Here is a 576,716-nt window from a genome sequence, read left to right on the forward strand (position 1 = left end):
GTTTTTACCCATAAATTAGAAAAAAAACATGATATAAAATGTTTCCTGCCATTTCATACACAACCCATATATGACAGATAATGTTTTCTGTTTATTTATGAATTTGTTTGAAAAAAAAATTGAATTTACAAACAAATTTAGTAAACACAACTTAAAAAATACAGCAACAATAGTAATAATATTGACGCTAGTACTTCTTCTGTGCTTGGAGAGACTTCACAATTTCACTCTATTTCACACTTTTTTTTTTTGGCTTTGCGCAACTGACGCTGGTACTTTTTTCACCCGTGGAGATACTGACATGACGGACATGAGTGTGAGGGCCATATGCATGCCTATCCCTTCTCCATTTTCTCCTCACAGATTCCCCGGCGTGCTTCGCTTCAAGTCAAATGAACAAAAATTCTGGTTAATATTTGAAAAAAAAAATCTCTCAAGTAACAGTAGCTACAAAAAAAAAAAAAAGAAAGGAAAGAGCCAATGTGGTGGCTTGTGGGACCGAGTATTTTAATCTGCGATGTGGTGAAAGCTCTAGTTTTGATCGGGAGACGGGCTGTGCTCGTGATTGCAGGTGGCGCAAGCACAAGTGCAAGTTCCAGATGGCGGCGGCGCACAGCAGACGCAGGAAGTGCCTGTGCTTCACGCCATCCGGCATGGAGTACACCCGTCTGGAGCCGGACGAGCGGCGCTCGCAGCGACAGTTCTACAGGTGGGTATTCTCACCCGGGAAGCCTACAACTCACGTAGTTTCGGTTCCCTACCACGTTCGTGCAACTTCGGATTTCTCTCAAAAATTGAAATTAAAAAAAAATCGAAGGGTTAGGTTAGGTTAGGTCAGTCACAACATGCTTGTTTTCATTGGAAACTTCTGATTTAGCGGCTGAAGTGGCGTTAATACCAAAACGCAAAACTTCGGAAATCTTCCGATATTCTTGCAGGGAACCGAAACTACGCGAGTTGTAGGCTTCCCATTCACACCCGCCGACTGGTAAACGTAATTTTAAAATACATCTTTTTCTTGGCTAGAATAGTTTTGACAACCAACATGAATACTTTGGGTAGAAGAGAAAAAAAAAAAACCTATCTAGTACAATTCAGGATAATGCAACAAGAACAGCCACCTAACTGATAACAAAATTTACACTAACTATGCCTCACGATATTATGTGCTACTGTAATTATCTTTTGTACGAATTGCTGATTTTAAATGCGAGTTTTAATGTCGAAATCAAATCGAAATATAAAATGAACCAGTGTAATGAAAAATATTTTACCATGCATTAATTATTTTAAAGATTGTTCAGTATTTTCTTGAACTAATATTGAGCTGTTTGGAGCAACGTGTTTATTTATACCTGAAAATTACTGAAATGCTTAAGTTATTGAAGAGGAGACAAGGAGAAAGTGTTAAAAACAGAATAAGCATAAAAATCAGATGTTTCCACATATTGGAGAGAATTTTAGTGATTGGGTGGGTGTTAGAACCAAACTGATCAATTAGTAAGTCAGTTGAGATCTAGATGTCTAGGGTTGTACATGATAACTAATGTGTGAGTTCTATTATTAGTACTGAACATAGACATAGTAATAATTGAATAATAGTCAGAGACAAGATTTGAATAGTTTTATTTTCAAACAGATTTTATTGGCAACTTTTTATTTTTATGAAAAAAAAAAAATATATATATATATATATATATATATATGTCAGTACATACATACGTCAGTAGTATCATGCATAAATTTACTAAAATAGTCGTATGGATCAAAACAACATTATACGTATTATTGGAACTACTAAACTTACATAAGAGAGAAAAAAATTAAGTTGTTGCATGGTACAAATTTCTTTCTGGTGCTGACATAGTAATAAACTTAAATTTTTTTACCTTTTTTTCTCTATTTTACTTTTAAAATCCTATTAATATGGAAAAAAAAATCTATATTCACTGATGAAAGCCCTTGTGGGCCTTTAGCTACCTCTTTAAAGTATCAAGACTTATTTTACTTGGTTTATTTTCCCAAAAAAAAAAACTTAAAAAAATTAATACACTAGAAAGTTAACTAATTTTTTATGTAGTTATTAATTTTTTTATTAAGTGAGTTTATATGTGTTTTGTTTTTTGCCTTGGTTTTGGTGTTATGCTATCTATTGACTTTCATTTTGGTGTTATTTTGTTTTTATCTGTATTTACACCATATAAGCTAGCCTCTAATTTTAACCTGTGGGTTGTTTTCCAGAGGTCACGCAAACAAAGACATGAAGGATCATCACCCCAGATTCCTGCGCTTGGCCCAGAACAAGCGTTCTGTGGGGCCAAGGCACTTGGAGGACTTTCTGCAGAGCAGACGGGAAAACATGGACCCGGTCCTGTTGAACGACTTATTGTTGAGGATCAAGCGGCCGAGGAAGGGGCTTCGAGCGAAGCGGGACACCCTCGATCACGTCATGGAGGACTTGGAAGAACAACTTTATGGCTTGGAGGTGAGAAGAAAGACAGTTGGCAGACCTGCCCAGAGAGCAGGGCGATTGTTAGTACTCTGTCCTGGGCTTCATGAGTTGAACATAGATTTTTAAAAAAATTTTAAACTCTATTTGCACTATTTTCAAACTACTTGGTTTTTTTTATAGAGCATCAACTTTGAACAATGCTTAACGAATAGACTATCTGGGCCTGTAGAACCAAAAGTGTCTTTAGCAACTAACTAGGATTGTCCTTAAGGGTCTTGGCTATCTGGGCACACATTCAGTGTGCAGAGCTTCAGGAAAAACAAAGCAATTTTAAAACTACAAGCTATCCAAGTGGGGTCTGTTTACAAAAAGCATTTAAGAATTCACTGAGGGCCGATTAGTGATTTGGTTTCTGGATTAAAATTATAAACTAATTTTTGTAGAAGGCAAATTTTTGTAGTTAAAAGCTAAAAGGCATGTTTTCAGATTAAATTTTAAACATAAATCAACCGGTGCAGATTCTTGAAAGCACTTGAGGGACTTGCATTACATCATCTTCATTTCTCCGCCATATAAATGTTATGGTCACCGTTAAAATTTCATAGTTGTCCTCAGCACAACAAGAAGACTGCATGGTTAGAGACAATATCACGCTAGATATACCAGTGAGCATTGCGCTTATCCCGCCACACCCCTAACAAGTTGGGTCCCTTAAAAGTATTCTGTTTACATGACTTGAGCATTAGCAAGAAACAAAGAAAATATTTTTTTGTTTGCATTTTAAGGAATGTGGTTACAAATTTTGATCAAAAATTTTTTCCCTTAAAGGAATGTGGTTACAAATTTTGATTAATAACTTTTTTCTCTTTACCCAGAAAAACTTCTGGATGGCAGATTGAAAAAAAAAATTATTCTATCAATTTTTTAAAAAAGAAACAAGGCCTACTTATTCTTTTAAAATTAATTTTATGGTTTTCATGCAGTGACATGTTGTTCAGGAAACTCAAGTGAATGAGAAGGAGAGAGAGGCCAATGCGTCTCTGCGAGCCATCAATGAGATCAACGGAGGCTGCCGGGTGTACCCTGGAGGCGTGAACTGCAGCAACGTGGTTTACGAGAACCCGCAAGCCTGGCGATCGTCGAGGAACAACGTGGAGGAGCAGATACGCAAACTGCGTGTCAAGCTCGATGCTCTGAAGGTAATTACAGTCTGGATGAATATGGATTTTTTCCTCCCAATCTCAGGAATAATGCATACAAGGTAATCTGAATACAGTACTTATGAAGACCCCTTAGGGTTATGTTAAAAAATGAAACTACGTTTCGCAAAACTTAGTAAAACTCTGCAACAATGTATAATAATATAGTAGTAACCATTGATTGAGTGTGTAATTTTAAACATCTGTTAGTTTGCTTCATTACTAAAATACATGAATACAATCTCTCGCCATGCAAATAGATGAGATGGAAGGATGTAAACAAAATAATATGTAGTTGGAAAAAAAACAAAAAAAACTGGTATTTTGATGTTTGTCATTGTTATCTTGTAGTTTTTGAATCCAAGTATCGTATAAATCACAATGAGTTTATTCTTAGATATCAATTTCTTAAAAGTGAATAATGGCTTTTTTTTTTTTCATGAAATCTGCCAACGCAGCATTTACTCATTCTGGTGTACATATATGGCTGCACTTACTATAGCGAATTTGAAAAACATCATCAGAAAGTCTGAGTAGCTATTTATAAATATTTGTGGGCAACAAAACTGTCTGCAACACACTAGTTAGCGAATTAAATGTGAAATAAAAGAGAAGAAAAAATTTTCCTTATGTCACATGTTCTGTATGACATTTCTTAGAAAAATCACCTGCATCCAAAATTGAGAAGGCAATAAGTGTTAATGAAGTAACAATATAAGCAAGTTAAGAAATAATAATAAAAAAAAAATATTGTAGTTTTTTTTTTAAATATTTGAAACTTTTTCATAGTTACAATTCATTATTTTTTTGATATCATATCAGTTTTATTCCTTGTCCATTCAAATGTGTGTGAAATGTGATTTAGATGGTGTATTTTTTTTAAACTGTATTGCTGATAAATGACTGTCCCCATAAATTTGATTCAGGAAATTCGACGTCATTTAAGGGCTAAGCGGCCACATCATCATTCGTACGACGTAAGCGTGGAAGAGGAAGACGAGGACGACGAGAATGCTCGCGGCATCGAGGAATTCCCCTCGGACGACGACGACGCAAGTGCCGACGTCGATGAGCCAGCAGCGAGCACGGCCGAGGAGGGAACGACGTTGACTGCCGAGCCAGACAACGCGACCGTCGCAAACGTCGAGACCAGGAACATGGAGGGTGAGGATGTGGGGTCAGACAGGTCTGGTCGCAACCACCACCACTACCACCACCACCATCACAATGCCACGCGCAGGCTGAGGAAGAAGCCAAGGACTAGCACGGAGGGACCCACAACGACCACGGTGCTTGGCGGCACGGAGGGGACTACCACCACCACCACAACCACCACCACCACCCCCACCACCCCCACCACCCAGCCCCTGGGCCACAACAACCACCACCGGCACCACCACGGAGTCCACACGGTCACTCCTGTCGCAAGCGCTCCGGACAATAACGAGACTGCTGGGACGGAGGAACCCGTCAACTCCCTGCCCGACGATAACGTGACGACGATCGGGCCCGAGCAGAGGGTCAGCCCAACAGCCAGGAGTGGCCCTCGGGTGAGTCATCATCACCGCCATGCACAGCCATGTAGTGACATGGCACAGTGAGAGACTGACATTTCAGAGGACCTGGGTCCGAATCCCAATACGGCCATCCTGATTTCAGTTTCCTTGAGGTTTCCCAAGATCACGGAGGGATGGGTGGGAGCCTGAAATTAAGAAGCTCCTCACTGAGGGGGGGGGGGGGGGGCAGTATATAACATACAAGCCATCCAGAGATGACTTGTGTCGGTTGAAACCCACGTGCAAAACTCTCTGGCCGCGCAAGCCCCACTTGCAAATTCCCCCTTGCGAATGTGTCCAAGATCACTCCTGGAAAATCCCGGGATGGTTTCTTACCACAGGCCATCAAAAGCAATAACAGTTCAACTTACATACGTAACTTTATTAGCAGTGGGCAACTAGGTATGTTATTGATTTCTTGGTTTGAATCTCTTACAGTTCTGACATTGTATCAAATTAAAATTTTTATCTTTCGTCACTAATACTATTAATATGAATAAAAAAAATCTATACAATGCTGATATTGCCTTCTGGTTTTTAAACAATTTTTAATTCCTCAAAATCTAGGGGCTAAAAAAAATTGCATTTTTTTTAAATTTACAAATTTAACATCTATTATATTTTATATATTATAATATTTTACTGTGAAACTAGAGATATTAATACAATTTTTTTTAAACTTAATAATTCAAATACTGATTCAAGTTTATATACAATCAGAGCATTAATACACAAATGGTTTGGAACCTCTGATAGTTGTGGAGCATCCCATTGCCTAAGAACATTTTGCATGTAGTCCTTTAATGAAAAAGAAATTCATTACCGTAACGACAAGTGTACCAGTACTTTAAAGGGCACATATCAACTGGATAATCAATTATACGTACTTATGCTCTTATTTCATTCTGTATAAATTTATTTTAGTAATAGTTTCTAGCAAAATATTTTAATTGTATTCATTTTTGGATGTGTTGTGGATGATAGCTTGGCTATTCACTTCTGCTCTTCACATGTGTTTTTCTTGGACAGTTTCCTTGCACATTTTGGAATATGTCTTTTGGCTGGCTCTTAAAAAAAAAAAATACATTAACAAATACATAATGAAATGTGTCTGTAGCAGGTAGGCGGGGTCCCCAACCACATCAAGGTGACAGTGTTCCAGCCGAGCCGTCAGCCGCACGGGAGCCGGCAGCTGTCGTCCGTGGACCACCACACGTGTTTCTGCGAACCTGAAACGTGAGCTCACACACTGATGTAATGCTGCAATTGTCAATAATTAATTCGATAACTAGGTCAGACATAGCTGTTACATTTATCAGTTGGACATTTTGACATAACCAGCGTGAATAATTATTATCCATCTTGGTAAGAAATTTAATAAACATTTTTTTAATACAAACTATTTTTAAAATTCTCTGAAAAGAAAAAAATTAAATTTGAAGTAAATGAAACCCATCATTTCTTACATATTACAATTTTATTATGATATAAAATAAACTGCTATAATACATCAATTTTATTAATGACATATATTTAAAAGAAGATAAAACTCGCATTATCATTATACAAAATCCAACATCTTCATAGAGGTAAATCCTCATACAAATTTTTATGACGTGAATACCAATTTTAAATAAAGATATTGTATTGTTCTAAGATATAAAATAAAATCTTGTCAAGAGAATATGTATATTATATAAAATTGTTAAATGTAATCAAATGATGGGTTTTATTTACTTCAAAGTTAATGTACTTTTTTTTAGAGCATTTAAATAAAAGCATGTATTAAGAAATGTTTTTTATTATTTATTTTAAACTTTTTAGTTTTGTCTAAATCTGTGCTTTTCTAATAATGTATCAATATTGCAAGGTGTTTTATCTGTTAATTTCAAACCATCAAATGCTTCAATGAAGCCTTCTAAAGATTTAACTCGGCAAAGGGCAACATAAGCTTGTCCAGCAGTGAAACGTTTAGGGCCTAAATTTACCAAGGCATGTTCCACTGTGCTGCCTTGCATCTTATTTATGCACAGTGGAAGCCCAACAGAGAACCATAGGCAACATTATGTGCCGTGCCGTATTTGGTTTGGAATTGATGAACATATTTTGGTATCATAACGTTACTAAAGTTTGCCTGGACTAATGGTAGGTATGTATTGTAAAGCTGTGCTCGCCGAAAGTAAGGCCATATTATTTTGGTTAAGTATCCAATAGCACCGTTCAATAACTCTTCTTTCAATTTGTCTATAATAGAAAATATTTCGAGATGTTTAGGAAGTTGTCCCGTTTTATTAATACCTGTTGGTATAATGCTATCCCGGTTAGTGGTAGCCGATTTCCGTGTCTAATGTATTAAAATATTCTGTGCCGTAATCGTTTGATAGTGTGCTTGCACTTGAGCATTTTTTGCATAAATTCATAAATCCTTTTAAATTGAAAAATCACTGGTAAATTCTTAACTTACTTTTCTCATAAGTATTGAAACATGCTCACATCAGAGCTCACCAATTCACAGTGCATTTTATCACATCTATAAATTTTGTGTTTACCTGCTGGCACATATTCTCTTGTCAGTTTTATTAAAGAAAAAAGATGCCAAGATTTGTTGCTGGCAGTAGCCGCTCCGTCTGGTGAAACACCCGACTTACCCGCATGTATGGCAAGGGCTCAGAATAATTGCTTAATGAAGCAACCCCCAGCAGACTCTCGTCCGACTGACAGGGATTACATCATCGCCAGTGTGGGACTAGGGGCCCTTGTGCCTCGACTTGGCATCGCACCCCGCGGCCCGTTTAGAGTACCAGGTCGCTTACTGCGACCCATTACCTCCTGGTTTGACCTATAATAGTTTTGTTTTGGCTTTATTGATATTGTTTTCTAAAATATGCTGCGAAGCATTGGCCTTAAATATTTAAATTTATTTTGTGTGGTGACTTTACTTTAATCTCGTGGTTTCGTCCAGCCCTCCCTGGAGGGGGGGGGGGGGTGTATATTAGGTTAAGCGTGGGTGCTCAGTTTTACTTGATTATATTATTATTTGTTGTAGTGTTAGTTTAATTTTTGCTTGTGGGCAATGGCTGGACAAATTTAATGTATTTTCTTCGTGTTGTCTGTAAGGCGAGGTTCTTATGACCGTGGGCCGCTGACCTTCTCCCTTTAACGGGAGAAAGGGCTAGGCCGGCGGAGGGGACAAGTGGCTTCTTCAGATGTAGCAAAAGCCACTCGGTGAAGGCCGGTGGAGCGCCCTCTTGCCTGAATGCGGATGTGCCAGCACTTGGTCGGCTGTGTCCGGCCTTGCACAGTGCAGACTCCACTTCTTCAGTCGGCACCCCAGCCCCTCCGCAGCCCCTGAGGACGACAAAGTGCCAGGGCACTCTCTTCGGTTGCGGAGGGAGCTGGCGTCGTTCTGCAGCAGGCTGAAGTCGTGGTTTCCGCGCAGCTGTGGCCGCCTCCTTCTTCTTGGCAGGGCAGGCCTGCGTCACTGGGCAGGCACTGGGCGTCTGCAGCCGTTGTGATGCTGTGTTCTCCTTGAGAACGGTGTCGGTACCTTTCACAGCCGTTAGAACGGCAGTTTGGATGCCAGAGTGTTTCTGCTTGGCTGGGGCGGGCGTCTGACACGAGGTGTGTCGGAGCTTCGCTAATTGGTCCGTTTGCGTGCTGCAGTCCTGCAGCTCTGGAGTGGACTGGCTGGCCTGCGTAGTCTCGCTGGAGAGAGTCGACTGGGCAGTGCTGTGGATGCACTTCAGCCGGACTCGCTCTTCGCAAGCTACCACAGTGCTGTACATTTCGCAGGGGATGTACTCATCTTCTTGATCCGCCGGGATGTGGACAGCCGCGAGAATTCTCCCCATGCGGTACTTGGAGTCATCAACATCGTAGAGTTTCTTCAAGTAGCCAGACTCTGTTGTGTTTATCAGTGCTTCGGTGAAGCCTGGGGATGCGGGTATTGGGACTACCACAACATTGGTCTGATATTGTTCCTCCGGGTGAATGAGGTACACGTCGAGCAGCTGCCTTAGTTGTTTCAGCTCCAGGTCGCCGTCCCACGAGAGCCCGATGCAGAATACCGGCGAACTGAAGTACTCTGGCATGTCGCCCTTGTATCTCTTCGCAAGGAGGTCTATAGGTGAATTGCATCACATGTGGTTCGGCGAAAAATCTGCTCCGAAGCCTGCCTCTAGACTTGCGTCGCGCTGCTCGAGGTGATTGTGGTCGCGGTGATTTCCCATCTTCCTTCGATGCGGGTGCGGCATCTTGATACTATTCAGGAGAGAGCTAGACCAACCAGGCTGGCTGCTAGAGCGCGAATGCATGGGTAGCAACTGACACAAGTCACTAAAGACGCAGAGGTTTTATTCTACCGAATATTTGATCGCTATTTTGTAGTTGTTTAAGGTGCGTGAACCCAACAGATATTTTGTCTTTGAATAATAATTTGATCTCTTGCCATTGTTGGCGAATAACATTTATGTAAGAATGGGCATTTGTACTATTCTTCCATCGTTTCGGACAAGACGTTTGAGTGTCGAATGCAGAGTTGTTCCTTCTATTAAACGTGCTGCTACTCCTGTTAAGACACAAATAATCATGGCCGGCTCTCTATAGCACCGCTTTATTTGATTCTTTAACAAGATAAACAAAAATGTTTTTCTTGTGCCAGCATTCCCCATTATAAAAATTTTCAAATTCTCATCACTGCCGTTTATTTGTTCTAAAATATTTTGCGTTAAAAATGTGAAAACTTCATTCTGTCTGGCATTCATAGCACTTTTGGCATTATATAACTGTTCAGACACATGAGGTACTGGTTTAACTTGTCTAAGATAACAACTTTACAGTGTTTACATGACTTCAAAGTTGTGCTAGCAAGCTTAAAATTTAAGAATGTTGTTCAGGCTTTCACGGCCATTGTCTCAAGTAGCTTGGCTTCTGGGTTGTAGCCGTGTCCTTGGCAAAAAATTCACCAAGGTTTCAGTTGACATTGCAGTCACCATCATCAGGGAGCAGATACCTACTGAGGTTCTTACCAGTTGTCCTGCTCATTATATACTCTTGCCTGAGGGGAAGGTGCTTACTGATTGGCTGCTGCTGTGGGCCAATCAGAGCCTTCGTTTCTTCTGGATGGCTGGGCTGTTTTGCCAGTTGGGGGCGATTTGTCTGAAGTTGGCTGTGGAGCTATGTTTTGAGGATTTCTAAAGAGTGGATTCCATATTTTGCTTAATTTGTAACCATCTTCTCTATTAATGTTTGCTGGGTGTTTTAATATTTCTATTGATTCTCGAATGTATCTTTTCTTGTATTGTGGGATGTTGTATATGGTGTGGAATTGGTCGAAATCAATGCTATGTCTGGTTTCCATGGAGTGTTCTACTAATGCTGATCGCTGGTTTCATGTTTGTAGTCACTGATGTGTTCTTTAACTCTTGTGATTATTCATCTGCCTGTTTGTCCTATATATACCTTGCCACAGGAACATGGAATCTTGTACACACCGGCTGGGTTTTCGGCAGAGGTTTTATCTTTCACCGATGTCAGAGACCCCTCAATCTTGTTTATGGGTTTGAGAACTGTGTGGATTTCATGCTTCCTAAGAATTCTTGCCACTTGGTCAGAAATTCCTTTGACATAAGGAATGAAGGCTTTATTAGGAAGATGTTGTTTCTTATTCTGTTGAGGTGGTTTCTTGGCTTTCATGATTTCTGACTTTGAATAATTATTTGCTTGAAGAGCACTTGTAAGATGTTTCATTTCTTCCCCAATATTGTCTTCTTCACAAATGGCTCAAGCTCTGTTTACCAAAGTTGAGATGACTGTTCTCTTCTGAGATGGAGGGTGTTGTATGAACTTGCCTGTAGATACCTGTCTGTGTGGGTTGGCTTTCTGTAAACACGGTGGCTGATATGATTATACTTTCCTCTTGTGACCAAGAAAGACATCCAGAAAAGGTAATTTCCCTTCTACTTCCACCTCCATGGTGAATAGTATATTCGGATGAATGCTCTACAGGTGTTTTAGAAAGTCTAGTAGATTATCTTTTCCATGGCTCCAAATAAAAAAGGTGACATAAACATACCTGTACCAGCACTTGGGTTTAAGCTGGCTGGTTCTTATTGCTTTCTCCTCAAATTTGGCCATAAAAATATTAGCTAATAGCCTAATAGGGGAGAGAGAGGCGAGCCCATGGCAGTGCCTTCCTGTTGCTTGGAGATCTGCCCCTTGAAAGAGAAGAAGGTCGAACAAACACAGTGTTCTGTGAGCTTCACTATGTCTCTGCTCAGACAGTCTTCTCCCAGGTGTGTGAGGAGAATTTGAAGGGCTTCTAGGACAGGCACTTCAGTGAAGAGTGAAACCACATCAAAGCTGACCAGGATATCTGTTGGTTGAAGAGAAAGTTGTTTAAGAATAGAAATGAAATGTGCAGAATTTCTGACATGAGAAGCTGGAGTGGGTAATAAAGGTTGGATTAATCCATTCAAGTATCTGGCTAGTGCATGGGTAGGAGAGCCAATTGCACTCACTATTGGGCGAAGAGAAATGTCCTTCTTATGTATCTTCGGAAGCCCGTAGAATATCGGGGTTCTCTCATATTTGACAATCAGATTTTTCTTACAGTTTTCTTCTAAGCTTGATTCGGTAACCAGTTTCTTTGTGTATTCATGAATAATTCAGATTATGAAGCCAAGATCCATAAACTTCTTGCTGAACCTACATGTGCAGCAGTCAAGAAAAATCCTCTAAAACAAATAGAATCAACCACAAAGAAACTGGTTACCGAATCAAGCTTAGAAGAAAACTGTAAGAAAAATCTGATTGTCAAATATGAGAGAACCCGGGCTTCCGAAGATACATAAGAAGGACATTTCTCTTCGCCCAATAGTGAGTGCAATTGGCTCTCCTACCCATGCACTAGCCAGATACTTGAATGGATTAATCCAACCTTTATTACCCACTCCAGCTTCTCATGTCAGAAATTCTGCACATTTCATTTCTATTCTTAAACATCTTTCTCTTCAACCAACAGATATCCTGGTCAGCTTTGATGTGGTTTCACTCTTCACTGAAGTGCCTGTCCTAGAAGCCCTTCAAATTCTCCTCACACACCTGGGAGAAGACTGTCTGAGCAGAGACATAGTGAAGCTCACAGAACACTGTGTTTGTTCGACCTTCTTCTCTTTCAAGGGGCAGATCTCCAAGCAACAGGAAGGCACTGCCATGGGCTCGCCTCTCTCTCCCCTATTAGGCTATTAGCTAATATTTTTATGGCCAAATTTGAGGAGAAAGCAATACGAACCAGCCAGCTTAAACCCAAGTGCTGGTACAGGTATGTTTATGTCACCTTTTTTATTTGGAGCCATGGAAAAGATAATCTACTAGACTTTCTAAAACACCTGTAGAGCATTCATCCGAATATACTATTCACCATGGAGGTGGAAGTAGAAGGGAAATTACCTTTTCTGGATGTCTTTCTTGGTCACAAGAGGAAAGTATAATCATATCAGCCACCGTGTTTACAGAAAGCCAACCCACACAGACAGGTATCTACAGGCAAGTTCATACAACACCCTCCATCTCAGAAGAGAACAGTCATCTCAACTTTGGTAAACAGAGCTTGAGCCATTTGTGAAGAAGACAATATTGGGGAAGAAATGAAACATCTTACAAGTGCTCTTCAAGCAAATAATTATTCAAAGTCAGAAATCATGAAAGCCAAGAAACCACCTCAACAGAATAAGAAACAACATCTTCCTAATAAAGCCTTCATTCCTTATGTCAAAGGAATTTCTGACCAAGTGGCAAGAATTATTAGGAAGCATGAAATCCACACACTTCTCAAACCCATAAACAAGATTGAGGGGTCTCTGCCATCGGTGAAAGATAAAACCTCTGCTGAAAACACAGCCGGTGTGTACAAGATTCCATGTTCCTGTGGCAAGGTATATATAGGACAAACAGGCAGATGAATAATCACAAGAGTTAAAGAACACATCAGTGACTACAAACATGAAACCAGCGATCAGCTATAGTAGAACACTCCATGGAAACCAGACATAGCATTGAATTCGACCAATTCCACACCATATACAACATCCCACAATACAAGAAAAGATACATTCGAGAATCAATAGAAATATTAAAACACCCAGCAAACATTAATAGAGAAGATGGTTACAAATTAAGCAAAATATGGAATCCACTCTTTAGAAATCCTCAAAACATAGCTCCACAGCCAACTTCAGACAAATCACCCCCGATTGGCATAACAGCCCAGCCATCCAGAAGAAAGGAAGGCTCTGATTGGCCCACAGCAGCAGCCAATCAGGAAGCACCTTCCCCTCAGGCAAGAGTATATAATGAGCAGGACAACTGGTAAGAACCTCAGTAGGTATCTGCTCCCTGATGATGGTGACTGCAATGTCAACTGAAACCTTGGTGAATTTTTTGCCAAGGACATGGCTACAACCCAGAAGCCAAGCTACTTGAGACAATGGCCGTGAAAGCCTGCTAAAATTATTTGGTGCTATGTTTTTGTGCTTGGATAAGTCCTCTGAACAACATTCTTAAATTTTAAGCTTGCTAGCACAACTTTGAAGTCATGTAAACACTGTAAAGTTGTTATCTTACACAAGTTAAACCAGTACCTCATGTGTCTGAACAGTTATATAATGCCAAAAGTGCTATGAATGCCAGACAGAATGAAGTTTTCACATTTTTAACGCAAAATATTTTAAAACAAATAAACGCCAGTGATGTGAATCTGAAAATTTTTATAATGGGGAATGCTGGCACAAGAAAAACATTTTTGTTTATCTTGTTAAAGAATCAAATAAAGCGGTGCTATAGCGAGCCGGCCATGATTATTTGTGTCTTAACAGGAGTAGCAGCACGTTTAATAGAAGGAACAACTCTGCATTCGACACTCAAACGTCTTGTCCGAAACGATGGAAGAATAGTACAAATGCCCATTCTTACATAAATGTTATTCGCCAACAATGGCAAGAGATCAAATTATTATTCATAGACAAAATATCTGTTGGGTTCACGCACCTTAAACAACTACAAAATAGCGATCAAATATTCGGTGGAATAAAACCTCTGCATCTTTAGTGACTTATTTCAGTTGCTACACATGCATTCGCGTTCTAGCAGCCAGCCTGGTTGGTCTAGCTCTCTCCTGAATAGTATCAAGATGCCGCACCCGCATCGAAGGAAGATGGGAAATCACCGCGACCACAAGAACCTCGAGCAGCGCGACGCAAGTCTAAAGGCCGGCTTCGGAGCAGATTTGTCGCCGAACCACATGCGATGCAATTCACCTATAGACCTCCTTGCGAAGAGATACAAGGGTGACATGCCAGAGTACTTCGGTTCGCCGGTATTTTGCGTCGGGCTCTCGTGGTACGACGACCCGGAGCTTAAACAACTAAGGCAGCTGCTCAACACGTACCTCATTCACCCGGAGGAACAATATCAGACCGATGTTGTGGTAGTCCCTATACCCGCATCCCCAGGCTTCACCGAAGCACTGATAAACACAACAGAGTCTGGCTACTTGAAGAAACTCTACGATGTTGATGACTCCAAGTACCGCATGGGGAGAATCCTCACGGCTGTCCACATCCTGGCGAATCAAGAAGATGACTACATTCCCTGGGAAATGTACAGCACTGTGGTAGCTTGCGAAGAGAGAGTCCGGCTGAAGTGCAACCACAGCACTGCTCTGTCTACTCTCTCCAGCAAGCCTACGCAGGCCAGCCAGTCCACTCCAGAGCTGCAGGACTGCAGCACGCAAATGGACCAACCAGCGAGGCTCCGACACAACTCGTGTCAGACGCCCGCCCCAGCCAAGCAGAAACACTCTGGCATCCAAACCGCCGTTCTAACGGCTGTGAAAGGTACCAACACCGTTCTCAAGGAGAACACAGCATCACAATGGATGCAGACGCCCAGTGCCTGCCCAGTGACGCAGGCCGGCCCTGCCAAGAAGAGGGAGGCGGCCACAGCTGCACGGGAACCACGACATCAGCCTGCTGCAGATAGAAGCCAGCACCCTCCGCAACCGAAGAGAGTGCCCTGGCACTTTGCCGACTGAAGAAGTGGAGTCTGCACACAAGCCGCCGCATCTGCAGCCAGGCAACAGGACGCTCCACCGGCCTTCACCGAGTGGCTTTTGCTACACCTGAAGAAGCCACTTGTCCCCTCCGCCAACCTAGCCCTTTCTCCCATTAAAGGGAGGGGGTCAGCGGCCCACGGTCATAAGAACGTCGCCTTGCAGACAACACGTAGAAAATACAGTAAATTTGTCCAGCCATTGCCCATAAGCAAAAATTAAACCAACATATTAAAAAATAATAATAAAATCACGACAACCTGAGCAGCCACGTCCAACTGCTCAGCTTAACATAATATACACTTCCCGCCCCCTTTTTTTCCCTTTAAACTTAAAAGGGAGGGCTGGACAACACCACGAGATTAAAGTAAAGTCACCACACTAAATTAAATTTAAATATTTAAGGCCAATTGCATTCAACACTGCTTCGCAGCATATTTTAGAAAACAATATCAATAAAGCCAAAACAAAACAATTATAGGTCAAACCGTAGGTTATAGTTCAAAGTATTGACCTGGTACTCTAAACGGGCCTCATGGTTCGATGCCAAGTCGCGGCACTCGGGCCCCTAGGCCCACACTGGCGATGATGTAATCGCCGTCAGTCGGACGAGAGTCTGCTGGGGGTTGCTTCATTAAGCAATTATTCTGAGCCCTTGCCATACATGCGGGTAAGTCGGGTGTTTCACCAGACAGAGCGGCTACTGCCAGCAACAAATCTTGGCATCTTTTTTCTTTAATAGAACTGACAAGAGAATATGTGCCAGCAGGTAAACACAGAATTTATAGACATGCTATATGCACTGACAATTCGTGAGCTTTGATATGAGCATGTTTCAATACTTATGAGAAAAGTAAGGTAAGAATTTGCCGGTGATTTATTAATTGAAAATGCTTTATGAATATACCTCCATCATCCTCTTATTACTCTTTGCAAGATTTTAAATAGATATTGTAGTTAACTGCCTGTACACTTGGGCTCTCTGCTTGTGGGCAAAAGAAAGGAAATGGAGAGCAAAGTGGTTTTCTATCCCATACCTTTGTTTAAATGAAATTTTGCATGTGCTCCTGTTTGAGCACTTGAGTAATTGAGCCTAAGCATATTCAACTGAAATCAAACTGAATGTTTTCAAGCTTTCAAGCTTTTGAATTAGAACCAGTTCCTCCTAACAGATTTTACTGAAAATTTGCATACGATATAATCAGGCGTTAACAATATTGTAATATTTTCAAAATAACCATAACAACAAGCTATAGTGACTGCAATATTGACCGAAACGTTGGTGAATTATTTGGCAAGGACACGGCTACAACCCAGAAGCCAAGCTACTTCGTAGCATCAAACTTAAGTTAATGTAATGTTAAATAGTTACTCAAGTCACCAAACTACAAACAGACTCAGTCCACACAAAGCTCCAACCAGCTGGAACAGTAATTCTGACCAACAACCTTTTTCTGAGAAGCCTTTTATTGACTGAATGACTGGTTACCTAACAAACAAACTACCATTAAAAAAAAACTAGCTTCTGGTTATGGTTATTTTGAAAATATTACAATATTGTATGCAAATTTTGAGCAAAATCTGTTCGTAGGAATTGGTTCTAATTCAAAAGCTTGAAAGCCTGTAAACATCCAGTTTGATTTTAGTTGAATATGCTTAGGCTCAATTACTCAATTGCTCAAACAGGAGCACATGCATAATTTCATTAAGAAAAGGGAGGGGATAGAACCACTTTGCTCTCCGTTTCCTTTCTTTTGCCCACAAGCGTAGAGCCCAAGTGTAGATGCAGTTAACTACAATATCTACTTGAAATCTTGCAAAGAGTAATAAGAGGATTCTGGAGGTAAAGGAATGAGTATGTTTAAAATAATAAGACTGTTGCAATTATTATCAAGAACCTTCTCTAACATTCAACATTAATCATTTTGTGTACACTTCCATGTCTCATGTATGTATGTATGCATGTATGTATAAATATGTTGTAAATATGGGTACAAAAATGTGTATCATACATCAAACATACCTAAAACTGCTATTTTACTAATTTCTGAATTGGCTACATTTCCATATATCTAAGCATATTTATATTTAAGACATTTTATTAAATAGGACACATTGTCATGGGTGGAATAAACGATTGCAACACTACCATAGCAAATCTCCCGTTTCATTTTTTGTTTACTTTAATTTTAAAAAAAATTTCACTATGTTTAAGTAATATATCTGAGCATATAGTCATTATTTATATAGTCAAAATATTGAGATGCCGGTGTGGTGCAGTGTCACAAGAAGAGAAGAAAAGGAATTGGCGAAGGAGTCCCGCAGAAAGATCAAGGAGGAGAGACTGAGGAGAAAGGAGCGAAAGCAGAGGAAGAAAGCTAAAATGGAAAAGGAGTGCATGTTGGAGAAGATGAACTGTTTCAGTCATGACAATGACCACTGGAAGACTGCACCTCTGTGGACACGTAAGTGTAACAACTTTATGCAGAAACTGAAGTTGAGTGGAATATTTTTAATGTTTGCCCTGAACTGAAATATCCCAGTATTCAGTTTTAGATGACTGCAAATATTAGCTATGGTTGTAAAATCTACAATATACTTGACTACTTTCTACTAATACAAAAATTTGATAATCGTGCAAATTTTATTAAAATATATAATGCAACTAGTAGGTACATTCATACAGAAGTAGTACATATAATTCAGTTACATTTAATTGCTTATTATCTTTAGTTCATTTTGAAGCAAGCAATATAGTGATCTCTACGAACACTATCTTCTTTATATTCCAAAACCATAAATTTAAGTAATGCTACAGATTGTGATGGTTACGTATAAAAAACCTTATACTGTTTTTACTCCTATTTAAATTAAAAACTCTATTAGCCATGCCTGCCTACGTACCAAATTTTATGAAAATCTAATCAAATATTCAAAAGTTAGTCACACAAAATCACTTACAAACATCCATACAAACACTGATTGCTGTAATTACAGATTGATTCGCTCGGTCGATTATAGCTTAGTGGCTTTTATTTTTTTTAAATGTTAGTTAATGTTACTGATTTCATTTACAGTCATTGACAACCCTATTGTCATCCTAGTTTTTAGTCTTTTTTTCAACGTAGAAATGAAAATATAATTAGAATAAAAAGTATAAATGATTTGGATATGCCTATGTATCCAAACTAGTAACTTTTATTCCATAGTCTTATATGTTTCTGAAATATTCGGGAAAAAAATTGATTCTACTTAAAAATATTTTGCCAATATTTTCATTCTATCTCAATTTTCTTGCAATTATTTTAACACATTTTGCAGTTCTGAAGTTTTTTTTGTTATATATTTTTAGTTTAAAAATATCTTGAAATAGAAAATGTTTCTGATGAATTGGTTGTCTTTACAGAGGGACCATTTTGCTTCTGCATGAATGCAAACAATAATACATATTCATGTCTCAGAACCATCAACGCAACTCACAATTTCTTGTACTGTGAATTTGTGACGGGGATGATAACATTTTATAATCTACGAATTGGTGAGTATGCTGCAAATACTGTGGGAATACAGGTTGCTTGGTAATAATAATTGTAATCAATTTCTGTATGAAGTTTGGAAGGAAAAAAAAAGGCAATGAGTGGATGTCACTATCATTATCTAAGTTAAATGCAAAATTCTCTAATTTTCTTTGACATCCATGCTTTAAGAGTATTCATATTTGTTATCAATTTATTAGTTAAATAACTGCTCATTTATTCAGTAATTCAGTGTGTACCACAAACTTTAGTATTGAGCCCAACTGATTAAAAAATTGAAACCGTGCGTAATAATAGTACTATTCCCTGCCATTGTGGATTAAAAAATAAATATATTTAGCTATGACTTGCAATGCAGCTTCTTTTCTTTAATGCATTTTCATGTTATGAAACATTGGGCAATTAACATACAAACTTGGGTCATTTTCATTTGCCAGCATGAAATAATTTGTAATGTGGACAAAGACTGGGTCCCTTTTGTATATACCACACTGCAAAATATATGCCCTATCATGCAAAAATATAGGTTCCTATGTGAGTTTTTGTACATACATCATGGATATGTGACAATGCATCATCATTTTTAAGCAAATAATTAAGGCAGAGTCTTGATTAATCAAGTTAATGTGAACCCTGGCAACCCTGGCAACCTTGGAAACCTTGGATTAGTAAAAACTTGGCTAACATGGAGAGAATAAGAAAATCATCATGGTTTTCATTTGTCCCAGTAGCATAATTTTTTGGGGTAGTGTTTTTTCATCTTTTATTCTGTGTAGATTCTTTCACTCGATGATTTATCCAACCAATAAGTGGCATTTTGGGAGTTAGAATCTTAAGGCTTTCGACAACAGTTAGATTATTTTCTAGGTCTTCAACCAAATGATTTTAACAGTCTTGGCTGGTAATGGTGCATTAAGTTTGCTAGGGTAATACGAAAACATTTTCAATTGAAGTTAATTTAATAGAGATTCTTCTGTATAATGTAAAATACAATAATCAACACAAACACCAAATGCAGTACTGTGTACCTTGCTCAAATTAAAATTAAGTTTTGTTTGAACATAACATAAGTTATATTAACAACATGTTGGTGTCCCCTCAGTTCACACAGGCCGTTACGTTTATTGATCAGATGGCATAGAAGTTGATATTCCGCACTGCCATCGAGTAGCACATTTAAAGCAAATTGGGTATTGCGAAAATATTCTCAGTGTTTAAAATATCTATCATACCAATTTTCATTTTCAGTGACATATAGCATCAAGTTATAAAAAAGTATAGCAAAATAATCTTCATGAAAAAAAACTTTGATGTGCCAACTTACATGGCAATCAATCAATGTGCACGTGTGTGTGTGCACGTGTGTGTGTGTGCACACGTGTGTGTGTGCACACGTGTTTGTGTGCACACGTGTTTGTGTGCATGTGTGATTGTGTGCATGTGTGATTGTGTGCGTGTGTGTTTGTGTGCGTGTGTGTTTGTGTGCGTGTGTGTTTGTGTGCGTGTGTGTTTGTGTGCGTGTGTGTTTGTGTGCGTGTGTGTTTGTGTGCGTGTGTGTTTGTTTGCGCGCGCGTGCGTGCATGCTTCAAATATATTATAAAAAAATGAAAAAAAAAAGATTGAGGAATTGCATTACATGCCTGGCATTAGCTAGAGTATGTGTGTGTGTATAATAAAATAATATAATCGATAAAATGTTTCACCCCTTGGCAAATGTTAGTAGAAGGTGGAGCACTGTGTGTGTGTGTGTGTACGTCACGGCAGACCCGTTCGAGCAGTGGAACAGGGTGCACTCACTGTCGGACGGGGAGCTGTCGTACCTGAAGGGCCAGCTGGCCCGGCTGCGCGACTGCCGGGGGACAAGGCAGTGCACCGCGGGTGGCGCTGGTCAGGGCCCTACTTCCCCGTCGCGGCCCGCCCCGCCGCCCACCGCCGGCCGGTACAAGAAGCGGAAATACTTGGCCAGTGAGTGGCTTTATCACAACTCCACGGCATCGCGCGCCGTGGCTGCGAATTTTTTAGCGGGGGGGGGGGGGGGTGTTTCCTTAATTAAAATTGTAAACATCTTTTTAAAAAGAAGTGATTTGGGAACTAAACATGAGAACAGTATTACCGTTCCAATACCAGCGCTTTGTTTTTAAACAATATTTATAACCGCAACCCCCGCTTGGGAGCTGACTTCCATGAAAAAACATGTTTAGCAGATGCCTATGTAGCAAAAGAAATAAATAAAAAAATTACACGTTTGTAGGAATTATACTTCCGGAGAATTCGTGATGAGAGTGTCAGTGAGTGGTATTTCGCTATTTATCTATACTAGCCTAATCATCCAGAATTTCTTAGGCTTAACATATCATTAAGAGGCTTCTTTTAGTGCAATGTATGTAGTAATAGAAATATACATGTAGTGTTTCAATTTATTGTTGAAAATAGCAAAACTGATATTTTAAACACCCCTGCCAATCCATAACACCCCTGCCAATCCTGTTTGGAACTGATTTTCAGAAAACCTTGTTCTCGGTTGATGTCTGTGTAATAGAAGAAACATCTTTGTCGAGTTTCAAGTCTGTAGGACAAATACATGAAAAAAAGTGAAATTCTGATATTTAACTAAAAATTTGTTCTTAGCAGACATCTATGTAGCAAAAGGAATACATATGACAACTTTCAAGCCTGTAGTTTTTAAAGTTCTGAAGTATTCATGATGAGTGACTCAGTAATTGGTGTTTCGAATATAGGTGAAATATATACATATTTATTAACATATATTTATGTAATTAAAAATTTATAAAAAAAATTTTAATGGTGCATAAAATTCTGAAGAGCTGCACATTGTCTCATCAAAAAGTATCCCCCAACCAATGTGTTTATAAAGCATTTATTAAACCACAAGTTACTAGCTGAAAGCTTCAATATCAGATATGGTCAGTTCATCTCTATGCACCTAATTGTATACCTGTATTTTTGTTTAATGATGATTTTAAGTTCTATTAAATTATATACAAACAATGAAAGATCTTTTATCAGGCATGTTCGAGGCCATGGTTGTGCCGAGTTAGTGATTTTTCCAGATAATCAAACGTCAGTATAGTTTTAACGATAATTCCAAATGTGAAAATGTGAAATTATAAACAATATTGCAATGAAAACCTACTGTAATAATAAAAACTCTGAGAGAACTAAAAATGCTACTGGCAACAGAGTAATGCGAGCGGGTGAACAAGTTCCAACAATTGTAATCCACATTAAAAAGGCTGAACCAGGTTGCTGCCAGATTACAAAATGTGTCATATCAAGAAAATCCCCAGGATTTAGAATCCAATTCTCGAAATTCGAATCCCAGAGAGTACCTCAAATACACACGTTGAATCCAAATCTAGGTATCAATCATCAAAAATAAAATATAGACTAAATTAAATGGTTGACATGTTATAAATATGCTAATAAATCTCCAGCCACATCATAAGCCTCAAGTCAGTGGGCATCACCGTCTGGGGCAGAGACTACTCCCGAAGCGTGACGTCGCCCGTGTGGGACATGACTTTTTTCCCCCTTCACCTTTACAAGACTACTAGAACCTGGTTTGCTCTCAGCATCGGGCATGCTATGTTGAATGCTCTGGTGTCCCACACGCTGCTAGTCTGACACAAACTCCCACGTGGTTGGGTAAATATGAAAGCACACAAGATAAGCAAAGTTGGAATTTATTACACTGCATTAAACTTCATGTTCCTCGTGCAAAAACAGTAGTAAGATAGTTGAGCTGTAAAAGGGCTTGCAGTACGACTGGCTAACGGAGGTTTCAGGTCACCGCGTGGCTGGACAATAAGTTCGCGCTGACAGACTGCCAAGCAGATTTATATGTAATTAAATTGAACAATTGCACCCCCGAGGTAAGCTCCGGGGATAACTAGCAAACAATTTAGATTAAATAAAAGAACAGAATTACTACGGTAAGTGAATACAAAGGATGAAGTCCCCAGAGTGTGAAGCATGTCCTACCTCAGATAACGATACGAAGCAATTGGGAGAGACATGGCATTCAAAGTGGTTTGTTAGTGCAATGGTGCCTATCTGAAAAAACCGTTAGGCAATTCAGAGTCGTGACGCTGATGTGCATTAGTTAAAAACAGGTCACTTCCCTCAAAATTACAATATTTAATTCAGACCCAAAGCCCTTTAAAAACTAACGTAAAATAATTACAGCTCAGATTAATAAAACTGAGATAACCTTCAAAAGTCCAGGTGCATTGCTGTTAAGTGGTAACTTATGTCTGATTGCGTATAAAACCTTGAAAGGACACGAACATTCATAATGTAAAAGAAAAAAAAAATTTGTTGTCTGTAAAGTCGGTTTACGGACGATAGTTTAACGTGACATCATAACAAAACATTGATGAAATGATTGCATACTTTTATGAATAAAATTCAATAATTTTTATTTTAATAATAAAAGAATAAATACTTGAAATTATACTAGTAATCAGATTTTTAAAATGCAAAAATAATTAACCTTTATTGCCAAAATTGTTGTTGTAATAAGCAATGAAAACCACACTAACTTTTCACTTTAGCAGATAGATAGCGCAATTTGTTCGGTTCGCGTCCGTCACCTTAGGTGGCAGCACCATAAGAGAATGTTATTATTTGGTTTTTATAATACGATCCCAAATACACCAAACTTATTTATAATGTGTTACAATATTTTTTAAAACATTGTGCAAAGGACCCCGGGTGTAATTTGAATTATTATGTGTAACTGTAAAACACCATTGTGCATTAAAAACATATTTGAATATTCAACATTACTTTTAAATAACTGTACCGATTGTGCTGAAAATCGGTGGACGAACGTTAAATTACATAATATTAATAATTCAAACGACGAAAACATGATTGAAAAGTCATATCGATGGTTGTTCCAATCGAGTGGAAGAGAGATGCCACGCATGCGTACAATGAGCATAACAGGACACATCCGTAGTGGGACATAGTGCATTACGGGAAACTTTTTCGTGCGTGCAGACGGCGTTCAATTTATTAGACGTCACGTCAAAAGTTAACAATATTCATTACTATTCACCACTGTCTTGACTGCGCCCTCTTGCGGAAGTTTGTGGTGCACTCACACACACGTGCGCGCACACGCACGCATGTCCCCAGTGGGAAGAGCAAATGCCATGAGGATAAGGGTTAGGAGGGGCGGTGACATATTGGACGACATCAAGTTCAATATCTTGAGGAATGGTAACAGGATAGGTATGAAGAAAAAAAAAATTGATCCAGTAAACTTCTAACGTGATCAGTGTTGGATCATTTACTTGATTTGCCCTAATAATTTTCTTCAAATATTTTTCCTTGAATATTGAATTCTTCAAATACTAAGGATTTGACGATTTGATTGGTCCATCCCTATTAAAAACCTATCACTGTAGTATATTATACAGGGTGTCTACAAGTCACGAAAGTCCCGAAAGTAACGAATTTTGATGCGAGGTCACGAAGTCACTCAAAAGTCACGGAATTCGATACAAGCTCACGAAAATTTTTTCTATAGACGTATTTTCACGTGTATTTATTGGACACTAAGTGACTGTGTAATTGGCACAGCCGTATTTTTCTTTCTTTAGTATGGTTTGGCCTGCGATAGAAGAACAAGTGCTGAAATAAGATACCATGAAACGCAGTGGTGAAATTCAATGCTATGCCAAGCTGATTGTCGTGCTATGTTCGTTTTCGTTGTTTCGTTTTTTAGGACACAGGCCGTACGAGTCTAGCATTGGCATTGCCTGACGTATGAAAAGTCTCGTATTTGTACGAGGATTCAGAGGTTTTCAAACCATAGATGTTACAGTATACTAGTACGTACAACTTGTTACGATAACGATGCTTTCCGCCTCCGCGTCCATATAAGTATAGTAAATACACAATCTCTCATTACGATTATGATAACATGTTATGCCTAATGTGTAATTTTTTTTAAAAGGGTCAATTAGTTTAGTCAATAGTACAAAGTAAAAAAAAAATCCGAAAAAAAAAAATGTCATTTAGGTCAGTTAAAGTCACTGAAAAGGTCACTAAAAAGTCACTAAAATTGATTTTGTCACTTCTGTAGACACCCTGTTATAGTACAGCAGTGTCTCGCCTATCCAACAAAGGGGTCGGTACAACGTCGGATAAGCGGAAATGTCGGAAAATGGGGAAGAGTCGAGAAAAAGCTTCTTGAACGTTAAGCTACATTGTATCTTGGTACATAATACTTAATACCTTGTACATACATATCTATTTCACATTACGATCTTACATCGTAATCATGTTCTACGAGTACAACAAAATATAAAAAATTAACTTACAGTTACAGAACTATTTTCTGATGTTATGAGTGCCATATGTTACACAAAGTCAGTCAGTTCCATGAGGATTTAAAGAAAATTTTTATTATAGTCATGTCTAGCCCTTCGATTTCTTTTGTCGCTATAGACAGCTTCCTGCAGTAGTAGTATGCCCTGATCCTTAAGTTGTCACATGGCAGTTACATTGAGAAGCAAAAACATCACAGTAATGTCACCATCTCGAAGCTCCTCTGCATCAAGGTGTGTTGGAGCATTATCTAATAAAAATTCTTTTCTAGGTAATTTTCTTAAAAATGCTTTTCTGTTGAAGGAATAAATTCCTTAAAAAAAGTCATTGATAATTTCACTGCTCATCCACGTATTTTTCTGGCTATAGTATTTTATAGGACGAGTTTTTTTTATTTTTTATTTTTTTTAATGCTCTAGGATTTTTGAACTTTCCAGTAATTACAAGTTCCATTTTGAGGTTTCCTGTAGCATTGCTGCATGTTAAAATAGTCACCCTTTCCTTGCTACACTTGTAACCCGGGGCTGCCGCTTCAGTTCTGGCTTCAAGACTTACTAGGTAACATTTTGTAACTACGTCCTGTCTCATCACCTTTAAATATCTGATCACCCGTTAGGTTTCAGTTTCAATAAATTCTTCAAATCTTATCTTTAATGCTTTCATACCTTCAAAGTTTTTTGCCACAAACACTCAACTGAATATGCCTTATTCTGTAAAATACGCTCTGAAATAGCAACTCCTCTGTCCCTTAACTGTGTAAAACAAACATACAAAGCTTTGCTAACTTTTTCATAGTTTTTTTTTTTTTTCATATTTTTCCTTCTCTTTGGATGCGCCATCTGTAACTCTTGATGCACACCATTTTTCTATTTCTGATTTTTATTTTTTAGTCTAGAAGATTGCTTCAAGTTTTTGTTCAATCAGTTCAAATTTCTTCCCTTTTGTCGCCATGCTTGTGTAAATTTCAACTTCCAAAACACAACATTTGTCAAACTGAGACACACATGCATGTAACATACGATAAACTGATCCATACACAATGATAAACTGCACTTCACTCAGTGGCGTCTCGTCAGGGCAAGCAAGGCAAGCAGTGCTTGCCCAGGCAGTTTGCAGACAATGTATTTTTTAAATAAATATTTTATTCAGAATAGTATTTTACTTTGGCTCGTGCAGTTAGGTGTACGTATTTTTTACATTATCTTCTTGGGACCCAATACTGTGCGCTGTGTGCTATAAGAAAAGAACTCGTCGACACACAAAACATGCTGTTTTAGAAGCGTTGCTAGGTTTAGAAGCGCTGGTAGGACCGCTTTCAGCAGGAAGGCTGCCGCAGTAGTTTCCTTTCGGAAGGGGGGTGGCATGGTACAAAGGTTCGAGGAGGGGATTGGCTGTAAAAACACGTGGTAGAAGCTACGAAGGTAGTGCTTTCTTGCCGAACTCAAGCGAACATGGCCGAAGCAGACGGTGGAATTCTTCCGCCGACTGCTTCGGCTATGTCCGCTAAAGTTCGGCAGGGCAGGTGGCGAGGTCGCGTTTCAGTCGGCGGTCGTCTCTCAGGGCGCGCGCATCTCTCTCGCGGGCTGTTGGCTGGGAGTTCCCTGTGCCCTATTGGGTAACCAAAGGCTGGCAGTGCGTGGGGGATTTGTGGGCGTACAGGAGGCGGCCTAGAAGTGCCAACTGCTACCGACCGCGTCCCGCGGGTGGCGGATACGGGATCCTAGCTTGAGAGTTGCAATCTCGCTGGAGTGACTGTGAATAACCACATACCAGTTAACAGATTTTATGATCACGTATGAAGATAGTTTATTTTGTGTTGGTACAAAAAATACCAACATTTAATTTTTACTATTCTAGTACATTTTTATGAGCTTCTTCTCTTTATTTTAAGTACTTACTTTGCCATGTGTTGTCTGTTTATATATTTTGTACCAGATATCGATGATACTACACGCCCACTTAGTATATAAATAATGTAAAGTAGGTATTTTATTATCAGAATAATGTATGCCAAACATTATTTTTCAAAAATAGTTTATAATTTAAAAAAAATTTCAATTTTTCTACCTGTGGAATAGTCAATGTTCAGTTAAGAAAACTACTTAAATAGCACCCTTTTGTACCTTTAAATCCATATTTTCCCGGGGGAGGGCCCCTGGACCCCCCCACCCCCCAACAGCGTGTTTTGGGGTGAACGGAGTTGTTGCTTTCCCTCATGTAAACCTCACGCCTCGCCACTGACTTCACTGAATTGGTAGTGCATTGTGAAGGAAGTGAAGTAGGGTGAAGGGAGGAGGTAGGGTGTACGGCATTGTGGAAGGAAGGGATGTATGCCAGACACGAGTCACGAGTTAAAAATAAACTACCTCCTGTTGCTTCGCCTGACGTAGGATAATACGGAATGCCTGACATGCGTAGGATAATGTGGAATGTCATATTCAAAGGTCCGATAAGCAAGACACTACTGTATTATACTGGGCATGCTTCAGAGCTGCTACTAACAATTTTGCTTTTCTAGCCTCAGCTGGTATTTTAAAATATGCCACCGGATCCATGAAGTGTACTCCTTCTGTGTCATTGCGCTTTGTATGAGAGCTTTGTTTGTGCTTTGCGTGTGGGCATTTGAGACTAACACATTTCTTTGTTTTTCCCCCACCCTTCTCCTGCTCCCCCCCTCCTCCTATCCAATGTGACTTGTTTCTCTTTTCGGCCAATGTCAGGCCCACACCTATATGACCTCACTGCCATGCAACTCGTCAGTGAGTCTGAGCTTGCGCCTCATGCTAACAAAAAGCGGAAGAAACTGTCCAAGTAAGTACCGATTTTCGTCTTGTTACGCTACTCCCTGCTATCTCCTGCACTGCAGTGCAAAGGATGATGATTTGGTTCTGAATTTTGAAACTTTTTTGTGCTGTACCTGAATAATACTGTGAAAGGTCTTTATGTGTCAAATTTGGTACCACTGGAAAGATGGGATAGCGATTCTGCGGGATTATTGAATATCAGTACATATTGTTTTAATGGACATACCAAAGGAAAATATATATAAGAGTGCAATTGTACTTAAAGCAAGTTGTAATAAGCTGGTATTTTTCAAATCATCATTAAAGAAATGTACTTGTGAAGTGTGAAAGTTAACTCTCTAGTAAACAGGAAACACTGTATTAAAATGAAACCTGGCAGTCAGCTTGCACTCGTTAACTAAATATGCTGGCAGCGAAGTGTTGCGATCTTGCGGTAGGCCTGTGCGAATAATAGTTTTTTGATCGAGAAATATAAAATAAAATATTTAAAATAGTTACAAAGTCATATCAAATTGTGAATACTGTTTTAGGCGAAGCTGTATAAAACTTATTTTACAAAATACATGAGTAAATTAAAGAAGGGTGCATGTACTTATGTACTTTGCATGGCATTTTTGTCTGTCTCAGGAAGCTAAGTTAAATACAAATGAGAGCAAGAGTGAGAATTTTATAAAAATGAAGAGTTGTTAGTTTCTTTTCTTGTAGGAATAGCTCAAAAACTAATACTGGTAATTCCATTTTTTATGCTTCAGTTATACTTATTTAGTATACAATTAATTGATAGAAATAAAATAATAAAAGGACTGGAGTGATATTATAAATAATTGTATAACAAATTCATTCAAATTACCAAAATTTAAATACTCGTATTCAATATTAATGTCAACACGTATATAAAAGTCATTATTTAATAGAGTAAAATAATCCAGATAAAATTCAATTAATAATGAAAATCAATAAATATTCTGAATGTTTATTCTAATTGATTAAATAATATAAGAATTTAAATGCAAATAAATTATAAATACAGCAACATAACCTCACAAACACTCCCATGAAAATGACCAGGAGACTAAACATTCGACAGACACTACCTGCCAGCAACAATGAAAGCTTACAAGCAACCTGACATCGTTATTTATATGGGACCATAACCTCACTTATCTAACAGCACTTGAAAATACACTTGAAAAAGTTTGTAAACACAATTTATTTTACTAATATTTGCAATAAAAATTGTTTTTAATTATATGGACCAGTATTCAATATCACAAAAAGTGTAAGATTTAAAAGAACATAATTCTTATTTACATATAGGCTTTTTTCAGCCTGTGAAAATTTTGTTGCATGGTGCACGCACATCATAACAATTCACGCTCAATTTTTTTATAACATGCCTGAAGAAGTATAACTTGAAAAATAATCTTTTAGCATTTGCAATGTGTGAACTGATTAAGTGAATAGCAATTTGGGGCCTGTATTTATCATCATTCAATAAAAATGATAAAATAACCATGCATAATATTAATATTGAGCATTCATAAATGCAAATGGAAAATTTTTTTTTTTAAGGAACCAACCTTATTCAAGCAAAACATATTAAACAAAAGAAAAACATATTCATGAGCGAATCTTAGGCTTTCAATGTCACAACTGAAGCTTCAAACAAAACAAGTGGCAAATTTACTGGCGAAGTCAAATTGAATATTGAAAAGAGCTTTGATTGATTCGCTTAGTGGAACCTCCGCACAGGCCTACCTGGCGGCACGCTGAAATCCACCCGATAAAAATATGTGCGCGCAAGTCTTCATTGGTGTTGAATTACTGAATGTGCTGAACCATTGGATACCGTCTAAAGACCTTTTGCTGTGTTATGTATTTCTGCTATTACCCATTCCTTTCATCCTTAATTTATTAGTTCTTATTGAAACGGTGGTCAAGGGGCTTTGCATGGCATTTTTGTCTCAGAAAGCTAAGTTAAATACAAATGAGAGAGAGAGAGACTTAGAAAAACAAAAAGTTGTTAAGTTATTTTCATTTCTTGTAGGAATAGCAGCTCCATAATGAATTAAACTGGTAATTCCATTTTTTGTTGCTGAAGTTAAAGCTCTATTTCAAAAGAATTTTTGTCTGACTCAGTATGGCATTCACATTTATACAGTCAGCTGAAAGTTTGTTTATGACAGTTCAAACAATGCAAACATGTAGTTTAGTTCACTTTGGAGACAGGTTTGTCAGACTCGTTACCTAGTTGCACTTTTGCTATATTTACTCAGCACACAAACCTATCCGAAACCCAGGTTTTGGAAACCCTACTTTCAAAGATCACGATGTATATGTAAATATTTTCTTCAATTATTTTCAAACTCATCCACCATTATTAGGGAAAAGATATCCATGGTGTTATTTTTAGGCTAATTTAATAACTGAAACAGGAGATTTTGGTCTTATTATTTATATAATATTTATGAATTTGGTTTATTCATAAAGATAGCAAATTATTCAACAAATATGACAAAGTTTCATGATACATATTTAACCAGAACAGTATCATTTTGATTGATGCTTGATGCACTTCTACAATATAATATTTGCGTTTGAGTGTTTGAAAAAGGTACCAATGCAATAATGTAAAAAATGAGTTACTATTACAAACAACTGTTCCGAGATCAAAAGAGAGTAAAATTTGTTCCAATCTATTTAGTACGTATATTTTGGTACAAACTTCCCGCTAAATATGAAATTCAATTGAATTTGCATGTATTAAAATATTAATTTGTGATTTTAGTTAAATTTTGATTAAAATGCTTATTTTAATGATTTTAGTGGCATTTTCATGCTTTATGGTTTATTAACTTGCATTTCAGTGTTACATATGTGGTCTACTGACACGTTTTTCGTGTTATTTCAGTTTTTTTTTAGCAATTTACCATATAATCTAGACCATTATCATCAGTCACAACAATGTGAATTATTAAATAAAAGTTATTAAGGGATATTTGAAATTTTGTGGTCATGAAAAGTCAGGGAACAGTCAGTGAAATTAAGTTACTAGGGCCAAGACTGTATGGTAAATTGCGATAAAACCGAAGTAGCACTGATAAGCATGTCACCTAAATGCAAGTAAACACACCATAAAGCATCAAAATGCAACTAAAATCATTAATATTATGAGTATTTTAATTAAAAATTAACTGAAATCACAAAAAAAATTAATATTTTAGATATACAAATTCAATTAAATTTTTTATTTAGCAGGAACTTTGTACCAAAGTGTGTGTAACAAATTTTACTTTCTTTTGATCCAACAGTTACTAGTAACTCATTTCTACATTACGGAATTGGTACATTTTTCGAACACACAAATACTAGCAATTTTTTGTTTGTTTTTCCAAATAGTTAAGACTTGCTAATTACAAATCATTATATTGTAAAAGTACATCGGGAATCAGTCAAAATGACACTGTTTTGGTGAACTAGATATCATGAAACTTGTACGTGTCATATTTGTTGAATTTAAACCATATTCGTAAAACAATAAAAACATTAAAACCGAAAAACTCCTGCATCGTGAACAAAATTAGCCTAGAAATATAAAACCCGTGCCCTTTGTATCGCAGATTTTTGTGGACACCCTGTGGTTGCAGGCCGTGGCGAAGGCGTAAGGCATGGCAGCAAAACCAATGGGGAAGCAGAGCGTCGCGACGGAGGCGGCGTTTCCGCCGGCTACAATGACAGAAGTGCGCGCCGCCAAGCCTAATGGACGCTCTCTGGTCTCTTAACCTCCGCGGTGCTCGACTGCACGACAGAATACCACGGAAGCCCTCGCGCATGATTTTCTAGTGTGAAGAGGGGAATAACTGTGAAGACGTGTTGTGTTCTTGAATGGTGGACTGATTTTAGGTTTCAGAACACAAAGAGAGTAATTATTCAGTATTTATTGTGAATTTGCCGTGTTTCATTGTGTAATTCGTGACTGCTTTCGTTGGTAAGTAAAAAATGGTAACGTTTTAGTTAATATTTTGTCAGAGTGAAAAGTCTAAATGTGAATATGTAGTTCTTCGTTTGAACACTTCTATGAACTGATGCTTCTATGATCTTATCTGCCAATATAGCATATGGGAAATGTGTATAAAATTTTGTAAAATGTAATATGTATAATATAAATGTGAGTTTATATCATAAAAAAAAAAATCAATTTATGTTCCCTTTTGTGTGTTATTTGGAAGAACATGTTTATGGTTTGAATACTTCCTCGAAATCAGCTCTTGAATTAAAAAAATATATATAAGTAAAGACATGATAATATAGAGTTCAGAAAATAGGTGCTATTTATGTTAGAGCCCTATAATTAGAGAATAGTTTGTGAAGTTAAACAAAATATTTTTTTTTATCAGTTATTTAAATAGTGTTTTTTTAAAGCAAATACTGAATTACATATTATGGACAAGCTAATGCAGGATTTTTTTTTCTTTCATGTACTTTACTTAAACAAGTAAGTATCACAATTAAATCTTTAGCAAGTTAGTTGATAAGCATTTATATAAGGTATATAATCACCATTTAAGAATATGATATACCAGAACTTGCGGACAATGTAATGCAAACAATAATTTGATAAAAATATTTTTTTTTTTCATTTTTCAACTGATAAAAGATATCTATAAACCCCATTTGATAGGAACTTGGTTTTTTAAACAATCAAAATTCCAATTCCCCCTACCCCCCCCCCCCCCAAAAAAAAAAATAATATAAATGAACCAGTAGCAGCCAATATGGAAGTTAAGTGCACATGAACATCCAGTTTCTGTAAATAATGTGGGTATAAATTTTGTCGGGTAAGGCAAGGGGGTAATGGGAAGGGGAGAAGGGGTCTGGCTCAGTTCAAATGAGTGCAGACACCTGATGAGGTACACAAACCTGTCTGAATGCTTGCGCCCAGGGCGTGACGTCACCCAAGTTCGGTATTAGACGCGATTCTCCTCACGAAACGTTCCCGCAAAGACTCGGCCCACTCTCAGTATCTGGCACCTTTAGGGATAATTTAAATACATGTGGGCTCATCCATACGCTCTGTACAGCACCCGCCACGTGGTCAAATAGTAACATGTGGATTAGGGAACCCATTGCCCGTGTTAGCTTCCTGTGGGTTCACACTTACATAATTTCTTGGTTGAAAAAGCCCTACAGCCAGAGACAGTTAAAGAATTTGCAGGGCCCTGTGGCATTTACTTTTGCGGGCTAAAAATTTTTGGAGAGGAGGCTTACAGAGAGGTCTAGGGGGTACGGAATATCTTCCGGAGAAAAAGGGGGCTCAGGGTGGCATTCGCCTGTAAAATCTACCTAATGACTGACTGACAATGCTCAGCCTAAACCGGTGTTATCTAGAATTTGAAATTTGAAGGAAATATTCTTTGAGTGTCCTAGGGATATTTTTAAATACCATCCCTAAAGGGATGGAAAAAGGGTGGTATAGTTTTTATGCTACAATGATGAAATTTTGTAAATACACTCTTCAAAAGAAATAAAATAACATGTTTCATGATTTTTCAAAATTAATTTCCTAAGGGGAGGTTTGGGGGTGCATTGGAGATCAAGATTCCAGTTTTTGGTTGAAAATCCCCATGGAAACAAATGTTTTTTTTGATGCATTCTTTCGTCTCCAACAACGGCTGCTTTTTTTAACTCAACTGTTGCGCATACTCCTAAGAGAGATTATTTATGTTGTTAGTATTTCACAAAAAAAACGACACGCCATGATGCTGATAACCATATCCTTTTATTCACATAATAACAGTCATTTCTTCCACACTCCTTTTCCTCCATTTACTAACTCTCCAAACTAAAGCAGTGCTACCAACTCGGTAGCTACAACTATACCTACGACACAAAATATCTTTATTGCCGATAACACCTCCCCTCAATAAAATATTTTTATGAAACAAACAATCTTTTCCTAAATTTGTCAAACAGTACACCACCAAGAGGCTTAGTAAAAATATCACCTAGTTGGTCACTGGTATTAACATAGTCCAACCTAATGATGTTTTCAAACAGTTTCTCTTTTACAAAACACTTCTTAATCTTTAGATGTTTGACTCTAGAGTTGTCAGTGGCCATATGTGCCAGCTTTATAGTAGACTGATTATCCTCTAACAGAGTGATGGGACCAACTTCTATTTTAAAATCATGCAACAAGTCTTTTAACCAACAAGCCTCACTGGCAGCTTGACTAAGAGCAACAAATTCTGCTTCAGTGGATGACAGAGCCACTGATTGTTGTTTTTTTGAAAACCAGATAACAGTACAGCCAAAAACCTTAAAGCAACAACCAGTTGTAGACTTACAGTCATCACTGCCTCCCCAGTCACTGTCCACATAGCCTACTACATCATCATTCCTGTTTCCATAGTAATTTAAACACATATTTAAAGTACCCTTGATATATCTAAGAACATTTTGCAGAAGTTTGTAAAGTAAAGTGCTTGCACAGTTCTGATATCTACTTAAGATTGTAACAACAGCACACAAATCAGGTCTTGATCCCATTGCAGCATACATTAAGGATCCAACTAATTTTCTACACTTTGACTCTATTTCCTCATTTTCTGAGCATTCCTTTTTCAATAACTCAAACTTGAAGTTTCTGTCGATGGGCAAGGACAAAGGTTTGCATTCTGACATACCATACAACTCAAGTAAGTTCTGCAGATACTGTTTCTGACTTATGGTTGTACGATTACTAGCTAAATCCTGCTCAACATCAATACCTAGAAACCTTTTTACACAACCCAGCTCTTTCATTTTGAAGGTGTTACATAGTGCATCTCTAAGATGACTGAGCTCATTTTTACAATTTCCAAAATATAGAATATCATCAACATACACCAACAAAAACGTTTTGGTGTTGCCTTTACATTTAGAATAAACACATGCATCTTTGTCAGAACGTACAAAACCCAGTGATGACATTACTTTATCAAATTTTGAGTTCCACAATTTGGGAGCATTTTTAAGGCCATAAATAGACTTATTTAGTTTACCAACAGGATACTCTGAATTTACACCCTCTGGTAATTTCAAATAGAGTTCCTCATCAATTTCACTGTTCAGGAATGCACATTTGCTGTACTGGTAAGTTCAGTTTGGTGGCCACACTCATAAACACTCTGAAAGTTTTAAGTTTTGCCACAGGAGCGTACAAGTTATACACATCACATTCTTGCTCGAAACCTCTTGCCACTAGTCTTGCCTTGTATTTAGTTTCCCCAGTTTCAGTCCCCTTTTTTGTGAACACCCATTTTGAACTAACTACTTCTTTTCCTTCTGGCACCTGTGGTAAGGTCGTCCAAGTGTTGTTTTCATGTAACTGCTGAAGCTCGGCCTTAATTGCCTCCTTCCAACATTGTGAGTCTTCCCTATTCATTGCCTCTTTGTAACTCTTCGGTACCGCATCAGTTGCTACGAGTCCTAGATCGTACTCTGAGCACCACGCTGGCTTTCTTACACTCCGTCCACTTGCTGTTTTAGGTGGCTTATCTTTGGAGGTTTCTCTGCTTGACACTTCAACTGGTCTCCCCTTTCTTTGGTCTCCTTCAGTCACTGCATCCTCAAAACCTTTAAAGGGAGAAGACATTCCTTCACTTTGTACGTCTTCCTCATCAGTACTGGAATTTGATTTTATTTGTTCATCTTCTTGAGTCAGGTCTAAGCCAATCATTTCAATGTCTTCTACTTCAGTTTCAGTCCTTGTTTCACGTCCCTTTAGTCTCACAAACACCACATCCCTTTTTATTTCAACTTTCTTCTTGTCTTTGAAGTAAATTCGATACCCTTTGGAATCTTCGTAACCAACAAAAACACCTTTCTCTCCTTTTGGGTCCCACTTCAGTCTCTTTTCTTTCGGTATATGGACAAATACCTCTGTTCCAAACACATGAATTAGTTTTGTCAAATCAACATTTTTCCTTTCCCAGACTTGATATGGTGTCTTATTATTTTCTCGAGCCTTTGAGGTCCTATTTAACACATACACAGCTGTATTTACTGCCTCTGCCCATAGCTGTTTGTTAAGCCCTTTCCCACTGAGCATTGACCTAGCAGCTTCCACTAAGGTGCGAATGTCCCGTTCTGCTCTTCCGTTTTGCTCTGGTGTATAAGGTATTGTTGTCTGGTGTTGTATCCCATGGTCCTCAAGCAGCGCTTTCACTTCCTGATTCACAAATTCTCCCCCATTATCACTTCTAAGCACTTTCACAGGCAGACCTGTAGCTTTTTCCGAAAACTGTATGTAGTATTTCAGCTTCTGGGACACCTCAGATTTACTCTTGAGAAAGTACACTTGCCGGTAATTTGAGTAGTCATCTTTCAGTAGCAGAAAGTATCGAGACCCTCCCACAGACTCTACCTCCATTGGTCCACACACATCAGCATGTACCAATTGCAATGGAGCATCAGTGTGTTGTTTGCTTTCACCAAATGGTAATTTCTTCATTTTTCCCTCCAGACATGCTTCACATGACTCACTGTTGTCTGAGTACTTAATATTGTTTTGATTCAAGACACTTTTCACATAGTCCAGGTTTTGATGACATAAACTTTCATGCCACTCTCTCAACGAGCGTACCACCACTAAGCAGTCTTGTTCCATGATTACGTCCAGAATATACAAATTTCCCTCCTTATTTGCCACCGCACGAATCTGGCTGTCTTTATATACATAGCAATGATCGCCAGCCATTTTAACAGTATGACCCTTTTCAATTGCACTTGATACTGAGAATAGGTTCATTTTCAGCTCAGGGACCCACAATACATGGTTCAAGGTACTTTGCACATAATTCTGTCCATTGTAGACTTTCACATTAACTTGTCCGATACCTTGCACCTGAAGACTACGTCCATCACCAACGAGAACACATTTATTCGATACTGGTGTAAAGTTCATGAGGAGGCCACGTTCGAATGTCATATGTTCACTTGCTCCACTGTCCATGATCCAAGAGGTGGATCTTTTATGGTCCTCCAAATCACTTACACTACGCAATACACTTTCTGACATTACAAAGGCATTTTCATGTTTAGGCCTATACCTTTGCTTGCACTGAAACTTCAGATGTCCTTTCTTGCCACATTCAAAACACTTTCGTAAGTCTTTATCCTCTCTGCATTGGTTTGCCACATGTCCCAAGAATCCACACTTGAAACACTTTAATCCCCCTGTCTTCTTGACAGTGTTCCCTTTATATGATCCTGCCACCATAGCCACATCCTCATCCTTGATTTTAGACTTTAACCTCTCTTCTTCCACTAGTAGTCGTGCCACCAGGTCATCAAGTTTTTGTTTACTAGTTTCTACAGATTCCCATGCTGTCACAAAGTGACCAAATCTCTCTGGCAATGACATTAATATTTTTGTAATCGTGAACTGTTCCGACACTTCTTCTTCTGCCTGTTTAAGCAAGTGACACAATTCTTGTATTTTTGACAAATATGTAGACATGTCAGAACCCTGCTCATACTTAAACTGAAAAAAACGTTGTTGCAGTAAGTGTACACTTATACTCGACTGCTGCTCATACACACTAAGAAGCTTCCTCCACATCTCGTTTGCAGTGGAGCAAGTAAGTATGTGCATCATTGCATCCTCACTCAAACGCATTACAATAATACTCTGAGCCTTTGCATCTTTTTTTTGCCACTCACCTTGATCTTTTTCCGGTTTAATGTCTGTTCCATCCACAACCGAAAAAAGATTCATTCCCCGCAACAACACCGACACCTGGAACTTCCACACGTTCCAATTCTTCTGCCCCTCCAACTTTATCGCTCCCACGGTATTCATCCCTAGCTGCTCCATTTTTCCGGAGTCAACAAGCACCGACGATAAATTGTTGACGACGAAAGCGACTGAATGTGTACCACACCCCGGTACCGCTACTCCACAGAAGCTTCCCACGCCGCCATTACCACTCTGCAGAGAAACACGTTGCCGGCCTACACAATTTAAACATCTCTGGTGCGAAGATCACTCATGACTGTTATAAGCATCCTGGGCCCATAACCTGTTGTTAGTATTTCACAAAAAAAACGACACGCCATGATGCTGATAACCATATCCTTTTATTCACATAATAACAGTCATTTCTTCCACACTCCTTTTCCTCCATTTACTAACTCTCCAAACTAAAGCAGTGCTACCAACTCGGTAGCTACAACTATACCTACGACACAAAATATCTTTATTGCCGATAACAATTTATACCATGATGACAGATCAATATCTATATCTTAGAAGTGAAGACAACATACACATTTATACTTGTTCGGTACAAAGGAACCTCTGTTGATTTTCTTCACCTCACTGCTTAGAGCAAACTGCTGATTTCTAGCGGGACGGAAACTTATGAAAAAATACGTCTTATCGCGAGAGGAGTCATTTCTACAGCCAAAAACAAACCCTTTAGGCATTAAAATAAATTTAAGATCATTAGCGTACATATAAATTATTTCCTCAAGGAATTCATGAACGGAAGGCATACAGGAAATGAAACAACATGTGATGCATGCTGCAAGCTATATGCGGGCTGCAAGCTAGATGTGTTTTTAAATAGGCATGTTTAACTAAATTGCTTGTCACTTCATGTAATTATAACTCTGTTTTTAACCAGGTTACATAGGAAGGTTGAAAGCCATATTTTAAAACTGGGTTAATAGATTTTGCTGTCTGCGGCCCTTATGTCTCTTTACCTTATGAATTCTACAGCAAATGTTCACATTAAACCTGATACTATCAGAAACTATTTTGATAAAAGAAAAGGATCTGTGTCGAAATATAACTATAACACGAAATGAGTGCTTAGGAACTATTGTAGAATGATAATATTTCATTGTCTAAGATCTCAGGTGTAGATCTAGAATAAATGTTTGTTGTATTATTTGGTATTTAGGCAACATTTAATACTGAGCTTTACTTATTTTCAGCAGTATAATTTATTATAATAAACTTTTAGCTCTTTGAAACTAAGGTACACACAAGTCAGAAAAACTTTGAAACTAGAAACCATAATATTTTTGGTATAGTTTTGAGTGTTCCATCAGGAAATAAACAAACTTGCTACTATAGTATAACTGGTACATAACCATAAATGTAGATAAGTTGTTCTAGTGTCAACTTTTGATGAATGGGGTTTCTGTCTTCATGGCTACACAAATGAGAGAATTGTGTGTGTACTGATGTGATTTTGTGAAAATGTAATTTTTTTTTGTCTTAAGTCACTATTCTTGCTCATTAATGTTTGGTGTAATCCACTCATAAGTGTTGTGTGATTAAATATTTTTGACTGGCTCTAAAGCTGCCTAAACAATTTAGTTTTAGAAAATTTTAGTGGGAAGAATCAAGTAAGCAATAAAACAAACCACGGAAAAATTTTTGTTTATATTATTTGTGCCATAGTGATACAAAAAGAGTTTTAAAGGTAATGTATTGGCAAGTTTTATCTGTTTATGAATCATTCTTAGCTTTTAACATACCGAACAGAAGTGGATATGTACCATGAGGCAAATTTATTTTCTAGTATATTTATGTTTTAATTTTTATGTTTTTTTTTTGTAATCATCTTTTATAGTATCAGGTGCAAAAACTGTGGCCAGATGCTAATCAGGTTTTTGAAGAAGGAAAAACACACAAAATATCAACTTGCACTAGAATTTAATTGAACGTTTCACTGTAATCTCTGTTTTCAGTGGAAAGAGTAGAGTTATAAATCATTTTATTTTATCATTTTTAGTTTTCTTTTGATTATTAAACAATTTTGGGTTAAAGTGGAAACAATTTCTTTTTCAATAATTGTTAGTGTTGTGATTGGTTTCATGCAATTATTTTAGTAAATTAACTTTTTTATGTAAGTTTGATTCAGCTGAAATTATGATGCAGCAGTTGGCTCTGTTGCAAATTCCTGACAGATTAAAAACAATACTGTATGTATAAGTTTAAAATGTCACTTCATTTGTAATGTGAAAACAATATTGCCTAAGTGTTGTATGTTAGCAATACATTTTTATAAAATAATTACAACTAGAAATATACAAGAAATCCTAAGTATTTTGACTGTCATTTGAATTCCTCAAAACATTGACAAACCTTCGATCTGACTACAATGCATGCATATCACATGCTCATGAACAGAGATTATGCGATAAATTAGTTATTAAGTTATTCCAACTGCAGTACAATTTTTTTAATGGAATGTTAGCAGACCTTAAAATAAACTTTCATTTCATATTGCTTTGAAAGTCTATTGACATTAAAACATTTTTATGGTTTAATATTTCTCTGTTAAAATAATTTTAGAAAAATATGCCATTTTTGTATTACACAGGGGTCATTGAAAATCATCAATTATGGACACAAAATATGAATACATAAACAGACTGAAAACAAGCCAGTATCAGCTGAGTCAAATGCTGTGGCATAGCTAAGGTAACTGGCGCCCCTGGCCAGAATTGAAAATAGCAACCCCTCTTGGATTAAAAGATAGTTGGGGGGGGGGGGGGGAGAGGGTTTCGTAACGTGAAACCGTCGCGGTGGCGTCGCGGTGGCGTCCCCCCCCCCCCACCTGCTCCGGCACTCCTGGAGGCCATTCTTACCACCCGCTTGCTACGCCACTGGTCAAATGTAACATACCTAGACAGTGCAGATAACAGGGGGGGGGGGGGGGGTGTTTTGGGTGTCCAAACACCCCCCGAAATATTAAAAAAATATATGTATATATGTACTTATGACAAAATTTACACTTGTCTAGCTGTTGCAAATGCACTTAGATGAATTAAGTAACATGGTGATTGTTTTACAGAAATTACTTTTAATTGGCTGATGGCTGATCTACAGCTCTGGATTGTTTCGACAGGAGTAATCATCCCCACAAATCAGTTGAACAGTACTATCTAAGATCAATTTTTCTGCCATGTCTCGATGGAATCATTGTCAATCTTCAGCATTGATTTACTCAAAACAAAGACATTCTTTCAGCTTTTGAGATTTTTCTCCCCAAACATGCACACGAAAATTGTGTGAAAGAGATCAACAAACTAAGCCTCTACTTTCAAGATAAAACTTGTTAGGCCGCGGTTGAGGCGGAATATCTCTTGTAGTGTAAGAAATGGAAAGACAGCAAATCTGACATACCAAATGGGATTATGTCTGTTTTGGAGGCTGCAACAAGCATTTTTACCCAACCATACGACAACTGTTGTCTGTTCTGGCAACTTTACCTGTATCAACAGCTGAGGTCGAGAGGTCATTTTCCTATCTAATTTTCATATCTAAGAAACACTATGTGCAACGAGCGACTAACTGGCCTAGCGCTCACGTCAATTCATTATCCCTTGTCTTTCACATCTGATGACATTTTAAATGTTATGGCCAGGAAACCCAACAGAAGAATGGTATTGTAAAAAGCTTTTATAAATATGCACAATAAGTGATACTGATGCATAAATTACCTCTATGTATTTTATAGTGTAGGTCAAATATGTATTGCTTTAAAATGTTTGATTCTTGTGAGTTTCTGAGAAGTTTCAGTTGTAGTTATAACATATGGTGGTTGATAAGTGACTTCTCTTTTTATGTATTTATAAGTACTGAGGGCTGATCGCGCATTGCCGGTGATTTCGAGATGTTAACTATGGGCGCCACCACGTGGAAGGGCACGTGGACCCGGCGGAGTCTCTCACTCAGGGCGTGACGTAGCCCAAGTGGGGACGAGTTACCAGCCCTTTCTATCCTAGCTACCCAGACCTGGCCCGCTCTAGGCGTCGGGCACGCCACACTCCTAGACTCACTCACCACGTGATTAAATAAGTACTCACTTTATATTTATTCTCCAGATTTAATTTCACTAACACGTCTCTCTACACGCCCGTTACACGTTACACATTACACGGTTAAAAAGCCTGAGGCACGAATCGGTTTAGGTGAGGGCATGGTCCACACACGTGGCCATACTGCAAAGTATACTTATTACACGGTGATGAAAAACTCGACTGAGACAATTAATTAATTAAACAGCCCGCTGACCGAGAGCTGCCCCGAGGATGACGAACGAAAGCGATTTAAAAAGAATTAACGATACAGAAATTACTTGGTCAGTGATGAACAAAGGTTGAGGTCCCCGGGGTGCTGGCGCGTCTGCTCTCGGTCAGTGATGAAGATGGACTGGCTGAGCTCATCGCTCGCAGGTGGCAACATGGCGCCCTTCGCGCCAACACAATTACCGTTACTGTATTCTACGACTCCGTGCCCCGGCGAAAGTTGAGTAAATTACAGATAAACATTAAAAATATATAAAAATTACTGACAATGGAAAGTTTGTTACTATTTACTTATTTAATGATAATTCATATAAAAGCATTCCTATCCTCGTCCAAGTCCGTGCCTGTTCGGGTCCGCCCGGGCAACGTCTGTGGTTATTTCAAGTAACATATTTAAATTAAAGAAACACAAATAGATTGCACAAACACTGGGGCAAAGATGAATAAAAACAAACAAAAGGTTTACAAATAATATTAAACGTAGCAATTTTAGGGGTCGCCGCACTGCTTCTAAGCGCCCTCTTGCCGGGCTAGACACACACGCACACACGCACGCACGAGCGGGAGGTTTGAATAGAGATGGTGGTTGGGCGGTGTCATATCGGGCTCAAAGGGGCCGCAGGCCCGGACGACGTCAATTGCCCCCTCCGAAAGTAGGCCGATATGACAGCGCCGTTTGACAGATGGTTGGGGGGCGTTGCCTGTGGTGTTTACGTCGCGCACTCCCACGTGGCAATGTTGATGTTTATGTTTGTGCGGGCAGGTGGCAATGTTGACATGACGGACGGACAAGCAATGTTTACACGATGGAAGGGCGAGCAATGTTTACATGATGGCGGCGAGCAATGTTTACAAAATGACAGTTGAGCAATATTTACACTATGGAGGACGATACACACGGACAGAATGGGCGCTGGCTGACTAACCTTGTGGGTGGTGACCCACCAGTTGTCCCGAGCCCCAAATCTGCGTCAGCTGCGGCTGCGGCGGCTGCTGCGTGTGATAGCGTGGCGGTGGCCAGGGCGCCGGCCGGCAGGGGCGGCGGCGGCCAAGGTCAGGCGGCTCGTGGCAGGCGGGCAGCAAGCGCGGGCGGCGCTCGGCACGGCCCGGCTCAGCCTCGCCGACAGGCGGGCGCTTCGCGGCCCGTCGTGACAGACGGGTGACAGGTGTCGAAGTCCGGGTGGTGGTCACGTTCGGTGGTGGGACGGTCGGGCGTCCCGGCGTCGTGGCGTCGACCTGCATCGCGACAGGCGGATGTAGGGAGCTCAGGCGACTCTTCACGGTGCGGCGTCCCAATGTTGCCAACTTGCGACATTTTTGTGGCGTCTCGGGCGGCAGGGCACTTGACCGGTGTTCCGGTACTGCGGCATTCGGCGTCGGAATCGGGCGTCGTGGCGTCTCGGTCGTTCCTGGCGTCGCGTCAGGTGGGCCTGTAGGCGGCGTCCGCGTCGGCGTCGCGCGCGTCCTTCTCTTTCGGTCCGGTTCATCCGTCTGTGCCTCGAAACCAGGCGGGCACAGAGGAGCAAATCCAGGCGGCGGGGCGGCGCTCAGGCGTCTCGGCGTCATGGCCCTGGACATCGTGTCGCAAAGCGTCCTGTTTGCGACTGCGCACTCTGGTAGCGGTGACGACGGCCGGATGACGTCGAAGCCAGGTGGTGGCGACAAGGTGACACGAAGCGTCGGCGTCGAATCTGGTGGCGTCCGTGGCGAGTCGTGTGGCGGAGACGATGCGGGTTTCGCCGGAAATGACCTTGGTGGCGTCGGGACGGCGGTTCGGTGCGGTGGCGAGGTCATTCCGGCGTCGGGAGGTGTCTCCGACACGAGGCGGGTGCTGGACGGCGTGGCAGACTGCGGTGGGACGGTCGTTGTCGGGCGTCGCTCGGTTGGCTTCGGCGAGTCAAGCGTCATCATAGTCGGGATGAGTGGCGTCAGGTCGGCGAAACGAGGTCTTGCTGGCGATGATGCGTTTGGACCAGCGTCGGGAGACGTCAGGTCGACGAGAGGTGCCGAGGTTGGCGGCTCCAGGACAGGAGGTGGCGGAAGCGGAATTGTCGGCGTCGGGACGGCGAGCGTCGGCGTCGGGATAAGTGGCGTCGGGTCGACGAAACGCAGTGTGGCAGGCGGCGGCGGGATCGGACTTGTGTCGGGAGACGTCAAGTCGATGAGCGTCGGCACGGCGGGCGTCGGGACGGCGGCCGTCGGCGTCGGGACGACGGGCGTGGGCGTCAGGACGACGGGCGTCTTTGTCAGAGCGGTAGGCGTCGGTAACGTAACACGTGGCGGTGCGGGTGACGTCAGGACGTACCTTCGTGGTGCTGGGGTCGGCGTCGTGCGTGAGGAGTCGGCTTGGTGCGGCGGTGACGTTCCGGCAACGGGCGGCGTCCTTGGCACGGGCTGCGTCGGCGAGTCGAGCAGCGTCTTTTCCGGCGTGGTTGGCGTCGGCGTGAGCGGAGTAGTTTTCGGCGTGGTTGGCGTCGGCGTGAGCGGCGTCTTTTTCGGCGTGAGTGGTGTCGGCGTGATCGGAGTCGGTGTCGGCGTGAGCGGCGTCGGCGTTTCGGGAAGCGTCGAGGCGTGTCGTGGAGGATTTTCCAGCGTCTCTGCCTCGTACTGCGCCTGGGTGGCTAGGTAGGCAGTGCACCGTGCGCACGTGAAGGTAAAAAACTTGCGCAGTACGGTCCATTCACGTTCGCCGATACAGCCACGATGCCACAGGCCGGCACATTCCTGGCAGCGGTATCCCTCGCTACTACCTCCGGGACACGACCTAGCTCCACATTTCGTCACGCCGTGTATGCGGTACTCCGTACAGTAGCCACACTCGTATCCGGCGGCGGTCCTGCCATACAAGTCCCAACTCGGGCAGGGAAAGTAACACCCGATACACTCGTCCGGATACGGATACATGTCTACGCACGTGGTACTCTACACGCGAACAGTCCTCACGAACACATCAGCACTGTGTTACTTACTGCGCTCGGAGTCCGTTGTTTGTGCGCGGATTCCTGGAAGCGTGCGCTTGGCTGATCACGTGGCCGGCGCGCCAGAGTCCCGCTATGCGCTCCGCGCGAACAATAGTTCCAGCGCGAACTTTAGTTCCGCGCGCTCCGCGTAACAACCGCCTATCTCACACGCTCGTACAGGTCTGGTTTTCGCGGAAGATGTAACTCGCCCCACGCTCTTGGGCGCCATTTGAGGGCTGATCGCGCATTGCCGGTGATTTCGAGATGTTAACTATGGGCGCCACCACGTGGAAGGGCACGTGGACCCGGCGGAGTCTCTCACTCAGGGCGTGACGTAGCCCAAGTGGGGACGAGTTACCAGCCCTTTCTATCCTAGCTACCCAGACCTGGCCCGCTCTAGGCGTCGGGCACGCCACACTCCTAGACTCACTCACCACGTGATTAAATAAGTACTCACTTTATATTTATTCTCCAGATTTAATTTCACTAACACGTCTCTCTACACGCCCGTTACACGTTACACATTACACGGTTAAAAAGCCTGAGGCACGAATCGGTTTAGGTGAGGGCATGGTCCACACACGTGGCCATACTGCAAAGTATACTTATTACACGGTGATGAAAAACTCGACTGAGACAATTAATTAATTAAACAGCCCGCTGACCGAGAGCTGCCCCGAGGATGACGAACGAAAGCGATTTAAAAAGAATTAACGATACAGAAATTACTTGGTCAGTGATGAACAAAGGTTGAGGTCCCCGGGGTGCTGGCGCGTCTGCTCTCGGTCAGTGATGAAGATGGACTGGCTGAGCTCATCGCTCGCAGGTGGCAACATGGCGCCCTTCGCGCCAACACAATTACCGTTACTGTATTCTACGACTCCGTGCCCCGGCGAAAGTTGAGTAAATTACAGATAAACATTAAAAATATATAAAAATTACTGACAATGGAAAGTTTGTTACTATTTACTTATTTAATGATAATTCATATAAAAGCATTCCTATCCTCGTCCAAGTCCGTGCCTGTTCGGGTCCGCCCGGGCAACGTCTGTGGTTATTTCAAGTAACATATTTAAATTAAAGAAACACAAATAGATTGCACAAACACTGGGGCAAAGATGAATAAAAACAAACAAAAGGTTTACAAATAATATTAAACGTAGCAATTTTAGGGGTCGCCGCACTGCTTCTAAGCGCCCTCTTGCCGGGCTAGACACACACGCACACACGCACGCACGAGCGGGAGGTTTGAATAGAGATGGTGGTTGGGCGGTGTCATATCGGGCTCAAAGGGGCCGCAGGCCCGGACGACGTCAGTACTATAAGCAGTTTGAGAACATATTATTTAAACAATATTGAATATTTTACTAGCAATATCATTTGCTCTTGCTGAGTGGGATGTATTTTATTCTTAGGTGTTAAAGAGTTATAGGTAATCTTACTTGATACAGAAAATTCATTTATCGAGTCAATGACATTCAACAAAGGCGAAACTAAGAAAGAACCCTTGAGCAGATAACCCTTAATATTCAGCAATGAGTTTTCAACAGTGTCTCATTAAAAATATCATAAAGTTGGAACACAAATATATGTTATTTAAATCCAATATTTTAATTACGAAAGTGCTTAAATAGTACCAATTTGCACATTAAAATCAAAATTTTTCCAAACCACTACCTTGGACAAACAGTGATGCACATACAATGATGACACAAAACATGATATGGACAAAACTGATGGCAGCACGGATGAAATCAGCAGGCTTTCTATGATGCAGGAATGAACACAGTGTGATTTCTACGACATACAAAATCTACATATTGAAAACCTATTGTGTCATCATTATTTTTCCCAGATTATCTGTTTTGTTTCATTTTAGATTTGTATGTGCATTACTATGTTACCCAAGGTTGCTTTTTTGTATTTACTGTTTATGCTGCAACTGTTCATGTTTTCATGTAACATTTGACATCAACTGATATCGTTTTGTTCTCAGTGTGATACTTCATCTTTGTTGTCAATGCTTGAGGATTTTCAATGACAACTGGTGAATTTCAGCAATGGGTGTATCAATGAAATTATTTTGAATCATTCACAATTCCAATAAGCACTCATAGATTACACCTAAGTTTTTATCACAGATTTCTTACATGTAAGTGCTTTAACAGTGGATTACTTATTTATCAGCTCGAAATGCATGCTGAGATAGGTAAAAGTTTTTTGTTGCACAAACAGTAGTTATACTGTTGTAGGATTAAGACTGGCTTGCAGAAACATGTTTATACACACACATCCCTATATATATAAGAGAGAGAGAGAGAGAGATCTGTGAAGCTGCTGGAGAAGAGGGAGGCCAGCGAGCCAATGCACCGGCCATTGGGGGTCCAGGGGAGGCCCAGGTAGGGATGGAAAATATATATTGACTAACTGCCCGACCCGGCTTCGCACGGCTATACTAATGGAAAAAAAATTAAGCCACATCTCCCATTTACAGTAATGATAAATAAAAAAAATTCTGTGAAAATTTATTACAATGCTGTATAATGTACCGGAGAGAAAATTAATAGCACCGATGGTTTCCCGACTCGTGCACGCAACGTACAACTGATGTACCCGTACTTCGTTACGGCAGTCTACAGGCAGATCACTCTTGCGCCGCTCATTATACATGCCCCTCCTTGTGGGTACGCCACTGCCACGCGATGCCCGTTGCCATGGAGACGCAGAAGGCATGAACAATGCAAAATCCTGTTCTCATGCAGACAAAGTACCCACTGTTGCCTGGTTTTAACCAACCATGGGATCTAATTTTCGGAAAATGTCATCCTGCGTAACATAAGGAACATTACTGTGAAGTTTCAAGTCTGTAAAATATATATACTTGAAAAAAAAAGAGCAATTTTTGATATTTAAAGTACCCGCAAAATTTTAACGGTGATGAGGACAGCACTAACATTGAAATAGTCGTTGCCATAGAGACGAATGAAGCATCAACAAAGCAACAGCCGTTGCCATGGTGATTTCCTACCAAAAACTGGAAATTATATATATTACGCCCCCGAAACCCCCCTTGGGATCGGATTTCTGCAGAATCCGTTCTTAGTGAGCGTCTACATCACAAAATGAGTAACTATGCTAAATTTCAAGTCAATCGGGTGTATAGTTTTAGAGATCTCTTGATGAGTGAGTCAGTGAGTGGTATTTTGCTTATATATATACACAAGTCCTGGTCAGAATTGTAACGGGAAAGGAAAATTATTGATGGTCCGATAAATGAAAATTAATTAAAAATAATTAAAATAATTCTAGTAAAAGAAAAAAAACAAATTAAACACAGAGAGGTAAAAAAAACAATAGTTTAGGTTTGCGATTTAAAGTGATAAAAAGTATTTAAATACTAATTGAACTCTTATGAGGGTACTGATTGCTTCGTTGTTAATATCACACGGGTGTTTTTTACTTGTATGGGAAAATTAAGAATGATAAGGCATCTAGTGCATGGCAACAATGTTAATAGGCAATAGGAAATAAACTTCTAGCACCTGCGGCATTGTCAACACACACTTCGTACGTGTACTGCATGTTGTATCTAACCCCCTCCAACGCATTTGATTATAAATTGGACTTTTAGTAAGGATCCCTAATGTTATTGATAATATAATATAGCCTATAGCCTTCCTCAATAAATGTACTATCCAACACTTAAAATCGGACCAGTGGTTCCTGAGATTAGCGCGTTCAAATAAACAAACAAACAAACAAACTCTTCAGCTTTATAATATTATAGTATAGATATAATCAGACCAATATTTTATCAGTATCAATATAATTCAAACAATATATTGAAGAACCGATATATCAGTGTGTTCAAAAGTTTTGCCATTCCTAGACACAGGTAATGCCCGTCCCTCCCCCCTATTCCTATCATTACATGGACTCCATCTGGCGTTTAAGATAAAAAAAATTCACAGAAAACAAGACAATCAGCTGATGTTGGACAAACGGAACCAACTATGAAACTAAACAAAGTCATATCTGTGGTGGCATGGCCCACCATGGCTTCTGCAGCAACCAGGTGCCTGAACCTGTACAGCAAGCGAGGATCAAGAGAAAAATACTCCAGAACAATGAATTGATGATCCCAGCAGTGGCAACAAAACCAACCATGAACTGTTTTCAAGCTACTCTGAGAGACTTTACCTCAATATGTAGGCTGAAAAAAGTAATTTCATATGTTCAAAGGTTCGAGTGCAAAGCAATACATACATTGAAAAAACAGACAGGCTCCTTGACAGCTGAAGATCTAAGCAATGCTTTGCAAACATGCATCAAGATTGCACAACATGAGGAGTTTCTTAAAGGAAATCCACGACTTAAAAAGAAAATAACGTTGTCAACTTAACAAGTATGTTAAGGGACTTAAATACCTTTATTGACACCTAAGGGTGCTTACATGTGGGTGGGCATTAACATCATTCGGAGCTGGCCTTTGATTAAAAAAAACACCAACATGTCCTACCACCTAAACACCACATTACAACTCTCATAATTACAATTTAACATACACATGTGCTACATGCTGGGCCTCAACTTGTAATAGCATCATTGCACTAGAAGCTCTGGATACAAAAAATTCATCAAAATGTGTGCTGTGTCATATTCAAGTGTATGACATGTTCCAAGTTGAAAGGAGCTGTTATCCAACAACTAATGGGCGAATTATCAGCAGTAAGGGTTCAGTCTGCTAATGCATTTATGAACACTGGTATTGACTATGCACTGTTAGTGAAATCCAGTAGTGTCAGGTGCAAATCTGTGGTAAAGTGTCTGCTGGGCAACAAAGGCGATCCACTTAGATTTCGTCAGTGCTCTTACTTCAAAGGCTTTTATAGCAGCACTCTAGTGGTTCATAGTTCGCCGAGGTAAGGTGCTTCCATAGGCGGGCCTAAAGGGGGGGGGGCAGGGGGGCCAGGTGGGCCATGGCCCCCCCTAATGTAATCACTCAGATCGGCATTTTCTCTAATGCGTTCGTTAATATTCGTACATTCCTGGCATTGTGACACTCAAACTGTTTTTCAGTGTTGCAGCGTGCTAATTAAAAATATTTTTAAAAATTTTATCGTTCTGGAAATACAGCCGCCTTAGTTTATTTAAAACACGAGGTCCCTTAAAATGGCCAAGCAAAAAAAAATTTTTTAAGAGGTTTGTTAAAGTTCTGTTGTCTGAATTGCTGTGTTTTCATTCACTAAAAATAAGTTCATTTCAAGGTAGATCTGTACCAAGCTATTGGAAAATTTTAGGCGGGAAAATGTGTAAGTAACCTTTAATCATTGTCTATGGAAAAAAAAAACATATTTTCAAGATTGTTAAAATTATACGGATATAAATATTAACTAGTAAACATATCTCGTTGATACTGCACAAAAATATAAACACGGCAATGAGTGAATGTATTTGGGCTATTTAACATTCTAAATTCAGCTTCTGATTTAAAAATTTAGCAGGGCCCCCCCTAATGGAAATGTCTGGGCACGCCTATGGGTGCTTCATCTATATAGTGACAATGCAAACAACTTTGTTGGTGCTAACGAGGAACTTCAACTACTATGGAAACTCTTCTTAAAAACGAATCTAGCCAAATCATATGTTGGTTTGCATCAGAGGTTATTCCACCAAATTCCCCTCATTTTGGTTGGCTATGGGAGGCTGGAATGCGATCAAAATATTATTTGAGAAGGGTGGTAGGAAAAACCCTTCTTACCTTCGAAGAGCTGACCATATTACTTACTCAAATAGAGACATTTCTCAGCTCCAGGCCACCAAGAGTGTTATGCGATGACCCTAATGACCCTAGTTACTTTATTCCTGAACATTTATTAATTGATTGTCCAATTATGTCTTTTCCTGAGCCTGATGTGTCTTACTTACTAATGAAGCAGTTATCCATGTGACAACACTTTCAGAGATTATCTGAACAGCTGTGGACCCATGGTCTGTGAACTCGCTACAACAAAGAAGTAAATGGCAGTCTAAGAATGGCAACATTCACTCAGGAATGGTGGTCCCCGTGAAAAAGACAACATGCCTCCTCTTTCATGCAGACTGGCAATTGTCCAAGAGACATTTCCTGGAACTGATGGTGTAGTCAAAATGGTTAATGTAAAAATTTCCAGTGGCATCTTGAAGTGACCTGTACAGAAATTTGTGGTTTTACATATATAGGTACTAGTTTGTGTGTTTGTTCTCAACTTAAAATGGTGTGTGCACCTATAATTTTTGATTTGAAATCAATAGTTTCACGGGGGTGGAGAATATTCGAAAATGTGTATCTATAATGTTATGGACACATTGTACCAGCAGGAGAGGGTCATGACAGAGGAGGGAAGTGAAACAGGTTGAGAAGGGCGAGAGGGGTGGCTAGCAGACAAGGATGGGAAAGCTCGCCAGGAAAGAGTGTGGTTGGATTTGTGTGACAATGCACGCAGAGATGTCTTAGTAAATTTTATCGTAAGCAATGTTCTTTCATTTATCTGTCCTGCATGACAGTAATCTAACATCTACCTCAGCGGCCAATACTCCTCTGCTTCTATTGGTTGCCAGGAGTAACGCAAACGGAAAGAAATGGACAATGCACAGTAAATCCATACACGTCCATGTCTGCATGCCTACCATTGTATATACCCATGGAATTGTCGTTGGTGACTTATGTTATCTGCTTAAGTCTTCTGTGTCATCGTAAAATGGACCTAAATAATGCACACCAGAAAAGAACCTTCATAACCATAGCTTCCAGGAAGATTTTCTTGGCAAATAAATTTCCCTACTTGCAGCCTTCCAAGGTGACATAAGTGTTGTAACTGTTTTGTTTGTTTATCTTTTATTTTCTGATACATCATTCGTATGTACACTGTGCTATAGTTAACAACTTAACATAAAGATATCCTGACCATATTGGCTTCACCTAACGTCGCCATCTTCACACTGCTTGCATGACTACGCTCTTTGTAGTACCAACCTAATCAGAGACCGGAAAAATTCGCGGATTCATTTCGCGATAGGCTAGAATCTAAATACGTTTGCCTTTTTACCGCATCAGTGATTGGGCCACAGTTTATCTGAATGACAAACTTTCAACAAAAGAAGTATCGAATCACTAGTGTCCCAATTAACAGGTGACACGAGTCAGTAGCCAATGAGCAGACGTAATTTTCCCGTGTGCATAGAGGATCATGGAGTATATCCTACATGTCATTGAAATCGCGAATTTTTCTGGTCTCTACCTATTCATAACAGTAACTATATAGCGAAGGCTTAGCTTGAAAACATAGATAGGTAGGCAGATGGTGTAATATAAAGCCTGAACTAAATATACCAAGATTATTACTAATCATAATATGAATATACAAATAATTTTTATTCGTTTAACCATTTTTATTTTTATTCTTATGTGATATTACCCTGAAGAGGCGTTTAAAAAAAACAAGCCATGTCCACAATGGCGCTGGAATCATAATAAAGCAAAGGGGGCGATGCGATAAACGCGAATATTTTTCTAACCAATCTCGTTCAACACTTCCTGACGTCGGCGCGACAATGGTGGATTCTGACATGAACGTCATTTTTGTTTTGTTTTCGAAAGATGGTTTAACTGATGCGTTGGTAATACTATCTATTATTATTCGTATATTTTTTAAAGTTTTGTTTGCTAAATCTTTTTGCGAAATCTGAGATGTGTTAACGCGTGGCGATTTTTCCAATCGAAAGCTTCATCTGAATTGAACATGTTTCAAACTAGTGAAAAAACTATGATGGCTGTCGCACGTTTGTTACGTATGTAATGGCAAGAAACATTTCATATTCAATCGTTTATTTTTGTTCGTCGCGCGGGTGAGAATCGCATGTTCACAATAATGCGGGAATCACAACAACGCGACGGCGCGATTCGAAGATGGCGATGCGACAGCAAAATATCGCGTTATTGTGAAAATACAGTTTTCATCGGCGTGACAGCCAAAAATAAACTATATTGTGCATTCTTTTTAATGTATGTATGTTTGAGAGAGTAATTTTTAAATAAAATTTAACATTCAGTTTGTAAAAAAATAATAAATGTGCGCAAACACGTTTAAGAGATATTACAGATACATTTGGAGAATAAAACCTTAAAAATGCAATTATAATAGTGGAATCATCACTGTACCAGTTTACGGATATTTTTTTTCTTTTTTGAAAAAGTAAAATTCTGACACGCATTTCAGTAACGAAAGGAAATATAACAATTTTATAATCGGGTAGTGTGTAGAGTCCGCCATTTTGCTCGCATTGACGTCAAATGTGCCGAACGTGATTGGCTAGAAATCTTCGCGTCGCAGCCGTCGCGCTATTGTGTTTCCAGCACCAGCTAACTGAGGAGTGTGGGTGGGAGGGAGAGAGGGGTGGGATTGGCTCTGCTCCGATACTCCGAAGGCGTTGCTGATCCCGGCTCGCTACGAGGATCTGTATCTTCTCCTCGTCTTCAGGGATTACAAGGTGGAGGCCACTGGGGCTCATCTGCTGCTACTACTACTATTACTTCTCCCGAGCCAGGAACTTCCAAACAAACACCATGATCGCCAGTGTTGCCATCCAACTTAGAAAACTCGTGAGACTTCCCACAACCCCTGTCTCCTTATTGAAGCTAAACTTCCGTTCTTTACTGACTTCTCTGCCTGTACTCTTTTTTTTTTCCTACCACGCACTGTAGTCCAGTCAGCAGGTGAAAACAAATAAAAAAAAAAGGGGGGGGGGACTTACTTCGCAAAAAATGGGGTAGAATAGGGTGACTAAACGTCCCGTGAAAACGGGATTGTCCCGTTTTTTAACGATCGTACACGGGGTCCCGAAAAAGTCTCCCGGGACGCCTAAATGTCCCGTATTTACGTTGGGTTGATGATACACTTTTGTCGCGCCTCTCCTCGGGCCGTCTTCCCCTCTCCTCGACAGTTGAACTCGTCCATTTCAGTTACCTTGTTTAATTATGTTTTTAAGTATGTCAGACATACTTAGAATAAATACGTATTCACTGCAAAATTGTTGTTTTATTTAATTTAAATTAAATTTAAATTTTATTAATTAACTTATTAATATTTAATTTAATTTAAATTAAATTACATATTCATAGGTAAATTGAAAAAAGATTTATAGGTCTCAAATTAGCAAAAAAAAAAGAGCATGTTTCAATGATTACGTCTTGATGGAGGCCCCTCGGACTAGCTGGAGGGTATCGCCCCCAAACCCTCCTCGGATGTGTCCCGTTTTTTCAAGTTTATGATTTGGTCAACCTAGGGTAGAAGCTTTTTTTATTTTTTTTTTGTACAGTGATGCCAACATTAAAATAATAATTTAACCAACATGGCCAACCATGGGAAAACTTTTGGCGGCCGTAAAAACACAACATTTTACTATTATTGCGCGTTTTTATAGAATTTTCTTTTTAAAAAATTTAATAACGATTTTTCATGTACCGTTAAAAAAAGAATTATATTCCCTACAATTCTCATTGCAACAACTTTTCTGTGGTACGAATTGGAAAATGTGCTACATACATCTACTTGAATGTTGACATTTTCTCTCAACTTGAAATAACTGAAATGGGATTTTTTTTTTAAATTTTACTGTAAAAATAAGAATATATTCTGAAGAATAATATATGATCCAGTTGTACAATCCTAACCAAAATGAACAAACTTAACTGATAGTTTGTACCCACAACTCAAGTTTTTCGTCCAGTTTCTCCAGTTCATTCGTTTTGTGTCGGTTCTCCTAAAGTTAAGCGATTTTTTTTTACATCTTCACGATTGGCATGTGGTTAGGTTACTTATATTTTATACAGGGACAGATATTTATGACGTAATATCTACAACCAGAGACACAGATCTGTAGGATTCGCAGGAGGGGTCAGAGGAAATTCGCACGGCCCGAGTGTTTGGAGCATGGGGGTCAACCGACAATTCATATCTGCCCTTATTTTGACCTGTACGCATGCAATACCTAAGCACAACTAATTTAATCCATTCGAAAAAGTTTTCCATAACATATTGTTTGGATATTATTATGTTTATCAGCCCTTTTTCACAGTCACAATATTGCAAGCGCAAGCGAGCCAGCGGGCCCCCTCAGTGAGGGACTTCTTAATTCCTGGGGGTTCCGGCCCCCCCCCTTCTGCCCACCCCCCCTCGGATCTACACCCGTGGCTACAAATATGGATAAGATGGTGTATCCGAATGTATTAAAGCAGAACACGAGGCCTAGCGTACAGAAGTTGGGACTTCATAGCGCCTATTACTTTCAGCAAAATAACGATCCGAAGCATACCGTTGGGGTCGTAATCAATGGCTCCTGTACAATATACCTCACGTCCTGCAAATACCACCCATTGACCAATTATAGACCATAACAAAATGGACATTGATAAAAAAAAATAAGATCAAAAGAAAAGAAAATCTTCCAGAGTGTTTTGCTAAAGAATGGAACAAATAGGCCCAAAACATCACACAAAAAGTTAAAGATTAATAGCCTTGACCACTTCAAAATAAAATGCCAGAAAGTATTGAATTGCTGAGTACAATGTTATTGTTATTGTGCTGAACGAACACTTTGGCATCTTCGTTTTTTTTTGGCAAGTTTTTTTTTAGCTTATTTAAGATGCGAAATTATTTTTTAATAGCAGCCTTATGCCCTTATCTACTGTGTTGATTAAACCAGATACACATCACAAATGGGGTGCGGAGATGAAAATCTTAAAATTATTTTATATCGCCATTCGATCGATATTGGATTATACATGTTCTGTCCTACATAATCTAGCACCTACGGGCCTATGCCAGAACACAGAATCATAGCATGCGCGTTATATTAGGGGCGTTCCCTTCGACGCAGATTCCATATATGCAAACAGAATTGGGGCTACCGCAGCTAACCCTACACAGGAAATATATTTTAGGAAAACATTGGGTACGATCACGGACTTCCTATGTTGCCAGCTAGGCGAGAGTCATTGATAAATTGGACATGCCACTACCAGAATCCTCATACCGTCAGGCGTTACGTATTAAATCATACCGACTGTTTACATCGCTGTCGTTGCACATATGAGGTAACTTATCAACCGTTGGAAATAACGGTCGTGGGGAATAAAGAGCAGCTTCAGAGTATCACCATACAAGTTCTCCATCAATAGGACGGTGAATTAAATACCCTCATACACAAATGCATCTAAAACTGACCGGGGCAGCCTTTAATGATAGTTAGAATAAAACCTCTGAGTTACCTATATAAGCTACAGCTTTTAACCAACATTTACTATGCTGAGGCGTATGCGATATATAACGCATTGTTGTATGTCCGGCGGGAAAACATATAACACCCCAATCATTATTACTGACTTGTAGTTTAATCCGCTCTCTAATTCCTACCTCCTACCTAAGGAACTCATAGTATGGCTCATCGAAACTTTATATGGAATTGTCCAAATTGTATATTGCAGTACAATTTATATGGATACCAGATCTTATTGGAATCGGGTGTAACGAGATGGCCAACAGTCCTGCCAATTTAGCTATATACGTACGGGAACGGTGGTGACCTCAACTGCATATAAAATCTTCATATCATAACCTATTTAAAGACACTACTCCTGGAGGAATGGGCTATGGTGTGGCGAGGACACGTATACAGAACTATAACGTGATAGCGCCGTGAGCAATAACATTATCTTTGGCCATCAGCCCCGCGCTATTTATCGTCCCGCCACCGGACTACACACAACGCATCCCACGATCATTTACGTAAACTTGGCATCCAGGTCCCGCCTGCCTGCGGCTGTGACACCATCCTGGCTGATATTAATCAGTTGTTGTTTGAATGTCTTACTGTCCCATCAAAACATAACCTATACACGCAATTAGGTGCTCTCAGTTTACGTCTTACACTTTGGCACCCCTCAATTCGCTTCCTGTCCCACACACGAGATCTGTTTTGTCCTCTCTCATTTCTTAGAAAATGACATTCCTTGGGATCCCCGTTCATGGCTGGCCGGTTCTATATACCAATAATCCCGCTCCATGGCCTACTCTACATTTGGTCGACGGGCCTCAACCAGTCAGTTCCTGTCGGGTATCCCTACACTCTTCCGGTAAAATAGCGTACACCGCACAGCATTGCTCGCTGTTCAGTCATGACCCTTTCAAGCCGACCTCCGTAGCGTAGTTGGATGCACACCGGCTTACGGTGCGAGGGGTCCTGGGTTCGAGTCCCGGGTAAGGCATGGGTGTTGGCATTTACATGCTGATATTTGATTACCTACGAATTGAAATTGATGATTGCACTGAAACAAATTGAACCATTGGCTGTTTCTCGTAGAGCTGTAGGTCACATAAATCAAAGAAAAAAAAAGACCCTTACAATAGGAGTGAAAGTGTGAAGACCCGGTTGTGTTAGCTCATCGTTACGCAGTTCACTACAGCGTCAACCTTGTGTGCATCTAATGCTGGTTGTGGGCGGAAGCCATTAAACATTCAACCAATTTTAAAAAAAAGTATTTTATTTTATATGTATCGTAACCCACGCTATAATCTCCCCCCCCCCCCTCCCCTTCCGAGGGCTCTACTAATATTGACGTCATCGTTTTCCCGTCCGTTATTTTCAACAAATTTGGATCCGGTATCGTAAAATGCACTTTAACCACAATGGTGGGAGTTTAACTAGCATAATAGCCAATACTTTACTTTAAAAATCTTAAAGAAAATCTTACATATGTTACAAATATAAATTTATATGATTGACATAAAAAGTGTTTGTCAACTGTACAGCACAAATGATTTATACACCTCACTAAATTCAAAAAAGGGGTCATGGCCAGTTATGTAAGTGTGCGTTATTGAAAAAAAAAATTATCTAAACTTCTCGCAAATGAACAGTAATTCCAAAAAGTTAAATCACACCAAAACAATTCAAAATTGTCAGCGCGAATCAACGAAAGATTTTTTTTTTTACTTTAATGATGGGACGCCATTTTCAGTCTAATAGGGAAATTATTAACAGCACGAACTACACAAAAAAACAAGTATCTTGAAATTAGTGCGTTGGCGAATTGAAAACTCCGCCAATATTTCGACGTCATCTTAAACAAGACTCGTTGAAAAGGGAGGGCTACGATGACCACTTACCTTGCATAGTCCCAGGTTCTCGACACTGCTGCCACCGCGAACGGCGTTGCCACACGTCTCGGTCAACAATGGAAGTTCTCGCCACCCACTTGCACACACACACACACACACGAAAACACCGCGCGGAAAATCACCTTTGATACCGCATCAGGTGACGTTCCAAGGCTCGCCCGAACACAAAAATCTCCCGAGAGTCGCGACGGCATTGTTGAAACTACAACATTCGTTACGCGCGTGATTCCCCGTGCAACACTGTGAAACGCACCCACGCGTCAGGCCGTCTTACCGGAAACTCCCCTCAACCCCCCCTCCACCATACATTCACCGCGAATACAGCTGTCCACTCGCTCAACCCTTTCCCCTCTCCCGCCCGACAAGGAGGGGCGACGCGCGTTTCACACGCAAATGCGTCAAAAGGAACGTTTAATAATGTTCCTACACGTGAACCCATATGTTAAACACAAAGAGCAAATACCGTATTGAAAATACTACCTATGATAACAATACACACTAACATATATGTATAAAATTAACAATAAAAAATTACGTGAAGCTTCTCTACAAAACAAGAAGCACTTGGCTCTACCAACCTTCGCCCATTGCCACCAGCATTACCAACTTAATTTTACGCCGCCCAAAAATAACTAAATAAAAATATAAAATCACAAAAAAAAAATTGACCAAACTTAAAATAAATATAAGAGTTATTAACATCATGAAATTAACGTTCTCATTTTAATTTTTTTTTATAGAATTCAAAGGCATCGGGGTAACGAGAACAAATTGTGTTTTAAGAAAATATGTATCAGTACATTTTATTTGTCTAATTGGTATAATATTATTAACTACATAGATCAGTCAATTGGTTTGATTATTTCATACTAGGTAGGCCTATATTCTTTGTTTTTTTTATCTGGAATTAAATTATATGTTCACAGGTCATTTAAAAAAAAATCTAAAATTAAAACACATAAGTTTCTCAGGAAATGAATGTCCATAAATTAATAATGAATAAACTAAAAATTCATATAGAATCTCCACACCTATTAGCCTAAATGAAAATGCGAGATGGTTTCTTTTAACTTCAGATTTAAGTTTAAATGGGGACTACTACTATCTTAAACTATGCGTGTTTCTTTGTCTCACTTGGTAAAAAAATTGTTATTTACAATTTCTCAAAGTAGTATAATAAATCAGTAATATATATGTGTGTGTGAATCGGTAGTATTTTGAAATATTAAAATGAAATTAGTACATTTAATATTGTTAATTAGCTGGATAAGCTGTCTGATTAATGCAATAATATAAATATACTACATAAAAGTAAACCCTAATTACTTGGGATCCTTTCAATTTTATAGTACTAGATTTTGAAATGAACTTTCTAAGGCAAATCACTCACGTTAATTTTTAAATTGATCTGTATTGGTTTCTAAATACCAAACCAACTTTGTTTTATTACTGCATGTAAAGCATACACGTTAACATATATAAAATCATCCACCAGCTCACATAATTGTTAAAAAAAACCAGCTATAATTTTCATATATTTTAAGTATTTGGTTAAATTGACAGCTAAAAGTTTCTTCCTACCCAGATATGCTTTACTTTGGTCAACTGCGTTTGCTTGTTTTCTGTTAGAATTCTAGGTATCGTGTGTATGCTATACAAACTTTCATGCCTACTTTTATACCCATGGGCATAACAAAATGTATAGCAGAGAAATTGGGCATATTGTGGGGTAGTCTTAAAGAATCATCCAATATACAATCGTGTGTCCGTGCTAAATACGGTTTGATCCTTTTAAAGTTGACTTCTTACTTGTTTAGCCGTTCCAAAATACCCTCTTTACTTAATATACTTTCTATGAAATAGGATCAACAGTGAATGTTATTCTATAGTTTAGATGATTAATAATTTAACAAACAGTTAAAAATACTGTTTGAAGGACGAAAATGGCTCATATAAATAAAACTCAACAAACTATAGAACATCGATTTAATTTATATTTACAGTACACAATTTACATAATTTGGCTTCATTCAGCTGTCTCAGACATTTGTTCAACTTGTTCATCAGGACTAGCTTAAGTATACGCTGGGAAATGTTTTTTTTATAAAACTATATGTTAAAGTCATAAGTTTTTAAAATATTCTCGCATACACATGCGTTTAGGTACCAAATTATGGCGCTTGAACTATTTTGTAGCGAGAATAGTTAAGTTTTTTTTTATAAGATCTAGGTTAGACCTAGTTCTCTTCCAGAATTCCAGCAAAAAAATAAAACTCGCACATGAACATGGAAAATCATTTACGTGAAAGTCTTTGTTGGAGTGCTGAGGATTCACAATGTCTACCACATCAAAGTGTTCTTTGACTTTAACTCCGATAAAAAAAAAATAGTGTCGCTGTTAACACGCGCGCAGATATACCACGCTCATAGATACAGTGCGGCATTTAACGTTTAGTTATTTTTTTTTTTACTATTGCAGCTTGAATAACACGAATGTTTTGTCAGCCGGCTATTGTTAGTAGGCCTATTCAATTGGCTTGCAAAACCCATGTGTTGACACGGAGTTGGTGACCCAGGGCTTGTAAAAAGTGTAATAATCGTATCATCGTTTGGCGTCTCAAGGTGCAGTTGATGGCTTCTCGTGAAGCAACGACAGCGCGCGCACGCACAAGTGGTCTCCATGAGATCAACATCACCAGCGTTTGGTATTTTGGCAGTTAACGTCATCTCGAATACGCACTTTCACTGGTCGAGAAACCCCCAAGATCCATGGACCCCGCAATCCAGGCACCCCGATAACCCGCGGTCTTACGTCATCAGATTTTTTTATGTGTAACATCTCAACTCTCGGTAAGCGGCATCTGGCGGGAGTAATTTCGTGAATGGAACGGAAGTCACACGGAACGGAAATGTGTAACCACGGTGCTGCCATCTGTGGCGGATGTCGCGAATCCAAAGTTCACAAAGACAAAAAGGAAACTTTAAAGTGTTAACGGTTTAATGAATATTTTTTTTAGCATGGGCGATATTTTGATAAAAATCCTTTGTCGAAAATCAGGGCCAAAGCCGGGGTTTAGTATTGTTTTTTTCAAGTCTTTTTCGCTTTTATCGGAGCCGTTTCATTATATCGTTTAAAATTTCGGTCTGCAAATGGAATGTTTCGGTAGTCGACGCGTAGCTGCTCCGGCAGCGAATTCTAGCGGCGTGTGAAGAAACTACGTTGCGATTCGCGTCCAGAAATTTATTCGCGTATATTAATTCGTGTCAACGCTCGGCTCTTCATTTTTCAAAGGAATTCAACGTCAAATTTTCGCGTCCGAGTTTGGTAGTTGGTGTAAAAGAGGGCTATTTTCAACAAGAGGAACCTCGTTTACCGAGGTCAGATGTTACACATCACTGGCGAGCAGGGGCGCAACAACTAAATTTCCAAAAGCGGGCGGGCAGGGGGGAGCAATATACTTTTTTTTTTTTTTTTAAAATCATCGATCCCCCCTATTGGAAGCTGGGGGGGTCCGGGGGGTCCTCCACCCGGGGAAAATTTGCATTTCAAGGTTGGAAAACCGTGCTATTTAAACAGTTTTATTATCAAAAAAAAATTGATTACACGGCACTTTCTTTGCCCCCGTTTGCCCCCACTTCAAAGGTTTCAGAGGAGGGTGGGGGGGGGGGGGGGTGCAGAATATGCTTGCGCCCCCCCTCCCCTCCCCTGTTGTTGCGCCGCCCCTGCTGGCGAGTATAGCTCAAAGAGAGACTCGATCACTTGTCTCCCCTTCTCACGTCCACGGGAACAACCGCTCGCGCCGCACAGTCCCGATTGGACCCGGGGGGTGGTCTCGGAAGATCCGACGCGGGGATATCCGAGCTGCTGCTGAAGAGCAGAAGAGAGGCGCGGGGGTGTCTCAGCCGCACTCGTCGATGCAGAAGGCCTCGGGCGCGAAGGCGCCGGAGGGGGTGCGGGCCGCCAGGCAGGAGGAAGACGCCGACGCAGCGGAGGAAGGGGTCAGCAAGGGCGTGCCCTGCAGCGAGAGGGACAGCGGAAGAGCGGCGGCCCTCGCCACAGCCGCCGTCGACGAGGCGCTGGAAGGCGTCGCGAGCAGGGACGCCGAGCCGGGCAGGTGGCGGTGCTCGCTCACCGAGCGGTACCTGCCGAGGGGGGAAAGCAATCCCGTCATTCTGTCCCGTCTTCCACGTTCAGTAGCTCGTCAGCATCAGGACAAACTACCATAGGCGTACCCAGAGGGGGGGGGGGGGTGTTTTGGGGGTTGAAACCCCCCCCTCCCCCACCCCGAAATAAAAGGTAAGAATATTATGAACACTCATATCATTCGAAACTCATTATTTTCTGAAGTTTCACACCGAGCGACGAGAGAGAACTGGTCAACCAAGCAGCCCAATTTGTTGTAAGTTAACGTAAACAAGTTTGAATTTGCAGTAGTTGGTTCATGAATGTCCACTACAACATCCGCCAAAAAAAAAAAAAAAGAATTCTTCTGTAAACAGTTTGTAAGCTTAAAAAAATGTATTATAAACAATTATTTTTTTGGTGTTTATGCAGTTTTTCTTAAAAATCAGAACCCCCCCCCCCCCCCGAAAAAAAATCCTGGGTACGCCTATGTACGCCTATGCAAACTACACTACATTGTACAATGTTAGCAGCTTTAGCACAAGTACACGACTCGGTGGCGTAGCAAGCGGGTGGCAGGGATGTGGCCCCCACCAGGGGCGCCGGGGTATTTGGGGGAAGGAGGGGGGGCGCCGCCGCCACCGCCGCCGCCGTGACGGTTTCGCGGTTACTGAACCCTCCCCATCCCCCCTCTTTTTTTAATCCACAAGGGGGCGCCATTTTCAAGTTTGGCCAGGGGCGCCAGTCACCTTAGCTACGCCACTGACACGACTGCAAGACAAAAACGAATTAACGTCTCGACAGACACACAGGTTCATTATTTCGCCGAAACCACAGCACATCTGTCAGGTCACATCTATATCATTTATAATATACAAATAAATGTAAAACTAACATAGAACAAATTATTTGATGTAAGCCCTATTTTTTTTTCTCCCTTGTGTGTCACACAGTCATTTCGTTCGCACACAGTGGCCCAAAAATTTAATCATAAAGTCATAAAAAGTCTTTTGACGACTCGTTCTAAAAAGAACTGTTGGTTGAAATGTGCAGACGTGATTTAGTTTGCTGTGAATTTATGACATACTGCGTATCCCCACCCTCATAATCTCACGAAATAAACTGCCAAACATACATGCGGTTTCTTTTTGTTCGTATAGCGGTACGGGTGCACACATCCGACATTTACGCCCTGGGTAATATTTCACGCCGGAATTGATGAATTCGGAAGGAATGTGTCCAAGCACACGGACACCTACTGTCTGATGCGGGAACACGCGCTGTTATGTTGGGCACACGCGCGATAATTAAAGCGGGCACGTTCGATCTGTATGACTGTATGTAACCTCGTCCTCTTGTAGCGGATATGGTTTTGAAACGGCTGGCGAGGCGACACGTATAGTAACTTGCCATTCCACAAAACAGAAGAAAGTTATTTTTTAATGGTTTTGCCATCAGGTGAAAGGAAGATGTTAAATATCTCTATTACATTTTGGGATTATAAGAGTTTTTAAGTTCGGCACACTTGATTTTCCCCAATAATTCACGTCAGATTTCTCGACGTCATAAAATTTACCTACAGCAAAACAAATGCCAATCGTTCGATCGGGAAAGTAAACTAATTTACGCGTGTTTGTCGCGGTCTCGGATGGCGCTTGTTCTCGTTCGAAATGTGTTTGTCGACAGTTTCCCGCAGCCATTACCCTCCCCTCCCCTCTCCCACTCCTCGAGTGGCTGGAGGCAGACGAGCGTTTTAGCGTCGCCATTGGCTGGGACACGCGGCCTGACGTGATCTCAGCTCCGCCTCGGACTCCGTCTTGGCCAAAGAATTCCTTTTTTTAAAAAATAAAACCTTGATTAATACTATTTTCAAATGCGTTGTGAAAAAAAAAAAGGTTTGGTGCTTCAAATAAATATTCGAGTTATCCACTTACACAAATAAAAGACTTCACATATTTTTTCTAACATATATATTGTTTTTCTCTGTCGCTATAAAATTCTGTTTCGCAAAAATTAAAATTTGTTCCATGAACAGCTCAAATTGACGCTAAAATAATCTGATACACCAAACTGTAAATTAAATTCAAGGAAAAAGGGCTTCACTACAGTTTCTCACGTATTTTGGGTTTTGGGTTTTACCCTAACAAAATTTCGATTTTGTGCACCTAGCGAAACATTTACGTTTCGTTCTACAGAATATTTGTTTTTAATCGGGTTTTTACCCATTTATTTTAGCGTATGCGAATAATATATTTGTTGAAGCAAACAAGTATACGTTGGGACAGACAAATCTTTCTCTCAGTACGTGACTGTGAATGTAGTCCTAAGACATTGCCCAATCTTGAAACCACAGAATGTATAGTGAGCGAAGACACAGCTTATTATCCTTGGGATGAGGGAGGGGGGGGGGGGGTTTATCACTAATTACCGGAGGATGTTTTGGTTGGTAAAGAATACCTCTTAGTTAAATGGGGAGTCCGAATTTTGAAGCGGGGGAAAAGCCTCTTAAAAGTTTTTTTTAACACAGTTTAAACATTTTAAATAATACATTATCAAAGCTATGGAATAGGTTATTTATCACACACACACACACACACACACACACATATATATAGTTTTTAGTTCTTGGGGTTATGGGCTGGGGAGGGAACAAAACAAGGGGGGGGGGGTGGCGATAGCTCCAATAACCCTTTCCATATGACCGCCACTACACCAAAATGCTATTAGAGTGTTGATTATGATTACTTGACCGATTTTTCACAAATAGAAAGTAAATTCGAGAACGCATACCGATTTATATAAATAGTGATACATCCTTTAGGAAAACAGAATGACATGGAAGCTCAATTATCAAACTAAGGATGATATTGGTATCGTACACAGAAATAGGTATTAGCGGAGATTTTGTCATTGCGGGGAAATACAAAGGTACAAAGGTAGTTGTCAATAATTTTTTTGTGTGCTCCGTTAATTTTTTCCAAGCCTCTTGTAATTAGCACAACATCGTAGCTACTTTATCTTGCTTACATCTCAATAAACCTACGAAATATTTGCGAATTAAAATTACAAACTTTTAAATTTCTTTTCCCACGTGGAATCAATCATTATTTCTTCTTCATATTCCTACGGGGAAAAAAAAAAAATAGTTTGCTACCGTGTGAATGTAAAAGACACGTCAAACTTCAAACCGATTGAATTTGTTTACTGGCATGGAAGGAAAGAACCACGTTTTGCAGCCTGGGGCTGTTGTAATGTAGAAATTCCTGCGTCGCTTTGCTGTAGGCTGGGTATTACTCGCATGGTTGGTTATTTCACATTATTGTCGTCACTTGTGATCAAGGGATTTTTCTTGTAAATTTATTTCGACAGCTCTCTCGCATTTGTTCTTGAGTCACAAATTTCCTCGCCAGATACTTACGTAACCTTATTTTCGAACTGTAAAATGTCAGCAAAGTAATTATAATTATGAACACTTACGTTTTATTGCTATTAGGTGATTTTTGGTAAAAAATAAATAAATAAATCTGAGAAAATTTAAGGCTAAACGTAATATGATAGAGCACTTTAGTGATAAATTTACACCAACAGCTTACTATAAAACGATATTACAAACGGGTCGCGTGAGACTTAAGCCTTGAGTTTGTAATCGTCACGCTGTTATTGTTTCCACGTTACTGGGCGAAAGGGGCGCCATTCTTTTATGCGCACGCATTATTTTTTTTTTGCAGCACTTCTGCCTTGCAGCGATTTGGAAGGGAATCCAATTAAGCCTTTGTGTGTGCGCTGTATTTTTTTTGCACGCCTCTTCTCTCTCTCTCTCTCTCTCTCTCTCTCTCTCTCTCTCTCAACAAGCTGCAGAAAAATCGCGATAAACAATGTCACTCACTAAGCCTCAATTAAAAAAAAAAAAAGAAACTCAAGCACCGGAAAGTTGTTTCGACGTCGAGGGCTCAAAGGGTCTAGAGGGAGGGGGAAGGTCGTGATTATTCACACACACAGAGTCCCTTCCCAGACTGCTGTCCGCTGGCGCTGTGACGCAATGGTGTAGGGGATGTCGGCCAGAAAAAAAAGGGGTCAAGAGGGGTAGGTTCAACTTGACAGAGACCCAAAGGGCAAACCTGTCGTTGCGACTCAGCCCGTGAGATAAGCCTTAAACACCGGTCCTTCGAGTTATATGCTCTTTCATTTTCTACGCACATCCTTCGTGGTCCCATGCTGAAGTATTAAGGCTCGATATCACAACCCCGTTCTGATTATTTTCCTTTATTTTCATAATTTTTTTTAAATTTTTTTTTTACTTTAAGTTGTACCTCGATAACTCCTTCGCATTGGTTTTTCTGCGCCTTTTTACACCCATGTTATTTAAACTAAGTGAATATCAGTCGATAATTTTTTTCGCAGAACAATAAATGCAAGGTACATTACAATGTTTGTTTTAATGGAAAACAAATACAGATATTTGTAAAACTGTACATTTACATGAAAACAACCGTATCACTACAAAAAAGGGTTTGGAGTAATCCTGGGTTAGGATTGTTATCCAGGCATTAAATGCATACCTACATAAGAAGCATGATGCAAATGCAACGGAATAAAGTCGAATGGTTGAATATTCAATTTTTTTCAGTGGTTTCAAATAGTTATGCCATCAACATTTACAAATAAAATTTTCAGGATTGGTGTTTAATGTTTGTGGTATCGTGTCTATTTGACTGTTTAAGATATATTTATTAAAAAAAAATGTGTTCAACCACAAAGACAAAATAAAGTAGCCATTTGTAATTTACTGTGTTTTAAAAAAAATTTCCCCTGCCTCACTTTTTTTGTTTTTGTTTTTAAATTTTCTGGGGCGGAACTTCGCAACAGAAGGCTCGAGGTGTTATCTTATCTGCAGAGTGTAATCTTTTTTTTAACGTTGGGAAATGACCTGGTCGATACAGAGCTTGATCTAGGCACACTCAATCAGGACACTTCGATAGCGTTGTTAAAAAAAAAAAAAAAAAAAACACATGATGAATTTTCGTGAAAACCACGCACGAGAAGATTAATGTCTACCCAGAACATCCGTCAGATAATAAGTGGGTTGGTGATTTTATTTAGACCATGTGATACACTAGTTTTTATATAAATTTGGAGTATATTTGGTGAAGTTCCCATAGGATAAACTGGTAGGTGAATCGTCGCTCCGGTTTAGTAATAAATAAGCGAGTGAAAAAAAATTAAAGTCCCAGAACAACTATATCGGAATTGTGCTCTAATATTTAATTTGACCAATTTAATACCACATCCATACAGTGGCGAATATAAAGGGGGGGGGGGGGCGTCGAGAGACGGTTGTAAAAAGGGGGAGGGGCAGGGGAGGCAGTTAAGATTCGTGATATTTTATATCGCATGAGTTTATATTGACATAATAGGAATTTATAACTCTTTAACTAATATAATTCATTGGAAACATTACAAACCATTATAACCACGATGACGTTTGAAGTCTTAATTTTTTTTTAAATTGTAATGGATTTTTAAAGTTATGCATTAAGTAATTGGGGGTGGGGACTAAATTATTTACCCACGAGTTCTTAAATTGTTTTGACAGTCTTGTTGCCATTGATCATAAAGAAAAATCTGTGACCATACAAAGATGGCAGACGGAAAAATTCTGGTGGACTTAACATTTTTTAAAATTCGATTTATCTTGAATATACAGAGCGAGTCTGAATTCGACCGACCAATTTCAGCTGCAGGTTCATCACGACAAAATAAGTTTAAATCATTTACACAACTTATGGTCCAAAGTGCTTCTCAAGACTGTTATACGTCTTTGGATTTGGAGCTGAAAAACACTTTTATTATGAATAATATATAAAGTAATTAAGAAGGAACACTGAACGTGAGGATTATGTTTTAGTAGATGCAGTTATACAAAAATCACGGGTGTTGTTGCTGTAGATATATTATTTTATCGAAATAATTGTGGGTAGTATAACGTTCAACAAAAATTTAAAATATAATGGCGTTAAATCACCGTTATTACTATGAAATATTTTTGCTACAGCGACAAAATTCGCAGTGGCTGTAGAACTTCATGTAATTAAACATAATCCAGTAGTCCCTCAGTATTTCATCTTAAATACTGTCTCTATTATTAATTTTAAAAAGTAACATCAATTACTATATAAAATCACGCACCAGTTTTCTTAAGAAATACTCAGGATTATCTCGGAAAACGTGTTTCATATATGCAAAAATATCAATAGCAAAAAAAATTTTTTTTTGAACAAGCTTTTATTTAAATGCCCATCACTGCTTGCCTCACAAGTAGGGGAAGCCTAAGATGCACATAAAGTTCTGCCATTCTCCGATTACACCCGAACAATTCACCTTCGGCCAACCTCGGGTTTATTTATTAATATTTATATTTCTCTGTTTATTTTAATGTAGCTATACTAATCCAACTAACCGTCCATAGTGTTTTAAAGTGTTTTAATGTAGCTAACCTAACCGACCACTTTTAATATTTCAATTCATTTTTCCTGCGCGAAAATAAAACAAATCCCGAAGTTGGCCGAAGGTGAAATGTTCGGGTATAATCGGGTATGGCAGAACTTTATGTGCATCTTAGGTTTACCCACGAGTAGTCTTGTGGCGACGGCCATTTTGAAAATATTTCAATATTGTGTTTTGCACATTGTATTGTCACCAGAACTAAAAAAATGTATTCCGATTTTCAGCGAAGTCGGGTTGGGAGGAACTGGTTCTAATTGAGCTTGCAAGATATGACCCGTGATGAGAAGGCAAGTTAGATAAAGGCTTGTCGCACGAAGAGTTGCAGCCGGGGTCGCTGACCTGGGCAGGCGCGCGGTCCTCTGGCAGCGGCAGCGCAGCAGGCGGATGAAGGCGGCGCGGAAGGTGCGGTTGAACACGGTGTAGATGGCCGGGTTGATGGTGGACGACACGTAGCCCAGCCACAGGCACGTGTCCACCACGTGGTCGGGCACGGGGCACAGCGGGCACGCGGCGAACAGGATGTTGAGCACGAAGAAGGGCGACCAGCACAGCACGAACGTGAAGAACACCACGCCCAGCACCTTGGACGCCTTCTGCTCCGTGGCGACGGCGTTCGCCGCCAGCGACCGGCGGCGGCTGCGCCCCGCGAGGAACCTGCCGACAGGTCGGGGCCCCCCTCTCCCGCGCTGATAACTACCACCGGCGTGTGAACACCTCACCACCCTCACCACCCTCCCCGCTGCACACTTCCGCCAGCGTGTGAACACCTCACCACCCTCACCACCCTCCCCGCTGCACACTTCCGCCAGCGTGTGAACACCTCACCACCCTCACCACCCTCCCCGGCTGCACACTTCCGCCGGCGTGTCAACACCTCACCACCCTCACCACCCTCCCCGGCTGCACACTTCCGCCGGCGTGTGAACACCTCACCACCCTCACCACCCTCCCCGCTGCACACTTCCGCCGGCGTGTCAACACCTCACCACCCTCACCACCCTCCCCGCTGCACACTTCCGCCGGCGTGTCAACACCTCACCACCCTCACCACCCTCCCCGCTGCACACTTCCGCCGGCGTGTCAACACCTCACCACCCTCACCACCCTCCCCGGCTGCACACTTCCGCCGGCGTGTGAACACCTCACCACCCTCACCACCCTCCCCCGCTGCACACTTCCGCCGGCGTGTCAACACCTCACCACCCTCACCACCCTCCCCGCTGCACACTTCCGCCGGCGTGTCAACACCTCACCACCCTCACCACCCTCCCCGCTGCACACTTCCGCCGGCGTGTGAACACCTCACCACCCTTACCACCCTCCCCCGCTGCACACTTCCGCCAGCGTGTGAACACCTCACCACCCTCACCACCCTCCCCGCTGCACACTTCCGCCGGCGTGTGAACACCTCACCACCCTCACCACCCTCCCCGCTGCACACTTCCGCCGGCGTGTCAACACCTCACCACCCTCACCACCCTCCCCGCTGCACACTTCCGCCGGCGTGTCAACACCTCACCACCCTCACCACCCTCCCCGCTGCACACTTCCGCCGGCGTGTCAACACCTCACCACCCTCACCACCCTCCCCGCTGCACACTTCCGCCGGCGTGTGAACACCTCACCACCCTCACCACCCTCCCCGCTGCACACTTCCGCCGGCGTGTGAACACCTCACCACCCTCACCACCCTCACCGCTGCACACTTCCGCCGGCGTGTGAACACCTCACCACCCTCACCACCCTCCCCGCTGCACACTTCCGCCGGCGTGTGAACACCTCACCACCCTCACCACCCTCCCCCGCTGCACACTTCCGCCAGCGTGTGAACACCTCACCACCCTCACCACCCTCCCCGCTGCACACTTCCGCCGGCGTGTGAACACCTCACCACCCTCACCACCCTCCCCGCTGCACACTTCCGCCGGCGTGTGAACACCTCACCACCCTCACCACCCTCCCCGCTGCACACTTCCGCCGGCGTGTGAACACCTCACCACCCTCACCACCCTCCCCGCTGCACACTTCCGCCGGCGTGTCAACACCTCACCACCCTCACCACCCTCCCCGCTGCACACTTCCGCCGGCGTGTCAACACCTCACCACCCTCACCACCCTCCCCGCTGCACACTTCCGCCGGCGTGTGAACACCTCACCACCCTCACCACCCTCCCCGCTGCACACTTCCGCCGGCGTGTGAACACCTCACCACCCTCACCACCCTCCCCGCTGCACACTTCCGCCGGCGTGTCAACACCTCACCACCCTCACCACCCTCCCCGCTGCACACTTCCGCCGGCGTGTCAACACCTCACCACCCTCACCACCCTTCCCGCTGCACACTTCCGCCGGCGTGTGAACACCTCACCACCCTCACCACCCTCCCCGCTGCACACTTCCGCCGGCGTGTCAACACCTCACCACCCTCACCACCCTCCCCGCTGCACACTTCCGCCGGCGTGTCAACACCTCACCACCCTCACCACCCTCCCCGCTGCACACTTCCGCCGGCGTGTCAACACCTCACCACCCTCACCACCCTCCCCGCTGCACACTTCCGCCAGCGTGTGAACACCTCACCACCCTCACCACCCTCCCCGCTGCACACTTCCGCCGGCGTGTGAACACCTCACCACCCTCACCACCCTCCCCGCTGCACACTTCCGCCGGCGTGTGAACACCTCACCACCCTCACCACCCTCCCCGCTGCACACTTCCGCCGGCGTGTGAACACCTCACCACCCTCACCACCCTCCCCGCTGCACACTTCCGCCGGCGTGTCAACACCTCACCACCCTCACCACCCTCCCCGCTGCACACTTCCGCCGGCGTGTGAACACCTCACCACCCTCACCACCCTCCCCGCTGCACACTTCCGCCGGCGTGTGAACACCTCACCACCCTCACCACCCTCCCCGCTGCACACTTCCGCCGGCGTGTTAACACCTCAGATAAGAAAAGAGTTCTTTAGAAGTTCTAGAAAACTGCATCTTACAGATATTACGCCATTCTCCGAATTCCTATTTCTGTGATCTTTTGTAAATACGGTGAAAAAAATATATTTTTTCTTAACACTAGAAGAAGATCGTTGTGAGAGCGTATCAAAAATGAAATTAACTCGATACGCTTAAATTTACTATGTTAATACCATAGGCGAAGGCATTTTACGCGAGGAAAAAAAAATCAATCTGAACGCCTATTTGACCGCCATATGGCATACCCGAACCAGCGGTTTCTCGCTTGCGATGAGCGGCCGTCTGCCCTGTTCGACCGGGCCATTCAGGGAGCGTTTGGCTCCACGCTGAATTGTTGCGATCGGTGTGCTAGTCTCGAAATTATTTTCGCGGAAAAATACGTGTCCCTGTCGATCCGTAAAGTGACGGGAGTATTCATGGGAGGTTTCTTTTATTATTATTATTTTAATTTTTGACAAGTGTGGCGAAGTAGATGGCGGTTCTCGGTCTGGACCGGGCTGGACCACGTAGTTTTCTTCCGCTCGCGGGAGCTCATCGTGTTCCGTTGCGCCTACGTCTAAGCCCCTGCGACCACTACGGGACTGGCAAGGGGGGGGGGGGGGGAGAAGTATCTGGTATCGCCGCGTGGCTTCCCGCAGTTCCGCTGGACACGAGCAGCCTACGACTCGCTGACAACAACTCTATTTTACGTTGCGCGCGCACTACGCAACGAAATTTTAACAGGAAGATGGCGGACCCACGTGTATGAACATATAGCCATACATAATTTGTCACTTTCATAAATATTAGGGGAAACACCAAACGTATTGGTGTAGCAAAATAAATTTTATGATAGTGAAACTACCCTGGAATATATTTGGCAAACTAAAAATAGTCATAGTACAGAGTAATTTCAAGTTAAAAAAAAAACAAAAAAAATCAATGATATTGCAACAATTACAATCGAATGATTCGATAGTCGAAGTAAATGCTCCGTTTGCGAGTTATAGAGGCGGGTGTGGAGGTATGTGTGAGTCACGTTCAGAAATTTAGTGACCGATATTGAATACTGGTTCATATAATTAAAAACATTTATTTATTATTAATATTAGTGATATAAATGGTTTTATATGCTTTTACGGGTGTATTTATATAAGTGAGGTAAGTTACCGTATACGTAATTTATTCGCATCATAAATTATATATATTATTACATTATTATTTAGTAATAATTAAAATTAGTAAATTAGAATAAACATTCTACATATTTATTGATATTCATTATTATTGAAAATTTATCTCGATTGTTTGATTACATTTAAATTTAATTTTATATAAGTGTTTATATTTACCTATATTGAATTCCTACTATTAATTTAATTTTTTTACTTAATTTATACTTTACCAACAGTATTTATAATATTACCCAGTCCTTTTATAATTTTATTTCTAGGCATAACTTCTTACGCGCGTACGTAAGTATACGCACCCATTCATTTTTTTTTTAACAATTTTTGAATACTTGGAATGTCACCGACCATACCTAACCAACCTTTCATTTTAGTTACGTTCATCCAGACGTGCGATAACCTACGGGTCAGTAATAATTTTATTTGCGTGAATTTCATTTGGGGGGATGGCTTAACCCAACTGACTTGTCACATTTACAGCAGGAGGAAAAAAAAAAAAACGAAGATGCACAAACGCGTATTATTTGTACGTCAGTTAAGTGTAGGTTCCCCTTTGGAAATGAGCCAAGAACTCTCGACCCCCCCCTCCCACGCGAGTAAGGGGATCGCTTACACTGGAATGTTCGTCCTGTGGACAGAGCGACGGAGACCGTCGGCACTACACTGACAACTGTCACATTTGCACGACACAGGAGATACCAGCGGGTCTCGGAAAACGAGCTGGAGGAAAGAAAGAGAGAGTGAGTTGTGTGTCTCGATTACGTGGATATCCCTCGTCCACAGAAGAAAAAAAGTACTTTTACAAAAGATTCGTTTGGAAACCAGTTTCCAAGAAATACTACAACACATGTCTATGGTTATTTTTTTGCATGTATGAAGTAAGTTTTTAGAGATAATACCGAGCATTTCTTACGAAAATTGCCACATAATTTTATATTTTAATCGATATTTCATTAAACCATGTTAAAACGATAATCGAGTATTCAACAGTTGGACCTTTATTTGGTTTTATTATGCTTATTAACTTACGCAATCAATACTGGAAAGCATAAATACCCGGGTACGAATCCGAACCCAGTACTACTGCGAACACTATTTTGATCTGATACAGTTGTTTTAATGTACAAACGTACAAACAATTTACTAATGCATATCTGTAATTTTACGTGAATATTTCTGTTCCATTTACAGAAGAAGAAAAAAAATTACAGTGTGCAGCCCTAGATGATTCACCTCCTCGCGTCTGCCGCCTGCTGGTACTCTGCACTCACCTGGGTCAGTTTCCAGAAATTGTGTGGCCTTCGGGAAGTTGGGGGTTGAGAGGAGAAGGCAGGGGGGATAGAAAATAACCGCCTTTCCTTACCAGTTGCTAAAACTCTGCCCGAACCTCAAGACTTCAAACCCCCGCTGTTTTTCGACAGCCTCCGGGGGTGAAAGCCTTCGTCAGATGACGCCTTCTGATCCGGGCGGGAGAATGTAAATGTTTCCCTTAGCGCGCGCAAATGTTTTCCTTACGCCAACCCTCCCCTCCTCTCATACATCCGCCAAGCCCCCAAGAGATTTTTTCCCCACAAGCAGATCTGCGCCGAGATTACGCATTTATTTTTTCAGCCGAAGTGGGGTCCGAACTGACAAAAAAAAAATCCATCGAAGATGGGTCTCCTACTAACTACGTATGTTCGTGATGTAAGTTGTTTGTAGTAGGAAATTGCAACTTTGTGTGAACTGTAAATCTGGACATTTTGAATTTGGCGCCACAACTAGAGCGCTCCCAGCGGTCGCTGAGCGCATGGCCAATTGCATGGAGTCAGGTCGTCATCATCATTATCGGATATCACGCTGCGTTCTCCAATCATTTTACCTTCTACCCGGGTAAAGTTTCTCGCCGAAACACAAGTAGAGCTGTGAAAGGAAAAATATTTTGTTATGAAATTTTTCCAAAAAATATGTAACTACATTTCTTTTTTTTCTTTTTTCAGAACGGTTTAGAAGTTGATGCGCTGCAGCGTCATCTAGCGGCGAGTTTGTAGCAAAAATGGATATCGCGAAAATATTCTCCGTTATCAGATATCTACGTACACCAATTTTTAATGGCGATCGGTTGAACTAGCGGCGAGTTACAAAAAAAAAATAACCCCTCTCAATGAAAAAAAAAAACTTCAATGTACCAACTTTCATTGCAATTCTCAAACGGTGTCGGAGTTTATCGACGTCATAAATACATACATACATACATACATACCAACCAACATCCTATTATATATATATAAGCACCCTAATTATTCAAAATAATTTTTTTTTTCAGAATGTGTAAATCTGTAATAGTACTACTAAACGACACTATTTAGCGGTCTTACAAAAGTCAAGAAAAAAAAAATACATAAAATTATTATAATTATCGATAGTACACTAAATAAGTATTTAAATGCAAACAAGCCGGGTGGTATTAATATAGCAACAGTGGGCGCCATTCGCTCTGCACTACCAACTAAGCGTGAGCGAGAAGAGAGGCTGTAGTTGGACTGTTGTATCGGAAAAATGGGACGTTCAAACGACGGACGCGCAGTGTTTCGACCGCGCGGATACGGACGCGCAGACCGTGGTCCGCTCCAAGTCCTCGAGTCCGGGCACGGACACACGCGCGCGGCGGGTGGACGCTCCAAAGTTCACCTTGGAACTATAGGGCACTATAGGATTTCAGAATAGCCAGAGGAAAAAAATTTCTTAAAATTTCTTAAAATTACTAAATTTGTATTTAATCTACTCACACTCCACATGACATCCAACAACCAGATTTTATGATTCTACTATAAATTCATTAATTATATTAAAATAATTTTTTGTTTGTTTCAGAAACAATAATTTTTGTCAGCAATATTAATGTAGCAGAAAACTGGTTTTTCGGGGGAGGGGGGGGGGGGGCACTTGCCCCTGGTGGCCCCCCCCCCCTTTTGGATCCACCACTGCTTGAAGCAGTGGCGACTCCAGAACAATCCTCGGAAGGGGCTGTCGTAGTTGAAAAAAAAAAAATCAAAACAATTTGGTAACACATCGAACGTTCATTGAGTTTAGAACTCCCATACAAAAATTTAATGCAAGATTTTTTTTTTTTTTTTTTTTAACAAATGTAGTTTAGTATTCAAGTGCGATTAGTCCCCGCCATCTGGAATGGTTCTATATTTTTTGCTGTAATTATAATTTTTTTAAAACTATTTATCTCGATTTTTTGGGCATATATCTACCAACAGGCTCTAAGTCTGCAAGCACCGCGAAGAAGAAAAAAAAGTAATCACTTCACGCGGGCGACCACAACAACTCTCATGAAGATCGCACCAGTTCTCGAGTGTTGACCTCAACAACAAATAGCCAGAAGCTACATTGCAAGCAGTATTGAAAATATTTTAAACTGCAAGATGGTGAGGCCTAATCCGGTCCTCGAGTGAACATAAATATATATATATATATATATACACACCTTCCGAAATAAAGTAAAACAAACTTCACCCTCGGGAGGGGCTGTCGCCACCACAAACCCCCCCCCCCCCCCGCCACCTTTTTCCTTTTGGAGTTGCGCTGAAGCTGAATGGAGAATGCATGTTTGTTTCCACCCGCCGCAGAATTCCCACATCCTTCGCCGTTCGCCGCGGTGGGATGGATATATTCGCATTTTCCTTTCCTATCTCGTGTGCGGGGAAGAAAAAAAAAACTTGGGACTGGGCGTATTTCACGCCCCGCGGATGGGAGTTCGGGAAACAAAACTCCATACCTTCGAGAGAGGAGCTCGCATCTCGGCGGTTATTGGGAAAAGTTGGTCAAGTCCAGTACGTAGTTCCTTGAAATCTGGTGTTTTGCAATATGTATGGTAAAAAAAAAAAAGAAGGATTTTTTTTTGTCCAGAAGAAATCAGGAAGAGCACATACACACACACACTGGAAATTTTAATTTTGTAAATGGAACAGAAATAATCGTTTATGATTCCAGATATTTTTATAATATTTTTACACTTGCAGGAAGACAACTGTATCACTACAAAATAGTGTTCACAGTAATACTGGGTTCATATTCTTACCCGGGCATTTATGTTGTCCCAGTACCTCAAATAGTTAAACCGTTCCCAGAGTAGCTTTCCAGTATTAACCTCGCACATAATAAGCCTGATGCAACAAAATAATAAGTCAAATTTTGCAATATTCGACTATCTTTATCATTATTTTAAAAAAGTGCGCTTGAATGAAACATCAATTAAATATAAAATCGTGAGCCAATTTTCTTAACAAATACACAGTATTATCTCAAAAAAAAAAGGTATATCATCCATGCGTAGCAATGTGTTGTACAAATTTTAATTTTTTTTTCTTGTAGTATTACAAACTATTTCTTGGCAATATTTTTTTTCCAATGGAATCTTTTGTAAACGTACAGAAAATTGTTTTTTTTTCTCCCGTTGCAGAACATACTACTTATGAGTGTTTTACACACTATTCTCTAATTACAGTTCTATTTTCTTTTGAGAGCAAAATACTTGCACTCATTATGTCTGTTACCAACTTCACATTTGGCTGGTATCGCGGATTCACTATGCGTTTCTGTCACTGCGCATTGTTTAGCAGCCGTTTATTAATTACACTAGGATGATTTTGGTCATTTTTTAAACCCTCCCCCCCAAATGTAAGGGCACATAAGATTTCTCGGACCCCCGTCCCCATTCTTACATACGATTTTACCTAGAGTTCCCATTAAAAACGTTGATGCCGTTAGAAAACGTTCAGTTACACAAAAAAAGTTTCATTTCACATAAATAAATTATAAATATTTTTAAAATTATTTAGTCTTTGGAGGATGCGTCTTATAATTAAAGGTAATATATGATGCAGTATTCGCAGAAGCCTAGCCCTTGGGTGCTTTCAAGAACCTGCACCCGGAGATTCATTCCTTAATATTATTCAGAAAAAAACCCGTTTCCGAATATTTTTACTCTACAAAATAATTTAAAAGCGGAATACGGAAACCGACCTGCACATATTCTTGAATTCCTTTAGTGGATCGACCCCAATCCACCCTTCCTGAGAAGAACCCAGGTTTTAACTCATCTGGAATCGATACCCGGGAGGTCTTTGTGGAAGTAGTTGAATTGGCGTAACACAATTCATTTCAAACTTTGATATTTTTATTTGTTCCTTCAAGGAATTGTGTTCTTTGTACCGAATTTCCCTTCATTAGAAGACTGTTAATTAAGAAATTAACAAGCAGTTGTCGACGGAGAACATTTTTCTTTGTTCTGCAAACAAATAGATACCTTAGACATCAAAAAGTTCAGTGCCAGTTCAGGTTAATTAAGTATTGTGTAGGCATGGTAGGAAAAAGAGAGAAACACAAACATTGTTGACATCGCACTGCTGTAAAAAGGAGTTGTTAGTGTTATATAATTATTATACTCTGTTACGTTTCTAGTAACTGGTCCGACTTGTTGAGTATTAATATTTCGTTTGCATAAGTTTTATCGTAGCTGTCAATAAAACTGACAAACTAGTTATTTATAAATAGTTTACACTCGAAATATGGTTAAAAAATATAAGCACATACGAGAACCATACAGTCCCGGTTTTATGATTTTTTTAAAAGTAAATTGTAAAATAACCTGTAATTGGCTTATGTTATTAAGGTCACTGCAGATTAAATATATCTGATGTTCACCTTCATAATATATTCTCTTCCGATGACAATCAAGAAAAAAGAAGCCTGTAATATATCACAATATAGTCATGCGCCAGGAGTCGGGGGCTAGAGCCATCTTGGATTGTGACATCACGGCAGCAATCATGGATGACCTAAACATTGGACTTTTACATTGACCTCTGATATTGACCTTGACCCCGTCCACCATACTGGATTCTTTAATAATGAATTCCGCCATTTTGTTAACTAGAACTTTCCGCCATCTTGTAATCGAACGCCCCATTACCAAACATTGCACTTTTTCGTTACTTCGACATCACCATCGAGTATTTCACTCCTTAATGTTGCAATTTTCGTTACGGTAGAATGTTTCGCCCTTTCTCATTATGACATCATGTCTCCAATTTTAAATCACGACACATCAGCCATTTAGATTTCTAGAACTTTCCGCAATCTTGTCGGCTATATTGGCTGCCATATTAAATTCCGTGATTACTATACAAAAAAATTGGGAAACATTTAAAAATAAAATAATCACTTTATAGAATTTTAAGTAAAAAAATCACGTCATGCATTTTGGAATCCTTGGTTCTGGTGGAAAATTCTAAAACACAAAATGGCTGAAGTGAAATCGTAATTAGAAATGGCACATGTAATGTTATAATTCAAAATGGCGGAAGGTTCTACAATAACGAAAAGTGTAACATAAAGGAGTGAGGAACTCGGTGGTTATATCACTGTAAAGAAAATGTGCAACGTTTGGTCATGGGGAATTTGATTCCAAGATTACAAAAATCTAGAAAAGAAAATGGCAGCATCTAATATTGCGTAATCCAAAAGACAACCGGGGTCAAGACCATTTTCAATGTCAAAGGTCAAGGTGAACGTAAAGGGTAAGGTCAAAGTTCAAAATTTTAAGGTCATCCAATATTGCCGTCGTGACGTCACCATCTAATATGGCGAACCCAGGCTCCGGATCCACACCCCATCTGGCGCAGGACCGGCTATAATATACTACTGAAGCCCGGGGAAGAAATACGTTTTCAAATGTTTTAAAATAATTTGAAGTAGTCGGGTTGGTGACATCTTGCGACCGTGAATTTGTTGCATGGACCGCGAGTTGCGTTTTTGCGTGGTTGCATCCCTGTGCGCAGTACATCAGCCCGGCCTAAGGGCGCGCCCGGCCTGGACCAGTTGGACAGCCCCGCTTAGTTTTAATTAGCCCTAGGAGATGGCACGCCGGTGTGGGGGGGGGGGGTGTAGGGGGGGTAAAGAGAATGAAGTAACTGCCTGGAGAGTAACGACCGGCCAGGACAGGACAGGAGAATACAGGCACCACAAAAAGTTTGAGACCATCAGTAGATTTTGGTTGTATAAACTGACGGTTGGAAATAAAAAAAATATTTAACTACAAAATTCTCAATCAAAACATTATTAACAAAGTAATTAATAATTTCCAATTATAGTAATTATTTGTTAAACAAAACCAAATTTCGACTTAAAGAAAATCTTTACAACAGTTTAATTTTTTTTTAAAGGTTTTAGAAAAAAAAATAGATTTTCCATAAATTATTGTTTATTTTTGACAAACCTGTACGTAGTTAAAAAAAAAATAATAACTCCCGTAACAAATCGGCATTTGTTTTGAAAATAGTAATTTAAACAGATAACAGTCCAGAGAAAAAAAAACATTCCTACTGCCTGTAAAATTTGGTCGATTCAAAGTATTTCTCGAGCATGGGAAGCAATTAAACCAGAACTTTAGTGTTAAATATCAGTACACTAAATTGTTTGATGGTGTCAAACTTTTGGCGGGAGCTATGACGTCAACGGCCCAGCACGGGGAAGTTGGAATAAGAGGCTTGCGCGGTGCTCCGTTGACGCTGTTCCCCCAGCGAGAGTAATTAAAAAAAAAAAAAAAAAACCGACTCCCCCTCCCCTCTCGGACGGACGGCGGCGGCGCGGGAAAAGTAAACGGAGTGCGAAATGAGAAATAAGAGCGCGTGACGCGGAAGCGAGAGAGATAGATAGAGGAGGAGGAGTGAGAGAGAGAGAGAGAGAGAGAGTACGTACGTGTCTGCCTCGGAGAAGCTAACGACGAAAAAAGTGAGCTTCAAGAGCGGGGAGGTCGATGACTCACAATGCCAACACGGCTTTCGCACGACCTTCACGCGCATATTTCGGGACAAGAGCTTTGTGCGTTCTTTGAATGGTTCTTGCAATGGGGGAAGATTAATACGCCATTGCTGACTACACCGCATGTCGTAAAGAAAACCCTTCAATAATAGACCGACAAGATGGATAAGTATACAAAACAGATGAATGTGCAAACACATAGAAAGCAAGCCAAAATCAGCCGACGTTAAAATAATAATAATAATAAAAAGCATAGACAGTACAGAAAATCCCTGAAATAAATAAAAAAATATATATAAATAAATAATAACAATGACAGCAATGACGAACACAGCTGTCAACGACGAGACAGGCTGATTTTGGCTTGCTTTCTTATGTGTTTGCACATTCTTCTGTTTTTGTACATTCATCTTAATCCGTTATTGAGGTAATTTAATGAGCAATGGCGCAAGTCTTAAAAAAAAATCTCAAAATTTACCTTTTTGTGTTTACCTTCCTGGTTTTCTAAACATCAAGTACCATTGCGCTAAACTAAAATAAATTTGAATATAGTTTATTATTTAAATTCGTGAATAAATAAACAATGTAATACGATAGTTATTAAAAAAGAGGCAAGTTTCTTAACTCACAACTTCGGGCGTTATTTTTCGTAGCCACTCATCGCCAACCCAAAAACATTAAAGAAAGCATAATCACATAATGTTTCGTTGTTCACAGTGTCTTTATCTATTGCACTTACGTCAAAACGCAGTTTCGTTGATAATACACGATTTTATTATAAACCTTCGGGTATTTCTGGTATTTTACCGCGCGTGGGATTAAAAAGAAGGTTTTCTTGATGTTCACGCGGGGAACTAGCGAGGGAATATGATTTAATGCCAATGCCATGTCAATGGGTAGAAATTGATTTTTAGTGAAATAATATTGTTTCTTTAAGACAAACTTTATTAACATTCACAATTGATCGCATCTTTTAATTATCATTTTCGAGTGGAGAAATATCCAAATCTATAACATTTAAAATGAGTATACTACGCGCATGCGTTCGAGTGCCACGCATTCACTCTCGCTCTGTCTCTTTCTATTCCCCTTCCCCAGGAGCGTTGAACGTTTAACGCAACAGTCCTTTCATACTCCCTCCATGGTAGCGTTAAACGTTTAACGCAAATTTGTTGGAAGTCGCATTATAAGTTTCACTTCAAAAATTCCACTTTGAATTTACGAAAGCGACCCGGATAAAAAAATCATGCAGGGATCTTCGTATACTTTACTGATTTCTTTGTCAATAAACGAGTACATTGTTTATTTAATTAAACATTTTATTTATATAAAGAATTACGTATTGGAATATTAACAAAACATAAAAAAATAACGGGAAAAATCATCAGCAGAAACACATGCACGTGCCTTTGTGACTTCTTCAAAACGGAACACAGAATTCAAAAAGTTTGAATCCGGCGTATTTTCTACGAAGGACCGAATTTGTCTTGAATGACGACTAACACTCAGTTGAAATCAGTAAAAATTTACTGTCTTTTCTAACAATGCTGGTACATTCCACCTACATATTTCTTCCTTCTCCCCTGTTCTTACATCACGTGATACAGCTTTACGACCGCAGCACTCTTATGTCCGTCATCAGACCGGGTCTGTCGAGATGGCGGAGCTAAACTCTACGATAATCGGTCTTTAGGCCCGGTTGGTAAAATACGCAAGGGAAAAACACGCAAAAAAAAAACGCAAGTGCAAAAAAAAAACGCAAAATGAAGTTACCTAACCTCATTTCGGATTACAAGTTACTAAATTGCGCAAGACGCAGAAACGCAAAATAAGCATTGCCCAAAATTTCAACGTCTTGCTTTTTGGCTTATGTTTCAACCTTCAATATCATTTAAAGTTAAGTGTTCTTAAAAATTTGGAAACTAAGAGACGTTGTGTGTATAATTTTTTCTTTTCGTAAATTTTACGGTGTGATTAAATGCACTTTTAAATCCAATTATTGAGAATCTGTGTTCACGATAACGTGATAATGTGCTGATGACAAACATGAAATAATATTTAAAAAAATAAGGCCCGAGGAAGAGTTTTGTTTATACATTTTTTTTAAAGGTTGCAGTAATGGCGACTTTCTCTTGAGTGACTTTCTGGTGTATACGACTGTTGGTTTCTTGCTTTAATTACGTTTAGGGGGTCTCTCTCTTTGCGTTCCTTGCGAAGTTTATGAACTCGGCTTCAATCATGTTAAGACATTTTTTTTTGTTTCTGAAATTCTGGATTTTCATTAAGAACTGTTTCGCAAATGAGAAAATATAATAAATTTGTGATTTCACCAGCCGAATAAACTCGGAAAATGGCTTCTAGAAGGTGACGACAAAGTATTTAGTAGGACAAAATTTATAATTATATCAGCCCAACTATTTACACACAGCAGAATAAATAATGGAATAATCTTATCAAATTAGTGCACTGTCATCGGTCCTCGATAAATCTACAAAGTTTGAATGAAATCTGGCCGTTTAAAGTGGGTCAAAATCGCACCCAAAGGAGTCGGTTACAAACATACAAACAAACATACAGGTGAAGCTAATATAAAGCGTGTAAAAATGCGTTGTATGTCTCGAGAAACAGAATAGCTACAGAACACAAAATGAAATACATACACAGGATGCTCGCAGAGAATTAAATGGGTTGCAGGGAATGCTGGAACCAGCAATTTTTGGTTGAGGAACGCGTGTGTCCGGTAACGAAATGCAGGTGTTAGACGTGACCACAAAAATCATTCAAACGTGTCTTAAGCGAGACACTCGAGGAACCAGTTTTTGAGGATTTCAATGCTGCAAAGTTCTCGAGGTAAGTTCGGCAGATTCGAGTTGACTATGAAAACAATTCCGTTGTGTCGTTTTGCAGTGTTCACGACAGTACCACGGATAGGACTATAGCGCTGACACAAGGTCGACGGGAGTCGGGGTCAAATGCGCGGCGAGCTACTTCACGTGCGAACCGCACTGATGTCCAGCGAGCGACGCCGACGGGCAATGAAAACAGTCGTATTGGACACGTCCGAATCACGTTCGACGTGACATCACGCAGATATCTCGGAGCTGTCCGGTGACATTCAACCGAACGCTCGCCCGGCCGACACGCGCAGAGACGGAGCCGAAAAAACCAACCGCGAGCCCCTGTTCCCCGGGGGTAAACACCGCCGGCGCGGGAGACACACGCGCGCCATCACTCCCGACCCACGCTGCTCTGCTGACGGTCGCCACCTTGCGCAGAGACGCGCGTCGACACACACACTCCAGAGTCCGCATTCCGGCTGCACGCCCAACAAGACCAAACAAGTGGTTTCAAGTGCTGAACCGGAGCTTATAGTAGGTACACATATACAAAGCAACCTCATCTCTCTATCTCTATACATGTCCCTCTATAAATCTCACTATATTTCTCTTTATCTCGCTGTATATCTCTAAATCTAAAAATTGGTATATCTACATCCATATCTAAATCATTCTCCCTATCTATATCTCTCAACATATCTATATCCGTGTATCTCTTTCTCCCTATCTCTCTATACCTCTCTCTATATCTGCCTGTGTTTATATCTTCCTATCTTTATCTTTACAAAACAGGAGATGAATACAAAACATTATTTTATTTTATATCTTTACCTCTCTCTATATTTTTATGTACCTTTTTACTTGTCACAGGTGTGACACACACATAAAAACACGCCCGTTTTCGAATGCACCGATTGTGTCAAAATTTCGAAGCAAATCTGCGAAGAACTTTATGAGACTTAAGATTTTGAACGAACGAACATTTACACTTTTATTTGTGTAGCTAGAAAGACAACTAAGCTACTGGATTTTATTTAATTCATGTTTCACAATCATCGCCGAATTTGTCACTAGAGAAATTATTATTTCTTTGAAATAATTTGAGTAGAAACACGTCACAAAAATATGTGAAAAATTAAAGTTACCCCCAATTGTTTACACGCCATGTTAACTAAGAACGCTGGTTTAAGTTATCCAGGGATCTTCGCAATCCAGGGGTGACCGCAAGGGGGGTGGGGTCATAGGGGAATATATCTCCCAATTTCCCCTTGAAGTTATAAAAAAAATAGGCGATATCTCGGTGAAGGCGGCATGTTATTTTGGATGGTGCAAGGTGAGCTGTTACAACACCTGGAACTACAAGCAACACGGGAAGTGAAGCATGTTGAGCATGATAATGTAACCGTCCATACCGCTTGTTAACGTTAATTTTTTTTCAATACAAAAATTTTAATATTTTTATTTTTAAATTCCACTCCCAAAAAAATATTCTTCTGTCCGCCACTGTCAGTAAACATAAGGTCATCTTCGTAAAATAAACGGATACTGATTTTACATTCTGTGAACAAGAACTCGCAAAGATTATTTTGGAGTATTTAATAAATATTTAAAAGAAAAAAAACTTTTTGAGGCCACAGCAAACAAATTTTTTTTACTTACACGCGCGTGTGTACGTTGTTTTTAACCGAACACGGTACGCTGAAGCCATAAATAGGCGTAGTTTATACGAAGATTCCGTCATATTTAACTGCAATGAATACTTAGTTTATTTAAGGTGCTTTCTTCATTGCAAAGTATGCAAAATTACTGAAATATCTTAAAGTGTACGAACAGCCCACGGATCCAAAACAGTCTATTTTTTTTTGTGAATGGAACAGAAATATTCACTTAAAATGACATATATTAGTGAATTTATACATTTACGTGAAAATAAAAGTATCACTACAAAATAATATGTTCGGATTCTTACCCTGACATTTATGCTGTGTGTGGTCCCAGTACCTACAATACTTAAAGTTATTTGTAAAAAGGTTCCCTGAATAGCTTTTGACGCCCCCGCAAGCCCCTAGGGAGCGTCGTGAACCGCGTAAAATTGCCGGGAATTACCTGGTATAGTGTATCGCCATCCGACATATCAGCAAAATAAGTTACGGCACACAATTCACCCAAACCTCTCGGCATTCAACGCGGGTATAGAAAATATCAGGGCTTAATTTAAACAACAAAAGAAAGGAATTTGCTTGAGAAAGCACAACTTTTGCGGCAAATACGACAAGACAATATTTATTAATCTGAAAGTCTGACATCAAACTATTACAAGCATAAAAAAAATATAAGCATTCGCCGGTACCTATTAATTAAATCGGGCCCGATGCTATAAACTATATAAATATATTCATACCCAACACATGATAAGGAAATATAAAAATACCCTAATCTTAACATCAGTTACCAAGACACTTTATATTTATTTAAAATCTCAAATAAACCAAGTTCCAGTTAGTAAAGGCCTTCCTGGTTACGCGACGTGCTCAAGTGTTCGGGGGACAGGTACCCTTAAAACGTTCAACGCGAGTCTCTACCATTTGAATTTTATCAATTTTTTACTTCACGTGTCCATATCCGAAAATTGTTACATGTAACTGGGGGAACCAGACCTCCGATGTAAAATGACACTCTCAGGCTTGATGTAATTATTTCTGCCACCAATCTCTTGCAGTATAACTCCGTGGCACAAGGGGAATCACAAGGGAAGTCACTCACGTATCGGCTCGGCGTCTCCGTTGGATTAGCGAATCCTCGCTAAACCCCACTGGTCCTCAGGCCAGTCGGTGCTGACGGCTATACCAGCCGGAAGGAGCCTCGTTCCGCCGCGATAGAACAGCGGCTATCATCTTCACCAGCTATACAGCTACTCTTCCACACACGTATCAACGAGTTATTTGCTGGCCAAGCCGGCCCCACACTCGCAAAAATCATTTTTAGCGAGGCCCCTGGCGCGAACCGAATCACACTCGCCGGCCCGTCGTACAGAACAGCTGATCGCCTGCCATTCCCCTCTCCTCCTTCAACCAAGGGAGGGGAAAAAAGTCTGTCCCTCGCGCGCATGCGCGCCGTGCTCGTGAATTGTTTCATTTTACCCCGATCACAATTTGTCCAACTTTGCTCTGTCGCATTAATAATTAAAATACTTTTATACAAATGCAAATATATAACTACATTATAACTATAGCTAATAAACACAATTATTTAATGGTATTCAAACTAACTGTTACCAGGTGCTCCCAGGCGACACTAGCGCTGAAAAACGTTACCAACATTTCAAAAATACCGCCGTACGGATAACACCAATACTCAATATAAACTATACTAAAGGAAAACTATAATATAAACTTCCTTTTAATTTTCTAGTAAAACAGTACCCCGAGAAAAGGGGTACAATATCCCCCCCCAAAAAAAAACTTTAAAAGTAAAACTAAGGTAAAAACAATTTCTTTGGGCAGGTACCAATAAAAACATAGAATAAAACATTTAGACACATATAGAAGGAAATAAATCACAGCCTTAGAATCACAAACAGATTGCGGAAAATTTCTCAAAAACATGAGTCAAGAGACATGATAGAACACACACTGAATAGAGTGGTCCCTCACTCCGAAAGTTAAACTAAACTTACCCCAAAACTAATGCACAAAAAAAAATTACAAAAAAGTTATGAATAACAGAAACGTATGGCGCGTACCATACTCTTTACAATCTCTAATATATAAATACTAACAAGACTAAACCCTAATAACTTAGCAAACTATAAATTACCATATTTAAGATTTCCTAGAATAAGGTTTAAGATGGCTAATATGTGCTTTTTTCACCAACTTCCCTTTTTTCACATCTTCTAGAAGCACCGTAACTGGACCTAAAAACTTCCTAATTATAAAAGGCCCGGCAAACGCAAATTGCAATTTAGCACTAAGGTATTTTCCCTTATCACTGGCTAAAAATTGGCGGCATAACACTTCTTGACCTTCCCTATAAGGGTTTGCAATTCTCCCCTTATTATATTTCTGGGCTAACTTAGAGCGAGCTTTATCCAGATTTTTTGACACCTCGGTCCAAACCTTCTCCAAAAGGCGGGGGCTAGACACCGTAAAGTTAGTTGGCTCAATTCCCCATATGTTCAACAAGGGATGACATAATTCTCGTCCCAAAAATACACTAGCCGGGGTGTAACCTGTGCTTCCATGTTGCGTCATATTTAATCCAAGATTTAAAAATTCCAGTGACTCATCCCACTTCCTATGCTGTTCATGGTGAAAAATCGTTAACACTGCTTTCACCCCCTTATTCAATCTTTCCACTAAATTCGGTTGCGGATAGTGTGGACTAGTGTTTACGTGTTTAATACCCCAGCTAAAACACATCTGCTGGAAACTGTGACTATTAAAATAACTCGCATTATCTGAAACCAATTGCTCGGGTCCCCCAAAAAGCTTCCAGACTCTCTCAACTAAGGCGGAAATCACCCTGGCGCTTTTCATGTCCCGCATAGGTAATAATACACAAAATTTACTGAAACCATCTAATAAAATTAAAACACAATTGTTCCCTTTCAATGATCGGGGGAGGGGCCCAAACACGTCAACATAGGCCCTTTCCCAGGGCCTGGAAAGGCTTTCCACTGAATAAAAACCTACCTTACTATTCACCGGCTGCTTCGCTAATTGACAGGCTTCGCACCCCTTTACATACTCTTCCACATCCTTTTTTAAACTTTCCCAATAAAAATGCTCAGAAATTTTATCGAGGGTTTTCTGTTTTCCCCCATGTCCCCCTATTACTGAGTCGTGAAAATAACGTAGAATCATGGGCCTCATCAAAACAGGGATTACCAGCCTTCTCTTTCCACCTTGCACTCTATAAATTTGGTCTTTAAATATCTGAAATTCATCATCTTTCGATCCTCGCATACGAGTCTTAATATTTTGTATTTCTTGATCCTTATCCTGATATTCTTTAATATTTTCAAAACTTTCCGGAAAACCCCACAGCACATTACAAACTTCATTTTCCCTTGGTTCGCCATTCTCGCCTTCTTCCTTACTATCACTGCGCTCATTTTCACTTCCTTCGCTTTTATCATCTCCCTGCCAACTCCCTACCTCTTCCTCGTCTGGCTCGCTACAAAAATTCTGTGAATCATACATTCGAGAGAGGGCATCGGCAATAACGTTTTTACGTCCCTTAAGATGGTGAATTTTAAACCTAAAACGGGTTAACCTCATAACCCATCTTCCAATTTTCCCCAATTGGCGGGGATGGGAGAATAACCAAGTTAATGCTTCATTATCAGTCCACAGATCGAATTCCGCGTGCTCTAGAAAATTTTCAAATCGCTCAATAGCATAAATACATGCCAACGCCTCCTTCTCATAAACGCCATATTTTTGTTCATGCCTATTCAATGTTCTACTTACATACATAATTGGGTGAAACCCGTCTTTACCTTCTTGAAGCAAAACTCCCCCTAACGCTTTGCTAGAGGCGTCTACTTGCACTACGAATCTTTTTTCAAAGTCCGGTAACATTAATATAGGGGGTTCAGAAATCGCTTTTTTCAGTTTCAAAAAGGCTTGTTCTTGCTCATCTCCCCATACAAAAATTTGTCCTTTCTTTTTTAGCTGATTTAGGGGAACACAAATATCGGCATACTCAGGGATAAATTTACTAAAAAAACCTATCATTCCCAAAAACCTCATAACTCCTTTAATGTTTTTTGGCGCAGGGAAATTAACAATTGGGGCAATTTTTTCGCGGTCCATTTGTAATACACCCTCCCCTACTTCAAAACCCAGGAACTTAATCTTACTTTGCGCCCAACACACTTTTTCCGGGTTTACTGTAAATCCGGCATCTCTTAATTTTTCCAGGACCTTTCTCAAATGCTGAAGATGTTGCTCAAAACTCTCGGAAAATACACAAATATCATCTAAAAAACTTAAAACAAACTTATATTGAAAATCCTGCAAAATATTTCCTAAGATACGAGATAAACATTGCGCTCCAAAATTGACCCCAAATGGTACCCTCTTCCATTCATACTGCCCCCAGGGTGTAACAAATCCTGTAAACTTTTGACTGGTTTTTTCCAGGACGCACTGGTGAAAAGCAGCATTTAAATCTAACACCGTAAAATATTTAGCTTTGCTTAAATATTGAAAAATAATTTCGATTTTTGGTAAGGGGAAAGGATCCAGCCTAATTTTCTGGTTGAGCAAACGATAATCCAAAACTAAACGATATTCTCCCGGCTTTTTCTTTTTTACTAAAAACGCCGGAGAAGCATAATTTGAGCTGGAAGGGGCAACGATGTCTTGTTTCTCAAGTTCCTTAATTATTTCCCGGAAAGCTTTCAATTTGGGAGGGGCACATTGGTATGGCACACACTTAACCGGGGTGTTATCTGTCAGCTCAATTTTATAGGGAGCCAACTCGCATTTACCCACCTTTTTACATATCACGTCATTAAAATCCTCTATGATCCTCTCTATTTGCTTCACCTCTTCCGAATTTAAACGCTCCTTCACACCCTCAATACCACCACAAATAACCCTACCTTTCATCCCTTTTCCAAACGGTACTTTCACACTTGGTTCAAACCCAAACCTCACTTCTTTTCTTTTACAATTAACAACTGCCTGGGTATCCGTGAGGAAATCCATCCCCAAAATCAGATCGCTGACTAAATTCGGCATGACAAAAAACTCCCTGTCCCAGGAAAACTTATCAATTTTTACATGCAACCTTACCCGTTCAGCGCACTCATACACTTTCCCGTCCGCTAATTGCACCTTAATCACTTCTTCTTGAACAATTTTCTTCCCTTTAAATTTTTTATTTTCTCGCTGGCATTCCACAAAATAATTTCTGTTTATAAAACTTTTATTTGCACCCGTATCCACAAGTGCTTTAACCACCTTTCCCTCTATTTCAACGCCAATATTGAAAGTGTTTGAACTCCTCATCACCGCTAAAAAATGTTTATTTCCGAACCTAAATCTACGTAGCTCGGCTTTCATGCCACACCTCCGTGCCCAATGCCCCCGTTTACCGCAAAAACCACATACCACATCTTTTGCTGTATTCTTTTTGCACTCCTTCAACACGTGACCCCTCACTCCGCAACCATAACAAGCCCTTAATCCCTTATCCTCAGCGACGTATTTGACTTTTTTTCTTTTAAAACAAAAACGGGCTAAATGCCCGGCCCGCCCACAATAACTACACTCACATTTTTCTTGACCTCTCCTACTCATTACTCTATCCCGCTCCACAATCTCACTCTCGACCTCCTTATCCTCCTCTCCTATCCTACTGCTACCCACACTTACTACATCAGTCTTATTATCCACTCGCCTTTTATCATACTCACGACGCATGAACATAACATTATCGACCTCAACAGCCCAAAAATTCAATTCCACTAAATTCTCCGGAAATTTAACAAAACTGCATTCCCTTCTGATATCAGGATTCATATTTTCGATAATTATATCGACTACCGCCCTTTCACTCAGCTCCAATCCAAAAACCTTCAAATACAACTTAATATCATTTACATATTCCACAGTTTTTTCATCAAATTTTTGAAACCTAAATATATATTGTTGCATTAATCCCAATTTTTTTCTACGCGGGCACAAACTACTCCATAAATTTTCTTTCACCTCGCTCCAATTTTTCTCGCGTTTTATGCCGTCGGTAATAATAGTGTGGGCTACACCCGAACATTTACTTGCCAGACTTTTCATCAAAATTTCCTGATTCACCTTATAATTTAATTCCAGGAATTTTTCTACTTCCCTACAAAATAAAATCCAATCTTCGATTTCCCCCCGTTGCAAGTTGGGAATCGCCTTAATATTCTCTAACCATGACATTTTTTCCAGTTTATTTTCCAATTCTCTGTCGACACGTCGCGGAAGTTGTTTATGCGATTCCTTGCCTTCTTTTAACATTTCAGCTAGTAATTGCAATTGCAACATAGGCCAATCATCCTTCTCATCTACCACTACCCCAAGACTTTCTAAATTACTAACCACATTTTCTTTCGTCAATTGGTGAACCCACTCCGAAATGGCGGTCTCGTGTAACCCCGGCACCCCTTTAATACCTTCCATGATAACTTTATTTTCAACTTGGCCTTCCGGATTACTTTTTTCCTCAGTCTTTAAATATTCAAAAAATAATTTGCGAAGCTCGTCGGGGTGCACATCGTCAGTTACAGTCAAACCCGCAGCCTGGACGTTACTTAGTAACTCGGGCTTAGTCAGCTTATAGATCCAGCTAACAGGCATCATTGAAATTACGCCAATACTAATCACAACCGCTATGCTTAGCCACAAGCAAATTCCAGTAGCAGAGTGGCGCATTTGACGCCCCCGCAAGCCCCTAGGGAGCGTCGTGAACCGCGTAAAATTGCCGGGAATTACCTGGTATAGTGTATCGCCATCCGACATATCAGCAAAATAAGTTACGGCACACAATTCACCCAAACCTCTCGGCATTCAACGCGGGTATAGAAAATATCAGGGCTTAATTTAAACAACAAAAGAAAGGAATTTGCTTGAGAAAGCACAACTTTTGCGGCAAATACGACAAGACAATATTTATTAATCTGAAAGTCTGACATCAAACTATTACAAGCATAAAAAAAATATAAGCATTCGCCGGTACCTATTAATTAAATCGGGCCCGATGCTATAAACTATATAAATATATTCATACCCAACACATGATAAGGAAATATAAAAATACCCTAATCTTAACATCAGTTACCAAGACACTTTATATTTATTTAAAATCTCAAATAAACCAAGTTCCAGTTAGTAAAGGCCTTCCTGGTTACGCGACGTGCTCAAGTGTTCGGGGGACAGGTACCCTTAAAACGTTCAACGCGAGTCTCTACCATTTGAATTTTATCAATTTTTTACTTCACGTGTCCATATCCGAAAATTGTTACATGTAACTGGGGGAACCAGACCTCCGATGTAAAATGACACTCTCAGGCTTGATGTAATTATTTCTGCCACCAATCTCTTGCAGTATAACTCCGTGGCACAAGGGGAATCACAAGGGAAGTCACTCACGTATCGGCTCGGCGTCTCCGTTGGATTAGCGAATCCTCGCTAAACCCCACTGGTCCTCAGGCCAGTCGGTGCTGACGGCTATACCAGCCGGAAGGAGCCTCGTTCCGCCGCGATAGAACAGCGGCTATCATCTTCACCAGCTATACAGCTACTCTTCCACACACGTATCAACGAGTTATTTGCTGGCCAAGCCGGCCCCACACTCGCAAAAATCATTTTTAGCGAGGCCCCTGGCGCGAACCGAATCACACTCGCCGGCCCGTCGTACAGAACAGCTGATCGCCTGCCATTCCCCTCTCCTCCTTCAACCAAGGGAGGGGAAAAAAGTCTGTCCCTCGCGCGCATGCGCGCCGTGCTCGTGAATTGTTTCATTTTACCCCGATCACAATTTGTCCAACTTTGCTCTGTCGCATTAATAATTAAAATACTTTTATACAAATGCAAATATATAACTACATTATAACTATAGCTAATAAACACAATTATTTAATGATATTCAAACTAACTGTTACCAGGTGCTCCCAGGCGACACTAGCGCTGAAAAACGTTACCAACATTTCAAAAATACCGCCGTACGGATAACACCAATACTCAATATAAACTATACTAAAGGAAAACTATAATATAAACTTCCTTTTAATTTTCTAGTAAAACAGTACCCCGAGAAAAGGGGTACACTTTCCAGTATTAACTGAGCTCGTTAATATAAATATAATACAACAAAATAAAGTCTAAGTATTGAGTATTCTGTTATATTTTACATGGTTTAAGAAAATTATGCTTGAATGAAACATCAATTAAAATATGAAAATTATCAGTATTATCTCGTATTTCATACACGCAAGAATAACCACAGCAATTTTTGCACAAATGTTTACAATATCTTTCTTGTGGTATTACCAACTATTTATTGGCAACTGGCATTTTAAGGAATCCTTTGTAAAAGTAAAAAAAAAAAAAAAAAATTCTTCTTGGTACTGCTAACTTTTGTTCCTTCTGCAAGTGGCTGTAAAACAACTTCTTTTGTTTGTCAGCGTTCGTAAACTAAAACTTTGCGATGGTTTGACATGTGCCAGTTGGGTAATTAGCAGCGACGACACTACTTTGCGAAATTTCAAATTTGAGACACGTTTATAATGACACTTTTGAGGAGAATGCAACTGACAACAAGGGCGCGTGAGTGAATCATCGAAACTCTACCCAAAACTTATTTCATATGGAAATAGCTACGGCTATTACGGCACTCGTGATGCTATAGTTCTGACTTTAGAGATCAAATAGAGAAAAAAAAAATAATCAGTCCAAGTTACACGAATTTTTCATAAAGTATATCCAAGCGAGTTATAATCTGCGAATGAATGATTTAGAATCCGTGCGCTAGTGCCGAAATTACCGGGAATTCCCGGTTCTGGAAATCGTTGGCGGTTCCGTATACCCTTAACCGAGCCGATGATTCCTAGGGATAGAACACGGCCCCCACAAGGGTGGGGCTGGGTTGAACCCTGGGTCCAGTGCCCGGACCTGTTTATTTTTAAATGTTTTAACTATTATAATTTTTACAAACTATAAAAACATACTGAATATTTTATAAATAAAGCTTAGTCTGGACTTGACTTGATGTAAGTTTTTGGACATAAGCCATTGCTAAGCACTTTTTCTGTAGAAGAAAAATAAAAAATAAAAAAATAATATAGATAAGTAAATAAATAAAAATACCCAAAAGACAAAAAGACACAAATTAAGCAAAAACAATTTTTTTTACTTATTTATTTTTATTTTTTAGTTTTCTTCTACAGAAAAAAAGTGCTCAGCAATGGCGTATGTCCAAAAACTTACATCAAGTCATGCACTCCCATTGCACAAATCTTTCAAAGATAATATTAGTTTGGACTTAATAAAATAGTAACCATAATAATTATACCCTGTATTTTCAGGTTAAATAACATTCTGAAAAAGAATGTAGGTACGAAATAATCCATGCAATTGTAATGTAGCACGTGACTGAAAAATTAGGGTTGTGATGGGGGAGGGGGGGGGGGGGAGGGTCGTCTCCGATCCCGGGTCCAGGGAACGTAATCGAATGCGGGGGCCATGGGACAGAATGTCTGGAACGCGAACCCGCCCTCACCTGAGGTTGAGCGTGGACGGGCCCATGTTGAGCTGCAGCCTGAGCGAGCGCAGCCTGAAGTTGCGCGTCTCTCGCGCAATGTTCTCCGGCGTCTGGGTGCCCTGGTCGCGGCGGCCACTGGCTCCGCCTCCGCCGCCTCCGCCGCCGCCGCCGCCGCCGTTCGCCACGAAGCTGAGCTGCGGGTGCGACGAGCTGACGCGCAGGCTGGACGCGCCGTCCCTGGGGATGGCGAGCAACGAATCGATTAGTCGTAAATATCGATGTCACATGGCAAAACATTCATGTTTCTGGTATCGGATATTAAAAAAAAAAATCGATATTTTCTTCCCATGATACCGAATTAAAATAAGATAATACATACATATTTAGGTTTTGTTTTCACAATTTCTAAAATGATATAAAACCCCGTTCATTGTAAACCCTTACAGTACAATTATTTTTTGATGATAGAAAGAGCCTAACTTATTTTAGGTAATTTCATTATGAAAGCTTAGATGTATCAAACATATAATAATATTATAATTTTTAAAAAAGAGGACCATGGTTCGATATTTGAATAAGATGATATACATTTTCTAGCCGATATTTTATCGGCATCGGTATCATTCAAACGATGTAATTCTAAAAAATGTGCCAACCCTAGCCTCCTTGGAGACAGATTACACACACTCCGACGAACTACTGCACCATCCCTACTGTCTTTTCCAAGAAACAAAATAGATTTGAAAAAAAAACTTTAAAAAAATATTGCTATGATTACTCGTTATTCATTAACATATTTCAGCTAGAAAGTATGTATATATATATTTATAATAAGTACATATTTACATGTTCATATTACCAACTCGACATAGTAGCTGCCACGGAAAATTACAGGGAACAAGGCAGTTCAAGAAGCCATTGAAAAATTTCAAACAACCCAAACAAAGTCAACAGATAATATGGCTACAAGCTGGACAAAACATGGGTGCCACTTGTGACAAAATTCAACAGCAGAAAGCAAAGGAACGTCTACTCAGGGTCTATAACCAAAATGACCAATACAGCCAATGGTATGAGAGCGAGCATGATTGGTCGATACAGAAGTCAACAGCGGAAAATGTCCTCCCCTGATTGGCTGACACCTCAGCCAATATGAAGAGGCCTGAAAGTATATATTTATATAGCATTACAAACTCCTAGCTCTCAGTTGATTTCTCATCTCTGAAGATGCTTGCTGCAATGCAGATCGAAACGTCGGTACAATCTAACACTTCGCCGTGGCTCGAAAACCGAGATAGTTCATTAGAAAATGGCCTTGAAAACCGGCAATCTACCTGTTCATTGTTCATGTAAATTACTAAATGATGCAGTATAATTAACTGGCTTTTGTGGTAAATTTACACATGCATGCCTGTGTGTATATACAACGGAGTAAAAAAATACAACAATGACATACTTACCATATAATTGCAATTAGGCTTTCACATTTTTAACAGTAATTTTACTTAAGCACTAGAGTAATAACACACCAACACATGTACATATGTGTAAAAATACACAAACATCAGTGGAGTCTCTGGAAAGGTTGCTGCCACATAAATTTTGTGTTAATGTACGAAAAAAAAAATTGTATAGTATGTAGTTTTTTTGGAAGAAATTGTTTATTTTATTTAATAAAATAATTTGAGTGGAATGATGGCTCAACGCCTCACATGATTTTCCTACCCCTCATTTATCGGATGATCCTCTACAATAAAGATGCCTGATGCAATGCGGTGCGAAACGCCGGCACAATCCACCACTTCAACGCAGCTCAGCCTCGACTGCTGACATGTTTACGATATAAAGGAGAGGGCGAGAGAAGTGGTAAAATCTTAAACTTAGAACTAACTGCAACGGAGCGGTTCGTGATCAAAAGCGGGCACGAATGTGTAGACAAACAAAACACGCGTGTTTATTTTTCTATTTTTCAAATCCAGGTGCTTTCGAAGAAGTGAGGAATCCCGTCGTTCGCTGCTTGGACACGTCCGAGACATGGTCTGCTCTTGTGTTCGCTGCGGCGAGCAGATACAACTGCGCGTGTGGTTTGCGAACGTTGGTTGCAATGGTGGTAGGCCACACCGAGAGGGAAGCCTAAGATGTACATCAAGTTCTGTCCCTGCCCGAACACGCCCGAATATTCACCTTCGGCCAACCTCGGGTTTATTTATATATATTTATATTTCTCTGTTTATTTTAATGTAGCTATACTAACCTAACTAACCGTCCATAGTGTTTTAAAGTGTTTTAATGTAGCTAACCTAACCGACCACTTTTAATATTTGAATTCATTTTTACTGCGCAAAAATAAAACAAATCCCGAAGTTGGCCGAAGGTGAATTGTTCGGGTGTAATCGGGAAGGGACAGAACGTGATGTATATCTTAGGCTTCTCACACCCGAGAGAAGAAACCCCAAGATTCATTGACCGAGTCAGACGCCTGAACAATCCGCCTTCGAGCATCTGCGGATTATTTTTTTTTTTGTAAGTTACACATTGAGGGTGAAAATTTAATATGCAACGGAAATGCAAAGACGTGCGCGCGCATTCACGAACGGAAGTTTGACATGACGAAGTCTTAATGCGTATCGAAAGACTGGTTGATCAGTTTCCATATTCTCCTTTATTCATTGATCAAAGTCACTGAAGTGACACGCGGGAGCATTCTAGTTAAAAATGTTAGATTTTTGTGCATATGGTGAAAAGTAAACAACTAACAAAATATAATTTTTTTGTAACTATTAATTTAAAAAATATCTTATATATTAAATAAAAAATAAGCCTAACTTCTAACGCACGTGCATAAGTACACGCAGATTTATTTTGCTTATGGGAAGGTTAATGTTGGTGAGGTTAGATCTGGTCTTTTATATAAATAAAATTCACTCAAATCCTCTTACTTTTTTTCTCTCTTGAGAGTAAGATTCCGCTCATCTGAGTAATTATAACCAAAAATTAAATAACTGGTAGCGATTACATAAAGTATTTTTCATGTGCCGCGTTATGATTTCAACGATTTTTTTTTTTTTACTCTTAGCAAGATGGCGGTGTGGCGGTGCGTTGCGTGTCTTGTGTGAACATCTGGCTGGTCTCCTGACGTTTCTGCAAGCTTGCAATACTTTCCTCGCGCTCGAGGGGTCAAAGTATTCCTGCCCACAGCGGCAAAACGAGTCTCGTTCGTCCAGCCTCTGTCTCTAGCCTTGAAAATTAAAAATAAATTGGTTTTCTGTGAAGTCGTTTACGGACGATAGTTTAACGTGACGTCATAACAAAACATTGATGAAATGATTGCATACTTTTATAAATAAAATTGAATCATTTTTATTTTAGTAATAAAAGAATAAATACTTGAAATTATACTAGTAATCGGATTTTTAAAATGCAAGAATAATTAACCTTTATTGCCGAAATTGTTGTTGTAATAAGCAATGAAAACCACATTAACTTTTCACTTCACTTTATAAACAGTCGAATGGAAGAGAGATAGATGCGGCGCAAGCGTACAATGAGCGTAACGGGACACAGCGTAACGGAACAATGTGTGTAACGGGTCATTTTTTCGTGCGTGCAGCCGGCGTTCATAGATTTATTAGACGTTGTCGCGTCAAAACATTAGTGGCTAACAAGCTTTAATTGAGGTATTTATGACAAAAGTACACAATAAAAAATAATCAAGTAGCTTCTATGCTTGTGGTGGGTATCGAGCACACAAGCCCCGCTCCACGAGTAACTGTCACTTTGCGTGTGATAGCTCGTTTCTCCTCTGTCCTGCTGTTTCATGTGATATTGATTTTTTTTTTTTTTTTTTTTTTTTTAGTTATTGTATCCCGGATGGCGAAAGATTCTACAATTCAAAATGGTGTAATCCAAGATGGCGGATCAAAATGGCCGCCGGAGTCACGACAATGGTCAAGGTAAAAGGTCAAGGCCATCCAAGATGGCCGCCGTGACATCATAATCCCAGATAAAGGTCGACACCACCGACTCCACACTCCGAAATCTTGCGTTCGGACCTTCTAATATATATATATATATATATATATATATATATATATATATATATATATATACTACTGTGGTCTTGTGCATCTTAGGAATCATTACGGACGAATATGTATATATGTGGTAGAAAATCGGGACTAAAAATTAAACATGAATCGAAACGATGGAAAAAAAAAAAAAAAAAAACCAGCTGTATCATTTTAGTACCGAAAATCAAACCAGTAGAAAATCTAGTAATTAATGGTCGGAAAACAGGGTTAGTTTGTCTATTGAAGTTATTTATTTTGTGATAAGTATTTTCTTTATGTTAACTGATATATTTTTTGACAGCATATAATTTACGCTTGTTTCTATTATTCTGAAAATTATGGTTACCACTGACGCAAGCTTTCTTTAATTTACACCAAGAAATGGTTTCCCCACTCTCATCTACCCCGCTAGTGATACGCGACTACAGCGAAATGGTCCATAAAACACAATAACATGGTTTTCAAGGGAGAAAAAAACGAACTAATATACAGTTATACCCTCAGTCGGCAGGGGATAAACTGCAGAACTGTGCACCGTTATTGGATATAATGTGTTACCGGATCTGGTGACGTTAGTCCCAGGGGCGTAACCGGGGGGGGGGGGGGGTGTTAGGGGTTCAACACCCCCCCCCCCCCACTTTACACCAAATCTTTAATTAATTTCTTATTCATCAGTCAAACAAATTTCATATTAAAATTAATAAAATTTTTACCATTACAATATTTAAATTTAAGAACCGAAAACTGCTAAAATAGCACTATTTTACACCTTAAAATCCAAATTTTCCCGGGGGAGGACCCCCCGAACCCCCCGCTTTAATACGGGGGGGGGGGGGGGGGGCGCATGCTTCTTAACACCCCCCATACACAAATCCTGGCTACGTCACTCTTAGTCCGTACCACTGTATCCACATGCAGTATTTCAGCTGTTAGTGCGGCGACTGTATGTGCTGAACTCTTAAAAGTTGTAACCCCTTTTGATTGACCTTTCTTAGTAATTGAGTTGTGAGCGTGTTTGTATCATTGCTGTTCGCCTTTATGACTGTTCAAGACGAGCCTTGACCTTGCATAGTCATGTGCGCATTCATGTTAGTTATGGGGGATGAAAAGTGCGACGTTCACTGGTGCTTCTAGCGCGGTATAGCCTCTAAGCGCAAGGCCGTGGACTGGCACGCAGTCTTCTCGTCGTGCAAAGGGAAATTATGATGTTTCAGTGGTAACTATAACACCATATGGCAAAAAAGAAGACAAAAGTGTAATTCAAAGCCCTCGGGTGCTTTCAAGTATTTGTACCAGGTACATAATGCCTAAACGTTATTCTGAAAACAAGCGTTTTAAGCCATTTTCACTCTTCTATGTATAATACTGGGAGTAATTTTTGCAAAATTACGGTAGTTAAGGTTTTCAAAGAGTTTCTTTACGTATTTAAATATAAATGAACTTTTTAGTTGACAATGGGTTTTGGAATCAAGTGACAGTAAAACGCGAATCTATGCAGAAACTTTCCGGAAGACCCACCATGGTAACGACAGCAATAGGCAAGTCTTTCTTTGAAATCTATTTTTCAGCAGTCATTGTGGACAACAGCAGGCATGGAATGCGGATGACAAGGCAGTATCTCGAGAGAAGACGCTGGATATCACCAAGAAAGTGATTTTTGTGCTGCGTTGTTATTTTCCACGTCTGCTGAGAGCTTTCGTTCTCGTGTTTTCTTTTCCCTGGCGAAGTTCCTTGTCAGGGTGGGCCTGGCTTGAGTGCAAGGCGTCGTGAATCTCTTCTCGCCTTCCTCCTAAAGCCCCTGTGGTCTCAGAAAACTTGGTGGTTTGGTGGGGGTGGGGGGGGGGGGGTAATTCCCCACTTGTTTGTGATCCCACAGCGTTTTTTTCTCCAGTGTACAAACCCCCCCCCCCCCCTCCCTTCAGGTTGGGTGTACGAATTTTTCTCCTCGCGTCAATACCTTGTCTCTTGGTATAGCAGCGTTGCATCCAAATTTACTGTTCCTCCTGTGCTCCCTGTTTCAGTCTTGCATCAACATTTCCCAGATATACTGTTAACGCCAAACTTTTTTTTTTTACTGTTAAACGTAAGACAGCTGAACTGTTTACTTTTACGTCATACCTATTAATTTTTTTTTCTCCACAAATCACCGTAGTTACATTTACATTAGATTGACTTTGGTTAATAAGTCTGAGAGTGCCATAAATAATCGATATTGTGTAATGCAATAGTATTCTTTTGTTTATTGTCTGCCTTTAGTATTGACATATTTTGTCGTTAATATTGTTGTGTCAAATCCAGTTTTACTTGAATATGAAACAATACTTCTGAAAAATAAAACATAGATTTTAAATTTAAAAAAATAATTATTTGTTTTCAAAATAAAATTTCTTAAATGTTTATGATAAAAGACTTCTCTCTTTCTCTTTTTTTGGTTGAAAAAGTTCCCTGGAATATTTAACAAACATTCCCCGAACATTGCAACCGACGGTAATTACAAACATTATTTGATAGCGTCTGTAGAGAAAAATTATGATATTATTGTCAAATGCACAGGCATTAGTATTAGAATGTTGGATATCCTTCCTGGTATTTTTTTATTCCGAATATTTTTCTTGAAGATAAAATATTTCGAATAGTTATAATTTCATGGTGTTTTAGGGAATTGAGGATTTGATTGGCCCATCCCTATTTATTAGTTAAACATAATGTAGCAACATATCCTAATAGACAAACGTCGCGTTTATATGTATACATTTTTTAAAAATTTATTATGTATTAGAGCACCTGAAATACCCACATTGACGTGATTAAGTTTCATAGTAAATAAAGGCGGAACTGACAGTGAGTTTATCGAATTAGATGACTGTGTTACTTGTGGACGTTTTAGGGGAGGGGAAATCTAACTTTCTGTACAGTGCTTCTGGTTAGTGTAGACCCGCGTTGTATCATGTATCGTGATAACATTGAACAGATAGTAGCCTAGTGCAAAAAAAAATAAGGCGAGAATAGTTTCAAAAAGCACCTCTTGCGCAGTGATAACTTCCTTAGTAAACACAGTATCACACATATTCAAAGTGTTTGTAAATCTACTAAATACAATCTAAAACGTTTGTCCGAGACAACTTTTGAAACCAACTCTTACTGCAAGGGGTATAATTTACCTGAAATGGGTTTTACCTTTATTTTTTTCAACATAAATAAATATGAACTTCGAAATCTAAATGCACATATTAACTTAGCCAAAATAAATTTTAAACTTACACCTTAAACTAATGAAATATTTTTCATATTAAAGAAGACAGAATTTTACAGATTTTCAAAAATCTTCCCCATTTTCACTAACTTGATTCAAATTCACCCATTAATGAGCTTGGTCGAAATTTCCATAGCTTTATTTTATATATAATTCTGAGATAAATTTTTGCATAATTAGGTAGTTATCTAGTTCAAAGAATTTCTTTATGAATTTAAGTATAAATAAACTTTTGAGTTACAATGGTTTTCGAATCAAGTGACAGTAAAAGTGAATCTGCGCTGAACACGAACAGAAAGAATTGTAAAAAAAAAAACTAAGACAAGATAGATTTCAATAAGCACCTCTAGTAGAGTCCGAACGCAAAATTTAACTTGAACCATTTATACCTAACCATGTTGATATTTATTTTTAATTTATAAAAATTAATATTAGAAATGTGTCTCCCCAAAATGCGTTAGCAAATAATGTTAAAAGGGCCTTAGAAGGCAGGCCATATTTTGTTTACAGAGTTCATTTACTTAAATGTTATTTTAAATAATATATGACTGTTAGGTTTAACATATGTTTAACTGCTGTTTCTATGTTGTGTTTCATTGCAAAAGCTTGAAGGCTTACAAGCAGTTATTGAGTTGGATAGTGAGGAATCTCGTTTAAAGTTATGTTTTGAATTTATATGATGAATAATATGTCTTGCTCCTGAAAGAAATTGTGCACTGTTTTGCTGCGACAACTCCCGTACAACGTATAGCAGTGTGAATATTGATTATTGGTTTCTTTTTGTTTAAAAAATGTCAAAAACATTAGAACTAGTTTTAATTAACACACACAGTTGCTCTCTTTTTAAAACTAACTCCAACACATCGTTTTTTAAATTTTTTTCCATATTATTAATTTAGAGGTCTACCTTTGAAAATTCCCTGTACGTATTCCCATCAAAGAGGTTTTTCTCTTCTTACAGATTGGATTATGTAAGACTATTGGAGGTAATCAATTCAATACAAGTTTGGCTTTGCTTCTTCCTCTTTGTGCTGAAGACTACAATGCGAGTTTATTAAATGAAGACGATATTTCCCAGCCAACTTTAGCACGCTAAGAAGCTAATACAAAGAGAAGAGGCAATAATACGGCTCCTTTTACTTTTGAGACCTCTTTCAGTTACCCAACTACAATAAATTTTTCATTAAAATCTTAATTTAATTTCTGAAAGAGCCTGCGGCATTCATTTACTAAAAACACCCTTTAAATTAAAACACCACGATCTTATATTACTCTAGTACACCAAGTTCACTCGGCCATTGTAATTGTTGATATTGATAGCGCAATGAAGTATGAGCGAGCAAGCAAAACGACTTGAATTATTCGTACAGTTTAAGATGTAATTTTACTAATTTCTTTAAAATTAATTTTTTAATAATATAACTAAACAATTTTTGTTTGAGGTATTCCAGAAAGAAACCGGAGAAAAAAAACTTATAGGGTGATTCTGTAATGCAAGGTAAACACGTAAAGTGGTGGGTGATTTTTCATACAAAACGAGAAAGGAGAATGCAGAAGAATAGCTTATCAGCAGGACCATGTAATTTTTGGCGGAACAATCTTACGACTCACTAGACTTCTTAAAAAATTACGCCCGAGATAGCGGTTTCTCTTCCTTGTAATAATTGGCGACCGTCTGCAAGAAATCTGAGCAGGACGCGTTTGCTTCAACGCCTAATGGCCGTGATTCGGCGTACCGACGGTTAAGTATGTAGCTGAAAGAAACTCAACCAAACAACGATGCTACAGTGTTTTTTTTTTTTTTTTAACTTTCGGCTAGTCTCAAAATAATTTTCCGCGGGCTTTCACGGCCATCATCCTAAGTAGCTTGGCTTCTGGGATTGCAGCCGTGTCCTTGGTGGATAAATTCAACCGACGTTTTCGATTGACGTTGCATTCGCCATCATCAGGGAGCAGTTACCTGTACAAGAGGTACAACAGGTACAGGTAACTGCTCCCTGATGATGGTGATTGCAATGTCGACCGAAAACGTCGGTTGAATATATCCGCCAAGGACACGGCTACAACCCAGAAGCCAAGCTACTTTGGTCTCGAAATACTTTCGCAAAAAAAAAAATAATAAAAACAAATAGAAAAAATAAAATTTAAATTCCAGATGTTTGAAGAATTTTTTTCATGTACTTTTAGTTGTTACGTGATATGCAGGGACTCCTGTATTTCGCGAATACATTTCGTGTCAAGGTAATTCACAAAAATACTGTAGCTTTTCATCTGTGGTTATTGGCTGAGGTCGGTAAGAGGTGTCGTCCCGCACTTGACGGTGCCGACGAGAATGTGGTCACCGTACTGCTGCACCCTCACAATTTGCCTCGGCTCTTGGAAAAAGCTACAGTGTTTTGTGAAATACGTTGACATGAAATGAAAATCGCGAAATAGAAACGTGTCCCTAGTGATATGAGATCAACTTCTTTCAGCGTGTGGGACCCGCCACCTTAATGAGGTGCGTCGCCGCTGGGATGGTAAAGTGCAGGGGCGTAGCCAGGGAAGGGGGGGGGGGGGGGTTGGGTTAAGGGGTTCAAAAAACCTCCCCCTTAGCACTTAATCTTTAATTAATTTCTTATTCATCACTCAAACAAATTTCATATTAAAATTAATAAAAATATTTTACCATTACAAATATTTACATTTAAGAACCGAAAACTGCTAAAATAGCACTATTTTACACCTTAAAATCGTAATTTTTCCCGGACCCCCCGCTTTAATACGAGGGGGGGGGGAGGGAGGGGATGCTTCTTAATACCCTCCCATACCACAAATCCTGGCTACCGCCACTGGTAAAGTGTGGTTCTGGGAACTAGACCGCGCCGTGGCTGTCGTTGAGGGAGGAAGGTTGCACCGACCTGTCGGAGGCGGCGCCGCCGCGGTACAGCTGGTGCGAGATGGTGGAGGAGCGCTGGTGCGAGCGGTTCCCGGACCCGGACCGCCGCCCCACGCCGCCGCCGCCGCCGCCACCGGAGCCCTTGGAGGCGGCGAACCGGCCGCCGAGGCGCCGGAACTTGTCCGACTCCGGGTGCTCGGCGCAGAAGCGCGCCTTCTTGCGCAGCAGCTGCACGGTGAGCGCGTACGTCACCACCATGATCACCATGGGCACGTAGAAGGCGACCAGCGAGCCGAACACGAAGAAGGCGCGGTTGTTGATCACGCACAGCCCCGGCTGCGGCATGATGTTGAGCGGGTTGTGCAGGCCTGCGGACACGTGCACACACACACACTCTGAACTTAAACACAGTAGTATGCATACGCATATGCATATGCATATGCACTTCGTTCCACTGGCAGAGGTAAGGCATCCGGGAAGATTTTTTCCAGCTGTAATGAAGTACCTATGCTTACGCATATGCATATGCATATGCACATGCACTTCGTTCCACTGGCAGAGGTAAGGCATCCGGGAAGATTTTTTTTTCCAGCTGTAATGAAGTATGCATACGCATATGCATATGCACTTCGTTCCACTCGCAGAGGTAAAGCACATGGGAAGATTTTTTTTCCAGCTGTAATGAAGTATGCATACGCATATGCATATGCATATGCATATGCACTTCATTCCACTGGCAGAGGTAAAGCATATGGGAAGATATTTTTTTTCCAACTGTAATGAATTTTGTCACCACCAAACACAAAATTTGTAAAGAAAAAAAAATATTACAACACAAAGCTTTTTGCAGCTGTTACTGAAGTTTGTGACGCATGAAAACAAAATGTGTCACTACCGGGTTAACGATTCTTTCACCCGGGTATTTATGCTTTGTGTTGTCCCAGTAGGTACCTCCAATAGTTAAAAAAAAAAAAAAAAAAATTACAAACCGTTCCCTGAATAGCTTTCCAGTATTAACTGCACACATTATTACATGTACGTTTGAACATTCCTGGTGCCAGGTTGCCATGACACCAAAACTTTCCTTGCTGGCAACTGACTTCCAACACACACTCACGAGACGTGTCCGCTAAGTAAGTACCATTTGGTCATTAAAAAAATTATAAACTCACGATATAAAGTTATTATTGAAAGTTTTAGTTTACTGATACGTTTTAGGGAAGATTAACAATGAATCGTAACATTTTTGCTGCTTAACCTTATAAGGGAGTTAATTTTTTTTTTGTCCTTTGAGACGATATGACGATATGAAGTCTTTACAATCGATCGTGACATGGTGAGCAAAATGGTTGATGCGGTTGTCGTAAGGTAGCAGCCCATGCAGTTCTCTGTTGATTTGAAAACGAAGTAGTCTAAAATATGAATAACTTTGGTTTTGAAACAAAAAGAAAGGCCTCTGTTAAACAAGAAAGTAATTACGGAAAAATATAAAGCTAAACTAAAATAACGAACGTTTAAAACTCTTAAAATGGGAGTGTTTCACTAGAAAAAGCTTTTTTTTATAAAAAAAAAAAAAACATGTTATATATATATATGAACTGTAATTTTTGTAATTCATCCTCTAACATTCACGTTTGATTACGATAGTAACCTCAATTAAATCCGGACGTATTCCGGACACGGTCTGCTCACGCTGTGTCGATCCGAGATGATCGTCATTAAACCGCCAGGACCCTCTCTGTTCATTTCGAAAGTTCCCCCGACCGACGATCTTCTTCCGCTCAGCGCTCAGAACACAAACGGCGCGACAGGAATGTTTTTGGTCTAACCACGATCTTAGAAAGGAGATCTACACTCGACCTCTAGCTGGTGCAACTGGCCATTAGAGATGCGAGGCAAGTGAGTTCGACCTTTGAATATATATATACTGTATAGAAGTCGCGAGTGGATAGGATTTACTCTACGTTTTTCAGAAGCGTATGATGAGCAGCTTGGGAACTTCACCGCTGCAGTGCGCTGCCGTAACGCCCTGTATCATCTTAGTTGTTATTTACACGTTAGAGCGCAGCACTGTCGCCCGCTGTCATTCCCCGCACCCCACCACCCATCATTCACGACAGATCAAGGTCGCTCAACGGTAGGGGGAAGGGGTGTTTGAAGAGTTCGACACTTGTCCGCTAGGGACCACCACAAGTCGATGCCCTAGAGACAGTGGTGATTGCAGCGGTGAATTAACCAACTACCTCAAAACAGTATTAGAAATTTTAACCTGGGCTGGCGACTTCTATACAGTATATATATTCAAAGGTTCGACGGATAGGGCTGTTGGAGAAATGGGAAGGGGGAATTGGGAAGGGGGAAGGGGGAAGAAAGAAGTAGGAAGGGAGAAGCGGGAAGGGGGAAGGGGAAGGGGGAATGGTGCGACTCGGGGCGGCCCCCGTGTTGGAAGCGGCGTCCCTCCGACAGAAATATGGCGTCGTGCAGCGTGAATTATTCATGGCAGACGACTTGTCGCCGCTCCGCTAATGCACGGCGGGCATTACGCGCGTAGCGAGACGCGACGTCAGGGAAAATACACCCTCGGTGGGGGTGAGGGGGGGGGGGGTGTAGGTGGCGCCCTATTGGCGTGACCTGGCGATTGATTACCTCTGACGTCGCGTCTGCCCATGTTCCAAGAGAGAGAAAAAAAACAACAAAAGTAACCTCGAATACGTTTAAAACAGTTCCAGTTAGAAAACTAAAGCTCGCTTGCTTTGTACAGCGACCACTCAAACCGCTGATGGTAACACGCCGACAAAGGTCACGAGTACATTGATGACTCAATTAAAGAAAAAAATCGCATGGCCAACGCGCGTGTTAGAAGTGAACTCCAATAATCTTTTTAATAACCATTATTTTGTACATGCGCCATTTTGCCAGTTTGCGATGTATCTCATAGATGATAAAAAAAATCCCCTCTAAAACGGACAAAGAAAGATGGATACACAAGAACACAGAAAACAGCCTTAATCCGACCAATGTCAAATGAAAACACATCACGAATTAATCACGCGAAATAAATTAGAACAACATTTAAAGAAAAAGACGAACACAGTGGAAAATGAAACCATAATTATCAGTGTACCGTATAAATGGTATACCGATTTTTGCGTATGTCCAAAATAATGATTAGAACCGCATACTAAAGTTATCATTTAACTCAGGCCTAATTTACTCTTTCAGGCACAATATTAATGCAGGTTGAATTAAAAAAAAAAAAGGACGGGCCCAATGTACTTGCAACAGCAGGTAGTGGTGTGTCTCGGTGAAATGGTGGATATTTCCAACATCAGCTGAGATTTCAACGTATGTAACACAACCCAGGGCAGTTATTGTGTAAAAATACGTTGCTCTCTTCACAGCCTATTTTGTCGGGTTGATGAGTAACAGGCGATTTGCCTAAAGGCGGTTGGCCTAAACATGAATTCGTTACGGCGATTTGCCTAAAGTCATTACGCCTAAAGGCGTTTTGCCTAACGTCGAATTTACTAATGGCTATTTGCCTAAAGGCGATTTTCCTAACGGCGTTTTGCCTAACTCCGATTTGCCAAACGGTGTTTTGCCTAACGGCGATTTGCCTAACGGCGTTTTGCCTAAAATGTTACTATGATGACAAATCCTCGTTTTGCCTAACGGCGAATTGCCTAACGGCGTTTTGCCTAAAGGCGTTTTGCCTAACCTAACCTAACCTAACGGTGTTTTGCCTAACGGCGTTTTGCCTAACTCCTATTTGGGCAACAGCGTTTTGCCTAACGGCGATTTTCCTAACGGCGATTTGCCTAACCGCGATATGCCTAACGGCGTTTTGCCTAACGACGTTTTGCCTAAACGGCGTTTCGTCTAAAATTAAACAAAACGCCTTTAGGCAAAACGACACATGCCCGGGTTGATTATCTGAGAACCCTCCTGAATATACAAAATGCGTTGATCAACTTGCAGAATTTATAGAAGAGCCAAATTTTCACGACACAAAAATCATAAATACGTGAGTTCTTAGCTATGTACCTTTTTTAACTTTTCATGGCAAAAAAACATTTTTAATGAACAAGACCGACTAAAAATTTGATATCTAAAATAACTTTTCTGGCCTTTTAATGACATGACTTTAATTTATAGATTACAAATAAAAGTTATCAACTGTTAAAATTAAGAAAAGGTACCTTCCTGATTACGAAAAAAAAAATTGCTTTTAAAATATCATCTTCAAATATTCTTGCCGCTAGCGATATAGTCGGCAGAAACATTGCATCGGAAGAAGGAAAACAATATTTGCATTATCGCGAAACAGTGGAAATGAAGCCGTGACCTGAAGCCAAAAGGTTCGTCAAATTTCCGAAACGTGGCGGATGACGAGAACTATTTTTTTTTTTTACGTGACAGAGAAAAAAAAAAACCCAACAAACAAATTAGCGATAATATCCGGGGACGCACGAGAATTGTTATTAGCGCTGTCGCGGGAATTCAGCGCGGAACAGGCAGGACAAAGCCAGCCGTGAGAATTTGGGGGGGGGGGGGAAGCAGGAGTAAAAAAAAAAACCACCCCTCACAACCCCTCACCACCCCGGGTGTTTATTTCGAAACGCAATTACTGCCTGCACATGGGCGCATTCCGTAGTATACGAAGTGCCTAAATAATAGAATGCCAGAATGGAAGGAGGAAGGTGGCGGGGGGAAGCGCGATTGAAATAAAAAATAAATAAAAATTGGGCACTAACAATGGCGTGCCCTGAGGGTGCACGCGACGTGAAATAGATTTCCACCGTTCGAACAACGCCAATAATAAATTATTAACTGCGCCGCACACATTCCGATTACGCGCGAAGCAACATTGTTTCTCCCGCGGCCTACAACGGCACGGAAACAAAAGACGGATCTCATGGAACATTTCACTACCGCGTCTGCTGCTTTGCTTCCACAGTGCTCGGAGGAAACGTAAACAAATGCCAACCAACGAGAGTCGATTTCAAAGTTACAAAATATTAATTTACTTAAAAAAATATATTATTCTTCTAGATCATAGCACGGTCAGAATTTACATATGCAATAAAAATAAACGCAATAATAAAAATAGAACACTATATATTGTTGTACCTTAAAAAATTTTTTAACGTATTTAGAACGTAAACAAAAATGGCTATTACCGCAGGCAAATGCTCGGCTTCTATTGGTCGCACGGAGCAACGTAAATGGAAGAGCTCAACATTACCGAGCTAGTCCGTACGTATCCGTCTCCGTCTGCGTGCTTCTGTAGAAACTCTTGTTCCGTGAGATCCGTCTACGTTTACGAGATCCGTCTCCGTTTTCCGTGTCACTGTGTAACGGGCGTTCTTCCACGGACGGAGGGAGTTCTGGCAACCCGGGACCGGCAGTGCTGCTGATCTATGCACTCACTTACACTCTAAGTCTACGATAGAGTAGGCCTACTTAAGAATAATTGACGCGAAAATATTTCCCAGACCAGCTGTGCGTTAAAACTTTGCGGCATTTCTCGTTACTGGCTGGGTTTATTTCGGGCGCATGTCCCACTGTCAGAAAACAAATCACAGCCGTCCAGCGCTGAAGCAAACACGTCCTGAATGACCCGGTCAAATAGGGCAATGGTTAATGATAGTCGCATAGCAAAAATCATCATCAACATTTGCCACCGTTTACACAGTCCTACTTTAGTAACAGGCGTAATTAGTTACGGTTAGTTCTTATGTACTGAATCATAAACTAGCCTTAATGGCCCCGCCTACCTGGGCACACATACGGTAATACATGGCTTCAGAACAAACCACGTGATTTGATAGCTGCTCAAGATATCCGAGTGGTGTGTGTTTACTAAAGAACATTTACGAATATACTGAGGGCGCATGAGTAATAATTGTTTCCGTGCTTTGTTTTTAAACTGTATTTTTTGGAGAGTGAATAGGGCTAAAATGCGTGTTTTCAGAATAAATATTTTTAGGCATAAAACGCCCCGTAATGTTTTTTGAAAGCACCCAAAATACCTTGCATTGCACCTTTATCTTCACATTTCCGCTATCTGATGTTATGGTTATCTTATGCACGACTAGAAGACTGCGCGCCAGTTCAGAGCCTTGTGCTTAGAGACGATACCACGCTGGAAATACCAGCGAGCGTCGCACTTATCATCCAGCGTCACTAACACAGATAACGCAATTACTAGGTGGACCCTTTAAAAGTGTATTGCTTAAAAATATTTTCACGTTATTTGATGTCATTATTTGGAATTTTTTTAATTTTTTTTTTTTTTTACAGATTTATATTATAAACGTGACTATTTGAGATTATGTATACATGCCGATAATACAACTCCGTCTCTTGGGAAAAAATATTGTTTAATTCCAGTATCTTTGGATTTGTATACACGACTATTTTTTTTATGTCTTTGCCACATTAGTCTAATTATTGTAGTGTCTAAAAAATAGAACCACCGGAAAATTAGCCATTTTCGTAAAATGATTTTGTTGAAGTAACTGTGGGGTTAACAGCATTATTTTCCATATTTATTTTTGAGATGTTGATGGTCATTATTTCAAAGTAACGTTTTGACGTCAGCGACAAGTTTTGTAATGATTGTAAAAAAAAATTACAATTAAAAATAAACTACACTCTCTGTGTTCCATCTGAAGTACGTTCTCTATGATTTGTAATAACACAATTGTTCGGCTACACATTCAAAGGCGTATACCAGCCTCGAACAGAACTTCAGACCAGTCTTACATACGTTTTTTCAACCATTTTTTTTATCAACGCGGAGCCTAAGTTTTTTGGTCAAATCTGACACAGTCTGTATATACTTGACCTCTTATTGCTTGTATAGCTTTACTTATATTTGGATTTGGTCACACAATTTTCTTACAATGATAGAATATTAGCATTATTATAAAATTCACGCGAGAAAAGCAGCGATTTTTAAGCCGTTATTTACAATTTATTGAGTCAAATCTTCGATCAAAAAAATATTTTTTCCACATTCAAGACACACACACACATATATATCCGATTTTTTCTACTTTTATTGCCGAGTTATATTGCTTGCAACCGTTTAACGTCCTCGTTTGGAGTTTCATTGTGTTGTACACCCTTGGAACGATATCTTTTCTCAATAAGCCAGAGGTTTTATGTGCTCTCTTTCGTTTCTACGGTTTACGCCGGCAGTAAATTCAACCCTTACGGAGTAGAAAACAATGACCAGGGAACGTTTTCCGAGGAGTTTCTTTTGGTTTGGTTTGAGACGTTTTCACTGTTCACGGGAAACTAAATAAAGTTTAGTCCTATCGTGATTTCGTTGTAAGCGAATTATTTGTTTGTTGACCACTAAACAACATTTAATATCGATACTGACATATTGAATTTTCTAGGTTATTACTTCATATGGGGCCTTTTGTGAAAAATGCCCCTCCTATCCCCCATCCCCAAAATTTGTGTGGAAAATGGTTACTAAAAAGGTTTTGAGGGAGATAAAGGTAAGCTTCCCTCAATAAAGATTATTTTAAGGAATTTTGAGTCGATTTAGGGTGAAAAAGGGAAATTTTGAAAGTAAAGATCATGGATTAATGGTATCAAAGTCGTGACGTTATGGTGGGCAACATCACAGACACCAACTAGGAACCCTTTCCTTGGACCGACATAATTATACTACTTGCAAGATTGCGAAATACCTTTGGAGTACTTTCCCTATCATTTTTAAATCAGTGTTTTAACAGTGTTTCGCAGGCTGTCTTAACAGCCGAGAAAACCGAGTATTTAGATCCATGAAGCGATGTGAGAAGCAATACTATAGAGCGCTTATGATTTTTACCGCCCCGTGTAACTGGTGGTATTGCCATGCGCAGGGACGAAGTTTAACACATGATGAAAATCAGTCATTTTTCACAATATCCACAATATCATGTTTACACAGAATCCTCATTTCATTAGAAAATTTATTATTATTAGTATTATTATGAGCTATGCTTTTTGAATGATCAAAAGTAAAAAAAAACCTTTGAGTCGTAAATTTACAACTTTTTCGTTTTTTTTCTTCTCATGAAAATATTTTTTTTTTTAAATCTTTGTTAAGATTTTGTTTGGAAACGATGTTGTGAGTATTTTCTGTGCGATTGTTTATACAAGAATACTGAACATAGACTTAAAATACACTATTAGAATTCACACACAGGCTTGCTTTGGTAAGTTTTTTTCATTTAACGTAAAAAATAGTGTAAGCTGTGAAAATGTTGTAAATTAGGGACATAAGACCAAATAAGAGATTGATATATAAATAGTAATACAAATTTAACATTTAAAAATTCCAGTAGCTTAAAACTGGATGTCCAAATGGGCAAGTGAATTACTGGAAATTTTCCAGATTAGCGGCTTCTGAGTGAGGGTTCGGTACCCATAAGAGGCCCGCCTAGTCATGGCTGTATCTGTGTTAGTGGGGCGGGATGATAAGTGCGATGCTCGCTGGTGCTTCTAGCGCAGTATCACCTCTACGCTCTGTACTGGCGCGCAGTCTTCTCGTCGTCAATAGGATAACTATGAAATTTGAGCGATAACCATAACATGATATATCCTGCGAAATGAAGATAAAATGTGTAATATACAAGGCCCGTGGGTGCTTTCGAGAATATTTACAGAGCGTTACATGTCTTGAAATTATTCTGAAAACACGCGTTTTTAGCCCTTTCCACTCCTCTGAAACTACAGTTTAAATATGGAAACAGAACTACTCATCCACCCTCAGTTTTTTTAATAAATCACTCAGATGTTTCGAGCAATTTTAAAATTGCGTTGTTCTGCACACCGAACTTGTGTCCAGGTAGGCGTGGCCCTTAACGAATGATTAAGCCTCTTTATCTTGCAATTCAAAATATTTTGATACTGCTTGCATTAAAGCTTCCGAGCTAAATATTTTGTTTTTACTTGGCATAGGACTTGGCTTTGGCTGCTTGTTGAAGCCAACACTTGGCACATTGTGTAATTATCAAGCCATTTTTAGTCGCTCGCGTGAAATAAGAAGTTATTTCCTCGCAGCGGATCGCTTTTAGACTAGAGCCTTTTAGTAAATGTATGGCTGCAACAAGGTATGTAAGTAGCTTGGCTTCTGGGTTGTAGCCGTGTCCTTGGCGAATAATTTTGGTGAATTATTCACCAAGGACACGGCTATAACCCAGAAGCCAAGCTACTTCAGACAATGGCCGTGAAAGCCTGCGAACATTATTACGGTATGTAAGGTCTGGGATATATATATATATATATATATATATATATAAGTAGTATGTTTTGGCCGGTACTGGCACAGGCTTCAGGCTGTGGTGCCTGTGGTGCCGACCGCCATATTGGATTAAGACGTCACGGCGGCCATCTTGGATGGTTTTGACCTTGACCTTTGACCTTGACCTTGAATTTGATCCTCAAATATCGCCAAAATCCGCCAAAATTGGGCAAAAATTGTCCAAAATTCCTCAAAAATCGTAAAAATTTCCATTTCTGTGAAAAAAAATTCCGCCAAAAAATCTCAAAAAATGCCTCAATCCAAAAATTTCTCTTTTCGAGGGAAAAATTCCCGTTTCGAGGGAAAATTTCCCGTTTTTAGTCCTTAAAAATCCCAGCGGCTAGAAATGTCCATATGTAGGCTTAAGCATCCATGTCGACAGCCTCCGATAAGCCTCTGACGTCATCATGTATTATGACGTCACCGTTGCAATTTTCGTTACGGTCGCCATCTTTAACTTTTTTATTTATTATCCGATTTTAATGAAATTTTTTTTAAAAATTATAAAAAAAATCAATTAATAAAATTTTAATAAATTTACTATAAAAAACAAACATTTACGACACGAAGTTCGGAGTCCTCGGTTCGAACCCGGCGAGTGCAAAAAAAATAATTAAAAATGGCGACAGGCTCCTTCCTCAATGATGGATGCAGGCAGACTGACTCCCACCACTTTTCTTAAAGCATATATATCGTCACCTAGTATGACGTCATGTCCGCCATCTTGTCTTCGATGCTGGAAGCCATCATCATTGTATCGTCGGCTAGAGTGCGCTGACGACATGTTAGTTTAATTCTTACCCGCTAGAGTGCAATAATCATTTTTTACTAAGGTGGCCGCCATCTTGAAAATCCGTAATTATTTAGCTAGAAATTCGGGGAAAAGTTCAAAATTCATTAAATAAATCACTCATTAATTTACATATTGATTCGATCCGCTCCAGTCCTTGGTTCGATCCCTGGGCGATACAAATAATCTTAATTTTTATGTAAAAATACCTAAAAAATGACAGGTTCGAAAATAAAAACACTGCAAGTTCTTTTACAAACATAATATTTATTACATAATTTCTATTTTACTACAGGATCACCTGCGAAGTATAGCAATCTTACAAACATTTAGGTCCGCATAGGCGTGAAATGACTAATTCTTAGCTCCAATCGGTTTATACTAGAAAGAGTCCAACCAGATCCTTTACAGACATAGTCCTCCTCTTCTTGACAGAGTTTCTGGATACCTTGTTTAACAATTTGCTTGACATCGTTAGAACTGTAAATTACTGCAGCCGATGTCTTGAATGCACACTTCTTCACTTTGTCATCGAACGGATAAGGCTTTCCATATATACAGTCCAACCACAAGTTATATTTCAAAGGTCCGTTTGTTGCTACGTCATCAGTAAGCTGATTGATTATGTCCTGTCTGATATCATCAAGAAAATTACAAATGTCCTTCGACTCAATTAACGTACTTGGATAATAGTAGTCTTTCAATGTTCCACGAAATGCAGACTGCGCCAAGTAGAAGCCATTATCGTTCACTTGTAATGCTCCGATCACAGTCTTAGGTTTATTTTCATGCCACAGCAATCGGTTGCTGCACATCGGTTTTTTTACTTGTACGCTCACGAGTCACAAATCTAAACTCAAGAGTCGTAATTGCTGCAGGTAGTTCAGCAGTAGGCGCACGGACTTCACCTTTACAGTTTATCGCATGTCGGCGCAAATTATCAATTCGAGTAAACCATTTATGACACTCGTCACAGCGAAACTTCATGCGAGAAGGATTCTTCGTACATTTACTCCTCTCATGTCTCCGTACATCATGTGCAAATGCAAACGTCATGTCGCAGTAGCCACAAGGATGCCTAGTTGAAGATAAACCCGAACCAGATGTCGCTGTTACTGCAACTGTACCATTTCCAGGCATACTCTTATGCACATCAATGCATCGTTGTTGTATAGAAACCTTTACTTTCTGCCGCACTGCAGGACCTTTACATGTCTCCAAGTGATGCTTCAAATTAGCATTTCTTGTAAATTGCTTGCGACACTTAATACAACCAAACATTTTACGATAAGGGTTCTTGGCACATTCTCTCTTCTCGTGTCGACGAGCATTGCTGATGTTTGAGAAAATCTTGTCACAGTAACGACATCGATGTTCGTTAGTTGTTGACGATTCTCCATCCATTGAAGTCTCCATCGAGGGCGAAACAGCGTTCGTCGAGGGTTTCTGTACAGCCAGCACTACCGGCATTAAAGTCTCTTCTTTTGGTGGTATCACGTCTGTTGAAATCTCCTCCAATGTTGACGTCGTCGTTGGAAATTGAATTTTTTTATAATTTTTAATTTTTTTTTCATTAAAATCGGATAATAAATAAAAAAAGTTAAAGATGGCGACCGTAACGAAAATTGCAACGGTGACGTCATAATCCATGATGACGTCAGAGGCTTATCGGAGGCTGTCGACATGGATGCTTAAGCCTACATATGGACATTTCTAGCCGCTGGGATTTTTAAGGACTAAAAACGGGAAATTTTCCCTCGAAACGGGAATTTTTCCCTCGAAAAGAGAAATTTTTGGATTGAGGCATTTTTTGAGATTTTTTGGCGGAATTTTTTTTCACAGAAATGGAAATTTTGACGATTTTTGAGGAATTTTGGGCAATATTTGCCAAATTTTGGCGGATTTTGGCGATTTTTGAGGATCAAATTCAAGTCAAGGTCAAAGGTCAAGGTCACAACCATCCAAGATGGCCGCCGTGACGTCACAATCCAATATGGCGGTCGGCACCACAGGCACCACAGCCTGAAGCCTGTGCCAGTACCGGCCAAAACATACTACTTATATATATAAGCATTGGCATGCCATAAATAAAAACGAATTGTTCAAAATTTGAATCAAAGAAAAAACAAATGGAAAAATTCAAGATGGCGGGGCCCGATACCCCTTGAGACTCCTGTTGTAAACTCCTTTGGCGCGTTGCCAGCAGGCCGAAACTGAACTCCTCGGCACTAGGTAGTTCATGAATGAGCACGCGAGCGTTTAAACCTCGCGCGCAAACTCACCGCAAAGATCCCGGAGGTTGGTTGGTCTCTGCCCAATTTCTCCTCCCGAACACCAATCCCTTCACACCAAACATACGGGTTCGACAGAGTTGAGGGGAGAAACACGAGATTCACTGAAATGGAGTCAGTCATCAGCGAAAGGTAGATTGGGCTGATTAGATGTAACATTAAAAAAATTTCCCAAGAAAATTCGTTCCGTTATTGTGAATGGACCGAAAGTCGAATGGGACGGAAATGTTTGACCACGGTGCTTCCATCTGTGGCAAATGACGTCAACGAAAGTGCACAGAGACAAAAGAAAATTTTATAGTATTAAAGGTTTCAATGAATTTTAAAAAGATGGGGAGTGTTTTAATAAAATTATTTCTCAAATATCAGGTCCAAAGATGGGGATTAGTTTATTATTTTTTCGAGTCACTTTCGCTTTTATCAGAGACGTATCATTTTATAGCTTGTAATTTCGGTCTGCTAATCAAATGATTCAATAGTAGACGCCGTTGCTCCGGCATATACGTGTGATTCGCGTCAGAAAAAATGTAGTTAAAAACACAATTCGCGTATATATTTATTTATTACGATCGGCATTATTTCAAACAATTACGTTTCGGAGTTTGGTATGGTTAAAGTGTATTTGCAACATGAGAGCATGTGGAATTTTGCTTGTTACCGAGTTCAGATGTTACACATCACTGGCAAATACTGGAAGACTAGCTCATATATATATATATATATATTTTTATTATTTCGACCGCGAAGCTGCACGAGCGAGCGGGGAACTTCGGACGTGTTCGGGGAATTCCCGGGCATCCGGACTCAAGTTCCAGTGAATCCTCGGGGAGCGCGTTTCCGCGGTCGGGGAAACGCAGTCAGCCGAAATCCAGATGGGAGGTTGAGTCGACGAACCAGCGAGCTGTCGCGTAAAGGGTCCGAAAGGGGCGCATCATTTGGGCGGGGTGGGTTGAGGGGAAAGGAAGGGCGGGGGTTTGGGAAGTGGCATGTGAAGAGGGGGGGGGGGGGGAGGTTTTCAAGGGAAATGGAAGGAGACCGCAACGGCCGCATCCGCAGAGATCCAGCCGAGCGCAGTGTTCGCCACACTCACTCGCTTCTGCTCGGGGTTTTGCGCGATCCTCTTCGCCGTAATCACCAGTACCTACCCGCGCGGGAGTTTCGCAGACGGCGGCGTTCGCAAACGAAACGACACCTTCACTTTCGAATACACACATTTTTTTTTTTTTTTTGGCTGAGAGCTTCTCACTGTTTTCGAAGGAAAAAAAAAGTTTAACAAGCGTGCAGTGAGCAAGCATAGCAACACAGAGATAATGCACATTTAAATTTAAAAAAAAATAAAAAATTGGTTGTCTGTAAAGTCGGTTTACGGACGATAGTTTAACGTGACTACGTCATAACAAAACATTGATGAAATGATTGCATACTTTTATGAATAAAATTAAATCATTTTTATTGAATTATCACTATTTTGTATGAATACAAAGAAGAAGTGGAATGAAATCTACAATTTAATTGATAAATTTACTTTTATTTGCACTCATTAATTCAAATATGTTTATTACTTTAACGAACAGATTATTTTAATTATAACTTTTATACATGTTTGCTATTTAACTTCTTCCAATCTGTGTTATTATGTTAAGGATCGGACGATGATAGGAAAAGTAGGAAACGAATGGGAGTGTTTCAAGTTTAATGTGCCTCGAAAAATTCAAATCGATGGTTGTTCCAATCGAGTGGAAGAGAGATAGATGCGGCGCAAGCGTACAATGAGCGTAACGGGACACAGCGTAACGGTCACAGCGTAACGGGACAGAGCGTAACGGGACACAGCGTAACGGGCACAGCGTAACGGGACACTTTATCGTGCGTGCAGCCGGCGTTCATCGATTTATTAGACGTCACGTCAAAAAAAACGTGGGCGATTCTTTCAGTACTCTCCGGAGATGTGTACCCATTTAACCACAGTAGCGAGCAAATTCATGTGTTCTCATGTTGCAAATATACGTATGATACAGAACTCAGACACAAAATTTAACGCAGAATTCTTTAAAATAATGCCGAGCGTGATAAATGTACGCAAATTGTGTTTTCAACTACATTTATTTATGTGAATCACACGTAGTTTTTTTAGCACCCGCCGCTAGAATTCACTGCCGGAGGCAGAATTGTCGACTATTGATTCGTTTGATTTCCAGTCTGAAATTTTAAACTATATAATGAAACAGCTACGATAAAAGCGAATATATATGTATACATATATATATGAACACACATACTCATTAAACCCCGGCTTGGGTCTGATTTTTGGCTACGATTTTTATTAAAATACTTACCTACCATCTTTTTAATATTCATTAACCAGTTAATACTATAAAGTTTCCGTTTGTCTTTGTAAACTTAGGTTCGCGCAATCCGCCACAGATGGCAGCACCGTGGTTGTTACACATTTCCGCTCTTTGTATTCCGTCGCCTTCACGAAATGATGCCGTGTAGACTACTGAGAGCTAAGACGTTACACATCAAAAATGGATGTCTGGACACTACCTGCGCTTTTTAACTGAAACTTCACATATACAGGGGCACGAAATTTATAGGATATGCCTACACAAGTATATTAAACGCGTGTACAATTGTGCAAGTAACCAAGTGTACAGTTGTGCGAGTGTACGAGAATGTGTGCGAGTATGTGAGTACGTAAGCGAATGAGCAAGTATGCTAGTGCCCTATAAAGCATAAAGCAAAAAAAAAAAGTCATGGACCGCTGCTGCCATTGAGTTCCCAGCAAGTAACTTGTAAGCTAAAAAAGTAGGACAGTCGAGATTTTCTGGAGGTTCAGAACTTTAACAAGCATGGGGAAGGAAAATCTTAAATTGCAGTGGTCTGACTTTCTACTTGTTACGCTTTGTTACATTTCGTTGTGCTCTGGTGACGTTGCAGCGACTACCCTACCGTCTGTAAATAACTTTCACTTCAATAAATAATTTGCTTGTTAAATGTTAAAAAAAACTTTATTTTTCTCTCCTGTAAAAGTGAACAATATGGTATTGTTGCCTTTCTGCAGCCAGCAGTTCATTTTTGAACTACAATGTGATGGAATGTTTTGGCTTGGTCGGGAATTAAAAGTTATTCTGCGTTGCTACTACCTGGCACTAAATTAATGGGCTCTTTCGTTTGGATGCCATCTTGCCGTCGTAGCACCATCTTCTCCGTGTTTTGACGTGATATGAAGTTAATTGTTTGACTTTAACCGTTCAACGAATTTGAAGACGTCACGGCGTCTTTCTCTTGTCTCTTTCCCTGGCAACCCTGTTTCACCTCCACCACTTCTACCCCACTCTTAATTCTTTGCGGATGTGCCAAAGCTTTATTGTAGTTTTGATGTATTTTTCTAAACCTAAAAAGAAATCCCAGTGTTATCTAGTATGTTTTGTAACATTTAATATTTTTTTTAGCGATGAAAATGATGCAATCCGTGTAATTTACGTAAATTGCGTCCTTGGCCTTGGAGCTAATGTCTAGTCACCTTTGTTCTTGTTCCTTATTCTTTATCGGTGGTTTTCGCCACAATGTTTATGAGTACTTTCCACGTAATAAAAGTCAGTGTGTTCTTTTCCCACACTGTTGAAAATGTCACTAAATTTACGGACTCTTCAAACGAAGAATTGAACTCAAATGAACGAAGAACTCTTCATAATTTCAAATAGCTGAATATTCGTAAAAACCTACGCCGTATTTTGAAATACCCGTTCCTATTTTGTTCCAAAGCAAGGTAAAGACACGCGTGGAAAAAAGAACAGTGTTTTTGCTGTAGACTTCACCATTTTTTTAATGTTCTGTTAAAACACAGATAATATTATTTTGGATCCACGTTCAAAATAAGTGAACTCAGTTTACGCAAATTTACGACGATAGCCTTACATTTACGAAGATGCCTGAATAATTTGTAACCAGCGTTTTCGTAAATTTTTTAACTGTGCAGGATAAGTGGTTATTCAGTAAATTAGTTTCATCAATTAAATTTCTTACTACCTCCCCGTACCAGAACTGGGTTAACCACCTGTTTACTGTTTCATTACTGAGGAAGTATGCAGAGTGTTGGAAAGAGCGAGTACCAGTACACTTCAGACTGGTACGTGATTTTCTTTAAGCAAAAGAGTTGGGAGTGAGCCGGGAGAATGCCTAAAAGGGCTACCTACACACTTCCACTTAGCTAATCTTCGCCTCTATAGCTTGCGAATGCAAAATTTTTCACCCTCACGCGGTAACTTTTGAAATCTACCCACGACATTTGAATTTTAAAAAAACGCGCCTTTTCATTGCACGAGAGCAAAAGAAGGGCTTTGTCGTTTGCACATTTAAAATTCAGTGCTAACTTTGTCCTGGCCGGAGTTTTGAAAATAAGTTCAAAAATAACAGTGGGTGAATGAATAATTGAAAATAAATCGAACGTCATCTTAGAAAAAAAATTCAGGCAGCCTTAGTGACCAAAATTTTCGTATGTCTAAAATAACGGGAACGTAATATTGTAATCTTTGTTTCAGTTGTAGTTTGTTTCAGTGCAGCAGATAGTAAATTAATGGGTGTACAAATGCTATTAAGGGAAAGAGAATTTATACGAAATACGCCATATTAGTTTCAACAGTTTTCATGCCACAAACTGTTTTTTTACTTTTGATATTCGTTAGGGCAAAACTCACACATTAAGAGTTTTTTTTAAAACCCACAAGAAGAGTTTCTATTGACAGTACCGTTCGAATTATATATATTTTGAGAAATGAATTCTATTATAATGTCACTGAATTAACAGAGGTAATTATTTTCAGCAGCCAGTCACTATGAACTTCAGGTTATTCCATAATGCTTTTAACGAAGATAGAGTTTGATGGAAGATAACAAATAGTTATGACTGTTGAGCTCAAGATGGCGTATTTATTTTTCATATCTCTTCATATTAGGTAAGTTTAGTTTGAACAGTTTCTGATGCATTTTTGATGTGCAAACATTTGAGATCTCGGTATACGGCATTTTGTAGGAGTAATTTCGTAAATGGGATGGAAGTCAAATGAACGGTAATGCGTCACCACGGTGATCCATCTGCGTGGAAGTTTCAGAAATGGAGAACCTACGTGATTCTTCCATCTGCGTGTGATTGTGTGTGTCTACACACACACACCCTTATACATACAAACACACATACACACACATATATCCTCAGCTATTGGGAAAGTGCCTGTTTATTTATTTTTTGTATCGCGATTGATTTAGTATTAGGCTAATAATATTTACGTGTTTTAGCTCGTATTTTATTACCAACGACGCTGTCTTGTGTGTATTACCAAAATATTCAAGGTAACCTGCATTTAAACATATTCTTCTTTTGTTCAATTCTAGTCGCGAGTCAATTTTCGTTTTTTCTTTTCGAATATGAAATTAATTTGCATGTATTTATTCCTTATTTATTACTTGCTTGTTTCTTGTTTGCACGAAAACTTCTGTACTTTCAATAATTTTCCATATTTTTAACGATTTTTTCCCCTTGAACCGTGGTGGTATGTTTGAGTAGATTTTCTCACGGAATTGAATACCAGCCTGAAGCCAGTATTCAATTGCTTTCACCGCGTAGACGTACTGCATCGCTGCTGTTCCGAAACTAGCTGAAGCGCATCAAATGCATCAACTTTCTTTTAGTTCTCTTGAACTCACAACGCCTACACCGTGCGCACGAACTGCACCGTTGCTGTTCCGAAACCACCCGATGCGCATCAAATGCACAGTTTTCGAGAAAAAATTTTTTTTTAGGATGTATATATAAATATTAGCCTAACAGAACATGGGTTGGGTTGGGTTCTTGTCAAACAGAATTAAAGTTTGATTTAAAAAAAAAATTCACATGTTTTCCTTAAAATAAACATTTTTGGTATATTTATTACGCTAGAGATTATTTTAAAAAGAATTCCACGTTAAAAAATATGGTGTCCGAGTTTCGTGTTATAAGTTTAATTTGCTACATGAGAACACACGAATTTTCTCGTTACCGACGTTGGATATTACTTATCACATATATTTTTTTTTAATTTATTGTTTTTTTTTTGTTTCTGCCGTCAAAGTCACGTATAATCGATGGTTATATGCGGCGCGACTCCCCCCCTCCCTCCCCGCCCTCCTTTTGAACTAGCTGCACCTCCTTCCCCCGCGGGCTCTGTACGGCCGAGTCCTTCTCACAGGAACCTCTCCTGCGCTTCGACGGCCACGCGTCCTTCCTGGAAGTCGCCTTCAGTGTCGGCGCCGCGCATGCATATTCATCACGTGCCGTTCCCGGATGATGGCTCCCTCCCACTCCCCCCTCCCCACCCCCCTCACGAGGTCTTAATGGAAATGCGTGTCAACCTATGAATTAATTAAACCATAGGCGCCCCTCCCGCGTGTTTACACGAGACGACGAGGCAAGCTGTGTCAGCTCAAATGTTAAATCCTCGAAAAAAAAAAAAATTCCTTCCGCCCCACCCCTTTGCACTTCCGGGGTAAAAACAATAAATAAAAAAAAATTCATTGCTCGGCGAAGTCTTGTAATAGACGTGGGAGAGGGGGAGAAGCTACAAGCTCCAAATCTCCAAGAAACATCACTTATGTTAATAAGATAAAAAAAAACTTATATATAAGCATTCTACATAAAAAATATATGGACATACTTAATTGGATGTCCTTCAAGTATAATATTATGTGTGTAAAAAGTCACCAAATAACACATGCGTGGGGTTTTACACAAAAATATCTTACACTAAAATAAATAGGTATATTTTTGAAAATATTTGCCTACTTTAAGGGGTACCTTTTTTGTAACTTACCGAGAAAGAAGCCATTAAAAATAGTAGTGACGAAAAATAAAATTAAAAGGTGTGTGCACTGAATGTACGTGCGTCAGAAGTTATAATACTTTTTGATTTTAAAAAAAATTGAAAATTATTGTAAACAAAAAATTATTAAATTATTACCCAGTATTCAATTTTGATATAAACCTTCGTGAATTATTAATTATTTAATTTAGTTAAATAATGGATATGAATTATAATTAATATTGAATATGTATAAGCCGTACGTTTGTTCAAATTGATTGATTTTAATTTTATATTAAATCATATTATAACAATACACTGAAATAAATTTTTGTATATTTTACAAGTAAAATCCTTGGAAACCCTGTTGCCAAGGATATTACTTGTAAAACTACAAGGTAGAGCTTTGTACCATGTGCGATTTTTCAAGGCTCTGCCTTGTAGTTTTTTCAAGAAGTATCCTTGGCAACAGGGTTTCCAAGAATTTCCCTTGTAAAAGTACAAATTTTTTTAGAGTGTATATATATAGGGGTGCCCACAAGGGGGGGGTAACGACGCAGACTGCGTCATTAAAATTTCAGGGGGGGGGGGGTGGTTAAAAGACGAGAAAAATGTATATATTATTTACATAATTATAGCTTCTAATGTGAAAAATACGTTTCTGTTGCTTTGATAATTGAAAGGGATCTTGTAAATCAAATTGGCAACCCCACACTTTCCTCAACAAAAGCAGTTTGGCATCTGTCGGTTCAGGATGGAAACATTACCTGATATGACCAAAATTATTATTAGAAAATCAGTTTAAATAAATGCAAAATGTGATAAAATATAATACTAAAAAAGTATAATATTATAAAATCATTGAGTAAATCATTGAGAAATTGGCATAAAAAATTTCGGGGGGGGGGGGGGGGGGGGGGGACGCATCATTAGGTTAGGAGGGTGAGTCATAGTGTTTGGGGGGGGGGGGCACCTCTGATATATATACAGTAATACTAGATAATGCCCGGCATGCGTTGCAATGCCTCAATCAATTTTTTTTTGTAATTTTTTAAACGTATACTAAGCATCTCCCTTATCTCTCTAATTCTCTATCTCTCTTTGTATATCTCTATAACTCTCTCTATCTTTCTATTTATATCTCTATCTCTCTATATCTTTCTACATATATATCTCTATATATCTTTCTAGCGGACCCGACAGACATTGTCCTGCCCAAATGTACATATGGCGGTAAGTATTTCTACGCTGGACATTTTGTATCTTCTCATTATACATACCCCTCCTCTTGGGCACGCCACTACCGTTACCAAAAACCTTTCCCATGTTTACGCAGAAGGCAACAACAATGCAAAAGCCCGTTGCCATGGAGGCTAATTATCAACAATGCTTAGTTTTTTTTGCTTTTGAAGCGTGTTTTTTTTTAGTTTTTTCTTAACTCAGAATCGAGATAAAATATCCAATTGTGAATCTAAACCATCCTCGAATCCCCGTGAACTCACACAAAAAATTTCATCAAAATCGGTCCAGCCGTCTAGGAGGAGTTCAGTGACATACACACGCACACAAGAAATATATATATATAAAGATGAAGACGCGTGACTGACCCAGCACCGTGATGGAGCTGGACACGAGCATGGACAGCAGCCAGACCAGCGTGATCTTGAAGCCGACCAGCCGCTTGGTGGAGTAGGAGTGCCGCGTCTTGAGCGGGTTGCGGATGCCCAGGTAGCGGCCCAGGCTGATGAAGCACATGTGCATGATGCTGGCCGAGCACGCGAGCACGTCGCACGTCACGTACACGTTGCACCACGCCGTGCCGAGCGGCCAGTACCCTGAAGCAGACGATGCATATGCACAAACAACTGTAGCCCAACGTACATGCCTGATACCTCGTGGTCTGCACGCCCGTGACAACACCTTCCGCTCAGTTCCCCTTGTAGCAGACAATGGCACATGCACAAACAACTTAAGCCCGGGGGTTCGGTACCCTGCTCACGTACACACAACACAAGCCCAAAGTACATGCCTGATACCTCGTGGTCTGTACACCCGTGACAACACCTTCCGCTCAGTTCCCTGAAGCAGACGATGCATATGCACAAACAACTGAAGCCTGGTGTTTAGGAAACCTTCCGGAAGCAACACGTGGGTACACGCCTGATAGCTGGTGGTCGGTACTCAGGTAATACACATACAGACCACTGAAGCTTGGCGTCCAGTATCCTTTCATGAAAATGGTACCCTGATCCAAGCAGCACACATGCACACACGACTGGAGCCTGATGTTCTGTAACTTGCTACAGGCACCACGAGGCACTAGAGGTCTGTACACTGTGGCAAATAACAAAAAAAAATAAGGCTACATTACACCTGGTTCCTTCTGGTCAGTATCCTGTATCAGGCAGCACCAATACACAAACAACTAAAACTTTATGTCCAGTACCCTGCTACGGTCAACACGCGGGTACATGTCTGATACATGGTTTATCAGTACGTTGTAATAGTTTACAAGAAGTTATACACCTGGTCAGTACCCTGCAGCAGTTAGCACACATAATTATACACAGGAACAACTGCAGTCTAGCATTTGGCACCTTACTACAGGCCACGCACACACACACAGACAACTGCAGCCTAGTGTTTGGGAACCTTATACAGGCAGCACACATACACACGAAATTGAAGCAGTCTTTTATATTCATTAAGCAAAATTTAATAAAATACGAAATTGAAATACTTATTTGAGAGACTTTTCACATAAATTAAGTTGACAGTCTCCAACGATTTACATTTAATAAATGCAATACTGTAAACTAAATAAAAGCGTAAAAAACAAAAACAGAGAGTGAGTTGGTAAAAGGCTGCTTAAAATTATAGTTCCTTGACTTTCAGCACCACTACTGTTTATTTCGGGACTTCTTCACGACTTCGCTGACCAGTCCTTCAGTTTCGTTACTTTTTTTCTTTTTCGTGTCTGTTGTACCTTTCGTAACTTTCGAGACGTGTAGACACCCTGATAATAAACTCTAAGGCTGGTATTCCAAGACACAGAAATAAGGGTTCAGGTGTTGAACATGCTACATCTGTACCCTAAAAGTATTCATAGTGCAAGATAGGACAAAGCCAGTCCCTTATTTTAAGGAAACTGTTTTTGGTGTTCTATCCGTTGCCGATCTGTTGCCCAAATCCCGCGCATGCGCAGAGCTCACTTTTTCGGCGATTTCGTCCAGATGGCGGACCTGCGTCTGGCGCCATTAATTCACATATAGTCACTTTTATGATCATCTGGGGACGCACCAAGCAAATGAAACTTTATGACAGCGAAACTATCCTGGAATACATTTTGTACACTTTAGTGGTCATAACAAGAAATAATCGCAACTTAAAATGTACTTGAGAAAAAAAGTAGAAAGGTGGTTCTATTTTTGTGCGATAGTGCTGCTATCTATAGTATGTTTGCCGTAACAACTGCATCGATGGTTGCCAAACGTCCGCTAGATGGCGTTGGAACCAAATTCTACCCTCGCGCAGGGCACCGTTCATCAAAACTGTTGCGCATCTGTTTCCTTATTGAGATTCGGTTTGGACACGTTCCGGAATACGGCCCGCGAATCGGTTACCGTTGTATCCCAACAAGATTGTGTTCATTTGCTACCTTACCCGAACGTCTTGGAGAACCGCCCTAATTTTAGTTTATAATAGCATTGAAATCCAAGATACAGTTAGTTAAGAAGTCTCATTAAAATTGCGTGGGTATTTAAATTTCTCTAAAAGTCCACGTCTGTGGCGAATATCGGCATGAGAGATTAACGGCTGGGATGCGTTAGGCTCATGATCTTTGTGGAAGTCACTTACCTTATGGTTTATATGTTCCTTTTTATATCATTATTTTATTTTTACGTTAAACACGGTTAAACTTGTAGACATTTGGGTGGCATAACTTCAACAATATACATATTTGTTTTGCATATATAATTGGAAAAATTGAAATTTTAATATTTTCGTGCTGTTTGGATAAGGAGAACCAAATTGAATAAATAACTGAACATTTCTGTATTTAAAGTCAATGCGTGGTATGGTTTAAAATTCTTTCAGAAAAAATTTATTCAAAATGATATAGCCTTTAATAATCATAAAATTTCTGATGATATTAAAAGGTCGTGTAATATTGAATAATTTTTTTTGTAAGTAATTAAACCATATCAAGAAGTAGCTAGTAAAATGAACTTTAAACTTGAAAAATTACATTTTTTATTAACGTTCATTCTCCTTATCCATACTGTATAAAAACGTTAAAAATGCACACTGACAGCTAATTATACAAAACGTATGCGACGTATATAATTTTCATTCTGTGAAAGTTCAGCCACTCAAAAAGTCGGCGTGTTCAACCGCGTGGAACGCAAATATAAAATAACGACCTGGAACTAGACGTAACACACTTATGGCTATGCTAATCCACTCTCACGACAGATTTCAAAGCACCAAAAAGACGAGAACAAACCAAACATTTTATTTCATCTCAATTAACGGAACTTAACAACGTTTTGCGAAAGCCAAACAGTATTATTCTTTACTCTAGTTTTATCTTTGCGGACGATCTCGCGTATAAATATTTACCTTCGTTTAATGCGGCGATGCTTTTACAACTTTACCATCACGTCTCAGTGCCTGGTACGCCAGAGACGATTTCATTCTTGACGTAAAGTCCAAGCTCAAGAGAGAACTAATATTCTTCAAAAAAATACTTGGTACAATATCAATCGGCTAGAGCTTATGTTTAAAAGCCAAGTGAAGAATTTAAAAAATATTCATTTTAATTATTAATTGGAAAAATCAAATTAACTGCACTTTTAAAAATATAATAGTTTTTTATTATTCAACTGCATGAACCTTCTTTGGAAACTTCCATTCAAAATGCACCATCTTGATTTAATTATTTAAGCTGCTCGAAATTTAAAAGTAACTCATAAAAAATTTAGTTGAAAAAATAAAAATTTTGACATCAAAGCATGCAGACGTTAGCTAATTGGGGGCTAGTTCATTATATAATTATTGCAATTTCTTTTAGTTGGTGTATCAAAATTAAATCACCTAATAGTCTTGACATTAAGATATTCACGGGGATATAAAAAACGTCAATTACATCGGTGAAGAAACTCTAGCACAAGTGAGCGTGACGTCACAAGCTCGGGGAATATCGATTACCCAGGGTGAGTGAAACAAGCTCAGTCTCCAACAAGAAGTTTAATTTGGGGTTCGCCATCCTTTTCGTTTTTGCGTTCCATTGCTTTTTAGCCATTGATGTGTAACATCTAACCTCGGTAACGAGAAAATTCACATGTTCTCTTGTTGCAAACACACTTATTAATACCAAACTCAAACACAACATCTGTAGTAGAATTCTTAAAAAAAAAAATGCCGATCGTGATCAATAGACGCTAAATGTGTTTTCTACATATCTTGAAGCGAAACACACGTTGTTCCCGAACCGCCGCTAGAATTCGCTCCCGGAGCAGCTACGTCGACCGAAATAAATTATATAATAAAACGACTCCTATAAAATAACAAAGAAAACCTGGGAAAAAAATGAATAAACCTGGCTTTGGAATTGATTTCCGACAAGAAATTTTATCTTAGTTAAATCCACTAAACAGTTAATACTATAATGTTTTCCTTTGGATTTGTGATTTTTGGTTAGCGTCATCCGCCACAGATAGCAGCACCGTGGTTACACATTTCCGTTCCGTGACCACTGTCGCATTCACGGAGTCACTCCTACCAAATGCCGTAAACCGAGCACTAAGGTTGTCACACATCAGAAATCAACAGGGTGTAGTGAGACCGATCGTTGAATCTAATACTTGCTATGGCTACCGGGCTAAATCTCCTCCTCGCCCATCTGGTGAGGATGGTAGCCTCATCTCTTGATCCCCTACTAAGTGCTGCACAAGAGACAATTCACCCTCCTCAACCCACCGTCCACACACCCAATCCCGTCCCCAACACCGAACACCGCTTCTTGAAAGTGAATTTCCAACACGAGTTTGCGAGGTACATTTAATACTCCAACAATCTCACCCCCTCCCCCCTCCCTCCCGGCCCGCTAACTACGGCCTGAAACCCGCCGAGGGCCAGTTGACCAGTGCACCTCTTATCCTCCAAGCCGTTAGCAGAATATTTGGTTAACACTCCGTGCTCACACACTCAGACAATTACGCAATTCGCTTGATAGAATAGCGTTAACGTAGATGAGATAAAATTAACTCGCACATAAATTTTTAAATTATAGGGTTTTAACGTATCTGCCTCTTTTTTCCCCCCTTCAAATCCCTTTTTTTATGCTGAAATACTGAAGATTTAAAGAAAACTAATATGTAATTCTTTTTCTTAAAATTTAAATTGTAAACTTAAAAAAATATTTTAAAATAAGCTTGTGATTATTTAATTATCACGTAACATACAATATGTTTATGAATGCACAAATACATTGGCGTATATTCCGAGGGGGGTGGTCAGGGGGGCCTGGGCCCCCCTTGAATTAAAAAAAAAAACCACTTGCTATTGCGTAATCGTAACTGTGAAATGGGAATGATAAATTGTATCCCGCAAACTACCCCCCCCCCCTTTTTCCCTCATAGGAATCCTACAGATGTTCTCCCATGCACATGCATATACAATATAGTTATATTACCTACATATAAAACTCGAAAAAATAACATAAGTTGTCGAACGAGAAGTTGGGTGGCTATGTCGCTAGTATCTCGCGAATACTAGAATGTTGTGGATAGGTCCAACGTATTTCTTGTTCAAGATGCATATAGCGGCGATAGAATTAATTTTCTTTTATTGTTGATCGTAAAGGGGGGACGTTGTGGGAGGGGAATGGGAAAAATGGGTCACAATACACTATACATAGGTAGTGGTGTCTTCATACCTACAGACGTTCTCCGCCTCGTTTATGACCTTGTAACAATAATCATTCGCAATGGATTGCAATGACGGTACACAGTATAAAAAAATCGTAAAATTACATACAGAAAGGTTTAGCAATTGTACATTTCTGCCGTGTAATTTAGAAAAACGAGTACAGTTGGTGTAATTTTATACTAATAATTCTAAAAAAAGTGCTATAGGCCCAGAAAAATTACACGAATGACACCTGTTATTACAGTAACTAACGTGTTAAATAACACGCGTGGATGTATAAATGAAATTGCACTTACTTAAAATGTCAAATTTATCAGTGTCCTGTTTTTTTGTGAGTACACTGAACTGATAGGCACAAACATTCGTCTTTGTAGAAGTCACATTAAAAACACAACTACCATGGTAATGCAAAAAAAAAAAAGTATTTTTCAATTTATACTGATACAACCCCATTTAATTTGCATTAGTTTACGAAAGCATTATTTAATTATATTATGCTTTATTATTATCAATATGCACTATCGAAGAGAGGTTAATATTGTAGACTAACGATCTTTAGTTTATTGGTTCGATACTGCGCCAAGTCATTTAGTTTAATAGAAGTGTTTACTTGAACAATTAATTAGATATAATTTAAAATAGCTCTAAAGTACACATAGCTCATTAACAGCTATAAGCTACAAAAATTATCGGAATTAGTACTAATTATAATTAACGTGTTATTTGTTATTGTAAATTTACTCAACGATACAATTACGTTAACTGACAGTAGTTGTGGTAAATTGCATGAATGTGCAAATTCATACTTAAGTAAACGAGTAAACATACATCAGCATGTGCAGGTGTTGAATCACACTAACGTCCGGTGAATACTCTGCAGTTGCACAGGTTTTGTGTAAATTTACACAGTTCTTTTGTGCTTCCCACCCGACAAACGCAAACCAAATCCGTATTCCCGCCGTCTGTATGTGAGGCGTCGCCCAGTGCTTCGTGAACCGACGCAAAGCCGCAAACAAGAGACCAGCGCGTGACAGGAATTGGCTAGTATCAGATCGGACGAGCCGTCTGTACGCAAGGGGAAAAAAAAAAAACAATCTGTGTAACAGAATTACAATCGCACTTCGCGACACAATCATTTGCAACTTTTCTTGTCTCGACCAGGGGCGTAGCCAAGGGAGGGGGGGTTAGGGGTTCAACTCCCCCCCTTAGCACCAAATCTTTAATTAATTTATAATTCATCACTCAAACAAATTTCATATTAAAATTAATAAAATTTTTACCATTACAACATTTAAATTTAGGTACCGAAAATTGCTAAAATAGCACTATTTTACGCCTTAAAATACAAATTTTCCCGGGGGAGGACCCCCGGACCACCCGCTTTAATACGGAGGGGGGGGGGCATGCTTCTTAACACCCCCCATACACAAATCCTGGCTACGCCACTGGTCTCGACTGTTGTTTTTCTGCACGATAAAAGACAGATAGTTACGGCGTATATGTAAACACTCGTATAAACACCTGTGCCAGGCGGGTTAACGGATTGGTTTACCATTTGCCTTTCCAGTGGTGAGACCAGTAAGATAAAAATTTCCCACTAGTGGAAGACTCGGCCCGATATAAAACCCGGAAACTTTTACTTACCAATCAGAGAATATTAATTTTTTTAATTATATGAATTTTCTATGTTGGTATTATATATATATATTCATTACCAGCAAACCATACATCCCATCTGAAGGCCCCCGCCTACCCGGGCACACACACGGTGCGCAGAGCTTCAGAAGAAACTAAGCTATTTGAAAACTACTCAAGATACCCGAGTGGGGTCTGTTTACGAAAAACATTTAAGATGCTCTTAGGGTGGGCGGGTGGTTCTGTTTCCGTATTTATTTAAATTTTTGACGTGACAACGTTTAATAAATCGATGAAAACCGGCTGCACGCACGAAAAAGTGTCCCGTAACGCACATTGTCCCGTTACGCTGTGTCCCGTTACGCTCATTTTACGCTTGCGCCGCATCTATCTCTCTTCCACTCGATTGGAACAACCATTGATTTGAATTTTTCGAGGCACATTAAACTTGAAACACTCCCATTCGTTTCCTACTTTTCCTATCATCGTCCTATCCTTAACAGAATAACACAGATTGGAAGAAGTTAAATAGCAAACATGTATTAAAGTTATAGTTAAATAATCTCTTCGTTAAATTAATAAACATAATTGAATTAATAAGTGCAAATAAAAGTAAATTTATCAATTAAATTGTAGATTTCATTTCACTCCTTCTTTGTATTCATACAAAATAGTGATAATTCAATAAAAATGATTCAGGTTTATTCATAAAAGTATGCAATCATTTCATCAACGTTTTATTATGACGTTGTCACGTTAAACTATCGTCCGTAAACCGACTTTACAGACAACCATTTTTTTTTAATTTTTTTTAGAAATGTCAAAAGGGCTGAAATGCGTGTTTTCAGAATATTTTTTAGACATGAAAACGCCTTGTCAAATTTCTTGAAAGTACACAAGGGCCTTGCATTACACCTTTGTCTTCATTTCTCAGTCGTATAATGCGATGGTCAACGCTAAAATCTTACAGTTGTCCCGTACACGACGAGAAGACTGCGCGCCAGCTCAGAGTCAATACTGCGTTATATGCACCAGCGAGCATCGCACTTATCATCCCGCCTCACAAACACATACACCCCCGCGAATATGCCGGACCCATATATTTTTTTACTTAGGAAACAATTTTTTTAGACACATTTATTGACTTTTGAGAGTATCTCGACTGTTACAGACGAGTGTAGTTAGTTCCTCACCAATGCCTAACCCGGGAATTAAACCCGTAACCCCTCGCGTTGAAAGCCGGCCTACGTCCGACTAGGCCTACACCACGGAGGTCGGAAACTGAGCCTACCGAATGATAATTAAAATTAGTTAAATTATTGTGCTTTCAGCAAACCAAATACAGCAATAATATCAGGGTTTTTTTATTACAAAGAAATTATTTCAAGTTTTCGTACAGTTATTTTTTATGTTATAGGAAATATAAATGTTTCTAGCTACAGTATCCGGCGTTACCAGGGCTGAAAACAGGGCCAAGGGAATTTTTTTGTTGAAATCGGATGTAGACAGTAACTTGTCTTCTTAATTTGAACGTCAATTTTTCCATCGCGATCGGTTGAACGGTGTAGAATTTGATGCGCTGCAGTGCCATTTAGCGGTGAGTTGTAGCTAAATACATGGCATAAAAACCTTCTCCATGGTAAAAAAAAACACTTCGATGTGCCAACTTTCATGCTGATCGGTCAAACGGTGTCGGAGTTTTCTCAAAGCCGTACATAACCAACATCAAATAAAATATTTTTCTAACGATTTTATTGAGTTTTTCACAGTTGTACCGCAAATATGAAATAATATGTCAAATATTAAAATGAATAAATGAAATGTGGACGTGAATATTTGTTTTTAGGTTCACTTGCAGTTTTTTTTTACTTGAACCTGTACTATCATGTATTTAAAGAATGCACTGTCTGTCCGTACAGAGATAATTTCTTCATACATACAAAAATTTTTCTTTTTGTGTTTTAACTGTTGTGCAAATTGATATTTTTATCTGGAGGTAGCTGTAGGAGTATCTGCAGTTCAGATTATTTCCGTTTGTTCTTGCTCGAACGTTTGTGAGTTGAGTATGGTTATAAATTTTTTTTTGGAAACATCGTTTTGGTATTAATTTATGTTACTGCAAACAATGCCGAAGTGTCCCATACCCTACGATCCCTGAAGGATTTAAAGGTGACGACGAAGGAACCGGAAACGCCATTTAGTTTTCAACGGTTTTTGTAGTGTTAAACTTTACAAATATGGCTTCGTTAAAGCATAAAGCATAGTTTAATGAAACGCCTGAAGTTATTGGGGCTAGTTTCCCCTGTGAAGTCATTTACGTTTGTAATGATTTTTTTTATGGGAACAGCTGGAAAAATACCATCCAAAGGAAAAAATTATTTTTTTTTTTTTGAAAATTTCTTAATGTTCGAACCATGTCTTAACGAAAGGAAAATACACACTATATTAAACGATTAAAGATGGTTGTGCAATGGAAACTGTTGAAACTAACCCGGCGTCTTTCTGTTCCTAGCTCGCGATTAGCGTTACGTATAGCGTAAGGTCACCGGGGGGGATCACCGTTAACGCTAATGGAGGTTATGGGTTTGGCTCGCCGGGATGTTGCAGTGTGTAGAGCGGAAAAACGGCGTCTCTAGAGTCGCGCAGGCGTACAACAATTGTCTGGGATCGGCATTTTCCAGCGGGATCACGGAACGCATCTGCCGCCCCCTCCACCCACCCCTCCTCGGTCTCGACCCCACGATGACGACGTCGTCTCAGGGGAGCGACGCAAACGGTTCGCCGTCCGAGCTGACGATTATCGTCGCCGTTTACCGTTCTCGGAGGGAGACCCCTCGTCCGGGAACAGTCGTCCGAGCTGACCGCGATATAGCACGTCGCAACCAGCTGCAGCTGGCATCGCGACACGGAGGACGCCATGCGGAGAGCGAAATATCATCGCGTTACTGTGGAACATGCGGTTTTCAAACGCGGGTCAGAAAGTACATACACGTACATATACCTACGACCGTAAAAAAAAAAAAATTGTTTGAAATTTTATTTTATTTGACCTTTTGAGAAAAAAAAAATTCATCCAGATTTTTAAAAAAAAAAAAAAGAACGCGTGTAAATCAGTACACTTTAGAAGTGAAACGTCTTTGCCAATTAAAACCTCGACGCGTAAGTATGTCGTAAGGGGTTGAACGGCAGAAAGAGAGAAAGCGAGAAAGAACACAATTTTCTTTAAAAAAAAGTTAAGGATTGTATTTAAAATATCAAAATGAAAAATAATATAGCAAAAATATCAAATCTGTGCGTGTTACTGTTTCTTCAAACAATTCTGTCATTGAAAACACGCCGAATTTCTGAACGACATATGAAATTCATAACAGGTAGCGCTATTTATGCGGGAAATGCAGGGACTGTCTCAACAGCGCTCTCTACGCTGCTGGTTGAACAAGGAGGAACTCGAGCGCACTCATAGCAAACATAAAATTCGAGGTACTCACAGCTGACTGTATAGGATAACAATATAAATTATCTGAAACAAGCGCATGCGCAAACTCTCTGGGTTATTCTTTCGTTCATCTATCCCTCTCGGGTCTATTATTTTGGCGGGGGATGAATCATCTCTTAAAGAGGAGAACTAAAACGAGCCCGGAAACGTATATAGCATAGTTCCCTCTTTATATCTCTTTGGCCAAGTACCTATTCTCTGTCCTTTTCGCGTCAGAATGGTTTCACGACAATGTTTCACGAAAACGTTGCATAAAAATTCGTCCTTGATACTACTTATAGCGTAAAGTGCTTACCAAGGCTAGAATACTTCTTTGAAGTTGCATCTGAACAACATTATTACAGTAAAAAAATAGAGAAAGTATGCTTTTTAAGATACGAGGGCTGTTTATTTAATCTTCGATAGGCTATAAAAAAGAAAAAAATTACAAAACATAATAATTTTATCACCAAAAGTACAGTAGTGTCTTACTTATATTCCCAAATAATCGCCCAAAAGATCGGGGCATTTATCTTATCGCAGCACAAGCTCCTCGATCCCTTCTTCGAAGAAGTTAGTCGCCAGTGTGGGGAGATAACAAGGCCAGCGCCTGGATCTCCACCTCCCTCATGACACTGCTGTGAGGTGGATGGACTAATCGCACGGCGCATTCTGCCCCACTATTCGCATATCTTGTGATAAGCCTTGACGCGGGAGCCAGTGCGCCGCGCAATTAGTCCACCCGCCTCACAGCGGCGTCGTGAGGGAGAGGGAGGTACAGGCGCTGGCAGAAAAGGGCTTCATTTTGGTTGATTTTAATGAATCGTGAGTCAACAATTGCAGGTAAATTAACGAAATTAAAACTGTCAACTGTTAAAATTTCCAGGCAGAGGGTTAAATAAACTGGTAGAGCGTTGCGAAAAGTACTTGTAACTGAATGACGACTGTGTGAAAATGTGTTGTAGATATGTAGTAAACTAAAATTTTCAAACTTTTTTCCATCAGTTTATTTTTTTTTAGTGACCAAACGGTAATTTCTTTCCGGACACGCGTTTTTTTTCCGTTGCGTTACAACAGAAACGAGCGGTGCGCGTCAGAGAAAACTTTCCGCTCGGCAGTAACGAACGCGCAGGAATTTTCCCCTCCCTCGCGATACTTGACTCCGCGAATGGGGTCCCCACCCGTCCGGTCCGCACGCCACTGACGTGATGGATGACGTCACACACCCTCCTGCTGACCCTAAACCCCCTCCCTCAACCCCCCTTCCCGCTACCTCATCGTTCCCACCCGCCGCGCGATTCATCAAGCGGCTTGTCAGCCGATTTGCTACGGCCGGTCCACCGGGTTTCCGCCGAGCCGCCACGCCAAGGGGTTGGGTAGGGGAGGGGTGGGGGTGGGGTAAATAAACATACCCACGGTATAGGAAGTTTACCTGAAAAACACCGCGGTGGGTACACTGCGTCACTGCTGCAGTCCCTGCCAAACTGTCAAATATTCGACTCCAATATATTCGACTCTAATACATTCGACAAAATGTAGATATGGATGGGTGGAATTGGATGGAAAATCATCAAATAAATTTTGGGCAGAACAGAAAACCTAAATATATATATATATATATATATATATATATATATATATATATATATATTTTTAAAATCATGTCACACTATCATCCTATTTTGGCCATGAGATTTCTCAAACTTTTCAATTTTAATCTTAATTTTGAAATTTAAAAAAAAATGCATCACAGTGCTGAATATTTTAACTTGTATGCTTTTTGTGGATTTTTAAAATTTTATTGCCATTTAAAACATCTCCTAACCTTTCACCTGTCTCTAATGACCACGATATTGACGAGACTTTAAGCTCTTTCAGTTCAATTCCCGACAGTGCGTCTATCTCAATCATCACGTTCCGACCGATTTTTATTTTTAATGCAACTTACCTGTCTAGCTCTCTCTTGGCGCACCCTAACAGATATAACTTGTTTTTTTTTTTTAAATTTCATTCTCTATTTGATAAATTTATCAGTGCCAGCCCACACACAAAACTCCTCTCCCAAAGTACGGAGATACCTCTCTTTCATGCTTGGAAACTAACAACAGACTATAAAGAGCTTAAACTTAAAAATAAAATTTAAAAAACCTGCGATGAACATTCAACGATGGAAACTTCATTAGTAAAATTGTTTGATCACTTCATTTTATAACATAATAACATGTTGTTATCAATACGCTTTTTAATCACAAAAGTCAATTGTTCTGTCAATTTCTTTTGTTTAACAATTTGTGGGTAAAATAACGTGCTTTAAAATTCTACAAATGTTTGGTATTACTTCGCAAGAAAGCTAGATTTATGAATGACGTTCATGAAACGGAGAAAATAAAAGTAAATGAAACCTCATTTACTGAGCTGTCCTCGTGAATCATAAAAAAAAGGCGCTCGCGGCTGCTGTGGTCGCAAAAAAAAAAATATATGTATGTATCGTGACGGTGCAATAGCTGCAGGCCCCGTTCGAGTTACAAAACGTAAATAGGTTTATGCGTTTGTGGTTTCGCCTGCCTACGGCGTACGCCCGTCCCCATTTATGCTCACCTCTAAAACCAGACGGCACGCCGCGAGCTGTAAACAAAACAATCGGACGAATCATATTCCGAACCTGCAATCCCGGATTTGTGGAAATTACCTTTATTCCTTTCACACGGTTATAAATGACACCGAACAAGTCGAGAGAAAAAAAAAGCCAATGTACATACACTGCAGATCCACGGAGATGGAAACCGTCAGGATTACGTCCTGTATCTTCCTCTACCCCACCAGCCTCCATGTTCCAACACCCATTACATTGCGGAAAAGGTGCTTGACCACAACTGATGGTTGATTAGTACGAATGAGAAATTCTGTCGTAAAGACTCAGTCTCACATGTCATGTCAAAATTTTTTTTAAATGTTACGTCATTTATTTTATCGAAGCTGTATTTAGAGACGTTCTAACTCGATACCTTCCTTGCATTTGTCTCTCTGTCACAGATATTTTCAACAGATGTTCACTTAGTGCAATCAATACCATGGGTGTAACATTTCGTGCAAGTGATAATAATTACTAAGATTTGCGCGCCTTTTTACACCCATGAAAATACACTAAGGTATTTCCAGGGGTGAGATGAACCACAGGAAGAGATGTCTCAGTTGTCGTAGTTCATAAAGTAGCCACTAGAGCGCTCCACCATTACGTCCATTGCATCAGTCCAACAAAAGATAAAGCACAGTAAATGCTCCGTCCTACATAATTCATTTTGATAATCATTACAACACAATTTTACGTAAGTGACATCATTATAGATACTTGTTATGAGACAAAGGTCTAAACTCACGGATAATATTGGTGTATTTAAGTTCATAGCCATATATGATCAATGCCAAAAACATTCCGGGAGATTTCCATGTGTTCTGCCCTGTGTGAACCATTTTTATTACGCTGCGCTAGGCGGTAACCGCCTACAGTACCAACCTCTATTTGGGAGAAATGTTTCAAAACACTGTAAAAAAATTTTCAAGAGATATATATTTTTAAATATCTATATAAATGGCCAAATTTTTTGTTCGAAGTTATCATTTTAAATAATATCATAAATATCATGATGTGGTCGAATATTTCCTTAAATAAACAAATTATCAAAACACAACATATTACTTCAAGTAGGAGGCCAATAAATGGATTCTCCATCATCCAGGAGATACGATTTTCTGGATACAAGCTGGCGGTTTGATCGGCGGTGCTTGGAGCAAGGAGGGCGGCGATTAACGGAATCCGACAAACAGGATTTTTTTTCCTCTCTCGACAAAGATGCTATTCCTGAACACTTTTTTTTTTTTTTTTTTTTTTTAGCGTAAGTGATGAAAAGAACAGATCTTCAAACACTTCCATCGATGCACGGGCGTAGATTTCCAGGGGTGGGGGGGGGGGGGTTGGGGCTGGAAATTAAAGAAGACCCTCACCGAGTGGGGCTCGTTTGCGCTTGCGAAAGCGTGACTGTTGAAACGGGTTTGATGTCAAAAAACTATGTTTTATAGAAAACATTCTGAGTATTTTAAAGTTTTCTGCTTATCGCGTGCACGCAGGCCACGATATGGACAGTATACCTACAGCATGCAAGCACCGTATCCAGTGATGACTTGTGTCGGTTAACACCAAGTGCAAAATCCTCGGGACCGCACTCTCTCTCTCCCCCCCCCCCCCTTCTGAATCCGACTGATTTGTGCCCCTGCGCCGACGTGGCCAGTGACCAGCATCCAACAGCTGGGACATCGAAATAAACTCCAACCAAACTATTGCATCAGGTTCCACCAGTTACCTTACCACAACTGAAAAAAAAATTAGTGCATGAAAAAAAACAAACACCCTTTTCACCTTACGCACTGCCCCGGGCTCAGCGTTCAGTCTGAAACACACCCTTTTTCACCTTACCTAAGGTTATCATTGTTTTGTAAAGAAGATACAGCACTGTGGAAGAGAGGAGATACAGAATTATGGGCTAGAGGAAGTACAGCACTGTGATCTGTGTGAGAGAGAGAGAGAGAGGAGGTACAGAAACCTAGGAGAGAATGTACATCAATGTGCGAGAGATGATGTATACTGTTAGACACTGCGTGAGTTCCGAGAAGGCCTGTGGCGTTTCACTGTATACTGCACACAATACACTCGTCAGTAGAGTTCCAATTTGCTCACTTGTAATAAAATACAGATTTACATATGTGCTGTATTTTTTTGTAACATGCGTGGATAATCCGCACCACGGATTATCCGCCCGAGGATAATAGGGAGTTTACTGTAATATGAAATCAGAGAGCCAAAATTCTCGCATCTGAGAAGCACATTCAAGAGCACAATTCAAAACAAAATACGGCTTTGCAACGGAACCAGATTGATAAGCTGCAAAAAAAAAAAGTAACCAAAGATCTCCTACATAAAAGTATGAGACGAATAAAACCTCTCACAAAGAAAGATGTATGTTGAAAATTTAACTGGTGCTGAAAACGATATGAGCAGCAGCAATGAGGGATAATGCAATGAAAATTATTACAGACCTAAGGGGAAAAAAAAGTAGAATGAATAACACGCTTATCATGTTTAATCTTTAGGATTTTGTGGTAGAAAAAAAAGCAAAGCAGAAGAAATGTCTTTTAAATGAAGTAGTTATTGGCATTCTGTAGTATCTTTTATTCAATAATTATTATAAGTTTAAAAAAAAAAATTAATTTCATTTTTACAATTTATATTTTTCAATTGGTTGTTATTACTTTCTCGTTATTAAAAGTCTCATTATTTTCACCATCTTTACTTTTTTTACACCTGTCTAATCATTATTGAACAAGTTTCCTTGCACTAGCAAAGTCCGGCATGACGAGTTGATGAGCTGGCCTATACAGCAGTATGATGTGTCAGCAGGGCAACTCTCCTGGAGGAGCGGGGCAACTCACCTGGGCAACCGGGACGAATGGCCAACCGCAACAAAGTTACGTTTTAAACTTTTAAAATAACACATAAGCAATTCATACTCCTGTGTTGTCATACCACAAAAAAAATTACTGCGTGGAAAAAAAATTATTTTGTATTAATTTTTGTCATCTTGGACAATTTAAACCTTATTTTTCTTGGGTGGAACATCTCACCGAGAATCACAAGTGAATTTTTTGTTGAAAATATTTGTGGTAGAATAACAAACGCAAAGGAGCAATTTAGAATTAGCCCTTAAATAAAAATAATGATAAAAGGATTAAAAAAAATTATCAACACGGTGTGTGACACAGAGCCTTAAACACTGTCACTTTTAAAAAAAAAATCCTTCAAAAATGTTTCCACAATGCAGAAATTTCACTTCACTTCCTCACAAGCAGTTTCACGCGGCAGACATGCAGTAATGCCTGAATTGTCGCCTACTCTGCCGCGAAACGCACGAATTTCGCACGAGGAGCGTCGGTTTTTGAAGCGAATGAAAACACATTGGCTCTCGTTAAATGGCGATTGGTCAGAGTGATTATATTTAAAGTGGAATGTATGTGGACGAACAGAAATATGTCACGAAGATGGCGGACCCACGCGTAGCAACATAAACCCGTACATAGTCACTTTCGTAAACATTAGGGTGCATACCAAACGTATTGGTGTGCCAAAATGAAACTCTATGATAGTGTGAATGGTGAACTAAAATAGTCACAGTAAAAGGTAATCACAAGTTTTAAAATACATACGACAACAGACACTACAATGATTATAATAAATGTTATCCTTGTAAATTAACACCAGACTGACTTACAGCTGTAGAGCGCGAGCTTGGAAAGCTGAAAGGGAGTTGTTCAAATTCGTCAAATTGATTTTTTTTTTACTTTTCCAACAACATTATAATATAACAACAATAACGTTGAATCGGCTGCATAAGGTTAAGGTTTGTTTGTAGGAAGTATTAACAGACTGATTTACACATCATTTGCGAGTACTGAAATACTCGCTCACGATTTTTTTTTTGTCTTTGATTGGCGAATGTCTAATTATAAGAAAGGGAGCTCGTACCTCGTTGCAGCTGTCTCCGCGCTACCTCGTCTAATTTTCTTCAGACATGAAATACGAATAAATATCTTTATCTTCTCGGAGGAGCATCCGATATTAATATCACAAAACTCACAAAAGAATCTTTTTTGACGTGACGTCTAATAAATCGACGAACGCCGGCTGCACGCACGAAAAAGTGTCCCGTTACGCACATTGTTCCGTTAAGCGGTGTCCCGTTACGCTCATCGTACGCTTGCGCCGCATCTATCTCTCTTCCACTCGACTGTTTATAAAGTGAAGTGAAAAGTTAATGTGGTTTTCATTGCTTATTACAACAATTTCTTCAAAAAAAAAAGGTTAATTATTCTTGCATTTTAAAAATCTGATTACTAGTATAATATCAAGTATGTATTCTTTTATTATTAAAATAAAAATGATTCAATTTTATTCATAAAGTATGCAATAATTTCATCAATGTTTTGTTATGACGTTGTCACGCTAAACTATCGTCCGTAAACCGACTTTACAGACAACCAGTTTTTTATTTAACGGAAGAAACCTAATTTAAAATGTAAACAAGTAAAACCGGTGTTTCAAGGAACCACAAACAACCTTTAATAGACTTTCGTAACGAGAGGAGGAAAGGCTTTGTTTCGCTACGTTGCTGTCACGTGGTCGCACGAACACAAGACAAAATAACCCCCCCCCCTTCCCTTCACCAAACCTTTCCGAAATTCGTTGCCTCGCCAGCATGTCAGCGGTATCAAACAGCCTTAATCCCTCCGAACGCCGTGTTAATTACGCGTTAAGCCGCGCAACTTCAACGGCCTGGCGCGGGGAGAATGTGCTCTTCGCTTACCCCCCCCCCCCTCAAATTCCTCTTCCTTTCCCGTTCAACCAACCACGGCCAAAATTCAGGCTGAAAGTCTCAGGGGCCGGCTCCCGGCACATGTCAGGATCGTGTTACGATGACACCCTGTATATAGTCTGCGGCAGCTCGGTGGCAACAACAGGAACATAATGCGTGTTGTGTCTGCGCATCAGAGCAGCGTGGCTGGAGATAACGTTATGATCGCGCACGGAGTTAGGGACGTTAGGAATTACCAGGAGACGACACGCTGTTACCTAGTTGAAGTCATCCCCCCCCCTTTTTTTTTTACCTCGCCATCGCCCAGAAGTCTATATACTTGATTACGGTTTGCACGCGTGTTGGTTGTAAGCATGTCTTTCATACAAACTTCACCATGTGTGATTCATCTATTATAGACGTATTTACGATTTTTTCTAAACAAAAAAAATCAAACAATTGTCTTAAGAAAAATGTATTAAAATAAATTGAATAAAAACCAAAATATAAAAAAATATTTAGTTTTTTTCCTTCAACCAGAATCGTTACTTAAATTTCTATGTGCAAACGTTGGACTTGTAAAAGTATACTGTTCACTGAGATTTCAGCTAGACAATTTTCTTTGAAAACTCAATTAAAACGAAAACCTACCCTATATATATATATATATATATATATATATATATATATATATATATATAATGGTTATGCTGGGCTACGGCCCTGCAGTGAACACGCCTGAAAGGGGGAAATCAAAATAGCATCCGGAATTTTCGGTCGCTGTTAAAGCCCTTACGGTGGGCGCAACTCGGTATCATCTCTCTGCTGTGCACGAACCATGAGGTCGGACGGAGGCAAAGCGTCTGTGAAGGCCGATTCGCCGTTTTCGCTACATTAAGCGAATCGCGCCGCCGAGCCGTCACCCCACTCCATCAAGAAACAGCGGAGAGACCCGAGGGACCAGTTACCCCCTTATCATCCCCTCTCCACCTACCCCCTTTCCCCTCCACCCCCCTCAAGCACACAGACACACACGTAGAGTTCGACCAACTCCGACTCGGGGGGCCGCAAAGGTGAGAAACTTCTGCCCCGCAACTAATAGCTCGGTTATGCGCAGGCGTTCCTTTGCTAGAGAATGTTTTGGAGGGGGGTCTCGCTTCCGAAATTTCGCGCAAACGTGCCATTAAGAACCGCGTCTAGCCATTACCTTCTCAGTTCCGGAAAAAAAAAATAGACCACGTTTTATCGAGCTCTGTACTTCATCCACCTCCTACTATAATTTAAAATGCACGTGTCTACACATTCATTCACGCCTAAACAAATATTAAATATTACGAGGCATCCCACAGTCATTCACAACACGTGACGCGTTTTTTTTTATGAATTTACAATAAATACATATGATTAATCATAAGAAAAAAAATTTAATATAATTTTTTTTAAATTATGAACAAATATTTGTAAACTCATGTACAAATTTTTGTTTATACCTGAAATAAACTTCTTAAATATGTTTACTTTCTTAGAGAGTACGCAAGTCTTTGGAATTAAAACGGTTTATAAAATTTTGGTTGGTTTAGTTCTAGAATTTCTCAAGAGATGTTCTTAAAAAACAACTTCAGAGCTCGCACATACTTCATTTTATTTTAAAAGAGATTAATGATTCTTAAACTAAGTGGTTATAACTACACGTTGATATTTTGATAAAAAAAAACAGAAACAATTTGAGTTTACTGAGTTTTTTTTGTTACGACGTATTATGTTACTACGGTCGGGTTAGTAGCCTAATTTAAAGCTAAATAATGCTCTATTTGATTACATATTGTTAGATTTTTGAGAGATTTTTTTTTCTTTCCTGAAGGAAATGATCTCACAGTTGAATTTTTTTCATCTAACCTATCATTAAACTATAGTTATGTGCCTTTTTACTGATGCGGTCATAACCAAATGGTCTTAAAGTATTAAATAATAAAAAAATGCTGCATTTATTGAGAAACTAGACGTGAAAAATTGTCGGAATTATTTAGATGCCATAGATATAAATTTTCTGTGGTTTTATGTTTGTGTTTACAGAATATTTGCAATTTACTGCCAAGTAACCTACAAGCGCAAAGTGTACGACCTGCAACCGTTAGCCAACAGTTCGGAAAACAGTAAAATAAATAGTGATTAACATTCCCAATATCAAATAATGTGATGAAATTAACTTAATGCTGCACTAAATTAATTTTCTTTATCTCTTCATAAATGCTGTACAAAAAAAAAACACAGTCTAATATCTCAAGAGAAAATCACAGAAAGAAGTATAAACATGTACGCAACTAAGCGAGTGTTCAAATATGCAAGTGTGAAAGAATGAAAGAGTGCAAGTGTGCAAGAATGCAAGTACGCGATTGAGCAAGTATGCGAGTATGTAAGATGTGTGAATGCAAGGTTTAAAGAATGCGTGTGCACGAGTATGGGGTGTGAATGTATGCGAGTGTGCAAGCATATGTGTGTGTGTTTAAGTTTTTAAGTGAGCAATCATGATAGTGGCAAAACATATGCAAGCGTGCTATTTTGAAAACATGTCATCGAGTACCCCACTCCTGAGTCCCCTCGTCCTCTTCACCACCAAGAATCACACTCCTGATATATATTTTTTCCTTTAGTATCTGAGCGTTACACTTTTGTTACGCTCTGATGACTCGACTCGTACCGATTTGAACGGAGTTTCACTTAAAAAAGTTTTTAATAGTTCTAGCGCTGCTTCAATGGTGACTTAGCCTACTGTTGTTATTTACAGGAAACTTTATTGCTTTGTTAGCCATTTCCTTCGGGTAACATTTTTCAACATTATTTGAATAGGAACACATCATACGCGTTTCTGGCATACTGTATTAATTAGCTATATAATTTCTATGAATGTTACTAAGATACTTATTGTATAAAATTGTTTAAAGTGTTATAATAATTATTAAGCTAGAATATTTTTATTCTCTTTGTCGGGGGATTGATCTAGACCGACCTGTTAAATAACGTGGTTTATTTTAGATAGATAAAATAAGGTAAAGGGCACGTTACAGGAAAATTACTACTGCAGAATAAGGCCACCAATTTATACGAAAAATTTTATCTGCAGACATTTCGAAATTATTGTAATAAATTTATGTTCCGAATTTATAAGAGAACTGAAAAGGAAAATCATCATAGCCACCTAAAATATACTGGTATGTATAGACGAAGGGGCAGAATATTTGCCTTGGTCGTAAATATGTCGCTCGTCCACAAATAGGAACTCTCACTGCTGGTTTATTTACGGCATTCCTTGTCCCAGAAGCGTGTGAAACGTCTTTAGCCAGTCTAGCCTCAGGATATTCTGAAATAGATAAAGTTCCCAACCCCCGTGACACGGAATATTAGTATAATCGTGATTTCTCGACTAAATTATACATATATAGAAATGTTTTTTTGTTGTTTGTATGTTTTGTTTGTCCTTTATACGTTCTTAAACCATCCGATTGCGATGGAAATTTGCACACTTGATGTTTGAAACACGAAAAAGATCACTGTCCAGGCGAGATTTCGATAAAGCCAACCATTTAAGTAGAATTATTATTGATGATATTTCGCCGTTTCATCGTTAACGCGTCGTTCATCCGACCTTTGAAACACGAGGAATGTCACTGTCTAGGTGAGATAACGTACAGTAGGTGGCGCGCGAGTCGTATCGGATAATTAACAGTTAATATTTTACGACAGTTCCTCTTTTCTATGGTCCGAATAATAATGGTGGAGCGCAAGTCGTGGAGGTCTTAGTCTACGGAGTGTTTGTCTGCTCTGAAGTTGAAGTCAGCTGGTTAGCAATTGGATAACAAAACATATCGTAGCTGTATAAAGACTAATGTATACATAGGCGTGCACAGGACTTCAGTAGTGGTGGTGCCAGATTATACAACAGCCCTGTCATTCACGGACCCGAGCCTAAAGCGGGGGGTCCGGGGGTCCTCCCCCGGAAAAATTTGGATTTGAAAGCGCAAAATAGTGCTATTTAACGTGTTTCCGAACAAAAACATTAAATACACAGATGTAAAAATTTTAACATTTTTTTATGACAAATTATAGCTTTGAACGTTATAATCGCCAGGAAAACTATTAAACTATTTACAGTTTTAAGCTTTGTTGAGCCATAAAGTAAATTGCACAAATTGTTTGCACGGAATTCATGCTGGTGGCTTTGAAAAACCGTACTTACATGTTTTCTGAAGACGCGAAATAAATGCTAGAAAAAACATTCTCAAATGTTAAGTTTTAAAATCAACAAATCAAGGGATTTTTGTAACATACCTCAAATATGTAAAATATTAAAATAAAAAAAACACACAAATAAGAGTGGGCAAAAATTTTAACTTTTGGAATACAACAAAAATGTTTTGTCGGCGACTGCATATAAGTCATCGAGTAATCCTTTTCGGGATCAGGCATTTTAATTTTAATCACCCATTTATACATCATACAGACATATATATACAGCAATTAACGAACCATAACAACTGTCAACTAGTGAAAATAAAATGATAATTAATTAATTAGTGATCCACGTAAAAAACACAGGCTGTACTCGTGTACTCATTAGAACAGTAAACTGATGAGTAAACAGTAAGAGTAAACACTACACAGTAGTGCTACCTGGCGGACGGCGGCTATTATTCCGTGCGCCTGCCGAGTGGAGTGAACAGTGGACACCGAGCGCGCATTCTATGTAATTCGAGGAGAACAATGAGAAGTATTTACATTTCAGAAGTTTCGTAGCCGCGGCCCGCGTGTACAACACAAGTAATTGCAACTGGCTTGTTTCCGTGTGTATAGTTGGTTCGATTGGTAATTGATATACTGATAGTGTTATGAGCACATATCTGTAACTCGACACGATTGGAAAACATATTTTTTTTGGAAATAATACGGTTTTTTGTAAGTATGTATTATTTATGCTTGTAAAAAATAAAATGACGTTAACCCTAATGGTGGTGCCAAGGCACCTGTGGCACCTACCGTGCGCACGCCTATGAATGTATATATATATATATAATGAATGTTTTTTTCTCCCGTATGCATTCCTATACCACTCATCCGATTGCGACGGAACTCTGGCGAGTTGTTATGCGCATGCCCGCGAATGTTTCTGAGTTAGTACAACAATTTTACAATATGTGGCGCGCGAATCGTACCAACATATGGGTGTATTTCATATTGTTTAGCAGCAGCTCGTGTGTTTTCGGTGTTTCGTGTTAATTTTCTACATTAAAAAACATTTAAGGACACGAGAGAAACATAACCTTACCTGTTTACAATGCTGAACGATCATCTTGTGACATCACAAGTCGTAGATGGGCTACTGCTGTGTTCTGTTTAAGATAGTACCCTTCAAGCAAAACTATGAGGGTTCTTTTCAAAACAGCTCCAAACTCAGGGGTACCAACCGATATCTTGGCAAGAAGAAGAATATAACCGGAAGACTCGCCTTTGGATCGATTATTTTGACTACACTGTAGAACCTTCGAGCACTTTCTGTACCCGTCCCAGACTTTCTATTCCATCCTAGAGTTTGAGAGGAAATAGAAGGGAAGGGGGAGGAATTTAGGGTATAAATACTCGGGGTTTTATGCAGTTAAGTATGGAGCAGCAAGGACCATCAAGACGATGACACCATGAATCAATGACATCAGAGAGAAAGAGAGTGAGAGAGAGAGTGAGTGAAAAAGGAGGGGGGGGGGTGGTTGGCACGAGAGTATGGAGCTTAATGTAGAACTAAGTATAAATTTTGTGTTTGTTATTTTCTTTAATGGCCAGTAATTTTTATAAGTTTGATATGTTTGCTGTTTTTGAGATGATTTCTGTGATTAGAAACAAAATATATGATAACTTAATTGTACCTGAAAAAAGTAATGCGATCAGATTGATTATTGTTGTATTGTTTATGGAAATTTTGCTTTTTCCTACATTTTTTTTTATATTTCCATTTCAGTAAATTTAATAAAATTTACTTGTTTTGTCTTGTTAATGTTCTGCCATCTTCTAAAGTTTTCAGCATTTAGGTTATTTCCTCTGATTTCCATTTAGTATGGGCCCCATCTGAGCAAGCAAGTGTTTACCTTGTGATTTGGTAAAAGAGTTAGTGCTTGCAGTGAGTGTTTGGGACCAGATGGGGCATCCTTCAACAGACAACCTCAGTTATTTTTAACAAGCTACAGAAGTCATACACTGACAAAACGCTGCATAAATAATTTTATCACTTGCCGAAAAAGTCTGAACCCGTTCATAAAAAGAGAAAACTTTCTGTGAAAAGACACATTAAATTATTGCTTTTGGTGAATGTATAGTATATAATATAATTTTACTTATAATTTAGGTATTTTTATTATTTTTTTGTTCTTGCCCTGTATTTGTCATAAGTTTTATATGCATGATATCCAGTGTTGTGTTTATATATATTTTTTACCTGCGTGTATTCACTGTATTAAATATTGAGTGCCTTCTTATTAAAGCATCTCACCTTTGGCAGGCTCTCAAATACAAAATAAATAAATTACTATTCTAAGTGCTTGGCTAGTAAACCTTTTACAGTAATATTCAAATGTGCTTGCCTGCTGAATAGCCCAGAGGAAATAAAAAATATATATTTTTTCATTGAGGAGGGGATTGAGAAACTCCTTATCCCGACTAAGGGCGTGCTCCAATTAACCGGGAGCGCACTTTCCTGTTCGTTCTCTCGCACACTTGACGTCACGGAGCATGTTGCCTCGCTGTTCCAACTACGGGAGAAGGCGAAAGAGAGAATAACTGTACACACACTTGCCCACGTTTCTGCAGTTGTTTTGGGTTTTCGAAGCCTTAAAAAAAAAACTTTCAGGTTATAAATAGTTCTAGATTGAAAGTACCCTATTTATATATAAATAAAAATGTAAATGTTCGTTCATTCAAAAATTTAAATCTCCGAAAGTTCTTCACCGATGGCTTTAAAATCTTGACATAACGTTGCATTCGAATACGCGCGTGTTTCTATATACCTATGTCATACATGTGACACGTAAAAACGATAGATAAAAATGTAGATAGTTAAAAACATAGTTGTTTGATATTTTCATTTGTTCAATTAGAATGTAATTAGTTTAAAATTGTATTCTGAATGATCGGTTTCGATGTATTTTCATTTTGATTAAATTATTTTGGAAAAACTGTTTTGATCTAAAAACGGATTGCTTCTCACATGGATAATTATTTGATGAGTGTTCTAGCGTCAGCAAACCAGACAATCTCTTTATGTGCACATACAATGGAGCAAAAACAATTTGTATATCCTCAAGCATTGTAAAATTAAACATATTAGAATGTGTACTATTTCTTTTCTTTCTTTTCCATTGACTGAACCACAGAAACGCGTGGCCGGGTACAGCTAGTAGGTAATAAATACATGTACATCTAGACTTTAAAAAAACTACACCAGGTGATAATTATTCAACTGGCTTTTGGTTATAAAATTATTTTTTCTAGTACTCTGCTGTTAAAGTTTATAATAACGATTGAATATTAAAATTCACAGTGTAAATGTAGTTTAGAGCCCTCAAAAACTTAAAAAGTGTCAGGTATTGTTCATTAAGAGCGAATAGATTATGTTTACACACGTAGTGTGCAGAGAGTTAAAGCCGAGTGCCTAGGTCTCAATATTTGTTCGAAACTAAACCATAAAGTACGAAAAGGAAGAAAGCATAGTGAGATTTAGCACACTCTTAAATTGGACGAAGGCCTTTAATTAAGTTTACTTTATTTAAAACATTAAAACCCACAAACCCACGCATGTAGTAGGCCGGTGTTTAAGGATGTCCTACAGTTCCATCTTGGTGAAAAAAAAACACTGTAGTTTTTTTTCCTTGTATCCTTAAAACCAATTATAAAATCATATTATTTTAGAGATCTCAAAGTTAACTTTCGAAAACTAACAAAAGCAAAATTTTAATAAAGGTCTGATGTGTCTCAAACTCCACGCGTCACTTTCGCAATATCGATGGTATAATTTACCTTAATGTCGTGTTGACAGCAAAATCATTAGATACGCAAACAGATAACAATAGTAAAGAATGAGCTATAATCTTTTTTTATTTTACTTTAATAAATAACTAACTGCGCATATGCCTGGAACAGTTTCAGGAAACCACGACAAGTGCGTCTCTCGCTATTTTTTTTTTAGCGCCGTATTTCTTTATGTATAAGCGCAAGGCTATTCTTTTCATCGTGCGTGGAACTACGATATTCGAGCGGTAAACGTAACATTACATGTCGGAGAAATAAAGATGAAGGTGTAATGCATGCCCCTTGAGTGCTTTCAAGAATCGGCGTTATCATGCTTAAAAAAAAAAAAAAAAAAAATCTGAAAACTCAGGTTTTTAACGATTTTTCACTTTTTCTGGAAATACGGTCTGGAACCGAAAATACGGTAACAGGGAGAACTTCTCATCCGCCCTCAGCATATTCTTAAGTGCTTCACGTAAACAGACACCTCTCTGATATCTCGAGAAGTTTACAAATCACGTGTTTTGTTCTAAAGCTCTGTAAGCCGCGCGCGCGCGTGTAGGTGTGTGTGTGTGTGTGTGCCGAGGTGGGCGGGGACCTCAAGATTTCTTTATAACAGCGTATACCCTGGGGGCAAAGGACTGCCGGTCATTGGGCGAAGGATGCTCCAACTTCTTCAGTCATCCGTTTAGTTCCTGGGGAACAAAAAAGACCTCCTCTACCTCTTTATTTTCTTTCTTCCGCTCCTTCCGAAAAGCCGAACGGTACCGCTAACAGGCACCCAAACACTTCCATCAACGTGAAAACCGTAAAAAAGAGAGAGAGAGAAAGAAAGAAAGAGAGAGAAATCTCTGTTCGGTCCGTGCCGCGGAAGGTGTGGGGGTTACAACTCCAAGACTGTTGAGGCCAGCTGACACATTCGGGCAGAAATTTTCATCAGCGCAGCATTGTCACACGTCGTGTCTGGTAACGACGGATCGTGTGCCTGCTTCGAGGAGAATAAGGACCTCCGCCATCTTGGTTCTTGAAACACAAAGCCACGGCGGCAGCAGTGCAGATTACACATCATTTTTCACGGCCCGTCTGGACATAATAGGACCTAGCGCGAGGTACTTAACTATTGTCGACGTCTCTGGGTTGGGTCGGTGTGATAATTCCAACAGTTTGTGGTTGCCAAGTGGAATAAGTAGTGGACGTGATCCTAATTTAATTGAGCTTTGTACAAGGGTGTGTATGTGTGTGTGTGAGCTCATTTAAGTTGTTTGTTTTATGTTAAACGTTTTATTAATAGGTTGAACGATGAATAGTTTTTAGTTTACAATGTAATTTGCATGAGTTTGATTTTCAATTTTCTGTTAAATATATTACTGCCCTGTGTTTCCTATTTAAAAAAAAAATAAATAAATAAATTGTGGTATCAGTAACATGAAATATGCGTGAATCATGTTTCATTACTTGCTGGTAATTGTTTTTGTTTATTTACTTTGTATGGTATTTTGTAAGTTGTTTATCGTGTTCTTGTTTATTGTCTTTTATATTTAGGTTAGATTAGTCATCTGTGATTGTTTTGCTATCACTTATAATAAATTTAATTTTACAACACGTCTGCTGTTTAGTGGTGGTCAAGGCCTTAAGTTCACCACGTTTAATAAGCCAATAAATAAATAATCAGTAGAGACCTGCAAAATTCGCGGTTTTGATGGCCTTCAGGATATACTGCACATACCCCTGTACACTCGGGCAAATAACGCAAGTTCATGGGCTGCCGACTTGTAAATCGTCTCAGCTGGTTTGTCTGCGATTCGATCCTTCTTTGGTTGAGGGTTTACAACTGGTTGAGATTCGTCCAGATGAACAGTAAGCCAATAGCAAAATTATCTAAGAGGTAGACGTGTTTGAATTCTAGCCTATCACCGAATGAATCCGCGAATTTTGCAGGTCTCTAATAATCAGTTATACTCTCCCGTCGCTTCCAGACTCTAACCAGATGAAATAGAAATCAAAGTTTTTGATGGTAAAGGCGTTCGCGATGGCTGATTAGTAGTCGACCTCCGCAGCGCAATCGCTTTCGGTGCCAGGAGCTCTGCGTTCGAGACACGGGTAAGACATGGGTGTAAGTTGGTTACCGTCTCAATAAATCACAACTTTAATCTACGGTCAGGAAATACATCCCTTTACTGGCCAATACATGAGCCAGTGAGCCAGTAGGCAGAGACCTCTGGCGATTGGCCGCTTAAAAAAGACCACTGGCAGTGAGATAGAGGAGATAGAGATAGATAGAGAGAGAGTGTGTGTGCAATGTACGAGATTAATCAAGCCCAGCTAAGAACAGTTGATAGACCAGTTAATCACGTCCTCAATCAAATACTCAAAATTTAAAAAAAAAATGTCGTATTTAGGGTCAAAGTTTTTTTTAAGTCCCCACTTTTTACCAAATTATTAGTCAGTTTGGAAAAGATAAACATTTTACACAATCGTAACTGACTATATTATTTATAAAAATTCAAAATATAGCACAAATCCTTGGTGGTTAGGGGAGGGGGGGGAGGAGGGAGAATTATTTGCACGACTTACACTGCAACAATTTTTTTATCGGGTAAAATTGCTTCGATAGTTTTGCTAAATAATATTTGTTCCTAAAAGTATAGCACGATTGATTTTATTTTGAATTGTTATCAGAGGTATGGATATTTATGATTGCATAGCAAAAAACTTTAGTGGCAGTATCTAATAATTTAATGAAGGGTGGGAATTTCAAAACTTTTGAAAAACTTCCTACCTCTCCAAAACCACGACTCAAATGAATTTAAGATTTTTTTTTATTCAGAACCGTAATTTATCGGCCCAACATCTGTTCTAGGCCTAATGTTGTTTTATGGGAAATTCTTTATATAGGCTTACCACCTTCTAGCTCTCAGTTGAATTCTCACGTCTGGAGATGCCTTCTGCAACGCAGAGTGAAAAATCGGCACAATCAACCACTTAAAACTTTAATGGCGACAGTATCAGCGAGATTCTGTCTTTAATGGCGACAGTATCAACGAAATTCTGTCTGTTAATGGCGTTCGACGTCGACGAGATAGGAACTAGGACAGGGCTCCGATGTTTCGCGACAACGCGCAACCACTCTGCTCGGGAATAATCCCTGCTTGCCACTTCCCGCACCCTCATCAAAACCTGCTCTAATCGACGGTGCGTGCCATACCTGGTGGGTTGGTTAGCCACAGCGCAACGCTCCAATGGGTATTCCCATCCGAGCCGGGCTCATTTACTGCGGTCAATTATTAATCGTTCGAATTTCCTCCCCCCTAAGTGGCTGCCGCTGTGCGTAGCTGCAACACGACCATCAGGGCTTTACCTACGGCAAGATAGTGCAAAATCTCTCTCCTAGGACACGCGCCCGGCCTCCTCAAAACGCACGTATGCAGTCTTTGCTGCAGTATGCGAACTTCATAGGAAGAGATAAGAATCGAGACACGCCATCTTGATTTCAACAAATTTTTAGTACGTAACAGTTTTTCGTCGTTTGAAATTTTTCTTCGTTAAACTATAGTTTACATTTTTAAGTTGAATTCATTAAATGCATCAATAGTGATTAGCTGCTAATTTTTTTTTCCTTGTCAAAAGTCAGCATTAAGTATTGAATTAATTACTCCAAAATACTCTGTATTATGGACTTTGAAAATATTTTTAAATCGGGATCTCTGTTTTAGCGAATGCAGATTTTCAATATCAGACATTAAAACATTCTTACGGCATAAAAACAAATTGGTTGTCTGTAAAGTTGGTTTACGGACGATAGTTTAACGTGACGTCATAACAAAACATTGATGAAATGATTGCATACTTTTATGAATAAAATGGAATCATTTTTATTGAATTATCACTATTTTGTATGGATACAAAGAAGGAGTAAAATGAAATCTACAATTTAATTGCAAAAGGGGCATCTATGAGATTTCAGCGGTCTCCATAACATCGTATGGCGGAGAAACTGAAGATAAAGGTGAAATGCAAGAGTCCCTTAGGTGCTTTCAATAATCAATACCGGAAGTTTCAAAACTAAAAGTTAATCTGAAAACACGCGTTTTAGCCAATTTCACTCTGCTAAAAAAATACAGTTCAAAAATGAAATACGGAAACAAAACGACTCACCCTCGGCGTACTCTTAATAAAGTGCTTTTCGTAAACACACACCCCTCGGATATCTCGAGAAGTTTTCAAATAGTTTTTTTTTTAAAGCTCCGCATGCAAGGGCGCCCATATGAAAGTTTGTCAAAAGGGGGGGGGGGGGGGCAGAATTTGTAGTTGAAGGGGGAGGGGGGCAAACCATCACAAATTACAAAAAAAATGGTCGTCTGTAAAGTCGGTTTACGGACGATAGTTTAACGTGACAACATCATAACAAAACATTGATGAAATGATTGCATACTTTTATGAATAAAATTGAATCATTTTTATTGAATTATCACTATTTTGTATGGATACAAAGAAGGAGTGAAATGAAATCTACAATTTAATTGATAAATTTACTTTTATTTGCACTCATTAATTCAAATATGTTTATTCCTTTAACGAACAGATTATTTTAACTATAAACTTTTATACGTGTTTGCTATTTAACTTCTTACAATGTGTGTTATTATGTTAAGGATAGGACGATGATAGGAAAAGTAGGAAAAGAATGGGAGTGTTTCAAGTTTAATGTGCCTCAAATCGATGGTTGTTCCAATCGAGTGGAAGAGAGATAGATGCGGCGCAAGCGTACAATGAGCGTAACGGGACAAAGCGTAACGGGACAATGAGTCATCCTTTTTCGTGCGTGCAGCCGACGTTCATCGATTTATTAGACGTTGTCACGTGAAAAAAAAAAGTTGAAACCCTGGCGACGACCTCGGTTGGGAAGGTCGCGTGTGACGCAGTGCTGCATTTCTGCCCCGCTCTGTGGTAGACGAGCTATTCCCCTCTCAGACATGGAGCAGAAAACTGGCTTGTCATCCTGCCTGCCACGCCACGCACGTCCGTGTACGTCTGGCCTGTGGCTGATGCATTTCATCCTTCTTTTGTGTTAACGCACGTGTGTTTTGTTACTTTCGCTGACTCATTAAAAAAAAAAAGACGACGACGACGACGACTTGAATTCAAGGATCATATAGCTTGCTGTTGTCTCAGCTCAGTGTACACTCTGCTCTACTTTCGCATTTGTGAACAGAAATTTAAAGCTTTAACTGCAATCAGTAGAGACTGGAAAAATTCGCTCTTTCGATGACCTCTAGGATAGACTCCACAACCCCTTACTTACTCAGGCAAATGCCACCTGCTCGTTGGCTATTAAATCGTTAGACCTGTCAACTGAGACGCCTGCGATTCGATACTTTTTTTTTTGTTGAAGGTTTTCCATTGGCTCAAAGTCCTTCAGATAAACTGTGAGCCATTCACAGAAGCAATATAAAGGTACAGTTGTTTGAATTATAACATATCGTGAAATGAATCCGCGAATTTTTCCGGTCTCTAGCAATCAGTGGCGGAAAGCTGTAGGATTCCTACCAGGGGAGAGGGCGTAGCATTACGTATGTCATTCCAGTTTCACAGTTACGGTCACAGCCATGCCCACAAAACCTTCCCACGACCTCGTTGCAATGTTATGTTTGTTTCCTAATCAAAATGTTAAAGTTAGGAAGAATATTATGCACGAAACTGTGTGAGAAAAAAAAACGTGTGTTTGATTGAACTCACTTGTCATTATCTTTACTTAAAAATAACAGCCGCATATTATCTCTCAGACTGTCCGTCTGTGCATCTACGTTGCTGAAACGTTACTGAAAGCTGACCTTTAATGCCAGTAAGTAAAAAAAAAACTATGTTGTTTCCCAGTTAAGAGTCGCATATTTGAGGTCAGGAAGACAAAAATACAAAGATTACAAAGGGAGTTGTAGTAATCATCTTTTTTAATGGTTAAAGATGCTGCCTGGTAGCTGAGTGGGTGGCCACTGAAACCACAGACGTTCGCGTTCCTGGCTTCAAAATCCAGCCCTGGATTAAAAACCAAAACGGACCAGGAGTCCAATTGCCCAAGCTCCCCGCATGGTAGACTCTTTCTTCTCTGTCCAACTCTTCATCGACACCATCCTCTGTCTCCTGTATTTTCCCACACTTAATGCACGCAAACTTGCTCCCCGCATGACCGTGTCCAGGATTTTCCTTGTGTCTATGCACGTTTCTACCTGGGCCCGAGTTATCTAGTAATTATAATCTAAAATTAAGAGTGAGGAGAGTTGGTCAAAACGCCAATAACTGCTGTAGCTGGCCAAACCCGTCCTAGCACACGATGCGGTTGACCATCTCCCTGCATGGCTAATCCCAGTATGACTATAGGCGTACAGGCTTCAGCCTGAGACTCACCTAGGTATCTCCCATAACCCGGAGCCCTCCCAAATACACTTAGTTTTAGTTAGGTTAGGAAAAAGAAAAACTACAAAAAGGGGAATGACTCCGTATCTTGTCAGCATGTCTTTTACTTTTTTTTTTTCCATTCCGCTGGCGGGGAACGCGTGTTGCCGCCGCAGATAGTCCAGGGAGGAGAGGGCCAATATTTCACGTCTTGAATTCAAGTCGTAATCCCCCCCCCCCTCCAATTCACCCCTCGCAATCTCGCGACCTGTCACGCTCGCCGGGGAAAGTGCTCCCATTCGCGGGCGAGACGAGTTGAGATATTCACCGCAGCGTCAGCCCCTACGACTGTGGATCCTCTGGAGTGGTGAGGGGGGGGGGATAGTGGGATAGTGGGAGTAGCTGGAAGGAGGTTTAAAGAGAGCCAGCATTTCGTTGATTGCAGGCAAGTGATTGCGCGAATCGAGTCTGAGGGAACAATTTGTCCTTATATATATATATATATATATATATATATATATGTATATATATATATATATATATACATACACACACACTCTCTCTCTCTTGTAGAATGGTATGTCCACGTAATTCTCAAAAAGTAAGTCCCCAGAGACTCGTCTGAAAAGCTGCGGTTCATAACTTATAACTTACCTTTCGTACGTTTGTACCTACGTGTTTAAGACCCAGTGAACGAGATTTTTTTGGAAGAATTTCAACAAGAGTCGTGGGGTTTGGTTCTCAGATAATGCAGATGGTTAAAAAAAAAAAATCCATCGCTTGCAAGTGCACTACCTATCCAGCATTTTCTTGGAGTAATTTAGGGAAGTAGTTTCTTTTTAAGAGTATGGTGAGTTAATCAATGCACACCAGAATTTTTAAACTGGAGTTATAGATGTTATTTTAAAAAAAAAACTTGGCTAAACAAACTTAAGAAGATAAGAAAGTGGCTTTTTCCAAATAACTCCTTAAAATAACCATTTATCCTAAAGCATTCTCAAAAAGCAAATCTGAAACGAGGTTTTTCATTTTCATTTTTGGATTTTCCGAATAGTTGCTACGGGCCTTACAGAATGGTTGATGTAGCCTTTCGTGAAAGGACGAATCGCTCACGTCCTTTTATGCATCTTAGTAGCCTTTGAGGGGCCTGTGACGATATCTTTGAGTAAAAAAAAAAATGTAACGATGATCTATTGCTTATCTGACCACTGCTGTGTGCACTTTTCCAAGTGATTACCTTGAACGAGTAAAAATTGAAGATTAAAAAATTTGTAAGCGCAGGCAGATGCCTGCCTATCCTCTCTCGGCCAGCGCGCGCTCATGATTCGTCACTTTTGTAGCCTGTCAGATGTCAGTTTTTGCCGTGATTTATCACACCTTAAATAATTAAATTATTGGCAATTCTACACGTTTTCCTGATAACATGAAATACGAAAGGAAGACTAGAATTTTTTTTTTACTGTTTTACAATGACTACCTGCATTAGCTACCTCGCGCCGCCCGGGCAGAACACATGGTGATACATTGCCCGTGAGTTAAAGAAAAATGGATAGCGCCACATGACAGTGTGGTGGACGTAGAGAAATGATACACAATTACTGTTTGTATGTCTACGACGTATGATTTTCTGTTTACCCATGGCGATCAGTTGAACGGTTTAGAAGTTGATGCGCTGCAGCGCCATCTAGTGTCGAGTTATAGTAAAATGGATATTGCGAATATATTCTCCGTGTCCAAATACCTATTTATACCAATTTTCATGGAGATCGGTTGCACAGTGTAGAAATTGATGCGCTGCAGCGTCATCTAGCGGTGAGTTACAAAATAATGTATTGCATAAAAACCTTCTCAATAAAAAAAACCAATTCAATGTGCCAATTTTTATCGCGATTGTAAACGGTGTCAGAGTTTATTGACGTCATACATACCAACATTATATATATATATATGCATGGTTAGTGACGTCTCGACATGGTCACGCCTAATAAATGACTGTGATTTTCTTGCGTCGGTTGCGTATATCGTCCTTACGTTATTGCGTTTTTTTTTACAAATCCGGCCTTAGCTAATTTCGCTGTACTAGCGGGGAAATAATTCGCGTATTCCTTCACGGTTGGTTTCTGACTGAATGTAGCCTTTGGCTATGGGCTGCATCGGAAAAAGGCTACTATTCAGAAACTGCAATTTATTTCTTGTATTTGGTATTATTACTTGTTTACACCCCAATAGTGTTTCCGTCTCGACGCGATACAACCTGACTCATATATATATATATATTTTTTTTTTTTTTGCGTGTACAGGTTGCGATGTTCCCTCGACGTTACAGGTGAATAATTGTTAGCACAGCTTCAACTATTTTAGTTTACCAAATATATATATTACAGGGTATTACCTTAATGTTTACGAAAGTGACTACGTACGGGGTTTGTGTTCTGCCACACGTGGGTCCGCCATCTTTTTGACACATTCCCGTGTCCATCGACTACCAAATGCCTCATACCGAGAGCTGAGATGGATACACATCAATAATGATACAATGGTTGTAAAGGCCTTCCTTCTTTCCCAAAATCCTGGCTGCACATCTGGGGCAAAACCCTCCTCCTGCAGAGTTCATCGACTCCGGGTCAGCCGGACTGGATGGGAGGGCCAAAGCCCTTCTAGGACTCCAGCGCCCTGGGATCAGCCCCTCGATCAACGTTAAGTGCCCTCGGTCCTGTGTCAGGGGGACAACCCCCCCCCCCCCACCTGTGGTATCCTGACAACACCTCCCCTCCCTTGGGTGTCTCCAGGAGGGCGGAAGGGAGGACCCTTCTGGAGCGAGGACCCGATGCGCCAACTTCTACCACGCCCCACTCTTCTTCCAGGACCATCCTTCTGTTCCTGTAATCCACCTGCTTGTAATAATGCACGACCTTTGCATCCCGCATGTATGTGCCCAGGGTTTTCCCTCTCTCTGTCTATGGAGGTTTTACCTGGGCCCAACTTATCTAGTTTTAGTCTGGAATTAAGAGTGAGGGGAGTTAGTCATGGCGAAAACGTCTGCCATGGCATGGCCAATCCCCCTCCTAGCACATGATGCACGTGACTCTTTTCTGCATGGTTAAAAACCCGCATGTTTAGAGCGTATAGGGCTTGCCCTGAGACGCACTTAAGAGTCTTCCCTACCTAGACCCCTCCCTTACACACTTAGTTTTAACTTAGGTTAGGAAAAAAAATTAAAAATTAAATAAGCATCTTCAGCGTGCGCTCAACACAGTCTTCCCCTCCACGGTTCCTGAGAACACGCGTGCTGACTGGCGGCCGCAGGGCTACCAATGACATCGCCACACGGAATGAGGCACGACACGGCACGAACGTGGCCATTTTTGTCAGATAGCCCTTGCGTCCCGTGTATTTATGTTAGGGATGGGCCAATCAAATCCTCAGGTCCTTAGTATTCGAAGGATTCCTATATTCGCGGGGAAAGATTCGGCGGAGAAAGATCCGAAGGATAAACATCAGAGGAAATAAAGTAAATTTAAAAAAAAATTAAACATAACCTATAAAGTTTACTAAGTTACCATACGCCCATACATTGAACTCTTAACATGTAACCACACAAATGAAATTACGATTGGTTTTGATTTTGGAAAATTAGTTCGTGAATAAACCATTAAATAGTTCTCGTGCATTATTTCATTTAGGATCCTTGTGACCTAGATTCGTATTCGAGAAAACGGGGATTTTGACCCATCACTAATTTACATTCAACCAACTTACACAGAAATAGACGCGGCACCACGCCACTAAACTGTCGCGATCAGACACGAGGTGACAACACCGAACGACTGCTCCAACTTCATCGTGAGCGGACTGTCTGACGGCTGCAGTGCTCTGCGCATGCGCGAGTATAGAAGAAAAAAATTCAACAAATCGTTGCCGTAGTGCGTTACAGCTGACTAATTAAAAACCGCCCTTTTTTTTCGTGGTTGTTTAATTTGAATAAATATTCCACGTGTAAAGTATTTAGTTAATTTCTTTCCTCTTTATGGAGCTGGTTGCAGATTGATGAGTGTGTGTGTTGTCAAGGAAAAAGCTTTTTTGTGTACCTAATCAATTTTTTGGAGGAGTATCAAAAATGTGGGAAGAAATAACGTTAACGGAAATGCAGTGTTGATCTGTCGCGAGGCATCGTGTGGTGTCGCGCTGTGTCGCGACCAGCGATGCAACACCTATTTAGGGCACCAAACCGAGGCCACGTGACCTTCGTGACGCGAGGAACCATGCAAGAGCAGCGAAGTTCACCGTCATTTGTGTATATGTTAGTTTATCCCCAGAAAGCCAACGCGCACTTGCGAGAAGAAAAAAATGTTTCCACCCACCAATTCCAAAAGAGACGTATAATATTTTCATTTAAAACATTAGAAGTAACACCCTTTTTTTCCAATTTTTTTTTTGCGTGAAGGAATAATGTGGTTTTTTGAAAGTATTCATGTCAAATATGACGAAGAAGGTTCCTTTGCGTTATTTCTCATAACCCTACCAATTTTATAAATCCTAGTTTAAAATTTATAACGAAAAACTGCAACGCCTGGCACCTTTGCAACACGTACAGCATTAACTATTCAGGACCTGCTTCTAATCAGAAGCACTGATTGTTAAGAGAGGTACGCGCCACTGAAGGTGCTTAAAGGAAAAAAAAAAAAAACTAATAATTAGGGCCACATACTTTTGGTGAAAAGATTTCCAGACCAGTTGTGTGTTAATTTTTTTCTAGCGTTATCTTTGTTTCGCGGTTTGGCTGGGTTTATTTCAGGTACATGTCTACTGCCAGCGCTCAGAGAAGGAAAGTGGGAGGGGTCAGAGGGAAAGATGACCTTGTATACGGGAGGAAAGGGTAAAAGTTAAAAGGCGGATAGCAGCATCTCTTTTTCTAACCATTATTTATTCGAGAGCAGTGTTTTTTTGCGAAGTGTGGAGACGAGAATAAAGAGGATGTGTTTGAGAAGGCCGTTGAAGAGGAGAGGAAGAAGGGAGAAGTACTATATTGGGACAACGCTTTAAGGCTGAAACAAAGAGTCTTTGCTACCGCGGGACGTAAATATTTGATTCGGAAACATTTCCCCAAGCGACAGGAAGCTGGGTGCCACACTTACCCTCCTCCCCCCCCCCCCCCACCTTTCCACCCCTGGAGACAGAACAACTGTCGGTGGACTCTTTTTTTTATATATATATGAATTCGGAGGTAGGTAAAGACCGCACTGAAATTAAACTCAGCGGGGGAAGATAAAATACGTGCACAAAAGAGATTCCTAATAAAATAATACGCACCTAGCGTCATTTGAGTTTTCCCCTCCAAGAGTTGTGAAAAGAAATGAAAAGACTCCAGGAAACATAATTGAGTTAATAATTGAAACAAGGTATTCGTCTTCAAAATTTGCAGTTTTTATTTAATGTTTTAATTAATACTGGAGCACCTATTTACCAGTAAATTATCAATGCATATAATGTACTTGTGCCTATGAGTCAGAATTCTACCAGACAAACTTGGACTTCATGTTTAGCAGGAACAAAAAGTTAATCATGTTTTAATAATAAACATATACTGCAGTGACAAGTTTGGTGATGTTTGTAGAAATTTATTTTCGATTTAATATTATTTAGATTCTTAGTGATCCATCTTAAATACTTTATTTACAATTTGAAATTAAAAAAAATACGGGTTCTTCGGCTCCAAGTTTAAAGGCGCAAAGCAACATTAGGAAGCGTTTTAGTACACTAGTTTTTTTTTTTTTTTTTTTTTCAATTTACGGTTTTGTGATGAACTGGAGGCGATGTAAAAAAATCTGTCTCAAACTGTATATTATGAACATTAGTTTGTAATTTGGCTGTCAAACGTTTAGCTAAGTCAGTCAATGAAAAAAAAAGTACGTACCTACCTATATGTATGCACGTTCTCTATCGATGGCTTAAAAAAAATTTCACGAGGAAATGGCCATAAAAATGATACTAAAAAAGTCTTAACTTTAATTTTTTTTCCCCTGCGAGACGAATGCTGGTTTCCAATTTCGGAAAATTTCACGGGGGAGCGAGTGGTCAGTTGTGCCCTATGGGATTTGAGTGGGTTGGAAGGATGTAAATTTTGCACCCATGGGAGAGAGGAAGAGAGAGCGAGAGAGAGAGAGAGAAAAAGAGAAAGAGATGAGGGAATTGAGGGCATTGCAATTTTTGTTTCTAAAAATAAAATTTGCCTAGCGCAATCACTGCGATCGTTGTATCGATAAACTCCGTGGCCAGTAATTTTTCCTCGTGGTTTATCTGCCGTGGGTCAGCAAGCGCGGTAGTATTTGTACGAGGCAGGAACGTAAGCTCAAACAAATGGTTTTCCTATCGGTGTCACGAGAATCTCAAACGCTGGTGTTGTTGTCTGCTACATAATATATAGATTTGGGATGTGTGTGTGCGTGTGTGTGTGACTAAACTAAACAAAAACTGTTTGGTAGCAACAACATTTTGAAAATTGCAAAAATTACTTTATTAATTTTTATGATGTATGCATCGTCATAGTACTTACTAACAATGATTTTAAATAGAAGGTGGTGCAGAAGCAACATAGTGGGTTTCAGTATTCTAGGTATTTCTATAATCACTCCAGGGAGGAACCGGAAAGGTTTCTTTACAATGGGCCGCTGCCAAACTACCTTTCACCCTGCGGCCGTTAACAGCTGCCCCCTCCAGTGGACTTTAACTATACTAGTTGTACTAAACGAACTTAAGTAGGGGAGACCGGGGTAAGTTGACGATGTTAAGCTTTGAAATGGCCTTTAACAGATAAATAAGCATTTATTATATCTAATTTGGTACCAATACGAAGTATATACTATTTTCTACCTAACAATGTAACAAGGTTGTATTAATGTGTGTAGTTCTGAAGTTATTGACAAGAAACCAATTAGTTAGCACATTCGTCATCTTGCCCCAGGAGTGGGGTAAGTTGACGAACCTATTGGGGTAAGATGACGAAACAAAAATATATATATTTATAGACAAAGTACACAATAGTTTTATAGATATCCTACACAAAAAAAACATGCAGGCTGTAAAGAAGATATATTGTAACATATTTGAACGACTTTGATAAAATTCCTTGCCACATAGTAACGAAAAACTGCAAGTTTTTGCTTTGAATAATGTTATTAACAATAGTCACACACATAATTGGGACAGTTTTCGTGCCACCACTCAGAACATGTGGAACATTGAATCCTGTCTTCATTTGGAGGTTCCACGTAAACTTCTTCACATGCAGGGCAAGAAACACTATTTTGGCTTGATGGTTTTGCTACAGAATGATCAGAGCTTCGTTTTTTCAGTTTTCTTAGTTTTTCTTTCATTTTTATTCTCTTCTTTCTGCTATTCTCTCTATCTATTTGTAACAACATGTTCTTGATTGGCGAGCTTGTTATTACTGAAGCTGATCCTGTACTTATTTTCCTTGTCGCGGTTGTCCTGTGGGCCACTGGCAATGGTTTTAAATCATAAAACGATGCCTTTTTACTACATGAACTTGCATTGGCCATCCCAAAAGAAGGCCCTGCTTCATCGATAAGATCACTATTTTTTCTGGCTGGGCTAATGGATCAGCTCCTGAAGCATTAGGCATATAATTTAGCCACACATAGTTTGATGCATGGCCAGATGAAATTGGTATTTAAGTGGACATTGGTTCTTCACTTCCGGGAAGTTTTCTTTCCAATGTAGCCGCAGCAGCAAAATCACATTCTTTGAATATCTGAGGGTTGCAATTCTCTATCCCAGTAGCCTCAAACCCTTTGATGGCATTGCCTACAGTTGCTGCTTTTGAATAAGGTGCAGCGAAGAGATTTCCCACATTACGATCAGTTATTTGTTGTCCGGGATGTGACACCAAATAATTGTCACAGGCTTGTGAGTAGAATGTCTTCAAAATCCCGAAAAACGAAACATCCAATGGCTGCAACCTATGCGAAGTATGTGGTGGCAATCCGACCATCACAATACCATTATCACGACAAAAATGCACAGCAGCAGTCATCTCTACGTCACTCCAATTCCTTTCCGTTCTCCTTTCCTTAATGCCTGGGCATCTACAAAAAAAAATCAAACAAAATCGTTACGACTATTAACACAGGAAATATTTATAATATTATAAAATTTCATTATTATTTTGCTTTTACATAAATGTTATTCATATCTGTATATCATTGGTTTAAATAACACATTTAATACAAAATAAAGCTCACATTGTCATTACCTATGGCAAGTTGACGATTGCAGGGGCAAGATGACGAATTCGTCATCTTGCCCCCGTCAACTTGCCCCAGCAGCCGTTTTTTTGCTTTACCAAAATCACTAACAACATTAAAAAAATTTCTTCAACGATCTATACATTAAAATACTCCCAAAAATCAGCGTTTCATTTTACATGTACAAACATTTTATATAAATGGACTCTTTTCTTGTAATAGCTTAACATACGTACCTTCAATATTACAACAATGGCTCACGAAACAGACTGCCTCTCAAAACTGCCACATTCAAACTGACTGAAAAATTCCGCTGCACCTGCCTAGTAGGTGCAGATGGTGACACACAAGTTCACAGGTGCGCCAACCTTCTATCTGTGTTTCTGGATTAGTTACATACGATTCGTCATCTTACCCCGTTCGCCAACTTACCCCGGTCTCCCCTACAAACATTTCGTTTTCAATTTTAACAGTTATCGCTTGATTGCCACGTCGCTGAATGTCAAATTGCCTCGTTGCAAATTTATATTGACTTCGGGAGTAACACAGTGGGTTGAATTTAAATTGCAACGAGTTCTTTCACAGCTACTCAAATTACATTTGTTTCTTTGGAATGTATACACCAAATTGTATAAATAAAACTTGTGAGCGGTATTTAAAATAATTTCATGGGCATAGTAAACGGGTCTTCTCGTTCAAAATATTTATTGCTTAGTGTAAATCGATTTGACTTTGAATAACTCGAATGTACTTAGACTCATTCTAATGGATTTATAGAATAAAAGCAAAAGAACGAACTATTTTATATTAATTTGTGGGCGCCAACAACTTCTAAGAAGTTGTAATTATGAGTAAACATTAAAAGTATTTAAATATGTCGACTTGATTATGAATGACACAATATTCGTAACGTTATCGGAAAACAACAGTTATCAATTTTCAGTGACATTCAATAATTACCAACAGATATTCATAATTTGTTTCATACCAGTAAAATAGTATCAACCTCTTTGAACCTGTTTTATTGCAAGTCTTCAATCAGTGAATGTTTACTATACAAAATGAATTAATTTTATTATCCGGACTATTCAGTAGGTAGAGCTGGGTATGTCGTGGTAAAATTCGTTAGTTCGTTCGATTAGATGACATACAACATTTAAACATTAACTCAAGTTGTCATAGACTTAAGCACTCTGGTATTGGTGAAAAGAGTATTTAAACTGATTTGACGTGATTTTAACTATTCCACTGTGTTAGTTTTGCAACGCTAGTAAGTTTTGTTAGATCCCTTTAAACATATATGACCGACCTGTAGGAATAGTTCAGTGTGATAGAACTATGCATTACGGTTTCTGTCTTCGTTATACGGGAACTCAGCAACGAATATTCCGCGTCTTCATCCTTGGAACGCCACTCCGCTGTTTCGTGACTTCGTCCTGGGAACACCTCTCCGCCTTTCTACGACTTCGTCCTGGGAACGCCTCGTAACAATTCTTCGTCTTCGTCCTGGGAACGCCTCTCGTTGATTCCAAGCCTTCGTCCTGGAAACGCCTCTCGTTGTTCGTCTTCGTCCTGGGAACGCCTCTCGTTGTTTCCGGATGGTCTCGTACTGTCGATTATGCAGTATATTTCTTTCTTCGTCCTGGGAATGCCTCAATATTCCTTCCAATCTTCGTATCATTGATTCGTATTCTTCATACTGGGAACGCCTCAATGCTTCTTATAATCTTCGTATAAATACTAATTCCTCTTCAATTCAATAAATATTTCCAAATTATCAATATTATCAATTTATTCTATTATTTCCTGCCATTCTTTAAAGTATTCAAACAGTCATAATTCCAATTTCTTCAGTAATGTAATTTCACGTCTTGCTTATTCGAAGGTTCCTATATCAATTCCCATATTCGTTTTTTCCCTCTTCAAAATTCCAAACAAACTGTTATTTTCCAGCAATAGTTTTTGTTCTTCCGTCTTCGACCAATACCAGATTGTTTTACAAACTTTTAGTCATATAATATTAAACATGAAATTTGAAAATACCATCCTTATTGGTTAAACAAAATATCTCATTCCTTGAGCAAAGAAGTTTTACATTAAAAATATATAACTACAAAATTATTGACTTATGGTTCATAGAGAAATAAAGACATGTACACTGAAGTGAAATTATAAAATACTAGCTGAAGTACCCGGCTTTGCCCGGGCTGAACACCGGGTTATATATTGTCCGCGGGTTACAGCACAATGGATAGCGATATGTCCAGTGTGGTGGACATTAAGAAATGACACATAATTACTGTTTGTGTATCTGTGACCTATTGTTTTCTATTTACCCATGGCGATTGGTTGAAAGGTTTAGAAGTTGATGCGCTACAGCGCCATCTAGCGGCAAATTAAAAAAAAAAATGGTTAGCATATAAACCTTCTCCATGATAAAAACACTTCGATGTGCCAACTTTCATGGCAATCGGTCAGACGGTGTAAGAGTTTATCGACGTCATACATGCCAATATCCAATTATATATATTCTTATATTTCGAAATTTTAGGGCTTTCACTTTTGCGGAAAGTGGATGTTCAGGACCTCGAATGGTTTGGAACACTCCATCTCGAAAGAATAGATATTTGAAATTCCTGAAATTGTCGAAATTTTGGGGCTTTGTTCCCAGAGGGGGGCGGGGGGTTCGAGGACCCTGAATGGCTCGAAAACACTTAAAATCGAAAGAGATTGATTTTTAAAAATTTTTAAACTTTCGAAATTTTCGGGCTTTAAGCACCTGGGGGGGGGGGGGGGGTGATGCTGAGGACCCCCCAATGGCTCGGAAACACTCCAAATCGAAAGAGATATAAAGGAATTTAAGAATGTAGGCATTTACTGTTTTCTCCTATCTACCATAATAACAATATTGACAAATAGAAAGCTTATTACCTACCTATGAATAATTATCTAAATAAATTAATAAATAACTCTATGTTTAAGAATTTACGTACATACATAATATTAAACTTCAAACTTTACACAAAAAAAAACTAAGGATGTTTGTGAAACTATTTTTTATTTGTCATTATGTTTAAAACATTTGTAGGATTTGTTTATATGTAAAACTGTGGTGGCCATATTCCGCTTATCCAAAGGAGTATAGAAATTAATAGAGATATCACTCCCTGTACACACCACAAATCTTTGAATTAAGTAAAAAAAACATAGTGCAAAATGAAACAAAAAGTATAAATAACAACTAATTAAACAAAAAATTTATACAACTGGAATGACAATGTTAACATCCCCCTGAAATTTAATAGCAGTAGTAGGTAGGTAAGAATATATATATATATATAAGTAGTATAGGAATGACGGAACTAGATCTGGCGCCGGCGCGTGGTGCCGGTGCCGGTGTCCGCCATATTGGATTGTGATGTCACGGCGGCCATCTTGGATGGATGTGACCTTGACCTTTGACCTTTGACCTTGAATTTGATCCTCAAAATCCGCCAAAATTGGGCAAAATTTGCCCAAAATTCCTCAAAAATCGCCAAAATTTCCATTTCTGTGGAAAAAAGTTCCGCCAAAAAATTTCAAAAAATTCCACAAATTAAAAATTTCTCTTTTCGAGGGAAAAATTTCCCGTTTCGAGGGAAAAATTCCCGTTTTTAGTCCTTAAAAATCCCAGCGGCTGAAAATTCCTAAAACTGGCTTAAGCATCCTTAACTCAAGCCTCAGTTAAGCCATTTCTAGGAATAAGGATGTCATGGCAGCCATTTTGAAATATGACGTCACCGTTGCAATTTCCGTTACGCCCGCCATCTTTAAAATCTTCATTTACTATCCGATTTTAATGATTTTTTTTTAAATTTATAAAAAAATTCAATTAATAAAATTTTAACAAAATAATTATAAAAAATATACTTTTACGACACGGAGTTCGGAGTCCGGTTCGAACCCGACGAGGTCAAAAAAAAATAAAAATGGCGACAGATCCTTCCACCACGGAAGTCACCTACAGACTAACCTACCACCACTTTTTATCATCATCTAGTATGACGTCATGGCCGCCATCTTGTCTTCGATGCTGGAGACCACCATCTTGTTTTCGGCTGCTAGAGTACGCTGACGCCATGTTAGTTTAACTCTTACCCGCTAGAGTGCAGTAATCATTTATTATTGCTGTGACACCCGCCATCTTGTCATCTGGCCGCCATCTTGAAAATCCGTAATTATTTAGCTAGAAATTCGGGAAAAATTCCAAAATTCATCAAAAAAATCACTCATTAATTTACAGATTGATTCGATCAGTTTCAGTCCTTGGTTCGATACCCGATCGATGCAATAATGTTTAATTTTATGAAAAAATAATAACTTCAATAAGCCACGTTCAACATTCTTAAAGAGACATTAAAACCTTTACTGTCATCATCATCCTATAAGCCACCAACACCAACATATTGGTAATTCATAATTTTAATGCTAGAGATTCGGGAAAAAGTTCAGATATCATTAAATAAATTTCCAATCAATGTACTGATTAATTAGATCGACTAAGGTCCTTGGCACGATCCTGGACGATGAAAAAAATATCAATTTAACATAATAGTAACAGGTTCGAGAAATAAAACACCACAAAGTCTTTTACAAACATAATATTTATTACACAATTTCTATTCTACTACACGAACACTTACGAAAGCCAGCAAATTTACAATCATTTAGTTCCGCAGCGGTGTGAAATGACTAATTCTTAGCTCCAATCGGTTTATACTAGAAAGAGTCCAGCCAGAACCTTTACAGACATAGTCCACCTCTTCTTGACAGAGTTTCTGGATACCGTTTTTAACAGTTTGCTTCACATCGTTAGAACTGTAAATTACTGCAGCCGATGTCTTGAATGCACACTTCTTCACTTTGTCATCGAACGGATATGGCTTTCCATATATACAGTCCAACCACAAGTTATATTTCAAAGGTTCGTTTGTTGCTACATCATCAGTAAGCTGATTGATTATCTTCTGTCTGATATCGTCAAGAAAATTACAAATGTCCTTCGACTCACCGAACGTATTTAGATAATAGCAGTCTTTCAACGTTCCACGAAATGCAGACTGCGCCAAGTAGAAGCCATTATCGTTCACTTGTAATGCTCCGAACACAGTCTTAGGTTTAGTTCCATGTTCAGACGTCATAACAATCGGTTGCTGGGCATCTGTTCTTTTGGTTGTACGCTTTCGTGTCTCCAATCTAAAGCGAGGAGTCGAAATGTCGGCAGGTAGTTCAACAGTAGGAGCACAGACTCCACCTTTACATTTTTTCGCATGATGTCGCAAACTGTCAATTCGAGTAAACCATTTAAGGCACTCATCACATCGAAACTTCATGCGAGAAGGATTCTTCGTACATTTGCTCCGCTCATGTCTTCGTGCATCATGGGAAAATGCGAACGACGTATCACAGTAGCTGCAAGGATACCGTGGTGATGAAGACGATCCTTTCAGACCCGATCCAGATACAGACGTTGCAACAGTAGTACCATTTCCAGGCATCCTCTTATGCACATCGATGCATCGTTGTTGCGACGAAACCTTTACTTTCTGCCGCACAGCAGGACCTTTGCATGCCTTCATGTGCGTTTTCATATTATCTTTTCTGGCAAACTGCTTATGACATTTCTCACAAACAAACATTTTACGATATAGGTTCTTGGCACATTCGCTCCTCTCGTGTCGTCGAGCATTGCTGCTGTTTGAGAAAATCTTGTCACAGTAACAACACCGATGTTCGTTAGTTGTTGTCGATTCGGCATCCATTGAAGCCTCCATCGAGGGCGAAACGAAGTTCGTCGAGTTTTCCTGCACAGCCAGCACTACCGGCATTAAAGTCTCTTCTGCTGGTGGTATCGCGTCTGATGAAGTCTCCTCCAGTGTTGTCGCCGTGGTTGTCAACGGAATCTGCTCCTTCTCCGTCGTAGATGTCGTCAAGGTTCCCGTAGTCGACGGTACAACCTCCATCGAGTTCGACGTTAAAGACGGTAAAGATGCCATCGAGGTCTCAAGAACAGATAATTGACACGACTTATGCACCAGAAGAAACAAACTAGACGAACCTTACACCGCCGACGTCAGTAACAAACTGAGCGATCTACTGTCTAGGACTCGCTTATATACATGCACCGTATGGAATAATACGCTAGTCAAATCAAGAACCATGTACAATAATACTAGAGTCAAATCTACAAAATTAAAAAAGAGGATCATTTGATCGAAAAAAAATTCGATCTCGCCAATATACGCCAGGCTCCAAGAGCTACAATTCACGTCATCAGATCCATCTACATTTTGCTCCTATGCTTCAATTGACCATTAGCTGCAAGTTCTCCAACAGCTCCATCAGCTCCAACACGTAATGTACGTAATGTACGCGCAATACATGCAATTTACGTACAATAAATGTAATGATCACACAGTACACACAGGAAACGGAACGTACACACAGTACACACAGAAAACGGAACGTACACACAGTACACACAGGAAACTGAACGTACACACAGTACACACAGGAAACGGAACGTACACACAGTACACACAGAAAACGGAACGTACACACAGTACACACAGGAAACTGAACGTACACACAGTACACACAGGAAACAGAACGTACACACAGTACACACAGGAAACGGAATGTACACACAGTACACGCAGAGTACACGCAATTTACGCAAAGTACACCCAATGTACGCAATGTACACAATATATATGCAATGTACACACAATGACTACGCTTCGTTCGCACAGGACAAGCATTTAATGAAAACGAAGCACGTTTGGACGGAAATTCTATAAAACGAAAGCTCATTTAACGAAAAGGAGGCACATTCTCTCGTTCATTCAACTTGGTAGGATACGATCGTCAATGATAAATTAGGATATAATCTCTCCAACAGTCTATGAATCCAACAGTTTATATTTCCATTAGCCATCGACTCCAACAGTCATTGGCTCCAACAGTCATTGACTCCAACAGTCATTGCCTCCAACAGTCATTGGCTCCAACGGCCTTTTGGTTCATCAGCTCCAATGATATTTGGTTAGAATGCTACGACTCTAAGAGACTATGAGACTACAATTCTACGAGTGTACAAGACTCCTCCAACTACCTTCAAGTGTACAAAGCTCCAACTACTTCAGCAGCATTATGTTATAAGATTACATGACTGCTTGTCTACATAGCTACAAGTCAACGAGGCTACTTGGCTACGTAGCTACAAGTATACGAGGCTCCAAGCCATCATGACTACGCGACTACGAGCCATGAGGTAACGAGACTACGTGACTACGGGTATTCAAGCTTACGAGACTGCGAGGTTACAGAGCTACGAAGCTTCTAGAACATAAGTTTACGAGACTGCGAGAATACAGGACTACAAGTGTACACGAGTACTTGACTACTTCTTAGCTTCATCAGCTCCAAATGGCTCCAACAGGTCCAACAGCCTCCAAATGCTTAACACAGCTCCAAATGGCTCCAAATGCTCAAACGGCCTCCAAATGCTTGACAGCTCCAAATGTCTCCAGCAGCTCCAAATGCTCCAACAGCTCCAAAAAAAGGCTCCAAATGCTCCAACAGCCTCCAAATGCTTAACACAGCTCCAAATGGCACCAAATGCTTGGCAGCTCCAAATGCTTCAAAAGGCTCCAAATGCTCCAAATGGCTACGAATGCTCCAAACGGCCTCCAAATGCTTTACAGCTCCAAAAGGCTCCAAATGCTTAACACAGCTCCAAATGCTTCAAAAGGCTCCAATTATCGCATCTGTCTTCGTCGGCATTTTCTCTTTTGCTCCCACTGCTCCAACAGCATTATGTTATATGATTCCATGGATACTTTGTTACGTAGATACAGGTCTACGAGGTTCCAATGCATCATGTTTACGAAGCTTCCAGAACACAAGGTTACGAGACTGCGAGGCTACAGGACTACGAAGCTTCCAGGACACGAGGCTACATGGCTACGATACTACATGACTCTAACTGATTACAATAGCACCACTCAGTGGTGAGAATTAATTTATCTCATTCAAAGGTACTTGTTGCAAGTAGTTCTGCTTTTCAACAACAGATGTCGCCACATGTTGCTTGCAGGTAAATAATATTTAGTTCTTTTATGCGGGATGCAGGATGCTCACTAACGATCGCAAAAGAAGGATGGCTTCGCTAGACTCAAAGGAAAAGGAAGTTCGTCTTGCATGTTGGTGCTCCACAGATGTCTCATGGCGTAATATTAATTTGACTGAGTAATGATATTTTTTAATTCCACCTGATAAAAATATTGCAAGTTTTGATTTAGTAGCAGAAATTATCGAATTAAATGTAACTCCAAATAAAATGACATGTCTCATTAGACAAAAAAAATCCATGCAGAGATAGATCTCTCACAAATAATCAGGAGCACTCGGTGAAAACCATCAGATGTATAGTCAGGAATAATCAGAAACACTTGGAGAAAGCCATCAATATAATAACAAGAATAATCAGGAGCACACGGAGAAAACTACCATAATATTGTCAAGAATAATCAGGAGCACACGGATAAATCCACCATAATACTGTCAAGAATAAACGGGAGCACACGGAGAAAACCACCATAATATTGACAAGAATAATCAGGAGCACACGGAGAAAACCGCCACAAGTTTTCTTTGATATCATAAAATTTCAGAAAAAAATAAATAATAAAAATAAATAAATAAAAAATTTAAAATAATGAAATAAAAAAATACATAAAATTCTGGCTTGTACTAGAACTATATCTTTGCTCAACAATGAGAAGTTCACAAGCTAGCAGAATCTATTTATGTATTTTTTTATTTCATTATTTTAAATTTTTTATTTATTTATTTTTATTATTTATTTTTTTCTGAAATTTTATGATATCAAAGAAAACTTGTGGCGGTTTTCTCCGTGTGCTCCTGATTATTCTTGTCAATATTATGGTGGTTTTCTCCGTGTGCTCCCGTTTATTCTTGACAGTATTATGGTGGATTTATCCGTGTGCTCCTGATTATTCTTGACAATATTATGGTAGTTTTCTCCGTGTGCTCCTGATTATTCTTGTTATTATATTGATGGCTTTCTCCAAGTGTTTCTGATTATTCCTGACTATACATCTGATGGTTTTCACCGAGTGCTCCTGATTATTTGTGAGAGATCTATCTCTGCATGGATTTTTTTTGTCTAATGAGACATGTCATTTTATTTGGAGTTACATTTAATTCGATAATTTCTGCTACTAAATCAAAACTTGCAATATTTTTATCAGGTGGAATTAAAAAATATCATTACTCAGTCAAATTAATATTACGCCATGAGACATCTGTGGAGCACCAACATGCAAGACGAACTTCCTTTTCCTTTGAGTCTAGCGAAGCCATCCTTCTTTTGCGATCGTTAGTGAGCATCCTGCATCCCGCATAAAAGAACTAAATATTATTTACCTGCAAGCAACATGTGGCGACATCTGTTGTTGAAAAGCAGAACTACTTGCAACAAGTACCTTTGAATGAGATAAATTAATTCTCACCACTGAGTGGTGCTATTGTAATCAGTTAGAGTCATGTAGTCTCGTAGCCATGTAGCCTCGTGTCCTGGAAGCTTCGTAGTCCTGTAGCCTCGCAGTCTCGTAACCTTGTGTTCTGGAAGCTTCGTAAACATGATGCATTGGAACCTCGTAGACCTGTATCTACGTAACAAAGTATCCATGGAATCATATAACATAATGCTGTTGGAGCAGTGGGAGCAAAAGAGAAAATGCCGACGAAGACAGATGCGATAATTGGAGCCTTTTGAAGCATTTGGAGCTGTGTTAAGCATTTGGAGCCTTTTGGAGCTGTAAAGCATTTGGAGGCCGTTTGGAGCATTCGTAGCCATTTGGAGCATTTGGAGCCTTTTGAAGCATTTGGAGCTGCCAAGCATTTGGTGCCATTTGGAGCTGTGTTAAGCATTTGGAGGCTGTTGGAGCATTTGGAGCCTTTTTTTGGAGCTGTTGGAGCATTTGGAGCTGCTGGAGACATTTGGAGCTGTCAAGCATTTGGAGGCCGTTTGAGCATTTGGAGCCATTTGGAGCTGTGTTAAGCATTTGGAGGCTGTTGGACCTGTTGGAGCCATTTGGAGCTGATGAAGCTAAGAAGTAGTCAAGTACTCGTGTACACTTGTAGTCCTGTATTCTCGCAGTCTCGTAAACTTATGTTCTAGAAGCTTCGTAGCTCTGTAGCCTCGCAGTCTCGTAAGCTTGAATACCCGTAGTCACGTAGTCTCGTTACCTCATGGCTCGTAGTCGCGTAGTCATGATGGCTTGGAGCCTCGTATACTTGTAGCTACGTAGCCAAGTAGCCTCGTTGACTTGTAGCTATGTAGACAAGCAGTCATGTAATCTTATAACATAATGCTGCTGAAGTAGTTGGAGCTTTGTACACTTGAAGGTAGTTGGAGGAGTCTTGTACACTCGTAGAATTGTAGTCTCATAGTCTCTTAGAGTCGTAGCATTCTAACCAAATATCATTGGAGCTGATGAACCAAAAGGCCGTTGGAGCCAATGACTGTTGGAGGCAATGACTATTGGAGTCAATGACTGTTGGAGCCAATGACTGTTGGAGTCGATGGCTAATGGAAATATAAACTGTTGGATTCATAGACTGTTGGAGAGATTATATCCTAATTTATCATTGACGATCGTATCCTACCAAGTTGAATGAACGAGAGAATGTGCCTCCTTTTCGTTAAATGAGCTTTCGTTTTATAGAATTTCCGTCCAAACGTGCTTCGTTTTCATTAAATGCTTGTCCTGTGCGAACGAAGCGTAGTCATTGTGTGTACATTGCATATATATTGTGTACATTGCGTACATTGGGTGTACTTTGCGTAAATTGCGTGTACTCTGCGTGTACTGTGTGTACATTCCGTTTCCTGTGTGTACTGTGTGTACGTTCTGTTTCCTGTGTGTACTGTGTGTACGTTCAGTTTCCTGTGTGTACTGTGTGTACGTTCCGTTTTCTGTGTGTACTGTGTGTACGTTCCGTTTCCTGTGAGTACTGTGTGTACGTTCAGTTTCCTGTGTGTACTGTGTGTACGTTCCGTTTTCTGTGTGTACTGTGTGTACGTTCCGTTTCCTGTGTGTACTGTGTGATCATTACATTTATTGTACGTAAATTGCATGTATTGCGCGTACATTACGTACATTACGTGTTGGAGCTGATGGAGCTGTTGGAGAACTTGCAGCTAATGGTCAATTGAAGCATAGGAGCAAAATGTAGATGGATCTGATGACGTGAATTGTAGCTCTTGGAGCCTGGCGTATATTGGAGAGATCGAATTTTTTTTCGATCAAATGATCCTCTTTTTTAATTTTGTAGATTTGACTCTAGTATTATTGTACATGGTTCTTGATTTGACTAGCGTATTATTCCATACGGTGCATGTATATAAGCGAGTCCTAGACAGTAGATCGCTCAGTTTGTTACTGACGTCGGCGGTGTAAGGATCGTCTAGTTTGTTTCTTCTGGTGCATAAGTCGTGTCAATTATCTGTTCTTGAGACCTCGATGGCATCTTTACCGTCTTTAACGTCGAACTCGATGGAGGTTGTACCGTCGACTACGGGAACCTTGACGACATCTACGACGGAGAAGGAGCAGATTCCGTTGACAACCACGGCGACAACACTGGAGGAGACTTCATCAGACGCGATACCACCAGCAGAAGAGACTTTAATGCCGGTAGTGCTGGCTGTGCAGGAAAACTCGACGAACTTCGTTTCGCCCTCGATGGAGGCTTCAATGGATGCCGAATCGACAACAACTAACGAACATCGGTGTTGTTACTGTGACAAGATTTTCTCAAACAGCAGCAATGCTCGACGACACGAGAGGAGCGAATGTGCCAAGAACCTATATCGTAAAATGTTTGTTTGTGAGAAATGTCATAAGCAGTTTGCCAGAAAAGATAATATGAAAACGCACATGAAGGCATGCAAAGGTCCTGCTGTGCGGCAGAAAGTAAAGGTTTCGTCGCAACAACGATGCATCGATGTGCATAAGAGGATGCCTGGAAATGGTACTACTGTTGCAACGTCTGTATCTGGATCGGGTCTGAAAGGATCGTCTTCATCACCACGGTATCCTTGCAGCTACTGTGATACGTCGTTCGCATTTTCCCATGATGCACGAAGACATGAGCGGAGCAAATGTACGAAGAATCCTTCTCGCATGAAGTTTCGATGTGATGAGTGCCTTAAATGGTTTACTCGAATTGACAGTTTGCGACATCATGCGAAAAAATGTAAAGGTGGAGTCTGTGCTCCTACTGTTGAACTACCTGCCGACATTTCGACTCCTCGCTTTAGATTGGAGACACGAAAGCGTACAACCAAAAGAACAGATGCCCAGCAACCGATTGTTATGACGTCTGAACATGGAACTAAACCTAAGACTGTGTTCGGAGCATTACAAGTGAACGATAATGGCTTCTACTTGGCGCAGTCTGCATTTCGTGGAACGTTGAAAGACTACTATTATCTAAATACGTTCGGTGAGTCGAAGGACATTTGTAATTTTCTTGACGATATCAGACAGAAGATAATCAATCAGCTTACTGATGATGTAGCAACAAACGGACCTTTGAAATATAACTTGTGGTTGGACTGTATATATGGAAAGCCATATCCGTTCGATGACAAAGTGAAGAAGTGTGCATTCAAGACATCGGCTGCAGTAATTTACAGTTCTAACGATGTGAAGCAAACTGTTAAAAACGGTATCCAGAAACTCTGTCAAGAAGAGGTGGACTATGTCTGTAAAGGTTCTGGCTGGACTCTTTCTAGTATAAACCGATTGGAGCTAAGAATTAGTCATTTCACACCGCTGCGGAACTAAATGATTGTAAATTTGCTGGCTTTCATAAGTGTTCGTGTAGTAGAATAGAAATTGTGTAATAAATATTATGTTTGTAAAAGACTTTGTGGTGTTTTATTTCTCGAACCTGTTACTATTATGTTAAATTGATATTTTTTTCATCGTCCAGGATCGTGCCAAGGACCTTAGTCGATCTAATTAATCAGTACATTGATTGGAAATTTATTTAATGATATCTGAACTTTTTCCCGAATCTCTAGCATTAAAATTATGAATTACCAATATGTTGGTGTTGGTGGCTTATAGGATGATGATGACAGTAAAGGTTTTAATGTCTCTTTAAGAATGTTGAACGTGGCTTATTGAAGTTATTATTTTTTCATAAAATTAAACATTATTGCATCGATCGGGTATCGAACCAAGGACTGAAACTGATCGAATCAATCTGTAAATTAATGAGTGATTTTTTTGATGAATTTTGGAATTTTTCCCGAATTTCTAGCTAAATAATTACGGATTTTCAAGATGGCGGCCAGATGACAAGATGGCGGGTGTCACAGCAATAATAAATGATTACTGCACTCTAGCGGGTAAGAGTTAAACTAACATGGCGTCAGCGTACTCTAGCAGCCGAAAACAAGATGGTGGTCTCCAGCATCGAAGACAAGATGGCGGCCATGACGTCATACTAGATGATGATAAAAAGTGGTGGTAGGTTAGTCTGTAGGTGACTTCCGTGGTGGAAGGATCTGTCGCCATTTTTATTTTTTTTGACCTCGTCGGGTTCGAACCGAGGACTCCGAACTCCGTGTCGTAAAAGTATATTTTTTATAATTATTTTGTTAAAATTTTATTAATTGAATTTTTTTATAAATTTAAAAAAAAATCATTAAAATCGGATAGTAAATGAAGATTTTAAAGATGGCGGGCGTAACGGAAATTGCAACGGTGACGTCATATTTCAAAATGGCTGCCATGACATCCTTATTCCTAGAAATGGCTTAACTGAGGCTTGAGTTAAGGATGCTTAAGCCAGTTTTAGGAATTTTCAGCCGCTGGGATTTTTAAGGACTAAAAACGGGAATTTTTCCCTCGAAACGGGAAATTTTTCCCTCGAAAAGAGAAATTTTTAATTTGTGGAATTTTTTGAAATTTTTTGGCGGAACTTTTTTCCACAGAAATGGAAATTTTGGCGATTTTTGAGGAATTTTGGGCAAATTTTGCCCAATTTTGGCGGATTTTGAGGATCAAATTCAAGGTCAAGGTCAAAGGTCAAGGTCACATCCATCCAAGATGGCCGCCGTGACATCACAATCCAATATGGCGGACACCGGCACCGGCACCACGCGCCGGCGCCAGATCTAGTTCCGTCATTCCTATACTACTTATATATATATATATATATAAGAAATTAAATGAAATTAAAACATACGTAAATAAAATTATCTCACACTCAAGCAAACATAATGTTTAATATGAAATAAAGGAAGATGGCAATTACACGTAACTATTCTAATTAATAAAAAAAATCAACTTTCCTGAAATAGTAAAATTCAAATTGTTCAACAATATATTACATAATTGATAAATATTTCTGGTCTTCGGTCTCAGCAGCCCTAAGACTCTTGACGCTCAGCAGATAAATTATAAACACTAAACCAAACTCCTTGCAAATAAGTAGGTACTGTAAAAAAAATAACAATATTGACAAATAGAAAATATTAGTAGTCCCTACCAACCTATGAATAAATTTCGAAGAAATTTATAAGTTTAAGAATTTATGTACCTACATAATATTAAACTTGAAACTATCAACACAATAAAAACCTAAGAATGTTAGTGAAACTAATTTTTTTATTTGTCATAATACCTAAAATACGTATGTTTCCAAAATGAAACAAAGTATAAATAATGACCAATTTGACAAAAAAATTGTACAACTCGAATGACATTGAAAACATACACGTGATATTTAAAAGAATTATGAGTGCCCTAGGTAGGGAGAAAAAAAATATATATAGAAGAAATTAAATAAAAAAATGGGTGCGTGTACTTAGGTACGCGCATGAGAAGGTATACTTCTTTGGCATCATTAAAAAATAGTTTTTAATTGCATGCAAAAATATTGCGTGGAGTCCCTCCGCGCGGAAGAAGTGAAACTTCGTAATGTGGAAATGAAAATAGGAAGGGGTAGAAATTGATTTTTAGTGAAATCATATTGTATCAAATCAAACTAAAAAAATAAAGGAAATAAATTTGTAACGATTCATAGATTGATCTTCAGAGAGAGAGCGACACCTATTGAATGTCTATAAAACTAACTTTCTTATGAGAGCAGATTTTCATTAAATAAATCATTAAATCATTCAACGATAAAAGCTGTTTATTTAACTAAGCGGACGGGTTCGCCCCAAGGAGAAAATTGACGCGGCGAGACCTCGTGGACATAGAGAAATGACACACACTCACTATTTATGTGTCTATGAAACATGATTTTTTTCTGCAATTTAAAAAACGGTATTGAAAATTGAAACAAATATGGCGACACTACAAACTGTCAAGATCTTTATTTTTTTCTTACTCTCTACTTAGTTCCTTACAATAGCAAAACGTAACGTAATGGCTTGAAAGCTATTGCTCGGCAGACATAGAGGAATGACACTAACAGTTTGTATATCTATGACACACATAACATAAAATTATGATATTTTTTTTTAACATGTTTAAAATTAATTTTTTTAGACAAAATATAGCCTATGTCCATCCCCAGGATATAATCTATCTCCTTGCCAAATTTCATTACGATCCGTTCAGCCGTTCAGCCGGGAAAAGGTAACAAACAGACAGACAGACAGAGTTACTTTCGCATTTATAATATTAGTAAGGATGACACATTAATTTTGTTCCTCCATCTTGTTATATAAAGTTTCCAAGACCAACCTTTATAATAGATACGCCATTGCGCAGTGAATTTGCGCCTGAAAGACGAAAGCAGATATAATTTCCTGAAACGTTTCAATTGTTTAGTCATTGAATCCTCACTGTGTTCTTTCTTCTGTGTTTTCTAGGAAAGTGACATTTGGCATATCTTACTTTGACTTGTTCTCCGAATGATTATGGATACGTATTTATTGTCCATTATAGATAATTTTTTTTCTATGAAAAAGTGTAAACCATTGACGTTCTCGTGAGCATGGTAAGCGCAACGTACACATTTTTAACGAGATCTTCAAGAAGGCCAGTCACGGATCGTACGCAGTCACTGAGATCGTACGCAGGTTGAGTAACGCCACATAGTTCCGATAGGGTTGATATCCCCCCTCGCCAATTCCAGTATCTTCGTTCCTTTGTCTTAGAATGTTAAATACGTTCTCGTTAAATTAAAAAGTAACAATGGTTACTAATCATCCAGGCATCTCCGTAAATTTTACGGATGTCTAGGAGTGTACCAAGTTTACTTGCTTCGTACGTTAACTCAAAATAATCTGGGAGTGTAAAAAAAAATCCCCTTCATAACTTGCGATTTTATTTTAAATAAAAACTTAATTACTATGTTTTTTTACTTCCATTAAAAAAAATACCTTTTTTATTGATGTGCATGTTTACATAGTTTAAAACAGAACACAGAGCTAGGAAGTCGAAAATCAGAAAAGTTTCAACGAAGATACAATTATCTGGAACTATGAAGAATAAATGTTCGTTTATTTAAGGAAAATTCTTCGTTGAAAAGTTATTTAATTAACTAGTTAGTTAACTAGTTAGTTAGCCTTGCGCATGAGCTGAAATTGTTGTTTCATAGGGGAGATCAGGCGTATGGAGTCGAGAAGGACGGAGCAGAAGAGGGGAAGACTAATTCAGATACCAATATTAGGACTAACTAGAATCTGGATTAGAACTGGATTAGAATCTGGATAGAAACTGGATTAACTAGAATCAGCCAACTATGTAAAGCCCTTCTCGTTCAAAATGAGTGTATTTGGCACCTGTGTCCATAGCCATGTCTCACTAAGTAAGCTGTCTCAAACAACCCTGTTGAAGGAAGGGAATGTGTATCGTATCCACTCGCCTCGTCAAAAGATCAACTCGTATAGTTTGTGTAACGTTACCTGTCTCAAATTTATATTGGTGATTTATTTATTTGGATTTATTTCACAGTTCTCAGAAGTAGTACCAATGTTATACATATCCTCCCGCCACTGTTATTCTGTCAAAACGGTTTGTAAACATCTCCAAGTCGTCGTCATTGTTCGTTAACAAATATCACGTGTAAGTGACAGTGTGTGGAAATGGTTACCACTGGTATTACTTTTGAGAACTCACACTTAAGACAAGTTACATAAGACAGGCTATAAAATGCCAGAAGAATAATTCACAGCAAGAAATAATGTTGATATTAATTCTTGATGGAGTTATTTATGACAACTAAATTTTAAGTGATTTTCTGAAATTAAATGTGGGTGGTTACGAAGTGAAGTTTCGTCTGAAAAGTATGATCGTCACTAGGAATTTTTCTTGTTGCGAAAAAATTGGTTGTCTGTAAAGTCGGTTTACGGTCGATAGTTTAACGTGACGTCATAACAAAACATTGATGAAATGATTGCATACTTTTAAGAATAAAATTGAATCATTTTTATTGAATTATCACTATTTTGTATGAATACAAAGAAGGAGTGAAATGAAATCTACAATTTAATTCATAAATTTACTTTTATTTGCACTCATTAATTCAAACATGTTTATTACTTTAACGAAGAGATTATTTTAACTATAACTTTTATACATGTTTGCTATTTAATTTCTTCCAATCTGTGTTATTCTGTTAAGGATAGGACGATGATAGGAAAAGTAAAAGTAGGAAACGAATGGGAATGTTTCAAGTTTCATGTGCCTCGCAAAAGTCAAATCGATGGTTGTTCCAATCGAGTGGAAGAGAGATAGATGCGGCGCAAGCGTACAATGAGCGTAACGGGACACAGCGTAACGGGACAATGTGCGTAACGGGACACTTTATCGTGCGTGCAGCCGGCGTTCATCGATTTACTAGACGTTGTCACGTCAAAAAAAAAAAAAGAAGTTCTGAAACGGTGTTTGTCACGCGATCTTTTTTCCTCTAAAAATCACTAATTTGGTGCTTTAAAAAGAAATTAACGTTTGAACTTTTGACTTGCTTACGCTGATCATATCTCTTGGTGAGCGGCTTCACATTCTCTGATTCACGTTTCTTTGACGGGTGTGCGAGCTCAAGCTGCGGAGAGATACGACCCGGAAGAGACTCCCTCTGCAATGCGTCCCATTGCACACCTACGTGTCAGCTTGCGGGTCACTATCTGAACCCCCCCCCCCCCCTTCCCCATTTCCACCCGCAACCCCTTCGAAGGGGAGTTGTGATGTCTCTCTCGCCATTCCTACACCTCTCACCGTCCCCCCGTCCCCCCCATAAAACCATCATGGAAGCTCTCGCTTTGAAGCCAGCTCTCACGTGATCGCGCACGCGTGCTCGCACGCACGGCCGCCCGCTCAGCGTGAAAGAGCGGACTCTCTCTCTCTCCCTCTCCCTGTCCCTCTCTCTTTCCCTCTCCCTTCCCCTGTCCCTCTCCCCCTGCCTTATTTCCCAAGCCGAGTGCGCAAACTGAGCCAGAACCGACCCTCACCTCCTACTTTCCTTTCCTGAAGCACTAGTCCTAAAGTTCTCAACTAGACGCCATGGATGGCGATTATTTCATGGATTCTTAGAATTCTCATACATTAAAAAAAAAAGTGTAACATCTAACCTCGGTAACGAGCAAATTCACGTGTTCTCATGTTGCAAATATACTTATGATACGAAACTCGCACATGAAATTTACGTAGAATTAAAAAAAAATTATAATAATAATTCTGAGCGTGAAAAATATACGAAAATTGTGTTTCCAACTACATTCCTTGACCTGAATCATTCGTAGTTTCCGCACCCGCCACTAGAATTCGTTGCTGGAGCAGCTACTTTGACTGTTGAATCGTTCGATTTGCAGAGCGAAAGGTTAAACTATATAATGAAACGGCTCCAATAAAAGCGGGGAAAAAAAAAAAAAAAAAAAAACACTAAACCCCTGCTTTGGACCTGATTTTGACGAGGAATTTTATTAAAATACTGCCCATTTTGTTAAAATTCTATAAACAGTTAATACTATAAAGTTTACCTTTGGCTTTGTGAAATTCGGTTCGTGTCATCCGTCACAGATGGCAACACTTTGGTTACACATTTCCGTTTCATGCAACTTCCCGTTCCATTCACGAAATTACTCCTACCAAATGCCGTATACCGAGAGTTAAGATGATCACACCCCAAAAAAATACTAAAAACAGGTTAACGCTGCAATAAGTAAATAAGGCATCGCTTCTAAAACCATTCAAGAGGTTATTAGTAAGGGTATGCATATGCATGCTATTATAAACAAAAAAAGGCCATGTTGTGGCAATTCACCTTAAGGCCTGCACTGCAAAATCCGCATAAAGTTTGTTTCTTGTGATTTATTGAGAAATACATATTATTATGCACAGCAGCAATAGTCAACTCCATCGAACCTTATGGATTGAGATACGTATAAAATTGAAAAAGTTATAGGCTTTTAGCTTACTTAAATAAACATTATCTAGACAAAACTTTCACAGCTGAGTGGAGGAAAGTGTAAATTGCTCGACAAAATATAATTAAAATTGGGTTAAAAAGGAGGAAGCATAAGGCACGTAAAAAGTGGAGTAATATTTAATTCGTAGCTTACATAGCCGTGGTACTCTGAAGTAATTTTCTCCTGGATTCAAGGATTTCACTTTGCGTTATCTTTCTGAAGTTTAGAAACTGGTGAAACTTCTTTCATTAGCTGGCGAGATAGAAACGGCTGTGGCAAATTGCTGAAATCATTGAGACGTGATCAACAATGACAAAAATTTGTCTAAATAATTGAAATGTCAGGAAGTTTATTTCAACGCAACTGCAACTAAGGTATTAATGTTATATATATATATATATATATATATATATACATATATATATATATAGAGAGAGAGAGAGTTGGTGTTAGAATAAATATTGTTTAAACTGAAGAAATATTTCTCTTTTTTAAAATACTGCTAAATAAAAGTGAGCTTACCTATTTGTAGATAAAGTAGTTGGAGTTGAAGATCTGGATCAACGAAACGAAACAACTGAGAGGTTATAACCGTTAACTTAATACATACATCTGCTTAGATGAATGCTCTAGATAGCCCTACGTAGGATTTTAGTGGAATACGTTTGCCTAAAACAAAACTAATTTATATTACAACACTAAGGGTGAGATATATTAACCAAAATATGACATCTGCGTTTCAACAATTTTAAGGACATAACTATTTTATATCTCAAATGTTAAAATAAGGCATCGTTAGAACATAATGCATAATGGAGGTGAATGCTTGAAGGTAACACGCTATATATTTATTAAATTTAATGAACAAAAATATTCATTTAAAATTACACATATTTGTAAATTTGTACATTAACATAAAAATAACGGTATCACTACAAAATAGTGTTGAAGTAATACTGGGTTCAGATTCTTACCAGGGAATTTATGCTTTGTGTTGTCCCAGTACCTCCAATAGATAAAGTTGTTTGTAAACCGTTTCGTGAATAGCTTCTCAGTATTTACTGCACACATTAAGGAGCAAAATGAAACAAAATAAAGTCTAATTATTGAATATTCTATTATCTTTGCCATGGTTTACAAAAATATGCTTGGATGAAACATCAATTAAAATATAAAATTATGAGCCGAAAAACGTATTTCATGCATGTAAAACAAACTATAGCCACGTGTTGTATATAAAGTTACAATATATTTCTTGCAGTATTACAAACAATTCCTTGGCAATTGGTTTCCAAAGTGATCTTGTAAAAGTACAGAAAATATTTTTCTGTGTAGTGCCTGGCTGCTACAATTATTATCCCCTTTGTAGTCCCTGACGTTAAATACATTTTTGGGAGTGACTATAGCTCTAATAATACTGCAGTACCGTTAATAGACATTACGTAATGACCAGTGAATATCTTGTAATGTGTGATCCCTGCTTTGACGATGGCGAACTCTCAATACTAGACAAAGCAAATTTTTTTATTACATTAAAACTATCGAATCCAGTATGCCATCTTTCAGGGCCTATATACCTCCTCCGTCTTAATGGATTTTACGCATTATGGTAAAGGGCTCCAAAATCACGCTCACAAAAAAAAAATTGTTAGATTTACATGAAACATTGATCAGATGATGGCCAAACTGATTCCAGGTTCGGGAAAAAAAATATGTCATTAAGATTAGTGGCTGCAAAGTTCATATGAACTAACATAAATTCTGAATTACTACTTGCTTCCGCCACATATATATAAAAAAAAACGCTGACGTCGTATATGCATATGCAGCATGAAACATTGAAAAAAACAAGAAGAAAAACCGAGTAAGGTGCAATTTGGGTCTGGGCCGTAGATTTTTCGTGAAAACGTCGGGATGGAGTCATATTTTTTCATTTACTTTCCGACGCTGCCGTAATTCTCACATTCGCTTGGCGTTTGACTTTTAAGGCTTTTGGGATTTATTTTTGACGCGAATTTCCCTCTGACTTGCGTTTTCTATAGTTCTGAGCATTATTAAGAGTCATATGAGACGACATATTTAATTATTTGGTAATTTACAATTTTTATAGTGTTTTTCATTTGAATTCTGGCTAATATTTCCATTGTCTCACTTGGGTACTACAAGTGATCCGCAAGCTCTTCGCAATAACACCCAAACCAATGTGCCCCAGCTAAACGCGTTTCCACGTTGCACCAATTTATAACTTCACACAAAGCTAATACGTAACAATCACACGCATGCGCCTACGTTGGCACGATGACGTCACAGGCAAATACAAACACGTACAGACATACATGACGTATCCATTGTGGGCTCAACCAATGTTGACGTATTATTATTATTCTCGTAGTAATTAGCGATTCAATTCTGACCGTACTTTTTTTTCACACCAGAAAGTTCGACCGACTATCACTTTAACGAACGAATAGACGTTTTCACGTCAAAATAAAACGATGTTAATGGACATCGACTTAAAAATGCAGTGACATAAAAAAACAAAACAAGGAACTGGTGCTGTTAAAGAGTCATAATCATTGCGCGAATAAACTTGCAGACTTTCTGAGTGGCCAAACTTAAAAAAATGGAAAGTATATATATATATATATATATATATATATATATATATGCACTATATATATAATGCATACTTTTTAAATAATTAGTTAGCAAAGTTGAATTTTTAACAGTTTTGTGCAGTATGGATAAGGATACCAAATTGAATAAATAAATGAATTTTTTTTAAAGGCAATGCTAGTGGCTACTATTATGTTATGGTTTAAAATATTTATATTATTTAGCCTTTTAAAATCATAAAAATTCTGATGATTTTAAAAGACCAGGTAAGATTAAATATTTTTTCCTGAAAGAAATTAAACAATATCGCACAGTAAAATAAACTTTCAAACTAGAAATTTCCAGTGTAATATTACATTTATTCCTCCTCATCCATACTGCACAAAAACGTCAAAATTGCAACTTTGCCAGATAATTATACAAAAAAATATGCGTTATAATTTGTATGATTTTATAATTATAATTTTTTTTCCATTTTGTGAAAGTCCGCAAGTTTAACCACGTGGAAAGTAAACATAAATAATGACCCTTTAATTCTGTTCACTGAAGTGAACAATTTAAATCGCAATGATACAATGAGTTTATCAAACCCTGAATTTGTGGGTAAAAGTGTACCTACATTCTAGTCCATATAATACTTTATGACTATGAAATAAATAAACTTTATTATAATTTTATGTTTAATAGCTGTAGTATACCCAGCGTTGCCCGGGCTGAACACAGGACACAGAGGACGTTTTTTTTCTAAATCAGATGTAGATAATAATTAACACTATCAGCTTAATGCTAAACACGTGCAAAGTCCATTGTTAGATAATGAGATAGCACAAATCTATCTGAAAATAAAATTTCAAGATCCTAGTAAACCACAAGGCAAGACGTGGCGGACGCCCCAAACGATAGCGCATTTAAAGGTCAAGGCAACGGTATCTATTGACGAAGTTCAAAAATCAACTTTTATTAACGCCGTTAGTTCGCTAGCCGCCGCGAGCTCCACTAAGCGGACGGGTCTCACCAAGGAGAAGAATAGGAAGTTGCCAGACCTTACTTACAATGTGTATGACCGTCTATACTATGACCTATGCTTTTCTGTCATAAAAATGAATTTACCCATTGAGATCTGTTGGACGGTGTAGACGTTGATGCGCTGCAGCGCCATCTAGCGGAGAGTTAAATAAATTGGTAATCATAAAAAAATTCTCCATTAAAAATACACTTCCATGTTCCATCTTTCATGATGATCGGTCAAACGGTGTCGGAGTTTATCAATCTCAGCAATAAACACCAACATCCATATATATGTACTTATATATAGCTATGTACACTAGATGCCCGACCCGGCTTCGCACGGCTATACTAATGGAAAAAAATTAAGCCACATCTCCCATTTACAGTAATGGTAAATAAATAAAAATTCAGTGAAAATTTATTACAATGCTGTATAATGTACCGGAGAGAAAATGAATAGCACCGGTGGTTTCCCGACTCGTGCACGCAACGTACAACTGATGTACCCGTACTTCGTTACGGCAGTCTACAGGTCTTGCGCCGCTCATTATAAATGCCCCTCCTTGTGGGTACGCCACTGCCGCGCGATGCCCGTTGCCATGGAGACGCAGAAGGCATGAACAATGCAAAATCCTGTTCTCATGCAGACAAAGTACCCACTGTTGCCTGGTTTTAACCACCCATGGGATCTAATTTTCGGAAAATCTCATCCTGCGTAACATAAGGAACATTACTGTGAAGTTTCAAGTCTGTAAAATATATATAGGTACTTGAAAAAAAGGGCAATAAAAACCAATTAAACACACAGAGAGAAAAAAGAACAATAGTTTACGTTTGCGATTTAAAGTGATAAAAAGTATTTAAATACTAATTGAACTCTTATGAGGGTACTGATTGCTTCGTTGTTAATGTCACACGGGTGTTTTTTACTTGTATGGGAAAATTAAGAATGATAAGGCATCTAGTGCGTGGCAACAATGTTAATAGGCAATAGGAAATAAACTTCTATGCGCCTGCGGCATTGTCAACACACACTTCGTACGTGTACTGCATGTTGTATCTAACCCCCTCCAACGCATTTGATTCTAAATTGGACTTTTAGTAAGGGTACCTAATGTTATTGATAATATAATATAGCCTATAGCCTTCCTCGATAAATGTACTATCCAACACTGAAATAATTTTTCAAATCGGACCAGTGGTTCCTGAGATTAGCGCGTTCAAACAAACAAACAAGCAAACAAACTCTTCAGCTTTATAATATTAGTATATATATATATATATAAAATTACACATACTAATATTATAAATATAGCTTAAGATTATTTCTACTTAAAATTTAAAAAAAAACTTTGATTAAAATAAAACACTTAAAATAAAATCTTGAAAATCGACAAAGTGTGATGGAAAAAGGTTTAAATGGGACTGCTGAACATTACCGCAGTGATTTATTAAGTGACGTAAGTGGCGCGACCGAAAGAAAAGGAAGAAATTAAGAGCTCATAACTCTGGAAGAAAGTGTCGTGAACTTAGGGAAGGAGAAAAAAATTATATATATATATATTTATATATATATATATATATATATATATATATATATATATAGTCACCTGACGTTGATACTGGCTGGTAGATTAAAAGAAGGGCTTCTCGAGATGAGGTGTGAGGAAGAGTCAAGGGATTGAAGAGCGCAGCACTTCTTGCCCGCGGTCAGATTCAGCGGTATTTTTTTTTCTCTCTCTCTCCTCCCTCCGTGCGTCCCCATGTTAGGGTCGTTTATCACTGTCCTCATTCATCTTGGCTGGCCGTGTGTTCTTATCGGCGCCGAGTGAAGATGTACTGGCGCGGGCTTCTGTATGGGTACACAAGTAGATTGGGAAGGGGGGGGGGGGGTGAAGTTTACGTTTCGTCGATGCGGCCAAGAACGCATTCCGATCCGATGAGCCGTTGTACACATTCATCTCTTGCGCGAGCGCGCGCCTCTCTCCCCCCCCCCCCCCCCACTCCTTTACCCCTTCTCTAGCAGGGATTTAAGACCTATCATGGCCATGGTTCTGGAATCATTGTTACAGTCCTGTTCGGCCGTTATTATGGTACAGGTCCCATTGACATGGTACCGGTGCCATTATAATGGTGCTTGTACCATTACCACTATTTGTCGTGTCACTGTTAACCATTATCGAGTCTTGCGTGCGATATACTGTGATGAAACACTTGTACGGTATGTGTTGAACAAATAGTTTTCTAATTTTTGTTGTTGTAATAAATGAAAAACCAGCCAATGATTCGAGAATCTGATGCCGTAGTGAAACAAGTTCAATTTTGTAATTTTTTATTTCTAACCGTATGGTAAAGCTACAAATCACAACGTACGAATTCATGGGCTGAAAAGAAATATCAAGTTATTCACTTTCGTATTCACAATACAACGCAGTTAATTACGGCACATGAAAAACTGATGATTTTAAAAACTTACCATTTGGTTACAAATAAAATAAAAAAATACAAAACTGGACTCGATTCGCTATGGCTTTAAACCCTACATTGCTATTACATTTTATACTTGTATTTGCATTCAATACCCCTAGTAAATCTCTTTAATGAATGTGATATTTGTGTATAAATGTTAATTTTTTTTTTCCGTCTGTGTATCGTGTGCCAATGCACTACTATTTTGCGCACCCTGCACCGCTATTTTGGGAGACGTGTATCGCGGAAAGAAACCGAAGATTTTAAAAATCTGTGCCTCCCACGGCGTGTGCCAGACAGCGAGAAGTAATCGAAAGAGGGGAAAATGGAGGGTGACCGACCACGAGGTTAAGTTACGATTCGTCCTCGCATCTCGAGGGACGTGAGTCGATAGTCGAGAGCGCGCGCTGGTTCGAGGCGAGAGTCGACCTCTTCTCTCGAGACTCCAGACCAGACCGGGTACGACACCCCTGGGAGCTGGAGCGAGCGAGGTTATTCCTAGCGGGTGATCTAGCGGGGTCGCGCTGGTGGAAGGCCTTATTCTAACACGACTTGGGGGAAATTCACTTCGGGATTAGACCAGGTGTATTAGTAGTATTAATAGCAGGGGCGCAAATCTGTAGGATTCTCAGGGGGTGTGTAGGATTTGCGCGTGGGGGTTAAGGGCTCCGCCTACCCGGGCACACACACGGTGTGCAGAGCTTCAGAAAAAAGAAATCAACGCGATTTCAAATACTACTCAGGATATCCGAGTGGGGTCTGTTTGAAAAAAAGCATTTAAGAGTTCACTGAGGGCCGAAAAGTACTGTTGATTTCGGATTACGTTTTTAAACTCGCATTTTTAAAAGAGTTAAAATGGCTAAAAATGCACTTTTTCAGAGTATTTTTTACGCGTAAAACAACCGGTTCAGATTCTTGAAAGCACTTAAGGGACTTGCATTGCACCTTTATATTCATTTTTCGGCCATATAATGCCACGGTCACCGCTCAAATTGCACAGTTATCCTGTGACGACGAGAATTCTGCGCGTCCGTCAGTTCAGAGCCTTGTACTTAGAGGTTATACCGCGCTAGAAGCACCAGCGAGCACCACGCTTATCATCCCGCCTCACTAACACACATACACCCCTGACGAGGCAGGCCCCCTTTAACGGACACGCAAGTCATTTCAGGTTAGGGTGCTTGTATCTTGTACACTTCCCATATTTTGCATACATGCATGCAATAAGCAGAATGATCTTTTAATGATAGAAATTTTTCCCATGAAAACAAAGTTGTGAAATTTTTCTTTTTATCAACCTTCGAAAATTTATGCACAATTTATATACTGGTTAAGTTTCAACCTATCCAACGTAGCAGTGGCCTAGGTGATAACCTAATTGATTACCGCCCAGACGCCCAGGTTATGATTCTCACTGATGTTGGTTTTTTATAATATATATTTTTTATAAATATACTGTTTGCTAATATTAATTGTTTATATATAAATAATTTTATTTATTAAGGATTTTCTGATATTTAATTTACAGTGATGATCTAATAATGACAAGAGACATTAGAATTCTAATTAAAAACTAGTTTATACCCATTTTAAATTTATGTTTGAAGGATTGAATTTTCACTGAAATATAAATATAAAGTAGTATTTAATTAATAAATTTTAATAAATAAAATAATATTATTTATATTTAAATCAAATATATGTTTTGTAAACACTAGATAACAAAGAACAGGTTAATTAACAGGCAAAAAGGTTTTCATGTCAAAGCAAAAGTTAGGCTTAGGTGAATGATTTTTTTAAAATTTAAATCTTACACAAACTGTAGAATGTTTTTACTTTATGGTTATCCCGGTCTTGCTGTTGGTACCCGGTAACTCACAACATGGCGTTTATAAAATTAACAACCTCTGCCTGTCAAGATTCAAAAATCTCCTGCGTTCAACACAGTGCTCCGGAACTTATAACGATCTTTCACAGCAGGGCAATAATTCAACCGTTTCATTTCGTCGGCGGAAACGTTAAGTTAACATGTTGAAAAACACAGTCGGGGCCCGAGATTTCAATTCGCGCGCGGCGGGAAATGTAGCTGAAAAGGGGAACATTTGCATACATATTGCAGAAACTAAAGCTTTGAGACGGCAAGTTCGGTGCTGGCTACCCTCCGTTTCCCCGCCCCTTCAGCGGGGGTTTCGCGAACTTTCATTAGCTCGCTCGCGCAATCTCGTTCTAGCAGAGAAACCAATCGCGGCCTACAGCGACGCTAACGTGTGCGGACGTGGAAACAGGCGAACAGACGAACAAGGTTCCGTGAAAAAAAATATTTAAAATCACAGGTGGCCTTGCGGTTAGGGTCGCGGCTTCGATTCCAGTACCCGAAACACTAATAAAATTTGCGACCATCGGGTCGGCCTCCCCAGCGGAGATACCCGCTAAAAATTTGTAGGTTCCGTCGCCTTAAAGGGGACGGGGAAAGTTCGCACGGCGAGAATATGAAAACAATAATAGAATCTGAACGACTTGATGGAATTCGCAGGGGTCGGTTTTTTTTTTTATCACGGAGACCCGAATGAACAGAAATAGTCAATACAGTGGATAGTTTAGGCCCTCGGTCTCCGTCAAGATCTGTCAAATGTCACTCAAAAAAAAAAAAAAAAATAACATCTTAAGATTTCAAAAACATTGGGGTGGTGGGGGGGTATCAGTAGAGCTGGTACAAGGATGTCTAACCTCCTTGGGACAGGGGGTGTAGGGTGTTGACTGAAAAAAAAAGTATTATTCATCCCACATCGTTTCAGGTTTATTTCCGGTAAACTATGACCAACACATAAATAAATAGATAAATAAATAAATAATGTAAATAATGTCAAACTACTCTGTTCACAATAAATAAAATGCTAACATTTTTAATAAGATAAGGTCTCAAAACAAAAACAAAAAAATAGGTTTAAAGACTATTAAAAACAAATAACAAGAGCTTTAATAATACCCAAATCATAGACACAAAATATATTTCAACTTTAAACTAATTTGTAACTTGTGTAAACATTATACATATTAGGGAATTATAAAAATATAATACTATTTCCCCGTAAAAGTAAATGTCCCATTGCCCCACAACCACATCACACCACCCCCACATCATAAGAAACATAACATAAGCCACAAAAGCACACAGCACACCCCTTCCCCATGTACAACCCCCCACTCTCAACATTGGACCCCCCTAGACACATTTTTTCTACACCCCGCCAAACACGAATAGTTGAAACCCACTAGTAGAGGTGATATGCGATTTTACGAGTGGGCCTTTGATCGAGACCAACAAAAGAGAACTCAATTCGTGAGTCCCGTCAAAGCGACGGTGATATCCCTGTCTGCTCGGTATACGTCACGACGCAATGCTGAGCCCCGCAAAGTCTAAGGCCGTCACACTGGACGTTTTGTTCAACAACACCTGACTACCGCACGAAGTTGCTTCACAAACGCTGTCGTGGCAACAGGACACGTGGAACACTGGAAATAGCTTTCAAGAACTGTCAAATTGCAGACGGGTTACATGACACAGGCCCTCGTCAGTGATTTATGTCGCCCTTTACCGGCGGACCGTCAAAAGGCCATGATAGCCGAGATTGGCAGTAAAATTTCTTCATGCATGAGGAGCCCCAACCTAAAATGGAGGCGTGTGTGAGTGTGATTCATGAATAAAGTTATTGATGTCTATTATTTTTCCCATTTGTTGCCCGCTGATTTAGGTCATAACCTTCGGTAAGTTGGCTTTTTTTTTTGCGCCCGGTAAGGTACGTTGCGTACTTATCAGGTGGTTTGTGCGACCTTGAAGTTTACGTGTTCACGCATGTCACAGTGTGCCTCCATTTCGCTCCATCCTGGGAAACCTGTCGTCAGTTGGCTTCACTCCGAAATCACTCGGATTGATACAGCAGTTTTCTAGCTGTCGGCGTTGTGGTACACAGCAGTTTTCTAGCTGTCGGCGTTGTGGTCAATTTTGACATTCGGCGTTATGTTATTCGGCGTTGTGGTAACGACCCCTCGCATGCCACTCCGCCAACGTGTCCTTGTACAGAAAAAAAAAATTCTGTACTGTCACAAAATATATCATTTGAATATTAATAAACAGATTTTATTTTTGACTTTTCATAGAATTCGTTTTGTTGCATCGTTGATATTTAATTATATTTTTTATCAAAACAGATGTAGACAGTAATGTTAATTTTACTTAATCCGTCAATTGGGCAAAATTTTTCCAGAAGTACCAAAATTATACATTATGGTGTGGGAAAGGGGCATCGGATGGTAGTTAGGCTTTATGGGGTGGTTAAGAGGGATGGGGTGGTTTTGTTAAATCTCATCTTATCCTTTTCTTTTTCCTAAATCAGATTTAGGCGGTAATGCGCCTCTTATTTGAATGTCAGTTGTACAAAATTGTATCAAGAAGTACCAAAATTCTTCTTTAATGGGTAGGAAAAGGGGATGGATTTTTTTTAAATATTATGTAGACAGTGACTTTCCTCTTGTATTGAAGACCAAGTTTACATAATTTCTTCAAGCTCGGAATAAAACTGTATATTTGTGATTAACTATAAGTAAACAGTAAATTTTATATACCTACCTGGTGTAATAAACTAAACAGACGAACTGAGCTATGCATTAACTTTATTATAACGATTGGATAAACAGATAACAGGTAAAAATATATTTTTCTTAAATTATAATGTGAAAATGCAATAAAAAGTTGAATAATAATTAAGGACTCATATTGTTAATGGTGGAATTCGATACTGAGGAACTTGAAGTTTAAACGACGTATTTATTCACTGAAATAAGCAGACCCGTTGATAACTTGCGGAGAATATTGGTTTTTAATCCCAGTGTTAAAATGTCTGTTTAAGTCTCAACTATTTTTTTAGGTTACTTTCAAAGTTTACAAAATGTATTCCAGTATAGGTACGTTTTCACAAAGATTTATTCGGCACACTGATATGGTTCTTATGTCCTTCGATGTCCATGAAATTTTACTCCCATCGCGCCAAAAGAAGTTTCACTTCAAAAAGGCTTCGTGTTGGAACTTAAGGTGTGACATTTTCGAGAATACTAACGGTTAAGTTAAAACGGGCGTTGCTATATTGTTCTAGAGCGTCACGCCCTTAATCAGTTACAGACCTTATTAATTTTTTCTCGTCATGCGAAGCAGCCAATCCTCCAAATCAACATTTTTTTGCCAAAACTAAGTGTTTTTAATTTTTTTTTTGTACAATGTGTCAGTTATTTCAAGATATCCTGCACAGAATGGGGAATCGCATCTTTGCTTCGTGAACAAAAGAAGGACGACATGTTGTGAAACACAGAGATTAAACATGCATAGTTTCGCGATTAATGATACCCGTTGAGAATGGGGTGGTAATAATTTATTTCCTCGTGCCTGGTTCATACAGACGTAGTATTATTTTCTCTCTTTTTTTTATCTCTCTCTCTCTCTCTCTCTCTCTCTCTCTCTCTCTTTCCTTCCACGAGTCGACTCCGGCGCGCGTCTATGAAACATTTAGCCACCATCCGTCCGCTCTCGTCTGTTAATCTCTACCCCCTCTCCTCCCACTCCTCTGCAGGACTTTTCAAACATCGCCACCGAGGAGGATGCTCTAGTTCCAGGACTGCATTATGCAAGCCTCGCTTCGCGGGGACCCTTAGCGGGGAAGACTGCGCGTGACCGCGGAGTGACCAAGGCGAACAGAAGCGGAACAAGCAATGTTTCCCTCGCGAACAGTCCACTTCTGCCGGTATTTATTATGTACCCGGTGCGCGACAGCAAAAAAAAAAAATATCCCTTTTAAAACGAACACCCGGTTTTTCAACAGCGCGACGAACACAAACGAACAACTTAGTTGTAAAATATTCATTATTTCCGTCGCATCCGCACTTCAATTATTTTTAACGGACATTTCAGAGAAGAAGAAAAAAAAATTGTCGGATCAAAATTTAATATTTGTTCGGAAAAGAATAATCATAAAATAGATGACTAATTGTTGTCTTGCCTTTGCACCAGTTTAACCATCATAGAAAACGAAATTCTAACGGTCATTTCAGTAACTTCGCGTTCGCCACGCGATGAAGATAAAGATTAAACAAAAAAAAAAAAAAAAAAGGCGTATGTACTTATGTACGCGCGCTATAAGATACTTACTTGGCGTAATAAAAAAAACTTGAATTTTACATGCAAATAACTAATAGAAATAAAATAATAAACGTGTTGGAGTGATACATATTGTAAACTCGTGTATAAAAATAATTTTTTTAATTGAGTAAAATAAGAGAGATACATATTAATAAGTAATGAAAATAATTAAATATGCTGTATGTTTATTCTTATTTATTAATTTTTATTATGTTGAATAAAAAGTTATAATTTATAATCTATGAAGCATATAAATTATACATACGGGAACATAAACTCAGTTATATAAATACACTTTGAAAAAGTTTATAAACACAAATTATATCGTTAATATTCACAATAAATAATTGTTTTTAATTATATGGACCAGTATTCAATATCACTCACTAAAGTATACGTTTACAAGTACACATATATTAATTTTATTTGTATGTAGCTTTTTTTAAATGTAGCCATTTTTTCATCCTGTGAAACTTTTGTTACATAATTTGTGGACGAAACCGATTAAACATTTTTGAATTTAAACTTCTTTAGGCACGTTTTGAAAAAAAAAAAAAATTGAGAGTGAATGTTTAGGTTGGCCGCGCACAATGCAAGCCGGAAAACGTAATAATTTTATATTAATATGTATATAAACACTAGAAAGCAGTCTAGTTATATAAATAAATGTTTACACCCTTAAAATACCTCTTCCAATGGTAAAATCTATTAACTGCCAAATGAGACAGAGTTATTGTATTATCGATGTGGACATGAAAATTCCAATATCAAGAAATAATTTAATAACTACTTCTTTTAATGTGCATTTTGACGATATTTTTTTTTTTAAAAATTATTCATAAATAAGCAATTTATGGCTCATGGTGAAGTTGCTAATCAGCGTGGAAGACAAATCAGGCGAGATGAAAATGCACTTAGCCGACAACGGAGCACAACTCAACTGATAATCATGTTATTGAATCGCACCGCGTCTGAGAAGTTTAGCAGCCAAAGGGTGCCCAGCCAAAGTTCAGTGCGTATCTGAGTCGTATAACTTAATAAAATGAAGTGTTTCCGCGTTACTCGCAACTCGAGTGATTAGCAACTCGTTAAACCTCATTGCATTCTAAGACCGGCTTGCTCAGTCCTAACTTGAGGCGAAGTAAAGTATTTCTCCGTTTGATTAACGTGCTAAGGTTTTTTTTCCCTTAGATTTTACTTATCTGACTCTGCAAACGGTTCTAAATCTCACTGGTTTCCCATACGTTCATTCAGGCAAATGCTACGATTAGCGCCGTGTATTTTTCGCGAGAGAAAAAAAAAATTGTTCGCGTGTATTCCCTTGTAATGGGAGGCCGTCTGCAAAGAGAAGCCGTTACCTTGTTTGGCCGGTACATTCAGGACGCGTATACCTCCGCACTGGATGGCTGTGATCTGTGTGCTGACAGTTGACACGCGCCTGAAAATAAACTCAGCCAACCATGAAAGACAGGCAATGCTACAGAGCTTTAATACACATCTGGTACAAAAAATATATACGCGAACAACTTATTTTACGCCACAACTACTATGGACGTTACTTTCTACAAGCCGTGAACGAACACTTTCTCCGATCTCCCTGCCCTGTGTGAAAGTCCTCTAATGACCTTGTTGCTGATAACTGTTTTGAAATACAAAGTAAATGAATATATTTAAATAATTATTTTTGATTTAACTTAATTTCGTGCACATGCATCATTGCCTACTTACACTGGTTGCCATAGAAGAAACCTTAGAAAGGATAACATGGCGTTCATCTGTGCTGTAATTTTTTTCTAAGTTGCTCCCACGGAATTCCATACGCCGTTTGGGTTGTTATTTGATTGTTCTCCTTGTGTTTACGTTCTTAAGGTTTATTCGAGCTTGCGAAGTAAGCACAGTAAAGTTCTAAACTATTAGAAAGCGCTTCAATAAATGTTAACACTTACTCGTCGCTCGTGTGGAAATGAAAACATGTATAACAAACATATAAATGTTAATCACAGCACACAGCGAGGCGGGTCAGATGTAAGAAATACGCAGCTTATGCCTACTGAGATACTTTTTTCTAAACTTTGGTTTACTAAAGTGTTAAGATAAGTGTGAATTTATTGCTTACTGTGAAACTCGGGCGCCGCAAGCGAGCAGTATTGTTTGTGTAAACGATACAAGTTAGCCATAAATAATAGCGAGCACCATGGTTGTAATCCGGAGTACATTTACTCGGTTGCCTAGCTAAGCTAGATATATATATTACAAGCCAGGAGGATTGGGCGAACGATAAATGTTGGCAACATTGGAACACAATTGTGATGTTTCCCACCGTGAGGGAGTTACTTTGAATGATCATTTAATTATTAAATCATTGTTTTCCATACGGAACAAAAAAATTTGTTGCTTCCCTTGTCTCTTATTCACATTTAGTTTATAAACGATTATACTTTGCTTTAACCAAAAACAGTAAGACGTGTTCAAAATTTTTAAGGTTTTTTTTATAGGGTCACCATACATGCAAAATATGTATTGAAAATTTTGTTCAGTTGGGCCTTTGTCTGTTGGTTACGGTGATTTAGGGATTATCAATTTCATTATTGTTCAGAATTGCATGAAGTTGCGGGAATTAAAAATTATTTTGTTTTATTTTTGAAATCGAGTAATTTTTTTTTGCATGTGAAAAAAAAATACTAACATTTCTTAAATATAAAAGATATTTCGAGCGTATCAACCTTTCTGCTTGAGAATAATTTTCTCACGTATTCAGTTCATTTTGAATATTATTTTTTTGCCCTGAAGAATAAAATGCCACTTTATAATTTTAAAAATTGAAAACCATTATATGCCTATAAGAGAATTTGTGAGCTCAGCGGAAAACCAGGCACTACTGCGAGGAACTAAAAGGAACAGAAAAATTCATGTAAAATTATTGATATTTGTAAACTTGTTCATTTACACAAAAAAAAAACTTTATCACTACAAAAATAGTGTATGCAGTAATACTGGGTTCGGATTCTTACCGGGAATTTATGCTTTGTGTTGTCCCAGTATCTCCGATAGTTCAAGTTATTTGTAAACCGTTCTCGCTTTCCAGAATTAACTGCGCACATCAATAAGCATAATAAAACTCAATAAAGTCAAATTATTTTAATTTCCAGTATTTTTTTCTGTGGTTTAAAAATATTATGCCTGAAGAATAAATTTATGCACCAGTTTTCGTAAGGAATACTCGGTATTATCTCGAAAAACGTATTTCATATATATGCCAAAAAAACATTTTTTCTGATTTTTTTGCAAAAGTATAAAGTTTTTTTGTGTGCATCAGTTGAAACGATTTGCACTACTTTTGTCCCCTATAAAAACAGCTTAAATTTTCCATCAGTGTGACTTCAATTCGCCGATTGGCTTTGTCGTAAAAAAAAGATAAGATTTCTTTGCAGTGGCGGTACACATTGAGTGATAAAAAAAAAATTCCTCTCCATTATATTTTCGTGTCTCCCGAGGTCCCAGCCTCCCAAAAGTGTGGCAGTCATGAAGCATCTTCTTTCGAATCCGGATCTCTGGACGGAGCGGAAAGTCACGGCGAAGGTCACCGGGGGAAGGACTGGCTTCTTGATTGGTTCCGCGCTATGGTCGCTCACGTGACGTGCCCCCATCTCTGACGACCGATCGTAAACCAGTGAGAGCTAACCCGACGTTTACCGAAAATACGAAATAGCTTTGTGTCAAATTCGCCCGGTATTCAATACACACACGGCAGTAAAAAGGATTGCTCTCGATATAATATTTAGGAGAAAAATAACTCCCTCCCTCCCTCCCTCCCACCCTCTCTCTCTCTCTCTCTCTCTCTCTCTCTCTCTCTCTCTCTCTATATATATATATATATATATATAAGATGATGTAAATTGCTGGTTAAGTAAATCGACGGTATAATTAAAAAAAAGCAATGTTTTCAACACTTTTATTTTTCTAAGATTAATTTTAAAAAAATATTCAAATCGTTGATAATCCATTTGTCAAGAATAAACAAAATTTATGTTTCAATATCTACTATAGAATCAATATAAACATGGTCTATCGTGTTTTTTTTAATCTACATAAATAAAATACTTTCACTATAACACCATATCCTGAATTGAATTTATTTTTCATAAAAAGTGTGTTTTGTATTTAAATTTTGGTGTGTTGTTTGAGCATCATTTCACCACCTTTTTAAAATTAATCAAAATAGAGTTTAGAGTCTTACCTCGAAATGACCCAACTTTAGGTAAATCGGAGGTAGTTACTATTTTTAATTTATTTATGTCTTATATATTTTGATTTTTACAACAATTTTTGCTTTATCGAATAATCGACTGTAATAGCTTAAATTTTTGTAAAAGAAAACATTTAATGATAAAAAAATATGTTTAAGTAAAATTACTAAATTGTTCACCTATTTATTGCTAGTTGCTTATTTTTGTTACACAATTTTTTTTATTTATGGTCACCGACAACACTGGATAGAGAAACATTGCGGCAAAATAATTTATTTCGGAACAATTATTCTGAAGAAAGAATATTTTTTAAATACTGATTTTTAAATTTATTTTTCTAGATAGCTGCTGAATTTGAGTTTCATAGGCAGTTGAAAAACCACTTTGCTGTGAAGTAGAGTCAGCTTTCCTGATAAAATCCCGATTACTTTGAGGAGATCCAGGATTCATTCACGAATCAAAACTACCGAAGCAGCAAAAATAGGTTTGAAATATATTTATTTATTATCTACACACTTTGATGTCTCATCCTGCTCATTATTTCTCGTCATGAGATTGTACTTTAAAGCATTAATATTTACTATACTAAAATCATACTTTTTTGCAAAAAATAATAATTTATTTTGGCATGATGAGTGGCCAAGTCTTGTGAAGTCCGATAAAGCTCACTAATATGTGCTCGATATTAACCTACTTAACTTGGTTCTTGTTATTGCAAAGGAAAAAGGGCAGAAGAAGATGAAAAAGCACTGTTCATATTATGGTGGTGAATATGGTGGTGAATATGATAATGCTATTGATATTGATGCTGATGAAGATGTTATTGATGATTTTGAAGATTTTATTGTTGTTGTTCTTGTTGAGTTTAATTTCGATGATGACTTTGATGATGAAGATGATGAGAAGATAATGAGGATTATGATGGTGAGGATGAAGATGAGGATGGTGAATTTGAGGATATGATGATGTTGAGGATGAGGATGATGATAATGAGGAAGAGGATTGGGTTTTAACACCTAGCCATCACCACAGAGAGTTGGCCGTGGCAACTGGGGCGAATAAGGCGTGATGATACGGCGGTAGTCTTCCATTGCCTTTCGCACTGAAGGGACATCACAATACCAGTCCTTGGATCCGGCAGGGAAAAATTTCCACCCGAGATAAATCCCCAATCCGGCTGGGAATCGAACCTGGGAACGTGTTAACAACTGATTGAATACTGAGAAGAGAACGGATTCTGTGACCAGAAGGTAACGATTTAAGAGAGGGAGGGAGGAGGAAAGGACAGTCTGCCCAGGGCGCCGGGTTAGCGGTGGTGCCAGTTGGGCAAACGAATTTTTGTGGACTGCAAAATGTAAATGGCGAATAGACACATATATTTTATTTTTTCCATTATCTACTATCATGTTTTCAATTGTGATCTCCATTATTCAGTTTCTAGTGAGTAGGTACATACAGACTGGTAGGTACTTTCATAGCTTTTTTTTTTTGTTATTGTTTGGGGTGGGGGGAGGGAGGAGGGGACGCTGATCAAAAATTCTTCCCCGGGGAAAAGGAGAGCTCAGATCTCTTTCCCCTTGTCCAGAAGCATATGTACTTTTAACGGATGGTTCAGATATAAAAATAAAATAAAATAGAATACTTGTATCTGTTTCAGTTTCACCCGTGCGATATGCCCGTGCTTTTGTATTTCTAGGATCGATAAATCGGTGCTCATCGATCCCGGGTCACGCCACCACCGGGGGGGGGGGGGGGGGGATTTCAGCCCGCGGAGCGGGACCGGCGCTGTCGCGCGGATAAGCCCTTCGTCCCCTCCTCCTCCTCCTCCACCTACGCGGTCTCGCCTGGAGCGCGCGGGCATTGCACAAACACAGATAAGCCCCCTGCGGCTTTGGACGTCTCCCGGCGGCGGTGCGCATCCGCGACGCGGCGCTCGCTCGGCGAGAGGGAACAACCGGGCAGAGTGCAGTCGGCGGCAGACGAACACGTCTGCGCGAGACACAGCGGCGACAATGACACTCGTTCGCTTTGCTGCCGCCCCAGCCATCGCTCGGCGCCGAATACTCTAATACCCTTCCCGATCAACAACAGGGAAGCCTTCATTTCACAGACGAGAGAGCCACACCCGAAGTTCCCCGAAGGTTGCTTAGCAAATAACTTTTTAATATGTATAGCTATCCAGGGCTAGGAAATCGTTCAGATAATATATAATAATAATTTATTTCCCATTTCTTTTACACTTTGTTAACAATATTCACTTAATTAACCAGGAAATTTAGCACTCACGAAAGCAAGTTTGTATGTGAGTGCATCTAGTCACTTCAAATTACATGCGGTATTTTGACGATTGTAAACATTTGTAAATGTATAATAGCTGATAAATAAATATATAAAATATAACCTAAGAAACTTTACATTAGTTATAAAGATGAAAGTTAAAAAGAGCAAATTATTAAAATTCAATATTATGTATAAACAAAAAAAGTATAAATTATATCATTGTTAGATGAATAAATAAAAATATAATTAAATAAAAATTAGTATTTAAGTAAAGTACAATACAGGTACAAATTTATAACAATATATAAAACTTACTTAAATACTAAAGCCATCTCTTCATGATTTCACAGCATTTTTAATGTAGCTATCCTAACCAAATCAACCGTCCACGATGTTTTAAAGTATTTATAATGTAGCTAACCTAACCTATTTGACCATTAGTTATCATGAGTTGTCCAAAATAAAATTAAAAAAACCGAAGATTCACGATCGTACGTTTGGCTCTCTCGTCCGTGAAAAGAAGGCTTCCCATAATCAACAACAGGGAGCGATCACTCACAGTTATGTTTATTTATATCTCTGGAATGTTTAATCAAGAGGACTGGAAGATACTCCCACCCTACCCCTAATAGGGAGCACATGTGGGAGGGGAACGCGAGTATGCCGGCCGTAAGGTCGGAATAATCTGCTGATGTTGAATATCTCAGCTCTCTGGTATAAGGCAGTTTTGAGCAGGAGCGATTTTCGCGAATGCGACGGAAGTCGCATGGAACGGAAACGTGTAACCACATCTGTGGCGGTTGGTGCAAATCAAAGTTCGCAAAGCCAAAGGGAATCTTTATAGTATTAACGTTTTTATTAAATATTAATAAGATGGACAGTATTTAAAAAAAAATCCTTGTCAAAAAAAGGTACAAAGCCACGGTTTAGAATGTTTTTTGCCCCTTCAAATCTTTTCTTTTTTAATCGCAGCCGTTTCATTGTGCAGTTCACAATTCCGCTCTGCAAAACGGAATCATTAGGATAGTCGATTACGTAGCTGATCCGGCTACGAATTCTAGCGGCGGGTGCGGAAACCACGGGCGATTCTACGTCCAGATATGTAGTCGAAAACATAATTTGCGTACATTTATCACGCGTGGCATTATTTTTTAAAAGAATTATACTTTTAAATTTCATGTTACGAGTTCTGTATTATAAGTAGAGACCTGTAAAATTCGCGGATTCATTTCGCGATAGGATAGAGTCCAAATACATTTGACATTATTTTGCTTCAGTGATTGGGCCACAGTTTATCTGAAGGACTTTGGGCCAATGAAAAATCTTTAACAGAAGAATTAGCGAATCACGATCATTCCAGTCAACAGGTGTTACGAGTCGATAACCAATCAGCAGATGTAATTTGCACGAGTGCGTAGAGGATCATGGAGTCTATCTATCCTTTAGGGATTTGAAATCGCGAATTTTACAGGTCTCTAATTATAAGTGAATTTGCAACCAACATGAGAACGCGTGAATTTGCTTGTTATGGAGGGTTTGGATGTTACACATCTCGGGCGAGTACTGAAAGACTCTCTTACTATTTTCTTGTTTACCTACATTAGAATGATAGCCACATCAACAATGCAACATTTTTGCTTTTTTCAACGCATGTTGCTAAGGAGTGTGGCGGAAAAGTTCCAAAGTGTATCTTAGGCCATTAAGGTAACTGCATTCATGTCTGTACTAAAGTTTGTCACTCTGATCAGCTAGCTACTGGTTAGCAAAACCAACCGTAGTTGTTTGAAGCCTAATGCTAGAGTTTTTTAAAAAAAATAGCTTGAAAGGAACTCGTTAGGAAGAATTGTACCAATGAAATCAGTAACGTGGTTGTTGTTAAAGAAAGAGTTTGAATAGTATTAAACTTCATATAATTCAAACATTCATTTGCTATGTCCAAATGGGAAAGGGGAGAGGATGGTCATTCTCTTTTTGACTTCAATTTTTTAGCCAGCTACAGGGAATTTTACATCAGCGATAATATAAACACCACACAGCCCCTCTCCCTGCTGTCTGCTGCCCTTTAGGCCGTATTTCACCAAGACAATGCCTGGCGGCTTGTAGCCGCGACAACGGGTGAAATATCGCACGCGATGACAACATTCCACTGGTGCCCCCCCCCCCCCCTGGCCAATTTTATCGTCGGGTTTGTCATACGCTCAAAGCCCACGGGACGTGCTTAAACGATGCGTGCGCAAGTGTGCTGAGTTAATACATAAAAAACCTACAATTCCGGGAGGCAATAAATTACACAGGTACTTTTGAATTCTTTCTTCCAAAAAATTGTAGTTATTTTTCCAGAAAAATTATAAACGAAAAAAAAAAAATTTCAAACAAACATATGTCAATCTTTGGCTGAAATATTTAACTGGTGAAGACGGTACTTTAATATTTAAGTAAGGTTTTGTACTCTGCTGTAAACTATGTACTTTTATTTTTCCATGAAATATATATATTTTTCTGAAACTATGTTATTTATCTTGTATTAAAAATTAAATGCCTTTTTAAATTTCAATGTTATAAAAATAATGTAAGATTTATTAAGTAATTATTTATTTATTTGTCGATAGTTACAAATTTAATTTTTTTTTTACATTAATCAAAATACTATGCCCATATTAAAATAACTGGACGAATTCACACACAAGCTTGATTTTGTCAGTGGTGAATTTCTTGTTTGATTTTGTGAATTATTTTCAAATTGTTAAAAAAAGAGTAAAAAATATAATAAGTATTTAAAACGTTGAGATAATGCTCCCTCGCTCCATTTGTTTGGTGAAAATGTTGGGTTTACTTTAATTTTTTAAGTGAAACTTACTTAGAACCAATATGCTGAGGCGATGAGATCATTGGAAGGTAACGAAAAGTATCGTAACAAAAAAAAATGACCTCGATCAGTGGTGTAACTGAATTGCCTTCTAGCACCAGGTTTGTCCCATTTGTTTCTACAGCGACACCAAGCAATTAAATGGATGCGGTGGCCAGGCCTTGTAGTTGCGTATACGTCAATAATTGCAAATTACACACGTTATTCTGAAGCCTCTTGACACTACTAGAAACTAAATTCCCAGGTTTGTTTAACTTAGAACACACATAACTTACACATTATTTGTAATTGTACTAGAAGTAGCCCTATATAAAAGTATGTCCGAGCACAGGCTTAGCCAGGAGGAGCCGAGAGGAGCCGACCGCCATATTGGATTGTGACGGCACGGCGGCCATCTTGGATGACATTGACATTGGACTTTGACCTTGACCTGTTTATTTTCACTTAGCCTTGCGTTTAGTTGCTGAGAGGTTTTTAGTGGATTTGTTGTGGATTTTCACTCATCTTTGCGTTAGTTTACTAAGTGATTTGCTGAATGTTTTCACTCATCTTTGCGCGTTCATTTGTTGAATATTTTCACTATTCTTTGCGTTCATTTGCTGAGTGATTTGCTGTGGATTTTCGTTAATTTTGGCAATAATTTGCTGTGTATTTTCACTTATCTTTGCGTTCATTTGCTGCGCATTTTCACTTAACTTTGGCGTTCAGTACGCTTTGAATTTTCACTCAACTTTGATTTCATTTGCTGAGTGATTTGTATCATCTGCCGCACGCGAGATAGGAGGTGCTGTATCGCGGTTCTCGGGGACCGACGGCGTATTGCGTCCAGTCGAACGCGACGCCATTTAGCGCCAATGTTTGCCTCCGCCTTATCGGCGCGGCGCGCGTGGGTGGGGATCATTTCGATACGAAGCCCCGGGTCTGGGTGTCGTAATCGAGGTACCAAGCAGCTGGCTCGACGTCAGCTCCGCCCTGGACATACGGCTCGGCCTCGTAGACGAACAGCGGCAATACCATGGGTCGAAACAATCAGGGGATCAGAAAACAGCTTTTGACGTGACAACGTCTAATAAATCGATGAACGCCGGCTGCACGCACGAAAAAGTTTCCCGTTACGCACATTTTCCCGTTACGCTGTGTCCCCTTACGCTAATTGTTCCGTTACGCTGTGTCCCGTTATGCTCATTGTTCCGTTACGCTATGTACCGTTACGCTCATTGTTGTACGCTTGCGCCGCATCTATCTCTCTTCCACTCGATTGGCCTAAGCGTCCGAGGAGAAGAAAGACAGCGGCAGCACACAACTTACATCTACACGTGAACTGTTTCGCGGACTGTTTATAAAGTGAAGTGTAAAGTTAATGTGGTTTTCATTGCTTGTTACAACAACAATTTCGGCAATGAAGGTTAATTATTCTTGCAAATTAAAAATGTGATTACTAGTATAATTTCAAGTATTTATTCTTTTATTTTTAAAATAAAAATGATTTAATTTTATTCATAAAAGTATGCAATCATTTCATCAATTTTTTGTTATGACGTTGTCGCGTTAAACTATCGTCCGTAAACCGACTTTACAGACAACCAATTTTTTCGGGGGCGGGGAGTGGAGGGGGTTTCTACACATATTATAAGTGATTCTAACAGAAAACTATTAGGGGATAGCACCTAAACCATTAAAAATTTTACTCTTGTTTTGTAAATGGAACATAAATATTAAGGTAAAATTACAGATAATTGTACATTTGTAAAGTTAAATTAAAACAAATCCATCACTACCAAATAGTGTTCACAGTAATAATGTGTTCGGATTCTTACCCAGGTATTTGTGATTTGTGTTGTCCCAGTACCTCCAATAGTTAAAAATTATTTGTGAACAGTTCCCTGAAAAACTTTCCAGTATTAACTGAACACACTAATAAGCATGATACAACGAAATAGTCAAATTGTCGAATTTTCGATTTTAAAAAATGCTTTATTGAATTAAAATATATAATTATGCGCCAATTTTCCTAAGAAATACTCATTAAGTCATATCGAATAACGTTATATATATTTGTGAATAATTTTTGATATTTTATCTTCTACACGTCTATTAAAAAGAAAGGTTGTTTAGTATTTAAAAAACCTGTTCAATTTTGGACTTAACGTGAGTGAATTTTCCTTGGTAGGTTAGATTGAAAATCTAGGTAGGCTACATCAAACTAAGAGGATACAATAGAATTTAGGTTTGTTTTAATTTAGTTTATTTATGATATAGTTATAATATAATATTAATAAGACAGATCATCGAATTAATTTACAGTAATAATTATGCTAATTTCATGGTAAGATTTCAAAATTGTACCAATTAAATCAATAAATATGTTAATTTCATAATTACTAACTTATTAGATGAGCTATGTAGGTATTAAAAGTTATTGCAGCAGTAAATACATAAATAAAATTATTACTTAAATATTTATTAATTAAATAAAAATATTATTAATAAATGAACAGTAATCTGATGTTAAAAAAATTCCACTAATGAGATTTTAACCACGTCGAAAAAAATATCTTCACCTCTGGAACCGCGCTTTAATAGCCATTGACGTAGTGTTTTTGACATAATTTTGACAGATGTTGGTTATTGACATTTAATTAAATACTGAAATCAGGGTAAAAAGCTCGTAGAAGCCATTCAGTATTTACTTCAAGCATTCCACGTAATTATATTCTTTGCTTAACCAAGTAAAATGTATAAAAGTATACGATAATTTTTTTTATGACCTGAAAATAGTTTAAATCAAGATGGCGTCTTTCGGTCTGTCTCTCCCTCATTCAAGTCCTTTCTGGCTTAATCACTGGCTTAATCAAGGTCGTATTCGACACCGTCAAAGAACACAATTTGTAATTTGGTCATATGAACGAAGAGCCCTTATCTTGGCCAATATTGCGTTCAATAATTGGAAGATGCCCGGGAATGCGGACTCAATTGTATCGGATGTCACACTACAAAGAAAAAAAAGTTCTATACTTTTACAAAAGATTTTTCTGGAACCCAGTTGCCACGAAACAGTTTGTAAAACTATATAAAAAAATATTGTAACTCTATACAACACATGGTTATGGTTATTTTTGCATATATGAAATATGTTTTTCGAGATAATACAGAGTATTAGGATGAAAATTGGTAGATAATTATATATTTTAATTGATGTTTCATTCAAGTGTAATTTTTTTAACCATGGAAAAGATAATCGAATATTCGCCATTAGATAGTTTTGTTGTATTATTTTCATTACGTACGCAGTTAACACTGGAAAGCTATTTAGGAAACGGTTTACAAATAACTTCAAATATTGGAGGAACTGGGACAACACAAAGCATAAATGCCCGGATAACAATCCTAACCCAGTATTACTACAGACACTGTTTTTAGTACAGTTGTTTTCACGTAAATGTACAAATATCTGTAATTTTACATGAATAGATTTTTTTTTTCCTTTTCCAAAAAAAATTAAAGTTTATCGAACGTTATCACATTTTAATCGATACCGCGAATGGTATCGTTGTCTCTGCTAAGACTTACGTACGGTTTATGTGTTTGAACATAAAATTCCTTGGAGAATTTACCGGAGGGGGTGGGGGGGTGTTTTTATCTTCACAATCGCTTACCTCGCGTCCTCCACTGTTTATAGTAAAACAATCGTGGAAGTTGTACTAGATTAAAAAAAAAAAACAAGCCACGAAAAGTTCATAATCCGATGTGTGTGAGTGTAGATAAAAAGGGGGAAGAAAAAAATTACATGATTTAAAAAAAGCCACGAAAACATAATAATTCTGTGTGTGTGAGTTGAAGATAAAGAAAGGGGAAGGAAAAAAAAACTCACATCCGAGACTGTGAACGATGGGGATAGTTTGTCCCATTGCTTATTCTGAATTCTTTCCCACGTTCGGACAGCTGCGAGTTTCACTAGTGGGTGGGAAATTACCAGGGCGGAATGAACCTACATTCAAATTGTACGATTTTGTTTCATTTCAAATTATGTCTTCAAAGTTCGTTTTCTATCAAACAATAACATTAATAAAACTGAAACATTTTTAAAATGTGTTTAGTGAGAGTTATAAAGAGCTTAAGTAAAAGGGCCAGATAAGTTACAAATTTTAAGTGCATGTGGATGTTGGTAAAAAGCGCCCCCCCCCCCCCCAACTCACAAATTTGAAAGAAATTAATCATTAGTTTCCCTTCATGCCGACCGCCGCTGTTTGGAGTTTGATGGAAAATTTGAGAATCTTTGAAAACAAAGCAGCTTCTTTTCATATTTCCCGTGAATCTGCCCAGTCGTGACTTAAAAGCTCGTTTGGTGCCGAGGGGAAGCACTTGGTTGGAGAATGCACATGTTGTTACAGCCGGGAACATTCCCCCCCCCCCCCCCGAAAGCTCCGTTCCGAAAGTTTCCCGGCTTGCATGGACGCACCAGCGGGATCCCTCACGCAGCCTGCAGTTACTACCGCAAGCAACGTGCGCCGAAGGATGTTTTGTCCCCCCCCCCCCTTCCTCCAACACAGCCAGCCCACAAAGAAGTTTCCCCCGCTCTTCGGCCGCGATGAGTTAACGTGTTTTTCACTTTTCGCCGGCAGTTCCGTGCGCGGTGTGGCTCGGCTCGGCTCGGCTCGGCTCGACTCGGCTCGACTCGGCTCGGCTCGCTCTCGCAAGAGAAGCGACAAGCACCACCAGGGGCGCTTGCGTCCCTGGTCAAATATTCCAGATACAAATAAAATTCAAAGCGGACCACGAGTCCAAGTGCCCAACCCCCGCATGGTAGAGACTCTTTTATACTCTGTCCAACACTTTATCCAGACCATCCTCTGTCACCTGCAAATTCCTACACGTAATGCATGCCAAATTGCAGCCCGCACGAATGTGCCCAGGGTTTTCCCTCTGTCTATGCAGGTTTTACCTGGGCCCAACCTATCTCTAGTTATAGTCTAGATTTAAGAGTGAGGGAAGTTAGTCATGGCGCCGATCGCTGCCATGGCTGGCCAATCCCCTCCTAGCACATGATGCATGCGACCCACCCTGCATGGCTAATCCCAGCATGACTAGGCGTATAGGCTTCGGCCTGAGACGCACCTAGGTCCCTCCCTAACCCGGACCCCTCCAAAATTCACTTAGCTTTAGTTTGGTTAGAAAAAAAAGCGACAAGCAGCTGCTGTTGACTGCGTTTCGATGCGGCGCGAGGAACTCCGGCAGGGGGAAGGCACCCAACTTATCTTTAGAGACCGGAAAAATTCGCGTACTCTTTTCACGATATGCTAGAATCCAAACAACTGTACCTTTATATTGCTTCTGCGATTGGCTTACAGTTCATCTGAAGGATTTTGAGCCAATGGAAAACCTTCAACCAAAAAAGTATCGAATCGCATGCGTCCCAGTTGACACGTGTCACGAGTCAGTAGCCAATGAGCAGGTAGCATTTGCCTGAGTGTGTTGGAGATTGTGGAGTCTATCCTAGAGGTCATCGAAAGCGCGAATTTTTCCGGTCTCTACTTATCTAGTTTTAGTCTAGGATAGTCAGCGAGGGGAGTTAGTCATGGCTAAAACGCTGCCATGACTGGCCAATCCCCTTCTAGCACATGATGCATGCTACCTATCCTGCATGGTTCACAACCTGCATGATTAGAGCGTATAGGCTTCGGCCTGAGTCTTCCCTACGCAGACCTCTCCCGCACACTCATAGCTTTAAGTTAGGCTAGGAAAAAAAACCGCCCGGAAACGGCTGTCCACTGCATTGGCGCAGGCAGCTCCAGGAGAGGGTTACATATAAATCTACGTAAATAAAAAAGTAAATGTTCTTTTGTTCAAAATTTTAAATCTCCGAAAGTTCGTCACTGATTGCTTAGAAATTTTTACATTACGTTGCATTCGAATACGCGTGCATGACAAGTAAAACGATAAATAAAAATATTAATACGTAAAAACATAGATTTTTAACATTTGCACGGCTATAGAGTAAAATACAGCGAGGCATAGGGGAGAGATAAAGCGAGGAAAAGAGGTTGATATATACATATATAGATAGATATAGTAAGATAGAGATATAAATATGTAGACAGAGATATAGAGAGGAAGAGGTTGATATATACATACGTAGATAGAGATATAAAGAATTCGAGAGGGATAGAGAGATGCTTTGTATATGTGTATCTATTTGAAACAAAATACAAATAAAAATAAACGCATTGCAACGCATGACGGGTATTAGCTTGTATGTATAAAGTAGTATCTGCGGGATTCACCATTACACAGATTATAAATATTATTATCTCCGCTAGAGTACCGACATTCTAACCTTCTGAATCACGGGGAATACATATTCTTCGCCGCCATGTCGCTTTCGGCGATGTTTCACCCTCGGGCTAGCAATTAAAACCACCCCCTTCCGGTGAAATACCAGCGGCGGTCGTAAAGTTTTTTTTTAAACACCCTATTTTACGTGGTGCAAATATTTGCGCCTGCAGCAAGAATTTAAAGGGATCTGCTTCCCATCAGGGTGATGTAGTGTCAAGCACTGAAAAGGTTGATTTTGGGATTTTTTTTGGGGGGGGGGGGGGGGGGGGCGGGGTTGTGAGGGGGAGGGAGGAGGGCAGTGTATGACATGGAATGTTGTTACGAGCTGCTATTAAAAAAAACAACGCATATGCAATATATGCGTGTATACATTTCCGCGGATCGCAAACAGCTTCTGTGGAACAGATTTGAAAGCCAATGAAAACAGTCGGGTGCATTTAAATGCAGAACGTCGTGATAAAGACCGTGGAAAACGCTCGTGAATGGTTGTTTGTTGTTTGCGATTGCATTAAGTCCCCGACAGCAGATGTATCAGAGCTGTGCATTATTTACTAGGATTTGAATGATCCCGTTTTACACGATGCTGTCAATCGCTCGTGTTTCATCGACGATTTTTATTTTTATTTTTTATTTTAGATTTGTGTTTTCATATCAGTCAACAGAGCCCCAACGTGATTTATCTAATCTACCCATTGACGATATTCAAAAGAAAAATTTTTATGATAAAAAAGTTTTTCTTTTTAATCTGTTAATGTTTCCGTGAATCATAAACTAGCTTACAGTGATACGCAGGGGCGTGTATTTTTTCGCGAAAAGATTTCTAAACTTTCTGAGAGTTAGCCTAAAACACGGTTGCATAGTCTGTGCTTCGTTAGAAGTCCTTTAAGGTAACTGTCTACTGTCAGCACACCAATCACAATAATTAAGAGTGGGTGTCTATGCGTTGTACCGAAACGTCAGCACAGATACACTTTCATGTATTTTATTTTACAAACAGTGTTTGCTGAAGTTAAAATTATGCTGTTATGATTTATGCTTCTACAGTATTGTACTGCAAAATAAAAACAGTCACTCTACGTGAATCATGCACTATGCCATCAAGTTGACGTATTAAAGTTCAATAGCCAAGACCCCTCTACGGGCAATTGCTTAAAAAACTAACCTTTTTTAAGTGTTATTATTTTATAAACATAAACTACACCAATATATGTTAGTCGAAAAACATTTACGTTTTTATTAACGTGTGTGTGTCTGCTGCGTCTGGCGACATTAGTCAGAGCAGCAGCACACCAATGGGAAACCATTATTTTAAACTTGAATGGTTTTTAACCATTTAATATGTGAAATCCTTCTTCTGTAATGAGCTATTGAAATAGCCTAATGCAGTTTGGAAGCGCTGCACAATGTCCAAGAGTTAGCTACTATAAGATGCCTAGGGAGTACTACAAGAAGTTTGAGCTAATTAGGTTAATAAAGAAACGCTAAAAAAAATTGTTGCTAGTCGGGGTTATATGGTGATATATAAACAAATTAAGTCCCTATCACTGTCTACAGATCTTCATAATTAATGACAGTCACGTAACGCCCAGTCGTTTATTTAAAAACTATTGAACCGAAACTATTGAATTAAAATTCTAAAGCAAGCTGAGTTTTGTTTAATTTAAACGATACGTGATTTAATTAGTGATTAATTCTTTCGGTCACAAATTTGAAATATAGTAAAGACTGACACTGTCTTGTTAACACTGTTTCTTATTCGACGATTATTTTGACTACCACTGAACTTTCTAGTCGGAATAATTACAGTAGATAAAAATTCTACATAGTTTTGAGAAATCTGAACTGAATCAAAATACTTTAAATTCAATAAAGACTTATGTTATAAGATGTGTCCATCCTAATATCCTGCACATTACTAATTTACCACTAACACAGGAGGATTATTTGTTGTGTTTAAAACTTTGTATTGTTATTGAGAAATTATCCTCTGATATTTAGTAATTTGAGCTAGAAATTTGTTTGACAACTGAATAACTATTAAGAGCATGTGTTGGGTGTAGGAATCCTAGTACAAAGTGTACTGATATCATTTTTGCCTACCATAGCCAGAGTAAATAAAATAATTGCAAACAGTTTATTATTTCAAAGTTTATTCATTCTCTTTGTGTCAAAACCTTGCATACCCTACATGCTATTATGTCTACTAAAACATAATTTTCAGTTTCACACACTATTCCATGTACGTTTATAGGTGCCTACGCCGACAGAGAAAAATAAATATTGGTTATTAGTTTCACCATTTTTGTCATGCTGTTTTATGTGTACGTGTTATGCAGCGCACATAAGTCTAGCAGAAGTAAAACATAGCAGTCTTGTAGCGCATGCATTATGAGGCACGGCGTCCTGATTGGCCCGTTCAAATAAGCCAATGGCCTCTCTTGCATACGGCCGCCAATCACACGGAAGAAACCGAAGGCGCTGGTGCGCCATATTGCAGTCTGATGGACGATCACGTTTTTAAACGAAAGTTTGCCTGCCCTTAGTAATAAGTCATAAGAAAGCTATGTTCGTAATAAAACTACCGGTCAATGAGTATTAGATTTATTTATGACATGTCTTGTTCGAAATGTGCTTCTATCAGATTTGAGCACATACGAAAACAAATCACGACCTGAGCAAGTTGGGCTGTAAACATTAAAAAGAAAAAAAAAATAATGGAAACGTTTATAATTTATATTTATTCAAGCGAAATTATGAAAGGGTCAAGTGCAGTCCCTCATCATTCAATGATTTTTTTTTTTTGGTTGGTGTCATTTTGCCACTTCCTTAATTACCTACATTTTAAAGAAAAAAATTAAAGGTTGTTTCCAAAATTTTAGGTGCAGAAGATTAACATAGAGGGAAAATATTTGTAAATAATTTCAAGAATGTAGACATACCTATTGCTAGTGATTTTATATTGAAAAAAAAATAGACTATTATATTTGGAAAAATTATGAAGTGTGTTGTAAAACGTTGTTCTTTTTCAAAATGTATTTTCTAAGGGAATAATAGTTAGTCAAACGGAAGAAACTAATACGGTTTCCAAATTGTGAGAATGCGTCCTTACTGATGCAGCACTAAAGCAAATGATCCTTTATTCCCAAGGAAGCATTAATTGAGAAACTTCACTGTTAGAAAATACAGTAAATTTACGAACTTTTTAACGAAGAAATGAGCTAAAACAAACTAGGAGTTCCTCGCAATTCCAGATAACTGAATCTTTTAAAAATAAAAAAAACTACGCCGTATTCAGTTTCCTTGTTCCGTAGTCCGCTGTAAACAGGATTAAACTGGCAATTGTAAGGAATAAGGACGTTCTTGATGTCGACCTTTTTACATTTACGTACCACACGGTTAAATTTTCTGACTTTTTGAGTGGCTGAACTTTCCCTAAATGAAAAAAAAAATGTACCTATCACATTCTTTTCGGATAATTAGCTGGAAAATTTACATTTTTAACGTTTACGTGCAGTATGCATAAGGAGATTAAAACTGAATATAAAATTGAAACTTTTTCAGGTTTAAAGTCAATTTTAATGGCCACTAAGTAACATGCTCTACTTACTTTCTGAAAAAAATATTTAATTTTACCAAGCTTTTTTAAAATATTGAGAATTTACGAACACTGAATTCACATACTTTTAACATGAATTAAAAAAAAAACATATCCTTGGTAAATTAACAAAACATTAAAAATTTGATCATGTCAACAGTAATAACACACTTGTTTTCCCCGTGCGTGCGTTCACACTTGTTTAGAACGAAACATACAACTCAGAAGTCGAAATACAGCGTTGTATCTACGAAGAATCAGTTATTTGAAATTATGACGAACGCTTAGTTGGAAAGTTCGAAAATTTACTGTAATTTCTAACAGTGTAATTGGTAGGTCAACGGTAAGTACTGACATCCTATTTGATGCATTTTTCAAGTATCCTTCAGGTTGAGGGTACTTTGAGGAAGTATTTTATTTATTTATTTTTTGATTGGTTTCATGAGCCATCCAACAGCTAAAGGCCATTCACAGAATGACCCATAAATTAAAAATAACATACAGTAACATACAAAACCACACGGTTACACAAAAAATACTGTTAAAACAAACAAACAATTAAAAATACTCATACAGTGACAATACGTGTGATAACACATCATATAAATGTGAAGGAAAATTTTATACAAAGAAATATAATTTTTATTTTTACAGCTTTCCTAAATTTATGTCAGGAATATTTTTTTTAATGTAACGACCAAAACAAAACTAAAATCTGTATGATAATAGTTTTAAAATATTCTTGTGTTTTGAATTTTCTTGCCGGTGAACAATATTTCGGAACAGCGTGTAAGGGCGGAGAGGTGGAGGCTGTCCTGTTTGCGCTTCCCCCACCTGTTGTTGAGAGTTGGCACGTCTTCAGTGGAAATTAAAGCGAATATCTTCAGGATGCCAGCCTCAGTTATTTTTCATCTCGAAAGTTGACACATTTTAATCGAGGCCGGCTTGGAATAAAAATAAAAAAAAGAGAGAGAGTTTATTACGAGCATTGTGTTGGTTATCTGACGTCTCCCTGCAGCACGGCTGAATAATGGCTTCGCGGGGGAAAGAACGGGCGCGTTTTTCCGGTTACCCGCTTGTAGAAGGGGGGGTGGTAGGGGGTTAGGGATGGGGAAGGGAGGGGTTGTGTGCTTGTCGCAGCTTTTCGCAGGCCTCCCCACATTTCCTGCTGCCGGGGAATAGCAAGATGGTTGGGGGACGGGGGGGGGGGGGGGGGGGGGGGTTTGAAAGCGGCATTAATCAACACCCGAAATTGCAGCTGAACTCATACCTCCTCCCATTTTACCTCCACTTCCCCTAATTCCCGCCTCACATCCACCACAGCCTCCTTCTTTTTTCCCCCTCCAACCTCCCCTTAAAACCCAAAGTCGAGACTCCCATCGCTGACCTTAGCCGTGATAAACAAAATGAAAAAAATAAAAAAAGTGTGGCAACGAGATGAGATTTTCACACGGAGAAATTTGCAGGAGTTACGGTAGGTACGGTAAATATATGTTTGAAAACACTTAAAAAAAAACATCTAAGAAAATAATTTTGGTTTTAACCGATGTTATTTTTAGGTTTTTTTTTTGTGTGAAAAATGAAATGTAGGTATAGGGTCTAATACGCACGTTTGTCATTTTTGAAAACTTGGTTGTTGCTATGTGCACAACCTGTGGCAGAAGCGTTAGGTAATCGAATTCAATTTTAATTAATATATACACATGTGTGTATGTAAAGTTGTCCCAGGACTAAACGTCAAGCCGATATCAGTTGAAATGTAAATTAATTATGGTTCAGAGTAAAAAAAAATTGCTAAAATGCTTTTGAAACTTTAAAAACGTCACTCTGCACCAAATTATTAAATACTGTAACTTGCGGTGTGTGCCACTCTCTGGTAAAAATTTTATTCTCTTTTTGTTTATAAAATTTCTACAGGTTATTTTTTTTAAGTTAACTTTTATTAGTGTTTATTTGACGCAGGCTGATTTTATTTAATTATATATTTTTTATGTATTAATAAATTGGACATTTAGTTTATTAATCTGGTAAATTTATACGTGTGATTTAGTCAGGTTGGCTACACGAACGCGTGAGAAACCAGAACATTCCAAATAAAAACTTTTAAAGTTTAATTTACAATTTTAGTTTTTAATTTCAGAAAATTTTCACTGTATTAGATTTTTGGTATTATAAGCGCATTGTATTTTTTTTTTGCAGTAAAAAAAATATTCTACCCCCAAAAGTATAGTATGTATTATTATATTTCGAATTTTTATCAACCGAAATACTACACATGATTGCATGACATAAAAAAAACCCACGTAGTTATAGTATCTAATAATTTGGTGCGTGGTGGGATTTGAAACCTGTTGGTAAGAAAAAAAATGAATATAACCCTAATGTTTTAGTTTTTTTAATGATTCAGAACCTTAATTGATTCACTGTCAATTGTTCTCGCCTTTTTACATGCTTTATATTAGCTTCACCTGTATGTTTGTCTGTCCGTCTGTAACTCTGTCTGTCCGTCTGTAACTCTTTCGACTAAGAGTGAGTGACTCATCACAGTAAAATGTCCCACCCATTTCATTACGTTCGTTAGCCGAGCGGTCTAAGGCGCGCGACTTCTATGACGTCAGCTTTCGGATTCAAAGATCGTGGGTTCTACTCCCGGCCACGCCGAAAAAAAATAAGTGTTTTTTTTTCCCCCGGTAAATTCTAATATTATATCCATACATCTAACTGCAAATGATTCGTAGAGACTTTACCATTTCTTTGTGACGTTGCAACTCCAAATAGTTATCTCAGATGGTAATAGGTAGTGTCGGTAACTCATTTCCCTATGATAATTATACATAAATATAGTTTAAAAAACTAAAAAAAACATGCTTTTAAAGAATATCAAACTAAAAAGTTAAAAATAAATATAGTTTAAAAAACTAAAAAACATGCTTTTAAAGAATATCAAACTAAAAAGTTAAAAATAAATATAGTTAAAAAAACTAAAGAAACATGCTTTTAAAGATTATCAAACTAAAAAGTAAAAAATAATTTTAAAATTAAATTTATGACAATAGTATATAAGCAATACTAGTATAAATGAGAAAAAAGCATGGGGCGCTTAATATTCAAAAAATATGGCACAAAGCGCCTCAAGCTTTTTTCTCATTTATACTAGTATTGCTTATATACTATTGTCATAAATTTAATTTTAAAATTATTTTTTACTTTTTAGTTTGATAATCTTTAAAAGCATGTTTCTTTAGTTTTTTTAACTATATTTATTTTTAAGTTGTGTTCCGGGGGACACACTCTGTGTGTGTGCATTTTTGTAACTTTACGCAGGAGTTAACTTGACGAGTCAAGTAGGTAACGTCTCTGTTTTTCATCGCGTCGGCGAAGGTGCTGCGTTGACGAGCGTTTCGAAGCTGTTCGACGTGTGATCCGTCAGGGGCGTAGCCAGGATTTATTTTCGGGGGGTGTTTACTTACACCCTGCCCCCGTACTAGGGAGGGGGTCCGGGGGCCCTCCCCCGGAAAAAAATTTGAGTTTAATGTGCAAATTGGTGCTATTTAAGCACTTTCGTAATTAAAATATTGGATTTAAATAATATAAATTTGTGTCCCGACTTTATGATAATTTTAACGAGACACTGTTGACAACTCATTGCTGAATATTAAGGGTTATCGGCTCAAGGGTTCTTTCTTAGTTTCATCTGCGTATATTTGCAACAGCTAGACAAGTGTAAATTTTGTCATAAGTACCTATATATATTTTTTAATATTTCGGGGGGTGTTTGGACACCCAAATCACCCCCCCCCCCCTGGCTACGCCCCTGGATCCGTCGACAGAGGTGCCTCGCTCTCCGCCGGGCCGGCGGTGCTCGTGAGTGCTGCAGGCGGACTGGTCGGTCACTCGGGACTCCTGAGCGATGGACGTCGCGAGGACCAACGGCAGGGACCCGTTACTTCATCGCGGCCGTGACCCATTTCCATGCAGCTCTCTGGCTGATCACGTAGTACCCTCGGTCGACCATTGTAGTGGATCAGGGAGGGGGGAGGGGCATTAAGTCCCCGGCGGCGAGGGTAGGAGAAAAAAAAAAAAAGGCACTTAAAGCTTCTCATTTATTTCATCGGTAAAAAAAAAAAAAGGATTAAGACAATTGCAGTTCCGTGTCGGCCATTTGGCGGTAATGCCGTTTGGAATTAATCCCTCACCGAAAATCGAGCTGATTAGTGGTCTCTGGAATGTTTTTTTTTTTTTTTTTTTTTTCCACTTGAGCCACGAAAAGGCTTTTCTTCTTCTTTTTTTTTTGGAGTGGGGGGGGGAAGGGGGATGGTCCCCCGTAAATAGATCATGTTGCATGTTGCTTTTAGCTTGAAACTGCATTTCATGGTATCTGTGAATAAATTAGCGAGCCGTTAAAAAAAAAAAAAAACAACTGCGCGAATTTTCAAGTTGATACAGCGGTCGTAGTAATGACCATATGTTTTCAAACAGTTTATTATTTAGAGACTTTAGGGCCAGGCCGAGGGGGGTTCCCGTCTAAGTCAGGAGTGTACGACGCACGTGTGTTTGGAGAGGCGTGATGATAAGCGCGACGCTCGCTGGCGCTTCTGACGCGGTATGGCCTCCAAGCTCAATGCTCTGAACTGGCGCGCAGATGTCTCCACGAGCATAGGGGAAACTGCGAGATTTGAGCCGTAACCATTAAGTTTTATCGCGGATAAATGTAGATATAGGTGTAACTTAAGTTCGTCGAGTGCTTTCAAGAATCTGTACAAGGCATTTAATACCTGAAAAAAATGACTCTGTTAACACGCTTTTCAGCCATCTTCACTCACGTGAAATACTCATACGCTTTCAGCTTGTTCTTAAATGCTATTAGTAAACACACCCTACTCGGATACCTTGAGCAGTTTTAAAATCGCGGTTTTTTTTTTTGTGTCCAGGTAGGCGGGGCCCGTATCGATACTTTTCGTTATATCGTACAGAAATCACTACGCAGAAGATTAATAACAGTTTTTTTAAAAAATTCGCATAACTATACTACTATACACGAATTTTTATCTGTTCTACATTCAGTTTTGGATGAAGTATAGCAACATTCCTCTGCCATTCCTGCTCAGTGGAGCTTAATTGGAGCACTGGAGCAATTTTAGCATCGGAGCACTTGGAGAAGTTGGAACTTTGGAGAATTTGGAGCTTTGGAGAATTTGGAGCTTTAGAGCACTTGGAGATGTTGGAACTTTGGAGCAGTTGGAGCAATTGGAGCCTTGAAGCAAATTGAACATTAGAGTAGTTGGAGCTGTTGAAGCATTGGGAAATGTTGGTGGATTTGGAGCTGTTGGAGCATTTGTAGCTGTCGGAGCAATTAAAGACATTGGAGCTTTAGAGCACTGGAAAAAATTAGAGCATTGGAGCCGTTGGAGCAGTTGGAGCACGTTCATACTTTTCGTTGATTGTGCATAATTAAGTCTGTAGTCAGGTCATGATTGGTCTCGTGGTTCGGAGACGTCTGGTCTATATGTTTGACATCGACTAGAACATAAACTGCACGTCAAGTAGTAGTGTCGAAGATGATTATAATACACTTCTGTAGATTTTTTTTCGTTTAAGTTAGAGCTCGGCAAGAAATATTTTAGAAGGGAATGACGTCAACAATCCAAGCGACGCGACATAGTTGCCCATCGGTAAGGAGAATCTACGGGAAGGGGAGGGGGGGGAATACATCTCGCTGCTTCATTTGAAGTGAATGGCCGCGAATTCATCAGCTGGAAAAATAAAATACTGTCTTTCAACTTAAAAAAAAAACACCCACGTCATTTTTAATAATTTTTTTGTGCAGTAAGATAATATCATTGTGTTACTGACTGCAACGTCGACCTATAAATGTCGTGTCATATCTTCGCCTCCGACGCGGCTTCAACCCAGAAGCCAAGCAACTCCAGACAATGGCCGCTTAAAGCCGGCGATCTTTACTAAGCTAACCTTCCTTTTACTTATACGACCGCAAATAATAATAATAATAATGATAATAGTGAAATTTGAAATGCACGAACGCGAATTTTTTTGCTCCTGACTTTACGACGCGTGAATCTCAGGTTCGTTATCCGTCTGCAAATTCCCACCCGCTCTCGCCGACTCAAGGCGTGAGACTGTTAAACCACACGCACGTTTGCACGCGTTGAGCACCTCCCGCCATAAACATTCATCAGTCGCAACAGACTTCAAGTGGTCGTGATTGCGCTACCCCACCCTCTTCACCCCGCATCATTTCCCCGCGTGACTAGATCACCGGGGTGACGGTCCGATTCAAGTAGTCCTGGGTCTGGCTTAAAGATCTCGCCTTCACCGTGCTGGTATCACAGCTATTTTAATCAAAACATTTTTGACGTGAATACGTCTTTAAAATTGCTTCCATAGTGGGAGGCAAATAAAAAAAAAACGAATGATAACGAAATCGGGGGATACAGTTTGATTTCACTACTGGATAGCTAAATGATAAAATAATTCGTTACGCTAAGTGAGGACTGTGACGCATCGTGCGCGGTGGAGGGGGAAGCGCCGCCATTTTGAGGTCATTTTGCTGCGTTTCGAGATTTCCATTTGGTATAACTTTTGACTCGGAGAAGCTACAACATTAGTGTAAAATAGTTACAGTAAATATATATATGGTGTTAAAATTAAAAAGAAAGTATTTTATATAGAAAATATTACCTGTTACGTACACGTATCCACGTACTACACACGGCCGTGTCCATGACACAGCCACACCCCATTTTTTTTTAACTAAAACGTGGTCTACCGTGTCATTGCTCTATACGGCTGGGACATTCAGAACGCATTTGCTCCCGCACTGGATGCCTCAGATTGGTGTGCCAACACGAAACACCAACAATGCTTCATTGTTTTAACATACAACTTCTCTGGAAATCTTTCCGCAAAAAAAACATGGCCTTGATTATACCTATGTGTCTAAATGAAATTCATGAATATCTTTATTCTGGTTTGTCCATACATTTATAAAACGATAATTTGGGTTTTTAAAAGTTTTCGGAACATTTCTCTTAAAAAATGGCAGTCGGTAACACAAGCCAAAACGCAATAAAGTTGGAATCTGAACAGTACTTACGTTACGGTTTTGTGTTCTTGCGTAGTTTATGAATAAGACCTACACCTTAGCTATATTTTTTAAACTTATTTTTCTTTAGACGCGTTATGAAAAAAAAATGATGAGAATGAATTTTTACTATGCGCGCGCAGCATGCAACAAAAAATGACGTACAAATAAAAATATATGTGTTCTTAAAAATAATATACTTTATTAACTGATATTGAATACTGGTCTTGAAAAGCCTATCTAGCTTAGGAGCATTGGGATGGGAGGCCAGAACCTGGCATGGACTGGGGTATAGGTACGTGTATGGAGCAGATCAGATATGCAAGGTAAATGGTATCAGGTACACAGCCATTTTATTCAAACATCAAATCATAACATTAGGTTACTGATAATGTGAAGTGAATACAATTTAGGCAAGGCTAAAAACAAAAATCAAGAACAATGATTTTGACAAAACGGGCTTGTTAACAACAAGCTTCGAAGGTAAGCCGGCTACACCGTAAGCGATCCCATCATACAACGGGCAGTTGACGCGAAGCAAAAGCAGTGCTAAGTATGCAGTTAAATTCAGACATTTTACGTTTTACAAACTACTGCAAGGTGCAGTTACAATTAAAGAAAGACGTTACATTATTTACGTTTTACCAAACTACTGCGAAGTGCAGTAACAATTAAACAATTAAAGAAAGAAGTTACATTATTTACGTTTTACAAAACTACTGCAAAGTGCAGTTACAATTACAGAACGAATTTTCATTAATAAGAAATAATCAAATACGTGCGACGACGTCTCAGGGGGGGGGGGGGGGGGGGAGGGGGCAGTTACCAAGAAAAACGAAGTTGACAGTGAAGTTACGTTAATGCATTAATCCAAACTAAACAATTTTCAAGGTGGCGGCCGAAAAGGAATTAGACAAACCAATTCAAGAATATATGACTCTACATTATGGTAAGGGCCACCGCCTCACACACAACTCAAACCAACTTACATTTTTCCCCTGAGGTCGCACACCCACGTAGTTCAAACGGAACCTCTCGGACTACATGCTAGTAGAATACAACAGATCAGCTACTGCTGACAACCGAGCCTGACTAAAACCAGAAGAAAGAAAGAGGCCCCCGACATGGTTGCAGCTCAATTTATAAGATCGCGCCGCAGCGCGCGCATGCGCCGATCCAGGGAGGGGGTGAACGAGTAGACATAGAACAACCACTGCCGATCAAGGGAGGGGGTGAACGAGTAAACATAGAACAACCACTAGGAGGAGGGGAAAGGAGGGAGAAGGAGGAGGGGAGCGGAGTGCCGGAGGCCGATGCGGCGCGCGACGTTCAAAACGCTACAGTCTATACAATAAAACATTTCTTTATAGTGAATATTAGTGCTAGAAAGTGTGTTTTAAAAACTTTTTAACTGTATTTATGTATATTATGCATATTTATTGTTTTTAATTATTAATTAAAATTTACCTCGATTATTTTCCTAAAATAAATTATTTAAATTTTTACACGTGATTTTATTAATATTGAATGCCGATAATTTATTAATTTTTTTTTCATTTGATTTAATTTAGACTTGACCAACCATATTTATAATATCACTCCAGTCCTTTTATTATTTTATTTATATTAATTATTTGCTTACAAAATTAAAGTTAGTATTTTTTTTACGCCAAGTAAATATAGTAGGGTTGCTGTTATAACTTAGGAACACATAACATAAAAACCATAAGACAGAAATTTCAGGGTTATGACAGTTCTAAGCTATGGCTTTATATGTTATACTGTTTCTAAGTTATACTCTTTCTAAGTTATAATGTTTCTGTGTTATGATGTTTCTAAGTTGTTTGTTTCGGCTTTGTGTGTTTCTAAGTAGTTGTGGCAGCTCTTATTTATGATATTATGAGTCATTATGTTTCTAAGTTACGTGTTTATAAGTTATGGAGGTTATAATTTGTGTTGTTTCTGAGTTAATATCTAAGTTATGTGGGTTTTATTTAAGAATTATAAATTATGACTGTTTTAAGTCGTGACTTCCTAAGAAATGTGAAGATCTCAGTGCAGTCACTTCTAACGCGCTTACATTCGTACACACACCCATATTTTTCACGGTGTAAGTTTTTTTTCGAAGAGATCGCCCGTCTGGCACCAGTCAGTGCCAGCAATTCGCGATGCTCTTCTGTCAGCGCTCCCGAAGAGTTCAGCCGATCACTCTCCGCGTCTGTTTCGAAGAGAGACAGAGAGACACAGAGAGACAGAGAAAGACGAGACTTTTGTCTGGATGTCAGGTCATGTGGGGAAGGGAGAGGGGGGGGCAACCGTTCAGCCTCGTCGAGAAGCTCTAAGTGGAGCGATGCCCCCCCTGCAAAACCTTGAGTGTCTCCTTTTGACGTCCGTGAGCTCTTCTGCCAAAGACTCAATTTGTGTGTGCGGGTTCGTTCACCGCGATGCTAATGTTCATTGAACCCTAGTCAGTCTGACGCCCGATGAAATTCCCGTCGGTGCTTCTTCAGGTTTTTATTTTTTATGTGTAACGTCTTGTTAGCTCTCAGCGTGCGGCACTTGGTGGGGGAAAGTTTCGTGAATGCGATTGAAGTCGAGGAACGGAAATGTGCATCCACGGTGCTGCCATCTGTGGCGGATAAAGCGAACTGAAGTTAACAAAGACAAAGGGAAGCTTTATAGTATTAACTGTTAAATGAATTTCAACAAGATAGGCCGTATTAAAAAAAATCTTGGTCGAAAATAAGGACTAATGCTGGGGTTAAGTGTTTTTTCAATTTTCTTTAATTTTTAAGCTTTTATCGGAGCTGTTTCATTATATTGTTGTATATATGTGTATATATATGCGACAAAACACGAAACAACACAACACACAGATATATATATATATATATATATATATAGTATATAAAATAGCTGATGGCCCCCCCCCCCCAAACATTAGCGTGACATCTCTGAAAAATTTATTATATTTCACTTGTCTCGTTTGGCAAATGGACGCCAGATATGTTCTTACACAATTACCTCGTTTAATAACTTAACTGCAGAAACTATGTTCGCTGGTTTCAGCATTAACAAAATACTGTGCTCTAGTAAGAAGATATTAGCTGGTAGTTCAATATTAAAATACGTATCAGCATATGTCTCAAAATTTACTAGTTAAATGTACCTTATGATATTCGTTTGAAAGACACTCATTTACCTTGCCATTTGCCATGTATTATCACAACCAAAACATTGAGGAATTGGTGCTTGAGCTCGTCTGATGATGGTTAGGAAGTACGAGTTAGAATCTCCGAACGTACAATCAGTCACTTCCATAAAGTGCAATCATTTGAAAATGTTTCCGCAATGAAAAAAAAAATGAAAAAAAAAATGTTTTGGGCGTCTAACAACATGATGCAGACCATGAGCTGAGAAAAAAACTGCGTCACCCAGTTACCATGTAATCATGCAGACGTGTTAACCCCCTGGCACATGTTAAAATTCTTTTTCTTCCTAATTACATGTACTTGAAAAAAAAACCCTATACTATTCACTGACCCCCCAGTAAAACGACCGAATAGTTCGAGTTCGTGCATCTTCGCAATTTTTTTTGGTCTAATTTAAAGGTTGGTAAGGTCACGTCTGTCTGGGCGATGGTACGAGAGACGTTCCGAAAGTAATATTCGTAGTTTTTGGGGCCACGGAAGACTACCATATCGGAAGACTACCATAATGGAAGTATTCCGCCTGTACTATTCGAAAAAGTCGGAATAGTACCATAACGGAAATCTGCCATACTTTCTTACACCCTCCATGGAATGAGTACAGCAGCATTGTCCTCGAAGTAGTGTATAGAATACTCGGTAGGTAGCGCTGTCAACCATCTAGCTGTTTCTCACGCTTCAGACGGTGATAGTTGCAATAACAAATCATATCCAGATCGCGGCGAGACGAAATAAATGTTCCCAAAAATCTTATATAGGTTATATAGGTATATATGCATGTGGTACCTAGTATTCCATCCTGCCAAATTTTCTTATACATTCTACGGAATGAGGAAAACGGCCTTACCCGTAAAATTGTAATGTAACTAGCTTCATAGAATTTATATTTTTTGCACACTGGAATAATTGAAGTAATTGTAGATCATTATTTAATGAGTGCAAATCCAACGCAAATATTCAAGGATTTTCTTATGTAATGTTTTCTGTGACTGAACACAAAAAACTCAGATGTTAAGGTTTTTAATGTCTATAATAAATTATTTAAAGTCTACAAAATGTGTTTTTAAGATGCTGAAATGCGAGGGAAATATTTTTGTGTAGTGTAGTTAGTTGGCACAGGGCAAGCAGCACAGGCACTCTAGGGGAGAGATAGACTCGTACATTTCGAATGCAGGCTTTCAAAAATAAACTCTGCTGAAATAAGTATTTTTATATTAGAAAATAAAAATATATTACTATGCGTAGCATATTATCCTGCTTCATTAAAACAGTCAGATCTAATTGAAATTCAGTTTTTGTGCCTTACAGCACCTATAAACGAATTATGACATAAAATAACAACAAAAACACATTAACACAAGATATACACATCAATGCGACAAAACACTAAACAACACAACATAAATATCGATAAAGATTGTTAAAGTTCAGTTAACCAATTGGTTACTTTGGTTTTCACAAAAGTCTTAAACCGAAAGTAAAATGGTGTATACAAAATAAATATGTAGATTACAAAAGTTTTACCAATGAATATTTGTATATTATTCAAAAGGAGTTATTTTTTACACATTTTATAGTTACTAATGGTTTTAAAAGTGTCACTAATTCTGTAATTGCAAATTGGAATTCTTAATCCAAACCTAGTCATTATGTCTGAACCAACAAAAATGGTAATAAAATTTTTATAATAAAAAGTGCATCACTGATCGAACGTCTAATAAATAGAAAATGCAAATAGGTTATATAAGAATGTAGCATATTCAAAATAATTTAAATGCCTGAAATTTTAAAATATTAATTTAAGAACTTTTCTGCATACTTTCAATTATTTTCTAATTAAAATATTTTGATGCTGAAAAAGTTTTAAATTTAATAAGAACTAAAGATCTTCATGTATTGCTAATAGTATTATCTACATGTTGGTGAAAAAAAGCTTGGCATCCAATATAACTCGAAGGTCTTAAAAGAGGACACCACGTTTAATGTCATTACTTACTATGTGATAATTCTGATTAATTAAATTAGTTTTTTTGACTAAAGGTTATACAATAAATGCTATCGTAATTCACAGACGTTTGTTAACTTGAAAATTCAGATCCGGACAGCTGAAATATCTTACTGAATAGTTTCACAAACATATTTCCCAATTATATATTTTTTCATCAGCATATTTTCTTGATCAATTCTGATTACAGTTGGAATATCATTTATTAAATAGTAGTTGAGATAAACTACTACTTTGCGGAACACCTAATACCATTAAATTGCATTTGTAAATTTGACTGCAAAGTGTCTATTTGTAAGATAATTAAAACGTATATACCACGAATTGCTTGACGAGGCCTAAAATTGACAATTTTTTAATCATAAGATTATGTTGGAAAGTATCAAAGGCTTTGCTCATGTTGAAATAAATATAATATTTTATTTACATCTGGATTAATACTGGTACACAAACACACACATATATAAAAAGGCGCGTGTTAAAGACGATATTCCTGATTGAAAACTATGCGGTGGCATTTTAAACATATGATATAAACTAGCTAAACCTGTCCACGCTTCGCTGTGGATCAGTATTAAATTTAATGGATAGAAAATTAAAGTGGGTAATTATTGAATAATATTTAATTGAAAAAATATAGTTTAAAAAATTAAATTATCATTATAACCATAAATAAAATTTCATTAAATGTATTGATTATCAATAACTTAACAAATCAAATATAAAAAATATGTTTAATAAACTTTAGAAAATAATGAAATGATGTTTTTAAATTTAATTAAGAATCTAGTAATTACTATTAAATGGAGATGTAATTAATATTTCAGTTATTACTTCATAAGTTGAATTATTTAAAATTATGGTGATAATTTACATGGGGAATATAGTAGAGTATATTAGAATTATATACATTATAAGGAAAAACCAATTACATAAAAACTCACCAAAACTTGAAGAATAACTTCTTATTGATTGAGTTCACTAAGTTTGATTTTACTCACTTTAAATATCAATAAAATCACTTCAGAATTGAGTAACAATTAACTAAATATCATCAAATACACATTAAAAAAAATTCTACTCAAATAAAAAAATCACCAAAACGAAGAAAATTATAAGAACAATTGTAGATTAATAATTAATCTCACTTAACTAAGCTCACTTAAATCAGGTCTACTTGATTGATTTAATTAAATCTGATCAGTTTTTTGAAAATATTTATTCTGACAGCTGTCTGGTTATATTTTTATTTTGACACAATAAAAAAGTATCAAAATTAAGGTCATTTGTTTTTAAGATAGCTTCAATTCTATTAACATAATCAAGTGATATAATACAAATTACAATAAAATCTGATTTAAATTATTTACAAATAAATCTAACTTAAATAACCTATTTCAATGTAATAACTAAAATAAAAATAAATATATTCACAAATTACAAAATAACTAATGTAAAAAAAAAATAAAATATATTAAATAAAATAACCAAAAATAAACCAACTAATTAAAATAAATTTGTCCAATATTTAATAACTAATTGAATTTAGAGCAATTAATAATAAATGGAGACAATACGTTATGACCTCTATAAATTAAATGAAATACAATTTATTAAATTAATTCTAATTACTTGGTAAAATTTATTTTTTCTTCTGATTTTAATCTTTTGAACTGGAAATTTGCAAATTCAGAGGTTAAATAATAGTCAAATAACGTAATAAATCGAAAATCTAGAATTGAAAAGGAGAGAAAATAAATGTCACCGTCATCTACGTGCGAAAACTGAACTCCAAGTTCAATTGTTGTATTCTCAGCAATGAAAAGCTATGAATAAGGAAAACATATTAGATAAGATATAACTCTTCATTTATAATGTAGTGACAATTATAAATTTGGTTAGCTAAAATCTTCTTCATTTTTTTTCAAATACTTAAGACGCTGATTGAAATCAAATGCTGATGAGTTTATTGACAAACAAATAATTGTGGTTATGTTTTTTACAACGCTTATTCAATTTCTATAACAAAATAATATTTCTGTCAACATCAGCAATCTAAATTGAACCCATATAGAATCCTACATATTAGTTTTATTATTCATTATAGCCCGAACTGTAATTAATATATATTTTTTTACTTGATTATAACGCCCCCACAATCCACTTCGTGGATGGAATGTCGTAAAATTCGTTTTCGTTTGAACTCAGGATGACAAAAATACTAATTTCGCCAAATTAAAAATCTGTAGGAGCTATAGATTAAAGTAATTTTTTTTGAACGCCCGTGAACGGCCCTTTGTGGGTGTAATTCATTAAATTCGTTCTAGGGAAATTTTAACATGCCAAAAAGAATATTTTCGCCATGTTTTATAGGCTACCTATAAGAGCTAAAGTTTGACAATGTGGATTTTCTTAAATTAACGCCCCCGCAACCCTTATTGCGGGTGGAATTTCGTAAAATCCGTTCTTATCTGACCTATACTTGGCGAAAGGAATATTCCTACCAAATTTAAGTCTCTAGGCCTTACGGTTCCAGAGATATCGTGATGAGTCAGTACATAGGTGGAAATCTCTTATATATAAATATATATAAAATGCAATATTTTACTAACTTAACCGTCGGTTGTCAGGGAATTGTGATTTTCGGTCACTAGATTGCATTTCATTTCAACTAGTGACCTGGAGTTAAAACATTAACTAGAATCACAAGACTTTGTATGCTGCTTATTTATTCAAATTCTTTTTAAGATAATAGACATAATTTACTCATGTCGTTTGAGTATTATGACTGTATGGTCACGTTTTAATTTATGGTAGTTTTCCGTCGCCCCCAGATGGAATCCCTCGATTATGGTAGTCTTCCAGTATGGCAGTCTTCCAGTATGGTAGTCTTCCAGTATGACAGTCTTCCGTCGCCCCATCTCCCCTGTTAAAACAGGAGGAAAAGTACCATATTTTTATTTTTACAGATCGCGGCTATAAGTATACAGTGCTGCTTCCTATAACCCATTTTTGGAAACATTTGTTTCTATTAATGCGCGATCTGTTGAGTTGATTTATGACTGGAACTACAGAAACTAACCATCAGAAGCGCTATCTGTAAGTTAACCTAGGAAACAGCTAGAAGGTTAACAGTGCGACCTAGCGACGTATTCTATACACTACTTCTAGAGCAAAGCTGCTGTACTCATTCCATGGAGTGTATAAGGAAATATGGTAGAATTCTGCCTCGTCCTTTGAACTTATGGCAGATTTCCGTTATGGTATTTTTCCGCCTTTATCGAAGAGGCCAGGCGGAATACTGTCATTATGGTAGTCTTCCGATATGGCAGTCTTCCGCGCCCCCTGATTTTTTGTTCACACGGAAACTTTATTGCCAAAAAAAAATACACCATGTCATCATGTACTATTTTTCGACATAGCCGCCACCGACATTGAGACATTTGACGTAGCGGGCAATCGGTTTGAAGAAACCACTCTGATAACACTCGGTGCCCTACGATGCAAGGAATTGTCGCACAGCCTGCTCCAACTTTATTGTTTTTGAAGTGACGTCCCGAGAGTGCTACTTTAAATGCAGGGATAGCTGCACGCACTTCCATTGGCGACCACGTTGTCAGCACTCGTCTGTCCACCATCGTGATTTGTACTCGAATGACCTCGGGCACGCCGGTCTGCTGCTACTATCTCTCTCTCTCTCTTCTTCGGCGCTCTGCGCTCTGCGCTCTGCGCATGCGTCATTCCTCCTCCACTGACGCTACTTCCGTCGTCGAAACAGCAACGTGTGTGGATTATCATGGTGATTATTTGTTGCACTTTGTGTACCATCTGCTCTAACAAATAAAAAAAATGACGAAACTTTCTTTTTGAACACACCTCGTATTTAAAAATTCAAAGTTTGTTGGATTAAATCAGTTTCATATTATTTAATACGTAAAATCGTATTTTTAAGTAGGCCTATTATAATTCTTGCAGTTATTTGTTCATTAATTTTTTTTAGAGTCAAGGTTTTTTCACGATTTGATGAAAGGTAGGTTGGTTTATGTCGGATACAACTTATGGATACTTGATAATATTATATATTTTTTTTTATTCCGACCACGAAGTTTACACAAGCGAGCGGCGAACTTCGGGAATGTTCGGGTTTTGATCGGGATAGGTTATTGTGGCTTCCCCCGTGTTAACTGCGTCCCCGAGCGGCGCGTGGCGGCGGCCAAGGAGCAAGAGAACACTTGCTGCCGACCTCCTTGGCGGCGAAGCAACTCGGCAAGAGTTCCGTGGATAGGAGGGCTTCGCCCTCGACGCAACTCTTGGGAGGCCGGGGGTGGTTCCCCCTCGAGGAAGCAACTAACCCTTTCCGAACTCGACACGGCCTCTGGGCGTTACGACCCCTCGACCACCGGCGCCACACACCTAAAACCGGGAAACATCCCCATCCACCCCTCCTTCCCAAGGGTTCGTACAAAAGGGCCATGAAAATTTCCTCCCCCTTTAGCCGAAGGCGGCAAACAAACGAATGAAAACAGGAACCGGGGTAATAAGCTCGCGGTCTTGATGTTTGTGTGCGTGTGTGTGTTTGTGTTTGATGAAGGGGGGGGGGGGGGGAAGGGAGGAAACGTTATGAGAGGTGGTTTTCGTGAGAAGGGTGAGTGGAACGACCATATTCAGCGAAGGAGTGAAGGTGGGGGGGGGGGGGGGTAACATGCAATTCCCGCTGACCGCACGTTGAATTGTGGACGCGGCCATTAAGGGCGGGCCCCGCCTGGCCTGGGATGTATGTTTGTGTTAGCGAGTCGGGATGATGAGCGCGACGGTCTCTGGAGCTTCCAGCGATGTCTTCCCGTCGTGCACAGGACAACCATAACATTATATGGCGGAGAAATTAAGATAAAGGTTGGTTCTTTCGGGTACCTTCCAGAATCTGCACCAGGTGGTTCACGCCCGTAAATTGTTCTGAAAACACGCATCTCAGCTTATTCTACTGTTCTAGACATGCACTTAGAAACGAAATACAAAACCGAACTACTTGTCCGGCATCAGCTTATTATTAAATACTTTTTTTTAGCAAGCGGATTCGACTCGGATATCTTAAGCAGTTTAGGAAATCACGTGAAGTGAAGTTCTGGGCTCTTATGTGTTGTGCTCCTAATTCGGTATACTTGCCATGTTTACTTTTAGACAAATGTTTTATATTTCTGGGGATTTTATCTCTTTTATCTCTCGGTATACGGCATTTGGTAGGAGTCATTTCGTGAAAAAGGAACGGAAGTCGATGAACGGAAATGTGTCACAAAGATGGCGGACCCACGTGTAGCAACATAACCCCGTATGAAGTCACTTTCGTAAACATCGGAGGACATACCAAAATGTATTGGTGTGCCAATTGAAATTTTATGATAGTGAAACTACACTGGAATAGATTTGGCAAACTAAAATATTCATAGAAATAAGTAATCACAAGTTTCAAAATACCTGAGACAGCTGGAATTATAATTATTATTCTCCTATAGAATTCCCAAGAAGCTTACTAGGACAGAGGTAGAGCGCGCGCTTGATATCCTTAAGAGGCGTGGTTCGAAGCTCGTCACTGGAATTTTTTTTGAACAACATAATAATGTTTTATACCATCTCAATAATGTTTTAATTGGACAAAATTCTACAATAACTGCCAAATGTGTCGCCGATGTAAAATTTTTTATTTTTAATATTAAGGTTTAACACTCCTATTTCCCAAATATATTTGCGATTTGAAGGAATAACGTGAATTATTTATGGTGGATTATTAAAATTCATGTCAAAAATAACGAAAAATATTCCTTTATGTCATTGATCTCAACCCTACCGTTTTCGACAAATCCTGATATAAAAATTAATAACTAAAAAAAAAACTTCGAACGTCTGACCTCTGAGCAATACGCAAAATACTTAGCATGCAGGAGTTGCAGTTTTTTTATTAGGGAGCACTGCTGTTTAAGTGATGTGTGCGATATTGAAGGAAACAATTACAAGGAAACAATTAATAAATGGTCGTGATGAACATGCAGCCAAAGTTTGTAGGTCGAATTCAGATATATGAAGATTATATATATAAATATAAAATCTTTTAATTTCAAAAGGTGCTACTTGTTTATATAAGTGTTAAATTCAAGTTACCTCAGCAGCTACGAATGTGCAGGGTTTTACGCAGGGACCAGTACATTTACGAGGCTTCCCTGGGTGATGTATTAACCAGTTATGCTCTAAAATTCAAGAATAAAATAAATTTCAACAGCGCACTTCTTGAGATTAAAAAAAAATATCTGCGAGTGTTGTCACGCTTAATGTTGGAGGGCCTCGAACCCTCCCCCCCCCCCCCCAACCCAACATAACAGAGGGTGTAGGGATCTAACTACCAGCCGTGGCTCATCCCGGGAAATCTCCTCCCATTCCGGTGGCGCATATGGGTTGCGTGCGGCGTTGCCGGATCTACGTCGCGACAGTAATTGCCCAGCAGAGAAGACGGATTCGCAGTGGCGTCGCCTGCAACACCAGGGCGGCTTTAAGGGCCCCCATCCGCCCATCCGGACACCCATCCGGTGCTCGGACCTTCAGAAGGTAACCTCGCGATCTGAAAACTGCTCAAGTCATCCGAAGTGGGGTCTGTTTACTGAAATCATTTAAGAATACGTTTGAGGGCGGATGTGTTGTTTTTGGTTCCCGTATTTAGTTTTTAAAACTGTATCTTTAAGAGAGAGAAAGGGGGGCTAAAAACGCGTATTTTCAAAATAGTTATTCGACATGAAACATCCCATAAAGACACTTGAAAGCACCCATGGCCTTACAGAACAACTGTATCATTATTTCTCCGCCCTTTATTGTTATGAGTAGTATACCTATCAATGTAGGTCCGGCTTCTGGTACCGGTGCATGGTGTCGGTATCGATGTCGGTGTCCGCCATCTTGTATTGTGACGTCACGGTGGCCATATTGGATTACCTTGACCTTTACCTTCAACATTTACCACAAATTGAAAAAAAAACCCTCCAAATTGGCCAAAAATTCGCTAAAATTTCCAGTTTTTAGAAGAAAAAAAAATTCCGCCAAAAAAATCTCAAAAAACCAGAAAAGTAAAAATATCAGTGTCAGTGTCAGTGTCTTAAAATATCCCCTCAAACGACTTAAATTCCCCGTAGACAAGTCGCCCTAAGCTGCCGAGGTCATGAACTCGACCATAAGGATTTCATGGCAACCATTTTGAATTATTTCATAATGGTTGAACTTTTGACACTGAAATAATCAGCTCAAACATCAATGATTGCAGCAGAGGTTTTATTAAACTGATTTTAAGTAGGGTCAGTTTTATTTATTTCATATTTTGAGAAGGGGCTACGGTGTTGTTTTTTTTCTGGCCAGAGATCTCACCTTACAACAAGGACACTTAGGAGGAGTCACGCAATATTTTTGGCCAGTGGGAAACATGGCGGACGTTGCGTGAGCCTACGGGTTTTCTCGGGGCACTCCCGTTTCTTTCCACCAGCTCATTCCACCAACCCAGAAGTCGACGAGAAGTTAAGCCTTTATGTAGTTCAATCATTAAAATGCTGAATGTGGGAACACGCTGCATAATTTCAATGAGATCATAACATTTGTTTGCCCGATTCGCCAAGCTCCAGAAATAACGTTGCCACTTGGTTTCTTTTACGTATGGACTAGAGGAGAGAAAAAAATCACACACAGAAGATTTTCTATCTTGACGCACGCAAAACTCAACCCTGCTGTGGGAAACGGGGCGTGTGAATAATAGCCTGGAGATAGCGGGACGTCTATTTCAGCTTCCTGGAGATACCGCAAAGGGCCATGACTCGGAAACTGTGTGTGTGTTGAAATGGGATGGGAGAGGGTGGGGGGAGGTAGAGAGATCTATCTGCAAGCCCAATAGAGACGTCCGGTGCCGGCTCTGTTGGGACGGGCACTTTTTTCGAGGAGGGAGGTATACGTTTTCACATTTTCACTTAAGGGCCGGCGGGCGTGCTGGAAAAAAAAAATATATAAAAAAACACAAAAAAGGTCAATTTTTTTTTCGTTTCAAGAGCCCCCTACGACTTGGAAAAGACACCCTATATAGTTGCAACTGCATTCATTTCACCCCCTCCGGGCATACCATAACCCCCCCGTCCCCCTCAATCCAAACACAAAATGGACGCGACCGACGACAAACAAGGCCCCGTCGCCAGGATTCTGTGAAGGATGGGGTCCAATATAACCATTATATATATATATAATGTATATATATATATAATGAAAACTTTCTCTTTATATTTTAATTTTAAAGGAAAAATTATTTATCACATCTAAAAATCTCAGAACACCGTATTTTACACATAGGAATTTATGTAATGATTTTTCTTACGAAAAGATAAACTGGAAATTTTATACTTTTTTTTAAGTTAAAATTTTAATTATTTGTACTTAGGTCAACTTTTTGGTGATTTCGTTGAAACAATGTTATCAAATACAAAACATATAATTTTCTCGTTTTTTGTTAAAGTAATACACAGTAACACGTGTAAACTGGCGGTTAAATATGGACTACTTCGAAATACAATCCTTGCTGCAAGCCAGGCTATATCACGAGGAGTATAAATACATTATTGTCGACCACTAATGATCACAATGATCCTTCCGAAACAATCTCTCTGCAAATCTACGATCGTCCGCGAGAGCAAAGTCCATCACGGAGAGCGACTTGTTCACGTGTCGTCAGGGTATGTTGAGGCGATGATTTCGCGCCGGTGCGCAATGGGAAGTACATACGTTAACGAAAATTCATCGTAGGTAACGAAATCTGTATACGATCACCTACTTGCCGAAAACGCAGATGGCAGCAGCTGTCAGACGAGGAAAATATTAAAAAAAATTGGTTGTCTGTATAGTCGGTTTACGGAATATAGTTTAATGTGACAACGTCATAACAAAACATTGATGACATGATTGCATACTTATATGAATAAAATTGAATCATTTTTATTTTAATAATAAAAGAATAAATACTTGAAATTATACCAGTAATCAGATTTTTAAAATGCAAGAATAATTAACCTTTATGGCCGAAATTGTTGTTGTAATAAGCAATGAAAACCACATTAACTTTTCACTTCACTTTATAAACAGTCGACGAAACAGTTCACGTGTAGATGACTTGTAATTAATTTTAAAAACTGGCGTTTAGCTATAAAGTTTAAATATAATTACGAACAAGTTTTCATATAAATAAACTGCAATCAAATATCTATCATCAATTATATGAATCACCATAATTTTTTAGTCAATTGTAACATAACCTATTATTACTGCACTCGCCGACAGATGCTACTTTTTTTTAATAATAAAAGAATAAATACTTGAAATTATACTAGTAATCAGATTCATTTTCTTACGTACATTTAACGTAGAACCACATTTATAAATTTAAGTTTTAAGTTTTCACTTCTGTCAGTGCGGCGCAAGTGTACAATGAGCATAACGGGACACAACGTAACGGAACAATGAGCGTAACGGGACACAGCGCAACAGAACAATGTGCGTAACGGGACACTTTTTTCGTGCGTACAGCCGGCGTTTATCGATTTATTAGGTTGTCACGTCAAAAATATGTTTCAGCTCTGTTCTCGGCGAGTACAGAGTGGCAGGACAGGAGACTTGGGCGGAACATTCCAACGTCGCGGTGTGTTTGAAGGCGCGCGTCTTCTTAGCAGCGCGCGAAATTAAAAAATTCGGGTGCTACTGTTCGCGCTAGTAACTTTGCAGGGTTGCGTTTCCAGACACGTGTTTCCTTTAAAAAAATTTGCTTGCTTTGGCATTTCGTATCACTCAATAAATTTATTACCAGTAATTTCCAAGCATTATGCAGGTATATTTTAGTTGACATGAAAACTTTACCTATTAAACAGTTCATCATACTGTCTTGTTATTAAGCGTAAGAAATACAGAGCTAAGAAAAAGCATCCAATATACATTTTTTTTTTTGTTTTGACTGAGTTCGTAAGACCAAATTACAGCGATTTAATGACGTTCTTCATTAAAAAACTTTATTGAAATGCAGTCGTAGGACTGTCGTGGGCTATTCTGTTTCATTTTCATGATACTCTTTCAGACATGGTCATTAAAATTTTGTTGAATGTCATAAGAAATTCTTTTCAAAATCAGTTTATTCCTAAGTAAATATAATTTAGCAGTGGTGCAAAAAATGTTTAATTGCTTTCTTATGGCACTAGTTATAAAGATGCTATTTGAACATAAAACATCGAGAAAGCACAGGGTTTCATTCGCAATAGAATGATAAAAAAATAGTTTCGTAAAAATTTAAACAGTTAAGACGTGTGCTGAAATAAGAGATAACTAGACCATTATTCATATTGTAACACTAACATTAGTAGTTTTTAATTGACGTTTATTTGTTTTATTACTTTCTTATACTAATTTTTTTTTAATATTTTAATGAAATTATTGTGGCAAAACTTTAGCAATGCTGATGGACGAAGAAAGCATGAACAGTATAATAGCGAAATTTTATCAAGGAGTACCTAAATTTTGCTTTAAGGGGTTGGTTTCCATGAAACCTCAAGTTTTCTCTTGTTTCAAATGTCAAGTGTGCAAAATTTAATCGCAATCGAAGTAAAGCTTTTGATTTGTATAAGAATCGAACACACAAACGGAAAGACTTCCTTATATAGCATATATATATATATATATATACCATATATATATATACACTAGCTGCCCGACCCGGCTTCGAACGGCTATACTAATGGAAAAAAATTAAGCCACATCTCCCATTTACAGTTTACAGTAATGGTAACTAAAAAAAAATTCAGTGAAATTGTATAAAAATGCTATATAATGTACCGGAGAGAAAATGAATACCACCGATGGTTTCCCGACTCGTGCACGCAACGTACAACTGATGTACCCGTACTTCGCTACGGCAGTCTACAGGCAGATCACTCTTGCGCCGCTCGTTATACATGCCCCTCCTTGTGGGTACGCCACTGCCGCGCGATGCCCGTTGCCATGGAGACGCAGAAGGCATGAAAAATGCAAAATCCTGTTCTCATGCAGACAAAGTACCTACTGTTGCCCGGTTTTAACCACCCATTGGATCTAATTTTCGGAAAATGTCATCCTGCGTAACATAAGGAACATTACTGTGAATTTTCAAGTCTGTAAAATATATATACTTGAAAAAAAGGGCCATGAAAAAACAAATTAAACACAGAGAGAGGAAAAAAACAATAGTTGAGGTTTGCGATTTAAAGTGATAAAAAGTATTTAAATACTAATAAAACTATTACGAGGGTACTGATTGCTTCGTTGTCAATATCACACGGGTGTTTTTTACTTGTATGGGAAAATTAAGAATGATAAGGCATCTAGTGTGTGGCAACAATGTTAATAGGCAATAGGAAATAAACTTCTAGCGCCTGCGGCATTGTCAACACACACTTCGTACGTGTACTGCATGTTGTATCTAACACCCTCCAACGCATTTGATTCTAAATTAGGTTTTTAGTAAGGATCACTAATGTTATTGATAATATAATATAGCCTATAGCCTTCCTCGATAAATGTACTATCCAACACTGAAATAATTTTTCAAATCGGACCAGTGGTTCCTGAGATTAGCGCGTTCAAACAAACACTTCAGCTTTATAATATTGGTGTATATATATATATATAATATATCTATATAGTTGTAAATATGTGTACTCATATGTCAGATTGGATTACCCAAACTTTTAAACCCTATTAATTTAACCCCTTAAGGGATGACTTTTAAAATATCATTTCTTAGTTCTCACCTACGTTATAGAAAAACTCCCTTGCAAAATTTCATGCCTTTTTAACCTGTGCGTTGTCTATCAGTGTTAGAGTTTTATTAAGTGTGTGTGTGTCTTTATATATATATATGTCTATATATATCTATATAATTAAAGCTGTTACTGGTAGCAGAATGTGTCTATACCTGCGTCAAAAATAATCTAGTAAACAGATGCAAATTATTCAGAGGAAACTGCATGATAATTATTGGTAAACGATACAAACACAATGGCCGATGGAGTTTCTACGGGCTTCGTTTTTCAGACCCATCCATTATGAAATTCTGTTTCCCACGGCTTCCTTAACACACTATAGACAAATGCTGGGATGATACTTTTCTGTAGGCCAAGGCCAATTCCCCCCCCCCCCTCCCTCTTCCTCTGCCTTCCAGGCAGTTCCATGTTTCATGACATGTGTGCATCGTCGAAGTGCAACTCTACGACGGCAGTACCTAGCTGCCCACATTCTCTTTTAATGAAGGGAAAAAAATAGTACTTCGAGTACACAATTAGAATCCGAATCTTAGTCTGAAGGTTCAAAAATAAAACGATGTGAATATATCAACAATTGGGTCACATTTGTGTTAGTGAAGCGGATTGATAAGGTCGACACTCGCTGGTGCTTCTAGTGCGGTATCGCCCCTGAGCGCAATACACTGAACTGGCGCGTAGTCCTTCTCGTCGTGCGTAGGGCAACTATGGCATCTGAGCTGTGACCATAACAATTTATGGCGTATAAATGTAGATAAAGGTGTAATGCAAGTCCTGTCAGTGCTTTTCAAGAATCTGTACCGGATGTTTCATGCCTATAATGTATTCTGAAAACACGCGTTTTAGCCATTTTCATACTCTCCCAAATATACAGTTTAAAAACGATTTACAGAAACGGAACTACTCATCCGCTCTCAAGAGTATTTTTTAACTACTTTTTGTAAACAGTAGCAAAACTGATTTCTTGAGCTAGTTTTCTCATTGCGTGGTTTATACTGAAGCTCTGCGCACCGCAGGCCTTCGCGTCTTTTGAATGTTATTTTAATAAACCTATATTTCCAGGATCAATACATATCTAATATTTTTTCTAATGATATATTAAAATAATGATATTTTTTCAAACAGTAGTAGGACTAACACAGAGGGTAAAAAACGCAAATAGATCTAGTAAACTTTTGAGTTGTCAGTGATAAAATTTACTTCAAAATATTTTCTTCGAATCTAAAACGTTAAATACTAAAGATTTGATGGTGTTCGAAAGGCAGAGAATTCGACCGGCCAATCCATAAAGGAAATTTAACGAAACGAGATGGAATATAAAATATAATTTACATAAACATGCGTTTAATTTCGGACCTTTGAAAATTAGTGGCAAAGATACACAGCTAAAATAGTTTGCTGAGAATTCTCCAAAAGCTTATTTCGTTGACGGATACGTATATAACATTTAACAACATTCATCCAATATTACTGGCATATATATTTAGTGATTTTTTCAGAACTTCTAGATTGAAAATAGATTCAATCAAGAAAATAGTTTATAAAATATATATCTACTGGTTGTTTTCTTCAATATCTCGTTACAGATAAAAATTTTTTAAGTAAGTGAGTGTTACATCTAACCTATCATATCAAAAAACTATTACCACAACACATATTTCAATACGAAACTTATAAAATTATTGATTTTATATTACACATTATTATTTCACAACGTATTTATAACACACTCTAAAAGCCAAATGGCAATGCGTAGCGCAGCGGAACGAACGGTAAACAGCTGTCTCTTCTTACTCTTTATCCCTTATTCTCTCTCTCTCTTTCTCTCTATGTTCTATGTTTGCACTCGCTGACACGCTGCAGCACTGGCGCCAACTGTTGGCCGCATCGCTTCTCCTTGCTTCCTGTTACACATTTCCGTCGCATTCACGAAATTGCTCCCACCAAATGCCGTATACCGAGAGCTAAGATGTGACACATCAAAAAACGTGTGCGAATTTCAAGATGTAAGTTCAAAGTTCCACGACCGTATTTTGGTGATTTTATGAGTTTTGAAAGTGTGCCCGGTAGAGCAAAGAGATTTCCATAGCCTCGGTGTGCAAGGAAAAAAAAAAAGAAAAAAAAAACATCTCGCGTTTAAACTCGCACAGTTGTAATTGTCTTCAAGAGGAAAGCGGAGAGCCTTTTTGGCTTCTCTTGTTTTTCTTTGCTTTGTCATCAGTCCCTCCCTCCTCGACTCTCTGACTTTTTTCTCCCCTCTGAGCGTCTTCTTTCTTGTCCCTGGCCCTCTCTTGAGACCGGAGGACGTCTGCGGAGACTCTTGAAATTTATATGCCATCGCGCGAGCCGGTGGAAAATTTGCTTGCCAGGAGGGGAAAAGGGCGTTGCCATAGAAACGCGAAGAAAGATGGGACATTTTCACTTAACACTCCTTAGTGTTCGAGTTAGTAGGAATGATTTGTTTCGCTCCTCGTTTCTGTTACTTAAGAGGTGAGGCTAATTATTTTTTTTTTGCAGTAATGGACTGAAAAATACGTAGAAGCATGATCATTTTTCTCACGTTAGAAGAGATAATGATGAAATAGAATTTAAACGTTATGAAAAAGATTACATTTCGTTCCCAATTTTTCATATCAAAAAGAAAGAAAGTATTACTTAAAAAAATTTTTTTTTGTACGAAAGGTCTTGCATATGATCAAAAAATGTTAACAATTTCGGGAAAACGTGATGAAAACTTTATGGAATAGTAGGAGACAGATTGAGAAACAATTGTGAAATAGTTTCTGACACTAAACCAATACTACCTTGGGTACGTTTTTTTTCTTCTGATTGTCGTGTTTTACTTTCATACTGGACGTTATACACTGTTAGAAATCTCAGTAAATTAACGGAATTTCACTTCAAATAAACCAAGTCTTCTTCGTAAGTTCTTATAAAAACAAGATAAACATGCTTGCGGAAGAAAAAAAAGGTTTTGATATATTATTTAGCAAGTTTTTAAAGGTTTTTCAATCATCGAAATTATTTTTGCGAGTTCATCTCGAAAGGAAGTCGGCTCTGTAGACCTACCAAAATTTTACAAATTCATCCGGATATTTAATGAAGATATCCGTAAATTAACAAAGACACTGGGATAACTTGTAATCATTCTTCGTTATTTTAAGGGGAAAATATTAAGCGGCTAAGCAGATAAAATATTATAATTACAATGAGCGTTGTAACTAATTTGATTTGGCACTGCTACCAGTCAAAATTCTAATTTTCTGTTGTATACTTGTATGCTGAGATAGATTGAAAATAAAATGAATGGTAGATAAATTTTGTAGTTCTTAAAATAAAATTTAAAAAATATTGTTTAAATATGACAGACGTTGGGTAGACTTTTGAGTTTTTTTTGTTACGATTTGCAATAAATTTATGAAATTTATCTTGGGCTACGAGTTAGTGTGAATAGCTGGGCAAAACGTTTGAGGACAAATAATGCAGACTTTTAAGTAAAATGGTTTACAATGTTTTCCCGGCGATCTAGTGGTACTCGGTCTCCGTCAAAAATTCCGACTTCATCTGTGCCACTTAACGTTTACTCCTAGTCGTAGTATCTTGTTTTATTAGCCTAGAAGACATGGATGACGTTTGAGAAATTAGCAAGCAGCTTAGAGAGAAGATCAAGGAAGCGATGCTGCGAAATATCCGTTGAGATACGCAGCTGGATATTTTCTCTCCATAAATGGTCCCGAAAATTTCCGCTCGAGCCATCAAAAGGGTTCCACTTGGAGTTGAGAAGTTGACATTCGGTAAGTCTGCTGTAACATAGCTTCTCTTATCACTGAGCGACTTCTGACGAAAATAAAAATTGGTGGGATGTTCTGATATCGCAGAAGAGAAACTTAGTGTTGTACCCGAGTATATATAAATATATATGTGTGTGCGTAAAGAAAATAAATAATTTTTCAATATGTAAAGACTAATTTTCAGTTGAAAACATTATTACGCTTTTCACACATCGAAATTTGGTATTTTTTACTGCACAATATTTTTTAAAAATATTAATACATATATGTGTATTTATATTTAATGTGTTCAAACTATTGAAAATATTTTAACTTGCTTATAAGCGTATCTAAGGGATTCCCTAGACATCAGAATGATAACGCAGTTGTAATATTTTGTAAGTGAGAAAGAATCACGGCCTAAACATTTAAATACTTTAACCGACACCATTTTTTCATAGCATAGTTTTTCGTTAATATTTAATAATATGGCTTAGATTTTTAATCGAACAGAAGCAGTGGTGGTCCTATGAGATTATTATTTCTTTCCCCCCCCCCCCCCCAAATTCACTCACAAATCTCCTAGAACTAAAAAAAAAAAAACTGTGGAGATAACCAAAATAATCTACTCCATGATTTTGATTATGTAATATTTTTCTCAAAATTTCTTATATATATATATATATATATATATATATGGGGAGAGAGAGTGAGAAGGGGGGGGGGGAATCATAATTACTGACATTTATAAACCACCATTATTTACCCAATTTCCACTTTTTGCTTGGGTTAAAAAGGCGGTAAGTTAAATAAATAAATAAATGATTACAAATATCAGTTTTTTATATTCACCTTATTAAATAGAAAAATATTAGAGAGAGAAAAATAATCCACTCTAGTTCACACCCACGACTTTGAATTCGGTTAAATTATTTTTCAGTAAAATATGTATCTTACAATTTCATCGTGTAGTTATTTAGAACTTCGGTTATTTAAAAAAAAATCACATGAAACTGTTAGTTTTCAAGATGTAAGAAATGCGTTAAAATAGCCTTTTGAATGTGGCTATTATTTTTCAAAATTTCGGTCTTCTCTTTTGAACTGAAAGGTATTGTTTTCCACACCATCCAAAACCCTCCTGTTCTTCCAACCACCCGAGAAGTCTGAATTAAGGTCAGACACTGGCTGCTTGGTATCGTATTTACCCAAGAAATTAGACGACTGTTTTTTTTTTGTATTCATTTTTTTTATTCTTGCGAGAGTCTTCGTGAGACCCGCTGGTGGACCGACCCGCCGATAAATTCAACCTCGTTTCTGGGCGCCCTGGAACACGCTACAATAACACCGTCGCTGGAAGGAAAAGAACCAATCAATCGCGGCGAGACAGAACCTTCTCGTCGCGAGCGGGATATGAAGAGAGAGAGAGAGAGAGAGAGAGAGAGAGAGAGAGAAAATAAAGCCGCGCTCTGGCCCCATGAGTTATAACTCACGTGTTACGTGAACGCATAGAAGGGCATTTATATATATATATATATATATATATATATATATATATATATATATATATATATATACACACACACACACACACACCCCGCGGGTGTGTTTCGTCGAAGGAATAAGCTTGCCCCCGCAATTATCGGACCAAAGAACAGGAAGCAGTGCCTGCTCGTTACTGCTGATCCGATATCGGTTGTTCGGCGTTTTTTTTATTTTTATGTTTAACACCTCAGCTCTCTCTGTATACGGCGTTGGGTGGGGGTAATTTCGTGAAGTCCAAGAAAAGGAAATGTGTAACATAATTATAGTTGGGTTTTAAAATAGAGCAAAAAGTGTCAAATTTTTTTCTCTAAAATTAATACTTAAAAAAAGTTAAAGCTTATTTTTTTAGATTCTAAAATAAATCTTTTTCTTAAGTGTACATTTTTCAAGGAAAAAGGTAAACTCAAGAATGTCAACGAACCAATGAATCACTCCCGTGCAAATGTAACGGTAAAGGAAAATTTTATACATGCATATTTTTTTCTGTATGCTTGTACACGCGGTTAAAAAACAGCATGTTCAAAATAACACTGACAATTTTTTTTTACTGCTTCATCACATGGGTCGTGCTGTTGTGTACATGTGCATATATAGCTATTATATATATATATGTGCACGTGTACCTATACATATACATGCACATACAGATTGAAAGGAAAGTTGAAACCCGTTGCGACGTAGTGGGGGAGCACACCAGTAGTTCTTGTACTTTACGCGCGCCCAGCGTCGGGTATCTCGACGTCTTCCACCCGACCACGCCCTTCCCTCCACACGCCACTGCCGGCCCGCCTCGTTACTCGACCGAGAGGACTCCGTCCGGGGAACCACAGATAAGGGAAGTGTACGGTCGGGAAGCCTAAGACGTACATCAAGTTCTGTCCCTGCCCGAACACGCCCGAACATTCACCTTCGGCCAACCTCGGGTTTATTTATATATATATATATTTATTTATTTATATTTCTCTGTTCATTTTAATGTAGCTATACTAACCTAACTAACCGTCCATAGTGTTTTAATGTAGCTAACCTAAAATACCACTTTTAATATTTGAATTCATTTTTCCTGCGCAAAAATAAAACAAATCCCGAGGTTGGCCGAAGGTGAATATTCGGGCGTGTTCGGGCAGGGACAGAACTTGATGTACATCTTGGGCTTCTCTGTACGGTCGGGAGGCGTCGTGTCTGCTTCTGCACGAGGGGGGGGGGGGGGGGGGTGGCGAGTCGCGAGAAGTGGGATACCCACGTGCCAGAGCGCAGGAGGCCACGTGTTGTTGTGTTGTTGGCGTCGGTGTCGGCTTTTCTAGATTGTTGCGGTGGATGCCGGCGTGGTCCGTACTGCACGAAGCACAGGATTTAAAAAAATATATATTCTGTACGTTTACAAAAAAGATGTCTTCGCGAAAACAGTTGCCAAGAAATAATTTGCAACTTTGTACAACACATGGCTACGGTTATTTTGTGCAAATATAAAATACTTTTGGGGGAAAAAAAATTGGTTGTCTGTAAAGTCGGTTTACGGACGATAGTTTAACGTGACAACGTCATAACAAAACATTGATGAAATGATTGCATACTTTTATGAATAAAATTGAATCATTTCTATTTTAATAATAAAAGAATAAATACTTGAAGTTATACCTACTAGTAATCAGATTTTTAAAATGCAAGAATAATTAACCTTTATTGCCGAAATTGTTGTTGTAATAAGCAATGAAAACCACATTAACTTTTCACTTCACTTTATGAACAGTCGACAAAACAGTTCACGTGTAGATGACTTGTAATTAGTTTTAAAAACTGGCGTTTAGCTATAAAGTTTAAATATAATTATGAACAAGTTTTCATATAAATAAAGTGTAATCAAATATCTATCAACAATTATATGAATCACCATAATTTTTTAGTCAATTGTAACATAACCTATTATTACTGCACTCGCTGACAGCGTAACGGAACAATGAGCGTAACGGGACACAGCGTAACGGAACAATGAGCGTAACGGGACACAGCGTAACGGAACAATGAGCGTAACGGGGCACAGCGTAACGGAACAATGTGCGTAACGGGACACCTTTTCGTGCGTGCAGCCGGCGTTATTCGATTTATTAGACGTTGTCACGTCATAAAATATTCTGTACGTTTACAAAAAGATGCCTTCGGAAAACAGTTGCCAAAAATAATTTGTAACTTTGTACAACACATGGTTACGGTTATTTTGTGCAAATATGAAATACGTTTGGGGGGGGGGGGGGGAACATAATCGTATATTTAAAAACTGACTTCATTTTGTTTTATAATGTTTATTAACGTGCGCAGTTAATGTTGGAAAAACTGTCCAGGGAAAGGTTTACAAATAACTTTAACTGCTGGAGGTACTGGGGTTAACACAAAGTATAAATTCCCGGGTAATAATCCGAGCCCAGTAAAACTGCGAACACTAATATGCAGTTGTACAGTTGTTTTTTGTGCATGTAGAAAATTACAAATATCTGTAATTTTACGTGAATATGTCGGTTCCATTTACAAAAAAAAAATTAACAGTGTGGGCATTTATTATCGAAGTTACAAAATTGTTGGTTACGTTAGCTCAACGAAATTTAAAAAAAAAAAAAAACTTTTGAAATGTTTGTTTGGAGGTAGGCTACACCTACCCTTTCGAGTAGTTGACAGAATGTTATAGTGGTGAATCGCTCTTTTAAAGTCGAAGTAAGAATATGTGCTTTATTTAATACATTTGTATGTTCTTCAACGCTTTAACGGGACTATCATTTCTTAAACCAAACCTAGTGTTTCTAAAATTATTTTTTACTGCGATTTCACTTTCTGAGTTTTTTGTCCAGATGAATTACCTAACATAAGTCATTAGTGAGAGTATTAATAATTTATAATATTTTTGAATGAATAATGTAATGTGGAAGATTTATTAAAAATATTTTTATAGCCATACGTCGTCATTGATAGTTTTCACTGTATGTCACTTGTCCATTCTTGTGGTTTCTCTATGACATACAGTTAAAACCATCAATGGCGTATCCACCTTGTCCATTATTGTGGTTTTCTGTGTCATACAGTGAAAACCAGCAATGGCGTATGTCCATAAATAATATTTTAATCTATATATATATATATATAATGATTGAATCCCAGGCTTTACAGAGCATGTAACCATAACAGGAATTAAACATACAGAAACTGCTGTTCTGGATGAAATAGGTGTTTTAATTTAGCATAGTAAGCGATATGGAAGATAAAAATAAAATATTTTATACCAAAGAAAAAAATATATATATATTTTTACAATAAATCTCAAGTGTACATATTGCCCTTTAAAACTACAGAGAGATTTACTATACACAGACGAGATTTTACATGCTTTGACAGTAACTATGTGATATTCTCTCCCAGCCTTTTTTAAAAAAATAACTTTCATGACTCGTCCGTCCTTAAAATATCCCGTGTGCACTTTGGAAATATGTAAGATCTGGCTGTGAAGCTGTACCTCACCGATAGTACACAGATTGCTAATGACAAGTACGAATTTAATCGAACTTCAACAACTTTGTTGCTAGAAGCAAAAACCTTTTTTTTTCAATACGTACTTTCGAATAAACAGTTATTATTGTAATGAATTAATAATATTTAAAAATACTCTTAAAAGCACACTTTCATAATTGGGTAATCATGACAAGTTCGGATACTGAATAATCAATCACCAGTACGCGCTGACAAGTAAAAATGTTTTCTAAAGCAATTTGTTAATTTGAAATTAATAAATAATTTAAAAAAAAGCAAGGAAAAATGCGAAAATATTAAAAAAAATCAATATTCTAGAAAAACTTTGAACTATGTTCCACAATCAATAAATACAACAGAAAGTCAGTAAAATACATGAAATACAGCTTGGTGCAACATTTTCTAACACACTATCCCTTATGAGGATATATACATTGGCGTGCGCAGGACTTCAGTATTAGTGGTGCCATATTACACAACAGCCCTGTCATTCACAGACCCCGAGCCTAAAGCGGGGGGTCCGGGGGTCCTCCCCCGGAAAAATTTGGATTTGAAAGCGCAAAATGGCGCTATTTAAGGTGTTTCCGAACAAAAACATTAAATACACAGATGTAAAAATTTTAACATTTTTATTTACGGTTTTAAGCTTTGTTGAGCCATAAAGTAAATTGCACAAATTGTTTGCACGGAATTCATGCTGTTGGCTTTGAAAAACCGTACTTACATGTTTTCTGAAGACGCCAAATAAATGCAATCAACAAATCAAGGGAGTTTTTGTAACATACCTCAAATATTTAAAATATTAAAATAATAAAAATACACAAATAATAGTGGGCAAAAGTTTTAACTTTTGGAATACAACAAAAATGTTTTGTCGGCGACTGCATATAAGTCATCGAGTAAGCCTATCCTTTTAACTAACTAAACTCTCTCTCTTTTTAAATAAACCCTGGCGGACGGCGGCTATTGTTCTGTGCGCCTGCCGAGTGGAGTGAACAGTGGACACCGAGCGCGCATTCTATGTAATTCGAGGAGAACTAGGAGAAGTATTTACATTTCAGAAGTTTCGTAGCCGCAGCCCGCGTGTACAATACAAGTAATTGCAACTGGCTTGTTTCCGTGTGTATAGTTGGTTCGATTGATAATTGATATACTGATAGTGTTATGAGCACATATCTGTAACTCGACACGTTTGGAAAACATATTTTTTTTGGAAATAATACGGATTTTTGTAAGAATGTATTATTTCTGCTTGTAAAAAACAAAATAACGTTAACCCTAATGGTGGTGCCAAGGCACCTGTGGCACCTACCGTGCGCACGCCTATGGATATATACATGATGTACCAAATCAAATGCTTTACCCTAATTCCTTTCATAAATATCTTTTTACGAATTTTTAAATAAATTAAAATTCCACGCAAATAACATGTCCTACATTGTATCTGACGGGCAGGAAAGCTTATTCTAAGCGGACGAATACAAAAATATTAATAATAAACGCAAGAATATACACCAAAGTTAACTCAAAAAATGTCTAGAACTAGTTCATAGGTTATATGCCCTATCGGGCTATTTGATGTTATCTTACAAATTAAATATAAATGTGAAATTTTTGATTTTTTTTAACTCAGCCACGTTTTTTTAATAATATCATGGATGAACACATTTTACTACAATGTTAAAGTTTGTATGTTTGGGCGTTTGATATTTAACTGGTTTTAAGGATTTTGGTAATACAGGTACTGTATTGAATCATAAGGTATTTTTCTTATCTTAGGAAACAGTCATTAAATTTCAATAATAAATACAACGCATGGTAACACGGGCCACAATACCATTACATAGCAGTAGAGATTAGTTCACTGCCTAAGTTTAAATATAATTATTTCGTTTACAGTTTCAGTTAAAATTGTATAATAAATTAAATATTTTTTATTTTTTTTTTGTTACTAAATATACTGATGACAACGCAAGTATATTTTCACAGCAACATAGATTAAGTAGCGGAGCCAAAAAAAAATGTACTTTAGAGTTGTGGCTGGATTGGTGGAAATTGGAAATTTCCAAAATTCTTAAAATAAAAAAAATAAAAAAATTCATGCGTACGTTCTCCGTCGAGAATAATGAAATGTCGTGCTTGCGTTCCCAGACGAGGATAATGAAAATGGAAGACTTGCAGGGATAATTTCTTCAGGAAATTGCGGCAGGAGAGTGTGATAGGTACGTAATTGGGTCGGATGGCCTTTTGTGAGGAAAGGAGGTGGGGGGATGTAATTTTAATCACGCAGGAGAAGACTAGTTTTGGGATAGATGGTGTGGGTGGAAAAAGGAGGGGGGGGGGGGTTGGTTGCACCAGGTTGACCCATTTGCGACTCTTCTCACATACCGTTACCTCCCTCCACATCCTCCCCTTTTCCCACTTCCTATTACCAAGGAGAAATGGATAGCGTTCTTGGATCTCAAAGGACCTGTGTTGGAGGAGGGGGGAAGGAGGGGAGGGGAGGGTGTACCAGGAAAGCCAAAGGGAGAGGCTGTCCTCTGTGAGGATAGTGATTGAATTTGTCTCCTGGTCGCCGGCTAGGAAAAGGAGGGCAAGGGGGGAAAAGTTTGGGGTGAAAGCGAACGTCCTGCAGGAATTCACCCGACTTGACGTGCCCTAAAAAAAAAAAAAAAAAAAAAAAAAAAAAAAAAAAAAAATATATATATATATATATATATATATATATATATATATATATTGTTTTCCCCACGACCGTGGTTTGGGTGGTAAAAAGATTATCCCCAGAAGGCCAAACGGGAAACAATCTCGCCACGTGTTTATTTCCGGAACCTGACAAACATTATTTTGTTTTGGTTTGCGTGTCTGTGTGGTTCAAACAATAAATTTTCACTTTAGTTAAATACTGTTATAATTGTAAGCTTTTTAAGTGTTTCGCAAAACGAAAAAAAGTTTATTTTTTTTATTTGGCCATAAAAACCATCACAAATTTGTGAATTTTGGATGTAAAGAATAAAATTAAATGATCATGAAAGAAATTCAACTTTTATGCTAAAATAGCCATTAGCCACTGCTTTAAAACACAGAAAGTAATCCATTAAATTATGATTCTTTGGATGCCCAAAATGTAACTTTGGAAGCTAATTATGCAAAAAAAAGACATAAGCCACTAAAACATTCTACAAGTTCAATAGTTTTTACTTAATAGTAAAACTATCACTTAGAAAGGAACGCATCTGCTTAATGGTTGCCAACAAATAGGCCAAAATATTGCTAAACATTTTAACAGCCTAATTTCTGAAATAAAATGTATTTATAACAATTACAATACATTCATGTGTTCTCTATAAAATATGAAAAATTGTGTTAAATGTTTGTTTACTTTCAAGTGTTTAGTTTTTGTTTAAAGATAGTTAAATAAATGATTTTCTGAATATATGATTGAACAGGATGTGGTGCAAATAATTGTACATATGGTCGCATCAGTTTCCGTACCGCGGAATGCAACGGTAAACCACCGCGTGATCATCTCGTCTAGTGCACGCCAAGCAGAGCGAATTTTTCTCTTTATTACCCAACTATACACTCATATACATAGTATACATAATGTTTAGAGACCGGAAAAATTCGCGGATTATTTCGCGATTGGCTGAAATTCAAATACATATACCTCTAAGCTGCTCTACCTATTGGCTGAGTGTTTATCTGGACGACTCCGGGGCCAGTGAGGAAACCTCGAGCAAAAAGAAGCATCGAATCACAGGCAAAACCAGCCGAGACGACCCACAAGTCAGCAGCCAGTGAACTGGCTTTATTTGCCCGAGTATACATAAAACTGTGAAGTCAATCCTGAAGGTCATCGACACCGCGAATTTTTTCCCGTCCCTAGTAATGTTACGAACACGAGAGACCGGACCGCGATGTCGGGTTCGACGCTGGCTTGCTGCCCCGCACGGCCACTGACGTCATGCGCTATACATTGAAGTAGGGCGTGCCATGGGTAGAGACCCGGAAAATTCGCGGGATCAGTGACCTCCAGGATAGACTCCAATATCCTCTACACACTCGGGCAAATGCCCAACTGTTCATTGGCTGCTGACTTGTGAGTCGTCTCGACTGGGTGGCCTGTGATTCGACACTGCTATATGAGTGAGGGTCTATAATTGGCCCTCAGTCCTCCAGATTAACAGTGAACCAATGACAGAAGCATGAACTAAGGTATAAGTATTTGAATTTTAGCATAACACGAAATAAACCCGCGAATTTTCCGGGTCTCTAGCCATGGGTCATCACTAGCCCCCGTCTCCCCCCCCCCCCCGCACCACGCGTGGCGCCGTGCCTCGACGCTGTTATATGTCGCTGAGAGGCCTGGGAAATTCCGCGGCCCGCCGCCAGCGAATTGATGCTTTTATTTTTTTCTTCTGGAATGTTCGGGCGTCAGGTCGGCGCGGGTTGACGTGACTCGCACCAGCTGAGCTCGTCAGTTCTAGAAGGGCGCCAGAGACTATTCGAGCAGGGACGCCTGCCTCCGCGGGAGTTCTTGGGGGCGATGTAGCTGCTCCAGCAGTGAATTCTAGCGGCGGGTGCGGAAACTACTTGCGATACGCGCTCAGAAATAATGTTGTTGAAAACACAATTTGCGTATATTCATTACGCTCGGCATTATTATTTTTTTTTTAAAAGGATTGTACGTTAAATTTCGTGTCCGAGTTTTGTATTATAAGTGTATTTTCAACATGAGAACACAGATATTTTTTTTTCTTATTACCGAGGTTAGATGTTGCGACGGAGTTTTGCGGTGAGTTCGGTGATAGGTATTTAGCGACAGAGTTCCGCGGGGTGTGCGGACTGTGTAACTTTACAGACACAAAGTGACTTGTGGATAAACATTTTTAAGTGCGAGTAATTGGTGATTAGGCAATTTTAAGTAAGATTATTTATTAGTGATGTAAATATTGGTAATTAATATAACTGTAAAAAACATATTTGGGCTATTCCTTACGAACCCAGCAGTTCTCCCCCCACAACATATTAAATCGAAACAGTAAGTTCATAATTTACGTATATGGTTTAAAATAAATTCCAGCACATTTCACCAATATTTTCTTTAAAATATAAATTTCCCTGATGGCGTTTAAACTTAAATAAATGTTCAGGTATATACAAAATATTCAACTGCTAGGTGCGAAACGTCCTTACACACAAAAATTAATTCTGCACTTTTACAAAAAATTCATTTGGAAACCAGTTGACAAGAAATAGTTTGTAATACTGCAAGAAATATATTGCAACTTTATAGCAAGTTTTGCATGAATGAAATACTTTTTTGTGATAATACTGAATATTTATTACGCAAATTGCCACATAATTTTATATTTTAACTCATGTTTCATTCAAAATTTTTTTTTTAAAACCACAGAAAGGATAATCAATATTTCAATAATTGAATTTTTGTTTTGTTTTATTGAGCTTCATTATATGCGTATTTAATACTGGATAGCTATACAGGGAACGGTTTACAAATAACTATTGGAGATACTGGTACAATACAAAGCAAAAATTCCCGGGTAAGAATCCGAACCCAGTATTACTGCGAACACCATTTTTCAGTTATACAGTTGTTTTTATGTACACGTACAAATTTACCAATATCGGTAATGCACATTTCTGTAACATTTAAAAAACAAGTTGCAGTGTAGAGCGATGGGACCTATCGAACTATAGTGTGCTCCGAACTACCATTATGTGCTCAGAACATAGTCATGTCAGGATATGAGGATCCACATGAGAGATACACGTTTGAGAAAAATTGCCAGTAGAAAAATTTGCATACATTCAGATCAAACTGTAATGAGAATTCGCCTCCTCGTGAAATGATTCTGGCGGAAGACGCGAAGGGACGAAAATGTAACTTTGTTTTTTCCTCTTTTGGTCAGTTGAGTTTCCTCCTTCCGTTTGGTTTCGTAAAGAATAACAAAGATCAAAGTACCAGTTGTTGGTTTTTATCTCAAGCGAAAAGCAGAGTGAGGCACGGCAAACGGACAGTGTTATTGTTTCCAAAATTATGTACTTCTATTTTACTTTTATTTCCTCCTCATTTCCATCCATTATGGATAAGTATTCCTTCCCCTTTGACGGCACTCATTCCATCTTGATACTCTGTCTCGCTTCTTTTCACTTTGAACACCACCGTAACTCCCCCCCCCCCCCCTCCTTCCTAGATCCTTTTTCCTTTTCATGTCTCCCATGCCCAGTTTTTCTAACTACCTCGGTCCTCTCTCTGCGACATTCTCCAACAGCCTTATATTTTTTCTCTCCTAAATCGATTTTTCTTCTCGTTTTCTCTGATGCGCCTGTTAAAAGAGTTTGTTCATCATATGCGTTAGTAGTGTAGTCTTCAGCGGGTAGCCACGCATGTATTACTTAATGGATACGGCGTTTATCAGCTTTGTGTCCAGACTATGGTCTCAGCTCTGGTGGTGGTACATTCGAGTCATTGGGTGGCGTGTAGTGTCTGCAGTTTCAATGGACTGAATTTTTAAAGGTGTGCCTGTGTTTCATTCGTATTGATTATCAAGCAACATTCCCGCAACGTTTTTGGTGTTGCAATGTTGCTGAGCTGGGGGAACACTGTTTAAAATTCCCACCTTATATTTACGATAAACGCTGGTTACTAATTATCCAGGTTATCCTCGTAAATTTACGGGCGTTCTCTCTTTAATCTTAATACCTCAGGGTATAATTGGTGTATTAATAAAACATTCAAATACTGGTCAGGTCTATTGCAAAATCCCTCCTCCTTATTCCAAGTCTGTGTTTGCCTTTTTTTTTACGGCGTAGCACGAAACTTTGAATATGTGTTGCGAAGATTAGGAAGAACTCTTGGGACACTTGAGATGATTTCTTCGTTGGCGAGTCCATAAATTTACTGTGATTTCCACCTTGGTGATTGCTAACTCCATGGCAGTTGTAGCGACGTTCAGACATTGCATTTGGGGCGTGACACAATCCATTTCGCTCAGGCTGCACTTACTAACTATATGATAGGCTACCACCTTTTTTCTGGTAGCTGAGGTTACCGAGGCACAATCAATGAAGTGTTTACCTAGTCACTGAGAGGCAACACAGTACCAAGAGGTTTGCGAAGTCTCTCGGGTACTGGGATACGTACGGATCCAACATCTCGAAAAATCGATGACTTCCTGTTTCAATGTAATTTTTGTTTTTTGTAAATGAAACAGAAATATTCTTGTAAAAGTACAAATATTAGTACATTTGTGCCTTTACATAAAAACAACTGTATCACTACAAAATTGTGTTCGCAGTACTACTGGGTTCTCGATTCTTACCCGGGTATTTATGTTTTGTGTTGTCCCAGTACCTACCTCCAATAGTTAAAGGTATTAGTAAACAGTTCTCTGAATAGCTTTCCAGTATTAACTGTGCACATAATTAAGCATAACAAAACAAAACAGTCAAATTATTGAATATTCTATTATCTTTTCCATTGTCTAAAAAATATTCTACTTCAATGAAACATCAATTAAAATATAAAGTTATGCGCCAATTTTTGTAAGAAATACTTGGAATTATTTAGGAAAAAAAAACGTATTTCACATATAAAAAAATAACCACATAATCCAGTCATTTGGGAGTTTTACCTGGAATGTTTTCCAAGAGTTTTAATGATTGGTATGCTGGTAGACTTCGACGTGCTCTTTTCGAATGTTCACTTTGTCACCTCATATATTTGCCGCTCACGCCGCTAATTGGGAAAAATGACGCCCAAAAACAATTTTTTTGGAGAATACCTCATTTCCGACTCATTTTACGTTGAAAATAGTTATTTAATAAATTAAACTTAAGGGAATTTTATATAATTCATGTATTAACTTTTTTTTTGTAAAAACCAATCGTGTCAGCGCACGATTGCCGCAAAGTCTATTCCAAGACGCTTATAACGGGGGGAAAAAAAAAACTCATTTACACACCACTATGAGGTAGAGTAAGTGCGTTATTTTTTTTAGAGAAACAATTGTTTGATGGCAGCGAAATGTCCGCTAGAATGCTTTGGAACCAGTTTATAGCCTCACGCAGGACACCGTTTATTAAAATGTTTGCCGATCTATCTTACTGAGATTCTGTTTGGACACGTTCAGGAATAATGCCCGCGAGTTGTGTTACGGTTGTATCCCAAACAAGGTAGACCTTATTCTCTACATTACCCGAACATCTTGGAATACTTCACCAAGGGCGCCGTTGTACTGTGCTGCCCGCATGGGAAGCCTTTGTGAAGAAGGAGAAAAGAGGGGAGGGGGATGGAGGCTGTTTCCCCACTTGGCAGATGGGTTCTATCAAGACCCCCTCGCCAATGCCTGGTCTCTCTCCATCTCTCTCTCTCTCTCTCTCTCTCTCTCTCTCTCTTGGTTCAAGGTCCTCGGCTCTGGGGCCTGTATTCCTCCGCGCAGTTAACAGATCACGACAGCTTCTTCCCTCGCGGGAAGTGGCGATTCTTCCGCGTCGCGCGAGAATTGCGTCCATCTGTACGAGAGTCGCCTGCTTTTTTTGGTGCGCTAACACCTTAGCTCTTCTCGTTACGCAGCGTTATTGCAGGAGTAATTTTTGCATGGGAAATGTGTGACCATGGTCAGTAGCGGATCCAGGGGGGAGGGGGGGGGGCTAAGGGACTCAAGCCCCCTCCAAAAGCATCTGGGTCCACTATTGTTTTAGTGTTTGCCTTGGTAAAGCCTAGCCTCAGCTGGGTCAAACCCCTCCCAAACCAAAATCCTGGATCCGCCACTGACCATGGTGCTGTCAAGGCGCGAACCAAAGTGCACAAATCCAAAGGGAAACTTTATAGTGTTAACTTTTTAGTGGATAGGCAGTATTTTAATAAAATCCCTTGTCGAATAACAGGTTCAAGGCCGAGGTTTAACCTTTTTTTTTCAGGTCTTTTTTTTTCGTTTTTGTCTGAGACGTTTCGTTATATAGTTTAAAATTTCTGTCTCCTAACAAAATAAATCAATAGTCGACGTAAATGCTCGGGCAGTGAATTCGAACAGACCAGTTGGAGGGGGGGGGGGGGAGAGGGAAATCTACGTGTGATACGCGTCCAGAAATATCGTCGAAAACACCATTTGCGTGCTTATTTATCATCAAGCTCGGCATTATGTTTTAAAGAATTCTACACGTTAATTTTCGTCCAAGTTTCGTATTATAAGTCTGGTTGCAGAATGAGAACACACTAATATACTCGTTACCGAGGTCAGATGTTATGTTACACATCTCTATGGCGAGTACTAAAGACTCGCTCACATATTTGTTTTTTTTACTTCAAAGCCATACTTTCTGTTCGACAAGAAACTTCAGCAAGTTATCCACCTAGTTCCCGTATATTTTACACAATTGTCTTTTATTTTATTTTACAAACCAGCGACACTTGACGAAGCACATTTTAAGAACCTATTTACCATCATTACTTTCACGAAGGCTCAACTGCTTGGATCAATTTTATTCAAAAGATGATATAAAACAAAATTGTTTTTTACAAAAATTTCTGATTTTTAACACATTTAGAAGAACACAGTTATAAGAAAAAAATTAGTAGCGTTAGTTAACAGGTAATGAAAGATATTAAGATATATTTATAAACTACGCTACAAACGCAAGAAAGTAATGTTGCTACAAGTGAAAAAAACGCTAGAAAAGTATGTTAGTATAAAAAACACGTTTAAAGACTTAGTCACTACTAAAAATTGAAATTGTAAAATCGTATGAAAATTTTTCTAAATGGAATTTATTTCCAGGATAAAAAAAAATGAACACTGAATAAAAAATATTACAGCAACTTAGTTGTATGGATTATTTTAAACCCTTAGAGGTTCACAATAACGCATTTCCTCGTTATTATATCCCGACATGCCTCACGTCCTGGAAAGACTGTATTTTATGGAAGCGGCTGAGTTTAACGACAGAGGATATAATTCATTCTTACGGACCATAATTCAGACGTAGTCGGGTCTCATTTCCGCAATGTTTTGGGCGTGACAATGCAGCCTACAATATTTCAACCACGTCACAGCACGCTGTCTCCTGATGCCATGGCTCCGCCTCTATATGCAAACTACGGCAGGAGAGCACGTAGGCAAGTGAGATGGCGGTCGTAGCGACGTGGAGTCGGGCTCGCATCTCGCCAGCGCGCGCCATTTGCGCAGCTCCGACGAGGAGATCTGCAGGGACGTCACGGCGCAAGGAGTGAAATGGGGAGGAAAGCGGCAGAACATTAACCTCGCAGCCTTGCGTGGACGTTGCCTCGCCTGGTCGCCTCTGAGGGAGTTGGAGGAGGTAATGTTTGGAGGGGATAACGTTTAGAGGGGGTAATGTTTGAAGGGGGTAAAGTTGGGAGGAGGTAAAGTTGGGAGGGGGTAAAGTTTGGAGGGGGTAAAGTTGGGAGGAGGTAAAGTTGGGAGGGGGTACAGTTGGGAGGGGGTAAAGTTGGGAGGGGGTAAAGTGGGGAGGGAGTAATGCTAGGAAGGAGTAATGTTTGGAGAGGGTAATCTTTGGAGGGGGTAATGTTTGGAGGGGTAATGTTTGGAGGGGGTAATGTTTGGAGGGGGTAATGTTTGAAAGGGATAATGTTTGGAAGGGGTAATGTTTGAAAGGGATAATGTTTGAAGGGGGTAATGTTTGAAAGGGATAATGTTTGGAGGGGTTATGTTTGGAGGGAGTCATTTTTGGAGGGGGTAATGTTTGGAGTGGGTAGTGTTTGGAGGGAGATACACGGCCCCCCTGTGAAACTGTGCTCCCTCGCAGTGCGATCGTAGGCGGGTATGTCGTTTCTCTCTATCTGCACAGAATGAAATTTTGTGTACTTACACAGAAGATTACTTTTGAAATCAAGTTTCCAAGAGAGAGTTTTGTAATACTACAAGAAACTATATTGTAACTTTCTACAAAACATGTAAAAGTATTTAACGGACGCGCGGGGTCATTGCGAATCGTTCGGTTTGTCAGTGGACGGTCGGATGGCGGACGGACGCAACGGAGCAATTTGAGCAGTGGCGTAGCCAGGATTTGTGTATGGGGGGTGTTAAGAAGCATGGCCACCCCGTAAAATATTGCTATTTTAGCAGTTTTCGGTTCTTAAATTTAAATATTGTAATGGTAAAAATTTTATTAATTTTAATATGAAATTTGTTTGAGTGATGAATAAGAAATTAATTAAAGATTTGGTGCTAGGGGGGGGGGGGGTTTTGAACCCCTAAAACGTCCCCCTGGCTACGCCCCTGAATTTGAGTATACCTCTGAATTTTCTGGATTTTTTTTTTCAACGCTTACTGGGCCCTTGTGAATTTTAGGCGGATGCGGCGTCTCGACCCGGCGACCACGAGCCGACGAGAGAAATACGAACTCCCCAGGGACGCCCCCGGTGCTGTGGCACTCACGTGGTTTGAATTACTTGCCGCCCGGTTCAGGTTTCGTTCTTGTCACCGACACCTCGTGGGAGCCGGTGACGTATCCACTTGTTGGGAGGAGTCACTCGGCCTTGCTCTCCCCCCCCCCCCCTCCAAGCTTCCATGTGTACACGTAACCCGTGTTTCATTAATTGTCATGGAGACCTGCAAAATTCGCGGATTCATTCACCTCTAGGATAGACTCCACAGTCCTTTAAATACTCGCGGAATTGACACCTGTTCATTGGCTAATGACGCGTGTGAGACGTCTAAACTATAATCGATTTTTCAGGATTTAATATTCTCTAAAATGAATTTATACCACGAACATTCTTGAACCCAATACGTTTCGTGACCACGAGCATGCCGGATTAGGGATGTTGCCGGATTATCGAACGTCAGTACAGTTTCAAAGGCAGTTCCAAATAAGAAAATGTGAATTGAGAAATTTCACCCAATGCACTGAAATGAAAACCGATAGTAACAATTAACTGTGGACGACCTAAAAATTTCGACAGCGCACACTGTAATATTTTTTTTTGTAAATGGAACACAAATATTGATGTAGTTACAGATATTGTAAATATTTAAACTTACATGAAAACAACTTTATCACTACAAAATAGTGTTTGCAATAATACTGGGATTCTTAAACCGGCCATTTATGCTTCTGGGTTGTCACAGTAACTCCAATAGTTATTTGTAAACCGTTCCCTGAATAGTTTTCCAGTATTAACTGCTCATATTAGGTAATAACCAAGGTAAAATAAAATAAAGTCAAATGGTTGAGTATTCAATTATATTTTCCATTAAAAAAATTATTCGTAAATGAAATATAAATTAAAATATAAAATTAGGCACCAATTTTCGTAAGAAATACTCATTGTCTAGAAAAACCAATTTTATAAATGCAAAAATAACTAAAAATATCTTTCTTGTAGTATTACAAACTATTCCTTGACAAATGGCTTACAACGGAATCTTTTGTAAAAGCACAGATTTTTTTTGCTGTGCTGTAACATGACCTAGCGGCCAAGGTCAACAAACGGAATCCACAAAAAAAAAAAAATAGTTCTGAACGCGAGGGTCCTAGTTTGGTGCCGGATCACAGAACGTGTATTATCATAGAATGTCGAATTAAATACGTTTCACTGTAAAAGGTTGGATGACTAGATCAAAGACGACGATGATGAAATATATTTGGTGGCAGACCAATGTCTATCAATAATTTGTTACTGACCTGGAATTTTGAAAATCCAGCCATTGCAGACTAGCGAGATTATCACTGCGGTGGGTTGACGTTACCTTCCGTGTTATGGTGGGTGAAGAGGCAAATAACATCTCGAAACCCGAGGAGGAAGTTGCCTACAAGTGAAAATGCCCCGACCCGGTTGGGCATATAATTCCCCGACCCGGTTGGCCATATAATTCTACTACCCGGCTGGCCATATAATTCCACGACCCGGTTGGCCATATAATTCCACGACCCGGTTGGCCATATAATTCCCCAACCCGTTTGGCCATATAATTAGAGAACTATGGTTCGCCAAACCGGAGCTCTAACCACTTAAGCTGAAATGCCGAACTACATGGAGATCCGTATAGGCTACAAATGCAGAGTTCCCGGAACTAAAAGTCAAGCTGAGAACAGGCATAGGCCAGTGAACTACACTTCTATATAAAAAAAAATTTAAAAAAATATGTCACAGGTTTTGAGTCAAAGGTATTTTTTTAAAAAAATGTTATAAATTCCTCAACCTTCCGAAATTTTTAGATTCCGTGACTTCAAGTTTTTATTACACAATGATGAATAACTACACCATTGATAATATTTTGAAATAGAATCAATAATGTAGTACTTTTGAAAATAAAAATTCTTTGTACGACTTATTTATAATCGGGTAAATTCGACTATTAATAATGTAAAAAAATACTATGCTAACTTACCAAGTTATTTGCTTAAATTATCCATCATTTAAAGTATGTTCTGAAAAAATTATTTTTATTTGTGTGATTAATTCCCGGAGTTTAGTCATTAAGAACCAAGACACTATGTAAACCTAAACACCTACACAACATTTAATCATGTATATTTTTATTTATAATGAATATTTAGTTTATGGAGATGATATGAAGCACCCCGAGAAAACTACCGGGCTGTCGGAGACGTCCGCCACATTTGTCGTTGACAAATATCCGAGAAGTGCAAGGCCAGGATTCTAACAAGAAACATTTTTTCTTCCTTTTAGGCACGTGGACTGGCAGTATATAACTGGATATCAAAATTAATTCTTTAAACAGCAGATAACACTTGCGTTGCTATTTTTTTTGGACTTCTAGTATCACTACGTGAATCCACCGTGAAAAAAAAAGTAGCATTAATTTCACACTACTATACGCCAGATAAATTGATCTTCGTTTTTTGCAAACAGCGCGGTCGAATAAACCAGAACGCCGATATTTATAACCCGCGTGTTTAAGCTAAAAGGCGGCCGAGAAAGAAAAAAAAAATCATCAGAAGGTTGTGGCCGCGTTTAGGCAGCACCTGGCTAAACACTGCTGTGCTTCGCCAAGTTAACGGTTTCGCCGCAACCGCATGAGCAAATTGAGGTACCTAAAATTCACACTTTTTCAAAACCCACCCACTCCACAATGCTTGGCATTATTTGTTGCTAGCAAATTAACGATTATTTCGATCCGGAATGAAGAAATAAATCAGGTATTTGTGTTTTTTTTCTTTTGGAAGCTTTGTAGTCAACATTATTTGAAGAAACAGAAGTAATGAAAATTAACAATAAAAAATTTATGCTTAGTACTTCACAGTTTAAGAAGCAGAATAGTCATGAACTCTTTTTCTTGTTTTGCATTCTCTTATATTTTCTAGGGTGGGGGAGTGGGGGAACTACATGAAACCTTGATATGCACACGGTTATCTAATTGTTCAATTGACATGCACATTTTTTGCTGATGTATTTTTAACTTATTCATCGAACCCTTCTCTAATTATTAATATAAAAAGTGTTACGGAAAATATTTTCACCACGGAGATAAAAAATATAATAATACCATAAATACAAAATGTTTTTACCGTGTAAGAATACTTTATCACAAAGTTGAAAATTAACTCACTATTATTACAACTAGTTCATTCTTTCATCATACTTCCGCAAAAGTCAATAGTTGTCGGGGATTAGAGCATTGTTTTTTTCAAAATTGACTTCATACAACGGATTGAAATGCTATTCTATCATGCTAAGCGCCGTTTAATGCGTTCCCCAAGATCCTCACTGTTAAAAAATTAACAATTTTCCTAAACGTATAGTTAAAGTTACAAAATAATACATTGGATAATTAAGTAAGAATATTTTCCATGAATTCGTGGTACATCTCCTACGTTTGTTTACGAAAAACTTGAATGCATAGGTATAGTTTAGTTCCCATACAACTTGGATTTGGAATCATACTATACGGGTTCTAGGATGATGGGTACGATGTGAATGAAAATATATATTTTTTTCTAACCAATCACGTTCGACTCGTATGTGACAGAGCGACGGAATGCGTGGACGCTACAGACTTCTTGATTGCGAAGTTTCCATAGCGTTGCAAGCGTGATGCGACTGAAAAGAGCGTCAGAATTTGTCTCGTGCCCGATGTCACTCCGTTACGAAGAGAAACCCAGGTTTCACCGATATCAGACGTTCATGCTTATTCGGATTTTTATTTTATTTTGCAAAAGTAAAAAAAAAAAGTTTATTTCGGGTCTGTCTAATACATATAAAATTCTCGCAAAAGATTATTTATTTATTCCCCTGCCCAACGGGAGGGTAGGATTTCCCACGCAAGGATGAATTGGAATGTTGAATGGGTTAGGGCAGCGACATTCAAGCTATTCTAAAACCGTTAACATCGGTGGTTGTTTTTTTTCTTCTTCTTCCTAAAGGGGATCTTCAGATGTGTTCGGTATGGGTCGGGAGGTCAGTAAATCTTAAGGGCTTCTCACCCCCTCCGCCGCGAAAGGAACACCAGACCAAGCCGTGGTCCTGCGCTGGAGTTCGGAAAGCGCCCGCGCGAAACGGAACGCTCATTTCCCGCGGAGCGGTTTGTCACTCGCGGTGCATCGACTTGGGAATCGGGGCACGTGTGTGCGGATGGCGAGAGAAAGAGAGGGAGAGAGAGAGAGGGAGAGAGAGAGAAAGAAAATAAACAATGTGTTGGTACAACTCGAATCTGGTTCGTTCGTGCGAGTCGAGCTGCAAAGCTCACCGGTGTCCTGGGTCTCTGACGAAGTACACATCTGAACCTCGAAAGCACAAGAAACTATGTCACCAAAAAAAATAATTAATTGTTCGCGAGAGCAGCTTATTCCATCTTCCCCATCGTCACCCTTAATTGCTAAGCTATTTGTTGTTGACTGTTAGCATCATTGACCAAAAAATTGGTTTAATTTTGAAGTTAATATTTTTATTTTAAATATATATTTTATAATTTTATACATTTTTTTTTTCAAAATATTTAAATTGTTTTACATGCCTCTGGTTCATAAATGTATTGGACATAGTTTTGTATACTTTCCTATAGATGCGTCGTGAGTTTTATTTTCTGCCAGCAGGTTGATTTCTCTAACATAATTCTGATTCTATGAATTTTCGTCATCGCAAAGCTTATTAAGTCACAAGAGTAACGACTTTATTCAACTTGAAGGTAGTGTGACTCGAAAGAGTTACATTCAGCAATATTATTAGAAGAATAATTGTTGTGCTATTCATAAATATTTATATACATCAAATGTGTTATTTTTTTGTTTGTTTTTGCAATATGTGAATAGTTACAGGACCCGTATGTTATAGACAGTCTGGTCACAACACTTCACCTGCTAATAGGTTTCGTAAAAGGATAATGACTGTATTTGTTTTTAAAATGTTTAAATTACAAAATATTTTTTTTGTTTATGTAAGCTACGTAATTATATTATAAATGTATGAATTATTCATATCTGCATGCATATGTCATTTTTTTTATAATTACGTGAAAGCACATTTATGCGTTCAAGTAACACAATAACATTTCCAAAATTAAATGCACTGAGAACAACAAACTAAAATATTTGCGTAGTGTCCCGCAAAAACCACCTAATAAATTCAATTTTAAAAAATAATAAATGTATTTGTGGGTTATTTTACTATCGCTAAACATAAATTTAAAACAAAACCGTTGTAATTTTACGAATTATTCTGTAAGAATAAAAACCATCCGCACTTCCATTTATAGTTAGAAATTTTTTTCATGTTCACGTTTTATGACATTCCGTTCATTTAGGTGCTGTCTCGTGGAAATAAAAAAAAACGACACGCTTTTATTTCCACGATGCACATTTCCGACGTTGGCTTTGATTCAGTTTTGAAAACACTCGTAAGACACTTATATGTTGAAAGTTTAAATTCTAATGTCTTTTGTCTCTTTTTTTTTTTTTGCCAGAAGGAAAAGATGTGCGGTTTATGTTCGTGTGAGTACACTTCATTTAAAGTTGGACGAACAATTTAGATATAAAACTTGCACAAAATACTTTAGATCATAACACGTATATAATATCTTTTGGAAAAAGAATTCTGCATATTTTGAAAATAATAACGTGACATAAAAATGTGTATTTTTTTATTTCGCTTTAACGTTTGACATAATTTACCTTATCATTTCCAGATATTATTCACCATTTTACATAACTTACTATTCCGATAGACAATTTTTCAGAGCATTAACAGTGAGTGACATTTTAAAAGTTTTTTTTGTACAAAATCAGATATTTTCGAAAAATTCATTACTAATTAGGATCCAGCCATCCTGACTCATGTTTAAATAGTTTCCAGAAGTTATTCGCTAGGCCAAACGCTAGGTTTTTTTTCAATATCCTTGATATGTGATTTGAATCATTTCTCATTTTTATGACACAGTTGTTAAAATTGAAGAAACATTTTCAAAATTAAATCACACCTTTATATTTAGACGAAATTAAAATAAGCCAAAGATTTGCTTATGCGTACCCTATTTTACCCTTTAAGTTCAATTGAATATAGTATAAGTAGGCAAAAATATAATTTACGTCGTCGCACATACCATTTCGCCCCTAAGTACTCCAAACAAATAAAATAAATAAACATCAAAACGGCAACGAACAACTGTAAATATTTCATATTGTGTTTCTATTTTTTAATTATGACTTCGTACCTTATCAAGTTCTGTGAAATGGAAACTGTCGGCGCTAGGAATGCCCACAGATCTGGATTGAAGAGTCTTATAGTGTGTACCGTTCTTAGATTGCAGTATGCATTATAACTGACATTTACTATCTAAATCCAATGCACGATATCTGCTATTAGCGCTGTCCTCATTTCAGTGCGATCTGTTCTGATATATACTCAAAGAGCACCAAAGATTTAGACACAAATACATAACGTAATGAAAGTTTTCTAAAATGTACAAAAAAATATTTTTAAAAGGAATATTCGGAATGAAAATTTAGAAAATACATTTTATTGCTGTATTTTAACAAGAACACCATCTGTTAATATTCATTTATTACTTTTAAGAAAACGTAACTAAAATACGCCATTTTAGTTTCAACTGTTTTTACCATCAAATATTTTAATAATTAATATAAAACATGTTGGCAAAGATTGACCATAGTACATAATTAATAGAAATGCGTTGTTATTTATAGTGACCAACTGCTATAGATTGTTTATCCGGTGAAATAATAATTGTTGTATAGAAATGATTTTTTTTCTTTTAGAATGTACACAACTGTTATAAAAGCTACTGTCCAAACACAATATATTTTTATTTATTTAAGGAAAATCAACAAACAATATAATTGAAGAAAAAATATATTTACTTATTATAATCTAGAATAATAATTTTAATGCTTATGTAATGCAATCCAAACGCTAGTCAGACTATACTCAGAATTTTTTTTATACTTTAACAAAAGATTTCTTTGGAAACCAATTGCCAAGATTGTAAATTTATACAACACGTGGCTACGGTTTTTTTTGCATAAATTAAATTCGTTTTTCGAGCTAATACTGAGTATTTCTTACGAAAAGCGTCGCATAAATTTGTATTTTAATTGACGTTTCATGCAAGCATAATTTTTTTAAAAAAAAACCACAGAAAAGATAAAAGAATATTCAACAATTTGATTTTATTCTGTTATATCATGCTCACCCGTGCGCGGTTATCACTGGAAAGCTATTCAGGTAACGGTGGTTTACAAATAAGTTTCAACCACTGGAGGTACTGGGACAACACAATCCAAACCCAGTGTTACTGCGAACACTATTTTGTGAAGAGATACCTACAGTGGTTTTCAAGTGAATTTACAAATAGTACAGTTAATCCTCGTTTATGTGGACTTACTGGGACTAAAGTTAATCCCGGACAGCAGACCACAATTTACTACGGTAAAAAAACTATTTTGTTTTGTAACAAGCCCTATATATTTTTTTGTTTACAAGCCATTAAAAAAAATTAAACAGGTAACTTTTCACATCATTCTTAACAACTTCACTTTCTTCTGTTTCGAACATTTATTGGCGTTTGGATGAAGCACAGCCAGGCACATTATCATGTGCTAACCGTCTTTGTTTTCACAAATGCAGAACGCAATCGTCATTTTTACGTGAGTATTAAATGAAATGTGTCTTCAAATCTGATTCGGACTACCCGCGTGCTCTTGGTCAAAAAAGGAAGGAAATTGAACGTTTACATTTATATTTCTGTATCATTTACAAAAAAAAAAAGGTGTAGCTGTGTCATGGACACGGCCGTATGTTGTACGTGAATACGTGTACGTAACAGGTAATTTTTTTCTACACAAAATATAAAATGCGCTATTTTTTTCTTTTAACACCCTATATATTCAATGTAACTATTTTGCAGTAATTTTTTATATATGCAATCGATAGATTTCGACGAGAGTTGACGATAGAAACTCAAAACAAACGCCGTAGCTTCTCCGAGTCAAAATGTTATAATAAATGGAAATCTCGAATTTTAGCAAAAAATGACCTCAAAATGGCGGCGCTTCTTCCCCCCTCCACGGGCGCGCGATGCGTCAACAGTCCTCACTTAGCGTAACGAATTCTTTGTATCCTTTAGCTATCCAGTGGTGTGATTAAAATTTTGGACATGGAGATGATAGATATGTAGCTGCAACACCAAACTGCATCCCCCGAATTTTGTTATCATTCGTTTTTTTTTTAAATTGCCTCCCACTACGGAAGCAATTCTAAAGACGTATTCACGTCAAAACAGGGTCGTTACCACAACGCCGAAATACCACAAAACCGAACGTACAATAACGCCGAATGCCAAATTGACCGCAACGCCAACAGCTAGAAAACTGCTGTGTACCACAACGCCGAAATACATTAACGCCGAAAAATGTTGCTGCGGGGAGGAGGAGCCACAGGAGCAAAATGAAAAACAACTGAATGAATTTGTGTGCTAACCTTCCTAACCTAACCTTTGTGGCAGTCCTGCAAATGAAATTTTTCGGGGTTAATCTATTTCGGCGTTGTGGTAATTCGGCGTTGTGGTACACAGCAGTTTTCTAGCTGTCGGCGTTGTGGTCAATTTGGCATTTCGGCGTTATGGTTTTCGGGGCGTTATTGTACGTTCGGCTTTGTGGTATTTTGGCGTTGTGTTGCGTCCCCGTCAAAACCTTGCAGTGCAACTGGAGCGAGGACCGGCGACAGTCTGGGCTGCCCGGGGAGGGGGGGGGGGGCATATAGCCCCCAGACTGCAGGATTCCCCGCGCGTCTAGCCTGTCCTCCGGGATATGACGTCCGCGGCGTTTATGAGTTCCTCGCGGTCGTGTGGGAGGTTCAATGGCTGCATTCCCCCCTTCCCCCTCCCTTGACACTCCTGGCCAGGGGGAGGGGGGAGGGCAATCGAAAATTACGAGACTAATACGTAGAACGTGTGGAAAAGGAACACAACTATTCATGTATAAATCTTCAGATGTTATGAAATTATTAATTATTTTTTTTACGTTTATGTGAAAACGACTACGAGAAAAAAAAATTAGTGTGTTCGCAGTAATAATGGGTTCGAATTCTCACTCGCGCAATTATGCTTTGTGTTGTCCCAGTACCTCAAGCTTAGTTAAAAGTTATTTTATTTGTAAACCTTTTTTTCCCCGATTAGCTTTCCAGTATCAACCGCACACATAATTAAACACAATAAAGTCAAATTGTTGAATATTGAATTCTATTTTACACGATTTAAAAAATATATATATGCTTGAATGTCACGTAAACTAAAATATAAAATTATCCTAGTACTTGGACAATACAAAGCATAAATTCCCGGGTAAGAACTGGTTTCCAAAGGAATCTTTTGTACAAGCACAGAATTTTTTTTTCTGTTCAGTTATGTTGTGAAATTTCCCGATGGAAAATATAAGAATATATTCTTCATATGCCTGTTTAAACCGGCTCTATGAATCTAAGCGATACGGAATAAGGCGAATGCTCCTCCGGAAAATTAAATCCCAAAACAACACTCGAAAATTCATTTTATGGTTCTCTGAGGACCCTATAACTTTTTTTCATATCTGGATATTCTTGTGAAAATTAGTTTCTTAACGCTACCACTGCTTACTATATTATGTCCTAATAAGTTTTTGAAAGTGAAGGGTACTCTGTAGTTTTCCATTCTACCCGTGGCCATAAACTGAGAAATTATTTAGTAATTTTAACGTGGTCAAAACGGTATATGACAACAAATATCGTAATAGGACAACGTGGGAAACTCTGGCCAATCAGCACTGGCGAAGCGCGAGACAATACATTGCACTACTTTGAAGCTGTTTCACACTCCACGCTGCTAGAAACCACTCTTGCAACTAGTTTCGTGCACTTAAAAAAAAATTGGTTGTCTGTAAAGTCGGTTTACGGACGATATTTTAACGTGACAACGTCATAACAAAACATTGATGAAATGATTGCATGCTTTTATGAATAAAATTAAATCATTTTTATTTTAATAATAAAAGAATAAATACTTGAAATTATACTAGTAATCTGATTTTTAAAATGCAAGAAATAATTTACCTTTATTGCCGAAATTGTTGTTGTAATAAGCAATGAAAACCACATTAACTTTTCACTTCACTTTATAAACAGTCGACGAAACAGTTCACGTGTAGATGACTTGTAATTAATTTTAAAAACTGGCGTTTAGCTATAAAGTTTAAATATAGCTAATTATGAACAAGTTTTCATATAAATAAACTGTAATCAAATATCTATCATCAATTATATGAATCACCGTAATTTTTTTTAGTCAATTGTAACATAACCTATTATTACTGCACTCGCCGACAGCCTAACGGAACAATGAGCGTAACGGGACACAGCGTAACGGGACACTTTTTCGTGCTTGCAGCCGGCGTTCATCGATTTATTAGACGTTGTCACGTCAAAAGTTTCGCTCCACACCGCCAGGTTGGCTGGCTGGAATCACTTGTCGCGTGCATTTCTTACCAGTTTGGCCATATTGTCCCTATTGCAAATTTCTGATTGTATTAAACTACATCTGGCCCTAGAAGAGGCTACCTGCCTCTCCCTGACTAAATCTTTAGAACGTGGCGCAGGTAATGCGTTCGAGTGCATTCAGAACTCGGGCCACACAGGATCACGCCTACGTAACAAACAGCAAATGCGATCCAAAACTGACAGTGGTGGGCTTCCCCGTATGTTACATATTCAACAAATACTGGGGGAAAAAAAAAAAGCGGGTTCTAAAAAAAATTTGATTTTTTGACGTTGAAAATCGATGAATAACTGTCTGCATGCGTGCGTGGTGTGTCTCGTCTTAAGGCCCCCGCCCACCTCGGCACACACATACACACACACACACACACACCTACACACACACGGTGCGCAGAGCTTCAGAAGAAACCACGCGATTTGAAAACTACTCAAGATACTCGAGTGGTGTCTGTTTACGAACAGCATTTAAGAATACGCTAAGGGCAGATGTGTAGTTCTGTTCCCGTATTTCGTTTTTAAGCTGTATTTCTTAAAGAGTGAAAATTGCTGAAACGCGCGTTTTTTTAGAATAATTTTTAGGTATGAAACACCTGGTACATATTTTTCAAAAAATCCACGGGACTTTAGCTTTCCAAGTTTATCTTCATTTCTATATATTAAAATATTAAGGTCAACACTAAAATATGATAGTTGCACTATGCACCACGGGAAGACTGCGCGCCAGCCCAGAGGCGACACCGCGCTAGAAGCACCAGCGGGCGTGCCTTACCCCGCCGTCCTCATTGTCGTCTGCCAGAGACCGAGCTGTGAGTTATGGTACAGTCTGGGTCATATCACTCGTGTCACATTTGACAGATCTCGAACGCAACACCAGTAGCTCCCGTTTCTCGTCGCATGATAGTTCACGAATCCCACTGTTGACAGCCGAAAGTGTGCAGTATACGTAGACCATTGGGGTAGCGGGCACTAGACCAAAATTTTGGAGAAACTGCTTTCGGTCTAGTGCATTTCTATCCAGTGCCTGTTCGGTCCAATTAATGTTCGGTCTAGTGTCTATTCGGCCCAGTGCCTATTCGGTCTAGTATCGTTCGGTCTATGCGCTTTTCGCCTAGTTCATGACCGGTTTAGTGACTGTTCGATCTAATGCCTAATCGATATAGAGCCTGTTCGGTGAGTGTCTGTTCGTTTTAGTGCCTGTTCGGTCTAGTGTCTGTTCATTTTAGTGCCTGTTCTGTCTAGTGCCTGTTCGGTCTAGAGCCTGTTCGGTCTAAAGCGTTTTCGGTCTATTGTCTGTTCGGTCTATTGCCTTCCGGTCTAGTGATTTTCGGCCTACTGTCGCGTCCCCGACCATTGTCACTACTTTTGTGGACTGTCAGAATTTTTAGGAAAGACAGGTGATACAGACTATACGTCACCCGAGCGACGCCTCGTCGGCCGGATGCCGTCTTTGTGCCGCGTCGAATCCTCTCTCTCTCTCTCTCTCTATTTATTTCTCTCTCTCCCCCCTCTTCTCTTTCACTCATCACAGTGCACTGGCGTCGTCTCCCACGCAACGCGCCGCGCCTGGGAAGTAGCAGCGGGCGTCGCGGCAAACGGACGAGTATTTTTATTCGTTTTAGTTTCTCATCTTTGTCGCGCGAAAAGGACGTTGACGTGGACGGGCAGCTGGAAGGCCGTCCGCAACCTTCCGTTCCGCGCATGCGCTCTGACGCCGCGGCGTTGCGATGAGTAGGCGTTCCTTTCCCGGGAAGCCTTCTTTTCACAGACGAGAGAGCCAAAACCCGAAGTTCCCCGAAGTTCATGTTTTTATTCTGTGTCTTTAATGTAGCTATCCTTACCAAATCAACCGTCCACAATGTTTTAAAGTATTTATAATGTAGCTAACCTAACCTAATTGACCATTAGTATCCTTTTATCAACACAGCCATATTTATTTAAAATGAACAAAAAAAAAAAAAAGAAAAGAAGATGCCCGATCGGGCGTTTGGCTCTCTCATCTGTGAAAAGGATTCCCTTCCTTTCCCCCTTCCGAAAGGTGGGAAACCTACTATTCACTGACCCCGAATCACGTGACCGAATAATCCGTGTCCGTGCATCTTCATTATTTTTTTCTGTTGCTGTAAACGTAAAAGGTGTGTTATGTTAGGTGCGTTTGCGTGGGTCAGATCCTCGCAAAAAAATTGTTCATCAGTTAATTCTCCCACCTCCCTTTCCCCTTGATGTGTTGGTTTTCGCACGTCTCGGTGGTCGTAACCAAAATCGAAGAAAGTAAAAATGTATATATTCTCGCAATTATTATTATTATTATTATTATTATTATTTTATTACGGACACAAACTTGCACGAGCGAGCGGTGAACTTCGGATATTTTCGGGATTGTTCGGTGAAATGTGGAAATACTAGGCCACAGGGATGGCCAACCTTTAAAACAGTAAAAAGCTGATTACAACAATTTAATCTTCTAGTCGGTTAGTTTGTATATTATGTTACAGTCTTTTTTTTCTTTCAATTTCAGCAAAAAAAAAAAAAACTTTATTTAATCTCACTGTTTCACCTCTCCTCTCTTAATCATTCAGCTTAGTACTGTTTTCGTGTGCGTTTTAAATGCGCGATTTTCAAACGATGTAAGCTACCTCAATCAACCACAAATTAAAAAAAAAATAATTTTATAGTTTCTTAGTTATTCATTCTATGGGTGTTATGAGTGAAAAACAATTCAAGAATCTATTGTTCGGTCGTGTGACTTAACATTGGTAAATGCTAATTATATGTGATGTGGCGGCATTTTTATTTTCCTGTACCAGTCCTCAAATTACCTATATATATGCTGAATTTAGGTAAAGTGGGAGATGAAATGCAATAAATAAATAAATTAATAAATATATATAAATATATATATACATATACAAACATACATACACGAACGTTGATTCGTAAACACATTTTCATACCTAAATAGTCGCATGTGCAAACACACAAATAAACGTTTTAAAATATGTTTAAATGTATATCGCAACAAAAGTGGATATGTATTTTTAAGCATGAAACATCCAGTACAGATCTTGAAAGCACTCAAGAGACTTTCTTTACACGTTTATCTTCATCCATCCGCTGTAAAAGATTATGGTTACCACTTAGATCTCACAGTTACCCTACGTACGACGAAAAGACTGCACTCCAGTCCATAGGCCCTGTCCTTAGAGGCGATACCACGCTGGAAGCACCAGCGAGGGTCGCACTTATCATCCCGACTCACCGGGCGCTCTTTTTAACATCCCTCAACCGGCACTTTTTTTTAGGAACCTTTACGCCAAAGGATGTGTTTTTTATTGGATCCTAATAGTAGTTCCTCGCCTGTAAAGTATAACGTTGAACGATGATACTTTCTTTTTTTTTTCTGTCTGCGGGAAGGTAACAGTTCTTTTTGTTTCCTTTTTTCTCTAGACGTCGTCTGGCGCAGAGAAGTACCGCAAAACGTGCTGACCTCGCTTCTTCAGCGCATTCGAAGCAATTAGCAGCCGCGAAGTCTAGTCGATCAGGTCGACGAGTCTCCAGCAGAGAAACCTAAATATCAGGTTGAATATCAACGACTCCGATTCAGAAGCCCGAACAGTACGCATTGTGCGGATTAAATTTAATTCTTTTTATTATGATGTAAATAATGTATTATTGTTATTTCATTGATAACAATTAATTTAAAATTGTCAAATTTAGTTATAATTTTTTAAGTGTCTTTTGTCATGTGTTTATGTTTGTGTTGTCCCATTTTTATTGTCGTGTTTATCATTGTGTTTTTTGTATGTTATTGTTATTTCTTTATGTAATATTTGTTAAGTGCCCACCTGTTTAAGGCTTTTACTGTTGGTAGGCACTCAAATAATAATAAATAAAAATAAATAAAAAAATTATTATTATTTTAAAACAACATTCTGAATACTTTTTTTACTATAAAAAGGGTAACCAACTCTTCTCCATCATCTGTGTTTTTTTTGACTACTTTTCCCCATGCTAACACGTATATTTTGTCGTGTATCGTTGGCATGACCTCCACATTCGATTACGGGCCGTGGACCCAGGATCGGAGACGGGCCCCCTCCTCCAAATTTTACAGTCACGTGCTTCATTATAATTGCATGGTTATTTCTTACCTAAACTCTTTTTAGAAAGTTATTCAACCTAAAAATAAAGGGTAAAATTATGGTTACTATTTTATAAGTCCAAACTAAGCTTTATTTATAAAATGATTTTACTTTAAAATAACAACAGCGAGTATGTATATTAAATTTAACACACTGAGATAAAAATAAACAGGGCTGGGCCCGGGGCCCTTGAACCAAGGGTCCACCCAGCCCCACCCTTGTGGGGGCCATGTTTGTTTGTCATGTACGCTATGGTATCACTTTGTATTTTATCAGTGTCGTGTACTGCAGGAAGAGACAATGACCGTCTGGCATTGCAGCTAGTGTGTGTAAATAGTTTATTGTATGTTCATGTTATTGTGTTGCTTCACCGCCTTGTGTAATCTCTTTCCGCAATATAAGAATTTTTGAAAACATAAACAAAACTCTTCTCCTCCTATTACCTCAGCATGGAGCTTACTGAAGTGTCTGCTCTGTGTATTTGGGCGGTTCCAATTTTTGTGCGTTGGTACTGCTATCTGTAGGATTTTTGTAGTAAAATTGATTTTATGTACGTGAAACGTCCGCTAGAATGCATTGGAACCAGTTTCTAACCTCGCGCAGGGCGCCGTTTATTTAAACGGCTACCGATCTGTTACCTTTACTGGGATTCGGCTTGGACACGTTCTGGAATACGGCCCGCGAGTCAGGTTAACAGTTGAATCCCAACAAGACAGTGCTTATCCGTTCAACCGAACGTCTTGAAATACCGCCCCAAGTGATCGTAGCTTAAGGGGCCCGTCTAGTAAGGGTCGTATTTGTGTTAGTGAGGCGGGATAATAAGGTCGCCGCTCGCTGGTGCTTCTAGCGTTGCATCGCCTCTAAGCGCTAGGCTCTGAACTGGCGCGCAGTCTTCTCGTCGTGCATTTGGCAACTGTGATATTTGAGCGGTGACCGTAACATTATATGGCGGAGAAATTGAGGTAAATCTGTGACTCAAGTCCTTTAAGCGCTTTCAAGAATCGGTACAAGTTGTTTTATGCCTAAAAAACACGCCTATTAGCCATTTATACTCTTCTAACTACTTATCGGCCCTCAGCGAATTCTTAAATACTTTCCTTAAACAGACCCCACTCGGATATCATAGGTAGTTTTTAAATCGCGTTGTTTTCCCTGAAGCTATGCGCACCGTGTGTGTGCCTGGGTTGTGGCGGAGGAGGGGGGGGGCCTAAAGTCAACATATGATTCGCACACGACCCGTCAAATTTCGTACACGACAGTTAAAAACCATTCCACTCGTATACATCGAGTCATATGTTAAGCACGCGACTGATTCTTAGTTCTTAATTTTTCAATCGCGAACCCGCCTTAATCGACGATATGTTGATGTTCGGGTGATGTCTCCCCGCACCAGAGGACGCAACAAAAACCACGTTCGATCGTTTTCTTCCTCCGTTGCGAGGCGCTGATTCGCCGGCGAGAGCCAATCAGCGGCGGGAACGTCTCTCCGATTGAGGCGAGAGTGTGAGAGAGGGAGAAAAAAAAAAATATAACGAAACTGTAAGGGAAGAAACACGTTCGTTAGTCGAGTGGTACTGCGAGTTAGTTATTTTTTTTTGTATAGCGTTTGCACTTTCTACAAGGCTTCACACGATACCACGTCCTTACAAATGTGCGACAGATAAAATAGAGCCACAGCGTTCTTAGTTCATAGAAGTGAGTTAAAAAATTGTTATTTATATAAAACCATTAAAAATTTCAGATTTTTACACAAAAAAGAATATATTTTGGATTTTGTATTTCATGGTCACATTGCAATATAAGATAATGTGATTGCTTATTTATATTAGTGCAAGTAGGTTTCATTACAGACATAAACTACAATCTTTAAAAATTAGAGTATTTTCATAATTAAATTTTTTTTCCTCAGAAATATTTCGAACCATACCACGTAGAAATCGACAGCATTCCATTTAAACGAAAATCTTTAATTATTTTGCTTCCATGAGTTCGAGTTGTATTTCGCTATTTAAAAAACAATTTAATAACATAACTGTTTTTAATTATTTGTAAAATATATTACAAATTTATTTAAGTTTTTTTTAACTTAAGGGCCATTTTTTATGTCAACCTTAGCATGAACGAAGAGCATGTAATCTTGTATAGAGTTTCAAATTGATCGTTTGTGTGTACCCTTTAACTTTTTTTTATTATTTTTCTATGATATTCAATAATTAAAAAAAATAGTATTCCTACAATCGTTCAAACTTGAGTTTTTTCGGATTTTGGAAAATCTTAATTTCTATTTATTTATGAATGATATGCAAAAATAAATAATTCATGTCAAAGGCTACACAAAAATGTAATGATTTAAAACTATTTACAGCACGATTACATGCTCTAAGTTCGTACTAAGTTTCACATAAAATTTATCTTTAAAATTCTAAATCTACAAATAAATATTTAATTTATTAAAAACTTTAAAAACCATGATTATATTATGAATATATTTGAAGAAAATGGGAGCGACTCTCAGTACTCGCCAGTGATGTGTAAAATCGAACCTCAATAACAAACAAAATAATGTATTCTAATGTTGCAAATACATTTAAAATACAAAACTCAGACACAAAATTAAATATAGAAATTTAAATAAATAATAATCCAGAGCCTGACAAATATACGCAAATTGTGTTTTCAACTACATTTCTGGACGCGAATCACACGTAGTTACCGCACCCGCCGCTAGAATTCGCTGTCGGAGCAGCTACGTCGACTATCGAATCATCCGATCAGTAGACAGAAATTTTAAACTAAATAATGTAACGGCTCCGATAATAGAAAAAAATATAATTAAAAAAAAAAAAAAACTAAACCCCTAGCTTTGGACATGATGTTCCAATAAAAAAAATTCACTTAAAAGTTAATCATATAAAGTTTCTCTTTTGTCTTTGCGAACTTTGGTTTGCGAGATCCGCCGCAGATGGCAGCAACGTAGTTGTTAACACATTTTTGTTCCGCACTGCTTCCATTCGCGAAATAACTCCCACTAAATGCCGTCCCCGGAGAGCTAAGAAGTTTGCACATTAATAATGAGAAGGAAAAAAAATAAAAACACGAAACTATGGAAGCGGAATAATTTAGAACTGTAATAAAGCTGTGTTCCTGTAGACTTAGTAGGTACATAAAAAAAGCGCTAGAAACGTACGGGCTATGGCATAGGTGTAAGGCACGTTAAGGCAGGGAGAGTTATCATGCCTGTTCCTGCCTGCAGGCGAGATAAAATTGACTCGGCTAGCCTACGCTGCGTGTAAGCGTCTGCATGTCTCTGCTGAGACGTTGAGACTCTCTAAGACCCACTGGTAAAGTTTTAATATGTGTAGCCCTGGGTGATATAGCTGAGAAAAATTAATTTTGATGAGGTCCTCTAGCTTATGGGAAAGCAAAAATATTTTAATAAATAAAAGTTGAAAAATTGAGCCAAGAAATTACTGATTTTCGGCTCAGAACGTGCCGCCCCCGTTAAATGGGGCGGGTGTTGTCACAGGCCGGGGGCGGGGACGGGGGCGGTGGGGGGCGGTGGGGGGCGGTATCAAAGCGCTGACTCGCTCGTCGGTCAGAGGCGGCTTGCAGTTTTAATAGTGTCCGCCCCAGCCGTCGCATCAATCTCAATGCATTAAACACGGCCTATCGCCGGAACCTGTTCATTAGCTTCCGACGCACGCACGAACACACAGACACACACACGCGCTTTGTGACGTAGGTCAGCTCGTTCCTCTGCAGGTCATCGGGATCGCAGCGTTTGTCACACCACACACCGACCAAAAAGTACATACACTGCAACATTTTTTGACGTGACAACGTCTAATAAATCGATGAACGCCGGCTGCGCGCACGAAAAAGGATGACTCAATGTCCCGTTACGCACATTGTCCCGTTATGATTTGTCCCGTTACGCTCATTGTACGCTTTCGCCGCATGATTGGAACAACCATCGATTTGACTTTTTCGAGGCACATTAAACTTGTAACACTCCCATTCATTTCCTACTTTTCCTATCATCGTCCTATCCTTAACAGAATAACACAGATTGGAAGAAGTTAAATAGCAAAAATGTAGTCCATACAATAGCTAAAAGTTATTTGTAAACCGTTCCCTGTATAGCTTTGCAGTATTAACTGTGCACATTAATAAGCACGATACAACAACATAAAGTCGAATTGTTTTAATTTTCGATTATCTTTTCCATGGTTATATGTTTGAATGAAACATCAATTAAAATATAAAATGATGCGCCAATTTTCGTAAGAAATATTCAGTACTATCTCGAATTTATGCAAAAATTAACAAAGCCATGTGTTGTACAAAGTTACAGTATCTTTCATGTATTAAAAACTATTTTCTTAGCAACTGGTTTCCAAGTCTGTATAACTCTTATTAGTTAGCATTACAGAATAAATGGCACTTACTGTTGCCACCTTGTTAGAAAGAACATAAATTTACCTATTCTTCTATTTCATGGAACAAATTCTCAGAGATCTTTAAAACTTAGGCACCAAAAAATTGTAGTTATCCTTCCTGAAAAATTAATCACAAAAAATATTTTCAATTAAAAAAATATTTCACTCTTTGACTGAATAATTTAACTGATGAAGAAATTTATTTAATATTTAAGTAAGGTTTAATATAATGTTGTAACTTACATACTTGTTCTTTTCCTTTAAATATTTATTTTTTGCTTTTTTATATATATATTTCTTGAATAAATTTATTCTTTATGTTGTATTTAAATTGATTGCTCAATTTAACTTTAAACTTCATAAAAGCTAATGTAAGATTTCTTAAGTTATTTTTATTTATTTTTCAATTATTAAAATTTTTTCTAGTGTTTAAATTAATCAAAAATCTGCACGCAGTTTTAACTGACTAAATGCACCCACACGCATGCTTGCTTTTGTGAGTGCTAAATGTTCCTGTTATCTTTAAAAGATTTGTGCAATGGGATTGTGTGTGTTCGTTTGTCTTTTCGTTTTGTCGTGTTTTTGTCTCGTTTCAACTGTTGTGCTGAATTATTTTGGGTTCAATATTTTTGTGTTGTCATCATTTGTGTTGTTTTTTTTTTCGTTCTCTTAGTACATTTTTCTTTGTTTTTCTTTGTTTGTTGACCATATTCCTGTTACGGAATATTTTGTGGTGTTCATATCCTTGTTGACAACAGCAATTGTTTGCTTAATTTTGTGTGTTTTTGTCTTTTTTGGGTATTTTTATTTATTACTTTATTTTATTTTTAGTTTTTCTTGAACAGAAAAAGTTCTTAGCAATGGCGTATGTCCAAAAACTTACATCAACTAAATGTTCCTGTTTAATTTAGTAAATCGTAGTGAAAGTGTAAAAAATGTGGAAATAAATTAATTTATTATTATTTACATCATTATTACAAGTAATAAGGAATAAATAAAATGGCGAGATCAAGCCTATAATCAAAATGCAGTTTCTTACGGCCCATTCAGTTGTTTCAATTGTTTCGTTTTTCTTTGAGAAATAGTGAGCTTTGGCTCAGGCACTGAAAATATTTTTCTGTACTTTTACGAAAGTTTTCTTTGGAAACCAGTTGCCAAGATATAGTTTTTAATACTGCAAGAAAGGTATTGTACATTTGTATGACACATGGCTATGGTTAATTTTTGCATAGGTATATGAAATATGTTTTTCGAGATAATACTGAGTATTTCTTACAAAAATTGAAGCATACTTTTATATTTTATTTTATATTTCATTTAAGCATAATTTTTTAAACCACAGAAAATATAATCAAATATTCAATTACTGGAATTTATTAGGTTATATTATGCTAATTAATGTGTGCATTTAGTACTGAAAAGATATTCAAGGAAAGGTTTACTAATAACTTTTAACTATTGGAGGTACTGGGTCAACATAAAGTATAAATACCCGATTAAGAATCCGAACCTAGTATTACTGCAAGCTATATTTTATAGCAATACAGTTGTTTTTATTTAAATATACAAATTTACAAATATCTTTAATTTTACATGAATATTTCTGCTCTATTTACAAAGGAAATTTACAGTGTGGAGATACACACGCTCATAAACTTTCCAGGTTTTTAACTGGGATCGTAAAAACTCAATATGAGTTTGCGGTTAGCCTGCTTGGAAGCAGATAAGGACGTTTTCATGACCTTCTCTTCGCCATCATTTCCAAAAAAAAAAAAAAGCGATACTGGCCTTCAAGGTCTGATACAGACTTTAGTGAGTAGTATGGCAACTTTTGAGCGATTGTATGTGTCTTGAAGACGTATGCCAGACTCATACCGTTCGAAGGAAATAAAATAACAATTTTGCTGGGATAATTTAAAAAATAATACTTATCAAACACAACTGCAAGCATACAACGCGATTCGGGCCATGGATGTATTATTAGTGTATGGAGGTGTGATATAAATGAAGGTAATCTGGTGAGTGAGTGTAACAAAAAAAATCCGTAGCTACATAAATGCTTGAAGTTTGGTTAATATCTTGAAAGTAACTCGCTAGGAAATACTTTCATGATGTAAGTGCAGTTAAACAGAGATGTTAACAACACATAAGCAAGGAATCAGCTTTAAACTGCATTATAACTACTAAACGTTTGCTATATAAGTGTTAAAAAGAGAGGAGGGGGGTCGTTTTCATGCTAACTACAATTATTTACATGTCAAGTATTGAACACATACACCTACACTCACACACCCCTTAACATTTTAGCTATAATGTTCGTTTAACTGTATCCATTGTGCTGTCGTAAATGAACTTTGTCTTGCTGAATTTATCACCTTTAACTTATGACTAGAGACCTGCAAAATTCGCGGTTTCGATGGCCTTCAGGATAGACTGCACATACCCCTGTACACTCGGGCAAATAACGCAAGTTCATTGGCTGCCGATTTGTAAGTCGTCTCAGCTGGTTTGTCTGTGATTCTATCCTTCTTTGGTTGAGGGTTTATAACTGGTTGAGATTCGTCCAGACGAACAGTAAGCCAATAGCAAAATTTTCTAAGAGGTATATGTGTTTGAATTCTAGCCTATCACCGAATGAATCCGCGAATTTTGCAGGTCTCTACTTATGACATTGTGTCACCTAAATTATAAAGTATGCCATGTTCCCATTCTGTGGATGATAAGCTGCCTTTACGATTAAAATTCTTAATATGCCCCAAATTATTCCACAAATTAAGTTTAGTGCTTATTGTTATGATGTATTATTTTGTGGAAGCTACTCAGAATCACACACATAATTATTACCTTGCTCTCTCACCAACAGGATGTCATTCTTGATAAAATTCATCAAACAGTTGAATTTATTACGTTTCCCCTTGTCTTTGTGAACTCGGTGTGCGGACGCGAATCACACGTAGTTTCCGCACATTTCCCACATTGGTTGCCGTTTATTTGCGTCTTACGTGCGCTTTGAGGAATCGGCAGACGGACTGTGAAACTAAACATTTTCTTTTCTGCTCTACGTATTCGCGTCATTGCGGAACGAGTTCAAAGAAGTGTTCATTTCGGAAAGTAAAATAAGCCAAAGAAATAAGTAAAAAAATATATATATATATCCAGTCATGGGGACTGTCAACAGAAGTGAAAACTTAAAACTTTGTTTTTAAATGTGTAATATGATATCATTTATACGTCAAATGTACGTAAGAAAATTATTTTGGTATTACTTATGTCAGTACGATGTCAGCATGATATCATTTATCCTTACATCATTTTTTAGTCATAACAGTTGTCAGTGGTATGTAAAAATTACGTAAAAATTCATTACCTAGCTATGACTTACCAGTGATGTCAGACCTAGGTCATGTATTCACGTGGTCAAATTAACTTCACTTACTGCTACTACAGCATGTCGGTGATGCGAACTCACAAGATTTTACCCATCCGAAAAAGAGTCCAACACGCACATGATACAGTCGATTATATACAATGCATTAGAGTTTATATATGCGTGTACATGTACACAGGCCGCTGCGCGTCGCCAGTCTGGCGCGACAAGTCACTAGCATGTCGGTGACGCGAACCAATAAATTTTGCCCCTACCAAAAATCGCTCAAAGCGGCTAAAGAAGTTTTCACTTAAAAAAAAATTGGTCGTCTGTAAATTCGGTTTACGGACGATAGTTTAACGTGACGTCATAACATAGATGAAATGATTGCATACTTTTATGAATAAAATTGAATCATTTTTATTTTAATAATGAAAGAATAAATACTTGAAATTATACTAGTAATCAGATTTTTTAAATGCAAGAATAATTAACCTTTATTGCCGAAATTGTTGTTTAATAAGCAATGAAAACCACATTAAATTTTCACTTCACTTTATAAACAGTCGACGAAACAGTTCACGTGTAGATGACTTGTAATTAATTTTGAAAACTGGCGTTTAGCTATAAAGTTTAAATATAATTATGAAAAAGTTTTCATATAAATAAATTTAATCAAATATCTATCGTCAATTATATGAATCACCATAATTTTTAGTCAATTGTAACATAACCTAATATTACTGCACTCGCCGACAGCGTAACGGAACACAGAGTAACGGAACAATGAGCGTAACGGGACACAGCGTAACGGAACAATTAGCGTAACGGGACACCGCGTAACGGAACAATGAGCGTAACGGGACACAGCGTAACGGAACAATGTGCGTAATGGGACACTTTTTCGTGCGTGCAGCCGGGGTACATCGATTTATTACGGCGGGATTCATAGTCGAAGGCTTGTTTGGCGAATAAGTAATACTTTATAAAGTAGTGCTTATTCTTCAAGTAATACTTATTCCAGCAATGAATTCATAAACCTATACTTGACGAAGTAATACTTAAACAAGCACTACTTATATTGGCCATGCTGTACTTGATGAAGTATCTCAAAAAGTAAAGGACGAATTTTGTGCCAACGTAACGCAAGCAAATATACTGCTGTAAATACATAGTTTACCTGTTTGAGAATAAAAATGCCCACGTTTCAAACCATATATGCGATTAAAATAATGAAATTAATACGTAAGATGATATTTATACTTTATTTGATAGTGAACTTGAATAACATAAATATGAACATGTATTAAAAACGAATTTACAACTACATAAATATGTTTTTAATGTTTGTGTTGTTAAATTATGTTGGCCATCTTGTGTCTGTGATCTATATAGAGGTGTAAAAGTAACGAAAAAAAGCGTACCCGTACGTATTCGTTACTATAACAATTTATACTCGTTATTATCGTATCGTTACGTTACTCGTTACTTCTGATACCGCATATGCTATGTTATGTTGCAGCAACGAATCGAGTCGTATTGCGTACGCGTACTAGCCTATACGCCGCGTACAGTATGACGTCGCGTAAATAATAATAAATAAAATATAAACAATTAACAATATTTGATAATTAACTGTTTTTGTTAACCAAGAAACAATAAAATCTCATTAGAGCGGCTTTTTTATATTATCTATTTTACGATAAGAACAAAAATAACGTGAATATACGCGATAATAAAAAACAGAAACATACATATTTCTAATTTGTACAAAATACTTTCTTACGTTGTTTCTGTTCCAATCTCAAACTTTGTCTACACACACAATACCTTTAATAAACAGTAAAAAAAACTTGGACGACGAATTTCCAAATTATACATTACTTAATAAACAAACATCGTTCTTTGTAACGTAAATTCATCGAATATGCGCGCGCATGCGTAAAACATACGAAAAATGCGAGTAACGAGATGCAGCCGTGTGTAACATTTCGTTACTCGTTACTAGATGACGCACCCGTTACTCAGTACCGAATACATACGGTTTGCTACAGCTCTAGATCTATAAGCGGGTGAAGTTAACCACGTGGTAGCGAAACAACACACTAGCTGCAGAAGAGGTTATGTACGTAGCCTGTATTGTTTACAAAACTAAGCGGCAACTATTTGTTTCGTTTATTTCCCCAAATTGAATTTGTTTACTCTCTCAATTTTAATTTAATATATGGAAAAATTAACGGGAATTAATACCTTACATAACCTTTTCCTTACAACAAAGAAATCCGTACCTATCAGTACTTGAGTCACCTAGATAGCCGACTTCATGAAGTATTACTTATATCAATGAATAAGCATGGCTTATTTGATTATGAATACTTGCGAAACAAGGCAAACTTATTTCATGACTGTGAATTCGTATTGAGCATTACTTATTTGACGCAGTGCTTCGTGAAGTATTACTTGAAGTAGTCCTAATAAGCAGTGCTCTTTTTGTTCGCTATGAATTTAATGCCATACTTAAGCATGCATAAAGCAGTACTTTTTTCAAGTATTGCTTATATCACCACTATGAATTACGCCCTTAGACGTTGTCACGTCAAAAAAGAATACCAAAGTTAACAGGGAACCCGCGCGCTTCGAACGGCAATTCTTCTGTGCGGCACCACGCAGTTTTCAAGCGGTCCGATCGCCCTAGCCGTAATGGCTTGCAAATTACGTCGTCGACGTCGTCGACGTTCCTCGACTCTTTTGATCTATGTATCTTGTTCCCTTCCTCCGCCCTCCTTTCTTTCCTCCACTGTCCCTTGCGCCTCTGTTCGCGCGGAAGAGGGCGACCTGGCCGGAGGTCGTCGGCAGAAGGAAGAGAGAGACTCTTCTTTCGCGAGGCGGCAATTACCAGCGGCGCCTTTGTCTCTCTTCCTGGGGTCTCCACTTCCTCCCACCCCCTTCCTCCTCCAAACACGCCACTTGTACCACCTTTCGCCTCCCAGGGACACCCCTCAAGACAACAAAGTTCGTCTTCCCCGGCCAGACGAGAAGCACACGGTGGGACTATACGACGCGACGTTCGGCGACGCGCGAGACCATCTTTCGAGAATAAACCCAGTACCACCTTCCCAATCCACCCCCCTCGAGTTGAGGGGCCCGCCTCGTCAATGGTGTATGTGTGTTAGTGAGGCGGGATGATAAGCGTGACACTCGTTGGTATTTCTAACGCGCTATAGCCTCTAAGCGCAAGGCTCTCAACTGGCGTGCAGTCTTCTCGTAGTCACAGGATAACTGTGAAATTTTATCGGTGACCGTAACATTATATGGATGAGAAATGAAGATAAATGTGTAATGCAAGTCCCTTAAGTGCTTTCAAAAATCTGTACTGGTTGTTTTACGCCTAAACATAACTCTGAAAACATGCGTTTTAACCATTTTAACTCTTCTAAAAATACAGTTTAAAAACTTAATCCGAAATCAAAAGTACTTTTCGGCCCTCAGCGAACTCTTTAGTGCTTTTCGTAAGCAGACCCCACTCGGTTATCTTGAGTAGTTTTGAAATCGCATTTTTTTTCTCCTGAAGCTCTGCACACCGTGTGTGTGCCCGGGTAGGCGGATCCCTTAAGTTAAAACAACATTTGGTAACCGATATCTCTTAATTTTCTTTCAGAACTGACCGAGAGAGATTTCTTTCATTATTGTCATCATTTATATATATAATTCAAATGTATATACACATATAATGGGTATATATAATTTAATGTTAAAATATAATGTATGTATAAAAATTAACAACATATAGTTAATGCTGTTTAGGAAAGAGTTTAAAGACAAAAAGTGTGATTTTTCAGGAGATACATATTTTAGTTTATCATTACACTGTAATCTGTTTTGTACGTTTTGTGTGCAGAGTATTATAAAAAACTACATTTCTTAATACATGTCACAGCTTGACTTTAAACATAAGTATTAATCTATATTAATAACAGAGAGAGAAATTGTTTGTGTTTGTCTGTCTGTAGTTCGCCTAGCGCACGCCTAGAGCTGTGAAATTTCGTACGTGGATCATCGAAGAATTTTTTTTTTCGAAATTCATCTTACTTTTTTAATTTAATTTTCACTTTGGACCAAGTTTTCCAGATGATCTCTTTGGGAACGGTCATTGCATTGATGATAATGCTTTCTTCGTCTGCTGGCAACATCTACTGCATTATTTATGCCTCATAGACTTTCGGCTCTTATTTCAGTATTTCAGTAATCATCAATTTTGATGTCATACTGACCCAGTATCATTGGGGGAATAAATGCGAATTTCAAGGCTTTTTACAACTATTGAATCCAATGAAGCTTCCTTGGCTATATATATATATATATATATATATATGTGTGTGTGTGTGTGTGTGTGTGTGTGTGTGTGTGGATTGGTGCTTCAAACAATCACAATTTTTAAACCATGGGAAACATAATCGATTATTTAATAATATAACTTTATTTTGTGTTATTATCTTTACTATGTGCGCAGATAATAATGGGAAGCTATTCAGGGAACGGTTTACAAATAACTTTAAATATGGGAGGTACTGGGACAACACAAAGCGTAAATGCCCGGATCAGAATCCGAACCCAGTATTACTGCAAACACTATTTTTTATGATAGGTATAGTTGTTTTTACATAAATGTAAAAATTCACAAATATATATAATTCGACACAAATATCTCTGTTCTATTTACAAACAAAAAAATATTGTACCAACGGTTGGAAACTAATATGACTTCTTTCTGTTCCAACCCATCTGATTTATGTTGAAATTATTTTAACAACGTGAACGCACTTTGGTAGAAAGTTTGGCTGAGCGTATAGACTCCTCAGAAATGTCTTGTCTATCTGTTGTCGAGTGTCGCGAGATTGAGATCTCGCACACATGAGAGGTAGCACTGCCAAGCTGTCCAATTTGCGATATGCCTGTGCAATTCAAAAAATCTTATGACAGATATTGCACATACTATTTTTTTTCTAATCAAACGGCATGTGAGATAAAGGCTTTATTAATTCCCCCAAGTGTTCGATATTGCGAAGAAAAAAAATCATCAATTGCTTGCTTAATAGTGCACTAAAAATAGCTGTTATGACAATTCAAAAAAAGTTAAATTATAAATATTAAATATAAATTATGTTACCTTAGAGCTGTAGCGTTACCAATGAGTACGTTTATCGATTTGTTTCATAATGTTGCCACGGAAATTTTGAGATATCATGCCAATACTAACACATTGGATGCGTTTCTACATCATTGTAGGTGCGTGTAGAGTTTCTGCAAGAGACTCTATTTATAACTCGGCAACGTAAGGGTTACGAAGCTAAGATAGATACATTTGGTCTGCCGTAGTTTAAGTTTTGGCTGGAAAAGTTTCTAAACTTGCACATTCATTTAAACTTGAATTTACAAATAATTATACAGGTATCTTCGTAAATTTATGGATACATTCGTCAAATTTATGGGTACTGTGTAAAATTACTTTAACAAAGAACTCACAACAATAATTTTGGAGAGTTGAATAAATTAAAATTTTTTTTTAACTCTACAGTAGAATAATTGTTCTTTCCTCGTGACTATTTACCCTGTTTACAAAAGAACAACATAATTCGTAATCCGGCTATGTTTCTACGAACATCAATTTATCTCCATCTACGTAGACCACTTATGCATTATTCAGAAGTCCGCAAAGATACCGTAATTTCTAACCAACCGTAAGCAAATCACGCTTGATTAAGGTCTGCTTTGACGCGCCCTCAGAAGCAGCGAAAATAATTTCAATACCATTGACACGACAGAAGGCTTTAACATGATCATATCATTGCCAGTAAGTTTTAAACGTTTACAAGGCAGTAACATTTTTTTTTCAGAAGAAATTAAATACGATAAATAAATCATTTTACCTTTCGTGGTAATGGAGTTAACACGCTAAAATATGAGGCATTAACATTTACAGCTGTTCAGGTATAATTTCTTTTTAAACCAATGTTGAGAATATTTTCCCTCACCACAAATAAGCCTGTATTTAAAATGACTGAAGTTCCAAAACATACCTACCTATCTATCTCTTGTAGCGTCAAGTGAACACCACCACGTGCAATATATATATATATATATATATATATATATATATATATATAGAGTAGAGAAATAATTGTGCAGTGGAGAAATATAGTTCCTACCCCTGCACACCGATTTGTACTGTAGGAAACCGAAGTTTAAACAGAAACACACTGCTTGTTCTGATGAAATATTTGGTTGATCCAATAATAATCATGCAGAATTTTTTCTACTGTAGACTTAACTTTTTTTTTTTCAAATTTATTCAACTCTCCAAAATTATTGTGTGAGTTCTTTGTTAAAGTAATTTTACACAGTACCCATAAATTTGGGAATGTATCCATAATTTATATATTAGAAAAAATAATTCAATTAATACTGCACCACCTGCTTGTCCTCAGGACTATCTTAAAAAATAAGGGTGGATAAATAATGTTTGTTACAAATGAACTATTTTTGTTGTTGTGAAATTAGAGTTCCTAAGTGATAAAAATTAAATCACGAGACGAATTTAAGTGGAACGCGAGACATTATTGAAAATGAACGGAGTATCAGCCAAGTGCATGGTGGCAAGGAATCCTTGCGGCCCGAGGCGGGCAAACACATTTCCCCCAAGTGGAACCCTGGAAAGCAATAACAGAGTGCAGGGATGCCAGAGAAATTGGCGGTGCTGGCAGGGAACAGAACTGATATTTTCAGGGCAAAAAGAAAAACTGATGGAAGGAAACATACTGTACAGCGCGAAGACGGTGTTGCTGCTTCGAGATTATATGTTTTAACTTCTAAGTAAATTGTCAGCGGTTATCCTGTTATGCCAATTTAACCACGCGATTCGTTCAATCGATTAAATTTAGCTACGTCTTTACATGCTGGTAAAATTGTCATATATTCTAACTGCACTGAAAAAAGATACTTCAGTTTTCCAATGGTTTAGTTTTTATAACCACGCGCAAGTCGCCGTTGTAAACCAAACTCAACAATTTGTATGTATCAAGCATATGCTTATTTTAACACCAGAGAAACCGCCTTCACTTAAACCATTTAAAAAAAACGTTATTGTAAGTGATGTCGACCGTATAGGTTATAGTGTTACTATGTCATGTCGTGGTAGGTAAATAGGTACACAGAGTGAAGATGAACTTGGTGTTTGCGAACTGCGTTAGTTTAATTAGCGGCCAGTATAAATGGTAATTTTTAACTGTATTTTTTTTTAGTCGGGTTCCTGATTTTCTACGATTTTCTAAATCGTGCAAGGAGATCCGGTCTACTAAGCCAGGCCACTGGAAGAGATAAAGCTGGTGTGTGCGGCAGATATCCAGGAGGCGAAGCCTAGTCACACAAGCCGGTGATAAAAGGCCGGTCGGCTGTGACGCAGATGAACCCGTCTGTAAATATCGGGAGATAACACTGCGATATTAAAATTGGTATTTCCAACAATTTATGGCCCTCCCCCCCCCCCCACTCTATTTTTTATTCTTTCTTCCCTACCGCCCTGGTCGATCAGCAGAACTCCCGGAACTCGGGGACAGGAATATATAATTTGATTGAAGCATATTTATTATTTATTTATTTAAAATTGTAACTTGTCCACCAACAGTCTTTAGACTTTTATTTTTTTTGGTGGGCACGACACACATAGACAAATACAATGTTGACAAATACAATGTAGTCACTGAAAATACATGGACTCCCACGCTCGTCGGTACCGTGGCTGGCCAAATATCCGAAAACAGACAACACACGAGGATGAGAGTACCACAATCAACAGTTAACAACACCAAATACAAACAAACACGGATGATTAAGGACAAACGCAATTAAAAAAAAAAACATGAAAATTATGTATCGGTTATTTAATGTTCTGTTTGCATTTAGCAGGTCGCAGCGCCGATTGCGGGCTTCTCGTAATTTTAATTTACGTCTGGCCTTTGAATATATATACAGTATATTATACTGTATAGAAGTCGCGAGTGGATAGGATTTACTCTACGTTTTTCAGAAGCGTATGATGAGCAGCTTGGGAACTTCACCGCTGCAGTGCGCTGCCGTAACGCCCTGTATCGTCTTAGTTGTTATTTACACGTTAGAGCGCAGCACTGTCGCCCGCTGTCATTCCCCGCACCTCCAATCTACCATTCACTGCAGCTCAAGGTCGTTCAACGGGAGGGGGAAGGGGTGTTTGAAGAGTTCGACACTTATCCGCTAGGGACCACCACAAGTCGATGCCCTAGAGATGGTGGCGATTGCGGCGGTGAATTAACCAACTACCTCAAAACCGTATTAGAAATTTTAACCTGGGCTGGCGACTTCTATACAGTATATATATATTCAAAGGTTTGGCTAACGGTGCCAGTATTACTGGAGCTGCGCTTCATACGGGATCGAAGCAAGGAAGTCTTTAAGGCGCTCCGACTCGCATTACGGCGGACACGCGTTCGAGTCTCGGTCCGGACCATCAACATTCCTGTTTTCCGTGGTGGCTCGAGAACATCTCCAGGAGATGTTGCTTACAACAATGCATTATTCCTTGACATACGTCATAACCTCTTACATTCCCAGTTCCTCTCTTCTATGTCGTTGCGTGTTTGCAGCATCTAACGCAGTCGCCTTAAACGAAAAGTTAGATCAAGCATTCATGTATAGCAACGTCTTATTTTTTTAAATCCTAAATCATCATACCTGGGCCCAATGCAAACAATTTATGGCAACTATTTCCAACCGTGTGACGTAACAGACTTCTGTACTCAAAACATTCACGTGACAAATTTTTAGTTTCAATTATGAGATGCAGTGAGCACAATTCCTGCACTCTTCCAAAATTGTTTGGTGGAAAAAAAAAAGAATGTAAATTTGAGAGACAATGCGTATTTTCGAAAAAAATGTGCCTAAAATATATTTTTCACTGAATGGATTAATACAAAAAAAACTGAATATAAATTAAAAATGGTTTTGCAGTTATTAGGTATTGATTTACATTATGTAGAGCATTTAAGGTATTTTAGTCATATATGAGGGTACTATAAAATGAGTAAATTTTTTATAACAACTCTTGTCGTTAATCCAAGTCCACGGATTAGAAATTTGAGTTTACTTTACCTGCAGCGAACAATTTGGCGCGAAACGGGTTAGCGCAGGAAAACCGTTACTTTGCAAATATCTGACTAGCATGCCCAAATCCTTGATTAAGTTTCAGGCCAGAGCTGTAAGTATAATCCTCTTATACAAAACCAGGTAGAAGAGGGGTCTCGCCAGATGTGAAATACAGCAGCTTAAGCGGGTCATAAAAGAACTCATACCAGATCACGCGCGGGTTCTGCTTGGTAAATTTATGAAATTATGTGGGAATGGAGCAAGGAACTTTGCAAAGATACCTGCTCAGGTACGCCGGCCAAGATAACATGAGTCATATGCACTTTCGTACATCCACCCGCTTTGCATTTGCTTATTTATTCGCGCGTAAAAAATTCTAACGGTGGATTTGTGAACTTTTTTTCTGCCTCTATTTTTAGACCCTATTATATTCAGTTTGTTTTAGTTACCATGTGTACTGAGGCTTTTCTGCTATAGAAGTTAAAATAAAATCTGTAGCGTATTACGCTATATTATTTCTCTTTTATTTATGTGGTTTGCTTCTATTGTGGTTTTACAACTAAAGAGAGTCACTTTAGGTGGAACTAGTGAGTATGGCTGCAATGAAGAAAAGTTAATTTACAATAACTCTAGAGAAATTTCAATGCAATATTAGATTTTATACGTGAATCAAAGTTGTGAAGCTGTTAAAGTTACTATTGCATATAAATTAGACCGGTTTTTATTCTTCTGCTCAAATAATCATTAAATATGTACCATATACTTAAAACTACTTAAATATAAAATCTACAGTTAAGTGGTGGATGCTACTTGAAACAAATATAAACAATACTGCCCAGACTCACGCATGTTAAAAACAGATACATATTGGAAAACAAATTACTAAATACTAGTGCTGTACCCATCGTTGACTAGTTCGAATTTAGCCAGGAAGCATTCTGATGAACTCAGCTCTGTATGTATCTATATCGCAATGAAATTGATATCCTCAGTTACATCAAATCACTAGGAAAGAATAAAATAGTTATGATTGTTCTATTTTAGTATAAAGTTTAAAATATATATTTAATGCAAACAAATGTTTATAAAAACTTTAAATATAGGCAGTATAGCTACTACCTAATGACATTATTATTGCGGTACGTGTCGTTATGTTTATAATCATAAAAAATTGTTTTCTACATACAGTTAAATATACAGAAGTTAAATTCAGTACAGTTAAAAATATATAGTATAGTAAATACTGTATTGTGTACTAAAATATACAATATATACAGTATATATAGTACAGTTAAGTATATACAGTTAAATCAACATACGCCAATAAAGTAATTAATTTGGTTGGTTTGTTATGGTTTTTTGTTACGTAAATTTCCAAATCTTAAATAAACATTTTTTAAAAATAAAACATAGCCTATGTATATCTGGAGTAACGTAGAGATTTATAAGATCAAATAATATTTGAAATAGGTGCAGCAGTTTTTTTTAATAAAAAACAATCAAAAGCTCACGCTCTCTCTTCATAATATTAACATGGTTAAAATATATACGAGTATTATTACATTTAAAATTTTAATTGCGACATGTTACAGTATTACACGTGGTTTACATTTATACATTACAAGTCCAATAGCTTATAATGTTCGTCAATGCACCAGTAGTACCCGAAGCTACCCAATAATTAACTTGGATGTCAATGTACCGTATCGGATTCTAGGATGAGCTCGGATCAACGAGCTGCTATACAACGAATCGATTTTCGCTGCCGAAGGCAAATCTTATTAAGCAAATGAACAGCGGATTGCATATCGACGCAACGTCCCTATGCGGTCAACGACTCCTTACATTATATTCAGCAAACATTTTTTTTTCCGTATTATGGTCCCAAAATAATCCTACAGGAATAGTATATGTACTCATGAAATGTAATTATGTTTTTTTCGGGTTGGTTAGTAATATTTATGGAATTTCATTTCATATCGGAAAACACTTCATATTAATTTTGTAATATTTTGCAAGGTACTAAAATTAATATACTAAGAGATTTAAAATTTAAAACCTTCCGAAATTCATCAGGCTATATCACAAGAAAATATTAAATGGTTTGAAATTAGCAATACTATTAGGTTTCATAAAATAAAAAATTCATAACTCAATTAAAATTTACTTAACATGTGTAACGGATTTGTTAATATCTGCTCTTTAGTATTTTTTTTTAATTTCAACCTTGTTTTGTTTGAGGGAAAAGTTAACTGTTTGATATTTTTTTTTTCAAATAATATGTAATGTAACATTAACTTCGTAAACATTTTTAATTTAGTCAGTTATGTCAAACAGATCAACGGTACAAACAACACGTAATATCCAAATGTTGGTTGGGCAGCCATTGCGCAGCGTTTACATGAACACGGAGGTTTCAAATACAGTAAGTAAAACTGCCCTGAAAATACATGTCAAGCCATGTAAAGGTCACGCTTTGCCTTCTAAGAAGACTGTAGAAAAACTAGAAAGGCTAGTTGTTGGTTTGTTTTTGTACTTGTAGAAATTTAATAATAAATTTTTTATATCTAATTTTTTTGTTTGTTTTTATAACATTTTCCCTTTTTTGGTAATTTTAATCACGTAAAATGTTTTACTTTAAAGTAACCTTTTGCATCAGCAAGGATGGAACAGAAGTGATTGAATCAGCCAGTGAATAAATTGCTGAATTTTTAAAATATTTTTGGAATTTTGTCCGAATTTCTAAAATTAAAAATTATGTTTTTTCAATAGGGCAGCTAAATTTCAAGATGGCGGACGCCCTGACTATAAATGAATACTCTACTATGGTAGGAAAAAATTAAATTAATATGGTGGCAGCACACTCTAGCAGACGAAACACACATTATCTAGGCAGCGACCTCCAGCAGACGAAAACAAGATGGCCGTCATGATGTTATACTGGCTGACATAATATCTGTGTGAGGTCAGTCTGCCGGTGGCTTCTGTGGAGAAGGATCTGTCGTTATTTTTAATTGATTGCCCTCGCCGTGTTCAAACCGAAAATTCCATGATATTTTTTATTATAATTTAATTAAGTAATTGTTATGAATTTTAGCATGTTTTCCGTTTAAATCTTATAATAATTACGGATATCTCAAGATGGCAGCCCAAACGAAAATTGCAACATTAGGGTATTGGAGTGCTCGGTTACAAGATATTTAAATTAAAAATGGCATCTAAGATCAAGGTAAAATATCAAAATTAAGATCAAAGGTCAATGTCAAATATCAAATTCAAGGTCAAAGGTCACGTTCAAATTCAAGTTTAAAGTCAAGTGCAAATATAAAATTTAATGTCAAATATAGTGTACAAGTTAAAATGTCAAGGTAAAAGTTCACCTGTCAAATTAATAAAATCGTATTTAAATAGTTTTTTAAATTAAAAAACATTTCCTTTTCAAATTATATTATAATTACGGATTTTCAAGATGGCTGAATGTTTTCAAAATGACGGAGGTTTTTATGTTAGAATTTAATTGGTTAGTTTTTTATAATTTTTAGCACATTTCAAATAAAATTGGATAACAATTACGGATTTTCATAATGGTAGCATTAACGATAAATGCAACATTATAGACTGGGGCGTTAGATGGCGGAACGTTCTAGAATTTTAAATGGCGGAATATTCTAGTGGCCAAGATTGCGGAAAAACAAAATGGTGGATCAGAGATGGCGGGAAAACCAAATGGCGGATCCAAGATGGTGGCCGAGGTTATCCAAGATGGCTGCCGTGACGTTACAAATCATTATTGCGGTCGGCTCAGGACCCACCCGGAGGAAATACTAATATATACTACTGGGTGCATTTTTCGCGAAAAAAAAATTCTGATTCCTCAACAGACTGCAATTAATAATGCTTGCGCCAGCGATCATTCCCGTGTAATTGGCGGACGTCTGCAAGAGAAGCCATTGCCTTATTTGGCTGGGCCATTCAGGACGCTTTTTCTTCCGCATTGGATGGCAGTGGACATGTACCTGAAATAAACCCAGCAAAAAAAAAAAATAAACAAAAAGTTTCAACAACACAACTGCTCTGGAAATCTTTTCGCGACTATAACATGGCCTCACGAATGAGTGATGTCAACTGGCAAGCAACCTCTGAATAGTTATTGCGTTTATTGAATAAACTTTTTTGACGGTTGTTTCACTTACTTTTAGTACTAAACTTTCTTTTCTCAAGCATTTCAAGTTTTGGCACATTTTAAAGGCAATTATCTAAATGAAGATTTTGTGTCGTCATTTATCTAAACGTGTACATTGCCAAGGTAAACATATATCCATAGAATTACAAAGTAAAACTACTATCGCAATAGTTTATAACCTCATCGTATTTTTTACGTCAAACTTACTTTTGATAAGTAAATCTTAATACGATATTTTATACTTATTTTATTTAAATAATAATTTTAACCGTTATTTGTTTTATACAACCGGAAAAATACTTGAAAAAATATTGAAGTAACGATGTGATGAATACAATAAATATAGTTAAAAAAGGCACGTAGCATGTGGAAACTTGTAGCAATCTTGCAAAAGCTTGCTTTTGCGAGTGTTGAATTTTCTGAAAAAACTTTGTGTGAGTGTGAAGACATGTAAAAAAAACAATTATAATAATACTAGCTGAATTACTCGGTGTATTCCGGGCTAAAGCACCCTAGCTGATTTTCGGAAAACTTCTTCCTCATCTGATATCTATGTAATATAAGTAACATCACTGCATAGTTACAAGTCTGTAATAAATATACTTGAAGAACGGGAAGTATTGATCTTTAACGACCAGCAAAATTTTGTAGAACGTATTGTTGAAATACATGAAGTTTAGAATTTTAACGCCTCTAGGTCTACTGGTTTAGACTGTGCGTTGTCTGTCAACCAGTCAGTCAGTGTAAATGTGAAATGTGTTTCATACTCTAAAGTTATACGGCATATAACGTCAGAACGACATCAAAACTAACCAACGTTATACACGGCAATTTAAAGTATTAATACCATTTCAAGATAAAACATAATTTTTTTAAAATAATTTTAACAAACATAATAAAATATCAATAATATTAGAAAAAAAAATATTTGTCAGAATGTGTTAGAGAACAGACACGAAACAATTAAGTTTTAATCATCAAATCTATAAAATTTAAATATTTAAAAAAAATCAATTTTATGTCACTATTGTGATCATTTGAGATAAACGTAGTGACAAAAAATAGATTCATCGTTAGTGTTTAATTTTTTAGTTAAGTTTTCAGTTAGGTGTGAGAAACTTGGTACTAAAGGACCAACACGATGGTACGTGGTACGGGTCCGCAAAACTAAAAGAAAGTCTAGCATGTCCGAGTGAAGGCCTGGCCGTAGGTTTCGGTCCAGAAGCGAGTAGGCCGCTTCTTTAATGAGAACTCCTCGCAGAACTATTTATAGATCAAGAGAGCGGTTTGTCGCGGCGGTGGAGGGAGGGGGGGGGGGGGGTTAGGGTTTCCGAAGTTCTGGCCGCGGTACGAAGAATCGCAGCCCTGCTGGACTGCGAACGGAGCATCCCTCTTACCCCCGCCCCCCCCCTCCCGGGCCAGGGGAGTTCCGACATTGACGGGACGACTGGGGATAGTTCATTAACGGTTAATTAGTCTTCTCGGGGCCCGTGCTGGAGGTCTGGGGACGCCGCGTTGCTCCAGAGTCAGAGTGGGGGGTCGACCAACCAGGGGGTGGATGGGAGAAGCTTGGGGGAGTCGGGTCGAAGGACAAGGAATGGAATGGAACCTCCTGGAGGAAGGGGGGTGGGGAGGTCCCTGGATGGTGCCATGACGGGATTCCAAGAATCCGGGTCGAGCCGAGATTGCGCGAGTTTTGGGGACTCGGCGCGACGTCAACCCATTTCAAAATGAGGCAGCAGAGAAGCCCAGCAACACATGCAAAAAAAAAAAAAAACTTCCATATTACTAAAAGTACAGTTTTAAATTTTAAAGCAAAACTGCTGAATCTCTAAGAACTTTGTTAATTCTTACGTCGCTAGATCTCAGAGTATGAGACAGACATTTGCTCGTAACCATTTGTCTCCAATATTTCATATCAATTAATTATCCACAACAGAACTTAACTCTATATATACAGCTGTAGTATATCTTGAGTTATCAGTGAATAACATAGCACAAATATACACAGATAATTTTTTTTTGTTTTTATCATATAACTATTTTTTTTTAAGGTATTCTGAAGGAAAAAATGCGACACAAACGTTTGTGGGCTTTTATAAACTAGAAGATTACAGGAGAAAAAAATCGAAATTACAATACGTGTACCAAAATTTCCTACGTTAGGGTTGCATCTATAAGTAGTCATGTTTATGTCATATTCACACCCTTGGATGTCAAATTATGAGGCATAACCCACATGTAGTTTTTTTTGGCTGGATAACCAGCATTGGTGGACAATATTTACTTGTTTAGCATCCAGCGCACATTTCACGACCGTAGGAGCATAATTAGGACATTTTAGCCAGTAGTGTTGTTTTGATGTTATTAATATTTTTTTTAGTCTCCTGAAACTGCGAGTAAAAACTTCAATGGTTTGAGCTGATATACATTTTAATATCATTGTGAGCGCGTTCTGAAGTTTTTTACCTATTACTAAATTTGAGTCCGAAATGTGAATTTTAATCACAGCTGTATCCTAAGTCGTAGGATTTCTTGGCCAGTCACTGATACTTGGCTTCTGGGTTGAAGCCTACTCCGTGTAAGTTAGCCACGACAAGGCATGTATAAACGCCGGGCACACTCGTAATTTTCTACGGAAGTGACTTCGACATTGTGAGCGGTGTAATTTTTGTATACGTGTACCGTGCCAGAAGCTCAAGTCTTTTCGATGAAACCAGTCGTGAGTACACTGTAATTATTTTTTTTTTGTAAATGGAACAGAAATATTCATGTAAAATGACAGATATTTGTAATTTTGTGCATTTACATGAAAACAAATGTATCACTACAACATAATGTTCGCAGTAATACTGGGTTCGGATTCTCACCCGGGCATTATATGCCCTGTGTTGTCCCAGTACTTCCAGTAGTTAAAAGTTATTTCCAAACCGTTCCGTGAATAGCTTTCCAGTATTAACTGCGCACAATAATCACCATACTTTAAAAAAATGCTAATTATTCAATATCAGATTATATTCTTGAACTAAACATCAAATTATATATAATTATGAGCACATTTTCGTAAGGAATACTCAAGTGTTATCTCGAAGGAAAAAAAAACGTAATTCAAAAATGCAAAAATAATTAACCACAGCCAATGTGTTGTACATCTTTGTTGTAGTATTTATAAACTGGTTCTTGGCAACTCTGGTTTCCAAACGTTTTTGTGAAAGTACAGGAATTTTTTTTTTTTTTTTTCCTGTGCACAAGATATTTGGTGTTGTAATGCCTCTTGTTGAGCTTTGTCGCGCGAGACAACACGAACTCCGCAGATTTAATTTTAACTTGTTCGGAACTGGCAGCAATCGCTCGGGCTGTTTCGGAGCGCACCCGATCCCCGGGGGGGGGGGGGGGTATAACAGCTGGTTCGCCCTTGGCAGTGGAGACGAGACGATCCTCTCCCGGTCGTCACGGACGAGACGGGACAAGAGGGCGGACGGACATGACGGACATGACGGACAGACGGACACTTTAAACAGACAGCGTGGACTCGAGCCAAGAACGACTTCGCGCTTCTCAGTTTTTTTTTTTTTTTTTGGTGAGACGCTGAATAATTTACGTGGGCATTATCTTTGAAAGATTTGTGCAATGCGAGTGCATGACTTGATGTAGGCAAGCTTTTGGACATACGCTATTGCTAAGCACATGTATGTCTGTGGAATAAAACTATAAAAAAAAACACAAATGACAAAAACACAAATTAAGCAAAAAAAAATTGCTGTTGTCAGGATATAAACACCACACAATACTCCACAACAGGGATATGTTCAACAAACAAAGAAAAACAAAGAAAAATGGACTAACAGAAGGGGAAAAAAAACACAAATTATGACAGCACAAAAATGCCGAACCCAAAAAATTCAGCACAACAGTTGAAACGAGACAAAAACACAGCAAAACGAAAGGACGAAACAAACATTCGCCGCGACTCTTGGTTCTCGTCAGGGGGTGGTCCACCCGTGCAATTAGCAGCGGTCACTATTATGTGATCTTCCTCAAATTACAACAGCATTTTCTGGTATCTCTTGAATGTAAATTTATTTTTAAAAAAACTAGCGACCCAACTCGGTCTCGTACACATACTATGTGAAGTAATTAAGATTGAATAAGTAAGCACTTATACGTACCAAGTTCTCTTTAAAAAACGTTTTCAAAAAATACATACGTACTAACACGCACTGCCCATATCTAAGGAATCCGAACTTCCAAAATTAAAAAAAAAAAAAGTTATTGTGATTCATCCTTAGAAGATAGACATATGCTATCAAAAACTATCCTGTATGCGTTGTTAAGAAATACAGATACAATAGCATCTTAATTTGATGTATTAGTCATGTATAAGACAGCCCTAAAAGCGTCTTTTTACGGCTTGATTACAAAAATCGAGATCTCTCTACTTTCTTTAAACTTAAAATGTATGTATAATGTACATAAAACGTTCGGAAGAAATTATCTAAATGACGGTGAAAACTACATCAAAATCCATTGTTTAGTTTAGAATAAGTAAAGATCCGACAGACAGACGCGGATGACAAATTTCTTTTGTTGTGTTTAATAAAGATTTCATCACTATAGAACTGATTCCGGGCTTTTTTTTTGTGGAATAATTCTTTGCCCAACGTTCATTGTTGGCCGTACATGGGGAATGCTTTCTGGGTACTGAGTCGATACCCAAAGGGTTTAGAGCTCTTTATAATCTCGGAGTTCTCGTTGCCTTATGCCCCTGTGCATAACCGCGTGAGGTTACACCTAATCAAAGAAATTATTCCTCTGAAACATGCAAATTAAAAACTACACTGCCGTTTCAATTATGGCTATGTCTCAAGTGTAGTTGATTTTACTGGAAAATTGATAATTTAGTAACATTTGAAATGAGTCGTTTGCGTTATTATGCAGATTTTAAAAATTAAATAATTCTCTATAATACATGCCTGTAGCCAAACTCTCATTCAATTCTTGCATAACACGTCTACAGCGTACATAACTTTATACAAACTTTAACTGGGTCAATGATCTAAACAAACAAACAAATTATTCTAGCTTTGGTGATTAAAAAAAACTATCAATTTTAAAATCAAACGTTCAAAGCAGTAATTTGAAAGTAAGGTTTTAGTGACTGTAGCAAACTGAAATTTCATTATTGAGTTTTGTAAATATATAAATACATATTACATCCTTAATTTCAAATTACTGCTTTAAACGTTTGATTTTAAAATTGATAGGTTTTTTTTATCACCAAAGCTAGAATAACTTGTTTGTTTGTTTGTTTAGAATTTTAGATCATTGACCCAGTTAAAGTTTATATAAAGTTATGTACGCTGTAGACGTGTTACATATATATATATGGATCCGCCACTGCACGCATTCACTAGGATCATTTCAGACCAGGTCAACATGTAGTGAAATGGGTTTTTGAAATGCTGTCATTTTGAAATATATATATATATATATATATTTCAAAATGACAGCATTTCAAAAACCCATTTCACTACATGTTGACCTGGTCTGAAATGATCCTAGTGAATGCGTGCAGTGGCGGATCCAGGATTTTGGTTTGGGAGGGGCTTGACCCAGCTGAGGCTAGACTTTATCAAGGCAAACACTAAAACAATAGTGGACCCAGATGCTTTTGGAGGGGGCTTGAGCCCCTTAGCCCCCCCTTCTGGATCCGCTAGTGAACGCGTGGCGGCAGGGGCAGCGGAATGATAAGAACTAAGAAGCCACTCACCCAGGAAGCCCTGCACGGCGCCCAGCGGCATCACGAACAGGCTGACCAGCAGGTCGGCGATGGCGAGCGACAGCAGGAAGTAGTTGGTGACGTTCTGCAGCTTGCGGTCCAGGCACACGGCGAGGCACACCAGGATGTTGCCCACGCCGCCGGCCAGGATGAACGCCGCGGCGAACAGGAAGCTCCAGTCCAGCTCGGGGGCGGGAGGGGCGGCGGAGGAGGAGGAGGCGGTGGAGGTGGAGTTGAGCAGGCAGTCTCCGCAGGTCGCGCGAGCCCACGAGACGTCCTCGCCGCCCCCCGCCCCGCCGCCACCGCCTCCGCCAACCTTGTCGTCGAGGTCCAGCCACAGCGAGGAGTTGCCCCGCATGGGGGCGGGCGCCGCGCGGCTCCGGATGCGTCCGGGGGCGGCGGCGGCGGGCATCCCCGCCCCCCCACACCCGCACGACCGGACGCGGGGTCCCTCTGTCGCTCTCGCACCTCGCAACCTGGCGCTGCTCACATCGCGACCTTCGCCACACGCCGTCCTACAGCTCCGCACTTACTGCCGCCGTCTCCGGGTCGCGCATCGAGCCCAGAGCCCGCTCGTCCATTGTTTCCACCCGCGACTGTCCTTTCTGTCTCGCACCGGATAGTGGACCAGATAGTTCAGATTGCGCAGACGTGGGGCACTCCGGTGAATACCTGGAAAACAAAACAAAAAATAAAATGTTTGTAAAAATGCTGTAAAGTCAATTTACGGACGATAGTTTAACGTGACGTCAGAGGCGCAACAACTAAATTTCCAAAAGGGGGAGGGGGCAATATACCTTTTTATAAAGAATCATCGATCCCTCCTATTGAAGTGGGTGGTCCGGGGGTCCTCCCCCGGGAAAATTTGTATTTCAAGGTGGAAAATGGTGCTATTTAAGCAGTTTTATTATCTAAAAATTGATTACACAGCACTTTCTTTGCCCCCGTTAGCCCCCACTTCAAGGTTTCAGATGGGGGGGGGGGCAAAATACCCTTGCCCCCCCTATTGTTGCGCCCCTGCGTGACGTCATAACAAAACATTGATGAAATGATAATTTAGTTAAAGTACTAAATTTAAAAGCTACTTTTGAAAAGCCCGCCTTAATATAATAGTAGATTCATAGGCCATTCGATTGGAAGAGAGATAGATGCGGCGCAAGCGTACAATGAGCGTAGCGGGACACAGCGTAACGGGAAAATGTGCGTAACGGGAAACTTTTTCGTGCGTGCAGCCGGCGTTCATCGATTCATTAGACGTTGTCACGTCAAAAAAAAACCAACATATTTTCTAGTTATATTCAATGTGTTCAATCAATTAAATCCACATAAAACTATAATTCTAACCTCTCTAATAAATCATGTTAAAATATTTTAGTTATTAGTTTTATAAAAAAGAATATCTCTTAAAAAAAGAAATCAGATTTTAGTGGTGAAATTTTAAGATGTATTTGTAAAAAAAAAAATTACTTTTCGATAATTGCTAGCGAAATAATTCACATTTTATTGAACTCTCCAATTTCGAAAGAAATATCTCGAAATTCAGGACACGCTTTCTTCATTATCAAAAAAGCTATTTTAACAAACTCACTCACTAATTCTATGCTCGTTGGCACTTTAATAAGTCTAAAAAGTGAAGAATGTACTTTGTGAAACTATTTACGGGAGGTTAACTATTATATAGTCTACGATTATTGCCCTGCTTCAACAAGAATTAGACTATTTTGAGATGAACTGCAGTAGCCGTATTTCGAATGTGAAGTTCAGAAGCAGACTGTTCGAGAGCAAAATTTTTGCCAACTTGGACTCTTGGAGTTTTATTTCATCACCCGCTTGCTCCATACTTTGGTCAGAATTTTTTTTTTTTTGAGAACAGTTGCAGTAACAACTCCTGCTCAATATCCACTTAAGACATGCATTTCATATAAATTATAAAATATGGTTTGTTTCCATTTTTTTGGAGAATTGATTTCGAGGATAGTGTAATTTTCCGAGTTCACTTTAGCCGTTTTCTACTATCTTTTTTTATTTGATCGGGGAGTCGACGACACCACCAGTATTAAACTGGACTTAAGGGGGATGTGGGTAGAGGGTGGATGGTCAAGGACACGTGATGAAAAAAGGAGGGCGGTGGTTTCGTGATTTTCGCACTTGTCGTCTGGCCTGAAAGGTTTATCGGTCGGGAGTTAAGTCGTGGATTCTTAAAGAAGAATGGTGTATCTCCGAGGACGTTCCGGATTTAATTCCCTCAAAAATTTCGCGCACGATCAGCCCTGCGGGAAGTCTGTTCGTCGCAGGATCCACTCCACGGGGGATTGGGGGAGAAAAGGGGGGGGGGTTGAATTGCAAACTCGGCGAGCGACCGCCGCACCGAGTGTGAGGTCTTACAGAGAGACCACACCCGGCCCAACATCGGCCCGATCCGACCGCCCCCTCGCTCATCTAGGCCGACCGCGCGCGCGCTCCTCTGAACGGGAAGCCTAAGATGTACATCAAGTTCTGTCCCTGCCCGAACACGCCCGAATATTCACCTCCGGCCAACCTCGGGTTTATTTATATATATTTATATTTCCTCTGTTTATTTTAATGTAGCTTTACTAACCTAACTAACCGTCCATAGTGTTTTAAAGTGTTTTAATGTAGCTAACCTAACCGACAACTTTTAATATCTGAATTCATTTTTCCTGCGCAGAAATAAAACAAATCCCGAGGTTGGTCGAAGGTGAATATTCGGGCGTGTTCGGGCAGGGACAGAACTTTATGGACATCTTAGGCTTCTCCCTCTGAACACCCGAGGACCAGACACCGTGTGCTGTGGACGACACGTCACGAGTGCCACAGTGGAAGATGCGCAAAGGGCACGAAAGGAAAGCAACGGGCAACTCTCCGGCGCTGTGGCAACCGAACTGCAGCTGCTGACGCAGACACACGGCCCCCACAAGGGTGGGGCTGGATGGACCCCTCGGTACAGGGCCCTGGCCTTATCTCAGTTTGTGACATAAATATACATACTCGCTGTGGTTATTTTAAAGTAAAATAATTTTATAAATAAAGTGTAGTTTGGACTTATAAAATAGTGACCATAATTTTACCCTCATTTTCAGGTTAAATAACGTTCTAAAAAGAGTGTAGGTAAGAAATAACCATGCAATTATAATGTAGCACGTGACTGTAAAATTGGGTCCGGGGGGGGGGGGGGTCCTCCGATCCTAGGTCCAGGGCCCGTAATCGAATGTGGAGACAATGCGCAGACAACTGCACAACGCTGGAAACTTTCACGAAAGGGTTTAGAAGGAAAAAAAAGCTAATAACTTCCTAAAATATTGTACTCTCTCACAAAAATACTATCAATAATATCAGCTAATATCTTCGATGTCTGACCTCCTGTTTTTTTAAGATGGTGAATAATAGGGCTCAAATAAAGGACCACACTGTTAAAAAAGTATTTTATCTTCAATGTATGAAGAACGTCGATAAAAAAAATTATCCGGAGATCTGAGTAAATTTACGGGACACTGAGTTCATTTACTTTGAACATAAATTCGAAAGAATATTCTTGGTGTATTTGCAAATCATTTAGAAACCGATCAAGTCTACAGCAAGAACATTCTTCTTTTGTTTTATGCAGCGTAGTTTCTACGATACTCTTCGTTTATTTGAGTTAAATTATTCGTTGAAAAGTCCGTAAATTTTCGGTCATTTCTAACAGCGTAGGTGTTTTGTATTCCCATCATCTCCGCTGTGCGAAACCACCGCAGAATCATCCTGCCATGACAGGTTGAGGAACGTGGCTTTGTCCTAGGCAACTATGCATGTGCATGACTTGTTACCTTAGTTACATCAGAACTGCTACATGGAGAAACATGTAAAATTATTGTAACCAGATTATAATTTTCGTCTTCCGGGAAGAATTACAACCAAAGTGATGCAGATTTTTGGGATGTAGCGCGTCGTTCGGACGATTCTCCCGTGTTTGGTTTACGGGCCGTAAACACTTTTATGGGGGAACAAGACGGTTTCGGACGGGTAATGAGGGAAAATAAGTGATCCAAGAATAAAGTGACGGGGGAGGGTAGAAATTTTTGAAAATTTTACATTCTTCAAAGAGAAAAAAAAAGGGGGGGGGGGAAGTATGAGTTGTTTCTCCACCGATTTCGTTTACGGTTAAGCGTGGCATTTCGAAAAGCGGCGAGCTTTTACGGGCTTCGTTCGGGCGGACCTTCGGACGAGCACATGTCGGAGCCATCACCTTTTTCTTTTTTTTTTTCTGCCTCCTCGAAACTTTCAAAAACGAGGGTGTTTCCAACCCCTAACCGCCACTCGCAAAAAAAAAACCCTTGTTTTATTCGCCCTCGTGCGAACTATCGCAGCGTGACGCTCCCAACCGCGATGAAATGTAACCACGTCCTTTATGGGAACCATCTAGAAGATATGCAAGGACCTTGATGGTCGCAGGTGACGAGTCAGAATCGTTTTACGTGACTGTTCGAAGACCGGAATGTTCTTCCGTCTGCAAACTTTGGGATATCGGGCCGCAGACTAACGGTCGTGAATGATAGGTACCATAAATTCTTTCAGAACACGCACTATTTTACAGCTTCCATTTTAAATGATTAATGCAATTGGGAATTTCAATTTAATATAATTTATTTTGAACATACGCTATTGCAGTTTTTCACCGTTTGTCACGGGGGGAAAAAAATGAAGATCGGGAAATAAGAAATGAAAATGAAAACATAAGCCTACAGTGAACCAGCTTAAATCAGCATGTCAAACAGATGGGGCCCAATGATTAAACTAAACAGGTATTATGGACGAAACAACGATGACAGCACAGAAGAACACAATCAAAGTTTAAATATCAGACAGCAGAAGAATTCCGTGGAAGGTATTTAATCACGAGAAAAAACTAACGGCACAAACGAAGATTGTGGGCTAACAACGACGAGACAGTTTCAACAAGAACAGTAAACGCAGACAAACAACAAACCTGGAAACGCAGCAAACATACGAACCCAAAAGATGAACATAAACTGTCCCGACGAACAGTAGGTTTTGGGAATTGGCATATGTTCCCGTCATTAGGCACAAACAGACTGATATCGGACACTGGATTTATGTTTTCATTGGATTTTTATTTCATTCATGTTTTTATCTCAGTGTTTTTTTTTTTATTTTTATTTCTTATTATTCATTCTTGAATTTTTCAATGACAAACAGCGGAGAACTGCAATGGCGTACTTCCAAAAAAATTGTATTAAATCAGTGAGACAGAGAGTTAATCTGCGTTAATTGCATTCATAAAATTTTTTATAATTACTAAGATCCTCGGTCACGCTCCAAGACTTTTGCCTCTCAGTGTTTCTCTTCTTCGAGGAAAAGGAAAAGAGCAAAGATGATCAAAGGGAAAACCTAGAAACGTAGTCCCTTTAAAGGAAAGTTCTCGGCCAACACTTCCCCTCCCCCCCTTTCCCTGATTACGAACACACCCATCATTCCTGATGGAATAAAGATTCAAGACATTTTAATGGAAGCATCACACACACACACACACACAGAGCGTAATAACACTAATTACTGCCGGAGGGTAGTGGAATTAGCATGCTTCCTAGTTTCCTCTAGTCTGGTAACTTTAAGAATTATTCTTGGCTAACTTTTATTAGTTGGGACAAGATTTTATATATTTTTTTTTATTCAGATTAATTTTTAAATTGAGATATTTTAAGTGCAACCCATTTTATCTTTACAAACGCTGATCATTTATAGATAATTAGTAATATTTATCATAAATTTGGTAAAAACTTTCAAATGTTTTAAGTGTTTTTGCCATATTTATTTTTTATTTTTGGATAAAGTAAGTTGTTTATGTAAGTATGGTGCAGTTTTCATCGGAACAAAATAACAATGGTTAAATATTTTTTGTTTTAAAGTGTATTTTTTTTTATCATTTATGTAAAGGTCAGTTGTTAAAAAGTAAATGATCAATCAAGATCTTTAATATATTTTCATAGTCTTCTTGGCGCATGCAATCTGAAGGAAGTGTTTACAATTCAGTTTTAGTAATAGAATTTTTGATGATGGAGAGTAAAAAATACAATAATTTGTGTTTGGTTTACTTTTAGTTTGGATTTTTAAACTATTTAACTTGCTTTTTGGTGCTGCTTAGTTTATTAATGGCATTGATTCATATTTCGGTGTTATTTGCACAGAAACATTTTTTCCCCCTGTTTATTAATTATAAAATCTGCTTTTTCTAGAAACAGTGCGTACTATGAAAACACTATCAATGCGATTTTTAAATAATTTTAAATAGACAAAAATACATATATTATCATAAATCGTGCTCGAGCTGAGTTGTAAATATGTAATAGTTAAGTGATAGTGGTATTCAAATCTATGTATAGCACCATATACACTCAATCCAATGCTAGAGTAGTTACGTGTACTAAATTGGATGGAATCCAAACAGTTGTGTGAATGTTAATAGCAAATATATCATACAATTTAATACGTCGGCAATATTTAATTATACACATTTCATAAGTTTGTTGACCTTTTAGAAGAAAACTTTTTTTTTTTGCCGCTGTAACGCTTAAACGAAACATTTTTATTTGGCTTCTTCATCTTATGAAATGCGCATAATTTCGTGATTTAACTAGAGATGGAAAATATCGGGAACAAAGGTTGTTACTTTCGAGTCTCACGTAGGATGACGGTGAACTTTAAAGTTTTGCAAGTGAAAGTAAACTTTTTATTTATTCAATTCCTTTCAGTGACTTATGATTGAAGCTATATAAAGTTTAATCAACGAAAAGTTCGTTAATTTTTTTATTAGATATTGTTTTCCTCCAGTTTTTTTGTTATATAAATGTATATTAATTTGCGCTGCGGTTGTAACAGCGTGTCGGAGTATAATCTTGATTTCAATCTCATTTTAGGGACGGTTTTGCAAAATAAAATAAAACTTGGGAGTAATTTTATTGCATAATTGTTTTTTTTAAAAGCCAAACCCATGAATGGGTACATTCTTTTGATGGATTCATGTGAGGCCTTAAAGAGTAATTCCTCAAAAACCTTTACATTAAATAAAAATCAATTAGTTTTCCAGATAACTAACAAAGGTGCTCATTTACCATAGAAATGATTTAAGAATTTGTAGCTATCAGAAAATCACTCTCGTTCATGGGATAAACCGTACTTCAATTTTTACTTGGGCGAAGCAGTGTATGTTCCACCTCCGCTAAAAAATTGCAAACTTCGAAAATATAAAAATCGTCATATGGTTTTAAATATTTACGTTTCTCAAGTAACATCTGTATTTGGTCACTCAATATAATTTTCCTTTTGAAAAATGTTTCAACAAAGCCCATGCCGTGTGGATATGTTTAATATTATCCGCATGAACCGACTTTAACACCAAACAAAATCGATCTTTAAATATTTAAACTTGATTAACTGAAGATGATCAACTCGTCTCTGGTGAAACTCAATATGCAGTAGCGAAAATTGTACAATTTTAATGGTAACCGATGCATCCCTTAAGCCGGGATTCCAAGACACAAAAATAAGTGTTTAGTTGTTGAATATACTACACCTGTACTCTAACCATATACCTAGTGCACAATAGGACAGGGCCAGTCCCTTATCTTTAGGGAACGGCTTTTGGTGTTACAAACGTTGCCGATCTGTTGCCCTAATTCTGCGCATGCGCAGAGCTCACTTTTTCGTTGATTTCGTTCATATGGCGGACCCGCGTCTGGCACCGTTGAAATGTATATCGTCATTTTTGTGATCATCGGTGTACGTATCAAGTGAGTTGTTCTGCTAAATGAAACTTTATGACATCGAAACTATCCTGGAATTAGAATACATTTAGTACACTTTAGTGGCTACAACCAGAAATAATAGCAACTTAAATAAAGTACTTAGGAAAATATGAAAGGCGGTTATATTTTTGTGCGATGGTGCTGCTATATCTAGTATGTTAACCGTTACAATTATTGTATCGACGGTTGCGAACGTATGCTACAATGCGTTAAATATAAGTAATTGATAGCTTCGCGCAGGGCACCGTTTATTGAAACCATCGCCGATTTGTTTTCCTCACTGGGATTCGGTTTGGACGCGTTCTGGAATAGACCTGCGAATTAGGTTACGGTCGTATCCCAGCAAGGCGTGATTCGCTACCTTACGCGCCGAGTGGCCACTTAATTCTGCGATGACTCCACACTGCCATCCAGGGTTTGAAGGCGAAGGTATAAAGAAAAATGGGTGCTTGTACTTAGGTACGCGCGTGAGAATTTATACTTCTTTGGCATCATTAAAAAATAGTTTTTAATTTTCATGCAAAAATAGTGCGTGGAGTCCCTCCGCGCGGAAGAAGTGAAACTTCGTAATGTGGAAATGAAAATAGGAAGGGGTTGAAATTGATTTTTAGTGAAATCATATAGTATCAAATCAAACTAAAAAAAAAAATAAAGGAAATAAATTTGTAACGATTCATAGATTGATTTTCAGAGAGAGAGAGAGAGAGAGAGAGAGAAAGATATATATATATATATATATATATATTTATATATATATAGACCTATTGAATGTCTATAAAACTAACTTTTTTATGAGAGCAGATTTTCATGAAATAAATCATGAAATCATATATATATATATATATATATATATATATATATATATATATATATATAGGTATATATATAACTCAAAGGTGACTGACTGACTGACATAGTGATCTATATACGCACAGCCCAAACCACTGGACGGATCAGGCTGAAATTTGGCATGCAGGTAGATGTTATGACGTAGGCATCCGCTAAGAAAGGATTTTGATTAATTCTACCCCCAAGGGGATATATATATATATATATATATATATATATATAAGTGAAATACCACTCAGTGACTCACAGATCACGAGATCTCTAAAAATATACACCCGATTGACTTGAAATTTAGCATAGTTACTCATTTTGTGATGAAGACACTCACTAAGAACGGATTCTGCGGAAATCCGATCCCAAGGGGAGTTTCGGGGGCGTAATGTATCAAAACTTCCAGTTTCTGGTAGGAAATCACCATGGCAACGTCTGTTGCTTTGTTGATGCTTCATTCGTCTCTATGGCAACGACTATTTCATTGTTAGTGCAGTCCTCATCACCGTTGAAATTTTGCGGGTACTTTAAATATCAAAAATTGCCCTTTTTTCAAGTATATATATTTTACAGATTTGAAACTTCACAGTAATGTTCCTTATGTTACGCAGGATGACATTTTCCGAAAATTAGATCCCATGGGCGGTTAAAACCAGGCAACAGTAGGTACTTTGTCTGTATAAGAACAGGATTTTGCATTATTCATGCCTTCTGCGTCTCCATGGCAACGGGCATCGCGCGGCAGTGGCGTACCCACAAGGAGGGGCATGCATAATGAGCGGCGCAAGAGTGATCTGCCTGTAGACTGCCGTAGCGAAGTACGGGTACATCAGTTGTACGTTACGTGCACGAGTCGGGAAACCATCGGTGCTATTCATTTTCTCTCCGGTACATTATACAGCATTGTAATAAATTTTCACTGAATTTTTTTTTAATTTACCATTACTGTAAATGGTAGATGTAGCTTAATTTTTTTCCATTAGTATAGCCGTGCGAAGCCGGGTCAAGCAGCTAGTTCAACGATAAAAGCTGTTTATTTACAAGAGTCTAGCGGCAGCACCGCTACTTCCTGCAACTAGCTGCAAATGCCGCACCGCTCACGCTCGTTCCGGGGCCGGCGGCGCGATCCCGCAACGGGAAGCCTTCTTTTCACTGACGAGAGAGCAAAACGTCCGATCGTGCATGTTCGGTTTTTTTTTGTTCATTGTAAATATATATGGAGGTGTTGTTAAAAGGAAAGGCCATAAACAAGGCAACGGTATTTATTTGTAATTGTTTTTAGAGGAAAATACCTAATTGAAGAAACGTACTTCGTGGATTTGTATATTTTTCATACCGTATAAAATCTAGGAAGTCTTTGTCTTCAACAAATATTCTCAGGACGCCCCATAATCCCTTGCAATTTTACGCAACTTGTAATTTTCAGGTAAGGACATGATAACTAATGGTCAATTAGGTTAGGTTAGCTACATTATAAATACTTTTCAACATTGTGGACGGTTGATTTGGTTAGGATAGCTACATTAAAGATACTGTGAAATCATGTAAATGGTTTTCTAGCGCTGGATAGCTACATATTAAAAAAAATATTTGCTAAGCAACCATAAAATGATTTTACAGTATTTTTAATGTAGCTATACTTACCTAATATAACCAACCATCCACTAAACAGTCTGTGTGGCTTTTTTTTTATATTGGAGAGAAAAAACGCGCGCGTAAAAATAAAAAAAAACATCCAGGGGGTAGGCGCTCCCAATCGGCCAACTTCGGAAAGGCTCGGCACTTGCAGCCAGTTGCAGGAAGTAGCTGTGCTGCCGCTAGATTCTTGAGTTTATTTAATTAAGCGGACGAGTTCACCCCAAGGAGAAAATTGACGCGGCGAGACCTCGTGGACATAGAGAAATGACACACACTCACTATTTATGTGTCTATGAAACATGATTTTTTTCTGCAATTTAAATCTATAATATAAAAATGAATCGCAAAATGTGTTGGTAAGCGCATAACTCAACAACGCCTGGACCAATTTGGCCAATTTTTTTTTTAAATGTTCGTAGAAGTTCAAAGATGGTTTTTACGGCGAGAAAAATTCGAATAATTGCCGGAAAAACCCTAAAACCAGCCCTTTTCTTTTTCCCATACAAACTTTTTCTAACTAAAACGATCACTCATTGTTGTTTAAACAATGTAGGTATGTTCCTAACGTCAAAGAGTCAATTTGCACTTTATTACCTCTGTACAAAGTTCAATCATATCTATCAAAACAGTGTGCGTTGGAGCACAGATAAACAAAAAAAAACCGAAATCGAATAGTTCAATTTGGTCGGCTTCGCGATATTATTTCATTTGTTTTACTTTAAAATGCATCAGTTTTCAAGTCATTACATCAGTCAAACAAAACCAGCGTTACCAAAATTATTTCATAAGTTTAAGTTTTTATTATTTCTTTTCCCTATTTTAAATAAGGCTTGAAGGATTTGACTCCAAGTCATATCAAATTTAAAAAAAAAAGTTGAAATAACAACAAACTGTCAATGTCAGTGTTTTTTTTCTTGAATTTTAGGTTACCTACCCTAATGATTTTGCTTTTGTCAACTTATACACGAAACAAATTCTTACCTATATAGTGTTTTGTGCAGTGTTTATTTACCTATGATTGCTAATTATTGCATGTGACAAAATAATCTATAATATAGATATGCCTCCTATTAGACGAATCAATTTAGGTAGAAGAACCCGAAATGCTACAAACCAAGCTAATTACCGATCTAATCATGCACTACAATGAAAATAAAAATTATTATGTTTCACATGATTAACAATAAAGAGATTACTTATGTTTTATTTATCTTTTTATTTATATGTTTTATTTAATTATATTTCTTATTCACAACACCCTATCACCAGAGTGACGGTTCTGTTCAGGAGAATTTTTTGCCCCGACTATAAAATATGTAGGAACTAAAAAAATGTCACATTACAAATCATTTTGACAGGACTTTATTGCAATTTAATTAGGCAGTACGAAGTCTGCCGGGTCTGCTAGTTATAATATACAAAAAGGGTATTGAAAATTGAAACAAATATGGTGAAACTACAAACTGTCAGGATCTCTATTTTTTTCTTACTCTCCACTTAGTTCCTTACAATAGCATTCACTCTCGCTCTCTCTCTTTCTATTCCCCCTCCCCAGGAGCGTTAAACGTTTAACGCAACCTTGTTGGAAGTCGCATTAGAAGTATAACTTCAAAAACACTGAACACTAGAACCCAGAGGGGAATTACTTTCCAGAAGCGAAAAATCACTAACCAGGCCGGAAATTGAACTCCAAACAGCCAGACCTATTATAACTCTTATTTTATTTTTAAAAAGCTTGACACTTTTGTAATTTTTTTTTATTACAAATAGCCACCGACATACTTTTACTGTCATGCTATTGAGACAGTTTATTTTTTTTATAATTTCACATAACTTCATCACATGTTCGAAAAATATAATTTTACACCCAAACCTTACCCGTGACACGGACACGAAATTGCTCTCACTGAAAGCCAGCTTTGCATGGAACTGCGCTACTTGGGAAGCCTTCTTTTCACAGACGAGAGAGCCAAACGCCCGATCGTGAATCTTCGGTTTTTTTTGTTCATTGTAAATAAATATGGCGGTGTTGATAAAAGAATACTAGTGGTCAATTATGTTAGGTTAGCTACATTATAAATACTTTAAAACATTGTGGACGGTTGATTTGGTTAGGATAGCTACATTAAAGATACTGTGAAATCATGTAAACTTCGGGGAACTTCGGGTGTGGCTCTCTCGTCTGTGAAAAGAAGGCTTCCCGCGCTACTTAAGTCGGCTGTTAAACAGGACGGGCACTTTTAATGGGAAGCTTATAAGGTTCACTCCAGTCCATTCCGTGGTACGAACAGTTCCGAAGATCCTCGAAGTTCGTCACTCGCTCGTTGAACTTCGGTAGAACCTAAAAACGCGCGGGAAAGATGTTCGGGTCGTCTTTCATAGACTTAAAGAACGGACAGTTTAGATAATTGTCAAACTACATCAACATCGTGAACGGTTGCTTAGATTTAAAATAGCTAAAATAAAAAAAAATACTGTGAAATCATGTGACTGGTTGGTTACGGTAAATACGACTTAGGTGAACTACCAAAATTTTGAAAAAAAATTTTTTTTCAAAATGCGTTCGTGTAGAATTAATGTTTGAACCAATCAACATAAAAACTTCTTATCAAATACAGCACCCATGCTACAAATGGAATTCAAAATTCAAATCCTCGACGTGTTAATTTTAGGAAAACAGAAAAAAGAAAAGAAGTAGAAGAACATGCACGAACGCGGCCTCGGAATGGACTGGCGTGAATCTTAGGTTATCCCCTCTTCAACACCATTGCAAAGTTAGCGACGGTGTCACAAGTTTCGCACCCGGGAGAAAAAAAAACTTCAGTTATTAATCGCCCTATAGCCATTGTGCAATACACTGTATTGCATTTCCTGGTTGGTTTGGTTTTTTTGTTCCCTCCAGCTGTCTTGCGTCGACAGGCGAAAGAAGCGCACCTGTGTTTGCGAATACGGCTGAGTCAAGGCGACAGAACCTTCACTCTCAGCTGTTGAAGGCCGACAGCGATACCGATTTGTAGGGCCATGAAAATTTCGCGAAAAGATACCGAGAGTAGCTGGAAGTTAAAACACTGTAGCGTCGTCTGTGTTTCGTGATTGGGTGAGTTACTTTGAGGTGCATGTCGATTGTTACAACAACCAATCACACTAATTCAGTGTGGAAGCAAACTCGTCCTTAGTGGCTCGTGCACACAAGACGACTTCTCTCGCAGACGGCCGCCAATCACAAGGAAGTAGCCGCTGGTGTTGGGTGTACCTTGTTGCAGTCTAGTAGGCGTTCAGATTTTTTCGCAAAAATTTCCTGCCCCTACCGATTTGCTGTCGTGCGGAATCTGAAATACCTTCCGAGTACTCCGTCCGCTGGCCGCAGAGTCGCGAAGTGGTCGAATACCACCACCACTAACCACTCATCCAACATTACTCTTGGTAATTGTACTGCTTCTAACTATAGACCCTAGGGTGGGTATTGTATAGGTAGTTCTTTTTTCTGTTTTACAATATATCGTGGGCTCAGTGGAAAAAGTCTGTAAGTCCAATTTCTGGAGAAAGTCTGTTATTCACTTACCAAGTTTTTCTTGCCTAGAATAGCGTTATAATGGACTTGCCGAAATAAAGCTAAAAGAAAACGTCCACAATCATTCATTATTTGTATCTACTTCCAAACGTTTTCTTGGCGAAGATATTGCCCTTACAACTTCATCTGTGAAGTTAACTAATTTTCACAAAAAAGTGGACTTACCAACTTTTCCCACTAAGCCGACTATATTTCCTCTGTCTTTATAAAATAAACCATAACATTTCTTAAAAAATAATATACGTTTTAACGTGGTCGTTGCAGTGGTCGTCATAAAGGTTGTTTGATTAAATTTCGGTCACAATATCACGTATGTATAGAGCGTCCACAGTACGCAATCGTCTATAAAATTAAAATTACCTAAGAGAGCGATCTGTTGCATGGTTCATTACGTGCTGAGGGAGAAGAACTCTCCAGGGTTGTGTATTTTTCTTATTATTCATTTAATTTACGGCGGGGTTTTCCTCATTAATTTTCTCTTCTCACCGTACCGCAATCCAAGCTTGGGACGGACTATACTAGACAGCCATGCGTTATCTAGGGACCACGGAGGAAGAAGGAAAAGGTTATGTTCCAGAAGGCTTCTACGGGTCTCCCAACCTGGATCGGCCAGTCACTCGCGGCGAGGTCTCTATGGGTGATGATTGACTGTCCATAGTAGGAGGGGGTAAGGGGTGTCGCCGAAGGAAGAGGGCGATTTCTTTCGACGCAGCTGTCACCGCCGATCCTACGGAGGATTGCCGCAGCTTCGAACATGAGCGTAGCCTTCTAAAGACACTCTTTCGGTGCGCCGATCATTACGGCACGCGTACCGTAATTAAGGCACACATAGTGAAATTATCGTGTGTCGTCGGGGGGGTTCGTGAATAAATTATCGTGAGCAGTAATGTGTGGCAGGCAGAAGTTATGGTACGCACACTTAGCCAAGCACACCTCCCCTTCCCCCCTTCAATCAGTTTCGCCTGCAGCGATCGTCATCTGTCAACAACAAAAAAAACACGTATGACATCACGGCCGCCATTTTGATGCCATTGCTTGCTTCCAGACGGTACTAGTGACGACTGCAGACGTCAGTCATAATCGACTGGCGTCACAGATTGTTCTGGGGTCACGCCGTTGGAAAGCGCTACTGGTTTTGCCCCTTCCCGGCTACATTCACGTCATCGGTCCTGGTCGTGAAACTTTAAATATCAGAGACGCCACAACTACTTCACTTCCGCGGCGGTTTTAGTCGACGAGCTCGTCTTCGATGTCCTTGGCATCAGCGCATATCGGCCTTGAAATAGGGCGATCTTGGTCTAGCCCAAGAGGATGCTTCTTTGGATTGACGCCAAATATACATCAGGAATTCATCGCTTGTCTCGGGGTGGTGGGCAGTGGGTGTTAAGGTTGGAGGGGGAGGGGGGGGGGTTGTTTAGGGGGAAGAGAAATTTCCTTTCCTACGGCCATGTTCATCCAGTTGCTAACAGCTGCACATCGCTATTTGCCGATGAAACTTGGATCGAAAGTGCTGGATTCACAAACGCGTGATTGTCCACCATGCTACCGTGTTATCGCGAACATACTGACCTGCCCGCAAGACAAACATGCAATTTTTCTTGCCGATAACATACGCATAAAACATGCGACAGCCATCAATTTACACGGCTATATTTATTTAATTGACACGTTTGAAAGGTATATTTTTAATTAAGAATCAAAGATTTATTTGGAAACTTCCCTGTGCGTGAACACATTAAAAATAATTTTACAAATAAACGTAGTAAACAATTACTTTAAAAAATTCACAACAATAATAATATTGTTAATGCGCCAGTCCAACCATTATTAGAAAACAAAATTCTGACGGTATTTGTTGTTTAATATTATATTTAATATGTTTTAGGTTATAATTAATTATGTTTTAATATTTTTATACAGTTTATACAGTTTATGTTAGTACTCATCAGTAACTGTTCTAATTTGTTAGTAGGTATGTAATTTCATGTCTGATTCCTGGATATAACTTATTATACCTACGTTGTTTATGTCTCATGGTTCAGTGTAAGTGTGCACGCCTTAACTTTATAAAACTAAAGTCAAATAAATAAATAAAAACAAATTTTAACGTCTCTCCCTCTAGGCGATGAAAATAGAAGAAAAAAAAAAGCTTTATAATTGGAATGTCTTTCACGCCCGGTAATTTTCTGCGCTGGCGACACAGTTGTGTGTAACGTGATTTATTGGAAAAAAAATTATGCGCATCGTGTCCGTTACGCGTTTGTGATTCCAGCATGAAGGATTACAGAAAATATCAAACATGTGCTAGGAAAACGTTCGAACACAGTGAACAAACTCTCTCTCTCTCTCTCTCTGTCGGTGCGAAGGGTCCTCACATAATGCTGCGCGAAACTTCACAACAGGCCATCGAACTGTGCATTCCCCAAAGGCAATGAATGATGGTCTTCTAAACGGTTGTGTTCGCGATTCGGTAATTTTGTGTTCGCAGTAGGTTCCAGTTCGAACATTCAGCATATCGCTTGTTTCGGACTCGAAACAACAGATGGACGCGTGGTAAATACCCCGTTACACATTAGTCCATGGATTAGGTATCTGTTCTAAATTTCTGAAGTCATTAGCCTAAACAAAACTGAACCTTTATCAACACTAATACGCTAGAAGTTTGTTTGAAACGAACATGCTAGGAAAAATCATTAATTGAATATTGATTAACAAATATTTTAACAAAACATCAGCAACGTAACAAAAAAATCGTTTTGCCATCCAGACGGTTAAGAGGGCGGGAAAACGTTTAAATTTTTTAAATTCATCTATTAAATATGTCAAAGATTGGATTATACAAATCTCTTTATTTTTATTTTATCTACATGTTTCAGCAAAGTAACAATTTCATATATATATATATATGGTCACGGGACGACAGTCGCGATAGTTTCGTTTCTTCCTTTATTTAAAATCTAAATAACTAACAAAAAAACGAAGTACATTATAAAAACTGTCATGTATGTTATATATATATATATATATATATATATATATATATATAATGTGCGTTTAGAATTAGTTAAAACATACACGACAGTTTTTATAATGAACTTCGGAATTTTGTAAGTTATTTAGATTCAAAAAAAAAAAAAAAAAGGAAGAAACGAAACTATCGCGACTGTCGTCCCGTGACCATGCCGTCAACAGAACTCTGCTAATTCGATCGCGGCGCTGAGTGCCAGTTTCGCCGCCAGGGGCGCCAGGGGCGACGCCCGTCCGTGACGTCACCGCGCACAGACGCGCGCGGAGGGGGGAGGCCGTAAACATCCAGCAGAGCTCGGAGCCCCTCGGGCGGCGTGGTAGTGGGGGGAGCGACGCCATTGTGCGGACAGCGATCCGAGACTCGCACCTTCTCCCTCGCCCTCGTCTGCCCAGGCGCACACACGGAGCTTCACCGCACCACAACGCCGAACGTACAATAACGCCGAATGCCAAATTGACTACAACGCCGAAAGCTAGAAAACTGCCTTGTACCACAACGCCGAAATACATTAACGCCGAAAAATGTCATTGCAGGACTGCCACAAAGATTAGGTTAGGTAAGGTTAGGTTTGGTTAGGCTAGGTTAGGCTAGCCTAGGTTAGGTTAGGTTGTGGTATTTCGGCGTTAAGATACATTTAAGAAACACACACAAATTTATTCAGTTGTTTTTCATTTTTCTCCTGTGGCTTCCCCCCCCCCCCCTCCACTAAGCAACATTTTTCGGCGTTACTGTATTTCGGCGTTGTGGTACACAGCAATTTTCTAGATGTCGGCGTTGCGGTCAATTTGGCATTCGGCGTTATGGTATTCGGCGTTATTGTACGTTCGGCGTTGTGGTAACGACCCTCTTAAGACTAATCCAGATGTCCGAGCGCGGTCTGCTCACGAAAAGCATTCAAGAATTCGCTCAAGGCTGGAAAGTACTTTTGATCCCGGATCAAGTTTTTTAACTGCATTTTCAGAAGAGTTTTGAAATGGCGTGTTTTCAGAGTATTTTTTTTTGCGTAAAAAAACCGGTACAGATTCTTGAAAGCACTTAAGGGTCTTGCATTACAACTACATATATATTCATTTCTCCGCCATATAATGTTACGGTCACCGCTTGAATTTACGCAGTTATTCTGTGCACGCCAGTTCAGAGCCTTGCGCTTAGAGGCTTTACCGCGCTATTAGCACCAGCGAGCGTCGCGCTTATCATCCCGCCTCGCTAACACACATACCTACACCCCGACCAGACGGCGCCCTAAACTTGGTGTCGATCGTTCGTGATATGTTCTCCCTTAGTATGCAGTTCTGACAGATCACGTACTGTTTCGTAAGCGTATAGTGCTATGGCCCAATTAGGCTTGTCAATTATTTGGAAGTGTAACACCTTAGCTCTTTGGTGCACGGTATTTTGTGGTAAGAAATTTTGTGAACGCGACGGAAGACAAGGAACGGAAACGTGTAACAAACAACCACGGTGCTGCCATCTGTGGTGAATGGCGCCAACGAAAGTCCACAAAGGGAAGCTTTACGGTATTAACTATTCAATGAATTTTAACAATATGGATCGTATTTTTAATAACATTCCTTTGTTGAAAATCAGGTCCAAAAAACGGGGTTAAAATCTCGGTCTGCAAATAAAAATGTTTTGAAAGTCAACGTAGCTGTTCCGGCAATGAATTCTGGCGAGTACTGAAAGACTAGCTCACATTTTTTAACGCACTGAAAACAACAAAGACATATTTGTGCTGTAATATCTCGGTTACCCTTTATTTATTTGAATTTGCTAATTTTTGTGAACATCTTATAATTGATTAAGTTTTTTTAAAAAATAAGTGCCTACAAATTCATTAAATATTTGTGACAGTGCTTTTTAGTCTGCTATGTTAATTTCTGTTTTCAATGATTTCCTATGGTTTGTCATAGGCAATGTCTGATTCCTTACCAAGATTACTTGATATTTTGACTGGAAGAGTATTAATTACTAACGTCCTCTTTTAATAAGTTATATTAAAAAGAAATATAATAATGCGAGAATTTGGTAATATCAAGTGATGTGTTCAGTGCATGTATACTTTTTTTTTTGTAACAATGAAAGTGAAACAGTATGGAATTTAAAGCAGAAAAAATAAATATTGCACTAACTAAAATTTTCCGACTGTTATTAAAGAGTCTTTGGGCTATATTCTATAAACATTTTACACAGTAAAATAAAGAAACATAATTACACCTGACTAAACAAGCCTGAAAAACAATTAACGATTAATGAAAATATAAAATTAAATAGATTTAAAAAAATTATGTATGCATGGTTTACTGTCTTAGATATGAAAGCTGCGTGGGCAAGCAAAAAGAGTCTAAAAAAAAAATCGAATAAATGAAATTAATGATTATTTCATGAAACATCCGCTTGCCAGTATCTTAATAATAATTGGTTCAGATGACGTACTTATCGGTGTGGATACCACTTCCATGATAACACCGTTCTGGTCGGCAATGGTACTCTGGACTTGAATATTTTTACTGCAAGTTTTAATTCAGAAAGACCTCGCAAGGATCCAATAAAACCAAGACGTCGTAAACTTGTCGCCTTGCGGAAGTAAGCGTCCAGAGTCTATCAGACTGAAAGGGTGGCTCTTGTCCAACTACCACATAAAAACAAAAAATAAACACCCTGGCTTTTAAAAGCCACTGTTGGGGTTTTATATGTCGTCACCAGATAGAACGCAATTTTAGTTCCGTTTGTATGAAGGGACACCAATTCACATTTACCGGGTGACCAGCCTTAGAAGGTCCTAGTTTATGCCGTTTTCCTACCACGGTGATTATAGGATTGATTGCAATGTACCTAATAATTTCTAGCCTCCTGAAACAAGCAGTCAACTATTTTTTTTTTTAGGGACGGGCCATTCGAATCTTAAGAAAATGCAGTATTTAAAAGAATTGATATTCTAAGAAACGTAATAAATTCAAAAGTTCAACACAGAAAACTCTTAAGTTCACTTAGTGAACTTGTGCTTATCGGTGTTTTTTAATACTTTAATAATGTAAATAAAACACTATTATATTACTGAGCCGGGAAAAGTATTTCGTAAAGCGAAAATTTGAAATGTTACATGTGTAACACCAAGGTGAAGTTTGATTTATTTATGGTAGGTACGTTATTTTTTTTATTCTTGGGACCTAGATTTATATTCAAAGAGTAAATATGAGGTACTCTTTATTTGAGAAATTGAATCAGAAAATTTGTATCATATCCAACAAAAAGTACTTTTAACATCATAAACCTTGAGATACTTTTAAAATATCTTAAAGATTGTACTTACATGTCAACTGGTCGAACATTATAATACATACTCGAATATAGAAATAAAAACGTAACATACACAACAATTTATAAATTATTAACAGAACCCATTCTCAACGACATTCACACAAAACAACACACCTACACACACACGACTAAACAATGTTATAAATAACCGGAAAATAACTAAAAAAATTTAAGGATGTGTAAAATACACAGAAAAAAATTCTGTACTTTAACAAAATATTACTTTGGAAACCAGTTGCTAAGAAATAGTAGGCAATACTACAAGAAAGATATTTTATCATACATGGCTATGGTTATTATTGCATACATGAAATTCGTTTTTCAAGATAATACCGAGTATTTCTTACAAAAATTAGCGCATAATTTTACATTTCAATTTATGTTTCATTCAAGCATACTTTAAAAAAAACATATAAAAACTATGGAATATTCAATATTTGGATTTTTGTTTTGTTATGCTTATTAATGTGCGTAGTTAATACTGAAAATCATTTCAGGAAAAAAAATTTACAAATAACTTTAACTATTGGAGGTACTGGGACAACATGCCCCGGTAAGACTCCGAACCCAGTATTACTGCGAACAGGATTTTGAAGTGATACCGTAGAGACATGCAAAATTCGCGGATTCATTCGGTGATAGGCTAGAATTCAAACACATATACCTCTTAGATAATTTTGCTATTGGCTTACTGTTCATCTGGACGAATCTCAACCAGTTATAAACCCTCAACCAAAGAAGGATCGAATCACAGACAAACCAGCTGAGACGACTTACAAGTCGGCAGCCAATGAACTTGCGTTATTTGCCCGAGTGTACAGGGGTATGTGCAGTCTATCATGAAGGCCATCGAAACCGCAAATTTTGCAGGTCTCTAGCTTATACGGTTGTGTTCATGTAAATGCAAATATTTATAAATACTGTCTATGAAATTTTACATTAATATATTTGTTACATTTACAATAGTACGTTTACAGTGTATATTTATGGAGACGTCATCAGTTTGCGTCCTATAACCGACGTAATTTCCGGATGTCGGAAATGCGGAGTGGTGGGTCCTATATTCCTCGCAGCTTCGAGGGGCAAGTATGAAGTTGGCCGGAGCTATGCCGAACTCTTTACGCCGCCGAAGGCCGATCTAACTGTTGGGGAGCTTCACTCCCCCGCCGAATTAGGTACACGTAACTTTTATAGCATTACACAACCTACCAGCGCACACACAGGCCCGTGTGCCAAACCTATCCCACAAGACACGCACCCCCGCCGTCGATTCAAATGATTCTTCACCAGTGTGGGGTGCACCTGAATTACTATGCACTTAGCGAGTTATAGAAACTTCTAAAAGCCTCGCCCACGCTTACTGCCCTGGATGGCAATATGATGAATAGGCGGCCGCCGAAGTTGCAGAATACTCGTGTTAGGGATTCGGAGATTTGCCCCATTCGATCCTATACCTTGAAGGACTAGTTCTCACACGCCATGTTGATTTTTATTTGTATTTTTGTTATTACTTTTTTCAAGCGCTATACCTCCCTTAAATGTGTTGTCCTCTCCTAAATACCTTCAAGAGATATTCCACTAAGCGATAATTTTTGTAGATATTTGTTGCAGAACATTTAATGCAAGGGAGTTATTGAGATAATTTGTAGAAATAGGTCTTAAAAAAATTATGACGAACAAAACGAAAAAAAATTATCAACAAGGTGGGTGACCCGTGGTACAAGTCCAGCTCTTTTGAAAAAAAAAATCTTATTGACAGAATACGGCCAATTTTTATGATGAACTGTTTTATTATTAAAATACTTTACTTAATAGTGTACGAGAATGCGGTTAGATAATAGTGAAAGTCATGAACTTTTATTTTATGTTTTGAAATAAATTCATTACATTTTTTTTTAAATTGTTATAATCTTCATATCACGTACCACGTATTAAACAAAAAAGTAAAGAAATTACACGCAAAGTTGTAGAAGGTAGCAGATACGTCTCTGTAGAATTACTGTTATTCCTGGAGTTTTTTTTATTTTATTGCCAGCACTTTCCTGAAACTACTCTTGAAGTCCCGCGTTCGAATCACGGGGCCAGCCATCTTGATATTCGATTTCCCGTGTTTCTCCCCCAAGGCACTCAAAAGGCATGAATGAGTTGGCTGAAGCTACGTCAATCGCTATTACGCCGCCCAAGATGGAAAATAATCGTTCCCGTGGAAATTGTGAGATTTTCTCCCTTCGATACTTTAACTTCAAGATCTGTGTCTGACACGCCATGATGAGTTTTTTTAGTTTTTTTTTATAAATTTTTTGAGCATTATTTCTATATGTTTACAACAAATATTCTTTGTGTAATGGGTATCTGTTTAACGCATTTAGGGCAGAATGACAAATTCAAGGGAGGTATCGAGTAAAAATTTTAGACATTGCTCTCTAAAATAATGATGAAAAACCCGACAAAAAATCAACATGGCGTCTTGTACAAGCCGTTGATAATCATTAGATAAGCTTTTTTAATAACCCTCTTATTGACATAATACGGCTAATACATATGTTTAACAGTTTGATCAGTAAAATACTTTACTCAATAGCGTACGCGAATGCGGCAAGATAATAATTAAAGTATGAACTTATTTAAAATAAATAAATTTTTCTAAATTTATTTGTATAAATCTTGGAAAGCTCGTATCAGGTACTACGTAATAAACCATAAAAAAATTGAAGAAATGTCGCAGAAACGTTTCTGTACAGTTACGGTTATTTATGGAGTTTTTTTTTTTGCCTCCACTTTTCCGAAACTACTCCTTAAGTCCTGGGTTCGTGTCCGGCTCTTGATTTTCTGTTTAACCGCAGGCACTCAAAGGCATAAATGCTGTAGTTAACGTCAAACTCATTCTCCCAATGTATTTTACGGTTGAGTGCTAACCGCCTGTGACTACCTCCTCGAAGACGATGCGAGAAGTCAAAAGTGAATTATTGAAATAAAACTCATGGGTGCGTGGGTGTCACGCGCGTTAGAAGCGAAACTTCACGGACTGGTTTTAGTTCTACGTCAGCTCACTGACGACGCTGCCGCCGCCATCTTTGCTTTCCTCAAGGAACTTGTTACCCAGAACGAGAAACATAAATTCGCAGATTCGAGAGGCCTCGGCGTTAATGGTAGTACAGTTACAATTGCAGGCTATGCATACGTTACGTGTTTTGAAATTCACATATAAACGAGAAAAGCCATCTATCAATAGTGCCAAGAGGCTTCAGAACGACGTGTGAAATGCGTAATTGACGTATCCGCAGCCACAAGAGCCTCGCCACACACCCAATCGCTCGATGTCGCCATGAAAGTGCAAGTGTAACGAACGTGGCACCAGAAGCAGTGTAGTTACGACGACTTTACCGTACCGACTTACCCTACCGGCTGTGAAGATGTTTCGCTTCAAAAAGAAGTCATAATTTTTGAGGAAAACACTATGCAATATACGTTGCTGGGGCTTGTTTTCGTTCTCCTCTTTGTGGGATTATTTGTCCTCCCCCGAAAATATAATAATAATAGAACCGAGAGAGATGGATAAACGAAATAATAAGACAGAGAGTGTGCGCATACCCTTGTTTCAGAAAATAGATATAGGAACCTATATAGTCATCTATGAGTGCCTTGAATTTTACCTGTATTCGCTACCAGCGCGCTCGCGTTCCTCCTTGATCAACCAGCAGCGTAGAGAGCGTTGTCGAGACAGTCTCTGCATTTCCCGCATAGATAACGCTACCTGTAATGAATTTCATATTTCGTTCAGAGATTCGGCGTGCTCCAAATGGCAGGAATTGTTGGAAGAAACAGTAACACGCACATTTTCTTTTTTCATGTAAGTATTTCAACAGTGGTGTTATATTTATCGTTAACAAATCATTATTGATTGATCAATTATCATATTGATATCCTGAGCAGTTTATTTTTAAGTGAGAAATAATTTTATTGATTCACGTTTATTTAGAAATTTGTCTTCTCTCTCTCTCTCTGCCGTTCTACCCCTTACGATATACTCAGGGGCGCAAAAACTAAACTTCCAAAGGGGGGGGGGGGGCGGCAATATACCTTTTTATAAAGAATCATCATTGAATCGGGGGGCCCAGGGGTCCTCCCCCGGGAAAATTTGTATTTCAAGGTGGAAAATGGTGCTATTTAAGCAGTTTTATCATCTAAAATTAGATTACACAGCACTTTCTTTGCCCCCGTTTGCCCCCACTTCAAGGTTTCAGAAAGGGGGGGGGGCAAATACCCTTGCCCCCCCCCCCTGTTGTTGCGCCCCTGGATATACTTACGAGTCGAGGTTCGAACAGCCTCAGAAGTTTCAACTTTATTTTTCTGACGGTGTAGTAATGGTTGTCATCTCGAGCACGCCGCAGGGACTCCCGAAGGGCGCGCGGAATACGAGAGCAGGCCCCGCCCTTCATCTCGGTCGCGGACGACAGCGCCTCTTCTGGCGGGTTCGTAAATCCGGCGCGGAGGTGTCGCCGAGTCCTCTTCTCGCCCCGCCAGAAGAAGGGAAGAAGAAGAACGAAGAAGAACCAGGAGGAGGAGGCTCATTGTCGCTGCAAGCACCCGAGGTGCTGGACGAACCCTTGGAGGGGGGTGGGGGGAAGTAGCTACGAGGGGCAGCGAAGCAAAGTCGGAAGCAAATGGGGCGATGGCAATGCAGAAAAAGAGAGAGAGTGACAAAAAAAAAGGGGGAGGGGGGTAGGATCTTCTCAAGTCATGAATGGCTGAACACGAAATAAATCCGCTAGCCTTTGAGACTTTTATTCGCAACCTTATTCTTTTCAACCCCCTTCGCCCTTATTTTTTTTTATTATTCTCCCGAGAAGCTGACACACTCGGCGAGGTCGTGCAGACAAATAAATGTTCTCCCGAGAGTTTTCATGCAGAAACCCCCCCCCCCTCCCGCCCTTCCCGGCGGCCCGTTGGTGACGCGTCGATTCTCCCTCGAGCATTCGATATCGATATATCGTTCAAGCAGGAGAAATAACACGCAATAAGCTAAACATGACAATACTAAGATTCACTGTAGGAATCCGCTCTCGTGCATATTCTGATTATTATTATTATTATTATTATTATCATTATTATTATTATTATTATTATTATTATGGCATAAGTTTGGTTGGTGGCATTTAAAATACTATAAATTCATTGAAATTTGTGAATTGTAGTCATTTTTATTTACATCCCAACCGTAATGTTGTACAAATGAGCTGCGAACTTCGGATGTGTTCGGCGACCAACTGGGGGGGTCACTGAATCTTTCTAGTTTTACGTTGCTCATAGTTATCGCCGGGTACAGGTTAAAACTGCGTTGAATCACTCGAAGTACTAACTGTAAGAAATATTTTTAAACGGTCCTTGAAAATATATTTTTAACCTTTACATTGAATTAGCGTATTTACTATGGTTTGAAGGTATATTTTACAACACTTTTTTAAAGTCAAACGCACAGAATTTTTTTTTAATTGTTGTGGTTCATTTCCCAAACACATGAAAAGTTACCAAATTTTGTTTAGCAACCGATGGAGTCAATCGGCTGAATATGTTTTTTTGCAAAAATAAATAAAAATTCTCAACTTCCCAAGTTATGATGTAACCATGGTTAACGATCATTCAGGTGGAATTTCGATGCTACTGTATTGTAATAACTTAGTAAGGGATTAATTTCGTTGGTTCACTTTCTATCGCTTTATTTATCTGGTAGCTTTGTATTATAAAATTATGCAAAATGTTATAAACCCAACAAAATAAAGAACCGAAATGAAAATTCAGCCAGAGACAATCGTCCGTTGTAATGGGTTAGAGGTCAGGGCTTTGAATATTTTTTTTTTCTTTCTGAATCTTTTCGGTAAATTCGTAAAATCAAAAAATGTTACCGAACACATTTAGTCCGTGTTATAATTTGCTTGAGCGTAGGGAGACAGTAGGTATGTTGAGAAAAGTGGTACTGAACGGGAAAGATCAGCAGAGAAGTTGGAAGCACTGCGTCTTCCAGAGAGACGTGGGGTGAGTAGGAAGTAAAAGTAGAAATGTCTGCCATGAACGGGGAACGATGGAGCGAAGTTCTCATGTAGGGCGTATCTCATCTAAATGGACTCGGACCTTTTATTAAAAGGAGACTTGATCGAGCTAGAATAAATTTTCGTCGAGGAAGTAATAGATCAAAGTGTTTTTTTTTTTTTCATTAAAAACCATTATTAAGGCTGCAATTCGAAGTGTCTGCCCATAAATCTATAAAAGTTCACGTAAAGTGAAGTGTGTCGTAAAAAAAATCACTGACCATGCTAACGAATTTATTTAGTTACAGAACGAAGAACCTAATCATGGTAGTACATTTGTTTGCTTTTGATATTAATTTTAATTTACATCGTCTGTTCGTATATTATCATTAATCAGGAATGTAAATAAATTATTTTTAAATAGTTCATATTTTACAGGTAATCATAAGGTTCTATGCTATTTCAAAATCAATTTACAATTTTCTATGATAACTGAATCATTTAGTAACACATATTGTAAAATTATGAATGCTAGCAGTCATCTTAACGAAACAGATGTAGAGTAAGAATCCTTTGGCTTCCTACCTATCTCTCTTTCATTTTTCACTCAACAAATTTCCTTCAGCACCGCTTAACTTCCTGTTCTGGAAAAAGAAATGGTGCCCAAAGGAATGATCACCCTGTTGCAGCTGACAGTACCACGGGGGTCTATGGAGTGGATGTTTGTTCTGAAGATCAAGTCAACTTGCTAGCAATTCAATAGAAGAACACATCGCAGCTGTAAAAAGGCTAATATGCTATAAATTTGTTCAATAGCTTGAAAATAACTTGCCAAGAAGATTAAAATTTTCACATTAAGGACGAATGACAGCTCAAAAAAAAATCTTCCTAAAACGCTGAGGTACACGCAGAAATAATTAAAATGTTTACATGCTTGTATTCATTTACATGCGTGCGTACATTAAAACTGTTCACAATTTCGGAGATTTATTTAGTTATAAACCGGTTCCCCGTACGTAATGTGTTTCAATCACAATAAAATCCACATACATCTAAATACTTTTTTTTTCAAGTGAAACTATTGATTTTGCCACTGTATGTTAGCAGTGCATTAAAAAAAAGAAACTTTTTACTGCATGTCGAAAGTTGTGCACAACTGGGTCAGACACTCCTGTGTCATATACCCCCTGCCCTTCTGTTACTTTACCAACTAGGTTGAAAATGCATTAGTCACGTGGAGAATATTATTTATTGTCCTCTTCGGAAAACAGCTTCCCCTTCTGGGAATTGCGAACCGAGTTCGCGTGAGATCTAGATTTAAAATGAAGCTAATCATTTTGACGCACGCGTTCGTCCAGGATTGTGGAATAACATCGGCTTTTTTTCCCCCGAGAACTGTACTTTTATTTTTTGGCGTGGTTGTCTCCAATGAAACGACGTCATTTCCGCTTGGAGGTGAGCCATTTGTTTTCCTTTATTTTTAATTTCGTCGCAAAACCGCACACCGCACACATTCACACAGTGTAGGCGTACCTTTATCTGGTTCAATGTTGGTACTTTCTCCGAAGTGAAAGTCTCTCTTCTCTATTTCTCTTTTTCCCCTGCACCTCGTTTAACACACCCGTGCATACACACAAAAAAACTATCGCTTATTTTTTTTCCACCGCATTTTCTGTTTCACAACACTGGCGTCTGGCCAATGCGTTCCGTTTACATATATGGTGAGAAACGATCGCTTTCAGTTATTAATCGGCCCTAGGATATCGTGATTTAATTCGTGCCTTATAAATATATATATAAACGTTCTTTGAGCTTTTAAGCCATTTGGCTTATCGCCAGGGTGGATTCCTTACTCCCTGTTAAAAAGCTTCACATTAAACACACAAAGAACGCTGGATTCCAGTGATCTTAGTAAATTTACAGATATCGTCAATGGTATACAGGAACTTGGTTTACATACTTTAAACATGAAATTACTGAATCGTCTTAAAGTATTAAAAAGACTTAAATATTGTTAAGTATATAAAAACTCATTGTTATCTCGAAAAAAATTTATTTTATATGGTAAAATAACCATAGCCATGTGTTGCACCAAAGATAGAATATATTTGTTGTGGTATTAAAAACTATTTGTTGACAACAGGTCCGGAAAGGAATCACTTGTAAAAGTACAAAAATTTGTTTTCTGTGTAGGGCTCTGCGCTCTTGTGAGTAAGGTTCGTAGGTTCAGTTCAAATACCCCGGAATGACTCATAATTTATGAGCACTAAGCCGCTACCCGAAACATTCAGAGCCCACTAAAATCTCTGAGGTAGGTCCTACCTTCTTTAAGACTCGGTTTCACACGACATATTGATTTTTTATTAATTTTACTGTCAATACTAGAGACCGTAAAAATTCGCGGGTTCAATGACCTACAGGATAGACTCCAATATCCTCTACACACTCGGGCAAATGCCATCTGTACATTGGCTGCTGACTTGTTAGTCGTCTCGACTGGGTGGCCTGTGATTCGACACTTCTATGAGTGAGGGTCTCTAATTGGCCCTCAGTCCTCCAGATTAACAGTGGACCAATGGCAGAAGCAGCACTAAGGTATAATTATTTAAATTTTAGCATAACACGAAATGAATCCGCGAATTTTTCAGGTCTCTAGTCATTACTGTTATTTAAAGTTTTTGTCTGAAATTTTAACACAATACATCGCATGAATTTCCACTTCCTCCAAACATATTCTCAACAGATACGCTCTAAGTGTTATATATGGGTTTTTAAAGTTGCGCAAATGTTCGTTGATATCATCACTAGCTCGACATATTTTTTTACAACCGTTGTGTTTCACTTAGCGAAAAATTTGTGAAAATATTATTGACGGTACAACAAATGCAACTGAGGTATTTAGTTGAAATTTTGGAATAGCCCTTAATAATAGGAATTACGAGAAAAAAACATTAAAGTGGCGTAGGGATCACCCTTAAGCCACTTTGCATAACATTGTGATGGAAACCCCATTTACCAGTCAAACACTATCATGTTAACTGTCTAAAATTTACCATCATGCGTTCTTTTTATTTCATCACTGTTTCTATAGGAAATTGGTTTGATATTAGTTCGTTGATTCCAAATAAAAGAGGGAGGATGAAATCATTATAAATGTAGGACAAAAAAATTACTTTAAATGGAAGCTAAACTGTAAGATAGTAATTTTATAAAATTTGTACATGTAGACCTATTGATTTCACTACGAACAGCCTTTACAAAAAAAATTGTGCGTGTGTGTGTGTGTGTTCTTTTTTTTTGCGTCTTCATGTTCTAACAATATAAGTGGATTCCATTTTCGTGTTTCTTGTAACTTAGAACCAAACAAACCTAAGTCACAGTTAGTCATTTTTATAGAAGAGTAAATAAAAAATACCGCTCTATCGCTGATGCTATGTTTTACATAAACCTCCAGACATGTGCGTTTGGCCAGCAAGAAGGAACGTATGAAAAATGATTAATTTCTTCCAGCGTGAGGGACTTTCTCCAACAGCTACATGGCTATACATATCATTCCAACTTCACTTAGATTTGTCGGGCTTTAATAAAACTTTGGAATTAGGGTGTCAAAAATCTCAACAAATGCGTTAGAAAAACCTTTTTTTTATGGGTTGCAATGTTGCTGTTTGATAGAAAACTAACTTTTAAGTCATAATCTGCAATGAAACCAAAATCACCAAATTTGGACTTAGGCTCGTTTGGCTCTGAAATGCAGATTTAAAAAAAAAAACAATATTCTTTGTTTGACTTTTCTTATTTTCTTTGGTAGGCTTTCTCTAGTATTGACTCTCCATTAAAAGGAATTTGTTGGTTTAACATTTTAACCAGAGTGGGTCTGTCCGTTGCCGCATAATGTTCGAGAAACTACAGATTGCCACTGGGTCTGACCTTGAAAAGCTTGCCCTCATCACGTGAACAAATCATTTAAGGCAGTGTCACTAACAATTTTTTTAATTTATATTAATTTTTTACTACGAGGCAAATAATTCATGATGATGGTACATTTAACGTGAATTGATCCGGTCTCTTTCGTAGTCACAGACATATTTTTTTTTAATGAAACTTCTTTACAGCAGGTAAAGCAAGTCTCATGTAAAGACTCATCAGAGAGTAACGAAAAGGGCAACGCTTGGGAGTGGGGTATTCAATGGCGAAGAGGGAGCGGAAGGTGAAATAACAAAAAAAAAGTATAAAATCAGACGAATTTATACGTTTTTGGTGTACATGTTTGTTTAAATTGTGAACCTCCATCGTGAAGTTTTATTGTTCATGTGAATTATTTAATATATTGTATTTTAGTTCAAACTGAACTTCTAGCGCGCGTGGTGGCTACGCACCCATTTTATGTATCACCAGATTAATTTTGAATTATTGCGCCAATTTTCACAAGTAGGCCTACTCAGTATTATCTCGAAAAACGTATTTCATATACACGTCTATATGAGATAAAATCCTGCACAGAATTATTATTTTTTGTACTTTTACGAACAAAAACATAGAAAATAAACTTGAAGTAAATTTAGATTTTAACAAGAGTCCAAATTAATTTTTGTTCTACATTATAATACACATTCAAACAATAATTATATCAATTTAAATAATGTTTATACAATTAGATATACTTGCGTATACGTAATATATAATTTATTTCTCAAAGCCCTTTTACCAAAATGTACTATTTACAATCCTAATTTTGACTAAGTCAATATTTGCAATGTCGATTTGTGTGGTATCAACATTTTAGATGCTGATTAAGTAAACAGCAAAGATAGATACCGATAGATACAGATAATAATTAGGATAAAAATATCGCCAACAATTTTCGTTGTGTCTTTTACGTATAACAACGGTATTCATACAGTCCTATTTTACGGTCAAGAAAACATCTCCGAAATAGTTTACTCGGTTTCGTGTAACTTGTCTGAAATTTTCTCAGTTCTCAAAAATAATGGCATTGGTCTAAGTTTCCTCCTGCCAGTGTTGTTGTTTGTAAACAACTTTATGTGGTTGTCAGCGTTCGTAAACAAACATCATGTGATGCTTTGCAAGTGACAATTGGGAAATTAGATAACAACCAGTAGGTACTACATTTGAGGATCGTCGAAGATGAGACAAGTCACGTGAGGCAGCCTGTACACGCTTTTCGCAAGCCATGGTGCGTGGGAGGTAAAGACATTGTACACTCGAGGTTGGGCCATACCCCATCCATCCTTAACCATCCCGTCACCCCTTTTAACCCCAAGAGTTGGCGAAATTGGCTTCGTGAAGCCGGCGTTATCTGCCTTCTCTACCCCCTTCCATCTCCCAACTCTTGTTGTCTGTTGACACGTGCGTTCCTTCCTCCACAACATCCAAACTCCTCCTTCCCCCCTCCTCTTCGGGGTTGTTATTGTCGAAAGGGTTTGCTTTCCGGGACGAAACCAACGCAACGAAACTTGACGTCTTTAAAACGAGCATTTCTCCGACGAGCATTACGAGCCATTGTTCGTATACATAGTTCTAAAGACCCTAGTTGAACTTTTTTTTCCCTCCCTTCTTTTGTTTGCCTGCCCGTTGAGAAAGCTCTGTTCGCTGGAATTGAGAATGGGCACTGCGCACGATAGTTGTGCGATACAGTTGTTTATAGGAATCTGACGATTGAAATTAAATTTTGACCACCAAAAATACATATGACGTTAATGAGGGGCAAAAGCTGCATTAAATACTGTGAAAATTGCTATCGAATATTTACTGTCTTTGAACGTGTGATTTTAATGAGAATACATCTTAGCTACAGGTATATGGCATTTGGTATGCTTATTTCGTGAAAATGGAACGGAAGTCGATGAATGGAAATGCGTAACGAGGATGGCAAACCCACGTGTAGCAACATAAACAAGTATACAGTCACTTTCGTAAACATTAGGGGACATGCCAAGCGTATTGGTGTGCCAAATGAAACTCTGTGATAGTGAAACAACACTGAAATATATGTCTGGTAAACTAAAGTAGTTATAATATAAAGTAATCACAAGTTTTAAAATAGTAAGAAAACTAGCATTACAATGCTTGTAATACACATTTTCCTCATATATTTCCAAGATGCTTAGTAGCTCAGCGGTAGAGAACGCACTTGGTAACTTAAGGAGTGAGGTTACATTTTCGAAACTGGAACTATTTTTACTTTTTTTTAATAACATGATATAAAACCTAATAATGTTGAATCAGCTTAATAAGTTTAAGGTATGTTTGTAGGAAGTATTTACAGACTGGTTTGAGTAATTTAAGCAAAAAATATATATATTAACATATACTTAATGTTATAATATGCATTTTAAAATCTTTCAGGTTAATATTTTAGTAATCCCATTGAAGTATAACTTCTACCGTGTGCATGATAACAAACACAGCTTCAATACGTGATAAATCCTCCCCACTGATCACCACACGCACAGGTCGCTGATAATTACTCTTAGTCAATGTTTCATAATTATGTCCTTAACCGACCTACCACTGACCAGCCTGCCTTATCGTCATTCGACTGCTGCCGTTTTTATTATTAAAAAAAGAAGCGCCCCTCTTACACCACGTATCTTGCTTTGCTCGCTACCTCATCACTCGCTCGGTGAGTAAAATATGTCACATCACCGACGAGTCTTTTCAGACACCTTGTGGTACTCTATGCACAATAGCACTGCCCAATTCCGATGGGAGGGTTTCTGCGAATTACTCGCTCAGCGAGTCACAACTGGCAGGGCGAGTCGTACCTTCGTTCGCCGCTGCATGGCCTCTTCGTTGACTACCTCCCCCTCCCCTCCCCTCGTCCGCGATCGCACAGAGTCCGAGCTCAAGCATAAGTTAAGAAGCGCCTCTTATTCAAAAGTGCGGCTAAGTCCAACATCGTAGATTCTGGCAACATGGCGGCGTGTAGACGGGCGGCGGTCAAGATGGCGGCGTGTAGACACTTTTCTTGCAGTCTCCTTCTTCGTCCGCGGTTGTGTGTCCACGGAGGGGTGTATATTCTCTCCCCCCCCCCCGGGGCATACACCGACCTGCTTCGACGCCCAGAACTAACCAGAAGGATCGCCAACAGCCTCGCGCCGGAAGCAGCTTCCGGTCACGTGACACGCTCTGTGCGACCGCACCAGGGGGAGGCAGACAACTGGCAAATCTTCGGAGTATGACTGGTGGTATGCCATCAGGGGTCGACACGAGACAATATCGGGAAGGAAGGAGAAAGCGTTGGGGACGGGTTAAATTACACCCGCAACATACGAAATGTTTAGTGAATTGAAACAATATGGGCAGTATTCCAATCGAATACCTTTTTTTTTTTCTAAAAACCAGGAACAAAGCCGGGGTTTCATCGGCGCCGTTTCTAACAGTTCAAAATTTCCTGTTGTTTCGTGCTGCCATCTGCGTTTGATGGTGGCAAGCAAAGTTTACGATTCAGGCAGCGAATTACAACGGTGGGCGCAGAAAAATGTGTGCGATTCGCACCCAGAAATTTTGGTATTTGAAAAGCTACTATTTTATTTATCAGTTTATTATTCACGCTCAGCATTATATCAAAGAATTGTATGTTAAATTTAGTGCCCGAGTTCCGTACTATAAGTTTATTTGCAACATGAACAACACAAGAAAACAAGAGTGGGCTCATTCCTTTGGTTAGATGTTTACACATCAATGGCGAATGCTGACATTTTTTCGCTCACATTTTTGAAGTGAAACTTCTAATGCGACTTCCAACAAGGTTGCGTTAAACGTTTAACGCTACCATGGAGAGGGGTATGAAAGCACTGTTGCGTTAAACGTTCAACGCTCCTGGGGAGGGGGCTATAGAAAGAGACAGAGCGAGAGTGAATGCTTGGCACTCGAACGCATGCGCGTAGTATATATACCTGTTACAGGCCAGCGCGAGCGTTAGCAACGAGTAGCGTCCAATATTCCAACGCAACAAATGAAAGAAAGATACACAAAGGTAGAAAGTAGGAGAGAGAAAGAGAAGTGAGTCGGTAGATCCTAAGCACATGCGCGTGGTATTCTTGCTATGCAGCGAAGTAAACAGTGAAGTTTCACTTCTTCCGCGCGGAGGGACTCCACGCACTATTTTTATTGTAAATTTCCTTTAATCTTAATTTTTCAACAGTGTACTTCCAAAATAACGAAAACAAACAATAACGATAATAATTGCTTTGTTTCCTAGTAGTCACAGCGGGAAGCTTAGTTATTACTTCAGCCAAAAAAAGTACTTTTTTTAAAAGTTCTTGTCGTATTGTATGTGCGCGAAGAATTATTGCTGTGTGCATGACTGTAAGTGGCTTTGGGGCTAGGTATCGGAACTGGAGGAGAGATAAGCAAGCCATTAGGCTCATCTCTTCCGTTTATCGTTTGCGGCAGTTGATTTGAGCGGACGTGACCTGATCAAGTTTAGAGCCGGATTCGAATAGGGAAATTAAATATATATATATATATATATAATTTCAAATGATACGTTGTTACAAAACGTCTTGAATAATCTCCCAAGTGGCTGATTTTTTTCCGAATCACTCACTGGGCCAGTCACGTTCCTACACAGTCACATACCAGCTGTCCTGCAAACATTCGGCTGCCAACTACAAAGTTAAACTAATTTTTTACATCTTCATTGCAAGTTTCTATTGCCGTTAAAATATTTCTGTTTACAGCTTTATTAGCTTTACTACAGTGCTTTGAAAGTTCGTCACTCTACGTTATAGATAATACATAATCGGCGGATGAAATGAAGATGAACGTGTTTATAACGGCGCAAAGTACGGAAGGGGTGGGTGAAATTTCGGTTTTCCTCCCCTACTTCTCCTCAAACTCCTCTGGAGATGGTCTCCCTCGATCAGCGGGACACTTAGCGACGAAATAAGCACACTTGAGGCCGGAATTACAATAGCCCGTCGCGTCAAACCGTTGATCCGCCGAGCGATTCACAACACTCCGTTCATCAGTCACAGTATTCCTTATACATGCTGCCAACTGTTGAGAGAAAAAAATTAAATTTCGGGGGAAAATATATCACGTGTAGTTAGAGATTCGTTTGACGATCATGTAAGCGATTCACTTATAACTCTTTAAACTCAATATTTTTATTTGGTAATATTTTTTTTTCTCAACATTTTCGGAGATACCATTCTTCTGTGAATCGGACGATTTTTGTATCAAAATATAAACTTTAAAATGTGTTCAGACATAATTGTAAAAAAAGCATCTAAATAAGAAAACTAAAAAAAAAAAAAAAAAACACACAAAAACCCTTGCGACCATTTTGAGGTTAAAATTTAATCCGTCCGTCCGTCAAAAAGTGTGAAGTTACCAAGGGCTTTTTGACGGACGGACGGGTGGAATTTTTCTAGCCAAATGATTGGCTGCAGGTCACGTGATCGACGGACGGATGACGAACGGAAGTGACGGACTATTTTAATTCTGGAATTGGGCAAAATAATAACTCTCTCTAGAATGAATCTTTTTTTTTTTGTGAGGACTCTGCCCATGGACGTACGCGGTATTCACAGGTGATGTCCGAGTGATGAGCCCGGAGGATGTCACGCACTGCAGTTAATCGCCGCGGAGGAAGTGACCACGGCGCGTGGTTGGGCGAGATGATTCCGCAATGGGTGGACACTGCCTTGCGCGGCACGGAAGCGAAGAGACATATCCGGCCATGAAACCAGCCGGCCAATAGACGGACAGACTACACCTCACGTGACTGCCTCACACTCGACCTCACACACCATTTAGTTTTTTTTTGTCTTTGTCATCACTTTCACTTCGAGGACTATTTATAAAATTTTAACGATTTACTTCTCGTATTTGTTGTTCTGCCCAAAAACAAAATTGCAACATACATTCTCTCAGTGTAATATCATGAGCGTATAGAAATTCGCTCAAGTGATGGAAATTACGAATACTTGCGCGCCTATTTTCGCCCATTTGTTTTTACTCTGAATAGGTTTGTGGCAGAACAAAAAAAAATTGCAAGGGAGGTATCAAGTTAAAATTTTATAAACATCCCTTAAATAAAAGTAATAAAGAAAAACGAAAGAAAAAAAAAATCACCATAACGTGTAAGAGCAAGCCTTAAGAATCTACTTATTACGTTTTGTAAGTTTTGTGAACAGTGGAAATAATCAGGTGTGGGCACTTTAAGAATGTTTTCTAATGTATAACTGTAAACGGAATTTTTTTTTTCATCTTTATTGATGGCAAAGTTAAGGCAACGCGCATTTTCATACAATAGACCACATTAAAATACTCGATATCATTACGGTAAGTTTTTTAAAAAAGAACCAATAAACAGGAGCTCAAATGGAATCGACGATGAATTATGTATGATAATAGAAAATTAACTTCAGTGTAAAACTTATTCATAGGTAACTCGTAAATAAACATAGGCATACACCTAGAAAGTAATTAATGGTTAAAAGTCATTCGTCGGCTATATTATTATTATATTATATGTTACATTTCATTAAGTGCCAGTCGTCACTCATTTCATATTTACACACATATTCACGCAGCGGAGTGATCATGTTGAGAAGATGTTTTCAAATATGCTTCTTCAGACTGTCGTATAAAGATAACTTTTTCGAATGTAAGAATTATTGTAAAATTCTACAGTTACATCATCTTCGATGCATTTTTTGTAGATGCCCTGTCCTAGGAGGTAGCTTATGACAATAATTAATTAAAAAAAAAAATTGGATTTTTGTTCTACAATAATATGTAACCACAATTTCTTCCTGTAAATAAGTTGATATGTTTTTAGTGGTCCTATTTATAAATGTTGTGGCTAAATTTATAAATAGGTTTAATATTTTTCAGCAATAATATTACTATCTAAGACAGTGCCTTTTAATTTTATGTTCCTTTCCCATATAAAAACAGAACGCTCATAGTCGTAATATTTTATCCACGAAAAATTATTACAGCCACCTATCCTTATAAAAAAATTCACTTTCTAGTTTCATTCAAATATCTAATTGTATAATTGAATTTTTCTCATTTTAAATTTGGAATAAAATAAGGAAATAAATAAATAAATATTTCATCATCGTTTCACCGTCGTTTACCGTACTAAAATTTAAAAATCATGCTATGCATGAAAGTTACAGATATATTTTAACGTATTTAGATTTTGGTTGGAATAATTTCAGAGTTTCATTTATTTGCTACATTCCACAATTTAAATGAAGTAGTATACATAGAATATTTTTACTGTAAATAAATATAAACAGACGTGAAATTCACCAAAACTTTGATAAAATAACCTTTTAGCGATGATCATGTGAAATGGCTTACCCGTTGTTAGTTTAAATGCGTTCATAGCAATATCGCTCATTTGAATTAATTCGTTTTCATTAGAAATGACAAATATTTACATACAAGCTGCTTTATGAGAAATAAAGTGTGTTGATTAAAATAATATGTCAGTCGTTTGTTTTACTGCATTTCCATTCATGTTTATTGTTAGTCCAATAATTTATACATTTCTCCAATGCATCTGAATAAGTCTCGCAAACACACGACAAGCTATGATTAAAAATATATATTAACAGTTTGAATGTATTTGTTTCGGGTACGTTTGGTTTCTATCACAACTATAGTTCAATAATTTTTGTAGTTGGCAATAAATAGCAATTTTTAATATATTGTGCCATTTATATCTAATTGTGTTTGTTTTTGTCTTGGTTTAGTTTTCGAAAAATTATACATTATTTTTAACGTCTAACTATTAAAGCAAATCCGTGTATTAATTTTATTTTATTTTTCAAGAAATTTGCATGTATTTAAACATTATTTTTCATAAATTATACACGTAAAGTGAAATAATTGACCAATGAATCAAGGTTTTATTTAAATTATTCAAATATATAATTTTAATTCTTTTTCTATTGAGTCAACCACACACTATCTCGCCCTCTCTCATACTATTATGTGCGAAAACGTGAATAGGCACCTAAGAAACAGTGTTTTAGTGTACCTATTTTTTTTAGAGGAAACGCTTCAACCGTAATACCTTATCACATAATAAGCTTGACTAGTTGCAAAACAGAGCCGAATAAAATTAATTATAAACTAAAATGTGTTCATTGGTACTCAAAAAATAAACAAAAATAATTTATGTATGAACTAAATATTTAAAACTGTTAATGAACAATATTTTAAAAATAAAATAAAACTGTTTCTTGAAATATTACTCATCATAATAAAAAAAAGTTATTGATGAGAAATTTAGATTCAACGCCGGTAAAAACCATATAATTTTATGATCTGAAATCGAGTTTGAGAAAAATATTAAATATTTATTTTAGGAAATAAGAATTTATGCTGTCTTAATCCAGCGTACCTATTGGATGATACATAGTTTATTTTATGCAGCATTTTATTGGTTCGACGAATCGTGGTCATTTAGTAACAACCTTGGCGAAACAAGTGGAGAATTTTTTCGTGTGCAAAAGCAAACCTATAGGTAAATGTTGAAGTAAGAAGTTAGTAACTATTATTCGTTAACAGTGGTGTTTTGTGAAGTGAAAAGTGGAATTGAAATATACAGCAAGTGGGACACACAGTAGGAAGAGTTTTATGCTGTGGTTAGGACTATGGACTCACATTGTAAGAAAACCCGTATTTTAACTGTCAACCCAGCCATCCTTTTCATAGTTTTATCAAGAACTCCCGAAGCCACTCCAGCCAAATGTACATTTTTCTGTTGCCGAACCTCTACGATATTCTCTTTACGTGCTGACGCACTTTTCTCTTTCGATGTCTGAGTTTGGGTTCAGCATAAATGTAATGGATATGGTAAAATAAATAAAACAAAATGCCTTAAGTGAAGGGATGGAAACAGAAAAACACCACAATTAATTCAAAAGTTTTTCGTTTGCAATATTTTGAAAATATGCCTTTGTTAAGGCAGAAAGTCTACATTATATATATATATTAAAGGTTTTTAACTAATAATGATTCATAATATTATTTAAATGTATGTAATTTGTTTTAAAAATTAATTCAATACATAACTCCAAACGAAGTTAAATGGATAATAATAATATGTGGGTTATGGCCAATTAAATGTTTGAATACAAGTTGGGATTTAACTGATTTTGGGTAACCCGTTCAAGAGAGAGAGAGAGAGAGAGAGAGAGAGAGAGAGAGAGAGAGAGAGAGAGAGAGAGAATGGGGGGAGGGAACCGAACTTATTTGCCAGTATGATGTTTTCGTATTTACTGGCAAGTGTATTAGGGATGCCAAAAAACGGAGATAAGGACAGCCTAGAATGCGAGTCCAATCTATCACAACTGAAAATCAAGCAGTACGGTGCTCAAGGTTGGAGCTGTTACAGTTCAAAGAAACCAAGGCTTTAAAGACACGTAATTAAATTTAATAAATGAAATATTGGGCTTATAAGCATAGTTGTGATGTGTAAACACGGCATTTGGTGGTAGTAATTTCCTGAATGGAACGGAAGACTCACGTAACGGAAATGTGTAACCACGGTGCTGCCATCTGTGGCGGATGGAGCGAACCAAATATCGCCGATACAAAAGGGAAACTTCATAGTATTAACGGTTTAGAGAATTTTAACAAGATTGGCAGTATTTTAATAAAATTCCTTGTTTTAAATCAAACCCAACGCCGGAGATCAGTGTTTTTTCAAGTCTTCTTCACTTTTATTGTAGCCGTCTCAATGGTAAGGCACTTTTTCGGGATAGATCTTACACAGCATCTGACCGTGTTCACGCCTGAACTTCTCCCCCCCCCCCCCTTTTCGTTTCAAAACATAGAAGTAGTAACAGCGCCGGTGATGTTCATCTTGTCAATTTTGGCAATTATTTTTTCACGCGGGCTGACGGCGCCAGAAACTTTTCCTTCTCTTACCTAAGCACGTTACACACCGGACAAATAAATATTTATTATTTAATGGAAGATAATTAATCCTTTTTCTGACTTCACTCAGCTTATCGTTCTACTTTAATAAACATTTTGCATGCACGTTAAAGCTCAGTGCCAGTGAAGTATAACTTCTAACGCATGCACAATAAGTACAAGCAACTTCTGACGTGACGTCTAATAAATCTATGAACGCCGGCTGTACGCACGATAAAGTGTCCCGTTACGCGCATTGTTACGTTACGCTGTGTCCCGTTACGCCCATTATTCCGTTACGCTGTGTCCCGTTACGCTCATTGTACGCTTGCGCCGCATCTATCTCTCTTCCACTCGATTGGCCTATGCGTCCGTGGAGAAGAAAGACAGCGGCAGCACACAACTTACATCTACACGTGAACTGTTTCGTCGACTGGTTATAAAGTGAAGTGAAAAGTTAATGTGGTTTTCATTGCTTATTACAACAACAATTTTGGCAATAAAGGTTAATTATTCTTGCATTTTAAAAATCTGATTACTATTATAATTTCAAGTATTTTTTCTTTTATTATTAAAATAAATATGATTCAATTTTATTCATAAAAGTATGCAATCATTTCATCAATGTTTTGTTATGACGTTGTCACGTTTAACTATCGTCCGTAAACCGACTTTACAGACAACCAACTTTACGGCTTATCACGTTAAAAAAAGAGGAAAGGGAATTACAATAATTTAAAATAAACCTGCTGACTCTTTTCACGGCACTACGCAGTTCCGTATGTTACCCGGGTTCCGGACCCCAGAACATCGAGCGCTGAAACTGACGCTTCTATCAACTGTGTCACGTGGCTGGTCTAAAGCGATGATCAGTTATTCACTGTCTTGGATATAGTCCTAATTCCAGCTTCGCCCGAAGTCTGAACTCCACTGAGGAGAGCTGTTTGCTGGGTGTGGGAGAACAAAAAAAAAAGGGGGGGGGGGGTGTTTGGCACAATGGCAGAGACTATTTTTACGTCCGGTATGACACGACTTCATAACCATTTTATAATTGCGTTGGCCAGAAGTGGTTTTCCATGTATTTTTTTTTCATTCGCGTAATCATGCCCACACGCTAATTCGCGGAACATGTCGAAGGCAGATGATACGTCATAAGCGAGACAGTGTCGTGATAAATTTGCAGTTGTTTAACACGTGTTACAAACGATTAGGTTTTTTTTTATTGCTGCTACGTATCCTTCCGTTGAAAAAAAAAACCCGTCTGTTAAAAGATCTGGTCGCCTTACGAAGCAGAAAAGTGTGTCAGTCTCCATTCGGCCGAGTTGGTACGGCGCGGAGAGAGCAAATACACGCAGGTGTTACTCTGTGGACATTCACTTCAGCGTGAGTGTCGCAGTCAAGCCAAGTTGTTGAGGCGATGTACTCTGATTTAAAGAGTAAAAAAATTTGGTTGTCTGTAAAGTCGGTTTACGGACGATAGTTTAACGTGACAACGTCATAACAAAACATTTATAAAATGATTGCATACTTTATAAATAAAATTGAATCATTTTTATTTTTATAATTAAAGAAAAATACTTGAAATTATACTAGTGATCAGATTTTTAAAATGCAAGAATAATTAACCTTTATTGCCGAAATTGTTGTTGTAACAAGCAATTAAATCCACATTAACTTTTCACTTAACTTTATGAACATTCGAGTGGAAGAGAGATAGATGCGGCGCAAGCGTACAATGAGCGTAACGGAACAATGTGCGTAACGGGACACTTTTTCGTGCGTGCAGTTGGCGTTCATCGATTTATTAGAAGTTGTCACGTCAAAAAATAAAATAAATGAGCGAAATTTTCAGCACTCGCCAGTGATGAGTAAGCATCTCACCACGGTAACGAGAAAATTCATGTGTTCCAATGTTGTTCATGCTGAATTGTACCCAAGAGAGCGTACTTTCAGGCGAAGTACTCCCCTTTAAGGTACAATTTTTTTTCATTTCATAGCGCCTCAAACTTGGCAATATCAGCTGAAATCCGATCAAGTTCAGAGGTTTGTAAAATGAATACAAACCGCTATAAAACCCTTAAACCTATTATGTGTTAGACTATACTCAAGAGAGCGTACTTTTAGGTGAGATGTAAAGTGTCTCTTTACGGTACAAATACGTTTTTAGGGGGTTGTTTGAGGCACACAGGCTGTTGTTGTACCTGGCTAACGTTTAACCATTTTCAGTAGGTACGACATTACTGGTACGTGTTTGGTTTCGAAGCTGGGATTCGAAGATAACTTATCTTCAGGGGCGGCAGTTGGCGGGTAAGTATAACCATTAGTACCACTTTCGAAAATTGTCAAATTTTAGACAAGTAATGTGGCGCAGACTAGAAAAGTACACCAACCACGTTGTAAAAGTAAAATATTTTATTTGGAAATTTACCGTACTAATTCATACCAAACAAAACACCAAAATTAAATGTTATTCTTAATCTGATAGTTAGGTGTAGTGCAAGTGTTTCAAAGTAATTTTTTTAATTATTCCATTCATTAGAGTACTAAATATGCATATTTAAAAAGCGTTAGAAAAACGCGATTCTAGATTTAAAATTTCCGTGCTTTCCCGTTCACCAGCGCGTAAAAAAAAAAAAAAAATTATCTAGGAGCATTGTTTTGCCAGAGGTAGCCTCCTAGAGACGGGCTTTTGGATTAGGGCTAGGAGCAAGCATAGTCAATGCATGGGAATTTCTCAATTTTTCTAGAAACAAAATATCGTGTGTACTTTATTGAATAATTTAATAAACTAATTTGCAGTATTTACATAGACAAAATTCGTCAAAACTGGAGAACAAGAAATTTCTAAAAATAAACTAATGGCTTATGAAGTTTTTAGAGTTTTGACGAACATTGTTATCTTTTTTTACTATACTAATTTTACACAGAAATATATAACAACTAGTTAAATATTCGTGGAACGATCATTATTATTTTTGTGTGAGTTACATAACAGTTTTTATTAAAGTTCTTCATGTTTTATGTAATAAATTGGAATACTAGATGAGTGAGAAAAACAATTGATTAAATGCAATATGAATTTATTAATGAGACTAACCGAATAATTTATTTAGTTCCTACATTTATAGCACAAATTAAAATACTGTAATCGTGAAGTGATATTGTACTACATATTTATTTAGAAATACATTTTAGAATGAGCTTGACGTTTAAAAGTAAAAATATAATTTACAATTCATATTGTTTTAAAACAAAATTATTAAAACTTCTGTAGTAAAAACTATTTTTAAAAAGTTAGCTTTTGTGATATGAAGTGATACAGGGGATTTTTTAAAAATTTTCTGTGGGTGTAGGTCTGGCTATCTGTTAATTAGTTAAGTCATCATCCAAAATCTCTTAAATGGGTTTACAAGTAGGCTGTATATATCAGCAATTTACCGTTCTTTAATGGGGTGAAAGAAGTTTAATTTATCACCCAATAAGATTATATAGCAGGAGGAAACATACTGCGTTGGAATAATCAACGTACAAGAAATACAAACTCCTTTTCACAATATTCCGAATTATAAACATAGGTTGTTCAAATAGAATATGGTATTTATAGCAAAAATAATATCTCTGAAGCTAATAAAGTGGAAGGTGAGATTTTTACGTATAAATAAGTCATTTAAAATATTTTTTGAAATTTTTACTACTAAGGGAGTAAAATAGTGTAGTTTTGAACCTGCACATAAAATTTAACATCAATGAATAAACTAAAGGGGAAGACAAGAAATTGAGCATAGTATATAAGGTTGAATTCAAATTGACATATGAAAGACTAATTTATTCAATGCATGGGAAAATAATGTATTGCTCTATTGGTCAGAGTATTTAGTGAAAACATAAATTATCCCTGAGAACAAAATGTGACACCTCTTACATTACTATTCATGATAATTTCCGGGAGTTACATACACTAACTCTAACTCAGTCGAAACGTAGATTCGCGATTTTAACTATAGCTCAACCTTGGTTTAAACTATTACGCGTAAGATTTTTTAAAATCATTTTTTTTAATTAAAAAAAAAACTAATTGAAACACGTGGGATTTTTAGGACAGCATTATTTTCATGCTGTTGGAGTTATATGTAAATAAAATTATATACCAAGTGGCATGCAAAAATCAAAGCCCTGTTTTTTTTATCTTTCCACTTTTAGAAAGCTAAAAGCGTATCTAACCTTTATTACGTCCTGGCGCAGCGCTGTTTATAATTGCTGGAGACTGAGCTAAAGATGGTAGGATTAATAAGTGAAAGTTCGAGCGTCCTCCATTACGCGGAAGTCGACGCGCATCACTCGCGTAAAAAGCAGACGCCGCGCCGGGTGGGAAAAAAAAATAATAATTGGAACGGAGGTCGAAGCTGGTGCGTCCGTGCGAGCGGTCGGCGGTGGACTGGCGTCGCGCGCGGCGGGAGCGACCACGTGCTACGCAGCGGCTGCGCGCATGCGCGGAAGCCCCGCGCAGCACCTGGTTCTGCGCATGCGCCGATCCCCACGAGCCGTGACGCGACCCCCGCGCATGCGCGACCGACCCGTCCCTGCACGAGTCCTGGGCGAACTTCGGATGTGTTCGCCGACTGGTCGGGGGTAGGTGAATTCTTTTTTTCTGTTTCAGTTTCTTAGTTTTTTAGGTGCTGACTGGCGGCGGAGTGAGTGGTCAGTGCAACCACTCACCACCAGGGGCGCTTGCGTCCCTGGTCACTAAATCCAGTACTGAACAACTGGAAAAGCGGACCACGAGTCCAAGTGCCCAACCCCCGCATGGTAGACTCTTTTCTACTCTGTCCAACACTTCATCCAGACCATCCTCTGTCTCCTGTAAATTCCTACACGTAATGCATGCCAATTTGCATCCCGCATGAATGTGCCCAGGGTTTTCCCTGTGTCTATGCAGGTTTTACCTGGGCCCAACCTATCTCTAGTTATAGTCTAGATTTAAGAGTGAGGGGAGTTAGTCATGGCGCCAATCGCTGCCATGGCTGGCCAATCCCCTCCTAGCACATGATGCATGCGACACTCTCCTTGCATGGCTAATCCCAGCATGACTAGGCGTATAGGCTTCGGCCTGAGACGCACCTAGGTCCCTCCCTAACCCGGACCCCTCCAAAATACACTTAGTTTTAGTTAGGTTAGGAAATTAAAATATCGTGAATTCTTATCCGACCCTCCGCGCCACTTTTGTACTGGTTGGCATGTGGATGAATAAATGAACGTATGGATTAAATGATGAATGATCATGAAATCTATCAATGCATGTGGAATGGATTTATGAATGAATAAATGTGTTGATGAAGAGATGAATTAATATAATTTTTAAAAGACTTGACACACCAATTTATGTTTAAACGAATTTATGTATGAATGAACTGAGGTATGAATAAATAAATGAATTGACGAATTAATGAATGAATACATGAATGAATATTTGAATATACAGAAGAATAACTAAACGTATAAATTAATGTAACAATGGATGAAAGTAAGAATGAATGAATTAGGGCTTAACATCTCGTCGAAATCAAGGTCAGATCAGATGATGAAGGTGATGCGAGTGGATCATTGACGAAATGGAAGGTGTGAGGGTAAACGGATGTACCGCGAGAAAACTCACTAGCCAACAGAAACGTACGCCACGTTTCCCCACTTCAGAAATTTCCGAGCATCGAACCAGGTACGCCTTGGCGGAAGGCGAGTGAGATGACCGCTCGGCCACTGTGGTTCCTTGGACTCTTCGGAATAATAGGTAATTAAATCGATTGGAAATAATCGATTATCGAAAGGATATTTCTTGAAATAGGTAAATAGTTATGAAATCGATGATCGGCAAAGAATTTGGAAGGAAAAAAATAAAAAGCTAGATGCTTGATGTGGTTTTAATGCAATCTTTGCAAAGACTAAGTTGCTGTTAAGAAGGTTATGGGCGAATCGTATTTAATTATTATTTTTTCACTAGACCAAGGCCATACTTGAAAGTGCAAGTCATTCTATTTAAACAATTTTCCTACGTGCATACCTTAGCGGCGGTAATCTTGACAAAGAACAGCCACTTAGGCTAAGAACAATTGCGTAGCGTGTCATAGTTCAATCCGTGGTTCCTACTTACAGCGATACGTCATAGAGATAGAGATAAAAATATCCTCGATGTTGATTCCATCATTGCTGTTCTAGCGAAGGAATACGATGTATTTTCGAAAAGGGGGGGGGAGAATTTACGCTAGCCTTTTCTTATACTATTTCTAATAGACAGCACAGTCATCCATGACCTATTCGGGCTTTACTAGGAGCCTGATTTTCTGTTCAACTTAATTCTGAAGGTATGCTGGTTATTACAAAATATACTGAGTTAACTAGAAATGTTACTTGGTGATAAATTACATACCACAGCCAAGCGGTGAATCCTTTGCTTTGATGCGCAAGTGACAGAAAGTAAATAGCGTTTATGTGGGTTAGAGCCAAAATGAGAAAGGACCATTGCATCACTGACCATTAAACGTGTCAAGTCAGACAGCAGTTAATTATTTTGACAGACTGCGGGCATAGTATAATAATAATAAAGAAAATAACTTTACAGGCTAATGAGCTGCCACTCTCCAGTTCAATGTTGAGTGCTGTTACAAGCGTAATTATCCCCCCCCCCCCCGCCCCCCGTTTTCTCGTATTCGTGATTATTTGGATCCACCTCAGTAAAGGTGGGTTTACAAATAAAAAAACTTAAGAGTTATAACTTAACCTGTACGCCGAAGAGCATGTGATTGAGTAATATCCAGTTTATTATTGAATTAGTTGTCAATTCCAACCAATGAAAACGAGCGAGAAAGCAGCCATACTATGTAGTATGTATGTTGAATTTTTGGATTCGTAGGTATCGTGTGCATTTTGAAATGGATTTCTGTTCGTAATCGTTCTCGATTCATAACTTGTTTAATGTAACATTTTTATCCATGGTGAATTTGGTTATGCACCTACGCACTTGAAAAACTATACACATGGCTACGATTAAACCTACAAATTGCAAGAGTTCAGCTCGTAACCTAGAATCCCGTACACAATTCACAATCAAGGATATTTAAATTTTATTTATAAAACACTAGTCATGTAATGTTAATATTATACATTCTAAGCCACCATTAAATGGTTTTACAGCAAGAATATATATTCACGATTTGTAAATATATATTAATATACTTGTATAGTAGCAAAAATTAACCAGAAACACATTCGAATAATCAATTTAATAAATTTTAAAACAAAATAAATATTACAATTAGAGTTTTTTAATTTTCGTGCAATGTTTTTAAGTACTGTATAATTTATTAACATGATCCTAGTGATTCCTTATTTCCTACTCCTTTCATACTACTGTACTTGATAACCTGCTTTCCAAACGAAACATTATTTTGTACCAACAACACATTCTACTGTGCTCTGATTGGTGCTTCCCTTAATTCTTAGGGAAAAAGTTAAAATATAACTAAGTATTTAGTCATCATATGGTTTGCACACGACCCATCAAAATTCCTACACGACAATCATAAACCATTCCACTAGTATACATAGTCATATGTTAGATAAACGACTTAATTTTAATTCATAATTCTTAATTTTCGATCGTAAACCCAGCTGAATCGTGTTCACGAATATATCTTTACCTCAGAGCCAAATGAATCTAAGTCCAAGCTTGGTGAAATTAAATTTTTTTAAAAGTTCGTTTTAGATATTATCATAAATTTATATTTGCCAGTATTTAGCCCCAGTTGAAGCAGACACATTAAAGTCCAGTCAAAAAGTCCTGGAAACGAGACTGTTGTAAAAAGTGCCACATTAGGAAGAAATATTATCACGAGTTCCTTCTCACCGGTCACAAAAATATAGAAGTTAATAGAAAACACAGTGTCACTGAAAAGAGCAGTAATTTTTCTATCCTGTAGAGTTTCTCAACTGTGGCTTACTCTCGTTGGTTTCTTAGATACAGTTGAATCAAAAGTGAACAAGAATGATCTTGAAGTTTGCCCACACAAGACAAAAATTGGTCACATTCCCGTAACAGTGACAGTCGCAGTGACAATGTTCCAGTAATGATTCCGAGATGTTTTTGGAATAAAGTGCTCCAAACGGGGTTTAAATAAGAAAGTTTTATATCAGTCATTCAACTCAACTAAGTACCTACTATCTTTAAATATAACTAACTTTATATTACAGATTATTAGAAGAAAAAAAAGCATGTTAAACCTCGTAATAAACTTCGTATTTGTCAGAAAAATATATATAAACGTTAAAAGACTGTTAATGATTATACATATTTTTTACTACTATGCCGCAGCCTAAGTAACTTTTTTATCAAGCTTTATATAAATATAATTCAAAATAGATTTAAAAAATTACTAGCCTATACTTCTGTTCAGCATAAAATGAAATTAACTTAATCTGTCCTTAAATGAACTTTTGTTTATTATACGAGTCTTATTTTTATGCAATTTTACGTTTAGAAATGTTCGCTTGATCCAGCTATAGTCGGTCGAACTTTCTTGTGTGACGAGATACAGTCAGATTTGAGTCGCTGGCGCTGTTAACTACGAGAGTAATAATGCGTCGACAATGGTTGAGCCGACCACGAATAGATCATGTCTGTTCGTGTTCGTCGCGGAGTATTTGTTTTTCCTGTGACGTCATGCGCGTACGCATGCGCATGATTGTCATGCATTAGCTTTGTGTGAAGTTATAAATTTGTGTAGCGTGGAAACGCGTTTAGCTGGGGCACATTGGTTTGGGTGTTATTGTGGAAAGATTGCAGAGCACTGCTAGGATCCGAAATGAGACAATAAAAATATTAGCCGGAATGTAAGTGAAAATCGGTACTAAATTGAAAATCACAAAGTTATTAAATGTGTCATCTCGTATGACTCGTTAATATGCTCGGAATTATCTAAAACGCATGTCAAAAGAATGTTCGCGTCGAAAGGAATCCAAAAAGCCCAAAAATCGAGAGTACGGCAGCGCCGAAAAGAAATAAAAAAATAAAAATCGGCGCAAAGGGCTTACGTAGTTGGACCATCGGGCATAGAGCGGCCAACGGCAGTCCAAATGTCAACGGATGATGTAGCCATTGTATTAAAGAGATTAATAATTCTATTACATACTAATACGAATATCTTGTCATGATTTTATTTCGACGTTTTCAAGAAAAATCGCGAAACCTGAACTACGTCTTTCTCTCTTTTCTTTTGACGTGAATATTTCCGACAGGAATATTAATATCTTTACTCTTGGGTTGGGTGTCACTTCGGCTGAGGATTCGACACCGCTTAAAACTCGTAAACTATTGTCACGAGTATAATTTGTGGAGTCTGGGATCGTAAGGGATAGCCCATATATTAATACTAATAAAAAATTGTACTTTTTAAATGTCCAAAAACCAATCGCTGGCACTTTAAAAAAAAATGTTTATTCGCAAGTCACTCAATGGCTGTCAAGTTCCACAGTTCGCACTCCTCTCTGGAGCTAGGCTCGACAGTGGTTCGCCCCTTACCACGCGCCTGTCCACACACAGTCTCGAGCCACTCGGTCTCACTCTATCGATCCCGTCGGGTCGTTACCACAACGCCGAACGTACAATAACGCCGAATACCATAAGTAGTATGTATTGGCCGGTCCGGGCACAGAGTTCAGGGTGAGGTGCCTGAGGTGCCGACCGCCATATTGGATTGTGACATCACGGCGGCCATCTTGGATGGTTGTGACCTTGACCTTTGACCTTGAGTAGTATACGAATGACGGTCCGAGATCAGGCTTCAGGCTGTGGTGCCGGTGCCGGTGTCCGCCATCTTGGATTGTAACGTCACAACGGCCATCTTGGATGGTTGTGACCTTGACCATTGACCTTGACCTTGAATTTGATCCTCAAAAATCGCCAAAACCCGCCAAAATTGGGCAAAATTTGCCCAAAATTCCTCAAAAATCGCCAAAATTTCCATTTCTGTGGAAAAAAGTTCCGCCAAAAAATCTCAAAAAATTCCACAAATTAAAAATTTCTCATTTCGAGGGAAAAATTTCCCGTTTCAAGGGAAAAATTCCCGTTTTTAGTCCTTAAAAATCCCAGCGGCTGAAAATTCCTAAAACTGGCTTAAGCATCCTTAACTCAAGCCTCAGTTAAGCCATTTCTAGGAATAAGGATACCATGACCGCCATCTTGAATTATGACGTCATCGTTGCAATTTCCGTTACGGCCGCCATCTTTAAATTTATTATCCGATTTTAATGAAAAAAAATTTAAAATTCATAAAACAAATTAAATAATAAAATTTTTAATAAAATATTTAAAAAACAAACATTTACGACACGGAGCTCGGAGTCCTCGGTTCGAACCCGACGAGTGCAAAAAAAATAAAAATGGCGACCGATCCTTCCCCCGAGGTGGCTGCAGGCATACTGACTCCCACCACTTTTTATCATCATCTAGTATGACGTCATGGCCGCCATATTGTCTTCGATGCTGGAAGCCATCATCATTGTATCGTCGGCTAGAGTGCGCCGATGACATGTTAGTTTAATTCGTATCCGCAAGAGTGCAGTAATCATTTATTACTGTGACATCCGCCATCTTGTCATTTGGCCGCCATCTTGAAAATCCGTAATTATTTAGCTAGAAATTCGGGAAAAGTTCCAAAATTCATTAAATAAATCACTCATTAATTTACATATTGATTCGATCGATTCCCGTCCTCGGTTCGATACCCGATCGTTGCAATAATGTTTAATCTTATGTAAAAAAAATAATTTAAATAAACCATGTTCAACATTCTTAAAGAGACTTTAAATCCTCTACTACCACCGTCCTATCAGACATCAAGACCACCATATTGGAAATGTGTAATTTTAATGCTAGAGATCCGGGGAAAAAGTTCAGAAATCATTAAATAAATTTCCGATCAATATACTGATTAATTAGATCGACTAAGATCCTTGGTACGATCTAGGATGATGCAAAAAAAATTAAATATATCATCAATTTAACATAATAGTAACAGGTTCGAGGAATTAAACACCGCAAGTTCTTTTACAAACATAATATTTATTACATAATTTCTATTCTACTACAGGATCACTTACGAAAGCCAACAATCTTATAATCATTTAGTTCCGCAGCGGTGTGAAATGAATAATTCTTAGCTCCAATCGGTTTATACTAGACAGAGTCCAGCCAGAACCTTTACAGACATAGTCCACCTCTTCTTGACAGAGTTTCTGGATACCGTTTTTAACAGTTTGCTTCACATCGTTAGAACTGTAAATTACTGCAGCAGATGTCTTGAATGCACACTTCTTCACTTCGTCATCGTACGGATATGGCTTTCCATATATACAGTCCAACCACAAGTTATATTTCAAAGGTCCGTTTGTTGCTACATCATCAGTAAGCTGATTGATTATCTTCTGTCTGATATCGTCAAGAAAATTACAAATGTCCTTCGACTCACCGAACGTATTTAGATAATAGTAGTCTTTCAACGTTCCACGAAATGCAGACTGCGCCAAGTAGAAGCCATTATCGTTCACTTGTAATGCTACGAACACAGTCTTAGGTTTAGTTCCATGTTCAGACGTCATAACAATCGGTTGCTGGGCATCTGTTTTTTTGGTTGTACGCTTTCGTGTCTCCAATCTAAAGCGAGGAATCGAAATGTCGGCAGGTAGTTCAGCAGTAGGAGCACAGACTCCACCTTTACATTTTTTCGCATGATGTCGCAAACTGTCAATTCGAGTAAACCATTTAAGGCACTCATCACATCGAAACTTCATGCGAGAAGGATTCTTCGCGCATTTGCTCCGCTCATGTCTTCGTGCATCATGGTAAAATGCGAACGACGTATCACAGTAGCTGCAAGGATACCGTGGTGATGAAGACGATCCTTTCAGACCCGATCCAGATACAGGCGTTGCAACAGTAGTACCATTTCCAGGCATTCTCTTATGCACATCGATGCATCGTTGTTGCGCCGAAACCTTTACTTTCTGCCGCACAGCAGGACCTTTGCATGCCTTCATGTGCGTTTTCATATTATCTTTTCTGGCAAACTGCTTATGACATTTCTCACAAACAAACATTTTACGATATAGGTTCTTGGCACATTCGCTCCTCTCGTGTCGCCGAGCATTGCTGTTGTTTGAGAAAATCTTGTCACAGTAACAGCACCGATGTTCGCTAGTTGTCAAATCAGCATCCATTGAAGTCTCCATCGAGGTCGTATCGTCGATCGTCGTGGTTTCCTGCACATCCAGCTCAGTAGTCATTAAGCTATCTTCTGCTGGTGGTATCACATCTGTTGAAATCTCCTCCAATGTTGACATCGTCGTCGTTGCCAACGGGATCTGCTCCACCATTGTCGTCGCTGTCGTCAAGGTTCCCGTAGACGATGATACAACGTCCATCGAGTTCGGCGTTAAAGTCGGTAAATATGCCATCGAGTTCTCAAGAACAGGTAATTACGCGACTTATTCACCAGATGAAATAATCTAGGTGATCCTTACACCGTCGACGACAGTAACAAACTGAGCGACCTGCTGTCTAGGACTCGCTTATATACATGCACCGGATGGAATAATACGCTAGTCAAATCAAGAACCACTTACTATAATACCAGAGTCAAAACAACATTAAAAATAGAAGGACCATCAACGAAAAGGCAGCACATTTGGAAGCACCGACAACGAAAAGGCAGCACCGACAACGAAAAGGCAGCACATTTGGAAGCACCGACAACGAAAAGGCAGCACATTTGGAAGCACCGACAACGAAAAGGCAGCACCGACAACGAAAAGGCAGCACATTTGGAAGCACCGACAACGAAAAGGCAGCAGCGACAACGAAAAGGCAGCACATTTGGAAGCACCGACAACGAAAAGGCAGCACCGACAACGAAAAGGCAGCACATTTGGAAGCACCGACAACGAAAAGGCAGCACCGACAACGAAAAGGCAGCACATTTGGAAGCACCGACAAAGAAAAGGCAGCACCGCCAACGAAAAGGAAGCACATTTGGAAGCACCGACAAAGAAAAGGCAGCACCGCCAACGAAAAGGAAGCACATTTGGAAGCACCGACAACGAAAAGGCAGCACCGCCAAAGAAAAGACAGCACATTTGGAAGCACCGACAACGAAAAGGAAGCACCATCAACGAAAAGGCCGCACCGCCAACGAAAAGGAAGCACATTTGGAAGCACCGGCAAAGAAAAGGCAGCACCGCCCACGAAAAGGAAGCACATTTGGAAGCACCGACAAAGAAAAGGCAGCACCTTCAACGAAAAGGAAGCACATTTGGAAGCACCGACAACGAAAAGGCAGCACCATCGACGAAAAGGAAGCACATTAATTTGTCATTGACTGCAATATTCATTGGTTCCAATATTCATTGGCTCCAATATTCATTGGCTCCAATATTCAATGGCTCCAATATTCATTGACTCCAATATTCATTGGCTCCATCAGTCATTGACACCTACAGTCTTTTGGTTCCAAAAGTCTTTTGGCCCCAAATATATATATATATAAAAAATTTAAAATAAAAACAAAAAATACATAAAATTCTGGCTTGTACTAGAACTCTATCTTTGCTCAACAATGATAAGTTTACAAGCTAGCAGAATCTGTTTATGTATTTTTTGTTTTTATTTTAAATTTTTTATTAATTTATTTTTATTTTTAAATATTTTTTTCTGTAATTTTATGATATCAAAGAAAACGTGTGTCGTTTTTCTCTGTGTGCTCCTGATTATTCTTGCCAATATTATGATGGTTTTCTCCGTGTACTCCTGATTATTCTTATCAATATTTTGATGATTAATCCGAGTGCTTGCGATCATTCCTGCGGTTTCGGTCAAAGGTCAAAGTCACACCCATCCAAGATGGCAGCCGTGACGTCGCAATCCAATATGGCGGACCGTGAGAAATCTGAGAAGCACTAGCAGGAAGGACGAACTTCCTTCTCCTTGAAGACTATCGATGCCATTCTTCTTATGCGATCGATAGTGAACAACCCGCATCCCGCATAAAATAAATAAATATTATTTTACCTGCAAGCAAAACGTGACGTCATCTGATGTTGAAAAGCGGAACTGCTTGCAGCAAGTACCTTTGCATGAAATAAATTAACTCTCACCACTGAATAGTGCTATTGTAGTCAGTTAGAGACATAAAGTTTCGTAGCCATGCGGTCAATTAGTCATGCATTCTCGTAACCATGCGTTCTGGAAGCTTCGTAGTCCTATAGCCTCGTGATGACGTAACCTTGAAGACTTGCAATCGCATAGTCTCGTAACCTCATGGCTCGTAGTCTCTTAGTCATGATGTATTGGAGCCTCGTAGACTTGAAGCTACGTAAGCAAGTAGCTTTGTAATCTTATAACATAATGCTGATGGCGTAGATGTAGCAAAAGAGAAAATTCCATCGAAGACAGATGTGTCAATTGGAGCCTTGTAGACGAGTAGCTTCGTAGTCAAGAACTCATGCAAACTTGTATTCCTGTATCCACGCAGTCACGTAAACTCGTTTTCTAGAGGCTTCGTAGCTCTGTAGCCTCACAGTCTCGTAAACATGAAGATTCGTAGTCACGTAATCTCGTAACCTCATGGCTCGAAGTCGCGTAGTCATGAAGTCTTAGGACCTCGTAGAATTGAAGCTACGTATCCAAGTATCCTCGTAGACTTGAAGCTACATAAGCAAGCGGCCTTGTAATCTTATAACATAATGCTGGTGGTGCAGTTGGAGCAAAAGAGAAAATTCTGACGAAAACAGATGCTGTAATTGTAGCTTTGTAGACGAGTAGCTTCGTAGTCAAGTACTCATGCAGACTGGTAGTCCTGTATCCTCACAGTCACGTAAACCTGTGTACTAGAGGCTTCGTAGCTCTGTAGCCTCGCAGTCTCGTAAACTTGAAGATTCGTAGTCACGTAGTCTCGTAACCTCATGGCTCGTAGTCGCGTAGCCAGGATGTCTTGGGACCTCGTAGAATTGTAGCCTCGCAGTCTCGTAACCATGCGTTCTGGAAGCTTCGTAGTCCTATAGCCTCGCGATCACGTAACCTAGAAGACTCGCAATCGCATAGACTCGTAACCTCATGGCTCGTAGTCTCGTAGTCATGATGCATTGGAGGCTCGTAGACTTGAAGCTACGTAAGCAAGAGGCCTTGTAATCTTATAACATAATGCTGATGGAGCAGTTGGAGCAAAAGAGAAAATTCTGTCGAAGACAGATGCGGTAACTGGAGTCATGTAGACGAGTACCTTCGTAGTCAAGTACTCTTGCAGACTTGTAGTCCTGTATCCTCGCAGTCATGTAAACCTGTGTACTAGAAACTTCGTAGCTCTGTAGCCTCGCAAGCCATGTATAACTCGTAACCAGCTAGATCATTTTAGACTCGTAGCCATGTGGTCTCATAGTCTCTTAGACTCGAAGAATTCTAGCCTAATATATTTGGGGCCAAAAGACTTTTGGAACCAAAAGACTGTAGGTGTCAATGACTGATGGAGCCAATGAATATTGGAGTCAATGAATATTGGAGCCATTGAATATTGGAGCCAATGAATATTGAAGCCAATGAATATTGGAACCAATGAATATTGCAGTCAATGACAAATTAATGTGCTTCCTTTTCGTCGATGGTGCTGCCTTTTCGTTGTCGGTGCTTCCAAATGTGCTTCCTTTTCGTTGACGGTGCTGCCTTTTCTTTGTCGGTGCTTCCAAATGTGCTTCCTTTTCGTGGGCGGTGCTGCCTTTTCTTTGCCGGTGCTTCCAAATGTGCTTCCTTTTCGTTGGCGGTGCGGCCTTTTCGTTGATGGTGCTTCCTTTTCGTTGGCGGTGCTGCCTTTTCTTTGTCGGTGCTTCCAAATGTGCTGCCTTTTCGTTGTCGGTGCTTCCAAATGTGCTGCCTTTTCGTTGTCGGTGCTGCCTTTTCGTTGTCGGTGCTTCCAAATGTGCTGCCTTTTCGTTGTCGCTGCTGCCTTTTCGTTGTCGGTGCTTCCAAATGTGCTGCCTTTTCGTTGTCGGTGCTTCCAAATGTGCTGCCTTTTCGTTGATGGTCCTTCTATTTTTAATGTTGTTTTGACTCTGGTATTATAGTAAGTGGTTCTTGATTTGACTAGCGTATTATTCCATCCGGTGCATGTATATAAGCGAGTCCTAGACAGCAGGTCGCTCAGTTTGTTACTGTCGTCGACGGTGTAAGGATCACCTAGATTATTTCATCTGGTGAATAAGTCGCGTAATTACCTGTTCTTGAGAACTCGATGGCATATTTACCGACTTTAACGCCGAACTCGATGGACGTTGTATCATCGTCTACGGGAACCTTGACGACAGCGACGACAATGGTGGAGCAGATCCCGTTGGCAACGACGACGATGTCAACATTGGAGGAGATTTCAACAGATGTGATACCACCAGCAGAAGATAGCTTAATGACTACTGAGCTGGATGTGCAGGAAACCACGACGATCGACGATACGACCTCGATGGAGACTTCAATGGATGCTGATTTGACAACTAGCGAACATCGGTGCTGTTACTGTGACAAGATTTTCTCAAACAACAGCAATGCTCGGCGACACGAGAGGAGCGAATGTGCCAAGAACCTATATCGTAAAATGTTTGTTTGTGAGAAATGTCATAAGCAGTTTGCCAGAAAAGATAATATGAAAACGCACATGAAGGCATGCAAAGGTCCTGCTGTGCGGCAGAAAGTAAAGGTTTCGGCGCAACAACGATGCATCGATGTGCATAAGAGAATGCCTGGAAATGGTACTACTGTTGCAACGCCTGTATCTGGATCGGGTCTGAAAGGATCGTCTTCATCACCACGGTATCCTTGCAGCTACTGTGATACGTCGTTCGCATTTTACCATGATGCACGAAGACATGAGCGGAGCAAATGCGCGAAGAATCCTTCTCGCATGAAGTTTCGATGTGATGAGTGCCTTAAATGGTTTACTCGAATTGACAGTTTGCGACATCATGCGAAAAAATGTAAAGGTGGAGTCTGTGCTCCTACTGCTGAACTACCTGCCGACATTTCGACTCCTCGCTTTAGATTGGAGACACGAAAGCGTACAACCAAAAAAACAGATGCCCAGCAACCGATTGTTATGACGTCTGAACATGGAACTAAACCTAAGACTGTGTTCGTAGCATTACAAGTGAACGATAATGGCTTCTACTTGGCGCAGTCTGCATTTCGTGGAACGTTGAAAGACTACTATTATCTAAATACGTTCGGTGAGTCGAAGGACATTTGTAATTTTCTTGACGATATCAGACAGAAGATAATCAATCAGCTTACTGATGATGTAGCAACAAACGGACCTTTGAAATATAACTTGTGGTTGGACTGTATATATGGAAAGCCATATCCGTTCGATGACGAAGTGAAGAAGTGTGCATTCAAGACATCTGCTGCAGTAATTTACAGTTCTAACGATGTGAAGCAAACTGTTAAAAACGGTATCCAGAAACTCTGTCAAGAAGAGGTGGACTATGTCTGTAAAGGTTCTGGCTGGACTCTGTCTAGTATAAACCGATTGGAGCTAAGAATTAGTCATTTCACACCGCTGCGGAACTAAATGATTATAAGATTGTTGGCTTTCGTAAGTGATCCTGTAGTAGAATAGAAATTATGTAATAAATATTATGTTTGTAAAAGAACTTGCGGTGTTTAATTCCTCGAACCTGTTACTATTATGTTAAATTGATGATATATATTTAATTTTGTTTTGCATCATCCTAGATCGTACCAAGGATCTTAGTCGATCTAATTAATCAGTATATTGATCGGAAATTTATTTAATGATTTCTGAACTTTTTCCCCGGATCTCTAGCATTAAAATTACACATTTCCAATATGGTGGTCTTGATGTCTGATAGGATGGTGGTAGTAGAGGATTTAAAGTCTCTTTAAGAATGTTGAACATGGTTTATTTAAATTATTTTTTTTACATAAGATTAAACATTATTGCAACGATCGGGTATCGAACCGAGGACGGGAATCGATCGAATCAATATGTAAATTAATGAGTGATTTATTTAATGAATTTTGGAACTTTTCCCGAATTTCTAGCTAAATAATTACGGATTTTCAAGATGGCGGCCAAATGACAAGATGGCGGATGTCACAGTAATAAATGATTACTGCACTCTTGCGGATACGAATTAAACTAACATGTCATCGGCGCACTCTAGCCGACGATACAATGATGATGGCTTCCAGCATCGAAGACAAGATGGCGGCCATGACGTCATACTAGATGATGATAAAAAGTGGTGGGAGTCAGTATGCCTGCAGCCACCTCGGGGGAAGGATCGGTCGCCATTTTTATTTTTTTTGCACTCGTCGGGTTCGAACCGAGGACTCCGAGCTCCGTGTCGTAAATGTTTGTTTTTTAAATATTTTATTAAAAATTTTATTATTTAATTTGTTTTATGAATTTTAAATTTTTTTTCATTAAAATCGGATAATAAATTTAAAGATGGCGGCCGTAACGGAAATTGCAACGATGACGTCATAATTCAAGATGGCGGTCATGGTATCCTTATTCCTAGAAATGGCTTAACTGAGGCTTGAGTTAAGGATGCTTAAGCCAGTTTTAGGAATTTTCAGCCGCTGGGATTTTTAAGGACTAAAAACGGGAATTTTTCCCTCGAAACGGGAAATTTTTCCCTCGAAATGAGAAATTTTTAATTTGTGGAATTTTTTGAGATTTTTTGGCGGAACGTTTTTCCACAGAAATGGAAATTTTGGCGATTTTTGAGGAATTTTGGGCAAATTTTGCCCAATTTTGGCGGGTTTTGGCGATTTTTGAGGATCAAATTCAAGGTCAAGGTCAAAGATCAAGGTCACAACCATCCAAGATGGCCGTTGTGACGTTACAATCCAAGATGGCGGACACCGGCACCGGCACCACAGCCTGAAGCCTGATCTCGGACCGTCATTCGTATACTACTACCTTGACCTTGACATTTGTCCTTCAAAACGTATTATCTTTGAAAGATTTGTGCAATGGGAGTGCATGACTTTATTTAGGCTTTTGGACATACGCCATTGCTGTTGGAGCCATTTGGAGCATTTGGAGCTGTTGGAGCATTTGGAGCTGTTGGAGCATTTGGAGCTGTTGGAGCATTTTGGAACCTTTTGGAGCCTTTTGGAACCTTTTGGAGCCTTTTGGAACATTTGGAGCCTTTTGGGGCCATTTGGAGCTAAAGACATTTTTATTTTTCTTGAGGATATCAGTTAGAACATAATCAATCAGCTTACTGATGAAGTAACAACGTACGGACCTTTAAATTATAACTTGTGGCTTGACTGTTTATATGGTAAATCTTTTCCGTTCGAGGACCTAGAGAAGAAGTCCTCTCAAGACATCGACCGTTATAATTTTACAGTTCTGACGATGTGAAGCAATCTGTTAAACATGGTATCCAGAAACTCTGCCAAGAAGAGGAGGACTATGTCAGTAAATGATCTGGTTGGTCTCTGTCTAGTATAAACCGATTGGAGCTAAGAATTAGTCATTTCACACCGATGCGGAACTAATGATTATATGATTGCTGGCTTTCGCAACTGATCCTGTAGTAGAATAGAAATTATGTAATAAATATTATGTTTGAGAAAGAACTTACAGTGTTTTATTTTCGAACCTGTAATTTTTGAGGAATTTTTACATATATTTTTTTTGTATCGCCCAGGGGTCGAACCAAATATCGATTCAATATGTAAAGTAATGTATGATTTTTTCGGTGAATTTTGGAATTTTTCCCGAATTTCTAGCTAAATAATTACACCATTCCAAGATGGCGAACATAACGAAACATGCAACATTATATGATTCAACATGGCATTCATAATGTAAAGTGTAACGATAACATCGTACTCAACCAAGATGGAGGCCGTAACGAAACATGCAACATTTATATTATCCAAGATTGCGACCGTAATGATATGTGCAACAGTGGTTTATAAGTAATATTTTATTAAATTTTTATTATTTAACTCAATTGATTGATTTTTTTAATGATTTTTAAAAATTTTCCCGATTTTCTAACATAAAAATTACGGATTTTCAAGATGGCGGACATGAAGTCATACTAGGTGACGATATATACTTTGACATAAGTGGTGGGGGTCAGTCTTCCTGCAGCCACCACGGGGGAAGGATCGTTCGCCATTTTTATTTTTTTGCCCTCGCAGGGTTCGAACAGAGGACTTCGAGCTCCGTGTCGTAAATATTTGTTTTTTAAATATTTTTTATTAAAATTTTATTGATGAATTTTTTATAATTGTAATTTTTTTCATTAAAATCGGATAATAAATAAAGATTTTAAAGATGGTTGGCGTATCGATAATTGCAATGGTGACGTCATAATCCAAGATGACATATTCCATAATGACGTCAGAGGCTTATCGGAGGCTGTAGACGGATGCTTAAGCCTCTATATGGACATTTCTAGCCGCTGGGATTTTTAAGGACTAAAAACGGGAAATTTTCTCTCGAAATGGAAATTTTTCCCTCGAAAAGAGAATTTTTTAATTTATCAAAATTTTTGAGATTTTTTGGGGGGATTTTTTTTTTCCAAAAAAATGGAAATTTTGGCGATTTTTGAGGAATTTTGAGGAATTTTGGGCAAATTTTGACACGTTTTGAAGGACAAATGTCAAGGTCACAACCATCCAAGATGGCCGCCGTGACGTCACAATCCAATATGGCGGTCGGCATTTCACCGTAATTCCTGTGCCCGGACCGGGCAATACATACTACTACCATAACGCCGAATGCCAAATTGACCGCAACGCCCGACAGCTATAAAACGGCTGTGTACCACAACGCCGAAATACAGTAGCCTAACGCCGAAAAATGTTGCTGCGGGTAAGGGGGGGGGGGGGGCACAGGAGCAAAATGAAAAACAACTGAATGAATTTGTGTGCTAACCTTACCTAACCTAACCTTTGTGGCAGTCCTGCAATGACATTTTTCGGCGTTGATGTATTTCGGCGTTGTGGTACACAGCAGTTTTCTATCTGTCGGCGTTGTAGTCAATTTGGCATTCGGCGTTATGGTCTTCGGCGTTATTGTAAGTTCGGCGTTGTGGTATTTCGGCGTTGTGCGGTGCGTCCCCGATCCCGTCGCTCCGCGTCGCGCCACTCTCGGAGGGGGGTCTCTCACCCTCTTCGCCGATGTCGCACTGGTCCTTCGCTCGCGGAACTCGCGGAACTCTCGGAACTCTCGGAACTCGCTCGGAACTGTCGCGGCACTCCCGCGGAGGCCGGCGTCATCCTTTTTATTGTTATTTTCATTTTTAACAATGGGTCGTCTTTCCAGAATGGGCGGGAGCGACTGCGAATTGTCGCGTCATCCCGGGCCGACCCGAAGACCGAAAAATCCAGAAAGGCGGTGTTTATTCGCACCACTTCGCGCGGTGGCCCCGTGGAATTCCCAACGCCGCTCAGCGACAAGGAAGGCTGACGCGGAGGGTGGAAGGGGGGGGGGGTTGTTGAGGTCGAGCCGCGCTAATGAGCAGATGACGTCAGTGGCGGTGTGAGAGACGCCCTCGGGCCAGACCACCGCTGGGGGGACCTGCTCAGGTATACAGCACGCGTCGTGGCTCTGCTTCCCATTTCGCAACACCATTCGAGCTACAGAGTTGAAGTAAATACATCTTAGTGGATCAGCCTTTGCTCGTGGTCGTCACCCGGTTAACATTTGCAGTGGTGACGTAATGAGCGTTGGTGGAGAGCGTTGAACTACAGTCAATAGCTGTGACTGCGAGAGTAATAGACACCGGTCGTGTGATTGGTCTGCTACGCACTCGCTTTTTTTTTTTTTTTTTAATTTTTAACCCATCTTAAGCTGCCTCTGTGCTGTCATCGCAGCCATTTCGAGACCCGCGGTCCGACTGCCAGAGATTAACATCGAACAACGTACCCGCCTAAGAGCTCAAAGCATTGGACTGCCCCCCCCCCCCCCCCCCGCCAATGTTTACGATATTAACAATAGTGTTTTGTTTATGATTGAAAAATAAAGGATGTTGAAACAGACTGAAGCGCAGGGCCGGATTTAGGGGAGGGCAACCGGGGCGAAAGCCCCAGGGCCTCCACAAACGGAGGGCCCCCACAATAGAGAATTCGAAAAAATAAATCTTTCAAATTCCAAGTAAACACTAGTAAAACATATTTTCCTTTGATATTATTTTTTCGCTGTTTTACCTTTACTTACAGTACTTTGTACATACATGATTATATTATTGTTAAATATTAACAGAAATATTCATTAACACTAAAATTTAATTTCATATAATTCTTGTTTCCGATTATCTTTATATATATATTTCTTGTGTGCGTGTGTATGTCACTGAACTCCTCCTAGACGGCTGGACCGATTTTGATGAAATGTTTTGTGTGAGTTCACGGGGATTAGAGGATGGTTTAGATTCACAATTGCATATTTTATCTCGATTCTGAGTTAAGAAAAAACTAAAAAAATGTAATGTGTGTAATAGATATACAAACTGTTAGTGTAATTCCTCTATGTCTGCCGAACAATAGCTTTCAAGCCATTACGTTACGTTTTGCTATTGTAAGGAACTAAGTAGAGAGTAAGAAAAAAAAAGCTCTTGACAGTTTGTAGTGTCGCCATATTTGTTTCAATTTTCAATACCGTTTTTGTATATTACAATTTAAATTGCAGAAAAAAATCATGTTTCATAGACACATAAATAGTGAGTGTGTGTCATTTCTCTATGTCCACGAGGTCTCGCCGCGTCAATTTTCTCTTTGGGGCGAACCCGTCCGCTTAATTAAATAAACAGCTTTTATCGTTGAATGATTTCATGATTTATTTCATGAAAATATGCTCTCATAAAAAGGTTAGTTTTATAGACATTCAATAGGTCTCTCTCTCTCTCTGAAGATGAATCTATGAATCGTTACAAATTTATTTCCTTTATTTTTTTAGTTTGATTCGATACATATGATTTCACTAAAAATCAATTTCTACCCCTTCCTATTTTCATTTCCACATTACGAAGTTTCACTTCTTCCACGCGGAGGGACTCCACGCAATATTTTTGCATGCAATTAAAAACTATTTTTTAATGATGCCAAAGAAGTATAACTTCACATGCGCGTACCTAAGTACACGCACCCATTTTTTAAATTTAATTTCTTGTATATATATTTTTCCTCCCTACCTAGGGCACTCATAATTCTTTTAAATTTCACGTGTATGTTTTCAATGTCATTCGAGTTGTACAATTTTTTTTTTTGTCAAATTGGTCATTATTTATACTTTGTTTCATTTTGGAAACATTCGTATTTATGGTATTATGACAAATAAAAAAAATTAGTTTCACTAACATTCTTAGGTTTTTATTGTGTGGATAGTTTCAAGTTTAATATTATGTAGGTACATAAATTCTTAAACTTATAAATTTCTTCGAAATTTATTCATAGGTAGGTAGGGCCTACTAATATTTTCTATTTGTCAATATTGTTATTTTTTTTACATTACCTACTTATTTGCAAGGAGTTTGGTTTAGTGTTTATAATTTATCTGCTGAGCGTCAAGAGTCTTAGGGCTGCTGAGACCGAAGACCAGAAATATTTATCAATTATGTAATATATTGTTGAAAAATTTGAATTGAACTATTTCAGGAAAGTTGATTTTTTTTTATTAATTAGAATAGTTACGTGTAATTGCCATCTTCCTTTATTTCATATTAAACATTATGTTTGGTTGAGTGTGAGATAATTTTATTTATGTATGTTTTAATTTCATTTAATTTCTTATATATATATATATATATATATATATATTCTTACCTACCTACTTCTATTAAAATTTCAGGCGGATGTTAACATTGCCATTCCAGTTGTATAATTTTTTTGTCAAATTAGTTGTTATTTATACTTTTTGTTTCATTTTGGACTATGTTTTTTTTTATACTTAATTCAAAGATTTGTGGTGTGTACAGGGAGTGATGTCTCTATTAATTTCTATACTCCTTTGGATAAGCGGAATATGGCCACCACAGTTTTACATATAAAAAAATCCTACAAATGTTTTAAACATTATGACAAATAAATATAGTTTCACAAACATCCTTAGTTTTTTTTTTTGGTGTGTATAGTTTGAAGTTTAATATTATGTATGTACGTAAATTCTTAAACATAGAGTTATTTATTAATTTATTTAGATAATTATTAATAGGTAGGTAATAAGCTTTCTATTTGTCAATATTGTTATTATGGTAGATAGGGGTACAGTAAATGCCTACATTCTTATATTCCTTTATATCTCTTTCGATTTGGAGTGTTTCCGAGCCATTCGGGGTCCTCAACGTCAACCCCCCCCCCCCCCAGGTGGTTAAAGCCCCAAAATTTCGAAAGTTTAAAAAATTTGAAAAATCTATCTCTTTCGATTTTAAGTGTTTTCGAGCCATTCAGGGTCCTCGAACCCCCCGCCCCCCTCTGGGAACAAAGCCCCAAAATTTCGACAATTTCAGGAATTTCAAATATCTATTCTTTCGAGATGGAGTGTTCCAAACCATTCGAGGTCCTGAACATCCACTTTCCGCAAAAGTGAAAGCCCCAAAATTTCGAAATATAAGAATATATATAAATTGGATGTTGGCATGTATGTCGTCGATAAACTCTTACACCGTTTGACCGATCGCCATGAAAGTTGGCACATCGAAGTGTTTTTATCATGGAGAAGGTTTTTATGCTAACAATTTTTTTTGTAACTCGCCGCTAGATGGCGCTGTAGCGCATCAACTTCTAAACCTGTCAACCGATCGCCATGGGTAAACAGAAAACCATAGGTCACAGATACACAAACAGTAATTATGTGTCATTTCTTAACGTCCACCACACTGGACATATCGCTATCCATTTTTCTGTAACTCGCGGACAATATATCACCCGGTGTTCAGCCCGGGCAAAGCCGGGTACTGCAGCTAGTCTTTATATATATATTTATTGTGTGCGTGTGTATGTCACTGAACTCCTCCTAGACGGCTGGACCGATTTTGATGAAATTTTTTGTGTGAGTTCACGGGGATTCGAGGATGGTTTAGATTCACAGTTTGGTCCACTGTAAAATGTTTATTTAATTATTTTTTATTTATAAATTGTTGTTGATCTTTGAATGGTTTAGGTTTACAGTATATATATATATATATATATATATATATATATATGTGTGTGTGTGTATTGTGTATTTATTTATGTGTTGTTGTTTATCTTTGGATGGATTTTCTGAATTGTTGTTATTACATTTAAATTAAAATAGAATTGGTTATTGAGATTATTATATTATTATTTATTGAAATAACATTTTAAAGTGGAATTAAAAATATAGGTGCAAATTTGTGAGGTGCAGTATTGAAGTGAGTATTTTACATGATTTTTCGTGATTTTAATTATGTATACACGTGAATTCAATACTATTCAACTGAACCTCCAAATTTAAATTGTCAGTTCTCATTTTATTCTACATATTAAAATGTAATAAAAAAATATACATTGTGCAAAATATGTAAGGTGCAGTATCAAAGTGAGTATTAAACACGATTTTTCATTACTTTTAATTATGTATAGACGTGCATTCAATAACAATCAACTTAACCTACAATTTTAAATTGTTAGTTCTCATTTTATTCTATGCAACTTATGACGTATTGATGTCTCTTTGAAAATAAAAATATAAGTTTGTAAAATAAATTATAACATTTATATAATTTAAATTACTTATAGTAATTATAGTTTAAAGTATATTTAAAATTGAAGTTTTGTATTTTTTAATTTATAATTTTTGGATTTACAACGTTTGAACAGAACACCGTCTGTCGGGTCCACTTTAAAGTGTGTGTTCAGGTGGATTTAAAAATTGTTTAGATTCACAATTCAAGCCGATAAATAATATTTGTAATTAATTAATTAATTTAATTAATGTTGTTGTTGAACGTTCGATGTTTTACATAGGATCCGGTCGGAAGCGTTATCAAATATTCAAAAATATTTTATTTTTATTTCAGTTCGATCCGGCAGATGGTGCTGCGATTATATTCAGGGAAATTTCCTGTAAATTTTCAAATTTAAAACGTTTGAACAAAACAACGTCTATGTATGTTTTTTTAAATACTAAGAGAATCTACTTGATTTCACAATAAATTATTTATTGTAAAACTCGACTGTAAAAAATTGTTCATTTTATTTGGAAAATAATTTGGGGCCAGGGGGCCTCCGCTCCTCTGTTGAACCCGAGGCCTCCAGACCTCTAAATCCGGCCCTGCTGGAGCGTGTCTAGAATTAAGTCCACGTCTTAGAGCCAGCGCTTCTGCCCGATGTTGTCAAGCGCAGCGCTGGTATCCGCTCGCTTGGCGTTCTGCCTGTACGAACAGCGGCTCGATTCGGAAGCCAAACGGACTTCACCTCAAGACATCCGATTCAAAAGCGATGGGACGAATCTCGCCGCTACTCGCGTGCTCAGAGGGTGGGATCTTTAAAGGCATGCATGTCTCGCGAAAAGATTTCCGAGTCCATCCGAAAGTTAAAAACTCCGCGGCATCGTCTGTGTTTCGTGATTGGATCGAGTTTCTTTTGAGGTAAATGTCTATTGTTAGAACGCCAATCACAGTAATCCAGTGCGGAAGCAAACGAGTCCTGAGTGGCCCGGTCAAATAAAACGACGACTTCTCTCGCAGACGGCCGCCAGTCACGAGGAAGAAACCGCTGGTGCGGGTATACATTGTTGGAGTCTAACAGGAGGCGTTCAGTTTTTTTTTTTATTTTTTTTTTTAGCGAAACGTGCCTGCCCCTAAGGGATCTCAAACGCCATGTTGACTTTTTATGTCCACGTCGATTTTATTAGCTACGGGAATTTTTCTGTTTACTTAACACTGTCTTGCAATTTTTTTGTGTGATAAATTAATCGTCCGTAGTTGGTGGTTTACAGTGCATTCAAACACTTCATACTTTATAAAGTCGAAGCTTATTAAGTGAATGTATAATTGCGAGCATTCCAGTGATGAATAAACCTCTTTGTTTTTAAAAAAATAACTAAGAATGTGTATTTCGATTGTTCCGTCAGAATTATTTTATTCTTTCTCAGTGGGTTTGTCGATAATCATTCTACTCTCAGCACGCAGATTGCATTCTTGGCCCATTGTCTTGTCCATTCGGTGTGTGGGAATGCAGACAGCCAGTTTTATTCAATTTAAATTTTACTCCCAGCCCTCTCACAAGTTATCGTGGTGTGGAACGGGGGAGGGGAGGAGGTTTTAAGGGGATGAAAAGAGGGGCTGCTAACTGAATGTAACTTAACCAGGTTACGTGGCTCTACTTAACTCATTAGGAAACTCGAATAAGGCCTCAAAACTTCGTCTCCGCTGTACGTGTTATCTCCTGTGTGTATGTGTGTAGGTGTGTGTGAGTGTGTGTGGGGAAAGGGGAGGTGGAGAAAATTTCGCACGCGCTCAAGACTTACAAGGCAGCATTACAGAATTTCGTTTATTTCAAGCCCTAAGCGAGATATTCTGTGAGAAAAAAAGATATGTGTATAAATATATATCGTATCTTCACACACATATATAAAATGGCAGAGATACGGGTTTTTTTAAAAAAATATTGTCTTTATTTTATTTACTAAATGTAAATAATGTGTCACTCTAAGACTGGCTTCCAAGGTCACTTAAGGAAAACATAACAAAAAATTTGCTTAATAATAAAGCAAACTAATAGTTCTTTTTCCCAAGTCAAGTCTGTGCCAGTCGGCCTTGAAGTGTGTTAGAAAAAGATAATAACAATTATGGTGGGTCTCATAATATTTCCCTCCTTGAATTACCCACTCACAGAAATAAATATTATAAGATTATTATTAACGTCTTTAAAATAAAATAAACTTAGTTTTTTTTAAACGTTGAGATATCACAAGACATTTTTTACTTATTAATAAGTGGGTCACTATATAACTGCGTGTGAGTTTCAAGTCATTAGTTTCAGCAGTTATTGAATTAAATAATTTCGTGCAGACTGGGAACTGACAGAAAAATAATTATATTAAATAATAAATAATTAATTTGACTATGCTAAGGTAACTAATTTTAGAACAGGCAAAAAATAAATTATAAGTTGTAATACGAAAACTACAAGTAGATAATACAATTTTATTAATTTTTTGTTGGCTTACGATTGTAATAAACTATTATTGAGCAATAGTTTTGCATTTACTAGCTATAATAATCTTGAGAAAAGAGAAGGAAAATGAAGGGACGTTTCGACGTCGTACATAACTATTATTTTTTTTTGACGGACGTATACGTGTTATGAATTGGGATGCCAATTGCAAAGTGGAGAGTAAAAAATAAAATCGATTTTGAAACTTTATAAAATTTAAACCGAGCTCAGCATGTTTGTGTGGCGTACATACGTAGGTAGGGTAAGTTTTTACGCATGCACCATTATGAACAGTTTTTTGTATATGTACAGGTCATTTTTAGTTATAGGCAAGTTTCTCGAACGTTAGATTTCAGGTGACCCATCTTCTTTGAGAGCAGATATTGGACACACGCATCAACAAATTTTAATCCAATAAATTTTATTTTGTACATACATTATTTACATATTTTAACCACGTTTGAAAATTATAATTTTTTTTATATAACAAATGTTAGTCGAAATTACGGAGGATTGTGGCGGAAAAAAAAATTTACAATGTCGAGGCGTATAGCGATTGCAAGAAACGACGGTTAGAAGTAGGGACTGGAAAAATTCGCGGTTTCAATGACCGCTAGGATGGACTCCACGATTCTCTATGTACTCGGGCAACTATCACCTGGTCATTGGCTGCCGACTCGGGACACCTGTTTACTGCGATTCTTATGATTCGAGACTTCTTTTGTTGAGTGTTTGCCATTGGCTCAGAGTCCTTCAGGTAAATTGCGGGTCCAATCACTGACGCAGCATTAAGCTAAACGAGTTTGGATTCCAGCCTGTCTCGAAAGGAATCCGCGAACTTTTCCGGTCTCTGGTTAGAAGAAAGAACAGCTTGTGAGGGTTTTAAAAAAAAGTGTCCCTCGCCGGTGTCGAAGGGAACAGACTCTGCAGGGAGGGGAAGAAAGCTAAGAATGCGGACGTCACCCGGCATAGCAAGAGTGCGGGCATAACAAGAGTGCGGGCATAACTGACAGTGATATGAGTTGCAGTGATAAGCCCTTATACAAGCAGTTAAATGGAACATCCATTTTTTTTTTAACTTCCCATCCGACACCGACCATAGTGCCAGTGCAACGAAAACGGACGCCTACCATAGTGCCGTTCATGTAATTAGTTAATTAAGTCTTTGAAAATTGTAAATAGCCCCTGGTTATAGCTTAGGCCAATTCCATATTAAAAATAGTTGTCTGTAATATAAATAGTTTGTGTACTATAATTTAAAGTTGAGTGCAAGTGTAACCATATTAAATGTACTTGTACCATATTAAATGTAATTGTGTACGTGTGATTGTTTTTTAACATTGTATAAACAGCGCTTAATAGACTGAGCTAAAAAGCTCACAGACAAATACAAAAGGTTTTTAAAATTTTTCCTTTTATTTTAGTTTAATGTTTTTTTTTGAAATTTAAATTAAATTATACATCCACTTTTATTTTTTTTTGGCAAATGAGCAATGACTGCTGGAATGCCCATGTAACCAAACAAAACTGTATAGTGCAAACATGTATAATAAAAAGCGTGGAAATCTGAAAAGAAAAAAAAATCCACATGAAGCGATGTATTCACGTTAAAAACTTGTGGCCATGTCTCCCGACACAACCTACCCCAAATTGTTTTGAAACACTTACGGTTGTAATAAAAATTATTTTAATATAAACATTACTTCTAAAAGTTTTTTTTTTCAGTATTTCGATAATGATATAGAATACCTCCATATTTATATTTCTTCAATTAGTTTAATGTCTCATAGCAAAACATTCTTTATACGACATACTTTGAACAACATAGTCATCTAAGGTGTTTAAATTGTCTCTGTAATATTGCGGCGATATTGAAATTCTATGTAGAAAAAATGTGTAAGTAATACATATACCTATTATATTATTTTCTAACTCTAGGCTATATAAATATGATTTTTTCAGAGTAGTGTAAATCCATAAAGCTTAGCCCAAGTATGTAATCAAATAGTTTTACTTTATTACATACTTGGGCTAAGCTTTATGGATTTACACATACTACTCAACGATTTTGTATTGTGGTTTTATTACTTCCTTATTCTGTTTCAAGTTTGGTAATTTTAACTTCATATTTTGTTGACTTAGCGGTCCCACGATGCTTTTAAGGATAAAAAAAATTAATTGAAAATTAATAAAAAAAACTTATATTTTTGCATTTTTATATATTTCGTTTTATCGTGCAGATATAAAAGTAGTTGTATACCAGACGAAACAATTTTATACGGAACACAAAATGAAATGTCTCCATGATGGAACGGTGAAATAAACGAATGTCGGTAAGTTAAAAATTTGCAATACGTTAACGCGGCGGGTGCAGAAGGGCCTTAACGAAGGACGGGAAGCTTCGCGCCTGGGTTTTAAGTCTGGTCGGAGTGCAGAACCGCCTGAGCGTCCCAGAATCCGATGTTTCGTTCGTCGGCTTCGTCGAGAAGATTGGCTGCGCTTCGCAAAGCCCTTTGAAGCGATTCATTCTCGCCGGCGCGGCGTAGGGCGGAAACTTGGTGTAAGAGGGAGGGGGGGGAGGGTGTGGTTACGGCCCTCAGGGACTCCGAAATCGCGTCACGTTTCGGATGCGAAACCGGCAACTAGCCAAGACCAAAGTATTTTATTACTTCTCCCTTCGAAATACGATTTTTTTTATCCTACCTACAACAATTATTTCTGTTCAGGAACGTCCGCAGAATTTCACTGTTTGCTTTCAAATTCTTTCTTTTTGTTTGTGGGCATGACGGATTTTGTTAGGATTTCTGCGGGAAAAAAAAGGGGGGGGGGGAACTAACCCCCTCTCCTTCCATGTGTATGTCCCTGGTTTCTATTATAAAAATATGTCTGGAGAATTTCAGGCCAGAAATTTCCTCGTGGTTTTATAATTATATAATTACATTTCAATTCTAATAATTTCAAGAAGTGGCCATTTATTGACAAGATGCCGTACTGTGAACGGTATTTTATATCCCTCTACTTGAAATGTGCACTTAACTCTCCGCACTTTGACTGTAAATCAACTGACTAAACAAAGAAATTACCACGGAAAACTACTGTATCTAAGAATTTTATGTGTTATTTCTATTATCGCTGTATGACATAAAACTTTTTAAAAAAATCGTATTGCTCTGCTTAAGTCAGAGTTGATATGTCGGTATGCTGAATATTATTTATTAAAAATTTTTTTTTAATGTACAATACGTATTTTATTTTACTATTTAAGACCTTGCTGATTAAAAAAAATGTTACTTTGGGCGATACATTAAATTTTTTAATGAAATTTGAACTCAATTAGTGGGGCACAGACATGATCTAGACACTATTATCATCCGGTATTGTACACAAAAAATATTTTCGGATATGTTAAGGGCCTGCAACATTGCTTATGTGAGGTACCCTCTTAAGGATGTAACAAGGTGCCATTGGTATTTTCTTACAATATGTGCGAACGGGATAAAAAGATCCTTTATATAGATTTGTTTGTATGTGTTGGCATAATGGTGTCTTTTCTCGGAAATAGTGGGTGTAACACAACCACGGATTACGAGGTTTTTTTATTCTCCTTCCGGATTAACTTCGCGTGCGGCCTACTTCGTTTGTCAAGTGTTAGATTTTTTTTTTCTGCTAGCCAGGGTTTTGTGAATTTTGGGGAAGGAGGAAGGGGGGGGGGTGTCACAAGATTTACTCTTGGAAGCAACTTTTCTTGGAAGGATATCTCCTCGAGGAATCGATACTTCTCTTCAATCTCCCACGCGGTAGCGGCCATTATAAGAAGTGCTCGTTTCGTCGGTGGCAAAACTACTCACTCCTTGTTAGCAAAGGCGGTTTCTTTCTGTTATTTAATCGTACAAAAACCAACTACAACTGAACTATCCCTTAAGGGCTCCGCCTAGTCATGGATATACTTGTGTTTAGTGAGGCGCGATGATAAGGTCTACGCTCGCTGGTGCTTCTATCGTGGTGTTGCCTCTGCGAGCAGTCTTCTCGTCATGCATAGGGAAACGTATGAAATTTGATCGGTAACCATGACATTATATGGCGGAGAAATCAAGATGAAGATGTACTGCAAGTCTCTTGAGTGCTTTCGGTAATCTTTGCTGGGTTAATCGTGCCTAAAATTGAGTATTAAAAACACATATTTTAGCCATTTTCACCTCACGTACAGGATACACTTAGTTTTAGGTAGGTTAGGAAAAAAATGCCAAATTTATTATTTTTCGGGAACTTCTGAGTATTTGAAATGTATTCAACATAACCCTACAAAACTTACAATTTTTTTTTACCATTAACTAGTAGAGGATAACCTGCCCTTCCAAAAAAAACGGAGTGAATAATATACATGTAACCAACCTAACGTATAACGTATAACGCCGATAATGCATGATCATTGAATAGTTTCACTCGGAGAAGTAAGACAATGGAAGGTCTCGTACTTATTTTTTTAGCGGGCATTGAAACGGGCATTTGCTCTCTTTTTCCAATGCAAGATTTCTGCCATTAGCGATGGCCTTGCTTCGATGTTCTCTGCTGCCAGATATATACCGTAGAGCACAAAATAAGTGTTAGGCACAATTTTTTAATGTTAACTTAGTAACGTAAAATTTGGAGTGAGGATTTTTGGAAACAGATTTTTTTATCGTATTTTATCTAGGGCATCATCTGACAATAATATTATAATTTTTATTTCTAAGAATTCGTAATTGAAAGTCGCTCTTTTGGTTTTGACAATTTTCTTTTGAAATTTTTTTATTTATATATAATTTAATGTGAAAAATGTTGGCTCTGTTCGAGAACAGCCCATCATTTTATGGAATGCCATTTAATTAATATAGCAGTTGTCACACTCCAGACCTGCGGCTTAAACACAATTGGTCTGAAGTGTGTATTCACGAACACTATCAGAAATAGCAGGGCGCTGAAATAATATTTTGGGTTCCAAAAGATTACGTTACGGTCGATGATTTGATTGCTTGGATAGGGTCACTCGGTCAAAAAAAAAAAATCAACAGTGACTATGGCGGCCATCTTCCGACCACGAAAACAAACACAGTTTGAATCTACAAAAAAAGTCGCACAGAACGTCTTCATAGAGATAAAAAAACAAATTGAATGTTTGTAGGGCACCGAAATTTGAATATCGAACACAGTTCTCGAGTAACAACCCCTGTTGTTCGCCACACACGGGTACAAGCAGTAGGACTCGTTCCTGGAAACAATGGCGAAATTACTCGCTCGTCGCTTTGGGCTTAAATGCCGACGTCTGAGGTCAACGAGTTCTAGTAATATGACCAAAAAAAAAAATCAGATTTTTAAAATGCAAGAATAATTAACCTTTATTGCCGAAATTGTTGTTGTAATAAGCAATGAAAACCGCATTAACTTTTCACTTCACTTTATAAACAGTCGACGAAACAGTTCACGTGTAGATTACTTGTAATTAATTTTTAAAACTGGCGTTTAGCTATAAAGTTCAAATACAGTTATGAACAGGTTTTCATATAAATAAATTGCACTCGCCGACAGATGCTACTTTTTTTTAATAATAAAAGAATAAATACTTGAAATTATACTAGTAATCAGATTCATTTTCTTACGTACATTTGACGTAGAAATTATTTCATATTACACATTTATAAACAAAGTTTTTAGTTATCACTTCTGTCGGTGCGGCACAAGCGTACAATGAGCGTAAGGGGACACAGTGTAACGGAACAATGTGCGTAACGGGACACAGCGTAACGGAACAATGTGTGTAATGGGACACTTTTTCGTGCGTGCAGCCGGCGTTCATCGATTTATTAGACGTCACGTCAAAAAGTTTTAAAGTTCGTCGTAGCCCGTGCCACAGCCGCGGAATTCTCTCTAAACGCCATTCTCGCAGTACGATATGCGACCTACCGTTATCTCGTACAGACGCTTGACTCACCTCCACGGTCGCCCTTCTTCCCGGAGGAAGGACACAGAGGGCGCACACGTGACATAGGCCTACTCTCCGACCAATAAAATATTAAAACCGAAAAACGCCAGCCAATACCGGCGCATGGCAACAGCACGTCGATTAACTCCAAGAGTATTTCCCACACATCTCCAGAACTCTCTCTTTCTTTCTCTCTCTCTCTCTCTCTCTCTCTCTCTAATTATTACGTAACCGGCAAACTAATGCTTCAACTCGTTTTTTCAGAGAAAGAACCACGGCAATAATTTTAAAAAAATACATAAGAAAATCACGTTAACACGCATTTACGAATAACATTACAAGAAATACTTAAAAAAAAAGTGATAACGCACAAAGTAGTTACATAAATACACAAACAGGTAGAAACAACTTTAAATTGCTTACTCGATCATAAAACATATTGTAAATCCACCAATACTTCTTTAAAATATATTAAAAGACTGGTATTTTAAATCATTCCAGGAAACCCAAACATTGTACTGAATATGATCTGAACAAAATCATAAGTTGGTGGTTAAACTGTATGAAAATTGGGAAGGGCAGAAGTATGAGTTGCTACATAGTGACCGACGACCGACTGCTACAAATATTTATTTTCCTGTGAAATAATAATTGGTGTTTAGCACCGACTCATAACTTTTGTCAGAATTACTATAACTACGTATTTAAATACTGTAAATAGATACTAACGTATGGTCTTAAACCTCAACTAACTAACTGCACTTACCGTACTTGATTATGGTGTTTCCAAGACGGGACGTGTCAATCTGGCGACTATGGTCGCAATTCACAGGGTTTACTCTGCACTGCAATCTAAGCGTCGACGGGGGAGTTGGGGAAGCGAACCGTGATGAAGGAGAGGTGACGAAAAGCGAGGCGCAAAGGAACGAAAGAGGATGGATTTCGGTGGCGGGCCGGGTCACGAGCGGGGACCCGAAAAGAGAGAGAGAGAGAGAGAGAGAGAGAGAGAGAGAGAGAGACGCACGAGAACGCATCGCGACCGACGAAAAGGAGAAGGCCGGAAAATTATCAGGAGCGAGCGCGCGCCTCCTTTCCGCGAGAAATGTTTGTTCTGCAGAAGTAATTAGGAAGTCTCCCCCCCCCCCTCATCAACCAACTCCACCGAGCACCGCGCCTCACCAAACATGGCGACGACGACGACCCTGGAAAAGGAAGGAGCCGTGACGTAGGGGGGTTCTGGAGATTCCAGTGAACGATGTGTGTTTCTGCGGAGGCTCTTCTCCATAGACGTTAACGAAGTTACGCGGAAGCCAGCCAAACGAAGCCTTTTGTTTTTTTTTTACTCGATGGATTGCACCAAGAGTGTATCCAGCTCAAAACAGAAAAAAAAAAAAAAAATTATAGGATGGGCATTTCTCGGTATCCGAGAGAAGATAGTACATTTCCCGAATTTCACCCTTTTTCATGGGGGAGGATCAATGGAGCGATACAATATTAAAAGTTACAAAAGGAAAAATAATAGTTAAAAAAAAATTATCGACATTAGTTTGTGATGATTAGTTAAAAATTTTCTTTGGATACAGGCCATCGTTTTTTTTTTATAAATTTATTTTATCAACTTTTAAAATAAGGAAATTGGCCCCATGGGTACGCCCATGTCTTGCGCTCTAAGTACAATTTTTTTTTGTAATCTTCTTCCTATGCGGTAAAATAAAAATAAATATTTTTGCAAAACTCCGTTCCCCCGGAGAAACCCCCGGAATGGCCACCGCATGGGGAGCCCAAGAAAAGAAACGGGCTCCCCATTTGGAAGCCACCTGGAAGGTTTTTTCCTGTTACACCCACCGTTTCTTTGGTAGCCTGACTTGTTACAATGGATTGTATTCCTACCAGAGAAATTGCCACCATTTTGTCTGGGCAATCCGCCTTGGAGGAGCCGGGGCGCGAACCCGGGTCCTACAAGTCACAAGGCAGGCGCTCTACCCTAGAACCAGAGTGGTAGAGCGAATACTTGCAGTCTTCTTAACACTGACATTATGTTATTCCACGAGTTTACTGTAGTTTCGTGTGTCACTAACACGTGCAAAAACTTGATGTAAGTTTTTGGACATACGCCATTGCTAAGAACTTTTTCTGTTGAAGAAAAACTAATAAATAAAATAAATAAATAAAAATAAAAATAAAAATACTCAAAAAAAGATACAAAAAACACACAAAATTAAGCAAACAATTGCTGTTGTCAACAAGGATATGAACACCACAAAATATTCCGAAACAGGAATATGGTCAGCAAACAAAGAAAAAACAAAGAAAAATGTACTAAGAGAACGAAAAAATCCCCACAAATGATGACAACACAAAAATATTGAAACCCAAAATAATTCAGCACAACAGTTGAAGCGAGACAAAAAACATGACAAAACGAAAAAACAAACAAATACAATAGTTTTACCTAAACAGAAACAAGCGACGTTTCGGGAACTGCTATCTGCTCCCGTCCTCAGGCCGTCCTGAGGACGGGAGCAGATAGCAGTTCCCGAAACGTCGCTTGTTTCTGTTTAGGTAAAACTATTGTATTTGTTTGTTTTTTCGTTTTGTCATGTTTTTTGTCTCGCTTCAACTGTTGTGCTGAATTATTTTGGGTTTCAATATTTTTGTGTTGTCATCATTTGTGGGGATTTTTTCGTTCTCTTAGTACATTTTTCTTTGTTTTTTCTTTGTTTGCTGACCATATTCCTGTTTCGGAATATTTTGTGGTGTTCATATCCTTGTTGACAACAGCAATTGTTTGCTTAATTTTGTGTGTTTTTTGTATCTTTTTTTGAGTATTTTTATTTTTATTTATTTATTTTATTTATTAGTTTTTCTTCAACAGAAAAAGTTCTTAGCAATGGCGTATGTCCAAAAACTTACATCAAGTCATGCACTCCCATTGCACAAATCTTTTAAAGATAACACGTGCAAAAACATCTAACCTCGGTAACGGACAAATTTATGTGTTCTTTATGTTATTGTTTCAGTATGAATTAGGTAATTTCATAACAGTGAAATATAATTTGTATAAAAAGTCTGGCAATTTTTTAGTTGTTTTCCTGCAAAAAAAAACTTACAGTCCCTCTGTACAATAATTATGTAGAAATATAGACTCGTAAAAAAAATTGGTTGTCTATAAAGTCGGTTTACGGACGATAGTTTAACGTGACAACGTCATAACAAAACATTCATGAAATGATTGCATTCTTTTATGAATAAAATTGAATAATTTTTATTTTAATAATAAAAGAATAAATACTTGAAATTATACTAGTAATCAGATTTTTAAAGTGTAAGAATAATTAACCTTTATTGCCGAAATTGTTGTTGTAATAAGCAATGAAAACCACATTAACTTTTCACTTCACTTTATAAACAGTCGACGAAACATTTCACGTGTAGATGACTTGTAATTAATTTGAAAAACTGGCGTTTAGCTATAAAGTTTAAATATAATTATGAACAAGTTTTCATTTAAATAAACTGTAATCAAATATCTATCATCAATTACATGAATCACCATAATTTTTTAGTCAATTGTAACACAACCTAACGGCGTAACGGAACACAGCGTAACAGAACAATGAGCGTAACGGGACACAGCGTAAAGGGACACAGCGTAACGGAACAATGTGCGTAACGGGACACTTTTTCGTGCGTGCAGCCGGCGTTTATCTATTTATTAGACGTTGTCACGACAAAAACAATAATTTTAGAACACAACATTTTATGTTGCACGGAAATATAAAGAGGGTGGCCGTACTTTATTACTACACGGATAGTGCCTAAAGCCGCTTTTTGTCCAGCTGACGGACTAGCTACGTTGGCGAGACATCCCGAAACACTGGCTGAAGTGTAGTGTTTGAATTGTGTAGACACATTTTTAAATCATGTACTGTTTTTCACGGAATCGACTGTTTTCAACGATGGCAATTATAATTCATAAGTTACTTGTTAAACACCATCAGGCATGGCTAATCACCGTTTTCGCAATCATTAGGGTTCGGCAGTATGGCGACGGCGAGGTAAAAATTAACTTCAAATACGTCACAGCAGTTCCTTACGCCATGTCGCCATGTGAATGAATCCCGAGGATTTTCGGCCATTGTAAACTGTGTTTGAAATTGAGCTTCCTAAGCAGTTGAAAAAATATATATGGCTACTTAAACCAAGTAATTTGCTAAGTTAGTAAAGTAATTAATTTTACTGTGTGTATGTATAGTCAAAAGTTATCCGATTAAAAATTGTTGCCGCATGTCACGCAAATAATTTTTTCCCCTCGTAAAGTATATATATATATTTTTGGTTTCATTTTGAATTTTTTCAATGGGAGGGTAATTTATGATTGCTTAACAAAAAAATTTAAGTCAGATTATTTTAGAATTTGGTACAAGGTGGGGATTTAAAAACTTAAAAAAAAAAAAAAAATGCTTATTTCTTGAAAACTACAAAATTATTGAAAAATATTAATTTTTTAAAATCTGAATCGTAATTAACTTTTCTGGGCTTTATTTTAAATTTGGCGGATAATACGACATCGGCGGCTGGTAGACGGGGAATGAAAGCCTCTTTGGGGACATTTCGTCATACATAATGAAATAAGAAATTTTTATACATTAAGTAATCGATGAATTGGTGAGTTCTGCATGTATGTGATCGAAAAAAAAAATTCGTTTTTAATGATAATCTCTATTCATAATTTGAGGTTATTCATGATAACGCGTTCATTCCAGGTGGTCGGACTCAGCGGTGTTTCGAACACACTGCACACTTGTTACCCCCTCCACCCACCCTCAACGACGACGAGACGGCTATAGGGACGCAGTTGCAGTAGCTACTGCTGGTTCAGCGGCGCAGAAGTGACAAACACCCAGCAACCCCTCCCTCCCCTCCCCTACAGGCATCATTCTCGTAACACACAGAGCGCCACTATCCCAGGTTCCCCCCCCCCCTCGTCATCGTTCGCTTTCTGTCTAATCACGGCTCCCCGGGGGGGGGGATGGGGGGATGGGGGGGGGGAAGTGGTGTGGGTCGGAGGACGTAATCACGCTCCACGCTTCACGCTCCACCCGTCATGCGGGCGCCGCACAGGGATGTCGGGAATATGCACGCTCTTCCGTTACGATGTGTCAGTGTCAAGCCCTGCTGTACAGAATGTCTCGTTCAGCTTGAAGGCTTCTATTATATATATACACACACACACATATACACACTCACAGAGACCACAGGTATCATTCTCCCTCGAGAAAAAAGTTTTTTCGGTGGAGAAATTATTTTAAGCTAGATATAATATTATATATATATATATATAATACTCCCATAGACCACAAGTATCTTTCTCCCTCGAGAAAAAAAAGTTTCGTTGGCGGAGAAATTATTTTAAGCTCTCTTCCGTGCACGTTCTATGCCATAACTCGAATTTAGCACCGTGCTAAAAAAAAAAAAAATTAATGCATTTTTTTTACCAACGGAACGAAGCTGAATTTTTTTTTTTTTTTTTAAGTATGTCAAAGCATCAAGCCAGTTGGAAAAAAGGAAAATTTTTGGTCGCGTCAAAGGAAGTATTTCGAGTTTTGTTTCACATTTTTCTCCTTGAATTATGTACTTTGAATTTGAAAATTAAAATAAACTAAGAATAAAAATTATTTATGGTACTCGTAAAACGTTTGTAATTACGGGATATTGAAATTTATACATAAAAAATGATAAATGAGATCTTAATTATTTATGTATTTTATTTTTTAAAACTATTTAATGGCACTTTTCTCTAAAAATATTAAGGTTTAATTTTGCATTTTCGACCTCTATCCATTGTAAAAAGTTTACGTGGAGTTAATAGACAATGTTTCCTATCTCGCAGACGTACAAAAGTGACTTTTCTTTTCGTCCAAAATACGGTTTTTCTATTCGGATTCAACGATCAAACCCAATCGTGCATTATCTTTGAAAAATACTGGAAATCACACTGAAATTTACATTTATTTAAATTCTGCTTGGACTACGACAACAATTCATTGCGTTTTCTTCCCAATATATTAAATATTTGTCGGTTTTTTTTATTGTCTCTATTGATCTTGCTGCCGATGTGACTTTAAAAACAAATACAAAAATAAAATGTCTCTCTCGATTTTAAAAAGTATGAACGATTATACTATATAGGTATATATATATATATAAATATATATATATACCTATATATATATATATATATATATATATATATATATATATATATATTAGGTATATGTGCAATTTCCACAGGTTATTTTTTAGCCTCTATTTATACTATTGGGAAGATAAATTTGAAATTTGACCTGTATAAATTTTAAAATTTTAAATAATGGGTTAGCACACGACTTAACAAATATGTATTATCCTATGTAAACTTAATAGCGTTTAATATGCTGGTGTTTAATTTTTTCATTCAAGTAATTTCGGATGGGTATCCCAGGAAGTTGGCAACACTGTAAAAACCGCGAACAGATTCGTCCCACAATTTTTTTGGCAGCGTGTTTCAAAAGCTAATGATGCGATCATTTCTTCTTCTATGCTCACAGGGCTCTCGTATATCTGAATAGCACGGACACCTTTTTTTGCGGCAGTTCTTATAAAAAGTAAGCACGCTTTCTTAACGTCCACTTTTCTCAATATTATAAGCGCTACTAAACGTGGACGGTGGCCAAGGAAAATGAATCGCGGATAAAAAGGAATAAACTGATCTCCAGCCTTCATCAATCATTTTCTTCCTCTGGGAATTGAATATGTGACCTGAATACCACGGGGAAGGAGGGGGGAAGTGAACAACTGTCGATGACACTGTATTATGATATCCGGAGTGATGGATAGTGCAATAAACCTAAAGAAATGAAGCTTGATTTTGTTAAAACATTTTTCGTAACTCTTCGAAACTCTAACTATATTTCAAAGTTGCTTTTTTAAATATTTATTTAAAACATTATCATCTGAAATCTGCGTTTACACTTTAATTTTTGATTTTTTTAATGTCTGTTTATTCCTACGCAACATAACAAAAGGTTCCCTTAATTTTATCGTAGGATTTTAAGTTGTTTTATTCTGTTTATTAAATTAAACTGTAGATGCAAAACAAACCATTATTACCTATTAGTTTAAACATAAATTGAATAATCTATTTTATTATATATGTATAGCCTCAAATAAAATGTAATATTATAAATAACATAACAGGCTCTCTGAAACACAAGTCCTTACATTTCAATTCTCCAAATGGATAGGGAAGAACCTAAATTATGCACAAATTTTGAAGCCAAACGTAAAATATATGTAAATATTTACGATTGTGACATCTAAAAATGTTGAATAGTGTTTAGATAAGGAAATATTTTATAGTGGAACACGAGCGCTCAAAAATTTTTAGTGTGTGAGATGAACTCAAAAAGACAAAATTAAACACATGTTATTAAAATAAATAACGCCAGTCAGTTACACTATAACAAAACTTGTATATTAATAAACATAAAGAAATAAAGTAAAATAAAATCACAAATTTGTTTTGTGTATTTAACTTTTAAAAATTTACAATTTGTATTTTTTTAAATCATAATGTATTCAATAAAATAGGTTGGTTTTAAAGTCTCGTGTGACAATCTGGGCTTAAGTGATGTGAACGGAGCAGCTACTGAATGCAGGGTGGATAAGGGGGACAGGAGTACCCCGATAAAACACCAACACACGGCAATGTCTATCAAGTTTCTCCACTTGCAGAAAAAAAAAATTTGATCTCATGTTAAGGTTTAAGAGTGAATGTCCCTTTCCATGTCATGATTTTACATTTACAGTACTCGCTGATTAATTTGTAGAGTTTTTAAATGGTTTAACTTTCATAACATTATATATCTATATAAAATTATATAATTTTATAAAATTAAAATTATATATCTATATATATAATATAATTTTGTGAAAGTTAAACCATTTCAAAACTCTACGTTATATTTGCCGATATATATATATATATATCGGCAAATATAACGTAACTTGTTTTCCCGCAAGAAATAGTGTAAAATTATCAGAATACTGGGTTAAATTAAGTAAAACAAGTTCCTCCACTAAAATATGGTTAAATCCTACACAGTAATATTTATCTGCGGTTACGCGAACAAAGTCACTCTTGAGACCACACACGAGTCCCCGTGGACTGAATTAGAATGAATATTCTTTACGAATTTTAGTAGTTCCTATTTAAGTATTTTATTGATAGATTTTCTCACTGTGATTCTAGGCTACGTTCTGTCTTAAATACTAAAACTAGTCTTAAATAAAAAAAAACAAAAAAAATATTATTTTTAAAATAAATCCAATGCAATCAAGCACAGATTAACGTATTTACACAAAAAATACGAATTTTGAAAAAATCTCACGTTTGATAAGGGGGAGGGGTATGAGCATAATCTCACATCTCACCAAGGGTGTCGTGGGGGGGGGGGGGGCGGTGGTCCAAAAAATTGCCAAAATCGCCTAACGTAATTAATGGACGCCCCCAAAGATACTTGTGTCTGATTATCCAGAGAGCTTTGCAAATTTACAGGAACTTACAGCTTCGTTAATAAGTTACGGCTGTTGTTGAGTTTATTTACTTTGGGCGCGCAACAGGAATTATCTTGGTGCGTTAACGAAAGCTCAAAGAATGGTTGCAGGGTTGTCTCCTCAGTGGGTACTTAATTTCACTGTAAGATTTGTGCAAGACAATCCTAGTGATGTAATTATATTTCCGTGAATGGAGAGAGTTCGATGGGATGAGTGATATCTTCGGGATTAAAGCGGATTTCCCGTCACACGTATGCATTACTTTCGTGTTGAACCTACCCTTTGTGCTTTAAAGATTTAATTTCCCCGCGGGTCTTGTTATGCTTCAACAAGTGTCTGCACGGTCTCTCCGGAGCGAATGTGCTTGTGTGTCGCGCGCCAGCCGGCGACGTGACGCTATACACGCGACGCCGTGCATAATAATGAATTCCTTTGCATACGCTGTCTGCTCATGGTGAAGGGCGTGTCCTCAAAGGCGGCAAGCAGATCAGCAGTTTCCTCTCTGTCGGCCACTTAACACGAGCACCTCTGTGCGAGAACATCATTTATCGTTAGTAATACAGGGCGTTTGTGCGTGGATTCAAAGGCTCGAGGTCTCGTCGACATCGTTAAAGACGTTGAGGGGCAGTGACTGATGAAATTATGTAGCGGAGGGTGGGAGGGAGGAGGAGTAATACCCCGAGAAAACCCAAGGACGTACGGTTATGCCAGTCACGTATAACAAGTCACGTTGTATTAATTTATTTTTCTTGTCATCGCCTTTACTGAAGGACTAAAACACGAAAAATTCCTTGGAATTTTTTTTTGTTATGCCGCAAATATTTTACAATAGATCTTCACTGTGCTTACTATAACGGTTGCAAAGAGTTTCGGAAGTTTTTATGATTGTAGTCAAATGTGGAACTCTTTACATACTTTACCTATATGTATTTATATGTGAATATATTATTGTACTACACTTTGAATGTAAAATGCTGGAAATATTTACATCAGGACAACAAATTCAACGGAGGTACCTGTCAAAATTTTATAAAAAAAATCCATATACACACGTAAAAACCATAAAGGAAAATGAAATAAACATGGAGTGTGAGACAATTTTTGTTTGACCCCGTCAGGAAACGAGACCTGACCACTTAACCACCGTGCTCCATTTAAGAAACTCTTCGTTATGTAAAACACTCCCGGGGGGAAATGTTTATATATATATATATATATATATATATATATATATATATATTCCTTGTCTGGATTTTTTAGTGGATTTTAGTTTGAGGGCTGTAAAAATTATCTAATCCAAAAAAAAAAAAGACATCATCGCAATTTTCATTATAATTTTCCATCCAAATTGAAAAAATACTGGGTTTTTTTTTATTTGTCTATGTGCTCTGGAAGTAAATATAAATTTCGAAACAATTTAATACGCATAAAATTATGAATCAAACAGATGCTTCATCATTTTATCCACGACTAACGGCGTGGCAGAAAATATTGAACATTTTTGACTATTTGCAGCTCTCCAAAAGTAATAAAACAAGATATTGACGATTTTATTTACGAAAACTTTTTTACGAAACATTTTAACCATGATAATTATTTTCCTTTGGGTTTGGGGGGAAGGGGGGTGGCAATTTTCTGAAATTTTATAGGCCTAGCTCAATAACACAAACTTTTCTTTCCCACAACATAGTAATAAACGTAATTTTTTACCCCATTCTATTATAATAAAAGGGTAAACTTTTTGTTTTACTATTTATAATAATAATTACTAGACTCATTGAACAATATTTGCGAACTTACACAAAACAATAAAAAAAAATTATATATTTCTTGACTACTAACACATCACATTAATGTTTGTATTCCTAGATTTAAAAAAATATGAAAGTGCATATTCTATATGGAATTAGTAGGAATTTAAATATTTGAGATACCAATAAAAGTTTCCGTTAATAATTTTATGGTTACCTCTACTTCTGTCGCATCGTAATTATATTTTTTGTTGAGATACCATGATAATCTTCATTCTCCGTCTTATTGGAGGTATTGGTGGTGGGTGTGGGTGTCTGTTATGAAGTATGATGTAAGCATTTGGATATCAAAATAAATTGTAGCTGCGTATAAAATCTTATATGATATAAGTTCGATTAATAGCTTGAAATGAACACGCTGGGAAGAAGAGTACAAATAATTACATAATGTAGAGAGTGTTGTTATACAAATATATAAAAAAAACACATCATCAAGGAATCAGCGATAAACTTCATGATAGTAAATGTTGATGGGGGGGGGGGGAAGGGGCGAAGAATTTGACTTCAAGTATAATATGGCAAATATTTTGCAAAACTTCCTCACTTCTTACCACCATTACCATAAAGATATATACCTCATGGACACAGTTCTCTTTCCCGCCAACTCTGCCGTTTAAGGTTGATATCAGACAGGTAAGAGTGGCTTACTGTCGTAATAAGTTTTTAATCTGTCGCAGGGGCCATTCTTTCAAATTATGGTTTAATTTTGCTTTGTGTGTAGCTGGAAATGTTCAACAGTAAAATTAAGAAAGTTTATTTAACTAAATAAGTCGATAATTTTAAATTTCCCTGAAATTTCAGCGTTGAAAAGCTGTACGAGGGAAGTTTTCCCTTAAATGGTTCTTAGTGGTCTAGCATATTACAGTAAAAGAAATTTCGTTAAAGAAATGAGATTTATCGTTTCACCAGGAAAATGTTTAAAATATTTTACTGTGGTTATTGACATATTACAATGGGTAAATGTGTTACAAACGAGTAAAGATATGTTGTGATATGCTGGGTCCATCATATTTATGCCGTTGCTATATATTTACATAACTAGTCAAGTAGTTGCTGAAACAGGTTACAGATTACTCTATGTTTTAAATTTGTTTTCATCAGTTGCTAAGGTTTTTGTAGGTACAGTAACAATTTATTTCCCGTATATATTTTTTTCCATTAAAAGGTTGATAGTAGACATTTTCTGAAAATTTAGCCTTTGGTTCATCCTTGAATTACTACGATGAAAGTGACTATGTGATATTATGAACAGAAGGCAATTGAAAACATTTTAAAAGGTAAACTTTGCAAAAAAAAAAATTATGGTTACTTGAATGGTTGGAAAAATAATTCTCGGCGCAGTTTAGCCTAAGATGCTAAAAAATTAATGTATGCAGTTAAAACACTGAAATGTGCGTTTAGGTTAGCTTTGATATTTTTACTATGCGCAACAAGCTACAAACCACTCTAGAGTTATGGTTTGGTCACTCACTGGTCTCTTTACGAAAAATTCTTTAAAATAAGTTCATACCTTTTAAATATAAAAAAAAAATATAAAAATTTCCGTCTTTTTATCGAAGCTTTGAACCACCAGTCTGTTTTGTTTTTCTCTTTCTATCGGTCAACATGACTTTTCTAGTTATAAAAAAAACTGTTCTATATCTCTGTTTTTATCTGGAAATAAATCCTACCTTTCCCTCCAATTAAATTCTCTTCTTTCCGGGTTTAATTAACTTCGGTTTTTTTTATCTTTTTTTCCCCCCGCGTCAAAAAAACATCGCAGTAAAAATGTCCTACCACTTTCGGTAATAGTGAAAATTGTCATGAGAGGTGTTTTGTTTGCCTTGTGGTTTCATCCATACTTTTGCACCGCTTCCCATCCAATATTCTCGGACCTTTCGGTGGCTGAAATTGATAAGGTGTCGGATACTTGCGGCGATAGTTTGGGCTGAATCGCCAGCAAGCCTCACATTAAACATGAGCACGACGTAAATTACCAAGTTGTACCTATCTTAGACAACCGTTAGCACTGAGAAATTGAGTGTGAACGAGCAACATAAAATATTAGCGAAACATTTTTATCGTCGTCGTAAGCTTTCACGGGAAACATTCACGTATCCCCCCCCCCCCTTCAAATTCTCCAAATGACCTCGTTGTCATGAGATGTAACACAAATATATCAAAGCTAGTGATGGTGTCAAATCCCGGTTTTTTTCGAATCAACATCGCGAGTTAGAATCCTATTACATCATCGAATATACCCCCCAAATCCAAATCTAGGTCTCAAGAGTCAAAAATAAAATAAAATACAATAAGTAAAATTATTTACTATGATATTGAAACATTAAAACCTTTAAATATTTGTTTCATAAACTATGTTTTAGAATCATTAAATATTGTAATTTTATTTAAGTACAATGTTATTGGGAATTTTATCAGGATAGCCACGATATCAGGAGATATCAGTGTTGAGTTTTTAGGTTTACTTTATTATCAATAATATTTTCTTCTAATTTTTTCCTTCGAATATCGAGTCCTTCGAATACTAAGGATTTGGTTGTATTTAGGATTCGATTGGCCCATTTACACGCATCGAAACACATGTATGTACATAATCTTCATAAAGTATGTGTCATGTGCCTAGTCTTCTGAGTTCTCTAAAGTGGTATCAGCGGTACCCATTTTCCAACTGTCACTTGCAAAGAAACACATGATGTTTGTTTATGAGCACTGAAAACCACAAGTTGTTTACAAAAAATACGAATAGAACAAGTGGCAGAAGAAAACGTAAAACATTGGTACTAATTTTGACAACTTTCACATTAAAGACAAGTTACATGGCCCAGCTTATAAATTGGTAAAATCTACATTTATAATTTTTAATAGTGAGTTATAAATATTATTTTTTCACAACTCAAAGAAACTAGGCACTAAAGCTCCAAAAATCTAATGAAATAGATTCTGGCCAAAAAATTTGAACTCGAAATTATGAGATCTCTGGTAACATGCCCACTTCATCGAGCGTGATTTTGTTTTGCGAGAAATATTTTTTTTGAATAAAGATATGAGACTTTCTGATTTATTATTAGACCCATAGCAAGGAAAGGCTTAAAAAAATACACTCATAGCCAAAGTGTTTAAGGGTGATTAGGCCTCGTCATCTAGGATTATTACATCTTTTTCCTGGAATTCTAATTTTGAACTTTATCTAAATTTTTGGTTGGTATTTCAAGGCATAGAGCATGACTCCCAGGCCTTCTTATCTATACCTTTTTGCGACTACATATTTACTAACAGGCTCTGTTAGCGGCGCGAGGAAAAAACTTATTACTGTACGCGGGCGACCACAACTATCATGACAATCTCACAAGTGTTGACTTCAACAAGTACCAAGAGCTAAGTCCTATGCCATATCAAACCCCCCCTTCCCAAAAAAATAGCAAGGAAGCTTTATTGCAAGCGGTATCAAAATATATATTTTTTAAATTGTAACATGGAGAGGCCTAATGTCCTTTAAAAACAAGGGAGGGGATGGGGCAACATTCCTAACCGAGGAAACAAGAATGATCAAAAACCGACTACCTTGGAGTTAGTAGGGGGCGCGGAAGACTACCATACTGGAAGACTACCATAATGACAATATTCCGCCTGGCTTTTCGAAAAAAAGGCGGAAAAGTACCATAACGGAAAACTGCCATAATTTAAAAATAAGGATGAGACGGAATTTTTCCATATTTTCTTATACACTCCATGTCTAAGAGGACATTGGGAATTGCTCTCGAAGTAGTGTATAGAATACCCAGTTAGGATACAGGCCCGTCAACTCCCAGGCCATCCGAGTTCGACACGGAGCCATAGTTTCAGGTTCGCAGGACTGACTGAAGGCGTCGCCGCCTCGTGAAGTTGCAGGGCACGAACACGCCAATGTTCGGAGCGGTCGCCGCGTCGAAGCACTTTGATGGCGGCTCCCCCCGCCCCCCGGGGGTTTCCCCCCCCCCCCCCGAAATTGCAGGCATTTATCTTCCTTTCTTCGCGGTCGACTCGATTGTCCCCGAGCAGGAGAAGAGGGCGGGGGGAGGACGAAGTTTAAAGTCTGATCTTCCCCGGGCGACGTTGAAGAGACGTTCCCGCATCGTTGATTTCTCCCGGCCATCATCCGCGAATCACCGCTCTCTCTCTCTCCCCCCCCCCCCCCCCCCCCCCCCCCCACCGAACGGAACGCGCGAATTGCGGCAGCCGAGACCACGAGCGAATCTGACCGTTTGTTAAGGGCGAAGGAGGCGTAGAAACAGCAATTACTTTGTCACATTTATAGCATATGTGTGTGTATACTCAACCAATTATGTCACCATTTATATTGTCGTGGTTGAATATCGTATTAACAGTGTAATTTATGTTGATACTGGCACGATAAATTTCTCTTGGGCCTACAATTATGTGGCTTGCTCGTTTGTGGCTTTCCTTTCGTTATCATTCGGCCCGTTAATGGCGTATTTGTATTAATAAATACATATACGAATGTATACGCAAAAAAAAAATATTTTCTTTGAACCCGAATATGAATATATTCGAATTTTCAGGTGTGAAAACGAATTTAGTTGTATGCGTGTTCTTTAACATGCAAATACGAATATTCACACGAAAATACTAATAAAAGAATCATATTCGCGTATTCGTATTAGCAAGTGAGTACAAACATTCAAATTCGTTTATTAGTATCCGCGCATTCGTATTTGCCTCTCAGTGAATACGCAAATTTAACACCTTCATTAATATTTGCACTGTTTTCTCGAGCTCTAGATCACAATTTTGGGTACTTTCCCACATCCTGGGGGAAAAGTTATGGTTCACACTCCTCCAGTCCACCTTCTCTCTAAAATATGCCCTTTAAGAATTAAATAAAAACTAATTAAACTTTTCAAAAACTAAAAAATAAAATACTGTTATCTCTTAAGATAAAGTGACTTACACGCCTATGTGATATAACAACGTGTAGCACAAACAAAAATATTTTATACCAATTTTGAATTGAACCAGTGTCTTAAAAATTATGTAAATACGTGATAAAAATTTATAAAATTTCCTGATTTTAAAAGCAAAAGACAAGATTACATTATAACATTATCATAGTCTGTATCTTAAGTTGCACGAATGAATACCAAAATTAAATTATATGTATTTATGTTATTCATCAAATAATAGATTGTGTAAGTTTTATTTACTTCTAATTGTAAGCGTTACCTATATTTGTAATTTTGTTATGAAAATTATTTGGCTTGTAAAATAGTAGGGATTATGCAAAAAGGTTTCTTAAACAGAATTTTTTGTGCGAATTCTAGACTCCACACAATTTACTACTGGATCCAACTTTTTGTCCAGGATAGACTTGTTACACAGGTTTTATTGCAGCTCAACTGTAGTTAGTAGTTTTGTAGTGAAAGAAATCGTAGTAGTATGAATGTTCAAGGTCCATAAGTTCGTTTAAATTGAAGACGGTTAAGATGTTTTTTTTTTTTAGAAGGTAAGGGATATTCTTGGTTATCTAGCTAGCTTCTACAAGTAAAGCAATGACAATTAAAAATATTAAAATTATTATTCCATCTTTACTACGTCTGCGTGAATTACGTAAAAAAAAGTCGCGTTCTTTTGGTGTGCTCAACGTGTTAGTTACGAGCATGCATCCTACCTAGATGTTCTGTTCAGGCGCGATCAACATTCAGGAAGCGAATTCACATGTACACGAATACACGCGCGAACTTACATAAACCTGTGAACGGCCGCCGAGGCGATGGCACACGGTGCAATATCCCGCTTGCCGAGAGCCGCTCCGAGCCCCATTTGACGGGCGTGAAAACGGCCACGTGTTCAACAATGTGCGTGCGTGTGCATACACACACACACCTGAGGTATCAGTGCCACGTGGTTTTCTCAAAGGAAAAAAATGTTTTCGTGGCCCTTTTAATTTTCTAAATTTAGGGGGTGAAAATATTCCCACGTGTTGAAGTTTTGGCTTAAGAGAAATGAGTACTTTACTGTAAGAGCCTTGCATATGAAACACTAGTTTACGTAGGGATCTAAGATAGTTACAACGTTCCGTTGGAGGCAGAACCTCCGGAATATGAATTTTTCGACTTTGGGGAGAGGACACTGAAAGTCATCGTGGTCCTTCTCCTCAAATCAATCTCAAAAATCAATCTGTGTCGGTTATGGACCAGTGTACTATTTCAACAACGCTCACACAGTCCGCGAAATGTTCCAAAGTTAACCCGATAAACTATAAATATTCAGGAGGTTCAACAAACGACTGCCATCATATGCTCAGGTAGAAAGGCTATGCAGCAATGATCAACATGCCAATGTCCATTCCACTTACAGATTGAGAAATTCTAAAAACCCTTTTTATTACAAGATAATTCATCATTTAACTGAAAATGAGTGATATGTACTATAGGGAAGTGGAAAAAAAGGCGGTTAATTATGTTTATGAAGTTGGTTTAGAATATATTTAGTAGTTGTAGTTTGGTACACTATTTAATTTTACAAAATCTAAGGATGGCTTTTACTCATTGTGGTGTATTATGCTATCAACCTATTAGTTTTAAGAGAACAAAAAAAAATGTTTTATAGTAAAATTTTATGCTAGTTTTTTTAAAAATATTACTTCAACTTTCAAGTATTCACACCTGTTTATACGAGTATATACATATTCGTATTCATTGAAAAAAAGAAAATTTTTTTAAGAAGACATTCGTATTTGTATTAACAAATACAAACATGCCCAGCACTGGTTCGGGCATATTCGAGCGTTTCCGCCGCACCATGCTGATGATTCCTTTGGCTACGACTCCAAACGTAATCCTCTCAATTATTTAAGTGGGTGTGTACCAGAGTTCACTTATGTGACTGCCAGGGTGGCTTAATGCTGCCGGCAGCCATATTTAATGTAATTTTAATAACTGTAGCGAAATGAAGTAATTGAACACTAATAATTCAATTTGTGAAGGAACCTTAACTCCACAAACTATCCATTAGAACTTGAAAAAAAAATTAAGGCAGAGACCAAGTGGGACTCACTCTCTCCCTAAAAATGCGCCACCAGTACAAAATTCCCAATACCTTGTGACACAGTAATTTTAATTAAAAAATATGACAAAAAAATCAAACGTTGAGCTAGCTCAGTCCAATGATAAGCTTTGATAATGTGAAAAGATTAAAAAAAAAAAAAAAAAAATGGCTGTGGTTGTCTGTTTCACGTTACGTATTGGATTGAGGAATTTTAATTCATATTTCATCCCGTAAGTCCTTCAAACTTTGTTTTAATTCATATTTGCTGAAACAAGATTTGACTGAGTGACCAGACCTTTAGAATATTAGAAACATTATCTAGAACTTGTGATAGCTTTTCAAGAAGGAATATCCCGTAATTTTACTAAAAATATATAGGAGTGTATTTTACGTGAAACTTAAACGTTGAAATATTTAATAAACCTCAGTTTACTAAAGGACCAATTGCTTAGCTTGAAGAGAAGAAAACAGGGCTATATACTTCTTAACATTTTTTATTTCTCGTCTGAAACTCTGGTTCGAAAGATTTGTCGCCTATAAAGAAACTTTTCAAAGGGCCTCTGGAATGTAATTAACGCCGCAAATGAGGTTATAAATTTCTAAACTCCTAAAATTCCACGATGCAGCCAAATTAAGTGGGGCGCGGGAAGACAGAAGACGACCGAAAATGAGCGTCCGACAAAATTAAATTTATGAAGTAGATAATGGACACGAACCATTACACCTAAAGAGAGAGAGAGAGATAGAGAGAGAGATAGAGAGAGAGAGAGAATATTGAGTTAAATCTATCAACAAGCCGAAAGTTTTTGCACTATAAGTAGCTTTAAATTCATTAATGGCTATTGCACGGAATACTTTATTAGGATTTGAGGTTTAATTTACATAAAAAAACTTTAATTACAACAAGAATCATAATTGCCTACCTCCCATAATACTAGAGCTTAATATACACGCTTTGGGATGGTTTCCATACACTTCAGACGCACACCTACGTACACACACACACTTATATATCTTCTAAAAGGCGACAGCCAGATTTAAATAAAACAATTTGATTTCTCTTGACTGGAAAACGAAATAAACTGTTTTAGCTAGAAAGTGATTTCTGATTGCAGGCTTTGGTATATTCGTGCTTAGATACTTAGTTTCCAGTTGGTCGCAGAATGGTAAAAACATATGTAATTCGTAGAGAACTGTGAAATTCGCAATTTCAAATTCCTAAAGGATAGACTCCACTCGTGCAAATTACATCTGCTGATTGGTTACCGACTCGTAACACCTGTTGACTGGAATGATCGTGATTCGCTAATTCTTCTGTTAAAGATTTTTCATTGGCCCAATCACTGAAGCAAAATAATGTCAAAAGTATTTCGACTCTATCCTATCGCGAAATGAATCCGCGAATTTTACAGGTCTCTAGAATTCGTTTACATTATTTGGTTTCAACCTTGGGTTTACGGTGGTTGAGTGATCAGATCACTAACTGTCCTGGAATTAAGAAGACCCTTCACTGAGGGTGTCTTCCTGCAGTTGCAAAAGCGTGAATGTGAAACGGGTGTGATGTAAAAAATTATGTGTTATGGAAAACTTTCTGTGTATTTTAAAGTTTTCTGCTTAATTGCATGCATGCAGGCCAAAATATGGGCAGTGTACAGCATACAAGCACCATGTACAGAGATGACGTGTCGGTTAACCCCAAGTGCGTTACCCCCCCAGGGAAATTTCCGCGGACCTACCTCCTTGCGAATCCTACAGTTTTGCGCCTCTTCCCCAAACCCTAGCGCATCATCACGTTTGGTGTCAAAATGTTGTTGGTTAAATCATTAGTTCCAATAATTTGAACGTGAACCAGCAGCGTCACTATCTTGCAGGCGAGTCACGCACGCGTTACCACGAGAGGAAGGTAAACGAATCAAGAAGTCATTTCCATCGAGTGCAGAGCGCGTCGGTCTCCGTAGCGTAGTCAGCAACCCACCGGGCTTCGGAAGAGGGGTCTCTGGGTTCGAATCCCAGCTAAGATACGGGTGCGATCTTTGTTGTCCTAATCGTCTCCTTGGCGCTTACACATATGTATACCAACAACCTTAACAACCATAATTGCACAATAAACATCATTAAGGGGATACGGAATTAGTAACTTACGAAATTGCCAGTGTGCCACTCATTAAAAAGAACATGTCGATACGCTAACACATCACGCTCAATTGTTCGAAGGTCATGCGTTCGGGCACAACAATGAATCGGTACCAGAGTGGATGCAAGATCGGTCTCACAAGCCATTCTGATTTTTTTTGTCATTATTTTTTTTAAAAAGTTTATCTCCAAAATTTTATCTCGATACCTTTCTTCAATTTGCTGTTCTGCCACAAATATCTTTATTACATATATTAAGTTAGTGTAAGTAGTACCATTGGTGTAAAAAGTCGCGCAAGAGATGATAATTACGAAGAATTGCGTGCCTTTTTTTTTACACCCATGACATTACACTAGGTAGTTATGAAAAAAAAAAAAAAATCAACACCGAGTGTGAGATCGAGTATTAAGCCTCCGTGCATAAACGTGCGGCTTTAATAACCGTGTACCAAAAATTATTTTTTTTCTAGCATCTCGTCTGACAAATTGAGCCAAAGTTAAGAGAAGTGACACGCAGAATTGTCTACCTATCGAGTGGCTACTGTAGGGTATTGGTTCTCTTCACACAACGCAGGAGTTGGAAACATAGGCTAAGGTAGATGAGAATCCTAAATGTCGTTTATTGAAAGTTTAAATGGCAATTAGTACTACTTCAGAGTAACTGAATTTCAGTCTTGGTTGAACACATTAATCAATGCAAGTAAATAAAATCGAAGTGTTTGTGATTCAGGATTCTCACACGTAAAATATATTTCCTGTCTGTACGAAATGATTGAACTCAAACCTGAAAATTCTAGCGACTTGTCATTAAACAAAAGTTTGGAAAGGAACCTCAGCATTGATTTAGTCTTAAATTTATTGTGATATTTCACAGTTCCGAAGAAATTATGGTAATATATACCAAAATAGAAAAGCAAGTATCATTTTTATATTTTGATCGTGAAGTTAAAAAAAAGAAAAGACAATTGATTTGTAAATTGATAAATAAATACTTTTTAAATATTTTTTTATCCTTCGATTTTTAATTTAATGAGTAAATCTAATTTAATAACTTGAGTTATTATTTTTTTTTTTCATTTAGTTGTTTTTGTAATTTTTTGTGTTTTCAATTCAATGACTTGTGCTGGATCCTGTACGTAACACAAAACACACACAAAAAAAATTTACTTTAACGTACATATTAAAAAAATTAGACTTCATAATATTTCTTTTTTTATTAATTTTCAATTATACTGGATAAATTATTCTTTCATCTTGGACGGAGACGCGGGAACAGCCAGCTTGCAATAAATCAGTGAAAATAGAATTACTGCTTATAAACTGAGATATATATAAATATATATATAAATGTGCAACATATCTACAAACGTAAATGATTAACATTCCAGTATAATTTAATTTAATGCACTTTCCTGCCACAAGGAAAAAATATTTCGTACCAACTTAGGCGAGAAAAAAGTACTCGATTAGAAAAAAAAGTACTAAATTATAATTTGTTATGGTTTTTAACAATTTAGGAAGTTATTATGACATTGCAATGCTCAAACTTAAATAACACACCACACACACATAAATTCCATAGTTTTTTAAAAATAATTACGCTTAATAATAAAACATATTGGAGTTACAATAATATTATTATATTAAAGAAAAATGTACTACATCTGTACTAAACCACTAATAAAGTTATAAAAGTACTATATCTAGTACGAAAGTACTAACTGCGGAGAACCTGCACTCATATAGAAGCCGGCTACTCTGACCGATGGAGAGAACTATGGTTCCGAATTTTATGAATTTCTTTCAGTTAAAGAAATTAGTATTATTTTTAATATAATCTTAAATATATGAATTTTGATTAGTTTCAACAAATTAGCTCAATTACTGATGTATGGGATTATGTGTCTGATCTCTAAATATATATATAATCTCTAATATATATATATATTTTTAAATCTTCGAATGCATTTCGTCTATAGGTAAATCGTATCCATAGCCGCGATATTCAGCAGAGCCTTCAGCGCATTCTATGGGCGGCTTTCTTCCGCAAGGAGCGTATTAGTTGCAAAGCATCCCGCTAGGTGGCAGTAGTGCTTCTAGTTGGTAAACGTAACTGAAACAAAAAAAAATATACTTATCGTTTAAACGCATGGACTCTATGTATATTTTTATTTTATTTCAATCAAGGAAAAGTTTTTTAAACTCACATTTAAATATTTATTTTTGATTCTCAGGGGGATCTGTATAGTTATTTTTTACTCCCGATTTTTTTCTCGCAAAATATACCTTCCATTAGTTACCTACTTAGGCTAAGACTAAATTAAAGTAGATGCAAAATTTTTACTGAGAATAAACCGGACGATAATATAAATAAAATTAGAACATAAATATAAAATTATGTATGTATTAAATGACTTTTGCCTGTTATTATTATTATTATTATTATTATTATTATTATTATTATTATTATTATTATTATTATTATTCATAAGAGAAGAAACTCATAGTTATTTAATAATTCAACACATTTGTGAACTAAGTGTTTAAATTAATATTAATCATAATATTCTAAATAGCTTATTTCATCCTTATCTAACATGTTCCATATAAACAAAAAAAAGTTTGGTTTCGCTTTTGTTTTGCGGATAGCGTGAGTTGGCATAAAACAAACAGTTTATCGAACAAAAGTATGCATTGTAGGCATTTGAAAAAAAAATCACGTATGAAACGTTTTACAATACAATTTAATGGTTTAAATTATGATTAGAAGTATACTAAGTTCTTGGATTCAATCTGGAATAATACGTAGCCGAACAATCGTAGCGGGACAGCGTAGCCTTGCACAGGCGAGGGAGATTGCAAGTCCGACATAACGACATGGCCGCTTTCGCCAAGCTCAGAATCGCTCCGCCTACCCGAAAACACTTCACGGCATGCAGACCTTCAGAAAAACAAAATACGGGCGAGTCCTTCAGTACTTGTCCAGTGAAGTGTAACATGTAACCTCGGTAACGAGCAAATTTATGTGTTTTTATGTTGCAAATACACGTACAATACGAAAAACAGACACGAAATTTGACAAAGAATTATTTAAAATAATGCCAAACGTAATAAATATATACGCGAATTTTGTTTTTAACAAGGTACATATCTTTATGCGAATCACACATAGTTTCCGCACGCGCCGCTAGAATTCGCTGCCGGAGCAGCTACGCTGACTGTTGAATAATTTGATTATCAGACCGAATTTAAAACTACCTATATAATAAAACGGTTCCGATGAAAGCGAAAAAGGATTTGGAACTGATTATGACAATGATTTTTATTAGAATACTTCTCATCTTTATAAAATTCATGAGACAGTTAGGCAACTGGTTTCCAAAGTAATCTTTGTAAGAAACAAAAAAAAAAAAAAAATATTTCAGAGCACAACCTCCAGTGGCGAAGCTAAAAAAGATTAGATTTTAAAGGGATTTTTAGAAAAATTCCTTCAATCTTTTTCGGTGTTTCGGGTTGGCTGGTTGTATTTCAGGTAGCCCTACGTGTCTTCTGTCAGCACACCAATCACAGCCATCCAGTGCGGAATAAAATGCATCCTGATTTCCTGAATGGCCGGGCCAAATAGGGCAGTGACTTCTCATGCAGACGGCCGCCAATCACAAGGAAACAGTTGCTAACGCGGGGACACCTTATGAGCGATCATATAACAACGCGAAAAATATACATGGCACTAAGGATGCGTATGCCTCCGCGCTGAATTTTTGTGATTGGTGTGCTGACAAAATGCATACACCTAAAAGAAACTCGACCAATCACCAAACACAGGCGATACTACAGTTTATTTGTTACCCTCAGTTAGTCTAGAAATCTTTTCGCGAAAAATACGCGCCCAAGGTTATCAGCTTCGGTGCTTTTACAGGTTTTCCTAACGTGCGTTTTATTGCAAGGTTCGCAAAAAAAAAAACTTTTCATATTCGAAACTCTTCAGAAAGCACATTCGGAAGTTATCAGACTGTATACTTTTTTTAGGGATTTTAACATTCGTTTAATTCGACAGGTTTTTTCAGATCAGACAACTTTCAGATTAGATTCCTCGGATTCTAGAGGTGTCAAAGATAAATATTTTTTCTGGGGTCTTTGAAGGACGTATCTACTGTAAAGAAAGAAAATAACATGTTTACATACACACATATATACAAACGATGTTCAAAAGCCCTGACGAAACACACGATGCATGCGAAACAGATATCTCTCCCCCTTTAACGCGTCACCGTTTTTTTTTTTTATTCGCCATAGATCCTCGCAACCGTTGGTTGGTACTGTGTTTGCCGCTCAAATTGTCCCGCATCCCAATTTTCCAGACGTTCCTTTTGATCCCAGATCGTATTCCTGGTGTGCGAAACAGCTTCTGCCAGGTCGTTCCCTGAGGGCGCTGCTCTCTGTTGAGGGGCAACGGAAGACTACCATACTGGAAAACTACCATAATGACTGTATTCCGCCTGGCCTCTTCGAAAAAGGCGGAAAAGTACCATAACTGAAAACTGCCATAATTTTAAAGGACGAGGCGGAATTCTGCTTTTTTCTCGAAGTAGTGTGAAGAATACATTGCTAGGTAGCACTGTAACCCCCCTAGTTGTTTCTTAGGTTAACTTAAAACGGTAGAGATAGCGCTTCTGACGGTGACTTTCTGTAGTTCCAGTAATAAATTAACTCAACAGATCGCGCACTAATAGAAACAAATGTTTCCAAAAATGATTTATAGGAAGCATCACCGTATACTTATAACTACGATCTGTAAAAATTAAAATATGGTATTTTTCCATTATGGCACATTGCCTCCTGTTTTGACGGGGGTCGACGGAATACCGCCATACTGAAAGACTACCATAATGGAAGATTGCCATACTGAAAGACTTTCATACTGGAAGACTACCATAATCGAAGAATTCCGCCGGGGAGCGACGGAAAAGTGCCATAATGTAATATTATCGTAAGTTAAAACGCGACCATACAGTCCTAATACTCGAACGACATGATTAAATTATGTCTATTATCTTAGAAATAATTTGTATAAATAAGTAGCATACAAAGTCTAATGATTCTAATTGGTGTTTTAACTCTAGGTCACTAGTTGAAATTAAATGCAATCTTGTAACCGAAAATCACAATTACCTGACAACCGACGGTTAAGTAAGTAAAATATCGCATGATTTATATCATATGATTGAAATTCCACGACAGATTATCACCATCAAGTATATAGTCATCTATAGTACTGAGGTGGCAATTCAATTGAGTTTATTTGACGTCATGTCTATCAAAAGAACGATAAATTAAAATTCAGCATGAATTATTTGACAAAAAAATGTTTACGTTACTACATCTTTAATAATACCCACATTATGTTTCTGATGGGCTGTTGGGGTTAACTTTTCGTGGGGTGACTTCACTACGACCTTACTTCTTAATGGCTGTGGTGTTTTTGTCATCTCGGGGCTGTTACAGGGTATTGTGATTCCAGAATTATGTTTTTAGCATGTGCTGTGAAAACCATTAGAAAAGTATTTTAACATATAGATGTATAGAAAAACAATTTCCATTAAGAATATATTAAAATAATCTCAAATGTGAATACGGAATAGTGAGAGTGATTCATGTTTGATGCAGTTGAGGCATTAGGCCTATATATCAAACAATAATTTTTGGGTTAACAAACATTAAGTTTCCCCATAATAATGATATCCACTTTTATAATACTCGAAAAAAGGCTGATATATATTTTAAATCTCATCGAACAACATTATATGAAAAGAATCCTTATTTTTCAGCAGCAAAATTAATAAATAAACTTCCTAAAGATATTCAATTATCTTTTAAAATAAATAAATTTCCAGTTTTCAAAGAAAGTTTAAAACAATTTCTTATTAAGAAAGCCTATTACAGTGTGGATGAATACCTAATATCTTCTCATAATTGTGATTAATGTATAGATAGGTTACTTATTAATTGTCTTGTCAATTTTATTATTTTATTGTGTATTTTTGTTTTATATTTATTAGCTTTTACATAATATGTCCTTTTTATACTTTGTGTGATGTTTATTATATTGTTTGTTATGATTTTTATCATTTATAATATTGTAATCAATTGACAACTCCTATTTCACCTTGTGAGTGTATAAAACAGGAAGTTAATAAATAAATAAATAAATAAATAAATTTTAACTGCGTCAATGACAACGAAATAATTTCAAAATATTAATTTATGAAAGCCTTGAAATCAATTTAATTTTATATTTGTTTACCAGGAGAATAGTCTATTTCCGATATTATTTTTCTTCTTATTCTGAAATTCTTGCTTTCCGTAAACATATTAATAGCGAGGTCAATGCAGACGACAAAACACAACGCCACAGTAGAGCGTCTATATGAAAGGAATTAGCCATGACCTACAGTAAGGAACCATCCTACCCATTTTCTAGAAAAAATCGGTGGGGCAGTATCGAGAGTCACGGCCGTTGGTTTCACGTGAAACTTCTATGTCAGCGAGTCGCTTTTAGTGTGATGGTTTAAAATTAAAATAATAAAAACGAGACATTATCTACGTACTAAATATTTTCGTTCAAGTCAGACACTAAATGGTAGCTTACTATTCATTTAAATTAACATTCGACGAAAATTTTTAACATTGGCCTGTAATATGATAAATGAGATACCGAAGGCATAATATCAAATTAATGTTTTGTGGTGAACGTACAATCTGTATAGCCCAGTGTTGTCGGTTCTCTATACACAAACACACGGATCACCGCGCTATCACGTCTGAGTCGTGAGCTACACTGAACAGAATTTTTTTCCTAACATAAATTAAAACTAAGTGTACCTATTTGAGAGGTTTAGGTAGAGAAGACTCTTAAATGCGTCTCAGGCCGAAGCCTATATAGTTAGGAAAATGTTAAAGAAAGATGGTACAGACCTTTTCGTCTGTTCTGTTACCCATATTTTTTTGCTGTGACTTTTTAAGACGCTTCACGTCAAAACGAAATGACAATGGCCAGCCGGGATTTGAACCAGTGTTCTCTGGGATACTAATCTAGTGTCGTAAGACTCGGTCCATAAACTTCGATAATGTATCTTTTCTCATCTTCGTATTTCCTTGTAGTGATGCCTCATGCTACAGGCGTGAGTGTACGATAATTGCATAACATTACAAATACATAGTTTCAGACTATAGTACTCCATGTAGGCTATTATTGACATCTAATATTATAAGTACAACTATCATAAATTACAGTCACGAAAATTTTAATTCACGTCTTTTGAGTATATTGTGTAGTAGTGTGTGTAACTACGTATGATTTTGTTTGCACATTTAACATGGGTGTAAACAGTATTTGTGGAAGGGGAGGACAGAAGTCAGTCACTCGTCCGGAAACTCTTTTACTAAGATAATGCTTGAAAATACATTTTTAGGCTATTTGACGATCCCTTAAGTGCTTTTTAAACTGCTGTCATTGTAAATTTTGTAAAATAATTTTTTTTTCCTCTAAACAAATCTGGCCACCCTAACCCCACCCCTTCTTTTTTTTTACTACGTTCTTGACACTTATTGTTACAGAAAAATGTTCATTTTTGAGTAAGCTTCTCTGCACTTATACCTTGTTAATAGAAGTGTAAACAAATATACACATTAAAAAAAATACAAATATGTTTAAAGGAAGTCAGTATCTAAGTGAATTTCAAAAACAGTGTAGTTCATTGAATTAATTTTAAACCGACAAACAACATTTTAAATAGTAGGTAAATTATTTCAGGATGTAGTTTCGGACGTACACTATTACTCATTAAACTGTATGTCATGAGAAACCTCAGTCTCTCTCCCGAAACGTCGCAACTGTGTCTTGGGAAAAACATATTGTGTTATTCTGTGCTACCATCGTTGTGGTTTTCAAAATACCTGTTTTGTTGCTCAACTGTTTATTACGGTGTTCGTCTGTGCTGTCGTCGCTGTTTTGTAACATCGCTGGGTTCACCTGTGCGTCTCTGTATATCCGTTTATTTTTTCCCTTCAAATTTTATCTGTTTAGTTTCATCGTTGGGTTGTTCTGTTTGCCGTTGTGCACCGTAAATTTTCTTTGTAAATGGAACAGAAATATTCATATAAACTTAGATATTTGTACATTTACAAATAGTGTTACCATTTATGTTTTGTGTTGCCCCAGTACCTCCAATATTTAAAAGCTATTTGTAAACCCTTGTTTGAATAGCTTTCCAGTATTAACTGCGCATATTAACCAAGGTAAAACAAAATAAAGCCAAATTGTTGAATATTTTTTGGACGAAAATAAACATACAGAACCATTAAATGAATTTTTGATACTGTAACAGTTAAAACATAATACATGTTTTGTACTGTTACACGTAGAAATATTACACATCCAAAATAAAAACACAGAATTCCAATTTTTGTTACAATTAAAATTACAAATAATTAAATAGCGATGTGCACAAACTTTAAATAAAAACTTTCTGTAGTTATGTACTCAAAGAAGTTCATGTTTACTCAGGAGTACTGTAAGTTCCAATAAAATATAGTTGTATTCAAATAATGTGAATATTTCTCAATAAGTTAGCAAATCTCACAAAACTAGTGTCATTTAAATTATTTGTCATCAGAAACTGATCGATTTAAGGTCAGTACTATCATTACCTAAAATTCCGGTGATGTCAGTATGAAATGTATTTTTTAATTTGACATCTCCAACACTATCATTGATTTAGTACTTAAGATTTATAAAATGCCTATTTGCAAACAGTTGTTTGAATAGCTTTCCAGTTTTAGCTGCGCATATTAAGAACGGTAAAACAAAACAAAAAAGCCAAAAGTGAAATAATGAGGTTAACTTTTCTGTGGCTTTAAAACCAAATAAATAAAATGTTATACAATAACTTCATGCTTGTAAGCACACACATATTTTAACTAAACACACTCTTTTAATATCTTACATTTATTTCAAAATAATTTTACCATCGACAGTGCAAGCTCTATACATATTTTTGTAATAGTCTATAGTTCTATATATTTATTTTACAACGGGACTGTAAGTTTGTTTGCAGAAAATCAACTAAAAAATTGCCAGACTAGTTACACAAATTATATTTCACTGTTATGAAAATACATAATTCATGCTGAACGAACAACATAAGAACACATAAATTTGTTCGTTACCGAGGTTAGATGTTACTGTACGTACTGCACGTGTTAAACACACACGAAACTACATTAAACTCGTAGAATAACATCATGTCAGTGTTAAGGAGACTGCAAGAATCCGCTCTACCACTCTGGTTCTGGGGTAGAGCGCCTGCCTTGTGACTTGTAGGACCCGGGTTCGCGCACCGGCTCCTCCAAGGCGGATTGCCCAGACAAAATGGTGGCATTTTCTCTGGTTGGAATACAATCCTTTGTAACAATTCAGGCTACCAAAGAAACGGTGGGTGGAACAGAAAAAAACCTTCCAGGTGGCTTCCAAATGGGGAGCCCGTTTATTTTCTTGGGCTCCCCATGCGGTGGCCATTCCGGGGGTTTCTCCGGGGGAACGGAGTTTTGCAAAAAAATAAATAAATATTTTTTTATTTTTTTTTATTTTAGCGTGTTATAAATAAAGCTCAAACAAAAAAAAAAAAGATTATGCTTTTATACATAAAGTATTTGAATTATGTGTGTTTCAGTCAGTGAGTTTTTGCATACCGATGTTGTGTGTTCAACCATTTATCGGTATATATTTTCTTGAAGTATTATTGACAGTTAAATTTTAGTCACTAACTATTGACCAATACCTCTGTTATGTAGTATTTTAGACATTTTTGACGAAAAAAAATATTGATTTTATTCCTAAAAATATTATTTCTGATAAACCAAGTAGTTTTCAATCAGGAAGATCGTCTTTAACACACACAGTATTATGTATATATATATGTATGTATATATATGTTTTAATTATCATACAAATAGACGCTTTGTAGTCAAATTTGCAAATTCAATTTCATGGTATTAGATATTCCGAAAAGTAGTAATTTATCTCAACTACTCTTTAATATTTAAGAAATAATATTCCAACTGTAATCGGAATTGATCAAGAAAAAATGCTGAAGGAAAAAAAAGGAAATATGTTTGTGAAACTTTTCAGCAAGATATTTCAGCTGTATGGATCTGGTTTTCAAGTTAACAAACGTCTCTGAATTACGATAGCATTTATTGTATAACATTTAGAAAAAAAAACAAATTCAATTAGATAATTAGAATTATCACATAGTAAGAACTGACGTTTAAAGTGGTATCACTATCAATAACAATGTATTCCATTAAATTACGTGCTATGCTTAATTAAAGCCAACATTTTTAATACTCAATTATAAAAATTCTGGAAGTCAATGTGGCATCTTTTAGTTAAGTCTCCTTAGAAGTAATACTTGATATTCAGTACGGAGACCTAAATGTACAAAACTAGTCAATTTTTGTAAATGTTTTTTTCATAAAATAAGAGCTTGAAACCAAAAAAAATGACATTTATGAAAAAATGGGCTGTAAAATTATTAAAATCACACAAGAAAAACCTGTTTAGTAAACAAATCTTAGAACGAAATGTATTTCCATGATATTCTTTTACAATTGCAAAACGGAATTTTGTAATAAGTTTGAATTAGTATATTTAGTTTTTAAGATTAAGTTATAGAGCTTTAGCTAAGTGATTTTAATATTTTTTAAATTTTAATTTGATTAAAAAACATTTTTCAATTTTTTTTAAAAACTATTTACTGTATTGACTAGTTCTGTACATTCATGTTCCCGTAATGAAAAAAATCTAGCCAACACAACCAACCCCAGATTCTATTATCGTTTTTACACTCTCATCATTCACGCACGATGCGACCTTTCCTATCATCTAAAGACTATGTCTCACTCGCCATGATGATTTTTTTTGCATTGCTTTTGTTTAAAGGCTATTCGTGAAATTTCAAGCCGATACAACTCTTGCATTTGTTGTTCTGTTACAAACTTTCTCAAAAGATATTCACTTAGTATATATAATACAGTACGTCCCTTTATAAATTTTAATAGTTTCAACTGTAAGCGTTGTAGAGTGTTGGTTCAGTCACAATTAAAGAGTAACTCAAACAGTTTCAGGTAAGCGCATGAGCGAGTACTGCTTTGTTGTTTTCTCGCTTGCAGCGCCACCTACGCAAAATGGCGACTCCTGAGCGTAAATCGTTTTGTGTTATTCTTTTTTCTTAAAGTGAATCTGTAATTTTAAGTTCAACGTGCGTTTCGTTTAAAGTTTGATTGTGTTCCCCCATGTGGCAAAAACTTCAAACCTATGGTAGACGCAATCCGAGCCGACAGAGCTCTTTTTTCGCTGGCTTCCACATTCACCTGACACAACGCAATGCGTTTCATTTTCCTTTAGGGCTTTATAAAAGATCATGTCTAAGTTCCGTTGCTACCTAATGATTTGCCAGAGTTGAAACACAGAATGAAAAGAGGCTATTGCTTCTATTACTCCGGGCTTGTTACCAAAGTTGGGGAAGATTTGAACTTTGGGTTGGATGTGTGCCGTACAACTAAATGTGCATACATAAGTTAGTTTACCTTAAATTTGACGCATGATTTGTTGTAAATAGTCTAAATTAAAATGTTATAATATAACGTTGAAACTGGTACATTCTTTTATGGACAAAATGTATAATGTGTATAAAAAGTCGTGATAATAATTACGACCCATTGCGTGACATTTAGCAGCCACTATATATTCCGCTAAGTGAATTTCTGTTGAACATTTCTCCGAAAGAAAAAACAAATGCAAGGGAGGTATCGTGTTATAGTTTCACAAAGAGCCTTTAACTAACAGTAATGACGAGGGCGGAAGTGGAATGTATATTTCTTTGTCCCGGTGTGACATTGGGGACGGCCGTTCGGACAAAGCCATCAATTCGCGGTTTGTTTCAGGAAAGAGGGAAAAATGTCAGCGGCGTGCGGGGGAGGGGTCGAGGGTGGATTGTCCGGTGACAGGAAATGAACATTGACCGCGCCATCCAACCGTCGAATGCGGGCCTCTGACAGGAAGCATAGGGATGCTGAAGCAGAGGGATGCTGACGCTCCGTAGCAGGGAAACCCACTACTGTTCACAGACCCCGAGTCAGACGCTCGAATAGTCCGCGTTCGTGCTTTTTCAACTTTTTGAAGTGAAACGTCTTTGGGCGTGATGGGAGGATAATTTGAAGGCCGAATTTTAATGCAAAATTTTCGTGAAACATTGTTGTGAAACTTTTCTTCCCTAAACTAACTTAAACTAAGTGTATTTAGGAGGGTCCGGGTTAGGGAGGGACCTAGGTGCGTCTCAGACTTTTTTTCCTAACCTAACTTAAAGCTATATCTAGTAAGGAAGTATTTGGGTAGAGGCCAACACAAGCAATTTGAGCTTACTTTGAACTAGTATTAATTTTGTTAATGAATGTTTATTTAAACAGTTGTCTTATTTCTCTTTCTCTCTGCCGTTACGATATACCTACTCACAAGTCGAGGTTTGAATTGCCGAAGAATTTTCACTCCTATCACGTGTACTGATTTACACGCGCTAATTTTTCCCAATAAATGCTGCTGTAAAAGTTTGTTTAGGTCAAGTCTGTTACATTCAGGAGGTGGTCACGCTTGCATAGTTACTAGGGACAAGATTATATCGTTACGATTTACCGCGGGTTCGTAAAGGATAGCCCAATTAAAGATTTTATCACACACAGTTTTATTTATTGCCAATATTTACATTACTAGCTAATAATCTAAAAATGCCAATTAATCAATTGTACTTAAAAAAATGTTGCTTCCTCCAGTCAATAGTTTCTCACAATCCACACACCTCGCTGGGCCGCACCTCGGGCGCAACTCTCGCCGCAGCACCCCTCGTGGGTCTCCGCCGCGGGATTCCATCGCCGCACTCCGCCGCCGCCGACGACACTTGCATTCGCCGAGGTTCCGCTTGACGCCTCGCTTGAAACTTCGCTCGGGACTCCGCCGCGCCCACGACACTATCGTCCCGGAACTGAATTCTTCGCCCTGGAACCTTCGTCCAGGGACTTCGCCACTCTATCGCCCGGAAACTCCGCCGCGGGAAAACTCCCGACTTCACTCTGACTCACTCCCTGCCCTGGAACCTTCGTCCAAGGACTTCGCCACTCTATTACCCCGTAAGCTCCGCCGCGGGAAGGCTCCCACCTGAACTTTCTCTCTCCACTCACTCCCTCCGGCCGGCGTCCTCCGGCATATATATAGGCCCCGGCGCAATTCCAGAACTCACGAGAGCAGCCGGGGCCAGTCGCGTCACTCCGCGCCGACACGACAGCAGAAATCTCTCGAAAACACGTGTCGGCAGCTCGCGTAACTCCGCAGCTGTCTGGTTTCGGTTACGTGTCAAGGGCAGGGCGCCGCGCGGGGAGTTGTGGGAATAAGGGGGGAAAGCGACAATCCTTGTTAACTTCCAGGCGCGCGCGGCGCATATCATATTGCGGCAGTCGCCAGCCAGCTCTGCAACTGCACGTGTCCCGATCTTGTTCACGTTCGTAACAATATGCTGAATTGCGGTGAAACAGAAATAACACCGAAAAATCATGTCATCTCACCGCGTAACATCGAAATAAAAGTTAATTCACCATAATAGCAAATAGCAACGAGATTCAAGTTATATCATGAAAGTAAGCAACTTTTAACCAAAATTTAATTCATATCACAAAAAAGTAATCTCTTAATGTTTGAGATGCTACCAAAGACAAAAAAATTAATTTATATTATTGTGCATCGCTTATTGAATCACATTTAAACCACTAAAGCTCGCACATTTATGTTTATTATTCTGAATGTATCTGTCTTTGACCGAATTATTACAAATTATTTTATCGTAAAATTGCAGCAAACGAGTAAATTATTTTGGTGGAGCAAGAATTACAAAAGAGTAATTATAAATGTAGAAACAATAACACAGAAATATTCTGGACTAAATAAATAAAACCATTAAAGTTTGTACATGCTAATCGGGTGCAAATTTTTTTTTCTTTCGAAACGATTTGCACCATCTTGGTTGGACATTGGCTGAAATGCGTTAAAATTTTAAAACACTTTAAATGATTGTTATCATGGAAGTGACTGTTTCTGACAACGGAGATTCTAATTTGTACTTACTAAACGTCGTCAGACGTGGTCAAACACCATTTCCGCAATGTTTTGGGCGGAACAATATGGCGATGGCGAGATGAAAAAGCGACTTCAACTACGTCACATACTGCCGTCTCATGACAATTCTCATTCCGTGGTTACATTAATACTCGTAAAAACTCGTTCTTTATTTTTGTTTGCCCCAGTTGTGTGGGTTTCCACCCGTATACGTGATCGTAACTTAAACGACATTTAAAACAATGCAATGTCGTAAAATTGTATGAAGTATCGGAAAAATTGCTTTGCTCACCCCCCCCCCCCTCCCTCAAGGAATTGCAAAAAGTTAGCGGCGAATTTCGGGAATGTTCGGGGATGTCGGTGAAATGAAGGCTTCCCCGCGGCTAGCAACCATATCTGTAGAGACCGGAAAAAGAAAACCGCGGATTTATTTCAGGATAGACCAAAATTCAAACACGTATAACTTTTAGCTGTTTTTACCATAGGCTCACTGTTAATCTGGACGACTGTGAGCCAGTGAGAAACCTTCAACCAAAGAGGTATCGAATCACAGACAATCCAGTTCTGACGACTCACAGGTCAGCAGCCAATGAACTGGAGTTATTTTCCCGAGTATACAGATAACTATTTAGTCTACCATGAAGGTAATTGAAACCGCGAATTTGTCCACGTATCTGGCAACCAAGTACCACCCTCAGTGTTTTTTTTTTTTTTTTTTTTTTTAGGGGACTCAGAGCAAATGACAGCGTATGAGACCACGCACATTTATTTTAGGTGTGATCATCAACATTAGTAATACAACAATTATAAACGCATGGATATTTTTTGTTTGTATATTTTTTTTCATTCCACGTCAATTGCTGCCCGAGTATCGGTCGCCGTTCGGAACTTGTTATGGTTGTTGCTTCAATAAAAATCAATAATTATTTTGTACGTATTTTTATTAACTTAAATTTTTATAGCCTTAAAAAATATAATTTAAACTCAAACTGGTACCCGTGACAGAATGCAACCACTTTCTCTTTCCCCACCCCCAATTATTTCTTTCTCTCGATTTTCTATCACTTTATCTCTTTCTCTCTCCCTCTCTCCTGCTCTCTAAAACTCAATGCTCCTCTCGGCTCCACCTTCCTAGCCAATGAGGACCCAGCACTTTTTTTTCCGACAACTTACCGAGATTTAACCAATTTTATTCAACATTTTCTGTCACTATTTATTATTAAAATCATCCCTTAAGGAAAATAGCTTTGTACCGAAAGATGCCATGTTGGTTTTAAAAGATTTTTTTAGCAAAAATATCTATTTTTATTATTAGTTACTTCTATATTATTCTATGGAACACCTGGATTTCATAGTGACAGTATGCTACGCATAGTTTTCCCTTCGAATTCACTGGTGTTTAGTTAAGTATATACATATTTTTTTGGGAGTGACTACATCTGTTTATAAATAGACACCATTTTATGGTATACGAAAATTTCCGTATGTGTGATCAATGTCTAAACGATAGAAAATTTTCGATTTAAAACCAATATGGCGTCATTATGTTCCTATTTTTTCTTTCTTAGTTACACGACGTCCTTACTCTGCTCATGTTACTCAAAGTTATACTTTTATTTTAGCCTAAATTGACGCTCGAAAATGCAGGACGGAAAAACGATGCAACCAGGTCTGCCCATATTTCTCCACCGTTTAACTTCCTCTCCGAGCGCTGAACTTTTCAACCCCTTCGCTACGCGTCAACGTCACATCAACAGGAAAGGTGGGTAGTGGGGGAGACGCCTGCCATGTGAGAGGTTTTTCTAGTAGCTCTACTACCCCCATTTTTTCCCCCACCAAAAAAAAAAAACTTTTATGAGAAATATTCCCCAGCGTGTTTAACTTTGTATGATATATAGAGACGAGCAGTATAGGTAGAGCCTCTGTCGAGTTCGAACAAACTGCAGACCAAATGAAAGAGTGATTAATTTGTGGACAGCCATTTTCAGTTTTGTACTCAAATTAGTTATTAAATAAAAATGTACTTAACTAAATGGGCTATCCTTTACGAACCTGTTTTTTTTTCCTTTTCACTCATAACAATTGTATTTCTCAATTTTTTTTTCATGCGCATCCTTGTGGGTAAAAAAAAAACGAGAGCGGTGAAAATTTTTAGAGTCGTGTTTCATAAACATTAAAAAAAAACTATTAATCTATTAACACGTAAGCTAATAAGTTTGATCCCTGCATGTTACATTTGAAATATAGGTGCGTTTTTTTTTTAAATTTGAATATTCTTATGGTGTCTGTGTCGAGGTGAAATAAGGGGAAGTTTTATTCTTACTATCCTGTGCATATAGCCAAATCAAATGAAAGTTGAAATATAAAAGATGCGGCATTGTCTAAATTTATATTCATTAGGCACATGTTACAATACACCGGCGAAAAAAAAAAACGTTTGCTAGGATCAGAAGTGGTACATGTCATCTTCATAAATTCGCAATAAAATGATAGCGACTTCTTAAAAATAGAAGATTTCCTTGTCGGTGTTGATCTCTGACGCGTCAAGATCGCGTGGCTAGTTTCCGTGGTTCGGAACCTACCAATCCGGGGTGTGACCCATGCAAACAGACATTGGATCCGTTAAAAAGTGGTTCCGAGTACACATATAAATTTGGAGGTTTCGTTTTCCAAATCCTCTGTGCGTGACTGAGTGACATTTAAACCTTATTAAAAAAAATTGGTTGTCTGTAAAGTCGGTTTACGGACGATAGTTTAACGTGACAACGTCATAACAAAACATTAATAAAATGATTGCATAGTTTTATGAATAAAATTGAATCATTTTTATTGAATTATCACTATTTTGTATGGATACAAAGAAGGAGTGAAATTAAATCTACTATTTAATTGATAAATTTACTTTTATTTCAACTCATTAATTCAAATATGTTTATTACTTTAACGAAAAGATTATTTTAACTATGTATAATTTTTATACATGTTTGCTATTCAACTTATTCCAATCTGTGTTATTCTGTTAAGGATAGGAAAAGTAGGAAACGAATGGGAGTGTTTCAAGTTTAATGTACCTCGAAAAAGTCAAATCGATGGTTGTTCCAATCGAGTGGAAGAGAGATTGATACGTCGCAAGCGTACAATGAGCGTAACGGGACACATCGTAACGGAACAATATGCGTAACGGGACATTTTTTCGTGCGTGCAGCCGGCGTTCATAGATTTATTAGACGTTGTCACGTCAAAAAATTTCCTCGGAACCTAATATTGACAGCCACGTACATAAGGCAAACGAAGGAGAACACTTTCGAAGGTGCTGCAAAATTATAGAAAAGTTTCAATTAGCAGAAAAAGAATGGTGTCAGTTAATTATCATCACATGTCAGAAGGGGAAAAATATATATTGCGTGATAGATGTTCATATACACGTGATACACGTGAAACTTCTTTGGCAATTCAAACATCGACTCGAAAGTATATTGTAAGGGGTAAAACGGCAAAGATAGAGAAAGAGAGAGTGAAAGAGGAAAATAAGACAATTTTCTAAAAAAAAAACTTAGTATTAATATGATATAAGAAAATTATTTAAAGAACCAAAATGATAACTCTATAGCCTAATTACAGTTAAGAAAACATAATACACAAAATCACAGTTATTATTTTTTTTAATTTATTTCCTCGATACTTAACTAATGTTGATATTATAGCTTTATGGTAACTAATATATGAAACGTACTTAAACAACCGTTCACACGTTGTTTTGAATAATTTTAACGTGTATAACTCAACCTAACCTAACCTAGCGTTCATACAAATCTACAGTATTTTTAATGTCACTAACCTAAACTAACCTAATCATTAAACGCTTAATTATTACTAAACTTCCTACACATTGAATTGCCATGTTACGCAATTATTAGAAACAAGTTGACTGTGTGGGTTTTTTCGGCTTTCATTTGGTTTTAAAGTAATTAAAGAATCCTAATCTTTTTTGTATTTAATAAAAAATTGTTTAAAATAAAAATTAGTGCTCTCTTTTTATCTCCTTGGCAAGTACCTATTCTCTGTCCTTTTCGCGTCAGAAACATTTCACAAACAATGTCTCACGAAAACGTTGCATTGGAATTGGGCCTTGAAATTTTACTCCCATCGCGCCCAAAGACATCTTATATATAGTTCGTAGTCCTTCAAGACATCTTATATATAGTTCGTAGTCCTTCGTGGCTTCTGGGATAAAGGACGCTTCCGTGAAAATTATGGTGTGCACACACGTTTCGGCATTACTTGCAGCAGTCATCATCAGGGGAGATTTACAAATGAAGGCCTAATCTTCTGTCACAGTGTCAACGTAGGGCCATTTACAGCCACGATGTGACTGGTCCCTGTAGTCGGTCATGTTTGGAGGAGGGTTTGGCCTATCAGGATGAGTATGCTTAAGTAAAACTTCTTAATATAATTTAGGGGAGAGCTGACCACGGGGAGACTACATGGTAGTTTAAGGCCCCCGCTAATTCTGGCATACATACTTTGGTAGAAACCAAGCGATTTGAAAACTGCTCAAGATAGCCGAGTAAAAGAGTGGAAAAAAAAAAAAAAAAAACACGAATTTTCAGAAGTGACTCCCATTTTAACTTTGTCTTCATTTCTCCGTCGTATACATAGAGTTATGGCTAAAGCTCAAATCCCATAGTTGACCTATGCACGACGAGAATACTGCGCGCTAGATCAGAGCCTTGCGCTTAGAAGCACCAGCGAAAGTCGCACTTATCATCTCGCTTTTCCAACACAAATATACACCTGGCTAGGTAGTCCCCTTAATTCCTTGAGCGTAGAGTTTCTTTCAGACAGTGAAAATGCTTGTTGTCTCTATCCAGATGGCCAGTTTTCAACCGTTTCGTGAATAAAATTACGACGTTAATCTTTGCCTTCACCTAGTGTCAAAGTAAATCTTTCTCAAATTATTTACTGTTACTTATCTTATAAAAATCTTCCAAAACCTTTTACTTGTAGTGAGATATTTATTTACCACACTCCTCATCTAATAAACTTTCGTAGTCCTTATCCTCTAAAAATCTAACTTCCTCTAATAGCGACTTCAATAATACTTGCTTCCTAGCAGAAGCACATTTTTTTATAGGTTCAGTTGTAAGATCACTCTCGGAAAGAATAGGTTTTCTTCAACGGAGAAACTTTTAAAAATTTTGCGCGAAAGTCCGCCGTTGCTAATCAGAACGTAAGCCAAAAAAGTATGTAAACTAATTATTTATTCTATTTCTTGTACCATTTGAAATGCAAGCAACCTCGCCCCAAAGATAACCTTCATAGTATTAATTATTTAGAATGCTCATCAGACTTTAATTTATAGCTTCTGGTTTTCTTCCTCTCCCATTATTTTCTAAAAGTACTTGACGGAAGCGAGTCCTTAAAAAAATGTAAACTTCCGCTCTTAAAAGTTTCCTTTTAGATTCTTTAATGCTTTTTTTTTTGACAAAACAAACGCAGCCTCGTAGTACACGCATTAGAAAGGGATTTTTGTATATTCAGTTAAAACACCAATGGTTACATGTGGTCACATATATATCTTGTCTGATAACAGATGTGTGAATGCACAGTTAGTTCAGTATTTGCATTAAGATAAAATTAAAGTACGACAACGTGTTTATTTAAGAAAGAACCCTTTTCAAAAAAAAAACACTTTTTTTAAATGAATTATTTATTAAGTCAGAGTGTCTGTTCATCTATTTTTAACATATTTTTTTCAACGCCAGGATAATTTATACATTATTAATGGCTGTGAGGAAAGTGTGCTACTAAACCTAACGTAAATATGTTTTTATTTTGGTCTGACCAAAAATTTTTATCATTGGTTTACATTATTCAATAAAATTTAATAAGATGTATCTAGATAAATAGTCCAAAATAATGTTATTTACAGTTTATATCGGTTATCGCGACTGATTGCACTGATTGCAGATGAGATGTGACTATGTCGATGAAAGACAACTAAAGATTAAAGCTTTTGGTTAAATTTTTTAAAGTTTGCAAAGCAACTGTTACATGTTTGAAAGAGAAAATCACCAACACAAACACAGACAAGCTCGCACATACGATATTACAGCGCTGTACCGAAATAGAAGATTTGATTTGTCAAATGTCCAGAGCGACTAAAAAAACATAGTTTGCTGTTTGGAAAAAAAGAGTGTAAAAGCCTAGAAAATAATTTATTATAAAGGTCCAATGTTAGTGTTTTCTTTCGTTTATTATTATATTAATGCTTGAATCTTTTATGTCTGCGTCTTTTATGTGTGCATTAATAGCTACAATCGTTACTGTACCAACGCATTGTGCAGTTTAGAAGAAGTTAGTGAACCAACAGACAGTCCCGGATAGCGACTTTGTTTTATACTATTTCGAGACAAAAAATTATTTATGTAATGTTTTTTTATATGTGTTTTGTATCGGTTAAATATGGAAGGAATTTTCAAAGCTAAGTATTTATTAGCACACACACACACAGTTAACAAACTATATAAGATGTGTAGAAGTAATAAACCCGCTTTATGGAAATTTATTTTTGGTGTAGGCCTAAAATATCATATCTTCAGAAACGACTGTCCGCATATCGCAATAAAAAAAACAATAATTGCGCCACTATATTAATTTTTTTGAATTTAATATCAATAACATTTGCATTTATTTTTGGTTGAAACATTTAGTGTGTACAGACAGAAATACAGAACATTATAATTAACGTAGGATTTAGTTTAGGTGACTAATTTTTCTAATAGGTAAAATACTTTTCTGTATTTATCTGAAAATAGAGTACAGACACTTTGATATTATTTAGTCGTCTTGATTTAGTTACTGCAGTTTTAATGTTATAATTTTTTTTTGAAAGGTAATAATTACTTAAGTTTGTGCAACCCAGTGGCCGCTCACATAGTACTGAAAATTTAAGAATCACTATTTTTTTACGATATTTTGTAACTCAGAGATTACTTCTTTTGTATAGGCTCAAACATTTTTTGTCTTTATTTATATGTTTGCTTTATGTGTGATCCAACAGCGGAGGGCCATTAACAAAATGACACAAATAAACCAAACACTTAAATCATAACATATATATATATATACATTTACAATGGCTACTGTTTAAATTGTGGCCATATACTTGTAACATGTTACAGTCGAATTTTGTATGAAAGTAAAAATTGGAAATAACTGTGATGTATAAGTTCTCACTATTTTCTTTCTTTGCGTAGTTTATGTTTATAAAAATAAAATATAAACAACAGAACTTAAAAACAAATACAGGTGAAATAGTAATTCGTTATTTTTTTCATTAAACTTTTAAATAAAATAGAGGGAAAAAAAAAGAATCACAGACGGCTATTAAATGTGATCAAAAAAAATGTATTGTCACGTGGAATTCATTGTTAGCGAGGCAAGCGAGCTTCACTCGCCCGGCGAGTAGCTGGCGAACTCGCCCGATGACGTCTCTGAGGCCTTAAGCGCCCACCGCACAGTCAGTCATTCAACCCCTCGGGACTAGGGGCCGCTCCACGCGCGCACCGGTCCCGGGGTGGTGGGGGTTGGGTGATGAGGAGAGGAGGGGATGTTCGGGCGTCTCCGCCGCGCGGGTGGAGGGGGAAGCTCGGGTGCCTTCGGTGAGCGAGGGGGAGAGTTGGTAGAGGGGGAGACGCGGAGCCGGGGGGAAGCGACACCCCCGCCAGTCGCGGAGAGGAGCGAGCGTCGTCCGGTGTCTGGGGGGTTCGTCATGAGACGGGCGGCCAGTCGCACCGTGCAGACGCCACATCCCGGACGCCGCTGCCCGCCGCCTGGTGCCCGCTGGGTGAACGCGAGTGCGCGCCTCCTCTTCTTCCGCCCGTCTTCTTCTTCTTCTTCTTCTTCCACCTCTACCACCACCACTACTTCTTCCTCTCTTCTTCTCGCGCGCGACCTTCCCCTCGCGAAGATGCCCCCTAGGCGCCGCGCGGCCCACTGAAGGGTCGGCCCGTCCGAGTCGTTCTTCCCGAAGATAAAAAAAAAAAAAAAAAACCTCCTCGGCGGTAACCGATAAATAATCAAAGTTCCGCGGTGTGGCTTGTATTATGACGTCATGAAACTGGGCAGCTCTTCTGTATCGCCGCTCTGGATATTTGTTTCGTCTGTTTTGGTGTCGTCTATGGTAGTTGTTCCATGTGAGTATTACAAAATTATTTCTTCTCTTTTTTTTTATTGAAGTAGACAAGCATTTTCCTAGTAGAAGCCGCCTGGTAGGGCGCACGAGCTCAAAAAAAAAGCGCGGGATCGCTAAGGGCGACAATGGCTTGCGCATCGCACGCCTCTTCGCCTCTACGCGCCTGGCACCGAGTTGGCGTGCAGTCTTCGCGTCATCTAACAACGCCAGTGAAGACAAGCAGTTTCGGCATTTTCCACAGTCCCAAAACATACACAGTGTAGATTAAACCATGGAACGAAACTTGTACAGACGTGTGCAATGGCTCTTGAATGCTGTTCGTAATCAGACAACCTTAATAAATCTCGAGCGGTTTGTAACTGGCGCGTTCACACCCGGAGCTCTGGTGACCTAACCAGGTAACTACATTAAGGGCTCACTTGGAGAATCCTACCTTGAGTCAAAGGAAAGTGTTGTTCCATTTGATTTTGGACTGTGCCAGCTGGCCCAAATCTTGCCTCAATTATTTCAATGAACATTTTCGAAATTCCCGTTTGGTTTCTAAACTTCTATACAAATATTATCGTTACTATTTTTTATAACTACCTGCCATGTTATTCCTATCTGCAGTGACATTTCCAACAAATGCGTTTCACCATCAATCCAGTACCTAAAATTACGCAAACGAAACTGAAACTAATCCATTGTTCGCCAAATCAGTGTGTAGGCAGTTGGAATTTTAATCATATCGTTAAAACATTGAAGACGTGTCGAAGTGTGTGCAAGGTATTGTTGTTCAACATAAATTATGTATCGGTACTAACGACACACATGATCTAAAGTGTTCTAAAATAATGCTGTTACTCTGTACAGCTTCAAATTCTAAGTTGGGCACCAGTCCCATATTCGAGTATTTCTTTTCGTGTGTTTTGTTGTTACAGTGCAACTCCAACAGCACTGTAACTGTATATGAGATTTGGTTGAGTTGATTAGTATATGCTAAAAATCAAAGTTTACTGTTAAAACATGTTTTATTAAAATAAAACTAGGTTAGTAAATCCAAAGTATGAGGACTACAAATGCAGATATATTTAAGTAATAATATTCCAAGTTTATATTCTGGGCATCAGTCTCAACATTGAGATGTTTCGTCTGCAAACATTTTGGTTTTATTTTGCGTGCTACAAAATTATTAAATTTTGTTTGTTTGTTTATAAATGGTTAAAAAATTGAACACCTGTAATTTGCATTTAATTTTTAATTTTAACGTTGAGTTTTTGCAAGAACTAATATTTGAAACAAATTCGCACTTTTTAAGTCACCAGGGGAAGAATGACCAATGACCAACAAATAAAGTTTTTGAACATTTCAGATTGAAAAAAAAAAAGGAATTTGCAAAATTTGTTCCACGTGTGTCTTGTAAAAAAAACCAGCTTCGTAAAGTGTGTATGATGTACCTTTTCTGAAATTTTATGTTTATCCAAAGAAATACCAGTGATAACTAATTTACTAACTGTTACTTGCAAAGCATCCTATGTTTGTTTACAAAAACTGACAAACACTCAAAGTTCTTTGCTAACGTTGTTGACAAGAACAACGAAATATGTGATTCTCAATACCGTTGGTATCGTCAAATTTGAGATGTTTTTTTGTAAATGGAACAGCAATATTCAAGTAAAATTACAGATATTTAGACATTTGTACATTTACAATAAAAAAAATCTCTCATCACTACAACATATTGTTCGCAGTAATACTGGGTTCGGATTCTTACCCGGGCGTTTATGCTGTGTGTTGTCCCAGTACCTCCAATAGTTAAAAATATTTTTAAACCATTCTCTGAATAGCTTTCCAGTATTAACAGGGCACTTTAATAAACACAATAAAACAAGATAAGGTCAAATCATTTAATATTCTATTATCTTTTCCATGGTTTGAAACAAAAAATGTATGGTCAAATGAAATATCAACTAAAATATAAAATTATGCACCGATGTTCTCTAAAAACGTATTCAGTATATACAAAAGTAACAATTAGCATGTGCTGTAAAACGGTTACAGTATCTTACTTGCAATGCCACAAACTATTTCTTGGCAACTGGTTTCCTAACGAATATATATATTTTTTTTTTTGTAAAAGTACAGAAGAAAAAAAACCTTCCACCGCGGAGTGGCGAAGCCTTTTTTTCACAGACGAGAGAGCCAAACGCCCAATCGTGCATCTTCGTTTTTTTTTGTTCATTGTAAAAAGTTAGGTTAGTTACATTATAAATACTTTAAAACATTGTGGACGGTTGATTTGGTTAGGATAGCGACATTAAAGATACTGTGAAATCATGTAAACGGTTTCCTAGAACTGGATAGCTACACATTAAAAAGTTATTTGCTAAGCAACCATAAAATGATTTTACAGTATTTTTAATGTAGCTATACTTACTTATCTAATATAACCAACTATCCACAATGTTTTAAAGTATTTATAATGTAGCTAACCTATCCTAATCGACCGAAAAATTTAATGCCACGCCGGTTTATACAATGAGATAGAACGGTAGAAAAAAAAGCGAGCATGAACTTCGGGGAACTTCGGGTGTGGCTCTCTCGTCTGTGAAATGAAGGCTTCCCCCGCGGAGGTGTGGGCCGCTGACGAATCAACATTCGGTCCCGATGCACGTGAATAGCTTGATCGCGTTATGTTCGAGCCCCGTTCCCCCCTGCGCCCCTGGCGAGCGCGGGTGCAAACACCGCAGCTGAGCCCCTCCCACTCCCCCCCCCCCCTGCTTCATGGTGCGTCACGGGCTCCACATCTGCGGGCAAACAGGCGGGTTATCCGTCCAGGCCTTTACTGCCAATTTGCCAAAGCCGCGAGGCCTCTGCTGTAGCTGGCGTGATCCCTCTTGTCGCGTGGCGGGAGTTAACCGAGATGTGTCAAGAGCTCGTCCGCCCCGCTGCGTTCTCTCCCCTTACCAAACGTCCTAACCCGTAAACATTGCTTCAAATCTGTGCCACACTACAATTTTTCCAACATCGTTATTTTTATATTTTTAATTTTAAATTCCTTCATTATAAATCTTTACCACATGAAACAAACTGCTTTTTATTTTTTCGTCCTTTGATTAGTAATAGTGATAAAAGTTCACTCTACAGCGTGTACATAATGTTCAAAATAAAAATTTTAAAACTGTACTCGTATTATATAAATGTTTTTACTAACCAAAATGCGGTGACACACATAAAGAGGCTTCGCGGCAAGTGGTACAAATATATATATATATATATATATATATATATATAGTTACGTCAGTTTTTTTGTTGTTGTTTATTACTTTACAAAATTGTGGATGGTTGGTTATGTTAGGTTATAGTATAGCTACATTAAAAATACTGTCAAATCATTTTAATGCCGACGTTGGCCGAAGGTAGATATTCGGGCTTGTTCGGGTCTGTGCAATACAGAATGTACGTCGTAGGCTTTCCCCTTCTTTTGTCCGCCTTTTGTTAAGAACGGAACATGACGACCCGAAGGTCGATCAACGGCGCCCGTTTCTACGAAGATTCAGCCGTTTGAAATCGTGGAGAAGTCGAGGAGGTTTGTAGAGAGTTGAGTACTTCGTTGAGGAGGAGTCCGTGAATTTAATTTCCAACGGCGTGGTTGAAGGGAAGAAAGAAACGGATTCACGCGGTCCACATTTAATCATGCAGACGTGGACTCCCTCCCCCTCCCCAGGACTGCCCCCCAACCCCCCCCCCCCCAACGACGCGCCGATGAAATTCTTGTCGCCGCCGCGGAGACCGTCAGACCAGTTCGGATAGTCTCGGGCCGCGAGACGCAATCAGTTTAATGGGGCCCGGAGCAGAGCGCCCTCCAGCAGGTGATTGATGGGCCGGCGAAGGGAGGAATTAGGGCGCGACCGGGAAGGGTGGACGGGTGAGGTCATCGCCAGGGGTTTGGGGGATCCGCGAACATGGGGGGATGGTAATGCGTGAAAGGGTCACCGTAAGAGGAATGGGGGGAGAGGCGTTCAAATACGAGTGTCTCATCGCGAAACGCCAGCTGTTGGGTTGCTCCGCGACATCTGTGGTGATCATGCAACAGAAAAAAAAAATATCTGTACTTTTTTTTTTTTACAAAAACTTACCTTTACTACGTTTGCTATGGTTATTTTTTAAAGCTAAATGAAATATGTTTTTTTTTTTTTTTTAGAGATCACACTTGAGTATTTTTTTTACGCGATTTGCGGCATAATTTTGTATTATAATTGATGTGCCACCATTCAAACATATATATTTTTAAATCCATGCCTCTTAATGTGCGCAGTTAGTACTGGAATGATATTTAAGGAAATGTTTACAAATAACTATTTTTTAACCATGGGAGGTACTGGGACAACACAAAGCGTAAATGCCCGTGTGAGAATCCGAATCCAGTATTAATGAGATCACTATTTTGTGGCGATTCAGTTTCGTTCATGTAAATGTACAAATTTACAAATATCTGTAATTTTTCATGAATATTTCTGTTCAAATTAAAAAAATTACAGTGTGAGATATAGTGAAGTTACAGGTATTTTAAAAACTGGAATGCACTACAGATCGTATTGTGGGCACCCGTGTCCAGAATCTCTCTCTCTACAGTTTGGCTTCTAGGATGAAACCACAACTTTGAAAATTATGTTGTTCCAGCAGTTGGTGCAGCAGGTGACTAAAAAATATAACATAATACATTTTTGTGTGTAAATTTGAAACAAAAAAAAAGTCACTTTACCAATTTCAGACATAAATTTCTGGTACATCGTGGTTGAACTAAGATATACCTATATAGACACACGAGTATATATAGGAATTTTTCATATAATATAAATTATAAAATAAAATTAGAATGATATTACTATACATAATACAATTTATGAACATAGCTTTAAATGATCATGTCCATTAGAAAGTACACTATGAAACAAAGTGTTAAATTTGTATAAAATCATTTTTATCATTTTAAAATTTCAATTGTCTGCTACATTGGCCCAATAATGAATGGTTAAAAACGTATTTTAACTTTGCAGTAGCTTTAAATGTCAATAGATTAAAAATTAGAAAGCAATTAAATATTAAAAAGTTATTAATTCAATTTATTGGGAAATTTTTTAAGGAAGACTGAAAACGTATTGTCGATTCCGTCTTAAAAATCTGTGTTTACATAATTGGTTATGATCTCTGTTCCAGTTTCATCTAGCCTTTAACTTTTTTTATTATTCTGATTTTTTTCGGCTTACCTATAAAAATATAGGCTCTATATGCTATTAAAAATAATACATCAAATTTGACAATTTAATCCAGAAAGTTCGGAAGTAAAGTTGAGCCATCTTCGCACAAGCTGAAACTTTTGTAATTCACTCTTGTTCGGGAAGATTAAAAAAAAAGTCAAGGAACATAAAATAGAAACATTAAGTGGGTTACTATAAAAATATAAATTTATGAACACATCAATTTTCAAAGTTCTCTTAAAACGAGATATGTATGTTCTTTATTGATACAATGCGAAGATAAAACGAGCACAAATATATTAAAATACGATAACAGTTATACACATACAGTAAAAGAATAACGGAACAATCGTAAACAAATTCTAATGTAACAGACAGACGATATAATTTCTCAAAGATATGGCCCCAGAGATAAATAACTGTTTCTATGGTACGTTTATACAGTCTGAGTGCTTCAAGGCTCCGTTTTCGTAACCTTACATGAATTTCTCGTGTTATAAAGTCCACGAAAACATTTTAAAATTTCATTCAGTTTTTTTCATTTCCATACAATTGTTATTGCTCGCGCTTTCAATAGAAAAACATTATTTGTTATGGACTGATTTAATTTAGGCCTACATGGAAAGCATATATATAAATAAAAATACCTATATATTAGCTGAATCTCTAAATAAAAGACCTTCACAAATTTTTAGAAAGTAGCATTGCAGAAGTTAAAACTTTTTTTTTAATTTTCACAAATGCTTGGCTAAACTTCATTTATACTACAGTCACATTTCCCTCCCCACACCCCAAAAAAAAAAAAAACAGGTGACAGAATGTGATATTCTTGTATACCTACCAGGTCTGATGACTTTCCTCGAATACTTTTAATACATTTGCAGCCAAGAAACGTCTCTATTAAAAATATACGAGAAAGTGTATAACTTTCGTTTGTGTATCTGAACAAAAAAATATTTTATTGAAAAAATTATTATTTTGAATCTAATACTTATTCTTGAACATGTATAAAAACAATACATCTAATTACTGTTTATATTCCATTGATTTGTCGTAATTACATGAGCAGTAAGCTTATCTCCTACACCTATCAAAATAAAATGCGCTGAACGTAAAATTACTTTCCTCCGTTTGCCGTCTCTGGTCGCCTGAATACTGACTCTACTAACATACTTAAATCATTTCACTGCGAAAATTTCAACAGAGTTAAAACCTTTGTACGGTAGCGCATTGAAATTTCGACAATATTATTCTGCTGAGACATAGATGCAGGCTTACACCGTTACAAAACACAGTATTATTTACAGAATTTTCGGCGATTAATGCTTAGCAAACACACTAATTGTTCGTAGCACCAGATAACCGATTCTTCCTACAAAATACGCCGTATTAAGTCTTTAGAAAATTTTGTGTTCCGTTGTAAACCTGATGGAAGAATAAATAATTTTTGACGTGAATACATTTTATAAATCAGGATGTAAGTTTGTGCAAAAAAATAGTGAAATATTTAAACCAAGTTGAAAAAAAAAAACGTACGATATAAAAACCTTGAGACGAAATTATGAAGAATAGTGCATATGGCGAATTTCTACAATCGTAAATGCGAGGATCGACGGTTAGAAACGAGAAAAGACAGTGACGATTCAAAAAAAGGCGCCCTTCGCTGGTGCCGTAGGGACCAGACTCTGCCGAATGGCGAACGTCACTCGGCCTAGTACGAATGCAGGTATGACCAGCAGTGGTATAAGTTCCAGTTTAAAGCCCTTTCATCAACACGTTCTTTAAATGATTCATGTAATGGGAAATTTTGATTCGACACAATTATTTGGACAATAGATGTTGCAATTTTTCCGTGACAAACAGTGACAAACTGCATAGACATATGTCCAAATAATTATATTTAATCTTATGTAAACAGATAATTGTAACCAGTCTTTTCTGAAATCCCCATTTAAACACCATCTTTACGTCAAAAACTTGCGGCTGTGTCCCGATACAGCCTACCCCAATTAAAATGACTTTGTTATCTTTCAAAAAAAATTCTAGTGAGTTCGAGTTTTAAGTAAACGAACTTTCTACCAGCAAACTTACGAAAATCCCTGGAATGAAGAAAGGTTGTTCTTCCCTTATGTTACTTTTGTGTCTTCGTTTCATATTTTATTTTTCACTCTTGCATCCCTATAACAACCCCCCGCCCACTGGTTCGTCTCGTTCCACTGGGTCTCCTTTCCGAATTCATCGCCCAGGATGTTCTCGTCGAAGCGCTCCAGCTGTGCTGACGGCGACTGAGGAAACCTAACCAGACATCCTCCTGCTTGCTCCCGAAGTTCTCCCGAGGAACATAAGAAACCCTCCGTTCAGACGCCTTGCCACTTCTCAGCCAGTCCGCTCTGAAGGGGAGGGTTTGTTTTATTTCATTTTTTTTTCCCTTCCCTCCGGCTGTCCCACGCCCCTTCAAAGGTTCCGGCCAGACCGCCGCTGTCTGCTCGTCCAGACACGTCACTTTTAATCACGCCAAACTCCCGTCTTGTTGCCAGCTTCTACCACCGCGGACCTCGTCGTATTCCCGTCGGCATGGCGTCACGTGACCCACAGTTTCCGCAGTTAGCTGTTCTTTTCCCGTCTATTACATATTTTCTGACGTGACAACGTATAATAAATCGATGAACGCCGGCTGCACGCACGAAAAAAGGATGACTCTTGTCCCGTTACGCACATTTTCCCGTTACGCTTCGTCCCGTTACGCTCATTGTATGCTTGCGCCGCATCTATCTCTCTTCCACTCGATCGGGACAATCATCGATTTTACTTTTTCGAGGCAGATTAAACTTGAAACACTCCCATTCGTTTCCTACTTTTCCTATCATCGTCCTATCCTTAACAGAATAACACAGATTGGATGAAGTTAAATAGCAAACATGTATAAAAGTTATAGTTAAAATAATCTGTTCGTTTAAGTAATAAACATTTTTGAATTAATGAGTGCAAATAAAAGTAAATTTATCAATTAAATTGTAGATTTCATTTCACTCCTTCTTTGTATACATACAAAATAATGATAATTCAATAAAAATGATTCAATTTTATTCATAAAATTATGCAATGATTTCATCAATGTTTTGTTATGACGTTGTCACGTTAAACTATCGTCGTAAACCGACTATACAGACAACCAATTTTTTTATCAACTCCTGAAGCTAACGAATTACGATACACAGGGCCTGGTAAAATTAGCGGGTTTCAAGGACCTCCCAGGATGGTTACCCCCGTCTTCCTCTGCACACTCGGGCAAACGTCGCCTGTTCATTGGCTGCTGGCTTGCGAGGCACCTCAACTGGGTTAACTACTCCTTCATTTGATTTAAGGTTTCTAATTGTCAAAGCGTCCTCCAGACTAACAGCGAACCATTAGAAGAAGCAGCTCAGGTATACGACTATTTGAATTTTAGCATACCACGAAATGATGCCACGAATATTTCCAGAATAAAAAAAAATACAAAATTCCCTTTTCCACTCGGCCTACTGGCGCACGTTTATAAATGTCTTTGATGCAGGAAAGTGTGCATGAATGCTTCTTTATGTACCTATGTAAAAGAATTTGTATGATTTTTCGTACCGGCAAAGCACCATTTATCTTATATATACATGCATATGCTTTCTGAGCAAGTTATTTTAAATGATGACTGATTTTAAGACATAACTCGCTAAGTTAGCATAGTAATTTTTTAACACTATTTTACACCGATTAATTTTCTTTGAAACATGGGGCTTACAATGACTTCCCCATCCCCCAAAATGTATAGTAAGTCTTATTTTTTGTTTGAAATTGTTAACAATAATAGGGTTAGCAATAATTACACAACGAAAATTTCAACTAATTTGGTGAGGCGTAAGGATTATAAAACTTTTGAGAAAAAAGCTTTAAGTTTTAAAACTACTAATTTAAAAAAAAATTGTCAGAACAGTTTTCGATTGGCGTATCAACAGCTCTCGGCTTGAAGTTGAGTTCCGGAACATCTGTATGTATAAACCTTTTGAGTTGGCAATGGGGTTTTGGTTTAGGGACCTCGAAATAAATTCTAGGTAGTAATTTTCCGGAAAGTCGCACCATGGCGATGGCTGTTAATAGGTTGTCTTCATTGAAACCCATCTGATAATTATAAAAATCATCGCTGTGTTAGTAGTTAATACAGACTTTAAACATTCGCGGATTGAATGACCTCTACGACAGCATCCTCAATCCTGAGCTTGCTCTGGAAAATGCCACCTGTTCATTGGCTGCTGACTTGTGAGTCGTCTCAACTGGTTTGTTTGTGATTTGATACTTCATTTGGTTGAAGGTTTATCACTGGTCCAAAGTCGTCCAGATTAACAGTGAGCCTACGGCAAAAGCAGCTAAAATTTGTACGTATTTGAATTTTAAGCCTATCGCGAAATGAATCCGCGAATTTGGCTCCGTTATCTGCCAATCAGGCGGAGTCAGCTTATACGAAGACTTAAGCAGTATAAAATGATAAAGAGCAAGTAAGTATTCCCGGTTTTAAAATTGCAAGAAAAATAAGTGATTAATATTGGACTAAATCTCAATCTTATCTACCAAAATGTATATCAGTCGATCGAGCATAGTTAACTAAGCTTTACTGAACAGCCACTTAACTAACATGTATAAAACAAATATTGAAAAAAAAGTCAAACCTTATCGTAGGTAGGCCTACTATTAAGGTCCATTTGCAGTGTCAAAGACAAAAATAAAATCCAAAATTGTAACTTTTGCACTAGACATGTTTATTGATTTATTTTATTTTACCTGTATTACATATTCACAGGGTTCAAACTCACGAGAAAACACAGGAAGAAGGCGCTTCTTATTTTTTTCTTTAGCAGAGCTTTCTTAATTGAATACTTCTGAAACAGTGAAATCTGAACCAAGACAGTTTTAAGTTGTTTTCATAATTTACTTTTGTTTAATTAAAGTTTAATTTAGTCATGTTTTGTTCACTACTGGGCGAATTTGTACTTTTATTTGAAATAAAAAAAATGAAATGACTAGATCTGTGGATAAACGTACTAAAACAAAAAAAAATGCATAAAAGATACTGGCGCAATAGTAGGAAGAAAATAGCAGTGCGAGATCCTGGTCGGAGTGTATCTCACATGCGCTGTGTGCAGCATTTGAGTATTTCTATGCCATTGTGTTGTATGGTTGTATGGTACTTTGTCACTCACGACGTTGAAATCCGCCGTGAGCATGCAGCGTTGCCAATACTGTCACTCCCTCGCAGCTCACTGTCACAGTTTCAGTTGCTTGTTGTTTTGGTGTGGATTTGTTCTGATGAGTGATTCGGTGCTAAATGAGTGACTTCGATGCTGAACGTTTCTCTGAAGGAAATAAAATTAAGGTATATTTAGGACTGACGACTGTACGATCAGGGAATTGACGAGACAACGATGTTTCGTTTATAACTGCATTGGGAATAGGCTACTTACCGCGCCACAGGCTGCTAAAGTGCACGACGCGAGAATAAAATGACACGAGCGTACGCAAAAGCGAAAACATGAACAGCAATCGTCTTATACTTGAAGTATTCGTTTGTTCTTCTGCTCTTTTGGCCGACAATTTTTTTTCGGCCATCTTTTCTCCCGCTTAAACCCGTAGAAGCCCCGAGGTCTATTCGTGGCAGACGACCTGTCCTCCTGACTCATCCATCCTCGTTCATTTCGTTTCATGCCCTCAAGCATAGATGGGGGCCCCAACCCTCCAATTTCATTAGCTCCCTCCTCCTCACGAGGGTAACGAAGGTCTCTATAGACATGTCGAGACCACTTCTTCGCTTGTTCTACCCTCCCTCTTGATCGTTTACTCGGGTGTCTTACTTCATAACTCAATCTGACTCCATCTATTTTTTTTTCTCTCGGCACTTCACCTTGCAAATAGTCCGTTGCCGCTTCCTCAAAATGGCTTTCAACTTCATCACAAGTTTTGACCCTTCGGAATGGTTACCTGTTTGTCAAGCAGTAAACTGTTAAATTCTGTGATAGCTACTAGTAGAGTTATTTCCTAATTTATAATGTCTTCGTAAATTATTTGAGTTTTAAGAGAGATTATTTGTAATTCGAATAGTTTCTAAAGTGACGAACACAATGAGGACATTTCTTCGTTTTTTTTTTAATATTTAATATGGTTGCTCTGTGTGCTAAACAACTCAAAATTCCTGCTAAAGTTTTTATTCAAGCCAGTTAAAAATACTTTTAATTTTTTTTTTTTAAGTCAGTAATGCCATCCGATTTACATAAAATTCCCCTTACGTTTAAAAACACATGAGTGATAAAGCTTCAATTTAAAATGAAACATACAAAGTTTCAAGACTCATTAAAAGCCTACAATTCCATCTCTCCTACACGTTCAGCGACCCATTAAAACAATTTAGTGCGTCGCTTCATGGTTTATAATTGGTTGTTATGGGGTCAGTGTTTTTTTTTAAATTTGGGTTTGGAGATAGAACTATACATTTTCCTTGAGTCCCAGTATTCTGTTTTAATGGCAATTATTATTCGAAAATTGTTAAATACGTGAAAAAAATATTATGTCACTATGTGGCTGGCTGGAAATTTTTCACAAGAGAACAACAAATAGAAATAAGATTTTTAAAAAAATCAATTGCCATAGGTACATGAACTTAGTTAATTCAATAAAAAACCGTTTATAATAGAAGAGTTCTTGGAAGGCAACTATTTTTTTTAAGTCTAAAAGTTATTAAGTCTAATCGCAGTTAAGAAATAAACCTTTCACTTAATTATATTAAGTAGAAAACATTTTAATTTTTTTGGTGGTAAACCTACTTGGCGTGAAGTTAAAACTGAGAAATATTTGTGAACATCTTCCATGACAAAAATTAAAAGAAAAATTGTTAACCATAGGTTTGCAAGTTAAAAAATATATATGTTTTAGACTGTACATATAAAGCCGATGGTTCTAAATTTGTCAGTAATGTATTTCAATGTCAAAAATAACTGTCAATAACTATATAATAAACAAAAATTTTGGTTGATTAAGTCAAAAATTTTTTTGAAAATGAACGATGGATTTTATTCCTTACATTTTCTCAAAAAGGTCAGTCAACATCACCATTTATTAAAAGATAACGATGACAAAAACTCTTTAACGTTTAACAAAGTCTGAAAACTGGATGTAAAATAAGTTTTCACGTAAACAATGCACCGGTCCATTATTATTTTTGCTGTATTGTACTCGGCCGATCCTTCTGCAAATAAACCTTTGCCCTCGCGTGAGCCAGCTGCGTTAAAGAGAGCAGTAATTAAAGTGAAATATACAAAAGCTCTTTTCGACTCTGAGCTTATCGCCGGGACGGGGAATGACGAGGAGGGGGTTGGGGGGGGGGGGGGGGCTGTACGCCCGCTTCCTCTCGCTAACGAACTTTCACGTCGAGCTGTTTGCCAGACAGCGGCGCGACAAAAACAGCCGCGGGGCTTGGCGGAAGTTGGGAGCGCGCGCTCATCGACAGAGCTGCGCGGAGGTGGCGCTGTCTGGTGAAGAAGGAGGGGGACGGGGACGGATTGGGGGGGTCGGGGTAGGGAAGGCGGAGGAAAGGGTTTTGAATCTGACTGCGCGCACAACTTCATCCCGGAGAGGATCTTCTTCTTCGAGAAAGACAGTGCGCTCATTTCCCCCCCCCCCCCCTCTCGCAGAGCGAGGTCAGTCCGTGCCGTCACCACCTGAACTTCCCCCCTTCCCCCCTCTCGCCACGGGGAGAAAAGCAGAAGGGGAAAATCTTGATCTGAGTAGGGGGAGCTCGTGCGTTCTGGGACACGCGCTCCGTCGTTCCACTCGAACGGCGACCATCTTGAATATGTACGCCTCCGCGCATGCGCAACCTGATGCCGTGCTATTTTCGACCCAAGAAAAGTTCACTGTCGTTGCGATGAACGACTTTTTTAAGCGATACGCAACTCACAGTAATGAAATATGAGTGTATTTTATTATTTCAATATTAATTTTTTTTTACTTGCCTGTTATAATTCAGCATTCCATATAGTAATATTAATTCAATATTAAAAAGGTGTATTAATATTTACAACATAATATACGTGAAAAGTAGTACTTAACATATTTGCTATGTTTATGAGAATTACAACTAAATAATTAAAAGTGTCTATATCCAACAAGCAACGTATAGGATAATATTTGAAACATGAGACTAATTGAAGATTGTTTTAGTCAATTATGTGCTTATACCTTGTGAGCATAGATAGAACTTACTGTTAAAGCAAAAACAACCATAGTCTGTACGATATAAGGCTCTGAAATATGGCGCATTCAGTAAAAAAAAATCACATTTTCACATATTTTCAACAAAATAACCATTTCTCGCAATATGTTAAGTACTTTAATCAGTATTTTAAAACAAATAACAATTTTCCAAAGGATTTTAAGCATAAATAGCCATTGTCCTTAATATTAGTAATTTTTTTATTAATATGTGTGCTATCCTTCACATGTTTCCCTTTTTTTCCATTTAAATTGTTTACTTGTTGGTTTTCAACTGCTTCCCTTGTATCAATAATCAATCAATAAAGATTTTTATTTTATTTGTGTGCACTCTGACGAACTTGCTTCGTCCAGAAAGTATCAACCCTAGATGTTTAACTGTATTTTCATGTTAATGTTGATTAAAACATCAATGGAAATCAAGGAAGTGTTATTTGTGTTAGAGCATGATTTTCACATCAAGTTAAATGCAACTTTGAATATATATACTGTATAGAAGTCACGAGTGGATAGGATTTACTCTACGTTTTTCAGGAGCGTATGGTGAGCAGCTTGGGAACTTCACCGCTGCAGGGCGCTGCCGTAACATCCTGTATCATCTTAGGTTGTTATTTACACGTTAGAGCGCAGTACTGTCGCCCGCTGTCATTCCCCCGCACCCCCACCCATCATTCACGACAGATCAAGGTCGTTCAACGGTAGGGGGAAGGGGTGTTTGAAGAGTTCGACACTTGTCCGCTAGGGACCACCACAAGTCGATGCCCTAGAGACAGTGGCGATTGCAGCGGTGAATTAACCAACTACCTCAAACCGTATTAGAAATTTTAACCTGGGCTGGCGACTTCTATACAGTATATATATTCAAAGATACCAAGGAGCAAAGTTGGAACATTTTTTTGCTTCATCTGATAAGTAAATTTCATTTTTGAACTTTGGTTGTTTTGCCAAGAGCTCTTCAATTTAAAAAAAAGGCCATGATATTTACACTTTGACAGAAAAAGTTAGTTTAATTTAACACACTTTTATTAACAATGAGGTCATTAGAGATGGTATCAATTTTTTTAGGATATTTGGACAAGGAATGGCCACATATAGTCCTGGAATTTTCCTTAACTAACCTTGAGAAACCATAAAACAAAACAAACGAAATCGGGATTGCAGGGCAGATACTTGGACCCAGATATCCTGATTTAGAACCGATTAGAGCATTTATACGAAATCATATATGTAAACTTACATGATTTATTTTTTAACTTTAAACAATAATCTTTATTCTGTTCAGGTTTGATACAAATTATTTTTGAATCAGTTTTAACTATTGAGGCCTACTTCATTTATAATTGGTATTTATTTCTGTTTTATTGTATATGTTGTTATATTCTTATCTGCTTGAATGTATATAATAGTATTGTATAAGAAGCCCAGCGATATTCATATCCCTATACACAACTTTGTGCACATAGATTTCTGATTGTTTTCATCTTTTTTCTTAATGAGGAAATGTCATCAGTTTAATTTTTATTAAAATTGTCTGGTACTCGGTTTCAGAGATAGTTTTTGCATAAAACACTTTCACTCATTGCTATTTTACATGTTCACAGTATTGGTTCAAATTAACAGCATTTTCAATCTCTAGAAAGAAATACCAGAGAATGAAGTAACATATTTTAGTTCGAAAACAATTGAACATTAATTAGTTGGTTGTGGATGAAAAAGACCATGAAGGGTTGATTAAACGAACGACGGCGGAAACCAAAATGGCCACCGCTCGAGTGGAATGAAGACGGTTTTTGGTGGGTTGGTGAGGAGGTGGGAGGAGGTGTCCCAGATAGCTCGCGATCCCCCTACTACTCTCGTCCGCAGGGACACTTGTGCGCCTATGGAGCGGAGGGTGGGCGGGAGAGAGGTGAAGAATTTATTCACCAACCCTGTGCACCATCTCCAGAACTCCGCCTCCTCTCTGGAGAGCTGCCTATCTCATCCCCCCCTCCTCCTCCTCCAAGCACACAGGCACCTGACTTCCCGCGTCGACATCGTCGTCGCTTTTGTTCCCCACGGCCGCCCGCGCACGCCTGTCGGGGAAAGTCGGTGTGACCGCGCACAAAAGAGGCCTCTTCTGGAAGGCGGCCGCCGCGAGGCGCGAGGAATGCCGCGGGAGATCGTGTCGGGCGTGGATACGACCAGGCGAGGGGCGCTGGAGGTGTTACCTCCCTCCAGCTTCTCTTCCCGGCATCGACAACGGATCCCCGGTAACTTCCTTCCCCCCCACTCTCCACCTTCCCCGTCAATTGTTGTTCCGGCGTTCCTGCATTCGGACTGCCAGTTAAAAAAAAAAAAAAATTGTGCCATTCGGGCGAATCACCGTCAGCCTGTGTGATGTCTGCAAGGCCCGCACTACAACGGAGTCGTATCTCCCGGAATATTTCACTAACGCGTCTGTTGCTCCACATGGCACGATGAACGTAAATGGTGGCAACCAATTAGATTGAATTTCAAGGTTAGGAAATATTAATTAATTGAAAAAAAAAAATATATATATATATATATCAAGCTTTGAGATCATAGCATGGGCAGATCGCCTGTGACAGATCGCCTCTGATTGGCTAAACAGCCCAGCCAATCATAAGAGAAGAGGCCGTTGATTGGCCAGCACTCTTTTGCCAATCACAGAAGCCTAGCGCCGATTGGCCAAAAACAACAGGCCAACCAGGAGAAAGGAAGACTCAGATTGACTCACAGCAGCAATAGCTAATCAGGAAACACTCCGCTCTCAGGCGAGATTATTAAAAAGGCAGGAGAACTTGTAATAACCTCGGCAGGTAAATACTCCCTGATGATGTGCGACTGCAACGTCGACCGAAACGCCGGTGATATCTTCGCCTTCGACGCGGCTACAACCCAGAAACCAAGCAACTCCAGTTTTAAATTATTATTTTTTTATTATGAAAATGACTTTTACGACAGAGATTTTAATTCACTCTTACTAACCATCAACATACGTTATCAAGCACCATTTCCAAAATGTTTTGGGCGGAACAATATGGCGATGGCGAAGTCATATATGACTTCAACTACATCAGAGCATGCAGTCTCCTGACAACTTACTCCATGGGTATTTGTCTGCAGGGTAAACATGCCATGGGCGGGTGGTGGAGAAGGTCTCTTTCTCTGAGTCTCTCACTGGGGTTCCAAGCTGTGCCCGACGGCGGGTTCGCAGATCTCTAGCGGGCGTAACTGTTGAGATGAAGGCTGTATTGGTGTCTAGAGAAGAGAATATAATAGGTCTGGGCATGCATCCGGTTGGACTGCAAAGGTTCAACTCTTGTGCAGTGCTGTGGGTGGTCGTGAGTGGTCTCCACGCTCAAAGCTGTTATTGTTAAGTTTGTGGAGTTGATTCAGTTTCGTCTAACATCCCACCTCCGGCACTGTTAAAGCAAGCTACCAAGGCATGCTATTATGTACGAAGACCTGTGTCGATGCGATCGGTCCATGAGTTCACTATGAACCACGTGGACCTTTTTAAAAATATTTTTTTTTTTCCAAATTTCCTTTTTGATGGTGATTGCTGACGTGTCCCGCTGGTGTGTCGAGAACTGTGGGTGTTAATCCCAACACCTTTGGCATGCTTCACGCAGCACACAATCTTTCAGATTATTTTCCAGTAAAGTTACGTTACATTTCTGAAGGCTTTGAAATGTTTCTGCAACATTGTCATTTAACATTTTTAAAATTTGTTTACGAGTATTCGACAAATTTAACGTGAATCTGCCATCATTACTAGTATAGCTATAGTAATTCTCTTTTGTATAAGAGATTTTTGTAGGCACCTATTTTACATCCAAATTTAAGTATACAAATGTATACAGGCTGAGGTGCCGACCGCCATCTTGGATTGTGATGTCACAGTGGCCATTTTGGTGTTGACAATTACTTTAAAGTCCTCAAAAAGACTCAAAAATCCTCAATATGACTAATAAATCTTCCTATTTTGAGATAAAAATTCCTTTTTCAAGGAAAAATTTCCCATTTTTTCTGTCAAATAAGAACGGGGACTTCATTTTCCTCAGATAAACTTAATTTTTCTTGCTGAGTGTTTATTTTCCTAGATGAGGCTTGAATTTCTTAAAATGGCAAAAACTCAAGCCTCTGGGATATGACATTGAACCCCGGTCACCATTTTGAAATTATTTATATTTTAACAAAAAATTCCCAAAAAAATAAAAAAAAAATGTAAAAAATATTTTTAACATTACAAAGATGTAGATATGTAAAATCTTGGTCCTTTGTGGCCACTATTTCCGTAACAATGCTAGACAGAAACAACGTGGGATGACAATGAAAGTAGATTTTAAGAGGGGTTTCCATAAGGTTACTTCTTAAATGTGTATCACATTACCGATTAGTCAAATTTGTTTTTATGCTTACACCTTCGCTGGTGGGACATTAAAAAGTCTCCCTGCCTGAGATAAAATGGGCCTCACCAACTCAGCATATATTAATTGAATCATTTTTCTGAAGTATAACAGTGAATGAATGAATTGTAGTTGCTCGGTTATTTCCTACAGTTTTTTTCTCCGTGGCGCGTGTTATAATGACATGCGATGATCGTCATGAATTTTGAATGAGGTGTTATTTTCGAGCGCCAGTAAAAAAAACATCGGAGGGGCGGCATTATGCGAAATGCAGTATCTGTAATTAATGCCGCATGCCAATTATACTCACCCCCGCCGGCAGCGCGTAGCATCTGCGTACGTGGGACCGTGCGTCGCTCGCCGACGCTATTAATGATGAAATTTGATCATTTGTTGCCAGTTTAGAACATGAGCGAGCGTTTGCGTGCCTTCAAATTGTGGTGTTTCCCTTCCCCTCACCAACCACCCACCACGTCAATTGAAAATAAAATACATTCAGTTAGTTTGGCGTGTGTTATTTTACCGGTGGCACTCCATGAACGAAAAAAGAAAAGAAAAATAAAACAATAAATCTGGCATTTTAGATTTAAACAAAAAAAATTGGATGAGTATTTAACCAAACAATTAACGTGAATCTTTCACAATTACTAGTACAGCTACATTCATATTCTTTCGTGTGTGAAAGAAACTCAAATTAAAATCACAGAATTTTCCCAGTTATAAATTAAAGTTTACTAAATTATCAAATTCCTAGATAGTGATTATTCTGCTATATTTTTTTTTAGTTAAAAATATTCAAATCAACTTTGTTAACCACTTTTTACCCAGGATATAAACAAGTGTAAATTTCTCAGCTTTATATTATGTTTGCCTTTTTGATTTGTTTTTGAAAATAACCAAAAGGAGGATTGTTTTGTTTTTAATGAAACAAGTATTTTCCTTCTCATGTTCTTACGTCAGCGATATCATCTTTGATTTTCATTTGCAAACGAATTACACACTTTTTTTCCTTTTCTTTCTACTTTTTTTTTTTATCTGGGTGTTTTTGTTTCGGAGGAACCCATTTCCCCGTGTCAACAAGGCGAGAGGAAGGGGAAAAAAACAAAAAATAAATGTGAGCCCGAAAGAAGAACGACGAGAGCGGAAAGAAAAAAAGAAGAGAAAGATCCCCCTTTAGTCATAAAACCAGGAGTCTCTGTCCGCAAGGGTCCGCCCGAATCTAAATTCAAATGAGAGTTTTACAGGAGCCTCGGTAAAATTTGCGGGGCGGCTTTGATTCCGCGTCTCTTTAAGTGCGCGCGCGCTTTGCGCCAGGGGTGGGAAGGGAGGAAGTTATGTGTGTGTGTGTGTCCCAGGGGGGATTGTAGAAGCGAGAGAGAGAGAGTGAGAGAGAAAGATAGAACGCGCGGGCACGAAGAGTCGAGAGGAAGCGCGAGATCGAGGAGTGACAGAGAAAATGGAAGGTTCAAAGGATGTCGGGCTGTATATCTCCGCAGGCGGCGGGACGAGATGAACCGGACGAGGGGAAGGGTCGGAAAGAGGGAGTAGGAAGGGGAAAGAGTGAGTAGGAGGGTGAAAGAAGGTTTTGGCGAGAGGAGGGGGAAGAAGGACTGTGAAGTGACGGGGTCGGGGAAGTGACGGTCCCGCTGCCGAGTACGCCTGCCGCCTGCCGCCGTAAAACCCCGCCATGAAAATAACTATGAGAAGACGACCCCTCCCCCCTTCCCAAGTCGTTTTTAGGGGTGGGTGGCTGGTCCGCAGAAAATCGCGCTCTCACCCGCTGCGCCGAGAAAATGGGGAGGACATCTGCAACAAAGCAGTTTTCATAAGCTCCCCCCCCCTCTCTTGCCTGTCTCAGGATGAGAAAACCAGGTTCGTGTTATTTTACATCCCATGCCATTCCGGAACCGGATATACAATGGACGGACAAGGCTGTGTTTTACGAGCTGGTTCGCCCTGGCGACCGAAGCCTAGATAACTCGGTGCATGTTTCGAAGACTTGAAAATTTAAATATATATATACATTCTTTTTTAGTAAATGCCACCGAAATTCATTCTTACCAGATAAATAAATCAGCGGGGCATGGATTATAATGTAACTAACGTTGATGTTTAACGTCGTTTGATGAAGTACACACGCGCTAAGTTGATGGATCTGGAAATGATACGATAAACACTTAGCTGCTTCGCGGTATCAAACTTGGTGCTCGTTGCTCCTCATGCAGCTTTATGAGGCTCTATGAGTCTCTATGAGGCTCAGTGAGGATTCGTTAGTGTTCCTTTCCCCGGGAACTTCTGCCGTGTGTGATTTACGAGAAACTACGTGGGCCAGCCGGGCCCGAAGTCTCTTGTTGCTTTTATTTACCAAGAACGAGGGCCCATGTCGCCACGTGGCTGAAGACGCTTCTTACGGGCGACTCCAGGGCACATCACAAACACCACGTAACTTCTAGCCGCAATATTCTGAACTTTTATGTGTATTTGTGGGTGTGTGTGTAGCTATTCGACTATAAGCATTGGTCCTTTAATTGTATTGCATCTGTCAGACGACAATAGGTTGTACATCAATCACAACTAATATTATAAAGAGGGAGTGAATGTGTTGGTTTGTTAAATTTAAACTCGAAAACTGCTGGACCAATTTCAAAAATTATTTCACTGTTATACAGCTATGTTGTTTTATATGGACAGAGACTTTCTTTTAATTAAAATAAATTGTATGTTGAAGAAATATTTATACAATATTTAAAATCAGAGAATAATGACCGAAATACTGTATTCTTGGGTTACTATGATTAAATCGTTACAGATACAACAAAATAACTATGTCGCGCTGGCATTGCTACACAAGCAAGTGAAGATAATTTTCACTTATCAATCCAAAGTTCATATTTGCCATAATTATATCAAAAACCATATTTGGTAAATAATTTTATTTTGAAATCCAGATGCGAAAAAATTAATTGTAAACTGACATGAATGTAGGCTTAACCTTGCAGAAGTAAACTTTGAAAAATATTTACTTACTAGGTAAATATTAAAGATAAAAAATGAAGTTTCGTTTTACATGTGTGTACATTTTATTATTTGTAGCTACGTAGCTTTCGTTCATCTGTTTATATAAACTGATGTCATCATGTTTATGGCCATATGTTATTATTGTGTATTGTTCAAGATTTAATTTAGGAATGGACGAGCTTAACGAAAAACTTTTAATTAATGTATTTCAGGCTCATGGTACTCTGTATGACATTGGGTTGAAGAACATGGGCTGAGATAGCATTTTCTTTTCCACTTATAAGCTGTTTTCTTTTCTTTTTTTTTTTTTTGTGCATTTTATTCTGAATTTTACAAAAGTACTTAGCTTGGAACGATTTACTAACAGCCAAATCAGAAATCATCGGGTTAATTAATGTTGTTGTACGTTATTAAATCCGTCGTGATGGATCACTGCACGACGGTTTTGTCGGGTTTGTCGTGTGTTTGTCGTGTCGTGCTCGTCGCGGCATTGTGACCCCAGCTTAAGCAAACCTGTTGTAAGAATATTGAGGCAAAAAAAAAACTCTGCTGAATTATTTTTTGCCACAGCGGCAAGAAACGCACGGTGTGACACCGGCCTAAAATCCTAATCAGCGGCATTCGCGAGCAGCCCGTGCCTTTTTGACGTGAATACGTCTATAAAATTGCTTCCATCGTGGAAGGCAATTCAACAAACGAATGATAACAAAATCGGGGGATACAGTTTGTTGTTGCAGCTACATATCTATCATCTCCATCCCAAAATTTAATCACACCACTTGATAGCTAAAGGATCAAAACATTCGTTACGCTAAGTGAGGACTGTGACGCATCGCGCGCGGTGGAGGGGGAAGCGCCGCCAGTTTGAGGTAATTTTGCTGCGTTTCGAGATTTCCATTTAGTATACTTAACTTTTGAATCGGAGAAGCTACGACGTTCGTTTTGAGTTTCAATCGTCAGCTATCTTCAAAATCTATCGATTGCATACATAAAATAGTTACAGTGAATATATGTGTGGTGTTAAAACAAAATAAATTGCGTACTTTATATTTTGTATAGAAAATATTACCTGTTACGTACACGTATTCGCGTACAACACACGGCCGTGTCCGTGACACAGCCAAAACCCCATTTATTTTTATACGATTCAACCAGCGGAATGGAATCTCGATTTCCCCTCACCGTCTATTCCCCTGACTCAACAGAAATCACTCTCCGCTGTAAATACGCGCGCGCGGCCGCAAGCCCCGCCAGGACGAGAGAGAGTGTTCCGCCGACTAATTACGCGGAGCATCACCGAGCCGCGCTGATTGTAATGCATCAATCGCGGCTCTATGATGCGCCCTTGGCGGTGCGGTCATCAGCCACCCTGGGGCGCAGGCTTTACTGCGTGCCCTCTGCCCTCCCTCCCCCCTTGTGATGCGGCCGTTATTTTTTTTTCAACCTTTTTTTTTAATTACAAGAGGGCGCGTGTCAACCGACCATTACGTCGGCCACCGAGGGCTTGATAAAACAGTCCTTCTCGTGATCGATCAACTGGAAGATTTTTAATAGATGAGGGGAGGGGGGGAGGAGGGTGCCCTCGAGAGCAGTGTAAACAAGCTGCCATTACGCATTCGTCAAGCGCTGCCGGTTATTGCTGGGAAACACCTCACCTCTCTCTCTTTCCCTCGTACTCTCTTTTACCCCTCATTCTCTCTTATTCCGCCATTCTCTCTTTTTCCCTCATTCTCTCTCTTTTCTTCATTCTCTCTTTTTCCCTCATTCTCTCTCTTTTCTTCATTCTCTCTTTTTCCCTCGTTCTCTCTTTTCCTCATCATCTCTTTTTCCGTCATTAGCACTCTTTCCCTCATTTTCTCATTTTCCCTCTTATTCTCTCTTCCCCTCATTCTCTCTCTTTTCTTCATTCTCTCTTTTTCCCTCGTTCTCTCTTTTCCTCGTGATCTCTTTTTCCCTCGTTCTCTCTTTTCCTCATCATCTCTTTTTCCGTCATTAGCACTCTTTCCCTCATTTTCTCATTTTCCCTCTTATTCTCTCTTCCCCTCATTCTCTCTCTTTTCTTCATTCTCTCTTTTTCCCTCGTTCTCTCTTTTCCTCGTGATCTCTTTTTCCGTCATTAGCACTCTTTCCCTCATTTTCTCATTTCCCCTCTTTATCTCTTTTTCCCTCATTCTCTCTTTCTGTCTGTTTATATTTCTCTATATTTTTCGCTCTCTTTTTTCATTCGGTCGCTTTGTTCTTCTTTTACTCGTTATACTTGTGTCTCTCTCTTTATCTCATTTTTCCTCTTTATCTCTCTTTCTGTATATCTTTATCTCTTTATCGCCTTCTCGTGCACGCCTGTCGGCTAAGCGGTTCGGCACAGCTTCTGGCCGGTGAGTCGGAAGTCCAGGAAACTATTCCCGGCCGGGTTTAGGACCGGGTCTTACTTCGACCACCGTGTTGCGGAAGGCAATGGACGACCTTCGTAGATTCTTCTCTGTGTGCCATAACCAATCTCCCCGCGGTGAAGGCTAGGCATACACACCGACCAAACCATCATAATCACGATAATCATTATTATTATTAATACCATCATCACCGTATTCACGCATAAGCAGGCTTCTCACGGTTAGAAATAACAGTATTTTTTTCATACCTTTCAACGAAGAATTCGCCAAAAAAAAAACCAAAGGTTGTTTCGTTATTTCAGGTAGCCCGATCATCACATAAACTACGGCATATTTAAACTTGTGAGTCCTGGTTTTCTTCATAGACAGGCCAGACGCACACGTGGAGGATACAAGAATGTTCGTACAAGTAGTTTTTTCATGTTTTTGAAGTTTTGCTGATATACCAAGATTATTCTTGTGGATTCATGTACCAGTAAATTTACGAAGATCACTAGATAATTTGTAACCACTGTCCTTCGTAAATTGAAGATGAAAATCATTAAGAGTGTTGTATGCTGACGGACGTTTGCTGGAATGTTGTTATGTAGAACTACGTTTATTTCGCGGATTCACTTATCTCCACGCTTGTCTCATCTTATCTATATATAATAATCGAGCCTTCTTAGGATATTCATTGGTTGACAGATAACAAGGTCATTTCCTTTGGTGGGCTACACGTAGTTGGGCAACCACAATTTCTCCTTGTTTGTAACTGTCTCAGGGTTGCAAGCAGATGCATATGTGCTTCAAGTATACTTTTCTATGTCGTTGAAATTATCGAGGCTCTTTAACCATGAATCATAGTGGACGTCATTTTCCATGGCCGCCACTAACTATACCGAGATGTAGGTACTTGAGTTACGTACAGGAGGTTCGAATTTATATTTATCGAGAAAAAAAGTTAAAATGCTGAGTAACTGCTCCCTGATGATTGCGACTAAAATGTCGACCGAAACGTCGGTGATATCATTGCCTTCGACGTGATTACAACCCAGAAGCCAAACAACTCCGATTGTTTCCTTGTTGCCTTTGAAATGTTTCCCTGACATTTCCGTGTTTTTTTTTTCCCTGACCACTTTTATACTCCCTGCCTGGGTTTTTTTTCTAAGTATTCCAAGTTTATCAGACCTGCGGAAACTCTGCCTTTATTGCCAAAAAAAGAGGGGAGGTGTGGGGGGAAATAGCGTACTCCACTTTACGGCCGGAGGCAGGAAGATGGAGACGAGCTAATTTCCTACCTCGGGAAGTCGGCCCTGATGGAAGGTCCCGGTGATTGTTTCGAAAGGGGAGCGGTCCTTCGGACGGGAAGGATGTGCCGTCATCTTAGACGAGGAGCCCTGAAACTGCCTCGGGGAAAAGGGCCGGCTTCCAGGGCGTCAGACTCGTTCCTCTTCGCCCCCCCCCCCCCCCCCGGGTCCAGCTCTTCCGGTTCCCAAGCGAAAGACGGTCATGAACACGCGTCCAGCGATGAGAGACACGGAAAAACAACGAAGCTAGTGGATGTTAAATCAGGAAGAAAACTACCTGAGTACGAGTTCAACATTTCTCGTTCGATTACTCTTATCATTGAATATATATAACTTATAGAAGTCGCGAGGGGATAGGATTTATTATTCCAATTTTCGGATCCAAAACTGAGGTAGTTGTTAGCTCCGCCGCTAGACAGCTCTTCTTTCCACAAGAGGGTACTCGTAGTTACCAGCTTCCACGCCAGAGCGCTGTAGCGTCGCTTTTTTCAAGGTCGTGCGCGTAATTCTCTGTTTCACTCTATCGAGAGGCGGTGCCTTTTGTTGAAATCCGAGCGCTTAGATACGGGCGGGCGCAACTGAATTGGAGGAGTACGGCCACCGAAAAAAAAAAAAAGTGCGGTTAAAAGATGCCAACATCAAAAATTAAGTTTTAATAATAAGAAAACTACAGAAATTTCTTAAAGCGTATCAGAATGGAATGTACAGTATAGTGTACATTCCCACTGACATTCGTAGTTCAGAATTTATAAAATGTTGTGTTAACGGAGTGGCGCATTGAGTAAAATGGCAAAACATAATTTGGAATAATTCTTGACAACGTTGAATGATTTTGGTAGCTATGAAACAACTATGGCTGCGATGACTGTTCAAACGCGTGCACGTGTTGTTATTAGTAACTGAAACTAATGTTATGATGTCATACTTTGTTGCTATGCAGTTTATAATTTTTTTAACATAAGATGAAGCATTTTTACATAATGTTTTGGTTGTTTCGTAATTCAAAATAAATAATCTTAAACGTTATATGGTGAATATTCCCAGTAGCGAATGACCACAAAAAAAATCAATTTTGCCAACATAGATCTGAAAAGTTAACGATTTACTATGTTAAGTTGCTTATAAATAACGCACATTTCCCGGATCTCCAAAGAAAATAAGAGTGTTTGTTATAGCATTGAGTTCCCACTCTTTATATTCCTTGCTTTGAGGTTAGATACACAAGTTAAGCCCGTGCTACATTCGCAATAGCAAGCAAACAGCACAGACGCACAGAAGTTCAACATACACTATTAGATATGAGCTGCCACATTGGCAAATAGCACGCGCACAGAAAAATAGCACAGGATCGGCGCACAGAAAGTTCATTAACTTTTAACTTTTAGGTTATTTTCTGTGCGCGACCATGGTGGTAGCCAATCAGCAAACAGTTTAAGTACTACTCGAGTGGGCTTATAAAAGAACAATTGTCACGAAAGTATTGGTGCTCTTGACTTGAGTAGTTTGTTATTGTTTTCAAACACGCGATAACATAAAAATGGAAGGCACATTTGATAGCTTTTTGATAGCTGTAATAGAAAGTAAAAATATTTTGTATGACAGGGGATCCGCAGGATACAAAAATGAAGAAGCTAAATTAAATGCTTGGAACTCTGTGTCTGAATGTGTTAAAGAAGCCGGATTTGAAATAAACAGTGATATATATTATTGAATGCTCATTGTGTTTTGTACGTAAACTTTGAAATATTTAAAATATTTCTGGGTTTAACGAAAACCGTACCACAATAACAACACACGAATCTAAACAAACGTCACGTATGCCAACTTCAGTGACCAAAATTGTGAACGGGAGTTTTACATTTAAAAAACTTTTTTGAATGCTTCCGGTATTATTTTGTGTTGTGTTGTGCGTGAATGTAGCATCAAGCTCTGTGCTATCTCTGTGCGTGTGTGCTATCTGTGTGCTGTTTGCGTGCTATTGCGAATGTATCCCGGCCTTTATGCTCGTAAAAACGATGCGCAAGTATTTTGAATACAAATATATTTTCTTTTAATAACCGAAAGGTAAATATTATTTCCATGAAATATAATACAATTAATTCTTTAAACACAGACAACATATAAGAGCTATTTTTTGTTTATTATTCCATCTGGCGTGATAAATATTATATTTTAAAAACTGTTTGTGGATTTTTAATATAAAATAAATATTTATTTGTGACATCAATTTAAGTTGTTCAAAAAATTCACTTTGGTATGAATTAAACCAAATTCATGTTATCCAGGGCACAAAATTAGAAACTACCAAAAAAGATTATTTACATTGCTGTTTTGTGTAAATCTGTGCACGGACTTAGTAAGTGACATAATTTATAATTCCTCATTTTAGCAACCCATTTTAACACAAGAGAAAAATGATTTTATACTAAAAAATTATTTTAAACCATTAATTAGCAGGAAACATGTATGAATAATCTATTTAAATTTGCATTTGAACAGTGAATATTATTTTGCAATAATAAATATTTTTATCATCGTATATTACTGATGAAAAGTTTGTATTTCCATCTAATCAGAAGTATTATGACACAGTTAATTAAATTGCTTTACAAGTTTTTATTCACATGAAAATCATTAAAAATTGGTTGGGAAGTTATATAAATATACAAAAACAAATCATTATACATACAATTTTATTATCTTAGTGGATTTAAATTAATGGTGTCCCAGTGACTACTGCGAAGAAAAAAGTCTTGCGAAAGGTTTCCTCGTAATTGAAATTCGTCAAAAAAAACTATCTCTCATTTTTGGTGACATTTCTGACAAGTGGTATGATGAAATTTGAGACTGGCAAATGAATGTTGTGAAGCAATAAACAAAATATCACATTCGTGATTTACAAATGCATAATTGTTTTTATTTTATAATAAAAGTGTATCTAATAACCCGTGGCTTTGCTCACGTAATTTCCGGGTATTGCTGATATTCTACCATTTTAAGAAAATATGCATTAAATTTAAAAGATTTTTGAAGAATTATACACAAAGAACTGTCAAGTATAGAACATATTTAATAAATAAAAATATTTTTACGACTTATTTTTAATTGGTTTAGCGTAAGTCTATTTTAACTTTTATTTAAAATTAAGTACCTACCTTATTTTCTATCTCCCGGTTTAGTGACTTTGAGAATATATTTTTCCTTGATGAAAACTTAACTCTTTTCCATCTGACGAAGAAGCCAATTAAAAAATAAACTAAGGCTCGCGCACTTATTGTATGTTAAGACTGCCATCGTTTTAAATTACTGTAATTTTTTTAGTTAGAGTCATGCTTAGTATAATAACATAATATGCCTTATTACGCATACATTTCAGTATTCATGAAACCAATGCATTTTTATTTGAAATGTAGAGCAGTTACCAAATTTCTTATCTCGCATATTGATCTTTTGGTATGGCTAGTATTACTTAAACTAAATTTTTGAATTTTCACTGATGCACTGTTTTCCCTTTTCTATGTGATTTAGAAAATATAGCAATATACGTAAACCAATTAAACCAAAATCATCCTGAATTTTTATTACCGAAAAAAGTTAATTACAAAAAATTTTAATGTGCGTATTTTAATATTGAATTTATATATATATCTTGCCAATACTGATTTAGTGGATTACATTTTTATTTTTATTTTTAAAAATAATATCTACCCCTTTTACTACTTAATAGATAACGTTGAATAAGAGAAGGTTGTTTAAGGTATGTTGATTTTCCTTGCCAATATCTAAAAGTAAATTTGTACAAACGCGAAATATAGTTTAAATAAGTAGTTTACTTTTAAAATAAAACCATATTTTGAACGTAACACTGACGATTGGCCCAATACAAAGTTTTAATAGCTAATTTTCACTTCACTCGGGTACAGAATCCCATCATTCAGTGATTTCCGTGGCTAGCTTCTTTTGGGATTTCATCATTCTCAAACGACGGTAAGGGAAGCTCCTCTTCAAGGTCGCCTAACGATGCTGATAAGACCTGCCGGGTAATTTGAATCGTTGGTCTGGGATTTTCGCGGGGGGGGGGGGGGGGGGTGAAGGATGATGTCACGACTGGGCTGGTTAACCTAGTTCTGCCAAATACCGCCAGGGGCGTATACGGCCGATACCCAGCGATGAAAGCGATCGCAGCGGCGGAGCTTGGAACTACAACAATTCTTCTGAGAAACCGGACAGAAAATTTAACCTGGGCTCGCGACTTCTATACATTATATATATTCAATGCTCTTATTTATGAGCTGCACATTGAAAAAAAAAAATTCTGTACATTAATTTATAAAAGATTCTTTTGGAAACCGGTTTCCAAGCAATAGTTTGTACTACTACAAGAAATAAATTTTAACTTTGTACAACACATGACTATGGTTATTTTTGCACAGGCTACATTAAATGTATTTTTTTGTTTCTCGAGATAACATTGAGTATCTTTACTAATATTATAAAGCTAAAGAGTAGGTTTGTTTGTTTGTTTGTTTGTTTGTTTGAACGCGCTAATCTCAGGAACCACTGGTCCGATTTGAAAAATTCTTTCAGTGTTGGACAGTACATTTACCGAGGAAGGCTATAGGCTTTATTATATTATCAATAACATTTAACATAAGGTATCCTTACTAAAAGTCCAATTTATAATCAAATGCGTTGAGGGGGTTAGATAAAACTTGCAGTACACATACGAAGTGTGTGTTGACAATGCCGCAGGCGCTAGAAGTCTTATATATATATATATATATATATATATATATATATATATATATATATATATAAGCGAAATACCACTCACTGACTCACTAATCACGAGATCTCTAAAACTATACACCCGATTGACTTGAAATGTAGCATAGTTACTCATTTTGTGATGTAGACGCTCACCAAGAACGGATTCTGCGGAAATCCGATCCCAAGGGGAGTTTCGGGGGCGTAATATATCAAAATTTCCAGTTTTTGGTAGGAAATCACCATGGCAACGGCTGTTGCTTTGTTGATGCTTCATTCGTCTCTATAGCAACGACTATATCATTGTTAGTGCAGTCCTCATCACCGTTGAAATTCTGCGGGTACTTTAAATATCAAAATTTGCCCTTTTTTTCAAGTATATATATTTTACAGACTTGAAACTTCACAGTAATGTTCCTTATGTTACGCAGGATGACATTTTCCGAAAATTAGATCCCATGGGTGGTTAAAACCAGGCAACAGTGGGTACTTTGTCTGCATGAGAACAGGATTTTGCATTGTTCATGCCTTCTGCGTCTCCATGGCAACGGGCATCGCGCGGCAGTGGCGTACCCACAAGGAGGGGCATGTATAATGAGCGGCGCAAGAGTGATCTGCCTGTAGACTGCCGTAGCAAAGTACGGGTACATCAAATGTACGTTGCGTGCACGAGTCGGGAAACCATTGGTGCTATTCATTTTCTCTCCGGTACATTATACAGCATTGTAATAAATTTTCACTGAATTTTTTTATTTACCATTACTGTAAATGGGAGATGTGGCTTAATTTTTTTTCCATTAGTATAGCCGTGCGAAGCCGGGTCGGGCAGCTAGTTTCTAATAAAATTGACGCATAAATTTTATATTATAATTGATGTTTCATTCAAGCATATCAGAGATCTGTTTACAAATAAATTTAACTATTGGAGGTACCGGGACATCACAAAGCATGAATTCCCGGGTAAGAATCCGAACCCAGTATTACTGCGAACACTATTTTGTAGTGATGCATAGTTGCTTTCATGTAATTGTAGAAATTTACAAATATATTTAATACTTATATTTAATATTTTAATATCTAATATTTAATTACAAACCAATAGTTTTATTCCATGTACACACACACACACACACACACATATATATATATATATATATATATGTGTGTGTGTGTGTGTGATTTCATTGTACGGTGGCTCTCGAGGCTCGTGGATTGCAACGAAACACTCTCCATATGCTGGTTCGCAATCATCTAAAGCGGTACGCATAGCTACTTCTCGGCTTTTAAGTGCTGGGCGTTTCAGCTCGCTGCGTCGTGCATCCATCGACGCAGGAATTCAAACAACTGAAGTGACGTCTAATAAATCGATGAACGCCGGCTGCACGCACGAAAAAGTGTCCCGTTATGCACATTGTTCCGTTACGCTGTGTCCCGTTATACGCTCATTGTTCCGATACGCTGTGTCCCGTTACGCTCATTGTTCCGTTACGCTGTCGGCGAGTGCAGTAATAATAGGTTCTGTTACAATTGACTAAAAAATTATGGTGATTCATATAATTGATGATAGATATTTGATTACAATTTATTTATATGAAGACTTGTTCATAATTTTATTTAAACTTTATAGCTAAACGCCAGTTCTTAAAATTAATTACAAGTCATCTACACGTGAACTGTTTTGTCGACTGTTTATAAAGTGAAGTGAAAAGTTAATGTGGCTTTCATTGCTTATTACAACAACAATTTCGGCAATAAAGTATAATTATCCTTGCATTTAAAAAAATCTGATTACTAGTGTAATTTCAAGTATTACATTCTTTTATTATTAAAATAAAAATGATTCCATTTTTATTCATAGAAGTATGCAATCATTTCATCAATGTTTTGTAATGACGTTGTCACGTTAAACTATCGTCCGTAAACCGACTTTACAGACAATCAATTTTTTTTTGGTCTGCGTGGGCGCGCGAATCATCTGAGAATGATGGTACCGCAGAGCAATGCCTTGCGTGTTTAAGCGTGAAGTCGAGGATGCCCTAAGTCATCGCGAGTGTTTGTAATCAGCCCGCACCAACACGGAGCGGCTGCGCGACATTCGCGCCGCGACGAAAATGCTGTTTTTTTTTGTCACACCTGTCCAACTGGCGGCAGGAGATAACTTGCAGCTTTCACGTATAATTTTGTTCGAACCATTCATCTACAATTTGTCCATTCCTAACATAAACCTAATTTTAATATTTTTTTTATTGTAATCGAACTATTTTTTTTGTGTTGTAATAAACTACAATTATATTATCAACGTATTAATAAAAGTAAAATCGTATTCATTTATTGCATGGCCATGAATTATGATGTGCACCTACACATTAAAAGGTTTGATAAACTCCGTGAATCATCGAGATAAAAAAAATGGTTTCACTTCTGTAGACGAATAGATTGATAGGGTCAAAATGTGAGATACGGAAATTTTGATCATGAATGAAAACTTTATGTATTTCTTCAGAAAAACTGATTTTTTTTTGGCTTTTAACTAATTTACTGTTAAAATATATTAACCACAGTTCCTAGAATTTCTTCATAGATAGGCCATGACAATTGATTGTCGTAAAATACAATATTGGACTTTAAGATAAAGTCTTCCCGCACTTCCCTACTCCACACACAATACCGTGTTTGGAATATTTCGTACCCAAAAACGTACGTGGAATAACTCGTTTTAACCTCATTCACTGTCCCCCCTCCAAAAAAAAAAACCTTAGACGCGAGTTCTTGAAACGAATCTTGTACAGTCAAGTGCAATGGCTCTTGAATGCTATTCGTAATCAGTCGTGGCCTAATCGCAAGTGGCGAGGTGACACCCGGAGCTCTGCAAACCGTCTGGTGGCACAGGCAGGCAGCCACTTAGTCCAGAATTAATAATGGAAAGTGGTCATGGTGCCAGTTGCTGCCACGCCTGGTCAATCCCCGAGCAAAGCAGGCGATTTGTGTGTGAATCTTTCCTGCATGGTTGATACCCAGCATGATTAAGCGTAAATCTTTCGGCCTGAGACGCAGTTAGGTCTCTACCCGCCCGAACCACTCCTTACGATAATTACACCTTAGTTTTAAAGTTAGGTTAGGAAAACGATTGTGGTTGTGTCACTCCAGCCACCGGGTCATTTTTTCACTCCCTCACCTGGTTTGATAGCTTAAAGCTGTCCGGTGTTGGTTTATAGTGTATTTGGTGTCACGTATACCACTAGCGGAAATATATATATATTTTTTAGGAGAGAGGGATGTAAAAAAAAATCCTTCTCGGCAAGCCTACAGGCGTAAGTAGATGTAGAAGTACACATTTCTTCTCTACCCACCGTTCAAACTTCTATAAACTCCTGAAACGTTTTAAAACTTATAATATCGTTTATGTTCTCCAATATTAAAATTTTTTTATGATATTCCATGGAGCGAAAATATTTTGAATTTTTAAAACTAATGCATCCAGCTTTGAATAGCTTAGAACGAATTTCATATTAAGCCTACTAGGGTAGATAAAAAAAAAAAACAATTTCTACCTTCAAACACGTATTCTTATCCCTTGAACTAATACGTGGTTGTCCAAAAAATATTTCTTTGGACCGAGGTTTAAGATAATATTTAGATGATTTTAGATAAATTCGAACGAATTTCGCAACAGTTCTGGTAGTGCAGGCCTAGTGTACTCCTCCACGCCCACCTCCTTCCCACTCCAGACACACAGATGGCTACCGCAGGGATTACACTGCACGCGCGCAGTCAAATGCGCGGCTTGATTACCTTGGACGCGCACCCCAACTTGCCGTAAAATTTTCTAGCGTTGGAGACGCGCGGAAACTTAACAGACGTCACGCCTTAAAACTACTTCCAAACCTAAAATGAAGTATATGCGGGGCTGTGAAAAACTTGCAAAATACTTCTAAGATAGTTTCCAAAAAAAAAAAAATTTGCCGCATTAAACCCAGGTTTGTTCTATGCCTCGGCTCTAGCAAAAAATGGAAAGGCACTTACTTCCTTCATGTAAGAACTTTAAATTCGGGAAACCGTTCCGTCACCACCGAGGTTGAAATGCTGAGCGGATCTTACTTACTTTGGCAGTTGAGGTGTTGCAGTCGGGCGGTCGCGCAGTCTCTCTGCACTGGACGTTCCGGCGCACGAAGGCGTTGAGCGCCCCACTCTTCGACGCGTGCACACCACCAGGCGTCATAAAGCAAACTACTTTTTTTTTTTGCGTCTCCGACGATCAGCTCCGCACTCGGGCGCCGCGCATGCGCAAAGCGCGCAACTCGCGCATCCCTAAAAAAAAAAAAACGCACCGTAATTATGGTATGAGTCACAGCGCAGAATGGCACACCCACACACACACACTTCTCGTGCACTTCCAGCGCGCCGTTCCTGAGATGGTGATACCTACCTCTATTCCATTGAATAAAAATTATAAAAATTTAAAAAAAATTATTTCAGTTAAAAAAAATATTTTGAGAAGAAAATTAGCACAGTTCAATAATTATAAGTAAAGAAAGTAAATTACTAAAAATACAAAACTAGTAGACCTTGAAGTGAAAATATTTAATAAAAATATATTTAGACAAAACACGAGTCATGAGGCGTTCCACCCGCCTCACCCTTGTTAATCCACCCCTTGAATTTATGGCTGTCGAATAAAAATTTATTTCAGGTGAAAGTTGTAGATAATAATTATAGGTTTTACAATAAATCAGAACGGATTTGTTAGTGTACATGGTACGGATATTACGATTTTTTTTTAAAATTCTAACCTTGTTTTTATTCAACCCCAAACCATTGCTCTTCTTATCAAAAATAGTTTCAGACAAAATGGGTTTGGATTAAAATGATAAGATTTACAAACAGTTTGAATGGATTCGGTGGTGTACTTACTAATGTATTTATGATTTTTTGTTTGTATTTTAAACCTTAATTGTCTACCATTGCAGCAATGATTGGCGGTATCAGACCAAAGTTTATATTAATATCCTTAGAATAGCTATACACATGATATGCTTATGCATATTTGTGACATATATATGCAAGGAATTTTACTAAGCAAGAAATATATATATATATATATATATATATATATATAAATTGGGTGTCTTAATGTAACGAACAACTTGAACGGATATGATAGTGTGTCTACTAAGAGAGTTACGTATTTTTTAAATTCTACCCTTCGTTTTTTTTAACCCCCTGCAGCAATGGTTTATCTTCTCAAAAACTGTTTAGACAAAATTTTTAGATAAATACTATACGATTAATAAACTATCCGAACGAATTAGATGGGGTGCGCCTACGAAGTGTGTTATGATATCCCCCCCCCCCCCCAACCGAAATCCTTGCTTTCTGTTTTTCAAAAAACCTTCCCCATATATACCCTCTTTGACAGTGAACTGTGAAAAATTAAGTTAGTTGTGTCCACCTAAATGTGATTATATATATATATATAATTTTGAGACGACTATGGTATTGGGGTCTATGGACAACGAAACTAATATATAAGTTTTTCAGATTTCAAATCTCAAATTGTAAACTGATTCTCTTTTGTTGGAAAAATTAAAATTATTTCGGGCCAAATTTATACACATAGGCCTAACGAATACGCAAAAACTTCATCACTGCGTCCCCGAGATAGAGATAAAAAAAACCTATTAACTTTAAGTTTTTCACTCGTACTTTTTTTTACTGAAAAGCCAGAATTAATGCGGCGCCCTGCAAAAATAGCTCTTGGGTGGCATTTCATATGGATGAATAATGTAGCAGAGAAATATGGAGAGCTATTAACATCACAAAGCTTTTACAATTTTTTTTCCCCGGCGACATTTACCACACAGTTTCAATTTCTTCTCCGGGAGTACTGGCATAGGTATACATGATTTATTTATATTTGCGTTTGATAATGCAACTTCAGATCAGTCCCCGAAAAAATTTAGTGTATACGACTTAACAGTTTTTTTTTTAAAATAATAATTTACTTTTATTTTTTCTGATTTTTCTTAACTAAAATTCCGTTTTGAAATTGATTTGTTAAGGGTGCTTTTTAAAAATAACTTTAGGTCATAAGTTGTGAATGTTTTCTTTATTTTTTGTCGAAAGTAATTCTTAGTTAGACTTTGTTCTTGCGAACCATGAACAATGTTTAGTATCACTTTTTAGATGGATACGCCAAAACAATTTGCCGTAGGCATATAAACATTATAGTGTTAATAGTAAAAAATATTAAATAATAACTATAGTATAAATGTAAAACCAAAAATTACATAATAATTATAGCATTAATAATAAAACCAAACATGATTAAAGCGACAGCAATATTATGACGTAAGAAATTTATACAGATATGCTTTAATAAGTCAATATAGAAAACCTAATATAATATTTACCGTAGCCTATTCTATTAAATCAAAAGCATTTCAGGAAAAAAAATGCATAGCATTTATTTATGTATGTTGCTTCGCTAAGTATCCATCTGAGCCATGTTAAATACGACTTTGTGTAGGGATAATTTACCGCTATTTAATTACTGCGAAGATTTTTTAATAATATTATAACACCGTCCACGAAATCTTTTCTAATGTTCAAGACAAATAAAAGTTTTCCATGCATATTCTAGCAGCATGCGGTCTTGTACACACATACTTACGTTTCTGTTGCAGCTAGGTTTGCCAGACAAATTTCATTCAGATATCCTCTTTTGCCAAGTTGAATTACCTATAGGTTTCAACGGTTTTACAATCAACACAGCGTAAAAAAAATAAAAATTATATTGTATAATGGTTCATTTTGGTCAATATTTTGTCGTCGATTGCATTTATGTAACATGCAATTATAATCTGTGAAGTTTTGTAAACAACACCCCTTGTTTTCATGAGTTATTGTACAGTCTTTTATAACTTTGTTTACTTTATTATCTTTTACGGTGTTCAGTTTTAAACAATAATTTTATATTTTAGTCTTCTCTACAGACTTTAGGAAAAGACTTTGTAAAGTTGATATTTTATTATTGTTTTTTTATTTGTGATATGAAATAAATTTTAATATTTATCTTCAGAGATTTTCCGAAATATTTTTTTGAGCTTTATCGTGAGTTTAAAAAAAAGTTCGAATTAAAACCCTGTATTGAAAAAGTATACTACTGTTTTAAATGCTCATATTAGATTTTCCATTTTTTTGACGTATTTGTTAAACTATTAATCACTCCGAGGCCTGTTTACGCGCTTGAATTCAGTGGGTATGAATTCATAACGACTAAAGACAACAAAATTAATATTTAAATAACTTTTACAATTATTGAAAAAACTTTGATTTAATAAGTATCAAAGGTAAGATTTTTTTTTTTTTTTAATTTCAAAAGCGAAACTAATAAAACCATTACTTGTATTGACAGAGAAAAAGATATTAATGTTCTGTTCAGATAATTGACATTCAAGTTTTTTCTGCAGCAAAATTGGATTGGTGTCATAGAACAATCGTCCCAAATTATAAGATTCCCCCCCCCCCCCCGTAATTGAAACTGTGAAATGAACAACCGGGAAGAGTATCTTGAAAACCTGGCACAGTCAACATTTTCGTCGTCTTACAAAGGAACCAACAGTTCTTCCATCTTTTTTTTTTCTTTTGATGTCGTCGCTGTGGTGGTTTTTTTTCTAATAAACTCTGCTTTGTTTAAGTCCTTCCTCGGCGAAGCGTATTCGAGAAACGAAAGAAGGAAGCACATTTCCCTTGAAAATCACGCCCGCACAAACAAAAACAAGAACATATATATGTATATATATATTTCTGAAGCAAGAAAATGTCTCCGATTGATTTGTTTCCTCCTCGGAGATGCGGTGGATCTTTTGTAGGTTACCCGTTCTTTTCATTTCTTGTACGTCTTCATCTTCTCCTAGTGGCAGTCTTTTGAATAAAAGCTCGCATAAGCCATATCGGTGCTCCTGTTTCGCCGTCAATGAAGGATATTTTCAAGAATTGCCTCGTCACGCCGAACCATCAACACACTTGGTGGGAGCTGTCCCCCCCCCCCCCACCCTCCTTCAGTAAAAGTATTGGCGGCTTCATTTGGATTTCGCTGGATTCGAGTCTCCAGCACGTAACTTTAAGGAAACCTGATATTGTTAAATTTTATTTTCTCAAATGCCATTATTTCTGAAGTAAACAAACACACTCCAGCGAGACTCATAAAATATAAATATTTTATATCCATTTCATTTATTATGATCAGGGGCACGTATTTTTCACGAACAAGAAAGCCTGATAGCTCATTAGACTGCAATAAGCAATCGGTGGTCGTATGCAAGAGAAAACTATCGCCCTGTTTGGCCGGGCCATTCAGAACGCTGGATGGCTGTGATTGGTGTGCTGGCGGTAGACATGCGCCTGAAATAAACCCAACCAACCACCGAACACAGTCGATGCCACGAAGATCTAACGCATAGCTGGTCTGAAAAAACTTTTGGCGAAAAATAAACGGCTCTAATTGGCATGCGCTCCAACAGTATTTGGGGTCAGTAGTACTCATCACTTTAAATCGCTAACTTAATATTTGCGGTCGCTTTATTCCGCATGTTTGGGTTTTACTTTGTTGCAAGCAAGCCTGAACTGTTGAAACTCTCGCAAATGTATTCGCTCGAGTCACTTAACACTTTAAATTACAATTGGTAATGCGATGTCTTATTTTTGTGTATACTAAATGGCGGCAAGTCAGAAATATCTATCGTATATGTTAGCTTAAAAATGAGGGTGGAAAGAAATAAATGAAGTAAGGGATATGAATGTGTTGTAAAATGCTAGTAGTATAGGACCTGAGAGAAATCTATATCTTACGACTAACGACTTCAGGAAGCCATGCAGCCATAGGTGGTGTTAGAGATTGGAAGGGGGGGGGGGGAATATGCAGTAGTAAGACACTGGACATGCATCTCAGAAGACTCGGGTTCTAGTGTTGGGCATTTTGTCCTGATTTCGGTCTTCTGTGGTCCGCCGAAATCACACGGGGCAAAATTTGGTCTGTAGCCGGTTCCTTCGTCGGACTGTAAATATTATTATTATTTGTAAATGGAACAAAAATATTAATGTAAAATTACAGATATTTGTAAATCTTTTAATTCACATGAAAACTGTATCACTACAAAATAGTGTTCGCAGTAAAACTTGTTTTGGATTCTTACCCGGGCGTTTATGCTTTTTGTAGTCCCAGTATCTCCAATAGTCAACGTTATTTGTAAACCGTTCAATGAATATATTTCCAGTATTAACTGCGCACATTAATAACCTTGAAAAAACAAAAAAAGTCAAATTGTTTAAAAATTTGACTGCCTTTATAATGTTTTTTTTAAAATAAATAATGCTTGGATAAAACATTAATTCAAACACGAATAAAATTATGTGTCAATTGTAAGTAAGAAATACTTAGCATTATCTCGAAAAATGTACTTCAGATATGCGAAAATAACCGTAGACATGTGTCGAATAAAGTAACAATATCTCTTGTAGTATTACAAACTATTACTTGGCAGCTGGTTTCCAAAAAATCTTTTGTAAAAATTACGGAAATTGTTTATTTTTGTGCGTGTGACTGTTATTGTGATTTACAAAGAAGCGCCTACACTTATGTAGGTATCATTTGAACAGTTCATGCAATGGGAAATATTGATTTGAAATTAAAATACGGACAAACGCCACTGCCGGCGTGCACCGGTTGTCATGGAAACGACCGAAGGTCATTATAGCCACGCCATGAGATAATGTCAAACAGGCGCACAAACACGCGTGTTACAGTTTCCGCGGGCAGTCTTTTCGTTGCTGATTGGCGGGGGGGGAAACTTCAGCTCCCGAGAAAAATTTTCACAACTGTCTTAAAACGTAGAAAGCATGTTTGGCGTCCGTTGTTGCTGTGTCGACGCGACGGTGTGTTGCGCAGATTATCTGCTACAAAGATAGCACTCGGAAACTTGAGTTGCCATCGATATCACCGGCAAAGCTGCGAGGCAGAGATTTTGTACCCATTATTTGCGATGTCACAAAGCTCTGCCTTGCAGTTTAACGAGCGACATCTTTGGGCAACTGAGTTTCCGAGGAGTTTCATTGTAATTTTTACAAGTAGTGTTTTTTTTCCGGCGCGAGAAGGAGGGAGGGGGAGTTTGTGGTGGAGAGAGAGAGAGAGAGAGAGAGAGAGAGAGAGAGAGAGAGAGAGAGAGAAAAGAAGTGACGCAGCGGTACTTCAGCCCCAGAGCACGGATCAGCCAGCCACCACCCTGCTCTCGTTGACATCGTGCCCTCCGCGTCTGCCAATTCCTTTTCCCCGTAGTTCCCTCCCCGGCAACCCTTGTCTGATACGAGCCCCATCCCCCCCAGGGTCCAACCCTCGCAACCGTTTATCGACGGCTGGATTGCCGGGTGCCGGGGTTCGACAGGCGAGGGAGCAACCCCGCGCGTCGCCCCCAGGGGTTGAATAGTTGAAGGGGGGGAGGAAGAGGAGGAAGGAAGGAAAATGGGAAAGGGAGCCGTGGGGGTGTTTCGACGTCGTTCGGAAGGCAGACGTCCATCCGGAACGGCGTCGATACGCTTGATCGACGTCCCCGCGACAGGAGCGACGTCCGACATTCCGCCACGGACGTCGCGACGCATACCGCTGCCCCATCGGTGCGTGGGACACGCACCGATACGCACGCGCGGAAAAAACTTTGGGCTCACAAGCGCAACAATGCCGAAGGAACGCTTGTCGTCGCACCGCGTTCAATGCTGTGCGCTGGATCCCTGGTTCGGTTGCATGCCACAGATTTAGCGGACATGCACACACGCACGCACACACACACACACACACACACACACACACACACACACACACACACAAATCACATAGATAGGCCCAGTCGCGAAAACGGTAACGACCATCACTCCACTCTTCTCAGTCATCATCAACCATCATCAATCATCATCAATCAGAGTAAATACTTATACTTGTGAAAGTTCGATACATTCGTGGACTGTCGTTTAGATGGTTGTAATTTAACCATCAATATAGATATTAAATGATATATAAAACTCTAGTTAATTAATTAGGCCATCCTTTCGGATCTATTGTTTTTTAAACTCGAGACAACATGTTGTGTTGTTGTACTATGGGAATGATTGTCGATATGGGAATCCAAAATTACAAGGATTCTTTAGTAATTTGTTTTGTAAGTTAATAACGCTGCGTTTAATGACACTTCTGCCTCCGTAACGTTTATGCGTTGTATAATTTCTACAGAGTGAGTCTGAATTCAACCAAAAATCTTCAGCCGAAGTTCAACAAGATTAAATTATTAGGTTGAAAATTTACATATGTCATATGATCTAAGTGTTTCCCAAGTCTATTTTTTTTTGAAGTTGGGTTTGAACAACAGGTTTATTGAAAATAAAATATTTTTATCTTTAGATCTGACATAATCGTTGGATTATGGCCAGTAAAACAAAGTTCTACAAGCAATGAAAAACTTGTCGCTGTTGTTAACATGGTTTCATAGAATTAATATTTATTTTTCTTGTTAGGGGAAAGAAAAAAATGTGGCTTTAAAAAGCGTAGTATTAATTCGAATTTCAAAACCGACAAAAAAAATATTGCTATGAATTATCACGCTTAACCCTACCGTTTTCGAGAAATGATTGGATCAAATTAAGAACGAAAAACTGCAACGCCTGCTGTGTATGAAACATGTACAACTCCATGCACGATGGAGCTGCGACAAATCAGGGGCACTAATTATGTTTAGTGAGATGGACGAACGTTAGGATATTTCGAGGAATAAATAAATAAACATATATAATTATCCGCTTTTAGTTGTTTCGACGTGAAACTGTCTTTGAGTTCGGTAAGTTGGAAGTCACTTGCTAAAACCGCATGCAATGAAAACATTTCGCCGTGGTGATGACTAGAGACCTGCAAAATTCGTGGATTCATTCGGTGATAGGCTAGAATTCAAACACATATACCTCTTAGATAATTTTGCTATTGGCTTACTGTTCATCTGGACGAATCTCAACCAGTTATAAACCCTCAACCAAAGAAGGATCGAATCACAGACAAACCAGCTGAGACGTCTTACAAGTCGGCAGCCAATGAACTTGCGTTATTTGCCCGAGTGTACAGGGGTATGTGCAGTCTATCCTGAAGGCCATCGAAACCGCGAATTTTGCAGGTCTCTAGTGATGACTGTATATCTGTGACTACGTGACAAGCGCTATTCATTTATATATTGTCAAGTAGAGCCTCTTGCAGCTGGATAGCTCCAGTGCCGCATAACTCGTCACTATACGTGTACAGATTAACGCGAAAGTGGTCGCGTTAGTTTGAATTCGTAGCCCTCTGAGTACGTCAATTATAAATATAATTAATGAATAGTGCCCATCAATAGTTTAAGTGTCTTTAACTTTAATTTTATTTGAAAATTTCAGATTGATTCAGCTATGATTCCTTCTGGACGTACGATTATGCGTCAGAAACATAAGAGAGGAAGGAGGTCAATGTGTGAATGTCATTTGATTTCATTCATACCACTACTTACCATGCATCTTATTGAGCCGCACGTAAGATGATTCACGGGAATTACTGCGGTGGCGCATCTGATACCACCTACCCTAAGTATATTTATTTATTTTTTAACTCTGCGGTTTTATTCAGTACTAGATGAAATTTTGCACACTTGGACATCGTCTTGTTTTGAAAATACCTGATATTATTTCGAAAAAAAAAAATCTAACCCCAATCTCCCTAACTAAAGCCCCTTCATTCTGCGTAAATAATTAAATTTAAAAAAAAAAAAATGACGTTTGCAGATGGAACTGAACGCACAAAACCCCGTAGAGAGCTGAACAATCTATGAAGTGTGTCTCAAAGAGAGTAACTCAGGAAGCGGCAGTAAATGTTACGAAGCGCATACCAGCTTATCTGTGCAGTTCCGGAACCTGACTGTTGCTAGTCGTTTGTTTCAACAGCTATCTTACCCACCCCCGCTAATAACATCGGGTTATTTTATTTCGGAGCAATTTTCCGACGTATGTTTCACCACATAAAGCATCGCATGTTATGTTTTGGTGAAAATGTTTTTTTTTTTGTCAGATGTACATGCTATTTGTTACTGTAAAAAAAAAATGTGAGGTAATTATTCACAACTAACATGACTGCCTAAAAGTACACGTTCTTAGGTTCGTTTAAGCACATTTTTTTTTCTCGAGAATATTTCAGTACATTAACCTCGTTTTTATTATATCATGGTGAAAATGGTTTTCGTCAGATATCTTTTTATGTATATGCTATTCGTCAAATGAAAAAAAGTGAGGCCATTATTCATATTTAACACTTCTATTAAAAGGCAATAAATCTAAAAATTTGTAAGGGCTGGCGAAAACCGAGGCTTAAAAATATTGTATCCTGTTTTTTTTTCTAGCTGGCAATGTGAAAGTAAATAAATACTTTTAAAAATGTTGACTGGTGAGAAAATAAAACCTTGGAAAGAATGGAAAAGTGTTAAGGTGTGCGTGGTTGTGTTTGATGGAGCAGTTGGGTTTTGGTCGGTGGGGGGAGGGGAAAAGACAGTGTTGACAGTTTGCCTTGTCGCGCCATCAATCTTGCTCTTCGCCTGCGGCTGAGTCACCACTTCAAAGAGCGCCGCGGCACCGTCGTGCGGTGAAACTTCAGACGGGGTGAGGGGGAGGAAAGGGTAGGGAGGTTTATGACTGTTAGCCAATGGGGACCCCGCTTGGTTCCCGCACTTCTGTTTCGTAGAGCCAGCCCCCACCCCCCTCCCCATTCACTCTGTCTGTGTGTGTGTGAGTGTGCGCGCGCGTGTGTATGTGTGTGTGCGCGCGAGCGCGCGCGTGTATATGATGACGTCACGGTCACAATAGAGTCATGTGTAACCTTAATTTCATTGACGCCGAACATATCCGAAGTTGGCCTCTCGCTTGGGCAGCTTCGCTTTCGGATTTATATATATATATATATATATGTGTGTGTGTGTGTGTGTTTGTGTGTGTGTGTTGGTGTGTGTGCGTGCGTGTGTGTATATATATATGAATAATTTCGCATATTTTAAAGATATAATTTACGATCACCCACACGTACAAAAACTTACATTTAAGGGGGGGAAGTATTTTTTTTTGTAAAAATATTTTAATGTGCAGACTTAACCAAAACTAGCATTTACTTTTATAATTAAAAAAAAATTATATAGATGCACGAATTCAGGCTTCTGACAAGAACGTTAACGTTCCGCGATACATTGGTCACACGCACACACACATGTACGAATATACATTCCAACATAAAAAACTATATCATCGTGATAGGATCACTAATTAGTAAAGTAAATAACGATACGTAGTCTAGGGGCCCGCCTAGTCCGGCGTATATTTGTGTTAGTGAGGCGGGATGATAAGTACGACGTTCACTGGTGCTTGTAGCGCGGTATCGCCCCTATAAGCGCAAGGCTGTGGACTAGCGCGCAGTCTTCTCGTCGTGCAGGGGGCAAACTGTGAGATACGAGAGAACACCATCAAATTATATGGCGAAGAGCTTAAGATGAATGTTTAATGCGAGTCACTCGAGTGCTTTCACGATTCTGAACCTTGTGTTCCACGCATAAAAATAATTTAAAAAAAAACACGCGTTTTAGCCATTTTGACTGTTTTAAATTGTAGTGTGCAAACGAAATACGGAAACAGAAATACTTATCCGCCCTCAGCGTATTCCCAAATGTTCTTTTTCGTAAACATACACCACTCGGGTATCTGGAACAGTATCGCGTGTTTTTATTTTCTGAAGCTCTTAACCAGGACAGCATACTTAGCCATGGGCTCGGATCCGCATAGGGTTAAATATTACGCCGTTGAATATGCTATTCCGACAGCGACTGCAGAAATCAAGCTTACAGTTCTTTACTGCAGGTGCATACACAAAAAATGTGAGTCCTGAAGCTACGATTGGAGCAGGAAAACACTAGATGGACACGGAGCTATTTTAAAAGCACCACGTAAACACTAGCTTTTCTTCTCAAACGGGTCTGGAGGTCTTGTCTCCTGGTTTGGCCGGGGAAATGTGCAGGAGTGGGGAGGGGGCCACCATTCTTCCGAACGCCCACTTGTCCGAACGACCACTTCTCCGAGCTCGTTTTGTTCGAAGGACCACTTGTATACAACCGTGCAGGACAATGCTTCTACACGGACGGGCTGGCCAATCGGTCGCGTCTGTAAGCCGTGTCGGCGCGTGTGTTTAGGCCTTAAACCCCTCAATCAGTTATACATGTAGAGGAACCAATGATGGAAGAATCATAGTTATGATATAAACATCATTAAATATTTTTATAGAGCTAAATGTTTGTAAAAAAGACAAAATCTATTATTATTCTCTAAAATACTTTTGTCCATATTATTTATGCACCATCCAACCGCCATATGTACCAAAATATATATTAAAATAATTTTTTTTTCAGGTTATTGTTTATGCTTGACGTAACACTTAAGAGGTGTAAGTAAATACTCTTAAACATGGACTAATATCATACTGTACAGTAATTCTCTTTTAGACTAACAACTTTTTTTTATAAATTTTATAGTTTTGGCCGCTTTAACTTAATATCCCTTTTTTTCTTCCAGTGTTGAACCAAATTTATGTTGAAAAAAATGGAGACCTTCATATGGCTGAGTCAGAGCTGCTTTAATCACTATGTCAAGCAGAGGTGGCCGAATGGAAGGGATGTTGGGGCGAACCACAATTTCATAACTATATTCCAAGTCGTGTTCCATATTCAGATTTATCATCTATATTTGAGAAACAATTTTGTTTCATTATATAATTATAGAGTATGTTATATGAAAATTGTATTTTTATTAAACTGTTTTAAGTATTTCCCTTTGCGAACACTTTGGTTACTTATCCGTCGTACTGCGCGTAATTTTATCAAAATTTAGTACTCTAGGTAATGAGATAAACCCATAGTTTTGAAAATGAAATTTCAAGCCATCAGAATACTTTTAAATAGCCTACAAAGGAGCTATTATTTTACAAAACTACGGACGACACTCCTCCAAAATAAATAAATAAATAAATAAGCTAGGTCTGCTAATGTTTGGAAAAGTTTCTTGACTCCTTTGTTATTGATTCTCTTTCATTTTAATACACAACTATGTAAAAAAAAAAAACTTTATGTGGCTAGATTCTAGTTTCTTTGTTTCTACGTTCGTTTAAGACCATGCATTTTGGGCAAAAATAAATCAACCCTGGTTTTAAGATTTTTTTAACAATTTTCCCTAATTATTGGTATTTTATAATCGGCATTGATTTACGCGTTTCTGAATAATGCCATTTTTCTACTTAAACCAAAAGCAGCAAACTAATTCTACATGTAAGGATATGACGACATACTTCTGCTAACTAAAGGTGATCAATGAATATGGCCTATGCTTTGTCTATGACATGTCTGGCGATAATCGACTGTTACTATGTGGTGTGTGTCATCACGTGAACGATGAAACATTTTCACCTCAGGAACATACATTTATTATGAATCCGTTTATTATCAATTAATCAAACCAATGTTTATTTCCTGATGACTTTACTTTTTCAGTGGTTGACTAAAATAATGATAAACGTTTGTGAAAAATTAGAAATCATACCAATATTATTACCTGGTTTCTAAAATAAATTACTGGTTTTAAGACAGTATTTAACATTGCTTACGATAGTGTGCATACAATTAAAATGTATAGAATTATTATAATATTCTACGAACATTATTAACGAGGTCCTTAATTGTGCATTCAAATCATGTAGAAAATTATTTCAAAAAGTTTCCTTTTATGGATTTAATAATAGTTACCCGTTTGGTTCTCCTATGCAAACCTCCCGCAACTAAAAACTTTCCGTCTTTCGTTAAAAAGTTTACACTCGTTAATGTAAGCTATAATGAAGAACATCGTGAACGTAAATCCATGTAAAATTCACCTTTGTACGTCGTTATTTGAAGTTTACTTAAACTTACCTACATTTGTACGGAAAAAGTGAATAATTATCAAAGATGTGTAAATAAATTTAACGTTAAGAAAAATACTATGTATATTATAATTATCGTCTCCTTGAGCAAAATAACATGAAGGTTTATATAAAACTCTCCTTGCATGAAAAGCATCGGTGTTTGTTTAGAAATAATGATAATTTTTTAAATGTTGAAACAATGAACATAAAAGTATACATTTAAAACGACATAAAAACCCACACAAATGGGGTGATTGACGAGTATTTTTCTTCTTCAGATTTGTGAGTCATTTATTCCATTAAATAATATAAAGTTAAAAAAAAAAAAACTACTAGGCTAATCGGAACATTATCAGTATTTTCTCTCGGAAATACATACCATATTACAGCCTGCTGAGCGTTCAGAATTTTTCGCATTGCTGAGTAAAGTTTGACGTCATTTTCAGGCCATCCCCCTTAGTGACTTTGACTTTGACTTTGACTAGACTTTGTTGTTTTAAAACAAACCGCGTTATTTTATGTCTTATCTTGAAATCACAAATGAGCAACGGGCTCAATGCAAGGGAAGGAAGGCGAGTACAATAATACATTCTCTTGCCGGCCATGTAACGCCAATTCGACAAAATTCACGGACGTGACAAAACTTTCCGATTTGAAAAGATTTCCTATTTCCATTGCGTCGCGGACACGAAGTTACTGAAATTAGTTTAGGAATTTGGTTTTTAAATGATGGTTGGATTGGTGCATCGTTATTATTATTTTTATTATTATACTTTTATAGGATTTGTTTCCGATTTTTTTCTGTGAAATCCTTTGAATGATTTTACACATTGTAACTTTTCGGAATGAAAGGTAAAATATGGACTAAAATACATTTATAGAAAAAAGGCCGTTAAAAAACTTGTAGATATTGATGGCCGTCGTATGTGTGGTGTATAAGCAGTATAGTATATAATAGAGGCTGCTGGCCCAGGCTTCAGGCTGAGAAGCTAGTAGCCAAGTTGAGGTTGCCGACCACCATCATGGATTGTGACGCTACGGTGGCCATCTTGGATGACGTTGACCTTGAATTCTGACCTTGACCTTGACCCCGGTGGTCATTTCGTATCCGCCATCTTGGATCCGCCATTTTGTTTTCTCGAACTTTCCACCATTTTGAATTATGACGTCGCCGTTGCAATTTCCGTTACGGCCACCATCTTGAAAATCCATAATCATTATTATCCGAAAAATTCGGCAAAAATTTAAAATTTATAAAAAAAATAATCAAATTTTAATAAAATATTATTTAAAAAACGCACTACACTACATTAATATATATTTTAGGGGCTACAGTGGCGAAGTGGTCAGATATGTCCACTGAACTACAAAGGTAAACCAGGTACATACTGATATGCTTAATAAGATACTTTAGCAACATATAGACCAGTTATAAATATATCTCACTGACCAGCATTTTTTAGAATCACTTGCATCCCCAAGAAATGTTTACAGAGTTTCGGGTGTGCAGATAACGATATTGAAGCGTTTGTTACCTGGGTCTTTTCAAATCAACAATCTTCGGTAGACCATGCAGGTTGCGTAAGATAAAACAGTTTTAGATATATAATTCGAGCGTAGCGCTCCGATAAAAAAAAATTGTTTCCACCCTTAGGATTGGAGGAGGTTCGGAGAACCAGTAGGCCTACCACCTTTTGCGATGTCGATGCTTCTGCTAAGAACTTAATACTACGATTATAACAGAGCAATGATGGGATGAATGGGTGCGGGTAAAATTCAAGTACAACGAAAGGGAAAACCAAACAGGTTCGCGGCAACATCCAGCACGTCTGCCGGGACCATGGTGTAAGGAAGGGGTATCTAGATAAATGCAAGACCCAGACAAACATTTTGAAGTGACGAAACAGCCGAAAAAATATCGCTTCGTTAATTTTATTATTAATATAAACCCCGTGTTTTGATACAAATATATATTTATTTAAACTGTATGTTCTAAATGCATGCCATACAATGCACATAGCAAAGTATTTTTACGCTTCGAAGTAACTCTATAACTAGGGACAACGGTATTTCGCGAATACATTTCGTGTCAAGGTATTTCACAAAATACTGTAGCTTTTCTCCTGTGGTTATTGGCTGAGGTCGGTGAGAGGTGTCGTCCCGCTCTTGACGGGGGCCAGTGAGAATGTGGTCACCGTACAGCTGCACCCTCACAATTTGCCATGACTCTTAGAAAAAGCTACAGTGTTTTGTGAAATACTTTGACATAAAATTAAATCGCGAAATATAGACCATTCAAACGATTGTAAATGAACTGTCTCTGCGTCGTATTCCTCGTAAGCGCTGCTGCGTGTGGACCGGGCGGTGCGACCAAGGTGACGTAAGTGCGCAGCGGAGGACGAGTTTGGGCGGCCAGGACGGTTTCACCTCAACCTTCCTTTACACCATGGCCGGGACCAGCTATGGTGGGAGGCGTGTGATCTGACCACCCGGCCAGCGAGCGTCGAGCCCCAAACCCCTTCCGATGACTGTTGGCGGCTCGATCGCTCGGACGCGACTATCGCCCCGGTTATCGCCGCGCCGACCCGCGACGTCGCGACGGAACGAGTCCTGTTCGCCTCCGGGGCTTCGCTCCCTCCTTTTCTCCCCGGACGGCAACACGGGTGTGCCGGCGGCTGTGTCGCACAGCAACGGCGGGGGGGCTTTATGGGTTTCGTCGGCTCGTTTCCCGCGAGCCGAGATCCAGGGGACGCTGTTATTGCCGCCGCTTTCCTGCGGGAGGTGGAGTCTCCCGGGAGGGAGCGCCGGGTCCTATGGCAACGACGAGGTACTTACGCCGCAGCTGGCATCACCTCTTCCCCGTCCACCCGTTTCACAAAAAAAAAAAAATATATAAAGGGACGAAAGAAAATGGTAAAAAAGAAACAAAAAAAAAAAAGCTTCCAGCACCAAGTGTCATTGCCGTCCTCGATTTCTCTCGTCGACGCTCGTGGGCGGAGATCGACTAGCGTTCTTCGCTTGTAATTTCACTCCCCAAGCTTCCTCCCCTGGGGGCTAGGGAACTTTTGGGTCGATCATCGTCGGCACCATCTCACGTCGCATCGTTTTAAGGTACGACTTGTCGTCGCTCCCAGACGATATCAACGTTGTCTTGTGAAGGAATCGCCTCTTTTTTTTTTTCCCCTGGTCGCCCTCGACGAACCAGATTTTAAAAAATGGGTGCGTGTACTTAGGTACGTGCGTGAGAAGTTATACTACTTTGGCATCATTAAAAAAATAGTTATTAATTGCATGCAAAAAATAATTCTCCATGGTAGCATTATTCTCCATGGTAGCGTTAAACGTTTAGCGCAACCTTGTTGGAAGTCGCATTAGAAGTATAACTTCAAAAATAACTTCGAACTCCGTCGTGTGTATCGATGTCGACGTCGATGTTTTTGCGGCACAGCCCTACCGAGGCTGGGCGGGCGATGCTGGGGCAAATTTAGCGCTGTAGCCCGAGATCCGCACATTTCCGTCGTTGGCCGACGCGGCGACGCATGTCTAGTCTTGATGAGGGAGTGGGGGAGGTGGTAAAGGACAGGGAGCTATACTTTCGCTGCTCTAAGAGCCCGTCTACAATAGTCCGAACCTGTGCGTGGTCCGTGTCCTTATCCGAATGTGAGTGACGTCACATTGTCTCACCGAAAACTGCCCTGTCCACAATTGCGATGTCCGATGTCCGAATGTATTGTTTTCTAAAGTTGTTACCAGAGCGCAGTAAATGTGCCAAACCAAATGTTTTTGTTTATTGTTTTGATGCTTTGTAGTTTGAGATTGAACTTATGAAAGTTGTGGGAATTCAATATTATATATTTATTCAGTAAGGCAAAGTGGCTCTTCTTGACTTACAACACCTTCCATTTCCTTCAATAACAAAAACGAACACCACGTTTTCAAACGAGAACAGGAAATTCAAATATCGTGAGTGTTCTGTTCTTTTTCTGTGTCCAAAGTACACAGGTTGGGACAAAAAGTTCAAATTGACGAATGTCTTCGGACCAGGTAGGTTCGGACCTTCACCCACTTGACGCATGACGTCAGAGGGTCACGTGGACCAATCAGCGACGAGTGTCCTTCGGACACAGTTAAGGACATTGCTATTGTAGACGGGCCCTAAACGACGCAAAAAAAAAATTGCACTACCTACGTAATTTAGATCGTATCACGCGAATTATTTTGGTAATTATATTGTGTCACCGGTTCGCGACTGCGCCGGTTTCCAACTCAGGGATCCAGAGGGCTTACCTATAGTTCCCGAATGAGTAGGAGCTGGTGACCTCCATGATGTATCCTCTGTATACTTGGGCAAACGTCGCCTGTTCATTGGCTGCTGGCTTGTGAGGCGTCTCTACTGGGTAGCTTGTGATTTGATACTCCTTTCATTAAGGGTTCCTATTTGGCAAATTTTCCTCGAGACTAACGGCAAACCAATAGCAGATGCAGCATGAATATATAACCATTTTATTTTAGCACATCCCAAAAGGAATCCGCATAATTTTCCAGGCTCTATCAACGAGATATTCATGTCCCCAGTTTTTAAAGTTCAGTAGTTTCTACTCGACAATAGTATATAAATATCGATCCTGCGCCTGAAGTCGGAGTGAGGATTGTAATTATCGGCCGCCATTTTGAATTTTGATATCATGGCCACCATATTGGACGACCTTGACTGTGACCTTCAAAATTGTCCAATATTTGCCATAATTGACTTGAAATTCGCTGAACTTGTCCAAACATAAGACAAAATAAGACAAAATTATCAGTTTCTTAAAAAAATTACAAAAATATTTTTAAATACTAAAAAAAATCAAAATCAAACATTTCTATTTTTAAGGTAAACTTTCTATCAAAAACTCAAAAATTATAATCTTATCACACGTGGGTTTAGAATTCCTAAATTAAACTCAAGTCAATGAGCTTGAATATATATTTTGACCTTGACCCCGACCTCTGTAGGAGATTTCGCCACCTTGGATTCAGCAATTTTGAACTATCACATCACGCCTGCCGCATTTAAAACCAGTAATTATTATCCACAAAATATTCATAAAAGAATTTTTAAGTTTTTTAAAAAAAAATTATTTAACAACAAGTTTAACAAAAATGGTTTGATGTACAGTCCAACAAAACACCACTGGAGCAACAAGTAGTACGACATCCTGCAACTCTTATGATCACCAGGACGAAGCGGTGCAAAAAAAAAATATATTTCTTTTAAAACTCCCGTGAATGGACACAGAAATGACACAGAGTTGTGGTAGCGGCCCGCTAAAATAAAAGTTGGGGGAGGGGTGAAAGAGGGAGGTCAAAGATTGAAACGCGAGTGTGTAGGGAGTGAAAATAAATCAGGTCTGCCAACCATGACGAAATTTAAAAGAGAAAAAAAACGCATCGCCCGCTACAACATATAACGTGTTCCGTGGTGCGCGGATTCGCTCACAGCGAGGTTCCAGTGGATTATGGGATACTCTGATACTCTGCTGGCGTCGGGGAGAGTCTGAGGAAAAAAAAAGTTTTAGTAAAAAGGGGGAGGGAGGGTGTTTAGGACCACATAGAGATCGGTTTCCGCCATGTTCGCAGGCACCAGATTCGCAACCCGTCACCCGTCATCTTTGTTGTTCCGGAGTGGTGGCTGGTCAAAAAAAAAAAAAGGGGGTGGGGGGGCGATATTAGTGGCCCACGGACCGGCTGTCAACATCGCAAACAAAAAAGTTGGGAAGAGGGGGTAAAAGGAAAAAGAGGGGCGGAGGTCCTTGTGAAAACTGCATTAGCAGTCAACATGCACGGTTATTACATGTTCGGTTACGAACATCAGTCGCGGCGCACACATGAGGGGAAAAAACAAAATGAGGGATGATAAAACAAAACGTGGAAGGGCGAGAGCAGGGACACGGTTACTGTAAACAGCGGAATTAAAATGCCAAAGGCGAAAGTTCGATGGAACGACGCAAACTTCATTTCGATCAGTCGATGTAGGTTTGGCAGGACTGCCAATAAAAAAAAAATTTCTTCGTAGTACCGCTCACGTCTGTGTAAATTTAATAAGCATGCAATTAAATTTAAAATTCACGTTTCAATTAATATTTTACTGTGGTGGTTGCGTAAATACTCCTTTTCACCGAGAGAATGATATGGTTATTTGACATATTTCAAGGTAACAATATAACTAGTTTTAGTTATTTTATAAATTTAGTCAAAACCTTTAGCAGTTTGTCTGTAGAGGTAAACGACGTCTCGAACTATTAACACATTAAACAACGAATGTAGGCTGTGATGTTTAAGGAGAAACGAACGGCGGCTGATGACAGTAGCAAGCACTGTTTCTTATAACTTAATAATCAAAACTTTCTTTTCTCGAACTAATTGCGGTCAGTAGAATAGTTTTCAAGGCTCGGAACTAGAATGCAAAGTATGGTTGTTGTCTAGGTGACTGATTTTTACTGAATTTTTTTTTTTTCGCCTTGAATCTTTATTAAATTATAGTTTATTTCTTCCTTCAACGTGATGTTAATAACAGTTTATTTTTCTTAAATGAAAGTTAAAAATTCCTTATTATGGTTAAATCTAATGCTATTATTTAATAAAACCTTTAAAAATATTTAATCATATTTTACAGAGGAGAGCTGAAAGAAGGGATATTTTCTTGAAATAAAATAGCTTATATCGCTCAACTGTCGATACATTTTAAATATTTAAACTCGTTTGCACTTTAAAATAATTACCAGAAATAACTGATAAAAATTTTTAACCATAGGCGTACTCATGGCGCAATATTCTCGATGCCCTTAAGTCAGAGCTTTTTCAAGTTACATTTTTAATTCATGATTTCCGAGGGGGGAAATTTTTTCCTGGAATATCATTTTGGTGACTAAGACTTATACATTAAGTTTACAGCAAAGTAATTTTTGTATTTAATGATTTCACGAAGTTTTCCATAACAGGTTTTTTAAACACAACTACATAACTGTAATGTTTGAAAACGTGATGCAAACATTTGGCCTACTACCTACTTGTTCATAGAATTGTTTTATATATACACACACACACGCACACACACACATATATATAAATGTGTGTGTGTGTGATGTTTTAAAAATTGTGATGATAGAACAATAAACGAGCAATGGTCATCACAAAAAGTATTATTCTCGGAATCAATGGATATAACGCTAGATGGACGCTTTCCAGCAAATATTATGAACGTGCAGTTCCTAGCAACCGTCGTCATTTTCGCTGTGTATATCCAGCGAGGTGGATGCTTTCGCGAATCGAGATAATTCCAACATGCATTACAATAATTCCGGGCTTGCGCGATGCAAGTGCAGTGACTTCCAATTTAGGCGGATACCACAAACCGAACACACGTCTGGCAGCTTGCAAATCCTCGAACCATAAAAAAGAACATTTTTTTTCTTTCAAATTTAGGTGTCTCACGTAAGGAAAAAAAACAAATCAACATTTCTTTGAGTATTTTATCAGCAGAATGGAGATATGATTGGTTACTTAAAATGAATTTAAGGCAGTCTAATCGTGTTGGTTTTATGTAGTAGAGATCTGGCGTGTGTACCCATATTTTGTGTACGACCATTTTACAACTCTGCAATTATCTATACATCAGTCATCAGGTCCTATTCCTTAAATTTTTTTTTAACAGTGGTAAAAGCGGTAACTCAACGCTTTATGAAATCTGAACACCCGAGCGAGATACATGTTACACGACACTATTTTTATAATAACGAAAACTGATACTAGTTTAGAAGTATCTTAAAATGCTCTTCCATTTTATGGTCACAAAGTTAAACAAGTTTTTACTAGGCATCTAAAAGAGTTTCCATGTTGAACATATTCATAATATAAGGAATATAACTTTAAATGGTTTCATAATAATTAAAAATATATGTATATATGTTACAAATAAAATTACGTGTAACCATTTCAAAGTGCAAAAATAGAAGCGATTTAAGAAATTAATTTAAAATTTTAAAATAACCTTTTTAATGTTTAATGATAACAATTTTAAACAATATTTTGATTAAAAATTAGTTGGTTACTAAAAATGATTACAAAATTTGTGGACATTGCCCTCAAAACTTAGTTGGACTCTTTCAGGATTTTTCCAGTAAATATTAACTATAGGTATAGAAAGAAACTTAATAATTAGTAATTAAGTTGATTTATAATACCTAAAGCACAATCATTCCAAGTTAAGTATGAGAAATGATACTGTACATATTAACGAAGAAAAGTTTAAAAACTTCAAATAATGTAATAACTTTTGCCACACTAACTAGGTATATTATACAATAAACTTAAAGCATTATATTTATTTGTAGGCGTGTCTTTTTTTAAAAGTAATAGTCAATTTTTAAAACTAAAAAAAAAAATCGTGGAAAAAAATAACGGGGTCACAATTTGTAGTGTTTATCCGTGTCCCGTTCACGTCCACTAAAAACAGCAAATATATATAAAGCAAAATTACTTTACGGCCGACTGTTGGATAATACGAGATGATGACTCATCAGAGCGTAACGAAAAGTGCAGCACTCTTGAGTGGGGCGCTCGATGGTGAAAATAGAGAAGGAGGGAAATAAAGTATAAAGTATAGCGTCAGAGACCCGTAAGAATCTTTCGCAGGCATTTATTTGCCACGTTTGTTACGATTCTGAACTTTCATGGGGAAAAAAAATTAATATACGTATATTAAAATTTATACATATTATATATACAACAGTTACATACTTCAGTTCGGCCACATGATCCTTATATCCTTGGACCGTGTTGGAATATTTTATTCATCTACACATTTCACTTCACTGAAAAGTCTTGCGAATTTATTGTGCTTCGCGATGCGCCCCGCAGCTAAAACGCCATCTCGCCCGAGTGTCGGATGTAGATAAACAAATCTCGCGTCTCATGACCGACGCGGTGAAAAGTTTACCTCCTTGGTTTCGCCTTTTTCCTTCTATCTCATTTCTTCTCAACTCCAACCTTTAGTTCTCTCTCAGGAGGACGGGCACTCTCTTGTTTACTGAAGATGTTCTGCATTATCCATTCGCGTTCATCCACTCCTTTGCAGAACTTTCGTCTCAACTCGACAAACGTCGGGACTGTAATTTTATTTATTTAAGACAACTATTATTTATTTAAAAAAATACTAGAAACCCGTTTTGAAGAGAATAATTTGATATTTGGAATTATTGTGTCGGAAGGAATATTATAAAGGTTAGAAAATAAATTCTGCCTCTTGTCAGAAAATGAAAATTGCACATTCCTTAGCGATGATCAAAATATTACTTTTTCGCAGGTGTTTATTACAAAAGCGAAAGACACTATTCAACAATTCGAATGAAATCGAAGTCGAAGTGAATAAAAATAACAATTAACTTTTGCTCTGCTTATTCTTTGTAAGAATGCCTACTACTTTCCACAGGTAAGAAGAAAAAAGGTGCCACAGATTAAATCCACGGCTTTGTGCAAAAACATTTATGTACAACTAACGGTATACCTTAACGTAGTCTTCTTCCCATATCTAATTACGGAACTAAGCTTTGCATGTTTTAAATGATAAAGTTTATTATTTAAACTGTTTCACAGCACCAAACATCTAAATAATTACAAACTGCTTCCTTCTTACTTTAAATAAAGCATCTTGAGTCTATTGAGATCTTTATTTGAAATTTATTTTTATCAAGTATGCGAACCAGTTTTTGTTCGTTACCTCAGAGATATGACTCAAGTGAAATTTACCAGCAGTAAACAAACAATATTTACATTGCTAAAAAATAAAACACTAAACGGCAGATCGTTAAAGAACGCCTTTGACGGATAACGTCATCGAAACATTATTTACGTAGCAATAATACGATGTTATATATATATAAAGACATAGCATGGAAGAATATTATGAGGTGGCTTCTTGAGTATCGCTCCAATACTCCGTTTAGTTTTTTTTTTGTTATACATTTATCCAAGGACTATTTCTTAACATTTACCACGATAATTCCCTTGCAGTTTTTGTTCTGCTGCAAATATTTTCAGAAGGTATTCACTTAGTGAAATACTTATCTTGGTTGTGAAAAGGCACGCAAGTCTACGTAGTTATCATTTGCACGAATTTTTACACCCGCACTATTACATTAAGTAAATAAAAATACATATTTGTGGCATAACAACAAATACAAAGGAGATATTGAATTAAAATTTTTATTAATAGCCCTGAAATAAAAGTAATGACTGAAAAACTAAAAGTAAAAATGAACATGACCAAGTCATAAGATCCCCAGTCATGGCTGAGGGTGAAGGGGTGACACATTTGGGGGGAGGGGGGTCCTGGGATATTTTAGACGAAATGATTCCTCAATAACCCGTCATTGCCTTTCGTAATATGGGGAGGAAATATCAACAACACACCTAGTCCAAAAAGAAACCCGGGAAGTTTTGATCACCAGCCAGAACCATTTAACCATGGAACCGACTGTTGAGGTGTATGAAATGATAATAAAGCAGAATTAAAAAAAAACTTTATATTTCAACTTAATTAAGAAGAGGAAATAAAGAAGTATCTGTAGGACAAATAATTTACTCTACCCACGTCATCGATCCTGTCATGTACCCTAATTGCCATCTTTTTTACTCTACCTGTATAATTGATCCTATCACTTACCCAGGAAGCTACTCCTTTTACTTTACGTACGTCATCGATCCTGTCACTGACTTTAGTTGCTATCTCGTTTACTCTACCAGTGTAATCGATTCCTATAACTTATACAGGAAGCTACCCCTTTTACTTTACCTATGTCTTCGATCCTGTCACTTACCTTAGTTGCTATCTCGTTTACTCTACCTGTGTAATCGATCCTGTCACTTACCTTAGTTGCTATTTCTTTTACTCTACCTGTGTAATAGATACTGTCACTTACCCTAGTTGATATTTCGTTTACTCTACCTGTATAATCGATCCTATCACTTACCCTAGGAAGCTACCCCTTTTACTTTACGTACGTCATCGATCCTTTCACTTAGATACTTTAGTTGCTATCTCGTTTACTCTACTTGTGTAATCGATCCTGTCACTTACCTTAGTTGCTATCTCGTTTACTCTACCTGTGTAATAGATCCTGTCACTTACCCTAGTTGCTATCCCGTTTACTTTACCCGTGTGAAAGCTCCGGAGGCGTCGCGGCGCCCGACGGTGTGCCCCAAATGGCCGACGCGGGAGATGGAATGAGCCGCGCGGACGAAGAGAGATGAACCTACTAGAGTTGACGAAGTGGAAGAGAGAGAGAGAGACAGAAAGTGAGAGAGAAAGCTCGCTGACACCGTAATACCACACGTCAACGGCAAAGCACGCAGCCATTTCGCGATAATATTTAAAGTTCTGAAGTGAATATTTTCGAAAGAAAAAAAATGTTTCGTTCTGAAGGTAAATTTTTCCCCACAGAGTGAACCGAGGTAGAGAGAAAGAAACCTGATATTCAAACTATGAAGGGATATACGTAGATAATCCTCAATTTCACAACTTCCGTTATATTTTATTTTCTAAAAATTCCTCAGTGGGGGTTGATGACACATCAGCTCTCGAACTACCGACGCATGAAAGGACAGCGACGTTAAGCCGGAAATCATTTGACCGACAGTCACCTAACGGACAGTCATCTAACAGAAAATTATTCGACAGTCAGTCATTTGAAAGACTGTAATTTGACCCGAAAAAAACTGAATATTTATATTTTTTGGAAGGAAAAAAAAATGTCTCAACTCTGGCAACGGAAATTTTTTTTTGGGCAGACATGCGCTGGGAACGAAAGTCATATCGCCGAAAAGTCATTAAAACCGGAAAAAGTCAATTGGCCGGCAGTAGTTTCTCTGGTATTCCGATTAAAATGTCTTTTTTGTGTGTACCGACGACGGATACCCTGCGTGACGTCTTTACCCCACAAGACCGACGGAGGCAGCTGCGTCATCAGCGTCTAGGCGCGCGCGCCCATAAACCCATCGTGCTCCCGCGGCGGCCTAATGGCGCGGGACTAATATTTGGGCGCCGGTCATTATCTCTAACGGCCAATCACCGGTCGCACCATCAGCTTGGACACCCATCCTTCCTCCCCCCCCCCCCTTCCCATCCCCCCGGACCACAACACTGTCGAAGTGACAACAGTGACGTACGGCCCGTTGTGAGTTCGGGACGGACAACCACGGCACGGATAGCAAGAGCAAGCAAAACGTCCGTCGAGCCACGGCGGAAGTGAGGCTGCCTGTCGTAACTCAAGAACAATGACGTATAGATAAGAGTCCGGAAAAATTCGCGTATTCATTTCACGATATATGCTAGAATCCAAACAACTGTACCTTTATATTGCTTCTGCGATTGGCTTTACAGTTTATCTGAAGGATTTTGAGCCAATGGAAAACCATCAACCAAAGAAGTGTCCCAGTTGACACGTGTAACGCGTCAGTAGCCAATGAGCAGGTAGCATTTGCCTGAGTGTGTCGGAGATTGTGGAGTCTATCCTAGAGGTCATCGAAAGCGCGAATTTTTCCGGTCTCTATACGTATAGAACTTAAGGCTGGTGGATGCGTGTTCTGACGAACAGCTCAGAGTATGTTCGTCAGAATATAGTGATATGAGTGCAGGCGTGTTCTGTTATCAGCGAAGATGGAATCCGTAGAAGACGCGTATGTCCTTCAAAGTACGATATTAAAGTATTTATTAAATGAATAATTAAAACAAATAAACATGTTAACGAATTTTTGGCTGAAAAATGCTCTTTCCGAGATCTTTTTAGTCGACCAATAAAGTTGTATGAGTATTTCAGAATAGCAACGTTGCATATCCCTCAGACACTTGTTTTCAAAAAACAAGACTTATTTATTTTTCTACAAACGATATGACCCACTGATAACCTGCAACAAGCACCTGGAACGTCACAACTAACTGAATGCGGAAAAAACCAAACTGGTGTGAACGACCAATTAATTGTGACGTGTTCGTGAGTTATCTGCATAGGACGTTGCAGGCAGTGCAAACACTTCCATTTTGTTCACATGGTTTGAGTGCTCTTAAGAACTCGTAAGAGCCACTTTCCGTGAGAACACGCATCCGCCGTAACCGTAGCCTGAAGGATAAATATTTCAAACATGTGCCACTTTTAAGTGTTGCGATTCAAACTGACTCTTTCTTGCTGGAAACTGGTACACTCCGGCACTAATATATATATATATATATATATATATATATATATATATATATATATATATATATATATATATCAGTGTGAATAAATGCATTACTGACTTCAGAACAAAAAAAGAACGAAAACAAACACACACTTTCACATCAGCAAGAAAACGTTATAATAATAATAATAATAATAATAATAATAATAATAATAATATGCTCAACACTGCAAATATGAACTATTAACACAAACCATATATATATATATATATATATATATATATATTACTACATCCACTTTCTAAGTAAAACAAAATCTTGGTTTTATTGGCTCGGCCAGATATAAAACGACTGTCGCAGTGGTGATAGAACAGCGTAGTTTTAAATTCAAATTTCAACACAGTTACGCCTAGGATCACTGAACACACACAGACCGGGCACTCACCGAATGAGACATGACATGACATGACATGACATGACATGACATGACATGACATGACGCGACATATTGTTCGATAGTAGTTGACTTCCATTCATTTGCATGGAAGCAGTGAGACGCGGCTTGTTTCGCAAGTCGTGTGTTATGTTCCCAGATGTGCTTTTCCATGTTCCATGATGGTTTCAAATTATGACATGTTCCAAGTATTGTGGAACTTTTTTTGAGAGTTCTAATCTTAAGTTTATTCTAATTTAAGACTTTCTCAATTTGCGTTCAGATCTCCGTACAAGCATATTTAGCTTCACTTTATTGATATAAAATCCATAAATAAAAAAAAAATACTTGTGTCGTCTTCAATCTTTAAGCTTCACTTCTTTGGTTTTAAAATCAATGAATAAAAAAAAGGAAAGATATATTTAGTTAAACGTCACGGACATCGGAAGCCACATTTTCAGTTGTCCGATGGATGCAATGTTAAAAAGTTCCACAGTGAAACTTCCCACAAACCGTCAAACATATTTAGACTAACCTCAACTATACCGCCCGCAGAGCAGTACCTATATCATTCCTGTTGCGCAGATAATCTAACACGGTGTTTCCGCGCAGACACATTACAACTTCAGGCGCCTTTGTGAACTCGTATCAACTCCCTCGCGCGGGCTGTTTTTGTTTCGGACGTTTTCATTGGAGCGAATTGTTCCCCCTCCCCCCTTCCACCCCTTCGCCAGACGCGAGATTAGGTGATTTGCCACCCCGTAACGTTGGTTCCAGCGACAGGCCTTGTTGCCACAGCGAGCGGCCGCCATTTCTCTCCGCGTTGAGTTAATGGCTCGGATAAAGAATATTTTACGGTATTTTTTCCCCCCCTCGAAAGCGTGGGTAGAGAAGGGTTGGTTTCGGTCGCAATTTTTACTGTACTGTTCTTTTTGCTGCTAGCAACCACAGCTATGTTTTTTTTTGCTCACTTCTTTCCTCTTTTGGCCGCCTTTCCTTCACGAGAAACTTCCCTCGTGGTTTATCGTTTATCTCTTTGTTTGTGTTTCTCCGGGGTAAAAAAAAAAGAGGGGGAGTTAAAATTTCCGGCCTATTCATCCTTCCCAGCGTACATTTTCAATAAAATAATTTAATTTTTTTTTTAACTATTACAGGAAAGGTTTTTTTTCCCCTCGGAACCTTCATTTAAGAAAATGCGAACATTTATTTTGTGGTTATTTATGTCTTTGTGACGTAGGATTAATTCGTGAGCTGGCAGTAAAACTTTTACGTAACACGTTTTTACAACACTACTGTTATTTATGCATGCAACTTCCTTGTGGTACAATAACTAGCCCATCAAAAGAAGAAAAAAAAATATAGAATTAAATATCACAGCTATTTTATTGCACAAAGATGTAATATTATTTTTGCAGTTAACCTTTTTTACGGAACTATCTTAAAAAAAGTTGCAGACATATCTTGGATAAAAATTGTACTGTTAAAAATGTTTTGAAAAAAAATATATATATATATATTTTTGCGTTTTTGTTGTTTTAACGTTGTCGTGTTCGTCTTTGTGGTTATTAACGGTTACTTTAAGTTAGTCAGAAAGTTATAACGTAGAGAAGCGTAATATTGGTTTTTCCATCGCTATTGGACTTGTATTATTATTCCTTTTTACGATCTGGTCACTGCTTTGGTGCTTTTATATTGGCTTGTATGAAAAAATAAATACGTACTGAATCATCAATTTCAGGATATAATATTATTCAAGCAGTGATCACCGTTAGTAGATAAAACCGAATCGAAAATGAGCAGTAATTTTGCAGTTTGACTGTCTACACACTACTCGGAGGTAGTGTGGTACGAGGGGCGCAGCGGTAACGCACTACCCTCGCATTCCAGAGGAACCTAGTTCGAGTCCTTGACCGGCCATCGTGATTTCGGTTTCCAGTGGTTTCCTGCGGTTTCCCGAAACCCTCTCAAGGGAAAAGCCACGAACGACTCATTCCTCCATCCTCTTTGGCTTGTCGTTGTTACCGACGAGCTAGAATAAAAAATAAAAAAACTGACCAAAGTTGGTGAAATTGTTTTCCTCCGAAATACCACGTAGAAAATGTTTTTGTTTTCTTTTAAGTTTTCCCGTTAAGGTGTGCATTGCGTTAATATAATGAATTTCTGTTACTTGTACTACCGAAATAAAATATTCTGACAAATAATCAACGTTCACGTAGTCTGTATGACGCTTAGATTGCAGCACAGAATAAATTGGCGAACACTGTTGCCAGACTGATATTACCCAGTTTTGTTAGTAATAAAAGTATTATGTTGTTTACCACCGTTAAAAATATTTATTTTTAAAATTATTTTATTATCATGTTGGTTGATGGTGTCTACTGACAGTATTATTACAGTTGTATGCAGTCACTGTGACAAAAAATAATTAAACACCAATTATTATTTCACAGGAGTAACTATATTAGTAGTGGTCGGTCGCTATTAATAGCTAGGCATTCCATTAAATATTGTGTTAAGCTCAAACAGAAACAAATCTTTTTTTTTAATATATTATAAAAAATGGACAAAATTTTTGAAACGAAGATGGCGACTTTCAATAACTTTTTCTTAGAAGTAAAAATATAATATTTAGACGATGCTCTTAATAAAATGTAACAATAAAATGAATTTTCAAAATTGTCAGTTTAAAATTTCCTCTATACAATATAAAGTTTCAGATACATTAAAAAAATTTGTTGATTTCATTAAAAAGTTGTGTCTTAAACTTACGGCGTATATCTATCAATAGAGCACCCTGAAAAAGGGATACGCTAATGGCAGAAATCGTGTACAGTAAAGACCGAGTATAAAAGTCCATTTACAATCTAAGAGTAAGACACACTGTAGCAACTAAAAACAAATATATCTATAATGGCCTGTGCATGGAGCTGTTAGTCAATGGAGTGGATGTCTGATCTGTTTTTTGAAGTCAACTGGTTAGCAATTGGATAGCAAAACAAATGGTATATTTTTAAAAAGGCTAATACACTATAAATTTATTTAATATCTAGAAAGTTACTCGCTGGGATAACTCGAAAAAAAATCTATTATGTAGTAAATAGTGTTGAAAAAAACATGATACCAACACATCTAGAATGAATTAGAGTTAAACTTCATTATAACCAAAAGTTGTGTTGCTATGCATATAGTAAAGCGAGGTGGGTGATGTTCTCATATTGACTTCAAGTATTAACATGGCCTCGGCCAAGACCATAGCCAGGACTTTGTGAAAGAGGGGGTACAGTATAGCAATTATATAATTTTTCAAGTAAGTATACATTATAATGGAAATTTTGGAATTTCATAATTCAAAATTGCTTGTCGCACTAAAAACTCGGGGAATAGTAGAAATTAAATACTGCAACGTTTATCTACACATAGAATTTTTAAGTAATGAATTTGCTTGAGGAAACAAAACTGAACATTTTTTTACTTTATTTTTATTTATGGTTTTAATGCTTTGTTTTTAAGTCAATTGCTTGATTTCGTTAAGACAAGTCATATATGTTAATGTTAATAAATAAATGAAATACACATGCCACGCTTGTATTAAATAAAGACTCAACCCGGAAACATAATATGGAGATAGATACATTAATGTTGTCTTGTGCGTGCAATATTTATACCGCATCATGCAATGAAACAATGTAAACCGTAACAATACTAACTAGTTTAACAATAAGCAACTTTTTTAATCTCTATAATATATATACATATATTATATATATATACATTGCACAATGTTTAATAACGAAAAGGGTACGCTTAAGTTAAAGCAGCATTTAAGACCTCTGCTTTGTTTTATTATTTCACTACAACGAGAAATTTTAAATAAAATTATAACATTAGTTTTAAGGTTACTTTTTAATCCAAACAGTGGTGCAGGTAGGCTACGTGTTATATGGGATACCGTGTTAAAACTAACCGCTCGAAGTAAAAATTAGCATCGTATAAAATATTTACTTTTCATAGTATTCATTGTTCTCTAAACTTTGAACCTAAAAAATACTATTTAATCTAATATAAATCAATTTTATTATTTTTCAATGCTTGAAATGTAGCTGCTGAAAGGGTAATTTTGTATTCGGTCTCATTTTTAATTTTACCTTTTTTGAACGGGAGAAGAAAAGGTTTACAATTCTTAGTCTGGCACTCTAGAAAATTTATTGTTTTCAATTATTACCAAAAAACTTCACTAATTTTGAACGACATTTGTCTACGCAACTGTGTTTTAATCAACCATTAGATTAGCTGGATCAGGATTTAACATAATATCTAACCAAATTGTCTAACTCAAAGTGAAAGAACCTTTCAAACTACAAACCATTCGAATATTAAAATTATTTTCTTATGTCTTGTTCGCTTTGTCCATACATATATATAAAATATATATTGTGCTGCTTTTCATGTTCTTTATTTTATATGCTCTCAAAATAATAGAAAAAAATATAAAACTCCTTTTTGCGAGGTTAACGTGTGCATGTGTGCTGTAAGGTTATTGGTAGTTTAGGGTTTGGCATAGAATCCGGTAAATTTCGCTTCAAAACTAACTACAACAGCAACGTGAAAGCGGAACGTTGTATATTGAAAGCAATCTGTACGAGCGCTCACTAACTAATGAACGCAACTTCGATTCATTTTTTCCTTCGGTTGTGCGGTTTTAGGTGGTATGAATACTTTTTTCCAGTTAAAAAAAAGGGCATCCGAAATTCGGAAAAATAATAGCCTCGTAAAAGGTTATTTTTAAAGCATTTCTGATGCCTTGAAAAGTCATTATCAAATCTATGAAGTACGTTGTTTTGGTTATTTCTAGTTTTTTCCAATTGGGGTATGGTAGTATGGGGAAATAAACGGCACTTTGATTCTTGTAACACTTAGTCTACATTGAAGTGAGGCAATTCTCTTTTAGGTAGATTTCAGAAGAAAGACTACATATTGTAGCCGTAACCATGGCATGACTTCCGGAAAACTTTTATATAGTTTCATGGTCCGTAAACCATAAAACCATCGTCAACTAATAAGTTTATATATTTATATTTATATATCCCTATTAATCACATTTTATGGACACTATATTTGCCGTAATTTTGCACAAATCACTTACAAACTGATACATAAAATATATGTATGGATAACCACAGTCGAGTTCGTTAATCGGCAAAATACGACCAAAGGTGTAGAAATGGTGAAGGTTTTTTTTGTAAAGAAAAGAAAAATCGCTATAACTTCCATAATATGACGAATATCGCATCCGTTTGAACGTATTTTTTTTATAGAAGTTTAAAGTGTACAAAAGAATAACCACCCTACGAAACTTCTTTATTCCTCCAGGCGTAAGCACTGCTAAACATGCATGAATTCTCCAACCAAGGACGTTTTTATGTTCGCGTGCATAAAGTGTTTTATTGCCTTCGCGGTTGTGGTCGATTCAAGATCTGCGGTTAGCGATGTACCAGACTCAGTACATCCTGCGGGTCCTCATAGGTAAAAATATTTGGACAGCGAGTACCAACGCGACGAGAAAAAAAAGGACTCTTTATCTTTCACAGTTTGAAAGTCACTTTTAGTAGATAGTTTATTATAGTTTCGTTGTTAAAGCTATCTTAATCCATTATAGAGAACATTCAGCGTTACAATTCTTAATTTTTTTTAAACACTATCTGTTGGCAGTTTATCACAAGATCTATAAGCTGCGCGCACCTGTGGTTCCGTACCTACTCCCTTGAGGGCTGAATATGGAAATACACCAGAGGTGGATCTTTTTTACATGGTAATGAACTATGTGTTGGCAAGCCACAGACGCCATTAAGGAAACATTCGACCGTGTTTACGTTTGTTTGCGAGTATTTAAAATGCCTCCGCCGATTGAGAATCCCGCCGACTGTGAATAACGCGCTGTGATTCGTTTTCTTGGTGCTGAAGGCGTGAAAGCGATTGAAATTCATCGTCAGATCAGTGAAGTGTGATGAGAGAACATTGTGACCGATGGAATGGTACGGTAATGGGTCAGATCTTTGAAAGATGGCCGCACGAATTTTCATGATGAGGAACAAAGTGGGCGACTTTCTGGAGTTAAGGAAGATTTATTTGGTGCAGAAAGATGACGAAAAAGTGCAAAAGGACAGGCGTTTTTAATATTTCGTCATCATCTGACTAGCGGAAGAGGTTGTTAAATCAGGTGGCAGACTTTAATGAGGATGGGATTGAAAGGCTGGTTGTTTGATAATTACCTTAATATTGGTGTACATTTTGTAGAAAAGTAGATTAAGGTACAAGCTTTCATATAAAAATAAAACTGCTAAGAAAATTATACTTTTTTTTTAAATTTATTTCAAAATGTTACATGCCTCGTCTAAAGACATATTTTTCTTGGACGCACAGAACATTTTTTTAACGCGAAAACACTTAGTGAAAAAATTCTTCGAAAAATTTGTAAAGAATGAAATAACTAATAATTCAGTAACATATTCGTTAATGTTGAACGCTAAGTCGTAGAGCTAATACATATATGAAACTTTTTTTGGCCTAAAAACAAATTTCGTGCCAACGACTACCTAGTGTGCTGCAGAAACGATGCAGAAAACAAAACGCGGCGATTACTTCCGACTACAACTTATGCGCGCTCTATAAAAGCGTTTTCAACCTCAGCTTATAAAAAAACCCATAGGTTTTCAGCTTAAGTTCGCTTGGATAGCTGAACTCCCTACATTCCACGCTGATGCCGTATCATCGGGCTTTCCGGACCGTTGGATGTCGGACTATTCGGAAATCTACTGGAATATGTTTTTTTTTTTTTTTTTAATATAATTGGATATTTTACTTCTTTAAGAAATGTTAAACTATCAACCAAATTGCCTGGAAATAAAATTTTACTCGTGAATTCATATTTTTTTTTAAAAATAATTAATTACTAAAACTGTAGTGGTATTGCCAGTTTTTGCTTATTTGTATGATGTATATTAATTTACCCCATCTTCCATTACAAAGTTTATTTTAAGGCATGGCAAATTTTGACAAAAAAATAAACTGCGGACTCTAATATGGCGTCTTTCTGTTTCTAACTCTTCCCTGGCAGAGAAGACTGTAAGAGATGTGGTGAGTGGCAGGGGAAGGTGGAGGGGGGTGGAGTGGGGAGGCCTCTTGAGATGCAAACGGTGGTGTCCCGGAGAAGCCAAGGACTAGTTTCAGGAGAAGTGAGGGCATCTTGTGCCCCCCCCCCCAATCCCCCTCCCCCAGGGGCTCGCGAAGAGTTGCCAAGTTTTGTATGCGGCGGGCGGATGAGCGCGCCTGATGTGTCTTCATACCCGGGGAGAGGTGGCTTCTAGCTGGGTTAAGAGAGGGAGAGGGGAAAGATGTGCGGCGGGGATGCAAAGAGAAAAGGGATTTCGCGAGAAGGGAAAAGAGCTGGGGTGGGGGGCAAGGGGAGGAGTTTGAGGGGACGACCCCCTTACCCCCCTCCCAACTACACCCCCTCATCTTACCTTGGGAGGAAGATGGATGTGTACCCCTGCGAGCTGAATTATTCATCCGCTCGCGGGCCGAGACTGCGTGCCGGGGCCCACGTGCCGATATTACAGTGTCGTCTGCGGCAGTTGGTTGGTTTAGTCGCGGGCCGGGAGGTACGGCCGTGAGAGCTTGTGTTTCCGAGACAAGAGACACTGGCGCCGCCACTGCCCTCTAGTGAGCAGTCCCCGAAGTTCCGCAGCGTGGTTCGCTCCTCCTTAATGCGTCGTGCAAAATTCAGGGTGGTTTTTTTTCCCGCGGACAACGTACGAGTATTTCAGCTCGGGGGAAATAAAAAAAAAGGGAGTTAAAAAAAAAAATAAAAATTGGTACTCTGGCGTGAAAAGAGGACCGAAGTGGAATTTTACTTGTTAGTTCAGAGAAAAAAGCGAGAGATAGTGAGAAATAAACAAGTGAAACCCCTGTAGCATACTGCCGAACTCTGTAACGTGTTTCTTGGGAATGGGTGTGAAAAAAAAGTGAGGGAGTGTCTGAGTATTCACCTCATATAAGTAACATCTAACCTTGGTAACGAGCAAATTCATGAGTTCTAATGTTGCAAATACACCTGTAATACGAAACTCGGACACGAAATTTATCATATAATTTGTAAAAAAATAAAAATATTAACTTTAAACGTTTTAAGAACACATATTATAGCACTAAGTATATATTTTTTTGGTTTTTGCTTAAACAACTGAAATAAATCTGTAAATACTTCCGTCAAACAAACCTTAACCTTATTGAGCTCATTCAATGTTTAAGATTTAACAGTAAAAAATTTCGTCACTAAGTACTGTTATTTTTCATGGCGTCGAATATATGTAGGCTAAAAATTTGTTGTGTCTCTACAGTTTGATGAACGCTGCTTTATCTCTACATTTCAATGTTAACTATGGGTTGTCTAAATTTTAATGCCAGGATTCTAACGTGTTTTTTAAGTTGAAATCCCTTCTTATGATTGTAAATTATAGTGTAAAGTATTAAAAGATCGTTGTACTATTATAAGGTTTTATTTTTTAATACATATGCGCAGGATAAATTCTGCGATGTTCACGAAAGCAATTTATACGGATGAATCACGCGGGTCCTCTATATTTTCGAGATATCTGAGACTTTAATAAATGGCAGCACCGTGGTTACACATTTTCGTTCATTAGATACCGTTCCATTCGTGAAATTTTTCCTACCAAATGCTATATACCGAGAGCTAAGATGTTTACACTTTAATAACACTGTTATTTTGCTTTTTAATTATTTCAATTTATTTGTTTCATAGAATTTATGCCATAAATTTCCTTCTGTAATGAAATACGTTTTGTTACATAGCAACTTTGTTACATTGATGATGAAATATTTTTACTCGGACTGTATGTACTATCTACCGCTTTTGTGCTTGTTCATTCTTTAGAACATTCTTGAGGTTAGCTTGAAACAAAACACAAAATATTTCTGATCTTCCTTTCAGCAAAGGCAACTTATTAAACTAATTATATTTCGTTAATGAAAATTCGTCGCTCTTTCGTGCTCCTCGCTACCAGGAAAGTCACTTTTAATTAAAGAGAGGAACCTTGGTTTATTTGACTGGCTCTCTGCTTGAACACCGACCGACGTATAAGGCACCCTGCGGTCAAAGTAACTTCACGTGCAAGTGCACAACCGTATTCTCGTTAACTTAATAACTTTCCACATTACTTTTCATCCCTCATTCATTTTATGATGATATTTACATGATCTAAGTATAACTGTACAAAATTTTCACGGCACGTCGCTGAAAATGAATTGTAATTCCAGAATAGTCAGGAGTGTATTTGGGACATGGCCCCCACATTCTATTACGGGCTCCAGACCCAGGATCAGACACGGGCCCCCTATTTTACAGTCGCGTGCTACATTATAACTACGTGGTTATTTCTTATCTATACTCTTTTCAGAATGTAATTTAACCTGAAAATACAGGTATTATGGTAACTATTTTAATAGTTGAAGTTAACTTTATTTATAATATTATTTTACTTAACAATGACCACAGGGAGCATGCGTTGGAGTGGCATCGCCGCTGACGCACTCTCCTCCTCTACCGGTTCCCCCACCACGCACCTGACTATTCCCCTCATTGGATCAGAATTAGAGACCGGAAAAATTCGCGGGTTCAATTACCTCCAGGATAGACTCCAATATCCTCTACACACTCGGGCAAATGCCAACTGTTCATTGGCTGCTGACTTGTGAGTCGTCTCGACTGGGTCGCCTGTGATTCGACACTTTCAATGAGTGAGGGTCTCTAATTTGCCCTCAGTCCTACAGATTAACAGTGGACCAATGGCAGAAGCAGCACTAAGGTATAATTATTTGAATTTTAGAATAACACGAAATGAACCCGCGAATTTTTCAGGTCTCTAATCATAATTATCTTAACGCTCAAAAATCGTAGCCCCCTTAGCAAAGAAGTTTCTCTTCAATATTAAAAAAAAAAATTGCGTAGGGCCGGGCCCTGAATCCACGGGTTCACCCAGCCTCACCCTTGTAGGGGCCATGATTTTTGATGATGAGTGCGAAGCTCGCTGGTGCTTCTAGTGCGCTATCGCCTCTAAGCGCAAGGGCAAGAACAGACACGCAGAATTATCGTCGTGCATGGGCAACTATGTGATTTGAGCTGTAACCGTCATAACGCTATACGGCGGATGAATAAGGATAAAATTGTAATGCAACACCCTTGAGCGCTTTCAAGAATATTTACGGTATTTTTCAAGCCTACAAATTATTATTTTTTCAATATAAGTTTTATAGCCATTTTCACCCATATATCGTGGGCTTAGTGGAAAAAGTTGGTAAGTCCACTTTTTTGGGAAAATGAGTTAACTTCACAGATGAAGTTGTAAGGGCAATATCTTCGCCAAGAAAACGTTTGGAAGTCCAAAGAATGAATGATTGTGGACGTTTTCTTCTAGCTTTATTTCGGCAAGTACATTATAACGCTATTCTAGGCAAGCAAAACTTGGTAAGTGAACTAACAGTCTTTTTTACACTAAGCCCACGATATAATACAGTTTCAAAACCAACTACGGAAACAAAACTTCTGATTCGCCTTCAGCATATTCTTAAATGCTTTTCGTAAACAGGTACCATTCTTTTATCTCGAGTAGTTTCCGAAAATAATTTTTTTTTCTGAAGCTCTACACACCGTATGTTTGCATAGGTAGGCTGAGGTCTTAATGAGACATTTGTTTTAACTATACCAAATTTCCTTCGCGTAGGGTGTGTGTGGATCTCATATCAAGTAGCACCACTAAATCTTAGCGTGTTTTAACCATATATACCAGAGTCACTCCGTTTTCAATTTACATTAAAGATTTTTAAAAAAAAATGTGAGCGAGTGTTTAAGTTCTCGCCAGTGATGAGTTAACATCTTATCTCAGCAACGAGAAAATTTAAGTTATCTCATGTATTTAATGTCACAAAAAAACTCATAGGCTAATATGAAACTCGGACACGAAATTTAACGTAGAATTCTTTAATATAATGCCAAGCGTGATAATAAAGTGATCAATAAAATAGTCGTTTTTCAAATGCAAAAAATTCTGGATATGAATCACAAACATCCTTTCTGGGCCCACCACTAGAGTTCACTGCCTGATTCGTAAACGTCATATATAAATTAATTATGATCATAAGTAGAATAAAAAGATTTTTTTTCAACCTACAAATCATAATTATTTCTTATTTCGCAATTTATTTCTTGCGCAGGATCTTTCGACGAACTGAACTTAAACAGCAAGCATCAAGTAACACAGGATCAAGCCAACAGGATCATGTCATCAGGATCAAGCCTTCAGGATCGAGCCGTATCAAACACTGAATGTACGACGGCTGTAATCAAATAATTCCTTGGAAAGACTGCAAAATTCAATGTGTCAGCTACTTCAGTACACAGAACTTATTCCTGACAGAAAATAACGACGTTAACAATTATATTCAAATTTTTTCCTCCTATTACACTCGTCCGTTACAACGTGACTCAAAATAGTAGTACTTTAAATGCAATGTAGCATAACAAACATTTCGTAATACAATTACTTATTCTAATAAAACAACTAACCTAAAATATATGCATCAAAATTTCTTCACAATTTCAATACAGAAGTTATTTAAACGAATTTAATTATTACAACACCTACAATAACTAAAGTTATCAATACAAATTTTAAAAACCCACACGGGTAAACCATGAAAGTCGGTGATTGCGTGAATATAGGTATTGTAATGTAAGCTGTAAACTGTTATTTTTTCACAAACCAGTAGGAACTAATTAACCTTCATTTCAGGGTTAATTCTGGAACGTCTCAAGTATATGGAAAACATATATTCCTATTTATCGCGGGTAAACAATGAATGGCGGTGGCAGCGTAAAAGCACAAAAGTTGTAACACAAAATGTAAAAATAAAATCTTTTCTCAAAGTAATAGGAATTACGAAACCATTTCTTCGGAGTAAATTTAGGGACGTGTGAAGTGCGTGAAAACAATGTTTTCCGATTCTTCTTCATTCCTTTATAAAAAGCCGCGCTGTCCGAGTATTATCATAATTTGATTTAAATGTGTTATTTTCTTTCACTCCGTGGAAGTTTTAATAAGTTCAAACATGATGTATATTGTTATAAGTTAATAGTGGGCTTCTGTGCACATACATAACATTTGCGTCTCTAAAAATTTTCAAAAACATTTCTCAGAAACATTATATCAAGTCATGCACTCGCTTTACACAAATCTTTCAAAGATAATATTTCTCTTTCAATATGGTAGTCTAAAAAGCAAGTCAAAACGCAAGGAAGTTGAAAGTTGAACACTACTTGCGTTGCGTTATCGCACCTTGTGTAGTTTCTAGACCGGTACCTACACTATAACGTGTTTGTTGAACATTTTGGATCTCACGTTCTTGCGTGGTTTACAAACTAAGTCTTACAGCCAAGACCAAGAGCGTAAAAAAAGTGTGATTGATTTGCAAAAATAATATATATTTTTTCTGTTCCATATACCACGCAGTGGTGATCGCGTCTTGTTACACAAACTAAACGTTGAGTAACCTGAAGAGGTTTAAAAGCATAACAAGAATGGGGTGGGGTGGGTTGTAGCAATGCAAGACTCGTTTCGCTGCTTCGTCTCTCTTGAGACTTCGCCTGTGCATTCTCCCCATGAGTTATCTTTTTTAATATGAAATTGCGCGTTCCTTTTTTTATATATATAATATAAATATATTTTTTTCCACCCTCAACTGGGAGATGAAATTTCCAGCCCCTCTTCACATCCCTAGCTTCCCTCCTTCGCTACCCTCCTCTGGTTTTTACCCCTCTGTTCGCACAATAACCAACTCGAAGTATATGGGGGAGAGGTTTGGAAGGACCTCCCCACACATCCTCCGCAGCCATTGCTACCCCCCCTGTCTAACTCTCTCTCGCAAGACGCGGGGTATCGTCAGTCTTGTTTACGACTTCCCCAGGCGGGAGGCGAAACTGCCTCCGGGGAAGGCCTCGGACGGCACTCCCCCTCGCTCCCTCCTTCAATTCCAAGGTCAACATCGTTGACCTCCACGATTCCTTCACTTCCCTTCCCCGCAACCACCCCCCTAACCGCCTAGAAAAGTCTAAAGGACGACGACTCAGATACGATCGCCGGCGGGACGGTCAACATCTTTTCCATATCGCCCGCGGAATAAATCCCCGGGCGGAAACGGCAAACGAAACTTCCTGCAGGAAATAAGGAAAGAGAGGAAGAAAAAAAATGAACAGGAGGAGAAGAAGAAGGAAAAGAATGGGCATTAACGTCCGAATCTGCGAGAGGAGTCGATTCCGATCTTTTTTTATTTTTTTGGCCTAGTACAAACTGAAATATCTTTATCTTACGAATGTCCTTAGTTTTCTTCTGGAATGAAAAGGACGATCTATACGCTCGTGTTTTTTTATCATCGCCCAAGTCGTTCCGTCCGCAATGGTCCTGGAAGTATCTCTCGGTTTTATGTTCCCTTCGATAACGTTCAGATCATAAAAAAAAAAGAAGATCTGGAAATTCTTAAGATATCTCGCAGGTGAGCAATTTAGTGGCTAAAGTACTGAATTTGGTTTTTTTAATATTATTTGCTAGACAGTAAAAAAATATATATGTGCTCCATGCCGAAATTTTCAGGATGTAGTAGGCTTTTTGAAATACTTAATGCCATTATTCATATCATTTAGCGGCAGTTCGTGTGTTTTCGGTCTATGAGTGCGTGTGAATTACAGAACTGAATTGAATCAAATACAAAAAACTATATATGAGGTCGTGTGTGATATAAACAAAATGTGGCGAGTGAGTCGTTTCAAAAAGATGTTTATTTTACATAGTTTAGCGTCAGTGCGTTTTTTTCTGTGTGTAAGTGCGCACGCATAAGAGAATTGAATTCTATTAAACATAAAAGAGACATAGAGTGATAGAGTAATAGAGAGATATATAGATAAAGAGCTATAGAAAGACAGGGGATGATAGAGAGAGAGAGAGTGGCTTAGATAATGAGATAGAGAGATATAAAATTAAATATACAGATGTATAGATATAGGTATATAGAAGAGAAATATAGAGATAAAGTGATAGATATATTTATAGATAGAGATAAAAGTGAGATAGAGGTATATATATGTAGATATAAATATAGAGATATGTATATACATACATAGAGAGATAGAGACTTAGCTTTGTATATGTGCACCTTCTTCAAACAAATTACAAAAAAATCAAACGAGGCATTGCAATGCATGCCCGGCATTATTTTAGCTAGTAATTTATATTAATCATGCCAATTGGTACTTTACATGGTCCAAGCTACGCTTCGATACAGCTGAAAGAAATATTTGCTTACGTAATGTCTGTTAAATGTTTCAACACAGTTTCGCCTGGCTTTAAGCTGCTCCTTAAACTTTGTAGAGACGTTTCAATAGGTTTTAATTTTAAAAAAACTATGGTTGTAACCCTGCTTTGATAATTCCACTAAGGAAGCTGAAATAGTTACTAATTTAATGTTTTCCAGTATATTTGAATTAATTTGTTGCTAACACGTCACAAAAGTATGTGAAAAATAAAGGTGTTACCACCAAATTATTTCAATTAAACAATTTTACGACAGCGAATTAATTCGCGGTTATTGTAGAACTTATTCAAATGAACACAATCCAAACGCTGAATTTTCAATTTTAAAAACCTCTCCTATTATTTACATTAAAAATTATTTTCAGCTCCAAAATCAAAGACGTATAACAGTCGTGGAAAGCACTTAAGACCATATATTTTTGTCGTGATGAATATGCAGGTGATGTTTGTAGCGCGATTTCAGACTCACCACATTAATAAGTACATACATTTAACGGAAAAATATATATATATTCATATTCTTACGAGAAAATAGAATTAAGGGGCCTGCCTATTCAGGGGTGTATCTGTGTCGGTGAGGAGGGATGATAAGCGCAACACTCGCTGGTGTTTCTATTGCAGTATCGTCTCTAAGCGCAAGGCTGTGTACTGGCGCGCAGTCTTCTCGTAGTGCACAGGGCAACTTTGAAATCTGATCGGCAACCATAACATTATATGGTGGAGAAATAAAGATGAAGGCGCTATGCAAAGACCTTTCAGTACTTTCAAGAATCTGTACCGGATTGTTCATGCCCTAAAAAATTATTCCGCAAACACGCGTTTTAGACATTTTATTTATTATAAAAATGCAGTTTAAGACCGAAATGCGTAAACAGAACTACTCATCCACCCTTAGCGTTTAATTTATTGCTTTCAGTGAACAGAAACCACTCGGATGTCTTGAGCACTTTTCAAAACAAGAGGTTTCTTCTGAAGCTCTTCACGCCGTGTGTGTGTGTACCCGGGTAGGCAGGCCTCTTGACATGTTGCGTCGCCCTACCGTCGTGGTAATGTCGACGATTCCTACTTGGACAAGGTTTTCTCCACCGAGTTGATTTTTTTTTTTTATTATTTTCCTGTCTGGGTTTATCTTCGGGGAGAAGCCTTCTCACGTCAGAAGTTCCTTCGACACTTGTCAGCGCGTACCAGAAGCCTGGCCTCCTACTTTCCCCCGTCGTCACTGCTGCCTTTCCTGAAAGAGCCTTTCCAAAGACACGACGCGTACACTGTAAAAAAAATTTGATGTCATTTTATCACCAAATTAAAAAATAAAAATATTCAGGCAGCACATATTTGTGATTTTACACCTACAAGTGTTTTTGGTGTATTTTGAAACTCTGACGTAGGTCTACACACTAACAAAATACACTATCAAAAGTGTTGGAGTGCAACTGATATTATTTGGTGAATCTTCTAATAGCAGTTGGTGTATTTTTACGCCAAGTCATGTCATTTTACAACAAATCCAGGTAATATTGCAGATTTTTAATTAAACTTCCACACACTATAAATATGTAGAATCTTTTGAAAAATTTAAAATTACGTCTGTACCTTAAGGCTACTAATCAAAAATGTGTATGTAGTTAAAACCTGTATTTTTGACGTGACAACGTCTAATAAATCGATGAACGCCGGCTGCACGCACGAAAAAGTGTCCCACTACGGATGTCCCACTACGGATGTGTTCCGTTTGCTCATTGTACGCATACGTGGCATCTCTCTTCCACTCGATTGGAATAACCATCGATTTGACTTTTCAATCATATTTTTGTCGTTTGAGTTATTAATATTATGTAATTTAACGATCGTCCACCGATTTTCAGCACAATCGGTACGGTTATTTAAAAGTAATGTTGAAAATTCAAATACGTTTTGAACAACAATGGTGTTTTACAGTTACACATAATAATTCAAATTACACCCGGGATCTTTTGCACAATGTTTTAAAAAATATTGTAACACATTATAAATAAGTTAAGTGTATTTGGGATGCATATTTGTTATAAAATCGTGTTAATATTATACCCTTACCGTGAACAAAGTTTTTATATAATAATAATATTTGAAACTACACTATCTTAGCATGGCCTCGTGGGCGTGTGGTTAGCGTACCTAACACTCAAACTAAAGGTTGTCGGTTTGATACCCGGCAGCTGCGAAATTTTTTTTGTACTTGTAAAAATAAATACGGCGCACGCAACATTTCAAAAGTAATAAATATGTTTGAATTAATAAATGCAAATAAAAGTAAATTTATTAATTCAATTGCACATTTCATTTCACTCCTTTGTATCCATACAAAATAGTGATAATTCAATAAAAATGATTCAATTTTATTCATAAAAGTATGCAGAGGTAGATTTTATCATGCAAAAGATTGAAAAATTAAAAAAAAATTCTTCCTCAAAGAAAATAAAATTTTTAATGCCTAAATGGTTTGGTTGCAAAAACCTATTACGGCTCAGTCTCAGGCCGAATATGATATTTCCTTTTCTTCTGGATAAATCATTTCATCAATGTTTTGTTATGACGTTGTCACGTTAAACTATCGTCCGTGAACCGACTTTACAGACAACTAATTTTTTGAAAATATATCATTATTTAATGATTAATGTCTTGTCTACGCCTGTAGACGTCTACGCCTGTATTTGGTAGGAGTAATTTCGTGAATGTAATGGAAGTCGCATGGAACGGAAATGTGTAACCACTCCATCTGTGGTGGATGGCGTGAACCAAAGTTCACAAATCAAAAGGGAGACTTTATAGCAGTCACTTTAAAATGAATTTGAACATGATGGTCAGTATTTAAAAAAAAAACTCCTTGTAGAAAATAAGCATATAAATATTTATTTTTATCTTTTTCACTTTTATCGGAGCCGTTTCATTGAGTAGAATGATTCGATAGTCGACGTAGCTGCTCAAGCGACAAATTCTAGCGTCGGGCGCGGAAACTATGTACTTGCTTTTCGCGTCCAGAAATGTAGTTGAAAATATAATTTGTGTACATTTTACACGCTTGCCGTGATTTTTTATTTTATTTTATTTTTAGTTTCGTGTCCTAGTTGTGTTATGTATGTTCATTTTTGCAGCATGAGAACACGTGAATTTGCTCGTTACCGAGGTTAGATAGATGTCACACATCTCCGGCGAGTATTCAAAGGACTCGAACACGTGTTTATTTATTTTTTCTCCTTTCGGGTCGGAAGGGAGTGATATGTCGGGTATCGGAATAAGTATACGGACAGGGCCCGCGCTTCCTTCGTCCCGTATAGGAGCTCATTCCACCTCGAGGCAGGGACGACCCTGTCGATGCTGTTGCTTATCATCTCCATCTCCACACGACTTGCTCTGCTCCTGCATTTTGTATCCATCTTTCAGAAACCCTCTCCGATCCGCATCCTCCCTCTTTCTCATCTCTCTCTCTCTCTCTCTCTCTCTACACCTATTCATGTATTCATGGGTTTTCCTCCTCGTCTCCCGTCCAACCTCCCAGGCTATCACAACCATTATCATCTTTCCCACCGACGTACTTCTTACACACACACACACACACACACACGTTATCAGCAGTGCTTTTTTTCTCCTTCTTCTTCACCTTTCAGATATTTTAATTAACTCCGTCTACCGTCAATAGATTATTTTTTTTTTTTCATTCTCTTGCTGATATTCTTACCAATGCGGTCTATAAATCTCATTTTTTAGGTTCGCATCATCTAAAGCTGGCCACCTTTATTTGTTCCATTTCTTTCTTTCTTCCTCTCTCCCCCTCTCCAGCGGTTTTTAATTTCCTAAAAAAAAAACATATCGAAACTTAAGATCTGCATAAATGAATATATTGCCCCAGTATACGTCCTGACATTTGCTACTTAATGTGTTACAGATTTTCATGGCCAGTGTTACCCTCCACCACTTTGTTGAGGCTTTATCAATATAAACCCTTGGGTCTTTTGTCTCTTTTCGTGCGTGATAGTTCATAAGATTTCATCACTGTGACCAATCTACAAAATCACCTCCGATTATTACGAAATTATTATCCCTTGCATGCATGGGAGATTACGTTTGATCTCGATTCTGTTATCCTGTTTCACGTGAACCTTTTTTTTTTCCTTCAATTAAAACATGAAATTTGTAACGTGCAGTGGACTCCACAAAATAAAAAAAAGAGAACGCGACATCTCCCGAGAGCTAAAACCGTTGCAGAGATATGTGTTGGTGGCAAGCGCGGGCAATTTAAGCCGCTACGCAACCCAATGTGGTAAGGCAACCCGCTACGCAAGCAAAGAACAGGGGGAAAAAAAGTGTGTTGGGGGGGGGGGGGTACAAGATAGTCAGTGGTGACGTGGTTTATTTTTTTATAAATCAAACCACGCGGGTGGAAATCCCGGTCATCGAACATTGGGGCAGCACAGTCTAAAATGTTTGAGCTAGGATGAACTGCCATAGCCGCCTCGGCAGGCGGGTATAGAGACCCGGCCTATGCTCGCACGAGTGACCAATGGGGTTCCCAGGGTTGCGCAGAACACACCTCGCCGTAACACCTTCCACGGGTCACTGTTCTGCCGTCCAGGTATGATTTATTAAGAAGTAGCTTGGCTCCTGGGTTGTAGCCGCGTCCTTGGCGAACAACTCACCTACGTTTTCGGTCTACATTGCAGTCGCCATCATCAGGGATCAGTTACCTACTGTGGTTCTTACAAGTTCTTACAAGTCATCCTGCCTTTTAAAGACCTCAGTAGGTAAACTGCTCCCTGATGATGGCGACTGCAATGTCGACCGAAACGTCGGTGAATTATTCGCCAAGGACGCGGCTGCAACCCAGACGCCAAGCTACTTGAGTCAATGGTCGTGAAAGCCTGAGAACATTATGATTTATTAAGGGTGTTATTCCGAGACATTCGGGTAAAGGTAGCGAACAAGCACTACCTTGTTGGGATACGACCGTAACCCAACTAGCAGACCGCATTCCGAAAACGTGTCCAGACCCAATCCATGTTAGGTAACGGAAAAGAAACCGTTTTAACAAACTGTGCCCTGCACGAGGCTAGAAATTGTTTTCAGTACTTCGGAGGCATAATACACTATGTTAAAAAAATATATTTTTTCATGAGAGCAGTTTAAATAAATTTAATAGTGTTTCACTTATGAACTAAACTATTTTCAACCCAAAAAAATCTACATTTTTGACATATTGTAGATCTTATTGTTTAACGGCACTAGAAAGAAATTCAAATGGTAGTGAAGATTAAGGTTAAAATATAATTTTCCCCATAATTGGGCATAGAGTGTTATGCCTCTTATATATTATATATAGTTAAATTTTTTGGGGTGGTTGAGTGTTCTATATTAAATATTCATATACACACCTACATAGTATACTTTATCAGTGGTATCTTCACTATAAAAATGGCCCTTAACACGTAATGGAAGTAATGAAGTAATTAACCGATGCAATTGTGATTGATAATCTCCACTGAAGATGGCTACAAACAGACATGCCACAACGCCAGGCTCTTCACCATTTCCGCCCATGTAGCCTCAACCCAAGATTAAAAAAAAGCATCAAATGACACTGGCTACGAAAGCACACGATCTAGGACTGATTTTTTTCGGTTGTTGCTGCTGTGTTTTTGGACCGTCGCGTCATCCATCATCATTATTACAAAAATTAAAATAATGTAAAGAAATTAAGTATGTAATACCACGAGAACATATTTTCATCACGATCACAGGTATGAGGTTAAATAAAAGTAATGTTGGATTTTTGACTTATCTCCTCGTAGACTCTGTTCAGACAGTCGCCTGACATTCGAAACGTGATTTGTAGGGAGAACTTCTCGTATAAGAAGGTAGCCTTTCTTCCATCTTTCGCGAACGTCGTCGCATGCATAATCCGGAATGGGACGGCAGGAGGGAATTCCAATTGATAGAGAGAGAGAGAGAGAAGGGATAGAGCTCAAAGAAATTAATTTCCCATGCGTGCTCGAATCGAACCCCGCCTATTTCCCTTCCTTTCGCGCCAGATATTAAAACCGTTCACGTCTGGATCACGAGAGGTATTTAGGGGTGGGGGCATTATCTTCGGGAGGGTAGGTCCCAGAACCCCCCACCACCCCGACCGGGGGGGGGGGGGTAGGAAAGAGGGAAACGGGGCCAGCTTGGGAGGAGTAGGCACTTTTCAACGGGTCTTGGTCGTAACTCATTTCGAAGTACCTTTTATTAAAGTTTCATTTCCTCCGCCATTATCTTCCTGCAAGGCTCAACCCCCCCCCCCCCCTCACGGACGGGCTCCTTAATTTAAGTCTTTCAAAGAAAGATCGCGTCTCGTTGTGGTGGAGAAGGGGGAGGAAGGAAACAAATGATGCGTCCACATAAAGAGGACAAGTCGCCGAGTGGATATGAAAAATAATCTTCTTTGGAATTGAAAGTCACGTGTAAGCTGGCATTAGTATTCAAGCGCGGGTGTTCTCACTACTTAAAATTAAGTTTCATGAATACTAAAGTGGTTCTACTAAATTAATTTCTCAAAGAATTTAAAATCGTGTGTATTAATTATTCTTTTAGCGATCTTGCACGTAAGCAATGATGTCTAACAAGCTTTTGAATTAAATACCTTATTTTTTCTGGCAGTTTGTTACTGTTATAAGGTTTAACCAGGGGGTGGCTACGTCTGCACTATTATATAGCAATAGGGTGAAACTTTTTTTTTAACTAATGGACCGCTTAATTTGTTTAGACGCCCGATACACTGGCTGAAGTGTAGTGTTTGCAATGTGGAAACTTTTTTTTATGAAAGTGACTGTGCATCGTCGTATATTCTTTGTCAAACTTACTAAAAATCTTCAGACGTGGTAAAGCACCAATTCCAAAATGTTTTGCGCTTCACAATAAGGCGATTGCGAGGTGAAAAAAAAATGTAAATTAATTACGTCACAGTATGCCGTCTCCTGGCAATTCCTAACTCCATGTGTGTAAATCACGTATATCGTGGCCATCGACCGAATTTATTCTAGTTTTCAGGACTGCTGGTTTGTAGACTGGGCCGGTCTGGTTTCAAAACTGGATTCATTTTGAAGTGAAACTTCTAATGCGACGTCCAACAAGGTTGCGTTAAACGTTTAACGCTACCATGGAGAAAGCACTGTTGCGTTAAACGTTCAACGCTCCTGGGGAGGGGGAATAGAAAGAGACAGAGCGAGAGTGAATGCGTGGCACTCGAACGCATGCGCGTAGTATACCTGTTACAGGCCAGCGCGAGCGTTAGCAACGAGTAGCGTCCAATATTCCAACGCAAGAGGGAGAGAGAAAGACAGATACACAAAGGTAGAAAGTAGGAGAGAGAAAGAGAGTGAGTCGGTAGATCCCAAGCACATGCGCGTGGTATTCTTGCTATGCAGCGAAGTAAACAGTGAAGTTTCACTTCTTCCGCGCGGAGGGACTCCACGCACTATTTTTTTTGTCCTTCACCTTCATGTCACAGAAGGTAGTTGCAAGTTCCTGTAGAATCATCATGCAGTGGAAACCTCGTTAGACGCAATACCTGAGATAATTTAGGCAATGAAATAAAATCACGTAACCGACAAGGTGACTCATTAAATCGCAAGTAAAAAAAAATGCATGCTTGTTTTTCCCCCCTATAAGAACAAATGTTCGATAATTAATCTTTTTTGTGTTCTTAATCAAGATTAAGAGGGCGGTAGTCTTAATTATTTTGCTTCTAATTTTTCGTGATTTTGCACATGATTATAAATAAATTTATAATATAAAAATATTTAATAGTTTATAAATTTTTTCTGCTAAACCATTTCATATTTACTGTTATTTTAAGAACTTAAAAGCAAATTAGTTATGTATATTATAAAATAAAAAATAAATTTAAATTATAAAAATAAATATAAATCTTGCTATTAACGTATATTTAAATAAATGACGATTTTTACGTAACTACAAACGTGTGACTGTTAAGAGAATCTCTCAAGCGAAACTATCACATTAAATCACGTGTCATTGCATGACACCACGTTCTGTCAGCATAAACAAGTAACATTTTAGGTAATGAAGTACACGAACTGACGTTCACACTGAAGGTTCACAAACGTAACCAAAAAATTGTGATGATAAACTTGTTAAGTGTCTTACAGTTGTCTAACTCTTTATTTTATTCGCTCTGAACGTATTTTTTATGTGTAAATATATCAGATTTCGGTATTGATAGGAGTAATTTTGTGCAGCAAAATAAACCCTATATACTCCGTAAATATTAGGGAACGAAATAAACGTATTGGTGTGCCAAATGTAACTTTAAGATAGCGAAACTACCTTGGAATATATTTGGTAAACTAAAATAGCCATAAAAAAAGTAATTTCACGTTTTAAAATATACATGAAAACTGGCATTACAATGCTTATAATACATATTGTCCTTCTTAATTCAAAATAGGCATAGTAGTACAGCGGTAGAGCAAGCGCTTGCTGACTAGGGATGTAGTTAAATCTCGTTACTGCAAAATATTTTCTTAATTTTTTTAATAACACTATAATATGAACATATTATGTAATAATAGAGTTAAATCAGCTCAGTAGTGTTAAGGTTTGTTTGTAGGAAATATTTACCTACTGATTTCAGTCGTTTAAGAAAAAACGAATGTACAATCATATATAGCCTATATGTAGTGAGTGTTATATGTTTTAAAATGTTTCAGGTCAATATTTTAGTAATTCCATAGAAGCATAACGTCTTACGTGTGCGTAAATTTATAGTATTAACTCGTCTGTCAATTTTAAACATTTGGACAGTTTTTTTAGTATCATTCCTTGTCGAAGTTCAGGTCCAAACCAGGGGTTTAGGATTTTTTACGAGTCTTTTTCGCTTTTATCGGAATCGTTTCTAATAGTTGAAAAAATCGTGCTGCTACCTGCGCGTGATGGTCCCAAGCTATGCTTATGATTCAGCCAGCGAATGCAGAAAGCACGTGTGTGATTCGCACCCAGAAGTTTTTTTTTTCAATGAAAGCGAATATTTCATTGGTTTAAACATATTCTTCTTTAAAATTTCGTGTCCAGATTTTCGTATGATAAGAAGTCTATTTGCATTTATGAACAATACAACAACGCATTAATTTGCTCGTTTCCGAGGTAAGATGTTTACACATCATTGGCGAGTACTGAAAGACTCCCTCAATTTTTTTTGTTATTCCTTTATCTTTACACTCTGATGACGTCATTGCCTCGACTTACTCGACCAGTTCTAAAAAAAAAGGTTTCAATTGAAAAAAAAAGATAACTCTATGCAGAAATTATTTTTAGATAAAAATCTTATTAATTTTATGTTTGGAATATTTAATTAAACGACATAGAACCAAAGGAGGCACAGATTGTAATGGATATAAAATGTTCAACACGTGTGTGCTGTAACGGTATGACAACAACCTCCCCGGGCGATCTGTTGTGTTATGTTGGACGATAACCCGGCTCCACCCCGCGTGCGATCGCCGCACAATGGCGGGTCCACTCTATCTCCCGCGGGCAGAAGAGGAGGGCAGCAGCAGGGAATATCTGTCATTCAAGGGCCCGCCACGGGGCTGAGGTACGGCGTGAAGCTGCGACACCCCTCCACTTCTGCCCCCCCCCCTGGGGGCTGCCCCTTATCGCACGTCGCAGCGAACAGGTGAGGAAGAGACCACAGGGGACAGGTAGTTAATTACCCGAGATATCCTTGCTATCGCGAACCGCAAATTATTACTAAGGGGAGGAGGTGAGGGGGTTTGTTCATAACTCAACCGCCGCACTTCGCGACACAACCAAACACTACCCTCTTTTCTCCCTCCTTCACCTATCCAACCCCCCCTTTTATGTCATGAACGTCGTCAGTTAATTGCCAGCTACTTGTTCTTTAATTAAGAGCCTCTCTCTCTCTCTTTTATACAGCCGACTTCAATGAGAACGGCTCCAGGGGTGGAAAAAACTCTCTTTTTGCAGAATAAGGTCCGGTTGTTCCCTGGTTTTCTCTCCAGGATCACTGCAGACAGATCCGTCAAGAGGGAGAAGGGGCTTTGGGAGGGGAGGTTCATATTCCCCCGGGCCCGAGAAGAAAGTTGGGGGCGGGGAAGGAATTGAGTTTCAAAATTTTATTTTTCACTCATGTTTACCTTGATAGTAGGACAAAACATTACAATTCCATTGCTAATAAAGTTCAAAGAAAACCTTAAAAGTTATGCAAATGTTTTTTTTTCAAATCACGTTTACAGTTATGGCCACGGTAACTTTAAGTCTGTAGATATATTATTTTTATTGTGGGTTTGATAAATTATATGTCAATAATTTTCCCTCGATTCATCGATTCCTCTCTACAGACCTGGCGGCAGGCAGATAAACATAAGGTTCCTTAGCAGAAGGAAAAGGTCACGTCCGATTAATCACCCTCATTTCCTGATTTGAGCCGTTGTCATCACCTCTTACGACATCTTTGTCGACCTAAAGTTTAGCTAAGAAATAAAAGTAAAATTAAAAGTAAGATTACTATCTGCAAGTGATAAAAATACCCCTTTCCCCTTATCAACAAGACAGTTCATAAAACCATCTCCATTCCCCTTTTGCACCCCTTAAAGCAATATTTTGTTGTTACTTCGTAAAATTTTGCACACTTACCATTCAAAATAAAGTACAAATAACTGTCTACGTCTGATTTCAAATAAAAGTATCCCCTTACTTTTTCGTACTAGTTAAAGCAGACAATTTTGTCTTCTCTCTTAGGCCACCCAGTGGTGTGTTTTCTCTTTGCTATCCCAGAGGCACAATAAACAAGGATATTTGTTTATCTTCTCCAAGACCAAAGCCTTGGTGCTATATGCTTATTTCATTGTCGTTGAATGAGCAATTGGTTTTGAACCATATTTTTTCCCATTGTGTAGAAGAACACGTTTAAAGCTTCGCTTATCCCAAAAGGTAGGGCTGATAGAAAAAAAAACTAATTTCATATTTAGATTCAGCGCCCTAAATATAGCTAAAAACAGTTTCCAAATCCTAGGCACCAAATTTTTTTCTTCTTGTTGGCCTGTGTAATAGTTTTAGAGAAACTGTCAGCGTATAGAAGGCACACGCGAATGGAAAAAAAAAGCTTTCATATTTAATTTACAAGTGTTTTTAATGTGCAATTCAACATCTCATGCCTTTCAGAAACTCAACCGGCTCTGGAGGTGAACACAACAAGCAGCGAACTCCCGGGAGAGCCGATCACACACCTGCGTGCTTCGGACCGTTTTGAATCGGCAGTCAAGATAAGTTAAAAGTTTGCTTGCTGCACTGGGGCAAAGTACAAATCATTGTGGAATTTCTCTCACGAGGTGTTTTTTTTTTTCTTCCTAACCTAACTAAAACTAAGTGTATTTTGGAGGGGTCCGGGTTAGGGAGGGACCTAGGTGCGTCTCAGGCCGAAGCCTATACGCCTAGTCATGCTGGGACTAGCCATGCAGGGAAAGGGTCGCACGCATCATGTGCTAGAAGGGGATTGGCCAACCTTTTTTTTTTTTTTTTTTCTCTAGACAACTACGAAGTTGCACGTACGACCGGCGGACTTCGGATAGGTTCGGGAAAAAAAAAGGTTGTGGCGTCTGAGAGGCGCGCGTGACAACGTCGGGGGGGGGGGGGGGAGGAGGGGAGGGGGGAGGGGGAGGGGTTTGAAACGTCGCTCCAGGCGGACCTCCTATATCATCGTGTCGTGGACAGAGGAAAGGGATAGCCGTCAGAGGGTTGGGTGAAGGGAGAGAGGGACAGACAGAGAGAGAGAGAGAGAGAGAGAGAGAGAGAGTGGAATGGTGGGACGCGACGAACGGGGTATCGCTGTCGCCGCGACGCAAAACCGTATCGCCGTCCGTCCTTCCGTCCGTCCGTCGGTGTCCGTGTGAAGCGCGGCCGCGGTAACGGAATACCGCTGTTGGGGGCGGGCGGGACGCAGGTCTGCCAACCCCTTTGACGCCTGGCGGGCCCGGCTCAAAGGGCCAGCTTCTCGGTGGAACAGCCGTCCAAGTACCGCAAAACAACCTCCCCTCCCCCCACCCTCTACGTGATGCACCGACCGCCGGTCGACTAATTATCACTGTCTCAGACCACTTTCAGCATTGCATATTAGTAGAGATCGGAAAAATTCGCGGGTTCAATGACCTCCAGGATGGACTCCAATATCCTCTACACACTCGGGCAAATGCCAACTGTTCATTGGCTGCTGACTTGTGAGTTGTCTCGACTGGGTGGCCTGTGATTCGACACTTATATGAGTGAGGGGTCTCTAATTGGCCCTCAGTCCTCCAGATTAACAGTGGACCAATGGCAGAAGCAACACTAAGGTATAATTATTTGAATTTTAGCAGAATACGAAATGAACCCGCGAATTTTTCAGGACTCTACATATTAGGGATGGGTCGATTGATACCAACCGAATTAACGAAAAATAGTCTCTGAGAAAAAAAAAGGGTTGAATAATTCTAAAATTCAAAACTAGCAACCCTAAAGCTGCATTTGTGTTTTTTTTGTACCTTTCCTGTTACTGTTTCCAACTACATATTGTACTTTCAATTAGTATAATTATGTAAATAACGATGTGTATTTTTTATTCAGGAAACTTAGTTCGCGAAACAAACATTTAAAGCGTTCAATGTTTTCGCACATCTGATAATATTTTTATTTCTTTATTTTACTTTATATTTATAAATAATATATAAATGAACAGTGATTACTAGATTCAGATTTTATGGGCTGATTAGATGTACCCTTTCTGATTAGTGAATTTGAAAATGATTTCGAGAAAAATTGTTATTTAAACCTTTACTTTATACACGCACGCATCAACACTCCAACACCCACGCACCAACACACCAACATACCAACACTCCCGCACCAACACACCAACACCCGCACACGCAGACACACTCAAGGTGAGAACTTAACATCAAGCCGAGAACGTTTGATAGATCATTAATTAATTACAGTTCAGAATTTAAAAAAAAAAAATATTCAGAAGATTTAAAATACCCACCCTGCAAAAAATTAATAGATACTTTTGCTACAAATTTTGGTCACGCAATGCTGAATGACCCTAGTATTAATAATAATTAAAAATAAAATATAATATAATTTACTTTTGTGGGAAAAAGATTCGTTGTATGAAATATGCAGCAAATGATTTTAATCGGGGAACTTTAGACTATCCATGCTGTAAAAAAAAGTTCTATGCTAACATAGCAAGTTATATGCTTAAATAAGTCATCTCTTCCCCGCAAAATGAGTAGTAAGTATTCGACCAAGCCAAGTGCGGGCTCCATAACAACCAGAGCGAAGTACGTGAATCTGTCCGACGATAACTTTTGAATCGTAGATTGGATGTACATAAGATTTGGTAAGTGGCTTGGTATGGTAAGTAGATTTTTTTTTTAAACTCGTGTATTAGCAAAAAAAAAATGGTCGAGGGTTATTCGATGTAATTAATAAATAAACATGTTACTTTTGAAATCACGTGCATTATGTACTTTAATCTCTGGCTTGGAATCCAGGTGTGGCAGCGTGTATAGAGAGGGAAGCCTAAGATGTACAAGTTCTGTCCCTGCCCGAACACACCCGAATATTCACCTTCGGTCAACCTCGGGTTTATTTATATATATTTATATTTCTCTGTTTATTTTAATGTAGCTATACTAACCTAACTAACCGTCCTTAGTGTTTTAAAGTGTTTTAATGTAGCTAACCTAACCAACCAATTTTAATATTTGAATTCATTTTTCCTGCGCAAAAATAAAACAAATCCCGAGGATGACCGAAGGTGAATATTCGGGCGTGTTCGGGGAGGGACAGAGCTTGATGTACATCTAGTATAGAGATCGCCCGGCCGACACCGCGTGAGGGCCTTGGGGGGGGGGGGGGATTTCTTCCAACGGAAACCACCGCTGCGTGTGATGTGGGCCACACGACCCGCAGAAACATGCCAACCCGACGGCATTAAACGTGCGAAAAGCGGTCCGCGGTTCCGCGTGATCCTTGCCATCATCAATCATCGTTGGACGCTTTCCGAACGCTACAAAACGCTAGAGAAATTATAAATTAAAAAAAAAACTGCTTGTTAGCACAGGGAAAGCAGCACAGGCGCTCTAGGGGAGATATAGGCTCGTGCATCGAATGTTGATGGGCTTTGCACAGGCTTGCAGTCTTTATATTAGAAAAAAAATTACTTTGCGTAGCATATTATCCTGCTTCATTAAAACTGTCAGGTCAAATTGAAATACAGTTTTTTGTGCCTTACAGCACCTATAAACGAAATATGACATAAAATAGCAACAAATACACATTAACACAATACATACAATGATACACATCAATGCGACAAAACATGAAACAACACAACACACAGATGGATGAAGATTGATAAAAATCATGTTAACCAATTGGTTACTTTGGTTTTCACAAAAATCTTAAACCCAAACTAAAATGGTGTATACAAAATAAATATGTAGATTACAAAAGTTTTAGCAATGAATATTTGTAGATTTTATATTATTTGATTGATATTTGTAGATGTAATTTTCGATACCATCGCCGATGATGTTGTGAAATAAACTTGTAATACGATATTCGGATTTAAAAAAAAAAATACATTTCTGGGCGCGAACGAACATTCAACCGCCACTAGAATTCGCTGCCCGAGCAGCTACTTCGATTTTCGAATCATTTGATTAGCAAGCAGTATGAAATTTTAAAGTAGATTATGAAACGACTCCGCTAAGTGCCAAAAAATAACTTAAAAGCCCCCGGCTTTGGACCCGATTTTCGAAAAGGAATTTAATTAAAATACTGTCCACCTTGTTAAAATTCATCAAACCGTTAAAAATTTTTAAATGTTCCTTTAGCTCAGTGAACTTTTATTAGCGCCATCCGCCACAGATGGCAGCGCCGAGTTTACACATTTCCGTTCCTTTCACGAAATTACTCCCACCATAAGCTCAGATGTCACTAATCAAAAAATAAAGGTTTGAAAAAAAAATAGTTTGTGTGATGAAGCCCACCAACTGTTGATTCTGCATGGAGCCGATCTCCGTAACTCAGTTCGCTGCTCGTAGGCTTTCAGCGTGAGGGTTCTGGGTTTAAGTCCCGGATAAGGTCGGAGTAAATGAAATTGTCTAAACCAACTGCCAAAGCCAGAAGGGGTCGCAGGAGGAGAAATGACTGGAGGGATATATCCACCCCCTCCTGAATTTTGGGGAAAAAAAATTGTAAAAATCAGTTTCTCCAGCAGCTATGTTTTTTTGGGTGATGCTGTTACAACACCTGCAATTTGATCTGTGTGAAAAACCGCGTAGCATGTGGCTTCTTCTGTAGGCCCATTCGTTAGTACCTTAGTGTTAAAAGTAATGCAGGTTTCTTTAATACATGAGTTGAAGTTTTAATTATTGATGAAAAAATTACCAAAAAGCCGATGATTAATAAACGGGGAAATTTGATTATGTGACTAAGATAGTGGGTTCGATGACCAGTTGGGTCTTTACTTTTTCACGTGTTCAAAATTTTAATTCCGCCGGGATCAAGACTAGGTGTAAAATATTTCATTCACTATCTTGAAACCATATTTACCCCTTTTTCACCCAATTAGCGGTGGATTTCTGTAATATTATATCGCCCAGTGTTTAAGATAGCCAAAGACCTTACAAATAATAAACGTTTAATCAAAATCTGTCTTGTGGTTTAGATTGATGCCGGAACAAACATACAAACAACCAAGCAAACCAACATAATAACAAACCAAAACGTTTCAAAAACTTTTTTTATGTTCTAAGTAATGTTTATACTTTTTTTCAATAGTTTTTGTGTGTTTTACCAACATGTAGTGGCCTTGATTATTTTTATAGTTTATTTTGACAAAAGTGTATTTAAATCTTCATATTTGGGCGCCACGAAATAAAAAAAGGTCACGTATTGGACCAATTATGAAATTCAACTTATTTTGAAATTGGCTCTTTTAATGTGACCATATAAAATGTACTTCAAATAGTGCTTTTCTGATATTAACTGACAAGCAGAAAATATTCCTTGCGGGCGGTTTAATGTATTATAATTTGCAGAAGTGGTTCATTTGACTGTGAGTAATTAACAATGAATATGCATGGCATATTACGGTACCCTTACGCATGTTGATGGCGGTAGCATGTGACGAAATAGCGTGCGGCAGGATGGGACAGTAGTATCGTTTTGTTAGCAGGAAGTTAAAGACTCATCACGTGTGAAGTCGATTGAATATTATTTTTATAGCTATAAATAGTAAAAGGGTGCATATATATATATATATATATATATATATATATATATATATATATAGTTTGTAATAATCCTCGATTCAAAATTTCATACTATCCACTTTCTCCCACATTATAACGGCTGTAAAAACTTTTTCACTAGCGTGACACTTACTATGGCGATAGAATTTGATTTACAAACCAAGCTCAGCGTAATTTATTTTGACTAACGTATAAAATTAAAATCTTGATATCCGTTTACGGTTCCTCAATCAATCGTCACAGACAGACAAATCTGAAATTAAATTAAAATCTTCCTTCGAAAATTAATTTTTTTTTGTGCAGTGACAAACCATATAGACTATAAAATATGAAGAACTAGCCAAAATATTTGCAGTTAATGAATAAGATTATTTTTAATGTCAGGTATAATTAACGTAGTAACTCATTTCTCGTTGCTTTGAGGAAAATTTATAAAAAAAAATTCATTTACAGCCTGCAGGCAAAGATACATTCCAAAGTACCAATTTCTTCTGGAAACGTTCTGGAAACTTCTACAAACTTCTGTAATATTTTAAGAAATTAATGTACACATCATCGTATATGTAATCCAATATTCCAAAATGATCAATTAAACATTTCCTCTTATTCCATGCAGTGGAAATATTTTGTTTTTAACTCAATGTATCCATAATTGAAAATCATTGAACGAATTTCATATTATGCCTTGCACTAATACGTGGTCATATAAAATTTTGCTATGGACCAAGGTTTAAGACAATATTAATATGGTTTATAGTAAAATCCAATTAATTTTATAGTAAGGAAGGTGTGAGTTTTTTATTTTAACCCCTGTTTTTACTGTAATAGTTTGTATCTTCAGAAATTGGTTCAGCCAAAGTTTTTAGATAATGTTTAGAGTTTATGTAATAAATTAAAACGGATTTGATAGCATTTTTACTAAAACATTATGATTGTTTTGTCTTTCAACCCGTGTTATTTTTACCCCTTGCAGTAATGGTTGGTTACATAAAAAATTACCTAATACAAACGTTTTAGAAAATATTTAGAAAGTTTAAAATAAATAATTTTAGTCAAACAATTTTCTATCTATTACTTATAAATATTTTGCCTCATTAAAAAATAGTTTATATTTTATTGGAATTGACCTAAGTTAATAGTGATAGGTTGCAAAATAATTTGCCTTGTGAAGTCATTAGCGTTTATAAGTTATTATTTTTATAAACTAATACTGTAAAAAAATGGCGTATTTGGTTACAATTCCCCCATCCCCTTAAAATACGCCCAATACTGTGTAGTAACACTAATGTAAATATAAAACTAGTGATATGCCCCGGACTTGCACGGATGCGATCTACTAATGTGGCATAATTTCGATTTAATAAGTAAATGCCAATAGTTTTCGTAAGTGTACGGTGTTTTCAAAAATTATATTCTTACTAACACATACTTCTCTCAATTAAAGAATTTCTTTGAAAACAATGTAACATGTTGACAGTTTTTTTTTCCATGAGACAACGCAAGCAGATAGCTGTCCATGTGAAGAACACTGGACGCTCATATCTATTCCTGGTTGCAGTGGATAATCTTCAGAAGACAGACACATGTTATCGCGGACTTTTCTGTAGGCCTTTTATGGAGACATACAATTCTGTAGTACAGTAATTTGATGCATCAGTCATGTTTAAATCAGCGTAAGCCATTAAGCACCTTAAAAACGTTCATTTGCGACTTGATTACTCAACACAAAGATTCCTAAACTTATTTTAAATTTAATGTGATGATTCCCAAAGAAACACTCTAAATGATGGTGAAAACCGCATCAAAATCCGCTGTGTAGTTTATGAAAAGTAACCGAACAAACGGACTTTATTTTTATACTGTTTATTAGAGGATAGTCTTGCTTTTACTTGCGGAGAAGAAATGAACGCAGCTACGCGCTTCTGCAGAGAAAGTTACCGTAGTGTAGTTTAACTGACAAAATTCTAATCTGAAAACACGGGTCGCACGACGCGGCAAGCGAGGTAAACTGCACCTTTGCTCCCATTGTCCTCCGGGTCGGGCCATGAAAGCCGATAAGGCGGGAGAAAATGAACCAATTACTAAAAAGAACACATTTCATTCGTGCGGAGTTGAGGGTTTCACAAGGAACACGAATTTTCGCGTGGCTATTTTCGGGGCTTTGAAGAAGATAGGGAGTACCGAAGAGAAAGGGGTTAGCATGGTGGGGGGGGGGGGGGAAGAGAGAGAGAGAGAGTGTGTGTGTTGCTATCCCCGTCTCTCGCCACCAAAACCTCCACACCCTCTGTTCCTCCCTCGACGCGGCCAGGGCTACGGCCTGACGTGTTTCGCATGCAGAAGAGGGTTGGTTGTAATCTGCATGCGAATGAGCACGAGACCACCCGTCCGCTCATACCACCCTCCCCCTCTTCCCCGCAAATCCTCAACCACCCTCTGGCCTCATCATCCTCACAACCAACCCTCAACCAAGCTCCCCCCCCCCCCTCAAAAAAAAAAAAAAACAACCTCCTCCCTCATCTTTCAAGGAGCGTTCTCGCACTTACGGCCTTCATCTCTCCCCCGCGTCGCCGACCTTCTTCAACGGTTGTAATCGCAGCTCCTCGTCACGTGACGAACCCGCAATGTCTTCATGCGCTCGGCGAACGGTAAGACCGGGCGAAAGTGTCGTCATCAGCTTACTCGCGAGTGGTGTTTACCCCGACGTTGGCGCGTCTCTCTGATGTTTAATGCGAACCGATGAATCACCCCAGGCCGTGTTATAACTAGCACGTCACGTGAAAAAAAAAAAAAAAAAAAAAACGGTCACGCAAAACTATTCAGTAAAAATAATAATTATTGTATTTTTGTGTGGAACTAAACTAAAAAAAATAATAATTATTATTATTATTATAAAATTACGAAATTACCATGTGCCTTTCAACCTTAAAAGTAAAGGCACATTTGTATTTTATTTACTTATTTCAAACATATAAATTAATTGGGTGTTTTTATCAATATATAGCAAATATATATTATTACAAATTGCTTAGATGTTTAAAATCATGTAAAAGAAAACCAATAGTATTTTAGTTATGTGCTTCACCAGTAAAGTTGTTTTGAAATACTATGTATTAATTTTTAAAAAATGAGATCCTTGCTCTGTTAATATTTAAAATTATTATTTTTTTTTAATTTTTAATATTAAAACCATTCAATCAACTATTAGCGCAGAAACACGGGAATGGTGACATTATATAACTCTACACTGCGTAAGATCCCCTAATGGTTTGAGACTTGCCACAAGGTCAGTTTGCCTTTGGGTACTGACTGGAAAAACTGCCTTCCGCAGTACCGCAGTATATTTCTGCCAATCCAGTGGCGCTTGCGGGTGGAGCTCGCTTATGACCGGGAAGGTTTCGCTTCTGAATGGACATCCCAATATGCACACATCTTCAGTCACACGCCAGAATTTTACAATTTCGGATTTCTTTTGTTCTTTTCGCATTTCCAAGAGATCATAACTGCAGTGAGGGTTTGGTTGGGTTTGATCACCCACATTTAATACCGTAAAATGACATTTGTATTCTTCCCAGGCGTTAAGTATTTAAAAATTATTTTAAAAAACGCGTTTTAGCCATTTTCACGCTTAAAAAAAATTACAGTTTTTAAAAAGAATTACGGGAACAGAACTACCCATACACCTTCAGAGTATTCTCAAATGCTTTTACTGAACATACACCACTCGGATATCTTGAGAAGTTTTCAAATCGCGTTTTTTTCCCCCCCCCCTGAAACTCTGCACACTGTACCTGCGTGTGCCCAGGTAGGTGATTGATTTCTTTTTTTTCTCTTAACCTAAATTTAAAACTAAGTATTTTTAGGAGGGGGTATAGGTAGGGAACACTCTAAGTACATTTCAAGCCGAAGCCTGTACGCCTTATCATTAGAGACCCGTGAAATTCGCGGGTTCAGTGACCTCCAGGGTAGACTCCAATATCCATTACACACTCGGGCAAATGCCAACTGTTCATTGGCTGTTGACTTGTGAGTCGTCTCGACTGGGTGGCCTGTGATTCGACACTTCTATGAGTGAGGGTCTCTAATTGGCCCTCAGTCCTCCAGATTAACAGTGGACCAATGACAGAAGCAACACTAAGGTATAATTATTTGAATTTTAGCATAACACGAAATGAACCCGCGAATTTCACGGGTCTCTACTTATCATGTAGGCTGGTCCCTTGAAGTATCGTCGACATTGAGGACGACATGTAGACGAGGACTGACGACGAGATAGTGATGGGTAGGGGCATGCAGATTTCGCGAAAAGATTTCGAGACTAGATGAAAGTTAAAACACTGTAGCACCGTCAGTGTTTCGTGATTGGGTGAGTTCCTCCCAGGTACATAGCGATTGTAACAACACCAATCACAGTGATTCAGTGCGGAAGTAAACGCGTCCTGAGTGGCTCGGTCAAATAAGGCAACGACTTCTCTCGCAGACGGCCGCAAATCACAAGGAAGAAACCCCAGGTGCGGGTTATACCTTGTTGCAGTCTAGTAGACGTTCTGATCTTTTCGCGAAAAATGCCTGCCCCTAGTGATGGGGCATTGACGGAACGCTTTGGGCGAGGGGGAAAACGGGGGAAAAACACCGAAGAAACCCATAGACTCGAAACAACGTAGGCCACACGTTTCCCCAACAATGTCGAATGGAATTTTACGTACTCGAAAAGAGGGTCGTGTAGGCGTGAAATCTAATTCTTTTTTTTTTTTTTTTGCTCCCCGCGATGCGGAAAGGCTATGCATAGGTCGCGCGCTCGAGGATATTCGGCTTCTTCCCGAAGAAGCACTCCACTGAACTCTTGGATATCGGCCGTCAGAAGAGCGAGCTCCAACGAGACCACTTCTTTCATCCTCGGGGAGAATGGAGATGGCCAAGTCTTGACTCCGCCCTGACAGGAATCGACTTCCCATTGCCGACGAAACCACATACTGAGAACTGACGTAGACCGCACGGAAAAAAAAAAAAAAAAATACGCACAAAAAAAAATGTAAGTCCAAAATTGAATGGTTATTTTGCAAAAACAGTTGTCAAAACAAATGCTGTTTCCGAATAGTAATGACGAGAGTCCTTCATAGATGAAACATTAAACCAAGACTTCTGTATTTTTAAAGCTGCATTATGTGTAAAGACATTCATTTTCTTCTACCGCTAACATAATCTTTTGTATCGGAAATAAAAAAACAAAACAAAAACATTTCAACCGTAATTTGTTTGAATTTATAAATTTTAACACTCTTATTTTCTTTTTAATTTTTACATAATTCAGATTAATCACATGGCAGCAATAGATAAACTTAAAATGGTGTCGATAGCAGTTTTATGGCTAAGCAACGGAACTAAGTCACATGTTTACTCAAATAAAGCGCTACAAAAATCTCACAGCCCACAAAAACAACAAAATGATTTTGCTGTCACCAGAAAATATTTTTTAGGTTCAGCAGTGACAGAAATATTTTGTGGAGACGATGAAACTATCGTTTTTTAGTGTTGTTACACTGATATATTTATTTCTAAAATAGAAAGAAATATGATTACATTATATCATTCTTTATCAAATGCAGGAAGTTATAGTGTTCTCAAATTCTATCTTGAAGGAGAAAACATTACCACTTTTTTTTCATAAGTCTCTCGAAGATCTTCGTAGATATGGTTGTAAAACCTGTGTATTTTTTGAGCTGTCGATTAATCTAAATATATATAACTCAAAGGTGACTGACTGACTGACATAGTGATCTATCAACGCACAGCCCAAACCACTGGACGGATCGGGATGAAATTTGGCATGCAGGTAGATGTTATGACTTAGGCATCCGCTAAGAAAGGATTTTGATTAATTCTACCCCCAAGGGGATAAAATACCACTCACTGACTCACTCATCACGAGATCTCTAAAACTATACACCCGATTGACTTGAAATTTAGCATAGTTACTCATTTTGTGATGTAGACGCTCAATAAGAACGGATTCTGCGGAAATCCGATCCCAAGGGGAGTTTCGGGGGCGTAATATATCAAAATTTCCAGTTTTTGGTAGGAAATCACCATGGCAACGGTTGTTGCTTTGTTGATGCTTCATTCGTCTCTATACCACTATTTCATTGTTAGTGCAGTCCTCATCACCGTTGAAATTTTGGCGGGTACTTTAAATATCAAAAATTGCCCTTTTTTTTTCAAGTATATATATTTTACAGATTTGAATCTTCACAGTAATGTACCTTATGTTACGCAGGATGACATTTTCCGAAAATTAGATCCCATGGGTGGTTAAAACCAGGCAACAGTGGGTACTTTGTCTGTATGAGAACAGGATTTTGCATTGTTCATGCCTTCTGCGTCTCCATGGCAATGGGCATCGCGCGGCAGTGGCGTACCCACAAGGAGGGGCATGTATAACGAGCGGCGCAAGAGTGATCTGCCTGTAGACTGCCGTAGCGAAGTACGGGTACATCAGTTGTACGTTGCGTGCACGAGTCGGGAAACCATCGGTGCTATTCATTTTCTCTCCGGTACATTATACAGTATTGTAATAAATTTTCACTGAATTTTTTTTAATTTACCATTACTGTAAATGGGAGATGTGGCTTAATTTTTTTCCATTAGTATAGCCGTGCGAAGCAGGGTCGGGCAGCTAGTTATTTAAATAAATTGCTGACAATGTTTTAAGAAAAATAGTGATAGATGTATTCAACTTCGCGATTGATTTCAACAAAAGATGTTTTAAAATAAAACCATAGCACTTGAAGCCAAAGTTGTAAAATAATTTCCGTGTCAAAAACGAGTATGGTCACAGTTTTGAATATCATTCAGTTTACAGAAAACAATTGGTAGTTAAGTTTTGTCTGATACGCCACCTAGTCGAGACGTTATTTTATACGTTTCGCGCTCCATCCAGTGACCAGCGACCAGTGACATTCTTGAAAGAGCATGAAGCATGTGGCACGATTTCAGCGACTGACGATCATCCACAGCAGCTAGCAGCGTCTCACATCTGTCCCCGTGACGCATGCGCACAAGGGAGAGATGTCCCTCGAGGGGTTGAAGCCGCGGTGAGGGAGAACTTTAGGGTTCGACCGCGGCGATAGCGGACGCAATTTTCCGTTCTTTTGCCCCTTCTCCGCTCTCCTTCAGGATCATCCCTCGGGCAGCTTGGGAAACAGAGCGACAAACCTCTCCTTAGCCGTCGGAGGGGTGGAACGCATCTGTCTGGAGGTGCCCTTGGCTGGGGAGGGGAGTAGTGCGGGCGGGCCGGTCCTAGCGCAGAATGCCGGGGCGGGGAGGAGGGGAGGTGGTGATGGAGGGGGGGGGGGTGACGGCGGAGAGGGGAGAAGGTAGTCGGAGAAGCTGCAGGGTCGATGTACTTGCCAGCGCCGCCGGCTCAAAGCTGCGGAGATGGACCCCGGCTCTTTGTGCCTTTGATCGCGATCCATCCACTGCCACGCCTCCCCACGCCACCATACCCTCTCTCCCTCCCGGGAAAACCTGTAATTCACGCATCCCCTCCCCATCCACCCCTTTACCCGGCAACCATCCTCAATTCCTCCCTTACAAGGACTCCCAAGGAGGATGTGCCCGCGGAAGGAAACGACGCGATGGGGAGTGCTTGAAGCCGCTCGTATATTTTCGAGCTTCTCTCTCTTCCCCCTTATTTTTTTTTTTGCGAAAACACGAGCTGGTTGTTAAATCTTTTGGGGATGCTGACGCCTCCTACCCTTGTGCGTCGTCAAGCATGAGGGGTTGTGCACGTTTTCACACATCTCCCACCGGCGTTGTTGGTGCGTGCTATTTTGTCGAGGCTCTCATCACAGAATAGCTAACTACACAGAAGAGCACTTTTCCATGTAGACCCCTTCCTAGCTAATTTCTTCTTAACATTCGGCCTTACCCCTCAACATTGGTTAATTACATTTTCATGTGGCATTTGGTTTTGTTTACCGACCTTTCCTACAAATGTTTCACTACATACGTATTGTTTTCTTTCTAACATTGTCTATATAAGTATGTAAATTTAATTTATATAAATAACATGATAAATGAAATCTATTTTTTTAAGAAAGTCGGGCAAGTAATTATTAACACATTTTGTTTGACTACTGAAATGTCTCTTTTTGTTTCTTTCCAACAGCTGAGAAATGAAAACAATTTAAAAAGAAGTGGTAATATAATGCATAAACACCATCATTGTTCCAACTGTTTTAATTTCTGTTTTCATAAATATTTTTTAAAATTTTGCTTTGTTGAAGTGTAGTTTATAATTTGTGGAATACTTCAATTTTATAGTGAATAGCTACGATAAATATTTTTCCCTCTGACATCATTGGTATTTATTATTGAATTATTTTTGTAAATTACTACAATTGTAATAACACTGACAAAAATACAATTTTTTATTGCAGCGATGAAACTTTTTCGAACTTCCAAATACAGTTGTAGGTAATATTTATTAATCTCAATTACCATAAAAAACAGGTAATATTAAAGACTCAGAGCAATTCAGGAAACTCCTCTAAGTTTGGTCAACAATTAGATGGTTTGGTGGTGGCATAATTGTTCTCGCAACACACATTAATGTTATAAAAAATGGTTTAGATAAAATGTTCTATATTACAGATCACTATGTTGCTTTTCTGAAGTTCGGTTTCCGCTATCTTAATGCGCCTATTGCAGAACTATTTTGTAGTTCTTTATTTGCGCACATATTTCTCCGGGTTGCTTTATGTTTAAAAAAGAGGGAGGGGTGTAAATACATACATCAGTTCTTTTCTAATTCGTTCATAACTTCTGTCATAAATTATTTTTCGGAATTTTATTGACAAGGCAATATAATAAACTACATTTTTTTTTTGCACAAGCATTAAAGTCCCAAAGAACTGTAGTCATCTAAAATGTACAGAACTTAACTTATATCTGCTAAACACCGAACTTTACAACACGAGACTAATTTAAAATGATGTTTCCAATTTCATCCTTCTCAACGATGGATATATTACAAAGTTCATGTTTGGCGTTGAATAGCTGGCTGTGCGTTACCCTCTTTCGATAACGAGCGGTTCCTATTTCTCAAATTAGACGTGGTCGTTGGTGGGAAAGGGTGGAGGGGCAAAGGGGTTAGAGCATGTACAGACCAATTTTGCCCTCTGAACTGAGCCGCAAACGGCCAAGGGAGCAATTATTCAATTCGGGCGTCCGGTTGCGTTTGCATGGATTAAAAAAAAAAACCAACGTGCGAAGCAACCGAAGACAACATGCATCCCACCCCTCTTTATCAACCGCTCGTTTGCCATCCCCTCCCAGCGCGGAATCTCGAGTGCGAAATCAACGCAATTTATGCGAGGAGGCGGTGCCCGGGAGGGTGGTCGAGGGGGTAAAAAAAAAAGCCCTTCCAGGGACAATACGGCGCGAGGGGATGAAACCATTGTTTGAACTGTAAGCCGGGGAAGACCAGGGCTGGGCGGGGAGAGGGAGAAGGCTAAGTGCGCGGGAGGCTGGAAAACCATTCATAATATTGATCTTGCCGAGCGGACATCGTCCCAAGAGCAAGGGGACTCGCTGGTTGGTCGAGGAGAGAGAGGTCTGAAGGGAGGAGAGGAGTTTGAATTATCTCTTTGGGGGGGGAGGAAGGTTGTGTGGGTGCTGCCCGAGCCCTTACGGACATCTTGCTGGCGCGGATAGGACTTGGGTTTTGTCCAAGAGGGGAACATGTGCACCCGTCGAACTTACCCCCGTGTTGTACTCCGCTCTGAAGGGCTCTCCCTCCACCCCTCCTTCTTTTCACAGATTCTGTAACCCAAGTAATTGTAGGGTTTAGCCCCCTATCCCCTCCTTATCCCAGGAGCTTACCAGTTTTCCGCAGTCCTTAGGGCTCTATCTGCCCTTGCCCTTGCCGGATATCTGTCCTCAAAGTTCGAATGTCATCCGACGAGATCATCATGGAGCGAGCATGTCCACATCAACTTTGACTCGTCGATGATATTTGAATGTGAGAGTTTACTCGATCGTAATTTTGCATAGTGCAGTAGCAATATATTGGAAAAAAAAATTAAACTTTTTTTAAACCGCCCCGTAACTACGGAAATTGAGTTTGAAGCAGGTAGTGGAAACTGATAAAAAGTGATAAATTTCTTAGGTACTTAATATCTTTTGGATCTGCCTCATTGTGGTCGGTGATATAGCTCTGGTCTTTTTAAAATAAATTCAATAATCCCAGCCAATGATTCTCAGATAAGTCTAGAGATTTGACAGACAACATAAGGTTTTTAACTATTAAGGATTTTAAAGATTTAAATGTGCCAACATATTCAGATTCAAGCGAGCCCATATTAAACGCAGCTATTGACTATTATACATACCTATATAAAGAAAAGTCCACAGAGAGTTTCTAAATTACAATTTTTTGTCCTTGTCTTATTATGAGGGAACTTAAGTAGATTGTAACTAAAATCGGGTTTCGCACACAAAGTAGTTCAACACGATGTCTCAAGGTTCCACGCGAATCGAAGCATGCATACGCACATGCCAACAGGGCCATGGAAATGTTACTGCTTCTGAAGGATTCGTGGCAAAAATGAAGATGAAACATCACCGTGCGCACTATGCGTGATAGGTCGTTTGTGCACCAAACTGTTATGCAGTTACTTCCACTTTCACGCCAATTGTGGTCGCAAGTTAATAACTAATCCCCCACGCTTTCGCGACAGCCGTCTCGTAACGCCAGACGTAACCAGGTCCAATTAGGAAGTTACGAGGGCACTAGGGGTTTTGTACTGTACTGTAACCATGGTTTTATGCTCAACACCGGTTTAAATAAGTTTTGCATGTTACACGACGCTGTTGAACTTGGCCAAGAATACAAACTGCTACCTGCGGAAGTTGTCTAAACTTGAATCCTTGTTCGCGTACACAAGTACAAACACGGTAGTTGATAATAAAGTGCGCTAATTAATGCTCGCCCCTGCAGCGAAGCTACAACATCAAAAGTTTCAGCAGAATGAGCCACCAAGTTTGCAATGCTTAATTTATTCATTGAATGCCCGTAACACCTTAAGTTATTTCGTAAAGTACAAAATAATATTTTATTTTAAATTTATCGAAGTGTAAAATCTTAGCTCTATTAAATAATCTTAGCTATATTTATTATACGAGCGTGATAAGTTGAGGTAGAAAATTTAAATATCTGTTTCAATGTTAAATATACTTAATTGGTCTTCGTAAATAGTTAAAGAAATGTAGTTGTGAAATAAATAAATTTACTATAGAAACAAAGCTTTTTTTGACACAATTATTTGTTTTGTATTGTAATATTCGCCTTTAGTTTCTTAATAAATTCCAGTTACTCTGAACACTTGTTTTTTTTGCCTAAGGCTTTTGGTTCAGTATCGTGCGACTATGACAATATTTTTACTGGTGAGTTTGTGGCTTGAACAGGTGAAATACACGCAACTGTTCATTTGAATTTCGTGTAGTTGTTTGCAGTAATGACCATTATATATATATATATATATATATATATATATATATATATATATATATATATATATATACATATATACATTTATGGGTGAAATATACAAGCCATCTGTACCTCAAAACCAAACGAATCAGAGTCACGGTTACGAAACTTTACTAGGCGGTAAATGAAAATGCGGTTTCGATGTGACGTGCTTTCCATCAACCTCTTTATGCGTGTGACCGGAAAGTACGAACTTACGATTAATTTATTTAAAATGGGAAACTATTTATAACAGCCAGCGGCACATAACATTGTAACTGGACAAATGTTTTGTCTGGCTCAACTAAAACCTTGGATTTATAACTCTCACTAACTGCTCGAGATAAATTATTTGAATGTTTTAAGATGTTATGGTACGACTAAAATCTAACTTCTAAGACATAAAATCTAAGTTAAAACTAAAAAAAATAAACGCTGAATTTTGACTTAAGCTCGTTTGGATCTGAAGTACAGACATTCAGTAAATAAATTAATAATGCATTTTCATTGATATTTGCTTTGAAATCACAGCAGTTTTAGGGATCCGCACATAACCTAGAAACAAACAACTTAGAAAAGTCATAACTTAGAATACGCCAAAAAATCCACATAACTTAGAACTGTCATAAGTTAGAACGATAATAACGTAGAAAAACGTAACTTAGAAACACACAACGCGGAAACAAACGAATCATAAACACCGTAATTTAGAAAATCATAACTTAGAAACAAACAATTTAGAACTGCCATAACTTATAAACACGCAACATAGAGCATGCTTAACTTCGAAAATTCTATCTTATGTGTTTCTAAGTTGTTTCTAAGTTGTCTGTTTCTTAGTTTTGACAGTACCCCACAATTTTAGGCAGCCCAGGAAATGTTAAAAATCGTTTTCTAGGGCCATATCAAGTTCTTTCTTCCTGAAAGAGGCCGACAGAGGACAGAATGAAGTGCAAAAGTGATCGTTAACTGTTCCAGCTGTTCAGCTGTTCAGCTAATGGAGGAGGGGGTGTCGTGTTCAGCGAGGCAAACGCAAACGCCTAGCCCTGGATCGCTCGGAACAGTTACGAGCCCGGGGTGAGAAGGGGAAGGGGGATTTGGCCGTTCAGCGATAATGTTTGGGTTCCGGATTTGGTCCTCTAATGCCACCGGAAGCTGGCAATCCCGTGATTTCCGAAGCGGGTTGGCGCAAAAACGCGCCCCGTCTTCCCGTGGGACGCTGAATGCGTGTCAGTTTCAGTTCCTTGTGAGCCGTTTGATTTCACGAGACAACACTCCATTGAAAGTGACAATTTGCAAGCTCTCTTCACTTGTATCCGGGAATAAAAATAATTTCAAACATGATTTTTATATAGGATATGTATTTTAGTGACGTAACTAGGCTTTCCTTCGTTTGGGGCACAAATTGTGATCAGCCATTCCTCCCCCCTCCTTTTACAAAATTTTTAATTTTATTACCACAGAATTAAACGTTTCAGGCATAATATATTTTCCATCCGTGTAAATTATATGTGTACACTGAGAAGATAACGAATATGCAGCACCTTGTAACTGTAATTACGAAATTTTCACGACGAATTCACCTCAAATAAACGGAAGAGTTGCTCGTAATTTCAGCCATCATCATCATCATCATCATCATCATCATCATCATCATCATCATCATCAATGAGTATGTACATACTGTGTAAATATTGGCCATGAGCCCTTGTAAATAAATCTTTTGGCATGGGCTGCTCTTTTCGGGTGGCTCAAAAAAAATATCTATATATATAAAATTTGTATTTGGACCTTCCATCCGAGTTTGTTTTGCTAGTAGTTATAGTCCTACCAAGCAGATAGCGTCACATGTCGCGCAAAACATGGTTTCAGTTCCCACTGTTGAGAGACGCACTTCTGTAACTCCCTCCTTGTTCTAAGAGGCAGAACAGTGCGTGTAGTATGGGAGGGCCTCCTTTTCAAAATGCATCGTCAAAGAACCTCGCACGTGTACTTCAAGGAAGTAGAGGAGGAAGGGGGGTTCGAGGTTATGGAAGTGATGTTTATTTGGTGGTGGGGAGAGAGGGAGGGGGTGCTGACTCTGCGAAGATAGTTGCGGGCGCAGGGCGGAGGGATGAAGCCGCCGTTCCTTTGCGCTTGATTGGCCGTTTGTTGCCACGCGCGCGCTCGCCTGCCTCCAATCTTACCTCCAGGGGGGTTCCTTCACCCCCCACACCATCACTTGCGACGCAGATACGGCCGCCTGATTGGCTGAATCAAGACCCGTTTCAGAATAATTCACTTGCACTCGCATTTGAAACCAAACAGAAAAGGAAAAAAAAAAAAAAACCTTCATTGTGTACTTACATAATCACAAAGTTCAAAGTTTGGTCTCAAGCGCCATATTGATTTTTTTTATCGTTTAGTCAGTACTTTTGTTAAAGGGCTATTAATAAAATATTATTTCGATTCCTTCCTTGCATTGGTTGTTCTGTCACAAATATTTTCTACAAATATTATTTTAATTTAATATCAGGGGTGTAAAATGACGCGCAAGTGATGATAATTACGAAGGTTATGTGCTCTTTTTAACGTTCATGATATTACACTAAGTGAATATCTATGGAAAGTATCTGAAAGGAAAACAAAACCAAGGGAGGAACTAATTAAAAAATTTATAACTAGCCCTAAACAACATGGCACCAAGCTATTTAGATTTTCCAGTTCCTTTGCAATTTTTTTTTATTTGTGGGCTTTTCCTTGAACATTAGTCACGATAGCGCTCTTTCATTTCAGGTTCCGGCTCAAATTTCCTAGAATGGTGTTTTACTAAAGATATAATAGCATTAAAAATAATCATGCAAATGTTTACAACTATAATGATTTGCGTTACCTTTTTAACAGCTCGAAAATACCGTTTAGGACATACCCGGTGAGAAAATGTGTAACCATATATCATATGCAAGAGAGCTACAAGAACAATCTTAGAGGAAAAACACATGAAATGATAGAAATGGCAATAAATTAAAAAAAAAACCAAATCAGGATTGTAAGACAGTGCCTGAACTGGCGCGCAGTCTTCTCGTCGTACATTGGACAGCTATAAAATTCTAGCGGCGACCGTAACATTATATGGAAGAGAAACGAAAATAAAGGTGTATCGCATGTTCTTTTACTGCTTTCAAAATTTTTTAAGCAGAAGTTTCATGCCTAAAATTTACTCTGAAAACACGCCTTTTAGCCATCTAAACTCTTTAAAAATAGTTTAAATTAAAACTACTTATCGTCCCTTGGAGGATTCTTAAATGCTTTTTGTTAGCATACCCCACTCCGTTTCCTTGAGCAGTTTTCAAATCACGTCGTTTTTCCCGTACTTCTGTGCACCGTGAGTGTGCACCCGGGCCGACGGGGGGGGGGGGGGGTGCCTAAAGTAGTTGATCTAGGTTAAGACCAATAAACGCAGCGGATTAAGGGCTCGGTTCAAGGTCACGGTTGTGATTCTGTCCCGCTGGAGAGCGCTAGTAGTCACGATCAGTTGAACACACGTTATCACAGACATATATTCTTCCCGGGCGCCGCTGTCATCCGCGTAGAAGCGGGGGGAACACGATAATTACAACGCGGTGTTGCCATGCGTTATCTGACACGTGACGCTCGCACCAAGGGCTATGGGCTACCGAAGACAGGCGGTTCCGCGGTCGCTCTGCTGGCTATCCGAGGGCAGCTAGGCGGTGCCTTCTGCTTCTGCGTGTGCTATTTGCTTGCTGGTTTAACCATGGATATATTGAATAACAGTCCGTGGACCATTTGGCCGGCTGGTGGGAAAGGCAGTCTGGTACGATTAAGGAAAAGTTAAATAGAATATTACCTACAAAATTATATTAAAATAAAAAAAAACACAGAACTAAGGGCAAAATCCTAATATAGTGATTCAAGAATTAAAACAGAATTATATTTTTGTGTATTCTCAGTTTAAAGTTATTTCCATAAAGGACATATATATTTATTTCAATGGTTTCGATTTTGGCAGACAATATTTTAATAAGTTAACGTAACTTTTTTTAGTTTCCTGATATCATCATCCAATCGGTTTTAAGTACAATAAATATTTGATACATTCAGCAAAATACGTACCGTTTGTTTGTTTCAAATGTTACTATATTTATATAAATTTTAAATTGTACCGTATTAAACTAACACTGGATTGAAAAGAATATGCTGTGTGACAAACAGAAATTATTCAGTGCAATATATACTAATCCAGGCTAATACTTTTTTACCAATAATTTTTTTTATATATTTGAGGCCTATTGACTCGCGTTTTGATTAGGCTGGGACAATATGTTACAAAACGCAAGCAGAATTAATAATAAATAAACGACATTTTAGCATTTTTTCTACAGTTTATTTTCATCTCGTGGTTCCGGGTTATAAATGTCCAGAACATTTAATGCAATACTTCACTTGACCCAATATTTTTCACCCAATATATATGTAGCCCGCGATTGCCTTGTGATCCTTACAATCTGGAGCCTCGCTTATAACTTATATTGGACACAAAAATATTTCCTTCATTGCTGCGATGAACCTCCCCGTTTTTCACAGTAATTCGAAAGGAAACTTGACATTTGACTATTGTTAACGTAAACACTGCTTTATATTAACATAATTCCATGTAAACAATTTAGTATTTATAGAAATAATTTAGGCATTAAATAAATAACGTCCAAACGCACCTCCTGTACTTTGAACCTCCGGAAAATCACGAATTCTACTCATTGAAAACAGAGACTTTACCACTCGCATCGGAACTACACATGTAGGTTTTATTTAATTCCAATAAATGATTGATATAAACTTAACCACGCTACATAAACATAAACATAAACGACAATTTGTGTCATAATAATTTTTGTTGATCCCGACTCTAGGTACTGCAACTTATTATTCAGCCAGATATTTTTGTTATTTTTTGCTTGTAAAAATGTTTATTAGGTTTGAAATGTTTAAAACATTAGCAAATTTTTACTTTTATAATGTTTTTATTAGCAATTCCCTATTAATCCGACATTTTAACTATCCGACTTTCTGCTGACCCGTTTATGTCGGATAAGCGAGACACTACTGTATAACACCGGGACGGCCTCTACTGGGTGACTGAGGGGTCCCAGTGTGATGTAGGCGCCAGCAATGCTGCTCCAGGGGCTGAGGTGAGCTGAGCGAGCAGGCGGCCGAGGTGGTGGACATGCCTCAGCCTCTGTCGTATAGCCGGAGCTCTAGCGGCTTTTCCAATTGCGTTGCGTATCCACGCCCGTGGGGGCCCGGGGCGGCAGGGCCTTATGGCTAAGAGCGCCGGGTCAACAAAGAAAAGGGGGGAAACCCCTGAAAGGTCTATGTACGACTGTATAATGATTTTGTTATAGGTATTCTATGAAACTCAAGCAATATTTAGTTTCCCAGGTAAACTTGTAGAGTTACAATGTAGATCGTAGAAAAAAAAAAAATTTCTCCATGGTGCGATTTTGGTTTGTGATTATTTGAAGTATCACAATTGATTTGTCTACTATTTATATCAAATATGATGTATTAATTACACTTAGCTTTATGCTAAGTAAAAAATTGGCATTCCAAACATATAAACTCTCGTCAGTGTTGTAATGTTACGCAAATTTAGGTAAGTAAATATAAAGATTTACCGTGATAAATGTTTAAATTTTTCAAACATCATACATTTCACTGATTACAAAACCTAAATTCAATCACAGAATTTTATTTAGTCTGATATTACAATAAATCCAGTTACAGCTTCCTTAAAAAAAGTCGGTTTACGGACGATAGTTTAACGTGACAACGTCATAACAAAACATTGATGAAATTATTGATCCAGAAGAAAAGTAAATATCATATTCGGCCTGAGACTGAGCCGTAATAGGTTTTTGCAACCAAACAATTTAGGCATTACAAATATTATATTCTTTGAGGAAGAATTTTTTTTTATTTTTCTGTCTTTTGTATGATAAAATCTACCTCTGCATACATTTATGAATAAAATTGAATCATTTTTATTGAATTATCACTATTTTGTATGGATACAAAGGAGTACAAAAAAATTCGCAGCTGCCGAGTTCGAACCGACTTCCTATGGATTGGAAGTTAGCCTTGCTGACCGCACGGTCACGAGGCCATACTTCATAACGATAGTTTCAGTTGTTATATACATATTTATAAAAATTTTGTTCACGGTAGGGGAATAATATAATTTCGTTTTTATAACACGATTTTATAACAAATACGCATCCCAAACACACCAAACATATTTATAATGTGTTACAATATTTTTTAAAACATTGTGCAAAAGATCCCGGGTGTAATTTGAATTATTATGTGTAACTTTAAAACACAATTTTTGGTTCAAAACGTATTTGAATATTCAACATTACTTTTAAATAACCGTAACGATTGTGCTGAAAATCGGTGGACGATCGTTAAATTACATAATATTAATAATTCAAACTACGAAAATATGATTGAAAAGTCAAATCGATGGTTGTTCCAATCGAGTGGAAGAGAGATGCCATGCATGCGTACAATGGGCATGAAGAGAGATGCTACGCATGCGTACAATGAGCAAACAGGACACATCCGTAGTGGGATTTCGTGCGTGCAGCCGGCGTTCATCGATTTATTAGACGTTGTAACGTCAAAATAGAATAATTGTGGTAATAGTTTTAAGTTGTTTTCTAGGGATTGTAAGAGGCCTGAATCGGTCTGCACTTCAGAGTCAAGATAAATCTTCTACCTGTGTCGCTGTAGTTACTTCGGGATCAGGAGGCTGGAAGTGGGGTCAGTATAAGAAATACTGGAAAATTCGTGAACACAATGCACAGTGATACAAATAAGGCCACAACTGTAATTAATTAATTGCACAAGTACTGCAGTCTTCCTTACTTTACTCTCTAGTTTTGAGTCCATTTCAAAATCGTACTATATGGTAGCAACTCAATTAATAAACGTTACCCACTAATTTTGTGAAGGTACGTAGTAAATAATCAATATCCATGTTTTACTTGAGTAAGTCCCATAAAGAATACATTATTATCAGTTAAAAGTAATAGGAAATAAATATTGTAAAGACCATGACGAATTAATTTTTTGAATTGAATGGTTCCTGCAGTGCACTGTCTTGTGTGCTTTTCTTGTAGGTTTAATAAATATGGTATTACATATGAGGGTCTGAATATCCTGTTTCCTTGTAAATTTATCCATGAAGAACTCTCAATTTGGCTGTTTTCAACAATGAGGTTTGGTAAATGCTCATTAAAATCTTCACAAACAGCCGAACTGTAAAATAAAAATAAGAATAAAATGTGCTTAACAATAATAAAATAAGAAATTAGTACAAATACATATTTTAACTTAATGTTAAATGCATGACAATTGTTAAGAAAGCATGCTTATTACACAGTTATGATTTGGCATTTGATTCGGAAATACTGTTTTCAGACAAAGACGTGTAATGATGCAAAATGGTCATATGTTAATGAAATGTATCGCTACAAAACCTCGATATTGTATAATCCTATCATCTTATTAAACGTTTTTAGGGCTTAAAAAAACAAACTTTTTTTTTAAAAATGATTATTAGTTCTGATTTTACTTAAAGAATTTATTATTAATGAATGCTCAGGATAACATGCAATATTTTGTTCTTATGTTGAGAATGACAATGGAGAATATTCTGTATGAAAACTAAAATTATTCATAAAATGTTTGTTCACATCGTAATTATCACTGGAGACAAGAATGATTCATCTAAGTGCATTTAAAGTAAATCTTAATTTCCGCATCGTAATAATGTAAGATGTAAACTAGTCCTATTATGTTAAAATTTTCCGTAGCATGTTTCCTTTAAAAAACTTACTGAGATGTACATCTAAATATCCTTAGTTAAATATTTATAATTGTTTAATTATTTCATGTATTAAAAATAGCAAGACGAATAGTGGAACGATAATAATGTTGTGGCTATCAGTCCTCGCGTATCTTTATATTATTACTTTTCTGTCGAGGTTTTCCCACTACTATGCCGAAACACACAAGACCTTAAAAATCACAGTGAAAACCTACAGCTATAACGAACATTTCTCTACTTCTTAAAAATAAAAGTAACTATTTTGTAGTGTTTTTTTTTCCTGTGTATAAAAAAATAATTAAGAAGTTGTGGTTCCCAGATAAAAATGAAATAGCTTCACACGAATTCTTAATTCACACTTTTTTCCAGCTCTATTTAATTCTATTTTATCTTTTTAGCTAATTTCCTCAACTCTTTCAGCTCTAATATGTATTGCAGTTGTATTTTGTATGCGCTGGCTTGAATATATGTTCTTTATTGGGGTAAATAGTTATTTGCACTGATCTGACCTGAATAATAAAATTTAGAATACATGTAGATTTTAAATGCTCATGCACATTATAAAATGTTCATAAACTAATTCTATCAGTTAAATAGTTCGTTCATGTTTATCTTTTTCAAATACATGGTGAACAGCGTGCGTTGTGGATGTAATAAACAACATTTATTATTTTATTTAACAGTCTGAAATCAAAGATGGAAATATTCAGTTTACCTATCTATTTACAATATTAAATGAGTTGTTCTATTTAACTTGCGTTACATGTCATTTAAATGTTCAGTATTTTGAATATATATATTCATAAATTAAGAGGTAAAAAAAATCGCTGCTACAATAACTGTCCAAGCAATGTCACAACGACTCATCCATCTAGTTGCTCACTCAATGGTCCTCAGAAAAGCACTGTTCACCGTAGCTAAAATTGCTAACAGCTCGGCTGTAAGCAGACTATTACCAAGATAACGACTGGACATTGAGTCAGAAGTTCTTTGATGTGGTAATGCACAACTTCGCGAAAATTCGCCCGCTAAGAAGTTTGGCGCAAATTATACTTAAGATTATAGGAGAAAATAAACGTAATTGCAGTTACTAAGTGACCACTTTACTACATAAACCTAAATGTAATTGATATATATATATATGTTCCAGCCTCATGAACCATCTAAATTAACTTACAATTAACTTTGTTTAACATAGGCCTAATCAATGGCTACCATATCAAAATTATTTTCAAGGGCCTGTCGAATTACTACAATTTCGTAAATATAGTTTGTAAAGAAAAATTATTTTTTCCTGTTGTTCGAATCAAATACAACCATGTTATAAAAAGAGCAACATAATAACATTGTGCGTATTATAATTGTAGTCATTGGCATGATGATATTATTACATTCTCTTGTAAGTAAGAAATTGTTTAACTGATAACAATGTATTAATATCCTACTTAGTAATATTCATTTTAAAACATCCAATATTTCAACTCCATTAATTTCAGCACCGACTAGTTTTAAAAACTTTGATACCTTATTTTATTTTACAAGTTCCCGTGTGCCGGCGGGTTTGTTAGGGCTCGGCGTATCAACTACCTAATCTTAGGAACACTAATGCCTAAATTTATTGGCCAATAAATGCAAGACAATGGCCGCGAAAGCCGGCGGAATCTTTATTACTAATGCCTAAAATTTATTTCAAAATCTCTGATCCAGATTTAGACGTCCATAGGTTTTTTGATAGTTTAAATAGTTTCATCGCATTTTTATGCAGTAATTAAGCTTAGATAGTTTCTCGTGAAATTGTTGCTTTTCAACGCTCGCTCTTTACGTCTGCCAGTCCGGGGCGGATGGACAAAGAAATTATATAAAAAAATTATAAAGTTTTACAAATATTCATGGCACACCCGGAATTCTGATCCAAATTCCTTCCAAAGGTACATAGCGACTTCAGCTACTGTCACCTGAAAAAATACTGTTGAATATCGCATAGAGTGGTCATTTCATGTTGCACATTTAAACGGTATTGCTTGCAATCTTTTAAAAAGGCTTGCTGAATTTATAGGCAGGCAAAATAATAAAACTTTAAAATGTGTATTGTATTTCTTGTAAGGCAGCATGTACCATACACAACCTATAAAGCCAATAAAAACATTTTACAAATGAATAATATATTGATTTCCCGCTGGAAATCTTTAGCCCTAAGCCGGTTGTACACTACAGAATTATATACTGTACTGATGTGTTGCTTTAAAAAGCATACTCTAGCCGTGAAACCCATAAAAATCATATGGACGAGTGGCCGCTATGCGCGTTAGAAGTGATGTATCAATATATATAAGTGATAGGGGAATAATAATGTCTACGAATGTGTGGATTGTGTGCAAGTATGCAAGTGAGCAAGTAGACAAATGCGCAAGTATTCAACTAAGCGAGTGTGCTATAATGCAAAAATTTCATTGAGCACCTCACTCCTGAGCCCCGTTCCCCTATCCTCCTTCGAATACGACACTGTTGATAGTTAGTTACCCTGTAAGCGTTACGCTTTTGTTATGCTGATTACAACATCGCCTCATCTTACTTTACCAGCTGTAAAAAGGTAACAAATAAATTTTCTTAAAATAATTGTTGCATCATATAAATATATACCACTTACTTTGACGTTTAGATGCTAGAAGAAGCTTCATTCGATTTTTCATGGACTTTCTACGTTGAGATAAAGGTCGCGAGATCTTGGAACACTTACGCCAAATTCTTCCCATGGCTGGAGAATTGAACCGAGGAACAAAATCACTTGAAGTGTGGGTTTACTGTCGCGTGGCAGCTGAAGATAAGGGGTGGGTGAGGGGGAGATAGGCGAAGTGGCAACCAGGCCGTTCCTTCTCCCATTCCACGCGGCCCTTATCTCTTGTCCGCCGCCGGCGGGGCACGTCATATTACCAGCGTGCATTGCAGCCTATACATCAGGCACTTCCACAATATTAATTTAAAAAAATTAGTGTTGCTTGTATATTTAACCAGATACATTGCCAAAGCCAAGGACTTTTCGAGAGATTGAGATATGACCAACGTTGTTACGAGATGATTAAGGAGGTAGAGCATATTGACTGATAATTGTGACAAAATTAAAACTTAATTTTACAATATCAAACTTAAAAACTTAAATTAAATTAAAATTGTTTTCGTAGAAACCTGTATGCTTATAATATCTACAATTTGGTGTTTGTTTTAGTTTTCTATTACAATAACTGACGGAATCGCGTGCATTTAAGTTTAACCTGTAAATCCCTATCCCGCCATTCGGCTAGCATGGGAGTGAACCGAGCCCTTAAAGTACACTACTTGAAGGCAGAAAACTAATTGTATTTGGGTGTTTCGTGTCCTCCAGTTTTTCATTGCGCTCATTTTCCACCCGCCTCATCTTCGTGCGCTATAGTCGCGGCCGCAGCGACGAGCTGCTCATTAATTTTTCCTTCCCCCCCTCGGCGTCGCTTCAACCCCCCTTGGTGAGGACGCCCGGGCGGTAATTTCTGCGACGCCACGAGACGCTCGGATGCGGGGAGGCAGGGTGGGCTTTTCTCCCGTTCCCCTCGACTACCCTTCATCAAGGATTCTCCCCCATCGCGAACCCCCTTCTTCCCCCGCCGCACCCTTCTTAAATCCCGCTGACGCCACTGCCTCACGCCTTGGTAACCGAGGGAGAGGGGGAGGTGGTAAATCTCCCCCCCCCCTCCTCCACCACCCCCTGGGCATGTCTTCGCCTCCGTCGAGGAAGACGAACGCACAATAACCTGGGGCCTCATTTACATGCCTGCCCCGCTACCGAGGACCTGGGCTCGTATCCGCTCCCCCTAACAACACGATGCATCACCCGTTCGCCGCTAGCTGCCGTCCCAGAAACCTCCCTCTCTGACCTCCCCCCCCCCCCCCCCCGGGCAAGTTCACAACGTTTCGCGTTGACGCACACATGTCTGAGGAGCCCGGCAGAATGGAACCTCTCGCGCCTTCCCAACGAGAGCCCTTCAACCACGCGCGAAGCAATCCGTTTATCGACGAGGCCTTCCTCCGGGGCCGTGACGCGACGCGACGCCGAAATTTTTTTTCTTTTTTTTTCTCCGCTTCCTTCCGAGTGCGTCTCAAAACCCCGAGAGTAAACGAAGTTACAGCGCCGACTGCGTTTCTTTCGCGCCGTCAGAACTTCGATGAGTCGATTTCTCGATTTCTCAATTTTTCGATTTTTTTTAAATTTTTATTTTTCGTTTCGGTTGGTGGTATTGTTAAAGGTAATTTACGGATTTTATTTTGAAAACGTGTGTTGTGACAACAGAATGCACACCCATTCACAAGCACGACCAAAAAAAAATGTTTTTTTCCTTGTACTTAGAATTATATTGCGAATCCAGACTTTTTTTACGTAAAAACTTTGATTTTTTTGAAGATAAAATTCAATATGTTGCTGATTTACGATTCAACGTTTAGTTGTATAAAGATAAAATGGTGAGTGGGAACCCATTCACATTAAGTTTTGATGCGATGAATTTTGTAACTATACCAAACTTATATTCATTTCTGAAGCCGATAATTATTTGGGCACCCATGTTAAAGTGTATTACAAAAACAGTGGTTCATTTTATAAATGCGCATTCAAGGTAACGAGGATACGAAAGTAATTTAATTTCAATGATATTTTATTTGTTTTAAAATTCAACATCTTGCTTTCCCTTAAAAAAAAATGACTGCACGAATTGAATAATTTTTCGATGTAGAAAGAAATCTTTGTTCAAGATCGTTAAAGTTAGACGTATTGGGAAATGATAAAATAACCTGCTTTCAGATTATTTTACATATTTTATTACATTAATTGCGATAAATTTGATTCTAGTATTTCATATGGTTCATATAGTCTGAGAATATTGACGGAATTTGCAACAGTATAAATCTACGCGATATTGAGTGAGTACAAAGTGAGTACAAAGTGACCGAGAGATGAAGATAGCGCGTGCTGTTGTCGTCAGTAAGAGTGAAGGTGGGGGGAGGTTGGAGAGTGACGTGGAGCGAGGAAGGAGGGGTTGTTTGGTATTAGCATGGGAGCTGTAGAACACGATGTCCTCTAGCGACGCGGCACGGCATGAATTAGGCGAGCCAACCCATCTACACCGGCTGTCGCAGAGATAATGGCCGCGGCGATGTTTTGGGGCAGGGGAAACAGTGGAGAGAAAGAAAGAGGGAAGGGAGGCTGTGGTATAGTCAGCCTCACGATTAAGCCTACGGCTTCATTCGAAACTAGACACAAGCACAGAAATAGGAATGTGCGCAAACAGACAGCAGCTGCCACATTGGAAAAACAGCACGCGTTCGGTGAACATAAAGGGGGTAGCAGGCACTAGAGTGAAAGTCATTTGACCGAAATTTCGAAGAAACGACTTCCGGACTAGTGTCTTTCGTTCTAGTGCATTTGGGTCTAGTGCCTTTCGGTCTAGTGATTTTTTAGACCACTACCGCAACCCCACAGAAAATTTTCAAACTGCTATATATTTTTTTTCCTTCTGTGCTGTGAGCCGATTACCGTGCGCGGCCAATCAGCGTACACTACGTCACCGGCATTGAGTGGCTAACGATTGTTTTGACACGTGCCTTACAAAGATATAAAGTGAGACCTATTTTAATTGGGTATTTATTTGTGAGGCAAAGCATTATGGTTTATCATTCATATTGTTTAAAAAAAATTACGGAACTAAATTCTTGGAATAAGACAAACAACGGCTTCAATGTTCTGACAATATGCAAACGTTTGAAACTGGAAATACCGTTACAAAATTTGCGGGGAGGGGGGGGGGGAGGCGGTTAGTTGTAGTTTTCAAACCTCTTTTCTGTGTGCGGATGTATAGTTATGAATTCTGTGCTGTGCGTTTGCAACTGTACTACGTACATTCTGTTTGCGTACTATCGCGAATGCTGCCTAAGCTTTATTTACCAGCCAGTTTGTTAAAATAAAAATATTATTTCATATACTACCGATAATCATAACAAGTTTTAGTATTCTTAAAATTATGTATTGATTTTTCTATGACTTAAAATAGCGTATTTTGATGGTATTGTTACAAATATAGGAAACAAAAATTTGCAGTATTCTGTCACTATACAAAAAAAGAAAAGGGAATCAATTTAATATGTCCTATTGTCAAGCAAAGCAAAAAAAAAAATTCATAAATTAAAATACACATGTATTATCAAACTATATAAAAAATGATTTTTAAAAAAATGTTAAAACCAGATGGCGTCTTTCTTGTACGTTTCCTTAGAAGAAAGATTTTAATTTTATCTTGATGAAATAAAAAAGGAAATATATCTCAAAAAATTATTCGCAATTTTTCTTTTAAAAAATTATTTTTTTAGTAGCCTAAATTAGTAGTATAGGATAGTCACTTCGGGCGCAGGGTCCAGGGTGCGGTGCCGGGTGCCGAACCACCATCTTGAATTTGTGACGTCACGGTGGCCGTGACGAAAATTTCATCATGAGTAAGTGTGGTACTCGATTTAAAGATGGTGGATCCAAGATGGCGGATCCAAAATTGACGCTGGGGTCAAGGTCAAAGGTCAAGGTCACGGTCATACAAGATGGCCGCCGTGACGTCACAAATTCAAGATGGTGGTTCGGCACCCGGCACCGGACCCTGGACCCTGCGCCCGGAGGAACTACACTATACTACTTAAATTTAAAAAATTTCATTTTTTGTTTTTTGTCTAGAACGTTTTTGCTCTATGGTTGTACGTCTGGAAACAGGACAGCGCTGACAGCAGGAGACAGCCAGTGTCCATTACAACTGCACGCTGCAGTCTGAGGGCGAGACGCGCCACAGCCCCGGGTCAGATGAGAGCAAACAGCGCTCGTCAGTTGTTCCTCCGTCTCTCCTGTCAAGTTTTCAGCGGATTTCCCAGCACCGGTTCTCATTAGCCCCGGTATTTGATTTCACTCGGAATAAATTACGAAGAGGAAGCAGAGGAGATGGGAAATGTGTTTTTTTTATTTTTTTTTTAATTTGACAGCTGAAAGTTTTAATGGGTTCCAAGAAAATTCGTGATGCGGCACGCTTAATTATTAAGTTCGAAAAGCTTCTTTAAGTTTCCGTTCCTTATTTGATGACTTTTCTGTACTTACATTTTTTTGTTAAATAATCATTGAATATTAATGGCACTTAGCGGTAAAAACAAAATTGTAAATTAGCAACTGAACCGAACAAACATTAAAAAAAGAGTTTTTTTTTAAGTTTACTAATGTGTTTTTATTTAAACGTCAAGGGGAAAAAATTAGCAGCCATATTTTAGCATTTAGATAGAAAAAAAAATGTGCTTCGTTCAAATGAATAGACAATAATCTTTAAAATTATGTCTGAAACTGGAAAATTTCTGTAATTTACGGATTATTTGTGGATAGCTTAAACATTCGAAAGTAAGTAAAAATATCGTGTTTGTAAACTTCTTTATAATTTATTATCTGTAGCGCGATTTATTGGCACGAAGCTTATTAACCACAAAATAATGTTATTATAACAATAGCTAATGTTTTTCGAACATAACATCTAATAATAATAAAAAATTAAAACAAAAGTTATGTTTAAAAAATAAAACCGGCATAGAATAGATAAAAAAATTGGCCTATTACCACTCAATTATCGGTAAAACTGTAATAAAAAACCAGCTGCTTTTTAAAGGTTCGTTTGAATTTTTGTACCACTGTCAAATATTTTAGTAATGTACCGCAATTTACAGGGATTTATTTTTTACCATCTGTAATTGTAGATCTTTCCCTAAATTTTTTTTAATAATTTATCGGAATTTTTGAAACAGAAATAATAAAGATCATGTTTTAAGTTATTTTGTTTTTACTTTGTTTTTTTCAGCCGAAAAGTAACAGCCAATAATTTATCGCGGCCACAAAAAGACCCAAACCCAAACGGTTACAAAGAAGTTTTATGAGAAAAGTTGAACTCCCTGACGAGCCATTAAATTTACAAATTAAATCTACACTGCAAAGTATTAATAAAATACTTAAAGAAAAAATTATTCAAGATGACGGAAGTCAGATTAGGGTGATTTTTGCAAAGAAAAAAAAATATCAGCCGGTCTTAAAACAGGAAAATTGGAAGAATGCAATCTTATTTCACGGAGATTTTCGACTCCAATGCGAGAAAGTATAGTCAAAAGTGGCTTATCTGAATATAATTTAAATAAACCTTTTGCAATAAGTCACTGCTCCCAAAATTGCATATAATTCGAAACTAACCTCATCGGGTTTACACATCGTGCGGTTGGTAGCGAACCAAGGAAAATTTTTCTCGTCGAAATAGCTGGAAAAGGAAATATTTATTTTTATCCTCTCTTGTTTGTGAACATTGTACAAAGACATCTGTTTCAAAAAGTTAGAAACAATTCTGTACTCATAAAAGATTTTTCGAAAATTTATGCGCGATCATCGCGCACCGATTCAAGTCACTGGGCTTTTTTTTTTTTTTTTTTGCAAAGTCGAATTTATTTTCCCTCCTGGTGGAAGGATAATTGAAAGTAGATTCTTAAGAAAGGCTTCATATGTCATATATATAGTTTTTTCATGAATGAGGCGAACAGACTGTAATCGTTTCTGGTCCCTGGCCATTCAACACGACGAACGGTTGTGACCCCTAGCTATCAGGCCCTTGGTTGGTGGGGTGTTGAAGGGAAGGGATGGGAAAAATGGTGTGTGTGTGTGTGTGGGGGGGGGTGTTAGGGGTGGGGGTGAATGCTCAGAGGTACCGTGGAAAGTAATATATTTCGCAAGTTTTACAACCGTGGCGTTGAAAATTCCTCCACTTGGCCCGGTACATACATCCCACTGCCTCCTTCCCGTACCCAACACGGGGCACCAGCGTGAACCTAGCTTTTTACCCCTTTTCGCTCGCGTTCGGGTAGAAATAATGAGCTAATTAACTCGCCCGCGCGGAATGCCGCGCGTAACGCTTGCCACTTGATCCAATTTTTTTTTCCTACCCTTCCAGAGGAACGCAGAATTGTGACCCCTCACACCCCCCTCCCCCCCAACCAAAAAAAACTCTGCCTTTTTTTTTTTTTTGTTCGCGCGAGGTTTGTGTCTGCGCGGGAAATGTCAGCCAAAAGCGGGAATACATTTTACGCGTAAGGCAATTTAGCGGAAACGGACGTATCTACTTGTTATCTAGGGTTAGCTAAATATGAGAAAAAAAAGTCTATCCCGTGAGCAGTCTTTAAAAAAACTGTAATTCAGTAGCATTTTAAGGGGGTAGGTAATATCAGAAAATATTTTGAATCTATTATTTCATGTTTTTGTACACAGATTTTCAATTAATTTATTATATAAATTTATATATATTTTAATATTTCGTGTTTTTTATTAACTTAATCGAAGATTGTATTTTAGTCCTAGCATGTACTGAAAACAAAAAAAATTTGGTGTGCAGTTTTAGATCCCCCTTTTGTATGGAGCCTTCGTCTTCACACATTTTATTTACAAAAAACATTTATATTAATCGTTAAAAATTAGGTTTTCCACAAAACTCTAAAAACCTCAGGGTTCTATTATTTTGGAGAAATATGTTTTTATCGATTTAATGAATGATATACTAAAATAAAAAAGATTGAAGACAAAGGCTACAGACAAACTGTTAATCTAAAACCGTATACTACGTGATTGCATACTTTCAGTATATGCTAGGACTCACATCTTTTATAAACATTTAAAAATAGTAATATTATTGATTTATTCAAAATAACTTGCAAAAAATAAATAATAACAGCTCTTAAGGGTCGGTCTTACACACTATGTTGGTTATTTATTTCATTTTCTTGTCATTTCTATCATTCATGGAATCGTTTCGCAAATTTATTAAGAAAGCTAGCTTGTATTTTACTTTTTGGCACAATATTGTAATAAAATGTACTCTAAGTGTTATCTCAATAGCGGTAATACGTCCCGCAATTGTTCTTATCCATGATCGCTTGCACGGCTTTTTACAGCTCGCATGTATCGTTAAGTATGTTGTGAAAATAATTGTTAAAAAAAATGTGAGCCAGTTTTCCAGTACTCACCAGTGATGTGTATGTAGTATCTAACCTCGCTAACGAGAAAATTCATGTGTTCTCGTGTTGTAAATAAACTTATAATACGAATCTCGGACACGAAATTTAACGTAGAATGCCTTAAAATAATGCCGATCGTAACGAATATACGCAAATAGTGTGTTTCAACTATATTACTTGCCGCTAATCACACGTAGTTGCCGCACCCGCCGCTAGAATTCGCTGCCGGAGCTGCTACGTTGACTATCAAATCGTTCCATTTATAATTTATGACACGGCTCCGATTAAACCGAATGTCTCCTACCAAATGCCGAATACCTAGAGTTAAATTGTTGCAAAAAATATTAAAAGAGTATTCATGATAAATTTGCAAGAATAGCCGTTAATTAATATTAGAATACTTAAAGATCCAACATGGCGAGTGATACCTCACCTTAAACGTAAAAAAAATTAATGCAATTTATCTTATTATAAACTGTATACAATTTAAGGAAATCGCAATATCAAATAAAATGTGTCAATCTTAAACACATGCAAAACAATATTCACATGCAATTACAAATCCGTAAATACTCTCAGCAAAAAAAATAAAAATAAAAACGGACACTGAATTATATCATTACTAGCGACCCGCCCCGGCTTCGCACGGGTGCAATGCTGATACTAAATATACTACAGAATGTCTTTATATACCGGCCCCCCGGCCGGTACCGCCGCAACCGCTATGTCCCTGCATTTTAAATCTGTAATATCTTCGAAAATATTCATTAAAATTACATGCTGTACAGGGCCATATTGATCTATATTAAATGCACAATGTATTTAAGGTACTTAATTGGATAAGGATTAATGCTGTATTGCTTAAAATCGCTTCGTAAATAAGCCATTATTTCTCGTAAAAAGTAAAGGGAAAAAATGGTTATTGTGGGTTATCCCTAAGAGATAGACATATACCATCGCGGATTTTTTATAGACATTTTTAAGGTCTACAATACTGTAGTACATTATTTTGATCTATCTCGTAGGGTTCAGACAGCGTTTGCAATGTAAACGCCAAAAAATTTGTTTATTTACGACATCACATTAGAAACCTCTAAAATTATTAGTGTTTCTTTACTATATTATGCATGTATTTTACATATAAACCTTCCTCTTGAATCACTCTCTCTATTAAAAAACCGCATCAAAATCCGTTGCGTAGTTTTAAAGATATAAGCATACATAGTGACAGACAGACAGCGGGAAGCGACTTTGTTTTATACTATGTAGTGATTCTTGTAAATACGATAATTATTATTATTTTTTAATTTTAGGTAACACTTAGTTTTTTATATGCTATTTTAACAAAGCATACATTACAAATTTATTTATTAATAATACTTAAAAGATAAATTATAAGTAGAGTCCCGGAAATTTCGCGGATTCCTCTGGCCTCAGGATAGAATTCAAAGTTATAGGTGTGCTTATTTTTTAATTTTAGGTAACACTTAGTTTTTTATATGCTATTTTAACAAAGCATACATTACAAATTTATTTATTAATAATACTTAAAAGATAAATTATAAGTAGAGTCCCGGAAATTTCGTGGATTCCTCTGGCCTCAGGATAGAATTCAAAGTTATAGGTGTGCTTATTTTTTAATTTTAGGTAACACTTAGTTTTTTATATGCTATTTTAACAAAGCATACATTACAAATTTATTTATTAATAATACTTAAAAGATAAATTATAAGTAGAGTCCCGGAAATTTCGCGGATTCCTCTGGCCTCAGGATAGAATTCAAAGTTATAGGTGTGCTCGACCCATGTTTACTTTCGTATTGGTTGATTTCTTAGCAAGAACATTTTTATCCTTGTTATTTGGCACTACCTGATTCGCTTACTTCTCTCCTAGCTGGTCATCGTTGGCTCACGGTCGTAGAGGGGCGTGTCCAGATAACTGCGGTCCAATCATGAACACAGTGCGACAGTGTGGAGGTTTGCATTCTAGCTTGTGACTAAATGAATCCGCGAAATTTCCGTGGCTCTAATTATAAGGGTAAAAATAAATCATTTAATACATTTTAAAACTGAAACATGCTCATTTTCATAATGTTTTCTGGCAAGGGATGACCTCATAATAACGGCTTTTACCCTTTTTTGAACGGCGAAGGGCCTTAACCCTGGTCAGGCATAGAATAAATTACATTTTGAAGTTACTCCAACGTCACAGCATCACATTCCTCACGGAGAGCAATTTGAAGCTGATGTAAGTCACTAGGCGGATGATGACGTTGACTGACACGTCTCCTTAAATTATCTCGCAAATGCTCTATCGGATTAATATCGGAAAGGAAAGGCTGTGACTCGGAAGGGTACTTTGAGCGAATTGCTCCCTTGGTCGTCTGTACATTTTGACTCGACCGTCTGAATGGCACAGACTGAAGCGAGACTCGTCTGTGAACACGTCTGTGCCTTTCCAAAGGCAATCAGTAGGGGCATGCAGATTTCGCGAAAAGATTTAGAGACTACCTGAAAGTTAAAACACTGTGTCATCGCCTGTGTTTCGTGATTAGGTGAATTTCTCCCAGATACATATCGATTGTAACAACACCAATCACAGTAATTCAATGTGAAAGCTAACGCGTCCTGAATGGCTCGGTCAAATAAGGCAACGACTTCTCTCGCAGACGGACACCAATCACAAGGAAGAAATCACAGGTAGTATATACCTTGTTGCAATCTAATAGGCGTTCAGATCTTTTCGCGAAAAATGCCTGCCCCTAGCAATCAGTTATGGTTTTGGGGAGGAATAAATTTCCACGCTCGTACTGAACTGATTTACTTCAATAATGGGGCTCTGACTGCTCACAGGTACATTGAGGAAGTGATCCTAGAGGCTGTGGTCCAAATAGCTGTATTTATTGGCGAACAGTTCATTTTGATGCAGGATAATGCACGTCCGCATACCGAAAGAATTATCATCGGATACTTGACTCACGTTACAAATTTACAATTTTGGACTGGCCTGCACGATATTCCGATATGAATCTGATAGAGCATTTGTGGGATAATTTATGAAGACGTGTTGAGCAACGTTATCATACCTCCTAGTGACTTAAACCAGCTTCAAATTGCTATCCGTGAAGAATGTGATGTTGTGACGTTGGAGTAACTTCAAAATGTAATTTTCTTCTATGCCTAACATGGTTATAGCCCTTCGACGAGCAACAGGGGTTACGAGACCATCCTTGTCAAATAACATGATGAAAATGAATAATCATCTGGTTGTTTTAAGTATTTTTATCCTTTATAATTTATTTGTGAGGCATTATTTATTAAAAAATTATTGGTTTATTCTAGACTTTGTTTAAATAACCGCAAAGAAACTAATCCTTACTACAAATTAAAAATAAATAGTATTAAAAATTATGGGGGGAAATGAAATGTCCGTTTTTATTTTGCTGCTGAGAGAATAAACGTAAAATAATATATGACGTAGGTTTATTCGGTACAACTGGTGCTGTTTGAATGTGTAGTTTGCGTACATTTTGAAAAATATAACTATTAAGACCTTCAAAACTATGGCAGTCGACAAAATTACGAATTTATAGTAGACGTCTTCCTTTGCAGGCTTAGTGAAGCACGGCATGCATTCTTAATGCTCCTCTGAAATCAACGTAATCATCCCAGAGCATATAATTAAAAATTTACCAACGTGACAATTTTTACAGGAATTACCTCATTTGATAATGACAATAAAATATAAAAAAACTGAAAAAAAGTTTTCTTTTTGTGTTTGTGAACGTTTGATTGTAGTCTCGTAAACTGCCGAGATGGTGAAATTTTGCTAACCGCTCTCCGATGATGCGCTTGACGTACCAGATGGGTGGACCTGCTAGCAAACATGTCGGTTATTAACTGCACAGCGGCAGTGTCAGCAATATTGTGATGTGTGTGAGTGTGTGTGTTTGTGTGTTTGTGTGTGAGAACGAGCCAGCCGCAATTTGACGAGACCGCGTGCACCCTGAGGCGTATTAATTTAGCGAATGCTTACCCAACCGGCTTCTGTTTGGGGGCTCTTGTAACTTTCAGTGCAGGCACGTGGTACGGCTTCAAGCAGAAACCACGATTCATCTCTCCCCTAACTCTACAATCTGTATAAATAAAAAAAAAATTGTACATGTTCGTTCGTTCAAAATCTTAGATGTCCGAAAGTTCTTCGCCGATTGCTTTGAAATTTTGGCCACAACGCTGCATTCGAATACGCGCGTGTTTCTATATGTCTGTGTCACACCCGTGACCGTATAAAATCTAGATAATTAGAAACATAAATTTTTAGTATTTTCATTCCTAAAAAGTGACAAATATAGAGATACAGAGGGATTTATAGGGCCTATGTATATAGAGAAATATACATAGAGAGTTAGATAGAGATATAGAGAATAAGAGAGGGATAGAGAGATACTTTATATATGTGTACATATTTCAAACAAATTACAAAAAAAAAAAAAATGATTGAGGCATTGCAACACATGTTGTAAAGTAAATTCATATGGTTACATATACAAAGGTTTAGTAGCTCAACATTTTTGTCATGTAATTTTGAAAAACTAGTACAGTTCGTGTAATTTTACAAACAAATGTTTCTAAAATGCCAAAAAGAAAAGTTAAATATACATGAATTTACACAAGTTATTACAATAACTTACATATTAGATTTCACAGTTGCATATATAAATGAACTTACATTAACAAGTGTTGAATTAATCATTGCCTTTAATTTTGTCGGTGCACTGTACTCGTAAGCTCACACATACGTCATTGTTTAAGTGGAAACTATTATTCACAGCAAATTAACAACTGCTAAGGAAATGCAAAAACATAAAAATACATTATTTTGCAATTTATACTGATAAAACCCCACTTATATCAAATAAAGTTCAGAAAGGGTTATAACCATTACACAATAATTAATAGTATGAACGCTTGACGAGTAATTAAGACGCTAGACGATGAACGTGCGTTTATTACTCTGCCACGTCACTCAAATTGTTAAAAGTGTTTACTTGAACAACTGTAGTGATAAATTTAAAAATCACTCAAGTATTCATTGTTCATTAACAATTATAAACTACAAAAAAAAAAACATAAAAAATTTTTTGGAAGAAGTACACAATAAACACGTTCATTGTTATTGTAAGTTTTCCCAACGATGCAGAATAAAGTTAAGTGACAGTTGTGGCAAATAATACACACGCATGCATATGCAAATTTATTTACCACAACGTAAAAACACACCAACAGCTATGTCACACTTAACAAACTAGAGCAATTGTTCTTTTATAATTTTGTTAGTTTTTTGTTTACTTGAGGACAAACGTAAAAATACACCAACATATGTAGGTGTAAAATTACACTAAAATCGGTGACGACTTTGCTGCCACATACATTTTGTGTAAATGTACACCATTGTTTTTACAGTAGAGTTACGTCGAAGGCTATCGGTGAAGAGAGTGCTGTAACATGTGTGCAATATACAGGTCACTCGGAAATATATTATAAATTTTTTTAAGGTGAAAAACTTATTAAAATTATTGAGGAAGAGTGTAAAACCATAAGATAACTACAACCTAACTTATTCCTGAGGGCAGTGTTCGCCCTTGAAACTCTGGTTTTAAACTTGTATTTGTGAAAAAGTATAACAACAAATTTGGGGATTTCACTAACTGAATAGTGTTTTATACTCCGGAGTTTTTCACTCTTACAACAAATTTTTAATAATAATAATAATAATGTATTTATTTATTTATAACAATAGGCACCCTCTTAGTGCTTAAAACTTGACATCCTGTTGTACAGTCATTTGATGCAATTTTATTCAGGTTCGTACCATAATAAATTATCAAGACAATCTTCCGTGTTCCAACTTTATAAAACTAATTGTTTTCACGCAAAAAATAGTAAAATGTGCCTGAAGTATTTGTGTACTTCCAGGCGTGGTTTATTACCAATGAAACGTTTTGACATGATACACACTGAAACGGTGCTTCTTAGGCATGTACATAGGTTCACACCTCTAATTGACATCGATACTCCCCCAGGCAGTTAATCCCGTCAGGGCATGAACCTGGTTAGGAGAAAGATGGGTCTTTTACACGCCTGACACTGTTACCAGTGCCTAACATAGGTTCCAAGAACCGGGAAATAGATTCGCCATTTCCAATCGCGGCATGTTACTGGAGAGCGCCCGGCTAGGTCGAGAGGTTGAGGAGACCCATCCCAACTTCGGCCCCACCGAAACACCCCCAGCTCCGCCGTCCACCCCCAGACCTCCAACAGAGCCAGCCCCCTCTGAGGGATCTGAGAAGCAACGACACGGAACCATACCTCTCACATCCCTGGGACCCCTCGGTCACCCAGTTACTCGTGATCCAGCTGAGGCCTATCCAACCTCTACTAGCTCAGCAGGCTAATACCCGAGCTTAAGTAGCTCAACACTTCCACTCGTCAACAGGGCGGGGACCCTTCGGAGTGTTCTCCAAGCATAGGAGGACCACTACCACCACGTTTCCTACTCCAATCCTGATCCGGAGCCATTTGAGGAAATCTCAGCAGGGAACTATCACAGTAAAGGATCAGTCCCATGGCACCCTTCATCTTCAGGTATAGTGCTTTCCCAGGCAGCCTCATAGCGGGAGAGAACCTCCTTTTCCGGACTTGGATGTCCTTGGGTACTTCAATATCAGCATATCTCCCGCCCGAAGGTTACAGCTGTGCCAGAGCCCGGGTAGGTAAGGTAATACCAGACCAAAGACTGCCTTAATTACCATCCCTTAGACTATCCACCGCCCGAAGGTTACAGCCTTGCCAGAGCCCGGGTGCCCGGACAGGGAGCGAAACCCCGCCACGCTACCGCCCTTCGCTATTCCATATGCATCCTGGATTCTTCACTTTGAATCCAATGCTTTGAGACACCACCTAGGGTTTGGGGTTCTAAAACCCCCCGGTGGACTTTCTGCAGGAGTAAGTCGTAGTCACCTACTCACAGCTACTAGGCAGTTGCAACATTAAGTCATAGACATCAATGAAGCTACATCAAATATAAATAAAACTATATGCAAAAAAGAATTGCAATAAAAGGGCGCCACCCAATATTATTTAGATTTGTAGGTAGTAAAGTTGGTTAATATTGTGAATAACTTCAAATCATTAACAGCTATTCTCAGAATAGAATTTTATTTTCGAATAATTATTGATATTTAAACGATTACCGTTTCTTAATCGGATTTGCAATGGTGAATAGCACAAAAACTCTAAATGAATTTACATTAGGAATCATCTATCAAAATTAATCAGTTGAATTAAAAAAAAGAAGCCTGTGTTTATAAACGGCTCATTAAAATAACTGGGAGGGGTGGAATAACAGTTATTTTTCAACCGTGACATACCCATCGTATGGTTTAAATGTTTGTTATGATTTTGTTAGTTTGAAACAGGAACTATTTCCTAGACAAAAGTACTCGTTCTCGTGGATTTTTTGTGGCTTCAAAGGCTTTGGGGCTTCAAACCAGAAAACAATACAAGTATTACTACTTCGTCACGTTTTAAAATCATAATAAGTATACGCTATTTGGTAGGGGTAATTTCGTGAATGGGACGGAAGTCGCACGGAACGGAAATGTCTGACCACATTGCCGTCATTTGTGTCGAATCGTGGATGGCGCGAAACCAATGTTCATAAAGCCAAAGGGAAAATTAATATTATATTAACAATTTTTAACAAGATGGGCAGTATTAAAAATATTCCTCGTCCAAAATCAGATCCAAAACTGGCGTTTAGTGTTTTTTTCAAGTTTTTTTTTTTTTTTTTTGCTTTTATCGGAACCGTTTCATTAAACGTATAGTTTAACCTTTCACCATGCATATCGAATGATTCGATAGTCGACATAGCTGCTCGGGCAGCGAATTCTAGCGGCGGGTGCGTAATATAAGTGTGATTCGCGTTGAGAAATGTAGTTGAAAACACAATTTGGTTATATTTTCACGCTCGCCAAAAAAAAAAAAATCTCTACGTTGAATTTTGTGTCCGAGATTCGTATTATACATAAGTGTATTTGCAACATGAGAACACATGAATTTGCTCGCTACCGAAGATAGTTCTTGCACATCTCTGGCGAGTACTGAAAGACTCGCTTATATATGTATATATGTATATATATATGAATATATATGTGTATATATGTATATGTGTATATATATATATTCTCGTGCGATTGCTTATAGTAAAATGAGATTACTCTGAAACTCTTACCGTCGATTTTTGGAATCAGTTGGATGAGTGACCCTGTAGTGTTCGGAACGTCACTGTTGTTTATTTACGTGATCCACGTTTGTGGATGAAACCTAGGAGCATCCATTTGTTTTTTGACGTGACATCTAATAAATCGATAAACGCCGGCTGCAAACACGAAAAAGTGTCCCGTTACGCACATTGTCCCGTTACGCTTTGTCCCGTTACGCTCATTGTACGCTTGCGCCGCATCTATCTCTCTTCCACTCGATTGGAACAACCGTCGATTTGACTTTTCCGAGGCACATTAAACTTGAAACACTCCCATTCGTTTCCTACTTTTCCTATCATCGTCCTGTCCTTAACAGAATAACACAGATTGGAAGAAGTAAAATAGCAAACATGTATAAAGGTTATAGTTAAAATAATCTCTTCGTTAAAGTAATAGGCAAACATTTTTTAATTAATGAGTGCAAATAAAAGTAAATTTTTCAATTAAATTGTAGATTTAATTTCACTCCTTTGTATCCATACAAAATAGTGATAATTCAATAAAAATGATTCAATTTTATTCATAAAAGTATGCAATCATTTCATCAATGTTTTGTTATGACGTCACGTTAAACTATCGTCCGTAAACCGACTTTACAGAGAACCAATTTTTTTTTGTTACGTGGCCAAATACGAAGAGACTTTTTATTTTTATTCGATGGAGGTAGTTGTGACAGCTGCTACTGAGTCCAGGAGAGCATTTTTTCCCCCTTTCTTTTCAGTATGCTTAAATTTAAGACCTTTAAGCTTCACTTTACCGGTATTTAGTAAACTGTGCAAGCTACCCGTGTTTTTAGTGCAATTACCATCTAATTTGCAGTCCTTATTTCCGCTTTGCACAGGACATGCTTTAAGAACTACGGTTGCGAAAAGTTTAAATTAGAATAAAATTGAATCTATATGTGCTCACATGATTAAATATATATTTTAAATTGTGATCGGTACTTCACCGTGAAATTAAAATTTCTTTCTCCTGGTCCAAAACTGTTTGCTCTCGTTCGTAGTTAGAAAAAAATACTTCTGGCCGTCCCGGTCGAAGTTCACTGCGTTCGATTCCCGGTTGTTCTTCCACATCTATACTGCGAAAGGCAACGGTTAGCCATTACAGATTCATTCGGCCAACCGTCTACTACAGGACGATCAACCCAATCGTCATCGTCGTTCATCCGTCTGTGTTTCAATGCGTCTGCCCTAGGAAAAGCGAACTATTAATTATATATTTTTCACTTTCAATTTAAAGAGAACACTGTTTACAGACTTTCCACGAATCCACGTAAATTTTTAGGTTTTTCTTTGTTATAGAACAAGGAAAAAAAACCCTGTAAAATTCCACGGGGATATCACTGCTATTCCTACCACGCGCATGTTTAAAAGTTTGCAAAGACTTTTGTAACTCGTAAGTCGGAAGACACGGCGGAAGATCCAGTTGCCTTGAACTGCAAAAAACCCTTGGTTCGATTTAGGCGCTTGCTTCATCAAAAGGTCCGTAAATTTTAACGTAATTTATTTTTTTTTCTTAACGGGTGCACATCGCCTAGATTCCTTCGCCCGGCTGCCTGAACAAGCCCATAAAAATCGTTTTACGCATCACACCCGACTGTACTTCGGAACTCCCTCCCTCACCGCCTTCTATACTGGTGTCCTACCGAAAAGGCGCCGGGGTAAAAAAAAAAAGTGCTAGGAAGGGTAGAAATACGTTCCAGAGGAGGAGCACGAATAAAAAAAAAAGTCCTCGTAGCGTGAAGAAGGGTTAGCGCCCCGTGACGGTCAGGGAGGGGGGGGGGATTTGTGAGTAAGAAGGGTGGGGAAATCGTGTGAAGCTATTTGTAAATGTGGGATGGTTTGGAACGGCTCCAGGCTATCGCGATCAAATTTGGAAGGGGAGAGGGGAGGGGGTTGGTTGATCGCTTGTGCTCAGTGGGTGTAGGGCGGTTCCAGCGGAGGAATTGGTCCCAGGACGCGGCACACGTAAGAGCACAGGCCTACCAAGCCTAGAGACCCCGCCTTTTCTCTCCCACGCCCTCCGGAAAACACGCCGTCAGCACAACGAACCGCCCACAGTTTAAATCTCGCAAGCCTTGGTTATTACAGCAGAATTACATTTATTTTTCTTTAAGTGATGGTCCTGTAGTTTTATCACCACGGGAAAGTTCTTGTTCCTAATTCTTGACTGATTACTGAAAACGCTGATACATCTGAATTTTATTTATAAACAGAAGCCTAAAACATCAGTCTCCATTTTTCTAACTTCAAAAATGACAAACTTCCATCCCCTATTTAACCTCCGTAGGGAGCTCACCTACGTTATATATAAGGAAATACTTTGCAATATCTCATGCTTCTACACCCCCACGGTTTAAGCTGTGCGTTGTCAGTCAGTGTTAGAGCTTTGTTAAGTAGAACTCTTTTGAATTATTTTTTGTTTGAGCGCAGAATTTATACCATATTTAATTTTTAGAAACAATATTTTCAAGTGTGAAAGTTTCATGCAAGTGATCATTAATTATGAACATTTTCTAATATTTTAACAAATTTTGAATAAAACTTAGTAATTATTTTGTGACAAAATATGTGCCAACACTTAAAATGAGAGAGAGAGAGAGCTATCGTAATATACTTACAATAATGGATATTTAAAACAATTTATTAAAAGTCAAACATGATGTAATAACCAGCTTGAGATATAAAAATTAAAATTCCTGAAAATTGTCCAAAAACAAGGTTCTTACTCACGCAAACGTCAAACGAAACTTGTCGAAAAAAAATTATAACTTGCTCTGAGAAAACATCAAGATATTAAAATCTGTCAACTTATATACATCGTATGCATAACGTAACAAAAAAATACCATTATTTACGTACTGAATTTGACCAGATATATACCACATGTAAATTAAGAGTGACATGAAATTTGTATCGAATAAAGTTGTAATTACTCATAAGCAGTTAGTATATAAACAGTATCCATAATTTCAGTTGCAGTTAAATACGCGCATATTTTCTACATACATAAATTGAACAAAAAATTATTGAATGAAGTATTTTAAAGTTAATGTATTTTATGTGTCATTGTTTTATTTTAATTCGAGAAAGACATATTACTTGTATCAATAAAATTTGATTATTTTTTTTAATATAGATTTTTATAGCAGAATTAAAAATTTACCAAAATGTACAATACTTATTTAATTTAAAAAAAATCATAGTTGTTTATATATTTTTTTACTTTCAAAGGCTCAAATATTTTTACACTTTATTGTTACGGCCACTTTTGATACGTAATATTTATTATGTCATACGTGTTTAATGGATATATCAGTATAATTAAGTGTTTAGTAAAAATAAATTGAGACATTTATCCTACCTAGACCACTTGTATCACTCTTTACTTGTCAAAATATTCATATATGATATTCATTTGAAAATAATACATAAAGATATGTTAAGTGTGTTGAAGGCATGATGCTTTAAATTATATACCAAAAGTTTTTTTTTAATTAGGAATGAAAAAAAGTCGTTCTTCCGTAAGCAAATGTTTGTATTCGTGGTAAAATGTTCGAGGGCTAGAGTGCACTTATTTTAAAACGCGCTAAGAAACGAACAGGCTTAAAACTTCCCAAAAGTTTAAGAGGCAATGAAAAAGTTTCAAGGATCCGTGTCTGAGGGGCAATTTAAGAACTCCAAAGTATAAATAGGCTGCCGCACAACTTACTCCGGCGTCAAAAGCCAATGAACTCCTCGGCTCATCAAAGTTTAGGACGCTAATTCAGTGGCAAAAGCCAGGTGAAATGTAGTCGCACCGGAGGTTTTAATCACCACTGTGAACACTAAAAGGGGGATAAAAACCTGAAACGTGAGCGATAAAACACGAAACCCGTCGCTATAATTTTATTTTTATTCTTTTGAAGAAGACTAGAAACAATTTTCAAGAGGAGATCAAAGAACTACTTGCTTGAAATATAACATAAAGTAGTCTATTAACTTTTCCATTAAACGCACTAAACTGGGCTTTATGTTATGACAAGAGCCAGTTAGAGGTTTTATTTAAAGAAGATAATGCAAGAATGATTCATCAGGCGTAGTATTATAAAGGCTTTGCGATCACGTTGTTGTGTTTACTTTTTTTTTTTTTTCAATATCTATCTAAAGTATTACAATTTTGAAATCCTTGCTCGTCACACCCACCTTTAGGAGCACGTGAAATTAATTCTTTCTTGATGTTCAAACATGACGATAAAAACGCAGGAAATTATTTATAAAGAAAAAAAATTAGCACTTGAAGCACTATTACACGGCACACCAATGCTAGCAATCACATTAAATTGCTTGTACCTAAACGCTGTTTACATAACAACAGCGGCAGAAGGCTGCGTGTATCATCGGTACTGCTTTAAGAACTGTAAAAAATTTGAGACAAATTACAAATATTACGGCTTCAATTTCTTGGCATCACTGAAGGGTATTCGGAGTGGTAGGATATATTTACAGAGTTTTTTTTGCTACGTTCTGCTTGCAATGTACATCTTAATACCTTGATGTTTTCTTAGAGCAAATAATAATTTTTTTCACCAAGTTTCGTATGTATTTTGCATGAGTATCAGCCATGTTTTATTTTTGTTGAGATTTTTCGGAATTTTAAATTTGGTGTCTCATTCCATGTTGGTTACTTCAATATAAATATGTTGATTAATAATTTTCTTAAAGATTTATTTTTGTAAGAAATGCTAGTTTCTTGCAGATGTGTTAGTATTATGTTTGTTTAGTAATATTCACTGCACGATAGCATCTTAAACATTCTTCCTAGCGAGTTCTTTTCAAACTGTTAATCCAATTTATAACATAATAGCTACAGTACTCGGCATTTCTCGGACCGAACGCAGGGTAAAGCGGACTTTTTTTCGAAATCAGATGGAGACAGTAACTTTCTTCTTAATTTGAATGTCAAGTGTGCCAAATAATTTCTATCACTAGCAGAATTCCGCAGATGTTCTGCCAGTGTATTTAACTCTATGCATCTAAAAAAAAAATGGATTGTCTATATATAATCTAGACTCTATAAAGACTATAGAAAAAAAAATTACAAAATAGAAGATGATTGATATTGAAAAGATTACATTTATCTGGCTAATGTTCGGCATGCGTTGCAACTAACGTTGTACTAACAACGTTGTTCACATCGCCAGGTGCAGCCGCAGGCCACCAGGATCGCTGAGCATCGCTCGTCCCGCGGATCTTCGACGACTTTCCTAGACTAACCTGATGCAATATTATCCTCAACTTCAGTATACAGACACCCATTCCATAGACTAATACCTCCACGGTATGTGCTTACTATGGTTACTCTAAAAAAACGGAACGTCGCGAGGTCTGAGTTCGGGGCAACTACTAGTGTGAGTTTTTTTTTTTTTTTCGCAATGCATCTTGTTGGTTGGCGCGCCTGTACTGTACGCGGGGGAACACCAGCCCTTTCAACCCTTCGATATTTCCCCCTCCCGGATTCGATCCCTCCCACATTCCCCCCCCCCCCCCACCTTCATCGGTCCGTCCTAGGAGCGAGCAGGAAAGCATTAAACGAAATCCCTCGGCCGGCGGTAATTTGGAACAGTATTAAATAGCTTTTTGGGTTCGTTATCAGTGGGGGCGCTTTGTCCGCCGCTCTAATGGGATTACCGCCAGCATCGGTCTGAATATTACGGCGTCACGGAAGCTCGCAGAGAGGTCGTATCGCCGCGAAGCTCGTCCCGATATGCGCCGACAGCGCGTCGAAAAAAGCACTGGCCGTCGGGACGGACATGGAATTGACTCCTTGCTAATTTAAAAAAAAAAAAAAAAAACACCCCCTGTATAAAGATATTTTGCAATATGGTATAGCATACATATTGTTGGTCCACAGACAGCGAGGACACTTAAGGTGATTAGCTCTCAACTATGCCTAAAGTTAAATAGTAACTGGTTCCTACTAATTATGTCCTTTGTGAAGACAATGGATTTCAGTATTGCGTTCAGTTTTCTCCTTCCTAATTTCGAAATAAGACAAAAACGCATAAATATATTTTACAATATGGTATAGCATACACATTGTTGGTCCACAGACAGCGAGGACACTTAAGGTGATTAACTCTCAACTATACCTAAAGTTAAATAGTAACTGGTTGCTACTAATTATTTCCTTTGTGAAGACAATGGATTTCAGTATTGCGTTCAGTTTTTTGGGAATAAATACACATGTGGTAATATTTTCAATAGACACTGTGATGCAGTAACTTAATAACTTCTTTTGTGATCTCTGCCTGAATGAACGCGGATTTTTTAACATTAAAACTTAAAAAGGAAACATGAGAGCGAGTTTTACAGTTCTCGCCAAGGATGTGTAACATCTTACCTCGGTAACGTACAAATTAATGTGTTATAATGTAGGAAATACACTTATAATACAAAACATTTGACACGAAAATTAACGTAGAATTCTTTAAAATAATGCCGAGCGTGATAAACACACGCAAAAAGTGTTTCGAATACATTTATGGACGCGAGTCACACGTAGTTTTTGCACCCTCCACTAGAATTCGCTGCCGGAGCAGCTACGCCGACTTTCGAATCATTCCATTGGCAGACCGTAATTTTAAACTATATAATGAAACGCCTCTGTAAAATAGGGAAAAACTTAACAAACACTATACACCAGATTTGGAGTTGATTTTCGACAAGGAATTATATTGAAATACAACCCATCTAGTTAAAACTCATAAAACAGTTAATACTATAAAGTTTCCCTTTGGCGTTCTGAACTTTGGTTCGTACCTTCCGCCATACATATCAACATTGTCTGTTACACATATCCGCTCCTTTTCTTACGTCGAATTCATGAAACTACTCCCACAAATAGCCGTTAAACGTTAAAAAAAAAAAATACATTTGTTGTAACCAACATGGCGTGTTTTGATTTCTATCCGCCCTCCCTTGAGGAGGGTTTTTTTTAGACGTGTTACTTGGGATGCAAATTAATAGGCAGCGTCGAATTTATTCGTCATTCGTCGGTGGGAGCGCGCCATGACTTCCTTGTTGGAGAATTCCGCTGGCTAATTTGAGCGGAAAGAAGAGGAGAAGGTTCGGGGTGGGGGGGGGGGGGAATAGAGAGAGAGAGAGAGAGAGAGAGAGAGAGACTGGAGGTAATTAATCATCGCAGTGTTACGTAGTACGTACTTTCGTCGGCGTGCGCGTCTCCGCGACTCAACAGCAGCGAGCTTGCAGCGTTGCCCCGCTGCCACAGAGTAAAGCTACGGCCTCACAGAGCGCTACGCTCGCTACGTTCGCTATGTTCGCTATGTTCGCTGTGTTCGCAGTGTTGGCGACGTCGCCAGGCGTTCGATTCTCGGCTATTTTTCCAAGACGTCGGCGACTTCGCGTAAGCGCAGATAAAAAAAATATATATACTTATATCTTTTTTTTCGGTCGGAATTGTGCTGTACTTCAGTGTTTTCTTTAAATTAATATCACGTCGACGGAACATTTTCTCGAAGAAGTACGAAAATATCCATTTTTATGGAATAAATCGATGGAAGAATATAGAGGGCGGGCAGGAAATGCAGGATTTGATTTAAAGGATATGCCATAAAACTGAATTGTATTTATTCTGAAATACGTAAACCATAAATTTGGCTTTATCCTCACGTGATTGCTTCATCAAATGATGAAAATCTTCAAAAAATTAATTTCTTGTTACGCCAGCAGATTATTGTCATCGCCTGAATCATAACTTGACACGGCACGCGTCTCTCCGACATCGCGAACTAGACTTTCCTGTCCGGCCACCTGGCGCGGCGAACATAGCGAACATCACGAACAGAGCGTATCTTTCTGCGTGGCCTCGGCTCAAGGGATTGTCAGGAGACGGCAAGCTGTGACGTAATTAAGGTCGTTTTTTTTTTTAACCTCACCATCGCCATACTGTTCCGTCCAGAACATTGCAGAAAATAGTTCTTGATAACGTCAGATCATGGTTAGTCACTATGAATTAGAATATCCTACGTTAAAAACCGTCTCTTTAATTAAGAAGAAAAGTCATTCAAACCAGTGTCTACAATGAATATACACACTTCTGCCAATTTTTTTTGGGCGTCTAACCAACGTGACGCAACAATTAGCTTGAAAAAAAAAAAGGTTTTACACACCACCCCTTACTTGTTGCGCTGTTAAAGATTTTCTCCTTAAATTTTCGAAGAACGTTAGTTACAAATTATCCAGCGATCCTCGTAAATTTGCGGAAACTGACTTTACTTACTTTGAACATAAATCCAAAAAAAATATTCTTGGTATATTAGCAAAACATTAAAAAAAAGGTTTAGTCTACAGCGAAAGCTCTCGTATTCTGTTCACTCGTGTGTTTACCTTTATTTATAACGAAATATACTACCCCGTAGTTTCTACGGAGATTAAAAAAAAAGATGAACTGTTCGTTTATTTGAGACAAATTATTTGTTGAAAAGTCCCTCGATTTAACTGTAATTTATAACAGTGTGCCAGACTGAATTCTGTCCAAAATGTTTTGCTCTCTTCTCAGAATACTTACGCGTCTATTTACCGTGGGAGACCCAGCCCTTCTATTCCACTACTGTAGCACCCTGCAGGACATTTTTCTGTCCCTGCGGATACTTTTTTTTTTTATTCATATGCTCCCTCCATTTCGTCTTCAGTTTGTTCTTTCTCTCTTGTCCCCTCTCTGCACATTTTTTTTATCTACCTTGGTCAACTACCCCTCCCAGCTATCTTCTCGTAGTTTTTGGCTTGGAGTACATAGATCAACACATCTGCCCCGCGCCTTCGGTCACTGAACGATCTTTGACTTTCTACAGGATGTAGTTCGCAATGATAGGGAGTAATCCCATTTTAGCTTTAATCATCCTAATGAATGTATGTTCTTAAGCAGTGCTGCTTATTGTATTGACTTGGTATAGCCGGTGGAGCGGCGGAGCAGGGGGTCTGGCAGAGCGCGAAGGTGGGTTTGCGGATCTCGCCGGAGTAGCGATGACCCTGTCGTGGGGGAAGTCTTCTCGTGTCGCAGGGAGTGGAGGGGGAGTCTGCATGGACCACACTCTCTCTGGTCGAGGTCCAGCAGAGCACACAGCCGGGGCTCCGGGCTGTTGGCACGGGACTCCGGCCGCAGTGTTACTGCCCTCCTCCCACACACACACAGCCACCTCTTAGACCCCGCCGCCGCAGTGGGGGCCGATGACAAACGAGCAGCGCTGCCTCCCCAGAAGCCGCCAATTAACATCCCCGGCTGTCGCGACGCAGCTCTCTGCAGACCGCGCTGTGCTCTGCCCTTGTTCGTATTGTCTAATCAGATATTTTGTAAAAAAAAAAATATTATCTATGAGTGCATACTTATTGGAAGTGAAACTTCACTGAAAGACGAACAATAGTTATTCGCGCGAGCGACCTGCACCTGGGTCAGTGAATAGCCGACGGGCCGTGCTCTGCGCGCGACGCGGGAAACACGGAGCCCGAGACAAGGCGGACGATCGCTAACGACCTCTCGTTCCGAACTGCTCCGTAATTGCATGTATCAATCCCGGCTATCAGGCGCGTTTTTCCTCATCCTTTTCCTTAATTGCTGCGCGGGAGAAGAGAAGAGGTAAAAAAAAAAAGACTGATGGAAAATTATCGAAGCCCCGCTCCGAGGCGAGAATTACGCTCTCTGGTTGGTTATCGTCCGTCTCCCTTGTCGCCAATTGTGCCGAATGACTCTACACTGTAATATTTTTGTAACTTGTACTGAAATAATAATGCAAAATTACAGATATGTGTAAATTTGTACATGAATTAAACTGCATTGCTACAAAAAAAATTGTTCGCAGTAATACTAGGTTTGTATTCTTGCCCGGGGATTGTTGCTTTGTGTTGCCCTAGTACCAGTACATTAGTTAAAGTTATTTGTTAACCGTTCCTTGAATAGCTTTATATTATTTACTGCGCGCATTAATAATTCCAGTTGCTGAATATTTAATTATAATTTATATGGTTTAAAAACCCTTGAGGAGTAATGGTCTACGTCCAAAAAAAAACTTCACCCTTAAGCGCTTTTTTTGTCCAATATATGACGAAGGTAACCATACAAGAAACAGAAAGGAATTAATTTTATTCCTCTTCGCAAACCAAAAAGCAAATCAATCAGCCACGTATGAAAAAATTATCATGAACGAAAAATAAACAAGAGTTTTGAAAAATATATGTATCGAGTAAACTATTCCAAAGACCCACGCATTTTCTTAAAGCTTTATGTCTTTCGATGAAGTTATAACCTCTTAAACAAATCAGTTGTGATTATTAATATTTCCTATGTAATAAGTGGTAGCCTTAAATTATTCGATATTTCTTTTTTTAAATTTTTTATACACTGTAATCGTCTAAAGTTTCTCATTTCCAAACAGGTGTTAAGTATTAAGAGTGGACAACTACAATTTATTTTTTAAGACTTTGTGTGTTCTGTGTACCACATCACTGATTACAGGTACACAAAGAAAAATTATCTTGTAAAAATTTATGCTTCTTTCTGAGGAAGTACTTTGCTCTGGTATCTGTCGTGAATATAAATGGAAGGTGGTTAACATATATTGTCACAAGACCATGGTGTATGCATATATGTATGTTAGTATTTTTGTTTCGGAAACAGTGGCGTCATTATGTATCACTTGTTTGAACGTGAAGGCGGTGTAGAACATTTGCTGTGCAGACGCCCGCTTGTTTGGGTTCACCAAAAGCCTTGCGTGTTTAAACACGGCTAGATTTCAGATAACTCTGTCCCAGGAGAGCCTTTGTAGCGGGGATTAAAAGCACGGAACAGCGTTGGTTGGGGGGAAAACCGATAAAAGCAGAGATACCGTCGTTCAGCGTGGCGTGCATCGTATGCACGACCCGGAACTCCCCTCCATGCAGCGGGAATGAAGAAGCGATTCGCCTCGGCCGACGCACCGTAGATTCCAAGCGGCACCACTTATGTTCCGTTTTTTTTTTCTGCATTCGTGCGCGTTTTGCGCATATTTAAGTGAAATTTTCCGTACTTCCATCACAAAGTGGTGCGGAGTGTTAAGAGCCACGTCATTTTATTTCCGACCTTCTGTGCGCACACGACCGCAAGTGGTTTTGAAGCACAGGCGATTAGAGCGCTGACGTCATAAGGCACAAACGTTTTCATGATTAACTTGGTGGCTTTCCATTAAGCGAGTCAACAATTAATCAACTGTAAACTAGTAATCGCAAGCGCGGTTGTTGGTTGTTACGGAAAAGGAAATAAATTTTCTGATGACTCTCTAGACAATATAATAACATCTTAGAGTAAAACCTAACAAGGGGGAGGGGAAGGGGAAAGCATTAGAACAAAAAATAATCCATCCTGACCTCAGGAATTTCTAGCCCATGACAATTTTCTGTGATAAAATTAAAAAAAATATATATCACTTAAGCTAGTGGAATGCCTATAGCTAATAGTTACTAGCTGCCCTGTAAAGTCACTGGCGTTATCTATTGAACACACTTCCGGGAATGTGGACAACTGTAATATAAATGCCAAAATAGATTATGTTATAGTTTTTAAAAATATTTTTATTGCTTAGTCTTTACCTAAGGCTAGGCCTCCTACGGCATATTGATTTTTTTTTTCGTCATAATTATTTTAAGGCCTATTTCTTTAATTTTTAAGAATTCTTCCGTGCAATTTTTATTCTGCCACAAACATTTTCAACGGATATTTACATGGTGTAACAACATGGGCATAAAGAAAGACACGCAAGTCGTCGTAATTATTTTTATTTATTTATTTATTGCCTTATTTTAAGTGGCGATCATTACTTGCGCGCGCAAATGCAATAGAAATATCGAGTTAAAAATTTTAGATACTCATTAAAAAAGTAATAATGAAAAAACCAAACTTTCGAAACTGGTATGGCTTTTTTTTTTGGTTCCTTTCTCTACTTAACGGAAAAGTATTTATTAAACAGGACATTCCAATTTTGATTTTAAAAAAATATCACGTTACTCGTCCAACATCAAACTAATGGAAGAACGGAACGATCTTGGTGGTAATGTATACTCGTGCGTTCGTGCAAGTACAGGAACACGGACCCGCTCGTTCTCTCTCCACCCCCTACTTCGGCGACTGGGACAGTACATAGGCTTAGATGTTCGTGCGGCGCAGCGATTCAACAATAGCGACAAGAGATACCGCGCCCGCAACACATCGCTGCGCGGCGGGTTGCGGGCCGGGGCGACGCCAGGCGCGCTCGAACAAGCCCGTATCTCCCGCCCCGGAACAAAACAAGCGTTCGATGCTCACCGCCGTGGCTCCCGTGACGAGCGCGGCTTTTGTGTTCCAACAGTCGGGAACACTGTGTTTTGGCGGATCCCGCACACCACTGATAATAGAACTGCGTGTTTAGATGGCGCCGTGTGCGTTCTCGGAATTGTTTTGTATCGTAGCAGCGCTGGAAAGTCTTGTAGGCTGGCTTTCAAAACTTTGTAAAAAAATTGATTTGGTGAAGATTGTTGCAATGGATGGAATTCAGGTCCTGAAAGTATAACCCTAATTAATAAATGAAACATTATTAGTTAACTAATAATTATACTATATCTTTAGTTACATCATTTCAAATGACCGCCCGTAAATCACTCAAAACTTCATAAGTCCCCCAACGGAGCTCTACTCGTCATTGGCTCTCTCTTCTGTTCGTCTCTTACCACGCGCTTCGGTCCTTACACACTGCTTCGCACTACTCAATTCATCCACACCCTGACGCTCCGATCTTCGAACACGAAGGCTGTCTCTCGTCGCCCACTATCACTCGCCAAGAGGCAACCCACCCTATTAACTCAACACTAGTCGCTCAGAATATTCGCCACCAGCCTCGTCACCTTACACATCTGCCAAGTTCCGCCCTGAAAAAAAAGGTCTCGCGGCCCTCCGAAGCGTTGCATCATCAAAGTCTCCCGAACCTGAGAGAAAAATAGCGTCCTAGTTACGTCACTTCACGCGATGGTGCTCTCGGGCCGCCTCCAGGCTAGGCAGAGAGTCGCCGGACTCCACGGTACAGAAAGAGGCTCACAAATGGGTGTCCATGTACTGCAGGGAGTGGGGGAGGGGTGAAAAGGTTTCCCCAGAGATAACCCTGGCCGCCTTGAAACAATACCAATACATAAGCGATTAACTTAATGTTTCGATAAAAGTAATATATTATGTGAGACCGATTATGAAACATACTGTTATGGATTTGTGTATACATAAGTATGTAGTACATACATATATTAAAATGTGTTATTAATTGTCATAATGTATTGTTTAATTATTCTCATCAGTAGATTATCAATGTTTAAACAGCAATATCGTCACGTGATACGACAGTCTTAAGTTGCATTATTGCACGTCATTTTGGATATTTCCATCTTTTTGCTATAACTCTAATTTTGAACTATTTTTCCTAATTTTTGGCATGTAGAAGTATAAATCATATCACCCAGACCTTCTGTACCTTGTGGCAATCACATATTCACTAACATGTTCCAGTCTGTAAGCGACTCTTGTTATTCCACGCGGGCGACTGGAACTGTCGTGATAATCTCACCAGTAAACAAGTGTTAACTTCAACAAGTAGCCAAAGCTAAGGTCCTATGCCACGTCAAACCAAAACATTTAGCACGGAAACTTTACTGCGAGAGGTATCAATGTATTTGAAATTGCAAGATGGCGAGGCCTGATCCACCTTAAATTAAGCGGGAGGATTCACAAGATGACGAGCTGCTTCCGTTGAGAGCTCTGAGGCCCTTGGCGCGCGTGACGCAAACCTCTCAAGGCTGGGCAAGTTTGGCGTGTTTCCACGAAACGAACAATTTTATAAAATAAGGAAAAATTCTTTGATATTATTTTTTTTGGAAATAAATACAAACAATAAATATAATTTACATAGCAAAATAGGTTAAATCAAATAGGTTGCTAAAAAAATCATAATCTTAAGGAGTAGTTGCATTGAAAAATGGATTATTATTCTACCTGGGGTATGTTAAATTCAAGTTTTTTTTTATAGAAAGTGTATCAAGAGTAGTATTTAAATATTTGTTTTAAAAAAAATTCACTTCACATAAAAACAAACTACTGGGTATTATTATCACGTCTTCTACGGTAGATAGAAACTCTTTTCGGTTCGTAATTATTTCGTAGTATTAATTAATATTTAAAGGGGGGAAATAGTGCCGTGACATCACGAACCACAGCGATGTTTCGTACGCACGACCCCGCTTCACATTCACAACCTCGTCAGTTAAAAAAATTCCAGTACATTAGACCTTCGCGACGAACGGACTTGCATTTCAAAAAAACCACGCTGAACCCGATTCGCGTCGCAGCGTCCGGAAGCGACTAACTTGTTGAGAGCATTGGCGCGCTCCGGGTCCCGTTCGGTTCGGTTCGGGACGCGGTGCTGCAGCGTGTTAGCGAAACTGTTTGAAGTGTGACAATAATTACTCTGCGGCGCGGCGCGAACGTGACCTCGTTTCCGATTGCGAAGTGCCGACGGAAACGTGACAGGGAATTAAAAAAAAAAAAAAACCTTTGCCGCCAAACCTAACGGCACACACAATCACGTGTCGTCATCGAACACGCGTCGCTGAAAACAGCACGCTCTACGGTAAAAAAAAAAAAAAAAAAAAAAAAGTTGTCACGACGAAATGTTCGTCTCGCGCGAAATCAAAAGCACGAATCTTTGTAACGTGTTCGTGGTTTTCGTCAACCACGCACACAATTACCAATATGCCGTCAGCTGATTATTTCGTGGCTGAATGTGGAACTCCAGTCGATTATATTTTTTGACAATTTTACCAATGGAAAAATGTATTATCTGGTCCATTCATTTTGTGTAAGTAACTAAGTTAGGTCAAGTTAATCTGAAAAAAAAAATAATCTGGGCAAAGAAAATATGAGATCGAGTAAAATAAAACGGAGAGATTGTTATCAATATTTTTTTTTTCCCTGAAGCCAATTATTATTTCAAAATTTTTTTATTTAACCAGGTTTTTCGTATGTTAAAAAAAATTATATTTTTCACTCAGTATCAGTGATTTATAAAGTGTAAATAATAGAGCTTTCCACGGTTAATCGTATGTTTTAAAAGATAAATTTGACTTAAATCTACAATTTAAGCAATTTTCATTACGATATACATTCAGCGTAATTTCCCAAGAAATTACTTAGACATTACAGTATGAAAATTAATATTAATCATTAAAGTTTACTTGTTTATTACCCACATTTATCAAAATAGTGTATAGAGTTTGTTTTAACATTTATGAATTTCCATTTCAAACGAAGTGTAGTGGGTGTTCGATTGATTTTAAAATTGCTCATTGTGTATGGGAATAGTGTCTTTACGCCGATGAGAATTTATACTGCATTGATTTTGGTCTTATTACGGTAACGGATATCACCTGGTTCATCAAAGCGTCAGGTGTGAAATTTAACATAAATTTATTTTACGTTGAAAGTTAAGACTCACATTTTTTTAATTTCATGTTGGCGGTAATGAAATGGTAGCGGTGAACAATTTTTAGTTTAGTTCAGAAAGATTAACAAGACTACATTTCCACCCTTGACTTAAACAATTATGTTATAGAGCTCTCCTTATTTATTACTTACTAGCTTAAGTACCCGGCGTTGTTTTCATCGTTCTATCAGAGTCCTTTCATTATATAGTTTAACATTTCGATTTTGCAAATCGAATGATTCGATAGTCGACGTAGCTGCTTCGGCAACGAATTCTAGCGGCGGGTAAAGGAAATAATGTGAGATTCGCATCCAGTAATGTAGTCGAAAACGCAATTTGCGTACATTTGTCACGCTCGGCATTATTTTAAGGAAGTATACGTTACATTCCGTGTCGGAGTTTCTTATCATAAGTGTATTTGCAGCATGAGAACACGTGGATTTGCTCGTGACCGAGGTTAGATGTTACACATCAATGGCGAGTACTGAAAGACTAACTCACTTTCTTTAAGGGCTCCGCCTACCTGGTCACACAGACGGTGCGCGGAGCTTCAGGAAAAACAACGCGATTTAAAAACTACTCAAGGTATCCGAGTGGGGCCTATTTACGAATAGCATTTAAGAGTTCGCAGAGGCCTGAAAAGTACTTTTAATTTTGGATCATGTTTTTAAACTGTATTTATAAAAGAGTTAAAATGGCTAAAACGCATATTATCAGAGTAATTTTTAGGCGTAAAACAACCAGTACAGATTATTAAAAGCACTTAAGGGACTTGCATTACACCTTTATCTTCATTTATCGGCCATAATAATGTTGCGGTCACCGCTCGAATTTCACAGTTATCCTGTGTCGACGAGAAGACTGCGCGCCAGTTCAGAGCCTTGCGCTTAGAGGCGATACCGCACTGGAAATACCAGCGAGCGTCGCGCTTATCATCCCGCCTCACTAACACACATACACCCCTGACGAGGCGGGCCCCTTAACTGTACTTACTACGTGCCTAAATATTGACATTCGCACCGGTACCTAAAGTTTCCACCCAAGCGTTTGCAAAGTGCGAGTTTTTTTTTTTTTTTTTTTTGTAATACTACTCCACTTTTGCGCAGACATTAATTCCATCGAAGTCCATCATCGGGGCTCGGTACGACCTTACCTCGTGCGATTCCTTCGTCGTCCTCTTCTTTTCATCGGCCCATCGATGAATTGTGACGCAGGCGATTGGAATTGCAAGAGCGTTAGTTGGGCGGGAGGGGAGGTAGGGAAGGGGTCGGAATTTTTTTTTTCTCCGCCCGTCGACTAGCGCTCGGAGCTGGTTGGAGCGAGTGCGCATGGAAATTTCCAATTTGCACCTAGGGCGGTCGCGGAGTGATGGGTGGTAAGAGGGGGGGAAGGGGGAGAAGAGAACCGAAATCAAATATTCGCGCGGAGATTTGGCGACGATTCGACGGGCGAAAAAAAAAAAATAAAAAAAAATTGCGTGTGCTCGACACGTGTTCCCCGGTGGGAACGCGCGAATTGCGGCGTCTCTCGTCGCCGCGGGAAGGTTAGGTCTTAAGCCCTTTCAGCCAGCCTGTTCGTCCGCTCAAGTGGCGACAGGTTTGCATCTTGATGACACGTGGATCGACTAAACTTTGAGTGTGTGGGTCATCGTTCAGCCTACATGCTAATCGACATCATTCTGTAGGGCTACGAAAAAAAAAGTTATATTAAGTTATGTGTTATTACACAAATATTATATATATTATAATTAGATAGTAATACTATTGCCACATAAAATATAAAAAATAGTTAAGCTAACTTAAATAATTAAAAACGGGAATATTATGGGCTTAAAATCTTTATCGACCGAGAGGTCATTCGGGAAGACAAACTTACTATTAAAACCTTTGTTGGGGGAGAGGGGACAGTTAAATAATCAGCTGTGACTTATATTAAGGCAAAATCCAAGCTTTTGTCTGAAATAATTTGAGGAAAGCACGGAAAAAACGGAAATGGCCAAAGAACTGATATTCGAGCCCGGTCTTCTGGACCGTTACAATTTTTTTTACAATTTTATAGGTTATTATTGTTTCGAATCTTAACAAGTTTTTACAAACAGTTTACAATGATAAAATTTCAGCACTCTGTGCTCTTTGGTGCAGTTAACATTTAGTTTACATAGGTACGTATATTACGTATATGTGTTTATTCGGTAAATGTGACAATAGAGCGAAAATTAAAACAAAATTGTGTTTGAGCATCTTTCAATGGCCTTTTTTTATTACAGTTTTCGTTGCGTCCATTGCTGGTATTTGCATTATTCTGTACCTCGGAGGCATAAGAGTCGCACCTGTGTTTTCGTACCATGTGCGTCTTTGCCTGAGGACGGGAGCAGATAGCAATTCCCGAAACGTAGCTTGTTTCTGTTTTGGAAAACTATTGTGTTTGTTTCGTCTTTTCGTTTTAAATTCTGAATTTTTATGGGTTAAATATTTTTGTGCTGTCATCATTTGTGGGGGTTTTATCGTTCTCTTTGTCCACTTTTTTTTTGTTTTTTTTTTGCTTGTTGACCATATTCCTGTTATGGAATATTATGTGGTGTTTATATCCTGTTGACAACAGCAATTTTTTGCTTAATTAGTGTTTTTGTCTTTTGGTTTTTTGTAGTTTTTTTTTCTACAGACATACATGTGCTTAGCAATGGCGTATGTCCAAAAGCTTACATCAAGTCATAAGTCCCTATGTCCACTTTTGTGTAAAATGCACTTTTATCCATGAACTTGACCACCGTTTGACCTTCTTTCTAGTGTTATATTATACTTAGATATACTTCATGTCAAAAATTGACATATTTTGGGTATAAAATAGTCGAGTAACGGAAAACGGAAAGTTAACTCTTAGGAATGGTGTGATTTATTTTGGAGCGGGGAAGGGGGAATAACGAATGAAATAGTCATCTGTAAGTCTCTCCGTAGCTTTTCATCACCACGTTAGTTACAGTGGGACCCCACTTAAGTCCTTTGTGTACTTTATTGGCTTACGTGCCAAATCACACACTGTAAGTTTTTTTCTCCAAATGGAACATAAATGTTCACGTAAAATAACATATATTTGTACATTTACATGAAAACAACTGTATCACTACGAAATAACGATCGCAGTAATACTAGGTTCGGATTCTTACATTGGCATTTATACTTTGTGTTGTACCAGTAAATCCAATAGCTTATGTTATTTGTAAACCGTTACTAAAAAGCTTTCCAGTATTTATTGCGCACATAATAAGCATGATCCAACAAAATAAAGTCAATTTTTTTAAATATTAGATTATCTTTTCCATGGTTTAGAAAAATTATGCTTGAATGAAATATCAATTAAATATAAAATCATTCGCAAATTTCCGTAAGAAATACTCAGTATTATCTCGAAAAACGTATTTTAAGTATGCAAAAACAACCATAGAAATGTGTTGCACAAAGTTACAATATATATATATATATATATATATATATATATATGTGTGTGTGTGTATATGTATATATATATATATATATATATATATATATATATATAAATATATATATATATGCAGCATTTCAAACCATTTCTTATAAAATGGTTTCCGAAGGTACATTTTGCGAACGTAGAGAATTTTTTTTCTGCTGTGTAGATAGAAGCAGAAGCGCTCGATGACATGTTTGCATCTTATCACACTTGCATACAGTAATTATGATACTTGCACGCGTATCTATATACATACACTCGCCTTTAGGCTCGCATTCGTGTTCAAATATATAAATAAATAAAAATATATATAAAAACTTCATAAAACCTTCACCTAACCTAACCTAACCTAACCTAACCTTACCTAACCTAACCTAACCTAACCTTACCTAACCTAACCTAACCTAACCTAACCTAACCTAACTATGTTTGAATTTTTCGTTAGTTCCAACGCGTGTGGCGATCACGCACCAATATTTTTCCTCAATAAAAATTAAATTTTTTTTTTAAATTTTTATGTTTTTAATTGGGTAGGTATAACAGTGTTTGCCGACATTTTGTTTAGAGTAAAATAAACATTTGACCACAAGGAGAGGCGAAGAGAATTAGGGGGGAAAAAGGGTATGAAAGGTTGGTTTGGGTTTATTCCCCCCACCCCCACCCCCAAGAGGAAAAGAGGGTTGGGGAAGGGGGGCTAGGGGGAAGGTGGTCGCAGCAGCGAGGGAGGTTTAATGTAGCGTCGACTGCGCGGACTACGGGGGTCTTCGGACACACGTGCGGGGGACGCTTTCGCTTTAATTAACTTGTTCCCGGGGTTTGCATACTCTCTCTCTCTCTCTCACTCTCTCACTCTCCTTTCACCCCCTGCCATTTTTCCCCCCGTCGCCGGGCGACCCGTCATGGCGAATTTGCGCACCCACCCGCAGCTCTTCAACGAAGCGTGAGGCAACTTGGCTCGACGGTCGCTTGCAAAGATGTCACCAGCCGGTGAGCGTATGAGACTGGCATCTCCCCTCGGAGAGAGGGAAATAATTACATACATATATATTTTTTTAACAAACAATTACGCAGCTCGCGCATACGCTCCGCTGATTTCCCCCACTCTCATCCCTTACCCACGGGGGGGGGGGGGGGGGGGGTGCCGGCATAATAAATTTTTATATAAAGCTGAACAATTCTTGGGCACAGCTGAAAAAATACGAACATAATTCACTTCTTGTCTAAGCTATGCATGGACTCGGAAGCGAAGTTAAATGTTGATTCCTTAGTAAATATCTCTTGGAAGCACCACTGGCTTTTCCCACAACGTGAAAAAAAAAAAATCATTTTCTAGCTTGCCGTGAAGAGCAGGGAAGCGCCAGTGAAACATATTCTAACGATTCAACATTTTACATTGCTTCCGAGTCCATTCATAGCTTAGACAAGAACTGAATTTTTTTTTTTCCCCCACCTGTGCTGAAGTATTTTCCAGCTTTATTTCAAACTTATTATAATGCAGCAGCAATGAATTTGTCTGCCAATTTTTTTAATTAGAACTCGCTGAGATGTGTTTTAATTGTTTTATTGAATCGAAGTAATTCTAATAAAATAAAATTTATATGGTATTGAAATTTTTTTCATAAAATAATTTTATTAAATTTAAATAAATAAATTCTGCACACGTATAGCAAATCGTTATTGTTTACGTCTTGGGTCACTCCTCTGAAACATAGTCCTGTGTCCGTTACTACCAGACAATTTTTTATTTGAATGAAGGAAAACAGTTGGTAGGCTATGTGATGGTTTTATTTTTATTCGCAATTACGTCCGAAAGTACTTCAGTGATTACATTCCGACTGAGAGTTTTTAAACATAACAAATCTGTACGTGCCTCTTATAACATGCAACATACAATGTAATAACTTGTTATATTACATACGTAAAAGTTTAAAAATTTTACATTTTTGTCATTTATTTTTTAAAAAAGTACAATTTGTAAAAATATTTCCAAATTACTCTAGAATATCAATTTTTTCTTCAGGTTTCCGTTCAAATACACGGATGTACATATTTGTTTCAATGACTATATTTTTAAAACACTAATTCAGATTTTATTGTTTTCAAGTAGGTACCTACTCTCCTCTTAAATTTGTTTTTCTTGTCAATTGGGTTTTTATTGTGTTAGTAAACAATCATCATGTGTTGCTTTGTAAGTGATATTTGAGAAATGGGTACTATTGGTTCTGCTATTGATAACTTTCAAATTTTAGATAAGTTACAAGACAATGACGCTGGCTATCATTTAATCTGTACGAAGAATTTGAACCCCCCCCCCCCTTCTTTTCTTTACTCGCCAACTCCATCAAACGGTGCTTGTCTGTTCTCTCGATAAGCCGAAGAAAAATTACAACACTTGACGTTTCCTGAACGTCTGGAATTGATTGTTTCAGATCGGTGATTTACAGTCCCGGAGATTGATCTTCCTGACGACAAGAGTTATGAGAGCCATATGTACCTTTAATTTTTTACAAAAAAAATCGTCAAAAAATTCACACCGTGGGGTAAAAAATTAGATGTTTCTTCTGGTGTAATAATATGTTTAAATCTTCTGTGTCGAACACAACCGGAACACACCTAAATTCATCATTTAAAGAATTCTTTGATAAGCATTGTGAATCAATCTTCCCAAGGCGTCGTAGATTTTAAGCCCATCCCTGTCTTCGAACATTGACACCTGGAAAGGAGGGAGAGAGGGGTATGCACTTAACGCTCGCTTGCAGCTACAGGCAGAATATAAGGGTAGTTTCCACCCCTTGCTGCACTGTGGATTTTATTGGTGTGTCGGCCGAGGGGTAAAAGGGGGATTGGGAGAGAGGGGGGGGGGTGAGAGAAAAACAAAACCTGGTGAAAAGGAACGATGGGGTGAGGGTAAAATGGCAGGGAAGGGTGGATCGAGAGTAAATTTACATTTCGGAACAAAACCTGTTCAGCCCTCTCTCGCCCGTAGAATACAGAGTCCATCCCACATGTACACACTACACACGGACCACCATCCCCCTACCGCCAAACTCTAATATTCCTATCTATCTAACCCCCCTTCCCATTTTCAGTTCCCCAACAACCAGATTTTCACATAAATTCTCCGAGGATTATAATCCTGGCCGCTAGATTTATACAGCGATTCCTGCGGCTGGGTCCTATGGCATGGGTTTCGAGGGGAGGGTAACAGGGGGGAAAGGGGTTGTGGGTCTTGTTGCCCGCGACACCCCATCCGGGGGTTGTTTGTCAGCACGGATGCTATATGCGGAAAATAAACACGAGGAGCAGCGGGATATGCGAACTATGGTTTTGTGTTGTGAGAAAAAGGGGGTGGGGTGGGGTGGGGTGGGGGATGGTTTGATGAGGGGGCTGAGGGGAGAGGGAAATAAACACGGCTGGTAGGGGTGAGTGAGAAAAAAAATATCCCCCGCCCTTATAAAAAAAAAGGGGGGGGGGGGGGGGGCAACCGATCGCGCGATTGATCCGCGCGCGGGACGTCTCCCTTCCACGTGCAGCAACATTCACGCGAAAAAAAAAAAATTTGGAGGGAAAGGAATATTCCAAGTGCTGTGCGATTTGCCTGCGGCTGCTGTTGGAGATTAGCTTGCTTGCGAACGTGACGACGTGTGATTTACGGTCTTTTTTTTTTTTTTTTTTGAGGCTCACGCCCTTAAGGTATCTTGATATACGGCGTTTCAAAAGCCAGAATTTCAGACCACGGTTCCACGGCACATTTAAACATCTTCATTGGGGCATGTTCAACTCAGAAACTACTAGATATCTACATGCATTCCGATACATGTTCCGATAAGGGGTTGATCCTCATTCAAACTAAATTAGATTTTGCAGGTACCTACTTCACATTGGCATATCTCCCATGCTTTCTTGTGATCGACCTGTTTGACGTTAAAAGACTACAGTTAATAATTAGAGACCGGAAAAATTCGCGAGTTCATTTCGCGATAGGCCTCTGCTATTGGCTCACAACTCACCTGGAAGACTCTGGGCCAATGAGAAACACCCAACCAAAGCTTTATTGAATCACAGACTGCTACGTCGGGACGTCTCAGAAGACAGCAACCAATGAGTGGGTGACATTTGACCGAGTGTACGTAGAACCTACAGGTTCCTCCTATAGGCCATTGAACCCGCGAATTTTTCGGTCCCTATTAATAATGTTCGCAGGCTTTCACGGCCATTGTCTGAAGTAGCTTGGCTTCTGGGTTGTAGCCGTGTCCTAGGCGAATAATTCACCGACGGCTACAACCCAGAAGCCAAGCTACTTCAGACTACAGTTACGTAGAACGTAAGTCGCCCGAACGTGAGTTGTGTGGTAGAAGAAAAATCTACAGTTAAACAGTGATGCCGATTATGTATGCTAGTAGTACGTTGAATAAATACGAATTAAAACATATCGTGTATGGAAAAGAAGGCTCTGGCTTGCATGACCTGCTATTATATACTACTTCAGTATTATCTCGAAACACGAATTTTGTTCCTGCAAAAATAATCATAGCCATGTATTGTACATAGTTACAATATATTTCTTGTAATATTGGTAACTGGTTTCCAAAGGAATCTTGTGTAAAACTACAAAAAATATTCTCTTTTCTGTTTATTATGTTTGCAACTAGATTCTTTTGGGTTTATTCTTTAAGCTGTGTTTTCCTTGAGCCATGTGTTCTTTTGTTAACAGGTACGTACCAACGCATTGTTCCAGAGGATTAAAAAAATAGCATCCATTTCGACTGGAGATTTTCACTTTTAAAGTTCCTGTATTTTGTAATACATTGGGTGAGTCCAAGCCAGTCTTTTGATCTTAAAAACACATCCCTCCGGAGTATAGAGAATCTGTCACAATTCGATCCCAAAATTTCTGTTAAAGATTCATTAAAAATTAAAAATTTCAGAACTTACGCTATAAAATCTTTTCAAGATTAATATACGCATTTGAAGTTAGAGCTGAACAGCTCTTTAGTTGCAGATATTAGAACAAGTATTAAATTTGGACACTAAGCGTTTTGAAAATGTCTAGTTGAAGAGCTCTTAAAATAGCCTATCTTTACTTTTCGCTGTCGCGAAATAATGCTATTGAAATTATTGAGGTTTAACACCTTTCTGTGTCGTACTTTTTTATCAACATTATTTTTCGTGATCATTCTGCAGCCGAAGTACGAATGTTGAATTACGACATTCTCTGTAAATTCAGATAAGTTAAAAAGGTTTTTCATAAAAAACTTTCGTGGAGATATTTTTCCAGATTTGAATAAATTAGTGAACAGCGGAGATTTTTTTAAATATAAATCATTATATTGTTTAATATTCTGAGAATAGTCCAACCACTATTCACTTGAGCTATTTGAAAAAAAAATTAGGCAAAATATTTGGTAACAGGGTGTTTGAAAGTACTAAAATTTGCATATTCGGTCTTGCAGAGTTTACGGTTATGAATACTAAGTAAATTATTGGGATTCTTCCAACAGCGGGAAGATACTTTTTCAAGTTATAAATTATTAATGTACATATTAGAAGTAAACGGACATCAGTTATTTTTCATGAAATTTTTTAAAAAGTTTTTACATTTTAGCGTTAATTCACTACTAGTCTTTATTATGCTGAGGACAAAAATTTGCATATGAATATGTTCAACACAGCGGATATATCGCAAATAATTACGAACTTTTATTTTATTTGGATATAAGTGATGTAGCTAATAGGATGTCGAGCAGCCTAACTCACTAGATTAACATGACCATACTTCCAAAAATTAAAAATGCCTTACATCGTCATTATAAAGGCAAATCATCAATGTGTATTAATACTAACTTTTTATTCATTCACATAAAACTTACCGTGCGTTTTTGTGTTTCGTAATATGGATCGATAATGCATTGGAAATTGCGTTGGGTATCTACTTTTAAAGCCAAAATACTAGGTACAGAGTGACTATTATTACAGCTGTGATATCTCACCTGACCTAATAAATCGTTTTAAATTAATTCTGTCACCTTAACAACTTAAGAAAGCTTGAAAAGTTCTCATGTATGAATTGCCATTCCACTGTCATTTGCACTAAATATGCCTAATGCAAAAAAAAAATATATGAGATTAAATGTGTATAGATCGAAGGAAACGACCAGTAATCTTTTCAATGACTTTGACCATAAAGCTCGCTTACTAAATACGCGAAACAGGAATTAAAAGGCTGATCTCTGGATCAGATACCCGAGTGCATGATTAACTAGATTGCGTTGCGAATTTCGTCGTATCGGGTTGAATATCTGCAAATCAATGGCCCAATTTGATTGAAGCTATCGCATATCAAACCATTGCACTCTGTTTGCGATTGTGGCAGAATGTCTGTTCATGATCGCAGCTATTAAAATTTTTCATGTGATGCCCACGAAAAGTTTTTATTTAAATAGAATTTTTGAGACAAAAATTATTGTTGGATTTTTTTAATTTAGAAAGGTTGTAAGAGCCAGTTTGGTAAAACGTTTTTTTTTTAAATAAATAATGGTTCTATGAACAATTAGTTTATTACTGAATACAGTTATGTGCCAATACATCCCCGGAAAATCAAGTAACATTTTCCAGGGTACATAGGTATAACCAGTTTGAATTTGACATTCATTTCACCAAACGAGCACTTACATCCTTTCTTAATTTTTATATACAATTATATACACAACAATTTTTCTTTACTTGTACAAAAGCACCCTTTGGAAAACTGTTACCAAGAAATACTACAAGAAGGATATTGTAACTTTCTAAAAACATATGGCTATGGTTATTTTTGCATGTATGAAATTCCTTTTTTTGAAATAATACTGAGTATTGCTTACTTAAATTTATGCATAATTATATATTTTAATTAATGTTTCATTCAAGCATAATTTTTTCAAACCATGGAATATTCAACGAATATTCAATAATTTGACTTTTGTTTTAATTTGCTCATCAATGTGCGCAGTTAATACTGGAAGCTGTTCAGGGATATTTCACGAAAAACTTTTAACTATTTGAGGTACTGGGACAACACAAAGCATAAATTCCCTGGTAAGGATCCGAACCCAGTATTTCTTCGAACACTATTTTGTAGTGATACAGTAATTTTCATGTAAATATCTGTAATTTTAAAAGAATATTTCTTTTCCTTATACAAAATTAAATTTACAATGTACGATATAATTTCGCGGTTTATCTGATGTGCGACCCTTCGTCTTGTATTACCGGATCGTAGTAAATGTACAAAAAAAAAACACGTTTCCAGATTTTATTACCTTGCATTTCAGTCTTGTCCAAAAGGAATAATAGAATAAATTAGAAATCGGATAAAAAAGGAGCGCTGAAACGTAAGTAGGTACGGACTACCATCGCAGTTCCAGGAAGAGGAAGAAAAAAAATTTTGGAGAATATTTTTCCTCGTCCGAGTTAGGAAAGGGTTTAGTTTTTGAAGGGGTTGAGGGGTGTGGGGAAGGTTGAAGGAAATAAGAACGGATGAAAAGGAGGGGCGGGGTTTTGTTCGAGAGGGCGTGGAAACCAATAAATGTCACGTGCGCGTGCGGAAGTGTCAAGGGTGGGTTGGTAGGGGTGGTGGTGGTGGTGGTGTTGGTGGGGTTTTCGGGTGAGGCGGAAGAGGGGCGGGCGTGACCTTTTAACCCATGAGGGGTGCCTAACCCCTGCATCCCCCCCCCCCCACAACCAAACAATTCCTAACGTACGCCACTTCCAACGCTTCTCGACGGTCGCAAACCATCGTTAGCGTCGTGGCTGTGGAGGGGAGGCCGGAGGCAGTTGGCGCCGCCGACGACGCTTCTCTGGTGCGGTAAACAGCCTGCCCCCTCCTCCAACCAGGGGTTGCACAACAAGGGGGGGCAAGGGTATTTTGCCCCCCCTCTGAAACCTTGAAGTGGGGGCAAACGGGGGCAAAGAAAGTGCTGTGCAATCAATTTTAAGATAATAAAACTGCTTAAATAGCACCATTTTCTACCTTGAAATACAAATTTTCCCGGGGGAGGGCCCCCGGACCCCCCGCTTCAATAGGGGAATCGATGATTCTTTATAAAAAGGTATATTGCCCCCCCCCCCCTTTTGTAAATTTAGTTGTTGCGTCCCTGCCTCCAACCCCACTGCGCAGACAATGTATACCCCGGGCTGCGAGCGCAGAGCAGGAAAGAATAAAAAACACGTTACAAAGCGTGCCCGTTTAAAGTCCTCCGCAGCAGGGAGGAGAAATTTTCACCGAAATACGTACGCCATATCGGTTTCAACAGATTAACTGCCATAGCAATTGTTTGATGTGCAAATATCTCTGATCTCGTTACACGGTGTCTGGTACAGGAGTAATTTCGTTAAAAAATGGAACGGAAGTAGATGGACGGAAATGTGTAACCGAGATGGCGGACCCACGTGTAGCAATATAAACATGTATATAGTTACGTTCGTAAATGTTAGGGGGATGTACCAAACGTATTGGTGCGCCAAATAAAACTTTATGGTAGTGAAACCACCCTGGAATGTAATTGGTAAACTAACATAGTCATAGCGAAAAGTAAACACAAGTGCTAAAATACGATTGATTCTATAACTGACGTAGCTGCTCCGGCAGCGAATCCTAGCAGCGAATGTGGAAACTAATTGTGATTCGCGTCAAGAAATGCAGTTGAAAATACAATTTGCGTATCTTCATCACGCTTCGCGCAATTTTAAAGAATCCCACGTTGAATTTTGTGTCCAAGTTTCGAATAATAAATGTATTTGCTACATGAGAACACGTGAATTTGCTCGTAACCGACGTCAGATGATGTTACACATCACTGGCGAGTACTGAAATACACGCTCGCAATTTTTTTTTTTTTGCTTCCCACGTTTACCAGCAACACGCACGTTACGTAAAATGGC

The 576,716-nt window shown here is 38.2% G+C and overlaps 3 protein-coding genes across 7 annotated transcripts in view; 1 reads left to right on the forward strand and 2 right to left on the reverse strand.

Moving 5' to 3' along the window:
* The window catches only part of LOC134537688 (extracellular sulfatase SULF-1 homolog), a 363,580-nt gene extending 323,462 nt beyond the window's left edge, over window positions 1-40,118 (forward strand). For 2 of the 5 annotated variants that reach the window (XM_063378401.1, XM_063378402.1), the window contains 10 exons: window positions 572-709; window positions 2,242-2,485; window positions 3,451-3,651; window positions 4,578-5,201; window positions 6,325-6,443; window positions 17,596-17,780; window positions 18,722-18,853; window positions 20,616-20,816; window positions 27,932-28,022; window positions 31,663-40,118. In XM_063378401.1, the coding sequence (XP_063234471.1) occupies window positions 572-709; window positions 2,242-2,485; window positions 3,451-3,651; window positions 4,578-5,201; window positions 6,325-6,443; window positions 17,596-17,780; window positions 18,722-18,853; window positions 20,616-20,816; window positions 27,932-28,022; window positions 31,663-31,750 (2,023 nt within the window). In that variant the 3' untranslated portion in view covers window positions 31,751-40,118. The remainder of the gene's footprint in view (window positions 1-571; window positions 710-2,241; window positions 2,486-3,450; window positions 3,652-4,577; window positions 5,202-6,324; window positions 6,444-17,595; window positions 17,781-18,721; window positions 18,854-20,615; window positions 20,817-27,931; window positions 28,023-31,662) is intronic. The other 3 variants (XM_063378403.1, XM_063378404.1, XM_063378405.1) reach the window with 3 other exon arrangements.
* A 20,145-nt stretch (window positions 40,119-60,263) lies between these two features.
* LOC134537267 (alpha-1D adrenergic receptor) lies at window positions 60,264-304,124 on the reverse strand. The gene is made up of 6 exons (XM_063377539.1): window positions 303,704-304,124; window positions 125,992-126,219; window positions 105,183-105,528; window positions 94,978-95,196; window positions 69,250-69,564; window positions 60,264-62,426 (listed from the first exon to the last, which is right to left on the reverse strand). Exons 1-6 carry the CDS (start codon window positions 304,122-304,124, stop codon window positions 62,183-62,185), a joined length of 1,773 nt encoding a protein of 590 aa, XP_063233609.1. The 3' UTR covers window positions 60,264-62,182.
* Window positions 304,125-304,183: 59 nt separating this feature from the next.
* Window positions 304,184-463,307, reverse strand: LOC134537268 (uncharacterized). Its single transcript, XM_063377540.1, has 3 exons — window positions 463,108-463,307; window positions 453,593-453,679; window positions 304,184-304,384 (listed from the first exon to the last, which is right to left on the reverse strand). Exons 1-3 carry the CDS (start codon window positions 463,305-463,307, stop codon window positions 304,228-304,230), a joined length of 444 nt encoding a protein of 147 aa, XP_063233610.1. The 3' UTR covers window positions 304,184-304,227.
* Window positions 463,308-576,716: the final 113,409 nt, after the last annotated feature.

Source organism: Bacillus rossius, chromosome 12, assembly GCF_032445375.1.
Source record: "Bacillus rossius redtenbacheri isolate Brsri chromosome 12, Brsri_v3, whole genome shotgun sequence".
Classification (NCBI taxonomy): Eukaryota; Metazoa; Arthropoda; class Insecta; order Phasmatodea; family Bacillidae; genus Bacillus; species Bacillus rossius.

Coding starts and splice junctions, on each gene's coding strand:
- LOC134537267 (XM_063377539.1), bottom strand. CDS start 304,124: ATGCCCGCCGCCGCCGCCCCCGGACGCATCCGGAGCCGCGCGGCGCCC. Junction 126,220..303,703: donor CGCCGTGCAGGGCTTCCTGG/GTGAGTGGCTTC, acceptor CGTCTGCTTCAG/GGTACTGGCCGCTCGGCACG. Junction 69,565..94,977: donor CCGTCCACGCTCAACCTCAG/GTGAGGGCGGGT, acceptor ACCTGTCGGCAG/GTTCCTCGCGGGGCGCAGCC.
- LOC134537268 (XM_063377540.1), bottom strand. CDS start 463,307: ATGGGGAGGGGGGTGGGGGCTGGCTCTACGAAACAGAAGTGCGGGAAC. Junction 453,680..463,107: donor AAGATTGATGGCGCGACAAG/GCAAACTGTCAA, acceptor CACGCGTCGAAG/AGTGGGGCGCTCAACGCCTT. Junction 304,385..453,592: donor GCAACACCTCAACTGCCAAA/GTAAGTAAGATC, acceptor TTTGTTTTCCAG/GTATTCACCGGAGTGCCCCA.